Here is a 563,579-nt window from a genome sequence, read left to right on the forward strand (position 1 = left end):
AGGGCAAGACTCTGCAGAAGGGAGACATGAAGTAGTCGTGTTAGGTTTTGTTCTGTTTTTAGCTATGTATTTAGGAATTATTTTGCATATAGATAAATTATTGTATCTTTTATTGATGATATGGGCTCTGTCTATAATTAATTTTACAGTTGTCACCTGACTAAAGAAATCATAGCCAATGAATCAACTAAAATTAGTACGATCTATTAAATTTGCATAAATTGCATATTTTAGAGCCAATTGTTCTGAAACAAGAAACATACTACTTCTTCACTTTAGATAATAAATACACAAGTCATAGCAGGCATCACTTTAGGAGAAGCATTCTGGGTGCGTAAGTGGGTATAGCATTGCAACCCAGAAGTTTTTGTAATTGAATCTGCCTAATTTGTTAAGGACACAGTATTTATTTATTTATTTATTTATTAAATTTATATACTGCCCCATAGCTGAAGCTCTCTGGGCAAGTTTACAAAAGTTAAAAACAGTGAACATTAAAAAGTATACACAATTTAAAACCATCAAAAACAAAAACAACAGTATAAAAACAATGGTATCCATTTTAAAACAACAGTTCTGGGGTCTGTTAAAAAACAAACAAACTTAGCGTTGTTAAATGCTGTTAAATGCCTGGGAGAAGAGAAAAGTCTTGTCCTGGCGCTGAAAAGATAACAATGCATGTTTAGACAGAAATATATCCACACTTTCCAAGGAGTTGTAGGACTTACTTCTATCTAAATGTGCATAGGACTGCACTCTAAATGTTGCAGTCCTAATTTTTATTTAAAATTCTATCTGACACCATTTTTTGTTTAAGAATTCCAAAAGGTTAGCCATGTTAGTCTGTCCTGACAGAAGCGTTACGGTCTTATGGCACCTTAAAGACTTTTTTTTTTTTAAATTATGGCATAAACTTCCCTGGACTTAGAGACCTCTTTGGCAGAAGTATGAAATATATTCTGTTGGTAGACACTTGGCAAGCAGTCTGTCTCTAACAGATGGATCTTTCATCTAAAATGGCTAGCTGCTCACTACAAGCATCTAGCAGAGAGACAAAATCAAGGAGTAGGCCCTGCAAGAAACCCAGAAACCAACGGTCCCCATAACTGTTCAGGCAACACTCTTACAGCGCTGAAAAACACCAGCCATCTATGCCACCCGTGTCTACCATCAGCTCCTCCTCTGGTGTAATAATACATGCCATCACCTGCCAACAATGCCCTTCTGCTGTCTATGTTGGACAAGCAGGTCAGTGTCTACAAAAGAACATAAATCTTACATTTAAAAAAGGGCAAATTCAGAAACTGATGTGAGAACATTTCCATCGCTACACTCTACTGCTGACCTCAAAATCGCCACACTTTAAAAAGGAATCTAGATACCACACCGAAGCCTCCTGCTGAAGTCTAGAATTTATTAACACATTTTATTCTATTAATCTCAGACTTAACCAGGACTGTGGCTTTCTTTCCCGTATATACTTTTGGGATATGAATAGAAATGTCATAGACCTATTTTAATCTAAGTTAACGTTATTTTTAGGCTACCTTTAAGGGTGCAACGCTTTAAGAACTATCCCCTGCATTTCTTTATGTTTTGGACCCACTGTTTCCAGCCCCTCCCTCCCCATAAGTATGTGTAAGTGCATATGTATGTGTGTGTGTGTGTGTGTGTATGAAAGTGTGCACAAATGGGGTTAACACTTCATGCATTTGATGGTCTCAGGTACGTGACAGCATGCACCACAATAAAAATGTAACATCTTCAGGTATCACTGCATTATTGGTTGTTTTAGATTTTGATTCAGGTGCATGAAAATAATGTTCTTTATCAGAGAACACTAATTTGACTCCCTGAATCCTTTAGCAGGAAGCTGCTGCTACAGAAAATTAACTTGCAACTAAGTTTGCAGTCACTCAAAAGGCCATCAAAACTGTTTGGTGAGTGCTGGAAAGTGTTCTAAACCACATTTGGTCTTTTCATGAAGGTTACCCTGAATCCACTTGCAGCCCACGTTTCTAAAATAAAAACTTTGTTGTTGTTGTTGTTTTAAATAGGTAATTTGATATAAATGATTAAAGACAGATGTTACTGGGCACATATGTGCAGAGACCGATGGGGACTTCAGCACAGAGCAAATTGTGTTCCTGAGGAAAGCACCAAGAAGACCGTAAAAGGCAAGTGAACAGACTAAAGGCAAAGTTATGCCTGAGGATGGGGTGGCAGGGAGTGGAAGATGAGAGTAATTTTAGCACAGATAGATCATAATGTGCCTTCACAAAGGTGGGCGAACGTGCGATGCATTCCCCCAGCCCATTGCTTACCAGAAGTTCAGACCAGACTCTCCCCTTACACAACGTTCTGCTCTTCGGTGCAATTCCAAGCACACTTCCTAGGAAGGAAGTCACATTGGTTGCAGGGGGACTTACTTTCAAGTAAACATGTACAGGGTCACGCTGTCGTTACAGGATAGGCAACCTGGTGCCTTCCAAAAGTTTTGGACTACACCTCCCATAATCTGAGCATTGGCCATGCTGACTGGAGATGATGGGAGTTGTAGTCCAAAACATCTGGAGAGCACCAGGTTGCCACTGTCATGTGCATGACAGACACCCCCTTCTAACCACCCAGAGAGCTTTGGCTATGGGGCGGTATATAAATTTAATAAATAAATAAATAACTGAATCCTCATACATTTTTCATGTCAGGGCTTCTGTGCTCTTAATAGCTAGAGGCTCAACTGGTGCCGCCCATGACTCCCTTTGTGTGCCTGCAGTCCAGTAGCTGGGCCTGTTCAGACAACACGCTAAGCCATGGTTAGGCCAACTAACCCTTTTGCAGCAAATCGTTATTCCGGTTTCTCAATTCAGTGGTGAATTGTGGGTGGGGGTGTCTCCACACATGCCCAGAGGCTTCACATATTCTAAACAGGGTTCTCAATTTACCACAGAGAAAAAACTGGGCTTGCCTGCTCCTGTGTCTTTAAGAGTTGTCGATCTGCAGAAATTAGCAGGGAATTCCTCAACATTCCCCATTAGCTGTGAAATTAGCATAGCATTGCTTAAGCATCATCATCATCTGTTAATTGCTGCAAGTAAAACTTCTGTTAAAAAGAGGGCTGTAGAGGTGAGTTCAAAAGTTGGCAGCCCTAGTTACAAGGCCTGGCCCAAGGGCTGAATATACAGGTTCATGGTTGCACTCTGGCTCCGTGTCATCCCTGCTGGTGTGATTTATAGCACTCACTCACATACAGTAATATTGCATGACTGCAAAATGAATGACTCAGAATTTACTGGAATCTTCTTATTAAACTTGAGGAGGGCTGCTAAACTCCAAGTGCTTTTAAGCGCTGAATTAGTCCATGCTTCTAGAGAGGGCATTAATTTAAATAAGGATGCTTGAAGACGCCAAGCAGAGTATCTCCAGCCAGCTTTTCCACACGTCCACCAGCGTTTCTCTTTAAAGATGCCTTTCTGGTGATCACTTCCAGGACATATGACGGTTCTTTGCTGAGCAAAAGCTGCATCTGTTTGATTTCTGCCTGTTATCCACATATTAAAGCCTTGTGAAGGGGGAAAGGAGGTGCAAACCTTGCTGTTTGGGTCAGCAATTGAGGTGTGACCTGGGGGGAAAGATCCTGCCGCTTCTCCAAGAACTGGCAACTTTTCTACCGACTGCCGTTAACGGTGCTACTGGCTGGAGCTGGATGCTGATAAGGACGTTCCCTCCCTCCCACCTGGACAATCTGAAAGCCAGTCATTTCCCTCAAGCTGAAGGCGGAGAGCTGACAGGGTGAGAAACGACCCTTTTAGGATCCCTCCCCCTTTCTTAGTTCTTCCTATTTCACTCTGTTTGCACGTTTTTCTTCCTCCCTTTTTAATTGACAAGGCAGCACAGAGCAAGGGCGAGAACTTCAGGCTGAAGGGAGTGAAGCTAAGGCAGCTTTTGCTGCCGTTAGCTGCTGCTTTTCTTGCAGAACAGCCGCTGGCTGCTCCCGCCGAAGGGCATTAAGGCTTTAACAAAGAATGGAAATGGAGACAGCCTAGAAATGGACGCGCCTTGCAAAAACCTGGCAGAAAATTCAAGTATAAATGTTCTTCGACTTAACGGTATCTTGACACAAATACAGGACTTGCTATACTTCTAAACTGCTATAATACGAAGATCAATATTGCTGTGGAATTCATAGTTCAAAGGCATTCCTTTTAAAAAAATAATAATTACCAAATGTATGCAGATTTATAAGAACACAGCTCAACTGGTGTAGCGTACTAAGAGATTAAGCTACTATGAACCAGGAAATCCCTGATGCAAATCTCTGCTGTGCTACAAACACACAAGGTGGCCTTGGGCAGTTCCCAACAATTAAACTAGTGTGTGAAATAGAACCGTCCACTGATGAAGCATCTTTTTGTGGAGCCTTTGAACAGGTTAAGTGTAAAATATTCACAGGTTGACAAACTATCTTTCAGGGTTAGAAGGAGAGGGCCATCTTGACTCTCCCCCTGTGAATTCCCAGGAACAAGCAAGAATCAACAAGTGCTTCCAGGCAAAGCTTCTGTGAGACCATTGCCCTGCCTCGTTCAAGGCGGTTTACGCTGGTCTGGATGAGCATATTCTACTCATGGCCTCCCCATGTTTTCTTACTGGTTCTTCTGACTTTTTTGTTAATGCAGAAAATCTGTTAAGGAGAAAATGCTGCACAATACCTTCTCATTGTTAGCACTAAGAGCCCTTTGTCTGGAAGCACCCAACATCTTTTTAAAAAGTTGTCTTAACTCAAGCCACCTATTAAAATTCATCCTCATACACTAAAATTAGCCAAATAGATGAATCAACAAAATTATAGTTGATTAATCTGCCAGTTGAAGCTAGTAGCCCAGAGTTAATGTACGCTAAGAGCTTTGAATACACCCAAGTGCTAGCTAACTGCCAAGCATAATGCTGCAATTTATTTAGATGAGAGAGATGTGCACACACTGAGCGCTCACTTAGCACTTCCGTTGGAAATCAATGGGCCCTAGAGGGGTGTGATGCTGGCTGGGTCTTTCTAACGGTTGCTTTGTTTTCCATTGTAGGCCCATAGAATTATTGGAATTCTATGGGCCTTTGTTTCATTCCCCCCATCCCCATGCATACACACAGCTCTCTTTTTACCGTTGGTCTGGTTTTAGTTTCTGTATGGATTTTAAATTTTAATGTACATAACCCTCTTCAAAGACTAAGGTTGGTTGGTGGGACACAGGTATTTTAAATAAATAGCAATAATTGAGCACGTTATGGACTTCTGCACCTTTGTTATATGGGAAGCCTCCTAATAAATGGAATTCTAGATTTAGGACAGGAGTGATTATTTGCAAGGCTTAAGGGATCAACTTCGTTTTCTACTAGAATGCTTAGATCCACCAACCAGGGCCAAGTGCAAAAGAGGCACACTTAGAATCCAGGAACATGTGTAGAGGGACTGAGCTCTCTTACAGTCCCTCCATGCACAAATCTACTCCTGGTTAGTCTAAGCTTTCTTAATTTCAATAGTATCCTTTATGGGTGTGTGTGTGTGTAATTTTATTGCTGCTATAGCTCTATAATTGAGAGTCAGATAACCTTCCAGATAGCTTCTGCCCACCCGATTTAGGAGACTTCTCTATTCATTCCTCAGAGTCTTGGCAGCCTATTCTCAGTAGATCAGGATTGGGTGTGTTGCTTTTATCAGCATGAACCTCAGCTCCTGATGGTGACAGACCTGTTTTGCAGCCCTGTGCCAAGATTACAGGTTGTCCTCATTTAGACTTTTTACATCAAGTCTGGCTTGGCAAGAGATTCTTGATGTTGGTAACTCGAAAGCCAATTCCTAGTTATGATTACCTAAAAAGAAAAGGAGACAGGCAAAGCACCATCCCATTCCAATTACATAAAGACCTTTTGACAGTGGGCAAATGAAGGCCAGAAAACCTCCAGGGAAAATGTATTGAGGAGTCGCCAGCTAACTGATGTCCTCATATAGTCCTGCACCATGGAGGGAATATCTACATACCGGGAGGAAAACACACATGCAAAGCTGCCATGTGAATGGGTGGGGTTGGAGCGGACATAACATTTGTGCACGGATCCAAAATGTTTAAAGTAGCCCTCCCTAACCGGTTTGCTTCGAGATGTCTTTGACTCTCAGCTGGCTGGGGATGATGGGAGATGTTGTAGAACACATCTGGAGGGTGCCAGTTTGGGGAAGGCTGCTGGAAAGACTATCCTGATTCTCTTTAGGCCAGCTGCAAAGTCCTAAATTGGAAAAGCAGCTCTAGCGCTCCAAGGTCACTTGTGTTGTTTCCAAAAATATCTTGAAACAAAATGCAAGAGGGGCACTTTGTTGGATGTTATCTGGACATACAGAGTTTCAGTCAGATTCTTCAAGAAGTGTTAGAATAAAAGCTGGCCACTTGTTTTGACATAGTTGAGTCACAGGCAAGAGTGGGGGAGGCGGGGGGGGGGATGACACACTTTGCTTCTGAAGCTGTAAAATTAAGCTAAGAAGCCTGAACCGTTTCCTCCCAATGAAGCTTTCATTCATTTGCATTTTGAGTGACTGCCACGGAAGAGCTTTCTGATGAGCCAGTTTTCTAAGCTGCTGCATTGATATAGAGCAGACTTCCCCAACCTGGTGCCCTCCAGATGTGTCAGACTTCAAATGATAGCTGGGAATGCTAGCAGTTGCAGTCTCAACACATCTGACTGGTGGATCTCATAGTTCTAGTAAAATAATAATAATAAATAATTATGTAGCTCCTGGAAGCCTGAAGTCTGCCCTCCCCTGCTATACACACTTAGCTGGGAACATGCTCCATTGAACACAGTGGGGTTTAGTTCTGAGTAGGCAGCAAAGCATTGTCCTAGACATCAGAAAGACCATGAGTGGCCTTCAGATGGAGGTTTGGGGTGCCATTAAGGGCAGTGAAGTGGGGACAGAGCCGAGCCAAGGGGTACAACACCTCAGGAGTCCGTCCTCTGAGGAACTGAGGGGATTTGCATGAAAAGGAAGAGTGGGAAGCCTGTGGAAAGCAGTGGTCTTCCTGGCTTAGAGGATACAGACAGAATGTTCAGGACTTAGGCTAGCCCTTGAAGCGTTATCCTAGGACCGCAGACTCACCAGAAGGCTGGGCTAGGAGCCACCTGGACAATGACGGCTTCTGGACCTGCGGGAAATGGCGGATCCACACCTGGCACCACAGTGGCCCCCTAGTTCAGGTCCGCCAGGAGGCATGAGGATGTTTAAAAGGGCAAGCTGCAGCCTGCTTATTCATGACCCCTCTGATCTGACATCTTGCCCTCTTATCTCAGAGCACTGGGGATGACTCAGTAATGACAGAACTCCGTACATGTTCAGACAAACTCTTTTTATTGCTATGGTTGCCATTGAAATTAGATTCTGAGATTAAGCCCTAGAGGGAAAATGTGCCATGATTTGAAATATACATACACTCTCACTCTATGCACACACACACACTTTTGTGTATAGATTGAGTGTGTGTATTCTGTATATCTATATATCTTGTATATGTAGAGTTGTTCCTTTAAAGATGCATTCAGTTAGATCTACCTGCAAGGAATAATTGTAAGAGAAATAAAACAGAAACAGGCTTGAGCTACTGTATGTCAAGTGCATGCTAATGGGTTCCGCATGAAAAGGATTAAAGGCAAAGCTTTCAGGAGGAAAAATGGAAATGGAAAGAATAGGAAGCAGAACAGACAACAAGATGTTGTTGTCCAGAAGGTGTTCATGTTGTCAGAGGGGCGAGAAATTGCCACAAAATTTAATCCCAAACGATTAGGAGCAAATAAGTTAACCTGATTTCCCTTTATGTCAAAATAACATCGCATTTTTATCTCACCCAAGGTGCTCCGGACAGTGTACATAGGGTTGGTCCACTCCCAACCATCCTGCAATAGATTAGGCTGGGAGATGATGAGCCCAAGCTCACCCAGTCAGCTTCATAGCTGTGTGGGAACTTGAACCCAGGTCTCCCTTGAGCAGCTGGGCCCTCCGAAGGGTTTACAACACACCTGATGCAAGATGGTATTAGAACCATTTAAACCTCCCCCCCCCCCCATCAGAAGGCTCTTTCTTCACAAGGAAACAATGAAGACGCCTTGAAACTGGCAGCTTGTGCCAGTTGTGGCCGCCAAATTGATAACGGGGAGCAGCTTAAGGCTTCCCTCTGCTCCCAGGCACTTGATGGTATATGACGGGCTCTTTAATGCACCTGTCAAGTTCTTTATAGTTGTCACCAATGTTTAGTTGCTTTATGGGATGGTTGTATTTTAGCGGTTGTAACTGTTTTAATTCTGTTCTAAGTTGCCTTCGGTCTTTGTGTGTGTGTGAAAAAGGCATCTAAGAAATTTAAGAAATATTAATACATTCGAACATCTAAAAAAACCCCAAAGCCTCTGAACCTCTTTCCTGACAGCTCAATACAATTCCTGATTAAAACCTCTTGTGTTTTACAAACCTCTCCTTTCTATAAATTGTAGGAGTGCGCTTGTGGACTGTAATTTCAGGATATCTTGGTAGTTTAGGACATTTAAAATGTGTATTTGATACTCCAACTGAGTAGTTTTTCCAAGCATTCTTTTGGAAGCGACAGAAAGAGGTGAAGGTGATTTTCCAATCTCTGTATTTAATCTCATGTATTAGCAGGCCTACAGTATTAACACTAATATGGAAAGTGATAAGCTGAAGGAAACATCAGAGCCAGTCTGCCCCCCCCTCCCGCCGCCCCCGACTCCTATCCAATCTCTAACGGGGTGGGTGGACACTGAACAAAAACCATTTAAGCCCCATTATTGAACGTCCACTTGCGTAAAAGCTAAAGTGAGCCACTTTATTCATTCTCCCAGTTTTTCTTTTCTTCAGATAATTATAATTTTCTGCTTCAGCTGAGAAAGTCATTTCTGATGCTGCTGAAGTGCGCAATCAGTTTGCCCTTCTGGAAGGAAGCAAGAATGACGCAGCACTTGAAGCAGGCTGTGAAAGGCATCATGCTGTGGTTTGTGTGTGTGTGCGTGCGTGTGCAAAATTACTAATATCCAGGGTGCTATCCAGAAAGCACTGGGACTACAAGGCCTCCACTATTTTTAATCATTCCTTTTTGCATTAGAACAAAAGATAAAACTGAAGCACACATGCAATCCTAATAGACATCAGCAAAACATCTTGAGATTGTAATTTGCAGCTTCTGTTCCAAATTCCCAGAGATTCCTTGTTTCCTTCCCTTCTCTAGTTATATTTGATGTGCAGTCTTCACAGTTGAGATGTACCCCATTCTTCATTTCAAGGGGGCTGTTGCAGAGCTAGACCCATTGAAGCGTACAGATTATATTGCAAAGTGTTGTTTCTAAAGACAAAGGTCTATACATGTATTTGATTTGGACATGTGTGCATGAGAGGTTTACAGATAATTTCATCATAGTGGTTTTTTCCCCCCCCTTGAGGGAGGAACATAGGAAATTGTCTCATACAGAGTCAGAGAATTGGTCCCCCCATCTCAGTGCCGTGTCTACACTGGGTGGGAGTAAGCTCCCCAAGGTGTCAGAAGAGTCTTTCCCAGCCCCTATCTGGAGATGCCAAAGATTGAGCCAGGAATCTTCTGCCCACAAAGTGTACTCTACCACCGAGCTCTGTATCCCCTCTTCACATGAATTCCCATAAAAGGTGGTTGCATTTGATAGCAAATCTCATGCTGCCCCGTTACACCTGAATGCTCTCCATGTATATGTAGTGCCACCTCATTCTCTCCCTTCAACGCCCTCCTCAAAACTCTTGAGGTGGCCATGGATCCTCCCCTGCAATTGTATCAAAACTCAAGTACCAGTGGCTGCATTTGCTCACATTTAAGCTTTTCTACTTTTGCCTTTCCCACTTTCCATGAGAGCAGAGTCTGGTTTCCCCCCCTTTTGGTAGCATAGTGGCTAAAAGGCTGAGCTAGGGGTCAAGAAGTCTCTGGCCTGAATTTCACCTCTGCCATGAACTCACCACGTGGCCTGAGATAAGCAACTCGCTTTCCAGAGCAGCCCATCCCACGGACTGCCTTACAGGGCTGCGGGCAGGAACAGGACAGGGTTGCAGAACCTTGGGCCGAGGGGCTGTGTCTGGCCCACCTGGGCCCCCCCCTGGCCAGGCCACCACTGGAATGCAGCCCCCCCCTTCCTGAGCTACTCCAAAACTGAGTTCAACCTTTGGGCTGAAAGAGGTGCAAGATAAGGTCTTTTGAACTCTTGAAAACATTATGCAAATACTATGCATTGCTACTATAGTGCCACTTACATTGATGATGCTGTAAAAATAATGGACTGAGTGTGAGTTTTGCCAAGCAGAGAGGTGGGCACGGGAATCTTGTGATCTTACCTGCAAAACACTCACAGATCGTGACATTCAGACATTCTCTCTGCCCTTAGGGTAAGAACATGGGACACTAGAAAGGTGGTTTCTCTCTTAATTCTAAGCACCGCTCTGAGATTTGAAAAGCGACTGCCACTGTGGCTATAGGCTGTGGCGCAGGATGGCTAAATGATTTAGTGGCTAATAAATGTTATTTAAAGGCTCCAGGGGTACATTTTGAACTTCCCAAGTCCTATCAAACTGCCGCATGGACCTGAGAGGCAGATTCAGAGCTATTCTGCAACTCTCTCTATGCCCAGACGGCCCTCAGGCACCCAGGGGTTGGCACTCCCTCCTTCCCACCAAATAGATTTTCTCACACTTTGGAGCCCACCCAACTTTTCCTCTCATATCCGACTGTGGATTAAATTAGACCTTGTTTTAATTTATTTCTCCCCAACGATGTAATAAGTTGTCAGCAACCTGCCGGATGACCCTCCCTTTGAAAGCTCCGGCACTTTACTGTTGCTCCATCAGTGCAACAAATAGTGAACAAGCAAGACTAAAATCCTGCAGGCGACGGTGAGCCTTCCCATTAACCCCACGTCTGTTCAGCCCCCAGCAGCAAGAATCTCAAAGCCAAACACCCCTCCCCATAAATGTTGTGCCAGGAAACACCAGGTTCTTCAGGCAGTAAAACTATGCAAATAAGCAAGAAACCCGTATCTGAAAAAGTGTGTATAGCGCAAATCAGGAACACAAATCAGAGTCAGAAATTGCTCTGTAATGAGTGGAAACATTTTCTTACCGGTGGAGGTTCTGCAGCTCCCCGTTCAAGTCAGCCCCAAGAACCCAACTCTGTACTGTGCCTGCACCCTAGTGCAAGAAGTGCAAGGCTATAGGAGAGCAGAGCCCCGGACAGCGTGTGTGGTTTCCTTAAGGGTCTTTGTGGGTCTGATGCAGAAGGCTCTGATGCCAACAGCACTCAGCTCATAGGCAGAAAACAAAAGTTTTTGACTTCTCAGAAGCGTAACACTGGGAGGCAAAGTGGTGTCTGACACCCAACAAGTTCCTGTTCTTTATTAGGTGCGACACGGGACTGAAAGAAAAGTTTAAAACGTGGAGGATTCACATGCAGACTTTATTGTCATTGTAGCTACATTAATGGAGTACACTGAATTTAAATATCAGCAGGGAAATATCAAACAGGGAAAATGCTACAGGGAAGGCTAAAACCTCATAGCTGAAACAAAGCTAGAAAAGGTTTAAAAGTTCATTTCAAGGCAAAATGTCATGTTTCTAAATGACTTCACCACGGGTCAAGCAAAGAGAATTCTGGAGTGCCTGTGCTTAAGATTTAGCCAAGAAAACCAACACGTTTAATAAGGAGCAAGCGCTCCTGCTTCTCTGATCTTGAGGCTGGCAGGCAGTCAGGGATGCAACTTAGAAAAGTATAAAGGCACCCAAAGACCATCAGGGTTCGTATTTCAACTGGCCATACTGTTCCAGAAGGAAAGCTTTGTAATGTTCCTATACTGGAGTGAACCTTATGTGCAGAATAACAACAGAGTTACTCCGTGTCAAAAGAATTCAGCAAAATAGCCATGGTATCACGAAGACGCAGAGATTCAGCAATCTTAATGGACTGTCTTCTAGGGGCAGATTTATTTCACACGGACCTCCCCCTCCCCCCCCCCCCCCCCACATGGCAGCTTTCTGGTCAAGCTCACCAGAGTTCACAAGGCAAATGTTACAACCTGCATCCTTGGGAAACAATCAAAATCTGGCTTGAGCTAGGACATGAAGCATCAGTGTCCCAATCTTCAGAGGCTATATAAGGAACAGACACTAAATGAACAGACACTACAGGACATCATGGTTTTTTTCAAGAAAGAATACATGTTTTACGTTATTATAGTGCTGAGAATTCAAGGCCTTTTTCTTAAGCCTTGCTCTCGCCTTGTGGTTGTGGCCCTTGGAAGATGAACCCATGGCCATGTAGGAGTAAGGTGTTGGGTTTGTGTATGCTTGAATGTGGTGTGAGGACTACTATGCAAGCTGGTTTGGCTCTGTGGCACACTTGATCTTAGTGTCCCCTGGCTTACGAACCCAGATATAGAAGCTGTTCCCTCAAAAAAGTCCAGGATTCAAACTCCAGTTTTTGAGACTTGGAGACAGGGTAACTTTTGCCTTTCTGGAAACAGACAGCTCAGCCTAACAGATGGCTTGGCTCCTAAACTATTTCTGACATAGCAGTGTCATCCAGAGCTCTTTCTACTGCTTAACTCATTAACCTGACCTTCAAGTGACGGAAAGGACGTTCCATTTGCAGCACCCCTAGAAGAAAGTTATTTTCCTGCTTAATCCACGGAGTGGCCAAAAGGGTCTCAGCCCAGTTCGAAAACCAACGCTGTTCTATTTAAGCCAAAACCTTTCCAGCCACCCCTTGTAGTTGAGCTGCTCAGCTCCAGCAACAGATCTAACTTGTGCAGAAAAGGTAGTAGAACTAAACCAACGTTTACCATGGAACTGCTACGGAAATACTCTCCTCTTCAGAATCACTGGGATATGAAGGCACGAGGCTTCATAAGACCAGTCGGTCCTCTCCCCCTTCCTGAATCACTTGGCCGATGGACGTTTGGTCTTGTTGCTTTAAGAAACACTCCTTCTTGCACTCCACGAGCAACTGGAAATCTCGCCACATTTTCACTTGCTTCAGATTTGGGCCATGACTTTCCCGGATGCCCTTCTGCTTCTCTCGCAGTTTCTGTTGTTCAAAAGAAGGGTCAAAACCAGACTGACGAAGGTTTACAAGTTGCAACAGTCATCTCACCCACAACTGGATGTGATCGTTTCTTTTTCTTACCTTAGCAATATAGATCCCACCGCTGGGATCTGAAGTCGTGTATCGCTCCAATGGGCAATAGCTGCTCCATTCACTTCAGCCGTATGCGGAGCAGCCACTGCTGGCGCCTACAACTCCGGGCACACGGAGAACCTGCCTTATACAAAGACAGGCTGCAGCTGCCTGCGGCTGTTGTTGCATCTAGCTCAGTGCTGCCTAGAGGCGGGCAGGCCGTGGGCCTCCCAGGCTCCGGGTGGGGCCTTTCGCAGCTTGGGCCTGGGCCCTCCTACACACAAAGCAGGTGCTCTACTATGGAGCGGAGCTGAGCTGTGGCCCTTTCTCTAAATCAGAGGAAGCTCCCAAGTTAGTCTATGGAGTAAAAACCGACGTTTTTTCTTATGTACCCCAAGTTAGTCTATGTCTGGGTATTTGATCGCAATTCTTGCAAAGCAGGACCAACACCGGGTTAAGAGGCAAGACAACATGAAGCATTTTCAGGACTACAAACATGGTTGGTCCCATCTCTGTTATTTGTTTGGGCTGCACTTATCTTGTAAAAGTATATCAGGGTCACTGACTTCCAGACTCAAGACTCCACAATCTGAAGTAAATTGTGCTCTTGAAATTAAGAAGACCGAGAATAAAATTCCACAAGGGATTATGTATGTAAACGTATAACACTTGTATAACTGGATTTGTGAGGGAAAGAAAGAAGAAGATGAAAGGGTTGTAGTTAACACAGCTATATCGACTGCGCTATAGTTCCTTTTTAAAAATATACCAAGGGCAACAGCTGGAAAATGCATCGTCTTCAGCCAATGGCCTTATATCCCACATCAAATTTGATCTAGCAAAGCGTCGTCTGCATTATGGTATCTTATCCCCGGGGTTTCCGGGGGTGGGGAATGTGCCACTTGTAAAAGATAGCCATGCAGCTTCGTCATTATCTGGAGGAAGCGGCCTTTAGAATTGTTTGAATAGTTTATTTTGAGACAGCAATTTCTCTGTGCTAGAATGGAATGGTTCTTAAGGGCTACGCATGAACTATGTTGCATTTTCTAAAAACAGGAAAAAAATTTAAAAAAAATTGTAAGAAATCCGTTGCTTACCTTTCCAAGGTTTTCTTGTTCTGTGATCATCCGGGAATACTGTTCCCTAAAGAAGACAATGAATGCATGTAATCATAACGCAAAAGAACATCTGACATTCATACAGCACTTTTAGAGCTCCACATGCATGGGGTCAGAAACCTTCACAACAGCCCTGTAAGGTAGGTCTGTATCATGATACCCATGTTGCAGATGGGAGTCTGAGGTTTTATTCAAAGTTGGGTCTTGAGTGGATAAAATCCTTCATTATGATGTCCCTTGTTGTTCGAGAACATACTTACGTATATCTTTCCCACCCTATTCCAAGGGCAAGTGATAATAGTCCTTGTCTCATAACCTCCTCAGGACCACACTGTGAGGAAAATTACATGGAAAAGGAAATACGTTTTCGGTGAGGGGGTTTGGCTCTCGCCTTTCATTTAAACCCTACAGACGATGCTCTCCATCACCCTGGTTTCACAGATCTCATTGCACTTCCATACAGGCAAGCATCGTCTGGATAATAGAGCTCCATGATGGGGTGGAAAACTGATATTAAACTGGGAGTTCTACTGAACGGCAGGAGGAAAAACAGTCTGAGCGCACGTTCACTGAAGATCTCGGCCATAAATGCTTCAGGGGAGACTCCTGATTCTGCCACCTGGAATGATTGTTCTGCTCCACTAAAATCCATGCAGGTCTTGGCCTCAGCATCTGTCCGAACAGGACTTGCGTCCTAACCTTGATCAAGGAATGACTACATGAGCTTGACCCCAGGACTGTAAGGCGCTTCTGAAATGGCTTCCAATCGGGAAACACGTCTCCTGGATCCGTAAGGAGGACAGAATCCAACCAGGCCCTTGTGCCCCCAGTGCTGCTGCAATTGTTAGGTGGATCCTGACAATCCTGTTGAGCAAACAGGACCCCCGGTTTACACGAGGGAGATGCAGCACTCCCTAAGGGGAGCCCCCAAACACTCGTTCCTGGAAAGAGGCCGGTGGCCGAGCGCCTTCATGTGAGCTCTGCTGACAGGCCGCCTTCCAGCAACGGGAGTTTCTGCTCATTTCTGGCTGCCCCTGAAGCCCCGGACTGCTGCTGTGCGAGCGGCAGGGGCCGCTGGCGCCACGGAACGGGTAGGGGTGGAAGCACAGCCAGTTACGCTCCAGCCCCACTGCTTCCAATGGGACAAATAAAGAGGTGATGGATTTCAGTGGGATTACGGTGTGGCTGAGTCTGGATCCAACGCTATGCATCCTATCAGGCAGCTGCTTGTAGCCTTCCATGTGGGAAGGCAACAAATGACAACCCCCTGCCCAGTCTTCAGGGTCTGTGCCATCCATTTGCACACTCCTGCCCTATATACTAAATGTTCTTCTATTGGGAGATGGGATTTGAGCCTGGAACATGTTTACTCCCACAGCCCAGGATATCCGTCTTTCTCATAACCTGCAGGCAGCTGTTAGAATTTCTGCCAGGACCAAGATGACCTCGATTGCCCCCGAGAGAGCACATTGATGGACATCCTACCCAGCTCTTTGGGTACTCCCAGTGTTCTTTAGCCCTAAGACTGGCTTTTGAAAATTTATTAATGGGAAAGGAAAAAGAAAGGCATCAGAAAATTAGGTTTTTGAACGTCAGCTTTTTGGCTATTTATAATGATGCCTGGAAAGAATGCAACTTAATTTTGAAAGTTAAAACTATTTTTAGAGAACAAAATTAACTTTTCACATTCCTCACTGCTGACTCCATGGAACAGAGATGGGGCTGGGGACCAGAATTAGGGCATTTCTGGTTCATTAAAGCAAACCAAAGTTCTGCTTTTGGGTTGTCTGAGCTCAGTTTACATTCCAGGGCTCACAAGAGAGACATCCAGCCTTGAACGGGTTTCTAGGAGCTCGTCTTCCTTTGCCATGCTGCATGTATTTAATCCTTGCCTGCCCCACCGCCTCTGATGGCGAGCTCTCATTTCCTGGAGCATCTGTGCACTCGCTTTGATTTTCAGGGGGACGTGGGCAACCCACCGTTCTTACGGCTCACTCACCTCGCCTAGAAGCTTCCTGGGCTCTTTTTCAGTGACTAAAGCGGAAGTGCGGCAGGAGGGAGGACACAGTGGGCGCCTCCGAAAGAGAGGCACCTTTTACCCCATGACGGAGGAGTGCCCTGTTGTGCATATTTGTGGCTCATGCTACTCCCACAAGTGAGAGACTTGGGCAGGCCGAAATCACCAACATATATGTACATGGCCTTCTAGGTATGGATGGACGAAGACATCCAACCCCCCCTCTCCACAGGAAGCGTGCTGGTATGCCTTGCCCACTCTAAGCTCCTGGGTCCCAGCATCCACAGGGGCCCCAAGAAGGACGGCATTTTAAATGGACACAAGGCACTGGCCCGTAAAATAGCCTCCATCAAAGGGCAAGGGCAAAAGTATTCTGCATACAAATCAACAACAACAGAACCAAAAGGCATGACCACCGAGCAGAGAAACACTGGGCAAGTAATTCGTACGGCTGGCAGGTTCTCTGCATGAATCTGCTAACTCCACCACAGCTGCTCTCCCATTTCCGCTTTAGCGCTTAGCCTTCCCCCTATTTCTCTTCTCAGCATTATTCCTCCGTCTACACAGATAACAAATCCACTGCAAATATTTAGGGAGATGTAATCTGGTCGCTGTCCCTGGCTGCCCTTCAATTTGGCCACCATAAATGGAGACTTGTGAGATAAACAAGCGACGTAAACATACTTCTAAGATCTCCGTGTTTCTCCTTGCAGCCCTGTTTTCACGTGGGAAGAAGCCTAAATTGAACCACAGAATCACTGCTGAGGACACCGTCTACTAAGCAAATAGCACCTCCGCGGAGGGAAGGAAATTTGCAACAGAGAATTTCAGGGAAACTTAATATGGCCCGATTTCCCCTGGTTCAAGGCTAATGACTTAACCTCCCATTTCTGAAAACGCTTTGGAGTTTAGATGTGCTTCCAAGTGCTTTTACCTGATTGCCTTTCTTCTTTCCTGTTGATCCGAAGAGACATACATCTTCATCTCATCTTTGGCACGCTGGAGGTGCACTTCTAGAACCTAAGAAGACACACAGGGATTTATGCACCAAGCACCCTTCCTGCTCACAGAGTCTCACGGAAATAGCTGCACACCCAACCCTTCTGCAGACTTACTCTTTTCATGCTGTTGGTATGATGATAGCGGCTTTCCTCCTGAACACACTCCTCAAGAAGGCCCTTCACCGCCTGCAGGAGGAAGGTCACAGGCAAGAACACAGAACGTCTGTTGCAGGGTGCTGAGCCCCTCTCAGCCCGAGGGCCAAATTCAATTTTGGGGAAGCTCTTGGGGGGGGGGGGCATTCCAGGAGTGAGTGGGGCCAAAGGCAGAAGGACTGGGGTGAGAAGCACCATATAGGGTTCTTAAAGCTCTTACTGCTAAGTAACTTAGAAGCATCTCAGCCTTTTAGAAGCCGGGGGCTGGGGGGAATGTACACAAGCAAGGAAACTACCAAACAATAGATGGTGGGGGGCAGGGGAGGAAGGAGAAGGGTGTGTGACTACCTGGGGAACCCCAGAGGGCTGACTGGGACCCCAGGTTTGTCCCCCAGGCCTGAGCTTCCCCATCCCTGCTCTATAGCATGAGGACCCTTTCCAAGGAAAGGGTGCTCCTTGGATGCAGGCCCAGAATTACACAGAATTCAGGGCTGGGGAACTGGTGGCCCTGCAGATGATGTTGGACTCCAGTTCCTATCATCCCTGATCAAAGCATGGCTGAGGCTTATGGGACTTCGGAGTCCAAAAACATTTGGAAGGCCACAGTTCCCCTCCCCGCCATGGCAGAGACAACGTGATCCGTGCCCTCTCCTCTTATCCCAAGAAAGAACGGCTGATGCGTTTGGTTGGGCCACGGCTGGGCACAAGCAACCGCTTCATCCTATGGTCCCACCCTCCATGTGCAGGCTCCCCGTAGTTTGGCAAATAGTCATCATTGCCCAACCCAGCTGTGTAGGTGAGCCCCAAAAGGCCATCAGGAAGATCCCACCACTGTGGCTTCGTGGAGAAAACTGGGCGTCAGCAGTGGAGATGAGACAAGGAGCACCATTCTGTCTGGCTGTTTTACCTGCTCCAGTGCAGACCGGTTGCTCTCCAAGCCTGCCGCACAACTGTCGTACTGGGATTTCTTCTCTCCACACTCTTGGGTTAATTCCTGGTAGTGGAAGGAAAGGCAGAAGGGGCGCATGAAGTCCCTCAGCCTGTGGCACTCAGGCAGATCATGTGCTTGTCAGCCTCACTCTCCCACCTCCCAGAGGGGCTTACATAAACCAAAGAGACGTCTGAGCCCCGCTGCTTATGGGGCACCCCCACCAGCCTTGCACGCTGAAGGATCAATAGCCTAAATTGCAACATAGCTTACAAGTCCCATTCCCCCACCAAGCTTTATATATATATATATTTATTTTTCAGGATCTTTAATGCTGTGGTGGGTTACTTTGCTATCTTGCTTATACCATGGCATGGATTATGAGCTAGCTGTATTGAAATTAAGCTTGCAAGAGTTTTTTAAGGGTTGTACTCCTGCACAAACAGTTTGTATAGGTATTGTGAACCGCCCAGAGCGCTTCGGCTATTGGGAGGTATAAAAATGTAATAAATAAATAAATAAATAAATTTACATGTGCCATGGAATCACCATAACCTCCCATATGTCCCTGCCTGGAGGCTCAGGTCATCTTTGGAGCCTGTCCTCTGGGGAAACCCCCCCCACCAAATGAAGCTAGGCGTGTGGCTACCAGAGAAAGTGGCTGTCCACTACTCTTCCACTTACCCGTTTGTGGAATGCCCACCCCAAGGAAGCTTGCCTGGCGCCCACAGTGTTGTCTTTCTGGCGCCAGGCAAAGGCTGTTCTCTTGTCCCAGGTATTTACAGAGTGGTATAGAAACATGATAAATAAATAAAGTAACAAGCAACAGATATGCTGGCAAAAGGACAGCTACCGTCTAGGCTGTGCTGGAAGGAAATGGAAGGCGGACTATGCCCCATTTGGCAGTGAAGCAGAGCATTTAGGGTGCTTTAGGGTGGATTCCTGCATTGAGCAGGGGGTTGGACTCAATGGCCTTGCAGGTCCCTTCCAACTCTGCTATTCTAGGATTTGCACAGGTTTAGGCGGCCTTCCTGAAGTTGGTGTCTCCAGATAGCCGTGCTGGCTGGGAAAGATGGGACTTGCAGTCCAACACTTCAGGAGGACACCAGCTAGGGGAAGACTGTGTAAACAGTATCTAAAATGATTGTTTCTGCCCACGTTTTAAATTCACTGGAGGGGGGCATTGGGGAGAGGAATATATTTTGGGGGTGTAAGACAGCAGGAATATCTCCAATGAACATAAAAGCTACTTTGCGGGATCAGATCAAACGCTCTTCTAATGTAACCTTCTGTTTTTAACAACCGTCAACCAGATACGTTGGGGAGCCTGTGAGCAGGGCGTGAAGGTGACCGTCCCCAACATCCGGCCCTCAGTGGCGGGCAGCCTCTAGACGCGGAGGCTTTGGTCTTAGTCATCAGGCCAAGAGTTTTGTAGGTGCTTCGCACAAAGCATTAAACCAAGCCAGAGGGTTCTCCGATTGTTCCAGGATGCTTTGGGCACCATAGCTTATGTCTTGGTTTTATCCTAAAACCCAGTCACTCAAGCCTTTTTTTTTTGTTCCAGAGAGGCTTAGACTTGGGGGGGAAACCCAGTGAGAAATAGCTGAACGCACGAATCCAACTGGCCACCTTCACAATACATGCAGTTTGGTCCAGAGGTTTATCTGGTCACAGAAAGTTACGGAGTGGCCCAGAGGGGAAACTCTGACCCTCATACTGCTGTAAAAGCAAAATGGCAGGATTACGTTGAGAGGTGGCTTTGCCCCATTCTAATCAGCCCAGTTGTGTTCCAACAAAACATTAAAAAAAAGTCTCCTTCACTCACCTGACACTTCTGGCGCAACTGCCTTAAATCTTTGATAATTGGAGCTAGGCTTGACTTCTTATCAGCCACCATAGCGTTCAATTTTTTCACCTGTTTGATGGGAGGAAAATGCACTGCGTGAATGTGCTATTAATAGAACAGCAAGAAGGCTTGAAATGGGAAGAACGGAAGACTAGAAAGGCAAATGGAGGGGGAAATCAAGCAAGAGGTGACAAGTGGAGATGCGGCCCTCCTGCCCAGCTGCACCCACAGTCATGCTGGTCAGACAAAACAGATGATCCAGGGAAGTGGCAGGTTGGTGGAAGGTAGGAACTGAGTATTGCCAATCCCTCCCACTCCCCCCACCCCAGTCTGTAAATAGTGTGAAAATTCACCATTTCGGACATGTTATCCAGAGTTCGACCCTTCATTTCATCCATCTCGCTCTTTACTGCTGACACTCTCTCCAGCTCCTCCTGTGTATAGCTGTATCCAGAGATACCCTTTTTATCTTCAATTGTTTGCTGGTAGCAAAAGAAGAAGAGCACAGCTTTAAATATAGGACACTCTTTCCCCACCGAATGCCCTCCAGATGTTTTAGGCTACAACCGCCACAGTCCCTGAGCATCGGACATGCTAGCTGGGACTGATGTTTGTCACCCAAAATGTCTGGAGGGCACCCTAACTAGGGGAAGGCTGGTTTAGAAGCTACTGGAAGACGAGCAGAGGCCGGAAGTCCATATACACCAGTAGCTGTGGAACGTGGCTGGAAAAGTGCTGTTGCACCTGTGTCCTGCTTAGGGGTTCCTGGTTGACAGCCACTGTGTGAACAGAGTGCTGGGCTAGATGGATCCAGCTTCAGGGCTCCTCTGATGTCCTTATGAGCAAATTAGTTCTGAATTGCAACTCCAGAATCGTAAGGAAGCCGTATGTGAAGTTGTGGAATGCCAAAGGTTTGTTTTCGATGAAGCTATATGAAAATAATTAAGAACAGGCCAATTACTGTGCCAAGACATCTCTCCTTAAAGGCTATTTGGGCTTCACTGGGCCAAAAGAGAAACTGCTTAGAACAAGGCCTACTTTTTTTGTTTTTAATAACTAGCTGCATTTGTGGTAATCCATGCAAGTTCTTTTAAAGTCTAACATGTAATGAATACTGTAGCTTGTTTCAATTAAACTGTATCAAAGCTAAAGCAAAAAACCGGATTGAAGCCAAAGACTTCACTTAAGATCAATCTTTTACCGCACGCGTGTCAACATCTTAAAATTGCATCACTCAACACGTCCAGGTGATGAATGCTTGGCTGCTTCCTGAAAAGGCGCTGCCCTTTCTACCAGACTGTCCGGTAGGTTTGGAACGGCCTCCCAGAACACCTGCAGAATGCCGCCAGCCCCTCACATTTCTCCATTGCCACCTTTCCCACAAAGCTTTTGGGCCAATCTCCTCATTCCCAGGCCCTTCTGCAGCGAAGCCAATGAACAAGCTTGGAACTGACACAATTGCATATTCTTTCCCGATCTAGCCCCGCCTCCACGTCTGCTGTTTCCCCTGCATCAAATTTTAGATTGTCAGCTTCTTGTATTCTGCAAAGCACCGATGGGGCTACATGATAAATAATAACACGTATTGTAGAAAGGGTGTGAAAGCAGAAGCCCCCCTCCCCAGCCTTCCACGGTACGGTCAGGAGCAGAGAACGGCCCATTACCAACTGCTGCTGTATGTCCTCATGCCGCTGCGTTAGGAGCTCTTCTGTTCTCTGCAGGATGCCGTACTCAGCCGTAATTTCTGCTATTTCCAGGCGCTTCTTCTTATAAAGTGTGTTTTTGCTTCGAAGCTTATTAACATAACGCTTAAACTGAAACAAGATAATAGGGGTGTTTGAAATGCAAAGACACATACACACCCACACACCCCAGAAATCTTCTTTGGGGCCCAAGTATTTCGGGAGAAATCAAAGTACGTTTTATTTTAAACAGGTATGTGGTGTACACAAGCCTTGTAAGAGTGAAACATTGTGTTCCTTTTAAAGAACAAATGCTGAAAGGCTGAGATGAACCCAACCTGAGAAACCCCCCAGAGCCACTGTGCGTTCTATAAAAAGCGCCCCAGGCAAGCAGCCCATCATGAAACCAAGCCAGTGCCTCTGCCCTCCGGGGCAGTGCCAAGGCCCAGGCTTGGTCCACCTTGCGGTGCTCCTGCACCTATTTTTAAAGCCAAAAGCTGCAAACATTTTTAGTGAAAGAACAAACCCAAGTATTATTCAGTGTGTGCTCTATGAAGAACAGCCTTTTGTGCTGTGCGCCGTTCTGAGGACAAGGTCAGGAAAGGTCACAGACGTCACACAACTTAACAAAGCAATTGTTCGGAAACTGTCCTTAACGAGGTTTGGACTATCATGGAAGTGTGCAAATAGCCATGCACAACTACTCTGCTTATTCCAATGGGGCTTGCAGAAGAATCTACTCAGCAGATTATTATTACATTTTTGGAGTCCATCACCCAACCCTGTCAAGGAAAATATCTGGAAGACAAAAGTCTGCATTCCCTAGGAATGATAAACTTGTAAGTACATTACTAGCCCACCCACACCTAAGTTGTCATCTGTGGCACATTCATGGCCTAAACAAAACAAAACTTCCCTGTCTGGTTGCCTGGAGGAAATTCTGACTCATCACAGCTGACTAGACTTTACCAGTCTGCTCTAATACCTGAGCCTAATATAAAGGCCAGGCAAATGCTGGAAAACCACAGAATCTGATCTTGCCTGCAGAACGGACAATCCTGATCGTCTTCGTTTTCCTTGCATGTGCATTTGATAGGCTTGAGAGTGTGCAACCAAGGCCTCGAGGAACACTCCAAAGCCAGGCCGGCAGCAGCTTGGCCGGATTTCTAATGCTCTGCTGCCCCTTCCTATGAGTCGCAGATGAAACGATGTAAACAAAGGACACATAATGCAATGATTGCTCAATTGATACAGGTCACATCATCCATCTTTCCCTCATACAGAATCCAGATTAGTTTTGCAGGGGTTTTAAAATTTCTTTTAAAAACTAACAAGCAACAAACCCATTTTTATTAAAATGAAGGATGAAAAATAAGAATGGCTAAATAAAACTGGAGGTGAGAGAATATGAGCAAAATAAATACGTATTTATATTTAATCTCAAAATATACATATTTTATGGTATAAATCCATTAAAAATACTGGTCAAAAAGATATTATTCAAACATTTTTGCCCACTCATAGGCCTTCTTTTCCCAGGCAACTGGATGCAAAGTTTATTTATAAGATGCAAATGCACTGGGCAGGAACAAACTGTTGGCACTTGCCTTAGTTTTGAAAAAGAAAAGAAAAGAGCTAAATCGGCCTTTTAACCCACGTTCTTTAACCTAAGTTAGAGATGCTCTCGGGACACGCTGAGAGCAAAAGCAAATCATGACTCTTCTTCCCTAGATGAAAGCTTGCTTTAAAAAGAAATGGCCCAACAGCAGGCTTCAGTGCAACTTTTGTTAGAAAGGTGGGATATAAATAAATGGTGGTGGGGGGAGGTTGGAGAAGGTTAGCATGGAAAGATGTGAACTGAATTATCCTAATTTTTAAAAGAATCAATACATCTTGCATAGCTATGAACTGTGGTGCACTAAAGGTTGTTGAACTACTACTGCACTGCAGCCTCCCCTAGCCGGTGCTTTGCAGATGTGTTGGATGACAATTCCCAGAAGGCTGGCTGCTGCATGTTGGGAGTTGTAGTGGGACACATCTGGAGGCCACCAGGTTGGGGGAGGCTATGCTACTGTAATATGGTAGCTAAAGGTATGAGCGGAGATGTCCAAACCTTCCCACTCTTGGCAGTGGCCCTCATCCGCAGGGAGAGAATCATACTGGCCCGCCTTATAGGCTTGTTGTAAAGGGCCTTGCTACTGCAGCCCCGCTCAACATGCACACACCCCCAACAGGTTAGTTTAGGGTGCAACTCTTCTCCAAAGGAAACAGACCCTCTGCGTGGACAGCTCCGGCCTTCCCACTGCTTGTGGAAGGAGAGGAAAAGCAAAAGCAGCAATGCCCACATTGGCTCAACTCAGGAGACAGAAAGGGAGCCGTCTCTAAAAGTAAATAAATAAATGAAGCCACTGTAAGTTTCTGAGAATAATCTTAATTAAATTCAGGGAGACTATCTTTAATTATCTCAGCAGGATGGTATAGAAAAATGTTTGCAGAAGCTGTATGCTGAGAATTATGGAGCAGATGGCCAATTTTCCTGCCAGTCCAATTAATGCAATAAAGACCTCTCAAACAGCTAAAAACATTTAGAGTAAGCAAATCCCCGGCTGTGACAACCTCTCAAGAATCATTGCAAGAGATCTCTGGAATGGAGCTCAGGCAGCCATTTTGGAATATGATTTATTACAGCCCCTTCCCCTCCCAATTATGTCCCGATAAGTCCCACTGGTTTCAACGGGGGCTGAGGAAGCATTCAGTGGCTGTGTGACTGCAGCCAAATTCTTGTGGAGAAGTTCATTTCTCATTCTATTCAAGAAGCAAAATACCCTCTAGGCTGCTCATCAACAGGCCAAGCAGGCAATTTCTTTTAAAAATAATACTGATTAGGAAGCTGTTTCTGGGACACCCCTGGCTAGCTCACCCAAATCTACCAGCCAAGCTGACAAATGTCTTTTTGAATTTTAAAGGCACCTCTCTTAATCCACTACTTCAAGTGAATGTCCCATATTTTTTTAAAAACTAAAATATCGGGCAACAACTTGGCTCCAAAACATTCCTTTGTACAGACGTTTTCAACTGGCAACTCCAGATGAGCCTTAAAATACTCCCCCCTCCCCTTAAAATAAGGGCATTCCCAGCTGGCGTCCACTTCTCGTGGCAGGCATGGGTGGAGCCGACCCACGAAGCCTGCTTCAGCCTTCCATTTTTATACACAGCGGACAGCCCGTCCCGAGGGCACCACGTCGGGCAAAGCTGCTATCTTGAGTATCAAACTAGGGTTGGCTCCCAACTGGTGACTCCTGGGCTAGCAAAAGAGAGCGGTGTGGGGGAGCAGGGAGACACGAGCTACCAGAAAACGCTCCCAAAACGCTCCCGTGAAAAGCAACTGTTCTCTCAAGGTCCTGTTCTGGCGGCGGTGAGAAGGGATCTGGCTGGGAAGGGAGTCTTCTGCCTCTTGAGGCACGCACAGCACGGGAAGCTTTCCCTCTCCGGGGAAATGGCATGCTGAGACTATTAGCACAAGAAGACCCTGAGGCCTGTATAAAGCACGCATAAGAGAGCAACGGTGGTCTACTAGGCTGGAGGGATGCCACTTGGTCCTTCCACTTGGTCCTTCCGCTGCCAACCCCTCTTTTTAAAGGATTCGTAGCATTCCCGAATCCCAAGGAGACTACAAGATGCACACATTTTGGCCTCAAGCTTGGGCGCTCCCTCCTCCCCTTCCACTCTTTAGTCACTTCCCGGTTGGCCAAATCAAAAAGGACGATGGGAGCAGCAGGAGGAGGGGGGAGCATGCGGAGAACCCCTCCTCACAGCCCCAAACACAGCTGCCTTATGGAACTTGCCTGCTCATTTATTTCTGATGTTGGTATCCTTCCCTTCCTCCAAGGAGCTGAGGGTGCTCCACGCAGATGGTTATCCCATTCGATTATCCTCACACCAACCCCGTGAGGCAGGTCTGGCTGAGAGAGTTATTGGCCAAAAGTTACCCAGTGATCTTCATGAGCAGGGATTTGAATCCAGGTTTAAGTCCAGCACTCTAGTTACTAGGCCACACACTTGATCCTCCTTGTCACCACGCCCAATGGCATAGCCTTGCCTTCCCTCCATACCCAGCTCCTCGCCTCGCCATCTTGGGCGATCCTTGACAGGGTGCCCGTGCTCTCTGCTGCCCTGCCCACAGCCAGGTCAAACCCTGGTGTTCTGGCACCCTGCAAGGAGAGGGCGTTCAAAGCCTCTGCTCCTACAACCACCCAGAGCAGCGCAGGACCAAGGGCCAGCACCAGCTGCCGAGGAAGGAACAGAAGCGCCAGCCCCGTTGCTGGCCAGAAGTGCTCATCTGTTCCCACTGCGATATCTCCAGTGAGGGAAAAGACTTCTGGGTTCTCAGTGGAAACCTGCAGACCAGCGAGGCGGAACCTTGCTTGGTGCCAACGGCAGCGCCGAGGGCATTCAGGTGAGCTAAGCTCTATTTTACATCTGAGCGGCAGCGTACGTTTAGGCTCATTTGACACGCCAGGTCCTGCTTCAAATGTTTTTGGCTTCCGTACCTATTCTGCACACTTGCCTTCATGTCACCATCTCTGGAATCCTGCTGTGACGAACACTGGCGGTCTCTGCCTAGTATATTTTCAGAGGAAAGGACAAAAGCCTTTTCCCCATGTGTTGTGCAGGTGGTTAGGAGAAAGAAAAAGTGGGAGCGAGGCGCAGAGCCCCAGCCCACCGGGGGTCAGCAGTGGCGCTGGGCTTGCGGAGGCTGTGCCTAGCTTAGTGAAGGGCTGCAGCTCCGTGGGAGCGCCCCCGTCTTGCATGCAGAAGGTCGCAGGTTCAAGGGCAGAGTATACATCTATGAGCTAAACAAAGGCATTGTTGATCCTCCACTCCAAAGTACAGGCACCTACCCTAAAACTACGAGGCTCACTTCTGAGTAAACTATAGGGTTGCACTGTAACTCCCCCTCCCCAGCAACAGGGGCCGTATTTGGAACGGAGCAGGGCCTGAAGGACCAGTGGTGGCGGTGCGGCCCACCGGCTCACTCCTGCACAGAAGGACGGACGCAACGAGACACGGGCCCGTGGGAGTGAATGCAGGAAGGCAGAGCTCTGAATGGGAGCTTCCTCTATTGCTATTCGGTCCACGAACTGGGCCTGAGACCAAACTGAAAGGGATCCAGAGAATCAGGACCATCCAGAACCACCAAGGAATCGGGCCACCACCTAACGGTTTGCTCGAAACAGGGTTGTGTGTGAGATGAAGTGGTACATAGGATGTCCAGAAGAGTCCAAAGAGGTCCAACCATGGCCTCCTTTGCAGCAGCTGGCCCAACATCCTCTTCTCAGTAAATTGTTTATGACCTGATCAGCTAAGAGGAACAAGGCTATAGCAAGACAGCCTTCCCCAGACTGGCGCTCTCCAGATGGGTTGGGCTGCACCTCCCTTCCTCCCCAGCCAGTGCGGCTATTGGCCATGGGACTTGCAGTCCAAGGGGTGTGGCTGCATTCGGCCTCAGGTCTCCACGGGTTGTGCTATCCAAGGACACGATCCCTACAGACAAAGCTGGCACTGGGCTCCATTCAGTTCTGCGGTTGCAGCTAGTGTGGAGCCCAGGTTGCCCGCCCCTCCTTCAGGCCAGCCTGGAGGTGTCAACGGTTTGGCTTCCCTGTGCTTCGAGCTTTCCTCATGACCAAGAGGGAGTGACTTCCTGGAGCTCCAAGCCCTCCCCAAGACTTTCTCCAGCCACCCGCTTGTCCCTCTGACTGCAGACTCCCTGCCTGGCTCTGACCCTGAGCTAGACTAGCGCTTGCTGCCTGCTGGACCTGATCCTTTTCACACGGTCTTCCTACCCACATCTGTGGCCCTAGGTGACACACACAGTATGGAAATGTGACACTGAACTTTAAAACACTGCTTTCTGTTTCTCTGTCCCAGCATACTGGGGAGGATTAAAAAAAGAAAACCTATCTAGGCTCCCCAGAACCTGTGTTCAACTTTGAAGAGTACAATGTGCTTTGAAAAAGAGTTAAAAATATCTCTGGTTTACCTAGGATCACTTGTAATTGAACCAGCTCCCCTTCGACGCGCTGGAATGCAATTCTCTTAATTTTCAGGATCTGACAGCTGCAGCGAGGAGCTTGCCAGCATTGTCGGGGGTGGGGGGTGGGGGGTCTCTTTTCTTTGTGGTGCTCGGTCTGGAAATTCATTAAAGGTTTTGCTATCTTTGCAAGAGACTGTTTTGGGCCCCCGACGCCTTCACAGTTTCCACCAAAAACGCACCAGCTTCCCCCCCTGCCATTAGACTGTCAATTCCTGCCAATTGCGCAAACACGGACCCTGGCTGGGATTGGACGGCTGCCCGCTCCGCTGCATCGTTAGAGGAGAAAGCAACACGCTGGCTAGTAAAAACATAAGCTGGGCTTGACCTTTCCCGCGGCTGAAGTGCTAAGACCTCAGCTGAGGATACAATTCCTGGTATGCGAGTGTCCAGGCGGAGGGGGCATTCATGCAGCCCAGGGCCAGCGCTAGCGAGGGCCAGGCCAGAAGAGGATACAGCAACCCAAGCCAGGGCAGCAGGGGGCACCCAGCAGCCCAGGGCTAAGAACAAGGCAGGAGAATCTTCGGATCACCGGCCAAGTATTCAGGAGACGCACTGATTTGTCTAGAGAAAACGTAAGATGAGGAAAAAGCAGTGGAATGGCCCACTCTGGACAGCTCCCCCCTGCTCCAAGAGTCTAGGACATCAGTGTTTGCAAGCACTGCAATATCCCAAAGCAAACGAGTGTTCAATCCCAGGTCAAGCCTTCCCCATTCACTGCTTCTCCATCATTCATTATTTTATAAACCTCTAACCCTAACCCTTCCCCAACCTGGTGTCCTCCAGATGTGTTGGACTGCAACGCTCATTGTGATCACGCAATCACATCTGGAGGGTTCCAGATGGGGGAAAGGCTGCGCTTATCGCGCTGTGCTCATTATTATTATTTTAAAAAATAAACTAAGGAGCAGGGAGAGCTCAAGACTACCTCAAGGTTTAAAAATACAGAAAAGATGCAAAACAGGGTTTATCCTACTTAATCAAAATAACATCCCACCACGTTCTGAACCGATCCATGATATTTGCTCAAGACAACACTGAGCATGAAGCTACTGTGGCATGTTGCGGTCCTCTTTTCAGCTGAAAAACAGAATGACTGGGGGGATGGGGGGCATGGTAATAGGACAGGGGGGGCCTATAAAACCAGACATTGTGTGGGGGTAAGCTCTTTTCTCCCCCTCGCTTAATACTAGAACTCGGGGTCATCCAATGAGACAGACTGGCAGGAGATTTGGGACAGGCAAAAAGAAATCCTTAAACGACCGCTTACAGCTCACCTGCTTGTTCTGGGCTTGAAGAACTGATCTCCCTCCCCACCCCCTGCCCAGCTTGTGTGTCTTGTCATTTTAGTATGTAAGCTCCATGACTTGGCCTCTCTCTCTCTTTTTATTAACGTGAGCCATTTTGGGAGGCAATAATTGCCTGAAAAGTGGGATAAACAGTGCAGTAAGTAAATTAATTAATACTGCTTTACAGAGCATATTGTTGACCTGTGGAACTCACTGCCACAAGATTTAACTTGGATGGCTTTCAAATGGGATCAGACCAATTCATGGAGGTTTATCAACGGCTACTAGCAGCCTAGCTGACACACCCATCTGAGAGGGCCTTATTGCCCTGATGCCCTTAGGAGCTTTCTGGAGGCACCACAGAGAGCTTAGTGTTGTGTAGCGGTTAGAGTGTTGGACTGGGACTTGGAAGACCTGGGTTCTAGTCCCCTCAGCCTTGAAGCTCATTGGATGAGCTTCAGCCTTACCTACCAGACAGGGTTGTTGTGAAGATAAAATGGAAGAGGAGGAGGAGCATGTATGATGCTTTGGACTCCTCAGAGGAAAGGCGGGATATAAAAGTAACAAATAAATAAAACATCTAGTTGGCCAACGCAGGAAGGAAGATGCTAGACCAGAAGGAAACCTGGTCTGATCCAGCAGGGCTCTTCTGATGTTTCTGTAGAGAGCCCCCAGGGCCAAGCTTAAGGAAGTCAGCACATCTCTGAATATGTGTCATATTATTCACACGGGCATATCTGCACTTCACACCTTCCTTGCAGTGTGGCCATAAGCTCCAAATATCACCCTCAGTATCCACCAATTTCCTGTTCCACCGTTGTGATTGAGGCTGAACAATGCAGCCCGTCAACAGACTGTTCCCATGAGGCGCGTCGACAACGTGGAACTTGGTTTTTTTCTTAGTGTACTTTACGATCCAGCGAACGCGCCACAGATAAGGCAACGTGTTTGCGGCTCGCTGCCTGTCTTGCAACACTTGGCTGCGGAGTAATTAATCACGGCTTTCTCAATAGCCGGAATGTCATGAAGCGTAGAGCGTCCGCTGTCGAATGTAACTAAAACTAAAGTTCTGTGTGTCTCTCAAGCGAGTGTACTAGACAGGCGGAGAGAAGCAGCAAAGCCCCCGAATGGAGCGGGTTTAAAAAACAACAGAGCGGCCACAAGAAAGGGCATTGAGGTGACACATCTCCTATGGGAGGTCGGCCTCAGAATGCCTTTTTTCTTTCAAGACTTTAATCGCAAGGGTTTGACATCTTGCTGTCTTATGTTGCAAAGACCCACTGCTGAAGCCATATTTGGTATGGGGAATAGTTGCCCTTGACTTCAGACAGAGGCGACAGTATGGCAGGGATGGCCAAAGCTCTTAGCTTAAGCTCGTCACATTCAGAAAGTTCTGGCTGCTGCTGCTGCTGCTTCCTCCTCCTCCTTGAACTGTCCATCTCACCAGCTCTGCCTCTTAATTCCTCACCTTGCTGGAGTGGAGCGTGGGCCTCTGAGAAACCTCCTTCCCAACCTCCTCCTCTCGCGCCAGCCTCGCACTTACCTCGTCCCCCTTCAACACCTCTGTGCCATTCGACTCCCGAGCCTGGCTGGACTTTTGCACCATTTGCCTCTCCAAGTTGGACAGCTCCTCCTTGGCACCCTGAAGTTCCTCTGCCTTGGCTGCCTTCTTCCGGGAAATGATGGAGGCCTGTGGGGGCGATTCAGACCCATCATCCCCAGCACAGCACGTAGGGCAAGTTCAAACGTTTCAGGTAGGGTAACGCAACAGAAAGAACAGACGCGACCGAGGTCCAGGAAGCTGGGAATCGGAGACAGACTTGCAACTCAGTCCTGAGAAACTACTAGCCTGCTTGCCCACGTGTATGTTGAGCACAGAGCAGCCTCCAAAGGGGAAGAGGACCCCGTGGTTCCCAGCATACAAGTTTGCTGCTTCTTGTTACTTAGAAGCAATTCCTCCTTGCCTCGCACGGGGCTTATGTACTGCACACTTTTATTTCATAGTCTAAATAAAAGACTCTCCCCACCCCCGGTTTCTTCCAGCATAGAGTTTAAGGTGGCGGGCCTCAAGGCGTTCCCAAGCAATCTTCATCCAAGTGTTGCCCAGAGCCAGACCGGATTAGCTTCTGTGCCCTGAGGCCATGCCCTGGGACCCCCCTACACTGTGTGAAGAATCCCATTACCACGGGCACTCAAACAATCACAGTTAATCTTCGTTGGGGGGGGGGGCATTTTACAAATCTCCAGGCACTTAACTCATTCCTGCAGGAAAGAAAAGTGACAGCTCAAATTCTCCACTGGGGGCATGGCTCACCCAGAGCGGAGGCCGGGGGCTGCGACGTGGGTGGGGCGGTAAATCCGCTCCGGCTTTCAATCGGAAGTCCTTTAGAGTTCTTACTGAAACCCAGGGTGGATTCACCGGAGCCACCGGCCTCCACTGCTCACCCCATACTAGAACATGGTAGGAGAGGCAAACGCCAGGGCCGTGAAGCCAATACGGCGCCAGCCTTCCGATGGGTGGCAGTTTTCAGGGGCCCCTGGCATCCCAGGACACGTGTTTCTTGCAAGCACTGTTATCTCGCCTTTCCACAATCGCTCAAGGCAGCTTATAGCATTCAATTGGAAATGCCGGGGATTGAACCTGGGGCGCTGCAAATGCCAGGCATGCTCTCGGCTGCGGAGCGAGGCCTCCTTCCACCCATCACCCACTGGCAGGCCTGCATGAGGCCACTGTACAGACAGCGGAAATACGGAACCTGATTTACGTGGCGACATACAATATAGTGACAGATAGCCATTCACGGATAATTTTATTTCGTCCGTGTCTCCTTGGGATAACGAAATTATATTAGAAAACACCAGGAGGCGCCTTTCATATTATCTCTCGTGTTGCATGTTTAGTATTATCTAATGCAAGGATAAATACTATTCAGAACTCAGCTGTATATCAAGAACCAAAACACTACAGGTCAAGCATGAAGCTTCAACTTGCGTTACCAAGGCCCTTCAAATCAAACACCAGCCCACTGTTTTTACGTATTTAGAATGCGGATCACGGAACCGTGTAGGCAGCTGGAGGAGCAGCCTCCACGCACTGGATGGAAAAGCTTTCTGCATTCTGCCTCGCTCAGATGAGTCGGCCTGCGGGTTATCCAAGCCCTTCGCATCTCCAAACCAGACCCACGGTGACAAATTGTGTTAAAAACGCACGGGGTGCTCTTGCAAAGCCGATGAAAGCACCCTGTGGAGCGGAACAGGGACTGCCATATGCTTTGGACTAAGGAGAGCGCTCCGAATTCCTGGAATGGCTCATCCAAGGGACGTCAGCACTTTATATTAGGAGCCAGCTGGTCTCTTGTATCAGCACATTATGTAGCATTCTTAACCTTGTAACACATCGCACAGAAAAACAAGAGGCTTCAGGCCACGTTCGCAAGCTAAAATCCTACCTTTTTTAAGGTATCAAATGAAACATTTTGACCAATGGTTCTGGAACCATCAAACAAGTTATCGATCAGTCGTCAAATATGTAGAGACGTATCAAGGGATCAGCAAAATTCAAAGTCTTGCAGGCTACTGGCAATCAGTTGTAATTCACCACAGGATTTTACTGCACAAAATTTAATTCCCCCATTTGCTGCTTTGCAAAGATTTCATTCTTACCTGTTGCCGGTACATTGAAAATTTACTATCGATTGGTTCGTATTTCATCATCCTCTTCTCAATCAACTGATTGATTTGTATGTTGACCTCATTTATCTGGAGCAACAAATTAAAACGTTTGAGAAGAGGAAAGTTTGAGTACTGAGCCCCTGAGTACACCCCTGAGGTGTGGCAGGATATATACATCAAGACACTTTCACAAGACATGAACCTTTTCTCTCTAGCTCATTTTGCTTCTGCTCAGGAAGCCTCTGGTGCTTCTGGTTGTGAACCAAGACCAGCTCACTCCTGGCTCAACCATATATCAGAGTAAACAGAAGGGGAGCCGGGGAGCATCTTAAAGGCGAACAACTCCATTTGCCTGAAGGGTGCCAAGAGGGCTCCTTCTTGTTGTTGCTGCAAAACAGACTCTTTTGGCTACCCTTCTGAAAGTGGTTCTATTAGGAGGAAAGCCTCCATAGATCATACCAGGGAAGTAAACTTGGAAGTGAATTCCCTTCTGTCAGAAGCTCACAGCTTGGCACATGAAAGTTGTCCAAATACCAACATCCTTATACAACTTTCTCAGTGAGTTTATTTCCCCCCTCCCTCTGGATGAAGGATATAACTTCACAGAGGGCAAAGAATTCCATTATGATCACAATCCTCCCGAATATTGTACGGGGGGAGAGGGGATTCACTTGGGAGTAAATTTCACATTTTTTAAGCTCTCAAGTCAGCATACAGTAGTTACGCTTTCAGTGTATCATAACTGAGAGGACACTGTGTCAAATGGGTCCCCCAAAGTCATCCTGGGATAACCCCTGGAATCTATTTCAGGGCATTCAGATGATGCAGAGGCAGTTGGGTTTCAAAAGAGTCCTTGGAGTGCCTTACACAGCAATAGCATACATTAAATCCACGGTCTGGCGGGATCACGACTGTCCCCTTTGCTATATTGCCTGAAATGCGCCTCGTGGGCTTCCCTGGGTTGTTTCGCTCCAGGCAGATCAGCCGTCGAGAACCGATACGCTCACTCCTACTTAGCTTACAACAACAAGCTGTGGTGGACCGGACCATTATTTCAACTGATATCCTACATTTGTACATGTACACCAGGTTCAGATATAACAGCCTCTTTAGGTGGCAATACATGGGTTAGCGGCAGGGACGGGCGCTGCATGCTAAGCCACCTCCTGGTTGCTTTAACAACCCTGGAAAGCCACATTCGAGGGTCGTTACTGGAAACGGGAAACAGCTCATGTGCAATGCGCATCCATGCAATTCATGGGCTAATTAGTTAATTAATTATTTAATCCACCCACCAATTGCTGCCAAAAGCCACATTACATCCAAACAGCCCCATAGTACCAAAGCCAGCTAACAGCATTTTTTAAAAACAACAACAAACAAACAACCATACATTTAAAAACCAATTAATAAGGGAAAAAGGCAGATAAAACCAATTAACTATATAAAGACGAGCCATAAATTAAAAAGTGATACTTTTGGTGTAGATGGGAAGGCTTGCAGACTTTTAATAACTGAGTTCCAAAAAGCTGACTCACACAACAATCTTGTTCTAATTTCTTGTCTGAAATCTCTTTGAGAAATACAGAGCAGGAAAGCATTGTGCTGTAATAGGCCCCAATCCAAGTAAGGTTAGTTGCCACAAGGCTGTGCCCACTGGCCTTGGAGTAAGGCCCACTGAATTCAGTGGGACTTACTTCTGAATAGACAAATATTTACAGAACTGGGCTGGAAGCCCTATTGGAAATGATGGGTCTTGAGTTCGTTGCTACAGACTTCTTCTAGATCGGCTGAATGGCCAATGACTCACAGCTAAACACTTAACAGGACTGGGGCCCTCCACCCAGCTTAGCTGAAAACGGAAGCCTTAACCCCAACTCTATAGATGGTTGGTAACTATCTAGGGACGTTCTAAAAGCCCCCAAACTTAAAACGGGGGGGAAAGTCTTAGAATACTTGTGCTCCCCCACAACACTGACACGGCCACGCCTTCACCAGGAAGGAAACCCACCCACCCTGATCCTGACAGAGAAAGGTAGAGACTTTTGCTCACCCACAGGGCCAATTTTGGCTGTGTGGAAGAACAGGGCGCCTCTTAGCTACTTCCCCATATGTCTGATAAATGTCAAGGCAGATCTGGAACCGATTCAAGATGAGCTATGTGAACATTTTATATCCTGTTCTACCCTTGTTTAGATTTCCCCCAAACAACTAAGAGCTGCTATTGCAATCAGAGACATCAGTGACTCTTGACAAGCTCTGGGTTTTTGGCATTTCAAACGCTGCCATAAAGAAGGCAAATTGTTATACTAACTTTTATTGCCAAAATTAGCCAGGGTTACCATCTAACACCCCCGCCCCAAAGGAACATCTAAAGCATGCACACTATTCCTTTCACACTAATGCCAAATTGCACTGAGTGTGCAAGTGCAATCATCATTCCTACAGAAACATCCTGGGCCAAATTCTCTACTTCACTGCAAGTCCCAAAGGGACTTTACTCCAACACATAAGGGGTTGAAGCAATGAGCTTTTTTAAAATATAAAACAAAATGAGCCATATAATTTCCTAATGAGCCTTAAGTAATGTCTGGGGTGGAGGGAGAAGGGAGTTAGCGAGCAACTTGAAAAAGGACAGCTTTCAAAATCATGTTGACTTAAGGCAGATGCTGACGGGCGCATCGATGAAGATAAAATAAAGAGATTAAAAAACACACCAAACACCTTACTGCAGGCTAGCAAAAATCATGCTGAGCTTGGTCATGTACATTTTAAAGCAATCATCCAATTGCATCCAGTCCACTCCCAAAATGGAACCTGCCTGCCTGCGATGGGGGATGCAGTGCTGTAATACCCGGCGTTGTTATGGGTGCCAGGAACACAGGCGAGGAGATGCCCACTGGCCCTCAGCCCAACTACTGCTCACGTGACACAGCGGCCTATAACCCAGCAGAGCGCCAGAAGCTGCAGGGTGCAAACTGAATAGCCCCAGAAGCGTAAAGCAATTCAAGCAGCCGCACGGGCATCAAGAGAGCACTTTTAAAAAGAGCCACCGTTTCTCTGACTGCAAAGAATCTGCATGAATTCCACCTGCTACGAGCGACAGATGGACTCTCGCTTGAGCCCTCTGTTTTTCTGCCCACGTACTTTGGCTTCGAGTTCATTGAGATCAGACTGGCCCATTGCCGGCTCTGCCACCACTTTTTGCAAGAGGTGCAGCGACTGCTTCTTCGATTCCAGTTCTCGAGGAAACTTTTCAGAGACCAAGTATGTATTGAACTTTGTCTCCTCTTCCAGCCTCTTCATTAAGCCTGGGAAAACAAATACAAACCACCACCGCATCAACACATGTCTAAGCAAAGTGACGAGGAGGGCAATTTGGTTTCATGCGATAACAACTGTCATTTAAGCCGTACTATTTAGCAGTCAATTACATTAATGTCTGTATCAACTAACAAGGAGCGAATTTCCAGAGTTGCCATTTACACAGAATGTGGATAAACATGGAACAACCCAGTAAGCTGGTTTGCTCTTCTGCTCTAGGTAGGCCCTGGATGACGGTCATCTTGTGATTTTGCCCCGGATTCCTTCATATTTGCAGGGGGAAGGGGGGGGGGTCTCAGCTCATTTCGTTCCAGCTCATTATATGGGAACCCGTTCCCTCTCCATCCCTTTTGTATCATCTCTGCTAGACTGTACAGCTGCAAGCAGTGACCGTGTCATATATGTATCCTAGAAAAAACTCATGCATAATTTTCGGAGGCCCAAGTGGCATCTGTGGCATGGAGTGGGCCCTTCCACGGCTGAGACTCATGCGCCAGCTGCCACCACTCCTGGGCAAGGGCAGCCCAGCCAAAGTTATGCTGGTACCCTCCAGATTAGACGACTCCTGCCATGTGTTCCGCGTGAAGACTCCTCAGAAACCGCTGGGAAAAGAGGTGTGTTGAGCCTCTTTCAAGCCCAGGGCTGAATTCTGTTGAACTGGCTGACAGCAGCTGTGCTTAATGTTTCAGCCTTTGGTTTTAAAATTTTAAAGGATATTTATTTTCCAAAACCTATAGTATACTTTTAAGTAGAAAACCGGAGTATAAATTTATTGAAATTAATTAATGAGTGAATAAAACAAAACACAGACAAGTCTCTCTACAAGGCATTTATAATTCCATGTAAGCAAAGCATGAGTTATGGATAGGATTGATCTCCCCAACAGAGAGTTGAAAGCATTTGAATACATAGCAGAAAACATTATTAGAAAAAAAAGGTTTTTTTAAAGCCTTCTAAAATAAATATTAAGCTCTATGGATTGTAGTCCATGTCAATCTTACTCAGAGTAAACCCACTGAAATGAAAGGGAGATAAAACCCTATGTCCCAAATCATCTGATGTGTCAGAAATTAGAGAAGCAAGTTAAGACTCCAAACCGACTCATTAGGTCTGCAGAAAGACAAGAGTCAAGGGGGGGGGTTGCTCTGGACGTTCCACACACAGAGAGTAAAACGTTTCCAAACTCGGTGGGATTTGTCGAGCGAGGAGAGGAATTACCCAACCCCCCCCCCCCCCGCCCCCTACAGCTTAATTGAACTTTTCCAGAGAATCCTGCCTTTCACAAATTCTCAGGCTAGAGGAGAACAAAAGTGCCCTCTCGGGCTTTCCGTTATCCACTTCAGAAACATTTTTTCTATAAAATCATGATGTGGGTGCCCTGTACAGTGCGCTTGGCTCAGGGCCTTAAGCTGATCCGAGTTCCATTTTGCCAAGGGCACAGTTACATGTGAAAAGCTATTAATAGCGATTCATCATGTTTTCCGTCCAGATAACTTTATTGTTACAAGAAAGGGTTCAGGAAGAGTGAATTAGTGGCTTGCTCAGCCATGCAGGAACAAGCCACTCTTTCTTGTGAGACGGGATTGATGAACTCGCCTCAGCTAGAGATTTCAGCACTTTCCCCAATATGTAGGCTGAGAAATGCAGATGCGCAAACAAAATTGCCTGCAGTGCAACTCAAGGCCAAAGGCACTTTTCTTCCAACATCTAAAGGCCTCTAGAGTGCTTTTAGTGTGAGCAAAAAACACTCCCCCCCAAACCCCCGAAGTATACACCCAAAAGATCACCATCCCATCATTAAGTAAGCAAGTAAGAAGCATCAGTGCAGCTCAGGGCAGAACAATCTGGATAACGTGAAATGTGCGGAATGGCAGAGGGGTTCAGGTGGAGCACGAAGAGGGCTCCGCACCCGGGTCTGCCTCGTAGTGCTCATGCTCCAGGGGAGATCCGGCGGGCAGAAGGGCAGATGCCTCGTCCTTCCCTCCAGCCCCTCTCCTGCTATCCCGTTTCCCCTGGGCGGTTTAGACCTTCGCTCCCTCCCCCCAACCGCCCCCACGCAACTGTTGCCAGCACAATGGGGAAGCGACACTTGCTAGGCGCCAGGCACAACCCCAAAAGACTCGGGCTTGAGCTGCAGTCGCTCGCTGGGCTGCATTAGCAAGCGCTTACTGTCCTGTTCCACTAGTGCTTATTTCTGCTAGCGTAGCAGCAGGTTTGCATACTGTCCAGTTTTAATACTAATCATAAGCAAACCAAAATACCAGGCATGATCCACATACAATCACAGAACAGTAGAGTTGGAAGGGGCCCATAAGGCCATCGAGTCCAACCCCCTGCTCAATGCAGGAATCCACCCTAAAGCATCCCTGACAGAGGGCAGCCCAGCTGGCTCTTGAATGCCTCTAGTGTGGGAGAGCCCACCGCCTCCCTAGCTCATGCGTTCCATTGTTGTACTGCTCTAACAGTCAGGATGTTTTTCCTGATGTCCAGCCGGAAGCTGGCTTCCAGTCACTTGAGCCCGTTATTCCGTGTCCTGCACTCTGGGAGGATCGAGAAGAAATCCTGGCCCTCCTCCGTGTGACAACCTTTTAAGTACTTGAAGAGTACTGACATTTCTCCCCTCAGTCTTCTCTTCTGGAGTACTTTCAAGGACCACTAATTTAAGCACTCACTTATATTTCTCCCATTGAAATAAATGAGACTTCAGATTTGTTCTTTGCATTACTCAGGCTACAATGTCCTCATCAGTTACTAGCAGAAAGAAACATTTATCTCACTCAGACTTTATGAATGGGTAAACAATGCAGAGGATTGCAGACCTGCTGTAGACCAAGGAAGACAAGACAGTGCTGAATATTTAACTTTAAAAATAGCCTTTAGCTGATTTATTTGAAACATTTTTTTAAACCTACAAAGTCTTAAAGGCAACATTTACTGGTGGAGCATAAGGCTTCGCTTACCGATTGACGCCCGAGATCTAGGATTCAAAGGTTTCCCTTAAAGTAAGTCTCCTTCGTGTTTACGATAACTTAGCCAAAATGTGATCAAAGTGGTACTGACTAGGAATTTACACAATGTTCCAACTTGAGTGCTCAGTGGAGAGCAAAAAAGACTCAGTCTCCCCTGTTACTCCAACATTAAAAAATAAATTAAAAAAAATCATAATCCAATAATCATAGGGGAAAGTGAGTAGACTTAGTTGGGGATAAAAATGCCAAATCTTCAGCTCTGAAACAGACATGGACTAGGATAAGCAGGCAGTCTGATTATAACGTAGCTGTGGTCAAAAGGAGGGCTTTTTGATTAAAGTCGTTCCAGCTGCAGGACCAATCCAGCTTTCACCTAAATTGCATCCTGTTTAATACATTTTGGAAATCAACCGCCACTCCCATCCTGCTCCCTTCCAAGAGGTGCGTTCTTAACAGATGGCCAAGCCCAGGTTCCGCCCCCAGGAGACCTGATTCGCACATAACACTAACCCATGGTTAACCCAAGGTTTATTACCCTACCCAGGGTTTGTCTGGCAGATGATCGAACAACCTGCAGTTTGTTTTCTCAATCCCTGGGTTGTTTGTTTCCCGCCTCCTAGGCTGGCATTCTCGTGAGGAAGGGTGAACCCCCCGCCTCGGGGAGAGGGGCAGGAGGAGTGGCGAATTGCACCCTCCCTCGCCTGGTCAGGAGGACCTACTGTCGCCCTGCCACTCTCCACCTCCTCTACCACTGCGTCTACCACCCACTCCTTCCCTACCCCATTGCCACTGCCCGCTCTGCGGATCGTATCAGAGTGAGCGGAACTGGAAAAGCGGCTGGCGTGGCTGGCCAAATCCAAATGTCTGGGCCTGAGGGGTCCTTCTTTAGAGCCAGGCATTGTGGGAGGAACTGCCTCCCTGGAGATCACCTGGGCTCTCAGCAGAGCTCATGGGCGAGGGCCCTGCTGTCCCATCTCGCCCTCTGCTGCAGCCAGGTAGAACTGTGGGAGCTGCTTCCCCACGGCAAAATCTCACCGCGTCAATCAGGGCCACGTGCCTGGGCCTTTCCCACCCAGTTTTAACTCTGCACTGTGTGAAGAAGTCCTCCCTTTGATTTGTCCTGAATCTCCCACCCATCCACTTCATGGGATAATGACCCCGTGGGGTTCTAGGCTTATGAGAGAGGAAGAACAATGCCTCCCTCTCCACGTTCTCCACACCGTGGCATAGTTTTGTACAGCTGTTTGTGGAAAGCCCACAAGTAGGACATGAGTGCAGTAGCACCCTCCAGCTCATGCTCCCCAGCGACCAGCAGACAGATGGTTTAGTTTTGCTGTGAATGTTCCACTTTGGGACATTTCCAGATCAGAGAAACTTAGTAGTAGTAACAAAATACTCTCTTTTTTGAGGAGATATTCATCAGAGGGATAGAACCTTAAACGTTGAAATGTCTGACACGGAACAGAGGGCTTGAGTCAGATAACACAAAAGCACAGCACCCATGCACGAGAATCCAGTACCGTGACTGACCCAAAAGAATTCAAGTGACCCAACAAGCCCTCCTTGCACACACCCCAGCGCTGCCACAAGGGCCCTCCGTGCAGTTGGGCACTTTGCAGAGTGGCAAAACCATGAAGGGAAAAGGTCCCTGCCTCAAGAGAGGGGCGCGAATAACAAGGGACAAACGCACGGAGTTGCCGTTGCCCATTCTTTGGCTTCATTTATGAAGTAAGACTAAAGGTTAACTTAAAATGATTAGCAAGAAGACAGTTATTGGCCACGGATTCCTTAGCGCTCAGAACTAAACAATATCCAGAACTTCAGAAATCCGTGAACTTGCCTCAAACTAAATCTTTCAAATGAAAATGTAAAATCAGGAAAGCTATAAATTATATATTTCTCTGACTTTTTAAATAGTCCTTCCATGGTTTTTGGCAGGAGACAAGGAGGAAGAGGGGGGGGGGAACATTTTGGAACTCCCACCTACTTTCTGGCTTTGCATCCACGGCGGCATGACGCATATCCTTGAGCTGGAGTTGGACTCTTTGCAGCCGCTGCTCTGCGTGAAAAAGCTGAGGGAACAGGCGCAGGTCTATTAATAAGCGTGATCTGCGGAAACATCCACACGCACAGCATCGAATAATGCGAAAAGGGAGGAGACAGCCATGCAGGCTCTACGGGAAGGACTGAGAGGGCACGCAAGGCGCCTTGAAGGGGAAGTAATAAGAAAGCATTTCTATCGGCAGACCTGGCAAGACAATGCTGCAACCTGTTCAACTGTTGAGCTGACCCAGGGCAGGAATGGCGACGCGGGCCTGGCAATCCTTTGGGCTACGCTGGCCAGGCCCACAGCTAGGAGACCTCTCTGAGAGAGGTCAGCAGACGAGCACACGGCCCTTGGAAGGGAGTGCCAGGGTCTGAATCATGCTGCATCATTCTGAAGGCCGTTTCAGACAAAGAAGTTTCCCAGCAAGCCTACCCAGCTCACAAGCAGGGCGTAAAGGCAACTGGTTTCCCCAACACCTGGTATGCAGAAGGATGTCTGCCTTTGTACAGATCCCTGAGGGAAGAGCCTGCCCGAACACTGCACTCACCATCTAAGGCCCTCCTCCAGGTGCCCCCTCCGAGGAAAGCACGGAGGGTGGCCACAAAGGAGAGTGGCCTTCTTCGTGGCAGCCCCCCAGTTATGGACAGTGTTATCTTTTAGGTGCCCTGTTAAGACCTTCCTCTGCTCCCAGGCATTCAGCAGCATATGATAGTTTTTTAATTAGGTCAATCAATATGGATTGGACATATATGTGTGTCTGCTCTGTTTACATGTTTGTAGCAGAACTATGTCTATATGATGCAAAATACTGTATTTTAAGGTTTTTAATCTCTGTAAACCGGCCAGAGAGCTTTGGCTATTGGGCAGTCTAGAAATGTAATAAATGAAATGAAATTTGCATCCATAATACTGACAATTTCTCCACAATCGACACAGAAATTCATTCTGAGAGTAGCTTTAAATTTCTGTAAAACAGACGTGTCCTGCCCCAATAGCAACACGGTTGTCTTTTAAACCCCATTTGTAACCGTCCAGGGTGGGTTTTCTTAATGGGCGCATGGCGCTTTTGCACAGTGACCTGATTCTTCTGCTCTTGCTTCTGCTGGGCGAGAGAGTCCTCTCTCTCCTTCTCTACCCGGAGCTGCCTGGCCGTCTCAAGCATCCGCTGATGATTCTGCACAGTCTCCACCTAGAGGGAGAGGGACAGGGCGAGGAGTTGCTCATTGACAAACCACATCGCTGAGAAATCAATTGAAGGAAGATCGTGTGTCTCACAGATTCACACCACGCGTCCTTCCCACATGCAAGGCTCCTCGGAGCTGACATTGAAGTGCTGGGCTCCAGGTCTTGGACCGTTGCCTGGAGAAGATTCCCTTTCCTCCTGTTAAGCCATCTGATTCCTTCCCTGGACATGTGGCATCTTAGCCTTAATCCCTGTTTGCATTCCCCAGTCAAACTTGCCATCCAAGGATGATGACACCCAAAGGCTGCCACCTGGCTCTTCTCACTTACCCGCTTCTTGAGACGCTCCACTCTCTTCAACAGCTGATCCTTCTCCTCTTCCATAGCAGTGATATCCTAGAAAGCAGCAAAGTGGTGACTGAGAGAGAGGAGTTGACTAGAAACAATTATTGTTCCATGGATCTGGAACGACTTAAGAACAGAATCTGTCATGACTTTCACCAGAGGTTGATGCCGTCGTGAAAAGGACCCGCGAACTTCCGTGCCTGAACCATCACAAGCACACAATAAATGCCTCATGGGAAAACTCCCGTAGTTACGGGTGGCTAGTAAAATGCTTTTGAGTCAGCAATACAAGTCAACCTAAGGCAGTCATGCCTACTTGAACGTACTTCTGTGTAGCTAGCTTTTATTTATTAAACATTTATATCCTGCCCATCAAATATTTCCCCTGGGTTCTCTTGCCAGAAATTTCAGGGGACGGACGGACAGTGGAAGAGGTGCCATTTACATTGGGCTAACAGCAGTGGCATCCCATAAAGGGGCATTAACAAAGAAGAGCCTACCCCAACCCGGTGCCCTGCTGATGTCTTGGACTAAAACTCCCAGCACCCCCACCTGGAGAGCACTGGGTTGCAGAAGGCTGACAGAGGATTCAGGAGTGGCGCAAGGCCATGATCTTTGGCTGGGTCCTTCATGCCAGGGGCGTCCGTTGGCTGCAGAGGCCGGTTGTCCTCCCGCAAGATGAACCTCTGCAATGAGGCTAGTGAGGCCCCTTGTAGGGAGCCCTCTGGGAGACGGAGGGGGGCGAAGAAGGGGTTTTAGGAGTGAGTGAACCCTACCAGGGGAGAGGTGAGGGTGCCCATTTTATTGGGTCTTATTTGTGTCAGATTTTGTTGGTAAGCTCCCATGGCAGGCACCCTTTATAGAAAAGTGGGGATAAAATCAATGGCCCTCTTTAGTAGATAGTAGCATTTGCAAATATACTTGTAAGGGTACAGTTTAATCAAAACAGGAAGTCCACAGACACTGGTGAAATGGGCAGAGACAGAGCCAAGTGGGTGAGTGCATTTTGGCAGGAGAGTCAGCGAGGGTTAGCGCTCTCCCCCGCTCCACGCCCCCACCCCACTCTCCTTGTTCCTTCGGCATGGCTCCCCGGAATCTCAAGCCACCCATGGTCTACGTCAGCCCTGCCTGCTGGAAGGTCCTGATGCCCCAGGCTCCATTCTAAGTTTGACCTCAGGTTTCTTGCTTCTTCTGCCTCCGGAGATTCGCCCAGCTGAGAAAAATGTGGCTAGGAATTTCATAACTAGGGCTCTGAGCATTCATGCTCAGAGGCACCACAAACAGGCCAAGGAGAGCTAAAGCTAAAAGAACATACTTATGTCAAAAAGACTACATTAAAAATAAATAAATAAATAAATAAATTCACTAGTCTAATATTAAGGAAACAGATCCATTTTCTTAACAATGGCAATTTCATGTTATCAGTGACAAGAAAACTTCTAAAAAAACTTTTTTAAAAACCTGCTCTTTTTTTACCCTTCGTATTTCTGAAGTCGAGAAACCAGATGTCTTGAGCTGTTCACATTCTTTATGTAGGTTTTTGAAGGCTTCCATCAGTTCTTCATACTGCAGAAAAAAGAAAAAGAAAACTTCTAAAGCCAATACTATTACTTAATGAATTCTCAGCACAATACCGTTTACATTATTTGCATTCATAGTGATCAAAATGGTGAACTAAGGGCTCCTTCCCCCAACCTCAAGCGTACAGACCGGGAGGCAGGAGGCATCGAGCCCCTGAACTGCTCCGGCCTGCAGGCGACAGTAGGGGAGAAAAGTGACGTCAAATCAGCGTTCGACGCTGCTTCTTAATTACATAACAAAGGCAAAAGAAACACACAAAATAAACATTTGCAATGAACAACAGCCAGAATAGTTGATCTCTGGTCATAAAATAAAATATCGTGCATATAAATAGCCAGGTATCATCAGCAAAATCTCTTCCTCTTTAGCAACATTTAAACAACCTCAAATGGTTATATTGTTTTAAGGGTGGTGTGTTATTACAGTTTCTATTTTGGATTAGCAAGAAGATTATTGGAATGTATTTTACATAATGGAAACTGCAGAGTTGTATCTTTATACAAATTAGGAGTGGCACACACTGAACAAACACACAAGCTGCATTCCTTCCTCTGAAGGCGGCTTTCATTGAGATATTTTAATTATAAATGCGTATATTGCCAATGGGAGGGGGAAAGTTTGCTTTAACTTCCGTGCAAGTCAAGGGAGCTTTTTGCTCCTTTATCTGGTGCACACACGCACCCGACGAAAGACACGCGTGTTGGGCTTTTTCTGCTGCCATTTTACACGTTCCACCCACTACAAATTACACGGTGGCACTTCCACGCTTTTGGTACCAGCAAAGCCCACGGACCGCATCTGATGGCAACAATTCAAGTTCTGCAGGAGGCAAGGAAAAGGACTTGGGAGCAGGGCAGGACCCCAGGCTGATCGTTTCTCCACCAGCCCGAGATGATGGGCTTTATGAGCTGTTCTCTCATCCAAGCGGATGCAAACCTGCCAGGCCTCACAGCAGACTCAAACAATCCCTGATGCATCCGTCTTGGGTTTATAACTTAGGTTCATTCATCTTCCTGGACTGCCCCAAGGGGCCTGCATCTAATATGCTGCCTGCAACCCTCACTGTTTGAAACCACTTTATTACCAGAACGCGACCTGGGTAAGAAAGCCATCGCAAAAGCTACCTGTCTGTTAGTATCAGACACTGTATCGTCCTGCAGGAACTCCGCGGGAACATCCACCTTGATCAGGAAGCGCGCCAGGTAGGCCCTTTTCTTGAGCTCGTTGGTCCGTTGAAGGAGCCAATGCAAGACCGGATGAACGACCGGCTTGCTTCCAATAACTAAGCCTTGGCGAAACGTGCTCCTGAACAACAGCAGAAATAAAACCACAACGTCAGGGCTCTACCGAGACATTTCAAACCAGAGGGAAGAGCTCTGAAGCAAACATAAGCAGCAGCAGGAGGTGCCCCACCCCTTGATTATTTAATTTATTTAAAGTATTTTTATCCCACTCCTCAGCCAGAAAGGCTCCCGGAGTGGCTTACATATAATCAGGAGAACAATACAGTCTCTGGCCGTGGGCATGCAATCTAAAAGACACGATGTGCAAGGAAAGCGGGATGGGAAGGGAAGAGGAAAACCTGAGCGCCCCTCCCAGCAGGTGGAATGGCCCCACTTCCCCTCTTGTCTCCCTCTGCACCTAACAGAAGGTTGAGAATTCGTAACACCGAATATTTACTAAGGCTCAAACTGCTTTACAAACTACCCTGGGGAGAAACTGCCACCACAGAACAATGATGGGAACACAGTAAGCAAATCTTCACAAATTTCCCTAACCACCACAATTCTGGTTCATAGATCTCAGAAGTCTGCAGAATTTCTATTAAGGGCGATGGGGGCAAGGGGGTAATGCATTCATTAAAACGCACACCCCACTTTTCAATCACATTATCAGAGCAGCTTACAATAAAATGTTTTTAAGAATACAAAAATCACGAAGGTAAACAAGCTAATAACAGCCAATCTATAAAAGCAGCATGAAAATATATATAAAAAAGGAAAGAGGTGCTTAGGACAGTGCAATAACGAATGAGGGCCGTGGATTGGAACGTGGCCGGTCCAGAGATGTGCAGGCAGCCACAGGCCTGGCCAGCCTTTCCATCTCTTGTAGCCCCCTTACTGATTTTGCCCCACTCTGCTTCCGACCTCAGCCCATGCCTGTTGCGCTCCACGCCACGAAAGGTCACCTGCAGACCACCTGAGGCGCCACCCCTCAAGGCCACCTCCCCGCCCCCCCATCCACACTTCCTGCCCTGCTGCTTCGTTTCCAAGCTGCCAGTTTCCATCTGCCTGCTCCTCCGCTCATTCCTCACAGCTCTATTTCAAAGTCTGATGCTCTCCCATCACCTTTGCCTGTTCTGTGTGGGTGGCTGTCCGTAAGGCCTGGCCGTGGCATCATGCCCTTGGCATCATGCTCTACCCACCAGAGAATGCTCTACCCATCAGATCTATCCTGCAGTCCTAGCCAGCACGGACAAGCAGCTCTCAACAGGCACGGACATAGCTGCAGGTCAGCGAGACGATATGAAGCAGCCATTGTGTTGCCCTTGGACCCCTGAACCTACTTAGTCCCATTTAGCTTGCAAACCCAGGAAGTCGGGACCCTGGCTAAAGGGCCAAGACAGGAGCACCCTCTAGTGACCAGCGCAAGGAAAGCAGGGAGCTACGGAAGAAACAAGTTATAGAGGGGGATCATCAATGTGCTCGATTTCAAAGCTGCCACAAGACTCTTTGTTGTTTTCAGAGAAACCAGGATTACAACAGCAGTAGCACACTCCAGCTAGTACAAATGACAGCACCACCCAAATTGTCTTCCGTGAGACTTCCTCATAGGTGCGCATACATTTGCAACTGTGGGAAGGTTAATACAAAACATGCCTTCTAAGACCCACATGAAACAAGGACTGTTCGAAAATCATCTTTAACACACATTCATTTTCAAAGAAGGAACGTAAGAAGAGCCATGCCGGATCCGACGAAAGGCCTGCCTGGTTCAGCATTCTGTTCTTACAGTAGGAATCAATCAAGGCCGATGGAAAGCCCACAAGCAGGACATGAATGTGGCCTGCATCCCCCAGCACCTGGCATGCAGAAGCAAGCTGCCTCCAGTAATGGAGGCCATAGGTAGCCATCCTGACTAGTAGCCACTGACAGCCTTTCGAGATGCATATCCATGAGATATACCCAAAGGATCACTAATAAGAATACGAGATAACATGTGAACGACATGATATCCCAGCATAGGATAAGATTAAGCACCTTCGCAAGTATATGCATTTTTACAGGTTCAAATACCTTCACTAGTGGCTGCATTTTACAATTGTCAACAGGATGAATACTTACAAGTCGCTGGTACCTCCTGGAGGTTTATACTTAAGAATGCCAAGAAGGCTCAACATCCGTTTGGCAGTCTGCTCTGGCAACTCTTCTCTAATGTCAACAACATGCTAAAAAGTTTAAAAATAGCCAAGGTATAATTAACATGACAATCTTTGTTACACAAGTAAAGCAAACTTAGGAGAATGAACATTAACTTCCCCTTTGGGCTCTTAAAAACCCTAAAAATTAGAGGTTATGACCGAGGTTGTTTCACCAGGCTACAGAGATAGTAGGCAGTCAAAAAGCCCGGCCTCTTTACATGCCAGTACTGTAGTGCTGCAAAGGCAGTTGACATACAAGGCGGAAGGAGCAGGTGAAGGAGGATAGAAACAAACACCCTGGGACTGAAAAAACAAACCATGGTTTGTTCAATTGTCTGCCAGAAAAACCCTGAGTAGAACAATAGATCATGGTTTAAATCAACCATGGCTTAGCATTATGTGTGGACCAGGTCTACATATATAACCTGTGATCCATGATCAGCTCCTGCTGAGCATGACATCCAAACCCAGAAAGCTGGGTTGTTTAGGATACAACCCTATGCAAATACCCAAATTTTGTCTCACTTAAATTGAGAGGCTGTCATTCTATTTCCAAGATTGTTTTGCAAAAAGTTTCCATTTTATTTTTATTATTTCAGGAAAGCCTGAGAGAAGGAAGGAAGGAAGGAAAGAGCAAAGAGGCTAAAAGGCAACTGTAGAGGAAAGGTACACATGTCCCAGGAGATGGACAAGGAAATACGTGCAAAATCCTTATAATACTTCAGCCTTAACCAGTACCTTTAGGCTTTCCCGGTAATTATGCATACCTTCCCAAGCTCTAGTAGGATACCAGGCTGTCAAATTCCATTGCCCTCCCATTGAGGCAGAAGGCAACTGCAGAAGAAAGCATCCTTTCTTTGGTGTATAAATAAATGCTTTCTTCTGCAGATACCAGTTCAGGAAGCCACCTGTAAAGAACAGCAGGGCCATCCTCTGTGATAGCATCAATTGTAAGCTGGGTAAGAGGCTAAAAGGAGAGGAGGAGAAGGAACCACAGCACCGGGGAACTAAGGAGAAGGTTTGTTGCAATTTATTGTATTGAAATGACAGGATACGAATCCTAAATAAATAAACACATCTGCAGGCTTCCCAATAGTTCAACATTCAAAGCCTAACTTTACCTTTGGGTCAATCTCTCCCAGGACATCATTGAGTAACTGTAACAGCTGCATGGACTCCAGCGAGTCAAATGTGATTAAATTGAAGTTCTTCTTAAAGGGCTCCTTGTTGAGTTTCTCAACGATGAATTTCAGTTGGTCGCTCATAATGGCGCTTAAGAGTTACCTGCAGCAGGGAAAAGAGACGGAAAGTTACTTGAGGAACTAATGTCCCAGGATGCATCCCAAGAAAAGCAAGGAAAACTCCCATGTACATGGGGGAAATTGGTAAGACGGAGAGAACACCGTAAGCCCAGATTAGGGGCTCCAGCTTTTGTTGCAGGTCTGGGAATTTAAATATTTGTACTTTGTAGCAACCTCCTTCTGGAGCAAAATAAACAAACAAATAATCTTCCACTAGAATATTATTATTATGTTTTTGCCATCACAGCAAGAAAGATGCCTCCCCAACCTTAAGGAAGAAAATTGTAACTTTTTTTCTTTTGCCTAGAGCAGAACTCTATGGCATCATCACTGCTTGTTTCCATTTTCTTTTTCTTGTCTCTGTCAAAATCCAGGCTGCAAGATTTAGATGGGCCCCGTCCCCGTCCCCGTCCCCGTCCCCCCTTTAGATGGGCTCCCCCACCCACCAACTCCCAACCCCCACCTTATTATTATTTTTAATTTTTTGCTATTCTGTCAAAACAGCACTTTAGCTGATGCCCCCTCCCCACTGCAAAGCCCCCCCTCCGTTTGGCAGGTACTGGGTTACCATGGTAACTACCCGGGCACGGCTTGCAATGGGGCCTTCTCAGCCTGTGCCCCTCCAAGGGCAGGAGGCAGGCAAGACTTGCGGCGCTTTCCCCCCCGCCCCACCGGCTCTGCCGACATTACCTCCGCTTTGACCCGAAGCGCCCCTCTCAATCGCCGCCCCTTCCCCACCTTGGTAAAACAACAACAACAGAATCCCAGGCTCCAAGGCCCTTAGCAACGGTTGCTAAGGTACGGTTGCGATGGCGGCGGCAGTTCGGCTCACGTGACCGACATCGCGACTGGTGGGACGGGGAAGAAACGAAAGGCGTCTACGGGGGGAGGCCCCGCCCCCGAAACCGACGCCAAGGAGACGTTGGCGGCGCGAGCGTAGGGCTGCGCCTGCGCGGTGCGAGGAGGCGGGAAGCCGGAGCGGGGCTGGCTGGGTCTCCCCCTCCCCCTCCTGGGCGGCGCTGGGTTTGCGCCTCTGAGGGAAGGCGGCTGCTCGGCCGGTCCTGCCTGACAGGGATTCCTGCCAAAACCGAGGAGGGGGACGGGGCGAGCGTTGAGTTTCGTCCCCCCTCAAAAAACCTAACTGCCAGTATTTAGTTGAGGCTAATTGTAGCAATGGCACCAAGTAACACTTGGCCCTTTAATAATAATCACAAAAATGTTCGTAACGGCCACAAAATAAACCATGAGGGCGGCTTGGAGGGTGCGGGATTGAGGCCCGTAGGCCTGGCTTCAGTGCCAATCTGCCTTGAGGCCCGTTCATTCCAATGGGTCTACTCTGAAGCATTTTATGTATTTAAAGCATTTGTTCAAAACATATCACTAGGATCTCAGGGCGGCGTACAGCGTAGGACTGGCGTTGCTTGCAGCCCCATAGACCTGATGGACTTCTTGGCTCAATTCCACCTCAGTGTTGTATTCAGGGTTTTGCCCTCGCCCATTTATATCCTCACAAGTCCTTGAGGTAGATCAGGCTGAGAGATCGCAAGTGGCCCAATTTAGTGGCTGAGAGATTTGAACTCCGGCTGTAGCCCCGCGCTCCAACCACTAGCCACGCCTGTCCTCACACTACACTCACACTGAGATAGACAGATTGAAATCTACGTCAACAGTACAAGCGCTGCACTTGACGGAACTCACTACCACAAGATGTGGTGATGGCCACTGGGTGAGATGGCTTTTTAAACCAGGATTAGACAAATACATGGCTGTGAAGAAGGGCTACTGGTCGCGACAGAGCCTCTTGTTTGGGGCGGGGGATAGGCCACCTCCAAATGCCAGGTGCAGGGAACGCTACTGTTTGAGTTTCCGGTTGCTGGAAAACCACAGTGGTGGGGCTGGGGCTGCTGCTGTGCCCCTGTCCTGCTTGTGGGCTTTCCCCTTCAGGCCTCTGGTCAGCCACCGTGGAAGCAGAATACTGGACTAGCGAGGCCTGTGGTCCGATCCAGCAGCACCTGTCTTCCGTTTTCGAATGCCCGTGCCCACCCCTTCGCCGTGGGAATTCAGGGCTTCTCTACATTAAGAGCCTCGTATGGCACAGAGCGGTAAAGCAGCAGTTTCTGCAGCTGAAACTCTCCCCACGGCCTGAGTTCGATCCCAGCGGAAGCTGGTTTCAGGCAGCCGGCTTGGGTCGACTCAGCCTTCCATCCTCCCGAGGTTGGTAAAATTAGTACCCAGTTAGCTGGGGGAAAGGTAATAACGGCCGGGGGAAGACAATGGGTTCTGGGGGAAAGGTAATAACGGCCGGGGAAGGCAACAGCAAACCACCCCGCTATAAGGCCTGCCAAGAGGCGTCCCTCCAAGAGTCAGTAATGACTCAGTGCTTGCACGAGAGGTTCCTTTCCTTTTTCCTACATTAAGCAAATGATAAAATGGCAGATTCCCACTTGAAAACCACGGGAGAGGCATTGGAGGTTGAGGGTTACGATGATATGAAAAGGACCTGCAAACTTTCATGAGTAAACCATTTCCAGTGCACAATAAACGCCTCCTGTGGAGACAGCCTCGGGATGTGAATGAGCTCAGCCACTGATACAAAGCAAGTCAGGCACTCAGCACCATTCTGTAAGTATAACATACTTATCGCTGGGCAACTTTCCCCAAGGAGAGCATCTACCTAACACAGCTGACTCCAAGGGAAAAGTGATGGATTTCCTCACCTAGATGCAAAGCCCAAACACCTTGAAGGCTGAACTGGGATGTGTGGCTGATGATGTGATCCAATTGATTTGCATCTTGGGTGTGAGAACAGTCATTTGTTCCATGGTGGTGGAGCAGCAACCTGACTTCTTGTATTCTGCATGCCGCCGCCGCCACCACCATTGTTATTATAGTAACGCCTTCAGGAATTGTTGGACATTGTAATACAGATGCAGTAATACACCTAGTAGGGCGTATTCCTGTTCGAACACACTAGGACTTACTTCTGAGTAAGCCCCCTTGAATACGACAGCACAAGGCTGGGGAACCTGTAGACGTTGTTGAACTACAGTGCCTATCATCTCTCACCATTGCCTAGGCTGGATGAGGCTGATGGGAATTTGAGTCCGACAGCATCTGGAGGGCCAGGCTTTCCTCATCCCTGCACTAGCACATACTTCTGAGTAAGCATTGCACTGGCAGTCTGCCATTATGGTGGTCCACGTGTCTCCCCAACATGCTAATAGTCTGCCAATATATTTTATTATTTGATGCCCAATCAAACAGCATCCCAGGGATGTCCTCTCTGAAATCTGCCTTTGTATAATACACTGTGGGCTATCATGGGTGATAGTTTTGTCAGCTGATCCCGGGGACAAGAAAAAGGGGTTATTTTTGTTTTATTTGTTGTATGCTTTCCATCAAAAGAGCAATAGCTGTGTTGTAGTTCTTGCGGCCAGTTTGATTTGTCTGCTTTTGCTCCTTCTTCCTGTGCCTTTAAGTGGCGTGCTTTGGCTGGCGGACTGGGTGTGTGACCAGAAAACAAGTAGCTGCAGTTCTGTGAGAGGCGGGGTATTTCGCTGGAGACCTTCTTCCCACCGCACCGCTCTGATCTGTCATGGCTGTGTGCTGCAGTTTGAAGAACCTGTGTGAATATGAAACTTCCAAAGTTGTGCGCATTCAGAGCGTTTACTACGGGAGCATCAAGTGGGCTATTCACACTGTCGTCTTCTTGTATGTCTGGTAAGTTGAAAAGGATGAGTTGAGATAAGCCAGCCTTGAAAGAAAGGCAACATGGGCAGCTGATTTTGGCTGCATCTCGGAGAGGGATTTCCACTGAAATCAAATCAATGGGACTGGTGCTTCCGGATGGTGCTTCCGGATGAGGTTCTTCCATGGGGGCACATTGCCCTGCCTCATGGGATTTCACAGGAGGTCCAGATGTTGTGGTCTTCCAATTGAAGCCCTCCTGTGTTTTCTCACTGCGTCTTCCACCCTTTTTCTTACCAGGAAAAGAAATCTGGGGAGGAAAAGACAGAATAGGTGCACAATGCCCTCGTAGAACAGTGTAACTTACTGAAAGGTTCTTCCATGGGGGCACATTTTCAAGGGATAGCTGTGTTAAGTCCATTAGAGCAAAGAGAAAAAGAGAGAGGAGTCTTGTGACACCATAAAGACTAACAGATTTATTGTGGCATTTTTCGTGGGCTAGAACAATCAGATGGAGTGGAATTTAGTCTATTAAAGTTCCTGCCACAATCAGTACGTTCACATTTAAAGCGCCATAAGACTCCCTTTTGTGAATTAGTGTTGTGATTACATTATTTTCTTAAATAATACCGTTGTAAACTGCCCAGAGAGCTTTGGCTATTGGGAGGTATGGAAATGAAATGCAATAAATAAATAAAATTGTTTTTTCCCTGAACAATTTTTTTAAAACAAAGTGGGAAATAGTAGATTTGGAAAAGAAATTACATTGGCACTTCAATCTTAAACATATTTTAATGTATTTCCAGTAGTTTCAATGGCACAACTTCCAAGTGCTTTTTATTTATTTATTTAATTAATTATTTACAATATTTCTATACAGCTCAATATCTAAAAAAGATTCCAGAGCGGTGAACATAGGTATTAACAGTAAAAAGAAAGAAGATTAAAAAGCAAATTAAAATTGTTCAATTTAAAGTAAAGGACCAGAAGAAGAAAAAAAGTGGCTGGTCAGTTGAGGAAGGCTTCTCGAAATGGGCTTTACATTCAGGATCGTACCCTTAAACATGATCTCCTTAGGTTTATGCTTTAATGTACTGTTTGGGTTTCTTCATTATTATTTAAAACCTTTTTAACCTGTTCTTCAGCCGAGAAAGACACCCCAGAATGGCTTACAAAGAGCAATAACATTCTAAGCGTACAATTTGGCATTTGACTAACGCGAGAAGTGTCTTCTAGACAAGCAGGGCTTTGTAAGTTTGGCACATGCCCTTTCCACCCACACATGATGAATGTTATGATCTAACCAGCTACTCTTAAAGAGGCATTTTCAACATAATGGAGAAAAAAGTATGTTCCCATATGTTATTGGCAGATAAGTTTAAAAACAACAAATCTAAAAAAAAATGTGTGCATTGTATTTTTTAAAAGATTGGGTTTTGGTGGCCGTGGTGGTGGACTATGATGATAATGCAGTGGAGATTAGATCTCCTGTAGCTGTACGGACCAGGTAGAAGAAGTCTTTCAACAGCTAGAGCTGCCGTCAAAGGCACAGGAGCAGGCCAGCAGGCCTTCTTATTCCAATCAGTTGGCAACCCAGCCATAGATGCAGCAGGTATCCCAGAGGGATCTCTCGCTTTCTCCAAGCCCCAGTTCTTCCATTTGTGAAATGAGTACGAAAAGGGAACCCCGCAAAGGCCAAGCCCTTTCCACTGTGTCTCTTCAGCATCGTGCTTATCGCTGATAGACGCTACCAGAAGAAGGACTCCGTCATCAGCTCAGTGCACACGAAAGTGAAAGGGGTGTCTCAGACGGACATGAGGATCTGGGACACGGCAGAATACACAATCCCCATGCAGGTGAGTCTCCACTTGAAGTGTGCTGGCTAGCTGGCTCCCAGGGATTTGGGAGGCTGCTCTTCAGGGTCAAGAGAACTAGTAATAAGAAAAGCCCTGCTGGACCAAACCGAGAGCCCATCTAGACCAGTCTTGTGCCTCTCACAGTGGCTAAGGGATGCCTCTGAGAAGGCTCTGTTTCTTTTCTGGAGGCTTCACTGATGGGTCCTTGGGCCTCCCTCAACCCAAGGGCCCCTCAATGCCCACTTCCATCTGTGGGCCCAGAACCAGCCTTTTAAGAGGCCTACCAAGATGGTCAGCCCAAGACACTTTGCTGTGCCTGATTCCACATTCAGAAAAGCCCATCCGTATGGCAATTAAATCTTTCTTCTATGCTGGCAATGGGATGATCCTGGTCCTAAATCAGGTTCTAGCCCACTGTGGGTTTTGATTTATCTTTTTTGAAATGGATGGCAATCTATGATTTTTAAGAGATCAGTCAGAATCTTGTTTTCCAATTCATTGACAGAGTTAATCCCCCTTTTCACTCTTTTTTCACTCTTTTCTTTTTCCTATTTGTGTAGGGAATAGATTCCTTTTTTGTGGTAACGAATATCATCCTGACAGAAAACCAAATCCAGGGACTTTGCCCTGAGGTAAATGCTGTTTGTAAGTGATTCTATAATTGCACGGGTGCGGGGGACTTATTCTTTAATCAACAGCAGAAGACTTTTTAAAATTATTGTCTCGTTGCTATGGTGACCTCAACATTGTGGGTGCTGATGTCTTTCCCACCTGTTTGACCTCATTGGGTAAAAAAAGGAAACTTGTAACAACTAGTCCAGACATTTTTCCTTGCAGTCTTTGTTCAGTTTGAATCTGCTGTCAGTTGGCAAGAGACATTCCAGGCTGTGTTTCAGTCCACATGTCTATAAGTCTGCTGTGCAACAATGCAGTCTGGTAACTGCTGCAGAAGACTTCAGCATCCAAAGAAGCACTGCTTTCATTTAAAAAAAAGGATGGGGGGGGGGGGAGAAACCAAGTTCCCAGTTGTGTTGAGAAGACCCGTTTGAGAGGGTGTGGTGCCTTGCCCTCTTAGCTGTGTTGCTGCCTGCTCTATAGCTCTTCTATCCTCAGTCGCCATATCTTTCTCTCTCTGCCAGTCTCTCTGTACACTCAGTCTTCATCTGGCTCTTTCAGGTTTTCTCCTCTCATAGATTTCCCCCCGCTAATTTTTTTTTGTACTTCTTCAAATCTTTATGTTCCCTCAGTCCTGCCGATAACTTCCCCCTTGTATGGGGGTGGTGCCATTTTGCTTACATAAGCAATGGTACTCACAGCCAGAACCTCAAGTAGAAGGTAAGTGGAGGCAGATAAGCGTTCCTGCCAGCTTGTACCCATAGCTTCACTGACCTCCAGTTAGAAACTGTCACCCCCCGCCCCAGTTCCAACTGCTGTTTCTCTCTCATTCACTCTGCTTTGCTCCCTCCCTCTCAGCTGGTTTGTGTGTCACTTTCTTCAAAAACACAAAGAGAGCCATAAAGATCAGGGGGCCCTCTCCTAAGTGTTAGCTCGCACTGATGAAACATCCAGCAACCATCCTGGAGTATTAACTAGAAAAAATCACCCTAATGAAGGAATGGATACTCCAGTAACTAAAAATACTATCAGTGCACAGTCCATTGCAAAGAAGTCAGGTGTAGACTGAAAGCTGAACATTATGTATTGCAAGATATTGAAGTACATATTGTATATTTATTTTACCTTCAGTTCCCCATTGCCAAAGCTGTTTGCTCTACTGACAGAAGCTGTATGAAAGGTCGTACGGACCCCCAGAGTAATGGTAGGTGGATTTCTTATTTTTAACACACTTCAGAAGCCTTCTGCAAAGTGATTTAGGGTGCAAAACTATGCAAGTTTAGACAAAAAGAGTCCTGCAGCTTCCCCAGCATGACTGGATGAGGAATGCTGGAAGCTGTATGATTTTTCTGTCTATAATTGCATAGGATCGAGTCCTTAAGCTTTCTTCTTCCGTTGTATCACTGAGCAAGTCTGCTCTGGAACTGCAGTGGCCATAATGATCCAAATAGAAGTTTGTTATTGATTAATTACATGGTGCGATCACATTTTAGTTTTATAATCGCTAAAAAAAAACACCTCAGGAATCGAACTCCAGGACAAGTCAGGGCTATTGGTTCAAGTGTGAGCTGCTCAAATCATTTGTCATGCATTCAGGTATGAAATTCCTTTAAGGCAGGTATTTTCACATTGGGGTCTTCCTATGTTGATGAGGTTACTGCCTCATTACTTATGTTTAATAAATTAATTTTATTTATTTATTTATTTATTACATTTTTATACCGCCCAATAGCCGAAGCTCTCTGGGCGGTTCACAAAAATTAAAACCATAATAAAACAACCAACAGGTTAAAAGCACAAATTAAACTATGTTTAATAAATTGCACAGTCACATATTTTTAAAATTATTGGTTGTGCAGCTAACCTTCCTGTGTTTTACGTATTGCTTTACTGAAAGCACTGGCTGTCAATCTGGCAATCAACCAGAACACACGTTGGTTCCAATTTGGCTTATGGGCCTGGTTTGCACGTAACAAGAAGCCACCTTGGGTGAGTTTCCCCGTGGGGTTTTGTAGTGCGGCGGCAGCCATCGTGAATATTTGGGGTGCAACGGGGGCATGCTGTAGCTTATCGTTACTTGAGAACCCAGGGAGGGTGGGCTGTTGGGCTGATTAGAGAGCTCGCATGTAATGAGACACTATGGTACACCCACACCGTACCCCAACATTCAAAATGGCAGCCACAGCTGCAGCAAGAAGCCCTACGGGGAAATTCACTCTCGGGGGCTTCTCGTTATGTGCCACAGATTATCATTTTGGGTGGGGTGGGGGGAACCCAGCCTCAGGATGATGTCCCTTGAATGAAACTTGATTTCTCTTCTCTACAGGAATTCAGACAGGCAAATGTGTGAAGTACAACACCACTATCAAAACATGTGAGGTCGCAGCTTGGTGCCCTGTGGAATCAGTTAAAAGCGCTCCAGTGTAAGGTGTTTTTCATAGTTGTCTTCGTTGTCTTTGTAGTTGCCTTAACTATGTAACTCGACATAATACTTTGCGGTTCTGAGAAAGGGGACTGTAGTCCTTGAAGGCTGATGCCATAAGTGTGTAAATCTTTAAGGTCCTGCAAGACTCTTTGTTGTATATTCTTCATCCTAATCTCTGATGGCATCTCCTTCCTGGTGATCATGATGATAAAGTCACTGAAATAGATTTACTGTGCTAGAAACAGCTTATGAGTCTCATTCCCAGATATAGATATAGGGGTGGGGGTGTTCCGGTCCATTCAGCTTTAAACTGACAGATTTCCTGCTAATACTGGAATCCAACCAAAAAGTCTCCCAGAGAGGCTTTACAAAGTTAAGAAAGGCAGTCCCTGGATTCAGGCTTACAATGCCAAAAGGCAGAAGACAAAAGGAAAGGAGGAAAAAAGCAAATCCAGGCACTTGATTCTTAGTTGCAATGTTCAGCCGGTCATGGAGTTGGAAGAACTGCTGCTGTTGCTTCCTCTGAAGTCTCCAGCAGTGGCAGAAGGGAGTGGGGTTCCCAAGAGTGGGGTTCCCATGGGGAGCTGTGTATCCAGGCATGACGGAGGGGGAAATGGGCTCCCAAGCCAGGCAGGAGTCGACCCTGTTTGAAATCTTTCGTCCATGCCTTGGTTCTTCTTTTAGGCCTGCCGTTCTGAGGAGTGCGGAAAACTTCACTGTGCTTATAAAGAACAATGTTCATTTTCCGAAATTTAATTATACAAAGTAAGTAAAAAAGCATGTTTCAGCTCTTTACAGGTGACAGCCCCTTCCTCCCTGTTCTTGTTAAATCAGTCTCTGTCACTATTTTGGGGAGATGTTGGGGGTGATTTTTTAAACTGGTGTGTGTGAGTTGCTAGAGTCATCTCCCTGATTTGTTTAACTGATCAGAATTTGTCTTAAACCACACTCTGGTTTCAAAGTAACGAAAAGCCAGCTTTCCCTGGGAAGTGAAACAGAACTTGGCAAGATTCCTCTTCCCGGCCACTTGGTAGACACAGAGGGGAGGGCTTATGAGCCTGAGGGTCATGCACATAGCAGTAAATCTTGGCTTAGCGTAATGTGCAAACTCTCCCGTGGTTATACTAAGCCTAGTACTAAGGTTATACTAGTATTATACTAGTATAAATACTAGTTAGTATTAACCTAGTATTAACCTAGTATTAAGGTTATACCTTAGTATATATAACCCAGTTATATATAACCTAGTTATACCCTAGATATATATATCCTAGTTATATATACTATAACTTAGTTTTAAGGTTATACTAGGCTCGTTCACAAGAATCAAGCCTGTCAAATTTGTAACTGCATACTTGCAAGACTGTCTATTATCTGACAAAATTAAAAGTGCAATCCTATAAGTGTCTACTCAGAAGTAAGTGCCATTGAGTTCCACAGGGCTTACTTCCAGGTAAGTGGGCATAGGACCAGGGCCTATTTTCCATTTTTTAAAACTCTCTTAGCAGTACCAGGAGAAGTCAACATAGCCACAAAAAGTCAGTATGGAGACTGGGTGTTTTGTGTGTGTTTCTTTTTAAATAGCTCTTCCTCAAGAATAAGTTTTGTATTATAAAATTAGTTCTGTGTTATCTGGCAAATAAAAGCATTTCCTCCCATTCTTCCTGCAGAAGAAACATTTCACCGGAATTTAATATTTCCTGCACATACGACAAGAGCTCTGCTCCGCAATGCCCAATTTTCCGGCTGGGAGATATTCTCAAGGCTGCAGGAGAGAACTTTTCGGAGGTGGCCGTTCAGGTCTGTGGCCTCTCTCATGTTTCTAGGTTCTTTCAGGACTGCTCTGCTTCCCGGAAGAACCGAGGTCAGGTCTCCCAGTACGTCAGCAGCAGCTATTTCCTGACCTACCTCCTGGTTACCTTGTGAAAACCTCTTATCAAAGGCGAGCGCTTCCTGGTCTGCTCTGAAAAAGAGCCATACAGGTGTTTCTTTACTAAACGGGTGGGGGACCGGTGTCTCCCCCCCCTGATGTTTTGGCCTACAACTCCCATCAGCCCTAGCTAGCATAGCCAATGGGGAGGGACGATGGGAGTTGTCGGCCAAAACATGCCCACCACATCTTAGGGGAAAAAGTATTTCTCTAAAGTTGCCTCCCCAACCTGGTGCACTCCAGATAGGTTTGAATTACAAGTGCCAGCATTCCCTAGTCAACATGGCCAGCTGGGGGATGCTGGGAGTTGTAATTCAAACCTATCCAGAGGGCGCCAGGTTGGGGAAGGCTGCCCTAAAGCCACGGTGGTTTTCTCTCTGCCAGGACCCTGTTTACCTGGATCCCAGGTGGCTGTGTGAGGCTGAGATCATGAGCTTACTTATTCTGCCTCTGCCGACAGTGTGTGCTTGGTGCCTTGTAGAGCACAAGAGGATAGGTCCCTGCCCAAGGAGCTTACAATCTGATGCTCACCACCAGGTTGGGAAATGGAGGTGAGAGCAAGCAAGAGGAGGAGGGGCTTTAATTGTAGACCTTCATACTTAGGCTTAGTTTTCAGAGGGGATGTGGACTAAGGGGTGATGCCAGTGGTTTCCTGGAAAAGGTGGGGTTTGGGGAGGCACTTGAAGGGAGAGCAGGGCCCCTACGCTCCTATTGTGGGAGGCAGTTCCAGGCACAAGGGCAGTGGCAGGTGTTTGAGGGGGCAGGTGAACGTTCAGATTCTGTGTGTTTTCCCCAAGGCCAGAGACAGCTTTCAGAAACGGGAGTCAGCCATCCCTTCATTCTCCCGGAATGCTAGGTGTCGCCTGATATTTGTAACACCCACCAGTGACTCACTTCTGTAGTTTGCAATCTCCATTTGTAACCTCATCTGCAGACCTCATGGCCACAACCTGTAGCGCGGTGAAGAGTTCCGGAGAATTTGCACATTATTTTGTGACTTTAGTCATGTTAAAGTTGTGGGTTTTACAATCTGAATGACCTCCTGTTGTTATTTTTAGAAAACTATCCAGATAGTACAGTACCCTTACTAGGCCAACTCAAAAGATCACCTCCAAATGTGCAAGCTTTTGAGATTTCCAGATCTCTTCATCAAGTAAGATGTTACAAAAAACAGGTTAGCCAGGGTGCGGGTAGGAGGTGGAATAGGAGAGGGGAAAGACTGAGTAGGTGATGATGTCTGCAAGGTCAGAGCTTAAAAATGATAGGGAAGCGGAGGAAGTTTTGCAGACATTCAAATTGGGCTCTGCCAGGGGATGTGGTTTCAGTTAAAACAAATTACCAGGAGACAGTTGCACAGCCGCTTCTGCTTGTCTGAGCAATCCAATTGATTTTTGTTTAAAGGTCTAATCTGTTCATTTCCAATAGCATTAAAAGCACTAATGTCTTTCTTTTGATTGCTTTTAGTATTTTATGTATTTCATTGTTGTAAGCCGCCTTGTGAGTGCCCCTGCCCTGAAACGTGGCCAATAATACATTTCTTTCCCCTCCGGATTGTTGACCCTGTTTTAAAAGTGCCCACCTTGTTGTATCTCTCAAGGGTGGCATCATTGCCATTGAAATTAACTGGAATTGCATCCTGGACAAATGGCTTCACCGTTGCCAGCCCAAATATGGATTCCGCCGCTTGGATGACAAAAAAACGAATGAAGCTTTGTATCCTGGCTACAATTTTAGGTAAAGGATGTTTGAAAAGACCCAACTATGTCGAGATTCTACTTCCGTATGTAGCAGCCTAATAAGGGGGAGACTTCAGGCTTCCTGCTGACTTCCAAGTTATCAGGGATGTTTCCCTTTTTCTTCTATTTTTAAAAGTACAGTGATTCCTCCCCCCTCCACTTAGTTAAAATACATTCTGAGCTGGGCTGGCTCGCTCAAGAAATATATAGTAGTTCTTTGGTACCTCTAGGAAGCGAGGCTGCAGCCAAAACATGCCAGGACACCCTTGATCCCGCCATGTGCTGTAGCAAGTCCCCTTCGTCCGCTGCTGGTCTTGCCCTGCTTGCTTGCAGGAGCCGTAGAAACAGCCATCCTGTTTCTCCTTTCACTTCCTGATTGGACGGGGCAGTCCCCCCAAGAAGCTGGCTTCAGTCCATTTCAGTAGGGCTTGCATAAGAGGGGTGCATGATTATTTATACCCCATGTTTCCATGACATCACGGATCCAATGTGAGCACGAGCTTCCTGTTTTGGGGGTTGGACATTTCCCATGGAGAATGCCACTCTGGGGAATTCAAAATAACTTTGCCAGAACTGTGTTCGAAAACACAGCCTACAAGATCTGACGCATCCACAGAAAATTAGCCATTGCCTTTGCCAGTAAAACATGCCTCAGCTGGTGACCAGAAATCATGCAACAGGAGATCAAAGTGCATTAAACTTTTATGCTGCAAGGGAAAGAACAACTAGCGAGCTGGTGGTCAAATGATTTACCTGAGGGTGCAGCGCACTGAAAGGAAAATTTGCCAACAGAATGAGGAGAACAAAAATGTAAAGGACGTTGCAGCCTGTGGAGGGGGAGAATTTGGGTTTCGAGGTCTGCCTTTCCACTTAGATCCTCCAAGGTGTTTCCCATTGAGGATCACAGTCTGGCAGTATAATAGGGATTATACTGTTCCATGTAGATGCCATGCGAGAAAGGAGAAACCAGTGTAGAGTCTAGGTAAACCCTTACCTCATCCATATTTGGGGTTTATAATTCTTTGCCAAATCTTGCGTTTTGTCATTATAGATTTGCAAAGTATTACAAGCAGGCCAACGGGAAGGAGGAGAGGACGCTGATCAAAGCCTACGGCATCCGCTTCGACATCCTTGTCTTTGGCACGGTAAAGGCAACCACAGTTTCCTTCTTGACGGTTCATTTTAGATTCAGAGAAGCAGGAACGCTGGGGCCCAAATAGACATGGCACTATTTGTGCAATTAGCAATGTTTTCTTAAAAAATAAATAACAGGCATGCCCCTCCTCCATCCTGATCCAGATTAGGTCTCTGGCAGTAGGGGATTGGGGGTGGGGGCTTTAACTCTTTGCTCCCTGCTGAGGTCCCAATCCAGATAGCGCCCTCCGCATCTGCTCTTTGCATTGAAAGGAAAGGTTTCGTTGTCACAAATGGAAGTTTTCATTTCAGTGCAAAAAACAGATGTCAGGAGGCATCTGATTTGTACCTGACTAACTCAAGATAATGCCTTTTGCTGTTTTATATTCACTTTAAGTGACCTCTCTCCACTCACTCGGTGTCCTCTACACATGCCCCTTCCTCCTATTTCTGGAAGCAAGAGACAAAGGTGCTGGAGCTTCTCAGAGAGATGGGTGAAGAGCAGTTGCCGTCTTCTTTAAAAAAACAACTCTTTTGTTTCCTCAAAGGCAGGACAATTTGATTTCTTTGAGCTGCTGGTGTACATAGGTTCAGCACTTTCCTACTTTGGCCTGGTAAGAGACACTTTTATATCGCACCGCCTTCAGAGGGTTGTGTGTGTCAACTTCTGCAGAACTGGCTTCCTTAGGGAAATTGAATCCCTGCCCTCTTCTCATTTGGATTTGGGAACTCTTGCCTTAGTGGTTGTTGGAGTTCCTAGCTCTCTTGCTTTGTGTATTGTTTTAAATATTGTTATATTTTACTGTTATAACCCACTTGGAGTTATCCAACCCACTTGGAGTTATTATTGTGAACCGCCCAGAGAGCTTCAGCTATTGGGCGGTATAGAAATGCAAGAAATAAATAAATAAATAAATTTGGGGGGGAAAGGTGGGATATAAGTTTAAAATATAGTAACAATAAAATAAACAACATTGTTCTTTTCCTTCACAGGCTCAGCTAGTTGTTGATTTTCTCATTACTTCATACACATTCCCCTGCTTCAAATCCAATCCAGTGAAGAAATATTACTACCAAAAAAAGTGTGAATCAGTAACAGGACCAAGATGGGTAAGAGACACGATCAGGCATAAGATACCGTTGCTACTCATGGATAGAGTTCACCTCACTGTAGGAAGGATGGTCATAAATGTAGGGAAGATTTTCTTGTTGCTTTTCTTTCTTTCTTATACCTGTTAGAATTATGCCAAGTAGATGTACACTCCAGCACTGGACAGGAATCACACAACAGATCTAAAGCAGGAAAAAAATCATTCTTGAAATGATAGGAGGTTACTTCAGGGGAGGAGAGAAACCTTTCTGGCACTCTCCAGGGTTTTTCTTCCTTTCACATTTTCATAGAATCATAGAATAGCAGAGTTGGAAGGGGCCTACAAGGCCATCAAGTCCAACCCCCTGCTCAATGCAGGAATCCACCCTAAAGCATCCCTGACAGATGCTTGTCCAGCTGCCTCTTGAAGGCCTCTAGTGTGGGAGAGGCCACAGCCTCCCTAGGTAACTGGTTTCATTGTCGTACTGCTCTAACAGTCAGGAAGTTTTTTAAGAAAACTGCTCACACTGGAGTGTTACAATGCAAAATACACAGCTCCCAAGCAGTAAAAACAACAACAAACTCCTAAAAGAAATATTTCACTCTTTACATTTTTGCCATTTTTATTTCAGAGGTGGAAGGCATGGGTCACTCATATTACTAGCAGTGTTGCAGGCATTTGCCGATAGTCACTTCTGAATCCCTGTCACTGCGGTATACAGTAAAGCAGTGGGGAAACAGGGAGAATTCCATGTCCCTGACAAGCAAGTATTGTGGGATCGTACACTGGACAGATAAGACTTCCTTGCAATAGGCATGATAGCTAGGGGAAAGACACTGGATCCCTTGCAATCACAGGTCCAAAATTCAAAATTGAAATTTCGATGACTTCTATTATTAATGAAATTGCAATGCCTTAGTCGATTCAACAAAAAGCCCAGGGTCAATATGCGCATGTCCTTTGTTTCTCTTCTGCTGAGCAGACTCTGCTGTACGTGAGTTTCGTTGATGAGCCACACATCTTCATGATTGACAAACTGCTGAGGACAAGCCTGCAGAACGTTAAGGGCGAGGTTATTCACGTGAGTTAGGAACGTTCTTTTATGTGGGTGTTTGCATTTGCCCCGTGTACGTACTGACAGGTTTGTGAGAAGACAGAGCGTCCCGGCAGCGGACTGGTTCGAACGTGATGCTAAACTGTAGGACAGGGTCACAAGAGCAGCCTCCCGCCCTCGGGGATCTGTACCCCCCACTTTCCCCTCCAATGTGGTTGCAAAGAAGCCCTCGGCAGCTTCTGCTTCAGACTACCTGCAGCTTGCCATGTTGTCTGAACCTGGACAAACTCGAGTTAGTTGAAACAAGCCAACTACAAACTATATGAAGTTGGCTTGTTTCATCTAACCATAGTTCAGACGGACCAGAGTTTAGATTTTGAAGGACGTGTGAACCCGTGTAGTGGTTAATCCACAATGGATGTGGAAGCGTCCCATCTCTTCCTTGCAGCTATGCTGGAGAAGAGGGAAAGGAGGCACTCGTGTGCCTGAGGCTTCCTGAGGCACATTCTCATCATGGTAAAGTCTGGTTTAGTGAGGCGATAGGGTGGGCAACGCGTGGGCAACAAAGTGCATATGTGGCCCCTGCTGCCTCCTGCTGCAGTGCGGACAGAATTTGCAGCGGCAGCAAAAGCATTGGCAATTTGCTGCGATGGAGTGGCAAATAGGTCAAACGTAGCTTTTTCTGGAGGTAAATTTGACCTACTTACTGCTCCATAGTGGTTTACTGCTGAATTTTGGCAGCAAACTGATGTTCCTTTTCTCGCCACCATATTTGGTTGCATGGCAAGAGTGTGGGTCACCAGAAGGTCTGGGGAGGGGGAATGCCCCCCCCCTCCGAAATTGCCCATCTCTGATTTAGCATTACGTTCGAATGCAGCCGTGATGGTCTTCATTGTCTGTGGATACACATTTGATTACAGACCCTATTGGGACCGAGGAAAGGATGATTTTATCACACTGCTTTCAAGTCCTTTCCCCGTCTCTGAAAGGATATCGTAGACCCACAAAAGGCACAGGAAGGGCAATCAAAATCGCTACGGACCTGGAACATCTTCCCTGTCAGGGAAGGCAGAAGTATGCGGAAGTTTAGAACAAAGGCTGCCTAGTTACGGGGGTGGGGTGGGGGGCAGGACAGATGCAAAAGAGGTTTGTAACAGCTTGCCTGGTAGGGAGAAAGTGGACAGAGGGGATTTCCGTCCCTGCTCTCATGCTACTAGAACTTGGGGGTCATCCAGTGAAACTGTGTTGGGGGACAAACAAAATGAAAGGCTTCTTTCACAACGCAGAAATAATTTACGGAATTGGCTGCCATAAGACCTTTCCTTTCATTTATTACAATAGCCAATACAATACAGTCATATAATATCAAAACTCTTTACGTGCTACACATATATGTACACACTCACACATGTGCATGGTGATGGGTACTGTTTTAAACGGCTTTAAAAGGGGATTAATCCAGTCTCTGGAGGCGGAGTGGGCTGTCGATGGCTTTGCAATCCCAATAGTGACACAGGACACCCAGGTTCCGAGGCCCTGTGGGGAGGAGCAACGGGGAAGGGCCGGGGGGAGGGGCGGCTTCCTGCCCTGGCCGTGAGCTTCCTGGGGCCTTTGGTTGGCTGTGGTGCCTCTTTTCTTTCTTGAACAATATTTATGAATCTGTTCTATGAAACTGATTTCCAAGCATTGTACAGAGGACAAGATTACTCTCCTGGGAGCACTTGTTGGGAAAGCTGTGTTTTAGGCAAGGACTGAAAACCAAGGCGGGTTAGCACCAGGCTTATTTCTAGCGGAAGGCGTTCCAGGGGCTATGACATTCAAGGCCCTGTTCAGGGCTGAACCTCTGAAGCCCTGGGTACCACCAGGAGGTTATCTCCTGAGGACTGCAGCAACCAAGCACGGACCTTTGGCCAGATCCAGCAGGACTCCTCTTGCATCTTTGATAAGTTGCCATCTGTATATACAGCAGCCTTCCCCAACCTGGTGCTCTCCAGATGTGCTGGACTACAACTCCCAGCATCCACAGCCAGCACAGAGCGGCACACTTGGATGTGACATTCAGGAGAGCTCTTACTCCATTCCATCAACATTTGAAGGAGGGCTGCAGGGGGAGGGGCTTGTTCCTGGGTGAAGGGACCCATTTTATCAATCCAGATCGCTCCCATTGCTCAGGGAAGCCCTCCCTGCGCCAAGGTAGCCTCTCTGAGCATCCTCTCCCCCGCCTCCCAGTTCTGCACATGGCTTGGTCTTGACATCAGGCCCGCATTGTCTCCTTCATGTCCGGCGTCCTTTGCTCCGCCTCATGGTACAGCTGGAAAAGGTGCGCTGTGCACGGCAGGTATGGCCCCAGCACTGAGCCATGCATGCGTTGTCTCTTGACTGCAGAGACGCGTCGGCGATGCTGCGCCTGCTGCCAAACTCCCGCTGCAGCGTCCGGATGAAGCTGTTCCTCTAGGGACCTCCCAGGAGCTGCAGCCCCTCAACACGGCAGAGGAGCCGCCGCCGCTGCCTTCCTTCCGCGAGCGTCCGCCTTGGTGCAGCTGCGGAAAGTGCCGCCCGGCACAGCCCTACTGGGAGCAGCTCTGTTGCCGGCGGACGGCCGGGCCGTGCATCACCGCCTCGGCTTTGTTTGAGCGGCTCGTCCTTTCCAGGCTGACGCTGGAGTTTGTCCTGCTCTACAGAGACCCCTTGTTGGACCTGAAGGCCGAGAGTCTCTGCCGGCCGCTGCGGCACTGCGCTTACGAGCAGTACCTTCGCTGGCGCTTTGGGCAGGAGGACCTGGAAGAAAGGGCCGTGATCCCGAGCTGCTGCAGGTGGCAGATCAGAGACGCCTTTCCCAGTGAGAAGGGCGAGTACTCCGGCTTCCAGAAGAAGAAGTAGCTGCTATCCGCGGAGGCTTCGTGCTGTGGCCGTGGCGCACACGGGGGCAAAACAGAGTCAGCCGGGGGGGGGGGTGCCGCGGCCTCCTCCCTTTCCAAACCCCTGCTGTGTGATCTCCTACGTGTTCCACACACTCTCTATAATCAGCGGCCATCGCTTATGTTGCTGGCATGTATGATGGCAGTGTTGGACTGGACTGTGGAGATCTGAATTCAAATCCCCACATGGCCTTGGAGCTCACTGGGTCGTCTCTCAGCTTAGCCCACATTACCCAGCTCACAGGACTATTGGGAGGGCAAAATGATGGAGAAGAGCTATATATTCTGCTCTGAACCCCTTGGGGCAGGATAGAACTGGAACCAACAGACTGTTCTGCATTTCTTTTTTGTTACCCTTGAATGAGGCTCAGCTGGAACGAATTCCTCTCCCTGCCCTCATGGACCCCCTCCTCCCAGCAGCCCCGGGGAAAGGAGGTGAGGACACGCTATTGCCAGGCAGGTCGATGCTCAGGTGAACAAAGCCGTTTCCAGGCCTCCCTGGAGGGCCAGCCCCCTTGCTCCTCCTCTTGGGCCTTGTAGCTGCCTTGTGCCCCTGCCTGCCTGCCTTCTGGCCCAGACGACAGAGATGGTGAGGAGGAGGAGCGGTGGATGCCCCTTGCCCTGCCTGCTCCCGGGCTTCTCTGCTGGCCGAGCAAAGAAGTGGGAGCAATGGAAGGGAGGGGGCGTAAAAGCACAGGAGACTCCCTGAGGGCGAGTGATTCCCCAGGGGCCCTCCAGGACCTGGACCCGGCACGGAAGCAACCTCTCGACCTGTTCACGCAAAGGATGTAAACTCACAGCCCAGCCCACACGACTGGGATTCCAGATCAGACTGTGTGGCTCCTAGCTGGTTTCGGTCACAATGCCTCCTTTATAGTTCGTGCCTAAGCAATTAAAGCCTTGGATCTTCCTTTCTGTTCAGAAATAGAACACTTGCTTCCGTGTGCCAGGGCATGAGCCTTGGTGATCCAGATCATCCGGGCTGGCTGATTCCACTGAGAACCCATCCATTTCTTTGTGTATCTTTTCGAAGCGGGTTTCTGTTGCTTCTTTCCCAGTAATTCAACCGTAAGAACCTGGTTTTTCAGGAAGGGGGGAAAGATAATTCGCAAAGGGGAAGGCAAAGCAGGGCTCTTGCACAGGGGGCGTTTCCGTAAAGACACCAGAAGAGCCCTGAGGCTGGATCAGGCCAAGAGTCCACCAAGAGTCCAGCATCCTGTTCACACGGGCCAATCCACCGGCAGGACATTTTCGCCATGCCTCAGATCATCCCAACCCAAAGGAAAAGGGCTCTGCAGGATAGGTTTCTGGGGCCCTGGCAAGTATGTTTGGGGTTGGGTTCCCACGGGCCCACGCCTAGCAGTGCCCCTGCTGCCAACTCTTGCTCTACACGACGGTGGTTACCACCACTTCGTGGCTTGGGGAATTCCGCTTCCCACCACAGAGCATTTTTCTTGCGGTCTGAGTCTTTGCAGTGGCACAGAGGAAATCTGGCCGACACACAGTGAGACATAGCTCAGTGTTAGAACGCGGGTTCTTCCTGCAGAAGATCCCAACCTCTCCGGTTGGAAGGGTCACGTGCCGGGTGAGGAGGGAGAGCCACCCTCTGCCAGAGGCCCTGGGAGCACGGCCATCGCCAGTGTCAGCCATGCTAGGCAGCGGGCCAAGTACTATAAGGCAGTTTCCCGTGTTTGGAAATGCACTCCGCATAGTTATGGCCGGCTGCAAAGCCCAAACTTCCGCTACCATTTTGCTTCCTGGTTAACACCGGCTTCTTGATATGCTTACCAAAAATAAGTTACTAGTCCTCAAGGGTTTTTATCAACCAACCTGCTTCTACATATTTCTGTTAATTTGCTTAGTGTGGTGGTGTTTTAATTTTTCAGATGCACCCAGACAAATTAGTATTTACAAGCCTATGCTAATATTTCTGCACTGATGTACAACATTACTTATTTGCTTCAGGAACTACTGGAATCCATGTTTTTATTGTGATTTAATTGGCCATTTTACATGTTTTTATTAGCATCCTGTCAGTCTTTTTTCATATTATAATAAAGGCTTAGTAGAACAATCTACTAAGAACACCAGAAGAGCCCTGAGGCTGCATCAGACCAAGAGTCCGTTCTGTTCACAGAGTGGCCAGCCAGATGCCCATGAGAAGCTCACATGCAGGACATGAGTGCACCAGCACCTTTTCACCCACATTCCCCAGTGCCCCAGCAACTGGTTCATATCGGCTTACTGCCTCTGATCCTGGAGGGAGCACATAGCTGTCAGAACTAGTAGCCATTGATTGCCGCCGCCTCCTCCAGGAATTTATCCAACCCCCTTTTAAAGCCATCCAAATGTGTGTCCATCACTACTACATCTTGCGGTAGTGAATTCCATAGTTTCCATCTGCGCTGTGAAGAAGCCCTTCATGGGATGATGACCCCTTTGGGTTCTAGTTATAGGAGAGGGAGAGAACAATGGCTTCCTAGCCACGGTCTCCCTTCCATGCATAGTTCTGTACACCTCTTATGTCTAAGCAATACATTGTTTCTACATTTATGCTGTAGAACAAACAGCATGGAACGTGGCTCGGCAGTTACAAGGCAGATGGTACTATGTGCTACTCAATGCACCTCTGAATCACTGGCCTTCCAGTCCGCCTGTGCAAGACTTGGGTAATAATTTTGCATTACATGTGATTTGGGGTTGTTCAGTTACTTCCACTGTAAGAAGTGGCAGGATAACTCCTCAGATGAGGCTGTCAGTTGTAACTCTCTGTGAGTGCCTACTCTGGGCTATCCTCGGTCTAGTCTGCTCCAGAGACTTGCACAGAAATGCTGCTGCTTTGTATGGATACAATCTGGGGGTTGTGGCTTTGGTAACAGCCCTCTGCTCTCAGCACCTGCCTAGGCTGGATCAGACCCTCGAATGCAGTCTTCCCCAACACCTGCTGCTCTCCAAGGTTTTAGGACTACAGCTCCCAGCCAGCCTGCTCAGAGTTGTAGTCCATCCCATCTGCAGAGCAGCGGGCGAAAGGGAAAGCTGCTACGGAACCAGGCGCACTCCATGGCCGAGGGGGACACGCGGGTTCTGGTGGCGCCTCTCCGGCGCAGGGATGCTCGGGGCCGCTGGAGCTGCCCCCCATCCCTCCCTGTTTTCGGGCTGGAACTCGCTTGCCAAGGCCGGAATCTGCTGCCCGGCAGGAGGAGGAGGAGGAGGGTGGTGGTGGTGGTGGTGGTGGTGGTAGGAGTGCCCTGCGGCCGTGGCTAATCCGAGGACAAACAGCCCTCTCGGTTGGGAGCAGGGCTCCGCCCCGAAGGGCCCGAGAGGAGCAGGCAGCGGATTGGCCTGCTCGGCGGAGAGGCTCCCGGGGCTGCCCATTGCGCGCTCGCGCGGGGCTCTTGCAACATGCCGGCAGGCTGCAGGAAACAGCTGGTCGGGTCCTGCTGCTGACGCGGAGCCTTCCTCCCGCACCTCCTTTTCGTCGGCAGGGCGATCGGCGCCATGGCTGCCCCCGGGAGCCTCTGTGGGCCCTTGTACAGCTGCCTCTTCGAGTACGACACCCCCCGGATCGTGTCCATCAAGAGCCGCAAAGTGGGGCTCATGAACCGGCTGGTCCAGCTGGCCATCTTGGCCTATGTGATCGGGTAAGAGCCGCGGCCAGGCAGGCAGGCAGGCAGGCGGGGGGGGGGGGGGTCTTCCCGAGTCCAGCGGCCCTGCGTCCGCCTGCTGCTTGCGGCGGAAAGAGCGCAGCGAAGGTGGCCGTCCGAGAGGCGCCCGCGGGGCTTCCCATGATTTGGGGTTGCGCTCCTGGTCCAAGGGTGGAGTCACCAGGGCTTCCTCAACCTCGCGCCCTCCAAATGTGTTTGACTACAACTCCCATAATTCCCAGCTATGATGGGAGATATAGTCCAAGACGCCTGGAGGGCATGGGGTTAGGGAAGGCTGGATTTATGGCGTCATAAGCTTTCATGGCTTATGTAGTCCCCGAAAGGAACATACGAGGGCCCATCTAGTCCAGCACTCTGTTCGCACCACGTTTGCCATAACACGCGTGTTGAACCTTTAAGGTGCTCCAAGGATCTTTGCTGGGGTGCGGGTGCGCGTGGGCTCCATCCCCTCAGAACTGCCCACTGGCTGCTTTTCCCAGCCTGGAGATCTTCTCCTAAACTTCCTCTTCTTTGAAAAAAAACTGGGAAGGCGGGGGGGGGGGGGGAGAGAGAAAACCCAACCCAGAAAAACTTCCAGAAGTGTAATTCTATTACTTTCTTCTAGCAAAAGCAACTGAGAATCCCGTAGCACATGGAAGGCTTCAGGTGCAGCCCTTTGCCTGTTTAGGAGGAAACGGCCCTACAATTCCCAGTGTTCAGGCTAAAGGGAGGCTGGGGGTTGTAGGGATTTCTTTCTTTCGTTCTATACATGCGTAGAGACTCTTGTGCCACTTCTTCTGGCACCAGCTTTTGTGCGCTAGAATCCCCTGCATCAGATGCGTTAGTGGGAAAAGGCTTTGCGTCGCAACTGAAAAGCAGAGCTAAAGATAAATGAACCACAGGACTCCTGTATCATTTTGCTTGAATCTAAACCCATTTCCGGCATCTCCTGTGCCTTTTGAACAACTGCAGAAATTAAAAATGGGGGAAGTTGCTTCCTTTGTCCCACCCCGTCGCCCCATCAGTGTGCCCGCACCAGGGGAAAGCTGAACCTGTTGAATAGCTGCCCGATGCATGGCTGTTAAAAGCACAGAAACCGTTGCGAACATTTCAGTTTTGAACGCCCAGGTGCCCCTTCTCCGTTTAATTGGCAAAGTGTTCGGATTCCGCCCCCTCTTAGGGCCAGCGCTACCATTAGGCCAACTAGGCAGCCGCCTAGGGCGCAGACCTGAGCGGGGCACAGTACGGCCCTTTAAGGGTCACAGTTTTATACAAATTAGCTGTTTTAAGAAAAAGCATATTAAAAGGAAAATATAATAGTTCAGAAACTTTGCTTAAACAGCTGAACTGAAGTTGGCAATTTGTGTGTGTGTGTGTGTGTGTGTGTGTGTGCAAGTAGCTCGCCTTGCCTAGGGCACAAAATAGTCTGGCATCAGCCCTGCCTCCTCCTCTCCCAGGTTTGGTTTGCAAAGGGATTTCAGTCACCCCCTCTGAGTCCCCATTCCGATTCTCCCTTCAACCAGAGTTATTTGCAAAGGTGCTCCTTAGCCGGGAGGGGTGTGGCATGGCGTGGCGTAACTTGATCCACTCCAAAGATGGTTCCCTGAATGTCAGTGTTCCTGCCTGATGCTCCCGGTACGACACGTTCTGTGTGTCTCCCGCCCGGATTCGGCATTTCTGAGCACTGGGAAAGTGGCCTTTCCTTGGCCCACAAGTAGGCAAAGAGATACCTGGTCAGAGAAGGGACGCTAAAGCTCTCCCCTGGCGAAGCCCATCGTAGACCTGGATGAGTCATCTAGAACAGCTCCAGTGCTTTAGTGGTCTCCCACCATCTCAGTGTCCAGCCTGTACCGTCAGCCATCTTCAGTGCCATTCTTTGGTAGAAAGGGGACGACGACGACGACAACTCAGATCCAATCAATCAATCAAAACAGTGGAAGTCCAAATGCCTGCGGAATTGTAGGAGTTGCCTGTGAGGCGAAACCATAGAGTGCTTTGGTTGTTTTCCCAAAATGGGCGTTGGGTTACTCTGTTCATCGCAGACCATCAACAGAAATCCTGAAAGCTTCTCTCTCTCTCGCTCTCTCAGCTGGGTGTTTGTGTGGGAAAAGAGCTATCAAGAAACGGATTCCGTCGTGAGTTCGGTGACTGCGAAAGTGAAGGGCGTCGCCATGACTAACTCTTCGGAGTTGGGCCCCCGAATTTGGGATGTAGCGGACTACGTCATTCCACCCCAGGTGTGTGTGATGGAGCCCAACGTTGTGATTTCACCACGACACGATCCTGCTTGTTTGCCATTTGTGGTCACATCGCTGTATCTGGAGGCCAACTGGAACATTCTGACCTGGTCCTCCTTGGTGGCTTTGCAAATATGGTTGATATATCATCGGTATAAGTAGACCGCTTTCGTAAACCTGGTACCTCCAGCTGAGCTGTACTACAACTCCCATAATCCTCAGCCACCCCACCTGTACTGACGGGATTATTGGAGTTTCAGAACAGCACAGCCAGGTTGGGGAAGGCTGGTCAAAGTTATATAGACACTCTTTATACGTACTCACAAGATGGCCGTTATTAGAATGCTGGTGATCATCTTCGGGCCTTGTGGGGGGGGGGGGCGGGCAGGAGGGCAGACCTGGAGGCAGTGGGTCAGAGGCACCGGGGGGCATTTCCACAGCTCATGAACTCAGGTTTTAAAGCAGTTGCAAGCTTCTGCTGCCAGAATAAGGAAGTCCCTGACGCTGAGCGGACTCCTCCTTGAGAAATGCGATCAGCCTAGATCATGTGTCCTCCTCACTTTGTGAAATCATCATCATCATTGTTATTATTTCTATTTCCTCTCTTACGTATCTAGGGCGAGAACTCCGTATTCGTCATGACAAACATGATCATAACGCTGAATCAGACACAAGGACTCTGCCCAGAGGTAGGGCCGGGGACAACAAGTTTTATTTGGTTTTTCTGGGAACATTTAACGCCGAGCTGCGCAATTTTGGGAGTTGGGATGGAGCAGAGATCGTCTCAGATGTGAACCCTCTTGGGTGTCCTGTAGGTGAAGGCAGCATCTAGGAGTCTGAGTGTTTTGAACAAATACGTTCTTGCTTAATTTATGCATGTCGCAGAATTTGCCTCATCTGTGTCTCAGAATTGCGGCCCTTTTCTGAGTGTGGTGCTTTCTTTTCTGGCTCCTGCTTGGTGGATCCCCTTTCCCCTCCTGCCACAACAAATCCATGGCTAGCAGAGAATCTAGTTCAGAAATAACTCTTGTGTTATTTTCATGCAAATCTAACACTGCATTGGCAATGTTCATCAGCTCCCTTTTCAGCCGACGTGTTTTGCTCTTCTTCCGTTCCAGCTTCCAGATCAGACCACGCTGTGTCAGAACGACACGGGCTGCAAAAAGGGATACGTTGGCACCCACAGCAACGGTACGTGCTGGGGGAATTCCTGGGCGTTGGCGATCCTGCTTGCTTTTTTGATTGAAAACTAGACTGCAAAATCTAAAAAAAGTTTCTTGTACTGACTGTCTGATTTTGAGGAAATTTTGTATGCTTTTGTCCGATTAGAACCAATGCAGTAGGTACCAATTTCCGTTCTTTGCCACGGCTGCTTTTAAAATTAGACGAAATTATGTATAATCATATTTATTATGGTTAGTAGTATCTGATTTGATCCTTTATTGTGGATTTGTTTTATGAAGAAAGTAGAATGGATAGGGCAGATTTCTAGCAGAAAATATGTGATGCAGATTTTAAGATGAAATCGCACAAATATCTTACTTCGTTACAAAATTTTGAGTTTTGGAGTGACAGCACCTTCCTGCCCATGTTCCCCAGCAGCTGGGGTATGCAGAGTCCACTGCTTCTGATTCTGGAGGTAGCACCGAGCCATCAGGACTAGTGGCCATGGCTAGCCTCCTCCTCCTCCTCCTCCTCCTCCTCCTCCTCCTCCTCCTCCTCCTCCTACGGGAATTTGTCCATCCCCCTTTGAAAGCCAGCCAATGTTTAAATGTTTTATGTTACTTTTTTATAACATAAAACTTTGGCTACTGGATGGTATAGAAATATAGTAAATAAAGAAATAAGGCTCCCAAAAATGGCAGCCATCACTACATTTTATGGTCGCAAACTCTGCAATTTGTGCTGTGTGAAGAAATACTTCCGTTTAGCAGATTTGAATCTCTCAGCTTCACGGGAAGAGCCCAAATCCTCACCTTATGAGAGAGGGGGAAAAACGTCTCCCTCTCCGTCCTCTCCACGCCAAGCATCACTGTGTCTGCCTCCCCCTTGTCGTCGTCGTCGTCCCCAACCCTCCTCCTCCTCCCCCTCAGCTGAAGAGCCCCAGACACCTCTGGTCGCCTCTCCTTCCAGCCACTCGCATGGCTCTGCTGCCGGCCCCTGTGAGGGAGGCGATGCTTTGGGCAGGCGTCATCGACCCACGTGGCCCTGAGGCAGGGGCGTTCTGGCTGCTTGCTGTGGTTTGCTGACTGCCTTTCCGTGGCCCCTTCAGGTGTCCAGACTGGGAAATGCAGAGTCTACAAACCTCCAAACTCTGCCGTCAAAACGTGTGAGATCTTTGCCTGGTGCCCAGTGGAGGACGATGACAAAATACCCACGTGAGTGTCTGGTGAGAGTGGAAATAATCAGGGGGACGGCTTTAAAGAAGCACCTCCAAAACACGGCTGGCTGCCGGCTGGCATCCGCCACCAGGTGTGTGACCGTCCTCCTGGAGGCATTGGGGTGGCGCTTTCCATAACAAAAGCCCTTTAGGTGAATGGTGTTGGGGATTGAACCAGAGACCTCCTGCACGTCAAGCACGCGCCCCGCCACGGAGCTACGGGGCGCATAGGGGGTTGGGCCTGCCACCTCTCTCGGCCGTAGGGGAGAGGGCTTGAATGAGATGCGTGTGCCGCTGCTGTTGGGTGGCAAAGGGTCACACAGCGAAATGGAGTGCTTCCACTCAGGGGTTTCCCTTCCCTTGCCCCTCCCTCCATCCTCCCTAGGCCGGCTTTTCTCCAGGACGCTGTGAACTTCACCCTCCTCGTGAAGAACAACATCTGGTATCCCAAGTTCAACTTCACAAAGTCTGTACCCTTCTCTTGCATTGCAAACCTCCCAGGGTGGGGTGGGGTGGGGTGGGGTGGCTAGAGCACTGTTGGGGGGTGGGCTAGGCTTGTTTGTCCTTTCCTAGGAGGAAAATCCAGCCCCTGAATGTGGGTTACGCTCATCACACAGCTTAAAATTGCTGCGTTGAGGAATTTAGCCTTGGTTTGGCAAAAGCAGAAATCATTGGAGGGTTTTTTTAAATAAAGTGGGTTGAGATGATTGATGACCCTTCTTGCATCTGATGGAGAGACGGAGCCCTCGGAGGGCCGGTTCCGCTTCACAGGCAGCCGCCACCTGCTTACGGCTTGTCCTGTGGTTCAGCCTCCCCCTTCGGCGACCCCTCGACTCTCTCCTCTCTTCCCCCCTCCAGGCGAAACATTCTCCCCAACATCAACAAAACGTACCTCAAGAGCTGCCAGTACAATGCCCAAACGGATCCCTTTTGCCCCATTTTCCGCCTCGGTGACATGGTTGAGGCAGCCGCACAGGATTTCCAAGACATGGCGGTCGAGGTGGGTTCGGAAAGCGTTTGGGGAAAAGATAAAAGGCCGGCTGTATTTCAGCCCATGCCTGCATCTCTTCCTCCCAAGAAATCAAGGTCCACAGTTGGAGATTCATCGGCATATATATATATATATATATGCTTTAATTAACATTAATACATTAATTCCTGATGTGTGTGTACAGAACGTGCCCTATTGGAACTGCTCCATAACGAACACACTTATTCCTGTTTGTAAGACCCAGGCCTTCAATTGAAAGAGACGTGTGTAAATACTGTAAAACCTTATTGAGGGCTATTCACCGCGATATCTCAGTGGACGGCGCAGGGGTCCGGGCGCACCTCCACATACCAGATGCTGAGGGCAGACAGTAGGGACGGCCGTGTAGCATTTCTGGAAGTATCTAATTGGCCACTGTGAGGATCACGATGCTAAACTAGATGGACCTTTATGTTATCTAACTTTAAATTGCCAGGTCAAATTGGATCTGAGGAGCAAAGAGTGCAAAAGAGCAGGGCCGGCCCTCTTGTGAGGCAGAGTGAGGCTGCCACCTCAGACGGCAGATCCTGTGGGGCCAGGAGTGGCGGCCAGGTGATCGCGGACAGAGCTGTATGCGTTCTCCACAGGCCGCCCTTCCAACCCCCAAACTACCTGCTGTTCTCAGGGGTGGAACGGATGTCTGTAGACACTGAAAAGGTTCAGGCCCGAGGCCCGTAGGGTACAAATCCACATAAATCCTCAGTGAGGGCTAGATGCGTGGCCTGCCACGTGGGGACAGTGGCCGTTCATGGCCAGTTCTGAGCAGTTCTGGCATAGCAGCTGTTCTGGGAGAGCGCCTTTGTTCCCTGTATAATCTCTGGTTCCAGCCCTGTCCCTTGAGTCACGGGTGTGTTTGAACAAGGGCAGCTGGATCACAGTTCCTGCTCACAGGCCCCGGCTTGGCGGGCAGGTGGCCATTGGCGGCAAGGCTTGCGATTAACCGAGTCAATATTTAACCTCCCCTATTTGCTTTGCGATCTTCTCAGGATCAAGGTTTCTTACCAAACAGTTTATTTTGCTTCCACTCCCACGGACTGTTGCATTAGCCAAAGGATCTGTTTTACAAGCTGCAGCACAACATGGGAACCGGGAAGTCTCCGGTTTGAATCTGCCCTGGATTTGCTTAAGTGGTTTTGCGCAAGCTGCTCTTTTCGTTGTTTTGTTTTTCTGGCCTCAGTTGTCCGATCTGTAATGTGGGGGCGATAGTATCATCCCTACAGGGCAGTTGTAAGCGATGGGTGAACGACTGTGTGTCAGTTCATGATGTTTTATGCTTTTCAAAGTCTTGTCATATGCTAAAAGGCAGCTTACAAGCCATTTATTTATTTATTTTAGACCGTGCATAGGACACTTGAGTTAAGGTATACAAATGCCACCATTTCAGAGGGCGTCTGCAGGTGTCAGCGTAGTTTGGTTTTCTTCAAAGCTGTTTAAGTTTAAGAGCGTGGAACTCCACTGGCGTGGCTCTTGGGCCGGGCTCTCTTGTTGTAGCCCCAAACGGCTGCGTGCGGTCGTGCTCACGCCGTGCGTTGCGTACCAAACACCGTTCTGTTTTTATCATATGAGTAACCCGTTCTGTGGATTTGCACTTGAAGGGTTTACGTTCCTTTATGGCGCAAAGCGGGCTGAGACCAATGAGGCCTTGACACTCGCACTCGCTTCTTTCTTGTCCTTTCCCGAATGGACTTGGGTGGGACACAGGTGCCCTGCAGGCCGTATTCTGCGTAGAATTCAATATGTGCACATTTGCAAAATGAAAGCAAGAGGGGGAAAAGCCTCTCTGGCCAAAGAAATCTTGAATTGTGTCGCGCAGAAAGACTGTGTGGATTTCAGTGGGTCGGGGGCCGTTTCGATCTCCCTAGGGCGGCGTGATGGGGCTGCAGATCAACTGGGACTGTGACCTGGACAAGCCTGCTTCTCGTTGCGTGCCCAAGTACACCTTCCGCCGTATTGACAACAAGGATTCTGCCCACACCGTAGCGCCCGGATTCAACTTCAGGTGAGCCGATGGCGTCCGTCCCATCTGCGGAGCTCCTGTAGTGCAGCGGTGCCGTCCGGGCCCTGAAGGCCGTGTCGTCGGCCCGGCCCTTTTGCACCTGGCCTGGCTTTAGCGCAGCTTGGCGGCCTTTTTTTATTGCTGTTTCATACTGAGAGCGCGACGGTGCTGCCGGTTCTTTCGTTCTTCATTGTCGTATTGATTTTGCTCTGATGGTGATGATTTTGTAGCTCACGTGAGCAGCTGGGTTTTTGTAATAAGATAAATAGGGGAAGTATTCCAGGGGGCACTTTCGGTTCACGCAGGGCAACAGTGCAGCCCCACAAGTCCGGTTGGATGTGAATGTGGGGTGTATCCCAGAATCCTCTGCAACAACGCAAGGGTTCCAGGCAGGTGCCCCAGCAGTGCCGGCCGGCCCCAGGCTTTTGAGGGCCGTTGACCAAGACCCCCCTCAGCCAGCCTGCCGTCTCATGGCCATCGTCCCCAGCTGCTCTGGCTCTTGCTCCGCCTCCCCCTCTGCCTCGTCACTGCTCCCGCTTGCATGCTTGACAGGCGGAGAGGCCGTGAACAGGTGGGCCCGGGCACCTCTTGCTGCTCCTCCTGATCCTCACCACCACCACCACCACCGGGGTCTGGGCCCGAGCAGGAGGCAGGTGAACAAGCAGGTTGTGATGTGGAAGAGGAGGAGCTGCTCCAGGGGGGGCTCTTGACTGTGGGGCCCCGCTGGGGTATGGGGCCCTCAGTGGGGGGCCCAGCACACCTGCCCTTGACGCGGGTCCTGCACTCCGGGGTCTCTTAGCAAACGTGTCAAGATGGCAAAAGATCCCTGCAACTATCGGGCACTCGGAAATTCCCCGCAATCCCGCGTAGCGCAGAGGTGTCGTTTTCCCGGCCTCAAGGGACCCGCTTCGTAAACAGTGGGTCTCCTCTTCCATTCTTTTCCCTCTTCAGATTTGCAAAATACTACCAGACCGCCGGCGTCGACTCCCGGACGCTCATCAAGGCCTACGGCATCCGCTTTGACATCATGGTGTTTGGGAAGGTAGCTGCCCTCTGCAGGTCCTCCCAGCTGCTCCCGCGCGTGTCCCGCATGGCTGGGTGGAGGAGGCCCGTGGCTCGGGGGCAGGGCGCTTGCTGTGCCCAGCCGTGGTCCCGGCTCCAGCCCACGGGGCCTCACACAGTTCTGCCCAGGGTCGTAGACCGCGGGTCTCCAACGCGAGGCCCGCCGTGACCTCCCACTCCCTCGCATCTCCGTGGAGAGCCCTCAGGGGAACACGCGGGACGGGAACAGCCTGTGTATACGTGTCTCTCCCTCTTAGGCAGGGAAGTTTGATATCATTCCTACGATGATCAACGTTGGATCGGGCCTGGCTCTGTTTGGCGTGGTAAGCGCGGTCTCCTCCCTCTCCGCGGCGTTCCATTTAATAAAGGGCTGGCAGCATTTTCAGTGGTTTAAACCAAACACCTGTTCCACCCCTGTCTCTAAATCTCAACTAGGCAACAGTCCTCTGCGATGTCATTGTCCTGTACTGCATGAAGAAAAGATATTACTATAGAGAGAAGAAATACAAATACGTTGAAGACTATGAATTAGTAAGTCCGCCGGCGCCCCTCACGCCCCCGGGGTTTTGCGCCTCGTTCCACCTCACCTCGAAGCCCCCTCTGGGCTGTTTTCTCCCTGGCTGGTTTGACACGAGGCCTGCTGGGGAAGCCTCAAGGAGGAGGGGCAGCGGGCTTTTCTCCCCAGGGGAAGCCAGGGGCAGTTCAGGGATGGCTAGCAGAATTCTTGGCATCTCCGTGAAGGGAGAAGGTCCCCGGCAGGGCTGGAGACCGAGACCAGACGCCGTCCTGCCCCGGTCACTGTCTCTGGCGATTTTTCAGCCGAGGAAGCTGCTGGCGGAGGGTTTGGACGTGCCTGCCGACGCCTGGAAGCCCAAAGGGCGGGGGGTCAGCCAAGCTGTGTCTGCCCTTTCGCCCTCGTTAGTTTTGCAGGGAAACAAGCGTGTGTGCAGGAGCCGTTTGCTTTTCACCCAGATTATTCTGACTGTGCGAGCCGAGGTGGTGAAGGTGCTTTGTGCCGGCCGGCCTCCGAGGCCTGGCGGTACGAGGTCTCACGCCCCCTCTGCCTGCAAGTTCTGAGCGAGCCGCCTTCTGCAAACGTAGGCGCTTTGGATTCCCCGTAGCCCTGAGCCACGTTCACTGCTCGGGCAGAGCAACGTTTTGTCTTGATCTTCAAGAGAGCTGAACTCTGGGTGGGTTTCCTCCTGGTTTGCTTTTGGCTGCTTCCTTCATTTTGCCCGTTTAATGGCAAAGCGCCACTGGGTTTGTTGAAAGAGCGCGAGTGTGTCGCGTTGATCTGCTCAGCCCAGCCGCTGATGTGGCTGCCCTTGGGAACGGCAGCCGGTGCCACGTTAGCCCCAGCGAAGGCCGAGCCGGGGGTCTCCCCGAGGTCTGCCTTGACGCCCCCTTCCCTTCTTTTAAAGGGCGCCAACACGCCGTACGGATCCCAGTCAGGAACGCCGGAGCGCTGTGGTGTCCGATGACGGCCCCAAAGTGAAAGCGGTCCGACTGATTTCACGCACACAGACTGTGAATGTGACCCCCGTCTCTCTTAGGAACTGATTGAGTCGCGTTGTGTTTCTGACGTTGTGGGGTGGGGGGGGGAGAAACCTGTCGAAAGGATCTCCGTATTGCTGCCCCGGTGGGCTCCGTTCAGTCCTGCGTCTGTTTTTCATGCCCTGGCTAAGCCCAAAGCACCTTCTGGATTAAAGGGAATGGGAAGATTGCAATACTTTGTAAAGAACTCCTCACGCTTTCCGTGAAAGTTTTTGGGGGATGTTTGGATCTGCAAAGCCCTGAGCGCTGCTCTGAGGTGATTCTGGAGGCCCTCTAAGCTGTGGCCGTGGACATTCAAACGGGGTCTTGCTCCCTGAACCTGTTCGCCCTGTTCCATGCATCGACGCCAGAGAATTCTGGAGGGCCGTGGGGCAGAAATCATCCCCGCGTGCTCCTAGAATCCCCAACTCGCTTTTGGGTCGACTCGTTTCCCTTCTGGCAGGCGAAATCCCTCCCTTGTGCAGCCCTGCTGAACTCGAAGCCCCCAGTTTCTCCTGGGTCTGCTTGCAAAAGTTTTGCCTCCTTCCCGGCCCGGCTCAGGGCAGGTCTGGCACAAGCCGGCGTCTTCTGCACAAATGGTGAATCCCAGGCACCTTTTCCTCCTCTGCCCCAGGGGCCCAGCAAAAGTGGCCCAAATGTGGGAATTCCCTCAGGACTACAATTCCCAGCATTCTCAGGGGCAGGGAAGGAGCCACGGCGCTTAAGCCAGCTTGACACGTGGACGTACCCTGAGCGTTACTACCAGGCCTCCTCTTCCCTTTCCTTCCGCTCCCGTGGACGTGTGAATTGGGGGTCCCGGGATGGGGGAGAGGCCTGATTTTGCAGAGAAAATAAAGGCCTTGGAAAGCTCCCTGCTGTGTTTGTGCCTCCTTCCTCCTCACGTGTTGCTGCGTCAGTGGTCAACCATGGAGGGCTCTTAGCGAATGTTCCTGCCATCTGAGTACTTGTGGGCCAGATGCATTCGTTGTGCTCAGCCTTTGCATCCTCACAACAGCCCTGTGAGGGGGTAGAGTCCACTCAGCGACATGTTTGGGTGGAGAAATACCCCTGCGGGGGTGAGGGAAGCAGGAGGCCGCAGCGGCGCAGGAATCGAGGCCGCGGCCTGCTGCTCCTTTCTCCTCAGGCGCCAGAGTGGTGCCTCCCTCCAATTTAGCGATAAAGCAATTGGGATAAGTTAACTGGTGAAGGTGAATAACATCCAAACTTTTAGGCGCACGCACACCCATCTCAATGCAGGCTTCTCATACCTGAGCTACGTGTGTGTGTGTGAGTGTGCACAAGTCAATTTATATATCTTTTTGTACACTTTTTTAATATATTTATTTCTGGTATTGAATGGGGATTGTGCAACTCGGTTTCGCTCCCCTTGGCTGTTTCATGACTTGTCGCCCGTGACGGTCTGGATCTTGTTTCCTGCTCGGTCTGGTTTGTCCCAATTCCCGCCAGCCTCTGCCAGGGCCGTGAAGCCCCTTCTGCGGGGCTTCTGGGAACCCAGGGGCCGCTGTGCTGCACCCGGCAGGCAGGCAGGCAGGCGCTTTGGGCCTGGTTGAAGGAGCGGCTCAAGGTGCGTCTTCCGGCGCCCCGTTTTGACTCTGCAAGTCGGGACCCCGGCCCTGAACGAGACGCGCGGACGGCACCGGCAGCAGACGCCCTAGACGAAGACAAAGACATCACACGTGACCTGATAATGTTACATGTGTACACATTTCAGTGTGGTTGTTTTTAATGAGTACGCAAGATGTTTTTGAGGGGCCAAACGCTTTCCTTGGGGAGGCCATAAGGTGGGAGCCATGGCTACCTCTGAGAAGCTCTGTGGCGCTTTGGGCGGCCTCCTCTTCGAGTATGACACACACACCCGGATCGTGTCCGTCAAGAGCCGCAAAGTGGGGCTCATGAACCCGCTGGTCCAGCTGGCCATCTTGGCCTATGTGATCAGGTAAGAGCTTTTGGGGTGTCTGTCTATCTGTCTGTCTAGTGCTGAGTGGTTGGAAACCGGAGGGCTGGCAAAGCTGTTTCCCCATTGCTCAGTCTGCACCTGCTGAGTGTCTGCCTGATGTGCAGCTCTTAAAGGAGCCGTTTGGACCTGAGGCGGGCCCTCCGAGGCCCCTGCCCTCCCTTTGAGCAGCAGCGGCTGGTTGGCTTATGCAACCAGGGCCGCTGTCCCTTTGAGCATGGGCCTCCATGCAAACGCTTTGCAAAGCCCTGGCTGGGGAGGCCGGCTGGCCGGCCACTGGATGAGGCCCCTGCGCCAGCCAGATGGCCCAGCTCCCTTTTCAGCCGACGTGTTTTGCTCTTCTTCCGTTCCAGCTTCCAACTAAGACCACAACGTGTCAGAACAACAAGGACTGCGAAAAGGGATACGTTGGCACCCACAGCCAGGGAACGAGCCGGGGCAGCCCTGGGTGTGGGCCACTGTGCTCCCCCCACCTTAGATCAAAAGGGAGCCCTCTTTATTCGTGCACAGGGCATGCTGGGAATTGTAGTCCAAGGCATCTGGAGGGCTTGGACTGAAAGGCGTCCCCCAGCCTTGCTCCAACGACATGGACCATGCACAGCGTCCCTGGGCTCCGTTGCTTGGGGAAGGCCTGCGTCTCGGTGGTGGCCGAGCAGCCCAGGTTTGGCCTCCATGAGTCCCCAGGTGTGGGGCCCCTCTGAGATCTTGGACCCCCACCCCGTCCCTCCGAGTAGACAAGCCCCCTGCAGCCTTTCAAGGCCTGCCTGAAAGTCCACCAGGCAAATGGCGCCCTGTGGACTGTGTACGGAGAACCGTCTCCGCCTCCCGTTGGTTTTACTTCGTCTGCTTCACATCTGATGGGAGCTGGACTGTAGTTCCCTTGCCAGACCCTTTGTGCCCATGAGTGGTTTGGCGTGTTTCTGCTCTCTTGCCCCGATCAGTGTTGGGAACCTCAGCCGCCCCGTGCAGGAGGCAGCGCAGGGAGTGAGAGAGCCGGCACCGCGCTCTTGCGGATCTGTGTACGGCTGCCGGAGGACTGTGTGTGACAAACTCCCATATATCGATCTGTCGGTCTGTCTTAGGTTTGATATAATTCCTACGCTGAGAACGGCACTTCTCTCAGAGAGTTTCAGGCATGCGAATACAATTCTTGGTGCCGCTATGAAACTAGAATTCCTTGTGGGAGAGGAGAGCCCTTGGCCATTGAAAGCCAGTTTAGGAAACCAAATTCCCACCTCGGCTTCTGGCTAAAAGGCTCCTTCGGCCTCATTTGCAGCAGGTAGGCGATGCGGCGGCCGCTAGCTGCCTCGGGAAGTCATCCGTCCCCCTGCGGGGTCAGTGCCCCCATTGCCCACCCTCTGAGACGGAGCTGGCGGAGTGAGCCGCAAAGCCGGCAAGAGCCCCGTGAGGGTGCTGGGCCTGGGGCCACCCCTGCCCCCTGCCTGCCCCCTTCCCAGCCCAAGGAGCTGCTCCCCATCCAGGACTCCAGAGGCCCACGTTCGAAACTCCAAAGGGAGGTTGCCGAGGTTCTGCGGGTTTGGCCTCCCATTTGTCTGCGTGAGAAGCAGGCTTCTTCTTAAATGCCAGCCAGCCATGGTTTTATTTTTCAGCATTAATCGGGCCTCCCTAATACTAGGTTGTCAGGTTAAACGTGCTTCTCAGACCTTTGTGTTTCTGAGGCTAAATAGTCGATCATAAGATTTCACCATCTGCAGCTTCATTTGCAAATTACTTCTGAGACTTCATTATTATTTTTAATATCTGTAGAGAGCTTAGGACATTTTAAGAGCTCAATAGTTTAGCAAGCTCAGTTTTTGTACAGATAAAAGGGCTGATTTGATTGTGTTAGGAAATTCCAGCCTGGGCAATTTTAGCCAGCATGAAGGCAGGATAGAGACCTGTTTTTTTGTGGGGTGGGACTAACTTTTCCCTGCCTTCTTTCAAAGCAAGCCAACACAGCCTACAGATCCAAGTCAGACAGTGAAGATTGTAGCTTCGGATGACCACTCCGAAGTGCTGAAGTCCTGCCGGTTTCACCCAGGCTGTGAAGACGCGCTCTCCCTCTGGGGGCATGAATTGGGCAGCCGCGTCTTCCTCACAGGACTCTGTGTTTACCTTCTGAGGAGACTCCGTCGGGGTCATCATAGGAACTTCTTTGTTTAGCGCAGGGATGGCAACTCCTACCAGATACGGTGGGACTCCAACTCCCAACAGCATCATGGCCAGTCAGGGGTGATGGGAAATGGAGTCCCAGCAGCATCTGGTGCTTCCACGGGGCTCCCACCCCTGCGTTAGAGAATCAGTTGTGTCCTGCCTCCTTTTCTATGGTTGTAGTTTGTGTCTGTGTGTAATAGTGCACATACTGTACTAAAAGATACGAACGAAATGACGGTTGGACTAGAACGGGAGGGGAATCGGCTTCAAATCTTTGCTCAGCCAATTGCCCACCTTGCAGGGTCGTGTTCAGAAGAGGGTGAGAAAAAACCGCCACCGCCGCCTTGGAAGGGCCCACAGAGTAAAGCCTGTGACAAAAGAGGACACAGGTTTGCATAAAATGTGCAGATGTTAATAGCTGTGGACAGATACAAATACAGGAAGGAGGACTGTAATTTAAGCAAATACAATTTATCTTGCCCTAGTGGGGACAACTTTGATCTGAGCGGCTATAACTTTTCTAGGATGACACTACTTTTGGACACTGAGGGGGGAGGAAGGGGGGCCCCTGCCAGAAGGGGTCCGATCCAGGGCAAGCGAAGCCTGACAGAGGAAAAGGGTCCCTAACGTGGCTCATTTTTGTATGAACAGGGAGTTTTTGTTTGCTTGCTTTCTTCTCCAAGGAAAGGGTGGAAGCTTTCAAGCACACAGTTCTCCCAATTTTAAAGTACAGATTTTACGGGTATCACAAAGGAACTTTAACAAACCTGTGTACTTCATAGCAAAGACAAGAATGGGGGGGGGGAATGTTTACGCATAAGTTTAGTGTTTAATTTCCTGATCCCGGCTAATTTGTTTCGACGGAAGGTTCCTCAGCTAGGGGGTATAAGGGCAGGAATACATAATATTGGTCCCATTTGAAAAAGGAAAAACAAAAAAAAAATTTTATGGTAAGAAGAAATAGGAAACAACTACTGCTTACAAGCCAATCAGAATAGTAGTCACCAATGCAATCTATTCTTTAAAAACTGCAGAAGCTGTATGTTATGCTGTAAAATGTATTAACCCATGTAACATACCAGGAAGTTTTCGATTGTTTTGTTAAAAACCCTGAATTTCGTACATGCCATATTGACACAGAGATCGTGTAAAATTACTAGCAGTGAATTCTAGTCAGTGCTTCGTCAGTCGGGCAGAGTACCTGTTTTGCCCAACCGTGCGTGTTTTCAATTTGTGCTTGAACACGATCGCATCGAAGCGTGAGCGCTCCACGGGGTTCCGGTCCACTGAGCCCTTCTTTAAGAAGAAGAAAAGGTGGCCGCCTCTGGCCTTCCGTTCCAGGGAGATCTCGCAGTCCCACAAACGACACCGCCGTGGCGGTTCCACGTGACACTGCCTCCAGGAAACTCGAGCTGAGCCCCTCTCCCAACGAAGCTGGGGGGCAGCGACCGACACCCAAATGGCCAAGCGTGGCCGAGAACCCTGATGCGCCATTTGGCTTGTTTCACTTCCATGCAGTAAAAAGGATCGATGCAAAAAACATAGTAATAGATAAACACCAAAGGAAGAAAAGATGGACGTTTCTGGGAGGTTGTGAACAGTCCTCCTATTTCCACTTGGCGGAAAGCACCACGTTCAGCTGCCCGCTTTCAACCAGCTCTTAAAAGACGGACCAGAGTCTTTGTGAAAGATTCGGCCGGAGATCTTTTTCACCCTCAACCTCCCTTTTTTTAGCCGCTAGTTTGCCAATTTTTATTTTACTTGTTGTTGTTGTTGTTGTTGTTGTTGTTGTTGCAAAAACACTCCTTGCTCTCCACCCAGATGATGCCCGGAAGGTCGCAGGCCCACTTGTGGCCCCCGTATTTTGACGTCGGAGATGATCCAGCAACGGCCCTTGTTTATGAGGCGTGGATGGAGTCCGGCTTGTTCTGCATGCAGCCACGAGAAGCTGTACCACATTCAGCATCAACAGGATCACCAGCGCCACGGAGCGCTGTCTGCTTGGACTTGGGCTCCACGCTGTCCTCCCTCCACAGAGGCATGCTTGGGGGGGCGGGGGGAGGAGAAGTTGCAGCTGGAGCTGGGGGGTTCAAGCCGGGCGCCGTGACCCAAGCTGGCAGTTTTCAAGAGAGCAACTCATTTTCACCCACATTTGGCAGGTCATTGAAGCTCTTAAGGTTGTCTTCGCTGTTTTGCTTCCTGCTTCAAAAAGAAACAAAATATATGTCAAGGAATCGCCGCATTTTGCTCCCAGGTCCAATGAGGAGGGACGGGGGAGAGGCTGCTGCCACGTGTGCCCCTGAGTACATCTAAGGCCGCTGCTCCCTTGAAGTGGCTTCCGGGGGCCTCCTCCTCCGAGCCTGGGAAAACGAGCGACGCGACAGCCGTAAGCAGCAGGACAATGCAGGAGCAGCACAGTTCCCAATACTGAAAGAGGGCACTCTGCACGCACACTGGAGGCCTGCCACAGGTGAGGACACGCACCGGAGTCTGGTGGAGCTCTGCAGCCAATATTTGAGAAATGTGCCCAAAAGGCACTGAAGAGCTGGTAGAGGCCAAATCCCCACCGATCGCTACGGGCACAGAAATCGCTCTGGCAACCAGCGAGCGTAACCCCTTCTTGCAACGTTGTTTAACCCCCCCAAAAAACAACCCAAGCCCATGCGACGCATTTCAGACGGGGAACTCCAAAACCAGAGCATTCCGCATCTGGGAAGGGCCCCCCATGCGCCCTTCCCCGCCGGCAGCATGCAGCTGGGAGCACCGTTGGAGGCCAAGTCAATGCATGCCGGGCAGACAGGCGGAAGGGACTTGCAAGGCCGATGCAGTCTTTACCTTTGAGCGGGGCCATAGTTCACCTTTCCCGATTTGTTTTTTCTGGAGTCGTGGGGGAGGGGGGGAGGAGGGTGAAGGGGGAGGGGGAGGAAGCGGACGTGAGAACACACACACGCACACACACACACGCACACGGAAAAAAGAAATCGGACCAGGTCATCCACCATCAAGCGCAACAACGTATACATAGGCGTTCTATATATGTGCACATGCTGGACACAGTTCAAAGACACTAACCACCAATGCGGCACTGCAGCTCTACGCAAGCGCTGCTCCTTGGTTCAGAATGGGTAAAGCTGAAAAACCTCAGCTTTTGTTAAAACAACATGGGGGGGGGGAAGGTTTCTAGTCCATATGGTGCAAGAGAGGAGCTTGGAAGCGTTGCAAAGTGGTCTTGCTGTCGTTTTCTTCGCTAAACCACTGAAAACTGAATTTAACACATCCAATTTTCACAATGTATTCTGATCACTTAATTTGAGTTTCCTAAACACAGAATCTGGGTATTTTGGAAGTTGTGTTGCTGATGTTAGGAAAACGGAAGACAGACGCTATTCCAGCTCTCATTTATCCTTCCTGGTGTTTTGTCTACAACCCATTGTGCTTTGTGTTTTACTGTCATCAGATATTTTGTTATGAGCCGGGTAAGAAATTTAAACTTATTAATAAAGGGCCCCTTTCATATCTAAAAAAAGACCCTGTGGCAGACGTGCATTTTCCTCCACTCTGTAGGTGACAAGAGAAGCAAACCAGGCCGCCTGGACGCGGGCCCTTCGCGCGCAGAGCTGTGCAGAGGTGGGGGAGCACGGCTGCCCCTCCTCCCTGAGCAACCCGCAGCCGCAGCGCCCTCTTCTCCACGAGGCCGCGACAGCCCAGCCAACAACGGCCAACTTCCCCGCCCCCCTTGCCATCACCCAAACCGGGCTCCCCGTCCCCAGGATTATGCTGGCTTTTCCAAAAGCAACGGAACCCTTCCCCAGCTGGGCAGACTTGGCACCAGGCCTCCTCCTGCCTGACGAGCTCTAATAACCCAAGCCCATTGATCTTTTTATATTGTATTTTGTATTTGTATTTTTAACTTGTTGGTTGTTTTATGATGATTTTAATTTTTGTGAACCGCCCAGAGAGCTTCGGCTATTGGGCGGTATAAAAATGTAATAAATAAATAAATAAATAAATAAAATCTAGAACCCCCAAATCCTATCGCTTAATGTACCGCTCTGCAAGTTGCCTTCCCCACCCTGGGGGCACCAGGTTGGGGAAGGCCGCTCTAATCCTTGGACCTCTGGTCAGCTGGGCGGTGGGCCCGGCCTCCTGGGCCCCTGCGGGAAGCACCCTGGAATGTTTTCCTGCCTCTCAGGGAAAACTCGTTTGCCGTGAGTCCTCCTCTTCTTCAAGGAGGTTTCCAGGGAACCCCCTTGCTGGCCCCACCCACAAACGATCCCCCGCCCAGCCTGGAAGCCCTTGGCCTCCTCTACGGGCCCAGCAGCACTTACGTCAAGGGAGGGCCCGGAGCGGACAGGGATCGCTCATCCCGCCGACTTCCCTCAAACGGGTTCCCGAAAGATCTTTTCCTGATCATTGATTTTACCAGGATCTGAAAGAGAAGGGGAGGAGAATCATGCCGGCTCTGATGTCGGGCCCTCTCTGTAAGCGGAGCTTCACAAAGCCCAAGGGGGCAGGGCCCGTGCCCAGAGAACCCCTCGCCCTTCCGGAACAGGCCCAGGGCCCCCCCGGGGGAGACACACAGGAGGAACGGGCACCGGGCTTGGCGGCCGACGGCACGTGCACCGCAAGGGTCAGGAGGGCAAACCTGGGTTTGGGATTTATTTAAAGGAAGAAAAAGGGATAGAATCCATAATCACGATTGAAATAAATGTTAGTAAAAAGCTTGTAGACTGTTTGTGTGAAAGGCCCCTGCGGTATCAGCTGAAGCCAGACTTCATGCACACCGAGGGCTTTTTAGGATACAGTCCGGAGTCGTGAACTGGGCACATCTAAGAGAGGTGTGACTCATGGGCTTCTATGCATCGTAGGAGCTTCTTACTTGGAGGGAACTTTCACAGGGGCAGCCTTCAAATCATAAGACCCCCACCCCCACCCCCACGCCCATTCAATGGCGATCCCAGCGTGCAGCCTGCCCCTAGTTCAGCCCCAGCAGGTTGCAGTCTGTGCCAGGGGCCATGTTGAATATTCAACCCCCTCTGAGGGGCTGCCACAGTTTCTCACGTCGTCTAAATCCGGCGGGCATCAAGGGCTGTTTGAGAGCTACAGCCTGCTGTGGGGTTATTTGAAGGCTGGCTAACCCTCAAAGAAACCTGGCTGCTCAGGTTCAGACAACGCGGCAAGCCATGGCAAGGGCTGCCGGGTGTCGGACATTCAAAATAGCTGCAGGGATCAGGCACAAGAATGCAAATACAGCCGTAAGTGATCCATTCCAGAATTCGACCACCGCCGCCTTGAAGTTTCTCACTCTGAGTCGTGGGCTCCTGGTCACACCTCTCAATCTCCTTTGACGAGAGGACGCGCGCGACGGGCAGCGACTTAAACCTGCAGGGCTCTGCAGCCGCTGCTCCCCAGGTGCCCCCCCCCAAGGTGGGCTGGGCAGCAACTCCCAGCAACCCCAGCCGGTGCTGGTGGGCGATTCGGGAGCCCGACCCAGGATGTAGCCCAGGTGCGCTGTTGCAGTGCAGCCCTTGCGGGGGCAAGGCTGTCCGACCGCGTAAACGGGGGGGGGGGGGGCTCCCGAGCGCACGCAGCCACAACCACTCACCACAGTGGCCAAGCTCGGGACGTGTTTGATCGAATTCTCGACCTCTTCTTCGGTCACTTCGATGAGCGTGCAGTTTTCGTCCTCGGTGGGCAGCGGCTCCGCTCCGTTCTTGGTGACCCAGGGGTGCACCTGGCATCGAGAGAGAGAGAGAGAGAGAAGACAATCCCACGACCCGGTCAGAGCTATCGCTTCCACACCACCAGAAGAGCATGAACGGGGTAACCCTGACTCTTGTTACGAAGACGGACTTGATTGCTGGGCAAAGGCCAATGCGGTACAGTCGCTACAGGGCTGCATTCGGAGGGGGGAGACCTGGGTTCAAGTCCCCACGCAGCCGGGAAGCTCGCTGGGTGACTCTGGGCCAGTCACTCACCTGTTACACAGTGTTAAAGGAAAGAGGAACGGTGGGAGATAAACGCCAAAAAGGAAGAAAGAAAGGAAGTCTTGCTTTGTTCCGAGGGACGCTTCGAGAGCAGGGCGCGTCCTCTCGGCCTGGAAGCTTCAAGCCATGAGGGGGCGGTGCGTTGCCTGCTCCCGCGCATGACAAGGGAAGCTGACCCCGAAGCTGCGGCTTGAAATTCAGCTAGAAAGCAGGGTTACAAAACAGCGAGGGCGGCTGGTGCCTTGGGGGTGGAGGGGCGGCTTCTGGAGTCAGGACAGCTCCCGTCAAACCATTCTGGGCAGAGGTTGCGGCCTGGGCATTGCGAAACACACCATGGTAACACCTGGAGTGGGTTTCCTGCCACATATTCTCCGTGGGGCTGCCTCTGAAGGGGGGTGGGACCCGGGGGTGGTCCGCAACGTGGCAGCAAGGCTGGATGCTGGAACCGCCCCTGCAGGACACGTACAATGCCCTCGCGCACGCCTGGGGTGCGGCCACACGCGGGATTAGGGTGCACGGCTCTGGACTCCCGAAAGGCTGGGAAAGAGAGCCAGCGAAATGATCCAGGGGCTGCATGAAGGAAAGCTTACGACATTTGGGGCTTAGGAAAAAAGGTGTCGGGGGGGTGGAATATGACCGAGGTTTCAAAAAGTTTAGGTGGCGTGAAAAAAGCGGTGAGAAGTTTTTTCTCCCCTCTCGCTCTCTCGTAAAACCAGAGCTGCGATCACCCAATGAATTCTAAATTAGGGAGATTCAGGGCAGACAAAAGGAAGTCCTTGTTCGCCCAGCACAGAAACTGCGGGGTTCGCTCCCACAAGAGGTAGCGATGGCTGGAAAAGGGGAATCGGACAAGGCTCCCAGCCAGGACCACTGCACAGGATCTCCACATGCTTCTGCACACCAGCTGCTGGGGAGCATGGGTAAGGGGGGGTTGCGCGCACGCCGTGCTCGTGGGCTTCCCGTGGGCGGCCACTGTGGGAACAAAATGCTGGGCTAGGTGGGCCCTCGGCCTGATTGCTTCGTAGGCCCTTATAGCACCAGTTCTCAAAAGAGTTAGTTTTGGCTTCAGGTGAGTTCCCAGGCCCAGCTGGGAGTGCTGGACTTGACCTTTAAAGATGCCAAAAGCCAGAGGGCAACGTGTGTGACGGGTCGCCTTCTTCCACAAATCCCCACTGGGCGCTTTAAGGTCTTTGGCGGAGTTGGAAGGGCTGCAATCAAGCATTGGCAGCTGATTTCAAAGAGCATTAAAGAAATGACTGAGACAATAAAACCGCTAAAACCTAAACGTAACCTCATTGGGATATTTAAACATTAATGCGAACAGGAGACAGAGAACTTGCTGGAAATGAATTGTTTTTTGCTAGAGGCCTGTTGGCAAAATAATGGACACCCATCCCAGCGAAGATGAATGGTTATGGAACGCTTGGCAGATAAATATAATGAATTCATTTGCTGAATGTAGACCTTAATGGGATGGGGTGGGGGAACGTCCCATGGATTTCTGTCTGAGTTATTATTTATTGGAACAGGAAGAAGGAAAGTGGGAGACAGAAATGATCAGCGAGCTCTTGTGTAAAGTGGTCCTATTTCAAGCTGTTTAATATCAATAGTTTAATACTCTGAGAGCAACTCAATATCTATCCATATTCTCATTCCTAATCTTAGCTATGGGGAAATCATCTGAACTGAAACCAGGCTCTCTCGGGTGATTTTACAGGCATATTTCAACCTTTTCTAACTTTCACCAACTCTGAATTGCTGTTATATTTTTTTTAAAAAAAGATCAACAGCACTCTGGCCTGAATCTCTCTTCCGCTTCAGAAGTTGACTGAATGGAGTCTGATGGCTGTTCTGATGTGGTTTAGGAAAGGAGGGTTCACGTGTCTGAAAGTGTTTGGTTATGATCTTTCCAGTGACGGCTTCTTCCCAATTTTTCCTTTTGATTACTCATTTAAAATGCTGCTTATTGTTGATAAGTGCATAAAACTGCATTTCTGCATCCTGATGAACAAATGGATGGATGAAACTAGAGCGTAAGAGAGAGCGAGAGAGAGCAGTGCTGAGAACAGAAGCCCTGCTCAAAACGAAACAGGTGCCCAGGATGTGCAGGGCCTCCTCAGGGTTTGCCCCCTTGCTCTGAAACTTACTCCCCAAAGAAATCCAGCAGGCTCCCCCTCCACTGATTTTTTTTTAGGAAGATGGTTATAACCTGGCTGTTCAGACAGACGTGTGTTGCTGTGGAAACCGCCCATTATCTTCAATTCAATTTAGTTAATTTATTTACTTAGGGATTTCTGAAAAGTGTATCCCACCCAATTCATCCCAGGTGGTCAACAGCATTCCAAATGACTACCAGCCAAGTACAAATAAAAAGCTTAGCAACAAATAACGGCACATTAAAAAAAGAGTAACAGGAAAAAGCAGCAAAATAAATGAAGGCGCAACGCCAAGGTCACGGCCAGCAGCCCCAATCCAGCGTTCCCCCAATGGCTGCCTAAGTCGGACAGCCCTGAACAGTCTGGCGAGAGAGGAGGAGGAGGAGGGAAGGAAGGAAGGAAGGAAGGAGCGGGGCCTCCCGCGAGAGGGGAGATCCCGAAGAAGAGACTCCCGGCCACGGGGCTCAGTCACCCGCTGCGTCGTGTCCCAGAGGGAGGGCGTTTCGGTTCGCAAGCTGGGTGCATGGAATTCCCGACTTCTTTTTATTTTTACAAAAGGAGCCGCCGGGGGCTGAGGACGCAGAGTCAAACTCTGAACCCCATGTGGGTCCCCCAACCTATTTACCAGCTTGAGGAGGGGGATTTGGATACATCCCCCCACTTGCACCACAGCCCTGATCCAAATCCCCCCTCCCCCCACTCTCTCCACAGATGCTTTTCGTAACATAAAATGACATCCGGAGCCTTAAGGAGCGTTGGGGCTAGAAGGCAAAAGAGCCCTTTAGACAGAAGAAGTTGAAATAATAAAAAAAGATAGTGGAGACATTAGCAAGGCTAAACACGATGCCAGGACAACAGAAACAGACTAATGAAGGGAAAGGGAAGGAACCCCGGGAAAACAAAAGCGCGAAGAGCACCCGGCTTCGCAAGAGGTTTGCGGCTGGCGATCCGGTACCTTAATTTCTGGGACGGTGATCCTGGACTCGGGGTTTTTGTCCAGCATCTGCACTATTAGAGCCTTCAGTTCATCAGAAATGTCAGGCCTTGGGTGATTTAAAAGGGGTGGGGTGGGGAAAGCAAGTTGAGCAATATATTAATCAGTTGCTAATAATCAGAATTAATTAATAGATAATACATCAATAAACAACAAAGTAATATATTAGTTCGCCTTTAAGGTGCCAGAAGCGTAGGATCTGGTATCAATATCGTAAGAATCTAAGCTCTCTTTAAAAAACAGGCAACAAGTCTCTAGTCCCTAAGGAAACAAAAGTAGGTTTGAAATATGTTGTCAATATCTGGTGGAATCCTAGAAGTTTGGGGTGTGGAGCAGAGTATCTGGGGGGCAAGAGGCAGAGACGGAGAGCACTGGAACCCCCTTGGTGCGACCCTGCATCCTGGCCTTATGTCCAGCACCCGATCCACTGCAAGGGGGAGTTCAAAATGGTGGCCAACCCCGGGTTCCCTTGAGGGCAAACTGTGTAGGCCGCCAAAGCAGGGTTGGGCACCCGTGATGCCAACATGCACGGTTTTCCAAAGCCCCCCCCCACTCCCTGTTCCCAGAGTGATCACTTTGGAATCCCCCCCCACACTTTATTATACAAGCGCTGACGCAACAATAAATCTTCAGAGAACGCTGAACCTCTCCGGACGTCTCTCTGGGTCTCCCCCTGTCCAATTGGGTCGGCCTTAGAAGTCTCGCCCGGGCCTCGGAAGGTCTCGGAAAGCAGAAAAACCTCTTCCAGGCTCAGCGGGAGTGCAGGGAGATCACACGCCCCCACTCCCACCGGGCTCTTCTCCAGGCCCAGAAAAAAGGCAGGAGACCTGGCCAGGAGCCGGAGTACACGCACCGCTTCGAAGCCATTGGGGGGGCTCTTCCGTATACTCACTGGTCAGGAAATTCCAGCATCTGGCTCTTGATTTTGCTGTGTAAACTTAGAATCCGCTCATCCATGAAGGGACACTAGAAAGAACGAGAGGACTCAGTGGCACGTGATCGAGCCACGGGCCAATTCGGGCTATCTCCGACCCCTTGCTTTCGAGAAAACCTCCTCTTCCTCTCTCCGGGTTTGGGGCCCCTCTCCCTGTACGCTCCAACTGATTTCACAGGGAAACGTGAGTGGATCGAGGGAATCCCCACGCCCTTTGAGCACACACCTACGAGCCCCAGGATTCCTCAGGAGGAGGCAGGACAGGGACGCTGGCAAGAAGCAGCCCCCGCCCACCGCCACATTCCTGCTTCCCCTCTGAGCGTGGCCTCAGCCACCCCCCTCTTGCTCCCGGCTACCTAAGCCAGTTCTCCGACTCCAAAAAAAAGAAAGAAAAAGATTTGGGTCCCTCCCCCAATTTTGGGGGGAGGGGCTGCATTAGAGCCCAGCATTAACCATTCCAAGCTCAGCTAAACACGGGCCTTGTCTCAACCAGTCATCTCTAAAGGGCGATAGGAAAGAAAGCAGCCCAGTCTCCCCGGGGAAGGACTTCGGCGGGGCTGTTACTAAAAAGGCCCTGCCTGGCAGGCCCACCAGACTCTCCTAATTTAGGTAGGAGAAGCAGCGTTTCCTTACCTGTCCAAAGACAAAGCAGTACAGCGTGATGCCCATCGCCCAGACATCTAAAGCCTTAGAAAGAGGAAGGGGTGAAAGAAAAAGAGAACTACATCAGCCTTCCAAGAACATGATGTTCGTTTTATCTAAAAAAAGAAAATGTCAAGATAATGCATTTTTAGAACATCCGGCAAGTGCTGCACGAGCGCCGCTCCCCTCTCTTGCCCAACCGCCTCCCAAACAGAATGATCAGCCCCAGCAGAGACGAGGCGACCCAGGAAACACGCTGCCTCCTAGCGGGGGGGAGGGAGAGGGGCATGGCCCACGTAAAGAATTCTGGAGGCCTTTGGGATCCCACGGAAGCCGGATTTCGGTCGCTGGGCTTGGGCACAGCACACAACAACAGCTGTGGGAAGGTGCGCATGTGGGCAACGCTGCAGGAATCAGCCTGGCTGAACGACTTTCACTATTTATATCTCCTGGTTCTTCCATGGGTGGTGGCATAATCGTTCCTACACACACACACACACACACTTACTTTCTCCTTAAACCAGCCCTGTGAGGGAGGTCCAGGGAGAAATAAATGACTTGCTCAAGATCATGCAGAGAGCTTCGTGGCTGGCTGGTGACTTGAACTGGGCCTCCCCTGTCCTAGCCTGACACTCTAGCCACTACACTATGCTGCCTCTCTTGGTTGTGAACTACGTCAGGCTTTGAACCATTTTGGGCAATGCAATGCTGGTGGATTCCTCGGAAAGCCCGGTGGTCCGAACAAACCCGCAACTCGACATACCTTCCCAGAAAATATCTTCCTGGTTTCCGAGAGGGTCTCGGGCGCCATGAAGGCCGGCGTTCCCACCGTGTTGGTAAGCAGAGCGTCCGTCCCTTTGAACTCGTTGCTCACGCCGAAATCGGCTATTTTGATGTGTCCATCTTCCCCGACTAAAAGGTTGGAGGGCTTAACGTCCCTGTGGATGATCTTCTGGTAATGCACTGCGGAGGAAGGCGGGGTCCGTCACAGCGTGATGGCGGATCCCTCCCTCCCTCCCTCCCTCCCTCCCTCCCTCTCGGGGGTCTGTCTGCGAAACTGGAAAGCCGCTGGGGGCTCACCGTGGCTGCACCCCTAAGATGCGAAAGCGACCTCCAGTAACCCACAGACTTATGGCTGCAATGGTTATGCAGGCGTGAAAAGGTGACATTCTGCACATGCCCAGGGGCACACAGCCTTATCACGGTCTTCCCGTTGCAGGGCCAAATTCTGGGACTAAAAACCCATACTAAATCTCAGCCCTCAATAGAATCGCCACGGACTCCCACGGCATCCCCCGTTCCCCTTCCTTGCTGTTTATCTCTGCACCCTCAAGGGAGGCTCACGGTATTCGATGCCTTTGATGAGGTCTTGGAAGTAGAACCGCGCCTGGTCTTCGTTCAGAGGTTTCAGGTTTGGAACTTCCATCACGGGCCTGCAAGGGCGAAACCCAGGTTGGCCGAATAGTCCAGACCCGGTCAAAGCTGGAGGCGAGCAGGTAACAACCCGGCAGGCGGTGAAGTGGAGCCCTCCCACCCCCCCGGTCAGGGGCCCCAAGTAAGGAGCCACCGGGACTTTATAGGACCCGGGGGACCCTGGTAAGAGCTGGCCCTGCTGAGCTGGCAGGTGCCACGCCCTCCTTTGGCCAACGCAGGCTGCTTGTTGAACCATGGGCTAGCACGTTGTCCAAACGCGGGGCATTTTCTGCAAGGTGGCTTGTTAGCTGCTCTGAATAACCCCACAACAAACCAGGGGTTCTCAAGACACATGGTTCTCAAGCAACATGAGCCCCACGGCATGGTCAACAAGCCACCCTGCGGAAAGCGTCCCAGGTTCAGCTAACCGATGGTTCTACCAACCCCCTGCGGCTCAAGAGCAATCCACACTCTAGCACTTGAGTGTGGGTTAAATGTGGCGTGAATTCAGGAACAGGGGAGCGGGTCTGAGTGCTCTGAGCACAGGAATCGGTGAGCACCGACCCTTTCGCACCAAATCCCCTCCGGACCCACCCAGCCAGAGGGACTTTATCAGAAGGCTCATTTAAGCCGGAGGTGGGGTGGGGGTGGAAGCTTTTCAGCTGCTGCTTTTTGTCAGGCAGTTGGGAGTCAGCAACGCTGGCCAATCTCCTGCAAAGCAAGCAGCGATCCAGCGGGAGGCCCCCACCCGCTTCCGCGCAGCCCTGCACGCAATCGTAAATGACCAGAAGAGCCAGCTTACCCTTTTTTCACAAGTTCAAACACTGAAACACAAAAGAGAAGGGCGGTTAATGAAGGCCCTTGTCCAGGAGGAGGAGGAGCAGGAGGAGGAGGAGGAGGAGGAGGAGGTGGGGCATCACGCCCGGGGTGTGGGGTGTGGGTGGGGCACGGCTGTGCGGACCGTGCCCAGGAGGAGGATCCAAAAATTGGCCAGACTTCTCAAAACGCACGTGGGGGGGGGGTGGGCTTTCGGTGTAAAAACCAACTCAAAGCAAACGCCAGATGGCTGGCGGAGGGAGGAGAAGCTGCCAGCGACGGCTGAGGCCTGTTTGAGTCCCTCTCCCGTCTGGAACGGCCACTGAGGTGGGCCACCGGCTGCCACGCTTACACAAAATCCCACACGGGCTCAGAAAAGGCGGGCTGAGGAGGGGCGTCTACCACTGCAAACGAGGCCGTGTTTTACCGCTGCCTAAAATAATCACTCTGCCCACAAAACCTTTGCTCTCATCACAGTTTTGGTTTATACACTGATGCAAAACAATATGGAGTTTATGGTGGGCGTGGGCGTGGGTGGGCGGGTGTTCACACAGCTTCTGGCCATGACAAATCTATTATTTATGATGGTGTTTAGGGCTGTTGAGCAATTCAAGGGTCCTCAACTGAGCCGTCACCTTGGACAGCTCCGGCAGCACTTCTGGGCCCCAAGGCCCAGCCCAGCGTGGAGGGGAATCAGCGCCACGCCGTGGAGGGAGCCTCTCTTTGGTTTTGCGTGGCCCTGTGGGTGGGGAGCAGCCTTGCTTACCCATGTAGAGGTGGTCTTCACTGGGGTCATCTAGCACCTGGCAACGAGAGAGCGAGGGAGAGAGCGAGGGAGAGAGAGAGACCGGCACACTGACTTAGATCGAGGGCACCTGAACTCCTGGAACAAACACACTTCTAGAGAGCATCACAGCGTGTACCCCAAGACATTACAAGACCTTGATCTCCCAAGGCTCCAGGGAAGTCTAATCCCCCCCAGAATTTCTATTTCAACGTTTATTAGAAAGCCAAGCTGCTAGCCCTCACCGTTTTAAAAACATGCAGGCAGCGTCTAGAAAAGTCCTGACTCAATAACCTGGGGGCAGGGGGGGGGGCTTCCCCAGCCTGGAAACGAGGGGGGCTGCAGCCAGCCCAGGCCCTGGGGAGGGGGGGAGGGAGGGCCCTGGGCTGGGGGAGCAAAGGGGCAGCCCCGCCCCCTCCTCGGACGCCCCTTCCCTCCCTGCGTCCGAGCCCAGCCTCACCTCCACCAGCTTCACCACGTTGGGGTGGTCGAGTTTCTTCAGGATGGCGATCTCTTGGTAGACCTGCTCGATGGGCCCCTTGGGCTGGCAGAAGCCTTCCAGGGGGGGCTTGGCGCCACGGGGGGGCGGTCGGCCTGTGGGAGAGAAGGCAGGGGCACACAAAGGGGGGTGAGGAAGGGGCTCCCCCCCGCCCCCCCCCAACGGCTCCAGAGGTGTCGGATGAGTCCAACCGGAGGCGTGCTGTGGGGGGGGGAGGAGGTGGGAGTTGTAGGCCGACACAAGGTCATGCTGACGGGGAAGATGGGAGCTGCAGTCCAACATACTTGGGTGGGGTACACTGGCATAGACACTGCTGAGCTAGGCGAGCAAAAGGCCGCTCCCGCTGTGACTGACCGGCCCTTTCCCCCCGCCCCCCCCCGGGCACGCAGCTCTTCAGTCGCTTCACATCGCAGGGGTGGGGGGTGGGCTTGTGGCCCTCCAGACATTTTGCCCCACATCTCCCCGGAGGGGCTGGGATGGCTCAGGCAGGTGGGAGTGGTCGGCCAAACCCCCTGGGGGCGGGGCACACGTGCTTCCAAGCCAAGCCCCTCCACCGTATTCCTCCCGCGGCCCCGATCCAAAGCCCCGGGAGAGTCAGACGCAGGCACGGGGCCACTTACGCGGGAACCCTGCTTGCCTCATGAGCTTCTTTTTGGAAAGAACTTTCATTGCCTGGAAGAGAAATGGACACACACTCAGGGCGCAATGCCATGCAGGTTCGGAGGGGGGGGGGGGAGAACATCCTGTAACTCCCAGCAGGGTGGGGGCTGTAGGAGGTTTTCTCCCTGTCTCTCTCTGTCTGGGGAATGCTGGGGGTTGTCGGCCTTCTTTCTGCCTAAACATGCACAGGATATTGCAGCCTGACCAAGACGGACTCAGAGAGCAGCAGGTGCTGCCGTGTTGCGGATGGGAGGCCCAACACCATAGATTCAATGGGGTGGGTGAGTGGGGATGTCACACAGAGGACATCCTCACAAACACACTTCACGTGATGATGGGAAACTGTGGCCCTCCAGCTCCAGGCAATATGGCCAGGGATTATGGGAGCTGTAGTCCACCAACAGCAAAGGGGGGCACAGAGTCCCCACCCTTGGATAAAAACAACGACACCCCACCAAAATAACCCTTTTCTCGAAAGGGGAAACGGAAACACGAAACACAGATTGTCCAAGGACGACGTCTCTCCGGCGTTTCCGCCTTCCCCCCACCCGTCCGCCGCAGAGTTCCTGAAGCGGGAGCAGGTCCGGAGGGGGAGCGCGGTGCGGGTGGCCCCCTCCCCCAGCCTTCACAGCAGCCGGCGGAGATGGGGGGAGAGCTCTGACTCTTCTGCAAAAGAAAAGCCGCCACCCCCAGAGGAGGAGAGCCTTGTCTTTTCTAATTGCTGCCAGTTGAGCTGTGTTGCTTTGTTGTACTATTATGGTTGTTCCACGCTGGCCGATTGTCTCGTGTTGCTTGAGATTTATATCTATCCTGAGAAATGTTTTTTTACACTGAACGGAAGGATATAAAACCCTTTAAATAAACCATCACGCGCGCGAGCAGGGAATCGCCTTCTCTGGCATCGCGTCGGCGGCTGCCAGGGAAGCTGAACTCGCCTGTGTTTAGATCCCAGAAGAGCAAAACCGCCACTGCCTCGTCGCTTGAGGGCGCCATCCGGGGCACGTTTCGACAGAGAAAAGTCCTACAATTCCCAGCATCGAAACAAGTGTAAAATTCTGCCTTAAGCCTCTTGCTGCCGGTAAGCGAGGCCTCACAAGAGGCATGGCAGCCTTTAAGAATGGGGGGGGGAGGCAGAAATGCCAGGAATCACCCCTGATTGGGGCAGGGCGAGGGAGAGACAGGGCCGGGGCCATGTGGGGGATCCCGGACCGGGACCTCAGGAGGGCCGGATTTGGGCCCCAGCCCAAAGACCCTGACCCCTTGCTCTGAGGGCTGCCGCACACTGGCTCCCTCGTCTCGTCATCCGGCTGAGGCCCCGGACATTTGTTTCCCGACGGGCTGGGAGACGGCTACTCACATAGTAGGTGTTGTCATCTTCATTGTACGCCAGCTTCACGACCCCGTAGGAGCCCTACACAAATGGGGGCAGGAACACAACACAAGTTACAGGCTGGGGGATTCCCCAGTCAAACCACAGCAGCCTCCCTAAATGGGAGTGGGGGGACGGGCGGCGTTTACAGGGCCGGCAACATCGAAATATATTCCTTTTGCTTATTTAGCAAGATGTCCTTGCCGCTTAATATAACGAAATCTCTAACTCCAACCCTAGTTCCTCCCAGCCCAGATACTCAGGCATCAGATACACAAATGTTTAAATAATAATAAGGAGGAGGAGGAAGTCAGGAAATTTCTGAATCAGTAAAAGACAGCATGACTGGGTAAAGCCCATCATGGTCTTCTAGAAAGCCACGAGCAAGAAAAGAGAGATGATAATGATGATAATGATAATAATAAAATCACCTTTCCAATTTCATCTTTCAATGTGTATTGATTTAGCTGCACGCAGTCCTAGAAGAGAGGAGGGAATTAGAGCCAGCAGGCGACACTGAAGCCAAAAAGGGGTCTGCCGTTGACGCAGGCTGCATTCCTCCCTTGGAAGGGCCTTGCAAGTGGGGGCCCCACAGGAAGCTGTTGCACTTGAGCAGCGCCTGGGATCCACAGGATTGGGGCAGATGCTGAAAACATCTCCTAGGCCTCTTGGCCACTGAGTGCTTCTTCATCAGCTGCTGTTCTGCCCCATAGCTCACAGGCCCCTTCGCCCGAGAGTGGCCACTCCGTTTCCAGCCCCCATAAGGGCAGGGGCACCGGGAGGGGGGGGCACGAGGGGGATGGACGGACGGCAGCAGCCACAGAAGCAGTACGGCTTCCAAAGTGGGCGGTCAAGGGATGTGAGCTGCCCCCGGACAGAGACAGTGGGGGCATCTCTGCCGTTCTGGAAACCAGACCGGACCTGTGACCGGCACCAGCCCTCCTCGGATGCATCTCCGGTTCTCCTGCTGACCACTCCTCAAGCTCTGCCTCCCCCCTCCCCTCTCTATACGGGGAGGGGGGGTGGGGGTCTCAGGGCAAGTTAGCGGGAAATACGGCTGTGAGAAGCAGGCGGGCGGAGGGGCCGCGGTGGGCGGGGGGGAGGGCCTCTAAGGATGATGGACATCTCCTGCGTCGTGCCCAGGATCCATCCCGACTGAGCGGCAGGCCATCCATTCAGCACGGAATAAGCCGGTGAGCGGGCCGACGCTCCTTGCGCTTGGAGGGAAAGACGCAACGCTTACAGTTTGCTTAATCCCAGCAGCCTTGATATGATCCCTTGAGCCGCCTCCCTCCTCAGCATCTGGGGTTGCACAAAAATCACCGCTTCAGACACTCCCCGCTGCTAATAACATCCAAATATTATTGCCAGGAGTTGACGGAGATTTACTTTACCCCCAAGTGGCAATAAACAGCGCTGAGGGCGGATGAGATTTTAGCGGCCAAAGCGTCTCGCTCCGCAGAGCGGCGCCTCCCCATTCCCACCACCTGAGGAGACCGCGTGCCCTGCTGCTCACCGCTGCCAGGCACGTCGGGGGCCACCCGCCTGTATGGCTCTAAAAGGCTGGGACAAATCCAGGGGGGACAGTCCACGCCTCCGGGAGCCCCAGATCGCCATCGTGGCTAGTAGCCATCCATCGCTTCAGCTTCCCTGAATCTGTCTAATCGCCTTTTAAGGGCCCACCCCCCTGGCAGCCCTCATGGCTTCCTGTGGCAGCAAATCCCATCCTGCGCTGGGTGAAGACGTCCGCCCTTCCGTCTGTCCTGGGTCTCCCACCATTCAGGCTCATGGGATCATGACCCCATTGGGCTCTAGTATGACGGGAGAGGAACGTCTCCCGGTCCACCTTCTGCACACCAGCCCTCATTTTGTCCACCTCTATCAGGTCTCCCTTTAGCCTCCTTTTTTCCAAGCTAAACAATCCCAGCTTCCCTTGTAGGGGAGAGGCTCCAGCCCCTGGGTCATTTCAGTTGCCCTTTTCCGCACCTTTTCCGTCTCTGTAGTATAGTGTCCTTTTTTAGGTGTGGTGACCAGAACTGTACACAGTATTCTAAGAGTGCCCGCAGCACAGATTTGTGCAAGGGCAGGATGATCCTGGCCGTTTTGTTCTCAATTCTTGTTCTTATCATGCCTAACATGGAGTTTGCCTTCTTTACAGCGGCCACACACAGGGTGGACGTTTCCATCGAGCTGCGCACCACAACCCCAAGCTCTCGTTCTTGTTCCGTCACCGCCAGCTCAGATCCCATGAGGTTATACTTGAAGTTGGGTTGTTTTTCCCCAACGTGCATCACCTGACACTTGCTTCCATTGAACCGCATCTGCCATTTGGATGCCTTTTTCTCCAAAGAGCCCTTTGGAGCTCTTCACAATCCTTTTGTGTTTGAACAACCTTCAATAATTTGGTGTCGTCGGCAAACTTGGCCACTTCACTGCTCACTCCTAATTCCAGATCATTTATGAACCAGTTGAAAAGCGTTGGTCCCAATACCGATCCCTGTGGGACCCCCAGTATTGACTTCCCTCCATCGGGAGAATGGAGCCTTTATCCCTACTCTCTGCTTTCTGTTCTTTAACCAGTTGCTGATCCAAAAGAGGCCTGCTCCTCTTATTCCATGACTGCTCAGTTTGCTCAGGAGTCTTTGGTGGGGGACTTCATTAAAAGCCTTTTGCAAGTCCAAGGGAACAGCGTCCACCAGATCCCGCCTGCCTACATGTTGGTTGACACTCTCAAAGAATTCTAGTAGATTAGTGAGGCAGGACTCATGGCCTTTGCAGCAGCCGTGCGGATTCGTCTTCAGCAGGACCTGCCCTTCTATAGGCTGACTCATTTTGTCTTTGCTACTGCTTTCAGCCAATTTACCTGGATCGGATGTCAAGCTAACCGGCCTTCCCGCAACAGGCCAGCGTGGGTCAGGGGATGCTCCTCGCTGAACCCCTATAAAAAGAGGCCACAGCTGCTCACCGGCCCCAACAGCTCCTGCCGCCTGCCTGGTTCTCCCCGGCCCGCCTGCCCTCTCTCTCCTATGCTTCTACTTCATCTGGGGTCGGGGAGGGCAGAAGAGGACTGTACCCTGCAAGCCTTCTGGGGATGCTTGGGGAGCTCACCTCCCTTGGCTGCCCTGCTCCAGTCCCGAGGTGGAACACCGAAAACGGTAGGTCACCGAGGGCAGGGCAGGAACGAAAGAGGTTCGGGGCCAGAGGGGAGTCCTTCCACCCAAGCCCCCCGCCCCCAATTCTTGAAAACCAAGCCAATCTCTTCATTACCTTCAAAAAAGAAAGGGCTGGGGCCAAGATATGCGTTGAACCGCACTTGCACACGTGATGCAGAACCGTTAATGCATCACTAGACTGTCCCTAAGTTAACTGGACAACCCTAAAGGGCCTTACAACGCATTACATGGTTATTCCCTCAATAAGCAGCTGTGGGCGCTTTTGCTCAACCCAACTTTGCTATGGGGAATATTTAAGGAATGTCAGTGCTCACAGAGGCCTCTGAAACGACAGGGTCAGGGAAAACGGTCGCAGGACAGCTGACAATCACATATCTGTTGTTAAAATTAGCCTAACAATAATAACAATAATGATGTTCAAAATGGCTTCTCTTACCTGCAGCCCTGTGATCGACACTCTGTGGGATTCTATCGTGGGCCTGCGGGGCAGGCGAGGGGAAGAATGGGGAGACGTCACGGGGGAATACGGCAGGGAAGGGTAGATGTAGCGCCCGTTGACCCCCACGTTGCTCCCGGGCGACTGGACCGACTGGGACCTCTCCTGGAGGGAGAGTTTGCGGCTCGAAAGATTCAGTTTGATTCGGGGCTCCCTGGCCTCCGTTGAAGGGCCCCCGCCAACAAAGCCCTTTTGCTCACGTCCTGTGGGAGCCAGCTCCGCCGGCTGTTCCTCACACGGCTCCATGGGCTCCTCGTCCTCCAGCTCGTCCCGCTGGTCCGATGCAGGCCTGGACCCAGAGCTGCACTCCATCGCCACCACACAAGAATCCATTGCGCTGGAGAAGGTAACGTTCAACGCCGGCAAGCGGTGAAGGAAGTCAGGAGCCTCCTGATGGCAGCCGGACAGCTCATCGCGGAGACCGGGCCGCTGGAAGACAGGCCTGCCCACGGCACATGTTGTCATGATGCGCCTGCCGGCGTCATTTCAGGGGTGTGCCGGCAAAGCTCCGTTGGACGCTAGATCAAAACCACAGAGGAAAACCCGTCAGTGGGGCAGAGGCAGGGAGGCTAGCCTGCTCCGGCATCAGCACGGCGGTCAGCTACTGGACTCCCGACTGGGACCCACACATCTGGGAACTGCAGCCCCACAGGCTGAATCACCAAAACCGCAGCTTAGGTGCGCTCGACAGATGAGCGGAGCGGGGGGGGGCTTTGCCCCTGAAAGGGCAGTCTGTGGCCGGCTTCATGTGGGAGTCCAAAGTGGACCACAGCAGAACTACTCACTAGCCAAAGTTCTCCAATAGCATTGGACATGTCTCTGTGTGTTCCATCAAAAACCTCACTGCTGCCCCCTCAGCCCCACCCCAGACTCTAATTGCTGGCCTTCTCTCCCCAAAGGGAATCTCTCCGCACTGAGGACCCCATGATAGCAAAGAAAACACAGTCTTATCTTTGAGACTGTAAAGAAACCATTGGCATAAAGAGGAAAAAAACTATCAATCACATGTCGTTATTATTTCCTTTCTTGTCATTTTCTTAACACTTTGGGAAAACAGTCATCAAAATGAGAGAGACTCGTCTAAAATTAAAATTCCCGTTAAAGTTATGCCCTTAAGCCCAGCAACCCTGATTGAGTATAACAGAAAACACATGGCAGATATGTGATTGAAATAAATAAATAAATAAATAAATAAATAATGTGGACATCTTCTTTTTATAATTACACACTTGCATTTTCAGACACAAACACCCCATCTTTACCTAAAGCCAAAATGGCTGGTTGACATTAACACCACGACCCTCAACGCCCTCCGTGGGGGGAATCTTGGATCAAATTTCAGGAATCTGTGAAATCACTTTTATGCCCTCTCGAGTGAGTGAGTCAATCAGCTAGCAAGGCCAAGGATCTTTGTATATAATATAATGTACATTTTCCCTCATGGCTAAACAGCGGCTTTAATTTGTTCTTTGCAAGTCAAGGAAATGAAACATGCAATACGTTACGAGTATTAAATTGTCACGGCCTCTGCCTTTCTTTATCTAGAGATGCTTAACAGGAGAACTCCAGTATAGAGCAATCCATCTTCAATCCATTTGGCAAATGTCTTTCTGGGGCCCGCTTTCTCATGCAGCGGGCATGCCAAAGTGAACCCGGACGTTACATTAAATACCTACCTTGAGGGAGAAATGTAGCATTTTCTTGCTAAAGCTTGCCGGAAATGCAGGTACATACAGGAATAAAACGGAGACAGCAAACAGGGCCAATAAAGCACTCTGGAAATCCACAGTGCCCAAGATCCAAAGCCTACCGTATTATACCCTCCACTTATTTCTATTTAATAGGCAGAGTATTTATTTAAACATGTATATCCTGCTAATTAGCTTGGGGTTAGATGCCTACAACTTGGGCCTGCTTGCTCCTTTCTTGGTGTCAAAACTACCAAACCGGGTTATGTGTGCCTCGCAAACCAGGATCAGAAACCAGGATCAAATTGTGGTTTCCAATCCTTGCTTGTGAGTTTGGGGGGAAAAGAGAGTAAAACTATGATTTGTCTCAAAGCAGGTAAGAAAGGAGGGAAAGTGTGTGCGGGGGGGGGGGGGGAGCATGCAGGCCCAAGGGTCCAACTAGATGCATTCTCATGACACCAAATCCTGGCTTGTCGTTATGTTTTATGCTGTTGTTTTATACTTTGAATGGTCTTAATTTTTGTGAACCGCCCAGAGAGCTTCGGCTATTGGGGTGGTATAGAAATGCAATAAATAAATTACTGTCAAACGACTTCATCACATCTTTCCAAATGCGGCTCCTCCTCCTCCGCTTGGTCATTAATAGGGTACGATGGACACGGATAGACGAGGTGCAGCTTTGTACGAAGGGCTCAGAGACTCCAGCAGGGTCCCACAAGGGCAGCGGAGCCTGGCGCTGGTTTGCCTGGGGCTTGGGGGCCGAGGGCTGCAGGAATCCGCAGGTTGGCATGCTCTGGGCTGACCGAGCGGCTGAGACGTGTCTGGACACGAGCAAGAGGATGCTGGGATATTGTGGAACCAGGTGGCGGTGGCTGGGAGCCCCAGACCACCTGGGCGCTTGCTTCTGCACCCTCAAAGTGCCCGTGCAGCCTGCACTTTTCTAAATAAGCAGAGACCACAGTCAGAGTGGCCACGTGTCCGACGGCACACAGCGCAACCGTCTGCCTGAAGAGCCGTCAAAGTACGGAATAACGATCAAAACCCAGAAGAAGGGGCAGCAGGGGGCATTCAGGGAACCCCGCAAGGGTTTGCGCCTGTGCAGAAGACGGAGCGGACAGACACAAGGATCCCCACTAGGGTGAGATTGTTTATGTCTTTACATTGTACTAATCGTTTCTAAGTTGGGGTTTATACATGTGCAGATTTTCAACAAATTGCATCCTCTCGTGTCCTTTTTGTTGGTGAAGTATAACTGGCTACCTTAGGCCACGTTGGCCCAGACAGTCTGCCTGGTCCTCGCAGGCCACGGAGACAAACCTCCAGCCGTGAGAAGTCAGTGGAGAAGCTGCCCTGGTGGCCCACTCCGTCGCCTGGCTCAGTTAAGGTGTCCCGTGGCCCGGGTTCCTGCCTGGGGAGCCGTGCCTCTCTAACCCTCGCCACTAAAAGACAGGCAGCAAGCAGTCCTGGAGGCCCACTTGTGGTTTTAGAACCAGTAAGGGACATTTTATTGCAAATTAGGACATCAACCATCTCTCTCTCTCTGTGTGTGTGTGTGTGTGTGTGTGTGTGTGTATACACACACACACATATAGGCAGGGGGGACAATGATTTTATATCAGCGTATAGACGCCCCATAAGTAGTGAGTGGCAAATCCAGAGCAAATGACTTGTGAACAAGCACTCTGCCCTAGCAGGCATCACATCGCGTAAATCCATGACATAGATTTCGCTACTGGCGCATGGCCACGGCTGGACTTGCTGCTTTCATAATGGACCAAAGCTTTCTTGTCAACCCATCAGAACGGCACTTTGGAGCTACATCCCATAAATGCATTACACACACACACACACACACACACACAAGCAGATGGCCCCCAAAGCTGGCTTCCCATTTACTTCTGGGTCTGCGTTGTGGGAACTCCGCCAACCATTGTTTATAAATAGTTGGTTCCATTAACCGGGAACGGTGCCCACAGCCCAGCCCAGCTTGCTGCTGCCATGACCCCCTACCCTTCACTCAAGCCCACATCAAACAACACACCAAAAAAGGAAGCAGATTGGCAGGGGGTCGTGTAAACGGAGGCCGTGGGGTCAGAGTAGCCCCAGAAAGGCAGTCGGAGGAAAGGAAGAAAGGATGGACATAGTCAGCCCTTCGAAGGGAGTAATGTTTTAAAAACAAATGCTCAGCATTTATATAGCGCTGATTGAGAACTTCAAATGCATGATCTCAACAGCTTGAACAATAAGCACTATAAGGTAGGCTGGTTTCAGGCTCATGGGAGCGGCCTTTTCCTTTTCTCTGGAATTGCCATGTGTGGGTCACTCACTTTTTATAGAGCAGACAAACAATGCCATTGTCAAAAGGTTATAGTCAAATGTTTTCTGTACGACTGTCCTCTGTCCCACCCGGTTTCTGGCTATTTATTTAGGAATACAGCACAATTGCAGCATGCAAGCCTATAAAGCACTATTGAGGCTTTTCCATGTTTCCTGCACCTTCAATTAAAAGCTTCCTGTTTGCAGGCTCTGGTGGTTTAATTGCTTCCTGCTGAGTGGAGCGGTGGGATTAGTACTTAATAGCCTTTCCTAATTGCCCCAGTGTCAGTTTCTGTTCCCAGGACAGAGGCAGATTTTGAATACTAAAAAGTGCTATTTTGCTGCTTAAAAAAATAAAGACAAATAAATTTATAAAATCAGTAACTATAGCCTGTCCCTCCCCCATGGGAAAAGAAACTGACATTGGAGCAGTCAAAAGAGTCCCTTTAAGGGGCAATTAATTGATATTACCCCGGCCCCACTGAACAGGGAGTAATAAAATAACTAGGATCTGCAACAGGAAGTGGCATTTCGCCCCTTATTTATGTTTTTATTGAGTTTTTGCAATGTGACATTTATTTTTATTTATTTCATATATTTATATCCTAGCTTCTAGGGTATGAACCTCACAGCAATTAAATCTCATAATTTAAGAAATCAGTATAACAAACAATAAAAACCAACCTGTAAAACCATTAAAGTGGAACAAATAAGTTTTAAAAAAACATTTGGCCTACAACATCCATAATCCCTCACCATTGGCGAAGGCTGATAGGCATATTGTAGGCCAAAACACCTACAATGCCTCGGAGGCCCTTCTCTTTGCTCCCGCTCTGAGAAAAGCTTGGGTGTGTGTGTGTGTGTGCGTGTGTCAATCCAGGAGCAGGCCTTTTTTGTGATAGCCCCGTGTTTATGGAACATTAGTTACGGCCCGGCTGCTGTGGGCTGCTTTTGTGGTGGGCTTTCTAGGCTGTGAGCGGGGGCGAGATTTTGTGTATTTGTGGATGAACACTTTTCACATTTTATTATTTTAAGATTATATTTTTGGGCATTTATTTTTATTTGTTGTATCAGGCTAATTATGGCTTATATCCAGTGGAATTTTAGGACGTTTTTAGAATGTTTTAACAATGTATATTATGTTCTTAATTCAGTTTCCTGTATTTTATATTTACTGTTGTTTTCCACCTCGATTAAAATGGAGAGGCGGGTAAGAAATAAATATTACTATATTGATTTGGGGGTGGGTATTGTTTGCCCTGAATTTATCTGTTGTGTGTCCAAGTTGCTTCAAGAGTGTCTTTTTGCCATGCAAAACCATGTGTAAATTCCATTAATAAAATAATAACGGCCCCAACTTACACACTGAATTCTAACCGCCGCTAGTGATGTGAGGAAGTTGTCACAGGCACGTCTAGGTCTGTGATTTTTCCAGACTGCCTTCTGTGGGACTCTGAGGCGTCTCAGAGGCAGGACGAGCCATGGTGGACTACCTTTCCTGAGTGGCAGGTGGCCCGGCCCGGCCCGTAGCCAGAAAATGAACGCTGAGGGAAATGGGACATTACTGCAGAACGTAAATACAGGTTGTCTCATGCATCGAAATGTGTGGGATTGGATCAGTTCTTCTTAGAGCAGCGGCGTCCGCTCAAATCCAGCCTGCATGAATTAAAAGAGCAAGAGGTTTGGGTTTTCCTGTCGGATGGATTCTGAAGTGGGACCAAGGCAACCTGCCCACTGAGAGTCCCCATGTTCCAGAACCTTCTGCGAGACGCAGTTCAGTTCTCCTGCGGCGGAGATGTCAGGATGGAACCGGGACACTGCAAACTTTGGGGGCGACGGGACAGAGCCACCGCTTTGATTCCCCGCAGTGCTCCTGACACAGCATCCTTCGAGGGCCTTGCAGGGCACTGATACGGGAGAGGCCTGCCGTCGTCGGCCTCTCGGCCAGCTCCAAAGCTGAGCCCTCAGCCGCTTTTTACCTCAAGTGAAGACGGCTCGCCCTGCTTGAGGCCTAGCAGTTTCTGATCGGAACTGGCCTGTGACACATTCCGAGCAGGCAATATTGAGGCGGTATATAAATGTAATAAATAATAACAATGATGCCTCACAGACAGCGCACCACAGTATCTGAACTGCTGCCCGCCACATTTCCATCGTGTGGGCTATTTTCTGCTCCACGCCAGCCACAAAGCCCAGGGAAAGGGCCGCTCTACTCTGCACCTCACCTGGCTGGCCTACACGGCTACGTGAACCTGCAGCTTTTATCTGCTTTTAATGAGGTTAATAGAGAATCCGCTATAACACTTTCGGTTCCCATTAGAGTCCTACCCCCCCAAAAAAACCCACTATCCAGGCAGTTGCTCAAAAGCTTGCGAATGCTTTCTTTTTGTTTTTTTAACACAGTTCAGTGCTGAATTACTAGGTTAATGCCAAACCCCAATTATAAAAATACAAGACCCCATTTTGAGAGAAAATACTGGGCATGGGGAGTTAAATTGCTTGGATTGGAAAAAACACACACACACACACACAGACCAACTCATAACTCCAGAGAGACAGAGACAGGTGGAATGTCAAAATAGCCCCAAATTCAGTCAGTTCCATGAAGAAACCTGTCACGAAGGGCGCCTTCAAGATGCCATAACCCTTTAGACATTCTTTATTAACCACGTATTTACTTATTTATTTTTTAAAACTACTTATATACTGCTTGATGTTGTAAGAGCGCTACACAGTTTACATTAAAAACATACGTAAAATGCAATACAATTATGGTTATGTTTTTAATTTCTATACCGTCCAGTAGCCAAAGCTCTCTGGGGCATTTTACAAAAAATACTCATCACAACACGAGATAATAAAAAGCATTGTATAAAATCTCTAACATACAAAATCTAAAACAGTTTAAACAGCTGGAACATTTACAGTAAGATGCCAGATCTGGCAGAAACAGCTGGGTTCCTTGGAGGAAAAAAGGAGGGATATATATGTAATAAATAATAATAATAATAACAACGGCTGACATCCATGTCCCATCATATGACATCAAATGCCTGATGGAGAGGACACTTTCAACCTGGTGCTGAAAAGACGGCAGTGCTGGCGTTAGGTAAACCTCGGTGGAAAGAGTACGATGCCATGATGGGGTGGGTGGGGAGGGGGGCACTGCTCAAAAGGCCCTGTCCCATGTTGCCATCTTCCAAATCAGTAGCCGAGTTCAAATCAGTAACGGAGGACTGAGAAACACGATGTTATACAAGGCTTGCGTGTGTGTAGGAAGTCTTTATTTAGTTCAGAATGAAGACACTCGGATGCTGGTTAGGGACGCATTTGCAAACGGGGAAACCCAGTACTTTCGAAGCAAGAGGCATCATTCCCTTGTTTTTGACCAGCTTCCCCTAATTTGGTGCCTTTCCATCATCCCCAGCCAACTAGGGAGTTGGAGTCCAGCACATTTGTAGGGCTCCAGGTTGGGGAAGGCCATTTCAGAATGTCAGCGCATACATAGAATCATAGAATAGCAGAGTTGGAAGGGGCTTACAAGGCCATGGAGTCCAACCCCCTGCTCAATGCAGGAATCCACCCTAAAGCATCCCTGACAGATGGTTGTCCAGCTGCCTCTTGAAGGCCTCTAGTGTGGGAGAGGCCACAACCTCCCTAGGTAATCGGTTCCATTGTCGTACTGCTCTAACAATCAGGAAGTTTTTCCTGATGTCCATCTGGAATCTGGCTTCCTTTAACTTGAGCCCGTTATACATGAGCCGCAGGGTGGATCACTTTGTCTGCGTGGGACGGACGGGAGAATGCCTCATTTAAGATCCAGCTTTGCCATCTGTAATTTTTATAAGCACTTGTATTAAAAAGAAATTATTGTGTTGTTGTCGTTTTAAAACTGTCTTCCTGAAAAATCAGGGGCATGTTTCTCGCCAATGTCTTTTAACAGAACAATCGAATAAGCATGGCAGCATTGTAGGGCAACGTGCGCAAAGTGCTTTTGAAAGATGACAACACTCAAGGCCTCAATCTGTGATTTCCTTTCCAAACCACCTCTATCCTCCCTCCACTGGAAAGACTTTGTGCCATCGTACGCGATCAGCAGACGTGAGTGGCAAAGTTTCCTTGGCGTGTAGCGCTTGCCAGGGAAAGGTGGAATGTCTGAAATGTTCTCCTCCTGTGCGGGGTGGGAGAAAACGCAGCCCCCGTGCACACGAGGCCAGAGCACATCAGGAAGCACGTGGGAGGCTGCCTTGGACCAAGCTGGAGCATCCAATGCGGCATTGCCTAAATTGCCAGGCAGAGCTGCAGAAACTCCTGCCTCAAGCCCTGGAGAGCCCCTGCTGCTGGCCAGTGCGGGCTACACTGGGCTAGATGGACCCAGGGCCGAAGGCAGCTCCCGGTGCCTGCCAGGGGCTCTTCAGGGTTTCCCCCAGCTTTATCTTAGCAGAGAGTGGAGGGCGGGGTGGGTGGGGGACTGAGCTTGGGACCTCCTGCATGCAGAGTAGCCCCTGAGCCACGGCCTTTCCCTCTAAGGTAGGCTGAACCTGTCTGCCCAGCTTACTCGTCATCTCTGAGCGTCGACGAGAGGCAGGGCCGGCCCTACCATTAGCCAAAGTGAGGTGGGAGGTGGCAGCAGGGTGCTGGAGGAGAGAGCTGTGGGCCACACAGCTCGCCTTCCGCCCCCTGAGGTAGCCGGCCGCCTGGAGGTGTGCCAGAAGATGCTGTCCCATCGTCCACGCTGAAGAGAGATTCAACGGCCAGTCCATTTACGCGTGGGATGGGAGGGGGCACCAGCGTGTCCTTTGCCCCAGGCAGCAAAATGTCTTGGGGCAGCCCTGTCGACAGGGTGGCCAGGGCCAAGATGGGCACAGCAGGGCTCCTGCACTGTTGATAGTGCAGCTGCACCTGCTGAAATTCCCTCTGCTGCACAACGAGTGAGGAGCGAGCGACAGAGTGTCCCCACGGGAGCGCTCCCAGCAGCAGTGGCTGCTGCTCACTCACGTCCGGAAGCGGAGTTCCAGCAAGGGCCCCTCTGAGAGTGCGGACCGTGTGCCACGCGCCCCCCCGAGAGCTCCCACGCGCTTGGCGCGAGGACGATCCCGAAGCCACACAGCCAGAAGGGCCGGGGGTGGGGAGAAGAGAGACAGCAGCAGCCCACGTGCCCGTGCCAAGCGCCCGCCACGGCAACAGCGCGCCACGGCCACGTGCAGCCCAGGAACCGCTCAGCTCCAGTCAACTCATGGGAATGCGGGGAATTTGCAGAGATTACGCGCCACGGCTTGCGAAGAAGGGAGAGAAGAGGGAGAGATAAAGCAGAGGGGAACAAGGACAAAAGACGGAGGCAGGGGGCACAAGCAGGCCTGCTTTTAAAGGAATCCATTATTATAGTTGTTATTATTATTTTGAGAGGGACAACTGGAGCCTTTGTTTCCTCTTCAATTTATCTGCCACAATCCCCCGTGCCCCGAGCGCCACGCAAGGCCGCTCTTTTCATTGGGCTCCGATCTTGTTCTGCAGGATTCAAAAACAGCCATTTTGTTCAACGCACACATACACCCACCCACGCAAACCTCACAAAGCTGTGAAATCCTCAAGGACCCAGATAACGGAGTCGCTCGAAATATCAGGGCATGAAGCACAGGTTTTTGCCTGTTGGCAGGTATACAGGAAAACATCGCCCAAGGCCGCCCGAAGAGAGCAGGAAGGGAGCCTTCGCTCATTAAAGGAGACTACAGTTATGAACAGCGCAGAGCAGGGGAGATTCTTCGCCATCCCGTACAGTACCAGCGCTCGGGATCACGCCAACTCACAGCAAGCACAGGACGGACCGAAAGGCAGGCCGCTCCCTCACACAACTCAGAATTAACGTGTGAATTCAGCCCCACAAGAACAGGCGTGTGGGACGGCCAGCAGGCTTGTCTTATTTAGGGTTCAGTTTTTTTAAAGAGGGAAGAGCTGGGGCTCAGGGGCTGCTGTGCATGCAGAGGCCCCAGGTCCGAACCCCGGCAGCGTCTCCTGAAAGGCCGCCTGAAACTCCGGAGAGCCGCCAGGGGCCTGTGTTCAGAAAGGGCAGCACGCCGTGGACCCACCCTAAACAGGGTCAATAGGTTTTTCTAGACATCAGACGCTGAATCAGGAGCTGGGGCCCTGTTGCTCAGCACCCAGAGACAGCTGGCGGGACACTTTCAGAAAACTGGACGCTGGCTGATCTGATCTTACCAGCAAGGCAAAGCACAGAACATCAAAAAGTGCCTTAAACACTGCAAAGCGGACCACTTTCACCTATCCGCATGAAAAAGCTACAAGCATTACTAGATCTGTATCCTAGCAATGTTGATCCTTTATCGGTTGCAGGTGTCTGCACATCAAGCTGCTGTTAAATGCACAGTTACAACGATCAGTCAAAGAGTTGGCAACCCAAAAATCACCCCCCAAGATTTTGCCAACTGTACACTTGCTGCTCTAATGAGGACTAAAAACAGCTGGGTTCCCCCCACCCCCAGCTCACCACCCAAGACACGGCCACTGCTAGAAGGTCACTCAGCCACCAATTCAGTCCTCCAAATGATAACCCTTTAATCACAGCCTCGTTCAATTCCTCCCTGCCAGTCCTACAGAATAAAAATCAAGCCACAAATCTCTCTAGGTCTTTTTCTTCGATTCCTGGCATCTACACCGCTAAGGAGGTCAGTGAGAGATCTGGCACAGCACAGCAGATCTAATGGCTCCCTTAGAACATTTCAGCACAACCTGAAAAACCTTAAACTTGTGACTAACTGGCAAACTCTCCATCTTTCCCAACCCTACACAATTTGACCCCATCTCAATTCCCTAAACCCCACACTGGATCCTCCCTTCCTAAGGATGTGCCTCGGATCCAGCAAAACCCCGGATTTCACATTAGAAGAAGACGACTCCCTCACCACACACACAATAACAGTTCAACCCACCCCTCAACAGAGCAGATGATCAAAATAAAAGCAAATTCAGGTGTTGACAGATTCCTTTTCCTCCTTAGGGAGAGCACTGAAAACAGTGAGAGAATCGGATGGAGTTCTAAAATGGCATTTAAAAATATATATGGAAGGAGCGGGAAAGTGTTGCTCCCGTCCCTGATCCCCAAATGTCCTCGCCTGCAGATGCCGCCCAGGGACAAGGGCTGTTTGGCTTCCAAAGCCGGAGGCTCTGGGGCTGACACGCAGGCCGGCGGGCCTGACGCCACGTTTGAACCCCTCCTCGCTGCGGGGTTGAAGAGCCCCTCTGCCTGCCTGAGACCTGCCTGGATGGCTGGGGCTCGGCGTCCTCGTGAGGCTGGGCCAGACCCAGGCTCCCTCTGGGCCAGCACTCTGTCCACGCCCAGGGGCCGGCCGGCCAGCCCTCGGCCAGGGACTCACAAGCCGGACACGGGGCAACAGGCCCCTCCCGCCCATGTCCCCCAGCAACTGGCATACCTGCGATTGCTGCCTCTCTGGCGCTGGAGGCAGCAGCAGCAGCAGCAGCAGCTGCTAGCCACCCGGGCTAGTAGCCATCGCTCGCTGCTGCCTCGCCCCCTTTCGAAGCCACCCCTAGGGGCGGCCACGCGTTCCGGAGTGGGGCTCGGCGCTCCCCTGCCCTGGATCTCCCGCCAGGCGGCTCCACGGGGGACGAGCCCTGTTGGGGGCTCCAGCACCGGAGGGGAGGGGAGGGGAGGGAGGGGCGGCCCCTTCGCCCTCGCCCGTGCCCCCTTCTCGCTCGCTCGCTCCAAGCTGGGCAGGGGGCTGCGCTCGCGCCCCGCCCCCCCCTTCTGGCGTTCCGGGCACTTTTGCCCGGAGGCGCCTTCTTCCCCGCGGCAAGCAGAGGGGCGGCCGGGTTGCCTTTTCCTTCGGAGCCCGGGGCCCTCGCCCCTGCCCGGCCACCCCCCTCCCCCCGCCCGCAGAAGGCGCGCAGCCCCGGCCCCAGCCGCCGCCCGGCCGCGCGCTTACCTGCCTGGGGTGGCTCCGCTAGCCGAGAGCAGCAGCAGCAGCAGCTCCTACAGAAGCCGCCCTCCTCCCTCCCTCCCTCCCTCCCTCCCTCTCTCCTTCCCTGCCTGCCCGGGCCAAGCGCCCCAGATGCCGCCAGCTGCGCGCCCATTGGCTGCGCCGGGGAGCTTTTCCTGGGCAAAAGCGAGCGTCGCCTCCCAGCAGATCGGCGCTGATTGGCCCAGACGCGGGGGAGGCCCAGGAAGGATCCGCCCCCCCCCCCCCCGCTTTCCTTTTTGGCTTTCCCCATTTTGCTGTCAAGCTGCAGGCGGGGGCTGAGGGGGAGGCAGAAATGCCAGCACGGCAGAGCCCCCCCCTTCCTCCCCCCCCCACCCCAGCACACATAATAAGATTGCAAGAACAAGCCAGAGATTAGGATGATGGAGGAGGAGGAGGAGGATTAAATCATAATATTTTAAAAATGTAGCACAATACGCGCTTGGCGTGCGCTCGCCCTGGGCTCCTGGCAAAACAACCCAGTGAGGTCGGCCTCCACCTTGCGCTTAGGGAGGCGGAGAGAGAATCTTCGGTCCCCATGGTTACAGGACAGCAAACCAAAAATTGTAATTATGAAATCACTATCCAACAGCTCAGCTTTGCCGGGGTTGAAATAAGAGCGTAAGAAGAGCCCCGAGGCTGGATCAGAACCAGGGTCCTTCTAGGCAAGCGCTGTGTTCACACGGTGTCTGACCGGCTTGCCAACAGGAAACCCACAAGCGGGACCTGAGCACCGCAGCCTTTAGCTTCCACACGGTTGTTTTCGTGGCTTTATTTTCTGGAATGAGCTCTGCAAACTCATCACCAAGATTGACTCCGGCTGCTCCCCACAAACAAGCCAGCACAGAGACACACGGGGTGGTTTTAGGGCAGCTGGATGGGGGTCGGGTGTGGCCAGCGTTCAACAGCATTTGATGCAAAGCCAGCATCCCCTCCAGGAAAACCTCTTGGGGAAATTCCCTGTCAAGAGAATTATTATACATAATTTTGAAAAAGCCCCCCACCTCCCAAAGCAGAGGATTCAGTCTGGCTGAGAGGGTCTTTCCTGGCTTGCTCCCACCCCCCACCCCCCCACACACAAAGGATGAAATGCCCACCGGCATTTGGAAGACTCGCCTGCAGCTTCCAATATCAGACTGAAAACATACATTCAGTCCTCCTAAGTAGCAGCCACATCCCACGGCGTATCAAACACAGCTTGGCAAATATTCTCCTCTCTCTCCTCGCCCTTCTTCACACACTGCTGCTACAGTTATCAGATCAACACACCCGTTGTTAACAACTTGGTGCTGGTGCTTGCTTTGGGATTGAAAACAATCTGCAATGTAACTAGGGTGAGGTGAGGGGGGGCTGTCCTAGGCACAAGCTGGGAAAGGGTGCAAAATTGTTATTAAAAAAGGCAGATTGCACTGAGTCTTCTTTTCAGTGTGGAATAATTACGCCTGTTTCCAAAACGGTCAATGAACATCTAAAAAACATGACATTGCCCAGAGGCTTAGTAAGGGCAGCACGCTAGGCAAGGCAACGTTACAAGGGCTCTATTAACTTGGTGCCTGCAGCTTAACACTTTAAAAGCACTCTTGCACCTTTTGAACAGTGGTGGTGGCAGAGGAGAAAAATCCAAAGGCTGGAAGCACTGGCCAGAAACACAAACGCTCACGTCCTCAGGCCTTTCCACTCATAGCAATACCACGGACAGTATTTATTTATGAAGTTATTAACCAGCCCTGAAGTATTTCTGCTCACAGATGAATATTGGAACAGTTAAAACAAAACCAACATAATTAAAACCTAAAAACAAAAGTTAAAACAGAAAAAGTAATAAGAGCAAAATTGCCTTTGGAACAAGACACTATTCCAAATAAAATATGGCAGTCTCCAGATGCTGGCTGGGGATTATGGGAGTTGCAGTCCATCACATCTGGAAGACACCAGGTTGGGGAACACTGCCTAATTGCAACTAAGCTGAAGTGGGTGTACTTGAAATAATTCCTTATTCTTCCTGTTTATCCTTGCCTTCATTTTGCATCCCTGTATCTGTGTAAGCCCCTTGGGGCAGGGACCTGTCAAACCTGCTCTTTGCAAACCCCGATGTATAACCAGGGTGCTATGTAAACAATTAGAGATCCGATTCTATGAAGGATTCTGCAACTCCCACCTGCCCCAAACTGCTTGCCAGCAGCTGGGAAAAACGTGAAGGCAGCTGCAGGATGAATGTTTTAAAAGATGGGGTGGGTGGAGGACACACACCATGAGGAGCCCCCCCTCCAGTCACCCCCTCCGCCTCACCTCCCAAAGTGGGGGCACCCAGGAAAGAGCATCTGAAGGGAACCCCCACATACAAGCGGAGGTCAGACCCATCACCTCTTTGCACACAATCCTCAAAAGTACATTCTGCAGAGTTCAATGGGGCTTTACCTTCTAGGACAACATGTGGATTGCAGCCTGCTACTATTATCTTGAGATAGGCGGGTTTTGGGTGGCTGTTCTCAGACTACAGGATAGAGCCAAGCAGGGCTTTATGGTGTCCTGCAGCTAGGCTGCTCTGCACCCAAGGCCAAGCCATCCAGACACATCAATTCTAACCAGGCGAGTGGACAAAGAGGCAGGCAGGCAGGCTATTTCAAACTGACACAGCAGAGCTACTTTTCAGCAAACCCCACCCCCTCAAGCTGCAGAGACATTACTTTTGCATGTGCTAAAAGCTCGTCCGAGGCTGGTCGTCAACTCCTAGGTTGAGTACGAAGCACTTCCCCCATCAAAAAGAGGTTTCAATAATGCAAGACCAAAAAACCCCACATTTCCCGGGGTCGGCTTCTGCAGCTTGCAATTTGGAAAGCCATACAGTCTCCAAAGGACTTTGGAATGCAGGTGCGTCTTTCGTTTCGAAAACACGACGTTACCTGCCAACATTCACAGCGCTGTGTCAACGAAACAGAGGACGCTGGGCACGAACCTGGCACCGGCAAAGGCAGAAACCCGGAGAGCAACCTCCCTCCAAGGAGGGGCTGGGCGCAAGTGATCAGCGCGAGCCAATGTGTAGGACCCGTTGGGCTGATAAGGCCACCGGCTGCAGCTCCAAGCGAATGTGAAATGAGCACAAGCTAAGTTGACTGAGACATTCTGTTCCCTATCTTCAGGCGCGTGAGAGGGCCGATAACTACTCAGTGCTTGCTTCTCAAACCACCTAGGAGGACAGAAAAATAGTCCTGGGTAATGTGAGATCGATTCTCATCTCGTAAATCCCCCAAACCCGAGGGCCTCCGGAACTGCGTTACCCTTAGCGTCCCACGCTTTCCCCCTCTACCACTCAACCCAGAGCTCTCAAGGTTAGTGGAAAAAGCAGTGGGCAGGAAGGAGAGCAAGTGAGCGGGCGGGCGGGCAGGCAGGCGGCCCCCCCTCCCAGGAAGACAGGCCTGATCCACGTCAGACGCCTGCTTACCCCCCTCCTCTCACCCCCCTTCACAACAATCCGGAAGAGCGCCGATATTTTCATTCGGCAGGTGGGAGATGAAAAGCGAGGCGGAGGCCATGGCCCAAGGCCATCGCCCACTGTGGACGGGAACTCCGGCCTCCCAGGGCAACACGCAACGCCCCCTCGCCCCGCGCTGAAGTCAAGAGGTGGTTGTGGCAGGAACGATGGCTCAGCTGCAGAGGAATAGAACACCCCCAGAGAGGGAGCCTACGTGTGTGTGTGTGTGGGGGGGGCTAGAACAAAACGCTGCAGTGGGTGGGCGGGCAGATGGGGCCCCTCCAGGGTTCCAGCCAGCCATTCCAGTCCCCCTCCCACTCTCCCCACGGCTGGGCTTGCTGTGGCCGCTGAACGTGCCCAGTCTTCATTGGGCTGTTTGGGGCCCTCGCCATTCCCCACCGCCACCCGCCGCCCACTTCTGCAGGCTTCAGGGTTCCCCAAAGCCTGCAGGCCCCTCTCCTCTTTTCTGGGGCTCTGATGGGCGCTGACATGCTTCATGCTCTTGGAAGCATTTCACAGCAATGACGATGAATGACAACGCCCCGAACGAACATCAGTGCAGACGGCCGTGAGCCTCCCAGAGAGAACGGCACCCACTCAGAGGTTCAAAGGAAAGGGGAAGTTTGAACAGACAAGAATTCCCACACTGGCAAAGACGTTGCCAATCAGCCAGCCAGCCTCACAATGCGCCTTTTGTGCTGCTCCCGCAGGCTCCCCCGACAAAGGGCCCACTTGTGAGTCTCACTGCTCACCAGGAAGAAGGAAGGAGGGGGGGGGGAAGAGAAACCTCCTACCCCACCACAAATTGCAGCCAGAGCGACACAAAGGATGAGGCAGGCAGAAACAGGCCTCGGTCCCAAGGGGAGAAAGGCCCTTTTTGCAGTTCCGAAACAAAGAAGCCAAACCAAACACCAATTCATTGATACTCATTTCTAAATATTGAAGATTGCACAAATGAAGAAATCCATCGAAGTGTGGGGCGGGGGGGCGCTTTTAGGAACAAGGCGCCCGGCGCCCCTCCCACGGCTCCTGTTTGATCTGAGAGGGTGCTGGCGCTCCACGGGCCGCGCCGCTCACGGAAAAGCGTTGATCAAGGGGGCGCCACGGGCGGGGAGCTCCTGGTGCAGCTGCCGAAAGAGCATGGCGCACTGGTTCCTCTCCTGGGTCTTGCCCAGGCTGTGGGAGAGCCGGGCCTGGAGATAAAGGACGTCCCGGAGCTGCTCTTTGCAGCCCACCTTGGCAAAGTAGGTCTTGGCTTCGTGGAGGTTCAGGATAGCCGACTCCAGAGCTGCGGGAGAAGGACAGCCGAGGCTGAAAGGGATCCTCGCTGGTGCTTCTAAACCGCTCAATCGCCTACGTTCCCCGGGCAGCGGACACGGCGTGAAGAAAAGCCCTCCCTCTTGCGGGCCCGTCCACAAAACGGACAGGCAGATGAGGCACAGGGCCCGAGAGCTTTGCGGGGCGCTCTGCCGAAAGGAACGGGTCTCTGCACCACGGAAAACCCAAACCGAAAGGGACCCGGCCGCCGAGTGGATACAGCGGGGGGATTCAGCGTCTCCCCACGGTTCAGGAAGCCCCACGCACCTCCCAGAGGTCGGCCTCCTCAGCCACCTGCTGAATTGACTGATAGAACTGATCTCCCAGCCTTTCGGCACCTACAAGTACAAATCTGTGTCCCCAGGGCAGCTAAGGCATTAGCAAGAAACCATGAAAGGGCAAGAAAAATACAACAAAACGAAACAAGTCACACAAATTAAGGCAAACTAAAAACACTGTCTATTCTAGCAGACAGGAAAGATAAAAATAGCTCAAACTTGGACACGCAAATGTACGCGTACCACAGGCCTGAGCGAACAGGGAAGCTTCTGCCTGTGGGCTGAACGGCAGTCACAAGAGTGCCGCTGTGGGGAGGCCCTCCCAAAGGTGAGGAGCCACCACCAAAAAGTCTCCCCCAACACCACAGTAGCTCCCGTTGAGCTTCTGGGGTTAAAAAGCAACCCTCCCTATGACACAGCTTGGCCATTTTATTTGCATTCTAGCAATTGTGAACTGCCTTTTGCCCTCCTTTCTTTAAAGGGTAGGGGGCAAGATATATTTTGAAATAAACCAATGAATGAAACGCCCTGCCCGTGGTGAGAAATAACCCCAGGAGGGCCCCCCCGCAGGCTCTGTGGAAGGGTCCCCGCACGCAAGGGCCTCTTACCTTCGGCCTTCTTCTGGGGCCCGTAGGAGGCTGCAGAGGCCACCTGGCACTTGGCCACCAGGAACATGGCGGCCCCTTTGTCCAGCAGGGCTCCGTGGGCCAGGATGGGCTCGATCGCCATGTGCAGGATGCTCAGCGCTTGCTCAGGGATACCCAGGATGAGCTGGAAGGGAGGGGTAAAGCCCCCCCAGGAGAAACGTTACTCTGAGGCGGCCACCGGCCAGCTAAGGCTGCTTCCGTGGGGCAGAACAGCCATGATGCGACGCCACCTTGCTGGCTTTGCGCCGCGGGGGCTGTCCTCCCGCTTCAAGAGCCGGAGCGGCTGCCCGGGGCTGCCCCTCTCTCCCCCGCTGCCTTCGCATCTGGCCCTCCAGACTGGCCCTTGCCCCGGGGCCCTTGGCGTGGGCCCTTGGCGGCCACCAGCCCAGGCCCGCACCTGGCTGAAGTCATGAAGCGGCCGTGCGCTCCCTCCTCCCGCTGCCGCCCAGTGGCGAATTTGGCACTGCAAGCTCTTTGGGCAGGGGGTTGTCCTCCTCAAAAAGGCAGGAGGGAGGAGAAAAGGCGGTTGGCAACTGCCGCCAGGAGGAGGGGCCGCCAGGAGGAGGGGCCGCCAGGAGGAGGGGCCGCCAGGAGGAGGGGCCGCCCCAACCTGCAGCCCGCGGAGCAGGCCGCCCTGAGGGGGAAGACGCGCCGGCCCCTTCTCCCAGGCCTGCGAAAGGCGTCCGTCCCTCCTCGCTCCTTCCTCCTTGCGCGTCGCGCCTTTTGAGGTCGCGGGCAGAGACCGTGCTTTGTAATTGATTATGTGCAAACCGCAGGCAGCCTTTTTGGCTGAGGAGCAGCATGAAAATCCTTCCGAGACAGGAAGACTAAATAACGCATCTGAGCCACAAATACCTGGGAGAAAGCCAAGTGGAGGAGGGTTTCGGAGGCCAAATACTGGAGGCGGTACTCCCGGGCGAGGGCCAGCGCCTGCAGCAAGACGGGCAGCGCGATCGTGTGGCACAGGGACCGCCGGTAGAGCCCCGCGATGGACAGGAGCACGCTAACCACACGGAAGGGCGGGCGGGCGGGCGAGAGAGACGCAGGAAGGGAAAAGCCATCGCTGCGTGAGGAGGGGGGGAAGCCGCGGTGGCCGTGCCCACCCCGGCCCCTGTTAAGCAGCCGCCCACGGAGCAGCGGGAGCGCCAGCCCATTCTCATTCAAAGAGCAGAGGAGGAGGAGGAGGAAGAGGAGGAGGAGGAGGAGGAAGAGGAGAAGAGCACTCCGCGCCAGAGAGGAAGCAGCGTGAGATTTGACTGAAGCCTTGCCCAACCTGGCGCCCTCCAGATGTGTTGGACTACAACTCCCATTATCCCCAGCCAGCACCCAGAGGGCCCTGGACCAGGGAAGGCTGTCCCCGAGAAAGCAGAGCCCCCCATGCGCCCCCGACACCAACGTCTGCACAAATCCATTCCCCATCCCCGCTTGGAGAGCCGTCGCCGTCCAGTTGAGGCGCCAGCTCCGCTCGGCCACCCTGCCGGGAGCAGGAGTGCGGAGAGGGCCCCGAGGAGGCCAAGCAGGCAGGCCGGGAGCCCCGGGAGAGGCCCTCACGGCGCCCCACCCCGTACCTAATCACCATCTCGTTGTTCTTTGTTTTCTGGCAGTGAATCAGGAGCCGCTGCAGGAGCCTGTGGGCCTCGGACATCTGGTTCTGCGCTTTCAGCAGGACGGCTTTTCTGGAAGACGGAACACAAAGGTGGACGTCTGTGGCCAGGCGGGCGCCAGCCTGCGGCCCAAGCGACGCGCTCTTAACTCGGGGTCCTTTCCAGGGGAGCGCCCCCTCTCCCCCTAGACATCAAAGGGATGCCCATGTGCCACTGTGCTCAAGGCTGGATGGTGCCCACGGCTTTATTTCATCTGGCCTGGGTGTCTGCCTGCCGCTCCTCTTCCAGCGCGTGAGCTGCCCACGGGCCTGACGGCCCTCCGCCCCGAAGAGCGACAATCAAGACCGCTGAGCCTTGAGGGCGCCATCCTGGGCAGGTCGAGAGAGAAAAAAGGCCCCGCTAGCATGGGGCTGGAGGCCTTTTCCTCCGGTCTAAAGACACCTAGGGTGGCGCCTTTAACCTCAAGGTCAGCTCTCAGGTGAAAGAGCCTGACAGGCGGGAGCCTTGATCTTTTCTGGTCAAACTCTGGGCTCTGGGACCTAGAACCATTTCCCTTCCATCTGGGGGCCTCCTGGGGGCGCCCTCCTGCTCCAGCCCCCGGCCTCCCTGCCGAAGGAAGGACGACGGAGCCGGCGATGGGGGCAGCTGCTGCCAACTCAGAGGAAACAAGGCTGGGTCAGAGCGCCAGACGGCTGGAGCAGGCGGCTTCCGAAGGGGGGCGCTCTCCTTCGCCTTTGGGAAACGCAGCCCCCTCCTAGCCCTCGGGGCTGCCAAGTGCGGGGGTCTGATGCAGGGCACCCACACAAGGAGGGCGCAGGGCAGCGAGGCTTCCGGCAACTCCAGAGGCAGGCAGGCAGGCAGGCAGGGGTGCGACGGGATTACGCAGGAGAAACGCATGAAAAGAGGCCGGCTTTGCGTTCTGAAGGGCCCTTTTTAAAAATGCTCCCCCCACAGCGTCAGCAGGGCTCAGAAGGAGCAGATCACACGAAAAGAAAAAGCACGTCCAGAGCACGCCCACCCATCCACCCCGCATTATCCCAGAGGCATTTTAATCCCACGTGAAGACTAATCCCGCTCTGACGGCCCTCAAGAGAGGCCCTTTGTTCCCCCGCCGGCTTGCGGCCTCGTTACCTGTACACCCCCTCGGTGCTGCTCAGGGCCGTGATCCCCGCCACGAGCGCATCGGCCACGTGGCATTTGCCGTCGTTCATGGCTCGGTCGAACTGGATCTTCTGATCAAACAGCATCCAGAGCTGGGCGAGAAGCACGTCGGGGTCAGGGCAGGGTTCTCGCACAGGACGTCCACGATGCCCACGCTGGCACGCACTGCCAAAGCACAGCCTGGAGGTGGCCAAGGTGGGGACGCTGCACCGCAGGGCGGGGCATTCATTCTTAAAGGAAGGGCCCGTGGTGTGTGTGTGTGTGTGTGGGAATCCGGTCCTGGCCACATCATAACGGATAGGCGGCTCTTTCACGGCCCGAGGGCCGGATTCCAATGGTGGGCGGGGCGAGAGGCCAAAGGTGGGCGGGGCCCCAAGTACCAGCACACTGCCCGAGCGCACCGTCTGAAGACGGGGTCTCACCTGGGCATGCTGGCTGTTAGGAGGAAACCTCTCCTTCAGGTGCTTCAGTATTTCAGAGGCGGCTGTGAAATAGCCCTGGCACACAAAAGGACAGGCGGGAGCAAACGGTCAAGACAAGAGATCTCGAGGTCTGCAGGAACTTCAACGCTTTAACTGCAAAAAGAAAGAAGGGAAGCCCAGGGGACGACGGGGCAGGTCCCACAGGTCCCACGGAAAGAGACCGAAAAGCCCTGAAACTGAGGCTGGGACCACGTGGCCCTCGGGAGTTCTATCTGCCAATTCGCTGATCCGTTTCCACTCTGCCTTTTCCCCAAGGGCCCACGAGGTGCTTTGCAAGAGAAATCAAAACACGCGCTAAAAGGCAAAAGGGATGGAAACGGCAGGTGGCAACAAACGCCTCCTTGGGCTGGTCCCCTTCAGCTGATGCAGGCATGGACATTTTTAACCAGTTTCTTCACCCCAGGAGCTGCTGCAGAACAGGGGGAGACCCAGAGCAGAGCCCACGCAGGGATTTGGGCCCTTCCTGCATGACGCCCTGCCACAAGGGAAGCTGCGCCCGAGAGAGCCCGCCCGCCCGCCCGGCCCCCACCTGTTCCGCGTGCAGTTCGGCCAGGTGGCACAGCACCACCGCAAAGGACTCGGTGTTGTTCTGCTGGACGCCCACGTTCACGGCCTCCAGGCTGTTCATGCTCAGGAGCACCTGGGCCTGCTGGAGCGCCATGGTGCTAGAGCAAGAGGAAGAGGGGCAAGCCTCAGCCAACGGCCACGGACCCAGCGCCTGGGCCAGGGCCGCAGTGCCCCCCCTCCAGGCTCGCCGCGCAGAACCAGGGGAACCCTGGGCCAGCAGCAGAAGCGGACTGCTGCGACCAAACGCCGCGCCCCTGCGGACCGCCCGGGGCACGTCCTCTGGCTGCCCTGGTTGCAGGGAGGGCTGAAAAGCGCCGCAGGGTGCGGAGTCCACGCGCGCCCGGCCCCTTCTGCCGTGTGAGGTTTCAACAGGCTTTCCCGACGTGGGGCCCTCCGGATGCTGTGGACTACGGCTTCCATCATGCCCGACTGGATGGGGATAATGGAAGCTGTAGACCACAGCCTCCGGAGAGCCCCAGCTCGGGGAAGGGAGGCCCTCGCGCCTCCAGGAATAACCGTTGCGCTCATACCGTTGTCTAAACAAGTTTGTCAGGTTTAGAAAGAACGAGCCCAGAGATTACGTAGGAAGCTGAGCGCTGTGGCCCGCGGCCGCCTCCCTCGGTTTTCTGCGCTCCCGCCGGCCCAGAGCCCTGATCCGTACCTGCGGCCGTACAGCCTCCAAACGGCTGCCTTCTGGGCGATGCTGATGTCGATGAGCTCAGACAAGCTGTGCTTCCAGTGCAGGAGGTCGGCGTCCTTGAGGGCATCCATGAGCTTGTTGGCCGTCTTGCCTGCGAAAGCGCGTCGCTGAACCAAGGACTGGATCCCCAGGGAAGCTAAATACTGGCGACGGGGAAGGAAGGCAGAGTGGGGAGGAGCGCGGTTGGGAAAGGGGGAGGCGGTGGTCGACGGGGTGGGGTGGGGTGGACGTCCAGAGCCACGTTCGCGAGCGCCACGCCGCCCGGGTGACCGTCGCTTCCCCCGCAAACCCACGTTCCGACCGGGCGTGGGCATCTGCGTGTGGCATCCGGTTTTTATACAGATGGATGAGAGAAGGGTGCGAGAGACGTACCGGCAACCCAAAGTATACAGCTTTCTTCACGGAGTGCTCCAGGAGGACGCAGCTGTCCGATTTTTGCTGCTCCAAGATGTACAGCCAGCTCTGGCAAAAGAGGAAGGAAGGAAGGAAGGAAGGGGAAAGTGCAAAACAAATTGACAAACGAAATGTAGGGTCCTAATGGTGCCCCGTGCTGGCTGCAGATGATGGGAGTGATGGGTCCATCAGACCTGGGGCAGCCTCAGGGAGCTGCAGTTCCAGGACCTGGCCGTGGCGGAGGCCGGCCCGCCCGCCCACCAGGGCACCCCAGGCTTCTGTGATAGAATGAAGGGTGCGATCCTGTGCAAGAAAACCCTACGACTCCCAGCAGACTCCAACCAGCCACGCTGTCTGGGGCAGGCTGGGAGTGCGAAGACTTTTCCCCCTGCCGAAACAAGCCTGGGATTGGGCCCTAGGGCAGGCGCTCCTCCTCCTCCTCATTGTATGAAGGCTTCCCGGACATGGCTGAAAAGGCATTTTTTAAAAATAAATAAATCAATAAATCACAAAACTATAAAAGCCGGGATTTTTGCCAGAACAGATTGAGAATCCAGCTTCACCTCTACAGATGCTTCAGCTGCAATCCTGTACACACTTCTGTGGGAGCCAGGCCTCCTGACCTCCAGGGGACTTATTCTAGTGCAGACGTGCACAGGACGCAGCTGTGGCCCGTCCAGCCCGTTTAAGGTGGGGAGAGGAACTTGTGGCCCTCCAGAAGTTGGTGGACTACAATGCCCATCATCTCTTGCCATTGGCTATGCTGGCTGGCGCAGCTGGGAGTCGCTGTCCGACAACCTCTGGCGGGCCACGCGGTGCTCAGCCCCGCAGTAAAGGGACGCAGCCCAAGCACCCTTTCGCCCCGGGGTCACGCCTGAGGAGGAGGAGCGGCTGAAAAACCAAACACACCAGTTGCTTAAGGCAGCCTTAAGCTGGATGCCCTCCAGGGGTGTTGGACTACAAGTCCTAGCATGCTGAGAGTTGCAGCCCAGCACATCTGGAGGTGCCCCGTTGGGAAAGGCTGGTTTAAGGGCCGGTTTTCGCAACCCCCCCTCAGCCCCAGCCAGCGTGTGGTCAAGGGTGATGGGAGAGTGACAGTCCCCCCCCCTTCTGCAGGGCGCCTGCCCCGGAGCGGGGTCAAATGCCCCTGAGCGGAAGTGGTCAGGACTTGCAGAAGATGTCCAGCCGGCCTGGCGCTGAAAGCGCACGGCAAGTAAGACCCGTTTGGCGCCTCTGTGGCCGAAGCGTGGGAAGCCCAGGCGGCAAGAGGCGCTGCGGCCCCTTTGCTGGGAAGCGGCTCACCAAGCAGTGCTGAAGGCAGACATGGTCGTTGGACTCCTGGGCGATCCGGATGGCTTCCTGCAGGGCCAGCTCAGCCTGCTGGCTGCAACCGAGAGAAACACAGCAACCGTCACGGAAAGTGGTGGGAGGGCGGGGGCCAGGGGGGCAACCATCCCGCCCCACCCCTGGCAGCTTCAGGGGCTTCGTGGAGGCCATCATGGGCTTCTCACAACGTTCGCCATCCATCATTCCCCCCCCCCACCACCATGGGCCTCTGGGAAAGCAGCTGGCTGGTTCTATGTGCCAATGGCGGTGGGTGGGTGGGTGGGTGGGGGAGAATTCCACTTCTAATTGGCAGGACACCCTGACACCTTCACACCAGAAGGACAACTTCCTCCCTCCCTTTCGGAAGAGACTCCCTGCGTTGCTTACCTGGAGGCCTCTTCTGCTCCTGGACTTCCTCCCCGCAGAACTTTTAATGCCCTTCCGATTCCCTCCTCCTTTCCCCTCCCATCTCTCTTACTACTCCTAGATGCTTGACAGTAAGCGTCAAAAATGTCCCCCTCCCCTTCCCCCCCCACTGGGAGGACTGCAAGCCGTTATTTGATTGCTGCTACTTTAAAGACAGAAATATTGGTTGTTGTTCTTAAAAAACACCTATGAATAGTAACCCTAATAATAACAGCTATCTTAATAGTAGTAAGAGTAACAGCCGCCTCCGCCATGCAACGGCTGTGACCGGCATCCAGGGCGCTGAGGAGGGCAGCAGCGGAGCAGGTGCCGCTGTGCCCAGGCGCTCCTCCCATCCCCGTTCCCCAGCTCTTTCCAGACACTCTTCTGGCGCCAGGACAAGAAGATGTCGCGGGCGTAGAAAGAGCGGCTGGAAGCAAATCCTGAGGCGGCTGGGAAGCCTGGGGGGCGGATGGGGCACATGCCGACATCGGCAGGGGGAGGACCAGCGCGCCGACTCACTAGTGGCCGAAGCGGCAGTGCAGGGCGGCCAGGTTCAGAGCGGCGTATCTCAGGCTCCGCCCGTAGCCCTCGTCGCCGTTGCTTTTGCTGTCTGCGCCGGTAAGAATTAGCCGGTCGAAGTAATGAAGGAGGCTGTGCGTGGAGCTGAAGACATCCTGGACTCGAAGGCTGTTTAAGTAGCTCAAATAATGCTGGGAACGAACAAGAGCAAACTGGCTCTGGGTACAAGTCGCTGCAAAAGGCCACGCTAAAAACACAGCGCGTGCGTGCGTGCGTGCGTGCATGCATGCGGTATCTGGGGGGATTGCTTGAACAGAGCCGAGGGCCTGCAGTGCAAGATCTGGCAGGCAGCTTCGAACACAGACACTCTCAGCCTTCCTCACCTCTGCAGTTCCCGAACACACGGACGCACGCACGCACGCGCCTCTCTTCTCTGCCCATTTTCTCTCTGCTTCCTTTTCCAACATCTTCTTCCTCTGGCATTCTCCTTTCCTCCCCCTCCTTCTTCTGGACCGGCGCCTTTTCCAACATGCTGTCCCGGCATCCCTCACTAATCCCCGATTCCCGCTGCCTTCCCAGGCCCCCTCCTTCACTTGTGCCTGCCTTGCCCTCTCTTTAGGACCTGAGCACCTCAAACAATGGCAGCTCTTCTGTGACTCTAGGGCAGCTCAGCCAGTAAGAGCCAGAGGCTTCATCACTACCACCAACACCACCTTGCTTAGCTACTAAGTCTTAGCACGTTACAATATGGATGATGCCGGACAGGGAAGGTGGGGGGAAGGAGGGGAAACCAAACCAAACCAAACCAGACCTACCGCTTCAGCAAAATCTGGGTTAAATTTTAACAAGTTGTTGAGCTCCTTTTGTAAAGATGCGGGAGAGAGCGCTTTTGTCTCATCGTTTTTCAGTAAAGACGCCTGGAATTGAATTAAAAACCCTGTCATTTGAGTGAGCGGGGAAAGAGAAGTGTGAATTCACTGGAATTAAAAAAATCACTTAATTTTATTATCACCACAGCAACGGAACCCTTCTGCGTTGGGAAGAAAAGCAACCAACAGCACGTTTATAAATTACCATGGAGAGATTTAGCCAAAGCTTCGTTATAATATGCTCAAAAGAGAGAGAGAGAGAGAGAGAGACTCTCGCTAATTTGATTACACGAGATGAAAAGGCTGGCTTAAGGGATTTCAGGAAGAATGCCTCTCAAACGCATCTTTAATTCAAGCACCCAGAAGCCAACACGACTGCATTTGGGTTAGCTGAAGGATCGCCTGCACACGTTAAGATTAGCAATGCAAATCCTTCTCATGTAACCATCTTTGAGGGTGGTGAAGTGTGGAGGGCAGGTACTCAGAAGAGGACCTTTTCCACAGCCCCCCCCCCGACCTCTGACAGGGGTGGCCATTGGGGCTCCATCCCAGGAAGGCCCAGAAGACTCACTCACTCATTTCTTCTGGCCTTCTCCTGAGTATGCTGCATTGGACAGTTCTAGGTTTTTAGCTACAATTGCTCCTGTGGATTGTGGGGTGGGGTGAGAAGAAAAAGCCCAATACACCGCCCCCCCCCCCGGGTATACAGAACCAGCTGCATGGTTCTGGGAATCTAGTTCAGGGCTGTTGTTTAAGCAAAATGTTTACAGGATAATCCTATATACATCTACCCAGAGGTAAGTCTCTCTGAATTCAGTTTTAGAGGCCCAGTTCGCACATTTTTAAAATTCTGCGTTATTGTTACATGCAAACTGGGACATATCCTGGCTTTCTGAAAGACATATATATACCCTCAAGATTCTTATAAATAATATCAAATCTCTTGCAAACAAAAATACTTAAAAACATTTTTTTATAAACAGTAGGTTTGTAAAAGTTAAGCAGTAAACATAAAAGCAACAGTAAAAAACAGTAAGAACAGTAAAACCCACTTTAAAATTCTCAGTAAAACAAATGCCTAGAAAGGATTGGGAAAACACATCTGGGGAGGTTGAGAGCTGGGCACCATCGCAGAAAAGGGCCCCTCGCTAGCAGCCACAGGCCCAGCTTCTGGGGTCAGAACCACCGAGAGATTGTATTGCATTCAGTGGCAGACAAATGCCACCAATGCATGTGGGGAAACGCCTCCACAGACATCTCCTGTGATGGACAGGCTTCATCTTAACAATGAACATACCTGCTGGGAGAGGAAGTATTCTGCTTGCTTCTGTGAAAGTGGCCCATTGCAAGATATTTCTTCCTCCCTTGAAATGGAACAAAAGACCCACTGTGAAATTTCTTTAAAATGCTACAATGCATATAAGACGCAAAGAGAGCCGTGAGGGTCCAGAAGAAAAAAAAACCCCTACAGAATTCAGAATTGGGCAATACAATCAAAACATGACAAAACAGTGGGCAAGCTTTCGAGTTCTCCAGAACCCTTCATCAGGAGAGCGATTTTTGCATTTGCACCAGATATTATTTGTCCTGCAATGCGAACTTCTTATACCTTTATAAAACCGAACACGTATCTATATATTGAAAGAAGAGACCAAGGGCGCAATGCAGGCTTAGGCAGCAAAAAGTCCCACAGCTCCCCGCATTCCCCAGCCACCCATGCCGGAAGTTGTAGGCCTTCCTTTCTGTCTAAGCATGTGCAGGGTTTCTCCCGAAGGAGATGAGAGGGGACAACGGCATCAGCTGAACCCCTTTGTGGATCACGCTGTAAGGATTTCCCTATGAAATCATGGGGGAGTGTGTGGGTGGGTGTGCTGAGTTTTGCAAAGCAATCTGAGGAGTGACCTGAGAGGCCCGTCAAACTCTTCCTTCTCCATTTTCCCTTCCAGCTCGTCGCATTGAGTCAGCTCCATCTCACTCTCGTCTCCTCCGCTTTTCTTCTCATCGTTTTGGAAGTACTGCTGGAGAGCCGTGTAAAGCTTGTACACTTGGCTGAAGGAAAGCTTATTGTAGGCCAGGATCATGTGGCGCAGGAACAAGCCTACGGAGAGAGAAGACGGAGCCCATTGCTTCGAATGTGTATTTGCACCGGACCTGTCAGCTCCCGGTGCATTCAAACGGCACCATCTGGCCCATGTCTTGCAATACCCACTCCCACCGCTGTGGGGAGATATTCCCTATGCCAAGACAAATGTTCTCCATGCTAAAAAGAACACAAATAATCCAAATTTTGCACCAAGCAAAGGAGAATTTTGCGAGTTAAGAGAGTCTGTCACATTTAGCATACGCAGAGCAAATTATGCAAGTCATAGGGATGGGTCAAAAGCTATGTTGGCCCTAAAGCCCCACCTCTAACCCCTTATTCAACCATGCTGAAGTAATGTCCATGTGCAGTATAGACACACTGGGAAACTGTGGCTGTGGGGGGGCTAAAAAAAGTCTGTGAAAATTATTATTGGATGCGCCAAGGTACACATCACATTCTCTCCAATGTGTGAAGCAGCCCTCAGTTCTGATAGCAGGAAAAGGGAAGATTTAGCCCATTACATCATGGTCCTACTGAGACCACGATGTAGGAAAGAGCTTGCTCCTACGCAGCAATCACTCAGGGGAAAACAACAACAACCTGAGCAGTGAGGATTAATGACTGTGCTGGAAACTTCTCTAGGATGCCCCCCAGCGACCATGGCTGGCTGAGAAATGCTGAGAATTGTAGGATTATTTTTCTTGTCTAAACATGCATACGAGTGTGCCCTTTGGATACTAAGCATTTCTCTTACCTACAACGCTTGTTTTGTGAACTTCTGGTTCCATTCCACTGAATGCCTCTGAAAGGTCATCAAAGAATTGTTCCATATCTTTCAGTTCCCCTCCTGCCATCAGCTTTATCCTGCAAGTGAAACCAACACAGGAAGGCGTCCAATACCTGGTCAGGCTATTCTTCCATCTAGCCCAACGCTGTTTACACTGACGGGCAACGGCTCTCCAGAGGTCTCAGGCAGAGTCTTCCCAGCCATCTGCGACCTGGTCCTTTTCTTTCTTTTTTACCTGGTGATGCCGTGGATTGAACCCGGGGCTTTGTCCCTGAAGAGCACAGGTGCCTTACCCCCGGCCAGTGGACAGATTTAGAAGGGCTGGTAAATTCAACACATCCCTCAAGGATCACTTAACTCCGCAGGAAAATCATCAGCAGGTGATAGTGCTGCCAGTGATGAACTCTCACCTGAATGATGCCGACAGAAAGGGCACCCACAGACTTACCTAATTTGGACGGAGCTGGCTATCTGAGGGCAGCATTCTTCAACAGCTTTGATCAATCGAGACAGCGCCATGTCAGGCCCCTAAATAAAGCCCGGGTAAAATGACATCAGCTCCCACACCTGTACCTTCACCACAATAGTACCTTCACTCCTTCCTATCTTTCCTCTCTCATCTCACACTATTGCCCCGCTCGTGCTCTTCGCTCCTCTGATGCCATGTTTCTCACCTGCCCAAGGGTCTCTACTTCCCTTGCTCGGCTTCGTCCATTTTCTTCCGCTGCCCCTTACGCCTGGAACGCTCTTCCAGAACATTTGAGAACTACAAGTTCAACTGCAGCTTTTAAAGCTCAGCTAAAAACTTTTCTTTTTTCTAAAGCTTTTAAAACTTGATTTTGTTCTGACTTTTATACTGTTAGTTTTACCCTACCCTGTGCCTGTTTGGTGCATTCTCTTCCCCTCCTTATTGTTTTATTATGATTTTATTAGAATGTAAGCCTATGCGGCAGGGTCTTGCTATTTTATTGTTTTACTCTGTACAGCACCATGTACATTGATGGTGCTATATAAATAAATAAATAAATAAATAAATAAATAAATAAATAATAATAATAATAGGGGCTCACTTCTAGGCGGGCCTGAGGCCATTTCACAGATTGAGCATGGTCAGGAGGGGGCCCACCCCCCGTCCTCCTCTGCAGCCCCCCCACCCCTCCCACACGCCGACCTGGAGCAGCGGCAGCAGCAGGCGGTTGAGGCGGCGCCTCTCGAGCAGGCTGAGGTGCGGCCCGGCGCGGCCCAGCTCCCTGATCAGCACCAGCAGCGCCATCTTGCAGGGGGTGACCCAGTCCTTGATGCCGAAGACGTTGGCGTGCACCACCCCGTTGGTCATCATGGGGTTGAAGTACAGGCTCTCGTGCACGCTGGCCATGGCCGGGGACGGGATCGGGACCGGCGCCTCGACGGGGGGGGGGGGACACACGCGCTTAAGGGCCCGCGGCCGTCGCCCCGGCAACCGCGCCTCGCCCTCAACGCCACCAATCGGGGAAGACCAGCGGCCCTCGCGCCCTCCCGCGCCCAGCCAATCACAGCGCAGCTCAGGTACGGCGCGCTATGAGGTGGGGATGGAAACCTCAAGCCCGGGCCGAAGGTTCCGCCGGGGCCGCCTTTGGAGGGTGCACCACGCCGGGCAGTGCGCTCGGGCAGTTCGCAGCCGTCAACGCCGCGAGATCCAGCACGGGGAAAGCAGCATGTGGACGCCTGCCAGATGCCGGCAGGGTCTTGCTATTTACTGTTTTACGCTGTACAGCACCATGTACATTGATGGTGCTATATAAATAAATAAATAAATAAATAAATAATAATAATGTTGCGGGCTGCAGCTCCCGCCACGCCCAGCCAGGGTGGCCCACATGTTTGGTGGGCGCCAGCAGCTTGAAGGAGGCCGCTAAAGAAGCTTAACTGATGGTTCAGGTGTCATTTCAAGCCTGCTCGTTTAGCTGGGCTTCCCCCCTTCCAACAGCAAGAACCGCCGCCGCCCTGTTGCCATATTATGCACCGCTTCTGAAAACTTCTCCTGTTGAAAAACGCTTTCCAAATGCAGCTTGGTTTGGTGCTCTGTGAAGACAGAAGTCCGAGGCCTCGTGTGGCTCCACCTGCCCGTGTGCGGAACCCTTTCCAGCTTCAGCACCCTTGGGCGATGAACAGAGAGACAGCTCCTGCCCTCTTCCAAAGGGCACCTTTATTGTGCAACAGATAATAACAGAAGGCCTGTGCAGAAAGCTGCCCTGCTCACGGTTTCTTCCTTCTGGTGCCTCTCCTGCGTCATTTGCCAGAGCAAACGAGATTACTTTGTCATGCTGCCTGGTCAGGGAGGTAAACCTCTCTCCTGTGAGGTTATTTTTATGCCATCAAATCTTCTTAAAATTATACCAGGGTTCTTAGCACGCTGGTTAAGAGTTACGAAATGCAAAGCAAAGGACGACAGGTAGTACATTGCATAAGAATAAAACCATAAAATAACACAAAAGAAAAACATCAGCCTTTTAATAGCACTTCTGACCTCCCTAATATATTTTCTCATAATCCACAGTTAGGAGGATTTTTTTAGTCAAGACTTGTTACAGTCCTGCTCCTACCATGGTGCTGGCTGAGGATCATGGGAGTTGTAGTCCAATAAATCTGGAGGGAAGCAGTTAGCGGGGCTAGAGCAGGGATGGGCAACGTGGGGCCCTCCAGATGTTATTGGACCACAATTCCCATCATCCCTGACCTATGCCGGCGGGGGCTGATGGGAGGGCAAGTCCCAAAACATCTGGATGGCCACAGGTTCTCCAACCCAGGCCCGGAGGGGAGGCCAACTCGCGGGTAGAAAAAAAATCTGCAAGCTGCTCCGAAGCCATAGAATAGAGTAGCATATCAATAACTTAAATACGCTGTATGATGTGTTATGTAAACTTAAGGTATTTTTGTGAGCCGCCCGGACAGCTTTGACTGTTGGGCGGTACAGAAATGTAATGAATAAAATAAAATAAAAAATATTAAAATAAAATGATTTTCAGGCCGCCTTTAAGTGTCGAACCTTCTCAAGGTGCGTAATATTACTATTATCATTTTGTCTTTTTATTTTCCCTTACATTTTTTTTAAAAAACTTCAAAAATAACTCGATTACGCAGAATGAGTTGCAAAATGATGACGTCACCTCCCCTCCCCCCTATAATTCCACGTCGAATAAGATCTTCCATGTGGAGCTTCTCTCACCGATCCTCCCTCCCCCCCCTTCTAGAGAAGGAAATGGACCCTCCCTGCCCGCCTCTGAGTGGTGGCGCTGCGGAGGGAGCTTGGGCTCTCATTGGGCGCCGGCGGGAGCCAATGGGGAGGCGGGGTGGTGCTTGTTGGGGAGGCGAGCGGAGTCCTGCCCGGGCCCCTCCCATCCCGTAATCCCTCCCTCCGTCGCCACTTCCTCTTGGTGGGTGGTCCCGTCGGGAGGCCCGCTCGGCGCCCAGGCCCGGCGCGCGCGCATGCGCTGAGGGGGGGCGCGCGAGCGAGAGAGGGAGACCGTTGGGGCGGTTGGCGGCCCTGCCCCCCACCCCCGCCCCACCCCGACCCCGCTGAGGCGAAGGGAGGAGGCGCCGGAGCGGCCATGAAGGTGAGCCCGGAAGAGGCCAAAGTGGGGCTGGGGCCGGGGGGGCTGTTTCCAAGGGACACCCCGAGGAGGAGGAGGAGGGAAGAGGGGGGGCTTTTGGGGGGGGCTGGGGGTGATTTTGGAGGCCAACAAAGGGGTGGGGCTGGATGGGGGAGGGGAGGGCCTCTCCATTCATACCATTATGATAATTATTTTACAATTTTTGAGTGGGGGGGGGACAAATACATATTTGCTATGGGGCAGATCGGGGGTGGGTCCGGGGTTCGGGGGGAGCCTCCGTGGCCGCCCTCATAAACACCCCACGCAGCGCCTTGTGGCCCTCCAGGAGGGAGGAAGGAAGGAAGGAAGGAAGGAAGGATGGAAGGAGGCCCTTGTGGGCGCGGAGGCGGGCTCCCTCGAGAGTAGCCGGCCGGGCCCGTCGCCTCCGTAGGTGCCCACTCCGAGGCCGGAGCCCTGGGCTTCAGCTGGGTCTCATCCTGGGCATTGGTTTACATCTGCAGGCCCCCCGTGGCCGCAGGGTCTCCAGGGCCCGTCATGCGCCCATTGACAAGGCAGGAGGTGACAGACGGACGTGCGTCGCCGCCCCCCCCCCCCAGCCCTGGCAGAAAGCACAGCCGACACCTTCATTCATTCCTTGATTGCATTTATCTTCCACCTTTTTTCCTCCAAGGAACTCAAGGCGGCATACGTAATCCTCTTCCTCTCCACTTATATCCTCACAACAACAACCCTGTGAGGTGGGTTGGGCTGAGGGCTTGTGACTGGCCCAAAGTCACCTGGGGAGCTTCCATGGCCGAGTGGGGACTCCCAGTCCGACACTCTAGCCACTAAGCCACACTGCCTTTCAGGACAGGTCTTCGCTACCGGGGTGGGGGAAGCCAAGATCCGGCTCCCATCGGCCTGGGTCAAGAAGGTTGATATGTTTGTGCAAGATTGCAGCCCGTTTGCAGGGAAGCAGATGTGTCTCGGATGGCACAGGCTCACCGTGCATGTGTTCACTTGGACGTGACTGCCACTTGGGCTTACTCCTGAGGAGCGCTCTGCATAGGATTGCAGCCGATACAGGAAGTGTGCTTCCACAATATCCTCCTGCGGCACACGAGACACCTTGCATAAAATCAGTGTAATAGAAAATTATTTTTAAAAAAACACTAAGAGGCTGTTTATTAATAAATACTAATGTGTTAAAAACTGAGGAAAACACTGAGCTAAACCTGTTTAAAATTGCGTGATAAAAACATCAATCTAAAAGGGTCTGCTCGTGTCAGTTGTAATATGAATTCTTATTTTATGTCTGAGATGTGTAAGTTGTGCACCCGTGCCAGGGCTGTTCATCTGATGAAAGGCACACTGACGCTGGGGTATCTGCCATCAAACGCAGCACGACTTCATTCCGCGTAAATATGCATTGGGTTGTGCTGTTAGAGCGCATGAGCTTTAGTTGAACGAGATCAAGAGGCTGTAATTGAGGAAAGCTGTCATTTGCCTTTAGAGGGAGCCCCCCTCTCCCTGGTGGCTCAAGTCCGGTCCTTCCTAGAAGCACCGTTTCCTCCTACGCAAGCTGGGGCTTGAAAGCCTTTTCTGTGGTGGGTCCAGTGTTGTGGAATGTGGTCCGCCAGGAATTCCATGGGTGTTCTTTTCTGGTCTCTCTCTTAGGAGGCAAAGATGACTTATTTTAGGTTTGAGTATTCTCCTCCTCTGCTTTAAAGGCTCAGGGAGGCCACGAGTGGGAGGGCTGCTTTTTGTGAGTGGTGCTTGGGTGCAGGATGGTGCGAACGGTGCAACGCCTGACCATGTATTGGCTGCTTTTGGCACTCCACTAAACCTTTTCATGCCAGCTAGAGGGGGCCCCTCCTCCCGCAATGCCCTGTGGGAGAATAGAGCTTGAAAGTTGAATCCTGCATGCTGTATCGGCTTGGGGATTATGTTTGCCGTCTCTGTTACGCATGCATTTATTTACTCACATTTGTTCATGTTCTGCAGAGCCAAGTGCCTTGTACTTTGGTTGCGTTGTTAATAATTGTGGATGCAGCCATGGTCCAATATTTGGGTTAATATAGAGTACATGGAGGTGCTGTCCTGGATGTAACTTTGTGCAGAGTGTACAAGGCCTCCTTCCCACCCATCCCCATAGCCTGACTCAGACAGGGATGCCAGGGACTGCTGGGTGGCTCCACCCTTCTCAAAGAGGGAGCAAGGGAGCGATGGACAACTAGCGATTGGGTCTCTTATACCTGCAGGTCTTCACAGTCCAACTCAATGCGCAAGTTGCAGCAGAACGCTCTCTCGTTCCGTCGCACTTTTGAATGTTTCCTGGTAGCCTGTAGAGCAGCCTCCTCCCACCTTTGAGCAGGAAGGAGGCAAACAGATTCATCATTGGTAGAGCTTGGTTGTCCAAAAGGCTTGCCTGATTAGCAGCCACCCACACCCTTTTAATTTTACACGTGGTAGGAGAAATTACCCAAATGTTGCCAAAGAACACGGAGTCCTTTGGGTAACTCTTGAGGATGGAGTGACTCCTTTAAGGCCTGTCTTTGGGACTTCATCCTGTTCCCACTGTCCAGGGCATTCTGTTTCTGAACTTGCTGCTTATGTTGTGACAGGGATATGTCCCCCGACGTGCTTTTTAGTAAGCCTGGAGGATCCACTTTTTAAAAGATTACCTTTCAGTGGAGGCTTGTGTGAAATTCAGTAAAAAAAAAAAAAAACCAGACACGATGAACCATTATATTAAAAATTGCTTGTTTTATTCTGTACAGCGCCATGAAAATTGATGGCACTTTATAAATAAATAAATAAATCAATAATAATAATGGTCACTAGGATAAAGAGTCATTCTTCAATAGATTCTATGATGGGTTTCCTATAACAATGTCTTATGGAAAGAGGCAGCTTTTTGTGTATGTGTGGCCTTGAGACAAAGTTTCCTTCTTGGATTGTTGTCTTATGGTTCTATAATTGCTGATTAAGCATCTAACATAAATACTAGATCTTGTGCAGTCTGTGAAAGGGCAGTGCAGGCCTTCAGGCATACGATGTAACCCAATAGGTTGTAGTTTGTGCTATTGTCTCAACAGTTGTAGAAATGATTCCCGTTGGGTAATGTTTTGTGAGGGGAAGGCCTGAAGAAAGAGGAGACCATGTGGAATGGGAAGGGTTCAGAGGGCCTTATAGGGTAGCTTGAGCCACGCTGTGCCCTAACTTGCAGTCCTGCCCTGGAGTTCTACCTCAAAGCACTTTTGTGCGCTCAGATCCCTTCCTTTTGGCTGTGAGTCCTGTTCTCTGTGACTGCATTCTCTGCTGCTTTGGCTCAGAAATAAGTCATTAACCCAGCCGTGGAAGTGATTGATTTGCATCTCCCTCTCTCGGGCCCTGCCCCCTCCCCAGACATTGGAAGCCTTCTTTTTCCTGGGTCTCAGCTGGAAAATCTATCACATCTTTAGGTGTCTGGGATTTTTCCAGCTCTTTTAAGCCACACAGCTGAGCTGACCGCAACCATTGCTCTCTTCCTACCTGCCAAAAATGTCCCTCATCTGCTTTTATTTTGGTGCATGTACACTGAGATTGTGTTGAGGTTCATTTGGATGTATTGGGTTTTAGCGTTTTTAACACACACAGTGGGGCTTTCGTATAGGCAAAATCAATTCAGAGCCCAATCCACCGAGCGCGTTCTCCTGTGCAAACCTCGCTTACACGGATGGGTGCTTCTCATAGCAAGTTTGTGCTCAACTGCAGCTCCTCATTTCTGTGGAGCTCCAATAGGAAACATTTCCAGCGGATCATGACCTTGGATTTACGTGTTGCTTTTGAGAGTGCAGGGGGCTGTTTGAAGCTACAATGGAATGAAAAATGCAAAAGGTCCTTCAGAAGAACTTGGGGAAAACTTCCACTGCAAAAAAGTTGGTTATCTTGCTTGCAGCATTGCTTTGCTTTGCTTTTCAACTGTTTTTGTAACCGTTCATATACATTTTCCTCGGCTAAAATAGTGCCTAATTTAAACAAAGAAACACTGAAAGGTCTTAAAAAATCTGCTTCTGTTAACATCATTACTGCAGAGAGTATGGTGCTTCACAGCAGCATGTCAGGTGGGTTTGAGGTGGGATTCTAACCCTGTCGGCATGAAAGTTGATCTAAATGTGGGCTGAATATCAAGCCGTGCTGTCCCCTGGAACCAGGTGGCACCGGAGGCTTTGGAACGGCCCAGTGCGCAGCCTCCACTGGCCGCTCTTTTGCTTTTCCCTGGACGTTGTCAGCCTCTGTAGTCTGCTGTTTGAAGTGCAGCCCTACGCATGTCTACTCAGAAGCGAGTTCAGTTCAGTGGGGCTTGCACCCAGGTCAGTGTGTGTAGGATTGCAGCCTAATCTCCTTAACATATTTCAGCAGTGCACGTATGAGAACTTGCATTCTTGAGACAGGCCGGCTTGGGTGAAGGAATGATGAGGATGGTCCAGGGTTTGGGAAGGATGAGCCTGTAGCTGACAGCAGGGCTGTTTGGAAAGTCCTTCCCTTGCGCCTGCTTTGAAGGGAGAAGACAGTTGGCTTAATGAAGAGGGAGCGGTGTGAGCTGGGCCTCTTCTAGGCATAGGGGGAGCAGCACGGCAAGCCACGCGTGTGGCGTGGTCCCTGCCTGCATTCAGTGGACAAGGCAAGCATGGCTTTACGTGACGTGACATCAGCCTTCCTGGGGAGATGCTGTTGTCATGAGGACAAAGGAGTGAAGGAGATAAAAAGCGGAGGATAGTTTGGGTATCTAGGTGTCTCTTGCCTGGAGCTCGTAATGGCAGCAGTTCAGTTGGCAGCATTCCGGAAACTGAGTTGTGCCCGGTGCTCTTCGGGTGCCCGTCACAGACACAGAACGGAGCGCTTATTCCGGAATGCTTCCTGCAGAGCAGGGGCCTTTCAAAGCATTTCCCCCAGGCAATGAAATGTGCAGTTGTTGCTGATTGGTTGGGGAGGGGCTGGGGTGGATCTCAGGCCCCTTTCCTAGAGGTAGCGTGTGTGTTCAAGGGATAGCCGGGCTTCTCCTCCTGTCATGTGATCGTGGATAGGCTCTTCTGCTGCCACCACTGCTTCAAGTACGCCACCGAGAGCGAAGCATGTGTTTCCCCCTTAGGGTCTGGAAAGACCCCTAAGCTCTGGCGGCAGCGAACTAACTGACCGCCTTGGCTTGTATTGTGTTTCTTTCAGGCGGGAGCAACATCCATGTGGGCTTCCTGTTGTGGGTTGCTGAATGAAGTCATGGGGACTGGAGCCGTTCGTGGCCAGCAACCTGGATTTGGGGGTGGGGCAAACCCATTTAGGTTTGCACCAAGTACAGACTTCACCGTGTATACCTCTTCCGCAGCAGGAGGAGCTAATCTGGTCTGTAAATCTTGTGGCCTCTCATTCTCCGTATTCAGGAAAAAGGTGAGTATATGGCGCTCTGCGGTCGGGAGGGTTTATACATCGATACTCCCCTCTGCTTTCTGAACATTAGTTCCAAAGCACCTCCATTTTTCTAAGCTCTGTACAGACGTTAGAAGGCAATGCTGTTCCTGCCCATAAGCTTGTTATTCCAATAGATACAATGCAAAAGGAACGGGGAAGGGGAAGACCGTCGCGCTGAAGCTGCCTCTCTTGATTCAGAGCAGAGGAGCTGGACCTCTTTTCTTCAGCACTTGCTTGCTTGCTGGCATGGGGAAGAGGCCTGTCAGTGACCAGCAAGCCCCAAGGCTGGGCATGGCGGGGGAGGCAAGACAGGGAGGCCGAAGCCCCTTCAAGTTCTGCACAGTTGACGCTGTGTGTCCCTAACATTTCCCCCCCTTGTTCCCAATAGGCCAGGATTAATTTTGAATCTTAAATCACAATTTCTCCGTCTTCTGAGGTGATGTGCCAGATGTATTCATAGGTTTCTTAAGAGTAAATGAAGAGCACTTGAAGGGAAGAGGAAGATGCTGCATAGTTGGCTGTACTTGTGACAATGGTGTAGCATTATTTTGGCTTTCCTCCCCTTTGTGTGTTTTCTTAGCATGTATGTTGTGAGTGCAAGAAGGATTTCTGCTCCGTGTGTTCAGTCTTTCAAGAGAACCTCCGAAGATGCTCCACCTGTCAGTTGTTGCAGGAGACGGCATTCCAGCGGCCGCAGTTGATGCGCCTGAAAGTAAAAGATTTGCGCCAGTACCTGGTTCTTCGGAACATCCCAACAGATACTTGTCGAGAGAAGGAAGACTTGGTGGACCTTATCCTGTGCCATCACGGACTGGCTTCCGAGGAGGATACAGACACTAGCAGCTTGTATTCGATGCGGTCACAGACCTCTAGTTTCTCTACACATCCTATTTCTCTGCCGGGATCTGTGTCATCCTCTCAGGGAGAACTTGCAAATAGGCATGAGAGCACGGGAAATGAAATGCAGTTACAGGTGCGTTGGTGAATCCTTCCTGTCCCTCCATACCTGGGGCGGATGGGGCTGGAAGCCGTAATTATAGTGCCCACGGAATGCACCCAATGCTTTCCCTCCCTGGCTGGCCAAGAGGGAGAGGATGGGGAGGGATGAGAGAGAGAGAGAGAGAAACACTCGTACTCTTGTGCCTGTAGGGACAAAGTGAGAGACTCTTGGCAGACCTTGGGGAAGAGGAGGAAAATGCAGAAGAGCAGGTAAGTTCTGAAGCATCTGCTGAAATTTTCTTATCTACCTTCCTTGTACTAACTTAAGGCCCATAAAATGACATCTTAAAACCACAGTCTTGCTATAAAGCAGTAATCAAGCACCAATAATGGTACCAAATCTCCGAATACTGAAATACAGCTTTTACCAGTCTCCTGAATATTTGAAAGTGTTCAATACTGACCGGCTTCTTTGAAAAGGCAATTGCAGAGCAGCCTCTTTGCCCGCTCTTCGTTTTGTTCTGTTACAGTGAGCACCTAGAACCAGGCGTGTGTGGGGGTGGGGTGGGGGGCTCCTCGGAATATCTTAGTGAGCAGGCAGAAGGTGTGTACGTCAATATTTTATTTACTTCCCTGTGCTTTGCCAAACATCTGTGTATTGCTTTCACCGTTGCTGGTTTATTTGTAGTACATTTATTTTAATATTGTTCCACTCACAAGGGAAACAGGCAAATGTATTTTTATCCAATCATTCTCAGACTACTAGTCCCAGTGGCTACACAAGAGTTTGTACCGTGTAGGTGCAACCAGGTATCCTTGGTGTAAAGTATCCTTAGCTGCCTTACTAGGCATGCAGTTTTAATGTCAGCTGCTCATTTGCCAATAGAAGGTAATGGTGTGTGAATTTCAGACCCCAGGGCAGTCCCGGAAGCGTGCCAGAGCCTCACTCTCTGATATTTCAACCCTGGATGATATTGAAGGGCTAAGTGTTCGCCAGCTGAAGGAAATACTTGCTCGTAACTTTGTAAACTACTCTGGATGCTGTGAAAAATGGGAGCTGGTAGAAAAAGTGGGCAGGCTGTACAGAGAGACCGAAGCAAATCACAGAACACGTAAGTGCACTGATCTTCGACTTGTTGGTTGGTTGCTAGTGGGAAGCAGAGGGCTGGGGTAGGTGTTAAGAGCACATCGGTTTAGTTCTCTCCCCCCCCCCCCCCCCGCGCATTAGTAAAACCTCCACCCTCAGTATCGGGCTGCTCCTCAGCACTAAAAAATGAGAATTCTGCATAGAAACATAGCAGCTGCTTTAAAACTTGCACCCATAACCCTTCCCTATCCAGTATCAAGGAGCCTGTGCTGAAGCACCTTGGCTTTTTCATATATGCTCTGTGCGCGCATGGGGTGACAAACGGAACCAGCTTCTGACTGTGTCTCTGTTGTTTCTTGGGGCAGAAGGGGAGAAGCCTCCGCTGACTGATGAAGACGACAACCTCTGCCGCATCTGCATGGATGCTGTGATCGACTGCGTGCTCTTGGAGTGCGGCCACATGGTCACCTGCACCAAATGCGGCAAGCGCATGAGCGAATGTCCCATCTGCCGCCAGTACGTGGTGAGGGCCGTGCACGTCTTCAAGTCGTGAGCGGCAGAGACCAGAGCCGGCGGCTGCCCACGGCGCTTCCTGCTGGGGCGGGCGCAGGCCACGGCAGCCACGGCTGGCAGCTCTGTGCTAAACCGCTTTCAGTAACTCATAGCACCCAGAACAGGAGCTTAGGAGCGTGACTGCAGAAGCAGCCAGACGCTCTCTTAAGAACAGAGCTGTGTGAACTGAATAAAACCAGAAACTGTTTTGAGTCAAACTTGCAGCAGCAGATCTAGTACAACTAATTGCTCTCTTCTGAAGAATAGCGCGTGGAAGGGCCAAGGAACGGAACGCTGCCTTTCCCAACGGAAGAGGGAAGAGGACGCGGCGTGCTCAGATCAGCGCACCGTCCCACGCAAGTCCGCTGCAGTCTCTTACTGACCCCCGAACGCCGTTCCACGGCGTTGGATCGGATGAAGCGCAGCAGCCTTAATCATGCCAGCTCCAAGCTGCCCCATGTGCGAGACGGGGGAGGAAGAATTTGACACGTCTCTGTTCTGCACACCATTCAGTAACTGTTCCTGAATGTCTTAACATTCTAGGCATGAGTTTGGACCAACATATCTAAGTTAGCTGTGTGGAAGCTCATTTTCTCCTTAGCAGCTCCCAAGGCTTCACCTATGTAGAAATGGTGAAGATCTTCAGCGCTTTCAGTTCAGTCCCCTAGAAGGCATTGTTAACGCAGCCACGCCAGTTTGGGTGGGGGCGGGGCGGGCTGCTCCTTTGGCAGGGGCAGGCGCTGTGCAAAGATGGCTCTGGGGAAAGGCAGGCAGGGAGCGCTGGGCATCGCCATCCTTATTTGGATGCTGGACAGGGCTACATGCGCCACAGCTAGAGCCTTAATTTGACCACTTGCATTTTAAACCAGAACAGAAATAAAGGGGAGCAGCTACGAGCCCAGGATCTTCCTGAAGTGAAGATCCTTCCTTTACTGTGAAAAATGGCAATCCTGTCGAGTCCCGAATGTCCACCCACCGCTCTCGACAAGCGGCAGGTATGGCTGCTTTGCATTTCAAAAGCAGAGCTGTTCCAAAGCAAGTTTCAGTGCTTGTAGGATGGAGCACCCGGGAAGGCCTTGGAAACGGATGTTAGTCAGGCTCTAGCCAGAGCAGCAGAGATGTGATTTTCGTACCTTAAAACTTATTTTTCAGAAGGGAGCAAGACATTGTGGCTTTATTTTTAGAAAGGTCTTTTAAAGATAAGGTGCAGAAAATCCACTGATCAAGCCCTTGGTCAGGGTTACACGCGTAAAGAGAATGTAGCATATCCATAGCATTCTGAACAAGGGCGATGGACTGAATAAACGTTTTGTTAACTGGGCTTGTCTCTCTCCTTGCTTAAGCAACCCAAGGGAAATGCCGGGGGGGGGGGGAGGAGGGAGAAAGCCAGAGGGGCCCACGGGGCAACTGTCTTTCTAAGCCTTTTCCAGACACTGTTACAAGCTGTATGAAGCCTGCAACTTTTGAAGAACTGTCCTCTGCTTCAACTTACGTGTGTGTAACATCGGATGACGTTTGCCAGGTAGTTCTGCTTTTCCCTTGCTTACCCCTCTAGATACAGTCACGGAGGAAAATCTGACCCTATGACTACGACTTGCTAAGAAAGACTGAGCTTCAATTCAACTAAAAAAACATTGTCACCTTACTACAGTCACAATTGCAAGAGGAAAGCAAAGTGTGATTTCAACCACAGCTTAGAGGCAGGGATATGCACAGTCCTGCCTCTCGGGTAGGCTTTCAAAAAAGAAATGCCCAGGACGCCAGGCAGTGCGGCCAAAGTAGCATCCATGGAACAGCAGCAGTTGCTACTCCGCTGCTTGAGCGGGGTGTGTGTGTGTGTGAGAGAGAGCTGAGGTGCCTTTCTCCCAGAAACACAACGAAGTCTGGTCGCTGCACAAAAGCTATAAATACAAACTTGAACAGAATGCACAGCGAGCCTCTCTGTTTTTGTACAATCATTTATACAAATTCAACAGAGGTAAAACTGTATGAGGAAAGAAGGAAGGTCTATGGGGGGGGGAACACCACTTTACAACAATGGCACTTATGTAGACTGAATTGCCCCGCCCCCTTCTCTTTACAAACTGGAATCAACCAGTTTAACTCTTAAAACAAGAAGTTACTCAAAAACCAAAACTGCTTGGTTTGTGGTATAAATGGATCTTGTACAGCAAGTACAAATTACCCTTTCTTGTGCACAGGTGTAATTGGAAAGTTCAAAGTTGAGAACTGGTGAATTTTATACTGGGAAAACTTGGCAGCATGTTCATTCTTAATCTATTAAACCCCCTTTCCACGACATGCTTACAGTGTTTCCAGAGTATACAAAGTAGTATATAAAACCTCCAGTAAAACATGCTTCCCCCCCCCCATTTTACAGCATTTACCTACTTTCCCACCCACCCCTCCCAACTGGTTATTTCTCCAGTAAGAGGTTCTCTCCTACCTCAAATAACTTGGCAATTTGAAACAAAGACAAACGTTTGCAATGCATTCAAGAACTTTGCATAAATAACTTTTTAAACAAATTTGTACAAAAATAGTTCTGCATAATGTAGGATTAACAAAAAATGTTCCAAAGGCAGAAATGCAGGGTATGGCCCACCTTAATGACACCAGAATTAACATTGCTTTGATATCTGCAGAAATGCTTCAAGAACCTACAACCGCCCCAGCTGTGGTATTTAAATAGATGGGCCTCCGTCTTCCTCTAGGCCTAGACAATCCTTTGCTGTCACCGCAGGAAGGTACATAAAGGACCTGGGCAGAGCATCATGATCCCACCCAGGCTGAAACAGTTCGTGGGTGGCTGGGACACCACGCATTCCAGTACAATCCAAACCATGAACACTCGGCTTTTCCAGCGTCTCCAAAGTACAATTTCTCCTGTGATCTGGAGCTCCTTTTCCGCCTCGCAGCTATTTACAAACTCGCCCTTGTAAACACTAACTCAGCTTTTGCAGCAGTTTCTCTTCCACTTGACTAAACTGAACGCTGACGGACATCTCCGCTATGAACTGCTCACACCCTTCCTTGGTCACTTGCTTGCAGTACCTTAGATCGATCCGGCAAATGCTCCCGCAGCGCTTGAAGTAGGAGAGGCACTGGTCCGTCACCTTATTGCAGTCTGTCAGGGGAGAGACAGAGACGTGGAGGGAGATGGTTTAGGGCAGCCGTTCCCAAGCGTTTCAGTGAGCACCAAAGCACCCACCCCAAAGAGGCTTCTGGCCGCTCTGGGGAAACCACCTTCCATTCAGACTCAGCGAGGGCTGTGTTCAAGGGCCGAGCTTCCGCCTCCACTGGCCGCCTGTTCTGTTGTTTAAGAGACGGTTCTGCCTTCCTCGCGGGGGACGGGGACGCTCTTCCCCAGCCTGCCTGCCAAACCCCGCCGCCCACCCCTCCTCGCATACCTTGCAAAATAACTTCCGTTAGGGAGTCCCGCGTGGCCGTCCCCACGGCGGTCAGCAGGTTAATGGACTGATCCGTCATGTGGTTGCAGTAGCTGAGGTGGAGCTTGGACAGGAGCGGCAGGTGCCGGATGATCAAGCGCAGGGAAGCGTCCGTGACGTCCAGGCCAGACAGGCGCAGCTCCGTGATGTTGCGCAGTTTGCTCCGGTTGTCAATTTGGCCTGTGCAACGAGGGGAGGGGAGGGGGGGTTGCCATGATTTGCCCGTGGCCGACACGGCACGAAGGAAGCAAAGGCCACCCTTTCACACGTTCCCAGGCTCAAAACAGACGGCCGCTGCCTCTGAACCGCTGCCATAAATACTCTCCAGAGCACTCGAATTACAGGCAACAGAACGAAGTGCTTTTTCCACACACAAAATGGAGTCACCGAACTCGAGGCTGTGTGTGTGGTCAGCCCTTAAATCAAGAGTTACTCCCTCTCCTTTGCTATTAGTGTGTCCCCCCACCACCACCACCACCCATTTTTCTAACGCAAACACTTATTCTGAAGAATCGGAAGCCAGGCTGCCGGTGGCTTTAGAAAGCTGCCGTTCTCAGGAAGGCCCTGCGTGGGACACCGTCCTCGCCCCTGGGCCGTCCCCACTCTTGCGGCAGGCACGGAGGCCCGCACACAACGAGGCGCTTTGATCCGAGTCGACCGAGAGGACGCACCCGGCCTGTTGTCTGTTGGCGGCGACAAAAGGTCTCTCATTTGTGCATCTTTCAAGCCTTCCACCCACTGGGCGTCTAGTGTCCGCAGGAGGGGACAACTGGAGCTGCACAGGGCGGACACTGCGATCCACGAGCAGCCCGACAAGAGCAGATCTCGGAGGCCTGAGCGGTGAGAGAGAGACGGAGAGAAACAAGACGTGAGCCGAGGGGCCCGTGGCCGTTACTATCAGTCACGCGCTGGGGGCCCGTTCCATACCCCAAACCTCACTCGTAGGTTGCTGTGTTGTCTGGACCTGTTGAAGGTGGGTCGTTGGCCTGGTTAACAAGCCACCGTCAACCTAAGACAGCCCACAGATTCTGGCGGCATGTGCCCCGAGCCACGGTGGCGGAGAATGTCCCTGTGCCCTGGCCATGGGGTGGGGAATGAGCAGAGGGGCAAAGCCTCTCTCGGCCCACAGGACAAACGCTTGGGGCCCAGAGCAAAATGCCAGCCTGTTTCCGTTTAAAGCTCTGGACTGCCAATGACGAAGCCTTCAGAAGAAGAAATAATAATAATAATAATAATAATAATAATAATAATAATAATAATAATAATATTTCTTACCCGCCTCTCCCTTTGGATTGAGGCAGGAATCAACACATTTTAAAGAAATTCTTGATTTTACATTAATCTGGGTAGGCCTGCCAGAAAAGGCTAGTCTTCAAAGTTGCTTTTAAAAGATGCCTGTTAAACGTTTAGGATGGCGGGAAATACTGCACAAAAGAGGAAAGCCCCAAGCAATTTGTGTTTGGGGGTGGGGCCCAAGGCCCATCTCCCCACATTACGGCCTCCTACCCAAGGCAATGGAGGGACAGTCGCCACGTGGCAGCCCACTGGGGGTTGTTCATTGACCCCACTTGGGGCAGCTGGGCCAGGAGGGCACCAGCAAGGCAAGGGCTGCGGACGGGATCCCGGCCACAGCCGCTGCCTGGGACAGCAGTAGTCCTGGGCTCCGAGGCCAAACTTCAGGCCTCAGACAGACAGACCCTAAGAGGAGGGGTGCCAGCGCAGGACCCTTGCCGTAAAAGGCGTCTGCACGCCGGAACCACCGTGGGCTCATCATGCCGGGAGGGGGGCTCACCCTCACCCCGTCACTCTGACAGATGTACCTGGGAGTCTGTTGATGAGCCAGCTCAGTTGCTTTTTGGATATGTTCGTCCAGCTCAGGTCAAGAGTGACAGGCTGCCTCCTAATAATACCACTGAGCATGAGCGGAGTGATGGATTTGCAATGATTTAGGTCGATTTTGGTCCACAGTCTTTTATCACAGCACCTAAGGAGAGACGGACACAGGTTTCATAAGAAAGCAGGGTGGGCATTTGGGACAGGAAGAGAGAGACCGACCCCACTCCTTGGTAAAACCGCTGGGGGTTAGGAGCCGAGGAGGAGGAGGACTCCCCCCCCCATTTGGTATGCAGAAGGAAATTTAGCCGGAAGAGGGGCATTGCAACAGGAGGCCAACTCGCTCTCATCGATGGCTCCTCCTCCTCCATGAAGCCATGGAGGGACGTTCCTGGCTTAAAGCCACGCTGCCCAGGCCTCCACAGCTCCCACTGACGCCTGGGCCAGCTCTAGCTGCCTGCCGCGGGGCCGCTCACCATCTGTTCCAGGTCCGGCAAACCCTCATGCAGACGCTGAGCTCGCTGGGGCGGAGGCAGCGGAAGACGGCCATCCAGACCTCCCTCTGCATGACGTGGGCCGCCCCATCGTCCAGCGGAAGCGAGTCCGGAGGGGGGCTGATGGGGGGCGGCCGGATGATGTGGCGCTCCATCTGGACGCACTTGGGGGGCGAGAGGGACGGGGGCGGCCGGGCGACGGCCCTGGGGGGGGTGCCGCCGCCGCCGCTGCGCAAGCCAGCCAGGAGCTGGTGCCGGAGCTCCCTGGGGGTGCCGTTCAAGCCCTTGCCGAAGCGGTGGGGCCGCTCCGGGCCCAGCAGGCGCTTGGGCTCCTCGCTCTCGCTCTCCGGCTCGGACTTGATGGGGGGCTGGTGGTGGTTCTCGTTGGCCAGGCTGTTCTCCGTCTTCTGGATCTCCTGGTTGAGCTCCTTGCTGAGCTCCTTGCTGAGCTCCTTGTTGGGCAGGCGGGCTTTCCGCCGGGCCTTGAGCTTCTTCTTGTCCCGGCCCTCGGCCCCCTCCGAGCTGGGCCCCGCCGTCGGGGAGCTCGAGCGCGACTGGTCGCTCTCCTTGCTCTTCGGGGGCTCCTCCTCCGGCGGCGGCAGCTCCTCCTCGGGCTCCTGCTTGAAACGCCGCAGCGGCTTCAGCAGGGCGGCCCGGTCGTCCGGGGCTTTCCACGAGCGCCGCTGGGGAGAGAAGCCGTCGGCTCAGGACAAAAGGCAAGAGCCACCGGGGGGGGGGGGGGGGGGGTTGGGGAGAGACAGACGGACCCCCCTGACCCCCGACACCTCCCAGAGCGCTACAGGGCGAAACGGCTCTAAAGGCATCATTTCCTTCCAGTGGGGAACCCTGGCAATTGTAGTTCTCTGTGGAAAGCTTGGCTGGCTTCACAGAAGGCTTCCGGAACGTCCCCCAAGGAGTCCTGGGAACGCTCCTTCACAGCCACGGCTTCCCCCATCCGGGTTTGAAGGCCAGGCGGGGCCGGAGATGCTCAGGGACACCAAGCACTGAGCCCCAGCAGAACCATTTTTGTGAACCGCCCAGAGAGCTTCAGCTATTGGGCGGTATAGAAATGCAAGAAATAAATAAATAATAAAGCGGGCTCAAGCGAGAGCTGAGCGGATGAGAAACGAGAGAAGGGGGGGCAGCAAATGCCATGCTGGGCCTTCCGCACGCTCACCTGCCCGGCCCATGCGAGGCTGGCCTTGCTGGACGGAGGGCGGCGGGGAGCAGCAGGCTCCTCCCCAGCCCTGGCTCCCAAGGGCCCCAAAGCAGGCCGTGAAGCCCACAGCAGCCGGAATGCAGGGGTGCTACGGCCTCTGGACAAGAGGCTTCCAGCCCGCTCCGGTGGCTAGTGGCCACCCCTACCCTTACCTCAGCACTGAACTGGGCCTGAGCCAGGCACCCAATTGCGGGGGGGGGGGGCAGAAGACGAACCTGCTGTGGTCGCCTGCATTGCTTCAGGGTCACCCCTCCCTCGCTCCCTCCCCTCCCAGGAGGATTATGGCAGCACACAAATGGCCGACGTACCTTTTTCCTGAAAAGCTTCTCTTCTTTGCCCAGTTTTAGCTATGGGGAGAGAGGGAAGAGGGGGGAAAGCAGAGGTAAGGGCAAATATACCCACACAACACAGCAGTTCACATTTCAGTGGGACTTTCTGGCGACCAAGGGCTCCAGTCCATGTACACACCAGGTGCTTTGGACTACAGCTCCCATCGGCCTCTGCCAGAATGGCCCATGGGCAAGGTGGAGGGACCCCGAGTCGCCTCCCCCTCCTGCACTCCGCTACACTGTCGACCGTGCGGTCCCGGGGAGGCCTGCTCAGAAAGAAGCCCACCCAGAGAGTCCTGGGGCTTGCGCCCAGGTCCATGCGTAGAGGGTCGCGGCCTCAGGCAACGTATGAGTCAGAAGGGCTTGGAATCCGCCTCCAGCAGAGGCTGGCAGCACAGACATCCTGGGGCGGAAGCCCCTTGGAGGGCTGCTTTAGAGCCCTGGCTTTAACCCGGAACAGGCCCCCCCCCACCGGCCCCAGAGCCACCAGCCTCCACGGGCTGCAGCCAGCACCGAAACATGAAAGAGCGGAATGCTTTGGCCAGCCTGAGCACACACAACCGCCTCCGGACTGCTAGACTGTGTGCCCCTCCGCGCCGTCCGCTGGCCTTCGGCTAACTCAGTGTTGCATTTGGCATTTACGAAAGGTTCGGTGGTCGTGTTAACGTGAGGAAAAGGGCTGGTGGGGGGGGGGGACACGTTTAGGACGCCGAGAGAGGGACCCCTGCAGGAGGCGGACGCCGTCCTCTGCTGAGGGCCTCCCTCGGAGCAGGGTGGGGGAAGGGCGTGCGCTCCGCCGGATGGGGCTGGGCGGCATCGCCCCTCCTCTGCTGGCTGGGGCAGATGGAGGTTGCAGTCCAAGAGCACCTGGAGAGCCGCCGGTGGCCCAGTCGCTGCCTGGCATCTTTTGCCCGGCCCCACCCAGGGAAGAACCGGTTTTCGCGAGCCCAAGTCACGTGACCCTGCTGGCCTGACGAGCGCATGTGTGGGGCTGGAATGGGCAGAGCGCTCCGCGGAAGGGGGACACGGCTGCAGGGAGAGGAGCGGGACCAGGCCACCCCCCCCGGCACCCGCCCCTCAAGGAAGGGAAGCAGAAACACCTTCCCGCCCTGCAGGCAGCTGCTTTCTCCCGGCTGGCTCCCTCGGCCTCCCCGCCTCCTCTGACCGGCGGAGGGACTCAAGCGAGAGGCTTTGCCCTGACTGGGCAGAGGCGGGACCCGGGGACTTCTGCGTGCGAATTGTGCAAACTTCTCCACTCCTGAGCTACTGCCCCCCCCCCATGCCTTCCAAAGGACGGGGCAAGCAGGGAGGGCCGAGCAACGAAGCAGAAAGCAAAAGCAGAGAGAGACAAGAGCCTTCCTCGCTTTCCCCTGAAGGGCAACGTGATTTGACTTGTTTTACGTTTCGCATTTTGAACTGTTACGCTGCATTTTATGTCTCTGTGGCTTGCCATTTTGGCCATTGTGAAATGCCCAGAGGGGCTGCGGGCTCCGGGGGGTACAGCAATGAAATAAACAACAGGGACAGCGGAGCATAAACAAACCAGTAAGCAAGACAATATTGGTGAAGTGCGCAGAACCCTCCGAAGCCCTGAGCCTGCCGCCTCCTCCTCCTCTCTGCCTGGCACGGCTGGCAGCTGCAAGTGCCTGGCAGGGGGCAAGGTGTGGCACGCTGAGTCCTGCCCTCGCTTGGGCTGGCTCAGGCCGACGCCTGCTTTCAGGAGCCAGGCGGGACCCCGTCCATCACTAGCCCGGGCAGATCATGTGGGCTGAGCCAGAAACGCCTCTGGACGACCGAGCATTCTCTTTCCCAGACTGCCGACGCGGAGCGAGTGCACAGGGAGGGCGGCCACTTTCTTTGGGGCTGCTTTGCAGGGGCGCTCCCTCCCTCCCCCCCCCCGCAAAGAGGGATTTCTCAGGACCCTGGAGGGGAAGACCAACCCCCACCCCTGCATCCCAGCCTCACCTGCTTCCTCATTGCCGGCTCCTGGGGCTTTTCAAATTTCCGCTTCCGCCGCAGGTGGGCTTCCTCAGACTTCCTCCTCAAAAGAGGGTCGAGAGGGGGCTTTTGGGGGCGCTCGTCCGATTTCTTCCGAGGGGGCTCCTCGCACTCCACTTTGCGCTTGGTGGCGTCTGGGACGACTTCCTTGTTTTCTCGGTTGATCTTCTGTTCTTTGAGCAGAGAGCCGGGGAGGTTGGACGCGTATTTGAACCCTGGTCCGCGCTTTTGCTTGTACGCCAGAGAGACAAAAGCACACAAGCAAACTTTATATCTTATGCCTTTTCACCGCCTGCTGAACTGGGCCTGAACTGGCTTTGCCCTCCTCCTGATCCCCTTTCCCCTTGGGGCCGTGTATCTTGGCGGGGCCGGGGCCTCCCTTCTTCGCTTCGGGAGCCACTCTGGAAACCCTTTTTGGCTGAAGGGCGGAATAAAAACCCCTTTGAACGAATAAATAAAACACACACACAAAGAATGCAAGCTGCCAGCCCTAACCGGATGTGTCCCTAAGGGCCGGGCCGGGCCGGCCAGAATGTTCTGCCGTGCAGATCCTCTTCAGAGCTCTGGCCAGCAACTCCGCTTTGCACAAAAGTCCGCAAGGGCTGAGGGGCCGGCGACACTGGGCTCGCTGGGGATGCAGGCCAAGGGCTCCCAGAGGGGGAAGAGCCAGAAGCTGCTCTCGGCTTTCCCCCGGCACGGGCCAGGGGGAACCACCCAGAATAGGGTACCCTACTCTGGCGATTCTCAGATGCTCTTGACATGCGGAAGGAGCAGGTGAAAGAGGGAAACCTATCCAACGCCCCACAGGGAGCATGGAAAGGGTTGACGGCTGGAGGTGGCTTTTCCCATGTAGCCAGAAGGGCCGGCCGGCACTCTGTGACTAAGCGCCGAACCAGAGGGCAGGGCTCCGGGGGCCGGACTGAGACCCAGCACAGGTAACAGAGCCAGCAGCCTCAAACCAGGTCAGGCAAATAGTCTACCTGGCCCACCATTGCCTGCGGCCACCTGGTGCCACTCCAGATGTTCTGGACTCCAACTCCCATGAGCTCCCAGCCAGTGTGGCCAATGGTCAGAAATGCTAGGAGTTGAAGTCCAAAACAGGCAGGGTTCCGTTTCCTGCCCCTGGCACCAATCCAGAGACCTCTGCAGCAGGCAGGCAGTCCAAGCGGGCTTGAGGGCTCCTTGAGGGCAGCAGGGAGCCACCATTCCTTGACGGGGCGGAGCAGGGAGCCGCCTTACAGAGCAACTGGCCGCATGAAATGAAGGGGGCCCAGGGGTTCAAAGAGATGCAGCAGCAGCCCCCCTCCCCCGGCCTGTGCCATTCCTCCCAGTGAAACTCACTTTCCCAGTCTTGCCGGCGTGGTTGCACTTCGGACATTCCCAGCAGTTGGGCAGCTCCTCATTGACCACGCCGTCCGATTCCCGCACCTGGGGGGGTGGGGGGAGCAGGGCTGAGAATGAAAAGGGCTACGGGCCACTGACACAGAGCTGTGGGCCAGCGTGCAGGCAGGGCTAACAGTGGCCCTCTTCTAAGCAATAAAGTCCATCAGAATTGCAAGCGCTACTCTCTGCGGCCAACGAAAGGCCAAACACGTTACAGACAAACTCTTACATCTCCAGAGGGAAGAAGCCCAAAGGGGGACCATGATGGCTGAGCGCCAACTGGACGGACGTTCAGGCTCGTGGTTTTCAAAGGGAAGAGGGCAAATGGAAACTGGGATCCAGGCGTGGCCCCTTGGCTGCAGGGCCCGGGCCCCAAAGCACCACTACTTCCTGCTTCCCTCCACAGCCAGCAGGTGGCTTGGGGGGGGGGCTGCCAGCCGCCTAACGGTGAGGGAAGCAAGGCGTACTCAGACCCTGGGCCCCGGCCTCTTCCCACTGCCCCCCCTTTACCTTCAGGCATCCAGGGTGGATGATCTCGTTGCAGATGGAGCACTCCATGAGCATGAGGTTAAATTTGCCCCCCTCCTCTTCCACCGTGTCTTCCTTGCCCGCTTCCCCACACACCAGGCACACGGCCGTGTGGGGCAGCACCGGCTGAACGCGCAGCAGCAGGGGAGAAAGCAAAGGGCGTCAGGAAGCGAGAAGCCACGGAGTAGCACAGACCCCCCCCGGCCCCCTCCCCCTCCTCAAGAAGCCTGCAGGGGGGCCCTACACACACGCACGCACAGGCGCCGGGACGGGAGGCCCCAAGGTGACCCCGGGGTGGCCTTTGGGCCTGAGCCCTCCGTTTCACAGGACGGGCCCCACCCCCGCCCAAACGGAGGGAGGAGCTGCAATGAAGCCGGGCAATGGCCGGGGGTGCTGCCGCTGCGCCCTGCGCTGCAGAGCCTACACTGAGCCGGGGGCTGGGCTAGATGGTCTCTTGGGCCCCTTCCAACTCCGCGATTCTGCCATCGTTTGGAAACCGCCACCAGTTCAGCACACCGTGGCTAAATCATTCATGGTCCACGCCACAGTGCTCATCACCACACTGCGCCTCCTTCCTTTTAAAGTCTTTTACGAGAGCCAGATGGCTTGAGGCAAATGGGTTATAATTCGTGGCTTTGCTCCGTTCCAGAAATCTGAGCCAATGAACCAAATGGGTTCCAATCCGCCCAGGGAGCCAGTCAGAGAGCAGGGCAGGATCTCTTCCATAAAATCCGCAAAGGAGAAAGGCAGGCCCCTCTGTGCGTCCACATCAGGGGAGGGCTGCCACGGGCGGTCCATGGGCTGGCTTCCACACACACCCGAAGCCGGTGGGCCAGACGACGCCCAGGGGGGCCTGGCTGGCTGGGGCATGCTGGGAGCTGTGGTCCAACCCACCTGGAGGGTGCCAGGGGCAGGAAGTCTGCTGCACAGTGACAGATCCAACTCCAAAATGCGCAGGCCGGGGGAAACGCTTCCGGGGAGGGAGGGAGTCCCAGGTTTCGCCAACTTCACCCCCTCGACAGAGAGGCACCAGGGACGTGGTTTCGGAGCAGTTGTAAGCCGCCAGACACCCGCCCGCCCTGGAGAGCTGCTGCCTGCCAGAGCAGGCTGGGTCTAAACGGGCCAAAGGTCTCGCTCAGTGGAAGAGCGCCTCCTACCTGGCGCCCTAAACTGCCCCCTGGGTTTGCCGCTTGCGGGTGAAGAGCACCAAGCGCTCGCCTGGCGGCGATTCCCTCCCACCGCACAAGGCGACCAGGCGCGAGGCTTACCGCAATGCACTGCCTCATGATGCACGACTGCTTCATCCGGCCGGGCCCGCCAAACTTCTTCATGTCTTTGCAGAAGTGACACTCGCCACACTCGGTGCGTAGGCAGGCCTCGCACTTGCGGCATCGCGTCCTCCTCCGGCGCGCTCCGGCCGTCGCCCGATTCGCGGCGAGCTTCACAGCGGAGGCAGGACCCACCTTCCCTTTGGGCCTCCCGACTGCCCGGCTCTGGGAAAGAAGCAGGCGACGTTGGGGGGTAAATCAAAATGGCAACCAGCCTCAGAGCCAGCCCCGCTAAGGGCTTCCACCACGTTCCTGTGCGTGGGCCACAGAAGGGCCACGTCTTGCAAAGGATTCTGGGAGACATTTCGGGCAGGTGCTCAGTTCACTGGCCACGTAGACACTCAGGCCTCCCCCTCCCCCTGCTTGAACCGAGAGCGTGGCCCAGAATGTCCCCAACGCTCACGTGGGGCTGCACGGCGCCGGCAAAGATCCACCGCGCTGGGCCAGCTTTTGTCGCCATTGCTCCCACTGAGGCGTCGACACCAAGCCTAGAAACAGATCTTCATGGGATTCAGCAGCAGGCTTAAATTCCTATCTGAGGCACTGTGGTTCTCAGCCGACTACGGCCAGGCCCACGGGCTGAACCAGAAGGCTCGTACCTCAGTTAGAGACACGGGCCAGCTGCAGCTACCCAGCAGTGAGGGGTGGGTGGGGATTCTCTCCGTTTATGCTCAAGAACTCAGATCCCTCCATTTCATGCCGGGAGGTGCAGCAAAGCCATTTCTGCTCAAGTCACACAAGGTTTGCCCTGCAAGCAACGCACAAGATGCTGCAGACACAGACGTGGTTAACCCATGATTTGTCAGGAGACAATCAAACAAGCCACGGTTTGTTCCCTCAATCCCCAGGTTGTATGTTTACTTCCTCCTTCCTCCACTGCCTCCCTATATCCTAAATGCCTTTGCGGAACTCTAGTAGCGACCCGCAGAGCAGCTGGCACTGTTTTACCGGCCGTGCCCGTCATCTCTCTAGCCAAAACAACCCATGGTTCTGAGTTCACACGTAACAACAACCCATGGTTTAAAGAACAAGCTTAGAGCAGAGGAGGCTGTTTCCCTGTCGTCGTCCCCCCCCCCCCAGCCTCACTCTAACCGCATGAGGATGGCCAGGCCAAGAAGAGGCCGGCCGGTCCAAGCGCCACGTGCCTGGCTGAGTGGGGATCTCCCCGATTCCATCCAACGCTCAAGCAGGTACGCCACGCTGGCCAATCACAAGCACTGAGCACCAGGCTACGATTCTAAACAGCCGTAACTGGAGAGAAAGCCCCGCTAATCTCCGAGGGACTTGCCTCACAGGCAGAACCGCGCTCCAAGGGCCTGACACAAAATGAACCATGAAAGTAAAAGTTGCCACCAGTTTCATTTTACAGAGAAGAACGTTCCTCTTTCAGGGGAGTCACCCGGCCAGTGTTTTAAAGCTGCTAGGCATCACTGCCACGGGCGCTGAATAGCAGCCACAATCCATCAGCTGAGGGGGACGGAGTCTGAGCCATGGAGGGAGCCAGGGGGCGGGGGGAGAAGGTCGTCAAAAGGGGGCCGGGGCAGCTGCAGGGGGGGCCTTTCACCCACAGCCCCACCACTGAGCAGCAGCCCCTTCAGAGGGGCAAACCGGGGGGGCCTGGCGCCTGTCAGTGCCGGCGTGGGGGACGGCAAACTCCCCTCCCGCGGTCTGGGAATGAGGGCAGCTGCAGCCCAACACATCTCAAGGGCATCAGCTCGGGGCCGGCTGGTTGAGACAATACGGAACTCTCGACGGGCCGGCGAGAAGGCGCCTCTGCAAGCGAAGACCTCACCTATGGATCTGTGGGTTTGTTTTGTACCCCGGCCTTCCTACCTCAAGGGGGGAGGGGGAGAGGGAAAAGGAAAAAGGCAGCTGACAATCCCAAATAAAACTTGATTAAAATAAAACAAATGCATTGAAACACCTGACCACGGAATAGTAACAGTATCCATCCCAAGGCCTGCTTGAATAAAGAGCCCTTTGCCTGTCAGCGGAAGGACCGCAGAGCGGGGAGCAAACTGTTCTCTCCTTCCCAGGGAGCAGCCACCGAGAAGGCCCGTCTTTCACGCCACCCCCCAACGCACCTCCGAAGGCTTGAAAGTGCCTCCCCCAAAGATCGCAAGAGCCAAGCAGGCCGGGAGGGAAGAAGGGATATGTTTCAGGTAGCCTGGTCCCAAGCTGTCCAGGGCTTTACAGGTCGCCAACCGGCACTTTGAATTCTACCCAGAAACAGACCAGCAAAGCAGTTGTAAGGAGGAGGGAGTCGTTACATGGCATCCCAGAAACAGCATCCCAGCTAAGCCCATCATACAGCGGGTTAATTGTAGCACCCAACAAATTCAATCAGTGTGTTAACTCTTTAAGTTGTCACAAGACCTTTTGTTGTCTGATTCTGATCATTACACCCCTCACCAAATAAGCATCTGAAGCCACAATTTCACAACTTATTTTCTATTAAAAAGAATTTGTGAAAAAACCACCAAAAACCTAAGGGATCTTTTAAAAAACAATGCTATGGAGTAAGCTTTTGCTGTTAAGATCAGCTAACTAAGTTCTTTGGGGCTCTTTCAAAACGCGCCATCCAATTTCACAGAAGATTTAAAGAATTGTGTTTTTTAAATCATTCTGGGAGAAACATCCATTCAGATGGCCTGGTAGTCTTATGTGCCTGAGAATCATGCAACAGAATCCTTCCCTTCTCCTGTGAGCCTGCAACCAACACTTAAATCCGTCCACTTAAATTCCAGGATCTTCGCAAGAGGCCTGGAACTGGGTGGGCTGCAAGCAACAGGGCCATCTCGGTGATGGCTCCTCCTCTCTGGGGCCATTTGCCTGGCATCTACTGCGATGGCATCGTATTTCTTCGATTCTAAGACACACTTTTCCCCCGATATAAGGTATGTACCAAGTAACCCCTTCCTGTTCACACCTGGAACAGGTGGGTCGGTTATTTAAGTGATCGATTACGTTCTTTCTGCAGCTGTCTTAGTTTGTTCTTCTAGTTTGTTTCAGTGTTGTTTGGTATTTTACTTTTATTTATTAATGGAAGTGTGGCAAGTTGCCCTGAGAACTGTTAACAGGCAAAGGTATACAAATACAGAGCAGCCAGTTACTCTGTTTTACGCAAGAGCAGCTCCTGTGGCACCGGTCCTGTGGCAGGAGCGCTTGTGGGCCGGCTAGCCTGCACGTTGCAGCCGGCCTCGTCGGAAGCAAATCCCACGGCAGTCAATGGGCCCCGAGTCTCTCTGGTGAGATCACAACCTTATCCTGAATTAAACGTGCATAGGATCTGGCTGTAAATCTCTGCGTGCTTACTTCCAAGTAAATGGGCTGCAATCCTTGTAGCACCTTGCTTCCGAGTAGAGAGGAACAGGAAGCAGTAAGTCCCCTCTGTGTTCAATAGGCCAGTCTCCCAGGTAAGCATACACAGCAGGGTTGCAGAGTGGTAGCCTGATGCTAGCTAGGCGGTTTATTCTGAAGCCAGTCCTGCCGCGTTCGAGGGGCCTGGCTCTCTGGACTGCAGCCCTAGTCAGTGGCACAGCTTTCCCCAACCTGGTAATCCTCCGGATGATTTGGACTCCAACTCCCAGCGCTCCCGACCGCTGGCTGAGGCAGATGGGAGCTGGAGGGCACCAGGCTGGGGAAAGAGCTGCGGCCGGCAGGCGGGCAGGCAGGGCCTGCAGCCCACAAAGGTTTACGTGCCACGAAAAAGCAGGTCTCATCCCTTAGAGCGCCACACGCTTGGGAGGGGAGGGGAGGGGAGGGGGGGGGAGGGGAGGGGGCGTCCATTACAGGAAGTGAACTCAGTACCTCGAGGTAGGATGAGCCCCCCCCCCCAGCTGCAGGAAAGCCCCCTGCCAAAGCAGCCGAGACCCCCCGCTTCCCACAGGCTGCCTTCGCGTGGGCTGCTTTTAAACGGAACAGCCCCAGCAATGCGACCCCCACGCCCCATGGGCCCAAAGGGGGGGGGGCCGAGCGACAGGGGCGATGGCGGCGGGGGGGGGGGAAGGAAAAACGGAGAGCGAGAGGGGGGAGGGAGCGCTCCCCCTTCCCCCCCGGCCAGGCCCGCACAAAAGCCGCCCCCCTCCCCTCCCCCTAGAGCGGGGTCCTCGTCCTCTCGCCGCCGCCTCCTCCACCCTCCTCTTCCTAGGGCGGTGGGGGAGGGGGTCGGACCCCGCCCTCCCTCCCCCTCCCCCCCGGGGCCCCGCTCCAGCCCCCCCCCCCGGCGCCGACCTGCTCGTGCTCGGAGTCGTAGTCCTCCTCGTCGGGGCTCACGGACATGGCCATGGCTCAGGGCAGGCGGGCGGGCATGGCCGGGGGGCAGGGGAGGCGCGGCTCCGGCTCCGGCTTCGGCTCCGGCGCTCGCTCGCTCTCTCTCTCGCCCCCAGCGCGGGCGGGCGGACGGACGGACGGACGGAGGGACGCACGGACGGAGCGCAGCGCAGGCGGACGCGCAGGGGAAGGAAGGCGGGCGGGGGAGGGCGGGGCCTCATGCATATGCATGAGCCAGCACCAGGAAGGGGCGGGCCTCGGCCGGCCGGGCCCAATGGGCAGCCGGCGCTTGGGCCGAACAAAGGGGGGGGTCGCCATTGGCTACCGGGGACAGGGAGGGAAGGAAGGGGTTAAAGGGCGAGGCGGGCGCCCGGGGCACGATGGGCGGGGCTCCGGCTCGGCATTAGGCGGACCCCCGCCCCCCCCCCGCCCCAGCAGGGTCGTTCGCAGGAGCCCCCCCCCCCCCCGCCAGTGCTCTTGCAGGAGGAGTACAAAGGAGGGGCCTGGGCAAAGGTTGGCCGGGGAGGGCCGGGGAGGGGGGGGCTGGGCTGGGCTGGGCTGGGCTGGGCTGGGCTGGGCTCCGCTCCGCTCCCCCCATCCATGATCGCGATGGTGGTCCATGGGATGAGCCTTGCAGCTCCCAGCAGGGCTATGGCGGGAGAAGAGCCCCCCCATCTCCCCCCCCCCCAGTCACACCCTTGGGGTAAAGCCCAGGCTAAGTCCTACTTACGAGAAGACCCACTGAAATGAACAGCACTGAGTGACTAGCTAGAGTGCCATTCATTTCAATGGCTCTTCTCAGAAGTAGGACTTAGGTTGGGCTGTACCCCAAGGGCCTGTAGGATTGCACCCACACAATAATAAGAAGTAAATATAATAAACTATTATTCACAATAGAAATCAGAAGGTGATGGCTGCACAGTGCAATGCGTAAAAGAGGGAACGGTCCAAGAACCCTTTTTTTAAAAGGGGCAACTGAGAACCTAAGTGCCGCCCTGCGCTGGATCAGGCCCAAGGCCTCCTCCCTACTCCACCAGCGGCCCCGGAGACGACGCCCGCTCCCTCCCATTCATGTTCTCCAGCAGCTGCTCTAGAGGGAATGAGAGCCCTCTTGACCAGCAGCCATCATTGGCCGCATCCCCTTTTAAAGGTGCCCAAGGAGGTGCATATTAAATCCTGCATTTAAAGGTACAAGGCCGGTAACAACTCAAGATGAAAACATTGGTTGAACTCAAAACAGAAGACACAGGTCACTTCAGATGCTGTTGTGGGATCTTCCACTGTTCAGTTATTAAATAGCACGAGAGAAGTGAAAGCTCAGGGCTCAATTTGTGCCAGGCCTCAACCTGAAAATGCCCCTGAGCAAATGCAGAGCGCATTTCCTTCACCATGAGTTCCCGCAGATCATGGAGCCTCTAGATCAGAGGGTGGCGTTTCCAAGAGGTCCTCGCTGTGAGGGCTCCCTACTGCACGTGGTGAGAAATGATGGATTCATGCCAAGAGGGCACAGCACTCTGCGTCCCCTGGCATTTCAAGCGCACTCGCTCCAGAATCCTTGCAACCACTCTGTAAAATAGGCCAGAATTTCATGGCCCGCTGACTTACAGATATATTGTGTTTGTGGGCTCAGAAAATAGCAGCTTTTCAGAAGCCACTTAGTCAAACTCATGGCTGGGGTGAGATTTGAACCAGCAGCTTCCTGACTCAAAGATCACACATTTGGCCTCTGCGCTACCCAGCCCGTTCCTACTTAAGAGGACCTTATTTTCTCGACCTCAGGCACCGTACAAGCCAATAGCCCCATTCACACACCACCTCCTCTGCTGAACAAACCTTTTCATCTGTACGGCTTCTGCCCTGAGAGAAGCAGTGGCAGGAGGCAGGGCATCTTCTCCTTAGAGAGGAAGGGGGACCTTTGCCTCACAGGGGATGGCTAAGCAAAGCGAATGAGTGGGTGCAAAGGGCTATGGGGAAACTGGAGCACACAGCCCCCCACTTCCTCTAACTTGCCCCTCTTTGCAGGGAGTGCCATCCTGTGTATTAAAACGTGTGCGTGAACGGCGCAGAATTCAAGGGTGTGGCTGGAAGGTGCCCAGTGCAGCTCCCTTGCTGAAGCTAAGGAGGTCTGGCTGGAAGACCGCCTGCGAACGCCACGTATACTGCCTTGAGAATGCGGGATATATCAAGAAGGATGCAGACAAGCTGGAGGGGGTTCAGAGGAGGGCAACGAGGATGATCAGGGGCCTGGAAACAAAAGCCCTACGAGGAGAGACTGAAAGAACTGGGCATGTTTAGCCTGGAGAAGAGAAGGCTGAGGGGAGACATGAGAGCAGTCCTCAAATACTTTAAACGTTGACACACGGAAGAGGGCCAGGATCTCTTCTCGATCCTCCCAGAGTGAAGGACACGGAATGATGGGCTGAAGTTACAGGAAGCCAAATTCTGGCTGGACATCAGGAAAATCTTCCTGACTGTCAGAGCAGTACGACAATGGAACCAGTTACCTAGGGAGGCGGTGGGCTCTCCCACACTCGAGGCCTTCAAGAGGCAGCTGGACAACCACCTGTCAGGGATGCTTTAGGGTGGATTCCTGCATTGAGCAGGGGGCTGGACTCGATGGCCTTATAGGCCCCTTCCAACTCTACCCTTCTATGATTCTAAGAGGATCCAATTGGGAAGAAACACAAGCCGACCTCTAATCTATCTATCTATCTATCTATCTATCTATCTATCTAACGCTTAGGTATGTTTCCGTACAGGCTTCAGCTGATACAGGTTGCTAAGCAACAGTAACAACGTGTAACGTCAGCTGATACAGGTTGCTAAGCCCCTCACCTGACTCCTCCGGTCTTTCCAAGGTAATCCTACCCCCCTTTTTGCCTCTTCGCTCCCCCCCCTAACAAATGGGGCAGCGCCACGGTCCGGATCATGAGCGAGGCACGGCCGAGGCCCTTGGTGGCCGGGTGGGAGGCCGCTCGCCTGCTACGAGCCCAGGCCCCACCCTAATCTCATGCGAGCTGGGCGGCCGGCCCAAGGCTGACAGGAACCCTGGGGAGAGGGGGACACCTGCTCCCCCTCCCCCGACCTCCCTGCCCCCCAGGTCTGCCAGACGGCGCTGTATCGGCGACCTCCAAGCAGCCCGCTCCCCCGCAATGATATTTAATTAATAACCTTTAAGATATGCTACAACAGTGTCTGTTACGCCGGGTACAGCTAGTGACTAGGAAACCCTTTAGGTATTGATCCCTCGTATTGCCAAATTATCCCCCCCCCCCAGCCACAACAGCAGCTCAAAACCAGAATGAATTACTGAATGGTTCAATTCCGACATCATTCCCAACTCTCACGGCTTGTGCCAACCACAGTGTGGGGCGCAAACGGAGGTTCCGGCGACCACGCCCACGCCCCGCGGGTTTTGGAGCCTGCTCTCCCTTTGCCCCTCTTTCAATCTTCCACCTGCGCTGGGTGCAAGGGGCCCCTGGCGGGGGAGCGACAGCTGTGAGCGAGGCTTCGTCCATTCAGGATCCCAAACCAGAGTCAGCGCAGCGTTGCGTGTCTGGCGTGCCTTGTGCACCCGCTTCATGCCACGGTTTCAAGTCTTACCTTTGCATTTTTCTTAGGCCAGGATACCACAGGGACCCCAGAAATGGCGAGATTCTGGTCATCATCTGCATGTTCCTTCAGGATGTTCTGTTTGGAAAGGAAAACAGACTAATTAACCAGAGGGATCGGGGTATGTACTGTAATACAGGAAACAGCAAAAGCCCAGCCCACCGGTGCCCTTGCTGTAAGTGGGAGCCCAAAAGGCGCAGCGTCCTCTCCCGCTTTCATAGAATAGCGGAGTTGGAAGGGGCCTGCAAGGCCATCGAGTCCAACCCCCTTTCAGAGAGGTGGAGTGCAGGATGTGGGCCCCCTGCCGCTCTCCTTGCAGGATTCACCCAGCTCTTCCTGTTTTGCAGAGGAGAAGTGGAAATCACCCCAGGAAGCTTTCATACATGGCACAAGAAACACATTTTCAAAACTTAAGAAGCATTTCTCTTTGAAGTTGGTGGAACAGCGATTTTTAACTGTCCCCACAGAACAACTAGGCTGGTAAGATTCATTTTCTTCTGTTCTGTTAAAAGGGTTATCTCAAGGCTGTGCCTGACCGCCATCCGCATCATAAAGAAACACAGCGCTCGGACGGCTTCCCGTGACATCTCCCACGCTTACATTTTTTTAAAAAAAACGAACATTAACTTCACTTAAGTTTGGAAAAGTCAATAATTACTTGTGATTTCAAAAAGGGCTTTGTATCAAAATTATAAAATAAGTTTTCAGAATGACAAGAGCAGGAGACCAGGATAAAGCGGAGATATGTTTAACCTCAATATATCAGATAAACAATGGAAGGATATATGTGAGTGAGGCCCAAAGCATTATAGATGTAGCAGCAAGGGAACATTTATATAAAAACATATTTGTGGTATTTAACACTTCATAGTCTGCAGAAAATCTATGCATTGCCTAATGAATTACGTTGGAAATGCAGTCAGGATTTTGCCCATTTCAGACATACAGGGTGGGCCTACAAATATACAAATGTTTTTGGATTAATGTAATTAGGAGCACAGCAAAACACACAGGGCAGAAATTGCCTTTGGATCCAGTGGTGTTGTCATTAGGAAAGGCAGGCGGTAGCCACTAAGGATGAGCAGATGATTGTAAACATGTTTGTTTCAGCGCAGATTCTAATAGCAAAAAACTGGGAAGAAAACCTTCGCCTCACCTGTGTGGGCTGCTTTCTAGGAACTGTCTCCAACCTCCCTCTCAGAGGTTAAAAAAATATTCCCCTTGCAAAAATTACAGATCTTACTTTAAAAGAGGTGTTTTTCCTTCTACACGCAAGACAGGGAGTATCTTCTTCTAAGCAGATGCCTCCTAAAGGACTTTCTATGTCATCTAAAAGCAAAGTCTGCTGTCTTTCCCATTAAATCTATTGTTTTTCTCGGATGTAAGTTTATGCAGAGTTAATCAATCAACTAAAATGCATACAACTAATTGGCTAAGATTTCCTTAACCGGAAGGTGGTCCCCAACTTCTTATAGCGCATGACAATTTTTCAACCCCTACTTGGGAGTTGGGTTCACGCAACACAACCCACACTCAAGGTTAAATATGGGTTGTTGTGCTGTGCGAACCCGGCCATGCTAACCAACCGTGGCTTGTTAACCACGACAACCCACAGTTCACAACCCAACAACAAACAACGGGTTCTCTTCTTGGGCTATTTTTGGATAACAAGCCACGGTTTGTCTCTGCGGCTGGGCTCACACAACACAACAACCCACACTTCAACAACAACCCACACTCAACCTTGAGTGTGGGTTTGTCATGTTGTGTGAACCCAGCCACTGAGTAGGTACGTATGTGCTGAGAGGAGACCAGGGAAGGAATGAAGATGGGCTTATACTAACCCTAAAAAGACAATGTTATAATTCCACTCCCCACATCTCTAATCTTCAGGTGCTCTGGGGAAAACAGGGGAGGGGCGATTTTCTGTTCCGCACAACAACTTTCCACAGGAGCCGTCAACGTCCAGCCAATGCACATATCCTAGCTTTCGACCCAGCGGCTGGCGTCAGGGCAAGCGCAACTTAGTCAGCCTCCTGCAAGGCCCCCTCCCCACTTCCACTAATCAAGTGGGAGAATCCCTTTGACAGGAAGCCGTTCGTTTGCCTGAGTAACACAAAGTAAACCCTTCTACTTCCTACACAGACCACAAAGCTCCTTAATCAAACTGAAAGTGTTTCAACAGCAACCAACAGCCTCACTACTTTCCTTACGGCTAAATTTAAACACTTGGGTGGGATGGAAGATTGCAGTACAGTCCCGTGAGAGGACTGTACCACACACAGGGGGAAATGGCTTATTTGGCACTGCCCCCACTCCCCTCATCAAAATCCGTGCACTTGAACAGCTAAGGCCCTATAGGGAGACAGTTCCCTGGCCCCACGGGGGCCCCGTGGGCACACCAGACGCGACACCTGCGCCACGCCGCCCTCTCCGGGGCCTTCCGCGTGAGGCTTCCAGGGTGCACTCCCCCGGCCTCAGGCACAGACATTTTATGGGAGGCCCAGATGCTGCTGCCCTTCCATTTCTACCCACCTGTAAGTGCTTCTGTCCGCCAGAGGCAAGAGTTATTCGTTCTCTATAAAGCTGAACAGGTAAGAATTCTGGGATACTGCCGTGTGACTACGCTGAACTTGGTCCACCTCTGTGTGGAAGTTTTCCATCAGGCAGGTACGAGCAGGGGAAGGGCACAGAAATCAGCCCTCCCCCTCTGGAACAGCCCTCCCCAGCCTGGTGCCCCCCCCACCCCCCCAGATATATTGGATTTCAACTTCCGCCGCCGTCGCTCACCAGCACGCCCAATGGTCAGAATGCTGGGAGTTGTAGTATGAAACCCCTGAAGGGCACCAGCTCTGCTCCAGACCGAGCCGCTTGAACAGACAGGCATGGCTCCTCACGAGAAGAGCCGGCCGCCTACGCACCTTCACGTCCTCCAGCAGAGCGTGAGGATCCTCAATGCCTTCGGGGATACATTTCTTATTCTCCGGAAGAGATTCGAGCTTCTCAACGAGGGCTTTCAAGCCCTTCAGTTCAAACTCCGTCAGGGGAGTCCATTTGGCCGAAACCTCCGTGGCCGGCGACCCCGTGGGCGTTTTGGGGTAGTCCGCCGGCGCCGACCTCACGCTGTCATCGGACTCGTTGGATAAAGTCCTTTTGAGGTACCGGGGGCCCGGGGGCTTCTGCTTCTTCCCCGAACCCTCCTTCCCTTCGGAATGCGTGCTGTTGGGAGAAGAGGATCGGTCGGCCGAGGCCTTGGGGGCTTTTTCCGGGTGCTCGTCCTTCTCCTCCCGAGCGTGAACGTCGCACAAGTCGTCATCCATGTCTACCCAGGAATCCGACGAGAAGCTGTCTAGGCTGCGTTTCCTCGTTGTATCTGGGAGAGAGGAGCAAAAAGGTGGCTCAAAAACTCTGAAGCTACTGCAAAGTCTGGCCTGCAAAAACGCCCAGCCCTCGGCAGCCAAACCCCGCAGCGAGGGAGAAGCCCCTGCCTGCCTCTGGACTCTCCGTCACGAACACGGCCCCGCTGGCCTCCCGCCAGGAGCCCACCTCCTACGGAGTCAGAACCTCGGTCCGTGGAGCCCAGTTTTGGCGCCACCGACTGGCAGCCAGGGCTCTCGGGGGCTTCAGGCCGACATTTCCCAGCCCTGCCTGGAGAGGCTGCAGGATTCGAACCTGGGACCTTTGCTGGCAGGAGCTTGACCAGCGAGCTACTTCCTGACATGCTGTTTTGATATGTGCCTAGAGGGATTTTTCTCATTAATCAGAAAGCATTCAAACATGCCGGCCAGGGCATGCTGGGAGTTGTAGTACAACCCACCTGGAGGGCACCAGGTTGGCAAAGGCTGGCCTAGATGGACCAGTAAGCCTAAGCCGCTGTACAGCAGCTTCCTCTGCACCACCCACCCACCCACGCCATGGCTGCCTGCCCCACGTGGCCCAACTGGGCGCTCCCCATTCTTCCGTGCACTACCACCGCCCCCACCCCAGCAGCCTGATGTGGTGGCGCAGAGTCTTAAAACCTCTACTGCTTCATTCTGCTAAGTGTAGAAACTAGCTGGACACGACGCCAATTCAGCCTATGAAGCTGGGCGAATGACCAAATTTATTCCAAGCGCTGAAAAACCCGTCCCTTTGGTACAGGATTTTGCCGGGCGCCCAAAAGCACTCCCAAGCCCTGCTGATCCCCTGTGCCAAAGGCATTCCGGGAAACCCTTGTCTCTTCGGGAGAATTCAACGCTGGCAAAACACTTCCCCACCCCACAAATAACAACAACAACAACAACGCGTTAAAGCTGAGTGTGCGTTCCGCTTGCCCACAGAAAACCTTGAGGAATGCAATTCCGCGGGGGCAAGGCCGGTGCTCTGTTCCAGACGCCTGAGCTCCAGCCGCACACCTGGTCCTCTTGGGAACGGCAAAATCCTTCCTCATCGTCTTCACGGTTCTCCGACGTAAAGATTTACGTCCTGTTTGTGCCGGAGGCGAAACAGCCCCGGGGCCGCTGCGTCTCCCGCGCCAGGCGCCCACCCGAAAGAGGCACTGCAAGAGGATCCGCTCGCCGCTCAGAGAGCTTTGGCGATGGGGCGGTAAATAAACGTAATCAATCAAATCAAATCTTACCAATGACCATTGACTCCTTCTGGTACTCTTTGCTGAGGTGGGAGCGCTGGGTCACGCAGAACACGTATCTCTCCAAGACATACCAACACATCTCATAGTAGAAAGGGTAACGGAACTTGGCCTGCACCTGAAAGCCAGAGGGGGAAAGCGTCAGTCCGTCGGGGAGGCAGGGAAGTCGGGCCCTCCTCTGGCCGAGAGCACAAGTGCCAGAGTGGGGGGGGGGTGTGGAGCCGAGGGAGACGGATGCCTTCCGCAGGCACAATGAGCGGCCCAGCCTGGCTTCCGCAGGAGCCTCGCCGTGTGGGTCACCAATCTGGCACCTTCCTGGGAGACGGGGCTTGCAAAGCGGGGTGGGGTGGGAGGCTGGACCCTTGAGAGGGATCCTCCCTGCCAACCTGGACATTCGCCTTGAATAGGGCACATCGTGTAAATACAGGAACCGTCAAATACGCAAATGGTGTGACATAACCTGGGGAAAAACACGGAGCGAGGGGGGGATGCTGCCGTCGTGTCCCGCTCGTGGGCTTCCTGGAGACACCCGGTTGGCCATTGCGGGCCACGGAACGCTGGATGAGATGGCCGCTGGGTCTCACTTCGCTAATATGAAATGCCGGGCTGCCCTCCAAAGCGAGGCCTTTTCCCCCTCTGAAACACCTATTATGACTTCACCCGTGTCGGGACATCAACACGCGGAGTGCGTGTGTCTGTCCCGTCCCACCGCCCCCACCGCCCCCCGTGGCAATCAGCAAAGCAGACGGGGTGCGTGTGTGTTGAACACCGAGAAATTGCACTGGATCACAGAGCGCCGTTTTGGCAGACGCTGCCCCACGTGTTTCCACCCTGAGTCGAGAAGGCCCAAGCCAGCCTCAAGTGCTGTGCATTCAAAACTGTGCTATTCACGTGTTTGTTGCTGCTGCTGCTGCTACGTTATGATGACAATTGTGCAAGGAACGTTCCTGCTCCTAGGTCACCTTCCCTATAGTTCCTATCGAGGAACGTAGCGCGCGTTAAAGGCTTCTTCCCACGAACTCGCCGCTAGCAGGTTTGTGGGGTTCAAATCCCGGCCCTGCTTGTGGGGAGCCAGCCCGCCTCCGCTTTCCCACTGGTAGCACGAGAACGCTCACAACTTGCGCCACAGCGCTGTCGCAAGGACGAGGCCAGCGGACGTTCTCAGGCGAGGCTTCTTCTCCCCTAACCCAGGAGAGGCAGAGCGCGTGGACCCAGAACCCTCTTTCTTTCTGTCCCCTTGGGTACCCTGTGCAACGTCCAAACGGCAGCACCGTGGGCCCTCTCCTGGCTTGGGGGGGTCCTGGCAAGCACCCAGCCTTGCCGCCCGCTGGGGCAGGCCCCGCCTCGAGCCCAGCATGGCTCGCTTTGACTGGCGGGGTCTCAAGCGGGGAATCGCTCCTCTCACCGGCTACTTTTAGCAGGAGGCGCCATAGCCAGGACCCCGGACTGCCTGCAGGCAGACGCCCCTGCCCTGCTGCGCTGCCTCCTGAGGAGAGGGGCCCTGGCGAGGAAGGTAGAGCCCCCACCCCCACCCCGGACGCCCCCCGGACGCCCGCCGCACCGACCCTTCCTGCCTCCTCGCAAAGCCCGCCAGGGTCTCCCCTACATGCCACATTGCTCATTGCCGTGGTCACAAGACACAAGGGAAATCAGCCGTGCTAAAAGAGGGAGGCTCATCAACGGAACTCAAATTATGATTTGTCTTTTCTTTTTTATGATTCTTTTCCCCGGAGAGAGCACTGCAGGAAACAAAATTTGCAAAAAAATTGACTTACAAACGGGAAGCCGCCTGTTCCACCCCTCAGCCTTCAAATGGTTTTCAGCCACATGCCTGGGGAATATTAAAGACATCATTTGCTCAACATTTTGCTGGCAGGTTTTTGACCGTCACCAAATTTAGCCATTTACCAATTATTTAATTTTTTTGGTTTTTTTAGAATAATAAGAATAAGAATAATGAAAATGTAAATGCGCAAGACAAGGCAGTCAAAGGCATGCAGTGCTCCCGGGCTGTGAAGGGCCAAACGCGAATCGTCAATTTGAGTTCCCAACGGCCCTCGCTAGCCGGGCTTCATCCCTCAGCCAATTCCCTCCAGGCCTCTAGTTCGAGATCTTGCGGAAAACTCGCCCTCCGCTCTGGAAACCGTCCGGTGAGAGAGACGGCCGACCGGCGGGAGCGGAGACCGTGGCTGGGGGAGGGCTGTTGCCATCACGCCCCAGGAGGGGCCCCCTGGGGACCCCTGGCCGGGCCGTCGGCAGCAGGCGGGCTGGGCTCTCCGCGGGATCCATTCAGGCGCTCTTGCGCCTATAAACCAGGGTGAAGAACCGCTTTCAGCCCAACGGCCAAATTCCAATGGTTGGCGGAGTCAAAGGCAAAAGGGGTCAGGGCAAAATACCTCCCCCCCAAAAAAAACCCACCACACCCTAGGCGTAGGGTTGTGCCCTGTGAAACATCTGCCAGGAACCAACTTGGCAGTCCTTTTGGTGCCAAGCCAAAACTTTTAGCAGCCCAATGACTTGATGAATGATAGGAGTGTTTCTCTGTAAAAGCTGGTTTTTATTCTTTGGCAGTGCAGTTTGGGCGTCGTTGCATTTCATGTTTTTGCAGGCTGCTCAAAGGGAGACGTGTGGAGAAGCAGGGCTGCTCCACGAGATCTGCCGAAAGGTTCCTTCCTCTTCCCTGCCCACCACTTTTTCCTTGCGTGCTGCGTCTTTTCAGACAGTAAACTTGCGGGCAGGAGCTACCTTGTTTTACTGACTGCACACATGCAAGCCACTTCGGGAGCCCCCCCTTTTGGGGGGGCTGAGGAATGGGATAAAAATAGTTTAAACAGATAGATAAATATTTTGCTGCTCCCAGGACACGCTTGAAAGATGACGAGGCGGCCACCTTGTTAAAGTGAAGCTGCCTGCATGGGGGACTGCCCACAGAAACCCCAGAAAGGTGGGGGGGCATAAACGTCAGTGGGGACCACATTGCTTTTTGATGTCGTGAGTCGCCTCACGGGTTCGACAGCGTCAAGGTGGGACTTTATTTAGGAAAGGGAATAATCGCACAACCAAAATGCCTGAAATCGCACCGTTTTAAGATTGCAACTTATCCCCTTACCAAAGAAATAAAAACCTAACCCAAATGGGGCTTAGAGGAGAGGATTTAATTGATGCTTTCCAACTCTAGGTCCTACGGTCGATCATTTCCAACCCACTGAGGTTTCCCCCCTAATTATTTCTGAACACTAAGTGGGAAAATCTGCCCTTCTAGAGAAGGACAACTTTTCGTAGTTCAAAGCAAAGTTGAAGGTATTTCAGGGACTTTCGCAGAAACAACCCTTTGTTATTGTTCCCCAGCCTGTGTTGCTGGGGAACATGGGTGGGAGGGTGCTGCTGCGCCATGTCCTGCCTTGTGGGTCCCTGGCCGAGGGCTGCCTGGCCCCTGGGTGAACAGGGCGCTGGGCTAGAAGGGCCCTGGGTCTCATCCAGCCTCAGGGCCCTCCTGGTGTTCGTATCTCCGAGTCCCGCACACCATCATCGAGAGCGGATTGGGAAGGTGCAACTCCTCCTTGCCCAGGGGATAAAGGGTGACCCCCTCCCCACCCCCCCAGAGTGGAGGCTGCGGCTCCGGTGCCAGTGGGATGCTGCATCCACACTTTGCAGAGTGTTCCTTTCGCGTTCTGACTGAAACCCGGAGCGGATTCCCCGCCCCGCGGACGTCGGCGCCACCGGCATGTCGTGTGAGCAGCCCCACCCCACCCCCAGCATCCAGACTGAGATTGCTCCTGAACTGGGAAGTTCCATGCAGCACTAACAGCTGTGGAAAAACTTCTGTCCTTTTATAAATTTGTGACAGCAGCAACAGACACACCAGCCGCAACTGTCTTGTGCTTTCGAGCCACTTCCCCCCACCTGTTGCCCTCCAGGTGTGCTGCACTACATGCTGGCTGGCTGGCTGGATGGGAGTTGTAGTCCGGCACACATCCAGAGGGGCCCCAGCTTGGGAAAGGCTGCCTCTGAGCATGCCAAGGGTTTTGCCTACAACCATGGCGCAGTGCGCTCACCCCAGGCAGGCCCACCTGGCGCCTGCCTCGCTGTCCCCTTAGCTCTAGGCAAAGACTTCTAATTCATTCATTTATGACGATTTTAATCCTGCTGAATGTCTTAAGCTGCTTTTAGGACTGAACTGCCTTTAGCTTAAAATGTAGCTACAACTGCCCACACGTAATAATTAACTGTGTTCCATCCCTGTTGTAAACCACCCTGGGAGGAAGATTGAATGGAGGCATAGAAGTATTCAAACTGAATATAAGCAGCTCTGTCCGCATCCGTCTCCCCCTATTGTGGCTAGAACCCGAGGCGAACAGCCTCACAAGCCCGTGGCTGGGTGGCTGAAAGGCCACGTCTCGACCACTACGCACTGCGCCGGCTCTCAGTCGGCCTAGTTTTCTTCCAAACTCAAAATACCCGCTTGGGTTATGAGAAACTGACCTAGATTCTGGGTCTTAAACTAAGCCTCACATAGGTAGGCTGATTTTTGAACCGGGCTATAAATCGGCCGTATCGTCTTAGCCTGTTTTAGGTGTTGAAACAAACACAGGCAGCCGGACAACAGGGATTCCAGTCTGACAAAATCGAAAAGGCCGATGCTGGAAAGGAAGGCCAGCCCGTCTCAACCTGGGCTGCAGCCAGGTGACCCCACAACACCACCTGCTCCACATTGCAGGCCTTCTCACAGGGTGGGCAAGCACTGCGCCCCCTCCCCCCCTGTCCACCCTCACCACACCCTTGTTAGGGGGCCTCTTTTGTCCCGACTGCAGAGGCGGGGAACTGAGGCGGAGCGAATGCCTGGACCACGGCCACACAGGGAGTCCACGGAAGAGGCGAGGCAGGCGCTCAGGGTCGGATTCGCTCCTCATCCTTTGGAGAAACCCAGGTCCCCTATTGGCAGTTGTGAGGGCAACGCAGCCCCCCTTTCAAAACCAGCACTAGAACGCGACATCCTCGAGGCTTCACCAGCCGCCTGCGAGCCACAGCATGGAGCTCTGAGGGAGGCCTGGCTGCCTACCAACGTCCGTGTCCGTCCGTCCCGGGTTCTTGCCCCCGCTGCCCTCTGCAGCCCGACCCACGCTGCTGAATTGGAGCTGTAGACACGGCCACCTGGATCCTCTCTGGAGGGGCTGTAGCTCCGTGTGGTATAGCCCCTGCTTTGCACCAGAAGGTCCCAGGGAGAGCCCTGGCAGCATCTCCAGGTAGGGCTGGAAACCCCCTGCCTGGGGAGCCACTGCTGCCAGTCAGAATTGACAATACCGGGCTAGGCAGACCACGGGCCCAGCTTCCTATCCATGCCGAAAGAAGCAAAGATATCCGTGTCCCCAGGGAGAGCCCTCAGGAGGGGGAGCCCAGGTGAGGGAGACCCACCCCCTCAGGGGACGCTCAAGGGGGGAACAGGCCCTTGTGTGACCATGTGGCCTTGGGGAAGGGGGGGAATGATCCCAGAACGCCCACGGAGGAGCCAGTGGGCAGCAACTGACAGGGTTCGCAATTCACCCGCGTTCAACCACACAAAAGAACAGGGAGACCAGAAGGAAAACACGACCCAATTCCATGGCAAACGGGCATCCCACACACCCAAGTGTGGGCAAACCAATCAGAAACAAGGGGCACAGCTCCGGCGATCACAGACACACACACCCCCACGGCCCTCCTGGCTCCGCAGCCTTGATCCCTGGCCTTACGCTCGGCCGCGCCAGGCACAGTACTGACGAGTTGTAGCTAAGCCGCAATGCATCGAGCGGTTCAAAGCAATCTCCTGCGGCCTCAATAGGAGCAACCTTGGGCCTGCAGGGAGAGGGAGGAAGCAGGACTGGTCAAGGCTCACGGGTGGCAGGGCAGCGGCGGGGACCTCAGCGCGCCCCAAACGTTCTGCCTCCTAGCCCCGTCCGCACTGACTTTCCGCCCGGAATGACACCTGGAGAGGGGAACCTGATCCCGGAGGGAGGCGTTCTAAGTGATCCGGAGCCGTGGCAGGAATGGGGTTCCAGGGGAGAAAGGGAGCCAGCGGGACGCCACTAAACAGAGCCCGGTGCAGGGAGGGCGCAAGGCGGAGCGCCTGCTCAACACGAGTCACAGGAACAACACCGTCGCGGGGCCACCCGAACCCCCCCCCCGATTACAGCACCAGCTTCCGCAGACTGCAAGTGCGTTTCATCGGATGCCTCAAGTGTCCTCCTGAGCACCAAGGGATCGTAACACCGAGGTCAGAGGGAACAGAAATGCAAGAAGTACAGCCAGTGGTTATTACTTATTTACAGCGGCCGTTGACAAAGACACGGGCAGCCTCGCGTTGGTGATCTCATTAACACGTGTCGTGCGGCTGAAAAACCACCATTTGTCCCTCTTCAAGCCTCTTCAAGGACAGACGCTTGACGAATTGTAGCTAAGCCACAATTCATCAAGAGGTTCAAATCTATCTCCTGTGGCCTAAATAGGAACAACGTTTGATGATGATGATGATGATGGCCGTCGTCCTCCTCCTACATGTGTTCATGAGCTTACCAGTGCAAGGATGTTTGTGTCGGTCAACAACTGCTTCCCGGATGGCTCCTGTCAATGAGGTTCTCATGGAATGTGACTTGCATTTCCACTCTCCCTGACCTCCGTGCTTACAGTCCCCACTCCCTGCCCCTCTTGAGTGCCTAAGCGCTTGGACCGCAGTATAGCTTTCCGTGCTTCTGCTGCAGTGGACCGTCGCTCACCAAAGCGTTTGCCGCCATAAATGGGTTCATCTTGACGGCCCCCCTCTGGAAACCGATCCAAGAAGGGCTGATGGCAGACGGGGACGGCCGCGTGGTGAATCCAGCTCAGAGGCCGGAGGGCCCTTGAGCCACAGGGGGCGGTGGAGAGCGGAGGCGCCGTTGCCAAAGAACCAGCCGGAGCGCCGGACTAGCAAGGGAACGGGCGTTCAGCAAGAACCGGGGCCTGCTCCTGCAGCAGCCGGGGTGCCAGCACAGGCGCGCCTCGCTAGCTCCTGCAAGGCTGCTCCTGAGTTCCCCACAAACACCGCCTCGTAGGCAGGTCAGGTCAGCGGAGGCTCAGAGGCCGGGAAGCACCCACTCAGCTCCTGGCTGATGCTCCTGCAAATGCCGGAGTTTTGCCCAAATCCCAGCTTCTCCTGCTGATGGCAGAAAGCAGGCCTCGGAAGGCGGTCTTTAACCCGCCAGCGGGGAGACACTCCGTTCACCCAGAGCAGCTCTTGGGCCTCCTGCGAAACGCCAGTCCTCCAGCCTCCCGCATCAAAGGAACGTGTCATTTCATGCGCCGAGAAAGTCGGGAGAGATTGGCGAGCCTTACCCTCGTTCTGTCCTCAATCTCGTAGATGCGAAGCTGCATGGGGACGTTAAAGCTATGCAGGATGTTTCCACCAAACACCAGGGAATCTACCGGAGTGTAAACGGCATGGATCCACCCTAGGAAAGGGAGGAGAAAATTAGGAGGGGGGGAGGAAAGGGTACATTTCACGGGGAAAATGCCACACGAGACAAGCTTATGGGGGAAACCTCAGGGCAAGAAAGTGGGGGCAGGGGGGGCTTCCCCTCGCCAGCACTGCAACCCTAAGCCCAGCCGACCTGCCCCTTTCCTGCAGCTGCACACCTGCAGCCCCCCTCCCCTCCCCTCCCCTCCCCCCCACAGCAGGATCTGTACGTGCTTCACCCACTGAGCAGGTGGCTGGCACTTGGTCGGAGAGGGGTCCCCAGAACGCAGGGTTCTGTAAGCCCAGGAAAGTAGGGAGCTGAAGAGCTCAGCGTCCGCAGGACAACACGAAGTCCTGCCAAATCACGGTGTTTCATCCCAGATGGGTCCTCGCTATGGGAAGTCCAGGGGGCTGGGACCCTGCTATCGCTGAGTGGCACAGCAGCTGCTTCCATCCAAAAGGTCCCAGGTTCAATTCCTGGATTTCCAGGTAGCGATGGAAAAACTCCTGCCTGGGACCCTGGAGAGCCGCTGCTGCCAGTCAGTGCCAACAATACTTGGCTCGATGGACCCAGGGTCAGACTCCGTCTCAGGCCGCTTCCGATGTTCTTATGAGTCTTAAACCTCATAAGATACGGTCCAGCGACCTCCCTGGGGCTGGGTGAGCTCAGGAGCCTCCGTCTTCAAGCACCGAACAGAAGAGGGGTGTGCCATGCTGTCCCCCCATGGCTGCAGCCAGGAGGAAGCCCCTGGGCTGGTCAGGCACGGGGGGGGGGACGACACCAGAGGCCTCCTGCTCTTGCCGGCCAGCAGAGGGGCGCCTCCTGCCTGCCTGCCTGCCTGCAGCCCTTCCGGCTCTGGGCTCAACGCCCTTCCCTGCCCCGACTGAGCAACTCCCCACCCCCACCCCGGAGGAGCGGACACAGACCAAGCTGAGTAAAGCGGTGGAAATGGACAGCACCACCGCAGATGGCGGGCAAAGGACACCGTTTTGGAATGCTTCCCTGCTCTTCAGGACTCCCCGCCAACGGAAAAGCAGCACGGGAGGCCAAGAGCCGGGCCGGAACCTTCTTCTTCTTTTTATTTGGGGGGAGCATTCGAAGGCAGTTTCTCCCACCCCTTAGGCTCCACATGGTACGATCCATTCGTCCACCTCGCCTGGACGAGGGGATGGCCGCCCACAGGGTCCCCGAGGCATGCAAGGGGAAGGGATGCTTGGAAAGACCGCCGCCGCCGCCGCCCTCTTAGAGGCGAGAGTTACCGGAAGGAATGAAGAAGGTGTGCCCTTGCTTCAGCTCAATCCTTTGGCAGAGCTCCACCCTGTCCCCGAGGAAGACGTCGCTTTGCTTCCCCGAGAGAACCCATTCCTCGTAGAGTTCGAGGTTCTGCGAAGTTGGGGGAATCAGCCAGAAGATCTGGAAGCAGAAACAGCAGCAAGGGGCAGGTGGGCGGGGGGCTCTTTGGCAAGAAGATGGACAGTCCATCTCAAGGCTGAACCTGCGGCCCAAGGTCGCCCCAACCAAACCGGTGCCGGGGCCTCCCTCCGTGCCCTGGGCCTGTGCGGGATCCGCGGGGGTCCTCAAGCTCTCTCGTCCAATGTTCTTTTCAACTTTCCCTTATGGTTGCTGTTGACGAACAGCCTTGTGCCGCCATTTAACCTCAGACGGGCGGCTTTAGGCTGCGACCCCAGCAAACGGACCCCAAGCCCCCTGTCCCGGGGCGCCGGGGGTCTCTGCACAGTCACACTTCCTGCAGCAGGTGGAAACCTCCCCCTTGTGCGGGTACGGGCCTGCCTCGTCACGCCAGCCCTCGACACGTGAGAAACGTAGGCCTACCTCAAGGCCCCTCCATGGCCTCCAGCTGAATGAGGGGTTTGAACCTGCCCACAGCCGCCCACTAAATGGCGAAACACACAGGAATAGCCCCAGTCCACCGGGGCCTGACTTCGTGCGGCTAAGACCAAACCAGCCTCCCTCAACCTGGTTCTCTCCAGATGTCTTGGACTGCAACACCCATCTTGCCCTGGCTGGGAGCTGCAGTCCAAAACGTCTGGAGGGAGAGAAATTGGGGAAAGCGGGACTAAACCAGCATTGTACAGCGCCACTGAATTTGCCTCCAAGACATGTGCGAGCGGCATCCAAGCGCCGACAGCACAAGGGGAGCCTCAAGTCAAGGCCTCCGGCGCTCTGCGAGGGGGACGGGCAGCTTCTCCGGACCTCCCCCCTGACCTGCGTGGGGAGCAAGAGGGCCATGGCTTGCAACCCAGCCAAGAAATTTTTGCGTCCCTGGCGGTGGCAAGGAATGGAGTTGCCGGGGGGGTGGGGTGGCGGGGGAGGCGGGGACAAACTGGGGACACTCTTGGGAGGCATCTGGCATCTGCGGCCTCTTATTTCACCCTGGGAAAGATACCTGCTGCCCCAAGTGGAGAACATTTGGTTAACTGTTGATATATTTGTGAAAAAGATATAAAACAGGGTGTACACACATACGCACACAGCACCCTGCCTGAGGACTGAGAATGGAGAGAGATCTGGGCAGAACTAAGCAAAAGGAATACGCATTTCTGAACCCAAGACCATGCTGTTCCACGAGACATTCGAGAACTGGAAACTGTTCATTATTCAATTGTTGATCTGGTGCTGGTGCGTAATTTGTTTGTTTTGTTTTTGTACTGATTTATTTGTTTCTTTCTTTCAAAATGACACAAGCGGCTTGCCAGGGGGGGCCTCCTTCCCTCCGGAGGGGTCAAAAAGCAGGGAGCGAACGTGGAAACGAACGCGCCAGCGCGCATCTCAGGGCCCATTTTTGCTTCACGCACGAAGCCCTCCCCACGGTCGTGTTCCCCATTGTCCGAGACGACGGCTGAAGAATCTGAGTGGCAGCAATTGCAAGTGTTTCGTAAAGGGACGGGGAAACGGAAACCCCCAGGCGGCAGCTGAGAGCCCCCCTCCCCCTCCGCGAAAGCGTCGCACTCACTCACCTTCCCTCCTCGGAAAACGTGGTACCAAACGGAGGTCCCCCCGAAATCAATGTGGAAATCGGTGAAGCACCCTTTCACGCTCATCAGGCAATACCTGCAAAGCACACGGGCATTCAGGAACCGGCACCCCAGGACTCGGAAGGGGGCTTCCCCACAGGACTGTGAAATCCACAGCTCCCGTCCTCAAGGAGAAGCAGCAATTGCAAACGCGTCAACGACTGTAAGACGTCTCACTCGCTCTCTGAAACAACAACTGGGTTTTGGCGAGGGGGAATTTTGCCTAGGCAGTTCTGGATTTCTCATTCGAAGCGTCTGGGTGGAAAAAAGCAATTCCACAAATCTGAGGAATTACAGAGTTAAAGGGGTTATCTACGTGCGCGGCCCTTGGCTCGGTGTTCCAACACGATGCTAGCGGAGGCTTGCTTTGGACGCCTCAGAAATGGAAGCCTCCCTTCCAGCCCTTTCCAAACGGTGCCCAAGAACAAAGTTTTAAACAGCCCTGCTCAAACCTGACCCACACGCGGTGGGCTGTTTCATCTCTACCACTGGGTAATTAATCAGTGGAGGGGAGAGGGGAGGGGGGCAAACCCCCACCCACCCCCCCGGCAAACACAGAGCCCCAGCAGAGAAATGAGCTGCACTCAGGCTCCAGTTCTTCTTTTTAGGTTCTGGGCAAGCTGGAATGACATGAAGGAACTGCGGATACTGGAATGGGCAAAGCCCTCAGTCCGCTCCCGCCCTGTTTGTCAGACTCGGAGGGCAGTTTCCCAGCAAGGCGCCCGCCTGCCCGCCTGCCCCTCTCTCGGCAGGGCTCCGCTTGATCCTGCCACTCCTGTGCGTCCGCGTCTAATGGCTGAATCCCTGCCTCCCGGCTCAGGCTCAGCACAGGCACCTTGGCCAAGGCAGGAAACGCCACGCCACTTAACCCACTAACCTCTTTTCCTTGTTCCGGCCGCTGGCTCAGGGTGGGTGCCTCAGTCTCTCTCTCCAGATCTACAGATCCTCAACCTTCCCCACCAGGCTGAGGGCGCAGGATCGGAAAGCAAGCTCACGCCCCTCCCCTCCCCTCCCCGCCGGTCCCCCTCGCTTCCCAAAAAAGCTCCAACACGCAGCAGCGGCGGCGGCGGCGGCAGCAGCGTCCTCCCCCCGCCGGCTCTCATTTCAGGTGCAGGATCTGGGCTGTATGCAAAAGTCCCTCCAGACGAGATCGGCTAGGCAGGGCCCTGGCCATGTGCCCCAGGAAGGGCGAGCAAATCAGAAAGTCTTGGGACAGAGGAGAGCCCGCTGCCTAGCAACCCCATCCAGGGCCGGGAGTTGACAGAGCGATACGCAATGCTGTCACGAAGACGGTAAATTTGCAGGCTTCGGAGCGGGAGGGGACGCACAAGCACGAACGCACCCTCCCCGCGCCTCTGCCTTGCAATTGTAACGCTTCCCTTGCACAATCACGCGCTTCCCCCCACCCCCCACAAGACCATCTTCAGCTGCGCTTTGCTTTGAAGGCAGGCAGGCGAGAGGCTCGGTTCCCCTCAGCCTGGGGACATGTCAGAGAGAGAGAGAGAGAGAGAGAGACACGAGGGAGACGAGGGGGGGAAATACCAGAGAGAATCCAAGGAGCTGTGAAGGCTTCCAGGCTGAAACCCAGCCTGCTGAAGCGGACTGAAATCAGCAGGCGTAACGAGGGCTGGAGTGTGACCTCGGCACGCCGCTCTTCAAAATACGAGTCCTTCGCTCCTCGGCTCTTTCCGAACCATTTGTCCTTTTCTCTACCTGCTTTATTATTGTACAATTATTGCACAGGCCCAGCTGAAATGGAAGCCAGTTTCATTTCTCTTCTTTTTTTGAAAGCAGCAGGCAAGAAACTTTAAATGTAAAGAAAACAAAGAAAACTTTTCATGAATTCATTTACAAGGGGCAGCTCGATTTGAAAGAAGCCATCGACAAACATTAATAGTTTCCAAGTGCTTCAAAAGTTTTTTTTTGAAATGAAAATACTGCCACAAATACAAATGCTTGCAGATAGCATTCTTTTCAGTTACCTTCAAGGACAACGTTGAAAAGGACAAATGAATTACTAACTGAGGTACCTTTTCTTCGCTTAGAATGGTAGAAATCCAATTATCCTTGGGCAGGTGTGATGAACTTTTATCTGGCCCTGTTCTGTTTTATTGCTTCTGTTCCTGGTATGCAAGTTGGGGCAGAAAAAATCCTACAACTCCCACCTGGGAATGCTGGGGGTCATAGAACTTCTTTGGGAGGGGGGGGGGTCTAAACATGCATAGGATTGCGCCCTTTGAGTGTTTCTATACTGTATGATGTGCGCCCGTTAGTGAAAACTGCTTAGAGATTTCATTGCATTAGGCGATGTTCTAAGTATTATACATAAATATGCTCAAAACCCCTTTCCTTCCCCCTCCACTGGTCTGGAGTGGGACATGCGCTAGGACGTCCCGAGTTCGAATCTTCTATCAGGCCAGAAGCCACTGCTAGGTGGCCTTAGGGAAGTCACTAAAGCCTCGACCCCACGTAGAAAATGGGGATATTAATACAGCTCTACCTAGCAGGGCTTTTGTGAGGATTACTAGGAATCTGGAGCACTTTGAACACTCAAAAGCCACCTCTCCAAAAGTTTTCCTTCTTTTTAACTGGAGATGCCACAAGTGAAACCTGGAACCTCCTGGGTGCAAAGCCTGTGCTTTTACCACTCAGCCTTGGGCCCTCCGGGTTTTTGGAAAGTCAACCATTTGATTTTGAAATGAACCCCAAAGATGTTAAAGCCAAAGACATGCGGGCGGACGCAGGGACAGGGGGGGTTCTTGTTCCCCATTTAATCCACACACACCCCTTGACCTGAAGCTGGACCTCCACATCTAAGAACGGTGTATTTTCCCCAGACAGTTAGTGATATTCAAAGGGCCCTTCAGCAGCGCCTGTGTTTCCCTCCCGGCTTCCTTCCCCCCTCAGCCTGCTCTGAGTGCGAACAAATCACTCCGTCCTTAAATTTCCGCTATTATTCTAATGGCGGATGCTTTTCCATTCATCACCAGCAGTTGATGAAAGGGTTAGGAATCCGGGGAGGAAGAAAAAAAGGCCTTCCTCCGCAAGGCGGTCTCTGGCGAAATGCCTTTGCGTTGACCTCCACGGCTTCCTCCCCACATAACGCTGCAGTCACATGGTGCGCTCCGCGCGGCTCCTCCTCATCTGACACCGCGCGCACCAGCCTCGCCGGGCAGGTTCTGCATCACAAAACGGAGGCGGCTTTGCTACAGGAGAAGAACGCCCAACTTTTCAACGGACGGCAGCGTGTGGGTTTCTTTGCGGCCAGAAAGCGCTCGAGTGTCCATCTTGGAAAAAGGCATTTCCCTAATCACACATCCCAGCGGGCAGCGCTCTCTCTGCCTGCCACAGACTGGAGAGGAACATGTTCAAAAGAACAGGCACAGTTCTATGCAACTGAGAGGGCTTGGGGGGGGGGGGGAGGAGAGGACAGGAAGGAAGACGGAACTTGAAGCTCCTTGAACTACAGACACCTGCCCCCCCCTCCCCTGCAAAAAAACCCACTGCTTTGCTTTTCCTAATTCTTGTGCTTTTCCTAATTCATGCAATGTTTTTTAAAAAAACAAAGTCGCTTTTAATTCAACGGCCATTTCACAGGGGGCTCTTTTGAGGTTTTCCCTCTTCTCCCCCCCGGAAGTTCAATTTGTGATCGCTCTTTGGACCAGAAAAGCGTTCCCAGGGGCGGCTCCGTTTTTTGTGTTTTTTTCCTGTGAGGATCAAGGAACGTTGGAAAGGCGCTGAAACAGTAAAAAGCAAAACAGAAGCGTACAGAAGCGATCCTGGGGAATTTTGTAACGCTACCAGTTAGCGAAGGGTTCATGCCGCTCGTGAGTCAACTTCTTTAATTGCTCCCAATTCAGAACGAAATGCAGCAGAGCCGTTGCGCACCCTGGGTGAGCGTAGCTCCAGGAAAGGCGCTCTCTCTACGCATCTGGAGCGACGCTTTCTTCCCGGGGCCGCATGGGCAGAGCCTGGTGCCGGCCTAAAGGTCATCCTTTGGCTGTGCCCATTTCCTCCCACTGTACCGAGCCTACACCGAGGCACACTAATGCATGCTGCAGATTTGCACAACTGTGTAGGAAACAGAGAAAGGACACCCACAACAACACAGAAAATGAATTCACGAGGGGCCAAGACCCCCACACCGAAAGAAGAGTCGCACAGGTGATCAGCACAGCACAAGCCCATGAGGGAGTGCCACGGTCGCTACTCAGGCAGGAAGGCGGCCTCCCACACGGGGGCAGAGATGCGGGCGCACACCCACGGGCGCTACCAGGAAGGAGCACAAACTGCACAGTCTCATCTGAACTCTGAGGGGGGAAAGCGGGCAGGCAAACGAACGCACAGGCACGGCCTTCACCCTGGGATCCGCTCCTTGGCTCTTGCCGTGGGTCCTGCCCTGCCTGTCCCTCTGGCATGACTAGGCCATTCAGATCAGGCCATAAAACAACTCCTGGATCCCAGCAGACGTTTTACTGTTCTCCGTGGGATCTTTCTTTGATCAGCCCACTGAGGAAAGTGTGACTCTTCCTTCCTTCCTTCCTTCCTTCCTTCCTTCCTTCCTTCCCAAAGAGAATGCCGGGTGGGTGGGGGTGGACAGGGACGGGTTGAAAAGAACCCAATTCAGAAACCCAACACCATAAAAACAACGGGGCACCACGCAATGCCAAACCAGAGAGGGAGGGGGAAGCCCGCTTGCCGTACGGAAGCTGTTTCTTTCCCTCCTGAATGACACAGAAGTCCGTTGGCACTCTCTGACACCGCTGAACGCGCACACAGGGAACGTACGAGCCAGCCGGAGGGAGGGAGCCATAAAGAAATGCTGGATCCATTTCTTTACGATGGAGGGGAGACCCGTAGCTATGGCTGGCGCCCCTCCACGAGTTCTGCTCCACGCCCAGGTCTCATCACGTGGCGCGCCTGAGCCCTCAGCTGTGGGGTCTGCTGCACCCATTCCAAAAGCAAAGGGTCTCACTTCAGCGAAACGGTTCAAAGCCACAAGACAATCCCACAGGACAGCCGGCAGTTTGACATAAACATTGCTGAATTTACGAACCAGAACGTAACCCTAGTTGAACCTTACAAACAAAACCTCCTGGTCATTTCCACTGAACACCACGCACAGAACGAGGGGCGACTTCAGGACTAGCAATGAACTGCTGTTGATCTTTAACTAGCTTTTTTAAAAAATCGTAACTTTTCGAGCTAAACAATAATAGTAGTATAGGGAAAAAGCTGGAAAACCCACAATGTGACCCGGAAGTAAGTCTGACATTCGCGCCTTTCTCACCGACAAACAAGGCGGCATCAGATGGGTACAAAACTGTTCTCATAGTACGACAAGGCTCCACAACTGTGGCTGTGATCACCACAGGCGGGATGTTGCCAATTCCAACACACAATCTGCGGGGGGTGGGGGGGATTCTCAGACCCCCGATGTGGTGCGAAGCGAAGCGGAATTCAGATCCCTACTTAGCCGTGACGTTCCCTGAAATTACTGTTTAGAAAACTAAAACTATCTCTGCGAACGTCCCCCCTCCATACATTCTATAATCGCTAAATGAAGGGCGTGCAGAGAATGGATTCCGATGATTTCACATGCGTGTTTCTCTCTGCGCACGCACACACACCAGGCATCTATAGTCAAACACAACTTCCCACTGGGCGAACATTTAACAGGAAAAAACCAACTTCATTATCTACAGACAGGTTTTGGGCTCCTACGCAGAAGCACTCTTCCATACAACCCTACTTTGCAGGGTTGTTTTAAGGGTGAAACAAGAAGCGCTGAGACTTTGGGGCGAGGCAAGAGAAGTTGGGGTTCAACCCTATGCAAGTCTAGGCAGAAAAAAAGCCCTCCAACTCCCATGCCCCAGCCAGCCATGCCTGGTATGTTTTAAATTAAACAGTTTTATTCAATGTTAATAAAGGAACAGAAAGGAGGGAAGTGAGTTATTTTTTCTGCAGTGTTTAGTTCTGGGGTTGCCAACGTGGAGCCTGCAATAAATAAATGAACGCCCCACCCCACCCCCTGCATTGCAGGGCCCACAATTCCCAGGGCAGCAGGTGTAACGATTCAAGATACGAAGGTTCCTTATAAGCCACTGGCAAGTTGTAGCCCACCGTTGCTCAACAGATCTTTTGGACTCCAACTCCCAGCACTCCTAACCATTGGCCGTGCTGGCTGGGGGTGATGGGTCTTGGAAGTCCAAAACATCTGGAGACCATCAGGCTGTGGAAGGCTGTTTGATTCCACCATTTTGTTTGATGGTTTTTTGGGCATGGGTTTTTTTTTTTTTTTTTTTTTGCCTGTCTCAGTAGTCCAAAAGTGTGCTAGTGTGTTCTGGTGGTTACAGCGGTGGAAGAGGACCGCAGAGACCCAGGTTCAAATCCCCACTCAGCTACGAAACTCCCAGGGTGAGGCTCAGGCCCATTGAGCAGGGGGTTGGACTCCATGGCCTTGTAGGCCCCTTCCAACTCTGCTATTCTATGATTCTATGACACTCTCTCGGCCTAATTTACCTCACAGGATTGCTGTTAGATTAAAAGGGAGGGTGAACTTTGTGCCCTGCCCGGATCACCTGTGAGGAAGATGCGAATCAATCAATGGAAACGAAGTCCAGAAAACCCCCGCGTGCACGGCATGCTCCTAGCCCATGGCGAGGGAGGGAATGAATGGAAACGGTGGCCTGCGCATCCCGAGGCCGGGGGGGGGGGTGCAAAACGTGGAAGGGGGAGGGGGTTCGACCCCCGCTCTCGAGCTCTGAGGGGGGAACAATGGGGAGGGGGGGCGTTCATGCGGGAGACGGGCAATCGGGGTGGCCCAAGGGCGGCGCACTGAGGGACGTGCGCCAAGCCAGGCCTTCTCCAGCCGCCGCCTCCTCTCCGGCCGCTCGCCTGGGCTTGGAAAAGAGAGAGATGGGAAACGGAGGGGGTTCAGCGAAGGCCGGATTCCCGCTCTCCACAGACGGTGTTTCGTTTCATCGAGCTTAACGGCCTGCCGCTCCCCCCTCACCTCCCCACACACGAACGGAAAAGGCACTCAACCCCCTGCCCCAAAACACGGCGAGGAAACCTAAAGCCTCCAATTGCCACAGCCAGGCAGAAAGGAAACGTGGCCGCCGTGGTCCCACCGGCTGCAAGGAGAGGCACGACGCGCCCCACTTTGGCCCCTCCTCAGCCCCACCTCCAGCCCCCCCAACACACAAGGAGGTGCTTTTTCGCTGCCTCCCTCCCGAAATCCAAGAAGGAGACCGGCCCCGGCCCCCCTCCGCTCCCCCTCCTCACGTGTTGCGCCCTGCAACGTTCCCCTCCGTTTCGGCACTCGGAGCAGGAAGCAGGCCGGGCCACGAAGAAAAGGGCAAGCGTGGCTCAGCCTGAGGGGAATCCTGTGGACTGAAAAAGCAAGCCGACAGACTCAACAGGCCGCTTCCCACATTTGTCAAGTTGCTACTACCCAGGGCCAATAATAAGTGCCTCTCTTTTTTTTTTGTTGGAAAGGCAGGGTATAAATCAAATAAACATAAGCAAATAGAAAGACAGAGACTGTGCGAGTCTCACACGTATCATAAAACCGTGACGCAGATCCCGTAGTGCGTTATAAAAGGCAGAACAGCGCTTTGAAAACAAGACAGCCATTATTCCCGTATCTACACACAAAACTGGCCACTCTAAGAGCAGGGGGAGACTCTTCTGCTACCACATCCGCCCCCTCACAATTTCCTTGCTCAAATCTGTATTTTTATTATTATTTATGTATTATGACGTTTATAGTCCACCATTTTTCCTCCAAGGAACCCGAGGCAGCTTACATAATTGTACTGCTCTCCTCACTGAGAGTCCGTGACTGGCCCAAAGTCATCCAGTGAGCTTCATGGCCAAACGGGGACTAGAACCCGGATCTCTCAAGCCCTAATCACTACACCACACTGTCTCTCACAATATATTCAAGAAAGACTTCCCCCTTTCCTATTTGGATAGTTTTTATTCCTGTGGAGATGATTGAGAAAATCCCCCCAAAACAACATTATTATCAGCTTCCAAGAGTTAAAAAGGAAACGTAACATTTGTTTTAGAAGGATCCTGCCTTAATAAGTCGTGATGCGAATGAGCAGCAGGCTGGTGCATACAGCCTTTCATTCCCCCCTCCGCACAGGCGGGCAAACAAACCAGGACAGGATAGCTATACATTACATCCAAATCTGGGATTAGGGTTTAGTAGTGCCTCCAAACATGCCAAGATCCACAGGCCAGCTGAGCCCAGCTTGTTCAGGGGGAACTTAACCACAACCCCAGCTTTGGACACAACCACGTCTTCCTGGTTTGTTTAGCCACTCATGCAAAGGGAGGAGCAAACAGGCTAGATGTTCACATGATGGTTTATTAAGCCAGGATTTCTGGCTTAATGTGCGCACGCCTCAACACTAGCCTTTAAAGAAACACGTTCACCAACCAACAATCAAAGCATGAAAGAACTATTAAGTAAGGTTTTCAGAAGCACACACAAAAGTAGTATTTGTATAAAATCCAGCCGCCGCCGCCCCACAAAAGGAACCAGGTGAAACCTAGTCTACACACGTGCGGCTGGATGGGCCGTGCCCTCCACCACTCCAAGTTGCCCGGAGGCGATGCCACGGCTTTCAATGTTCCCCCAAGTAAAAATTCCCTGCAATATTTTGTTTTTAACAAAAACATAGCACAACAGGGAGAAAAGTTCTGTTCCCGCTCACTCCCTCTGACGCTAGTTCTCAGTGAGATTTCCCCATAGGACAGCTTTCAAAGTCCGCACCTCTGGCAAAGAACTCCTGGAGTTGCTGCTCTCCGGTGCTACAGGTGACTCAGCCTCCTCCGCTGCCTCTGCTCCAGCACTGGCAGGGAAAGGAGTCAGACGGGGAATCCCCAATCTGCAGTCGAGGCTGGTGGCTCCGATGTCAGCGGGGGCAGTGAATCTGCTGCGCGTTTCAGCCAGAACTCTGAAAGAGCCACCCAAGGGCCTTCCACGCCTGGGCAGCTCCTTCAGCGTTCTGACCGGAACCTGGAGCAGATTCACCACCCCAGGGGCATCAGAGCCGCCTGCCTCCCTGTATTTCGGAGCAGCCCAGCAAGAGCCGCCAGCAGCCACATCGCCCCGCCAACCACGTGGCTCCTCTCGCACTTCTGCCAGCAGCCACAGCTCAGCAGCAGCAGCAGGGATTCCACGGAGAGGGTGGCAAAGTGCAGCCCTCCAAGAAGCAGAATGCACTTACTTCTTCACTTTGGGGTACTTCATCTCCGAAATGGTGTTGGTGGCGTCCGTCTGCCTCTCCTTCAGATGACGCGGCCACATGTTGTCCACCCAGTCCACTAAGTCCACCTGAAAGGCCGGCCAAGGTCAGGCGTTAGGCAGGACACGAGGGAGGAAGAGCCGTCCGCGGAGCTGGAGAGTGACTGGTGGCCCGTGTGGCCTATTTCCCAGAGGCCGGTCCTCGATGGCCAGGCTAGGGGGGAGGGCCGGCTGCAGGCTGCACGCACGCACACACCCACACCCTGCTCCATGGCCATTTCTGCACTCCCCTGCTGAATTTGCCACTATGGAGCCATTTTGCAAGGAAAGACGTCGCAGGCAAGCAGAACGGCGCTCCCGTTCACACACTGGCACATATCAATGAGCCCATGCAAATGTCATGCCCTTCAGTGTCATCTTCAGCCCTCCGTTTTGGTGACGCGTTTCCTCTTTTTCAGCCATATGTCACAGGCCTTTCCATGGTACATTCATAGCAGGGATACCGGAGGAATCCGTCTGGGGGTGAAGCTCCCCCAGCTGCCGTCTGCTCCGCCCCACCCTCTCCCCCCGGACTTAGGGCTCGCTTCCCTGAGAACTGGCCCGGCTCAATCTGCATTGAGCCCAGCCACTTCGCGGATTTTCCAGGGTGTGTCAAATTTGCAGAAATAGACATTTGTGTAAACTGTCTATTTACGCCAAAAAAAATTTTTTTTTAAAGAACACAAAAGTTCCCAGATTTCCTGAAAAACCCACGGAAATCCAGCAAGCCAGATTTCCCAGTAATAGATATCCCTGATTTATAGCCAAGTGGTCATTTACAAGTCTGAGCCAATGGCCATCACAAAATTATAGGGCCATGAACTACACAGGCAGATTATCCCGTGTTCAATGAAACTGTCTTGTCTGGTGTCTACTGCCAATCAGTTTAACTGGATGATCCCCTACAAACTGGAGAGGAGAGGAGAGGAGGAGAGCCCTCATCGACATCAATCCCTGCAGCTCACAGGCCAAGGAAGCTCCCGGGTTATAGCAGGCAGCCAATTAAAGTAGTAGATCAATCCCACTAGTCTTAATACATGAATCAATTAGATCTGCACGCATTTGCGCAGGAGCCAAACAAGAGTTTGAGGAGGGGGAAGGAAGACTACTTTTTTGGGGGGGGGGGGGGTTTCGTACAGTGCAGGCAATTTCATGAGTGCAATTAGGGAATCCATTTCTGAAGACAGGGCCTGCCTGCCTGCCCACAGTTCTTTATGCTCTGATATTAAAAACAAATATATATTTTTAAAATGTGTCGCTCAATTAATCGAGGGTGTCTTTGTTGGTTAATTAAAAAGAGTTTAACGGTGCAATCCTGTGCATGTTTAGATGGGAAAAAAGTCCAACAATTCCCAGCATGGCTGGCTGGGGAATGCTGGGAGTTGTAGGACTTTTTTCATGTCTACACAGGCACAGGATTGCATCCTTAGAGAAGACTTCCCCCCTTCCACAGATTAGCTAGTAAAGGCGGGCGCGCACGCACACAGAAACGGAACCCAAAGGAAGCGAGCCCCCAACTCAAGGACGACCCACAGAGGTCCCCCAACTCACCACGTTGGGGCGCCTGACAATGTTCGCCAGCTTCGTGTGGCTGAACTCGAGGCTGATCACGTTGTACAGCTTCTTGCGCTCAGCCTCCGGGGTCTCGTAGTACCGCACAAACTGAGACATGCTCATCTCAATGCCCTTTTGCGTGTTCACATCCATCACGTCCACGATCCGGCGGCTCCCTGGAAGATTTCACACACACAAATGCAACCAGGTTTTTAATTCCCTATGAGGCATTTAAAAGAAATGCCTCAAGTCAGGGAGGGCCCAAGTCAAGCTGAGAAATGCCGAGTAGCCTTTCCAGGTGCTCCTGTCAGGGCCTGGCCTCCTCCAGATGCTTTGGACTACAACACCCATAATCCATAACCCCAGGCCATGCAAGATGGGGCTTATGGAAGCCATAGTCCAAAACATCTGGAAGGAATATGGCTGCCTACCCCTGGCCTGTACCATCCTGAATATTACCTGGGGTGAGACTAGACGCAAGCTACGAAAAAGCCGTTTTCCTTTCACGGGATTGCTGAGGTCCCACATTCAAGTAAGCATGCAAGTTCCCCCAGGCCCCTGTCCCTGCACTGAGGGCAGCAGCAGGGAGATGAGTGGAAGCAGGAGCCCGAAGGCCATTTCCAACCTTCCTCGGGTGCAATCCTGAGGCAGGTGGGAAATATCACCTGAGGCATCTGATCTGGACCACACTATCCCAGACTGAGGTTTGTTTCTGAAAGGTTTTCCCTTTCATGCCTCCATCCTACAGGAAGCAGGCGCAGACCTGTGACTCACACAGAAACATGGGGGGGGGGCTCGAGAGAAAGAGAGGCGATTGTTGCTCCTACCGATGCTAAAAATAGACCCTTGCGGTCCCACAGAAACAGCACCCCCTGTTTTAAATTGGGAGGGGGGGAAAGAAGCGCGCTTCAGCTCTCAAAACTTTGAGGAACGCCAGCATGGTCACACGCAGAGATGCTCCCAGATACTTTGGCCGGTGCAGCTCTTTGCTGCGATGAACACCTCTGAGGCAAGGGTCTTGCGTTTGAGCCAGGAAGTCCTTTCGCGACGGGTCTCAAAACCGCCTGAGGCCAACGGGCTCCCCTTTCTCAAAAGCCCCCTTCTCCCCTAGCGCAGAGGCTGGGGGGCTCCGATGCGGAGTGGGGCGGAGCAGCCGCTCCAGGAGACTGAATGTGGACCCAAGGACATCTCCCACCCACCCCCGGCAACACTCCATTGCATTAGAGCAGCAGATGTTCAAAGGAGCAGGACCCAACGCCACATGAACGGAACAAAGCCTGGTCATCAAAGGGGGGGGGGGGAGAAGCCAGCAATCAAAGAAGGCTGCACTGCCAGGAGTCTCTCAGCCAGCCTCCCCCCCCCCCCCGCAATACAAAGCCCCTGAAATCAGAGACGTAGGATTGGGGCCCTCAGAGCTGTGCGAACAGACGAAGGTGCTGCCCTAGTTACTACGTTTAGCACATGCCTCGGGGGGAACCTGGCTCTCCCTTCGGCTCCACACGGCCCTGGACGCCTCTGGGCACGTGGATCAGGCCCACGGTGGCAGGAGAGGGCTGTTGAAGATGCTTTCCTCCTCCCTTTAGGCAGGAAGGAGGGGGCTTTATCAAAAGCAGAGAATCTGGACACTTCCCCCCACCCCACCAGCGCCTTTAGACAATCCCCGGGCTTGTTAAACGTTAGCGGCACCATTAGCTCCCTGTTGCGGCCCAGAGGTGTAAAGGCTTCACGCCAATAAACCAGATCCTAAAAGTGAGAAAAGGGAGACCTCACAACAAGTTACGCATCCCTCCGAGGGCTGCCTGCAGCTCTGGTCTCGCTGGAGCTAGGAAGTTTACCCAGCCGGAACGCAGCGGATCGGAGCGGCAACGTTGGAGCAGAGGGACCTCCGTTCAGATCTGTTTCACGCTTCCGTAGGGTCACTCTCTCTCCTTGATCCACCTCACAAAGGTGTTGTGACAGCAGAATGGAATAACCCAGCCTTCCCTTGGGGTCCTTTAGGGTTATGCGAGGGTTATTTAACCCTCACACAACCCATCCCCACCAGGTTTAGACGACAGGACAAGCCGCAATCCTGGCTTGAATTTTTAGGATGTCACCCAAAGGTGCTATGGCTTGTCGTGGTTTAAATAAACCACGACAAGCCACAGCAATCATGCAAACCCAGTCACTGGGACTGAGTAGCTAACGGGTCAGGTGAGGACTGAGGAGATACAGGGCCAGGTCTCCGGGCAGCCATGAAGCAGTTGCCATCTCTCAGCCTAACCTCTCTCACGAGGGTTGTTGTGAAGATAAGAAGGAGACAACCACGTCCACCACCTTGAGCTTCTTGGAGGAAGGAGCAGGATAAAAAACTAATAAATAAATACAAATAAATACTGCGCTTCATCTCTGTCTGTTCGGACTGGCAGTGCGGGGGGCAGGGCATTCTCAGCAGTGGCCCCTGCACGGTGCAAAAGACTCCCCAAAGAAGACGACCAGTTCTTTTTTTCCCTTACAAGATTTTCTGGAAAAGGTAAAGAACTTTCTGTTGTCAAGCACATTCAGTTTAGACTAGATCGGGAGGTATTCTTCAACAAAACGGCATCTTTTTATTCTTTTGTAAATGGTGAGAGGAGGTTATGTAAGATTTTGTCCTCCGCTGCAGAACGCATTCTGGGTTGATCTTATCACTATGAAGACTGATATTTTGTGGAAATGTCCTGTACCAGCATGCTTGGAAGCTTATCAACCCAATCATCTTTGTATTTCTCAACTCTTCAACATTTCTACTTAATAGTGGTTCTTTTTCTCTGTCATTTGTCAACACACACACGCAAATAATATATTGGTGTGCGTCTTTTAAAGTCTTTCCAGGCTGATGTGATCATTGTTCTTAACCGATCCTGTCTTCTAAACAGATGTTCCATTTGCTGCTGGGTTTTTTTTACTGAACTGATGAAACGTTTTATAATTTTGTCCTACTAGGCTTATGCATTTTAATTGTGCTATTTTGTTTACCCCGTCTCCATTCCTCCTCTCCTGATGTTTCCCCTGTATTAAACTTTATTTCCCCTGCATCGAATGTCAGATTGTAAACTCCTCGGGGCACGGAACTATCCTCTTATATTCGGCAAAGTGCTGTGGGATGGAGAGGAAGCTGCACAAAAGCCTGGAACCCACCACACCACTGGTGGCTGCAGAAAGGGGCTGGATTAGAACTGCTGGAGGGCTGAACTCGGAGGCCTGAGCTTCTGCACTCTTGGGTTGTAGGGATACGGCAGCAAACGGACACACGATCATCACGACAGGCACGCGGGAGGAGCATCTCAGGGACGCTGCAACCAGCGGAATGGCTAAAAGAGGGCCGAGCCATAAGATGGACAGGGGAAGAACATGGTGGCGCCTTCCTTCTCCGTGGCCTCTCTCTGCCTGTGGAACTCACAGCCACAGGTCAGCGGGCTGGGAAGCTGCAGTGCCACCTCTGGCCACCAGCACTGGTGGCGCTGAAGATCAGCAAAATCAAGCAAGCCGTTGCCTGCCTGCAAGCGAGCGTGGTTAAAATATGCCAGCACAGGGGATTAAGAAAGGTACCAGCACAGGGGAAGTTAAGGCAAAGCCCTGCAGGATCGTGCCAAGGGCTCCACCAACTCCCACGTCCCAACTCCCATCGTGGCCAGCAAGCTCGCGAGCAGAGAACGAAGGGAACAGCCCACCAATGTCGTCTGTCACCAGCATCTGATATTCATTTTGAACACGGAGGTTCAATTTAAACACAGGTGCGTGAAGGCAAGCAGGTAGCCCACTGGCCCAGGTTATTTACTGGTGGGCACCCAAGTTAATAAAGTTGTGTGGACTAGTAATTCTCGTAGGCACATTTGCCCAGTTTATTTAAGGGACGTGTAAAGGACCAAAATGATCCGGATGTTGCTCCAACAGTTTGAAGTCCCTGAAGGCACCGCGGGCGCCCATGCCAAGAGTCTGTCAAAGAACTTACCCACAAGCAGCTTGACATCTCGCACGGTGAAGTCTGGGTCTGGCATCCTGAAATTAGCAAAGGGGAGAAAATGTAATAAACGCTGTCAGCAGATCAAATGGAGTTCGGGGAACGGAGTGCAGGTGAGAGGAAATTTTCACAAGAACGGGCGTCTTGCATCATGCCAACCTTGACACAAGGCGAGTGAGTTTAAGACACACCCACACACCCCGCAAACCCTGCTTCTCATTTCCCCCAAATCTGGTTTTCAGAGAGATGGGCCATCTCTGAGCTTGGAGGCTATGCTTCTGGGTGTCATGGCTAGCAGCCACCAAGAGACCTCTGCTTCACGTATTCCTTTTTCAAAAGCCGTTTACCGGTCCTCATAATATCCTGTATTATTATTATTATTATTTATTTATATAGCACCATCAATGTGTAGCAGGGAGTTCCACAGGTCTGGTGTAGGGCAAGCAAAGACTTCCTTTTGCTTCTCTTAAACTTATTGGTTGTTGTTTTTTAAATGAGCAGATGGAGTTGGGATTTTGTTTGGGAAATTGTTTTTTCAATATACCACTTTTTAGTGTTCAAAGCCTGTTACATATATTATCAGTTTTCCTTGGAATAATCCTGTGAAGTGGGTCAGGATTATTATCCCCATATTGCAGACTAAAGGACTGAGGCGGAGAGATAAACTTGGATAAACCCAACTACTGAACTAATGGCGGAGACCATGATTTGTACTAGAGTTCCTCGAAATCACTGCCCCAGTCCATCATGATTCATGACATCGCTGGCAGCAGCCAGTGCCCCGTAAAACTGCCACATCCAGACCCCAAGTGGGCTCCCGTACCTTTGAAAGAGCAGGCGTTCACTACGTGCAGCTTTTCCCCACGCCAAGGGAAGCCACACCTGGTGAAATGCTCCCTTCCTAAGAAGACACAGCAGCCGCCCCAGGAACCCAACAGGATTGGAAGACCACTGCTCTAGCGCACAAAATCTCCTCCACCGTGGCTTTGTGGTGCCTGTTTACAAAATGGCTGCCACATGGGTGTGGCTGGTCAGATTACCCAGAAAGCAATTGGGTGAGACGAAAAGGAAAGTCACTCGCCCCAAAACTCAGTCCAAGGTAACTATCAAGGCTCAGAGATGCTGGGCCCAGAGGCATTCCTGGAAATAATGCCGGCTCCCAGTTATTTTGTCTGAATTTTTTAAAAATAAAATGAAATACAGGAGGGGCAGGAAGCCTAGCAGGTGCCAAGAGAAGCATTTCTGGGCCCGTCCGGGTCGTGAGCCCTAGGCTGAAGCGCCCGGCACACACACACACACACACACACAGAGCATGGGGTCCATTTAACATCACAGCTACCGCCAAAACATTTAGCTCTAAATGTTAGCCTATCTGTCTTTCTCATGCACACACACACTTTATTCGAACTTGCCTCCAAGGGCCCCATAGAGGCTCGAGCTATTCGCCCCTCCTTCCCCACCCTGCACCCCCCAGACAGGGCGGGCACTGCGTCCCACACAAATAAAGAGAGGTAGGATTAGACATTAAGAGCACTGTCTTACTTAATTCCCAGTCCATCCTTACTTCGGAAGATGAGGGGGACCCGGAGGGCTTCTCGCTGCACGTACTCAAAAGTGAAATCTGGGTGGGGGAGAAAATGAGGAGGGGGGGAAGACATCATAAGAACGCAAGCACACCCCTTCCTCACAGTGGTCCACAGACGCCTCAGGGAACAGGCCATGAAGGGGGCTGACAGCCCCCACCCCAAATCGCAAAAGAGGCCTGCTGAGTCTGCACCTGAAGGCCTCAGTTCGCTATCGTGTCCAAAAGACGCGGACACAGACACACACCTTCTCCCCCTTCATGACCGCCTGATGCCCCTCCATACTTTTGAAACCGCCCGGGGCCGCCATCCCGCCCAACGGAGGCCAGGGCAGCAAGGGAGCGCAAAGGAAGCCCCTGGGGGTGCTTGGGCCCGAATGACTGTCCTTGACATGACCCAGGCAGAGTTCCTCTGTATGGCCAGGATGGCGCTCAGAGAAGGGGCGTCTGCTGACATGGGGAGGGGCCGGGGCAGGGCGAGGGGCCGGGGCAGGGTGAGGGGCCGCCCCCAACACGGAGGATGACAGCTCACCCTCCACGCTCCTGGCCCGTGTTGCTTTTCTGTGCTAGAAGCAATTTTCCGTCTCATTCTTGGGCCTTTGTCTTACACCCCCATCCACCCCACAGGCACTGAAGCCATCTTATTGGGTAGGTGGCACATCCTCCTGGCCTACTAGAACTTTTTGCGATCTTAGCTGTCATGGCTTCCACAATACAACGCGCACACAGACACACACACAGGCAAGAACAGGTCTCATCCTGGCTGAAAGACGGGGAGCAGCATCCTTGGCGCTGGGCTATGCACAAGAGGGCCGGATGAAAAGAGCTGAGAAGGGAAGGCCCCAGTGCGGGGGGAGTGTGAGTGCCGGGGGCGGGGGGGAGAGCTTGGGACCTCCAAGTCCCCACAAGACCCCCACCTGCAATGACCTTGCAAAACAGGGAGCCGGCCCGGCCGGGGCTGCTCCGCCATCTCCTGCGCACACGTCCCCGAGGGCAGGAACCGGGTGTGCAAATCATTAAGAAAAGCACCAGGCCATGTGCGGCCTGTGAGCCACTTGCCCCGGCGATGGGGAGAGAGAGAGAGAGAGAGAGAGAGAGAGAGAGAGAGAGAGAGGCATGCACACAGGCAGGCAGGCACAAGAAAGCGCACGTCTGCAAAAAGGAGGGCCGGGTCGTGTGTCTCCCCCCTTCTCCGGTGTGTGAACCACCCACTCCTGCCTCCTTCCAGCGCCGCTCGGCTCTCCTCCCCTCCTGCTTTTCGTCACCGGATCCCCTGGAACGGGGGACGCTGGCGGGAAATACGAAGTTCATCGACCAGTTTGCACGTGGAAAAGCCGTCGGGGATTTGCAAGGCTGGGCAGGTCTCGCTCTCGCTCTCTCTTTCGGCATCGCTCTCCACCCACGCAGCCACCCAGACACGCAACTGGGCCCCGGGAGCCGGGAGGAGGAGGCACCGCCGCTCCCCAGGCATTCCCTGTGGTGGTCCCCTTCGCCCCCGTACCTCTCCCGTCCATGGGCCGCACAAAATCCCCGCGATACATCCTGCTCCTTAGTTTCTCCTCCAAGCTGAAGCCGCGGATGCTGACGATCTCCTCCACGTCCGAGAGGTCCTCGTTCTCGTCGTACAGCCTTCGGCCAATGGATCGCTAAAGGAGGAGGACAGGAGGGGGCGTGGGTGGATGGATGGAGGGGAGGACACGCAACCCGTGCAGATGCGCAGGGCGCTAGAGCTCCGTCTGAACGCATCTTTGTGCACGCACAAACAGACCGGCCATCGGTAAAGACCCAACACCTACAAATGGCATGTGCACAAGACCACATGGACCCGCAAGGGAAGGCCCAGCGGGTCCCCGACAGGCAGGCAGGCAGGCAGGCAGGCAGGAGATTTGCTTCTTATTCCTGATCTTGGGGAACAGGGGTTGCCCAAAAGAGCCCAGATTCCGAAATGCAAAGAACATACTTTCTCCCCCCCCCACGCCCCCCTTTATAATGTTATGCAGTTGGGAGCGCGACAGACCCCTGGTCTTTCCCCCAATTTACAGATCGCGTGTTTGTGTGAAGGCAGCCCAACCTTTAAAGTTACGGGTCAAAGCCTTCCACGCGACTGCCCCCTCCCCTCTTTGCAAACCAGCGATTCGGGGAGTAAAATCCCATCGACACCAATGGGACCGTACATCTCAAATTCACGGGTTCCAAGGACTTGGCGTGTGGGTGGGTCGGTGGGTCTCAACCTAAGCCAAGCAAGGACAAAAGCGGACACGCGAAAAGCAGCCCGAGGAGGGGAGTTCCTCAGCCAGCCTTCCCTTTCCCCCTTCCCCCCCCCTCAACGCTCCCACGCTCCGGCTCCTTCTGAGACACGCGTGTTTGCGCAAACAAGCCGCCCAGCAGCCCCCGCTCCAACTCCGAGCAAGCCCAGGCAGAAATTTACATAATCCAACTGTTTCCACAGTCACACCGGAAGCCAGCCTTTTAAAAAACACATCGCATTATGTAACCCAGGAGCGCGGGGGGGGGGGTCCCGCAAACGCCCCCACCCTCCCGGGACTCGCTCTTTGGTTTTGCAAAGCTTCGCGTGGCAGTGAAGAAACAAAACAACGCAGACCTTTGCAAGACACGATTTGGGGAGAAGGAGGGGAGACTAGGAAGGGGTTACATTTCATTTCTCTCCCCCCATACCCGCACCAAGGGGAGGGGGGCGACGGCGGGCAGGCCCGGCTGGAAGGCGCAAGAGCCACGGAGCCCGCCTGGCTGGGCCGAGGCACCGCGCTGAGCCCCAACGCATGTGTGAACGCAACTTGTTAGCCCAGCTCAGCCTCGGATCCTCCTTTTTCCGCATTATCAAGAGATCACGCACAGAAGAAAATGAAGGGGGCTGCTATGCAATGCACCAGCTGTTCCCCCAAAACACACGCTACAGGGTCTCCCCAGTAACGAGACCCCTGCCCCTCGTTTAAAGCGCCAGTCAGCCAACGACCCCTCCCCCCCCCAAAACACACAGCAGCACCAAGTGTCTCTCTCCCACCCCGGCCTCAATCTCTTCGCCTAAAAGCACAGCTAATGAGCCAAATGTTTCCTCCTCCTCCTCCACCCCCCGCCCCAAATATATATATATATATGATAGATGGAAAGAAGAAAAAACGACCCACCAGTCTCCTTCCAGAGTCTTTCTCTGCCTCCATGTTCTGAAGAGTTTCATCTCTTAATTGTCAACAGTTCCTTCTCGACCTCCCTGTTGCAAGGTTTTCTCTCTCGGGGAGGGGGGGTTCCTGCCGGGGTTGGCCCCAAAACTGCGGGGGGGGGGGCACACGAAGAGAAGGAGGAAAACCCCTGAAAAAATCCCCCTCCCACCCACTCCCCAAAAAGATCCTCTAAAAACAAACCGAGGAACCCACCACCCACCCCTTTCAAAAGGCCATCCGGGTCTCTGTAAAGTTTTTTTTCCTCCCCTTTTGCAATTTTGCAATCAGCACTTTTTCTTTTAAAGGTGCTGGAAAAGATTGGGGAGGGGGGGGGAGAGGAAGAGAGATGGACGGGGGGGGGGGAGCAGGCGAGGCGATCAATCAGGCCGGCCAGCCAGCGGGGGAGGAGGGGGTGTTTTGTTTAAGGGGGGAGGGGGGAGGTTGGGGGGATTTATTTCTTATGCAAAAAGAGGAAAAAAGAAAGTCCTTAAACAATCCTTTCCCAGCCCAGAAAGCGTGCAAGGTGGGAGGGGGGGAGAGGAGGGAGCAGGGGGAGGGGGCGCGCAGGCGTCATGGTCCTCCCCGGAACGTAAACACTGGAGAGGGAGGGGGGAATCCCGGATTTGGGCGCCCGGCCGCCGCCGCCGCCTCTTCTGGGTGCTGCTCATACTGGTGTGTTGTGGTTGGGTCACGAGTGTGCAAGAGCACGCAGGCGCCGTGGCTGGCCCGTGGGGGGGGTGTTGGGGAGAGGGGGGCGCTGAGCGCACGGGGGGGAGCTTTGGGAATTGGGGCAGCGCCTGATCCACGCCCCCAAACTTGCTAAGGGGCTGAAGAGTTGCGCCTTGCTTGTCTCTCTGAAGCCAGATTTATTTGGGGGCGGGGGGAGTGTTTGTGCTTGTGGAGGGGGGGGGGATCCGGGCTGGCAGAGAGACCCTGAAGCCTCCAGGAAGTTGGCGCTGGAAAGAGCAGCAACCCCCTCGCTTACCTCCCGCAGCAGCCGCCGCCTCTTCCTGGGCTGGGTGCGGGCAGCGGAGGTGCAGAGAACGGGCATCTGCCGCCCAGGCGCCGGGCAAGGTCGGCGGGAGACACGTCCAAGGATCCGGGGGCAGCAGGCGGCCGACCCCCCCTCCCCAAAAAAACACCACCAGAAATGTTTGGGCGGCCCTTTTCTTCCAGGCAGGGCTCGAACCCGCGCCGCCAGAGGCACAAAGCCGTGGCCGGGCAGGGCGTCAGGAAGGGACCGGCGTGCCCCTAATCGGCCATGTCAGTTTGGGGAGAGGGGCGTGCGCCTCCATCCCCCCAGCCCCACCCCGGTGCACACGTGTGACTCAAAGGCTGAGCTATGAACCAGGAAGCTCCTTCTCTAAATCTCCCCTCTCAGGTGCGCAAAGCACCGGCGACTGCTGAATGGGAACCCAGGCCGACCTTGCAGGGTTGTTGTAAGGCCAACTGCGAAGTGCACTGACCTCTCCACGAGGCATGCCTTCCCCAACCTGGTGCCCTCCAGACCTGTTGCACATCCGAAGGGCTCTGGGTTGGGGAAAGGCTGAGCTAGCTGGTGACTCATTACAGCCCTGAACATAATTAGCAACCTTTAAAATGAACGGCTGCCCAATTAACTAATTACTAATATGCCCCAAATAAAGTTCTTTTAATTGATGAATCAACTAAACATGCATTATATACGTAAGTATAATACACATGCACTCATGAATTATTGTAAATTGTAACAACTTAATTTATATAGATTATTTTATTTCAATTATTTTGTTTCAGTTTAGCTGTTCTGTTATAAAATATGAAGTAATTACAAACAAATTTACTTTTCCCCCCACCCCTTTTTTACTTTCTCCAAAAAAGGAAATATTTCTGGAACTTGGGCGTTTTTCTGAGCCTGGAAGCCGCAAGCGATAATTCCTGATGTATGAGTAATGGTTGTGGCTAATTGGCGGTACAATAAAAGTACTCTGCACGTGCTTAAAGGCAGCCTCTTTTTTATTATTACTTTATTATCCTTGGGTCTGAGACAGAATATAGACGTCAAGGCTAGAGCCCCCATGCAAATTATGTTCCATAAGTGATGCCTGTAGTCAAACAAATAGCTTGAGATATTTAATACTGAGGATGTTTTTTGTTTAATATATAGCTTAAGGTTTTGACGTATTTAGGCAAAAATATATTTATGGCAGTAACGTTAAACCTAATAACCATAGGCCAAAATGAGCAATTATACAACAGCCAGTAACCTTATTGGTTCCTCCGGTCACAGGATCTCACCTGGGCTGAACGCTGCAACACACGTCCGGCCACCTGTGGTCCAGTAGCTGCCAAGCCAGTGGCTGTGTCCAGTCCACACGCTAATCGACTGGGGGGGGGGTAATAGGAACAGAATGGGAACCCCCCGTTGATGAGTGGGTCGTCCGAACTCAGCCACTGGCTCCCTCGGCTTGCAAGGTTCCTCACTGGTCGTGAAGGCAGCGACCTGACAGCTACCAGCTTGCCATGGAGGGGGTGGGGGAGAAAAGGAAATGCTGGGAGTTGTTTAGTCCACCATGCATAGGATTGCACCCTAACTGTCTTAACCTATTTATCTGACCGATTCACTGTTTTAAGGCTGCAGAGTGAGCCCTGTTGGTCACCATGGAACATACTTCTGAGCACACACATTGGATTGCGCTGTAAACGTGGCTCTTCCAATGGAGACCAGGCCCTACCAAAGGAGAAGCCATTACGGTAACTGCAGGACCGGTCATCACGGCTCGAACCGCGTGACGGGCAATTAAAGGCGTTCCGATTCAGAGGCCTTTTTGCTTGGCTTGAGCTTCTTCCACGTTCTGCTTCGCTATGGGAATGAAGTGGCGGCCTGCCCCTGACAGCTACCAGCTTACAACGGGGGGGGGGGGGGAGAAAAAACCCAGCAGTGGTTCATTAGTCTCTTCTGCGTGCTGTCTCCATGGTGTTCGCAGGCAGCGTTTCTGTACAATTCCACTTCTGTACAAAAAGGGGGTGGAAAAATGGGAAAGTGCCTGGTTTGTACCACGGGCTCCCTTTCATTTGTAAGGATCTGTAAAAGCAGAGAGAAAGGTGGCGCAAAGGGAAATATCTTTCTATCACAGCTTAATATTTTTATCTAAAACCCACATCATAGCTTTCCCCAACCTGGTGCAGTTTAGATGTGTTGCCTCTACAACTCACATCACCCCAGCCAGTGCAGTAAGGGCTTTTTCTCACCCGGCATCTTGCCAGGATATTCATTCACAATAAAGGCTGCATGCAGAAGACCCTCTGCTCTGACTGTCACAAAATGGTTCTTGCACATAGAAATCTCCACTAGGCATCAGTATGACACATTAGCAGAGGACGGATTAATCAAGGACAACCAGCCATCATCACTGAGTTGCAAGTCAATGCTATCCAGGGCTACTAGCCCTGATGGCTGTGTGCTCTCTCCAGTATTCGAGGCAATAAGCCTGTGTGCAGCAGTTGCTGGGGAACATGGGTGGGAGGGTGCTGCTGCACCATGTCCTGCTTTGTTGGTCCCTGGTCCACAGCTGGTTGGCCGCTGTGCGAACAGAGCGCTGGACTAGATGGACCTTGGTCTGCTCCAGCATCAGGGCTGCTTTTATGTTCTAAGTCTTCAAAGTGGCCACGGAGGAGCGAAGGCGGTCTGGCCTAAGAGACAGGTGAGTTTGACTCCATCCGCAGCATCCATGATGCTGCCAGAGGCTTGACTCAGGGCGAGGGATGCTCCGTGGCTCGCCTGCGGCCCGAGTGCTGGCCCTCGGCCTCAGCGCCTGGGTCCCCTTCCGCCCTCGTCGCCTGCAGTTCCCGCCCCAGATGTCACGTATAAAACCCGGAAGGTCCCCGTGAGGCACCTCCTGCCGCGGCCTGCAGTCCCGGGGAGCCCCTGCCCGGAAGGACGTGTGGAGGCGCCACCTTCCGCGTGTCCAGGCAGAAACGGAGTCCTGCGCCCGGGGCGTAAAAGTGGCGGGGCCGCCTCCTGCTCCTCCTGCTCCTCCTCCGGGGCGGAGCCCGAGGGGCCGGGAGAGGCCGCTTCCAGCGGGGCCGCATCCGGCCTTGGCCCAGCCCCGGAGGAGGCGCTGTGGCAGAGGCGGCCGGGGCGCAGCGAGCTGGGCCGCCCGACGGAGCCGCAGCCGGGCACCGAGCCGAGCGACGCCGACGCCGACGCCGACGCCCGGAGGAGCCGCAGCCGAGCCGCCGGGCCGGGCCGGGCCCCCGCGTGCGCCTCCGCCTCCGCCGCCTGCGCGCCTGCCCCGCCCGCCCGCCCGCCCGCCTGGCGCCCCGCCGGAGCTCCTCATGAGCCTCAACGAGCACTCCATGCAGGCGCTCTCCTGGCGGAAGCTCTACCTCAGCCGGGCCAAGCTCAAAGCCTCCAGCCGCACCTCGGCTCTGCTCTCCGGCTTCGCCATGGTGAGCGCCCCCCGCCTCGCCTCGCCTCGCCCCGGCCCGGCCCGGCCCGGCCCCGCCGCCCAAGGGCTCCCCCCGCGAACGTGGGAATGGCTTGGCGCAGCCCGCCGCGCAACTTGCGCGTCGCCTTAGGCGCCCGCCGGCTGTGCCGCAAACGTGGAAGGGTGTCGGCCGTGCAGGCTGGCTGGGGATGATGGGACCTGGACGCTGGCTCAGCCGCAGGGCGGCCAGGGGAGGCTGGACTGGGGGGCTTCAAGCAAGCCGCTGATCTCCCAGCGCCCCCCCCCCAACACACACACACACACACACACACTCCCCCTTTCCAACCTGCTGTATGAACATAAGGGCACTGGTCTCCCTTACGGGGCCGTTGTAACGAATAAGTACCGAGAGAGGCGGGTGCAGCAATCGGAGTAACTACTAGGGCTGCAGCGTTAATTGAGCCGGTTTCATAGATTAAGGGCACCATCCTATGCATGTTCCGACAGGAAAAAATAAAGGGGGGGGGGCTACAGCTCCTGCTTGGGAGTGCTGGGAGTTGTGGGGCCTTTTCTGCCCAACCATGGATAGAGGACGGGGCCCTGAACGGTGCCAAGGCCCACCATGTTCCACTCCCCTGTGAATCACTCGTCTGCTGTTTCACTTCCTGAACTTGTGAATGTGCACAAACGCACAGCCACCCACCGGGTGAGTGAGACGTGGCTGTGTGGACGGCGCTGAGGGGTGGGAATGGAAGGAAGAACCGGCCGGGACCACTAATGCCTAACAGGCGTCCTTCATTTAGCTCTGTCAGTTCCCAACATTTGGGCCGCAACCCTTTGCACGCTTCTGTGGGAGTGAATTCCATTGGATTCTAGTTTGGAATGACTTCTGAGTAAAGACGCACAGGATTGTTCCGCAAGTCGCACTTAAGCCTGAGCAAAAAGGCAACAACCCAGGACCCAGGAGGGAGGTGTGTGCCTTCAGAAGTGGAGTGGATTCCTTCCGCTTCTGATTGTAATCTTGACTCCTAATGTATCCCGCCCGGAAACCGTTGATTATTGGGTGGATCAAAATTATAATAATGAAATGATGCCACCAGCAATAGAAAGCACAGTTATCGCACCTCTAAACTTCCCTTTCCTGTCAGGGGATGGTGGGTCGCTGGTGCCCGGGGCGGGTGGTTGTGAGGGCAGCTGGCCGTGGCTCGCTCGCTCGCTCGCTCACTCACCACGGCGATGGGGGCTTCACTGGCGGGAGCCACCCTTCCTTGGCTTCAGATGGCGCTTTCCCTGGCCCGTTCCTTGCACTTGGCGTGCCTGGGACGCCGCGTGCTTTATCTTTTTTACAAGTTCCTTGGAACATTGGGGAGCAGTGCGAACTTACTATCCTGTGATTTGCAGTTGTGTCGTCACGCGTTCCGCTTTCTGCATGGTTAATCCCTCGACTTTTAAGAGTTGTGTCCTGAATTAACGATGAACTTGTGAACGCGCAGAGTGTGTGTCCGTGGGGTGAACCAGCACACAACGCTCAGAGGACCTGGCTCACTGCCACCCCCACCCCACCCTTCTCCTTCCTTTACTGCTGCTTTTTAGCTAGTTTGGGCTGTCCTGCCTTGTGAATGCTGGAAAACTCTGTGCATAGCAACCAGGTCAAACTACTGACCCTCCCCTGACGCCGGGGGTGTTGCACCCAGTGGCACTTCTATTGTTTTATTTAAGGTATTTGCAGGCAGGTAGGGTTTTGTTTTTTTACTACAATGGTCCAAGGTATAACTTTGATAAAAAACCCAATGCAGTCCAACGCGCCTGGAGTGCACCAGGTTGGGGAAAGCTATGATAAGTTAAGGCCTGAACCTGATGGTTGCATCCTTATTTGGATCAATCCACATTTCAATAAATTAAATATTTTCCCATCAGGGGTCTTTGGGGAGGACAAACCCTCTCCCATTGCCAGCGTTTGAGTGTGATGTCTTTGTGCAAAACATCTGTAGGGCATCAGATGGGGAGGCAGGACTGAGACCTCTTGAGCTGGACGCTGGGCCTAATTTTATTTAGATGTTTGTAGCAGCCAGGTGTCTCCGTGGTGCAGAAGGTGCTTCCTGTACGTTTTCCTCCGTCATCCTTGCAGCACAAAAATCTCCAGTGCTGTTATCATCTTCCTGTTGCAGATGAGGGTGGGGGAAGGGTTTTGAGGCCACCACGCCAGTTCATGGCCTAGCCCAGCGGTCCCCAATGTGGTGCCCTCCAGATGACTTGGGACTACGGCTCCCATCAACCTTCCTTCAACTGTGGAGGATGCCTGTTTCGGGAAGGTTGCCAAGGACCACTGCAAGAAGGTGGAATTAATAAAACTGACTTGGCACTGAGGTGGACGAGAAGTTGCGCTCCAGGCGTTTCAGATTTCAACTCCCAGCATTACTGGGCCACTGGTTGCGCTGGCAAGGGCTTCTGGGAGTTGAAGTCCCAAAGACCTGGAGATCCACCTCCTGTGCATGACTAGCTTACAGGACGCAGCTGCAGCCAGCATGGCCTGCAGTTGGGGATGATGGGAGATGCAGTCTCAAATATCTAGAGGGTTCTGGGTCAGGAAGGCTGGTCTGAGCACAGTTCAAGCTCTGGCTTCCAGGTCCACAGTACCGGCTCTTATCGGAACCTCCCCATTCAGCCTTACCTGCTCGTGGGGGAGCTTGTGTGTTGCAGCCCCTGCAACCAAGCTACGGGTGCAAATCCTGCGCACATTGAGACGGAGGACTCCCAGCACACCCCAGCCAGCCAGGACCCTTTTCTGTCTAAGCACGCGTAGGATTGGGCCCTATTGCTGCTGTAAAACCACAAACCGCTGTTTTGGCGGGACAAAAGAGGATGCTCTTTCAAAACGCGGCCCCTTCCGCACGGCAGCCGGAAAGATGTCAGCTGTTCTCCAGCAGCTAAAAACAGGCCGCAGGGCTCATGGGGGAGGCCGGCACCCCCCTGACTGACTGACTGACTGACAGGTGACTTGTGTTCCGGTTGCGGCTCCTGGGCGAGCACATGGCTCCTCTCCAGCGAAGGGCTTTCACTTCCCAGCTGCAGCCGCTGAAAACCTGGAGTGTCGCCACGGCACGAGGGCTGTTTCCCTGGGGTGGGGTGGGGTGGGGGGTCTTTGAAGGACGCGCAAGTCAGGAGGGGTGGATTCCGGCTGGGTTGGAGCTGGCGTTGACTCCCTCGCTGAAGCGCTCTTCTCGCCCGCGGGTCCAATTCTCTTGGGCACGTACTCGGTTGCTGTCGGGGAGGCCTGGCCTGCCTTTGAGCATGCCAGAAGACGGTGCTCGGGCTTCTTCCCAGTGGCGGGGTTGCACTGACTGGGGAAGCCGTCCGTGGGGGGATCACTACCCTGTCCCTCTTTGCTTACCCAAAACTGCTTTAACTGAGGGCTTTTCTACATGAGAGTTCTGTTTCTGGATTCCTTGAAAGATCAAGGTTGGATCCTTAACACATGTTCCCCCCCACCCCAGCAATATCTTTTTCTGCCTTTCTATATTATACAACTGCTAGATGGTGCCACGGTACCACAGAATTGCACAACTACACGAGGGCTTCATGCTGCCATTTCCAGATAATACCAGACTTTCCTCGATTAAAAAAAAACGCTGTGGAAAAGGTTGCAAAGAACAGGAGAGGCCCTGGAGGATGGCGACATTGTGTAAACCTCCAAACTATCTTGAGTGAGGAATGACGAGCCCACAACAAACGACTCGGAGACTTTCTACATGAGACACCACCATCAGTTTATTTGATGCCGCTTTTCAATGGTTAAACCATGTTCAAAGTGGCTTTTGGCAACGTCAGGAAAAAGTGCATAAACCCCAGATGTTCCAGAGTCAAACCCGTGGCTCGTCCCACTCGGGATTGTCTACGCTTGCCTTCCCCAACCGGTTGCTCTCCAGATGTGCTCCGCTGGCTCACGCCTCCTGTTTCTTTATACATTTCAAAGGCTGGAACTTTGGAAAGAGAATCCGTCTGAAGTTGTTGTTTGTGTTCGGTCCCTGCTCGATCCTTGCAGAATAAAGTCTCTCAGCCCCACTGACGAAGGAATGCCGTGGTTCATTTAAGTACAATCCATTCTACCGGGTTCTCCCATGTGGTTTCCCTGGGTGGAGACCTCTCTTGGCCTCCGCCCGGTTCCCTGCTCTCCTCCCAATTTCTTAACTGGCAAAGCCAAGTGCTGCCTTCTGGCTCCATCTTTATTTGGGTTCAAAAGAGCAGCGTTGTGTTCTGGCTCTCAGACCTCTGCCTTGGACTTAGTTTCTTGAGCAAGTTCCTTTTCTTTTAGTCTCACCAGTTTGTGACCAGTTAGGTCCGTCACGACCCAGACGTGCTTGTCGACCCCCAAAGCTTGGGGAACCTTGAATTTACAGGCTTGCTTTCCGTTCATGCAAAATTTGACTTTCCGTTCATGCAAAATTTTGGGCTGAGCTTGAGTGAGTAGCACTTTGTCGGTTTCCCTTGGCCTACGCAGGTAAGTATGAGTTCTGGCACACCAGGGTGGGTTTTCCTTTGTTTTTGTTTTAGAAGCACAATTGTGCAGCCTTTGGGAATTCGGTCTTCCTGTGCTCTTCCAAAACGTAAACTTTTCCGTGCGCCTCCGTTGTGCTGGGAAACGGCGGGGGTGTCTCCGTATCGGCACATCTGCCCACCCCAGTTTTGGGAGGTTCTGATTTCCTCTGCGCTTTCTTTGGGCAGCCAGTGATTGTTCTTGAAGGAAATGGTTTTCTTGGTTCCCGGAGGGTCTGCAGTTTCTGATCAGTGCATCCTTGCTAAGCAAAGTGAGAGCCTGGCTTTCCTCCAAGGCCCGGCCAGGCAAGCTCTTCAGCCCCAGAGCCTCCTTTAAGACGTTTCCTCCTCTCTCAGCTAGCCGGGAGGAAGGCCACGGGCTGCCGGGCGGAGGAGAGTGGAATTGTATAATGCTGCATTGTCCCCCCAAGGCAGTGAGCCAGGATGCTTGGCAGTGGCACCGTCCTCCTCCGGAGGAGGAAAGGTCTGCTTGAGAGAGACAACAGTCTTCCCCGAGCCGTTTGCCCCCAGGGTCTGAGGTGACGTCATGAATGACTCTGTGATCCATGCAGCTAAAAACAGACCCCCTCCCCTTCCTCCCGCTCCCTCTCCAGGTGGCCATGGTGGAGGTCCAGTTGGATGCAGACCACGACTACCCGCCGGGGCTCCTGATCGCATTCAGCGCCTGCACCACGGTGCTGGTGGCCGTCCACCTCTTCGCCCTCATGGTCAGCACCTGCATCCTCCCGAACATCGAGGCGGTGAGCAACGTGCACAACCTCAACTCGGTCAAGGAGTCCCCGCACGAGCGCATGCACCGGCACATCGAGCTGGCCTGGGCCTTCTCCACCGTCATCGGGACGCTGCTGTTCCTGGCCGAAGTGGTGCTGCTCTGCTGGGTCAAGTTCCACCCCCTGAAGAAGAAGACGGCCGACGGCCGGGCCAGCAACTCCACCGGCTTCACGGCCGGCGAGGCGGCTGCCATCACCTCCACCACCATCATGGTCCCCTTCGGGCTGGTGTTCATCGTCTTCGCGGTCCACTTCTACCGGTCGCTGGTGACGCACAAGACGGACCGCCAGTTCCAGGAGCTGAACGAACTCGCTGAGTTTGCCCGGCTGCAGGACCAGCTGGACCACAGGGGCGACACCCTGCCGCCCCCCGGAAGCCATTTTGCCTAAAGCCTGAACTCTGGACATCGCAAGGAAGCCGGGGCCAAAGTGTCTGCGGTGTTCTCTTGACTCCCTCGTGCATGAATTGGGCTGGGCTGTGGCGTTGGCTTGGAGAGAGGCCGGTCAGTAGCACTGTCCCTTAACGCTGTAGTGCTTTAGAAACAATCCCACCACCAACAACAACGATTCTCATGTTGCCTTTTGAGACACAGATGCCAGGGGAGGAATCCTGCCCCGGTCGCCTGCATCTCTCAGGGGACGCCCCCCTCTCCCCTCGTCGGTATCGCCCAGATGGATTCTCCTGAAATGTTGGTCCATGATCTGGGGAAATGGAAATTCTGGGCTAACAGTTGCGGGGTGGTGGGTGGGAGGAAGTTAGAGGCTTATAGGGAAGCATCATATTTTTACTCCGTGTGTGTGTGTGTTTCATAACTGGCATTGGCTAGAGTGTATTATTGGCTTGTCAGATTCATGTTGCTCAGCCTGGATGCAAATGTACATGAGAGCATCTAGGAACCAGCACTGCTGCCTGGCCCTGGTCAGGGGCTGCTTAGAACCCCAATTTTAGAGCAGGCGTAAGAGACAGACCCGTGGGGCGCAGGGAGTGAGAGACAGACCCATGGGGCGCAGGGCCACCCAGGTGCAGGGTGGTCAGCTTTCAAGTATCTTGGCCTTCGGGTGTTTGCCTTTTTAAATTATTATTATTTAAGGAAAGCTGAGTGTCTAGTCTGCATGAATGTTAAAAAAAAATGCTTTAAAGCACGTGGGCAGTGCCTGCTAACATCTCGGAAACAGGAGGGGTAGCTGAGGAGTGGAACGCTGCAAAATAGAAGAACCTGAACAAATTGGCTTTTGATATGTGGGATTCGTACAGCGTGGTGTTTTTCTTTTCCTTATTGCAAAATTTGGCTCATCCTTACAAAAGTTTGTTTTTGCTTCTTCTAAGGAGAAGGTAGTAAACGATAACACTGTGTGTGCGAGTGTGAGGTTGAGATTATGGTCGTCAAGGAATGTACGTTTTGAAGATCCTCCCCAACCACACCTTCCATCAGGTCTTGCTGCCTGCTGGTTGTTAAAATGCTTTTACACTGGCTTCTGGCAGTGGGAGCCAGGAAATGCATCGTGAAACCATTTCAGAACCCGTTTAACTGCCACACCTTCCCCCGTAAGGACCCTGGAAAATGTGGTTTCCGGGGGGACGGGGACCGTGCACCCCCGCTACAACTACAGTTCCCAGGGGAAGGTGAGAGGTGTGGGAATTAAAATAGCCTTTGCAAATTGGTTTTATATTTTAGTCGCGTGCACAGACCCTTCGTCCTGTGGGTGTGGCGAGCAGCTCCTGGCTAAAAAACGGAGGGTCTTGCTTGTTTCAGAAGAAACCCTGGAGCACAGCGACCACTTCAGGAGCCAAGGAGTTCGCGTGTCCGAAGGGGCAGAGGCACCATCGCCAGTGAACCTGGAACGGAGCCCCACTGGGTAGCTTTTGAAGGGTGGGTTAGAGATCGCAGGAATTACACTTCGGGTAAACACAGGAAGCAGACGTACACCGGGGCAGGCACATTTTCATGCTCTAGCATGAAATGCACATTTTTGGCCGGCATTTTTAAATTTATAGATCTTTCTACGACTAAATTTGCATAATATTCCAGAAAGATAAAAGAACTACCCCGCAAATGTGCAGAATCCAGGCAGCTTGGGAAAAGTTGGGTCCACGGTGGGGTCCCGTGGGTCCGATGCGCAGAGAACTGAACTCGTAAGATTCTGTCGTGGGTTTCCGCGACGTGCAGGCAGCGCACCGCGGCCTCCGAAGCTGACAGGGCTCCAGGTGGCCGGGTGGGTATTATTTATTTTATTTATTTATTGGTTTAGCTCCATGGCTTTCATGAAGAACATGTTATAATCTGAAATAGACACAGGGAAACGACCGGCGAGGGGAGAGATGGGAGGCCGGGGCAAACCTTGCCTTCAGCCCCTTCCTCGACTCCCGTCTCTGGCCCTGCTGGCTTCGGCTGAGGAGAGAGCTGTAGTCCGAAACATCTGGAGGCTGCCAATTCGGGGGAGGCGGCAAGAGCGTATCGGGGCCCAACGCCCCGTTCCTTGACCCAATTCCAGCGGATTGGGTCAAGGCGCTGCGGCCCAGGTGAGCCACGGATGGCGGGATTCTGCCGTAAGCCGTCCCCTTGGGAATCCTCGCTTGCTTCGTGCGCTGTGCCCGGGGCTGCTCTTTGGCCCTGGCCTTTGTATCACCGGGTTTGGGGCGTTTGCACTTTGTAGTGGCATTTTGCTGTTCAATTACTACTGGAATATCTGGGGATTGCTGGGAGTTGCAGGTCGACACTTTTGAAGATCGCCAGGTGGGGAAAAGCTGGGCCGGGTGTTTGGTTTCCATCTGGGCAGTTGATGGGTTTGGTGAGAGCAGGGCTTTGTTCCTGGGGGACCTCGCAGGCGGAGGCGGCTGCAGCCACGCAGGAGCCCAGAAACCGCTGGGGCGCATGGCCCAGGAAGCTGGCTGATGGAACTCTGGCCGGTTGCAGGGCTGGATGCAAGGAGCACGATCGGCCCGCTCCTAGCGAGGCACCGGGTGCGGGAACACGCAAGGGCTGCTGTCCGCTGCTCCAGGTGGCAGAATTGCGTCCGTCTCCAGTCCAATATTTTTTAATATGTGTTAGTCTTCTGTATTGCTCATGTACGGGTCTCTCATCCCAGGTTTCTGATCAGGTTCACGCCTACTTAATTTTGCTAATGCTGTAGCCTCAGGTGTTCCCCAGAGCAGGTACAGGCACACCCAGGGCCCTCCAGATGTTTTGGATGACCACCCCTATACCCTCCAACCATGGGTTTGTTCTGTACAGGCCGGCGCTGATGGATGGTGCCTTTGAAAACATCTGGAGAGCCCCCGCCTTGCCTCCCGCTGCCCCAGAGCCTGCCTTCCTCCAAAGGCATTGGACTGCAACTCCCATCACAGCCATGCTGGCTGGGGATGATAGGAGTTGTCATCAGCACATCTGGAGTGGGCCGGGTTGGGGAAGGCGGCTCTCGGCGATTCACTGGGGCTCCAGAAGGCAGCGTTCAGAACTTGCTTCTAGACGAGAGCTGATTTAATCTTTCAAGTCAAAGTGACCATTATTGTATTTATGTTTAGTTCTTTAACAAAAAGTTTGTGTATGTAGTGAGGTTATATAAACATGAATGGATCCGATACAAGTATTGGAATCAATCGTTAAACTAGTTCCAGCGTTCTTTAGGGTTTGTTCCCAATAGGATCTCTTTTGTGTTTGCTTGGAAGATACGTTCTTCAAGATCTTTAAGAACGTGGCTCTTTGCAACACATGGGTATGTGCTCTTGGTGCACTGAAGACATTTTCTTTGCAGAAGTATTTGACAAAACAGGGTTGGAATGTGTTTTGTTTGCAAATGTTTGTTCTTGCTCTTAAGAAGCAATCCTTTCACTTTTGGAGGTCAAAAAACTGTTGTATTCTGAGTTCATTCTTGGGTAAAGTTCCCAGTGGTTACCATTGAGGGCTGGAATGCTGGAAGTGTTTGAACTGGAGAGTTATTTCAGGGTGTGGGGGGCGGTGGCATCACACATCTCGGTGTGTGTTTTATCCCAAGAATTACGATCTTTGAGCTGCATCGCCACTGCCTTTGCGGAACAGGAAAGGATGTTTTGGCTTCCCCAACACGGCCACCTTCTGTGGGCACTTGCTTAGGCTCCTCAGAAACTCCCGTGGCACTTTTTAAACCCCCTAATCTCATGACTAACTTTAGCCTTTAGCCTTCATCATGGCAGAGAGAAATTTGAGAGCCAGGGCCCAGGAGAAGGTCAGTATCAGTGGTGAACAAAACAACCCCAAATCATGGACATCGTTGCTACGCTATTCAGGTTTGCCAGCTGCTGAAAATGCTAGTAATTTTTATGAACTCCGGGAGGGGTCCCCTGACCATTGGTCATGCTGCCTGGGGCTGCTGGGGATTGCACTTGAAAGTGTCTGGAGGGGGCCCAGGCTGGGCAAGGCTGACCGATCCACGTAGGTGACCCTCTTAAGGTAGGGGGAGTTGGGCCTCCTGCGGCGCCACAGACACCGTCCAGTGTTGGAGAAGCGGCCAGGAGCTTCACCCCCGTGATGGGCGGGGTCAGAGGCAAAAGGGGCGTGGCCGGAGTACCAGCAGAATTTAGGGTAATGCTCTTCCTGCGAGTGGCCAAACCTTCAACCTTTCAGGGGGCGGGGGCAGGGGCAGGGGGCTGCTCAAGAGCCAGAAAACCATCCAGCAAAGGGGGTGGGGGTGGGCCATCTGAATTGAGAAAGCCCCTTCCCCTCTTTCACGGCTAAAGGCTTTGGAGGAAATAACAGAAGATGTCAAGTTCCCAGAAGAGAACGTGAACTTCATTCCTAGGCGGCCCATGGGTCAATATGGAGCCGGTGCTGTGTGTGAGAGGTGGCCACTCCTGGCCAGGCCCCGCTCCCAAGACAGACGGCTCTTCCTCTGTGCCGGGCCCTGCAGGCCTCAGCCAAGGCTCCCTGCCGAGGGCGTTCTCTGACTTGGAGGCCTTCAGTCTAGGGAATCAATGGATATCAGGCCGTCTTCTCTTAAGTTTCCAGAAGCTATGCAATTGGTAACGTAGCAAATATGGCACTTAAAAAATGTACGCACTTAAAAAATAAAGTGGATTCGACTTCTTTTTTTTAAACCGTGGAGCCATTTTAATGGTAAACTGTTCATAGCAACCATTCTGCAGTGGGGTGTTGTACATAAATGAGGTCCGGGGATATTTTTCACATGTGCAAATTTTCATAAATGGGTGGTTTTTGCCAAAGGTGGTTTTTGTTTTGTTTTGCAAATGCAGTGGGATCTTGTCGGTAACGTCCACACACACACACGCACACTGTAGACAATTGTCTCATTTCCCCTGTAGACAATTGTCATAAGCAAGCAGCCGTGGCTCTGTTACGCATGCTGTTGCCTGGTGTGGGTGGATGTTTTTAATTACACTTATCTGAAGAATTTGTACCTACTCTTGTTTGAAAATAATTGCTAAGATGACTAAAAATGAAACTAGAAAATTAAAATTATTTTTCCAGTTTACTCTGTGTGCATTTTGTACATCGCCTTTCTCTCTTTCTTTTCTTGGAAGGGTTTTCAGAGTTGTTGATTTCCCACTGTGTCTTATTGCGTATTTTGTAGGCGCTGCAGGGCGCATCGGAGGTTTGATTCAGGCGTAATAATTTGAATCCTGGGTTTAGATTTCGTGGGTTCTGACGAGCTTGCCTGAAACCAGGAGAGGAAGAGGAGTCAATTGTCATGTGGGGGGGCAGAGGGGGGAGTGCACAAGCCCCAAATTACTTGCCAAACCATGGTTTAGCGTGTATGTGTGAACCAAGCTACAGTTTACATAGCAAAAATATTATAAAAAGTGGGGCAAGTCTCTTTCTCGAGGAGCTTCCAATCCAAATCTTTTATACAGCTGTAATTTTTCGCCCCAACAGTGGAAATCATTCTGTGGTTTTCAATGCTCACTCCCATCCAGGCCAAGGGTCTGGCGCTCGGAGCCCTTTGCATCAGAAGCCCTGTGGGTTTGGCTCCCTGCCTGCATTGCCAGGCCCAGTTCAAGGGGCTCTGGATTTTTACCTATGGATCCCCAAAAGGCTCTAGCCCAGGCATCCGTAAAAGTCTGTCTTCTCGGTTAATGCTTGTTTGCCGTCTGCAACAACGGTCATAAGAACCCACTGAAATAGCACACTTTGCACTGGCTGAAATCCAGTGTATAAGGATGCAAGTGGAAACTTTTAGTAAGGACTGTTCAAACATGCATTCCCACCCACCCGGGCCACCATTCCGAAAGGTCAAAATGCCTCTGCTAGGGTGTATTTACTTCAGGTAGGAGCCGTAAGTTGAAATATGCTGCCATTTTGGGCAGAGCTCGGCCCAAGTGCAAACGTGTTTCAGCTTAGAGGCCTTCGCGCCAGTCACTACGCCCTTAGGAGAAGCACTTCAGCCTTTAGGGCATTTACTGTGTGCTTGAGATTCCTCACGGGCCCTTCACACAACGTCCTCCAGGGGCTCTCCCGTGCTTCGCAAGCATTTTCGCGTGGGGGTTTCTACGGAGGAAAGTCTGTTAATATTGGTGAGTGGCGTGATAAAGCCTAGTATAATTGCACAGTTCTTCCATACCACATCGCCACCTAGTGCTTGTGTAATGGAACATAAGGAAAGCAAAAGAACGAAAACCCCATGATTCCCTTCTGGGTTTCAGTCAGAACCAGCCACAATTCTAAAGGAGCGATCCAAGATGCTGAAGCCTTTGGGGGGATGTGCTACACTGGTCCACGCAGCCCTGTATTCCCTAGGCTGGCCGAACTTTTTATCTGGAGATGCCGCCGGTTGAACCCGGGGCTTTCTGTATGCAAAGTATGTGTTCTACCTCTTGGGCCATAAGTGCTTGTCACTTAAATTAGACTGTGACTACCATCATCCCCAGCCATTGGCATGCTTCCTGGGGATAATGGGAGTTATAGTCCAGTACCTCTGGAGGGCGCCAGGTTGGGGGAGGCTGTACCAAACAAAAGCGAAGGCTCTCAAATGACTAAAGGAGTGAATGAAGGACAGGCCGAGAGCTCTGGGCGGCAGCAGATACCGTATACTTGAGGACGGCGTGGGCCGAGGGGGCCTCCCTCCCGCCTGAATACTGGCAGGGCCTCGATGTGTGTTTCGGTGCAGCCTAAAATCGGAAGGGAATGAAAACGGCAGAGGATGGGATCGCCAGCCATCATCTTTCTTTCCGAGGCGGGGCGTTTAATTCTTCTGCGTTCTCTAGCCTCAGGACCGCTTCTTCCAGCACGCCCTCTGGGTCCATCAGTTCAATCTGAAATTAAAACACAAGAGAATAGGACTCGGCGGTCAGCCACTGGGCAGGTCACCCATTTAGCCCGGCCTGAAGAGCCCTGTCCTACGGACAGCTCCCATTTCATCCAGAGTGCAACCCCGGGCAAGTTTAGACAGGAACCAGTTACTTAGGGAGGTTGTGGCCTCTCCCACGCTGGAGGCCTTCAAGAGGCAGCCGGACAACCACCTGTCAGGGATGCTTTAGGGTGGATTCCTGCATTGAGCAGGGGGGTGGACTCGATGGCCTTGCAGGCCCCTTCCAACTCTGCTATTCTATGACTCTATGAGGAAAAAGCCCCAGGACGTGCACGGGATGGTGCCCACAGCGGCTGAAAGGCATCTTAAATTGTTGTTTAAAATGGATACTGTATACTGTTGTTTTTATATATTTTTGATGGTTTAAAATTTTTGTATACTTTTTAATGTCCACTGTTTTTTAAACTTTTGTAAACCACCCAGAGAGCTTCGGCTATGGGGTGGTATATAAATCTAATAAATAAATAAATAAATAAATAAATAAATAAATATTTTAGGCCCAAGACAATTTCCTCATAAAACAATAATTAGGGGCACAATGTTGAAACAGTCAAACTCATTGGTTACTAGAGAAACCTTTTGCAAGTTTCAGAACTGTGTTGTGTTCAATCAACAGGTTGAGCGATTAATTGGCTAAAACGCATGAGGCAGAATGCCTGCTCTAAGGAGGAGGAGTCACTAAGCTGACCCTGGGAACAGGGGACCTTACGAGGCTGAACTGGTCTCACTTTGAGACTGAGGCCACGGCTAGACCTAAGGTTTATCTGGGGTCATCCAGGGTTCGCCCCTGCCTGAGCGCTGGATCCCCTGCGTGTCACCTAGATGAACAGGTTTGACCCCTGGACGATCCAGGGATACACCTTCGGTCTAGCTGTGGCCTGGGACAGCCCGCTGTGCGCCTGCCTCTGCACCGCTGTGATGCCTACTCAATTCTAACTCGGTTCTGTGTGTAGTATTTATTACCCCACTTTTGCATGGGGGCGGCGGCTGTGCCTGTTTAGCTTCAGCAACTCTGCAGCCTCAGCAGCCCCCCAACAACTTAACTGGGGCACCCGTCATGCCTCAGTGACTAGGCGGAATATTCCACATGCCTTCCCTTTCCAGCACTTTCTCCTCCCAAAGGAAACGGACCCCCCCTGAAGATCCCACCGCTGGGGCAAGTGGGCACACGAAACCCTTTTTATCTTGGGATAATAGCTTGGTGAAAAAACAAGGCCTGGATGTGGATGGTCTAAACAAGCCCTTGTAAGGCAAATATTTTGCATTATATTCTTCCAGCTGCCCTTGATTATTCTTCTGCTATTAAGTTCAGAATCCTCTCCCCGTCCCCACCATAGCAACCAATTAAAGTTTATTATTCATGCCATGCCCTGGGCTGCATTTGATAACAAATTTCTCAAGAAATAGGCAAGGGCTGAGACATCCCAAGAAACTGAAGGAACCAGACTGGGGCGACAGTATAACACAGAGTCCGGTGCTGGAATTGGGCCAGTGCCGCCGGTCACAGCCAAGCGAACCGAAGGGAACCAAAACGCAAGCACTGAACCCTTAACACCCTCCTCCTCCTCCTCCGACCCTGCAATGGCAGCAAAGCATAACTTCAGCCCTGTGGAGCCTGGTGGCTCCGATGTCACTGGAGTGATGAATCCGTGCCGGGTTTCAGTCAGAACTCTTTAACGGAGCTGTCCAAGGTTCAGAAGCCTCTCCAGATCAGCTTGACGAAAGCAGGAGTAGGGGAGTACCAGAAACGTTGGCCGCCTCTGCTCTCCGACGCGTCTCCTACGCCCATGGAGGCCTGCCCATCCAGGCCCTGCTCTACAGCCAGCCAGGATTCCTCCCTTGCAGCTTGCTGAAGGCCGCGCTCCGCCTCCCCGTTCAGAAGTGTCCCTTTGGGAGGCCCTGGGGAGAGGCCGGAACCCTGAAGGGGACTCTTGATGTTCCCACAGCATGTGTTTTTGAAGGGCCGCCACTCAGTGGAAGAGTGCGTGTTCTGCATGCAGAAGGTCCCGGGTTCAGTCCCACCCCCCACCCCGGTCTGCCTCCCCTCCTGTGCTTCGCCATGAGCTGCCCCAAAAGGTCTCTGAGGAGGGAAAGAGTTCCGTCGGGAGCAGCCTGCAGGGAGGAACTGTCTGTGGCAAACGGACGAGCAGTCGGAGGCGATGCTGATGGTGGCTGCTCCCCGTTTGCACCTTTGGGGGCCCCAGCCCACCGCCCCTTACCTTTGGGATGGGGTACTGAGTGGGGGCGGGCGCTTCGTCGCGGCCGAAGTCGATCATTGTCCCGCACTTGGGGATGTCTGCCACCCAGAAGCCTTCGTAGAGCTGCCCAGTGTCCAAGTAGATGAATTTGCCCGGCCCGTGTTTCTTCCCGTCCTTCCAGCATCCTTCGTAGCGGTTTTCGTTCTCTGCAATGGACACAGATGCGGCGGTTTAACACATATATCATTTCTATTCTGCCCATTAGCTGAAGCAGTTTACAAAAAGATTAAATACAACAACAAGCAATGCAAGGCAGGACTACGTGTTCAAAGAGCAAATACATTTAAGGGAGAGGGAAAGAAAAGCGTTTGCCTGGAGCCGAAATTATAGAGAAGTCGGGTGCCAGGTGAATTTATCTGGGGAGGGAATTCCATAAATGGGGCACAGAGCTGACAAATCTTTCTGTCTCCGAGTGAAGAAAGCTGCATGACCCCCTGGTGTCTGGTTACCCTCTTCAGGCACCCAGCCAGCGCCCACGATTTGATCAGGGACGTCAGTTCAGCATGACCCCAACAGAAGAAGGATTTACCCCCCGCCTTACAAAATGTGCCGTCTGGGGCACATTTGTTTCCACGCAGCTGACTTTATCAAACTTACAGGCCAGCAGAAATAATCATGACTTCATTGGCTAATTTTAGCCTAGAGGAAATCCCAGCTAGCTTAGAATCAATTGGGGAGTATTCCCTGCAGGAGCAAGGGTTGGGTTTGTGGATTTAAATCCTCCGCTCTTTAATGCCTCAGTCACCCCGGCAATGTTCAGTTTTAAGTGAGGCTGATCCTCAGACATTTCTTTTTGGTTCCAGTCCTCTGTTTGGGAAGAGGGGATATTATAGCGACAATGCCTCTGAGCATATGCAAAATTAATTTCTGCCACTGCCGAGGAAGTACCATCCAGGGTTTTCAGGTCAGATGTTGTCACGTCCAAACTCCATTAACATCTGGGAAAGGACAATCACCACCTCTTCTTTTAGGAATTAAACACCGGTTTCTAGCGAACAGCCCACACTCTGAACCTTACTAGTCCCCAGATGCTGGGAGGTGGATGGACTTGGCTCTCGGACTGTGGGGTAGCCAGGTTTGGGGACAGAAGAAGTACCTGCCCTGGGCTTAACCTAGACAGGGCTGAAAAAGGCTCAGCCCAGGTTCATGTACGTCTAACATCAGTTATTAAAATAGTGTTCAATGATCTCTGTTCAGTATGGAAAAAAGATTTTTTTAAAATGAAGTTTTGATCCTGTCCTTTTGCTAGGCGCTCACTGTGCCCTATATAGCCCCATTCACCTCTTGCCCTCACAGTGACCCTGTAAGGTAGGTTAGGATGAGAGCGAGAGATGAGCCCATGCCGGGGTGTTGAGCAGGCAGTTCGAGGGCCCAACTCCATTCCGATGGGCGGGCGGAAGGGGCATCGCTTCGCTTAAAGCTCTTGCTGACAGTAGCTGGGCCTTGGGGGGGGGGTGCTTCCACCTTTTATAATGGGGGGGACTGCACAATAGCTGGGGCGTCCAGGTGTGCCAGACTTGGCTCCTGGCCTTTAGGTCTTGCTCCCCTGGCCTACGGCTACCAAGCGAGCTTTGCTATCAACATGTCCCGGTTCCATTTCCAGGCGGCTGCAGAGAGGACAGCCGGCACCCCTGCCTCAAGCATCGAGAGCGCTGGTCTGAGCCCCGCCCCAAGCGTGGCCCACGCGGCGGCAGCTGGTACTTACTCAGGCGGAACATGCCGTGGCCGCCCGGCTTATCCTCGGACCATTGGCCTTCGTAGATGGACCCATCCTTGTAGTACATCCGCCCCCAGCCGTCTCGCTTCCCGGCCTGCCATTCTCCTTCGTAATAGTCTGAATCTGAGTAAAACTTAATTCCGTAACCCTAAAATTAGAAAACAGTGATGATGATGCAGCAGCAACTCCCTGGCCTTGTGTTTCCTCTGAGGCTTCAAGAGATTGAGGACTGCCAGCTAACCAGCTTCTTATGGGTTGGGCCAGTCAAACTGGCGTGCCTTGGCTCACGTTGGTCCCGGGCCACTGGCCTCGCTTTGGAAGAAGTCCGGCCGTTCTAGCAAACCTCCTACGTTTGCCAATCGAGTGACGTTTGCCAAAAGGCCATGAATCTCCGGTGCTTCCTCTCATCACAAGTGGGCCGATGGGCCCTGCTGAGGTGAGTGTGGAACGGGTGCTGGTTCCAGATTTGGGGGGTGGCGGGCTTTGGGCAAGAGACGTTGCAGAAGACAGCAAGAGACCGCCTCCCCCCTCCTTGCCACGGTCTCTGCCCTCTTTCCCTGGGACCCGTCTGCCCTGTAGCCCCCTCCCAGAGAGGGAAGACAAGGGCGTGCAGGACTGCTGCTCCGCTTCGCTGCTTGCTGACCCGGGAAGGCCAGGGGAAGGGGAAGTGGTGGCCCAAGAAGAAGGCCCAAAAGCCTCTGAGGTGGGAGCTTCGTTATTTCCAAGGTTGTAGCCAACTGGTTTCTGACCTTCTGCTCACCTTTAGAGGAGTAACTTCGTACGAAACGTTTAGGAAGAGCACGACTTATTTATTTATTTATTTATTTGTTTATTTATTTATTTTATTACATTTATATTCCGCCCCACAGCTGAAGCTCTCTGGGCGGTTCACAACACAACAAATAAAAACACCACAAAGTACATAAAACTTACCCACATTTTGTCATTTCTCCACCACCCCGCGTACACTTTCTTATAATCTTTCGTGACGGGGTCAGGAATGCTGTACGTCCCGTATCCATCCCGCTTCCCGTATTTCCAGTCACCGCTGTAGATCGCCCCTGTCCTCTTCCACGTCTGCGTGCCTTTGCCTGGAGCGAAAGGCATGGCGCTTAATAGGACACGGGGCTCTGAAGGCTTCCCTCCACTCACCTGCATGGAATTCCTGCTCGCCTCTGGCGACCAGGCAAGTTGTTAAATACAAGGCCGTGATAGCCTCAGGCAGGGCAGGTGAGATTTCGTGTGCTTGGCTTTTTCGTGGAACACCTACATCTGAAAGAAGGGCTCTTGGCAACACAGGCGTTTGCTTCCAGTGGGAGCAAAGACCCTGGATCGTCCTTACCGTGTTTGAGGTTGTCCAGCCATTCCCCGGTGTAGCGATCGCCGTTCACGGCATAAACAGTGTGCCGTAACCCACATTTCTGGGCCTTCCTGTCCCATTCATACCAAAGAGGGTCGACTGTCCTGCGATACTTGACGATGGGCATCCCGTCAATGCCTGGAGGAGGGCAAAGAAGGAAGAGGTGCAGTTAGAGAGCCACCAGTAGCAGCCACAGCTCCCGCTGGAAGATTGCCTTTGGCTACGAGGGTGGTGCGTTACTGCAGGGGGTTGGACTCGATGGCCTTTTAGGGCCCTTCCAACTCTATGATTCTATGTCAACCGGTTGCTGGTCTGAGAGCCCAGCTTCAAATTAATGAAATACCAGTCAAAACAGGGAAAGGCCATAAAAATAAAAACAATGCCACAACCTAGGCATAAAAAACAGCTAATAAAAAATGGAATAAAGAAGTCAGGCCACTGGAGTCGAGAGCAAACAGGTCGATTCAAAGTAGTTTTTTTTTTTTTTTTTGCAGACAACAGATTGCATTTCCCTTTGGGGATGAGACTGCCACTAACCATGTGCAGAGTTCCTTTCCGCTATCCATAGGGAGCCAGGAGACACCTCTGGCATTGGAGGGGCAGATTCCAAGGGAGTTGGACAGGTACAGCTCAGAGCTGGGGAGAGGCACTGGGGGGATCTTCGGCCCCAGGTCCCAAATAACTTGACTATCCTTTGGTGCTATAGACCTTGAGTGAGGGTGGGAGTGCCATTATCTCCTCTGCCTCAGGCAGCAAGGGTGGCTTTTGGATATGGAATAGCGGGGAGGGGGGAGAGGGGTGCCATCTTGTTCTGGATCCTGACCTAGACAAACCAGATGGATGGATGGACGGATGAAAATTTTGTGTGAACCGCCCTGGAAACATACCTGAAGGTGGCCTATCAACCTATTACCTTAATAATTCTGCTTTTCTGTTCTGATAGCCAGGTATGAGATGGAAATGCTCCTTGGTGTTATTCTCTTGGGCGGTTCTGTGTGTGTGTTCCTCCCCTCCGCCTCCCACAGCCTCTTCCGCAAGCGCCCCCCTGCAAATGTGTTTCTCAGAGCATCTTTCAGCTGAGCAGGATCCGGTCCACTCTGCCCAGGCCCACTCCACGGCCACAGTGACATCACGGGTCCCCCTCAGGGCCTGCTTATTGTGAGGCACCCGTCACCCAGGAGATCCTGCCTGTGGAGGCTTTCCTTGGGGCCAACGTTGCCGGGAGCCTCTCTTAAGCCAGGGGCTCCAGGCAACCCTGGAGAACCCTTCTCAGCCCTGGGAGGGTGAGGGATGACATTTCGGAGCAGCTCCTGGCGGGGGCACAGTCTAGTGGTGGGCGGAGCCAAAGGGGCAGGGCCATAATAATAATAATAATAATAATAATAATAATAATAATAATTATTATTATTATTATTATTATTATTATTATTTGTTACCCGCCTCTCCCTCTGGATCGAGGCGGGGTACAACACAAAGAAAAACACCACAAAGTACATAAAAGTAATTCAAACATTGTAAACCAGTGCATCATTATAAGCAGCACACCATTAAAAAGGCATCTTAAAATTCAGCTGGGCAGGCCTGCCGGAAGAGATCAGTCTTTACGGCTTTCTTAAATTCCGGAAGACTGTTAAGTTGACGAATCTCTCCCGGCAAGCCATTCCGTAATCTGGGAGCAGCAGAGGAAAAGGTCCTCTGAGTAATAGTTGTCAGCCTTGTTTTTGTTGGCTGGAGTAAATTCTTCCCAGAGGACCTGAGTGTGCGGGGCGGATTGTACGGGAGAAGGCGCTCCCGCAGGTAGCCCAGACCCAAACCAACACTTTACACTGCGCCCGGAAACTAATTGGCAGCACAGTTGCAGCTTAAAGTTATGCCTTCCAGTAACTGAGCCTGAGGGGAGGCATTTAAAGCTTCCAGAATGGGGGGGGGGGGGGGAGAAGCACACAGAAGCCAAGGAAACCTCAGTCGGCAGGGGGCAAAGGGGCCAGGGGCTTTTTGTCAGCTTTTGCCTCAGGTGAGGCTTGGCCCCTGCCCCACTTCTATCTTTGCGCTTCGCAATCCTGTTGCGCACTGGTGCCCCCCCCCCGGGCAAAACAGCCTCAGTCTCCGGTGGGCGCAAAGGGACGTCAGAAGCTGTCGTATACGGAGTCAGACCCTCCTTGGCCCATCTAGGCCAGTGTTGTCGACGCTGACTGGCAGCCGTGGCTCTCCTGGGTTTCAGGCAATAATTTTTCCAGCCCTCCCAGGACAGGCTGGAGTTCAAACCTGGGACCTTCTGCATGCAGAGTATGTATTTATACGTACATACATTCATATCCCACCTTTTTTCCTCCAAGGCGGCGTACATAATCCTCCTCCTCTCCATTTTATCCTCACAACAACAACCCTGTGAGGTGGGTTGGGCTGAGAGTCTGTGACTGGCCCCAAGTCACCCCGTGGGTTTCCATGGCTGAGTGGGGACTAGAACCCGGATCTCCCGACTCCCAGTCCGACACTTTAGCCACTACACCACACTACACTCTCTGCTGAGCTACGGACAGGTTGGCCAACCACTCAGGCCCCATGATGGGAGTTGTAGTTGAAGACATCTTCAGAGGATGCTGGGTTAAGGAAGGCTGGTTTGAGGGCTGTGAGCCGCTGATCAGCCCCTACATTTTCCATACCTATACCAAAATGCCCCCCCACCTTGATAAACCTCCAATACTTGCCCATGATTGAATGAATTCAGTGCCACAAGCGCTCCGCAGAATTATATCAGAGTACGTCCGTAGGATTGATCCTATAACAGAGACAGTGGAGTCAGAGTTGTGTTTGTTTGCTATCATAAAAATGTTGTTAGGCCCAATCAAAAGGCAATTCTTTAAAGCAAGATCTCCCATCACATCCTGACGCTGCAGGAAAATCTCCCACAGGAGCAAAATCCGGTCCCTTTTGGGCGTAATCATTGACGGCAAGCACCACCCGTTGCCTTTCACAATTGAACACAATTAGAGAGACTAACTTTTGTTCCAGCGTCGCATAGGCTGAGCAGTCCCGGAGCGTAGAGGCTTTCTCTCAAATGCCACAGGGGTGGGTGGGTGTGTGTTTGTGCACAGGCCGGCCACATAAGCTTGCACTGTAGCTGAGGTAGCCATAGCAACATTGCAACAGAATAAAGCTGGAGATGGACTAAGGACTGATTGACGAATGGAAGTTGACCAAGTCCACCGAAAACTGTTCACACGTGACTCATAAATGCCTCTCCTCCATGATGGAGTTTGGCTGTGTTTTTTCCTGGTTTTGTTTATTCAAAGATGGGTGTTTGGCAACTGAAATGCAATGCCTCTTTTGCTTCATGATAAGGCTGCCCCATCTCAGGAGAAGAAATGGGTTTTGCTAGAGAGATTTCTCTCTCTCTCTCATATTTTAAAAAGTCCAGTAAGAAAGCAATGGGATTTGTTGGGATTATGCAGGTCTGTGCAGAATCCCATGTCCTAGTGAGTGATCTCAGAACTATTCACACAATGCATTTTCTTTTCATCCCACCTGTAGCAAAAATAGCTGGTTCCCTGGTGTATCAAGTCCAGCTCTGGTGGCATTTTTATATCTGCAAACACAAGGAAACCGTGAGCCACACAGGGCAGGGGGGAAGAGGTAGCCATCGGCTTGTCCAGGAGCTTATTCGTTCATTTATTTATTCATTTATTTATGATTTCTAATAGGTGTATACTACTTCAGTGGGATTTACTCTGCCCTTCACATGCCCTGTACATGCGCCTGACTGTTCGGTCATTACCAAGTTGTTGTGTTGTTCAGCATAATTTCCCTGGCCCACCGAAAACCAACAACACCCAGACAGTTATTGCGCAATCCTATGCATGTTTAGACAGAAAGTAGGCCGACAAGTCCTGGCTGGGGCATGCTGGGAGCTGTAGTCCTTTTTTTTCTGTGTCAACAAGTGTACAATTGCACCCTTAATTGATGGACAGATCTCCACAAACAAGTACAAAAGAAAACCTGAAAGACGTTGTCCGTTACCGCCACCTGGTGACTGCAAATAATGCTCCAGCCTCCAAATTTAGCTTTTACAAAAAGAAAACAAAGCTTTTACAAAAGGAAATGTTAGAATTTTTGAGGATGTCTGTTCTTGAACTCCTGCCATTGCAGGCGCTGCTTGCATTTTATTATGCCGAAATTAATCTCTGAAGAGCAAGCCGTCTCTTCCAGGTGCAAGTGGGGGGGGTCTCTTGGAGAGATGGGGGGCTTTAAAAGTGGGGGTGGGGGGAGCGGAAGGCCGCCACCGGTCCCCCATTCTAGCCACTGCTTCCCTTCTCTGCCTTTTCTCGGCTTCTGCTCCCTTGTGTAGCCCAGGCTTCTTTCCTGCCCGCCAAAGGGGGCCACAGGAACGTGGGACCCGGGCCTCCATCTCGCCCCCTTTCAGGCCGTTTCAAGAAATGTAAGGGGCAAAAGGGTGCAGGCGGCGGCCTACCTGAGGAGGCCAGATTCAGCCCAGGGGCAGGAGCAGGGCAAGACGCCTTTCTGCCCGAGGGGAAGAACAAAATGGCGCCTTTCCCATTCCACAGACAAGTTCAATTTTGCTTCAGTACCGGCAGTGGAACAGCATTCTTTGCTGCAGCAGGGGCGTTTTGGGGTGGGGAGCGGCGTAGGCTCTCCTCCAGCACCTGGCAGCCACCGTCTCTGGCCTGAGGCCAGGGCCTCCCTCTGCCTAACGTCAGGGCCGGCCCGGCCCACGGGGGCCCACTTCCTGCCCCCTGGCATGAAGACATTCCGATTTGCTGTAACACTGAGGCAACTCTGAGGTGTGTGTGTGTGTGTGTGTGACAACTAGTCCTTTCAGTGCTTTGCTGTTTATTTTGGCATCAGGCAAAGACCTTTTTTATTATCATCATCACAGCCTTTTAAAGATTGCAGGGCACAATCCTATGCATGTTGAGACAGGAGGATGGGATTCGTAGGACTTTTTTTCTGTCCAATCATGTCTAGGATTGCACCCTGCAGCTGCAATACTACATCCACTTACCTGGGAGTAAGCCCCTTGAACTCATTGGGGCTGTCTTCTGAGCAGACGTGTATATGTCTGGGTCCAACCCTTCACTTGTAATGAAAATTCCCCTCATGTTTTACAGGCAGCAACAAACAACAACAACTTAAAAAGGACCCCACTGGCCTGGTGCAGCAGAGTAAAGAGGGGAACGCAGAGACTAGTGTAGATACAGTAGTTAAGTCAGCGAGGAAAAGCAGCAGGATTCTGACGAGGTGACTGAAGAATGCAGGTATTTGACAATGAAAATAGAAGCATGACATGACCGTTGCTCAGTATTTGTTGTTGTTATATTTCATGGTGAAAATTATAAAATAGAAATATATATTTAAAAGCCCACTCCTGGGCCTGCCTGCCGCTCACGGCAACCCAGAGACCGCGGCAGTCAGCAACACCCTTCATAGCGCTGCTTAATGTAAACGCTACCGGAGACAGTGTGCAGGGGGCTGACAGAGTGGTGATTTGGTGCGTGATTCATAGCCGGGGACAATGGATTATTGGGGGGGGGAGGGTGGCCTCCAGGAGCAAAGCCCCCCCCCCCGGAATCTTCCACTTTATACTCCTGGCCCTACCATTAGGCAGAGCAATACAGCTGCCTCAGGCGCCTGATTTGGGTTGTCACAAAAGGGCTTCTGAATTTATTTATTATTGTGGGATTTTATGCCTGAGGTACCAAAACATCGTAGCTAGGTTCAGGGAACCTTGAATGGGGGGGGGGGCGCACATCTGCTGCTTTGCCTCAGGCAGAAAAAATGCCTCAGGGTGGCTCTGTGAGGAAACCGAGAGACGACGGCCGTCAAAACCAATCTGTGCACTGGAAAACAGAAGCGCCCTAAAAACTGAGAACCATGCAGGGTCAACTGAGATATTTGGATATGCGAGGCAGAACATGCAGACGGTGCCACCACACGCTTGTGTTCACGAGAAATGGATATGCACGCATTTATCTCTCACGTGACAAAACAGCCTGAGAGATATGCAGCGCAATCCGTGGAGCTGATTGGTGGCAGATTTCAGATGGGTAAAAGGAAGGACTTCATGTAATCAAACTATGGAACTCACTGCCACAAGATGTAGCGACGGCCGCCAATTTGGATGGCTTTAAAAGGGGGGGTTGGATAAATTCCTGTTGGAGAAGGCTGTCCGTGGCTAGTAGTCCTGATGGCTATGTGCTGCAGTAAGCCTGTGTGCACCAGTTGCACACAGTGCACGTGGGCAGGAGGGTGCTGTTGCACCGGTGTCCTGCTTTGCCTGTCCCTGGCCGACAGCTGGTTCGCCCCTGGGTGTGAACAGAGTGCCGCGGGACTGGATGGAGCCCTGGTCTCATCCAGCGGGGCTCTTCCAACCCCTGCGAACCCAGGTGTCTTCGCTACTGAATAAATAAGAATATTATTCCGCTGCAGCTTTCTTGGAACTTATCAATCCATGTCTATAACTGTAAATATAGCCATGTTATTTATTTATTTGTGTATTGATTGAGTTGTGTCGTCTCCGCTGCTTCACTCACACACCATTTATTTATAATGAGGCCCAGCATTGGGCAAAAGGCGGGATACAAATAATAATAATAATAATAATAATAATAATAATAATAATAATAATAATAATAATAATAATAATAATAATAAAATATATACTGATATATTGGGAACAGGCCCCAAACGCAAGAGGCGCCACATTCCCACCAGCTTCCACCAGGGGGCGCGGCAGGAGGAGAGGCGGAGTGGGGCGCAAACGGCCATCAGAGGGTTAATTGGCGGGGGGGCGGGAGGGAGAGATTCAGGGGCGGAGCCAAGAGGAGGCAAGACCCCTGGTTTCGCCCAATGGGAAAGGAGGAGGAGGCGGGGGGGGGGGAGAGAGACGTGGAAGTGCGCGCGTGCGCCCTGGCCTTCCTATTTTTCTAAACCTTTCTGAATTAATATTTAAGCGCCCCTCGTTAGCACGGAAGGGTGATTGGGGGGGTGGGCGTGGGGGGCGTCCCCGGGAAGGGCCAATTGCAGGAGCAGACTTGCTCTGGAGCTGAGGGAGGGAGGGAGGGAGGGAGGGAGGGGGGCTTGCCGGCCGGCCTCCCCCCCCCCCGGCCATGGCTGGAGGGTTCATGCGTTTATTCATTTGTCCCTCTGCGTCTCGTGGCTCCTAAGCAGCCCCCGCAAGCCCCTTCCTGGAGGGCGCCTCCCTGGGCCGCGGTGACGTCAGGCGTGCACGTGGTCCCGGGGCCAGCTGTGTGTGTGAAGGCGGGGTGGGGGCGCGCCTGGCTGGCTGGTGCTCGCTGGGCCCCGGAGGGGACGGGGGTCCGGGCTGTGGCTTCGGCGAGGCGGTCGCCCTGCCTGCCTGCCCGCCCGCCCGCGGCATCATCATCATGGTGCTTCCCCTGCAGAAATGCCGGGAGGAGTGGGAAGAGCTGGAGGAGGAATTCCAGCAGCTCCAGGTAGGCTCTGGGGGGGGGGGGGAGAGGGGGTTGGAGATGGAATGGGGGGGCGAGAGGGGGGGTCCGTTCTACGTAAGAGCCAAACGTCGCACGGCTCCGTATGAAGTCTTCTGCGGAGCCCTTCGAAGAGCACAACCGGCCCTACAACTGTGGGGACGGTGGGTGCCGTTGCCGTTGCTGCTGCTGCTGGTGTTGTTGTTATCGGTGCCGCAGCCGCATTTGTTTTGGGGCGGGGAGGGAGGGAGGGAGGGGGCCGCTTCGCCTGCCCCCCCTTCTCGGCCGCCTCTTTGTGCGGACGAGATGCGCCGGCTGAGTCATCCAGGCCCGGGGGTGGGGTGGGGTGGGGTGGGGGGTGGACGCAGGGAGGCGCCTCCCCGGCGAAGCCCGGCACCTTCGCCCCCAAAGCCCAGCATCCCCTCCGCATCTTCGCTTGCGACCCCCCGCGCGAGAGGCCCGATCTCCGCCCCTGCGCACATTTGCGCGTGGGAGAGGCTCCTGCCCCGCCGGGGCCGGGGGGTGGGGGTGCTGAGCGCCTCGGCCGGGGTGGGGTGGGGGCGCCGGGACCTCTGCCCCCCCGCCCTCCCGCTGCGTCTCTGCCAGCAGGCCCGGGATGAGTGGCAGGTTTTGATCGTGTGGAACAGCTGAGAGCTTCGCTTTGCCTCCTTGCGCTTGATGGCAGGCCCGGAGCTGGGGAGGGGGGGAAGGGAGAGAGGGGGGCTTCTTAAACCAGCCCTCCCCAACCTGGGAAGGATGGAAGTTGCAGTCCTACACATCTGGAGGGCGCCAGGTTGGGGAAGGCTGAGCCCCCCACTTAGTCGGCCATGGAGTGCATTTGACGATGCCAACCTCCAAGCTGGTGGGCGGAGGAAGCAATAGGTTGGGGGGCTGCCGCTGGGGCAGCGCTCCGAGAGGCCGCACATCTCCCCCACCCTCCGCGGCCTAGGCTCCTTTGCGCTGTCATGGCTTTTCGCACGGGGTTCCCGAGAGGTTTGCCACCTGCCATCCGCCTGGGTGGCCTCGCAGGGCTTCCGCTTCCTTGGCCCCCTGTTGGTGCCGCTGCCGCTGCCGCTGGGGAGGAGTGGGGGTGGGTGGGCAGCGCTTTAGAACATCTTGGGGCAGTTTGCATTCCCCCCTTTTTTCCGTTGTCTTTGCATGGCTATATTGTTTTGATTTGGGGGAGGTGTGGAGGGCCTCAGCAAGCTTTCTGGAGGAGCCTTTCCCAAGAGAAGGAAAGTGTGCATGGATGCTGGAGGGGGCATCTTCTAGGTGTGCAGAAGTGTATTTGATTCGGCCAGACATCTTCTGGGATGCATTGAGCCAAATAAAGTCACCGTTGTGCACTTAAAAGGTTCCCTCTTCTCCTTCTGTTGGTGCCGCCTTATGCATTCCTTGCTTTGGGCAGCCCTCCTCAACCTGGCGCCCTCCAGAGGTGTGGGACATCTTCCTCATCCCCAGCCAACCATGACATGTTGGCTGGGGATGGTGGGAGTTGTTTTCCCCCAACATGGCTGGAGCTCCCCCCTCCCCCCATGATGGGCAAGGGTGGTTTAAACAATATATTTATTGTGCTATCAATATGCATGGTACTCTGCAGAGTAACCCCAAGGAAGCGGGGTCCCTGCCCCAAGGAACTTACAGTGTGAAATTGGACTGTAGAGAGTGGAGGTTGGAGAGTCAACAGAAGAGGAATGTACACTTGAGCTTCCCCACTTGGACGGAATTCTACTGGGTTACAGTGGAGCATCCTTCCCCTACCTGGTGCCCTTCAGGTGTTTTGGCCTTCAGTTCCCACCTGCCCCAGGGGTTTGGAATCTTGGGAATTGTAGTCTAAGACATGTGGATTGGGGAAGTCTGCAGTAGGGGCAGGGGCCTGGTTTCCCGTATCGCCTCCCCTGCAACACTTGGAGAAGACAGAAGCTCCGTCCTGCCAGCTTGTAGGGGCCTCACTTGAAATACTGTGTGCAGCTCAAAAGCAATATGGTAGAGCTGAAACAGGTGCAGAAAAGGACAGCCCAAATGACCAAGGGGCTGGAGCAACTCCCCTATCTTACAATGTTTGGGGCTTTTTAGTCTAGAAAAAAGGGTGAGTAATGGCAGGGACATGATAGAGGCGTATAAAATGATGCGAAGGTATAGAGACAGTGGATAGGGATTAGGTTTTCTCCCTCTCGCATATTACTAAAGCCCAGGGTCATCAAATGAAGGTTAATAGTGGGATATTATTTATTTATTTATTTATAAAGCCTATACCCCAACTATCTACAAAATACCCTAGCCAGCATACAAATATTGGCCTGTGTGTCTTCCTGGCAGACTATTGCTAATTATGGAGTGATGGGGCACGGAGAAGCGGTTTCAGTTTGGGGAGGGAGTGAAAGGGGAAGAAACAGATTTGTGGACTGTGAGCGTTTGGCGGGGGCGGCTGAGTAAATAGGTGCCCCCCCACCCTCCCAATTCAGTCCTGACAATATGTTGGTTTGTGAACTTTAAATCAATGTTGCTGCTGTTGTCGTTTTAAAAAAGTTAAACACAGTAAACCTGGCTCATATTTTTCCTCCCATCTGGCTGAAAGCATAGAGCTAAAATCAAACCTAAGACTTGGTGTGTGTTTCTCTAGCTGTCACCCAAAGGCAAGGTCTGCAACGTTTCAGGTGTTATCAGGAAGTGGTAGCGGAGATCAAAAGACAGAATCACCTGGCCAGGAAGGAGGTGTGTCAGAGGTCCGGTATACCGTTCTGCCTGGACCGTGCTCGGCCCGCATTCCCAAAACGGAGGGGCTGGACCCGTGCCTTTTCCAAGCCCGGAATAGAGCCTCTCTGTGCAGACGCAGGCTGCCTTTGTCCAAAATTTAGGGGTGCCGTGTCACAAGGAGAAGCCCCAGCAGCCGCTCTCCATTCGGTCCTCATAGAATCTAAAAGCAAACAAGCTAATTTGGACTTTTTTGACGTCGTGTAGCAGACCTGCATGCCATTTTGTTATATAAATACATTTATTTTCCCCTCCCTATTTTTGGTCTCTGCGGGGAGGTCTGGCAAGCTGAAATGGGGCCTGGGCCTCCTGAAGTTGCTCAGCCTGTTTGAGGGGGTGGTCGGGGTCCAACGACAGGGGCAGGGTTTGGGCAACTAATGCAGGAAGAGGCCGGTTTGGGGCGCAAGGCTCCCAGCTGCAGACCCCCTACTCAGCGAGTAGCATCCATGCTTTCCAGAGAAACCAAATTGGGTGCCGAGGAAAGAGCCTCCCTTTCCTTATAGTCTGATTTGCGTAACGCATCTGGGGCCAAGTGCGCCCTTGGTCTTCAACGCTCTGGTCGCCGCCTCTTTGCGTTATTGCAATGCGTTGATACGTGGGGCTGCCTTTGAAAAGGCCCTGGAGATTTAAGGCAGTCCAAGACAGGGCAGCTAGACTGCTAGCTGGGTCACCTTATGTCAGGACTTTGCCATCTGCACTGGCTGCAGGTCCGTTTCTGGGCCCAATTCAAAGGACAGGTGGTTCAGGGGCAAGTTCTTCACATATTAACACAAGCAAGATTAATATTTGCAAAACCTTGGAGGGGCAGCGGAGGAAACAGAGATGGCTTGGCGGAATCTGGGAGGTGCTCCGTTTCCCAACGCTCTCAGCTGATCCAAAATCTAGTGTTAAGTATAAAGTTGGGGGGTGGGAGAATGGATGCTTGGAAGAACCGTCGTGGTTTTATACCGCTCACACTGCTGCGACATCTGTCTTTGGATTTCGAATATTTAAGCTAAATGTACAAAGCCCAAATGGGATTTGCATTTCTATGTTTTCCCTTTTCAAATGAGTTTTTTTTTTAAAAAAAAATCTAAAAATCCAATGATGATTGAAATGGCATATATTCTTAAATTGAATAGAGAGGGGGAAGAGAAGAAAATTTGAGTTCTGAGACCTGTATAAATAATGTAAAATTGGCCAAGCTCTCATGAACCTTTTCCTGCCATTTTTACAGTGTTCTGTAATTTATTTATTTTAAAGCATCCACCCTGCCTCACAATTCTTCAGCCGAAAAGGCTCCCAGAGTGTCTTATGTAAGATTATTGACAGCCTAGACCAGCCTTCCTCAACCTGGGGCGCTCCAGATGTGTTGGACTACAACTCCCAGAATGGCATTCTGGGAGTTGTAGTCCAACACATCTGGAGCGCCCCAGGTTGAGGAAGGCTGGCCTAGACAGTCCCTTCTTCCCACAGGCTTACCGTCTGAAAGTCAAAACACAAAAGAAAATGGAGATGAGGAGGGAAGAGGAAACAACCAAACTCGGGTGCTTATTTTTAAAGATACATCACGCCATTTCGTATTGCCATTCTCACCAGCGTGCATAATGCAACCAATGATACTTGTTCTTTAAAAAACATGTTCAAACCAGGGAGGAGAGAACAACATCATTAGACCTCCCAAACATTTGGCTGTTTTCTTTGCCAGATATTTCTCGCAGACCGCCATGGACTGACCTCCTACCGAGCACCCTTCATGTGGAGGGAACCTTCCCCAAGGTCATTGATCATGTTCCTTTGGTCTTGGCCTTCTCTGCCAAGATTTTGTGCTTGCAAAGTGAAATGTTGTGCGGCTCACAGGATGTCTTCATGGTGGGGGGTGGGGGTGTTGCCTAGCTCTGTGCGCCTCCCCCCTCCTAATTAGCGGAAGCATCATTACATCATGGAGGAATCTGCAAACCCACGCCGGCACGTTTTGTGCGCTTTGCAGGATTCAATCTCCTTGTGATGTAGGCTTTGAGTTGCCTTGATGCAGATATTGTATTCATTGCCTTTTTATTATTTATTACATTTATATACCACCCTATAGCTGAAGCTCTCTGGGTGCTTAGCAAAGATTAAAGAAGAATGGAGAATAAAAATCTAAAAACACCAGACAGAAAGCGCAGCATAAAACTAGTCACTGGGGGATAGAAGTCCACATCTGAAAGGCCTTGGGAAAAGAAGAACACCTTTGACTGGGGCCCAAATGACATCAAGGCAAAGCCTCCGTGGAGAAGTTCCATAAATGGGGTGCTACCACTGAGAAGGCCCTATTGTCACATGCCATACCTCAGATGGCAGGAACAGTTGGAAAAGGACCTCCTGAACCCGAGCTGCTGAAAACACATGAAGGGGGCATGTCCCAGTGGGTTCTAGATGACCTCAAGGCAGCCTTCCGCATGCTGATGCTCCCGAGATCTGTTGGAACACAAGTCAGGGCTCAGATGAGGCGGAATTCTGAGAGTGGGTTGTATCCAGGGCTAGCTTAGCTTGTTTCCTATCATTTCAATGGGTCTACTTTGAGTAGTACATACATTGAATACAACATATTAGCAGCTTCGGTTGGGGTAGTGGGATTTCATGATGGGGCATGGGAAAATGGCATCTTTAGGTAGCTGTTGAGGCTCACAGCTGACTTGGGGTCTGGATCTGTAAGCTCCCCAACTTCTTAAATTTTTCCACAATGCCCCTGTGTGTTTGATGTAGCAGTTCTGGGGAGCTAAAATGGCAGGTGCCCCCCCCCCACTGATGTCAGAGGGGGGATCTTGTTGAATCCCCCTTAAAACCTGGCGTTGTCTCTGCTCTGGGTGGGTGGATCTATCCCTGCAAAGACATCTTGCATCCTTTAAACAAGTTCTTTAGTCTTTGTCACCCAAAACCATTTCTACAGAACATTCTAGGTTGCCTTCCTGCAAGAGCCCTGCCATGTACATGCCCTTTGGATGATGGTGCCTGGTTGAGTGGAGTCCCAAGTATATATATCCACCAAACTGAGAATGGTTCCTTTAGAACGCTTAACCTTTCAGTAGTGCATAAATAAAACATCTCAATCGAACATTTACTTTTTAAAAATGGGACGCTGATGTCGATTAGAACAATTACCTGATCTGTTTCAAGCAGTGAAGAAATTCCATCTTGGTACATAAAACATTTAGGGCACAACCCTATGAGTGTTTAGACGTGGGGCGGGAAGGAACTCCCAGCATTCTCCAGCTGTGCTGGCTGGGGAGTGCTGGGAATTGTAGGACATTTTTCTGTCTAAACGGGCGTAGGATTGTGCCCTGAAGTTTGGATCAGAGCAAGGGAGCAGAACTGGTCTTTGTGCAACATAACTTGAGAACATTTCTCCCTCCCTCCCACACGCAATCTATCTGCAAGTTGCCTTTGTTTTCTATTGAAAGTGCTGATTGCAAAAATGTAAGAGGAAGGGATTTAGTTAATGTTTAATTAGCATTTATTAAGTAACTGACTCCTAAGCTTTTTGATATCTCATCCTGTTCCATTGAAGTGGATGGATATTGTACAGGGGGGGGGGGGGACAGGCCGTAGTGCAGTGGTAGAGCCCGTGGTCCGCCTGCAGGAGGTCCCAGGTTTGATCCCTGGCTTCTCCTGGGAGAACGAGAAAAAACTCCGGCCTGAAACTCTGGACAGCGGCTGCTGCTGCTGCTGCCAGTCAGTGTCAGCACTACTGGGCCCGATGGACCCAGGGTCGGACTCAGCCTAAGGCAGGCCCAGAGGTCCCTCTGGGGTGCTTCGGTCCGGCCCATTTCTCAGACTCTCAACTTGGGCTTGGACCAACCTTTATCCTTGTCCCTGTTCTGGAAGTAACTTAACCGTTTTGTGAGCCCTTGGGAGGGAGTCGCTGAAGCCTAAACACGCTTGTGCTTGAGGGCCCCTTGCACAGAATTTTGGGTGGGTCTTGTGTGCGCCCGCCTGCTCCAACCGACCCTTGCCAACCGCAGTCCCTCCTTGTGGGGCATGCTCCCATCTGCTCTTTGCATCGGATGCTGCGTGAGATCGCTGACGTAACTGGATGCCATCAATGTTTTTGCTTTTTGCTCAAATACACCTGGAGGGCTCCAGATGATGTCGGCGTTTGGACGTTGCTGTAAACTGTGGCTTCTTGGGACAGGAACAAATCTTGTCCTCCCCTCTCCAACCCCCCGCATGGGCCATGATTAAAATTGGAAGCTTTAGCTTGCGTTTCTGATCATCCGCAGGACACTGTTTTATTTATTTATTTATTTATTTAAATACATTTAAAGAGGACCATGCAAGTAAAAAACGCAAGATAAAAACCAGGTAGCACTGTTGCGACTGAACCCTAAACTGTGGTTCAGTCTTAACTGTGGTTTGTTCAAATATGCCTGTTCATAACTCATAGTTTGAAGCTGGCTCACTTTTCAAGCAAACCATAGTTAAGGTGCATCACAGTTTGCTGGGGCTGGATGCCTCGACCAGCTATGGTTAATCAAAAATGGAAGCAAACATTTCTGGACTCCTTGTCCGCAGCTGTGCGAGCGCAGAGGGGAAGGAGTGCGTGAGCTCAAGGTTCACCTGGGTTCGTTTCCACCATGGTGTATTGTGACGTCCAAAACACAGCTGTTATGAGAGCAGCCCGTGGGGAACTGCTTACTACTTTCAACAAGCATTGAATAGAAGGTTTTTAAAAAAATCTTAACTCCTAAAGGTAGGGGGGGACGTTCCTTCCTTCCTATTTATTTATTTGAGCACTGTGTGACCCTGGAACAAACTGTACTGGAACTGCAGTTTAACCAGCTGATCACAAGAAACAGATGGTGGATGAAATGCAGGATAAGGTTCTTTGGAATGGGGTTAGAGGTGATGGCCGTACGAGTGGAAAAGCTGCTTAAGTTTAGAAATTATAGCTTTCCCTTTTTGGGATGGGGAGGGACCTGCACGTGTCCGACTGGCCGGTCTTTCCAATAGCCATGTGGACATCATTTGTATTCTTTTCCGGTCACCCTTCCAAGTCCAGTTCCAGCAGGTGAGGTTGGAACTGACCTTGGTCTGCCAGTCGCTGTCTTTCTCGAATGACAGCTGTAGTTTACAAATGGTTACTCAGGGCAGAGTCTGGGGGTGGTTTCACACATGGATGTAACTGATTTACTTGATGGCTTGTCTTTGGTGACTCGCAGCAGATGGCTGTTGAAAAGCGTTGTATTTTGGGTGATCTTCAAGTTCAGCTGGTGTTTGAACTGTGAGGGTTCGCTCGGACCTCAGCTCCGTCAGTGGGATGATTCGTGCGTGTTCATGTCTGTCATTTGATGACAGACTGACGAGTGTGAGTCATTGCCTGGTATTGCAAAGAGCCAACACAGATTGAATACTAAAATTGGGGGGATTCATAGAATAGTAGAGTTGGAGGAGGCCTATAAGGCCATCGAGTCCAACCCCCTGCTCCATGCAAGCATCCACCTTAAGGCATCCCTGACAGATGGTTGTCCAGCTGCCGCTTGAAGGCCTCCAGTGTGGGAGAGCCCGCCACCTCCCTAGGTCCTTGGTTCCGTTGCTGCACTGCTCTAACAGTCAGGAAGTTTTTCCTGATGTCCAGCTGGAATCTGGCCTCCTGTCACTTGAGCCCATTATTCCGTGTCCTGCACTCTGGGAGGATGGAGAAGAGATCCTGGCCCTCCTCTGTGTGACAACCTTTCAAGTATTTGAAGAGTGCTATCCTGTCTCCCCCCAATCTTCTCTTCTCTTCAGGCTAAACATGCCCAGTGCTTTCAGCCTCTCCTCAGAGGGCTTTGTTTCCAGACCCCTGATCCTCTTCGATCTTTCTCCTCGGCTTGAGCTGCAACTCAGTGCTTTCCATGTGCTAGAAATCAAGGGGCTTTGCGGTGGTGGTGGTACCCCACCCACGGCACATTTTCTCTAATTGGCTTGACTACCACCTGCCTCAATATAATTTTAGCCCCTGTGAGACATCTTTTTCCAGGGGTTTTAAACTTTCACTTTTTTATGCTGCTTTTTTTTATCTGCTACTTTTTGGTTTAATTGCAATGCTGTATTTTTATTCAATGCTGTGTTTTTATTTTATCTGATTGTAAGCTCCCCTACAAAACATTTTTTTGAAGAGGTGCAGTGTAAATATTTCAAATGGACCCTAGTATATATATGTTTGATTTTTTCCATTTTGTCTTTTTTGAAATTTTGCTTCTGGTTCTCTGGGTTTTTAATTTGATTCTCTTTTATCGACTGCATTGTTGCCTTTCATATTGTATTCTTTCAATGCTTTCTAATGTGTAACCCTTACCTTGTGAGGGTTTGTTCTTTAACAAAGTGGCACGGGAGAGAGAGGAGGAATAAAATTAATTAAATATTTAAATAAATGTGACACTGGTAATCAAGTAATGTGCGTATGTGACCGGTCCCATGTTCTGGGTCTTCTGTTTTGCCTCGTTTAATGTGGACATGTTGGATTTAATTGAATGGAATTCCAGATTAATAATAATAATAATATTTATTTATTTATTTATTTATTACCCGCCTCTCCCTTTGGATCAAGGCAGGGAACAACATTAGAACGGGAATCAATACATCTAATGTTGTTCCCCGCCTTGATCCAAAGGGAGAGGCGGGTAATAAATAAATAAATAAATAAATATTATTATTATTATTAATCTGGAATTCCATTCAATTAAATCCAACGTGTCCACATTAAACGAGGCAAAACAGAAGACCCAGAACATGGGACTGGTCACCTGCGCACGTCACTTGATTACCAGTGTCACATTTATTTAAAAATTAATTTTATTCCTCCTCCCTCTCCCGTGCCACTTTGTTAAAGACCAAACCCTCACAAGGTAAGGGTTACACATTAGAAAGCATTGAAAGAATACAATATGAAAGGAAACAATGCAGTCGATAAAAGAGAATCAAATTAAAAACCCAGAGATTGATGCAATGTGGACTCTGGAAGAATGTGGACTCTGGAAGAAATTGTCCAATCCCACCCGGACTAATTCAGCCTTCCCCAACATGGCATCCTCAAGATGAGGTGGACTGCAACACCCATCAACACCCATGATGGGTGTTGCAGTCAACAGCACATTTGAAGAGCACCAGGTAAGGGAAGGCTAAATTCGTTCCCTATGCATATTTGCCCCAATGTAATTGTGAAACTTAACACACCCTTTTTTAAAACAAAAAAACATTTTTGTAGGAAACTCACAAAATCTACAAACAAAAGCTAGAGGAACTGAACAGCTTCCAGGCCGCCTGCAGCAGCTCTATTCAGAAGCAAAAGCGGGGCTTAAAGGAGTTGAAGTACAGTTTTCAAAGGTAAATTGCACCTAAGGGCCTTTGCTTTCAGGGCGTCCACCCCTAGGACTCTGCCTTTAAGTCAGGGGCTGCTGTCCGGGCCCGCTCCCTCCGTCCCCAAAGCAGGATGGAGGAGCTGGAAGGGACCGAAGCCTTCGCCCCTCTGCCCACCCCCGTCCCAGGGTGGGCTATTCACAGAAGCACCTGCTTCGCAAGTAGAGAGCCCCATCTTGGATCATGATCTCCACTTAAGAAAGGGTCAGGTAGCTGGTGGCGGGGAAAGAGTTCCTCTCCTGGACAGCCGCTGCCCATCAGAGTGGACAGTATTGAGCTGGAGGTGGACATGTGGACCCACTGTCTTTCTCGTTTCTCATTTCCATTGCGTTGCAAAGCCTGCGATCATGAGGGCTAGCAGCTCCTAACCCTTTAAAACGGGGCTCAGGTTTCTAAGAAGAACCTGCGGGTTGCACGAAGGGAAGGTTTGTGTGGCACATGGGCTAGTATAAGAAGGAAAAATAGAGGATGGCTTTAATATTACTAATTAATATTTAATATTAATAACGATCAACCTTGATTATTAACAATTATTGTTTGCTAATATTTATCGATAATCAGCATCTAGGTATGTGTTCATCTTTTTATTAGCATTATTATTTTAGCTGTAGTAATAGTATTGTTTTTTGCTGTAGTTTTAATTTGGCGTTGGAATTGATTTTAAAAGACGTGCTCCTCTCCCCACATGACAGATGTCAACGCGGCTGCAGCTTGGAAGAATCGGAGCTCATACAGCAAATAAACAGCCAGATCAAAGAGCGGCAAAATGTCTTCTTTGACATGGAAGCCTATTTGCCGAAGAAGAACGGGTAGGCATTTCCTCAGAGGGAGCCGCGCTCTTGCACGCACCTGGTCTCTCACAAGTAATTGAAACCAGGGTGCCTTTCCCGGGGGGGGGGGGGCGTTGGGAGAGGTGCACGGGGCGTTGGCGTCGTTAGCATCCACTCTGCACGCTCCCCGGGGCCTCAGTCTTTTAGCACAAAATGAAGTGTTTGCCTAGGAACGTGTGGCCCAGGAGCTGAACGCACGCTGGGGAAGAGTTTCCAACTTTTAATCTTGGCGAGGTGATGCCTCCAGGGGACAATCTGTGAAATCTATTATTAGCAGAGGGCGGTTGGGGCGGTGGTGGAGATGTCCGAGGAGGGAAGGCTGTTGGCTCAGGCAGCAAGAGCTTCCTTTTGCTCCAGCCAGTAACATAAGGAGAGCCTGTCGCTGGATCAGGGCCATGAGCCTCTCTAGTCCCGTGTTCTGTTCCCCCGGTGGCCAGCCGGATGTCCCCATGGGAAGGCCACAAGCAGGGCAGGAGCACAAGAGCGCCCTCCACCTTCGCATTGGAGCAGAAGAAGGGCCCTGAGGCTGGGTCAGACCCAGGGTCCATCTAGTCCAGCACTCGGTTCACACGGTTGACCAGCACCCACAAGCAGGACACGGTGCAACAGCAGCCTCCCACCCATGTTCCCCAGCAACTGGTGTATGTAGGCTTACTGCCTCGGCTACTGCTCTCCAGCTACAGGTATTAAGAGTCCTCCTGCTTCTGATGCTGGAGAGAATACATAGCCATCATGACTAGGAGCCACTGATCTCCTCCGTGAATTCTGTAGTTCGGCTCTGCACTGTGTGAAGAAGTCCTTCTTTTCGTATGTCCTGAAGCTCCTACCGACCAGCTTCATGCGATGACCCCACTTTAGAGTTCTGACTGAAACCTGGAGTGGATTCACCATCCCACTGACATCGGAGCCACCAGCCTCCGCTGCTAGGTTCCGGGCAGACGCTGGGCAAAAGCCCTTCGCCCACCACACACGAGTCAGTCGTGGCAAAGATGTGGAACCCGACCCTTTCCAGGTGGTTTTGGAGAGCAGCTCTCAGCAGGCCCAGCAAGTATGGCCAGTGGTTGGGCATGAGAGGGGCTGGAAAGTGCCAGGTTTGGGAAAGTTGCTCTAGGAACTCTTTGGTATGTACGCACATTGCCGTGAAAGCCAGGGAGGCCTCTGTCTTAAATAGAAGTTTTATCGGCAAATGTATAATATTAAAGATGCCCAGGGCAAACGCTGCCCCAAACCCAAGCCAGTCTGATGAGTCTTGCTGTTTCCCTTTCAGCTTATACTTGAACCTGGTATTGGGAAATGTGAACGTCACCCTCCTAAGCAATCAGGCCAAGTAAGTTACTTCTGTTCCTCCATCCCTGGGGTGGGCAAATGCCAGGTTTTTGTTTTGTTTTTACTAAAACCCTGAGATTCACCAGCCGGAGCCTGGGGCGGGAGGCACGATGCTTGGCGTTACTGAATTTTGAGCCCAGGAGTTGATGTATTTGTTATATTTAAAACATGTATTTCTTACCTTTATATCCTGCCTTTTCCTCCAAGGAGCCCAAGGTGGCATACCTGGTCCTCCTCCCCTTCCATTTGAGCCTCACAACAACCCTTTGAAGTAGGTTAGGCTGAGAGTCAGTGACTGGTCCAAAGTGAGTTTCATGGCTGAGTGGGGGCTAGAACCCGGGTCTCCCAAATTCCAGTCCAAAGCTCTAACCATTACACCACACTGGCCCCAAAATCAAACAGAGCTCACAGTACTTTCTGCATTTCTGTAATATACCTTCAGGCATGGGGAGGAAACACTGTGTTGCTATTGCTAAATAATTCTGCGTCAGAAATCCTTGCCAATCTACAGCGAATAATCTAGAGATCTTCCAGTAGATCCAGTTCTACATGTTGATGGAGGAGGAGGAGGAGGAGAGCAGCAGGAGCAGAAGGGGGGTCACAGCGTAGTCTTATTTCCTGGGCCACAAAAAGGGAAGCCTTTCTTGGTAGCCGAAAGGCCTTCGGCCTGTTCAGGTGCAATGCGCGTGGCCTCTGTCCATCACAAGCTCCAGTTCTAGGGATGCAGGAATCTGCAAAACCCAAGTTCTCCACATTGCATCTCAAAGCACATTCTGACTCGAGTCCGGGTCAGGTTGCCCTTTGGGGCTTTTTTTCCTTTCAAGTGAAAATCCATGTGTATTTTCACGTGTGCATTTTCCAAATGTCTGCCTCAGTTGTGGACATAATAGAAATCATAGAATCATAGAATAGTAGAGCTGGAAGGGGCCTATAAGGCCATTGAGTCCAACCCCCTGCTCAGTGTAGGAATCCACCTTAAAGCATCCCTGATCGATGACTGACCAGCTGCCTCTTGAAGGCCTCTAGTATGGGAGAGCCCGCCACCTCCCTAGGTCCTTGGTTCCGTTGCTGCACTGCTCTAACAGTCAGGAAGTTTTTCCTGATGTCCAGCCGGAATCTGGCTTCCTGTCACTTGAGCCCATTATTCCGCGTCCTGCACTCTGGGAGGATCAAGAAGAGATCCTGGCCCTCCTCTGTGTGACAACCTTTCAAGTATTTGAAGAGTGCTATCATGTCTCCCTTCAATCTCCTCGTCTCCAGGCTAAACATTGCAATGTACACATTCTTCTCCCGTTGGTTAAAGCATATTTGTGCACATTTTGTGAAAATTCTCATTTTTTTCATGTGCATTTTTCAAATGTTCGCATGCCATCGAAAGCATTTTGGGGGTGGGGGGGTCTGCAAATCACATTGCAAGCTCAGAAATGTATGTATGTCGACTGCAGGTTGGATCTGCAGGTTGGAAGGTGAGAATTGGGGCGATCCTGATCAGTACCAAACTGAAACAAATTCCTTGCCCATCCCTCTCCACGTCTGGATTTATGATTGTTTGGGTCAACCTGTCGTTCGCATGATTCTCTGGCCAAACCGTGGGTTGTTTTGCCCTGCCAAGGAGGATCGTGGTTTGGCTGGGCAGGAAGAGGGCCGCCGCCAGGCCCTGCACTGTTCTCGCAAGCCGTGACTTGGCTCGGATGCCCGCGTGGCTCCTACGGAAGGCCTGCCCTGACTTTGTCCTCTGGTTCTAGGTTTGCCTACAAAGACGAATATGAAAAATTCAAACTCTACTTGACAATCATCCTGTTGCTCGGAGCAGTTGCTTGCCGTTTCTTTCTTCATTACCGGTAAGGCTGCAGGTTCGATTACAGGGGAAAGGGACGGGGGATGGGACCCCTTTACATTTGACCTTGACTGTGGATTTGAACCATCTCTTCTTGGCAAAACTGAGGTTCTTATTTCAGAGAGTGAAGAGATGGTGGACTCCATTGGTGAGGACTAAAAGCCGGATTTGTTAGGCGCTGCTGCTGCTGCTTAGATCTTGAAGTGGATTTTGCTTTAAGCTAAGCCATGCTGGATTTGGGGCATTTCCAACATTCCTCCCGTAGCTACAGGGCTGACGATGGCACAGACTGCTTGCCCACAGTACTAATTGACTCCCTGAGGAATCCTGGTAAATTTCTGAGGATCCCGTTGGTGTTCCCAGGAAGCAATGTGGAACTGTCTGTTCAACAGTGACGTTGCCAAAGTCTGCTGTTACCGGTCACCCAGTACGATCTTGTTCTGGTCGTCTTGCTTCCCCAGGCTTTGAGACATGCTGCAATCAGCATGGCTTTTCCAGTTGATTGGATTTATCTAGATCTAATGGAATCCCTTCATTGAATTAGCCCCGAGGTGCCTCTGCAAATTGCATCATGTGTTTCTCCTCTGGCCAGCTGGCCAGCCGGCCTCTTCTTCTGGAGGAATTCATGCTGTATTTGCAGATTTGCCCACCTGCGTGGGGATGCTGCCTCTTGGATCGTAGGCCCTGCCATGGCGTTCTTGCTAGATCGTAAGCAAGCAGCTTGTCACAAGGCACCAAGGCCTGATGTTTAAGAGTCACAACTGAAGATGCAACAGGACTCGAGTGTTTCTTAATATCAGCCTTTCCCAGCCGAATTAATGCCAAGAAACGAAAATAAAATTCCGGGGGCGGGGAGAGTGCGTAGTACACGAACTTGATTAAATACATGAACTTGATAGAAAATCAAGTTGTTGGGGGAAAATATACCATGTTTCCTGTTGCAGGGTGACTGATGAAGTGTTCAACTTCCTCTTAGTTTGGTATTACTGCACGCTGACAATAAGAGAAAGCATCCTCATCAGCAATGGATCAAGGTACTAGCCCTCAAGATATGCCCAGTGCTTTACGTGCCTTTATGAGACAAATCTTCCAACGACCATGAGAACTGTGCAGTATGTCTGGGGGGTTCAGGGTTCAAGGGTAGATTATACAGTGGTTTTGGCACAGCGGTGCTTCCAGCTAATGTTAGGCCCTGAACTCAATGGTCTGGTGGGGTGGGGGGCCCTTTAGGCTGCCATAGGTATTCCTTTAGCTGTGAAGAACACAACTAACAATTCTTCTCCTGCCAGTCCCATACTTTTAAACTGCTCCTATATTCCTGATATGTTAAGAGTGGTGACGGGACGGCACTGTTTGCCATCCCAGATTTAAAAAGCAAACACCCTTGAGTTTGTGCAGTTTTGCCTTTTAAACTCACTTAAACAATAGCACCATTGCGGCTATAAAAATGGACTTTACTTCTCCTGTTCTGATGCTAGGCACATTGTTTTAACTGTTTTAATAGTTTTACTGCTTTTAAATTATATATTGTTTTAACTTGGTTTATGGTTTAATTTGTTTTTAGCTGTGTATATTTACTGTTTTTATACTGTATGCTTTTATATGTATGCCGCCCTGGGATCTTATTGATGTAGGGCGGGATATAAATGTTATAAATAAATAAATAAATAAATAAATAAACAAACAAACACATTTATTTGAAGAAGTAATAAAATGAGCACCTGTAACCATACATACGCCCAGCCAGCCACTCTCTGACTATAAAATGTTTTTAAAAATAAGGATGTTACAGTGAACAGAATCAGTCCATGCCCATGATGGCCTAGGGGCTGACACAGACCCTGTGGGCCGCTGATGCCCCCCTCACCCACTGCTCTCTGGGTGGTGATCCCACCCACCCAGGCTGTGGGGTCCTGCACTTGCCCCCAGGGTTCAGCCCTAATGACCCCCATGTGAATCCTGTTTTACCTCTGCATGATGGCACTAAATGTGCCCTCTTTCTTCTCAGAATTAAGGGCTGGTGGGTGTCTCATCATTATGTCTCAACGTTCTTATCTGGTGTGATGTTAACATGGTAAGCGCTTCCCTTTTTTATAGCTTGGAAATACTGGAACTCTAGGACATTGTTAATGTAGTTATCTATGTTTCATATATATAATAGTGTGGGGGATAAATGGGTGACTGTATTTTATTTTTTTTGCAAAATTTGTTATGAAGAAATAGCATTCCATTTCAGGAGGGGCAGGAGGAATCGCTTTTGATTGCTCTTCCCAGGTAAAGAAATCGTTTGCATATGGAAAGCTAACATGTCAGGGGTAGAAGGGCAGATTAGCCAGGCAGCCTTCTCGTTGTATTGGCTAGCCATGCAGGTGCCCTCGTTTATGGGTGCGGGTTCAGAGGCGATCTTCTCCATCTGCTGTCCGTAGTGGTACAGTCCAGGTGGGACTGTGCTGCAGGCTACTTCTGTGTATTGAAAATGAATTTTAGAAATCTTATCACATACTAAGCTAAAAAGTTCTCGAGTTTTTGGGTTGTTTGTTTTAAAAATTCCTTAACAGCATCAGATGAGATTGTGATGCAGGGGGACAGTATGTGTGCCTGTGCACAGGTGTATTAAAACATCACTACATTTTCTTGCGTCTCTTCTCCCCCCCCTCCTGCTCTCATAGGCCAGATGGTCTCATTTACCAAATGTTCCGCAACCAGTTTTTAGCATTTTCAATTTTTCAAAGTAAGTATATTTTCAAGTTGTGTATTAAAATTTCTGTCTGTGCAACAGGTGGAGAAACTTCGCAGGCTGCACAGCAAATTTGTGTCTGAGGAAAATGTGCATTTTAACGTAATTGGGGACGGCTCAGTTAGATTAAAAGGAAAATGCCCACTACTGAATATCACTGCATGCCTCAAGAAAAGAGTCATGATGCTTTAGAAATCTTACTGCTGTTCAAAGCTAGTTCAAATTAAATGCAAATAAAATGTGATTTAACTCAAAATAAATTCCTGATCAAAGGATAGCAAAGTGGTTGTGGGGAGGTATAAACTGTATAAAGCAAGGCTGGGTGACCTTTTTATCCCCAAGGCTTGAATTCTGTTTGAGACCGCATGGCCATGGCTGAGGTCCTGCTCCCCCTGCAACTTCTGCTTAACTTTTCCGTCCCCCCACAATCCAGATGAAAATCGCCATGGGGGTGGGATGGGGGGGGGTGTCTTCATCAGGATTGCTGGGGAGGAAGGAATTAAACGCTTCACACTTTTCTAGCATGCCTTTTTTCTGTCTAAACATGGATAGGATTGTGCCCTAAGAGCATGGCATACTTTTCGGACAGCCCCAGTCCAGTTAAAATAGAGTAACTCCTTCATTTCTTCTAGGTTGTGTTCAGTTTCTACAATATTACTATCAAAGTGGCTGCTTGTACAGACTTCGTGCATTAGGGGAGAGAAACCACTTAGATCTCACAGTGGGTGAGTCGTGTGTGTGTGTGTGTGGTCTTTTAAATTGTATTTATTCAAAATAGCAGTCTATTCATGGATTTCAGCCAATATTAGTCAGTGTCTTGCCAGCAAGTGGAGAAATTTAACTCTAGTTATTGATGAAACAAAAATTGTCTTTGAAATTGTTGATTCTAGAATAGACCCGATGCTACTCTTTCTGCTTTGGTAGCAATTTTTAATTCATCTCCATAGAGGACTATATGGAAAGGATTTACGTTTGGAAACAAAAAATGTAATTGGATTTCTCCCTTTGTGCCAGGAAAGATAGGAAAAGGATACCAGTATTCTGCTTAAATATCTGTCTTGAAAACTCTGTATACTTTCCTTCCAGTTCCATGAAAATGTTATCCTTAGGTGTTCCTTTGTGGAAATTTAGTTATTTAATTTATTTATTATTACATTTATATCCCACCTTTTCCCCCCTTGCAAGGAATCCAAGGCAATGTACATGGTTTCATCCTCACAACATCCCTGTGAGGTAGATTAGGCTAAGTATCAGTGACTGGCCCAAAGTCACCCCTTGAGCTCCGTGGCTGGGTGGGGGACCGGAACCCAGATCTCTCCAAAGCACATGGGAGTTTGTATCGAAGTGCAGAAATTGGTAGATACTTGATGCAAGAGACTTGTGTGTGTGCTGCTCCACTCGGCTGAGGCATTTTGATCTCTTCCTAGAGGGGTTCCAGTCTTGGATGTGGCGAGGGCTGACGTTCCTGCTCCCCTTCCTGTTCTTTGGCCACGTAAGTTGGTTGTCCTCTCTTTCGTTCTCCAGTGCCTTGTCGGAAGGGGTGGAAAAGCCACAGCAGAGACACTGGTTGCATTGCTGTCTGTTGTGGCGAACGTAGGCGGAGTTGTCGACTTGGCCTCGTGGCCCAGGAATTTAGCATAAAACAGAAGCACTCTGCTGCAAGCGTGCTAAATTCCTCTTGTTCTGGACAAAGGAAGTTTGTCCATTGAGCCCAAGATTGCCTTCTCCAGGGGTGTTGAACCTCCTTCAGCCTGAGGGCCGCTTTCCATTTCGGGAAAGCTCCTGGGGGCCGTATTCCGGTGGTGGAGGGGGGCTGAAGGCCACCCTTATTGGCAGTAGCTCACCAGGGACTCCAGCAAAGAAGCGGCTTGCCACCCCCCCCCCCCACCTGCCACCTCATTTCCCAGGGGTGGAGTCTGGGACCTTTTGCATGCCAAGCACGTCCTCTGCCACAGAGCTCCCGTTCTTGCCCTAGTGTGGATTCCTTTTTAGTGGTATAAGAGGCATCTAGCCTCAATGTGGCCCTGAGCCCCTTCGTTGGCTTCTCTTATCGTACAGCTTCCATTTAAGCAGATGTCATTTCGGGATGAACTTGTAGCTGATGTGTAAAGTAATGCTGCGAGTTAGTTCTTCATTAGGATGACTGCCGAACTGCTCTCTGCCAGTAAAGAGCCGGTTCTCAATTCTTCCTTTCTCCTCTCCACTTTCCCCTTAAGTTCTGGCAGCTCTACAATGCCATCACGCTTTTTGAACTGTCGAGACATAAAAACTGTAAAGAATGGCAAGTAAGTGGGGTTTTTCTCTCTCTAAAATGTCCATCTTTATCCTAATCCATGGGGGAGGTTTCATCTGTATATGAGACATCACGCATGCAGAGTATGAGAATGTAACAAGAGCCCTGGCCTGCTGGGTCAGGCCCAAAGCCTCAGTAGTCCAGAATTCTGTTCAGCCGGTGGCAAAAGCCCTGAAGCGGGATATGAGCGCAAGAGCCACCCTCCTGCCTGCTTCCCGTGGTCCACTGGCAAACAGAAGCCTCTGCGGCCTCTGATGCTGGAGATAGTTTATAGCCATCCTCCCTAGTAGCCATTGGCTTTGAAAATACCTGATACGTTAAGTGCGAATCCCCTCCTTAATTTTAAAATTAATGCTGTACAAGAGCATTTACAATGGAGAAAACTAAAGGGATAAATATGTCTCACATTCCAGTAATGAATGTTCAAACAGTGCTTTAAGCGGACGCTGGTTTAGCTGACAACTAAGTTTAATGTGGCTAGCCAACTTCAGCATTTTAGCGGTTGGCCACACAAGCTTGTTAAAACAGCCATAGCTTTGAATAATTCCTCAGTGTAGTTTCTCCCCCTATACATGGGCGCACGCTGAGTAGAAATATGCGCTCATTTGAACTGTGCCCAGTTCATGTATGTGGTCTTCTCTCACACACACACCCCATCCCCCGGTTCCCTCTAGGTTTTTGTGCTGGCACTCACGTTTCTGCTGCTCTTCCTTGGGAACTTCCTCACGACTCTGAAAGTTGTGCATACGAAATTTCAGAAGAATAAAATGAAGAAGCTGTGAGAAAGGAGGTTGTGCTTACGGACGCTAAAACCTGAGGGGGGCGTTGTTGTCTGGTTTCTTTCTTTCCCCCCCTCCGCCGCGATGAGACTCACATCCTGGACAGCCCTCCTGTGTCCCCACGGGCCCTGCAGCAAGGAAACCGTGGAAGAGATTCCATGCACGCCACGCTGTACGTCTTCCTCAACTGACTTATTCTGCAAGTGCTGCTGTCTCCCAGCCGATAGCCCCACTATTTATATTTAATTAAATGCAAAAACCCCTCTGGCTTTTTCCAGGATGCAGTCATGAGGTTGGTCCCTCCTGGGAAGATGACGGATTCTCAGGAGAACAAGGGCATTTCATTAACCTGGAATAAAGCAAGCTTTGATTTAAGTGCTGTCTCCAAAAGTTCTGCGTGTTGGACCCTCTGTGGCTGCTCCCAGCTGTCTTGTAGGCTATCGTTTGCTGAGCTCTGCACCTCTTCAGACCCCCATCTTGGAAACTAATAGGGGCTGTTTGGGGACAGCGCTTGGAATTGGAGCCCGTGACTGTTCTGCTTTTGCAGTCAATAGAAAACATGTTCAGTGGGGCAGATACGGGGCTTGTTTATATGGGGAGAAGGAAATGGAGCAACTTTGCCTCTTCGTTGCAACCTCTACCAGCTAGACTAGGTTATGGGGTGTGAGGGGGGCAGGGAAGCCCATTAAAAAACCTCTTCAGATTACCATTCATCATTAGCTTTGTTGGCACTAAGGTTGAGTGGATGTTTCAATAATTTTCAGTCTTCAAATCCTTTGAGCCTTAGGAGGTAGAAGATAGCCGATAAAGAACCACCTCAGCTGAAGAGGGGTTAATAGATTCCCTCTCCCAACCCTATGATTATGTGACACATCGTCAAATTATATACAGCCCCCTTTTTAGAACGCATTTTAAAGGTGGCTTTGAAGGTAGTGTAAAGGTTGGGTGAGAGTCCAGGCAGCTGGGCATTTCCCTAGCTCATTCCACAAGAGCGCACGGCACGCCTCTGAGAGCGGGCAAAACCCTGGGAGATCATCAGATTAAAACACTGCTATTGGAAATGACATTCCTGACGCCCTACTTTTGCTTTCTTATTGGAGTATTGTATCTTATGTTGTTTATTCCTGGATATCAGGTTTATAGACATCAAAAACAAAAATTTTAGAATAAGAATACAGTAAAAGCAGCATGCTGAGATTTTAAGCATGAAAACATTTAAGGGTGCAGCCCTATGGTGGTTTGGACAGAAAATGGTCCTACAGCTCCCAGCATGTTGGGTGGGGAATGCTGGGAGTTGTAGTACTTTTTTTCTGTCTAAACATGAATGAATGAATGGGACAGTTCCCTTTGGGATGGGTGTTCTGCAAACGACAGATGAAATCGGAATCGAAGGCAAAACTCCCTTAATGGAAAAATGTTGGCGCTCCTTCGCTAACAGAAGCTGGTTCAGGGAAAGATGCCGCTGTGGCTTTGGCTGAGAAGTTTGTCTTTTGTTCTCTGTTTGAAAAGCAACCTTCTGTTGGCTGACCGTTCCCATGTAGCAAGCATAAATACTCCCCGTACTACATTTAACTGGCTAAATTCTGCTGACTAAAATCTTTTAATGAGCTCTGTCATAATCTGAGACTGACTTTTGGCCCATGTAATTGGCTGGCACAATGATATCACCCAGGGTTCCAAGTGATACAGTCATTACAGCTTTATTCTTTCCTTTTGATTTCCACAACACTATTTTTAAATACAAAAGAGACTTCTCTTACCCCCCCTCCCCCGATTAATACAGTCATTTGGTAGCCCTTGTGCTTTTGTGCTTTGCATAAAATTCTATTTTAAGATCCAATTTAGTCCAGCTTTTTAGAAAATGAAAGCAAACGGGTGGACTAAGGAACCCAGCTTTTTCTAGTTAAGGCAGGGCTGTATTTACAAGGGCATTGTTTGAGGTAGTTATTCAGGATGAAGTGGAATAAACAATAACTACGTTAATGGCTCACGTAGGGCGGATTGCAAGAGGCCCCCAGAGATCTTCTGTCCACTGCTGTTTAGCATTAATCACGCAACAGAATCAGGCGCTCTTAGGCCTTTCACTGGAATGGAGAGTCATTCGTTACTCAACCACGCAGGTACTTTGATTCTTGGAATCTTGTTACTACTCTTTTCCCTTGAAGGGCTGCGCCCCCTTTAAATAAGACTCTGCCTTTAACGCCGCAAAAAGAGGTGGGGAATGAGCTCTTTTTAATGTGCAAATACTGTGATCACTTAAAGGGCCACAGATGATTTCAAGTTTTAAAGGGGGGGGGGGGGGGAGAAAGCATAGCAAGAACACGAGGATTTTAAAATGGCAAAGCTCTGGTCCTGCAGACCTTACCTTACTTTCAGTAAGAAAACTCCCCCCCCCACACACACACAAGTGCAAGTAAAAGACCCTAACCATTTCTGCAGACAATTGGAAATAGAAAGGCTCATTACACAGCTAGCTAAACATTTAACCTTCAAATGAGAAGGTTACCAAGAGTGGAAATTGCTGTACAAAAGCAAGTTCGTTTTCCTGCTAAATCCAAGTAAATGCTTGAAATATTTTTTTAAAAAAATCCTTATCACTGAAGGAAGATGAGGGGACACTTTCTGTAGTCTGTATAAAGTTCAGGTGATCATAATATGGCACATGGCCTCGATTTCGTTTGACGTTTGGCCTTTTTCATTGCACTCAGAGCAATGCTAGCGGTTTCTTTAAAAACTGCCTCAATGTTTTCACGAAACTTGGCAGAACACTCCAGGTAAACGTCTGCATTCATCTGACGACACGCTTCTTCACCCTGGAAGAGAACACCAAGATACAGCTTACAGGATGGAGTCAGGCCAAAGGCAAGCAGCAAGGTAAAACCAAGAGCTATTCATGGCTTAGCTGAGTTTTATGTAAGCGCACGCGCACACACACACGGCTGTTGTGTATCTGTTTCTAGCATCTTTGCCTATTGGTGGAGCTTGATGACACTTTATTTATTTCATTTTAAGCATTTTTACCCTGATCTTTGGGTGAAAAGGCTCACAGAGCAGCTAGCAAATATCAGTAGTCAGACAATCCCTCTTTTAGGTTTACAGTCTAAAAGGCAGCACGCACAAGAGAAAGGAGGGAGGAGGAAAAAGCAAGGCATAGTCAGTACATGGATGGGGGCTGCCATCTTACGCACATTTACTAAAGAGGTAAGTTCAACTGAACTAAGTGGAACTTCCTTCTGTGCTGTGAATCGTTCAGCATGTTTACCTGGCGGTAAGTGATTGGCTCTTGCTCCGCTGAGCGGAGTTTCCGTAGATGTTCTTTGTCCTTCCGGAGGTCTGTTTTGCAGCCCACAAGTACTATGGGGATTCCGCGGCAGAAATGGTTCACCTCATGGGACCACTGGCAGAGAAAGATCAAGGTGTTTAAACTTCACTAGATATGACAAGCAATAGCAGTAAATACTGATGGAAACATTCTTACGAGAATGCAAGTGATCAAGGAAATGGACAAACAATTAACACAGTTTAAAAAATGCAGAAATAATATGGAGCAAAACAAAAGATCACAGATCAATGCTAAAATGAAACAGCAGCAAAAAATGGGTTAAATGCCCCAGATAAATAAAAAGCTCTTAGCCTTTAACCTACATATCCGGCATTCCATAAATGGGATGCTGCTACCACTAAGAAGACCCGTCCCCAGTTGATGCAAACCCAACCTCTAGTGTCAGTGTGCCCAGAAAAAGGCCTTGGTTACTTGCCTTAACTTCATGGGGAAGGAATCTGGATTTAAACACTCCACTATATATGGTTTCCACTTACCTCATGTTTTTAAAGTCCTAAAATTAAAACAGTGATGTAAAGAGAGGCTTGTACATGCCAGACTGCAAATTTAGTCTCTTGAAAGTTGGCAAGACAGGAGCAGCTTGTTATAACTGAATTTACTTTGTGAACAAGCACAAAGGCAAGTTACTTCTGCAAAGGCTTCCCTAAATTTGGGGTGGAGTGGGGGGGCAAAACTGTCTTTCTTCGCTTTGAAGATTCAAACCTTCAACAAAGGCTGCTTACCTTAATTAATACATTATCAAAGCTGGTAGGATTCATGACATCATAACAAATTAAAACCACATTGGTGTTCTGGTATGAAAGTGGTCGTAGGCGATCGTAATCTTCCTGCCCTGAAACAGAGGGGAAGAGTAAAGGTATTTTCTTTGAACCTCCGTCTAGTTGCTTTGATTGACAGTGAGAAATCCCCTAAAATCGGAAGGGGGACCCATAATTCATCCTTGCCTATGGCTTTAACCTAATTTGAATACTATCAATCGGTGCTCTCTGCAAACGTAAGCCAGTTCATGTGCCATGGCTTCCTCTCAAGTATAGCTTAAAAGTTTGCAGGGGATGGTGGGTGTTACCGATCTTTAAGAGAATTTTCAGCAATTTCACAAAATTACAGTTCCAGGCTTCCCAAGGGGGAACCCATGATCCTTAAATTGTCTTAAGGTAGATGTATGCAAGAGCCAACTAATTCTACTGAAATCAATTAGGCTTCCTTTTGCATAGATCCAGCCCTTTTCTCCTTTCTTGCCCTCTGATGTCTCAGACAGTTTTCATAATAACATGGGGGCAAAACAAAAGTGGCAGCCCAGCAAAACATGCAGAGCAAGAGACCTGCTGCTGCCATCCATGACGGCTACAACTTGGGTTTCCTTGAATTTCAGATATACACCCAGCACCGTAGCTTTGATTCCCTTCCCGATTAAGCCCCGACTCAGGTTGAATATGCCATGTTGCATTCGCTTACTCAGCAGGAAAGCAAAGGTCAAGCTACATAAACTTTTAAACTATGAAAATTGCACAACTCTAGACTATCAATGCTTATAAGAAGATAAGTAACATAACATGAGCAAAGGGGGAGCTTTCTCCAGGCTCAGGGTTCCAGAGATGGGCCAGGTGTTGCAAAAGGTGACCCGTCAGGCCCACAATCTGCTGTGCTGGGCATTGGTGACGGGGTCTTTGGCAAGCCACCATCTCTGTGTCGGGCCTCTCGTTTGCAGGGCCGGCCTAAGATATCTTGCAGCCCAAGGCAAAGAACAAGATGGTGCCCAGTGCCATTCCATGTACAAAAGCCAATGGGGTGCGGGGGGGACGAGCAACTGAATCGTAACTGGGGATGGGAAAGCATCCTCTAGTGCAACTCAAGGCAGCTGGCTAATGTGGGTGGGGGGAGCGCGGCAGGGCTGCGTGACAGACAGCTGCCTCCTCCAATACCTTGCTGTGGCCTCCCAGCATCTGCTGCCTGAGGCAAACGCCTCACACTGCCTCACGGTAGGGCTGGCTCTGCTTGTTGGCAACTATGAAAATGCTGCCTTACCTTTACAGGACTGCTATAAGGGTACCTGAGGTAAGGAAAAGCTCTTCGAAAGGTCTGTGCCAAGGACTTTTAAAATTGTCATTTAAAATGTTTTACTACTGGAATATGTTTAATATACTTTTAACTTTTGTATATCTTTATTTATAGGTTTTTAATGTATATGTTTTAAATTTTGTAATGCCGCCTTGAGGCCCAGCATTGGGCAAAAGGCGGGATCATCATCATCATCATCATCATCATCATCATCATCATCATCATCACAAAAACAGGGTTATATAAATGCTAACATTAGCAGCAGGCAAACAGAATCTTTACGGGTCTGTGAGGAGGTCCGCTTACTTCTGCTTAGAAGTCACCCATGTGCCTCCTGTGGTGGTATAACCACAGGCCCTCTGCCTGGCAGTCTGGGGATATGAGCTGGCTAGGAACAGGCTGTGGCTGCAGCCACCCACTCCACCGCACTGGGGCCTCCACCCTTGCACCACTGAGAGGTGCAAAGGCGTTGGGGGTGGGAAGAGAAAGGGCTCAGACAGGGCGGGTGAAAGAGCTCAGTAGGCCCAGCCTTGAGGCATTCACGGAGGAATATGCCTGGATTGTCCCTGGGGTTCATGTGCCATTTGTTGGGGACGTGGTGTGTCAACACTACCCCCTCTCACACTGATAGTGGTTTTTAGAAAAAGCCAGTGATTTATTAAATATTCTGCTTTCTGCTAATGTTTTCTGTCAGAGTTCTACCAAGAAACACCCACACATCTGCCTGGGAATGCCAGCATACTGCAGAGGATTCTGGACATTTTCTAGGAAGTCAATTGGTTCAGGTGTCCAAGCTGACTGAGCCTTCAAAATCCACCACCACCCCAATATTATACTTTTCAACTACCCAATAACTCAAGTCCTCTGGGTGGTGTAGAATACATTAAAAAGATAAAATACAAACAATAAAACAATGAATAAAAACAGTACATAATTTTAAAAGGGAGAGATGAAAGCATAAAAAATACTCCAGTACATAAAACTAGCAGCAATAAAAAGTGAAGTCATCTAAAAGCACCAAAAATGGTTCTTAAAACTCCTGGGAGAATAAAAAGATCTGAAAAGACCATAACGTAGGTGCCAGGCGAGTCTCTCTGGGGAGGGCATTCCACAGATGGGGTGACACCACTGAAAAGTCCTTCCCTCTTCCAGCCAACCACCTCCCCTCATTTCTTGGGAGTACCTTGAAGAGGACCCCAGAAAGAGAAGTAAATTAGTGTCCAGGTAGTTAAATATAGGAGGGACTGGGAATATGACTTGGAATCCACCCACCCACCCATCCCTCTCCTGTGACTGCACATTGGCAGGGGACGTTATCTTTGGGGGAATTGTCCCTTGCTAATTCAATCACTGAGAGACTTCTCGTAAGCTTCTGAGAGACCCTCCCAAGTTCCTCAGTTTGAAAAGAAATATTGCAAGTAGTATGAATGTAATCTCCTGTGTTGCTGTTAAGTAACATGTTTTTAAATCTCCTAATATGATGCAAGTTGCCACGTCAGAGTCATCCATCACGTCACGCCAGTCCTCTTGCAACCTCTTTCCTGCCATTGCAAGAAATCTTGACATTGGTGTTAGATCTTTTAAAATTAGAGTTTTCTTTCAAGTGAGATTAAGAGGCTTTCTTTCAAGTGAGATTACCTGCAGTGTCGTATAAGTGTAGGGTTACTTCTTTTTTGCCCACAGTGACGCTGGTGGAGTATTTTTCAAATACTGAGGGAGCATATTGCTATCAGGAAAGAGAGAGATAATACTGTTACTAAATACTGTGATGTTCCACAACCCCTCTACCAGTGCAATGTTTTGAACAAGATGATTTAAAAGGTCCTATTTCCTTTCTGCAAAAGTAACCAAAGTAAGATTGTTTTGTGTTTTTAAAAAATAGGATATGCATATGATCGTGCAGTTATGTAATTTGCAACGTTTTCCTACACATGTATACTTTTAAGTAAACCCAACTGAATTCAATCGGCCTTTACAGGTAAATTTGCACAGGCCTGCAGCCTTCACTTTATTCTGCGAGAGACGCATCTTGAGACTTCTTGGGTAATTGCTGATGGGCTGTATTTCGAACTTGAGAAATTAGTTGTATCATTGGGAGTCGGTATCAAACCTGGTAGTGAATCCCACCACCACTACCAACACCTCCTACTCAGCAAATGATGCAATAGTGCCTATTTATTGCAAAACTATGTATTTATGGCATTTGCAACTTGGTTTAGTATGTCCTCAGGCTGGGGCAGTGCTAGGGAGGATTTTGTGACATCTCAAAACGTCTGCAATACACACAAGTGTGCAACCCTCAAATGTGCTAATAGCTAAAGCTGTGGCAGGAAGACCATCGTCAGCACATCCTGCCAAAGTGTGGTTTAGATACAAGTTGAGGAGCTTCCTGACTCAAGCCCCAGTGGAAACCCCTTTGCCCCATTGCAACCGCTTCTGCTAGAGGCTGTAATGGCAGATTATGTCCATAGCCCCAACACAAGCTCTTGCCCCTCTCATTTAAGGTTTCTTCCCACCTTGAACTAACCTCTGAAAACTACCTCAACGAACATAGGAGGGGGAAACTTACACAGCGGAGTATCTCCTGGAGGTACTTCAGCAGACTTCTGGCATCTATTCTACAGGGCTACTCACTCATAGCGCATGACTCACGCACCCCTTTACAATATTGTGAAAAGGAATGGGGAAGCTTAAAGGCTGGCCAGTTTTTAGAAGTAATATTCTTACGGGTGAAGGAGTGGGTGAATTTCGTGACTATCAAATGGGTGGGAGCGTATCTTCTATGGCTAGTCTGAGGGGCTTGGATGCCCTTCTGTATGTGTCTACGGGCATATATGGCTGGGTGTGGTGTTACAAGGGCCGGTTGTCTAAAGATAGTCTACATAGAATCATAGAATAGCAGAGTTGGAAGGGGCCTACAAGGCCATCGAGTCCAACCCCCTGCTCAGTGCAGGAATCCACCCTAAAGCATCCCTGACAGATGCTTGTCCAGCTGCCTCTTGAAGGCCTCTAGTGTGGGAGAGGCCACAACCTCCCTAGGGAACTGATTCCATTGTCGTACTGCTCTAACAGGAAGTTTTTCCTGATGTCCAGCTGGAATCTGGCTTCCTTTAACTTGAGCCCGTTATTCCATGTCTTGCACTCTGGGAGGATCAAGAAGAGATCCTGGCCCTCCTCTGTGTGACAACCTTTTAAGTATTTGAAGAGTGCTATCCTGTCTCCCCTCCATCTTCTCTTCTCCAGGCTAAACATGCCCAGTTCTTTCAGTCTCTCTTCATAGAGCTTTGTTTCCAGACCCCTGATCATCCTGTTTGCCCTCCTCTGAACATGCTCTAGCTTGTCTGCGTCCTTCTTGAATTGTGGAGCCCAGAACTGGATGCAATACTCTAGATGAGCCCTAACCAGGGCCGAATAGAGAGGAACCGGTACCTCACGTGATTTGGAAGCTATACTTCTATTGATGCAGCCCAAAATAGCATTTGCTTTTCTTGCAGCCATATTTATTTATTTACATTTATATACAGCCCCACAGCCGAAGCTCTCTGGGCAGTTTACAACAATTAAAAATAGTAAACATTAAAAGTATACAAAATTTAAAAACTACCAAAAACATAAAAAACAGTATAAAAACAACAGATCACACTGTTGGCTCATATTCAGCTTGTGATCTACAACAATTCCAAGATCCTTCTCGTTTGTACAGTGGGTTCTTCTCAATAGTTTCAATGGAACCTGGAAACAGGTTGACTGGCTTAATGCTTATAGGTTTATAGGGCCTTATGTCTACAGGTTTACATAACTATTTTTTGTGGGAGCGCTTTGTTACCTGATTCCAAGGAAGTGGTGCTCCCTATAAGCCACTAAACGTGGGTTGGAAGGAGCCTCTCCCCTCCTTTCCCACAGGCATTTGGCCCCTTGAATGGCTTGAGCGTTTAAATTTTGGTATTTTTTTCTGTCAATTTCGCTCTCCTGATTGCTCTGTCTTTTTTTAAAAAAAATAATCAATAGTTTAGCGTTCTTTATACTGTTTTTCTTGCAAGCCACTTGGAGCATTTTAACAGTGTCTAATCTTGCATCAGCCTCCAGCAGACACGGGAGAGGTGAGTGGATCAAACTCCCATTTTGGCCGTTTCCTGTCCTTCAGCAAGTTCTCACCTGGCTTCTTAAAGCAACTTTTGGTCTTGATGAAGGATCACCCCCCCCCTACTTTTACACCAGCCTTCCCCAACCTGGTCCTCTCCAGATATTCTAGAAGGCAACCCCCCAATCATTGGCCATGATGGCTGGGGATGATGGGAGTTGTACCACAGCAGGTTGTTTTTTGGTCCAGGGCAGGCAAGACAACCAAAGTCAATCATAACAGGGATTCCTGCCTGCCTGCCTGTCTTTTTGTGCATTTGGTTCTGTGAGGAAGGTCTGTTCCACAATGTTCTCGGGTAGGGATGGGCAACCCGTGGTACTGTTGGACTGCAACTCCCATCAGCCCAATAGTGAGGGAGGATGGCAGCTGCAACCCAACAACATCTGGAGGGGCCACACGTGGCCCACCCTTGGTCTAAGGCAGCCGCCCCCAACATGGGGCCCTGCAGGTGCGCTGGATGACAACTCCCAGCGTTCCTGGCCTCTGGCTGGGGCGGATGGGAGTAGAAGTCCCAAACACCTGCAGGGCCGCAGTTTGGGGAAGGTGCTGAAGGACGTTTCTGGAACCCCGGGACCGGGGGGGGAGGGGAGGGGAGGGGGCGCAAGCTGCGATTGGCTGAGGGGGGGGAATAAGGGCCTGAGGGGGGAATAAGGGCCTGAGGGGGGAATAAGGGCCTGAGGGGGGACGCCGGCCGGCCGCCCACCCGCCCGCCTCCGCCCCTCACGACTCACCTCAGGGAAGGCGCCCTTGGCGTAGACCAAGAGCAGGGACGTTTTCCCGCAGCCCCCGTCGCCCACCACCACCACTTTCAGCTCTTCCTCGCCCTTCTTCTTCTTCTTCTTCTTCTTCTTCTTCTTTTTCTTCTTCTCCTCCTCCTCCACCTCTTCCTCAGGCGGCCGCTCGCCTTCCCCCGAGCCCCCGCTCGGCACCGACCCGTTCGCTTCGGCCATGAGGGGAAAAGCTCCCTCGCCTCAGCGGAAAAGCGCGGGAAAGACGCCTGAAGGGGCAGCCGGGCCGAAGGAGAGGAGCCCACCTCCCCGGCGCTGCTTCTTTCTCTCTCTCTCTCTTTCTCAAGCCGGCTCCTCTGGCGACGTTAGAAGCAGCCTCGTGGGCCGCTGCTCCTTCGTCCTTCCGTCCTTCCTTCCTTCCGTGGGAGCCGGACTGAGAGAGAGAGAGAGAGAGAGAGAGGAAGGCGTGAAGGATGCGGTTGGGTGAAAGGCGCTCTGGCTCAGCAGCACCGAGGGCCTCTTCCTTCTCCTCAGCATAACCCTCCTACAACACTTCGGTTCTGTTTGGTTTTTAAATGCGGGTGGAAAGCATTAGTTTTTAAAAAGCTGAGCGCCCAGGAGGCAGGTCTCTGCGCCGAGGAGGTTACAATCTAAAATCCCAATACTAGGGAGTGATGATGATGATGATACTGATAGAGGTGAGGGGTAAATACCAGCAAGCATGAAACATTCTGCGTGTGCGTGGGCATGTGCGTGTATGTATATGTCTGTCTGTCTGTCCATCCATCTATCCCTCTCTTCCTCCCGATAGCTCAGGGCGGCGAGCATCATGTGTGTTTTCACCCCCTCACTTTTTGGGGAGCACCAGAAGACGTTTCATCTCATTTTTAAGAGTGCAAATCCCCACATACTTTTGAGTTGGAAAGAGCCCAAAAAGTTTAAAAGCTATGCAGAAAATCCCATGTCTGCCATATTTTTAGTGCTTTTTAAAAAATGCTGCTATATTTTTAATACGCATTTTATTATTATTATTATTATTATTATTATTATTATTATTATTTCTGAAAGGTAGTGTATAAATTATTAGATAAATAAAGCCCCTCCCCTGTCCCCAACCAACCTGGCATTCAACAATAGAACCAGGATGCCCAAGGGTGCATCAGAAACAACTGGAACAGGAGAGAAATGTCCAACCTGCCCCCCTCCCTTACCTGCCAGTCCCCAAAACCATTAAATGGTCACCTGACTTGCTCTTTGGAAACAGGCGTAAGATTTAGTAGTCGTCCCCCCCCCCCCAAAAGTCAGGCTTCCTTACAAATTTGAATAATTGGAAACATTAATTGTTCAAGTTAATATTACAATATAGTTTAATAGTATTTAAGAGTGATTTGTACATCTTGTAAAATGTAACTTCTAATTCTGAAACATATAAAGAAGGTTCCAAAAACAATGATTGGCAGCTACTTTTTTTGAAGCCTCTCATACTCAATACAGAAATAACAAGTCCAAGAATAAATTTCACACTTAATGAAGCTGCTGGCTCCAATCACTACTCCACAAAATATTTTAAGATCACTCTACACATGCTAGTTAACACCATGTGCTTTAGCCACTTTTTATTCACACCCGAGGTCAGAGTCATTAAAAGAACAATGTACCAATGGATTTTCTTCCCTCAGAAACAGAATCTGAGAAAATTAACTTGGAGAAAATTTCCCTCCACTTACGGTCACTTGTGGACCTGAGCAGTTCTGTGGGTGGGAAGGTTTTCTCATAAAGACAACAAGATGAAGGCAATGTCATTGCTCAGGAATTTCTAACTTGTTGCTTCTACAAGTCAATTAGCAGGTAAGGAAATCCCTTTTATTGGGTCACGTGCTAATAATAGTAAGTAAAATCTGAGGTGCAGTTGGCTGCAATGTATGATAGGGCCTTCTCTGTTGCAGCACCCAGAACTGAACTGCCCCAAGAGATGTCTGATGCCCACCTTAATGGCATCCCAACAGCAGCTGAAAACCTATTTGCTCGATCAGGCTTTTGACCTGAGTGTTAGATGCATTCTTTATCTGATTACATCTGCTTTTGGAAATTGTTGTCTGCTTCATTTACTACCATTTTCGTTTTTAAAAGGCTGAATTGTATCTTTTTATTGTTACCCAGCTGGGGTGCTCATAATGATGCAGAAAGGCAAGATATAAGTATTTAAAGAAAATAAGTGAATTTCTAAGTTTTCCAGTACTCTTCAAGTAGAACTTGGTTTACAACCTTTCCAGCAGAATTCTATATATATTTACTCAGAAGTAAGTCCCATTGAGTTCAATGGGCCTTACTCACAGGTATGTGAGTATAGAATTGCAGCTTTGATTAAAAACTTCTTAAGATGCAATGTTATGTATATTTAGACCAAAAAACCGCCTATAACTTTTATAGAGCACTTAGTTGGGCTGCTTATTTTGTTCCGACCAGCAATCTGACTGATCATTTGAAACTTGTGGCATCCACAAACTTTACTTGTTGATTTCAAAAGTTCACTCCTGCCTATTTCACATTTCTGACTACTTGGTTGTGCCACTAGGTGTCCTTCTAGGCCTAAATAAAAGCAAACATTGCAGACTACTTTCCATAGGTAACACAGCAGTGAAGCCACCAGTCCAAGAAGCAAGAGGAACATATCAGTTGTACAAAAAGAGCATGGGGCCAAGACCATTTTATATTTATGTCCTGCACCAACAGAGCTTCAGAACTAAAAATCACTTCTGAAAATTGTGGAGCTCTAAAACCAGCTTGCAATATTTGTCAACTACCCATTTGGCACATATCATATCTTAACTACATATGAAGTAGCTCTCTGGATCCCAGTCAGTAGAAGGCAGAAAGAATAATTTATGAATTGCTGTTCAGGCTTTTTAATGAGAAAATTTAATCATTTACAATACATTATGTATAGTACAATTAGATCGTGTTTTTATGGCGTTTATTTGTATTTGACTGTGGATTACTTGTGTAAGTCACTTGACTTTTTTGAGGTGGGAAGTGATGCTTAAATGTACATCAATGAATCAGGGAGCTCAGCAACTTTTTTTAAAGTATTATACACCATACAGCGTATACATTTATTTTATGTTTGCAATTGTAGTTTTCTTTCCAGGAAAAGCTCAGAGTGAGCTGGATTCTTCCCCCGGCCTCTGTTGAATTTGCACATTCACCTTATGATGTAGCTTACAATGAGAGAGATCTGCCCAAGATCACCTGCTGAGCTTAATGTAGTGGTGGGAGGGGAAACATATGGCCGCTAGCTGTTTTGGACTACAACTCCCATCATCCCTAGCTAGCATAGGAGGGGGATCATCAGAACTATAGGCCACAAGTTTCCCACCCTTGGCTTAGTGGAGATTTGAATCTGGATTTGATGAACTATGAATATAATAAAATCACTGGAATTAAAATATATATTTATATTCTTCCCTTCTTTATTCTTCTAGCAGCCTCAAATCAGGACATATTGGAACAAGTCTACTTCTACACAGAAGCCGTAAGTACATAGAATAGTAAGAGTTGAAAGGGGCCTAGAAGGCCATTGAGTCCAACCCCTTGCTCATGAAGCCTTCCAATTATTTATAAATGAAAAAGGCAATGCTGTGGGCGGATTTCACAGCAATACACTTAGAACTCAGTTAATTTACAACACCCCTACTCACTCCCATAATTACTTATCACCAAAAGACACTGGTGGTTTGTATTCAGTGCAGCATATAAATGAAATCAGCATGACACTGAACTGAAGTCTATCCTGAAATGATTGTTAATGAAAATAGACTAGTAGTTATGGGGCTTATCCCAATCTTCTTTCAGCTTCGGGGCAGTTATGAATCCACTGAAGGTCCAGAGTCCTTTTCACCACCTCCACATGGTTAGAAGGAACACATCAAAGTCAATACTACAAATGGTTGCCTGTTTTATGTGGAAGTGTAGAGTCAACATTTGCAGGAGGCCAGACAACAGTTAAATATATTTTATTATAAAAATATGGTAAGGAGGGGGACAAACATGAGAAGTTAGAAATAAAGCCAATTTGGATTTGCACAACAGCTAATTCCTTACAGTGCAGTGGCATGGCAGGTTCAGGTGTTATGCTGACCCGCCATGAGGAAAAAGTTCTGTTCAAACATTAACCTATATTAGGTAAAACCAAGGTTTGCACACAGCAAGTATGATTTTCCTTCTTCAAAGGTGTTAATGTGTTTTATCATAACTAATGACCCTGTTTATAGCCCACCAGCATTATTAATTAGTGATGATCAGATTACTTGGTAACTTGTGTATTTTAGTTACGTGACAATGTTTGTGTGCAATACATATACCTGTAAGGCAGGGTTGGAGAAGATGGCAACTCCTATCATCCCTCAGCATTGGCCAAGGGTGATGGGAGTTGCAGTCCAACATCACCTGGAGGGCCAGAAATTGCCCAACCCTACTCCATATGAACACAGCCCTAGGTACCTACCTTCCTGCATCATCCAAGGCAACCCATCCTGGCTGTTGCAAAACATGCTAACTTGGAGGCTTTACCTTTAAATTTGTTCCTCCAGTCAAGCACACAGTGAATATTTTAATAAGCATTTAAATATATGTACATATATACCATTTGTATTTTAATATGGACAGAAATAACATCTGGAGGGCTACATGTTCCCTACACCCGCTGCCGTTCACTGTATATTAATTTGAACTGATAAATCGGCTTGACGAGTATTTGGACACAAGAAATTAGAATTACAGTGTCCAAAGACTTAAGCACTTAAGAGTATTAAAAAAAACCTCTTAAAAATGCCCCAAAAGCCACAGTTGCACTACATATGTACTTTATCATGTCACTTCCAGTGGCAGCTAGACCATGTGTGATCCATTTATTCCAGAGGAGTGCTAAATACAGCACACAGGAAGTAGGCTATGGCCTCTATCAGAAAGTGTATGTCAGAACAGGGCCTCACATTTCCTGTGAAACAAACATTAAGCAATTTGGATTACATTGCTTCCTCCTTTATCACTTAATGTCATAAGACAAAAGTTGTTGATCTAAAGCAGGCATTCTTTCTCAAGCAAAAGCATGCTCTTTTTCTCCACTTGATTTTTGCAGTCTTATGCACGTTTCTTCCTAGCTTACCAATACAACAGGTGTTTATGCAGAGTTTTCCTAACGTTTTGGTCTTAAAAAGGCAGCTATACTTGCTTACAAACAGCAAATAATTATACAAAGCAAACAATTATTCACAGGTAATGTGGCCCCCAATGGTGACTGCTATTCACAAATTCCTTTTTCTGGAATAATGTAAACTAAAAGATGACTGAGGGCTTTGAGAATAGGCACATGGTTGATCACAATGTAGTTTACTAGAAGCCTACAGCTAAAGAATTGGCATATTACTGATCTGAATTACGTAAAATTCAGCTTTTCTTCCCACAACCTGTGTCTAGGTCTGTGTTTGCAGGCTACTATCTTGCAGTGACAACAGCAAGAACTAGTAGCGCTGCTCTGCCAAGCCAGCCCCATGTATTCTCCCTTAGTCTAGACCCTCTGTGTACGGTCACCTCAGTCCTGTTTGCAACTCCTAAACACATTAGGTCTGATCAAGCCAGTATAAGCCTTCATAAGTCTGTCTGATCCAGCATTCTGTTTCTTAGAGTGGCCAACAGGACGCTTTAGGGAAAAACTGTTCAAATTCCACATGAACAGTTCAAATTCCACATGAATTAATTGTGGTCTTAAAGTCTCAGTCCCCTTACTTGCTTTTTGATTTTTGTTTGTTTTGTTTTGGGAAGGGCAAAATAAAACCAAAACATTTTGTATGTGGTTTATACAAATGTGTAAGTGGTATATCCCAGATGAGAAAATTAGCCTAGTAGATATGCTCATAGAAACTGTATCACAAGAATACTATGTTTCACTATGTTATTGTATTTTATGGTTAAGTTTTGTTTTGTGAACCACCCAGACAACTTTGGCTGGTAAACAGTATAGAAATATAAATACTACCCGATGGCGTCTTACAATCAAAGAAATACGGTAATAAAAACTTCAGATTCCTTTAAAAAAATCATGTACTTCACAAATATTTCAGTCTGATGACTTTAAACAATGATTATTCAATTGGAATACTGGCTCATAATACCACTCAGAAAATGAAATGAATTAAGAAAGCAATGCTTCTATTTATGAAGTCCTCAAGTTAACAAATTGGGGAGAGTGAACAGAGAGATCCTAACACACATTGAAATAGGAATTGTAGCTGAAGATTTACTTGGAAAAACATGCCCTTCTTTAACTATAATTATCCCACAGTAGTCAAGTGGGGTTACTTTAGCACATTTCAATTCAAGATTTCCAAACCTACGAAGAAATAGCGAGGTCCAGCTGAAGTCTGACAAGACCCAGAATGTTTATAGTGCTTAAACTGCAATCCTACACCCAGTTTCCTGGGAGTTAGACTAATTTAATTCAATGGGAGTTAGGATTGCACTGTTAAATATTTTGTGCTTTTTCAAGGGAGTCTGAAGGCCTCTAGGTTAGTGATGTTGGGGATGAGGAAGAAACCAATTATCTCAAGTTAGTTGCTAGAGCTATTGTAACTTGAATACATTTAAATGTTTTACATACAGAGTCACTCCATGAAATATTCATTTTAAAGCAGTGGGGAATAATGTGTATGGTTTGCAATTTTTGTATTACAAAGACAAATTTAAAAACCAAATGAAGTGAAACAAACTTGCAACATATACTTTTAATTACTACTACGGACAAGATAGCCAGCCATATAAAAGGGTCACATTCATTCAGAGACAGAGGAGTACCAGCGCCTATTAACAGAGTGTCAAGACATGCAAGCCTCTTTTGCAGAGCGTCCCCTCTCCAAGGCTTCTAGAAATTCAATGCAATTGCAGCCTTCTATTAGGATCTGCATGGTTTCTTTAACATATGCAATATAGGCAACTCCTGAAAACAAGTGACCAAGCTCAATTCGCCAGAATAACCCCAAAAGTACATTTTGATAAATTGAGATTATGAAGATTCTGTGTTAGAGTATATGCCACAGTAAGAGATCAAACAAAATAGTCTAGCCCTCCCCCACCTGAAATTAAAAACAGACTCAGTACTTGTTCCCATTCCAAGCACACTGATAAAAGAGGAAGGCCACACATTCTATGGTGCCCAAGTTGAAGTAGCACAGTAGTTCACTGCCAGTTAGGAAGTCCCCAATTCAGGTCTCGCCTTAGCCTTGAAGATGCTATATCTCAGCCTTGGCCCCACATCAGCAACATGGGAATAATACAAGCCTAGCATATAGGGCTGCTGTTAAAGATGACTATGTATATGAACTGCTTTGAAAATACAAAAGCACACTATACAACTATTCAGTATCTGGGGATGCAAGTCCTGCAAGGAAGGAAGGAAGGAAGGAAGGAAAAACTCCCCTGGCTGCAAGCAAGTAGGAGATGCATAGTGACCTACATTATAATCAAGTGGAGTAGGAAGGGAGGGAAGAGAAAGGTAGGCAGGGTATGTACGCATGATCTGGGTTGTCAGGAACAAGCCTGTATTTCTAGCAACTGCTCATGCCTTTGTACTCATTTGAAAAGAATTTAAGAACGCTAAGCCAAACACTTCATTTGTAGCACACAATTGCAACAGCAGGAATCTCGGGGATAGATGCCCTACTAATCAACAAATTGACAGACTGACCTCACTTGCTGTTGCCACATCACAATGAGCAGGTCTGCATATTGATATTTACCAGGAGATTACCTACTAGGAAGAAAAGGTAAGTAGCCAGGGAGTTTGTAAAAAAAGATGCTTAGGAGAAGGTACACATGTTCACCTAGCCTCCATTCTAAGAGTTATTTGGAAGCAAGGAACTGACAATTAATCAGGGCTTTGACATATTTAGTTCAAACTGCTCACAAAAAGAAAATAATCTTAAAAGGACAAAGATAATCTCACAACATCATCTGACAGGTCAAAGAAAACTGCACAGTGTCATCATAAGTTTACTCTGAAGTAACACCAGCACAACAGGATTTACTACCTAGTAAGGACTGTATGCCTAGTATACCTCTAATTGGCAAACCTCCTGACTTAAGCAATCACTTTACGCGCTTTCCTCCCCTGAAGACTAGAAGCACGACGGTTCAATGTTTAACAGGCAGTTTGCTCCTTTGAGTTGTTGCTTAAAAGCAGGTTTTACCACTTGAGCAAATCTTGGTACACAGAGGTGGAACAGAACGGAATGCCTCCACTCCCCACAGAGATCCGAGAGGCAACATCCATGGCCGCCCGCTGAATATTTTACAATAAGCCAGCAACCGGAGACATGTATAAACCAAATATTTTAATCACCAACTATTATGGGATATTGCTACAGTGGAGAAGAGGGAGATCACAAACAGGGATTTCACCTTGATGTATGTTGTTTCCACGCGAAAGTAGAAGCCATCCACCCCTTAAGACATTAATTTGAGGAGTATTTCTTGACTAATAAAAACAAAACCAGAACTAATTTCTAGTATTAAACTTTGTACAGGCTTAAAAAAAAGAGCCTGTTTAAGAAGGCTACATTAAAGCATCTCTGAAATGAAGTCAAGGCCAGAGGGAGGCCCCTCCAACTTCCTTTTCTGAAAATGTGGAAAAGGCACCCATTTCTGCCCCCAGGATGGATAACAATGCAGTGACGAAACCACAAGCTGCTTAATGGCCTCAGGATCTACTGCCAGGACTGTCGGCTCAACTCTTCAACGAGACAATAGATTCCAGAGCTGTGGCGCTCTGAAGCAGGCGGCAGCAGCAGCAGCAGCAGCAGCTACCCACCCCCCATCCCCACCCCCACCCCCACTACCACTCTATGGGGGGAGCCTGCAGTGCTGAGGAAAGGAATCCTTTAGACAAAGAAAAGCCCTTCAAACGGAAATGCGCCTGGCAAGCCCTCCCTACTGCAACCCAGAGGCAGAGATGCCATCTGAAAGCCCTCTCGTCTGACAACAGGCCACGTACTCCCTTGTCAGCTCCTCCTCCTCCTCCTCGATCATCATCGCTGAGCTCACCCTTTCCAGGGGTCATGGGGGGTGGGGAGAGAGAGAGAAGATTAGTAATGCCGGGAGACCTGTTCTGAGACACGTGCTCAGGAGTTCGACCTGTTCTAAAGATCTGCCCCCTCCCCGGGACGGGCTCTCCAGCCGTCCAGAGAGCGAGCGAGCCATGCCAAGCCTGAGAAGCCTTGAGACCGCACTGCAGAAAACAGTGCTCCTCTCTTTCAGCAACGTCTTTGCAGCTTTCTCGCGCTGCTTTGAAACCACAACTGCTGCTGGCTTGTGCAGCACTCGCCTGACCACCGTCCTCCGCCTTGCCATGCAAAAGTACCCTCTGCTTTCTAGACACAAAGGACCAGGGCCGGCCGGCCCTTTGTCTTCCCTGAACTACAGGAGCGCCGTCCTGTTTCTTTAAGAGCCAGAGCTGCTCGGCTACCCCTGGCCTTCCCCTCCCCCCTGCAGCCTCCAACCCTCCCCTCCCCCACCCCCGGGAGTGCCGAGCAGAACAGCAGGCAGAAGTTGGAGTCCTGCCAGCGTCTCCTCTTACACTCTCGCCTGCTCGCCCCTACGTTTCTTCTCGCTGCTGCAAAAGCACTTGCATGAAATGGCAACCATCTTTTCCCGCAAGCCCCCCTCCTTCTCCATGTCTTTTTTTTTTAAAAAAAGAAAGCAACCCCCTCTCACTTCTGCTTTACTTTCTACAAGCCTACACACACACAGAGAGACAAGGGGTGGGGGGGAGAGAGAACAGAGAAAGGAGTCTTTTCTGCATTGATCGAAACCAGAAAGCCCGCTCTGAGCCTTGGAGAAATCCAGCGTTGGGGCTGCCCCAGAAACAGCCACACATCAGAAAGGACAGCCGCCATTACGAAGCCCGGCTGCTCGCACACAATATGGAGTACGATCTGCGAGCGCAGAATAAAAGTATCTAAAACGCAGTCTCTTTCAGGGCATCAAAGCCCGGGTAAACTGGGTGAGAGAGGTGGTTTCTCCCTCTCCAAATAAAGACTCTGCCTCAAAAAGCCAGCTGGAAGCTATTTTTAAGTGTAGCTACCTGGAAAGGCGTAGACCTGCTGCTGTGAACTACCAAACGCGTCACAAGCTTTCCCAACAGCACGAGTCAAGACTGCAAAGCGTGTCGTCTTTGGTGGGGAAAGGAAATCTCCATTTTGGATTTTGGTTTTCGAGTTCTCCCTTCCTAACCAGGCGCCTCTCACGCTGAAAGAAACCACCATGTAAGGGTACATTTTAGCAAACCCGAGTCCCTCTTTCCTGTTCCAAATTGCTACCGTCCTCAAAAACGCCTTTTTGTCCCCGTCCCCCCCCCCACCCTCTAACAACCAGGGGGAGAAAAACTGACTGGTTCTTCTCGGTTACTTGACTTTAAATATAAAATATATATCGTCTACCCCTATCTGCAGATTGACTTGGAGAGGAGCAGCTTAGCAGATATGTAACGCCATTTATGGAGTCGCAGAGAGAAACGCTTCAAATCAACAAAGATGCAGCCAAGCAAAGCACTTCGTTACAGGAGGATAAGAGAAAGGAAGTATCCTTTGGACAGAGATATATAAAGTAGATCCTGAATTATGTACTTTCCACAAGAACGTTAGCTATCTTTCTCTCCCCCCCCCTCCCGAAAGTAACTCGGATATCCGCCCTGGACAAAAACATTTGTTGCATAGGCCCTGCTCTGTTTCACTGCAAGGGCAAAAGGGTTTACTTACCCGCACACCATAGTTGAATGTAGTTCTGAAGGTGAAGTGGGGGGTGTGTGTTGTTTTTAAAGAAAAACCTACTTCTAAATATACGTTATGTTCTGTATTATCACTTCTCTGTCTTAAGTTTGCAAATCAACAACTCTCGTTCAGTCACTGCTATGGCTTTGACAAAAAAAAAAGTTGTTAAAAGACATCCACTTATTTTGACTACCAGTATCAGTTGTTGTTTTAAACTCCAGGCTTAAATCGGTAACTTATGTCAGATTTACTCTGCACATAAAAAAGGACGCTGCGTGTATTTCCTCCCCCTCCCCATTTTTTCAAACATGATCTCAAATACACTTAAATCTGTACATGTTAGTGTGAATACACCTGGTTAATTACTATATGTAAACATTTTAAGCATCTCTAGCTAAATATTTTTTGTTTTTAAAAGTATTTCAGAAGCAATTGGTTGAAATAAACAAGACAAAAATGACATGCAGATGAAGTCCGAAAAAATTAAATAAAAATAAGGAGAACTCCAGTAACATTAACATGAAAACTACACTTATTAAGAAGGACAGAATGGACTGGGTACTTACAATGTAAAAGGAAAAAAAACTTATCCTAATGACTTTTTGCAAGAATTCACGTTTCCTACATCTATATTTAAAACGTTACCTTGTTATCACGAAAGTATTTAACTTAAGATGGCCAGGTATTTAGTGTTTAATACAGGAAACTACATCTAAAAATGTATTGCTCAGGCAGATAGATAAAAGCTTTCAAAAACAAACACACCAAAAATAACACATGTATTTACTCTTTTTTTGGTAACTCAAAATTGTTACTGCTGACATAAGGGCGTGCCATGACCTAGTTATATACAAGACAAAGATGGGTTCCAAATCAAAGGGAAAAATCCAGATCTTTTTATAAAATCTTCCTTCTTCCTTTTGAGTCCTCTAAATGTTGTCAAGACATTAAACACAAACACTGAGCAGTCCTGAAATGGATGGTGTGGATTCATCAGATCAAGTATTCCCCTTTTGGAACAAAGGAAAACCCAGTTGGCCATTTAATTCCATTGCAGAAAAATGGCTGCCTGATCTGTTGGCCTCTCCTTAGCTGTCTGCTGAAGGATGTTTTTAGATCAGCGTCTAATAACTCAAGCCCAATGGAAGCTGCGCGCTGATTGGCTGCGCCTGCCTGGTGCCTTTAACCAGCCAATTACCTAACCACGGCCAAATTACAAACCAAAAGCACAAGACGAGGTAAAACAACACGAAGCCCCAACAAGGCGACCCCCGGGGGGGGGGGAGGCTAAAAAAAAAAGAGGGGGATCAAGATGGACTTTCTTTTGCTGAAACAAAATGGAAGGTCCGAACTGATTGGTTGTTCAGGATCTTTAATAAGCAAAACTGCTACTTTCCTTCCTCTCTCTTTCTCCCTCCCTCCTCCCAAGTCGTGAAATTGACAAATTGTAACAAAACGGGGGCTCCCCCCCCACTTCTCCTCCTCCTCCTCCTCCTCCCTCCCCATAGCAAGCCATTCATCGGAGGTGGAAACATTCTTCTTGCATCCTTCTTGCAACGTAGCATCAGTGCCAAGGTCTCCTTGCCCCGGTTGGCTCACTGGGATATAACTTCCAAAGCTCAAACGTTTGAAGAGTCTCTGTCAACCTCTCTGAGGGTTTCCCCCCCTTTCCCGTCCACCCTCCCCAACCCCCCCAAAAACAAAAACCCTCCCCCCCCCCTTGTCCCACCTATGTCCATCTTGTTTAGGAACAGTTTGGCGCTTGGGTAAATGTAGTCGGCAGATTCCAAGGGGATTTGGCCGCGCCACTAAATCGCAGGCAGAGCCGCGGTGGGGCGTCCGTCGGCTGGGGAAAATGCATGGCCCTTTATTTGGGGTGGGGAGGCGCTACAGGGCCGCCGGGCTGGGGGCTTTACAGCGCGTTGCAGCTGCCGTGAATGTGCATTCGGTTGAGGGCGGTTAGCCATTAGCCGAGGCTCCATAGCGGTGAATTGTGGGATGCCTGAAAAGCAAGCAGAAAGCACACACACAATATGTGTTGGCTCGCAAAAAAAAAGAGGAGAGAGGAGGCAGGAGGCTTTCAAAACCCATGTAATGTAACCAGCCCAATGTGAGCGAAAGGAGCTCGCCTTTCGCGGCAGCGAGACGATCGGCCACCGAATAACAATGTCTTTCAAAGAGATCAAGGCAGCGGGAGAAAAAGCCAAGCACACCGAAGACCATGGCAAAAAGCAGAGTTCAAGTGAGATTCTCTCTCTTTTCCTCCTCCTTTCTGTGTCTTCTCTCACTCTATACGGGTGGGGGACAGCCTGTGATAGCGTCTGGATGTATGTATAGCCTCCCCCCCCCCCAGCTTGACGGAATGGCGGGTTTTTCCCCCCTGCAATTGTAATCTCTCTCTCTCTCTCTCTTTAACTTTGTTGGTCCCCCCCCGCCCCCCTCTTCATCTCCCAGGTTGGATCAACGGAATGGAGAGCAGCTCCCAAGCTAGCACCTCTGCTGAGAAAAAAAATCACCATTGGAAAAGTTACAAGTTGATTATTGACCCAGCTCTGAAAAAAGGACAGCACAAACTCTATCGTTATGATGGACAACATTTCAGCATTCCTGTAAGTATTCCTTATCTTTAAAATAAAATACATGATTGCATTCCTTCTCTCTCTTTCTCTTTTTTCCCTCTGCTGCCTCCCAAACCCGGTTCATTTTCTTCTACTACCCAGCCATCCTTCTAGGGGTGGAGGGAAGGAAAGATTTCTTAATGACCTGAGCAATGAATGTTGCTGGAAAATGTTAAGGAAAGATATTAAAGTTGCACACACACCTGACATAATGTAGTCTGTCAGAATCTGACGAAAAAACCTGCAGGTTTATTTCACTGATTCCTTGCAGAATGGCTATTTGACATGTGTGTGTTTGTGTATGTGTCTGCCTGTCTGCTTTTTCATTTTCCCCCTAAAGAGCGTTCTCTTCAGTTTCCTTGATTTTAAATGCTGTACAGTAAATTTCCAAGTCTTGTTTTTAAATAATAAGTGTATTTTTGAACTTCAGTGAATTTCCCCCCCTCCTTCTCAGAACCCGGGTCTTGCCCCAGTAGATTGTGTCAGAGATCCCAGGATAGGACGAATATGGACCAAAACTAAGGAGCTGGAACTCTCTGTCCCTAAATTTAAGGTACATGCACTATGAACAGTGGCAATATTAACCTATGCTTAAGCATTTCCTAACTGCTTCTTTATAGATATTGTTAGTTGGATAATTAGTTTAGCAATATCATAAAGGTAGCACAATGCAATTGAGCTTGTTGTTTGTCAAAACTGTGTGCTTGATTAACAACTCAAAAGTTTTTTTAAAAAAATTGTTGATTTTAAAATAAATACTTTTGTAAATAAGATATTGTTGTGGTAATAGTTCGTTATTTCCCCATAAAATGCTGCAATATTAAGGAGGAAAAATTACTCTTAAAATTCAGTAGTTGTTTAACCCTCTCTGTGCCACATGGTGTGACTACTGACAGTTCTTCCTGTTGTTTTCCCTTTAATATCCTGCTGTGTTTGGTGCAAAAATGAATCTTCAGATTGATGAGTTTTATGTGGGGCCGGTGCCTCCCAAGCAAGTCACCTTTGCCAAGCTGAACGACAACATCCGCGAAAACTTCCTGACAGACATGTGTAAAAAATACGGAGAAGTGGAAGAAGTGGAGATCCTCTACAACCCCAAAAACAAGAAGCACCTGGGAATTGCCAAAGTGATCTTTGCCACAGTCAAAGGTGCCCGGGAAGCAGTTCAGCACTTGCACAACACCTCTGTCATGGGCAACATCATCCACGTGGAGCTAGATACTAAAGGTGGGAGTCCATTCTGAACATCTTCTTTGCTCCTCTCTCTCACACTCCTCTCTCCTAGATCCTATAACGTGATGCATTTGAAGATTGGATGGGGAGCGGTAGTAATTAATTTAAAGGGGGGACTATTAAATGGCTGTCACTCTATTTCCCCCTTCTATCTCTCTGCTTTTCTCTGGGCCTTTAGTAGTCACGTGGAGCTGAATGTGTTGTCTGTTGCTAGGAGACAGTCCTGTAATTTACAAAATGCTGCCATCCTCTCCATTTCACCCACTCACTCACTCATGCTGACACTTGGTTTGCCAAACACCCCCCCTTCACCCTTTTGCTAGAAGTACCTTTTACACTTAGCAGATAACTTTTTTAAAAAAATCACTTTGATGGGGTTTAGAAAATAATTGTAGTAAATGCCTGGAAAAAATATCTTTAAACTATCCTATCTATAATTTGGATTGTAGCAGTGTTCTTGCTTTTATTTAATCATCTCATTGTGGGAATCTACATATGCACAGGAGATTGCAAGAGTCTCTCTCCTCCTCCCCCCACATTGTCTCTTAAAGGGACAGTAACATTTGTTCTTGAAAGTAACTGGTATGTAGTGCTGACATTGTCAGGCAAAAGCAATGCAATGGACAATACAGTCAAGAATTCAATTATTCATATCGTTCCTAAAAGTATAATAAGTGCCTCAACATTTTACTTTTTTTTAATCTTCCATTTAGTATATTTTTCTTTTCCATAAACCCAGGATGTATATATATAATAATTCAGATCAGTCTGTTACTTTAACATATACATGCTAATTTACTCCCCACCACCACTACATTTTTCTTTCCAATTTAATTGTAAAAAGTAATGAGAATGTTTCTTTAACTTTTGCAACAAAATGTTTGGAAAGAATGTATAGTTACTATTTTAAAGAACAAAACACACACAACGCAACAGTTTTTGCTATGTTTTCCTGTTCTTGTAAAAAAGTGTTTTTGCTAGAATTCTGGAACTGCATGCGTCTTAAACTCCAAAACACACTGGATCTCTGTTAGAGCTCAGTTTTCTTTCTAGTGCACTGATCAACTGAAGTTCAGTATTCTTCCTCAAGTCGTATTATGAGGATTTATGTATGCATGTTAGAGAAGGAGCTTAATAAAATGATAAAGAGCAGCATAGTTAGGTTGGAGTGAGGAACCTGTGGCTCTCAAGATGTTGTTGGACTCCAACTCCCAATCACCTCAGATCATAGGCCATACTGATAGAGGCTGATGGGAGTTGGACTTCGTGTCCGGTTTTCCACATCTGGGTTAAATAGGTTTATTATTCATAATTTTCTTAACTTTTATTTTGAGTAACTACTGTATCAAGATCCAAGCTATGATCCTCAGTGAGACAGAAAGAGCTAAGCCACAGTCTATGATTTGAGCTCTTCATTCTGAGAAATTTGAAATCTGATCCATATATCAATTAAGCTGGAATACTTTAGATGCAGGCTAATTCTATATTTATTTGTTTGGAGTATATTTCATGGAGATTAATATGGCTAACTTGTAAGAAAATGTGTAACAGATTGTAGGTTTAAGCTATTCTGTCTTCGCCAAAGTTCAGTTGTGTTAAATGTTTACAACTCCCAGCTTAACTCCTTTGTGGTTTAGGCTACTACTGTATTAAAACCTGGTTTTATTGTTATACATATTTTTGCTGATACTGGTGATAAATAAGCTTTTTGTAGGCTTTTGATACTAAACTTTAACATTCTTGTTATCACTTCTTTCTCAGCTTCTGACATGCCCAATGTTTGTGACTTCACTAGTTACATGACATTCAGTTTTTACATGAAAGCTAAAAAGCAAAACGTACAGATGAGCAGCAGTCTGTTTTTAAAACCAGCCATATAGCCAACTTACCTGTACTTTAAAATATTTATTTGGCTAAACCCTATAAATAGATTCTAAATTGCAATAGAATGATGTTTAAAGGCAGTGCATGGTGTTTAAATGTCTGTTCTAATCATGATTTGATGGACTCGGAAGACCAGAAGCCTGATGAATATCACAGGCCCTAGAATGAAGCTCTGTAGCTTTAAGTGAGTCATTTAAGGTGATCTATACTAAGAGTGTTGCAGCTGGTAGTGAGATAAGGACCACACTCTGATCTGTTGTAATTCTGTTTTTGTAACTGGGGTAGTAACCTGTCCAATTAAATGATGTTATCCTGTGTTTTAGTTGAACGTGTGAGGAGCTAGACACTAGCTGCTAGTGTAGCAGAGTGGCAAAGAGACCAGTCCATGAATCAGGATATCTCCAGCTCAGCTGTGAACTCAATAGCTGGCCTCTGGCAAAGCCCCTTTCTCTAAGCTTCAGTCCCTCAACCTGTGATACGGAGACAATAATCATTCTGGCCTGTCTTCCAGGGCTCATGTATGGATAGCTAACAAAATGTATGTGACATGCTGTCACATAATACATGCTTGTTTTTAAATGTTATTTACTTATGTATTTATTATTAGAGGTAATTAACAGGTTTGTATACTGCAAACTACTGGGTGACTGCAGGGGGCTGCTTCACAACTAACTTGCACCAGTGCCCACCAGCACATGTATAAGAATGTAAGAGCTGTACTGGGTCAGACCAAGGGTCCATCTAGTCCAGCATTCTTTTCACACAGTGGCCAACCAAGCTGTTGACCGGGAACCACAAGCAGGATATGAGTGCAACAGCATCCTCTCACCCATGTTCCCCAGCAACCGTGCATACAGGCTTACTGCTTCTGATCCTGGAGGTAGCACCTAGCCATTAGGACTAGTAGCCATGGATAGCCTCCTCCTCCTCCCCCCCCAGGAATTTATCCAACCCCCTTTTAAAGCCATCCAAATGTATCCTCTGGCACTTGATACTCTTGCTTTGTAATGACGAGAATGCACCAGTGGAAGCAGCGATGGGTCAGAGCAAAGGCCCATCTAGTCCAATGCCCTGTTTCTCTCAGTGGTCAACCTGGTGTCTATGGGAGCCCTACAAGCATGACATGAAGGCAACAACACCCCCATGCTGTGTTCCCCAGCACCTGGTATTCAGAGGCATGTTTCTTCTGATTCTTCAGGAAGCATATCACTGCTCTGACTGGTTGCCATTGATAGCTTTATCATCCATTAGTTTATCTAATCCTGTTACTAAGCTGCCTAAATTGTGATGGTTGTCATCACATCTTGTGGTAGTGAATTCTATAGTTTAGCTCTGTGCTGTGAGAAGACGTACTTCCTTTTATCTGTCCTGAATCTCACACGACTCAGCTTCATTGGATGAGGCCAGGTTCTAGTGTTATGGGAGAAGAAGAAGAAAACTTCTCTCGCTCTCGCTCTCCCTCCCTCCCTCCCTCCCCCCCCATGCATAATGTTATATACCTCTGTCATGTCCCCCCTCATTCCTCTTTTTTCTAGGCGAAGAGCCCCAAACATTGTAATCTTTCCTTGTAGAGAGTTCCTCCATCCCCCTGATCATCTTGGTTGCCCTTTCCTGCACCTTTTCCAGCTCCACACTATCCTTTCTGAAATTTGGCAATCAGAATTATACACAGTATTCCAAGGATGGCCTCAGTATAGATTTGTATCAAAGCATGACAACATTGGCAGTTGTTCTTTCACCCCCTTTCCTAGTGAATCCCTTGTCCGGTTGACATGAATGAAAACTGTGCACAGTATCCCCACCTGTCGCCCCTGCACAGTACAGTCCTGCTACCTCATTTGCGTGAGTGCAGTTGGCCTGGGATGAATTATTATGTCTGCAGAACACCATCACTTTGAGCGTGAAATTGATGCCCATCTCATTTCGTCCTTGCACAACTGACCCTATGATTGGGCTGCTGGTGTCTGAGTACCTAAGAAGCCTGCAGCAATATTTGGGCCACACTGGGCAACATGTTTAGCTGTGCAGCCTGATCTTATTTGTGTCTATGCAGAAGTAAATCCTATTGATTTTATGTGGAGTTTATTCCCAAGTAAACATGCATAGGATTGCAGCCTGAGTCAGCACTGTCTCTGGGAAAAGGGTAATCTTTCTTTTATTTTCTTTTTTAAAGTGGGGATGGGGGTGAAGGATTAGCTATTATAAACCTGTGTTTTCATTAAAGCACGTACAATGTGCCTTTTACAAAACAAAAACAAAATATTTGAATGTCAAATTCTAGAGAATTGGATGCCATGTTACACCATTAGTATTTGGAGATCAGGGTCTGTCCCATTTGAAGATTTCTCAAGTTTGACCACAGGCATTGATGCACTTGAAAACTGACATGTCTCTGTTTCTGTTATAAATAGTTCATTCTCTCCAATTGTTAAAAAGTTATATCCTTAAAAGCATATAAGTGTAGAGAGTGCCCAATCCCTAAGGAGAAGCAGTTGTGTGTTGAAGAAACCTGTCCTCCTTGATAAAATGCCCCAAATCTGCAATGAAACTTGTGCAAATTTTGCCCTATCCTAACCATTTTGTCCTCTAATTTGTCACTATTTTTCTCACCATAACCTAACTTACAGAGTTGTTGTGAGAATAAAGTGAGGGGGGGAATCCATGTATGCTACTAAGCAGCTTGGAGGAGTGGTGGAATAAAAATGAAATTAATGAAGCACAGTCGCTTGTGTTTTCTATAAAGAGAGATTAAGAACACAAGAAGGGCCCTGATGCTGGATCAGACTGAGGGTCCATCTAGTCCGGCACTCTGTTCACACAGTGGCAAGCCAGCTGTTGACCAGGAGACAACAAAGCAGGACATGGTGCAACAGCACCCTCCCAGCCATGTTCCCCAGCAACTGGTGCACACAGGCTTACTGCCTCAAATGCTAATGACAGCCTCTGATATTGAATATTTTAACAGAGCCCAAAGCAGCCTCTGTCTAGCCACAGTTTGCAAAGACAATTGCTAAAATGAAGGTTACAGGAGTACCTGTAGTGTCTGTGGCATAGCAGAGGTGGGCAACTCCAGGTGCTTTGGACTGCAACTCCCATTAGCCCCAGACAACATGACCAATGGTCAGGTATGATGGGAATTGTGGTCCAAACCATCTGGAGGGCACCAGGTTTCCTGCCCCTGGTCTACAGGTTGTGGTGTGTCCTGTTTAATACTGCTGTCATTGTTTGTCCAGGTGAAAAGCGCCTGCATTTCTATGAGCTCCTTGTGAATGGACTCTACACTCCTCAGACCCTCCCTGTGGAGAATGAGCCAGATGTGTCGCCCACTGCAAATGAAACTCCGCAGGTATCTCTTTGGCTTGGTTATGTTGTAATAGCACACACTGTTTTTGATAGAGAGTTGCTTTAAGGTGAGCTTTGTTTAGAACAAATGGCGATTTGTCTGTCTCTCAAGAAACACATTATTGACATCCTTGTCTAGACAACTGCCGACTCCAGCATCTCCTTTGTAATATGTCTCAACGGGGGCAAATCAGGGTGAAACTCAGGTACCTCTGGACCTTTTACCAGATCCACGGGGGCCTTTGCCAAGTTGAATAAGATGGCCTTTCCTTCTACTGAGAAATTTTAGTTTTGTTTATAAATTTATAAGTTTTACACTTCCTTCAGTATTTCAAAAAGACATCCACATTGGCGTTTTAGTAATCACACATTTATTTAAATTTATTTATTTTTATTAAAAGGCAGATGATAAATCAACTTCAGATGCAATCCCATACACATTTACCTGGAGAAATTCCCACTGAATTCTGTTGGACTTATTCTGAGGCCCCATTCAGTGTGGCCAAGCATACCCGGTCATAAATCCAACTGAACTTACTAGGATTTACTCACTAGTAAGTGGGTATAGTATTGCAGCCTTTATAAATGTTAAAGCATCTCCTTTTTAACAGCAATGATGGATGCATTGAAATATCCATTAATTTCTGGTTACTCTTATTTGGGAGCCTACTTACTAGTTTAGCAAGGCACATTTGCCTAGAACTTTAAATGCCACTTCACTGACATTTTTCTTTCATTTGCTCTTTTCTCTGAGCACTAAAATTCCGTAGCCTTTTGCTCTTTATCGGGTCTAATGCAGGAGAAAGAAATAAGCTTGACGTAAGACTTTCCTTTCCTTTGTCACTTTCATTTCCCCTGCAAGCCGTTATAGTTGCACCATAGGTTCAGTTCTACAGGGTCTGAAGCCTTCTGTTGAGCAATTTCTATTCATTTTACATGACAGTGGTGTGGGCTCAGCCTCTTGTCGGAATTTAGATCTAGTGAACTTGGGCAGTTTTCACTGTTCTTCTTTTAAACATGATAAATAGCATTTATTCTACAGTTCTGAGTAGTCTCACAAAGTAATGGCTGCATTCAGATAATCTTCCAGACCATGCTCAGTCCTCCCTTTCCCTCATCCTCTTACACATGGCAAACTATGGTTTAAGTAATCCCTTCTAACTGGAATTCATAACAATGGTTTAATCCTGGTTTGGAGAGATCAGTCAAACCATAGTTTGCTGATTTGGACGGAATGACTAACTATGGCTTGATGAAAATAGGAAGTAACAAAACTAAAATCCACCAGAGAGGGAGGGAGTCTGTTAACATACGTTTCATTCCTGACCCTCAAACCCATGATTTGGAGGATGTTCTGAATGCAGCCAAGGAGTTGCTGTTGGCCCAGGGTTGGCTCCAGGTTTGTTGGGTGGGGGGAGATTGGCCACGATGCCCTGAACGGAACCACCTCCTTGCCCATTTGCTTTCCTTATTCCCTGAGCCCAAATTGCCCAGAAGGAGAGGGCTGTGTGTGCTCCTGTTGTATGTCTATCCACCCCTTGCAAGCAAACACACACACACACACACCTCTAAGCATAATGGGAATTAATTTCTTCAACTGTTATTAATGATAGGAAATATATTAATATACCTTTCCACTGAATCCCAAAGTTACTTGATGTCCTGATACTTTTCAGTGTTTGGTTTTATTGACCATGGATTTACTGTTGCCGTGTTAGCTTTAAGATCAAATTCCTGTTGTCATCCCAAAAAAGATTGGGATAGATTCCCCCCCCCCCCCCACAAACAGAAGCCGCCTGGTTAAATCTGCCTTTGGCTCACCATTAGCATTGTTTTGAAGTCTTTCATTTTAGTTTTCTTTAACTTCAAACTTGGACTACTCTGTTTGGAAAGTCTGCTAAAGAGGACTTCAAAGTAAATTTTAATTGAGAGTGATCAGTTGGCGGTGCCTGTGGTTCCTAAAAATCCATTGCTGGAAACATTCCAGCTGCCCTGGTGTGTCTGCGTTCAAAGATTTTGTTTTTATTTTACTATTCAAATACAACCTCTTTTACAGGTAGTACATTTAATCCCCCCCACCCCTGCATTAGAGCTTAAAAAAAGATTGGTAGATTAGATGAAAGGGTGATTTCAGGAACTTTTTGTCCCGTGTACAATGCTTCCGGCCCCAAGAGGGCTGATACCGAGGCCCACTACTGAGATCTGTTTGCAGGAACTTGGAAACTGTGTGTCTGTGGTATGCCTGCCAATTGACACCTTAAGTTATACTTGGCAGTTAGCTATTCGCCTAGGGTTGGTAGCTTGCTAGGCTCACTGCTCAAGCCATATGCAGGTGGGTGGGTTGAAATAGTACAGTGGGACGAGTTGTATTTTGTACTTACCTTAAAGGTTGGCTTATTAACTCTGATTAACTAGCAAGCTTAGTTTGAGAGGCTGATACCTCAATTTTTCTTCAGTATTGCATTTTGTAGAAACTTGTTTGTTCTTTTGGTTTTCTGTATGTGAATTTATGGGTAATGAGTGCTAAGTCGGTAAGGCAAGCTATTATTATTATTATTATTATTATTTTATTAATTACATTTTTATGCTGCCCAATAGCCGAAGTAACATATATTGTAGAACAGCCATCTCCAACCTGTTGTCCTCCAGGTATTTTGGACTACCAGCATTCATGATCATTGTCCATGTCACTGGAGCTGATGGGAGAAATCCAGAAATTAATCATATGGTAGATACTGAGAGAGTTTACAAAAATAGCAAAAATGCCAATAGTTCTATCAAAAAGGTTTTGCATCGTATTTATAAAGCCATTTATGTACTAACCTCTGGCCTTCAAAAGAGCCCCCAAGATGGTTAACATTAAAAATGATAATGAAACCAGAGAGCAACTAAAATGAGCCAACAACATAGTCTAACGCTGACATCTAGCACATCTCCTTTGAGCAAAATTGTCAGTTTAAGACTTACTTTTGGGAATAGAATAAATAGCTATTAATGTGTTTACCTTTTTCACACACAGACATCCATAATCCCATCATATCTTTTATATGGGAATAATTTTTTTGAATAAGATTCCATTTCCATGGTAGATGTCTATGATCTGGCATTTATTTTGTTGGTTCTTGAGAAATGTATGCATATTTTTATGTTTCCCTTTTCCTTTTTTCGCAGTTGGCCGATACTCTGAAACGTCTAAAAGACAGTAGCCTTTCTTCTGTGGGATCATCAGCTACCCCAAACAGTAGCACCCCATTTTCCCATGATACAGCCTTTTCCAGTTGTCGGCAAGATACCCCAAACTCTTATAGTCAGTTTACCCCTCAGTCCCAAGGAACTCCTCTCACTCCACGCCTAGGGACTCCCTTTTCCCAAGATTCTGCTTACTCGAGTCGTCAGACGACACCAGCATACCATTTTGGCCAGGACTCTGCGTATAAACCCAGGAGACATGAAACAAAATTTACAGATGCCTACAATCGACGGCCAGGCCATCACTATGTTCATAACTCAGCAGGTGTTTTTCGAGGGTCAGAACATCAGTTTAGTGCGTTCAAATCCCATCAGCAAGAGACTGTGCAATATTCCCACACTTCTCCTTTGAGCCACTCGGGTTCTTCAACGTACAAATCAGCCTTCTCCCCATACCAGGCACCCACGACGACATTTCCCCAGCCTGAGGAGCTGCCACTTGCCCAAACGTCCAGGGACGTTGAGTATCGACGACCCCCGCCACCTCCCACGGAGGTGGTAACTGAAAGTAGCACTGCTAGCAGTGTTGATTTTGTTCCTGTGAAGGAAAAACCTGAGGAGCCCCCGCCCCCGCCCGAGTCCAGCACTCATAATGAACCAGCTGTGGCACCCTTCTTGCAGACACCGGAAAGGAGCGAGACACCAGGAACCCCAACCGTAGAATCTGATGTTCAGCATAACAGTTTGGACTCACGGATTGAGATGCTCTTAAAAGAGCAGAGAACAAAGCTATATTTCCTCAATGAGCATGATTCGGACAACGAGATTCGAATGGAAGGTAGTCCCATCTCCTCCTCCTCCTCCCAGCTTTCTCCAATCCCAACCTTTGGGTCCAACTCTCAGCCCAGCTACAGAGCACAAACTCCTTCCTCCCGCCCTTCCAGCACTGGCTTGGAAGACATTAGCCCAACACCATTGCCAGATTCTGATGACGATGAGCCAATTCCTGGAACAGCTTCTCTTGGTCAGAATTCAAGAGGAGCGTTGGATGCTAGTAGGACTCCTGTTGACCAGCTGGCCAGGACATCCAAACCAGAGTCCTCTGAGGCTAAAGAAATGCTGCCTAGTAACGAAAGCCCAACTCCTGAAAAAATGGAAGAGGTATGTGATTCAGATCAACTGTGTGTGTGGTGTGTCTGTGAGGGATGTGGAGAGTTTCTTGTCTCAGAATTCCGTTGCTGGTTTTAAATTGGCAGTGGGGTGGGGGGTGCACCCAGGAGTGTGTTTATATTTATAGATAGATACATATGTGTGTATGTATGTATTTGCTCATATCTGCATGCCATACAATGTTTAATATGTAAAACGATTGCCTTGACCTACCTAAATGTTTTGTCACCTAACCCGGCATATTGGAACTGGTTAGGTTACACCAGAGATGAAAGAGAAGTGCTCTGTCCATGCTCAGAAGCACTCATTTGCAGATTGATTGATTGTCGCGGGAAGAAAATGGTCATATCTAATGCAAGATACAAGGCCCTGTATTGAAAATTCGCCCTCCCCATCAGCTTGGTTAAGTAAGTTAGAATGAGTCTGCTAGGATAGGAAGGAGAGAGGGACATTCTATGTGTCTTACATACTGCTTTTATATCTCCTGTGGGAAGCTATGTTTAGCTTTGTCACCTAGAGCACCATTGTACTCCATCAAGCATTTGTTCTGTTGATCTGTAAATGTTTTTAGGCCCCCTGGAATTGTTGTAGTGTTTGGTTTTTGTTTTTGTTTTTACTCTGCTGATTTTTTAGATAGTTTGATTATTTTATATATTTATGAGAAATTATTTTAGTATTTTGTAAGCTGCCTTGAGTGTTGTTGTTTTAAACAGAAAGGTGGTATATAAATTTCCATGCTAGCTGGGAAATGCTGGGAGTTGTAGGACTTTTCTCTTTCTAAACGTGCATAGGATTTGCCCTTAATAATCATTAATCACCCGACTGTCTCATCCCATAGAGAGACTGGGGGTGGGGGGGACTATATATATGGAACAAATAGGGACCAGAGTATGGGTTGTTGTTGAATCATGGGTTGTTGTGCTGTGTGAACCCAGCGATGCTAGCAACCAATGTTTGTTAACCATGAACAACTTGGAGTTCACACCCAGCAACAAACTATGGGTTCTCTTCGTGTGTGGGAGGGTTCACACAATACAACAACCCATGATTCAATTACAGCCCATACTCTGGGTTGTCTTGTAGTGTGGACAGACTCTTAGGGAATTTGCAGGGCTGGTGCTACCATTAGGCCGACTAGGCAGCCGCCTAGGGCACAGACCTCAGGCGGCGCAGTACTGACCTTTAAAGGTCATAGTTTTATACAAATTAGCTGTTTTAAGAAAAAACATAATGAAAGAAAAATATAGTTCAGAAACTCTTCTTGAACAGCTGAATCGAAGTTGGCAATTTGGGGGGGGGGGGTGCAAGTAGCTCACCTTGCCTAGGGCTATAGATGTAAAATTTCCAAAAATTTTGAAGCCATGGAAAAAAAAAGTTTTAAAAAACAACAACGGAAGAAACCACCAACATTAGTAACAAAGAAAATTATTTATGTCTCCGCTAGTCCTTCAGTGTCAAGACATAAAGCCTCCATTCCCATAAAAAGAACTGAGAAAAATGGGGGGGGGACCAAGATTCAATGAATATGCATGACATTTAATCAGACTCATTTCCTGACCTATAGCTATCACTATCAGTTTCAGCCTCTGCTTCAACGGCAGTGCTGCCCCCTAGAGGCAGAAATGCACCTTGCTCTTGCATTTGAGAGTTGTAGTCTCAGTTTGCAACCTAGGACTTGCTTGTCCTTGGTGCACAGACATTGTAATAATCTGATACGGTACAGCTTTTAGAAATCATTTGGAGAAATAAATATCTGAACACCTTGTCTTACAGATTTTATTCATCATGCTAAAATAAAACGTCCCGTAATCTGTTTTTTCTTCATTTTTTAAAATTTTTCGGGGGGAAAACAAAAAAGGCTTCAGAAAAAAATGGAAAAAAACCTGGTATTTTTCCGGTATTTTTCCGGGCCTTCGCATCTCTACCTAGGGCACAAAATAGTCTGGCACCAGCCCTGGGAATTTGCAAGGGGGCACTTGAGAAAAAAAGAGGGGTTGTCTTGTCCTATTTCATTTATTTTAAATTTGTTTAGTTTTATTTAAACAAAAGATAGAGCATAGTTTCACACACACCCAGTCATTCCTGTTAAAAGCTGGGCCTGGCATAGCCCTTGTATATGTGACATGCAAGTCTTGAGCACTAGTCAGCCTTCATATATATTTATATTTCGGCCCCATTGAACTTGATGGGACTCACTCCCTAGGAAATACGGGTAGGATCCAATTGTGCATCCACTTAAACGTCAAAGAGAGGCAGAGTCTCATGAAATCTACTTTTTTACCACTCCAGTCTCTTTTCTGTCACATTGCTCTGCTTGTTTGTACCTTCTTTTAGAATCCACATGTCATTTGACAAGGGCTTACTATGTAGTTCTGATGTTCCCTGCTCCATCATAAGATATAAAAAATCAATAGCCCTCCCTTTTTAAGCGACCACTGATTTAAGTTCCATGGCCTGCCGTTTTATTCTTATTTTTGGAAGGACTGAAGCTGAAATAGTAATGCAGAACTCTCTGTTGAAACGTGAGCTGCTGCTTTTCCAGCTTGCAAACGAGATGGGAAGGAGCGCCAGCTTTCAGCCTATGGTGGGTTTGGAGAAGCCGAGGCTCGGGTTTCATCCTATTGTGAGGCTGTTGATTGCAGTCAGAGGATTCCTCAGCAAGAAGAATTAGGGTTGGTAGTCTTTCTCCAGTGTCTCTGGCAAGAAGGGAGAATGAGCTTTGTGTGGCTCCACCTCTCCAGCAGAAGGAGATCCCTCCCTCTTAAAAAGAAAAAGGAGGTTCCTTAGACTGCCTTGTTTTCTTTAGCATTCGCATCACGCGAGCAAATGTATGCCATTATACAATCCATCCATGAACTGCGGTTTCTGTAGTTGTGAACGCGCTGGCGGTGAGATCTCAGAAACGTCCTTGTATAAGCAAATTAACAGTGTGGGGGGATCCTTTTACTTCTTTCCCTCTTTCGTATGGGTGACCCATCCCTTCCAGAGCCTCCAAGAGTGAATGAGAATGTTACTGCTTCCCTGGAAGAAGTGCTGAGTTGTAAATCAAAGCCACTGCATTTCTTCTCTGTAGCTGTACTCCATTATAAATTTATGTAGCCCTTTTTTGTTTTGTTTATCCTCTCAACAAGTATCTTAGTCTAACAGAGTGTGCCATTCTGAAGGCCACTCAATGGGATTCATTGCCAAATAGTGATCAGAAAGTAGGTCCCACATATCAAAGTCCAGTGACCTTTTCCACCTACACACACACAAACACAAACAAGTGCAGAACATGTTGCATGTTGTTGCTAACATTCAAAGCCCCAAACGGCTTGGGGCCAGGTTATTTGAAGGAACGCCTCCTCCCGTATGATCATCCACAGGGGTCCTTCTCTGTGAGCCCCTGCCAAAGGAAGTGAGGCAGGTGGCTACTAGGAGGAGGGCTTTCTCCGCTGTGGCACCCCGGCTGTGGAACGAGCTCCCCAGAGAGGTTCGCCCGGCGCCTACACTGTATTCCTTCCATCGCCAGCTGAAGACCTTTTTATTTTCTCAGTATTTTAACACCTAATTTAGCTTAAATTTAAACTTTGCTGTTTTAATTCTGTATTTTAGTCTATATCAATTTCTGCTGTGTGGTTTTATCCTGGTTGTGCTTTTATATTGTATTTTGTATTTGTGTTTTTAGACTGTTGGTTGTTTTATTATGGTTTTAATTTTTGTGAACCGCCCAGAGAGCTTCGGCTATTGGGCAGTATAAAAATGTAATAAATAAATAAAATAAATCCTGTGTTCCAGGGCATGGGGCTTTTCCACAGTTAATCTTCTGATTTAGCTTTAGAATAGCTGGATTCCAATGTGATTGCTGTGATAGCTCGGGGGCTCTGGAAGTAGGAAATGTAGTAGTTTACAATTATGGATCTCCCCCAAAAACTCACTAAGGCCACAGCTAGACCTTAGGTTTATCCTGGGATCATCCAGGGTTCGCCCCTGCCTGAGCAATGGATCCCCTGTGTGTCACCTAGATGAACAGGTTTAACCCCTGGATGATCCAGGGATAAACCTTAGGTCTAGCTATGACCTAAGTCTCCCATCCAATGCACACTTACCTCACAATACATTCTTTTGAATTTTTTGGGACTTCCTTCCAGGGATTATTGGAACTTCCTTCTACCCACCATTAGATAGAATGAGGCACCCCAACCAGCAGATGGCTGGGTCTCTTTTGTTTATTTTTTTCATTTGTTATTGTATTTCTACTACCACGAGTGGCGAGAGTTGCCTTTGGGATTTTGTGCCCCATAGGCCCAACTAACTTGGCTGGTTTTGGATACTATGCACTGTGGTGGTGGATGGTTGCATTTGCTTCTTTACTGCAGGCAGAAAATGTCTTGGGCTGGCCCTTTGTGCTTCTGAGCATTGGATCAGGCTGCAAGCATATATTAGCCAAATGTATGCAGTGGTAAATAACGTTCAGTAAGGAAACAGCTGGGCAGTATCCAATCCTGCATGCACACCAATGGAATCCACCACTGGTGCAATAAGAAGCTAGAGCATCGTAAGGCAATTGGAAAGAGCAGAAATTCTGGAAACAAGCATATCTGCTCATTTTTGGGGTTGCTTTCAGAAGCGCTAGTTCCTGTTGCCCTAGTAGTGGACACCATGGGTACAACAGAATTAGTGAAGGCTCAGCAGCAGTATTGAATTCTGTCGTTTGTGTTGAGGAAACACAGAGATTCAGTACAGTGCGTAGGGTTTTTAAAAGAAAATGAACCAAAAACAAAGAAAAGAAAGATGGGGTCCCATGAAGAGAATAGCATGTCATATTTAGAGAATAGCATGTCATATTTGGAATGAATAAATCTGGAATAATGACCATTGCCTGACTCTACAGTTGCAATGCTAAACACATTAGAATTCTTGTTTTGTACACAAAGGTGAACCAGAAGAATGGAAAAGTCTGTTTTTAACTACTCCCATTATATATATATATATATATAGCTGGGTTGGCTCATATTAGGAGAGACCTGGTCTTCATTAAGCAATCTTAAATGCCCATTAGGAGCAGCAAAACTATTTTGAAAGGAGACATTCACTAGGTAACCCTTACATGTTGGACTGAGAAATGAAGAAGCTGTCTATGACCCATTCTATACTATACATTTATGAATTATATTTAGAACAGAATACAGTTACATTTGAGCTCATTCTAGTTTCTATTATGTAAAAGGACCAAATATCCTCTGGTTTAATAATAATATATATTTATTTGTTACCCGCCTCTCCCTCTGGATCGAGGCGGGGTACAACACAAATGAAAACTCCATAAAATACATATAACTAATTAAAACATTAAAAACTAATACATTATTAAAAGCAGCACATTATTTAAAAAGGCATAATAATGCATGTTTCTCCATGAGCTGTCCTGACCACATCTCCCTGTTGCTTGGTTTCCCCAAAGAATTGCACTGTTCTTTGTGTCTCCAGGAAGGGAACTTATTCTCAGGCATTGTTCTGGCTGGGAGACAGTGCTGGATCAAGAAGCTAGGAAACGGTTCTAGAGAACGTCTATTAAGGGTTTATTTGCATCCATAGCCTGATCAGCATGGACCAAGAATAGAGGTGATCCTTCAAGGTAGGATGAGGCAGAAAAACTTTGAAGAAGGGCCAAAGGAAGGGAAAGTATGGTATGAACAGTGGTGAAGCAGATGACCCCTGTCTATAAGGAAGTGAAATTGACCCTTTCCAGGCAATTTAAAATCATAGTTCTATCAGTTCTTCTTCGTGGTCTCTATGCATCACACATATGGGCTTTGCGCCTGCGCAGAGACCAGACCGGAACCTACTATAGCTGAGTGGAACGTTTTTTGGCGGGAACCCCTCCCCCCACGCTACCGCGCATGTCCATGGGGTTCCCGCCCTTACCTCAGTTCTTCGTCGTCCGCCGTTGTGCATAGACCAGCTTAACCGAACCTCTAGCGTTTTTCTAGTTAACTTACTTAATCTTTTCTTTAAACCTGTTCATTCTTCAATCTTTCCTAATTCTTCTTACTTCTTTCTTATCTATATAAAAAATTATTATTGTAGATAGTTTTTCCCTCAGCGACTTCGGTCGCCTGAGGCCCGTATGGCAACGAAAGCCCCATTTAGGAAGTGTGTAAGGTGTGGGGCGAAACTTCCGCCGACGGACGGACACTCTCTTTGTCTCGTTTGTTTGGGAGAAGGACACGTTGTGGAGGCCTGCCACCACTGTATGTCGTTTACAAAACAAACTAGGAAACATAGAGCCGATAGACTTCGCTCTATATTGTGGGAAAAAGCTCTCAAGGCTACTGAGGCTCCCAGTATGGAAAAAACGGCAGTTGGTAAGTCCGTTACTGAAAAAACGGCAATCCGTAAGCCCGTTATCGACAAACCAGCAGACCGCGGCACTGAGGTGCAAGCCAGAGCTCATAGGGCACAGATACCCCTCACGCCTGGCCGGTCTTTGACGAGTTCTATGGCTAAGAAGATTTCAAAGAAAGCCAGAACTCCTAAACCTTCTTCGGAGCTGGAGAAGAAGAAGAAGAAGAAGAAAAAGAGGGACGCTGAAAAATCCACCTTAGCGTCACCTCGAGCGGCGGAGCCGGTTAGGAGTCATTCCACGCCTCCCATTGCTCCGACCGCGTCGATGTCGAGGCTTCCCTCGGCATCGAGATCTCAGTCGGTACCGATGGCCACGGTACCGACACGCCCACTCAGCCTTTCGGAGGGCGAACTAAGAGATTCCGCGTCAGCGGCTTCTTTCCAACAGCCTACAAGGCCTCAAACGTTGCAGGGATTAATCCCACTACAACCATCTCCAAGACTTACACCTCGTCGTGAATGGGACGGAGCTTCTAGATACTCCGATCCTCAGCCAAGATATGAAGACTATGAATGGGACCGATATCGTCCCCAGCGCTACTTTCCGGATCGACAGAGTCCCCGGGAAGGTTACTATGCGCACCCGCCACCTATGACAAGAGTGTGCCGGTTACCACTATCTTCACCACCTGACCATCAGGCTTCGAGGGTGTCTACTCCTCGACAATGTATGCAACCTTCGGCGTCGACCGGGGCAGTTCCCACGGTACCAACAGACCAACTTCAATTGCAGGTGGTTACGCTGTCTTCTCCTGAACAAGACTACCCTTCAGATTCGGAATCGAGGGTGTCTGCGACTCCAACGATGCCTTCGCCGGAGGATGAGGTCCACGATGACGACCCTTCCTCTCCTTCGGACGATATGGTCAGGTTTTCTGACCATATGCTTAGGATGTCACAGGCATTGGGATTAGATATCCAACAAACGGACGAATCGGTTGTGGACCCCATTTATGATGTATTCCAGACTACAGAAGGCACATTCGGCACCGGTGGATAGGGAAGGGAGGAAATTGGACCAGACTGGTAGAAGGATTTACTCCTCTTCTTCTCTAGGTATTAGAGCGTCAGCATACGAAGCGACGATGGCGAGGTACCAGCTTTTCCTGTGGGAAAAGATGGGGTCGTTATGTGAACACCTCCCGGAGGACAAGAAGGAGCTGGCGAGAGTGTTTCAAAATGAGGCCTCTGCAATCGCCAGGCAGCAATTATCCACGGCCCGACACCAAGTGGATTGCCATTCGAAATCGATGATGGGCGCAATATCTCTGAGGAGACACGCGTGGCTCAGATCGGCTAATTTGACCCATGAAACCAAGTGGAGGATTGAGAGTATGCCATTCGATGGCGAAGGACTCTTTAATACTAACACTGATGAAACGCTGGACTCCATCTACAAAGCGAGAACAACGGCTAAGAAGATGGGGTTCACTGCTCCTCCTGTGCAGTATAGGCCAAAGAGATGGGTGAGGCCGCCAACGCAACAACACCAGCAATACCGGCCTCAGTACCAACCTCAACCTCGGCAGCAACAACAACAGTTGCAGAGGAAGAGACCATACCAAGCTCGATATCAACAAGATAAGAGGCAACCTGACTTCTCTAAGAAGCAGCGTGTTTGACTCTTCGGCCCCAGATCCACCCCCTTTTGCGGACCGCCTAGCACCCCATTACCATCTATGGGAGTCAATAACAACAGACTCCTGGGTGCTCACTATCATCAACTCGGGCTATGCCATCGAGTTCGATGCCCTTCCTCCTTTTTCCGGCGTGAAAGTAACGACTCCATCCCCTCCTCTGCTGCTCGAGGTACAGACCTTACTATCGAAGGGAGCCATCTCTTCTGTACCTGCAGAGGAACTCAACCAGGGGTTTTTCTCCCGTTACTTCACGGTCCCGAAGAAAGATGGAGGTCTTCGACCGATCATGGACTTAAGACAACTGAACAAGTTCATCACCCCGAGGAAGTTCCGTATGACAACGGTTACTTCAATTTTACAGCTTCTACAGAAAGGAGTTTGGTTCGCAGTGGTGGATCTGAAGGATGCGTATTTCCACATATCCATCAGGAAGTCGCATCAAGCTTACCTTCGGTTTTCGATCGGCACATCCCAGTACCAATTCACCGTTCTCCCGTTTGGGTTGGCCACGGCACCGAGGGTCTTTACGAAGGTCATGGCGGTGGTGTGCGCCCACCTAAGGCAGAAAGGCATTTACGTTTATCCATACCTGGACGATTGGCTCCTCGTAGCGGACAACAGCGAGGCGCTCCAGTTAGACATATTAACCACCCTCAACCTGTTGGACTCGTTGGGGCTGTGGGTCAACCACGAAAAGTCCATTTTGACTCCACAGCAGAGATTGGACTTCATAGGGGTAACCCTATCCTCTCGAGACGGGAGGGCATACTTACCGTCAACCAGGGCGAACACCTTGCAGCAGTTAGCCATCGATACCGAGAGCCGCCGAAAGGTTTCGGCATGGACAATTCAGAGACTGTTAGGATTGATGGCAGCTACTACGGCAGTCATCAGATTTGCAAGACTCAGAATGAGGATCTTGCAGGCCTGGTTTTTGAGGACTTTCGACCTCAGACACAATGCTCGACGAACTTACCTTTCGATACCGAAGCAAGTGAGGGCATCCCTGAGATGGTGGTTCTCGATGTCGACTCTTCTCGAAGGCGTTCCATTCCAACAAGACGCGCCTTCGGTAACGATCACGACGGATGCATCCTTAGAAGGATGGGGAGCCCATTGCAGCTCTTTAACCTCTCAGGGTCGTTGGCCTCGATCACAGAGGGAGCATCACATCAACCATCTCGAACTCCTGGCAGTAGAAAATGCAGTAAAAGCATTTGCACAGATGATCGAGGGCAAGAATGTCTTGATCGCGACAGACAATACTACTGTAGTGGCATACATCAACAGACAGGGTGGAACAAGATCACACCCCCTGAACCGTTCTGCACTCAGGATATGGAACTGGTGCATAAAGAGAAGGACTTACCTGACTGCGATCCATGTAGCCGGCAAGGAAAACGTCATTGCGGACTCTCTCAGCAGGTCCTTCCATGTCGACCACGAGTGGGAGCTCGATGTCGAAGTGCGGGAAAGCCTTTTTCGGTACTGGGGCCGTCCTGTTGTCGATGTCTTCGCTACCGAAAACAACGCAATTTGTGCCAAGTATTGCAGCAGGGCAGGAAGAGGAGAGCAATCTTTAGGAGACGCTTTCACCAGGACTTGGAGGGGAAATCTCCTGTACATGTTTCCTCCCTTCCCTTTATTGACAAGGGTGATAGCCAAGATCCAAATGGACAACTCCAATTGCATCCTCATCACTCCGTGGTGGCCTCGTCAGACGTGGTTCGTTCACGCCCTTCGGCTATCGAGAGGGGATTACATCAGGCTCCCGTCGACACCGAAGCTACTGTCTCGACACCAGGGCAGGGTTCGACACGCAGATCTGTCGACCCTCAAGATGACTGCATGGAGGATAACAACCACTCCTCCTCTGGAACTAGAACTTTGACTGTGGATCACATTATATTGGCAGCACTAAAGCCTTCCACTAGGAAAACTTATGCAGCAAAGTGGCAGAGATTTCGGAACTTTGCTTCAGAACAAGATCAAACACCAGAATCTTGCCACTTAGCCTTTATCCTCAATTATTTACTGATGCTTTTTCAGCAGGGACTTAAGCTTACATCCATCAGAGTGCACTTAGCTGCAATTACATCTTTTCACCAAGGCATAGATGGGTTTACACCCTTTACCCACCCAACAACTAAGAAATTTTTGAGAGGGCTTAAGAACACAATACCAACTGTGAAAAGTATTGTACCTCCATGGAGCCTGTCAGTTGTGCTGCAAGCACTGACACGCAAACCCTTCGAGCCTATGGCGTCGACAGACCTTAGGCTACTTACTTTAAAGACTGTCTTTCTAGTAGCCATTACATCGGCAAGACGGGCAAGTGAGCTTAGAGCTCTTAGGATAGATGTCCCGTACACTATCTTTCATAAGGATAAGGTTGTGCTACGCACAGATCCAGCCTTCCTACCTAAGGTAGTGTCTACTTTTCATCTGTCTCAGCATATTACTTTGCCTGCCTTCTTCCCTAATCCAACTACACCTCTTGAGTCTTCCTTGCACACTCTCGATGTAAGAAGGGCTCTTGCTTTTTACAAAGACAGGACAGAGACATTTAGAAAAACAAAGCAATTGTTTATTTGTTATGGTGAGCCTTCTAAGGGACTCCCTGTCTCTTGCCAGCGGTTGTCACGCTGGATAGTGGAGACGATTGAATTGGCCTACTCTATCTCTAAATTAGAGTTAGTGAAACCTGTGACAGCTCATTCCACCAGAGCTGTTTCAACATCGGTGGCTTTCACCAGAGGTGTTCCACTGACTGAAGTCTGTAGAGCCGCAACGTGGTCCACTCCATCCACGTTTGTCAAGCACTACAGTTTGGACACCCGTGCGAGGCAGGACTGCTCATTTGGGAGGACAGTGCTTTCGGAGATCTTCAGATGATGCACCAACCCACCTCCAAAGGTATGTCAGCTTGCTACTCGCCCATATGTGTGATGCATAGAGACCACGAAGAAGAAATGCAGGTTGCTTACCTGTAACTGTAGTTCTTCGAGTGGTCATCTATGCATTCACACAACCCACCCACCATCCCCACTTGGTGGTGTGAGACTTATAAATGACACTGTTTTATTGTGGAATGTACTTTACTTTATTTACACTCATGTTTATGGGGGCACAACGTCGGACTCCTGTAAACTGAGGTAAGGGCGGGAACCCCATGGACATGCGCGGTAGCGTGGGGGGAGGGGTTCCCGCCAAAAAACGTTCCACTCAGCTATAGTAGGTTCCGGTCTGGTCTCTGCGCAGGCGCAAAGCCCATATGTGTGAATGCATAGATGACCACTCGAAGAACTACAGTTACAGGTAAGCAACCTGCATTTTCCAGTCAGGAGAAGAAGGAGGATGCAGCTACTTGTCTGTGTTTGACCAATTTTATGGGGGAGCACTTGGTACTTGGAAGTAGTTTTGCATTCAAGCTGGGATGGAGAACTTCTGGTCCTCAGTCTAATTCCATGCAGCCCTCAGTCCCATCCCTACGTTAATGTCAGGAACTTTTCCAAATCGTGGGTTGGTGTGTGGGGGCTTCATAGCTGTTGTTCTGGTGACGCCATCCAGGTGGTAGGCATTGCTGTGAATGCTCTGGTGCATCATGGCTCCACCATCATCCTTTAGCAGAACTTTCCCACCCATGGCTGCTACTTGACAGCTTCACAAACCCAACTGTTGTTTTAAATCCATTTAGGGAGATTCTTCTGTGTGTCAAAACTGGAAAGCCCCTTCAGTGCCACTCCTGAAGTATTTCTTAAACAGGCGTAAGGTACAAACAAATTGTGTGCAAGAACCAATGTACTTTTATTGCAGTCTCTACGTTTTAGAAAAAGATACACAAAAACAATGCAAAAAGGTTAGAACAGCTGTTCATGAAAAATCTAGCAGTGATATTGTTATGTACAATATTACTAATTTCTCATTAAGTCAGTCCAAATCTGTCAAAATTATAACTGTTGTCTCCTGTATTTGCTTTTCTCAGGGCTCATTCAGTGCAAGTGTCTTCTGTTTTACCAGTTAAATAAAAAAAAACTTTTTTCAGCATTAACAAATTATGTTGAATTCCATATCACCTTTTTTCTAATCTTTTCAAAGATTATGCTAATGCATTTGCAGGATTATACACATTCTCTCATCTCACTTTAATTAAAATATTTCCCCCAAAATATTTCCGTTAATGGACATTACCACTGTGTATGGGAAAAGCCTTTTGTGATAAACAGAATTGCCATGACCATTGAATTTACTGAGCACATTTCAATGTATTTGTAAGTGTTCTTTATATGTTGGAAGAAATTGATAATGCAATATTGAATTTAGCTCTTTCCGTTCTGCTTCTTTGCTGTCCCTTTTCAGTTCAAAATGCATGGAATAGTCTCTCTTTGCCTCCTGTTGTTTAGTGTTGTATCATTACATGCTGTTTAACAGCTGCTGCAATTCTGTCCTAAAATTGGTTGTTTCCATTCTTTGATAATAGATTCCTGTTTCAATATAGACTCACATTCTTTATTTATTAAAGCTTAATGTGTGCTTCTCAAAGTGCCCTTCTCATGTGAGCTAAATTTCCTCTGTGGGATTCCACCCCCCCCCCACCCCCAGTATTAAAGGTTTACAGGATGAGGATTTAGGCATTGGGTTGTCTATGTCTGTTTTGTTAGTTAATCATCATACATGCTAGCTGATTGAAGATAAAACTGCATTGACTAGGAGAGCATTGGATATGCTTTCTCAGTTCTGTGTTCCTTCTGGCTCTTAGTTTAAAATATAATGCTCCCTAACAGTTCTTGATCAGAGTAGTTGGTATGAGCACAGAATCATAAAGTTGATTCAAAGGCCATTTATTCTGTCCTCCATTTATTCCATGAGACATGGCCACTCATCTATTTCCCCCACATCCACCCCAACAGATGAACCTACATAATTGACATCACAAGTTTAACTGTGGTTTGAATGAACAAGCCATGGTTTGCTACCCACCAACAAACTAGAACTGAAAACCATGTTTTGAAGTGGGTTTACAAACCATGTTTTGGGCTAACAATTATTTGGTGTGACAACTGAATTTAGTGGCTGTATTTGCATAGCCAAGTGTCTTTTCTTGTCTCCTTGCTCACTTCTCTGTACCTGATTAATTGTATACCATTGGTAAAAATCCATCTAAGACATTATGCAGCTTTTGACTGCAAGGGATAAGCCTAAGTCCCAACTTTGATTCTGTTCTGATTCAGCAGAGGAGCTCTTTTAGTTAGGGGACGCTTTACTTGTGACCTGATGACATCTTGACACAGAATCCCAGCAAGATGACAGATTGTGCTTGTGGCTTGTAATTAAGCTACCTAAGGGCACTGTGCCTGATGGCTCAGTCTTAGAGTGCTTGTTGTTGTACATAGCTGAAGCAGAGATCTCGCTGCAGACTTGGAAAGTGACGGGCCAGTCCTTTCCAATAAAGCCAGTTGGAAAGAGGGTCTCCTCTATCAATTTAACTAACTAGAGGTGTTGGAATGTTTATGAAACTGAAGAGTAGAAAGTCAGAGTAGAAAGCAGTCCCTCTTTCATTCTCAAGTGTCGGATTAGGCTTTTAGAGTTTGCATATCTACACCAGATGATGTTGCTGTATCTCCTTAGCAAGTACCTGTGCAAGTTTCTATCGGCCTTTTTCTAAGTAATTTTATGTTGGGATTTTTGAGAGCAGTGACCACAATTCATCACAGGGATTTCATTTGCTGCCAGTTTAAAAGTGAGGTTTTCGGTTTGTTCTGGTTTAATAAATTGCTTTGGTGTACTAATTTCATACAGAATATCAAGTGTATGTAGAAAGTGGAATTTGCCATGTACACTTTGACTGATCTGCTCATCAACCTTTTCCCCTAATCAATATGAATCCAGTTTTGGACATAAGTTGCACAAAAATCAGTGGAATTTGCATCCAAATAAATGTGTTTACAAATTGGGGTGTTCTTATTTTACTGGTTGGTAGAAGCTTAATTTATAACCTGCAAAGCCACATCCAAAATTAAACTTTGGGTTTCAAAATGGAACTTTGTTTGTATGTATTAAAGTCCTCTTAAAAAGAAGGCAGAATGTTCTTTTCACTCGAGCACACATGATTTGAATTGCAGCAACAGTGAAGGAATGGCTTTGTCTTTCTTTTTTTTCAGAGCAGACAGACTTGTTCCTGGAGAAACCCATTTAACCATGGCTTCCTCCTCCTTGAGTGTCAAAGCAGGGATATGTGATGATAGAGATGCAGGTTGCCTCTGTTCCAGGCACCCAGTACCAATCCAGGAAGCATAGGGGGTGACACTGTTATTGTTTTGGCAGCGGCCGATAGAGTAGAACAGTTCTTGCCTTGCTCAACGGGTCCTGAGAAGCTGAAAATTCCCACTGTAGATAAATGGCAAGCTTCGTCTGAAGGAGCTAGTAGTAATAAGAGTCTTGTTATCTAGGCAATGCAGCCTTCACAATCTGCATCGCAAATCATCTTGCAAATGTGCAAGTCCTGGGCACCAGCAGTCTTGCTACCGGTCCCGGTCCCCCTACCCCCCCCCCCCTGCAAATGTAATGAAATGCTGTCCGGTGAAAGCTATTCTTCAAATGCAGGAGCTCATTTTTAAGGTTGCACTTTTTAACTTGGACACTTCTTATTTGGCAAAGGGATCTTTGTAGGTTTTGCCTCAGTTTAAAAAAAAAAGGAAGCCTATGCGGCAGGGTTTTGCTATTTTATTGTTTTACTCTGTACAGCACCATGTACACTGATGGTGCTATATAAATAAATAAATAAATAAATAATAAAAAGAGAAAAATCCACGAAAGAAGCAGTGCAAATCTGAATATTGTTTTCTTGGCCTTCCAGCACTGCTGATGGTGGCTCAGAGACATCTTTTTGGAAACTGATTGCCGAGCTCCATGAACCCTGGAGTTTGATCCCACAAAAGCCCTTAAGGCACTCTTACATTCCCTTGGTTAGGAAATGCCTGGCACTGTTTTTACACGCAGTCTCTGGGTATCCATGTAGCCATCAAGGTGTCCGTGAACTGTATTGCATTAGGGTGACCAGTGGCCAAAACGGCAGGATTCCTCTCAAGGATCTTCTGACGAGGGCTTGGCCATCCCCAGGAGTGTGAGTATCGCATCTCTAGAACAACAGGTGTAGGGAATGTATCACAGGCCACAGTCTTAAAGTCTTCCTCTTGCTGACATTTCCAAAACAAAACAAGGTAGTTGTTTATGAACAACAGCATTTCACATCCCCTGGAAATTCCCTCTTATGAGAGAGGAGTTTCTCTCTCTGCAAATGCCCCATTGCAATCAACTGACTTCCCCCTCCCCCCTCCAGTTTTCTCACTTGCCCTTTTTTTACTGACTTCTCATGGTGGGAGGCGGTAACTAATTAGGAAGCCGCACCTGAGCCTGCCACATTGTATGGCACAAACACACCACAGTGGCATTTCTTTACAAGCTAGGTAGTCTTGGGAGTGAGTTGCCGTTTTCAGGGGAATCACTCTCTCCACCCCTCTGCGTCTGGAGGGATCAGCTTACATTTCCCCTCGTGAGAGTTTAATAAAGCAGTGTAAATGAGACCTGATGTTGTTCAGTTTTCTTTCCTCCCAGCAAGGTGCCCTTTTATATTTTAACAAGCATCTGGATAGGATCGCAGCTGTCGCTGCACCATCTGCACTGCCTTGTAGGTGTATGGCGGGTGACAGGTGTCAAACAATGGCCTCTTGCTCAAGAGGGCCAGTAGGCTTCATAGCACAGGTGAAAGCAGCCCTAGACAAAGGGCACACTGTGTTTGGATGCGATTCAGAGAGTAAACAGCTGAGGTGTGATATGCCGACAACTCTGGAGAAAGCTCTTGACCTTCTCTGTCCGTCTCCCTGGTTTTATTGGTTCTTGCTACATTTTCTTTGTAATAGGTACTATGCCAAAAATATATATTTGCAAACTCAATTAACTGAATAATGTAATGGATTGCATGTTGGACTTGGATGGAAGAGACCGTCTAGCCCTGGAGCTCACTGGACGACCTTGGGACAGTAATACCCTCTCAGCCTAACCTACCTCATGGTGGGGAGGAGGGTGTGTATGTGAAAATAGGATGGGAAAACTCCATGTGTGCCACTTTGAACTCCTTGGAGGAAGAGTAGGATGCAACTGATAAACAATCTCTTAATTCCTTATTTTAGGGGCTTGGTTGGCATGTTTAGGTGAGTTCCTGTCACTGATATGTGGGTTTGCATAGGCAAGGGGTTATAAGGAAGGCATTATGGGGAGCTCTTGGGGCTGTTTTAATTAAGTGTGCACACACAACAAATGTGCTTCTTATTGTTCAGATGCTAAGAGTTCAACTCACCCATTAGTTTTCTTATCCTATAGAAAACAGGTGGGTCCTGCAGCCTCAGAAAAGGAGTTGGGATTCAGAGCAGGATATGCATGTTCATTGACTGTAGCATCAAGGGGTGAACTGCGTGTAACACTAGGTCTTCACAGTCCAATGACTACACATGGAACTTAAGTGCTTCATGTTGACTCAAACGCAATTATATTCAATGGAGAAATGTCCCACATTCACCTGAGAGACATAGGGAGCTGCCTTATACTGAGTCAGAGCATTGGTCCATCTAGCCCAACATTGTCAACACTGACTGGCAGCAGCGGCTCTCCAGGGTTTCAGGCAGGATTCTTTCTCAACCCCGAGAGATTGCACCTGGGACCGTCTGTATGCAGAGCCTGAGCTCTACCACTGAGCTATTGCTCCTCCCCTCATGACCCTAATCTTCATCATTGATGAGGCAGATGAGAGTCCTCTTTCTCCCCTTTTTTCTTTTCCCTTTAAGCTTATGTGTGCATTATTATGGACCTAGGTTGTTCTGCTTTATGCAGCACCCAGGTTCTCAGGTACATAAGGAATAATAAAATCAGATTGAGTCATCAGATGATGAGACCCAGTGAGGCGCCTGCATGTGTGAACCAATAGTGGGTATATTTTTGTCTCCTCATCCTGGTCCATCAAGATTTTAGATTCTTTTGCTAGTGTTAAAATCCCATGTCGCCAGGCTGAGGAATAAAGCTAACTTCCTATAACAAGCCATACTTTGTGCTCTCCTTCCATTTCCCCTAAAGCCTAGCCCCCATTTTTTTTGCCTGACCACACCTTGCTATCTGCTTTTGTTCTTTGCCACCATCCGTGATTTCTCTTAAATCTTGAACAAGCTATTCATCCTTCTGAAATTTATTTTAATTGAACTCTGCTTAATTGAAAGCCTCCTTCTTCCAGCTGGCTTTCTTTTGATTATTTTGTATATTCCCTCACTGCTGTTTCCCTTCCATCTCCCTACTATTGTATTTCTCATCTATCGTTTAAGATAAAAACCTGGGTTGCAAAACTCATTCATAGAATGAATGAAGGTCAGACACCAGCTGTGAAGCTGTTGGAAGCCCAAGAGACTATTGTAACTTTTCCTCCACATAAACTTCAGAGGGAATCATTGGTAGCCTTTCCATCACCAGCCCTTAGCCTGACTAGCTGGCTCTTATTTCTGTCCATATTAAAATACAAAGGGCATATATGTCCATATATTTAAATACTTATTAAAATATTCACTGTGCAATTGACTGGAGGAACAAATTAAAGGCAAACCAAAAGCCTCAAGTTAGTGCAAGCTGCCAGCAGGCCCGGGTGGGTTTTGGTTTCTTTGGATGATGCAGGAAGGCAGCAACCCAAGGCTGTATTCACATGGAGCAGGATTGGGCAACTTGTGGCCCTCCAGATGTTGTTGGACTGTAACTCCCATCAACAAGGCAGATGGTGCAGGGATGATGGGAGTTGCAATCCAACAATATCTGGAGGGCCACAAGTTGCCCAGCCCTTGTTATATTTATTATAACTGTAATAAACGTACTCCGGCAGAGTGCTGATCTTCAGCTGGTACAGTGTGACCTTGCCAGTGGTGCCACAGCCATCATTTTGGGGATAGGAAAGAAGGAGGAGAAATATGGAACCGTCTAGAGAAACCTGTAGTATAAGTAGATACAACGGTGGTTCCCAAAGTGGGCGGTGGGATTGCATAGGGGGGCATTAAGAGGCAAGGGGGTGGCAGGGGGACGCTCCAGGTAGTCTTTTCCGAGAAGCGCCTCTCCAGAAGGTCTTAAAACCCAGGGACATTTTTATGGGAGAAGGTAGTTTGATCCCAAGCCAGATAGGGGAAGAATCCACACATGTATTAATACCTTTTAAGAAGAGTCCTTTAAACGGTGAATTGCAATGTTTCAAAAGCACCAAAACGCTAATGAAGAGACATACCCTGCTTGGTGTGCCCTGCCACGCTGGCTGCAAAACACAGGCGTTCACTTTCATTTTTTAGTTGAAATGCCACCTCTGTTCTGGGAGACCAATGGATCCAGGAGAGTTCTTGATGGCTCTGGGGAATTTTCCAGCCGCTATAGTGGGTGATCCGTAGAAATCCTGGTTGACCTTGGAACGGGGAAGTGACTTGGGTGGTTGACACAATCACCTCCAAGCACCCTATTGCCCAGAGCTCTGTCCGCTTGGTTTTCTGAAGAGCACAGGGTGATTAAGCGCTTAGACAGATGGCTAGAGTGTTGTTGGAGGAAAATGTGGGATGAATTCACCTTAAGTCCTATTCTGTGATGATGGTGGCCACAAAGACGTTCTTCTCTGCCTCTAGTGCATTGAATGGAGTTCAATTGTAGAGCGACTGCTACTTTTTGACCCCCAGAATAGCAAGGGGGAGTTCTCAGCTACCCGCTGTGACGAGTTTGCAAACACTGCCCTGATTAAGTCACTTGCCTCCATTTGACTTGGACTCCATGTGAAGAGTCGGCTCTTGCGTGGTGATTAAGGCAGCCACTTGTCTAGTTTTGTTGGATGAATTTCACATTGTTCAACCTGAGGATGTGGAAAAGCTGTCCATCCTGATTAATAAAAGTTGCCAGAGGGGGACTGGGCAGTAGCTAATACCATTGGTCCTTGCATCCTTCTTGGGCATTTGGCCAATATGGGACTTGGGATGGTGTTTATTGATTTCAGACTTTTCTGGCTGAGGTCTCCCAGAAGATGGTGCTGGGGGACTATTGCTCAGCCCTGTGCCATAGGGCTGAGCAATAGTCCCCCATTCTGAATATGGATAGGAACAAGCACTCCCCATTCACATTCAGAGTTGCAAATTGACAATTTCATGTGATTTACGAACTGAACCCAAATTCTTATATATCCTAGCCACAGGCTGGTAAAAAAAGTCATATTGCCGTCTGTAACTTTCGTCCTTTGGAAACAGCTGCCCTCTGGTGGTAGAAAAGTTATCAAAGGAGACTTGATTAAAACCAGATTAGAAGTGTTTCTGACTCATAGTTATTTAGTATTACAGCCTTCCCCAGCCTGGTGTCCTCCAGATGTCTTACACTGCATGCTTGATGGGAGATTCTGGCTGCCGTTGTCCAACAATTTGGAAGAGACAAATTTGGGGAAGGCTATGGTATTAGGAAGCCAGCAGTAGTAAAGTGCCTCTTTCTCGTCCAGGCACCTGTAACATCATACAACAATCCTGCCCCCATAAGCAGCTCATAGGCAGCAATTTGTAAATGTCTCATATTGAATGGTCTCCCTGCAAAAAGCCTCCTTGAGAATGTTGTTTCTGTTCTCAAGTTAGTTTTTGGGAGATGTGTGTGTGTTTGCTAATAGAACTATGATCTACAATGAACAGAATGTTTCCTTCTTCCTTACAGTGTCATCAGTCTTCAGGGGAAGACATGGAGATCTCTGATGACGAAATGAGCCAATCTCCAAGCTCGGATTGTGCCAAAACCATTGTGGTGAATACCTCTATTGGCAATTCGGCCGTGATGGCTCCCTCGCTCCCCATGCCTCCACCTGGTTTTCCTCCTTTGCCTCCGCCGCCACCGCCCCAGCCAGTCTTTCCGATGCCTCCACCTCTCCCACCTCCACCTCCACCAACTCACCCAGCCGTCACCGTCCCACCTCCACCCCTTCCGGCACCTCCTGGGGTCCCTCCCCCTCATATCTTGCCTCCACTCCCTCCGTTCCATCCTGGGATGTTCCCTGTCATGCAAGTGGACATGATCAGTGTCTTGGGCAACCAATGGGGCGGCATGTCCATGTCTTTTCAAATGCAAACCCAGATGTTGAGCCGCCTGATGCAAGGGCAGAACACGTACCAGTACCCTCCTTTCATGGGGAACCGGATGCAGTTTGTGAACCTTCCTCCCTACCGGCACTTCTCTATGGGGGCAGCTATCAACCGTGGGCAGCCGTGGCCCCCTTTACCCAAGTTTGATCCTTCTGTTCCCCCTCCGGGCTACGAGCCCAAGAAGGAAGACCCACACAAGGCCACAGTGGATGGTGTCCTTTTGGTGATTGTGAAGGAACTCAAAGCGATCATGAAAAGAGATTTGAACCGGAAGATGGTGGAGGTGGTGGCCTTCCGGGCATTCGATGACTGGTGGGATAAGAAGGAACGTCTAGCAAAGGTAGGAGTCAAGCTTCAAAGGAGGGATGGCTTTGCATTGGCAGGCCTTGTTTACGCTGCCTCCCTCCTTGTTCTGCTTGGAGCTTCTCCCAGTTCAGGCTCTGTAACTCTGCTCAAACCAAAACAGGAGATATCTCCCAACAAAACAACTGGGTGATAATAAATACAAGTAGAACAAAATCTAATAATAACGTTTTTTTATCGATGTAGTTAAAAATATATACATAACTATAAGAAAGCACACACTGTTATTTAGTGAAGAATCATACATCTAACCAATGGGAGGGAATATAATGTACAATAATGGCAGAACCGTACCAAAAATAACCAATGCCAAATAAACCAAATGTGTTGTGATGTACCGCCTTCCTCAGTGGGCTAGTAAAAGGGATATGTAAGAGGTATGTCCCAAAGTAAGCAAACATGTACACAGGCACAATTACAGACATAGGATTCTGCAGTGTTTAGACCTGTGGATATACAAACAACATTGTGTTTAAAAATATTTTACTTATAATTAAAAACAGCTACTTAAAACTGTATAAAAATACACCAGAAAAAAGCTCACCAATTTACTTAATCGTACCAGTCCTTCCTCTAATGGGTGTTATGATAATAAATAAATTGCAAGGGAGCCAAAAGCTCCACTATAACTGTTTTTGAGGGTGGCAAGGAACCACAGTACTCCTAAAAGCAAATATATGGGAATAAGTATCCATTTTAAAAGTAAAATAGATAACAAACTACACGTATATAAAACTACATACTCACGTGCAAGCAGTAGACTGATAAGAAAATAAAATAGCTCTGAATGTTGCCCGAACAGGAGCTTTCAAGCTATCTGTGCAGCCTGTGGAGGCTTCGGGCTCTCATTAAGTTCTTAAAACAAGCAAGGCACAGATGTAGAGAATGGAGCCTGATAAAGTCTTGATTAGCTCCTTAAAGGGCATTCAGCAAAAACCGACTGATAACAATGGATTATTTAAAAGCATCACCAGTAGACCTGCAAATCAAGCACAGAATGGCCATATACAACAGCACTGTTGTTGATAGTCCGTCTTAATACATTGCCATCCAGTTCATCTCTTCATTCAAGCCAACTGGAGATTTGGTCTTTAAAATAAAAATCCAGAACAGTTCCTGCTGGAGAAGGTCTACAGTGCAGCTGTTGGCCTTGGCCTTTGACTTTCTCCAAACAGCAGAACTTCAGATCATGGAGGTTTTGGTCACATTCCAGGAAGTGTTGAACAAGGAGGATGGTGGGGGGCTGAGAAACCCTCTGGTTTCTTCTACAGCTTTTGTGTTCACCAGTCCTGATCTTAATGGCTCTTGCAGTCATTCCCACATATAGGCCCTTGTAAAAAGTTGCAGTTAAAGAAGCCTCGATATAGGTAATTGTACATTGTCTCTCTACAGTTGAGCTTTCCCCATGGATGGTTCTGTATATGCTCTTGGTGGATTTGAACATCTTATGCTGGAAACATAACTCCGCACCTGTTCGGAGAAGTGAAAGGTTATTATGAGTAGATGATGCTCTTTTGTCCAGCTACCCAGTTCTAGCTGGATGGGCCAGTGTGTTTTCTCCTCTTTAATCTTGCCAATCTTACACAGGCATCACTTACGCCAGTAAAATCTGGGGAAAATAAAGATGAGGAGAAGCCAAAACCAAAGGACCGCATCACATCTTGCCTTCTAGAGAACTGGAACAAAGGCGAAGGGCTGGGTTATGAGGGCATCGGCTTGGGCATTGGGTTAAGAGGAGCCATCCGATTACCATCTTTCAAGGTAAGCCCAGCATCTTCTGCTTTCCTGTGGTACTCTAAAAGGATTTTGTTAAAGTACAATGGAAGTTTTAATACCTCTACTCTTCCAGATTTTCTGCCCAAAAAACTATCCTTTAGCTCTACGAACTGTATAAAAATGATGAAAGAATGACCCAGTATTGGCTCTTCACACCACTGAAGCTGTTACTGGCCAATTTCCTTCATTGTAGCAGTATAACAGGGTGTAGCACAGTGAATGGTTGCCTCTCACCCCTCTGTGTTTAAACAGGGCACTGGAAGTCTTGAAAGTCGGGTAACGTGCTTGTTTTTGTTTGAGAGAAGCATGCAAACATGTAAACTGTTTGGAGATCTATAGAAAACAGTTTAAACTTTGTTGACCTTGATAACATCCATGATTCTGTCATTCATCAGAAGCCCTTTAACAGATTTAAGAAAAGAGGTGATAAAGGGTTTATGGTTACTGTCTTGTTTTGTCTTTCTTGATGCACTTTCATGTATTTAGATTTTGGTGCTGGCTTCAGTGGATGATTGAAGTCCATTAAGGTTGAATTGTTTGTTAAATTAATTGAATTGGCATTAAATTACAAGTTAGAGTAAAATTGCTTTGACAAATATAATAAGGAGGAAAACAAACCTATTTTGGTGCTCTTTTAAGTAGCTGGCATCTTTCTGTTTTTTTAGGTTGTTGCCTATGGGTGGCGGAATATACCTCTCCAAATAACTCTCCCTAAATAGGTTCACTCTGTCCTTTCTGCAGGTAAAGAGAAAGGAACCGCCTGAAGCTGCCTCAGCTGGAGACCAGAAGAGAATCCGTCCCTCTGCCTCCGTAGACGACGAAGAGGAAGGTTGGCCAGCCATTGCTTTTTCCGCCAATGCAGTGGATTGGATCCAGACTTAGTCACACTTAGAGTAGACCTATTGAAATCAATGGGACTTAAGTTTGTTATGACTATCTAAAGTCCCATTGACATCAGTGGTTCTACTCTAAAGATGACTAAGTCTGGATTTAAAACTACATCGTCTTCTAATCTTCACACTGATGTCAATCTGGACATGCCACTGACAATTTGAGAGTTCCAACTTTTAGTCCTAATTTTTACAATTTAGCATCACTTTAAGGATCACTTTGTTACACAGATAGGACTTGGTGTTAAATTTTGCAATTCAGATATGCACTGTTCCATTAAGTAACATCTAAAATCGTAGAAAAAATATTTCTGTATCATGGAAAGAACAAGTTGTTCAATATTATAACTGGTTTAATGCTATTCCACTTAGAAATGAAAGAACCCCAAGTCTCATTAAAAATCTAATTTAGTACTTTTCTGTCTTGGAACTCTTTGGAGAAGTACAAAAAATAATAGTTTGATGTACTGCACTTTATTTATCTAAAGACTTAAAGGTGTTTGGTAATCCCATTTCTCTCAACCATTATTCCAGCAGCAGTTAATAATGTGCTTTTGACAATTGCTGAAAACTCACTTGTTTATGCTGGCTTTTCCCAACCATTAACATATCTAAATGCTGTTACACTTTTGTTGTGAACCATTATGGGATTGAAATGTTGCTTCTTGATGTGGAATATGTGGGACTAAAAATGCAGAGGTTCCCAGAGCTCAGCTTGCGAAGGGAGAGATGTTTTCCCGTTCCTCAATATGTCAGAAATGGTGTCTTAAAAATAAAATCTTGCATGAAGTGCGTAAAGTCCAGAGATACAGCCCACAGGCAGGCACATAAGTCTGTAATCCCAGCACTGTCACATTCTGATGTGACCAAGAAACCAAACCCAAAGGTTGGGGCTGTGCAGATCAATGGCAAGTCAGTGTGTGTGTGTGTGTGTGTGTGTGTGTGTGTGTTTTTGTGTGTGTGTGTTTGTTTATATAAGAACAAGATAGAAGATTTGAGTCTCATTGCCTGATTTAGTCCAAAAAAGGCACAATTTAAATCCCTACACTGACTTCCTGTCTGTTCCTGGCTCCTTCATTGACTTCTTGTTCTTACTGTCAAAGCCCTTTGTGACCTTGCACCCCCATGATCCTTCTGCTCTCATTTCCCCATCAATCCCTGCCTCTCACACCTTTTGTGATGCAACCTTCAGATTCCTCTGAAAAACTCACCTTTTCAAAGAAGTAAACCTAAGTATGTGTAACAGCAATAGCTTTATAGAGATTCCTTTATTTGCTTCGGCCACAGGACTTTGCATTTAAAATAAAATGCCTGTCATAAGAATTGGCATTTTGCCAGTGCTACATCTAGATGTACATATAACAATGACAAATAGCTAAGTTCTTCCCATTCATAATATATTTTCAAGGTACTTGAGCACTGAGTAACTTTGCTCACCTGTCTGTTTTGATGATTGGGCAGAGGGGACACAGTTCTTTGCTTCCCAGCATTGTGGCTGACTCCACCCCCACTCTCATGGTTTATTTTTGCTCTCCAGAATCTGAACGAGATCGAGACCTGCCAGATGCAGCCTCAGACCTCTCTAAGAAGGATGCAGAAGCTGTCGGCATCAGAAGGAGACCTGCCAGACCATTAGAGCTGGACAGTGAAGGAGAGGAGGAGGATTCGGGCAAAGATGAGGAGGAGGAGGAATCCTCTTCAGAAAAGGAGCCAGAACAGGAGGAAGAAGACAGGGTGATGAAATCCATGTCTGACAAGGTATGTCCTGTCATTTGTGTGAGTTGTCTCCTCTGGCTGCATGGACATGAATGAGGGGAATCTGCTTGTCTTGTCTCCAGTGTTGCATGAGCAGCCTTCTACTCTCACAACCTAGCTTCCTCTTCCTCTACCCTTCTCCAAATAGTCTCCAGGGGGTCCCCCAACACTGGAGCAGATTTGAGGGGTGGGCTGCAGGGAGAGGGGGAATAGTTTCTGGTGTTGGACAGACGCCACTATTCAACCCGTTATGCTTGTGGAATTCATCAGGAGTGTCTGCCTCCTGTACTGTTCACAGAATGCTTTACGCTCAGGAGTATGTTGTTAACTTTCCCCCATAAAATGTGATCATATTCACTCCAGTGATATCATGGGAGGATATCCCAGAGTGCTCTGCTTCTTGGAGAGGAAGCGGCCTTCCTCTTGATTGTAGACTGAGGTACCTGGGAAGGCATAGAGCGCACGTGACTTGATATTTTTATGATGAACAAATTATTCTGGTGTAGGGCTACATGGCCTTTAGAAAAGTTTGTGTACTTTGCCTTCCCCTTGCTTCATCTTCATCTCCAGTGAGAGCAGAGTAAGAGATAAAGAGCATCAATCTGTTTATTTTATTTACTTTTATTTTTTTAAATGTATTTATATCCCACCTTTTAGGGTAAAATCATCACAGAGCAACTTACAGCAATTAATAAATACTATATCAAGTAATAAAACATTTAAAAACAAAAACAATAAATTAACAATTAAAACAGTAGCAACTAAAACATAGATCCAAATAAACCACCAATAAAAAGTTGAGCGGAATAAAAAAGCATTTAATATCCACTTAAATGCCTCCCGTGAGAGGGGCCATGTTACTTGCAATACTATCCGTAATGTTTCACAGTCATGGTCTCATGCTTTTCTCAGTGAGTGACAGCCTCATCCATTGCAAATCCCTTGGTGAACCAGGGTTGGGATGTGTGTGGGGGTGTGTGTGTCTGGGTCTGTTATCTCTGTCTCGTACTTACTAGGTCAGTGGTCCAAAAGGGACTTTGTGCAAACTATTCCCTGACTGTGAGCTTTTCTTTCTTCTTTGCTCACAATCTAGTTTTGGGATTGCCCTCTGCCACTTGGCTTACATCTCTACTAACACACACACTGTCTGTAGCTTTAGTTGTTTGCATGCGTTCATACATGTTGCTCTTCCCAGATTTGAAAATTGGTGTGGTTTCCTTCTTTTTTCAACTTCAAATTCCCCTTCCTTTCTACGAAGGGGTACCACATTACATGCCCTGGATCCATTGCCATTCATTTTATCCACACATTTGTACCTTATGTGCCATGGTGGTGCTGGAGGTCTTTTGTCATGTCATAATATAAGCACTCAGTGAACATGCTTTCTCCCCTCCCCCCAAAAAACATGGATGTTTGCTGAACTTTCAAAATGCCTTGTCTCCCAAGGAAGAGGAGGAGGAGGAAGGTATCAATGAAGAGGAGGACGGGGAGGAGGAAGACGAAGAAGAGCCTGAAGCAGGGATGAGTGAAAAAGAGGAGGATCAGGATTCTGAAGAAGGTATGAGGTCTTGTCAGTATCTAAATAAATGTAAGGTTTTGATTTGGTAACATGTTTTTTTCATGCTGACTGGCTATATTGTCCGGTTTGAATGTTTGAAAGCGCTAGTATATAACCTGTGTTTCAAGGTAAGATTTAATATGAGTTACTGCAGACTGATGCCCATTGGAACAAAAACTAAATTGGCTACGACCACCCAGGAGAGAGATCTTGACATTCGAGTAGGAAGCTCATTGTACTGTGATAGTGTGAGAGGCAGGGCCAGGGCCAGGAGTTCTCCAGAAAGGAGTTGAAAATGAAGCAGCACCTTTCATAGTATTGTCGTATAATTTAACATGCACCCAAATTTCGTATGCCATATGCAGTTGTCGTTGCCCCATCTAGAATAAATTGTAAAACAGGTGAAGTTTCACTGAAGCCCCTAAAAAGAACATGGGGGAAGGAAAAGGCCAAACTTCATTCTTATGAAGGAAGGAGGTGCAAGAAGCTTGTTCAGTCAGAAAAAAAAGGTTGTGAAGGGCAGATAAATGAAGAGGAAAGATCACCTGTCTGTAAGGCTCTGGAACTTGGGGTTTCCCAATGAAACTGATTCATTTTAGGGTACAAAGAAGTATTTCACATAATGCCTTGTTTCGGGATTTTGTAATGGGTGGTAACATAGTTTGCTTTGTAAAATCCATTAGAATGGCTGTCTGTAGAGTGGGTATGTGATAAGAGGAGTAAAAAGTAAGAGGGGGGAGGGGGAGGCGGAAACAACAGCCTTACAATTCTCATTCATTTCTCCAGTCTGGCCCGAGCCAAGTCAAGGCCTGAAGAAACCACATTAACTTTTTGTCTCCCCAGTAGAGGGGGTAGGAAGTCCTGCCTCCTCCAGAGCAGAGCTTGAGTCATCTGATGAAAGTGAGGAATCCTCAGAATTTGGGACAAGCTCTGACTCTGATGATGAAGAGGAAGAAGAGGAGGAGGAAGAAGAAGAAGAAGAGGAGGAGGAGGAGGAGGAGGAGGAGGAAGAGGACTATGAGGAACAGGTGGAGGATAACATCGGGGTGTCCCTACAGCAAGAAAGGGAAGCTATGCCCACCGAATTGGCCATTGAGTCACTCACTCAAGAGCCTGAATATGATGATCAAAAGGAGACTATCCTGAACTTGTTCCCAGTGGAAGATTATATGGGAGGGACTCCACTCGCACTGGCTGAACCTTCAATGCCAGAAGGAGAGGAGCAGAGGGAAGAAGAAATTGGTGAGGTGCCCGAGGAGTCTCTTGCTGCCGAGGTGCTGGTGGTTATTGAAAGAGCCCAGGAGGAAAAGTTCCAGCTGTCTCCGGTGTGCGTGCCAGGTAGGGGGGAATCTTCCGACCATGCTGCTGACAGTCTCTGCAGTGCTAGCTCTCTCTGAGGAGAAGCTCCTGACTGTGTGTCTGTCTCTTTCTGCTCCTGTACTTGCTTTGTGGGATCTTAGGGAGGGAATAAGCTCAGGGGAGAGGAGAGGACCTGAGGGAGGCAGCACATGAGCCCCAGGCTCATTCATGTAACGCCAGGCAGCCCCATAGTAGAAAATCAGCTTGCGATTGGCACTGTGAGCTCTTTTCTTGTCGACAGGCACGGAATTGGGTATTTGGCATGGACGTTGCGATCTCAGCTTTTGTTTTAAAAGAAGGGCAAGAAGGTTTTAGCTCTCAGGGCTGTGGAGATGAAATGTGTTAGCTATGCTTCTGAAGACTCAGCTTTTGGGGAGGGTGACAAGCAGGCCCTGATTTCAGTGCTCAGTACATGTCCTGCTGCCTGCCCTTCCTCTGCCACAGCTGTCTTTTCATATCCCATCTCCATTCCCTGCCCTTTTCCTTGTATGCCATCCCAGTAAATTACCCAAATGTTCTACACCAGGGGTGGGCGGCTTGTGGCCTTCCACATGTTTTGGCCTACAACACCCATCAGGCTTAGCCAGCATAGTCAATGGTGAAGGATGATGGGAATTGTAGGTAATACATCTGAAGGACCCTAAGTTGCCTGTCCCAGTTCTAAGCCTCTGGGTAGCAGAATAGAACTGCTTCCGTTGCACTGTTATTTTATCCCTATGGAATTTGGGGGTTTCGTGGGGCAGAGGGCACACGCTCCAGCCCAAGGATGAACTTTAGTTTTAGGTTCCGCAGGAGGAGCGATGCACTGGCTCGCTGTAGAGGAACCTCGCTTTTAAATTGTAGCCATCTCTGTGCAACGTAAGAAGCCAGAGCTGTGCTGTTGGCTGGGCGGTGTGCCCTAGTTTGTACCCTCAGTGGAGTCATCCAAAGGGGCATTATTAGCGATGAAATGATGCCATTTGCTCCTCTCTCTTTTTCTTCCCTTCTCCCAGTGGAGGAATGTGAAGCAGCTGTTGCCCCGGAGCCTGAGGTGCTGGATGGTCCAAAGCCAGAGACGCAGGCCGAGGAACACCTCCGACCGCTGACCCCAGTGGGGCTTTTTGGAGAAGCACAGTCTGGCAAGCCCTCCTTTTCCACCCAGCCCGACGATAGCAATGGAGAAGCCCGAGCAAGAAGCCAGCCGCCATGCACTGCTGAGGAAGAGGACCGGCTCCCTCTGACTCCCGGCAGGGATGTTCTGGCTCGCTTGGAGCCTCCTGGACTTTCCGTGAATGCCGTGCCGCCCTGTTCGCTTCCCCTCCCCTCCATCCTTGCGAGCAAAGAGGAAGCCTTGCTTCTTCCCGACAAGTTCCCTGATCAGCTAACTGTGACCAAAGCGCTGCTGGAGGAAGAGCTCCCTCGGACTCCTGGGCGGGACATTTTAGCCAAGTGCATGCACAGCCTCTCCAAGTCCCAGAGCACGGACACTGTGCCGGCCACGCCTGGCAGCGAGGCTCCTCTCACAGGCAGCAGCTTGACCCTAAGCTCCCCACAAGTCCCAGGGAGCCCCTTTTCCTACCCATCCCAGTCCCCCGGGATCAACAGTGGTGGCATTCCTCGGACTCCTGGGCGGGACTTCACTTTCACGCCGACGTTCCCCGAGCCCGTTGCCACCCTTCCTTGCCTTTCGTCTGGCAAGAAGCCCTCAGAGGATGACCCTGAGGAGAAGGTCTTTAAAGAGCCTCTTGGTGCTTCCTTATTGGCTGGCGTGAACAGTGTCCCCTCCCCCATTCCCTTTGCCAGCCCACCCGTCCCAGCTTTCCACGCGCACATGGACTTGCCTCCCAACCAGCCCGTCCCTTTTGCGGTCCGGCCGTGCGTATTCATGGACTCGCAAATGCCTCTAGAGGGGTGCAGCCCAGATGCCCGGCCGCTCTTGCCCTTCCCAGATGTCCCTGGGGCTTCCCCGCCGCTCCCTCCTCCCCCTCCATCTCCTGTGTTGCCTGTCAAAAGGAAGCCGGGCCGGCCAAAGCGCTCCTCTCCGCTGGGCCCCCCCTTTGACGCCTATTCCGGCAAGCCCGTGGAGCCTCCGCTTCTTCCGATCCCAGTCGCCTTGGCTGAAAGTGCTGTGAGCAAAGAGCTGCTGAGTAGCCACCCGGAGGCCATCTATGCCCTGAAAGACCCGGAAGCAGTGACCCTGGACTTCCGGAATGACCTCTTCCACGACAAGGTCCCCACCGAGGTTTTAGCTGAGAAACTTCCCTTTAAGGAGCTGGAGAACCAGTGGAATGAGGACTTCAAAGAGGACGAGGCTTACCTGAAATCCAGGCGCCAGTGGAGGCGCCAGAAGAAGCGGACGGATGATGTCCCGACAATTCCTTCCCCCGAGTATTCCCCGCATCGCTATCACTTTAGGCCCCGCTCTGAGTTTGAGGAGATGACCATTTTGTATGATATTTGGAATGGGGGGATTGATGAAGAGGATATCCATTTCCTGTGCGTTACCTACGATCACTTGTTGCAGCAAGACAATGGCATGGACTGGCTGAACGACACCCTGTGGGTATACCACCCTCATATCCTTTTCTTGCTGCCCTGTCAGACTGGGCTTCCTTAGGAGGCCATCGTTTTAGAGCAGCCGGATTTACTGGGCATTGCTGTAGCTGGTCAACACTGTATTTATTGCAAGCCTTTATAATATAGCGGAAAATACAGACATTGCATTTAATAATGGCAGATCACCTTCAGAAACAATATATGAAAAGAACGTAGAAATAGGAAAAGAAACAGAACTTAGGCCTTCTGATTCCAGAAAGGTAACCAGAGAAAAATGTTCTACATTTTCCAGTGCTGGCTGGAAAATGCTGAGAATTATAGGAATTTTTCCTGTCCAAATGTCCATACGATTGTACACTAAAAGAGAAAGCCAGGCCACTTTTAAGATTGCCCATTTCCCCGTATCATTTAACAAATATGCCTGCTTATTCGGCAATGGCCGGTCCACCGTTCTGCCCTCAAAACACCTCTCTAGGAGCTCTTTAAAGGGAGCCAAAGAAGTTCATCATCAGCCCGATACTCAAGAGCTCCTGGACAACATTGGCTGGGCACAATGCCTGTGCCGAGAAATGGCTGCGTGTTCTTTTCTTAGAGTACTACGGGTGGTTTGTTTTTTTTAATTGTAGGTAGTTATTCTAGTCTATTTGATGGATAGGTTTTCCAAACTGTATTTGACAAGGTGGAAACAAAATTCCTATTAGTTTTTTCTTTTAGGCAGCTCATTATGTGGCAATTGCTATGCTATGCTGTTCCAATGGATAAGAGATACAGAGTAGGTAAAAAGTAGCCTTTCATTGAACCAACTTTGCTTGGTTAGAGGAGCATTCAAGTTTACAAGTCTCACAAAACTGTTCTTCAACCAGAACTGAATTCTACCTGGCAGAGAATTCTGTGAAATGTAGAAGTTTGCATAACACTTGTTAACCCAAGTTAATGCCAATAGATGTTTTTATTTTTATTTTATATACTTTTAAGCCAATAGTTTAACCCTATGTACTGCCTTCTTCTTCTTCTTCTTCTTCTTCTTCTTCTTCTTCTTCTTCTTCTTCTTCTTCTTCTTCTTCTTCTTCTTCTTCTTCTGTTGTTGTATAGTCTTAGGGCAAAACAGTATCATGCTTCGTGAGCAACCCGTAGGGTCTGGTAGCCCACATGCAGTGGGGTTTTCCCTTAACTCAGAGCCACCAACCAGCTTTTCTCTCCCAAAGAAGAAGAAACGGGATGATGGGATGCGGGAACACGTTACCGGCTGCGCCCGAAGTGAGGGCTATTACAAAATCGACAAGAAAGACAAACTGAAATACCTCAATAACAGCCGCGCGTTTGCAGAGGAGCCTCCGGCTGATACGCAGGTGAGGGGTGTATGTGTGTGTGTCTGTCTCTCTCTCTCTCCTCGCTGCCAGTTGCTCTTGCTCTGACTGGAATTGCCTTTGTGCCCGTGAGGGTGGCAATTCTTCAGGCAGCTCCTTCCAAGCTGGAGTAGACTTTAAAGCTCTTCCATTTGGGGTAGAACAAATGAGAAGCTTGAATTGCTCACAAGCTCCTGGATGTCCAAAACTGAGGCGATGGGCATGTCATTGGGTTCATTTGCAAATGGAATTAATATCTTTACTGGCCCACTAAAAGCAGAAGGCTACATAAGCAGCAGTCTTGCTAGCAAGTCAGCCCAACAGTCCGCCCAGCCCAGCCTTCTCTGACCTGGTGCTCTCCAGATGTGTTGGACAGCAAGTCCCATCATTGCCACCCAGGCTGGGGGAGGGTGAGCTACCCTATATATGAACATGGGATGATGCCTTCTATGGAGTCAGGCAATTGACTCACTTGCCCCTGTATCCTCCACTGTGACGAGCAGGGCCTTTCCAGGCCTTTGAGCGGCAAGTGTCGAGGCTAGAACCTGGGGCAGTCTGTTCACTGAGCAGGGGCTCTGCTGGGGAGCCCTGGGCCGGGATCTCTCCTCCCAGCAGCCCTCTGCACGCTGTTGAGCCAAAGGCATCCTCAGCTTTGCGCCATGAGCTGGATGGGGCAGAGACTGGGCCCGGAGTCTTGCTTGCCCTGCCAGTGACCTGCTGTCCCTCCACAGCCTTGATGCAAAACCTCCTCAGAAGCAAACCCCTTTAATAGCTGTCTAACCCTGGAGTGGCCCTTTTTTCTCTCTTAGGGAATGAGTATCCCTGCCCAGGTACACGTCTCCACCCGTGCTGGCTCCGAGCGCAGGTCTGAGCAGCGCAGGCTCCTGTCGTCCTTCACTGGCAGCTGCGACAGCGACTTGCTCAAATTCAACCAACTCAAGGTATGTTGCATGGCTGTCCCCTCGGTGGCAGCCCATTGCTGTGCCGCTGGACAGTGAACTGTCTGTTTTCCATGTGACGGCATGGCTGGAATGGGGCCCCGGAAGGGTCCAGGGCAGGCTCTGCAAAAGACGGTTGTGGCTCAACAGGGGTTGATCGCTGTGGACCGAACTAAGCAGCCTAGTGACGACTCTGAAAAGCATCCTTGGCTCCAGATTTTTAGGAATCGCTCTACTTAAAATCTTGCAGCTCATTCTTCTTCTTCTTGCTACTATTGTTGTTGTTGTTGTTGTTATTGCTATTTTATTTCTATGCCACTTCTCTTTTGCACAAATCCCAAAGCAGCATACAAGTGTGCCCTTGTATCTTGTTAGTTTTCTAGCACATGGCTCACAATAGTCTTCTATCTCTTCCCTGTCCCCCACCGTGTAGTTCCGGAAGAAAAAGCTAAAGTTCTGTAAGAGCCACATTCATGACTGGGGACTGTTTGCGATGGAGCCCATTGCTGCTGACGAGATGGTGATTGAGTACGTGGGCCAGAATATCCGGCAGGTAAGCTGGGAGAAGCCACAGAGCTCTCCCAGGAGGAGTCTGTCTTTGCTCCCCCTTGAAACCCCCGGGGTCTCAGTCCCTTCCATTCAAAGCAGGGGCGCAGGGCCAAAGGGAAAAGAGGCAGGGCCAAAACACACACACACACACACACACACACACACACTTACTTGCTGCTGGTAACTAAGCCTTGGGAGAGGCAGCTCAGTCTCTTAAAATGGCGGGTGGGGAGGAGGGATGCACCCCGCATCCAAAGCTCTCTAGGCAGTTCACAAAAAAATTACAAACCATTAAAATAGATAATCCAAAGAGCAAATAGAAAAGCATTTACATAATACTATATCAGCATCTCTCTCTCTCTCTCTCTCTCACACACACACACGCAACATATCTCTAAAAACAAAATGTTAAACCTTCAGCCAATGATGATCCAAGACCTAATTTAAGACATGCCGCCAGATGCCTGAGAGGAGGGCAGTTTTTAACCTGGTGCCGAAGAGAAAACCATGTTGGTGCCAGGCGGCGGCCCTTGTCAGGGAGATCATTGCATAACTGGGTGGGGCGTGGGGGCACTGCCAACAAAGCCCTCTCTCTTATTGCCACCTTCCGAGCTTTCCAGGCGCCAGGTTAAAACTGCCCTCTTCTCTCAGGGTCTTGGATGCTGAGGGTAGTATAATTCATGCCAGAAGAGGCACTCCATCAGGTATTGGGGTCTTGAGCCATGTAAGGCTTCGTAGGACAAAAGCAGCACCTTGAATTTGGCTCAGAAACATACAGGCAAGCCAGGATGGGAGCAGGCACCAAGATGTCTAGGAGCTAGAATGGAAAAAGCCCCAGGGAGGAGGCAAGCATGGCCCACTCTTCCCTTGGAGGGCCACCTGGCCTGGAAATAGTCCCGTTTCCCCCTCCCTTCACCCTTCTCTCTGGAAGCCTTCAGGGCCCCAGCCCGCTGCTCTTCCCCCAATATTGTCTACAGAAACCCGGGCATATCACCGCCTCTCATGCCAGACTTTAGGACAGGTACCCATTGTCCAATACATGGACCTCCCCTGTTTGTCCCTTTGAAAACGCTGCCCTTAAGATTTACACTGTGAAATCTTGCCACTTTTCAGCCATGGAGGGATCTTAGTGATCTAAACACTGACATCTTGATAGAGTTTGACTCAGTCAAGGCCTGAGTGGTTGCCCTTAGAAAGGGCCTCTGGTGACTTCCGGCTTGTTCTGCAGGTAATTGCTGATATGCGAGAGAAACGATACGAGGACGAAGGCATTGGGAGCAGTTACATGTTCCGAGTCGACCACGACACAATTATTGATGCAACCAAGTGTGGGAACTTTGCCAGGTTTATTAATCACAGTTGCAATGTAAGTATTACTGGGCCTCACAAGTTCTGTTGAGCCCCTAAAAAAGTTGCAATAGACCTGACTTCTTAACATAAATCCTGTATTAAGGGGGTGGTTGTGGAGAGTTCATACAGCCCCCTTTCTGTTCCCACAGACCCAAAATCTAAATAACCTTTTTAATGCTGTCTCTCTAGCCAAATTGCTATGCTAAAGTCATCACAGTGGAATCCCAAAAGAAGATTGTCATTTACTCGAAGCAGCACATCAATGTGAACGAGGAAATTACTTACGACTACAAATTCCCCATCGAGGACGTCAAGATCCCCTGCTTGTGTGGCTCTGAGAACTGCAGAGGGACCCTGAATTAAACCCAAGGTTATTTGCCACGCACTGGCTCTGTCCGGACTGTGGTAACCGAGGGTGGTTGCACTTTTGCCAAAAAGGAGGAGGAAGAAGGAAAAAAAATAATGAGGGGGGGGGGAATGGACGAGGGCGAGGGAGAGAGAGAAAATCCCGCTGGGCACGTTCTGTCCTTTTGTCAAGAAAAGTGCAAATTGCAGACACGCACACTAGGACTCTTCAGGCTGCAGGTGCTTTTGGGACGTCAGATCCAGAACTCCCCTGGCAAATAGCTCCCCTTCATCAGTGGCACCGAACGTCAAACACTATCTCTTTTCCCCCTCTGCCCTCTCCGTCATGGCAGAGCTCTCCTGAGTAGAATAAGGTACCTTCTTATTGTTTAAAAACGTTCCTCTTTCTATAAAATGCTGCTACCTTTTCCTCATGAATTTTGTTTGCAGGGGGTTGGGGGTGGGGGGATCAGTAGAAAGACATTCGAGATTTTAAAATGTGAAGCAGAGACTGAACAAGAGACGTTCATGAGTCGAACGGAAGCTGGCTGGGGTTGAGCGTAGCGAGAGCTGTCAAGGGACAGCGAGCAGTGGGGTGGGGGCTTCTTTTTGCGTTTGTCAAGCACAGAGTCACCCTCTTCCATCTCTGGATCCCTGAGTGGTCTGAAACGCTTGGATCTGGCTCAAGGGTGCCACCTTCACGCCCATCGGCATTCTGCTGGTCTGCTTGGAGAGGATCTGGCAGGAAGGTGCTGTTGACTGTGCCTAGCAGTGAGTGGCCTTTCTTTTTCACAGTAGAGGGTGCTCTCCCAGCCCCGCCCCCCGTGCTTTCATTAGCATTTATTTCTGCCGTACAAACATTTGGTCACACAGCATGCTGAGTGGACTCCCTCAGTCCCTGCTGCTGGGCATCCTTCATGCCTGTCTGAGAGGCCTGCGCAAGAAGCCAGTGTAGAGACCACCAGAAGGGAATAGAGGGGATGAAACGGCTGGGCTGCAGAGGAGTCGCCGACCAGGACAAGGTCTGTCCCTTGGCTGGCACCCAAACCCACATCAGACGCCGCTTTTCTCTCGCCTTCCTCCCCCCCCCCCCCCGCCCCTATTGTCACCTCTGGCTATGTGAGCCTTTAATCGTATGCTCCCTCTCTTTCTAAATATTCAAAAGCGTTCTTCTAAAAAGAACCGAGCTCTGCCTCCCTCAGCCAAATGGGACAGTGTCTTGCTCAGTGACCAACCTTGGCTTGCTAGAGCTTAGTTGTGCAACTGTCAGGTGTGGCGCACAAGGGTGTGTGAATGCGTTGATGGAGTGGAGAGCAGCTGTTTTATGGCCTTAAGAAGCAATACTTTTTAATACCAATTTCCAGCAGCAAACCAACTTTTTAGTTGACGCCTGTCCTAAACAAACACATAATACCTGGGTGCAAATGATAGAGAAGATAAAAAAAGCATTGTATTGACATTTTCAATGTGTGTCATATTTACCATTGTACCCCTGAAGAAGATTGCTGCTCAAAATCCATATACTAAAGAGGTTCCTTTAAAATTAGTTCCAAGGCTGCTATGCTAGACAAATCTTGAAATATTTGCCCATTTTCAGTACTCAGTTTCTTGTTCATGGCTTGAAGTTATCGAACTTTAAACTTGCTGTACTAAGAATTAATTTGCTAGAGAAGAAATGAGGCAACTAGAGTAGGCATAAATAATACCTCCGGCAGCCCCCCTCCCCCCTGCCCACCTGACCCAAGACTTGACATCTGGTGCCCTGTGTTGTTTGGATGGCTTCTGTATTCCCCTTCTTTTAAGGCAGTGGGATTTTGCCAGCAACCCCTCTGCAAGTTACTTGATAGGTGCATCTCCCTTTTCTAGTATGCAAAAGCCTACAGAAAGAAGGAGACTTAAACCAACGCAAGCTGCCTTATCTGTGTTTCCAGCTGGGCTGGTTCTTTTGACCTGGCGGGTTGGATAGTCTGAGCTATAAGGAGCTGGGTATGGGAGATCCAGGCCAGACCCTCCGTGAAGCTGGTTGGTTGAGACCAGCGTCTTTTCCCTTTTGCCTGGCTCCCTGCTTTCTTTCAACTCTTCCTTTGGCATGCGTGTGGTGTTGGCTTTTTATGCTTCCAGTCTTTGAGAAAGCCACATCCGTCTCATGACAGAGGTTGTTGTCAATATTAACGTGTTCCTGTGCTTTTCCTTCCATACCACAAGGAATGCCTACTGCACAAACATGCGCTGAAAGGCAGTGAAGCAAAGGGTCCTGGTGAGTTGTCTCAGTTATTAATCTCACGTGTTTGAATAGTTAAATTGTTGGGAAACACATTCCCTTGGGGAAATACGGCAATATTAGGACTACTGCAATCGCTCGCTTCTGTTGGTTTAACCTCAGTCAGAACTTGAAGCAACTTCCAGGCATAGAAGTTGTGACGTCACTGCCACAGACCCCCCACCCCTCCTGACTCCGACCCTGCTATGACTGGGGTGGCAGGATAGAGGAAGGACCGTGTATAGCCGAAACCTTGCCAAGCTTTGGTGAGAGGCTTTCCGAAGTGTTTTCATTCATACGCACAAGCATAACCTGAACTTTAAATCCAAAGTACCTTTGGACCCCTCCGGAGCTGGTTCGGCTTCCATTCCTTGAAGAGCTCGGGGCTGAAAGGACCCTTGGATGGAGACCTGCACCTCTGACTCCGCCCCAGATGGGGGGGAGGGGCTCCTTCACAGCCGCTCTTTGGAAGGAATGAGGATCCACTCTTGAAGCGGTGGGGTGGGGTGGGGAGGCGTAGCAGTGACCACAGGCCTGACTTTCCAAGTCTCCACCCTACCTCCTTCCTCCCCTGTTCCCCAAAGGAGTGCCAAATTCTTGTCAGCCCACTCACTGACAAGCCTTCTTTTCCACTCCCAAGGGCGGTGGGGAGGTCAGCTTGGCTTCCATTGAGTTTTCAGCCGGTGTCATCTAGCACATGTCTCTGTGCGATCATTCAGTCCCAGCCTGCTTGGTTTCATACAATCATCTCTCTTCCCTCTGCCTCAGTTTCTAATTTGAGGTTAAATATTGGGAGTTCAGGAGGGCAGCAAGGAGTCTGTCCCACTCTGGCACATATTTATATTGTCAAAGAAGCTTATTTCTACAATGGGGTAGAGGCGGGGCGGGGCGGGGAGGAAATAATTTTAATACTCTGATGGAAAGTTGTTTCAGTTTTGTCATTTGTGACCTATTTTCAGGGATCATTTCAGTGCATTTCTGTATAAAATGTTTTTTAAAAGGAGGGGAAAATGAAATTTTGCAGTTTAAAATGGACACATCATCTGTACATAGGCAACCGTTCTGACTCTTCTCTTCAAAACACTGTTTCTTGTAGAAACACGTTGATTTTGTTTGTTTTTTTGTTTTGGGGCTGTTTTGTTTGTACTTCAAAAGCATGTAAATAATTTGTTAAAAATGACTATTGGAGTTTGGAGTTCATTTTTTAAAAGATGGCCAGCCCGAGTCCTCAAGCAGAGAATGGAACATGGCGTGGCGGGGCCCACTGAGGGAAAGAGCTGGTGCCATTTACAGCTTGTGTCAAGCTATGTATAATGTAAATTTTGTACATTTTTTTTGTCAATACGTAGCTCAAACTAGAAGCATTAAGAGGCTGAAGATTAAAAAAAATGCCAAGTTGAGGCTTTTTTTATTTGCCTTTCTGATACCTTAACGTGCAAAATCTATTTATTTCAGACAAGAAAATGTGTATAGTCTATTAATGACAACCTAAAATGTATTTAAGCAAATCTGCAACATTGATTTTTTTTTTCCAAATATAAATTTTCTTCTATTTTATAACGTTCCTTCTCGATTACCAATGTAGTATTTGTAGAAGCAAAAAGAAACATGTACCTGCCACGGTCTGGAGCTTCAAGGTGTTCCAATGCCCATGTGCCGCTTCCACCTGAGCAGAGTATTGCCCCCCCCCCAGCAAGGCAAGCCCTACTGGGGCGGAGCTCTGTGTGCCCCATCGGGGCTTCTGGCTTTCTCATTAGAGCTGCTAGAGTGGGGCAATTCCTAGGGGGAGTCGGGGCGGGGGTGGGGGGAACAAAGGATACTCTAAATTTGGGAAGTAGTTCTTAAACGAAAAGCTGTGGTGGGAGAAAACGTAGTCCTTGTTGCTCCTCTTTCATTAATTCTGTAAAGATAATTGGTTTTTAATTCGCAGTGTGAAGAATAAGGATCTCCTTTAAAAGGGGGAGAGGAAAATGGTTTGCAATAAATGACATCTATTTTTTATGTTCCTTTAAACAAAATGGCAGAATTAAAGTTCTGCTTCTGAGGTTTAGGATTTTTTTAAACATTTCTGTTCCCTTTTGTTTAAAACAACTGTATAAATTTTGGACCGTTCTGTGCATCTAGGCACTGTCATCAGTATGTACCTTGTTTTGAAGAACGTGTTTTTTGTTGTGGGTGTGTCATGCTGTACATACTTGTTCATATTTTTTGTGAATTGAATACTATGTACCATTGTATTATAGTAACTTTTATAAAGCAAACCATAAATATACTGACTTTTCTTACAGAAGACCTATGTGTTGGTTTATTAGTCCCCGAGAAGGACAATACCCCCTTTCTACCCTTCTTGGGAGTAGGCTGAGGTTGCAGAGAGAACACAGAACAAGATAGGTCCCAAATCTGACCCCAAACACCAATTCTTATCTAGGAATAATAATAATAATAATAATAATAATAATAGGTTGTATGGACCCTTTCCCAACAGCTTATTCTAGTTATATGCTGGAATCAGGAATAGATAGGTTTGAGGGTGGGGTGGGGTGTAGTGTCCCCCATCACCTTGAGAAAGAACTCTTACAAAAACAAACACAGCAAGAAATCTCCATGCTTTGAATGTCTTTATTCAACGGAAAAGAAAAGAAAAGAAAAAAGACCCTTTCGTTGGTGTTGGCAAAGGTTTAACTGAGAGGATTTCTCCTGCTTCCTTTTGTATCCACATTCCACTTCTGGAATATAACTGCCCCCTTTGGTGCTGAGTCTTACATAACATCTGATTCTCCATTGGGTGTCAGGAAGGTGAGGTTTCCCCGGGCATCCTGATCCACTTCAATAGCTTCAAACAAAGATTTGAAGTTTCCAGCACCAAATCCCTAGCGTCCAAGGAGAAAAAAAGCATAATTAGCAGGAGAGCCTTTCTTCCAGATAATTGGGCTATAAGCAGCCTGTTGGGGTTCAAATGAAATTACAATTTTTTTTCACCCCATCCTTTGAATAACAGTTGTCCTGGTGCTACAGGCTAGCAGTTGGATGGGGCAGAGTGAAGTATATAGTTCAGATCAGCCTAAAGTCAAGATCCAGAAAGCAAATGCAAATCAATGGGGCTGAAGAAAGGTATATAGTTAAAGTCAGGCAGATGGCCGGGCTCCACAAGGCGCTAATCCAAAGGAAGTCTAGGAGTCCATGTAGGGATGAGTTGCTCAGGCCAATGAGCCTACGCCTGGGCCAGCAGTTCTATAGGGTCAGCCAGGCCCCTGTTGGTTCCTCAGGTGTCCTAGTCTGCCTGGGCTGATGAGCAGGGATACTCTCTGTTCATTAGCTGTGTGGCGCCACAGAACAGTAAAGAATGGGATGATAACAGCCCATAGCTGGATCCTGTTTTCAGAGTCCCCTTACTTGTGCAACTTAAAGGTCACCACCACCTTCAGGCCATCTGCAAAAGTGGCTTTGGTTCCATTTAGCCTCTGATACCAAACAAACCTGGTGGTTGTAGCGCTGTATGACCTCAAGGAAGACTGTCGGCCTGTCCTGAACAGGCTTTGTGAAGATCTGGAGGAGATATCCCTTCTCATCAAAGTCAACTAGGATTTTGAGTTCCTTTAGAGAAAAAAGAAATGACAGGAGAATGAAAGAAGTTGTCATGCTGCCTGGGGAATGCTGGGAGTTGTAGGACTTCTTTCTGTCTAAACACATGTAGGATTGTGCCCTAAATTTAATAGATTTCTACCCCATCCTTCAACCAAGGCATTCAAGGTGGAATCCAGAATGCCACACTGCAGAATGAATCATAACCCTAGTAGCCAACTGACCTCCAGTTTATCAATGTTCTCCTTCACTTTGATCTTGGCCGATTTCAGCCTCTCTCGAAGTTGCTGGTAGTAGGTGGATGGAACAGACATGAACTCCATGCCACGTTCTTTCAGGTTTGTGATCTGCAACCGAAGAAGGTCCATTACCATAACAGGCCATTCCAGAAGGTGGGTGGACCAGGAATAGAATCACAGACTCACAGAGAAGTGAGACGTCTTACCGAAGTAATAATGTCTGAGGTATTCAGAGCGATGTGTTGGACTCCAGCGCCTCCGTAATAGTCAACGTATTCCTGCAGAGCAGAAAGACAACACTCTGGGCACATGCAGACATGCTGAATTTGAGTGGTGGCCTTTCTACAGAGATGCCCTTCCTGCATTTTGTCCAGAAGTACCCTCTCTTGTGTATTTGCTGTAGAAAATGGCTGTGGACAGCACTAACTGGCCAGAATTGGTGCCGTCACAAAAGCCCCTTCCCTGCTTACTGAACAGTCAACTGAAAGCGTGTGTCCAGAGAAGGGCAACAAAACTGGTATATAGAGAGAATGTGGCTGTGAGCTTTTTCTGTGGCTCTGCTCCTCTGCTGACAGAGTACAGAAGAGTGAATGACTGGCTAATGGATGAATGAAGGGGAGAGAAAGGGGGTGCCCCTCCCCACTTTTGACTTTGTCTCTGACTATTTTGTCACTGAGCAAATGAGTCCCTCACTGCCCGAAAGATGGCTCACTTCTGTTACAGAATCAGAACGTCTAGATTTTCACACCTGGATCTGAGACTTCTTCTTCCCCAAAGCCGGCTCGTTAATGGGCATTTTAATGGTCTCTTCATAATTGGCCACTACAATAGACCGGAGAGCACTGAAGGCCGTGTGCAACTGTTTGTCGTCCACAGACCAGAAACGGTGGAACAGGAGATGTCTCTGGTACCTGGGGATGTGCAGGAAATTAAAAAGACAAAGAGCGAATCGTCCAAGGGCAAAAGCTAACCTTGCCTATCGCTGCTGTTTTGCACTCTAGATCCATCGGTTCTTCTACGGAAAGAGGATGTGGTGAAATGGTAAAGCCATTGCTTAGCCTGCGGGCGGCCCCAGGTCCATCCCTGGCATCTCCAGGTAGGGAAAGACCCTCATCTCTCTCTAATGCCGGCGAAGGCTGCCTCTGTACCGAAATGTTCATTTTAGCCATCGTGGCCAAGACCTGCCCCCTGAGAAAGCCTTGCCCTGAGGAGCTAGCCACAGAGGGGAGATGTGACCTAGGAGCAAAGGATCACAACTTCTCCTGAGGTCAGAAAAGGGGTGGGTGGGTGGGCGGGGGCCAAGACTTGTTGGCGCTTAGGCGAAGGGCAAGATGGCGCCCTCTCCCATTCTGTGTACAAAAGCTGACTGGCCTGGCAGGTGAATCTGTCTTCAGCACTGATGGGACGATGTCGTCTACTGAACCTGAAGGGAGCAGGCTAACGTTGGGGGGTGCAGAGCAGGTTTCAGGGCACACAGTTCTCTCCCTGAACACCTTGCTGCTGCCTTCCAGCATCCGCCGCCTGAGGCGGCTGCCTCACCCTGCCTAAGGGTAGGGCCAGCCCTGGTGTGTGTGCGTGCGTGTGCACACTGGGCCCCAGGAGAAAATGGCTCTGGGTAAAAGAGCCTGCCTCTCCTAGTCGCTTTAGGGGCCTGCGTTTACAAGGCCTTCTGTAAGAATTGTTCTAAAACCAGCCCCTAGTTGTGTTTGACTATAATCTCCCATCACCCAAAACAGACAGTGGTTGGAGCAGATGGGAGTTGTAGTCCAGGCTGGTTCTCATCAGGGCCACCTCAAAAGCCAAAACCACCCCGGGAAGTCAGTTTCCAGAGCAGAGCTCACCATTCTGCCACGGGAGCCATCTCCTGGTCCGGCTGATTGCCCACCACGTGGTCAATGAAATTCAGCTTTCCAGATGGCCTGGGAAAAGAAAGACAACCGGGGTCAGGTGGCTGCTGGTAGAGTCATCCAGCTTGGGGCCAAGGGGGACGTCATGATCTTGGGCTTCCCAGAGGGTCGGCTTGACATGGAACTCTTCCCTATATTTATATCCAGTCTTTTTTCCTGGAAGGAACCTCAGGTGGATTGCCTGGCCCTCTTCCTTTCCATTTAATCCTCACAACAACCCTGTAGGCTGAGAGCCGGTGACTGGACCAGAACCCAGGTCTCCCAGTCCAACTGTCTGGCCATTGTGCCACACTGGCTCTTGGCACATGAGGGTTGATTTTTCTGGGGATATTTAAGATTTTCCGTCGTGTGCACCTAGAACTGTGACAAGTACCAGAGTGTTGCTGTAAGAGCAACAAAGGTTATTTCCCTCCCTCTAGGGACGTAGCGCGTCACTCATCACACGGGGCCGGGGCCAGGGCCAGCTCCTTGTCGAGTGTACCACCTTTGTGGCAAATCTGAGTTAGCAGCCACAAAATAATGTGTGGGAAGATCCCCGCCCCGCCCCGCCCCACCTCACCTCAGCCTAATCGCCTTTAAAATTAGAATTTTGCAAACAGGACCGGTAGCAAAATGCTTTGGCACAAATTGCTGCTGTTCAGGACTTCGGCTCCTCCACGATGCCGTTCCCCCCTTGTCATGCTGCCACTGGAGGTGTCCTCCTCAGCAAAAGAGCCAGAAGCCCCAGGAACCCAGGGCACCCCAACCAGGGGCCACCCTCTGACCCACAGGCTCCTGAGTCCCCGGGGGAGATGGTTGCAGGACTGTCCCTCAGCCTCGGAGGCAGAGCAACCCTCTGACTCCCAGGAGCATCATCGCCTCAAGCGAGAGGCTAGCAGGGCTCCCCTGCAACAGAGTGCTCGCCTCCAAAACAAGGTCTCCTTGCGAGAAAGTGACTCCTCAGGAGTAAGGCCCTGAAAAGGGGGGCTTGATTTACTGCAGTTGAGCACAGGGTAGGGTCCAGTGGGCTTAAAAGCCTTCCCTGAGAGCCCAGCCAGCATGGGAACAACTTGGTCCCTCCTGCCTGGGCTGTGCATCTTGTCTCCTGAGCAGTGGCCTGTGATGGAGGCCCCCGTTTCCTGGCCTTTCGGGCTGCCTAAGGAACGGCCCTGCTGCTGGGCTGCGTAACGTACCTGCCTGATCCCCTGGGTTTGACTTCTTGCTTGCTATCGTGGCTGCTCCTGCTGCCGCCGGATCCTCTTTGCCCACCCGGCTTCTGCCTTCTGCCTGGATTTAGACCACCTCTGCTGTAGCCTGAAGCCCACTGGGTGGGAGGTGGGGCCTTGATGCTTTGCTGACTTCACGGCCGTTAGAGCCTGCTACAGCCAAAGCAGGGCAGCGCTGCCTGCCCACCCCTGCTCCCATTTCCCCAGGCTTTCCCCAACCCTCAACCCGTATTTCATGGCCACTGAGGTCACTCAGTCCTTGGTGGGGTGTTTTGGTCCCCCCCCCCCAGGCTTCTCCTTCTTAAGAGGCCTTGTACTTCTGCCCCAAACTTTCAAGTGGGCGGTGCCATTTTGACTCCGTCAACAACGGCGCTCATCGCCTGAACGTCAGAAATGGAGCGCATGCTTTGAGTGAGGCCGGGATACTTACAGCCTTCTTAGCATTGGGTCCTTGAAGAGGGGGGGCTCAAACCCTGGCAGGAAAAGCCCCTTGTAGTCCATCTTCTCTAGGAGTGTGTGTGTCGTGTCTCCGTACTAGAGCGGGGGTGGTGGGGGTGCAGGGTGGACAGAAATCACAAGGTTTTAATATTCCTCTGGTGAGCCAGTGGATCCCAGTGGCTTTGGAGCCGATAGTGGGGAGGGTTCTGGATCGTGGGTAGAGTGAATTTGTTTGGGAGTTCCCCCCCCCTCTTCTATTTTGTGATGACCTTTGGTTTTAAGTAAATGAAGACTGATGTTTTAGTTGCCCTTGATGAAGAGCTTTTTTTTAAGAGCGCCAGGACACAGATCTATGGGCATTAAGCCTTGCAGCGGCCTATTTTGTTTTTGTTTGGCTTTTATCCTTGCGGTTGTTTTTTGCTTGAGTTTATAGGACACTTTCTTACCGTCTGAACAATGGCAAATTTCACCTTCCCGTGCTTATCTTCCTCTATCCAGGGTTCTTTCACGACTATGGCTCCACGTTCTCTCGCTTTCTGAGCAGGGAAGAAAGGACAAAGCATGAGCACAGTGTAGCAAGCTTCAGAGTTACACAGGAAGACTCTGCAGCTGTGGTTTTACCTGCACAATGGAATCACAGTCCTCCACTTCAAAGGCAATATCTTTGACGCCATCCCCGTGTTTCACTAAGTGCTTTCCCATTTCTGCAAAATGTGAAAGAGGAGCAAAAACAGAAAACCACTTCATGGAAGAGAAGTTTATCAACTGCTCTGAGCCACAACAGACAGAGTCTCCAAGACCAGGGTACTTTGGAATGTGAAATTCTAGGTGTGTTGTATTCATGTAGAGGGAATCCACTGGGCACTTGCCCCCACAAAGGACAAACTGTTGTCCAGGCATCCTGTTCCCTCTCATTCCTTGGAGACTTTGCTTCAGGCCTGTGTTGATCGCTCACCCGGGGAGCGGCACATAAAACCCTGTTAAAACCTTCCCTGTTAAGGAACTAGCACAGGTGTGCAGTCCGAGTCCAGTAATCAATCGTTAACAGACCACATGCTGCAGACAAAACGGGGGGGGGGGCTCTTGCCCTCCTCTCCTGCGGGTGGGCTTCCAAGAGACATCTGGTGGGCCACTGTGGAAGCAGGATGTTCTAAAAGCAGCCAACCCATAATCCCTGACCACTGGCCATGCTGGCAGGGGCTGAGCGCAGTTGTAGTCCAAAACATCTGGAGGGCACCGGGATGGGGAAGGCGGTTTTAATGCATTACCCTTTTACTCTCCGCCACCCATGCAAATCCAGCTGAAATTCAGAAGGGTTTCAAAGTTACAAATGGGTCGGCCCTAGGGAGCGTGGATTTACCTTGATTTCCAGGATTGAGAGCGGAGGAGAAGACAAATATAATCTGGAAATAATAATAATAATAACAACAACAACAACAAATAATTTATGATGATTTTTTGCTAAGCCAAGGTTAACCAACAATCTGTAAGAGCCCCATTGTAAATGCAAAGGCTCAAAACCACCTACATTGTGACTTATTTAAAGTGGTCATAGTCCATCCCTGAGGTGGGAGATTTCTCAAATCCAGCAGTGCGCCCTTAAAGGCCGCCCCCCGCCCTCGCTCTCCCGGCGCTGGCTGGAAACTCCACATTCCGTCTCCTTTGCTAGTCACAGTCCAAGGGCCCAGGTGTTCCCTTCGGCCCACGCAGGGGAGGCTGAGCCCGCTCGCTAGTAGCCCCCAGACAACAACCTCCCCCTTTCCAGCTGGCGTGAACCCTGCCAGGTTGGTCTCTCATCACTAGGCACAACACTCTGGCACTGTGGGCTGCGCTTCTCGTCTTCTCCCTGACTTACTTTGTCCTGCTTGACCGCGTGCGACGCCACCTCTCTGCTACCCGTTTCCAAGCCTCTGTAGGCGAATTCTTCAAACCCCATTTTGTTGCAATAAAACGAGGCGGCCTTTAAAACACACAGACAGAAGCACAGTGGCGCTGCGGCCCTGGCCGCTCCCCTCCCCACAATCGCCCTTGTCTTGCCCCGGAGGAGGCCTCTCCTTCTTCTCTGACCAACGTCCCGTTTCTTGGAAATGCATTTTCCCTCTCGAACAGTGTCGTGGTATTTCACTTAGGCCCTCAAACACTTTTGTGGGTTGCCAACTTCCCTTAGGGTTGCCACATTTTGGGCGGCTCTGCTCCTATGCCTTTAAAAACAACCCCGATATGCAGAAATTAAGCTGCTGAAGCTTTTCCCGGCCTGGACATGACGTCATGGGAAAAGCTTCACCCTACTTAATTTTTGTATGCTGGGCTGTTGTTAAAGGCACAAGAGCAGAGCCAGGGGGGAAAAAAGTTGGCAACTCCACGTCCCTCTATCCCAGACTTCCCCAAATGTTTTGGAGCAGCTCTAATCAGCCCCAGGCAGCGTGGCTGATATGGGGGAAGCCAGTGGGGGCTGAAAAACATCCTCAGGGTGGCGGCATGCAGCCCACTCCTGCATTAAACAAACCAAAGCCAGTGGAGGCTGGAGGCTCCAAGGTCAGTGGGACGGGGAATCTGAATGCGGTTTCAGTCAGAACTCTGAAGGAGTGAGTCAAAGGTGCTTTGCATCTGACTGAAACCTGGAGCGGAATCACCGCCCCACTGACCTCAGAGCCTCCAGCCTCCACTGGCAAAAGCTGTGGGTCAGAAGGTGTTGTAAAGGGACATGGCTTGGCAGCCTCCCTCTCTCTGAGCACGGGTGTGTGCTTGGCCCAGCGCTCTCCCTGCAATCCACCTCCCAGCAAAGAAGCACACAGGTCCCCCGTCCCGAGAGCCCCCGATTGCATCAGCCTCGTCCAAAGAGCACTCCAGCGCAACACGCCAAGTGCAGAGCCCACCGGGGACAGGCCCTTCACTGGATACAGGATGCCCTGAAATCCTCCCCCCCCCACGCCCCCGCCCCCCGATAAGCCTCCTCCCCTTCCTCAGCATCCAATGGCAAAGCTGCCTGGATCGCAGGCCTTGACACACCCCGCCGGATTTCAAACCAAAGCAATGACCCAAATGTCAACACCGCCGCCGCCGAGGGGCCCGCTCACCTGCTTTGCATTTCCAACCCAGAACGTCAAAGAATGGAAGTGGAGGAACCGGCCCCTTTCAGGCTGCAGGGAAGAAAGGCCTTGGATGAGCGCTTGGCCCGACCAGCCGCAAACCTGCCCCAGTCCCCCCCCCCCCCCGCCTGGGTCACCCACTGCTCCTATTTGGCCTTTTCAAGACATGCTTAAAGAAAGATCAATGGCCAAATTCAGCTGCTCCAAGGGTTCGACCCATTGTGGCCTGGCACATTCACGAAGGAGTAAACTAAGCAAGTAAAGAGTTCAAGACTATGTAAAAGAAGGCGTAATGTTCATGACATACAGCATCCCTTTAAGTCAAATCTGACTGAAGACATCAGTTACCCACCTGAGTTTCATGGTACTTTACGGAAAGATCTCCGGCATTAATGAACTGCTTCTTCTGTGATTTTAAGATCTAAATGTCTTGGATAATGGTGCTCCCTTTATTAATTTTAGTTGTTGAATGGGTTGTTTGTTGCTGAATTATTGTGTTTTGCTGTTTATTTTACCATGTAAACTTAATAAACAAGGAATAACAATGGTCACAGTTGTCTTTCTTCATATTCCAGCCCCCTCATCTGCGCAAGTGAAATACCTGAAGAAGAGTGGCTGCCTCTCAGATCATTGAAAGCACGGCCCGCGGACCTAAAGGCCTCTCCATCCAAACCTCCGGATTCTCCTGAAGCCACACCCCCTCACTGGCCCTGCTCCAGGTAAGTGTGATCGTTTACTCTGTCTCCAGAACTACACAGCGAAGGGAGGTAATTCTGTACCAGGTGCACAAGGGTACCCCTAAGATTCAAGCACCCTCTGTTGTGCCTTCTACCTTCGTTCCAGATGCAACATAGAATCATAGAATCATAGAATAAAAGAGTTGGAAGGGGCCTACAAGGCCATCGAGTCCAACCCCCTGCTCAATGCAGGAATCCACCCTAAAGCATCCCTGACAGATGCTTGTCCAGCTGCCTCTTGAATGCCTCTAGTGTGGGAGAGCCCACCACCTCCCTAGGTAACTGATTCCACCGTCGCACTGCTCTAACAGTCAGGAAGTTTTTCCTGATGTCCAGCCGGAATCTGGCTTCCTGTAACTTGAGCCCGTTATTCCGTGTCCTGCACTCTGGGAGGATCGAGAAGAGATCCTGGCCCTCCTCTGTGTGACAACCTTTTAAGTATTTGAAGAGTGCTATCATGTCTCCCCTCCATCTTCTCTTCTTCAGGCTAAACATGCCCAGTTCTTTCAGTCTCTCTTCATAGGGCTTTGTTTCTAGACCCCTGATCATCCTGGTTGCTCTCTTCTGAACACGCTCCAGCTTGTCTGCATCCTTCTTGAATTGTGGAGCCCAGAACTGGACACAATACTCTAGATGAGGCCTAACCAGGGCCGAATAGAGAGGAACCAGTACCTCACGTGATTTGGAAGCTATACTTCTATTAATGCAGCCCAAAATAGCATTTGCCTTTCTTGCAGCCATATCGCACTGTTGGCTCATATTCAGCTTGCGATCTACAACAATTCCAAGATCCTTCTCGTTTGTAGTATTGCTGAGCCAAGTGTCCCCCATCTTGTAACTGTGCATTTGGTTTCTATTCCCTAAATGTAGAACTTGGCATTTATCCCTATTAAATTTCATTCTGTTGTTTTCAGCCCAGCACTCTAGCCTATCAAGATCACTTTGAAGTTTGTTTCTGTCTTCCAGGGTATTAGCTATCCCACCCAATTTTGTGTCATCTGGTACTCCACCCATTTTTGGCTCTGGCCCCACCCACTGCCGGAAGGTTTTGACCAAGGTAATGCAGACCTCAACCACAGAAAGGTTTTCCCACACCCAATTTAAGGGTCCGGGCAAGGTCTCCAGCTTGCAATGCGACAACTTTTAGTGAACAGAGCCGACACTGGGCTTGAACGATTCTGCATTTCCCCTGTCCAGCATCAGATGAAGAAGTCCAGTGTCGAGAAAGAATCCATCTCTCAGGTCCAGGTTAAATAACGGGAGTTTACTTAGTTCTAAACTAAGTAAACACACCTCCCTTTCCAATTCAAAGGAAAAAAAGGAACTGCCCTTCTTTCATGTCCAGATTGGCTTGATTAGAAAGATGTTTTTATTTTTTGCAAAATTCTCAATAGATTAATATCTGGACAAAGCTTTATCCAGATGTTAATCTATTGATAATAAGAGAATGCATCTGGGTTTGGATTATGGGAGAACTCACAAAATTGATAACCTTACTTCGTTAAATATTAATTCTCCTGGAAAATATTTACCTAACTCCGCGTCGGGGATGAGCGAGTTCTGTTATCTCTTGAACAATGTTTTATAACCGAGGGGTGGGGGGTGGTTCTTGTCCTATAACATGTGATATGCAGTATCTCTCTGATGCCAAACGAAATGAGCTTTATTTTCAAAATAAGTCGTGTTGATCCCCCTTCACAATCAGTGGCTTAGCATCATAGCTTTGCTCAGATGAAGCAAGAGCACAGCGTACTATTCAACAAATGCATCCACTTTAAAGTCTCATAATAATATTGCAACATAGGGATATGGATCCAGCCAGTTAGGCACTTTGAAGGCCCATTCAGGTAAAATGTATTTAAAAGTGCCTTAATGTTGGCGAGTCTGCGGCTACTTCACGTTATTTTTATTTCTTTTAAACTTGGGGCTTTTGTTTCTTAAAGCACAACTTTGTTCAAATACGAAACAACGGAACAAATGAAACATTCTGAGCCTCTTCACATTGCCATTTCGAGTGTGCGTGTATTCTGTTTTAGTGCACACCCAAAAACGGAGATGGGCGAACCTGATGTTTGCAAACACATGTATCACACTGGTAGTCTCAGCAGGGGGCTGGGTTTGACTGCTGCTCCCCGCTCAGTCTTGTCCTTGGTAACTGGCCTGGGTTTGCCCTGAGTAATGTGTGAAAAGACCCAGGTTCTGAGACAATTCACTTCTGTTTAAGAAATACATGCAGTTAAATAGGAAGCTTATTTAAAACAGCAGCCTGTGCTTCCAAATGGAGGACTTAGTGTCACCAGTCCAAAGGCACTGAGCAGCTATTCTGTCTTTTTCTCCATAATGGATTTTCCCCCCTGGTAAATGATTTCCCAATGCTTATTTCATGTTTTTCCTTAGTATGTAAAATCTGTTAAGGAGAAAAAAGCGGCACCTTGCCTTTCAAGTGGGAGCACGCTGCCAGTATGGACAAGAAGACAATATTTAAAAACATGTTGATCTTACCTTCTGCCCTTTATCTGTATAACTTGTCTAGTGAATAAAGATCAAAATAGAATAAAACAGATATTATTATTCTTTTCTAATTGCTCCGGAAGGAAAACAAGCCAAATCAAATACTATGTGCGAAATATGAGAGTTTTAAGTACATGTCAATACCAACACCACCAATAGTAAGAATGTGCAATAAAATAAAATAAACGTCCAAAGTTGCCTGTAAAAATTAAGAATTAGCAAACCATTAATTAGTTTCCTCCAAAATTACTTGATGGTTTCAGGAGTACATTTCATGCACTGATTTGAGATGTTGCAAAGACAGTCCACAAATTTGAACCTGTCATGAAAAATATCTTTCCAAACTTTACGGGGCAAAATTTGGCTCTTGTTTATCCTGTAGGGCGATAGCAATAATAGAGGAAGAGGGAGCGGGTGTTTTTTTGTTTTTTGTTTAAGAAGAATTTGGTTAAGAATTTGCAAGCCTCACCATTTTTGTCGTCCACGGAAGCCAGAGATGGCACCAAGAGCCAAGCAGAGAAAGAGAGAGACAGGGGCAGGACAGAAAGCTATGGATATAGCAAAACAGGGGAGGGCGCTCCTCCCTGTCCCCTCCTCCTCCTCCTCCTCCAGATGGATGTGTTTTAAGTATTTAACCCCAAAGATATGTTGGCTTTCTATCACTGTCATGATGCAAGGGAAGAGGCAGGGACTAGCTGGTGTGGCGTGAACTATGCCCCCCGCCGCCGCCAAGATATTTCTGCTGCCTGAGGCGGAGGGCAGCATGGGGCCCTCTTCTGGCCCCTCATCCACAAGCCAGCTGGTCTGGCACTTGGAACCTACTCCGGCACTTGTGGTGGGATCATGTCCGACACTGGAGGGGCAGGTGGACAATGTGTGTATGTGTGTGTGTCGTCCAGGGTTCTTCCCTCCAAGAGGCGGCAGCAGGTGGGACATTCAGGCCAAGATGTACCTGATGGGAAGCTGCCTTCTGCGCCCTGGGTCCATCGAGGCCAGCATTGCTGACACTGGCTGGCAGCAACAGCCCTCTGTGGTTTCAGGACAGGATTCTTTCCTCGCCTTACCTGGAGATGCTGCCGGGGATTGAACCCGGGACCCCCTGTGGGGAAAGCAGGGGGGCTCTTCTGCCCGAGCCACGGGCCTTGCCTTAGGAAGCGTTAAAGGCGAGATGAGGAATACTCGCAAATCAAGAAGCAAATGTGACCCGTGGTCTTGCCCCCCCCCGCCCCTTTTCACTGTTCTCCTCCTTTCTCATGGCCATGGCTTAGCCTTCCCTCAACCTGGTGCCCTCCAGAGGCGTTGGACTATAACTCCCAGCACGCTGGGAGTTGTAGTCCAATGCCTCTGGAGAGCACCAGGTTGGGGGAAGGCTGGTAGAACTCCTACGACCCAATCTCAGCCTTGCCCAAGCGTGTCTTACCTCCTTCCAAGTCAACGTACCTACCTTTGTGGTTATCACGTGTATAACACACACACACGTGCGAACCAGAGCTCGCCCCCTTTGAGAATATCCACTGCTTCTCCGCCAGGCGCGTCGCCTCCAATAGGAAACCAGCTACCCCTAGGCCCCGCCCCCTGCGTCTCATTGGTCGGGCTGCCACCAACCCAGCGGCTCGGCTTCGCCTCCTCGTCGCCGGGCTGGGCGGGGCTTGCCTGCTCCGCGGTGACGCAGCTGTTTTGGCCGCACTCGCGACCCGTAGTGGCTCCTTTGCGACGTTGCCGCTCTTTCCCTTTCTCTCCGGGTGTTGCATTGGCCCAGGAATGTCCGTGCAGGATCCAGGCCCGAAGGCGGTGACGGTCAGCGACGTGCAGCTGCTGCTGAAGAGGAAGGATGAGATCGAAGCCCAGATCAAGGCGTACTATGAGGTCCTGGAGGATGTAAGCTGAAGGGCGAGGGCTTTGGGGCGAGGGGCCCCCGGAGAGCTCTCTGCACACGCCCAAAGGGACGCTTGGCCTCTCACTCAGGAGAGCGCTGAAGTCCAGCGGCGTTGGACTGCAACTCCCATCGTCCCCAGAGATGCGGAGGGGAGGGGTAATCCAGGGCACCCGGTGGCGGGGAGTTCCAGTGTTTGCAGAATGGCCTGTTCTCGTGGACGTGTTTGTGCGTTTGCTCTGTTTATAGGCTTGCAGCTGCGCTGTTTTTTATATCACGCAGCATTGCGTGTTTTAAGGGCTTTTAGGGCGCAGCCCTCCCGTGCGTGTTCAGACAGACAGAGGCCCTGCAGCCGCTCCCAGCGATCCCACTGCTGACGCTGAAACCCAGTCGGAAGGCCGGAGCGAAGCAGTGCGGTGGTGGTGTCCGTCCCCCCCCCCCCCGCCCCGGGCCTTCCTAAAAGGCTGCAATAATAAAGCATGGAATCCACCAGCCCAAGGCGTAGTGGTCTATAGGGCTGCAGGTGCGCAGACCCTTCCAGGAAGGCAGGAAGGCCAGCGGGCTTTTGTTTCCATCAGGTGTGAGGCTGCCTTTGGTTCAGATGGTTGGATCTGGAAGGAGGGTTTAGTTCTGGGCTCTGTCCTGCGAGGCAGCAAGATGGGATGTGCCGCTCTGTGCAGTGTGCAGCCCTTGGCCGCTCCTGGATCACCCTGGTCTTTTGCTCCACTGATCCAAGGTGGAGTTCTGTCAAAAGCACCTGCCTGTGCATTGCAGAAGGCCTGATCCTGGGCTCCACTCAGCACCCTTGGGTTTTGCTGAGTTTCCCCTCTTGTCGCCAAGTAATGCCTGGATTACTAGGATTACTGGGGCAGCACCCTGTAGAAGCGCTTGCTGGGTGTGCCTGGGCGAAGCCTTGTAGGTGTGTTTTGAACATGGGGACCTGGTGCTTAGGGAAAGGCTGCTGACAAGAACTTCGGGCTTGGGAATGGCTCAGTGGTAGCAAGGTGTGTGTTTGTTTCTTTGTTTTAAAAAAACAAAGCGTTCAATTTCTTTAAATACAATGTTTTAACCACACTATATGCTTTATCGATCACTTATTTTGGGGTATCGAAAACATGTTTTAGGTATTTATACAGCACGTGAATAAAATTAGCTTCGCCTTACTGAATAAAAGCCAGCATTCCAAATCAGACGTGGATCGATTACAATCCTATTTCTCTTCACACCATTGAAATTGTTTGGATTTAATTCTGAGTAGACATGCCTAGGATTAAGCTGTAAAGTAATAGGATTTTAAGCTATCGCATTTATAATGGAGGAAAAAGGCCTTTGCATTTAAGCCACAGTGAATGGCTGCAAGTGCCGGCGGGCGCCATAAATTTTCAAGCCGTGGTGTTTGGTCGCTGTGTCTTATCATGACATGTGAATCCTTTTCAGGGTGGGTTGTTGTTGTAGCGAACACACCAACCACAACTAAAAAACAGCCTATGGTTTGTTAACCTCGGGAACAATCCACCATGACGGGTTCACACGTTACGATGAGCCAAGGCGACCAACCGCCACGGCCTGAATGTTCCCAGTGGCTCCTGGCACAATGGTACATGTCAAAGCACTGCGTGGCTTGAATAAGCCATGGTGGGCTGCAGTAATTGTGTGAATCAGGCAGAAGAGAGCCAGGGTGGTGTAGTGGCTAGAGTGTTGGATTGGGGCTGGGGAGATCCGGGGGAAGCAGCAGTGAGGGAGACATTCAGAGCCTGCTTCAATTGGAACCCCCCCCCAGGGCTAACGGTCATCATGACCCTGTGGGGAAGAAGGCGGAGCTGTGGGTCTGCGCCTCCATTGGGAGATGGGGTGGCAGGGCCTTCCCACCAGCCTGAATAGTCTCCTTAATTTCTTTTTCTTTTCTCCCTCTTCCCTCCCCATCCCCTTTTCCTTGTGTGTCATGTCTTTTTTAGAATGTCAGCCTGCGGGCAGGGACTGTCTTCTTTACTGATCAATTGTAAGCCACTCTGGGAGCCTTTTTGGCTGAGGTGCAGGATAAAAATACTCTAAATAAAAAAAATAATAGTCCCCACCCAGCTATGAAGCTCACTGGGTGATGTTGGGCCAGTCACCGACTCTCAGCCTAACCTACCTCACAAGGTTGTTGTTGTGAGGATGAAATGGAGAGAAGGATTGTGTACACTTTTTTGGGCTCCTTGTAATGATAATGATATTAATAATAAAATGTAAGATGCTACGTTCTATGTCCTCTTTGAAACGGGTCTCAGAAGGGTCTTTTGACTTTCTTTATATCCCGCAGCAAAGAGGTGTCGGGATGAACGAGCCGCTGGTGGATGTCGAAGGCTATCCACGGGCAGATGTGGACGTCTACCAGGTCCGGACAGCCCGGCACAACATTATCTGTAAGCAGCCAATCCTTCGTTCCGTGGGTTTTTAGCCCCCTTGTGCACACGTTCCCTTGGCAGCCACAGTGTTCACTGGGTCTCACTCTCAGGGACGGTGTGTGTAGAATTGCAGCCTTATTTATTCCCTTCTTTTTTTATGGCTACGTGCTCCCTCCAGGGTCAGAGGCAGTAAGCCTATCTATACCAGTTGCTGGGGAACATGGGTGGGAGGGTGCTGTTGTACCATGTGCTGCTTCGTTGGTCCCTGGTCGACAGCTGGTCAGCCCCTGTGTGAACAGAGTGCTGGACGAGATGGACCCTTGGTCTGATCCAGCCTCAGGGCTCTTCTGATGTTCTCTTTACACAAAATGAATCTGGAGCACCCAGGCCAGTGCTTTGATTATAGAAGATGGCTAAGATAACGGTCCAGTTTCTAAATGTAGATTTTTCCAGGCATTATTTCCCTCTCTGTTGAATTGTATCAGCCATATTCCAGTCTGCCAGCCTTGTCTGGTGCCCCCTGACGTGGTTTTTCCAGCCCCTCGATGTCCTCCTGTTGCTAAATGGTGGGTTGGGATTCAGAAACCCTTGCCGGTCTCCTGCAAGTCATCCAGAGATCTACCGGCGGATCCCGATCTGCCTTCCGTCCTCCCTTGCCTTTGACTGCCGACCCTTTTCCCCGTGCCTTCAGGTTTGCAGAATGATCACAAGGCCTTGATGCAGGAGGTGGAACAGGCCCTCCACCAGCTGCACGCCCGGGACAAAGAGAAGCGCGAGAAGGACGAGGCGGAGGCTCGGGCCGAAGCCTGCGACCGGAGCCAGGCTCTGCCGCAGCCTTTTGCCCGCGTGAATGCCGTCAGCCCAGGCTCCCCGGCCAGCTTCTCGGCAAGTACTGCCTCTCTCTTCCCCGCCCTTCGTGCCGGCCCAATTTCCCGTCCGTTCCCCCGTTGGCACGGGGGGGGGGGGGACTCTTCGGTTGGCTTCCCAGGGGCAAAGCCATGATGCGTCCATGACCTCTGCTTCTCTCCGAAGGGCCTGCAAGTTGATGATGAGATTGCTGAGTTTGGCTCCGTGAACACGCGCAATTTCCAGTCGCTGCAGAACATCGCCACCGTGGTGCAACACAGCGAAGGGGTGAGCAGCCAGCTGCCTCTCCCCGTGGGCCCCCTGGAGCCGAGCCAACGGGGGTCCCCTTGCTCCCCACAAATGTTCTACAGCCTGGGTCTCCAATGTGGCACCCAGGGGCTCCGCTCTTGGCACTAACCAGGCTCCCTGCCCCTACTGACTTTTATCTTCTTCTTCTTCTTCTTCTTCTTCTGTTGTTATTGTTATTGTTATTTAGATTTCTATACCACCCCATAGCCAAAGCTCTCTGGGCAGTTTACAAAGATTGAAAACAATTTAAAATGCAGTGTGCAAAGCTTAAGAAACCATTTACATAAAAACACACAGAGAGTAACACAGCGGGGCGACGTCTGCCTCTTCCAAGCCTCCCCTTTTCTCCAGCGTCTGAAGCTCCCTCAGATGCTTCACAGGTTATCGAGCAAACTGACAAACTGGACTTGGTGAGATGAGCGGCCCAGAGTTCACAACCCAACGTCAAACCATGGGTTCTCTTTAAAACATAGTGCAGGGTTTGCGTGCAGCGACAACCCACGATTCAACGGCAACCCCCCCCCCCCCTTGTCTCGCCATTATGTGCGAACCAGGCCAGTAAGGAGCCCGTGTGGGACTGGTGATTTTTATTTCATTTATTTTGCCCCAGAAACCGTTAAGTGTGACTGTGATACGGCGAGGGGAGAAGCTGCACCTTGGACTCACCCCGAAACGCTGGAGCGGAAAAGGGCTCCTGGGGTAAGGCGTTCCCAAAATCTTAGCCGGTCCCCAAGCCTGCACCTTTGGCTACGCTGCCGTGGTGAACACACCTGAGTAACTGGCAGCCCCCGGTTCTGGATTCTGTCACTAACACTGCTGGGCATCTCTGCCTGTGGCGTGAATGGGGGGCGGGGGCGGGGGGATGACCAGCCTGAGGTGGCACTTGTGTGGAAAGAGGTGTTCTTCCTGCTGTACCTCGTGTGCCACTTCCCTGTATTAGGAACTCTGTTTGGTGTGGGAAATGAAATAAAACTGAATTTACTGGGTTTATTTCTTCTCAGCATTTTATACCTCACCTATCTAGGACAAGATCATGCAGGCAGCAAACTAAAGCCTGGAATCCAGTTGTGTGCTTCCTCTGGCGGAAGCCGTTCTGTCAGCAGAATCGGGGGGAGCTGGGGCGGGGGGCGGGTAGGAGACAAAGAGAAAGCCCCATTGTGCTAGAGGGCTTCTGCTGGTGCAGCGATGTAAGCCATAACTTGATGCATTTAGGGGACAACCCTATGCCGGTTTAGACAGAAGAAAAGTCCTACTACTCCCTGCATGCCTGGATTGCGCCCTTAGAGATTTAAAGGTGGGAAATGGCCCCTGACAGTGGGCCCACGTCCCTTTTGTGTTTGTGTTCGTTGCCTTTAGCGTCTGTGAGGAAGGAAAGGCAAAACTGGACACTTGGAGATGGTCTCATCTTTCTCTCCCGTTTCCCTTCTTCCCGCTCTCCTGCAGTTGCAACATTCTCCCTCTGCAAAGATGACTTCCATGGACACAGCCGCTCTCACCTGCTTGGCGGCATTTCAGCCGCCACTGACGGCCGTCGCATCTGCCCAGAGAAACTGGAGACTTGGGGGGAAAATGTCTCCATTGGAGGCTTTGGTGCCTCTTGCCACAGAGGCTCGTGGTGTTCATGCAATTTGAAGCTGTGCTAGTTTGTGAGGTTCAGGCGCCCTGCGCTCGTGTCATTTGCCCCAGGTGTAAACAGAAAGTAAAAAAAACAAACCCGAGGCTTTTTCCGCTTTATTTTGGAACTTGGCAACCGATTCTGTGGCTTACTTTCCTGTTTGTTTGTTTGTTTGTTTGTTAGAGAACTTGCCACTAAAGTTTTACACTAGTCCTCATGGTCGTCTTTACCTTTTTCATTGACAGCTTATAGTACGCCCATTGTCAGATCTCTGAAGCGTGCCAGAATCTTAGCTGATGTTGTATTTTCTATTGTCATTATACAATAAAGTTAATCTGAGTAAATCTTGAGTTTTTGAAAGCAAAGTTGTGTCTGTATAGTCAACTGGATTACTCGGAGCACAAGACTGCCTGTCTTACTTTGAAATAAGCCCCTTTGAGTTTGGGGGGCTTATGCCGAGGCAAGTATGACAACGTGTTTTCTTACCAGCAGCTGGGATTACTGTGAAGTGGGGTTTCTGTTGATGCTGACAGCTGTGGGTTTAGAGGAATTGTTTACTGTGTTGGAGCTCAGCCCCCACCTCTGCTTTGGACTCCATCTTTTGGGGACCTTCCTTGGCCTTTGCCATGCCTCCCATGGCAGCCATTTTGTGGAGGTGCCCAGGACAGTTTCTCAAATCGCCACAGCCCCAAAAGGATGCCCCTCCTGATATAGATTAAGGGTGCAATCCCATACTTTTTAAAAATAATAATAATAATACTGTAATACAATGTGTGTGCCTCAAACCATGGGTAGAAAGAACGTGGTCTATGTTTGGTTTCATTTTCTATATTGGACATGGCAAAACTGCCTGTATTTATTTATTACATCCCTGCACCACTGAATTCCTGAAGCTCTTTAGGTGGTCCACAGCGATTGAAAACATAAAATACAGCACGATAGAAACACAATATAAAACACTTTAAAACTTAAAACTACAATATGAAACCAAAGCAAAAACTAGCAGCGGCGTGAAGGTGTAAAAATATAACGTATTTTATTATTACTTATTATTTTATTTTATCTTTAATTGCCTAACATTTTTCTGAGTGTTGTACTGATATGGAAAGGATAGAACTGTCCCTGCCTATAGGCTCAAAATTTAATAGACACAGCACCAAAGGAAAAATGAAGGGGAGGATGAGGAAAAGTGAATGTTTGGAGCTGCTGCTCCATCCCAGGCTGATGTTTGGGTCTGTGGGGTTGTTCCTGAGAGTTTGGGGTGTGTGGTGTGGTTGATGCCTCCCAGAATCACTTGGTCTCCTGGCCAGTAGCAGAGCCCAGTTTCTGCCACCCCTCAAGCTCTGAAGCCATTGGAGAAGTGTGTCCTTTGGAGCAGGAAGTGGGAAAGGATAGGCAAGGAGAAAAGGAAGGAAAGTATCGCATTTATTTCAGCTGCATCTACTTATATATTTTATTTATTTATTTATTTATTACATTTATATACCGCCCCATAGTCGAAGCTCTCTGGGCGTTTTACAAAGGTTAAAAATGGTAAACATTAAAAAGTATACAAAATTTAAAACCATTAGAAACAAAAACAACAGTATAAAACCAACAGTTTTTGGGGCTAGCGGCAGTGGCGGAAGGCCGCTGGCAGCCTAGTTACTGTTATGGCATACTCTTGGCACCTAGGCCGGCCTTACCCAACGTGGTCTAGACCACAACTCCCATCATCACTGACTGTTGGCCAAGCTGCCTGTGTCTGATGGGAGTTGTAGTCCAACACAGGTTGGGGAACGCTGGTCTAGGAGTGTCCGGATTGCTCCTGGTGGGTCCGCGTGGACCTCTGGCCCGACGGGAGCCCACCCGGAGAAGCGCCTTCAGTGTGGTGGCCCCCTTTCTGTGGAACTCTCTGCCTCTGGAAGTCAGGCCAGTACCAATATTAACTTTTGGGGGGCGGGGGGGGAACCAGGCATGAAAACTATTTCCATGAAGTAAATTAAAACCAAGAAGAATTGCAGGGGAGGGGAGGGGAGGGAGCAATGTATGATCCTCCGTACAGGGCAGGTGTGGTGGCCTCTGCGTGCCTACAACTCCCAGCATGCCCCAGCCAGCAGGGGCCCCGCCCACCGAGGTCGCCCAGGCCGCGCGGCCTGCCGTTTGCTGGCAGCCCCGGTTGCTATGGGAACCAGGAGCGGATGCAAACGGCGGCTGGAGGCTCCTGGCTGCGCCCCAGGCCGGCAGGTGAGTTAAGGGGGCGGGGAGGGGAGGGGGCGGAGGAAAGGCCAAAGGGGGGGGCCGTGGAGCGGCTGGGGAGGGGGAGGCAGACGGGGGGGGTCCTCACTGAGGGGGGCAGGACGGTTTCGGGCCCCCTGCCGCCCCCACAGGCCTCCCTCGGGGCGGGGGGCTTTGCTAGCAGGCAGCCGGGCCTGCGGGGCCTCCTCCCCCAGTCGCCCACCCCTCGCCTAGGACCAGGGCAACGAACGGCCCTTCCGCGTCATCGTCCCTCTGAGCTCTTGCCACGATCATGCTTCCGCCTTGCGCCTTGCGTGCTGTTTATGTCTTCTATCTTCGCTTGCAGAGATACTTCTAATCCAGCCCGTGGAAGAGGATGGAGGAGGGCGTCGACGGGGCAGGCACCCCCGAGAGGGCAGAGCCCTCAGGCCCAGGGGCTGAGGCACCCAGGGAGGAGGGGCAGGGCGCGGACCTTCGGCTCAAGGGAACAGGCTCACCCAGCCAGGGGGCCAGCAAAGAAGTCCAGGGTCCTGCAGAAGAGACGCAAGGCGAAGAGGTTGCAGCGCAGGCCGCTCAGCAAGAGAGCCCCTCAGGGGGAACCGGCAGACCTCTGGGCCCACCGGAACCTTCTGCAGAGGCCACTGCGAAAGACGTGCCTGCCACTGTAAGTCCTAAAGCAAGGGATTTGTCATTGCGAGCTCAGTAGTCAACACAGGGGTCTCAGTAGGCCAAAAAACAGGACACGTGTGTCTTGCGCTTGGGCACAGAACCCAGCAGGCCAAGTGTTACAGCTTTCACTTAAAAATAATAATAAAATGTCTTGTTCCTAATTCTGATGAATGCACAGACCTGTTTGGAGAAAGTTAATGCAATCTCAGAGCTATGTAAAGTAGGATTGACACAAATCGGGGGGGTGGAGCGTCCGTTCTCAGCCTAAAGTTTTGCCTTCCCTCTAAGGAAACTGCAGCCAAAACGTCCTTAGAGGAGGGGAAAGGGCCCCGGATCCCAGCACAAGAGGATCAAGCATCACAAGAGAAGCTAGGTGCAACTCCAGAGAAGGGCCACAAGCCTGGTGTCCAGGATGACAAAGAACAGGGAGCCCAAACCGGACTGGAAAAAGGACAAGAGAGAAGCCAACCGGCGGAAGCAGGCGTGTCGGCTCAGGCGGAGGAAGCCGGTCGTCCCCAAAGTAGGGAGAAAGTGGCCAGCCAGGAGGGCGCTGGAAGAAGCCCCAGGGACCTTGTTCCTTTGCAAGCAGCAAGCGGCACCAGCAAGGAGAGCGGAGGTAGTCTTGCCCCAAAGGCAGGCAGGGCGGAGGGGAGCCAAGAGGCGGGCCTCGCCCTGGGGCAGCAAGAGCTGCTTAGCGATGACAAAGGAGCAGGTCAAGAAACGGGTGCGAGCACGGCCCGAGAAGAGGCTGGGCCGCCCGAAATGCCTCCCTCTCTGGAGGAAGCGTCTGTAGTGTCATCGGCTCTGCCAGGCATGGCGTTGGAAGAGAACGACAGGCCCCTCTCGGCCCACCCGCTGGTGGGTATCGCTCAAAAAGCGTTGGGGGGTGGGTGAGGAGGCCGGCCTTCTCCACCCTGGTGACCTCCGGGGGGCTGGAGCACGGCTTGTGGGAGGCTGGGCCGGACATTCCCCCAGCTAGGCCTGGCGCTGAGAAGGTTGGGAAGGGAGCCTTCCCATCATTGCCCTCTCCCAGAATCCAGACTTCGGGGGTGGACGGCGGGCCCCAGTGAAGCTGATGGGCAGACGATTCAGGACGGGGGAAATGCAGTCTCCCCTCTTCACACAACGCAAAGTTAATGTACGCTGCCACAAGACAGGGCCGGCCCGAGAAGGGCAATGTGCCTCCGCCCAATTTTGCCCACTGAAGATAACGAAATTGGCAGTTGAACCTTCCTTCAACCAGTGAGGGGACGGCATCGTCCACCTCAGCTGAAGGCAGACGGCCCGGTCATGGCGGCCAGGACTGCCCCAGGGGAGCGGGCAGCTTCGTCCTCCGACGGAAGGGATGGCCAGGGAGCTGCCACCGCCACCCCTTCCACCTCACCTTCATCTGCCGCCCGAGGCAACGTGAGATGGCCACCGGCTTAGATGGCTTTAAAAGGGGGTTTGGTGAATAGATGGAGGATCAGTCTCACCACTGTCTACTAGTTACTGTATTCATTCATTCATTCATTCATTGCATTTATATCCCGCCTATTTTTCCTCCTTAAGGAACCCACAGCAGCATACACAATCCTCCTCCTTCTCTCCATTTTATCCTCACAGCAACACCCCTGTGAGGTAGGCTGGGCTGAGAGTCTGGGACTGGCCCAAAGTCCCCCATTGAGCGTCCACCGCCGAGTGGGGACTGGAACCCTGATCTCCCGACTCCCAGTCCAACGCTCTTAACCCTGACCCCACACTGGCTCTAGTTCTGAAGGCTCCACCCACCCACTCCAGGGGCGGAGTTTGTGCACCTCTGAACCCCAGTTGCTGGGGAGCAGGAGCAGGGGGCGTCCGTTGCCTCGGGGCCCCTTCCTCACGGGCTTCCCGGAGGCATCTTGTTGGTAGACCCTTGGACTGATCCCAGACTCCACCGAGACCCTCTAGCGGTGGGTCCTGCAGGGCCGGGCCCCTCTTCCCTTGCCTGGCCCATTCCCGCCTGGCCTGGGTGTGGGGGGCTCTGGGGGCCTCCAGCTACAAAACCTGCTACCTCCTGGGTTTGTTTATTGGCCTGGTTCTTATTGGCGTGTGTAACCCTTGTAAAGTCTCTTAGCATGGGATGTTTTTCCATGGACTTAAGTCTTGTTAAGATCTGTAACCGTTTAGTGATTTGCCTTACCTCAGTGCGATGAGGCCTTTTGAATGAGCGCCGGGCAGCTCTTCAAACGTGCCCCTCCCCTCTTCCAGGGTTTGTCGTGGGTCTTTGGCTACAACAGCAAGCTCCCGGTCTTCAACCTCCTCGATGAAGACTTCCGCGTGATCTTGTACGTCTCGGCTCACACGGCTGTCATCCACGATGTCCTCAGGAACAGGCAGTACCTGCTTCAGGTGAGGCTGGGTCCTGCCTCGGCGCCGGAGGGCGCCTCTCTCTCCTGCCTCGCGCCAGGGGCCTGACCTCACGCCTTTCCCACGCTCACCCCCTTTGGCCTCCCCAGGGGCACACGAGTTGCATCTCCTGCATCTGCCTCAGTGAAGACCGGCGGTGGGTCGCAACGGCCGACCGGGGCCCCGAGAGCTTGCTGATCGTTTGGGACAGCTACTCGGCGTAAGTGGCCGGGGCAGGACTGCGGTCCGCCACCTCCTCTTCTAGCCAAGGCTCGCGCTGGAGAGGGGGACCTGTGGGAGGGAGGGAGGGAGGGAGGAGGAGGAGGAGGAGGAGGAGGAGGAGGAGGAGGAGGCCTCTCCATGCCCAGGAGCCCTGCGGAAAGCCCTGCGGGACGCCTGTGGCTGGGCGGCTGTCTTCATGCCCCCTTTGCGGCATCTGGCGAGCTGATTGCTGTGGGACGCTGGGAAACCTGTTGTTGGACTCCAGCCTCCCCTCAGCCCCATCGGTAGCCAGAGACGATGGGAGTTGTAGTGCAAAGTTCTCCAGTCCTAGGCTAGACAGACTTTGGGTCTGATCCAGCAGGGCTCGCCTGATGTTCCTTTAGAATGGGGTGGACAGGAAACGGGTCTCCCCTGGCTTGTGTGGTAGGGAGCCAGGAGGCCGTGGCACCTCCTGTCCTGCTCCTCACCACCACCACCACCACCACCACCGTTGTTCGGGTCAGAGCAGGAGGCAGGTGAGCGAGCTGGTGCCATTGTGGAAGAGAGGGAGCCACTCTGGGGGGCTCTTGTCCGTGGGCCCCTGCTGGGGTGCGGGCCTTCGGCCAGTGCCCACCCATGCCTGCCCATGGTGCCAGCCCCGGCTTGAGCCTCAGCAGCTTGTGGCCGCTCTGCACGGAGCCCCCCCCCCCCTCCTCTCCCCTCCCTCCCCTTGGTTAATCTGGCATCAGCCAAGCCCGGCTCTTGAATCGATCTCTCCTGCAAAGAGAAAAGCAAGGCTAGGGGATGAAATGCAGCCCCGGGTGTCTCTTTGTCCAGGGTCCCCGTGCACACGATCTTCGACAGCCACCCAGAGGGAGGAGTCGCCACTATCGCCATATCCCACGATTCCAAGTTCCTGGCCACTATTGGGGCCGGGGAAGTGCAGGTAAAGGATGCCTTTGCTGGGCCGGAGATCCTGGATCAGGTTCTCCTCAAATCTGGGAGGCGGGGGTGGGATGCTCATAGAGCCTGAAGGCACAGCCTGTTTCTCACGTCTCCATAACCAGCTTGAAAATCAATGATTAGGACAGATTTCCCCCTGCCAAGGCGCTTTGCTGAAACCCCGAACTGAGGCACCACCCCACTGACTTTGGAGCCCCCAGCCCCCACTGATTTCTCTGTCTCCCCCCCCCCCCCCCCATAGCTGAACTCTCTGGGCTGGTCTTGACTCCGTCGGAATCCCCGGAAGAGCGGAGTGGGGATGTGAGCTCCTGGCCACAGGAAAGCCCTGGTTGCCTCAGTCCAGAGTCGAAGGAGCCCAGTATTATAAAGCCCGTGTGCCCAGAGAGGGGTGGTTTGGGGTGTGCATCGGCTTGGAGGGCCCAGGCGAATTCACCACCTCAAAACAGGTTCCTCTTCCCCTCAGAAAGTTTGCGTTTGGCGGTGGACGTTGCCCGAGACGAGCCCCCTCTGCAGCGTAGAGATCCCACCGCAGTTTGGTTTCCAGGTGAGATATCGTGATTCTCTGCCCGCGAGGGCCACGCGACTTACTCCTGAGTAGACGTGGCCATGACTGGGCTGTTAAGGCGTCAAACTCTGTGCAGACTTCCGAATTACGCCACCGTGTTTTTGCCGCTGTGCCGCGCGTGGTTGCCGTTACGCCGTTTGTTCTTTTCCCAGGATTACCTCGCGTTCAGTTCGAGAGACCATAAGGAACTAATCAGCAATAGCGGGACTCAGGTCATCTTCTACTTGTGGGTAGGTGGCAGCGAAGGCCTCTGGTCGCACCTGGGGGGTGGTTTTCACAAAACAATAATGCTTCTGTGAGGGATGTCGGAACCGCTGCCTATTTCACGACTGAACGGCACAAGGGCAGGGACGGGTAGGATTGGGGCCTCGTGGGAATCTCAAACCATAGATCAGTCCCAAGTTTGAGGCTACCTTTGACCTGTGCTGGTCAGGTAGCCGAAGCAGCTCTGAAAATGTTTTATTTATTAACAGCATTTATGTACCGCTCCATATCTAAAGTGATTTCGGAGCAGTGAACAATAAGAGATAAAAAGATCAAAAAATTAAAAGGCTGTACTGAAATTGTTATTTTAAAAAACAGAGCAACGATAAAAATCGTGGCTGTTCAGTCAAGGAGGGGTTTCCTGGCAGAAAGGCCCTTTGCAGGAGCCGCGAGAGACGTCCCGTGTCAGCGCCTGCCTGGCCTCTGTGGGCTTTTCTCCTGTGCCCACGTCTGACGGCGCGCAGGCCGGGAAAGGCCCACAGCTCTGGCTGCAGCTGACAAGCGAACTGCTTCTGATTTGCAGCCTCACGCAGCCTGGTGGCCCTGCACATGTGTGGACTGCAACGCCCACCCTACCTGACCATTGGGCTGATGGGAGCTGCAGTCCCAAACCTCTGGAGGGCTGCCGGCAGGTTGGAGAAGGCTGGCAGAGATCAAAAGGCAGGAGGAGGATTGTTCTCATCGACGTCTGGATTTTTTCTGACATTCGTTTTCATAATTGTTCGTAAATGAATCTCAGCTCCCTGTAAAATGGGGGGAGGGAGAGGAGTCCTCTCACGCCACAACAAGTTGAAGCAAAGGCTTTCACTCCTGACATTGGCTTTATTTCTCCTTAGGACAGCAATATTTTGAACTACCACGCTCCTCTCCTCACAGAGAAAGTGAGTATGGATATAGAAAAGTTTCTGGGAGTTCTGAAACTGAACAGTTGGTTTTGTTTTGCTTGAGCTTCTGCAGCAAACAATTCCATCCTTTTTGAGCAGCAACTCTGGAATGGGTTTCCAGGACATCTCTGCACAGCCCAAGGGAACCGTTGCGTGTGCCCGGGGTTCCTGGCCCCCGACTGCCCTGGCCCAGCCTCACGCCCTTTCCATCAGCCTGATTGGAACGTGCCGTTGCAGCGTCAGCCTTGAGAGCGGAGAGCCGTCCTCTGCCTGCCTGCCGCCCGGCCCGGCTCATGACGGACGTGGCCTGGCCAGCGGGGCGGGTGGGAAGTCTAGGCGCTTGTGCTCCGAGGTTCTTTCTGACCTGCAGCTCCTGGGCACGTTTTGTGCAGCGAGGAGGGGAGATTGTGAAATGGGAACGACGGTTGGGAGCGTGGGGTTGAACAAAAGGTTTGGCTGAAGAAATACGTTGGAGTGGGGGGGGAGGGGGAGAAAGAGATAAAGGTGAACAGCGAGTCATCCCCCGTCACCCCCTGACTTCATAACCATATGCTAAGAACACATCTGAGAACCCTGCTGTAGCCTCACCAGGGCTCCTGTTTCCCCTCCTTCCTTCCATCTTTCTTTGGTTTCCTGCATTTAGGGAAAAAATGTTCTGGGAAGGGGTGTGTGTGCGTGCGTGCGTGTCGAGGTGGGGTGGGGTGGGGAGCTGAAAACACGCTGGGAGTTACAAACTGGTTCCTGCATGAAAATGTGTCCCCACGTGGATGTTTATTAAAGCATTGGGTAACGAGCGAACTGTCTCTTATTCTCCACTTCCTGTGCGCATTCAGAAACAATCCCCTTGTCAAATCCTTTGTGTTTGGGGTTGAAGGGCACCTGTTAGTTGTTGTTATTTTTGTGTTGTCTGATAACTGAAGAACCGCGGGCAGTTCACGTAAAAACACTTAATGTCATAAAATGCAGAAAAGAGACATGGTACTACGGTGCTTTTACCTCCTCCGCCCCCTTCTCTTCTCTCTCCTCTCCAGACGTTCAACAAGGCCGTGGGAATCTTCAGCCAGTCCCTTTTCCACTTCAGCACCGAACAAGCGATCACTGGAACCCTGGACGGGAAGATCGTGGTCTGGGACGCCGTGTGCCCTCCCCCCTCCAAGGCGAGCGCCGCCTGCCTGAAGCCGTACAACATGAAGGCCATCAAGGTGATGTCCCTGCAGAAGGAGGGCATCACGGTGCTGGCCATCACGGACCGGTGAGCGGCTCCCCCCTCCCCCCCTGCATTTGAATCTCTCCTTCCCTCCTGTTCTTCCTTGCAAAAGCCCTGCGGGGAGGTTGGTTGGGCTAAGAGGCGCAGGCCGGCCCGAGGAAGCTGCCTTGCGCAGAGTCAGGCCCGGGGTCCGTCTGCCCAGTATCGTTGACGCTGTCAGGCAGCAGCGGTTTCAGGCAGGAGTTCCGCCCCCCCAGCCCACCTACTTGAAGAGGCCAGGGATTGAACCTGCACCCTTAGGCGCTCGGACCAAAGCCGTCGCCCTGGCCGGGTAGCAAGTAGGCAGCCCGGGCAGCTCCCCCAGCAAAGGAGTCGCGTGCTGAAAAGGGGCAGCTCCCGGCAACAGCCGAGCTGCTGCGTCCTGCCCTCGCTCCAGCTTCTGGAGCAGCCCCACATCGGAGGCGCTGCAGCCCTCCCGTCTCAAGGTTGCTCGCGCCCGTGCCACTGTCTTCCCCCAGCCCCCCTCCCAGGAGATGCTCATGGGTCCCCGGGCAGCAGCAGCTGCTTGGCCCCTGGGCGAACGGAGTGCTGGGCTAGACGGACCCTGGGTCTGATCCGGCCTCAAGGCTCTTCTTCTGAGATGCCAGGGATCTTCGCACGCCAAGCGGGGGCTGTACCACTGAGCTACGGCCCTTCCCTGTTCATCTAGTGAACCGCCAAATTAAAATTCATGCAGCCTTCTCCAGGGCTGCATGAAAGGAAAGGGGGGGGGGGGAACAAAGAGTGTTGAGAATTTGCATAACGCTCTGGTGAGTCTCCCCCGTGCTAGCCAGCAGAGGGCGCCATGGCAAACGTTGGCTGAGGAAAGGGGGCCAGCCCGCGTCCTTCCGAGACCTCCATTCCGCCACGGATTCTGCCGCAGGACGACCGTCCCAAACTCCCGATAGACGTGCCGGCAGCTCCCAATGCCTCCCAGGCCCCCTCTCTGCCCTCTCCCTGTGTGAGGCTGACGCTTCTAGGGCTCCTTCACGCACTGAGCCTTCGGCCCTGGCTCCTTAACTGGGTGAGGGGGCCGGGGTGTGTGTGTGTCTCACCTTCCCCGTGCTCCGATGGATTTCTCCCATTCACAGCACTGAAGGGAGCCCCATCTCTTTCCTGCTGGATCAGACCCAGGTCCACCTAGTCCAGCATTCTCTTCACACAGGGGCCAACCACAAGCAGGCCGCTGAGAGCAACAGCCCCCTCCCACCCCTGTTCCCCAGCAAACGGTGTCTATAGGCAGGCGGCCTCTGGTAACGAGGCCAGATTCAGGGCCATTCACAGTGCAATGAATTCAGTGGCCCCGTTCTTTTATCCAAATTCCCAGATCCCTGCATTGAGCTGGGGGTTGGGCCGGAAGGCCTTACAGGCCCCTTCCAGCTCCACGATGCTGTGATTCTGACTGGGCGTTTCTTTGAGGCACAGCCGCAGCAATAACCTCCTGTCTGGAAAAAACGAGTAAATCTCCTTCTTGCAACGGACGCGGCGGCGCTGGGCCTCCGCAACGAACGGCTCTTCTTTCCAGGTGTTTTGTGACCTGCGATGACCGAGGCCACGTGAAGTTCTACAACGGAGACCTGCAGCTTCTGCACTGGTACAGCCAGTTCCGGGTGGGGCCCATTCGGTCCATCTCCTTCTCCAGGCAGCCGGCGTGCCCCGCGGACGTCTCCCAGTACCCCACCTCTTGCACCCTGTCCGGCCACCCCTTCGTTGCCAGGTGAGAGCCCTGTTACGCCACCAGGGCCTGGAAAGCCGCTCTTAGGCTGTCCGGAGGCCCACGTTGGGCTTGTCTCGCGCCTGAGCTGCCCCAGGGAATGTGGGGGCTTCAGGTAGAAATCCAAACGGTGCTGCTACTCCCACACCCACCCATCCCGTTTCTTTTCCACGGCGCAGGAATTTCCTACTGGCCACGTCCGATGCACTGGTGATTCACGTCAAGCCAGAGGGGATGAAAATCAGCAAGTGCCTGGAGGAGCCCAGAGAGGCCGTCCACGCCCTCGCCTGCCACCCCAGCAAGCCCCTCATGGCCAAGGGCAGCTCCTGCGGGCTCCTGAAAGTGTGGAGCTACACGCTCAATAAGTACCTCGTCAGCCGGATCTTTAAGGGCGGAAGCGTTCGCAGCCTCTGCTATAATCACGACGGTACGGATCCACAGGCCCTCGCCCTTGGCGGCTCCCGTTCTTCTTGCTGGGCTCGTTTCCTTTGGAGCAGGGGTGGGGATCCAAAGGGCCTGAGGGCCAAATTGGGGCCCCCAGCCTCTCCCCAGGGGGCCACGCCCTTTTCTTCTCCATTCCCGGCCGTTTCGTGGCTTCCCAGCCTTGGAGCTGTTTCCCCCACCCCCACCCCCACCCCCTCGTAGTCGTGGGGCGCTCAGAGCTCAGAGCTGAACCAGGCGGTGTTTCCGGTGTCTCCTTTCAGGTTCGTTGTTGGCAGCCGGTTTCCGCGACGGGAGCGTTTACATCCTTGATTCTATTTCTCTGGAAGACGAATGTCCGGAATCTTTCCAGTACTCAAGAGGTCCCGTCACCCACATGAGCTTCTCCCACGACTCCCAGTACCTGGCCACTGCCGTGAGTGGCCCCTGCTTCTCCCGCATAGGTCACTGGTCTGTGCTCCCCAGAAGCACGGCGGAACGCCGGCCTTTCCCGCAGCTCTGCACAGCGCCCGGACTTGGCTCAAGGGCATCTGCTTCTGGAAACTGGGAAGGCTGGCGGGCCTGATTGCGGGGCTGGCCTCCACCCCTTCCTCCGAGGGGCACCAAGGGGCATGCGTGGCTCCCCCGCCCCCAAAACCTGTTTCCACAACGACCTTGTGCGGTTGGGTTGGGCTGACAGAGTGAGACGGGATTAAGGTTCCTCGGCCAGCCTTAAGGCTCCTGCGTCTTCGGGACGGAGGCATCTGCCTTCGGCCGAGTCCAGCCCTGGTTCCATCTTGCCCCGTCTTGTCGACCCTGACTGGCAGCAGCCCGGGCTGCCTGGGGATTCCAGGCAGGAGCCTGAAACCCCGGGGACCTCCTGCCTGCCAGCCAAGCAGGGGCCTCTTCTGCCATTGCGCTACGGCCCCTCCCACAGCCCTCGTTCAGTGCTCTAAGCCGTGTGCCACACTGGGAAGGAAGGAAAGAAGGAAGGTGAGAGAGCGAGAGAGAGAGAGAGAAGCTCAGATTAACGGGGAAAACTGGTTTGGTTTTGTTGTTCGCTGTTCAGGATGAAAACCTTGCCGTGAACCTTTACAAAAAAGTCCTGGCAGGCGAGCAGCATGTCTGGGAGCGCCTGGCAGGGCTCCACGCCCACTACAAGCCCATCCGCTCCATCCTCTTTGGGGTGCACCTGGACAGCGACGAACCCAGGCTCTTAAGCCTCGGAGAAGACCGGCTCTTGGTAAGTGCTGCTGGTGACCGGGGGTGAGGGGTGGGTGGGATGCCACGCCAGGCGTCAAGGCCCGGAGAAGAGAACCAGAGGGTCGGAACGAGGCAAAGTGTCGCTGGGAAGTCCCCGCCTGAACCGGGAGTGGTCGTAGCTCCTCCTGTTGAGGAGAGCCAAGAGCCGAGGCCTGGGTGGGCGGAGTCAGACCAGCCCCTGGAAACCCTTCGCTGCAAGGCTGGGGGCCACTGCCCGCCCGAGGGCCGAATGCCCAGTTGGAGAAGCCCGCAGGGGCCACCACCTTCCAGCTTAAGAGGCAGGGCCAGGGAACGCACCAAGCCGGCATATTTGAGCCTGACGCTTTCTACTGCCAGGAACAAAGCCTCCAGAGAGCCTTTCAGCCCTTTAGGATGGGGGGAGGGGAGGAAACGCTGCCCCAGAGCTGGGCAACCGCTAACGTTCGGCACTCGGGGGGAAAGGACGGGGCGCGGCCTTCCGAGGAGCCCCAGAGGGGGATGGGCGTGCCCCCTGGGCCCGGCTGCCTAGGACAGCCTTCCCCCCCCCCCGGTTCCCCCAGACGTGATGGTCTGCAGCTCCCGACCTCCCTCCAAGCCCCCCGAATAGCTCCCGAAATGGCGCCGGCATCCGTGCGTGCAGAGGAAGCGGCCGTGGTGAGGGGTTGAAAGAGGTCAGGCCAGGGGTTGGCGTGAGGGTGTGGATGAAGGGCGCCTTCCGCTGCCGAGGAACCAGGCGGGGCCCGTGGAGGGTGGGCCCCCTCAGTCACGGGGTGGATCCTGCTTTGCCTGCAGGTGGAGTACGACCTGGAGCACAGCGCCAAAGGTGAGCTGGCCATCATCCGAAGGGACCGCGTTGAGCAGAGTGCCGTCCCCAAGTGCATCGCCTGGTACCCGCCTCTGACGACAGAATATTTTTTCCTCACCGCCAACGACCACTACAAAATGAAGCTTTATAACGTGACCACAAAGTTGTGCAGGTCAGCCTGGGCGCCCTCTGGCGCTCCCCCCACGGTGGGCCGGGCTCTCGCCGGCCGCTCTCCCACCCCGCTCTCCCTGTAAGGGGCTGGGGCTCCAAGCGTAAGAGGGAGGGCAGCTCCCGGAGAGCGGGGCCGGGGCTAGCGGGCCTCTGCACCGCCTGCGGCTCAACCGGTTCTTCGTGCCCCAAGATTCACTGGGAAGCTTGGTTTGGCTCGCTCCCAAATTTCACTTCCAATCTGTTCTTTCCACTCGTTTGAGCAGGGAAAATGTGCCTTTCAAATGGGAAAAGTCCCCGTTGCTTTGCCTGTATTTTTGGGAAGGGTGCACTTCTCCCCCCATTGACTACAGCCTGGAAATGCATCTTCCTTTAAATACCCGTTTCAAGGCACGTGGACGTTCCTCCTCAAAAGCGCTCCTGCTCACATTGACGTTCGGGGGTGCGAATGGGGACACCTTCCCACGGTTTGCGAAGGGAAACGCACCCCGCGCCCGTCCCTCCACAGACGCACCTTGCAGGCGCCCAAAGCTCTGTGCCTCAGTGGCGCCACCTGGGCCGCCCCGGGAGCAGCCCTGCCGCCTGGCTCAGCCTTCCGTCAGCTGACTCCCAGCGGCCAATCCCTGCCCGCCAGGTGCTCTAAAGCCCTGCCTCCGCGTCTGGCCCCTTTCCATGAATGGTGGCCGTGTTTTTTATTTATTTATTTATTTATTTATTACATTTCTATACCGCCCAATAGCCGGAGCTCTCTGGGCGGTTCACAGAAATTAAAACCATTCAAAGTATAAAACAACAGTATAAAACCATAATATAAAATACAATATAAAAGCTCAATCAGATAAAAACAGCAGCGATGCAAAATTACGAATTTAAAACACCATGTTAAAATGTATTTATAGATTGTTAAAATGTCGGGAGAACTTGCAGTCCGTCCGAGCTTCCGTTGCCCTGCCAGACTGACCGCAGCCGGCTCTCGAGGGGACCATGGAGCCCTGGGAACCGCCTCGGCCCTGATCCCCACCAGGTCCGCCTTTCCCAACATGGGCCTCGCCAGATGTTCTGCCCCAAGGGAATGCTGGGAGTTGTAGTCCAACACATCTGCTGCAGACTAGATTGGGAAGGCGGAACGATGTCCTGATGTGGGTGTGGAGACATGATCGCTAACGAGGGCTTCGCATTTTAATGGGCAGATCAGCCAACGGAAGCTTTTAGTGGATTAATCAGCCAGAACCCATATTAGGCAAGCGAAGGGGGCACGTGCCCACCCCCATCGTCTTGGAGCAACCTTCCTCAACCTGGGGCGCTCCAGATGTGTTGGACTGCATCTCCCAGAATGCCCCAGCCAGCAGGCTGGGGCACTCTGGGAGTTGTAGTCCAACACATCTGGAGCGCCCCAGGTTGAGGAAGGCTGTCTTGGAGGGAATTAGTGTTGCTGTGTTACACTAGCAGAGAATAGCAGAGAATGATAAAGGGAATACGGCTGTGTCCAGTTCCTTGACTGGTTAACCCAGGGGGTCGATTCCAGAAAAACTACGTTGTGGGGACCGAACGCTTAGCAAGGCCTGCCGGAACAGAAGCCTGCTATGCAGGGCCCTTGGGATACTGTGACTGACAGCTGGAGGAGCCAATGGGGTGGTGGGAAAGACTTGGGGGGACGTGCCCGTGGTCTTCCACAAGCCCTCGGAGTCATCCCTGGACGAAGTGGTTAAAAGCCGGGTGGCCAAGTGTCGTTTCATGGTGGTTCCTGTGTTTGTCGTAGAAAGACGGTTCTGGGACCGACGTACGGCTCCCCTCTGGAGCAGATCCTGGTCCTCCCCGTAGCGGAGGGTGATGAGCCCCAGAGACGGTACCTGGCCTACATCACAAAAGACAAGGCAGGCAAAGCTCCTGTGGGCCCGTTCTGGGGCGGGGCGGGGCGGGGCTGGGTGGGCTTTTGGGGGCTCACGTCAGGCCCTGTCTTTCTCCCCAGGTCGGCCTGCAGATCCTGCCCATTGATGGGAACCCGCACAGGTCCTCGGCTTTCGTTTGCCACCCGGCGGGCGTCTCCCGCCTCGCCCACTCCTACGACGGGCGCCACCTCTTCACGGCGGGGGGCGGCGACTTCACTGTGATGAAATGGGACATCAATGTAGAGTGAGTCCCGGCAGCTCTTCCTCGTCTTCCCTGCACCGGCCGGGGCCTCGCGAACCCAACTCCCGTGCCGACGGTGCCGTCATGCGTGTGTCAAAGATGGCGCCCCCAACTGCCTCGGGGAAAGCCTCCTCCGTGGCCTGATGGATGAGCCGGGGGCTTCATCAGCTGGGCATGGCGGGATCCAGTCCCCTCTGGGATCAGGAGAGGCGTCGGCTTTTGGCCTGGTGCAGCCGGATCCCAGCCGTCCTGCTTCTGCAGCTGCCTGCCTGATAAGCCCTTAAGTGGGAGACTGCGGGGAGCTTTAGAATCATAGAAGAGTAGAGTCGGAAGGGGCCTCTAAGGCCATCGAGTCCAACCCCCTGCTCAATGCAGGAATCCATCCTACAGCATCCCTGACAGAGGGCTGTCCAGCTGCCTCTTGAAGGCCTCTAGTGTGAGAGAGCCCACAACCTCCCTAGGTAACTGGTTCCATTGTCGTACTGCTCTAACAGTCAGGAGGTTTTTCCTGATGTCCAGCTGGAATCTGGCTTCCTTTAACTTGAGCCCGTTATTCTGTGTCCTGCACTCTGGGAGGATCGAGAAGAGATCCTGGCCCTCCTCTGTGTGACAACCTTTCCAGTATTTGAAGAGTGCTTTCATGTCTCCCCTCCATCTTCTCTTCTCCAGGCTAAACCTGCCCAGTTCTTTCAGTCTCTCCTCATAGGGCTTTGTTTCCAGACCCCTGATCATCCTGGTTGCCCTCCTCTGAACACGCTCCCGCTTGTCTGCGTCCTTCTTGAAGTGTGGAGCCCAGAACTGGACGCAGTGCTCCAGCTTCTCTAGAGACCAACGGTGTAGGCGATGGGCCCACAGCATCCATAAGCGCGGGGGTGGGGGGAAGCCTTGCAGGAGCCCTCTGCGGAGTGGCTGGCAGGGGCTGCTTGCTCCCTCTCCGCCTCCTTTGTTGGCTTGGCTGTGGTGGTTGAGGGGCAGGGGGCTAGAGCTGGGGTGGACCCCCCTCTGCGGGACTCCTCTGCCTGCCCCCTGTGGGGCCACTGGGGAAGAGCATTCCGCTCACCAGCATCCGAGGAAGCAGAGTCAGGGGGGTCATCGTGGGGACCTAAAGCCCTGTTCGTGCTTTCTCTCGTGCGCTTGTACGCACAAGCGCACACCCTTTCGGCTGTGGGGCTTAATCGGTTGGAGGTCCAGCTTGAGCAAGAATTAAACGAAGGCAGTAGAATATAAATGATCCTGTTTCATAATTGCTGGCTGGGGTCCAGGCAGTGTTGAATGCCTCTGTAATTTGTTTATGGAGGAAGGCATTTTATGAGCTAATTAGCGCTTTTCTGTTGCCTCTGGCATCTTCCGTGTCTCCGCAATATTTAATGTCCAAGTATAACTTAATTATAGACAAAAGCCCTCAAGTGTTTGGATCGCAGGAGGCGCCGTCCCATTTGGGATGCAGGTGCGCTGGCTGACATTTTTGCTGCGTTTTGAGGTGGAAGCAGGAAGAAATACTCCGCGCGGCTGTGCTTGCCGGCCAGGGCTATGACGGGTGCATTTGCCTACACACCTGGTGCCCTCCTGATGTGTTGATGGACCGCCCCTGTTCTCCCCAATCAGCTTGAGCGATGGAGTTGTTGTCCAGCGTACCTGGAGAGCACAGGTGGGGGCAGGCTGCCTTGGCCCCTTGATGGAACTGCCGTTCCCAGGATCCCTTGGTCCGGGCAGCCGTGATGGTGGAACGGGGCTCGCAGCTGCTTTTGTACTGCGGACATGACCACGGTTCACGGTCTAGAGGCGGCTCCCTTACGAAGCGACACAGGTGCGCCAGACCTGGAGCATCCTCAGGAAACCGTGGCACTGGGTGGAGATGGGGGCCCCCGGGTGTTTGGGAGGAGCCTCAACTTGGGGGCAGCGAGTCCAATTGCAGCTACGACCTAGAACAGTCTGCAAAAACAAGACCACCTGCCAACTCCCCCCCACTCAGACTTCTGAGCACAGCTGCAGTCCTGACAGCAGGTGGGGGTGGGGAGGAATGCATTTCCTCAACAGCAATGCGCTGTGCCCTGTTGTAATGCAAAGCTTTTTGTGGGGCGGTTGGTTCTTGAATGGGCAGTTGAGGCCCACGAGATTTGCAAAAGACCTGATCTTGGTGGAGATGAAAACAGCTAGAAATGTGCGGTTGTGGGTGTGGGTGTTTATGTGGATCTGCTTGAACTGTGGGCCTCTCTGTGGAGGCATTGCTATGGGGTTGTCATGATGGGCACATGCATTTCGAATCATGCTCCTCCTTGATGGTGTAGAGGGGCCTCTATGGAATCCTAAAGCTTTTCGGCTGGTTGATTTTGAGTATAGCGTTTTGCCCTTAATTAGTTGGACAGCGCCCCTCTGGATACAGAGCCACAGCTGCTTTTTAACTTTTAGGAGATACGTTTCAGTGCTGCCTCTTGTCACATCTTCTTACCGGAGACCTGTCTGTGTCGTTCCTTCCCCAGTGCTCTGGAGGCCTCTGTCTTTCTGGGTGGTGAAGAGCTGACCCCGTTCTACAACCTTCTGGAAGGTGGCCGAGCGGGCGAGTTTTTCAGGGTAATGTAAGACTGCACGGTTTACTTATTTATAGGACTTTTACCCAGCCTTTTGATGTAAATGACCTCAAGGCGGCTTACAAGTTGATAAAAGCAATAAAACGATATAAAAACAAGGATAAAACCACAATAAAAAAAACCCAGATTAAAGCAACAGCTAAAATAATGGGAAAGCTTATAAATACAATTTAAAAGCAAGAGAATAGATAGACAAGACCCTTAAACTAACACAGAGATGGCACCAGGTGAAGACGTCTAGGAAGGAAGTCTGAGTCCTCTAAAGGTCAGTAGCTTGTATTGAGCTGGGAAACAAACTGGGAGCCAGTGAAGCTCTATTAGTTTAGTTGAAACACCACGTTTAGCTAAGCGTCCTGTTAGCACTGTAGTAACGTGTGCTCTGCAGTCGAGCTCAGCTAGTAATTTGCGTTCTGCAGCAGTTGAAGTTTCTGAACGCCTTTCCAGGGCAGCCCCACGTCCCTCCCAGACCGCCGGAAGCAGCAGGAGAGAACGCTCCGTTGCCACCTCGTTCAAATGGAAGGGTCCCTGCTTGAAGGACCCCAAGATCCTAGAGCCAGCAGGTTGTGAATGCACAAGTGATGGTGTTGCAGATGTGTTTTAACATGGTTCTACATGGCTACTTTTTTGTGTCCATTTTTAAAAACAAAGTCTGAATTGGCTGACGTTTAGGATCAATTCGCAAGTGCGTTAATGCACTAGTAATGACTTAATTTATCTAGCAATCCAGTTTGTCACCTCTTTTTTATTCCGCTCCCCAGAACTCACGGTGCTTTTTTGCCCTGTCCCATGTGCCCTTTCCAGGAGCTGGAAGACTATTTTTACTATGCTCAGCTGTGCCATCAAGGGATCGACACCATGGAGCCCAGAAAGGTGTCAACCCACATCCCCCTGGAACAAGCCCCTTTCGTCATGCGGGCGATGGGATTTTACCCCTCTGAAGAACAGGTCGGTGTTTCTTAGGGAAACCCTACGGGTCGCACCTTTGGCCTTTGGAATTAACCACACCACTCCTGCTACCTGCCAGTATTTGAGAATGCCAGACTCTGTGTTACGCCAGCCTGCACCCCCACCTGCACCCCCACCCGCACCCCAATGTGCTGGACTTCCTCCTATCAGCCTTGGCCAGTAATAGTGGGGAGTTATAGTCCAAAACATCTAGCTATTCATGCTTTGTGTGTGTGTGTGTGTGTGTGTGTGTGTGTGTGTGTGTGTGTGTTCTTAAAACTGCCCATTTTTTTTATTATTTTGAAGAGGAAGCAGGGCTACGTGGCCGCAGTGCAGGTTGTGCTTCTGTTTTGGATCAGGTCCCTTTGCCACTTTTCTGCCCAAAGTCCCTTCCCCTCCGCGATTTGCCACCAAAGATTCTGTTTACAGTAAATAGAAAGCATGGAAGAGAGATTCCTGGCAGGAAAGTGACACAGAGGGCACTATATGGGCAAAGTGCCCTGAAAGGAGGGCTTAACATTCTTAAATAGAGCCCCAAACTAGATTGGGAGCATATTCCAGCTAAGGGCCTTGCGGCTGCTTTTCCTACAGGCCAGCTTGAGCCTGCTTTCTTCAAAGCGTGGGTCACATAATGTGTAGTTTGGCTCATAGATGTCAGCTCCTTCCACTGGAATAATCGGAAGCTTTAAAAAGGCTGCAAGACTGGACCAGCTGTTCCAACGCTTCAGAGGAGGAGTTTCCAGGGAGACGCAAAAGCTCCCTTGTTGGCTTTCTCTCGCAGTTCCCCGTTTTCTGTCCGTGTAATCTGCCACTCAGGAATAGCCTCCTGTGTAACTTGCCAAAGGGCAGGACTGTTGGGCAGTAGCAAAGATGACCATGTGGCAGGGGAGAGGCAGGGACACCGCGGAACTCACGGGAAGCTAGCGGGCGGGCTGGGGCTCCCCCTCCGAGCAGAAGTCGGCCTTGTCTTTCAGAATCACAGGGGGCTGTAGGGATGTCTGAGTTGAAGCAGTTTCTTCCTCTTGCTCTGTGTGTGTGTGTGTGTGTGTGTGTGTGTGAGAGAGAGAGAGAAGGTGCCTTTTGTGTGCAGCAGCAGCAGGAGGACAGAAAAGAAAGCTCTTCAAGGGTGACTGGACGTCTCGCTCCGCTCCCCTGCTCGTCGTAGTGTGGCGGGGTGGATTCATGGCCTAGTTCCCTCCACTGAGCAGAAACGTGGAGACACAATGAGAACAGCCCTGAAGCTGCCCCACTTTTATGAAACAGCCGGAGGGCAGGGAAAGGCCGCCGTTTGCTTCCCCCTTTTTCATTTTTGCAGTCTCCTCTTTCCTTCTCTTGCCTTAAAAAAGAGGGGCTTTTCTGAGGAGGCCCAGCAGAGTGGCATTTTGCAAACCAGCTTCAAGATCCTGGCTTGGCAGCCACTCTCAAACTGGCTTGCTGGATGGTGTCGGCCTAGACGTGCCGGGTGCGGCCTCCTGGCCCGTTGCCATGCCATAGATAGAATGGAATCGCCAAAGAATTCCAGCAGCGTCAGCCGCTCTGTTTATGACAGTGCGTTTTTGTTCCTTTTAGATCGAAAACATGCTAAATGAAGTCAAATTCAGTGAATATCTGGAGACTGGGAAGCAAGTGACCCACATCAATTTAGGTGACTTCATCAAACTCTACGTAAATCATCGCCCTGCCTTTGGGCTGGCGGCGAAAGAGATACGAAACGCCTTCCAGGTGTTGGGCTATGAGAACCAGGACGGCGAGCCGGCCATTCGCAGGGGGGACCTGCTGTTGCTGCTTCAACATAGAGGTAGGCGCCGGTGGCCCTGAAACCGATTTGATGGTCACGGTGCTGCGATGGCGAAGCTGACGGGCTGTGTCCTCGCTTTACTCGGAACAGGAGAGCATTTCACAGAAGACGAGCTGGCAGAATACCTCACCACTCTGCTAGGCCTGAACCCTGAGGGGGGACAACCGGAGGCTGGCGCCTACGATCCCGCAGGTATTTGCACGTCTGGCCAACCGCTCCTCTGCGGCAGTGCCATTGTCTGGGCCAGAGCGGGAGGCAGGTGAACAAACAGGTTGCAGTGCTGAAGAGGAGGAACGACTCCGGGGGCCTTTCGTACGTGGGGCCTGCCGGGGTGCAGGCGCCCGTCACGCGATCCAACCCTGCACATTCATATGGCTAGCTTAGTTCTAGCCAGCGTGGCTGGGTCCCTGGATCTGAAACGCATGGAGGGTGAAGTGAGCCCTGTTGAAAGCAGTTTAAACCTGCTGTGTTCATCTGCTTACAGTCACACTGTGTGTGGCCTCCCTGTAAGGGGAAGCTTCCTTTCCTCTTCAGCTCCGTCACGTCCCCTGAGGAGCCCCCACTGTCCCGGGCAGTGTGACGACGGCCCCACCAAAATAAACAAGTCAGGAAAAGGCGGTTTCTGCAGCTCGGATAGATGATGAAAATGAAGCAAGAGCGTTGATTCTGCACCCCCCCACGCCTGCTGTTCAGCATAGTTTATTCCACTTCTGCTGAGCATAGGGAGGGGTAAAAAGTTATGGTGGTGCCAGGAAGGGCCCCCTCGCCCTTCATTGTCCCTGTATATTTAAGAATGCTTGGAAAACACAACAGCTAGAAACTTGCTTTTTTTTTTAAAAAAAGGAGTAAAGTGAACATCTCAAATCACGCCCTTTTCCTGTGGGATGGCCGGGGACAGACGACATTGCTTGATAGTGACCCAAAAGGGAGGCATGGCATGGCAGACCCTGTGCTTCGCCTGGAGAGGACATCTCCTGCCTCGGGCCACGTGCTCCAGGCCACGGTCAGGCGATGGCGTGTCAGGGTTGCACTAGATGGTCCACGCTGCAGGTTGCCTTGGGGAGCCCCCCTCTTGGATTAGGCAGTGCATCTCCTTTGGGGGCACCCCTTTCCCCCGTCAAGACAAATGGCTGATCTGGTGGCTTTGTGGACATTCCATTCCACACGTGGTTGTTTCCACGTTGTACTAAATCGTAATATCAGTTACTTTGGCTTCTCTCCCACCCCCAACCCCTCTCCAGGTGCCGATGCCTTTATTGAAAAAGAAATTCCAGAGGAAATTACGGCAACACTGTTCACGGCAGACATTCTCGACTTGCCTATTCCTGAACCACCACTGACAGAGGCAGAAACCACCAATGAACCCATGAGCAGCGTTCAGTCACCAAAGTCTTAATGCCCTCTGATTGTTCACTTTTTAAAAAATAATAATGCTGTAACTAGTTTTTTTATTCTGAAGTCCCTTTATTGTCGTCATCGTCTTTTTAAAGTCTCAGATCCGCAAAGTATGGAATCCAAAGGTTTTTTTCAAAGGGTGTAAGTGATGCCATTATTGGGCCCTTAGTAGAGCATCATACAATTCTGAACCTCAAAGAATAATTCTCAAATTTGTCCAAACTTAAGAACTCCTGGGGCTGGTCTCACAACCCACACTGTTGTTTCCTACCTAATCTAAGAGCAGAGTGGTACAGATTATGTTCAGATCACAGTGCAAGAGATACTAAAGCATTGTGATAACAATATCAGGGATCCTGAAGACTATTAGGCCAGGTGTGGGAAGGTTTTCTAATTAGAACCCTGAGATCTACCAGCCTGGTATAAAAGACACACATTTAGGATTAAAGAATTCTGGGCTCAGGAATTGGTTTTGACTGTCAGAACTGAATGGAGATCAGTTGTTTCGCACACAAAAATCCACTCTTGATTGCTTCTAGCTCTCTTCATTTCAGCAGTATAAGGCAAGAGAGGTCATCGGCCTGGTTCACACAAAATGACAACCCACAGTATGGGTTGTCATTGAATCGCGGGTTGTTGTGTTGTGTAAACCCATCTGTGCTAATTAACCATTGTTTATTAACCACGAGCAACCCAGAGTTCACAACCCAACAACAAACCATGGGTTCTCTTCGCCAGGATGATGGGTTAAACTATGGTGTGTTAGTGTGGTTGGGTTCACAAAACACAGCAGTCCATGATTCAACAATAATCCATACTTAAACCATACCCTGGGTTATTGTATTGTGTGAACCAGGTCAACGGATTAAGTATGAGCTGAGTATGGGTAGTTGTTGAATTGTGGGTAGTTATGTGCGAACCCTGCACTATGGGTTGCTAATCATAACCCAGGAAGAGAATACATGGTTAGTTGTGGGATTGTAAACTGTGGGTTGTTTTTAGTTAACAACCCATAGTTAAACCATAGTTAGAACGTAAGAAGAGCTGTGCTGGATTAGACCAAGGTCCATGTAGATCAGCAGTCTGTTTACACAGTGACCAGCCAGCTGCCCACGGGAAGTCCATAAGCCAGATCTGAGTGTAACAACACCCATCTATATTCAGGGTTTGCACGTAACCCATGATTCAAAGACAACCCATAATCCTTACTATGGGATGTCATTATGTGCGAACCAGGTCATTTTGTTGCTGCTGCTGTTAAACAATTGGGAGTCAGAAATCCTTGGTGATTTACTGTAAGTAATCCAGGGATCTACCAGTAGATCCAGATCTATGTTCTGCCCACCTTCTGTATTAGGCAAGTCGAACGTGGGTGAACTCCTGCGTCCTTGTTCAAGCCAATGGGGCTCTTTCGGGTGTGCGCTGCTGCAAACTGAAAGGCGGCCCAGGAGCTGGACGTGGTGTTTCCACTGTTGCAGGCAGAGTTGGGCCGTTTTGTTTCTGGGAGAAAGCAGGAAAGGTCAGTCTCTGCTGGTGGGTAAAGCAGAGCTGTGCTGCTTTCAAGGGGAAAAATCTGTCTTTAGCTCACAACTGAAGGCCCTAAAAACGGTCATATTATAGGCCACAGATTTCATAAACTTAAACTTCTGGCCCTTCTGAGGAGGCCGACGGCCCCCTTGATATGTTTCACTGCACCTTTTTTTTGAAAAAGCTCCCTTCAAAACGTTGGTTCCCTTCACGCAGGCAGCCCCGACCAGGCGCGTTGGGGCTCCAGCCCTCGCGCTCATCATCCCCAGCCAGGATGATGGGTGCGAGGACTGAAGTCCCAACGCGCCTGGAGGGCGCCCGGTTGGGGAAGGCGGGCTTCCCCCTCACGGACTAAAAGCGCGGGAACGCCTCTCCTTCCGCCGCCGAGGCCCCGCCCCCGCTCTCCCTCGGGGGAGGGCGTTCGGAGCGGGCGGTGCGCGTGCGCTGGCGAGCCCGCGCCTGCGCGGTGCGCCCCGCTCTGCCCCCGCCCATCGCCTGCCTCAGTCACAGCATCCCTCCCTTCCTCCGAGGCGGGCTGAGGCGAGGCGGAGCGGAGCCAGCCGGGGGAGCCTTCATTGTGCGAGCGGGGGCGCCGCCGCGAGCCAGGCCGGACCTGCCGCCGCCGCGGGCCGAGGAGAGCGAAGGCGCGCCGGGATTCCCCTCAGCTGCTCCAGCCGCCTCCGCCTCAGCAGCATGTCGGGCCGGTCGGTGCGGGCCGAGACCCGCAGCCGGGCCAAGGATGATATCAAGCGGGTGATGGCGGCCATCGAGAAAGTGCGCAAATGGTGAGCGAGGAGGAGGAGGAGGAGGAGAGCGAAAGGCGGCTTTCTTACTCTCACAACCCCCCACCCGCGGTCTCTCTCTAAGGCTTCGGAGGGGGAGGAAGAGGAAGGAGGCCGCCCCCTCCCCTCCGCGAGAGGGAGGGAGGGAGGGAGGGGGCGGCGCAGGACACCGCCACGCGCCCCCGCCCCGCCCCACACCCTCAGGAGCCCCCCCGGAGAGCGTGAGTGGGTGGGTGGGTGCGAGAAGCCCCCTCCTCTCGCGTACACGAGGCCCTGCTCTCCCTCCCTCCCCCCGCCTCCTCCTCCTCTCTGGTTGCATCTCTCTTACACCTTATTCCGGCTCTTTAGTCGTCTTCTCCCCCCCCCCCTTCCCGGAGTAGCCTTTTCCTCCTTCCTATAGACCCCCCCCTCAATTCTTTGTATCTTCCCCCTCGGCCCTTCATGGGTTGCCTCCCTCCTCTGCCCCATAATTCTGGGCGGGGGAAGCTCCCTCCAACTCCCTCTGAAGGCACCTTGGGGCGCCCCCGCCCCTTTCCTCTGGCTCGCCCCCCTCCCGTTAGTGCCTTGAGAACCGCTGGGGTTTCCCCTCCTTTCCTTTCCCCATCTTCGTTCCCCCTCACCCCCCAACTCCTCGTGGGTGTTTCCATTGATGTAGCGCGCTCTCTCTCTCTCTCCCTCTCTCTCTCTCTCTCACACACACACATATCTGCAGGGCCCCCATAATTAGGCCAGGCTCTCCATCAACGCCCCCCACCCACCTTTAAGGATTTCTGGCACTTCTTTCCCTCGTTAGCCTTCTGCCCACCCGTAACTGCCCCCCCTGCGCCCACATCCCCTCCGGTTTTCTTTTTCCCAAGGTTAGTTTCTCAATTCCTTGTATTGTTCCTGTCTTATTATTTCCCAGTAATAAAGCTGAAACTCCCCATCAGCTCCCCCATTCTTTCCCTTGCTCCCTTATCCTTCCTGCTCTTCCTTTTACATGTATCTGCTGCTCGTCTTCCTGCTCTTTCAGTTGACTATCCCTCCCTTGGGCTTTTGTCCCACCTGCTCTCCTCCCTTTTGTTAGCTTCGCTCCACTCTCATTTAGGACCCTTGTTGAACTAGCCCCATGCACTTTGGGTGCTTTCCCCCTTTATAGACCTTGTATCTTCCCCTGCCTTTTGTCCTCCACTTTCTATTGTCCTCCTCAACCAATCCTTTTAAGATCCCCTTCCCCGTCTTCTCCACTGACAGACCTGCTTGCACATCTCCATTGATCCTACCCATTTATTCTTCTTCCCACCTGCCCCCCTTGGATCTCCCTGTCCAGCCATGGACCTGAATTCCTGGCATCAGTTCCTGGATTGGCCGGGCCAGATGACTTCTCCACTCATGTCTTCTCTCTGCCAACTCTGTCTTGTGAACTGGCTGTGTGTTGCCCCAAGTAACCCTTTCCCGCTCATCCTGACGGGTATATATATACATGTATGTATATGCCTAGTGTGTCTCATTATTTCATATACTGTTCTGTTGAACCCCTCGTAGGAGTGTGTGTGTAGGGAATCCCTAACCACCGTCTCGGAACTGCCCTCCCCTTTCACACCCATCATGGCCCTTTCCCCCTACCATCTGCCCCTTGACATGAAGCTGCCCTATATTCAGAGTCTCATCATTGGTCCATCTAGCCCAATATTGCTTAGTGATTCCAGCATTCTTTGGTGGAGTCTTTTCCATGTGCTTGAGATCTTTTAACTGGAGACACCAGAGATTGAATCAGGAGCCTTTTCCAGGCAAAACATGTGCTGCACCTCAGTGTACCTAATAAGCTCTCCCTTCATCAGTTTTAAGGACATTTTCCTCACCTCCTCTCTTTCCCAGTGGACATATTACTGCTTTCTGTGATGATTAGCGTAGCATGTTTTCTAGAATGCGAATGGCAGCCGCTTCACAATATCTTCTTGAGCTGCCTTTTGCCCCTCAGTGGTCTCATCCCTCTTCCACTGACCTTTTGCTGTTTCAGCTGCTTTTCTCTTTGTTTAAGTTCCCTCTGATCATCCCTGAAGTGTAATTTTGTTTCCATTTGTTTGAATTGTGTGAGTGGGGAGAAGGTATGATAAGGTATGTTATGTGTCTTTAATTTTTTTAAAAAAATATCAGAATTAAATTTTAAATATGGGTGAGGAGAAGTACAGTGAAAAGGGCAGGCAGATGTGTGACTTGGGGTCACCACTATGAAAGCAATGCTTCATCTTTTGCTTCAACATCTTCATGTACTTTTGAGTGTGATTTGGCTTAAATGCTTTTTTTCATACACATGTCAGAGAGGAATCTTGAAGCAAATAATTTTGCATAAAGTTTACCATGTCTAATGGGAATGGGTCAACCAGATGGATTCATTTTAAAGGTTTTTAGTTTCATACTGCAAATCAAATGTGCTCGCTTGTATGGTTTAATTCTGGTGATTTAAATTCTGAAAGGGAGGATATAATTGCTACTTGAATTTGTTTGAAATTATATAATTAAAGGTTGTAACCTTGGTAAAATCATCGCCTTTTGTCAAACCTTTACAACATGTTAGCACTTTATTCTTTTGTGGGAGGTTTTGTGTAGTTTTTATTGTGTACATTATTGTGGCATAGTTAAACAATACTGTGAAATGGTTATTGAAGCACAATAGGCAATCAGAGTGCAGTTTGGTATTTTTGGATCAGATAACATGGTATGAATGTAATTCTAGAGAGCCTTATTTTGTTTAAACAACTTGATAGGGTTTTTAGCAATTTTAACCTATTTTGTGTTACACCATTGCACAGCTCACGCTGAGCAGCATTTTCAGATTCGGAATAGTTCAAGGATTTTATGTTTGATGAAATATAGTCCAATTCCTATGTAGCAAATTCCCTAGGTGTTTGTAAACAAGCAGAATATAGAGAAATAGGTTTACACCCCTCTTTACTCTCCTGATTACAGTTTTAAAGATGTGGGGTTTGTCAATAGTCCAGTTCAACTTGTCTTGGACAAAGAACCAAACCCCCCCCCCCCCGCCCCCATGCACGCAGTGAAAAGAGATTTCAGAATTAAAATCCAAGCCATTGTATTGAAAAGCTGAGACACTGACAACCCTGATGATAGTACAGTGTTCTAGGGATAATGCTTCTCTGTGGTTAAGGCAATGCTGGTGGCTGGTTCCTAGGAGCCAGCATAATGCAGGGAGGGATGACAAGACTCCTTATCTACACCATTGTAGGCAACCTCTTGATTCTCTGTTTGTTGTGTTTTACTGAAGGCAAGCGTGTGTCTTGTTTCCTTTTGTCATACTTTGGCAAAGGCATGGGAAGAAGAGGAAATGAGAAAGCTTTCTTCTTGCTCAACAAATAAACCAGGCGAAACTTTTTTTGCCAGCATTTTCAGTTGTCATAGCAACCCCACACAGGTGATCACACTGGCTTATTTCTTCAAAAGGAGATTGATGGGGATTCGGCAGAAATTTTGTAAACTTCAATCCTGACACAGCAAACTGTTTTTAAGGGCAACCATCCAATTCTTGAAAGGGTTGTTCATGCTACTAATTTATGTAGACCTGACTCTTTTTTTTTAAAATGAACAAAACAGATCTTTTTTCTTCCTAATAAGTTGGGGGAAAGTATGCAATTTGTTTCCGTAGAGAACAACAAGCAAACTCTTTACTAATGTGCAATGAAGTTTTGTTGGATAGTTCTATATTCTGATTCGGTACTCTGTAAATGAAAGATTATTGGTGTGAAATTACTGTATAACTTTGTCTTGCTTCTGTTTGCTGAATTGTATTGAAGGCTTAATGACAGCTGTAGAAAAAATGCTGTTGCTAATACTTTTTGTGCTGGATCACAACTAATGTTTGATGCTGTTTAGGGAAAGTAAGCCTCTGAGAGTTGGTGGGGGCGTTATGATCATCTTAATAGGATTGCAGCCTTAGAGCTGGCCAAGCGTCTAAGAATCTAGAATAGTGAACAGTTTTGCTGTCTACAATTTGAATATTGTACCTTCTAGCTGTCCTACTATCTCCTGGACCCTGATTTTAGTGGGTTTTCGCATTTCAGCCAACTACTATACTAGCTGACAAACACTTCCCATTTTGAAGACCCTCATGTTAGAGAGTGATAGGAGATGTGGGGGTGGGGGGGGGGGAAACATTAGAAGTCAAGGTTTCTGGATTGGAATCTGCACTTCAATACTCTTAAAAGTTGCATGGTGTTCATTGGGGCCTCTACTTTTAGTGATATTTCTTTGTAGTAGAAGGAAGCAATCATTCCCTTATAGAGGTATTTGATTAATTGCATGAGTTTTAGTAAATTAAATATGCATAAATTTGCATTTTTGCTTTTTTAGAAGTATAGGCATTAGTTTAGAGGCATTTCTCTTCTCAAGCAAGAAAGTTCCTGCAACTGGATTCTCCAAGTACTTTTATTTAAAATAAAATGTTTTAAAGATCTGAGGGGGAATGATTAATTGCAGACACCCATTTAGTCAATCAGAATGATTTCAGTTAATGAACTGATAAATGTAGTAAGCCTTCCATTGCCAGTTTTCTTATCTCCTTTCTGTTGTATGTGTGTTCCACTGAACTCCCGGGCTCTAGATCTGGGTCTGCATACGTGGGTATAGGCTGCTTGCCACTAGTACCCTGCTTCAGCGATCCAAAATGAGACCAGTGGTTCATAATTGTAGTCATTCGGGTGTGTGTGGGTGGGTGTGTTAAATGCAGTTGAACCCCAGAGGCAACAAATTCGGTGGCAGATAGTATGACAGTCTTCATGATAAATTTTATAATAAAGATAATTCACTGGTCTCATGGCTTGGGAACCCCCAAACCATAACCTTTCTCATGCACCTTTTCCTTGTATATGTTGACAGAGCCTGCAGTATGGTCACTGCCTCACTCCATTTTTATTCTTTTTAAACAAATGTTTTACATAAATGTACATACCTTGACAACCTGCTAAGAACAGTTGGAAAGGAGCAATTAGTGTGTGCATGAAATTACTGAGATTTCAATTGTATTGCTGAGTTAAGTTTAATTACTGGGGTTTTAAAGTGGAACATTTGGCTCTGCTCTGGCCAAAAATCATGGTTCATCCCCTGGAGCCATGAGCACAATAACTGCCAGCTGGATAATTGACTCAAAGGAAATAAGCAGAGGATGAGTGTTTTACAGTGAGACACAGATATGGTGAGTGCCCCATATATCGTAGGAATCTATCGAGAGTGCCTTTGAACAAACCTCTAAACAGCTATCTTGTTTCCACCCGAATCAAGTTCATTTAACCAATCTTATGTACATGCATGCGTCATACCTATCACCTTATGGCATAAGGCTTTTGCTACTGGCAGGACAGTGGTTGATAAATTAATATAAAGCCTGTCTCCTTTGTAGTGTAGTAATTCATACTCACATTTAACAAGGAGTAAAGTATTAGGGTACTTTATCTGCCTTCCAGATATTTTGGACTATAACTCCCATAATGCTGGACCATTGGCTGTGGGAGCTGTAGTCCAAAATATCTGGAGGGCACTGGGTTGCCTGCCCCTGCTTGTACCATTCCAGCGTGAAGTATGTCACTTGGGACCTCATTCTCTTATTAGTGGTGCCCTGGCATGTTATTGAAAGACCCTAAAGGCAAAATGACCTAGTGGGTTAATATTCTACAAAAATGTTCTGCTATTGCTACCACTCAATGTGCTTAATGAACGCCCACAGACTTGCATCACTCTCCACACTTGTTTGGGCCTAACTGCTGAGAGCAGACACGGCATTTCTTATGTTGTTGCTGCTGACATAGGTGATGTGAGAATTGAGAGATGCCTCTACAGCAGAACTGGTTTCTTCAGCCTCCAGTCAAACATCTGCTTGAGACATAAAGCTTTATTGTGCAGTCTTCCAGTGTCCTGATAGTGTTGATTGTCTGTGGCTTAATGATTGGAGCAAGATTTCCCCCTTCTGAGGCATACAGATTTCTGCTGGTTCAATGTGCATATCTGAAGCCAAGGTTGTGGAGTAAGGGGGCACAGCCTTCTCTTTATCAAGTCCCCCCCCCCCCCGTAATTAGCTTTAAAGCATCTAAAATGGTCTTTTAGGCATGTAGTGAAATAGGGACCTGAAGAAGTCATATAATGAAGGGATTTATCTTAATATCCAACATAGATGCCCATTGAGTATTGTGCTCATATGTGCAATATATACCTTTATTTTCTCTGCAAACACAGGGTATACCCCAGAAAAAGCCAGATGCACCTAAAACCCATTAAAGGCTTGTGTTTAATGATGTGAAGTAATATTGATTTGAGTGGTACTTTCAAGAAGCTTAATCTGAGAGATGAGACATTCTTGGGGTTGTCTGTTACAATGCTGTTTGGATAAAAGATGGTTGCCATAATCCATGGTGTGCAAATCTTTGTGAAGAAAAGGGTTTCCCACACTCAGATCTGTATGTGTTCATGCTCCCCAAATTTGAGCGATACTGTAATAGGCAATCTTTATCCACAGGTACAGCAGTCCCCATTCAGCCTTCCGCTGCTCCCTTAGTTTTCTAGAACAAGGCAAACTTCATTGTGCCTTTTACAAAACAATAGAGAAGGGTATAGGGAAACTAAGAAACAAAAAAAGTGACTACAAAGCAACAAATGTACGGGGACAAATAAATGTTCCATATTAAATGAATTTAAAATGATTGATGCTAGTGGGTAAAGAGGACGAAATGCCTGTCTTAAAAAGTAATGGGGAAAATTGTAGAACAGATCAGCCTCTGTGGGATGGAATCCTAACTAAGCATTGGGGATACGGATGAATTCTCTCTTTGGTTTTGCTGTACTATACAAGTGTTACAGTTGGGGGATAGAGTAAGAAGACAAATCATTGTTCAGTGTAATGAGCTGAATTGTGTAAAGTAGTGCTTCTGATTAGAGACTTTTTGTTTAAGGGCAGGAAATTAAGGCTAAGCAATATTTTTAAATCAGAGGGTCAAATTCTTTTAATATTGAATAGCTACAATTCTAGGCCTATCTTTAAAATTTCCTTTTTTCTAATACTGGGGAAATGGAGCTTGTATTCTATATTCTTGCTAGCACCACTCTGCACTGAAGTTCTCGGATCCTCTAAGCATTACATGCTTAAGCTCATATCCAAAGAACTATGCAGCTAATGTCACATGGCCAAGGTAACTTTGGACTTGTATTTCCTTTTGGGGGAGAATTTCAAAAGAAGTAGCGATGGAGTGGGTTGGCTTCTCAAAGGGGGGAAATCAGCCTATTTCACACACCTCCAGTAGCACTCCAGATTCTAGCCAACTGATAGTTATGTCAGCCCATGTAGTGCTGAATTCAGTGCCCATGATTCTCTGCGTTGTTCTTCACCACCTTCACAGTCTAACTTTAATCCTATGTGTAAAAGTTAAGTCAAATCAAACTTCTCAATTGAAGACTATGAGAAAAATCAAAGAAGAGTCAAAGTATCAAGGATAACTTTCATTCTAGATTTTTTTTAAAGTTACTAATATCGGGTTTCCTCCTGTATTCTGCAGTCTGTCGAGTGAAGATGCTGTGTGTGTGGCTGCTTTGAGATGCTAACAGGTATCTTGAGCTTTTGGTTTTTCAATGCAGCATCTCTAATAATTTGATGTTGGAAGAAGTCCAGTGGACTAAAGACAGTCCAGTCTTTGTTTTCATAACCGGAAACACTTTGACAGTGTCTGGTGTTCAAGAGAAGAGCAGAGAGTTCATTCACCCAAAGCACCGCTTGTCTTAACTGCTACATTTGCAAGTTTAAGCTGAATTCCATTTCAGGAGGTTTCTGACTTTCAGTTGTAGGGCAGGGTGGTGGATGGAGCCAAACTATTTATAATGTTGTGCTTCAGGATCTGAAGCTGTTATGATAGTTCAGAATTGTAGTAGCATGTATAAAATGCACATTGCTTACAGAAATGTCAGTGTAATACATCCAGCATTTTTCTAATGCAACGCTAAAAGTAGCTTGGTTCCGATTTCCAGATGGAGAGGACCAGTAATAGCTACTGGAAAGAATAGGAGCACTATAGCAACAGAGGGGTCAATACAGATCTTCAAGTGTCTCTCCTAAAAATTGAAAAAAAGCTTTATAGTATTGCAGAAAATATAATTTATACCACTTCCCATCATATTGTCATTCTAAAAATTCATCTAAATCTCAGACAGTCTATTCCGCAAATGAAAGCTTGCAGCCACATCAGGCACGCCAGGGGATTTGCCTTATCCCATTCTATTTCTGTTGTCTATGCGCTTTTGATGCTCACCCTTGCTGCAGATAGTGCACAGTCCCAGTTGCCATCTGCCTTATGTCCCGATGCAGATGTATTTGTGTGGTATCATAAGGTGCTTCAGATGTGATGCCAAATCATGGTTTGACATTGCTAGAATGCACTCTGGGGAGCTTTGGGCTCAGGTGCTGCCCCCTCCCCTCATGTGTAGAAAATTTCCTGCCTCTTACTTGGTTTGGGGCAAACCATTGCTTTCTCTTTCTCCTGACTTGGCAAACTGTGATTTGTCATTTAAACTATGATTTGCCATCCTTCACTACATATCCTTAACTTCTCCAAAAATTTGCTTTCTGAGCCTCAAAGTTTCCCATTATAGAAAGCTATCGCCAGCTGTTTATCATTTCCATACTGTTTGGATTTTGCACAAAGGGCTGGAGGGCGTACATATGTTCTTTTGTAATATCCTGTCTCTGGGAATCTGGATTTGGACAGATCAGATTTTGACCTGGTGTGTTTCCAGGCATACATAGGAATCATCTCTTTATCTTAAACATCTTTAACTGTCGGTCTTGAGAAACCCCTGGAATTGATGGCAGTTGTCAAGTGCCTTCATCAAACCACATAGCATGTATCCTTGTGAAATACTGTGTGTTGCCAAAATGTGAATGGGAAGACTTCATTCTCTCTTGGTTTGTAACTCCAAATTCTGAGCCTGTGCCAACAAGAAGAATGATGAAGATGCTTGCTAGAAACAAAGATAATGTATCTTTTGTCTTCAATACAGATAACTGTACATATTTGGTAAGGTTCTCAGTTCAGCAGAAGAGTATACAAGCAATTTGAATAGCTCATTGAATTCTTTCCTCAATATATACATTACTGTAACTGCTTTGAATATACTGTTTTGAATTAATATTAACTTTGTTTTGTAGGGAGAAGAAATGGGTGACAGTTGGTGACACATCCCTCAGGATTTACAAATGGGTACCAGTAACAGAGCCCAAAGTAGATGATGTAAGTACTTCTAGAAGTCTTGAATAAAACTGTGGAATCTTGGAATTGCTGAATAGAAACCTTCAAGGTGATCCACCGTGTAGTCGCAGAGAAAAGGCTTGAGATTGGGTGTGGGCTGAATAGGAGTCCTGGAGGAAGCGAAGCTTTCTCTTTCCTCTGGGCCTCCACGTCCCCAGGTGTTAAGGAAACTTTCCAAAGCAAAACACTCTCCAGTGGAATGGAAGACGCAATCGCGTTGTGTGGTGTTCATATTTAATTGGAAAGTTTGTGACCGAGAAGAGGACAGCTTTGCTTTGCTTATAACCGCTTTGTTAAATGGATTTTAAAAAAACAGGCCAGGAGTCCTTTTCCAGAGCCAGCACCTATTATGCACTGTTGCAATCAACAACATGTTGGCATCACGGAAAGTTTATTTTAAAGACAAAACAGGTCTCTTTGAAAAGTTATCTTCCTATTTTTCAGAGGCAGACACTAATGCTATTCTGCCCACACAGAGCCACTTTGGGATTGCAATGCAATGGCGAGGATTACATCATATAATTGTCTTTATAGCCACCTGTCTACAATTAACTAAAATATGCATTTATTGCACAGCCATGCATACGCGTTGCTGTAATGCTTTCACCTGTTTTTCTGTAGAGGAATATGTAAGTGCTGCTGAGAGCAGAAACCCCGACATTGAGACCAAGCCTTCTGTAGCCTGAAGCTGCCATCGGGCCATCTGCTCCTAATTCTGAGAGTGTTGCCTGACCCTAATGCTCTCATTTCTGAGCTGTGCCCTCCCCTCTTTGCCCCCTTCCAAGCATCTGGCTTTTCATTCTCTCAGCAGGCCCTGGGGTGTGCTGAGAGTGGTGCAGCTGGCACTTTCTCCTAGGAGACCAATTACGTCACCTTCTAATTGAAAATGCCGCATCCTTTTTCATGCATGGATTTTTCACAGGATGGATACTGTCATCTTCCACTTCGCTGCCGCTTTGTCTTCTGGAATGCTGGTAGCATTTTGGGGAAGTGGGTTGACTCATGGTCCACATAGCATCCAGCTAGGCTTGCAGTTTCATGTTGATCCAACTGCTGTCTCTGCTAGTGTAGATAAGAATACATTATTTAAATTATTTTTTTTTAAAAAAATAAAATGTTTTTTAAAATGTCAGAAGCAGTAAGAACTTTTTAAAAGCTTGCTCACTGTAAGTCTGAGCTTAATACAAACTAGTTCAAACAAAACCAATAATTTTATAATCTTTTAAAACTGAAACTGTAGTCCTGTGTAAAAACCAGTATCACAGCACATTGAATTAAAAGCTGTTTTCCTATATATGAACATTTCTATACTGCTTTTAATTTTTTTAAAAAATATCGGAAAATGGTTCACAAGATAAAATCATTATAAAGTATCATAAAACCAACCATTAAAATAACCTGGAGTAGCTGGGGTTGGCAATGCTAATGATCAAGGAAACGCTCATGCGAGCAAATATGTCTTAAATTATTGGCAGAAACACGCTGCGTTAGGAGCTAGTTTGATCTCAGTGGGGAGGTCATTCCACATGGTGGGTGCCCCAGTTGAGAAGGTCCTCCTCTGCACCACAGCCAAATGAACACCAGTAGTCGTGGTTGAGTAAACGAGCCTGCTCCTCAGAACATGTGGCCTCTATAGAGGAAGGCGGTCTCTCAGATAACTTGGTCTTCATTTGTTTAGGGCTTTATAAACCAGCAGTAACCCCCTGAACGTGGCTTGGTAGCTTCTTGGCAGCTAGCGTGGAACTTTTGGCCCAGGGAGAGTGACATGTGTGCACTCCAGCCACTGCCTTCTGCGCTAAGGGCAGCCTCACACAAAGTGCATTACAGCAGTCCAGTCGTGAGGTTACCAATGCTTGGATCCCTGTGGCCAGGCTATCCCTGTTCAGAAATGGTCGTACCTGTCCCTATAGAGGGAGTGCAAACCCATCCAAGACAGGTGAATTGCCAGCTCCTGAACCCAGAAACTTCCTCCTCAAACCCCCCCCCCCCCAAGCCTCCATCTTACCCAGAAACAATTTTAGCTGGTTGGAATTATATAAAGAAGAAGCCATAGGATAAATGTATATCTTTTGAAGTAGACCATTATAAATACCTATACAATACATCATATGCAATATTTACTTAAAAATATATCCTGCCTTTCTGTTTGTTTGTTTGTTTGTTTGTTTTTAAAAAGCAAATCAAAACCATCCTTGATGACTTACCACAAATGTATAGGTTTGGAACTGGGGGCCAAGAATTAGCAGGTTACTACAGTGCTGAGATCCAGTTTCAAGAAACTGACTTAAACTCATGATTTTTACTCCCTCCGTTCCTCAGAAAGCCAAGAACAAGAAAAAGGGTAAAGATGAAAAGTGTGGTTCTGAGGTTACTACTCCAGAGAACAGCTCTTCTCCTGGGATGATGGATATGCATGGTGAGTGGAGCCAGGAGGCAGGGCCAAGGCTGGCAATGGTGGGTTTTGGCGGGGAGAGCTTCCAGACATGTGCACTTGGTTTTCACATGGATTGAAAAGTGGCTTGCCCTTCTTCTTGCATGCAGCATTTGGTTGTATAAAAGTACAGAATAAAAATTGAGATAACTTCTAATCCCTCTTGATGTTGTTTCATTCGAGACAATTGAACCTTATTTCTAGCAGCAGACTTCATGCTATAATTCACAAGGCTGTTAGCAGCAACCTCAGCTTTTAAAGTACAACAGTGGACTTAGGTGGAGCTGCTCCAGAGAGCACTTTGCAAGCAAGTTTTGTGGTGCATGAATGCTGGAGGATTTGGTAATGGCAACCTTTGTCCGATACAGACAGAAAAAAAGAAACCAGTAGGAAGGGAGGGTAGCATTTGATAAGTGAGCTTAGCCCCACTTTTTAAGAATTGAAATTATAGCATCAGATAAACTTTGAAAGCAATGAGGCAGCATCCTGCTTTCTGAGCACTGGCGGAGTCAGTGGGCAGGTATCTATTGCAACAGTACTGCTAACGTAAATTGTGTTGCGTTTGGGTAAAGAAGCTCTAGCACAGCGCCAAGAGCAACGCTTTCCCCCAGAAAACCTGTTGCACCTGTAAGCACTATTGGTGTTGCACTAGAAATAGTTTATGCTAACACAATGTAATTTATGTTCATGAGGCCTAAGATTTCTCCTGACTTAGACGGAAGGTATAGCAAATTTCACTGTGAGCCTTGGAGAAGTTCAGAAACTCTCTGTGACAACTGGGTGATTTCCTTGGCCTTCTTTTACCCATTCCAGAGCTGGGGTTCAAGAGTGGAGTGGGGAGCTTTCCCCTGGAGTCAGGCTGGGCCTCAGATGCACACTGAGACCCTTCTGAAGCTCAGTGTATGTAGGTGAGGTCACAAACAAGACCTCGCCTCTGCTCCTCAGGATGTGGTACTGTTGTTTTTATGTTTTTGATGGTTTTAAATTTTGTATATTTTTAATGTTTACTGTTTTTAACTTTTGTAAACCACCCAGAGAGCTTCGGCTATGGAGCGGTATATAAATGTAATAAATAAATAAATATGGGTGGCAACTGCAATTTTGACAGCTAACCAGAATTTGTTTGTAGCCCCTTGGAGATTACGTTGGACACATTGAAACCAGCCCTCTGCTCCTGGGGCATCAGCTACTTAAATGCATCTTTGAGAAGTGATTTGCTCAGCCTTCCTTGGAAGGCCTCTGGAGATTGTGCAGCCTTCCTACCTAGCAACTAAAGAGATTGCCTTTGTGATCTGATTGTCAGGAATGTTTTCCTAATGTTTCATTTAAATCCATTTATGCTCATTAAACCCATTTGCAGTCTTTGCACCATATTGTATTTTATATTATGGTTTTATACTTTGAATGTTTTTAATTTTTGTGAACCGCCCAGAGAGCTCCGGCTATTGGGCGGTATAGAAATGTAATAAATAAATAAATAAATAATGATAAGCACACCATAAACAGTATTCTGAGAAACAGGGAATTTCATTCTTGGAGATCCTGCATTTCATCTCTCTTATTACTCCAGTTTCCGCTAGCTGCATTTTATTAACTTTTTAATAGTGCTGCTCCAGATTCTCATCTGATGTCAGAGGACATTCTGGGTCATGGGGTGTGTGTCTTTCCCCCTGTTGTATTTGTCCCTGGAAAGCCTCCAACCTGATAAAAGTGAATCTGGAAAATTAAGGCTTTTTCTCCGGAAGCATGTGTGTTTGAAAGATTAACACTTAAAGTGAATCATTAAATGTTACCATGGTTACCACCAGTGGAATCTGTAATTTTCCAATTCTGGATGTCTCACTGAGAGGCAAAGTAGGTAAGGCGGTAGCTTTTATTAGCCAGCATCTTTCAGCAAGTGTGTGTGGGAGCCACTGAAACTCTACAGAGGAGTTCTTCAGTCAGCTGCTGTGGCCAAAGCCACTCTCTTATTTGAACTTACACCAGTTTTAAAATCTTTTCACTGGTTGCCAGTTAGTTTCTGGGCGAAGTATAAAGTGTTGGTTATCACCTTTAAAGCCCTACATGGTTTGGGTCCGGGCTACCTGCGGGATCGCCTTCTCCCGTACAATCCGCCCCGCACACTCAGGTCTTCTGGGAAGAATTTACTCCAGCCAACCAAAACAAGGCTGACAACTATTACCCAGAGGACCTTTTCTTCTGCTGCTCCCAGTTTGTGGAATGGCTTGCCGGGAGAGATTCGTCAACTTACCAGTCTTCTGGAATTTAAGAAAGCCATAAAGACTGATCTCTTCTGGCAGGCCTACCCAGTTGAATTTTAAGATTTTAAAATTCAATAATTTTTTAATAATTTGCTGCTTTTAATAATGTATTAGTTTTAAATGTTTTAATTATTTATATGTATTTTATTGTGCTTGTATTTGTGTTGTACCCCACCTCGATCCAGAGGGAGAGGCAGGTAACAAATATTATATTAACTGAGCTATGCTTTATTTTGTTCAAATAAAATGTCATCCTTGTTTCCCAAGTGCAGCCATGTGCTTAAGATGTAGAAGAGGTGATAGATTGTAGAAGAGGTGATAGATTTTAGATTGTCGGATGTTTTATTATGTTCCACCCAGAGAGCTTTGGCTATTGGGCGGTATAAAAATGTAATAAATAAATAAATAAATAAACCCATGGAATGCACTCTGTCATACTGGCTCCGGGGAGGAGTGTAGCAGAGCATGTGCTTTCCGTGTGTGAAGCCATCCTAGACCTTTTGAACATCATATGAAGCTTCCTTCGTACTGAGTCAGATCTTAGGCAAATGTAGTATAAGTAGGATGTGGACTTGTGGATGGTATAGTTGCTTGACTTCTTTTTGCTATGATTGCAAGCCGGTACAAGTGGTGGATTATTTATTTATTTTTGCTGCCTCTTCCTATTCTTTGTGTTTGCATGACAACAGCTATTTTCTTTTTAATGAGAGTAGCTTGGCTATTACACCGTAGGCTACTGTGGAGCAAATTCTGGACTCAACATCACTGTCCTAGATTTAGAACGGCCCTTTCACCTCTTAAGTGTCCAATAATATGATTGATTTGATTGATTGATTACATTTATATACCACCCCATAGCCGAAGCTGTCTGGGCGGTTTACAGTAGTTAAAAACAGTGAACATTAAAAAGTATACAAAATTTAAAACCATCAAAAACAAACAGTATAAAAACAACGGTATCCATTTAAAAACAACAGTTCTGGGGTCCGTTAAAAAAACAAAACTTAGCATTGTTAAATGCTGTTAAATGCCTGGGAGAAGAGAAAAGTCTTGACCTGGCGCCGAAAAGATAACAATGTTGGCACCAGGCAAGCCTCATCGGGAGATCATTCCGTAATTGGGGGGCCACCACTGAGAAGGTGGTAAACTAAATCCTCAAATGCCGTTGGTATTTCTCATAGGCATTACGCAGCTGGGAAGGACCTGTGAATGGCGTATCAATATTTGATGTCCAGACTAGGTGAGGTATGATGGTAGCAGCTGTGGTTGTTGGTTCATGTGTTCCCCCCCCCACCTTTTTCCTGTGGCTCATTTTAGTATCAAAACGGGTGGAGAATGAGGGGAGCTGATCCTTCCGTCTCATGATCTGTTGCCCCAGGAACTTTTCTCAGGTCTCGTTGCCTGGTTGCAATACCAGAAGTTGTGGATGGGTGGCTGCGGCTGCAGCGTGTTTGGGCAATGGATAGTGAGGCGGTGTGTGTGTGTGTGTGTGTGTGTGTGTGTGTGTGTGTGTTAGCTCCACTCATTCACGTGCCTTTTCTGATAAAATTGGGACTGTGTTGTCCCTCTGTCCCACCCATTTTATGTGAGATGAGCAAGCAAGGCTGCCAGTGTCATGTCTAATTTGGCTCAAGGTAGGTATTTGTAGCAAAATGATCACTTGAGTTTTAACACACTTTGGTCTGGGCTGAATCTCTGGCACTGAGAACTCATATTTTATTTGAGAAGGGATGTTAGGATGTGCCAGGAGTGCAAGAGAATTCTACGTACTAAAGCAATTTATACACATGTAAGTAACATTTTTGAAATGTTGATCTTTCACCAAGCCAATCGCATTTTTACAGATGACAATAGCAACCAGAGTTCAATAGCTGATGCTTCACCGATAAAGCAGGAGAACAGCAGCAACTCAAGCCCTGCGCCGGAGCAGAACTCGACGGGGCAGGCAGATGGCCCCGGAACAAAGCCTGACGATCCTCAAGGAGATGCAAAAGAGGAGCCTGGTTCAGAAGGTAATTCATACGAATGTACTTATGGGCCTTATCCGAGCAAATAGGCCTCCCTGTTCATAATTGGTAGATGAATGTAGAAGTTAATCTTCGGGTGTTAGCAGACCTGCCGTGTCTCCCGCTTGGGTGGAAGGTTCCTAGTTGTTAAGGTCTCCCCTCTTCCTACAGCACTGAAAACAGTGTTCCTTTGTTCTAGTTACATTTTGCTTGTTGCCAGTAATACACTTCCACTGAGCTGAAGTTGTTCAATCAAAGTAAAGACCTGAAAGGCTTGCAAACTATACAGCTCACTTTCAAAGTCACTTTCAAAGTCATGCAGCTTTGATATAATTGATCACTCTCTCCTACTTGATACCTTTTATGCCCCATGTCTCTATAACTGCATCGGCTCATTCCCTTCCTACCTGTCTGTTTGCTCTTCTGACATTTCCCCCGGTGGAAGTTCTTCTCTCTGTTCGGGCCTCTCGGGCCCAATGTTCACAAATGTCCTTAAATGCCAGCTTATACCTTCAACATGCCCACGTGGCTGTGCCTCCCTCTAGTGGCTGGCTGAAGAACCTTCTAGCCTGTTGATTTGTTACTGAATTTGATATACCGTATTTCTTCGATTGTAAGACACACGCTAATTTCAGTACCACCAACAGAAAAAAAACACCGTAAGACACACCCGCGATTCTAAGACACACCCCATTTTTAGAGATGTTTATATGGGAAAAACGTGTGTCATAGAATCGACGAAATAGGGTAGACCTATTGCCAAGTATCACTTTCTTCTCTAGTTAAGGACAGAGATGCGTGAGAAGTATCAGCTGAGTGAAAAATTGCAATGCTGGTTCAGTTAATTAATGTAAATCTTGTGTAATAAACTAAAAAGGCATCCCTAATCAGGCCACACTTAACAAAAAATAAGTACTTTGTGCCTGCCATTTGCAGTTTTTCTTAGCGGTGTTCCTCCTTCACTCTCTCACACAAAATGGGATGCCTCTTAGAAGATGTAGGCTGCAACATAACTCTGAAATCTTCTAGGAACAAAGAAAATGTGCCTCTTTCTTCAAAAGTATTGTTTTAGCGGCAAACATATGCAGATTAAATAAATTTAAACTCATTTGATTAAATAACTAAAATTCTAATCTGGTGATTATCATAATAAAAAGCACTATATACATTGACTGAGAGCTATCTTGCCAATTCTTTCAGATGCTTCTGATGAACAGAATTCACAGTCGTCAATGGATAATTCCATGAATAGTTCAGAGAAAGTGGAAACTGAGCCTTCAGCGGAAAATGACATAACCACAGAGACATCTAAAAACTCTCAGGTAATTTATGGTGATCGATAAGGAGGTCTTCTCTTACAAATGAATTGTAACCTTAATTTAAAGCAGCATGGGGCAAGGAAAGGTCTAGTCAGCAGTCTGAATTAAGGTTTAATTTGACTTGGCAATTTGATTAACTTTAAACTTTCATATGTTTGTTGTTCAAACGACACTTAGCATTCCTTTTCATGTAGGTATTGAGTCTATTGTTGTGCTTTTCACCTTGTCTGAGCAGTGAGCTGGAAATTAATACAGGGGAAATGTGTTAAAATGTTTCAGTTGGTTTTCCAAGAAAACCTAAACTGCCAGATGTTTATCCTTTTAAGGATGGGGAACCGGTGGCCTTCCAAATGTTGGACTACAGCTCCCATTATCCATGCCCTTTGCCCATGCTGGCTCAGATTGATGGTAGTTGGAGTTCAACATCATTTGGAGGGCTACAGAACCATATATTACTTTTTTAGAAATCCCTGTTCCTTATCAAGTAAAATTTTAACAAAGGTGAAAAGTTGCAAGGACCACCAATAAGAAGAGAACAAATTCTGGAAAATTAGGGCTCATTTTCTCTTCTTTTTAAAACCCCGTCCAGAAGGTATGAACTCCTGTGTTGTTTGAATTAAAGCTGATCGTGAGGTTTTTCTTTCTTTCTTGCAGGCCTCTTGCATGTTGCTCGAACATATTGCAGTTGTCCGTAGTAGGAACAACTTCTGTTCCTCGTTTTCCCTGGCAACTGAACTTAGCCTAGGCAGTCTGCAAGCTTCAAAGATGTGTTCTGGGTTCTTTCTGATATTGTGTCTTATAGAGAAGAATATCAGTAGCAATACTTAAATGTATGTGACCTTATGTTGTGGGAGCGTACAGTAAACGCGTGCTGCCATTTTGGAAACCAGAACATACGTGGGTAACTATGAGGGCAATTACAATTATGACTGATTAGAAGAGCAACTTTTAAGTAGTGTAGCTATTTGCTGTGATACTTGCCATGTGGAGATACCTTGTACTCCTGGAATACAAGGACAATCTCTAGATTTTAATTAAAGCTGATGCTAATTCTTTCCTCTCTCTCCTCCAACGTTAAGGACTCTGAAGGGGTGCCACCGTCTAAAAAGATGAAAGTAGAAGCTCCCTCTCAACAAAACATAGACGAAATATGAACTCTAGATCCTTTCTGGCCAGTTTTTATGTAAGGTACATCAGTGGGATAAATTATAGAACAACTGTACTTAAGTATCTTCTCTTGGATGAGGACACAACTCCTACAAACTTTTCAAGTTACCACACAAAAATCCAAGAAAACCAAGCAAACGTTTAATCTCTGCAGACACTGAAAACTTTTTTTCCCCTGTGAAGCAAAACATTGAGAATTTAAGTTACTATCTCTGAAATGGTTGGATTAAACAACTCAGGAGGGGTCTACGCACTGTTTCTAATGTCAAAATTACAATTATGTTGCTGCTGTATTTTTTTCCATTCTCTATTTAACATTATAAGATATTTAAGGATGGTACAGGTCAGGTATTCTCTTCTCATGTGAAGTTCATTGTTCTGATGTGATGTCTGCTTTCTTGTTTTTGTTTTCTTGTGCCTTGTGTTTCAAAACAAAAGCAAACCAGTGCTTAATTTTTTAAACCTGTTTTTGCAACTGTCTCCATTGCAAAGTGGCCTGTTCGTACAATGCCGCTTAGGAAGCTTTTAGGCTCTGTTTTTTTTCCTATTTTATACCCTGGTGCTTTACTGTTCTAACATAGAGATAACGTGACAGAAATCAGGAAGCCATTTTCACTGTTGGAGGCCAGCGAGAACCATATGGTTGATGCTTGATTTTCCTGAAGCTACAGGGATGAGTTCTTGTTCAGTGCCCTGTATTTGAGCCGCCAAGAAGTCCTCCTGTGCAACCTCCATGGAAAAGTCTGCACAAAAACATGGCTTGCTTTGGAGAATTTCTTGGGGGAATGCATCCTTTGGGCTGTATAATGTAGTCTTTTCAAACTGATATATCTGAGGCAAACATGCTCTGCTGTTTGCTTAAAGTAGTGCTGATTTGGATAAGTATTGAGGCAAATTATGCATTTTTAAGTACTAGATCTAGTTATCTGCATCTGAGCCTTTTCTTAAAGGTAGTCCCATTATAAACACAGTTTTAAATGGGCATTTGGATGATGGGAGATGTAGTTTTGAATAGATATATTCTTAAATCATTCTTAACTGGATTTCATTATACTGTTATTTAACAAGATGTTTACGGATGCATATTCCAGGCTATGCTGTACCCGAAGCTTGTTTTTGTTTCAAGAGGAGCTTGTAAATAGCTTTGTTCCTTCCATAATCCCTCCTTCAGACATCTATGTTTATGGAAAGTTCTGTTTTATTTCTTGGATGCATCACTCGGTAATAGAGGCTGCGTGCAAACGTCATCCGTGTTAGGGGCAGTTGGAAGTGCAGGGCCACGTGCAAACATTGGGTGCTTAATTCCCATCCTGTTGTTCTCAGTGGGGCTTAGTTGTGACTAGAGCTTGCTGGATTGTGCTCAGTATTTTGCACATATAAGTAGGTGTTGACCTCATACAGTTACCTTTGAAAGCTGGGGAAGTTACAAGCTGAGTCTTGTGACGACGGAACTACAACCTGCCACCACAAAATGGTTATGCCTAGTTTGTAATGGAAGTACTGGGTGACCTCTTAAAATAAATAGCTTCCAGACTGAGCACTTTGCATAACTGTCACTTACTAAGCTTTATTTCTGCTTTCTCCAATGGTGAAATGGCTTTGAGTTTTGACTACTGTATTGCATTTACAATTATGGGAAAGGTGGGAAGGGGGTGGAGGAGCCAGTTTTGACCTTCCATCAACTGCTTATGGAGGTGTTAAACCGTAAAGAAAGCGCCCGTACGCACGTTTGAGAATATTGTCTCTTCTTACGTTGAAATAAACATTTTGCATCACATCAAAATTCAATTTGGTTGCAAATTATTCATGAAAGCAATGTGCTCCATAAAAAGTGTCTCTCTCTGCTCAGACCACAACATCCATTGAATATCTAAGAGAGACATTATGTTTGCACAATATACATTCTTAAATGATAAATTGGTTACTTCTCTCATTGTGTTTCTGCTTCAGGAGTGGGGGTGAAGACTAGTTAAATTGCAACTGGTGCAGACGTTACGTCCACATTTAACCAGGGTTTGTGTTTTTTAAAAAAACAAAACATGTTGGCTGATCTATGAAATAGACAAATATATTTTTTGAACTTTAAAAAATTGTAATTATGTAGCTTTTAATTGATCAGTGCTAAAATGGTCCATGTCTCTGAAACTACCATTGATATGTTTTGTCCAGTAGTTTGCTGTCTAGAAGCTTCAATTTCTGTGGTGTGTGTATTTTTTTTACAGAATTTCCGAGGAAGTAGATGGGCTTTTAAATTTCAAAGCTGAATCCTGTACTTATATATATATAAATAGCACTAAAATACCTCAAAAATTTTCATTAAGTAGAAAAACATTTATTGGCATTTCTGACACTGATCAGCCTAGTGATGAAACTGGCTTCTTAATTCCTCCTGTGGCTTCTTTCCTCAATGTGGTAGCAGTGCAGTCAGGCCTGCTGTTACTGCAGGATCACTTTGTTTTTGATGAGGCCTGCTTGTGCGTGACGTGCAGACTGAGCCCTGCACATGGAAGATGCAGACTTCGATAAACTGTGCCATCGTTTTGCTATTCTGTGTCTCAAGACAACCCCCAGCATCACCTAGTGTTTAGTGGCTTTGCTTTGTAAGTAACCACACTTGATTTGCAGTTCATACAAAGTTATAGATGTTTGTATCCTCTATCTACGAATAAACGTTTGGGGAGGGGGAAAGCAGACTGAATTGGATTCTTTAAACCTGCTAATGTCAGCCTTTCAACAGGATGGGGAAGGATATTGACACTGCTTGGTTATACAGAAATTCACAATTGTGTACGGACTGTTCCTAGTCCTTCTTTGAAGTGCCTGATCACACTGATAGGCCATTTGGATGTGCGGTTAAATAGACTTTTAATGTTTCAAAGTTATGGTTAATATCCAGCCAGCAAGGAAGGGATCTGCATTACTTGAGGCTTGGTACCAGGTCCAGGGTTTGGTTTCTATGGGCTTGTTTGGAAAAGGGTATATTAAAAGCACGGCCTAGGGGAGAGGAGAGAGTGCTGTGAAATGTTGCATGACAGTGACTGGATGTTCTCATGCAGATATTGGATGCTGTCCGCCAAGTGCTTGGGTTCTGCAGGCTCTGCTCGTTTCAGTGGAGGAAGCAGGAGCGCTTGGTGGATCGCGCCCATTTTGGCTTTCTTTCTTTTTCTTTTTTTCTTTTTTCTTTTAGAAATAGTGCAAATATCAAGAAGTGCTTCCTTATCTACACGCTGGGCATTTGGAGCTTTGGTTATTCTCAAACTACAGCCTAGACATAAGCTAGAAAGGTAACTGATCTTTGTGGGCCAAGGGGGCATAATGGGGTGGGGAGTGGAGGCCTTCCATAGGGGCCATTTACTCAGCCAAACATGTTATAGCAGAAGGGCTTGTTTTGAAGTGCTTCTGCTTGGAGGGAACGTAGTGGTTAAAACATTCCAAAAAGTGCTGGCACTTAACAAAACCGCAGCAACCAATCAGTGAGGCAGCATAAAAATTACTGGCTTTTGGGGTAGCTTTTCTTCATACAGAAACGTCATTATGTTTTGGAATGTTCTTTATATCGAAAGGCTTGCTAGGAGGTGTAAAGAATTTTGTGTGTGTTTTTTTTAAACAAAATACCTAATCGTTTTTCCATCTTAAATGATTTTGTGTGTGTTGTACAGCAGTATAATTTTTCACTTATTTATTCCATCAGTAGTTATGGTTTGTACAATGTACAATGGTTTCATTTTGAAAATAATAAATTTTAAAATCACAACACAAACAACTGTGTGAATCTTTTGATTGAGAACTAACTAGTTGATTCAAAAGCACTTACTTTCCTAAGCTTATATGGGAGGGCCGTAGCTCAGTGGTAAAGCCTGGAGGAGCTTCTTAGCTCTTACAGCAAAAGCCTAATTGTTGTGGCTATCCAGAAATCATACAGCTGATAGCCGTAAGCAATAGGCTTAATCTTTTTAATTCCAAGAACAGTCAAAACCTAATAATTATAACCGTGTCAGAGATTAATACAACTTGATTTCCCTATTGCAATCTCTGGGGTTCAGGACATGGGACAAGAGGCTCAAATTATTCCTGGCATAAACCATCTCAGGCAACCAAGGATTAGTGTTCTAGAAAACAACGCAAGTAAATCCACACAAACAGATTTAGTTCAACCTTTGGTACCTCCACAATACATGGTCAAGGCATAGAAAAATCCAAGAATCGCGGTCAGTCCGAGCCAGCAGGCCCCCTCCGGGCTGTTCCTAGAACCGTAGAGTTGGAAGCGGCCTATAAGGCCATCATGTCCAAACCCCTGGAGAATGCAGGAAGACAAAGATGCACAGTTCACAGCAAACACGAATTCAGGGTCTATAAAAGGTATATCAATACCTTCCATGGCAGGTGCTTAATGATTCACAGGTCAAACAGACAATTCAGGTGAAACAGACTAAAGTCCAGATGGGAAGAGTTTCTCGCAGCTCAGTTTCTCGGACGGAGATCCCAAACGTGAAGGGTTACAGGCAGTATACTATGGGCAATAAAAAGTGGTCCTCAAAGACTTTGTTCCTAGCAAAGGCTCCTGGCCTAAGCATCTGCTTAAAAGCAAGGGTGGGGCTGCAGTGGCATACCTCCTCCTAATCCAATTGACCGGGATCTTATCCGATAAATGAGCCCTTTGCCAAATAGGATTTTCTGTTCCGCCCTTGTGAGTTGACATATCAACCTGTGCGATACACCTGAAAACCCCTGCCTCTTCCGCTAGTTTCTTGTGGAGAGGCTGTTCACTATCTTAACTATAGGTATGACATTCGAGGTTGACAATTAGTAGCTGGATGGGAGTGACTCACTCCTCTCCCCCTGCCCCCTGCCCAGCTTTCCTCTGAGAAAATGGGCAGAGATAAGCTCATGTTTATTCGGATATCCCACAGGCTGATTAGGCCCAAACCAGCCCCTGCTTCCTCCTAGCATAACTAGGCCACACTCTTAGGCCTTGGGCGTCTCACGACTGAACTGCCCAGATTCTGACTGCAAACTAGAGGGCCCACTGAAGGCTCCTGCCTTGCAAAGCATACTCCAAGTGAGGCCTAATTGCATTTGAGAGGAGTAAGCCTTACCCAGGAGTTGCCTTGCCCCCGAAACTCCCCCTCCCCAGCCTAACATTTGGGAGCCATGTTGACTTCACAGACATGGATCTGGAATCCCAAGTGGGTACAAACAGAGTGGCAGGGGGGCGGTGGCGGGGGGAATCACCTACTGGGTAATCGTCAGCCTTCCCCAACCTGCTGCCCTCCAGGTGTGTTGGACTGCAATTCCCAGAAACCCCCACCAGCAGCAGCATGGCCATTTGATGTGCTGGCTAGGAATTTGTGGGGCCAAGCTCAATATACACAGGGTCTGGGTGGAATTGTAAACCATGATGTGTTTTGGTAAACTACAACCCAGACGCATGAAGAGTTAGTCTGAGTTACAAGTATCTATGCACTCATGGTTGCAGAAGGTGGTGGGCAGTGAGGTGGGAAGGGATTGAAAGCCAGAAAGCACCAGACACTTCAGAAACAGAAGTGAGAGGTGATAAGCCAGGACAGGAGAGCCGATTAACCTATCTAGCGTGACCCGGCCCTTTGTCCCCTATTCAAGCCGGAGGCAGGAGAACTGGACTTCTTGATGAACTGCAGCTCACGTATTTCATGCTGCGGATCTCCAAAGCTTGCACAATTCTTGTTATTGTTGTCTTTTTTCTCTCACTCTTGGCGGGTTTTCTAGTCGGACATGTCAGGCTTTGCCAGGTCGTGCTGCCTTGACTGATTCAGAAATTTCCTGACCATTGAGCATGTTTTAAGCATGACCGCTTTCTGGATGTTGGTGTGGATGTAGGTTTTCGGTATAGCTTTATTGATGTGATGCCGGCGACTGATGTGACTAACAGAATAATTGTGACTGTTTCCTGTTGCCATAATTCTTTAACTTGGGTGGTCCGTGGTGTATATGATTAGTATCCTATTTCTTTGATTCTAAGACACACTTTCCCCCCCCCCATATAAACATCTCTAAAAATGGGGTATATCTTAGGGGTTTTTTTTTCTGTTGGCGGTACTGAAATTAGTGTGCATCTTACAATCGATGGCGTCTTACAATGGAAGAAATATGGTATTATTGCAATGTTTTGGGTTGGCTTAATAAAAGTTTTGCAGCATCATGGATATCAACGGAAATAGACGAAACACCAAATAAGCAAAGGGGTGTGTGTGTGTTCTTCTCCAATACCGTTAAGCCCAGGGTCTAAAATCACCCACTTGCTCCCCTGCCTGCCTCCTGGCCACGGCTTCACTCCCAAGGGCCGCCTCATCTGCTGGAATCGCGAAGGGGCCTATAAGGCCGCCCCCCTTTCCAGGCTCTTCAGCCACCTCCTTTGTCCCTCCCGAATGCTCTGGCTCCACATGTGCCCGCCTGGCTGCCCAGCCCAGCCTTGGGAGCTGCGGTAGCCCCGGTGGCCCATCTCTGGGGGAGAAGCACGTGCCCCACGGGCGGGGTGGTGGGGGTCGCGCTCTGGACGGGGGGGGCAACAATAGAGGAGGGCCCGCCCCGCCCCGGCGCTGGCTGAGTTGGCGGCCGCCAGCTGCGAAGGGAGGGAGGAAGGAGGGAGGGACGGAGGGAAGGCGGGGCTGCGGCGGCCTGTGGCGGGGCCGGGCCAAGCTCCGCGGGGCAGGGCCAGGGGTGGGGCGGCGGCGGGCCTGACGGGGCAAGCAGACGCGGCGGCGGCGGCGGGCAGGCGGACAGCGGCTTCCTCAGCTCCGATGGCCGCCGACGTGTTCATGCAGGCGGGCCGGTTCCGCGGGCTGCCGGGCCCCGGGAGCGCCATCGCCCGGCGGGCGCAGCCGCTCGAGGACTCTTCGTCGGAGGACAGCGACGACGCCCCGGGGCTCCTGGTGCCCGCCTCGTCGTCGTCGTCCGGGCGCGGGGGCGGCGGCGGCGGCGGCGGCGGCGGGGGTCGCGCCTGGGGCGGGCGGCGTGGCGGCGGGCAGCCCTCGTCGTCGTCGTCTTCTCCGCCGCCGCCGGCGCCTCCGCCGCCTCAGATCATCCACTCGGGCCACTTCATGGTGTCTTCGCCGCACAGCGAGCACCCGCCCAAGAAGGGCTACGACTTCGACACCGTCAACGAGCAGACCTGCCAGACGTACCGCTTCGGCCCCGCGGGCGCCCAGGACGGCGGCGGCGGCGGCGGAGGCGGAGGCGGCGGCGGCGGCCGCGATGGGGCCGGAGGAGGCGGCGGAGCCGGAGGAGGAGGAGGAGGCGGCGGCGGAGGGGGCGGCGGCCGCGTCAGCATCGACACCTCCCTCACCAAGCTCTTCGAGTGCATGACCCTGGCCTACAGGTAGGCCCGGGGGGGGGGCGAGGGACGGGGGGAGGGAGGGAGGGAGGGGGGCTCTTGGTGTGGGGGGAGGGGCTGCGGCCCCGCCCCCACCCCCTTATTCCCACTCCTCCGGCGACAAATGCCTCCTCAAGACAACCCTTGAGGTAGCTCAGGGATGGGAGGGGGGAAGTGTGGGGACACCCCCACCCCTAAACCACGCCTGCCGCTCTCCCCCACTGCCCAGTTTTACTCAAACCACGTCTTTAGAATTAATAATAGTAATTCAATAAGCAATAGCCCCCTTTCCTATAAAGACTCAAAGGAGCGTGGGTGCTCTGCACACCTTTATCCTCATAACAGCCTTGTGAGGTAGGCCAGCGGTGCCTGAGTGGGGAAGTGGGCCCTGCAGGTAATGGCATAAACTCCTGACTGCTCCTCGTTCCTAGGAGACCCTGTCCTCTGTCTCTTCCACGCCCCAGTTTTGGAGAAAGCGTGCGTCTCCCTTCTCGAAACTGCTGTGCTTCCTGCAGCCCCTTCCCGCCAGGCCTTGGAGCGAGGCCCCTGCACTCTTTCCTCCTTTCCCCAACACAACAGCCTGGTGAGGCAGGATAGGCTTGATGGGGGGAGGGGGGCTCTTAAGGCTCCCTCACCCCTAAGTCACGTCCTGTCTGCCTTTCTCACCTCCCAATTTTAACCGAATCATCTCTTCGCCCCCCCCCCCTAAAAACTAATCAAAGGGGGTGGGGCTGTGAATGGGCGAAATGCCTCCATCCCTAAGTTGTGTCGAAGGGCTGGGCCATCTCTGGTGGGGCGGGGTTATGGGAGGGCAGGTTGTATTAAAGGGGGGGGGCAGGCCTCCTCTTGAGGGAAACGGGCTTTTGTGATTTTTATTATTTTATTTATCATATTTATACCCCGCTCCTCAGCCAAAAAAGGCTCTCGGAGTGGCTTACACTTAGCAAAAAAGACAGTCCTTGCCCTCAGCCTTACAGTCTAATAAAGACATGACACACAAGGAAAAGGAGTTCAGGAGGGAAGAGGGAAAGAGAGAGAGAAATTAAGTGGACTGGGAAAAGGGCTGATGGGATTGTCCTGCTCCCGAAGGAGGGGAGTCCAACTGGAGCAGGCCCCGATGTTTCCTCGGCCTGCTCCTGTCCCCTCGGTCCTTCTTCTTCCCCACAGGGCCAAGATGGCAGTTTGCCCTGTGGGGGTGGGGGAAGAGTCCAACAGGAGCAGGCCCCGATGTGATTGCGATGGTGTATCTGTGGGGAGCATTCTTTGTGGGGAAGGGGGGATAAGTGACACTGCAGAAGGGCCCCTGTGCTTGTGGAAAAGGGCCGTTTGGGAGAAGAGTGGGGCAGAGGCCCTCTGAGGAGAAGTGGAGTAGGTGGCGTTGGGGCGAAACTGCTGTGGGGTTGACCCACCTGTGATTAGGAGTGTTGAGTGTCTATGAAGAGGAGAAAATTAATGTCCATCTCTTGGCATTCTCTCTTCTTGGGTAAACACACAAAACCAGGAAATTGAGTGTGGTCTTTGTGATGGTTTTGCTTTCCTTTTCATTTCCGTATTTGTTTTCTTTTGCTTTTTGAAATTCTGTTCTTTGTATTCATCCATGGCCCAGGGAGATGTTTACATTCTACAAAAGACTGAGAGATCAACACACGGCTTAGTTTAGTGTAGGAGGACAGTTCTGAAATAAATGTACTGGATCTGTGTTGCAAAGATCATGAGGTTCTGCTTTCTTTTGTATAGGGGCAACTGTAAGTATTCAACATTTGCTTGAATCTGATCCCAAATTAGTAAAAACAGATTTTTACAGAATGATCTGTAAAACTAAAATTATGATGGAAAATCTTTGCTTCGGGTTTTTGCACCCCTCTTGCCAATTGCAAGAAAAGATTACACTTCACTTTCTCTAGTACCATGTCATTTCCTTTGTTTGAATAATGGTGAGATAGTAGCCATGAATTATTTTAATAAAGAGAGAGATGTTTAAAACTATATTGATAACTTCACTGATCCGGTTCGCACAGCACACTGAGCTCACCAGGAGTTGTTTAACCCACAATGGGCCATGGTGCATTTCAGGCGACATTTTGAATATGCAACCCCCAATTGCGGTGATCACGTGAACCTTGCCACCATGGTTATGCAGGGTTTGTTTAATCTTCAAATAACCCACAATGGTCGGGTTCTCACGACACGGCAACCTCTGATCACTCTTTCATTGGGGGTTGTATATTGTAAATGTCACCTGGGCTGCCCTGCAGCTCCTCATGGGTTGAGCAACCCCAAAGATGCTGGCGTGTTGGTCTGATCCAGCAGTGCTGCTCCTATGTTCAAGACCAGTTTGTGAGGATGGTTTTCAGAGAGCGAATTCCAGAGCAAACTAATTCCCACCAGTGCCAAAACACATTGTGTAGAGTAGCCTATGTAGCCACTTCTGCATTTCGTTGTGAAGATGGTTGTTGTTTTTCAGGAGAGAAGAGGGCGGAGGTTGTGTTTCATTTTTAGAAGCTAGTAATACACAGGTTATGCATCATGCTATACAATTGCTAAATTTCATCTGCTACAATAGTCAGCTCTGCAGGAGTTATCTACCTTTTACAATGTTAGAAAGATTGTAGGAGTGTTTTCACTTCTGTGTCTAAAGATCAAATCATAACAATAAGGTTGAAGATCAGTTTTAGCTGTGACTGTTTAGGATTACATAATGGCTGCCAATTTACACTCCCTTTGTCTCGAAACACTTCACAAAAGTGGTTTCCCAACTATGGAGGAGTTATTTCATATAGGGGTCTAACAACCTGAGCTTCACCCCCCTCCATATGGAAGAACTAAACGTGGGAAAGAACGCTGTTAGAGGCAAAGTAATGTACAAGTGACAGAATATTTCTCCCTCCACCTCTATTGATCTTTTAAAATTCTTTTTCTTGTTTTTAACAAGGGTGTGTAAATATTATCCTTGTGATTTTGAAGTGCAGCCTGTCCTGAGGCTGTTAAAGCAGAGATTCCTTTATTGATCCAGTTGCATGCTTTGCCTCACTAAGCAGTGTCAGAAGCTATCTTATCTGTTAAGGAGACTTTGCTTAAGATAGACGCACAACAGGTTGTTATATTTTAGGTAAGGCTGTTGACACGACATGACGTAGCCTAAGCCTTCTGAATCTTCTGTGTTGAGGTTGCCCAGCCTAGGATATCAACAAAAGTTAGCACTGTTAACTCTGTAGTAAGGGGAAAAAAGTGACATGTGACATTATTATTATTTACCATCATCACTGATTATATGCCATCGTTGCCATGCCATACAGTACTTGACGGAGGGACCCAAGTAGTCTGAATTGTAATGATCTGTTTGTTTAAACAGCTTCTGTCATGGTGGTCCTAGGAAATAGGTAAAATAGAACATTTGAGTTGGGCCAGCATTTTGTGGGTAAGAGGAATATGCAACTGTTGTTCAATTTTATGTACTACTTTTAGCCATAAACATTGTTCTAATGAATAATATCTATTTTATATCTGTCAAACGTGCACGAACATGCATTTTCTCTTCTCCTACAGTAATTTCATTTCTATTTTAAGGATAAATCCAATCTAGGGGGCCTTGGGTCTTAATTTTGTAAACTGCCCAGAGAGCTTCGGCTATTGGGTGGTATAGAAATGCAATAAATAAACAAATAGTCCTAAATTCAGTATGAATAGGCGTGTAAGCTGTTGGACACTTCTGGTCAGCAGGGTTGCTTCCATGTGATCACATAGCGCTGCCTTTCAAAGACTGACTTTGTCTCTTTCTCCTCACTTTTAGATGATAAATGACTATTTATTACAATGACTATTTATCCTCCCTTTCATCCATAGAGCCCAAGGCAGCATGCATGTTCCTCCTCTTCCATGTTATTATCCTCACAACAACCCTGTGAGGTAGGTTAGGCTGAGAGTCAGTAATGGGCCCAAGTCACCCACTGAGTTTCATGACGGAGTGGAGATTACAACCCGGGTCTCTTGAGTCCCAGTCCAACACTTTAGCATCTTTGAGGCTACTTCGAGGGATCAGAGAAGAGAGTCTCCTCTTGTTCGTTTCCTCGTGTGCAGGTTAAGCAGGGATCGCCTTGGCTAAGCACCTTCTGTGACAGTGTGGGACTGATACCGTACCAAGAGCCTCCCTCCAGGCAAGGACGGCGGCCCCAGGCCATCGGATCATGTGGTTCATTATCTCCCTCCGCCAAGGTGACGCTCTCCAATGATATTAATGGTATTAATGCTGGCAGCTGGCACTTTTCTTAACTGATTAGCTGCTTCGCCTTATGCGCCATGAATGAACAAAACAGTAATGCATGAAGCAAGTAGATCTTTTCACGGGAAGTGGTTGTGGGGGGACAGCCTGGAAGAATTTTATTTGTTTTGTGGATATTGACAAAAAGCAAGTTTCAGAATGCAACAGATGCGGCTGGCTGGAAATGAACCGGTGTACTGATCACAGAACACGTTTGGTCAGTGTGTGTAATAAGTTTATCATTCAACCTCACAGTGGGCAGAATGGATTCTTTCAAGTCGTAGACTGTTCCAAGCAGGCATCAGGATCTCATTGCTATATTCCTTTTCTTTTTTTGTGGTACATTTGTACCCCCCCCCACCTCTCTAGAAAATGCTCAGAGCAGTATGTGTGGGGTTCTAAGGTAGTCTCCCATCCAGTTATGGGTCAAGCCCAGATTTGTGTTCCTGTAGATTTGGAACTGTTGACTTGTTTCAGATGCATAAGAAATGAAGACACATTGGGGTTTAGGGTACAGGAAGGGGCAAGGTGAGCAAGAAGAAAGAGATGTGTGTACTTCAGAAAGATCGATCCCTCTTAAACAGCGGGAATACTGCTTTATCTGTAAGTGCAGTTTATCAGCAGTCTCAGCTGCCCAGGGATAGGAGCTGCAGAATCTCCTTTGTAGGAGATTCTAGGAGATTTTAGGTCTAAGGATTCCTGCTTGGGGCTAATCTGTTTGGGGCCTGCCTCCCTAATTGTTTACAGGATGCAGCAGTCTGGTCAGCCCACTTCATCCTACTGTGAGATTTCAGCCTGTGAACTCTAGCCACCTTGCAGCCCAGCTGGCTACAATGGCCAGGCTGACTGGAAATTATGGGGGTTGTAGTCCTACACGTTTGGAGGGCACCACTTGGGGAAAGCTGTTGTAGCCTGATCCTATGCATGTTTACTTGTTCTAGGAATGCAGCATTAAACTTTCGAGCAGTCTTCTTCCTGGGAATGCGATGACTTCTTGAAAAGGAACAAGTTGCATAACATAAGAACCACAACTGTGTTTATGAAAGCTGTTCTATCTAAACATCGTCCCAGAGCCCATGTGTTTTCAGGCTTTTGCGATGGGGGAGTCCATTTTGTGACTTTACAGTGGTGTGCATTTCACAATCTTGAGAGTCCGGGAAGTTTGTTAAAATGGGGATGGGAGGGGTTGCTGCCTCTCTGGCAAGTGGGCCAAGGCTAGTTCCCAAACAGACTCACACATGGGATGGCTCAGTTCATAGGAAACGGGATACGGTCGGGCTTCAAGGATATTCCTTAAATCGTTATTTGACTATATTTTTACGTGCTGTTTTCTCGATCTAAGGTTGGGCAATTTTGCACCATCTCAGGCATTTTCCGCAGTAGCTGCCAGGATTTACTGTGAGAAGCGTCCTTGCTTTGGATGCATTTGTGCTTGTCCCAAATGTACTAATAATCCCTGGAGCATTTTAAACTACTCGAAGTCCCAGCCAGACTTTATAAAGCTCAAGGAAGTACTTTACTCTCAGAGGTATATTTGAACCTTTATTTAAATTGGTAAATCCTGTTGGGCAAGGTGGTGGACGCAGCCGAGGAGTGCAACGATCTCCTCTCCTGCGGCTGCTGCTGCTGCTGCTGCTTCTCTTGGCCATGTGGAGATGGCGGCCTGGATCCCCGTCCTCCTCTGCTCTGAGCTGTGTGTGCGTGTGTTTCAGTTCTTGTCATCCTCAGTGTCAAAGATGCATAGAGTTAGTTTATGTTGGCTTAAAACAATAGGGAAGTATGTGAGTGTGGCGAGCAAATTTGAGGACCCCTGGCAAAATGGAGCTGCTGGATCTTATCCTGACAAGCGGTGACAAAGTCCCTGCCCCTTACCTTTATGCTGTTGGCGGGTGGTGGGGGAGGTTTGGGGGAGGCCACGGCCCAGTTGCGTCCCTCAGTGTGGCATGTCTTAGTTGCAAGGAGGCCCCAGTGTGGGTTAGGTGGCCCCGCGGCCAAAGGAGTGTTTGCCAAGCATCCAATGAGGCGGTCTCTCTCCCCACTCCACAAAATGTTGATTAGGTAGCCTCTCCACTAGCCCTGGGCATCTAGGACCCCGTAAAGCAACATGCCTAAACGTAATAAACAGGAATGTTATGAGAGGTCATCCACAGAGTTCTATGGGCTCCCTCTACATTCGCTCACTCAGGGCTTCTGTTCCAAAGAGACCTCTCTATCCTGGCTATGATTGGGCAGCAGCTGTGGCAAACATGAAGGCATCTTTAAGTAACAGGTCGCTGGAGGAGTAAAGTGGAAAATTCTTCTACTTCTAGAACAAATTGTTGGGGGGAATGGGAGGGAGAGTGTAGATTTTCCACCTCCTGGCCTCTGGGCTCAGTCTGTTTGACAGGTTTTTGGTTTCAATAAGGTCTTCGTCCAGTCAGTCTTCTACTATCCAATTACTTTCTGAAACTTTCCAGAGGGTAGCTGTACAGCCTACACAAGCCTAGAATCTTGTGGTACCCTTAAGACTATTCCACATTCAGTCTGTCACTGCCACGAAATTCTGAAGCTGTAATCCTAGATTACAGTACATGCAGAAGGTCCCAGATTTGATCCTTAGCTTCTCCAGGTAAAGCTAGGAAAGAATTCCGCCTGAAATCCTCAAGAGCCACGGCTGCCAGTCAGTGTTGACACTACTAGGCTAGATGAACCAAGGGTCTGACTCAGGCGAAGGCAGCTTTCTAGGTTCCTCTCCTAGCTGGGAACAGCAGTCTAGGGCGCTGCTGGCTGCCTTGCCTGTCTTTCAGTGGCTGGGGTGGTAAAGGCCGCCTGTGAAGAGGAGAAGCTGTTGCTGCTGCTGCTGGTTTAGTTATTATTTATTACTGCATTTATATCCCGCCTGTTTTTCCTCCAAGGAACCCAAGGCGGCATACATAATCCTCCTCCTCCTCTCCATTTTCTCCTCACAACAACAACCCTGTGAGGTAGGCTGGGCTGAGCGTCCGTGACTGGCCCAAAGTCACCCAGTGGGTTTCCATGGATGAGTGGGGACTAGAACCCGGATCTCCCAACTCCCAGTCCAACACTCTAACCACTACACCACACTGGCTCTCTCTGGTTGTGGTGATGGTTTACTTTGCTGTATTTTTATCCAGCTTTTCCGACAATTATTGTCTCCCAAACCAGCTCAAAGCTCACAAACTACAATGACAAAACGCCCAAGGGAAGAGGCGGGAGATCGGTTCTTCAGGATCAGAGCAAGGGGGTGAGAGAGCCCTACGCAGGCCGGCCTTCCCCCGCTGGTGGTTTTTGCTTGCATAGCCCCACTGGTGGCTCTTGTTCCTTTGGCTGGTGGGAGGGAAGGGGAAGGGAGCTGGGCCAGGTGGGTCCCCCGCCCACCCCTGGGCTTGATGTTATTCCTGGGGAGCAGGAGGTGCGGCCTCCCAGTGGCCCTGGGTCTCCCAGCTGATGGCAGAATCCATGTTTCCGAAGCAAGACCCTGCAGAAGTGGCTGGGTTTTGCAAACGGCCTTTTTGTGGGTGAGAGAAGCCCTGTAGTGCCATCGATCAGAACGGCTCCGTGAGGTTTGCCCTGCTGCTCCTGGGTTTCATCTTGCACTGCTAGTACGGTTTCAAGCACTTCCCTGTTTGTGAAAGATGTTTCCTTGAGCAGGCAATTTCCCCCCACTTCCTTCTGGGAAGTAAGCCTTGCCATGTTGTGAAACTTTTGGCATGATGATGATGATTAGAATTGGAATAAGAGTCATCCGACTGCTGCCGTGGTGTGTGTGTGTTTCTATAATTTGGTTTAGTTGATTAATCATATGAGTTCAAGTAATGAATTGACCCAGTCTGCTCTGAAGAGAAGAAAAAAGCCCCCCCCCTTTTGCCTTGAGATGGTGTGCGCGTCCATGCAGTAGGGCCCCTCTTAGAAGAGGCATGGCGTTCTGGGTGGGAGAGGAGGAGGAGGAGGAGGAGGAGGACTGCTTCCCCTAAGGCGGTCCCTGCTGCTGCCCATGTTAAGTCATGGGTGCAGAGAACCCCTTTCAGCCGGAGGTCCAAATTCCATTTCAGAGAAGTTCGGGGCGATGGCGGCTCATTCCTGTGGTGGGAGCAGCTAAAGGCCGAAGGGGGCTAAAGGGCCATATAGGCTAGAAGGACCCGGATATTTTGGCGGAGAGCTCCTGCCCGCTTACTGCCAGTCACTAAGCCTTAGGAGAGGCTTTTCAACAAGGAAGCTGCCCAATGAGCAGCAGTTGGGCGATCGGCTGGGCCTTCGGGGGAACTCTTGGGCTTGAGTTTCTTTATCCTGTCGTCCTTGTATTTTTTTAAAAAAATAGATTAAAAAGACAGCTAGAAATCTGTGGCCCAGTTAACCACGGGCACATACTTTTAATAGATTTATTGGTTAATCAGCAAAACGTTGCAGATCTACTGATGATAATGCTCGCATTGTGATGCTGCTTAAAGGCCCTGACTGGTGTGGCAGGTCCTGTACGTGCATGCGTAAGGATTGCGCAAGTCCCTGGTCTGAACCGTGAGAGATCAGAGAGATGCAGAGAAGGAGAGAGAGAGAGAGAGAGAGAGAGAGGCTGCAGCACTTAGAGTCTGGTGCAGAAGCTGCATAGAATTAACAGTATAACAAACCTGCTTCTGTTCTCCTGTGGCATTCTTCTTGAAAGATATTCTGCCTCCTCATGTGCAGGCAGACTCCTTGCCCTCTCTGTGGCTGCAGTGACAGAAGAGGATTGTTCTTGACGTGATACTTGTAGGTTATGCTGCCACTCCAAACCAAACAAAGGCAAAAAGTTCGCAAGCTGCCGGCAGAACAGGCTGAAAGGTTTCCAGTGCATTCTGTAAGCAAGGGCTTCTCAAACTCAGCAGCACTGGGCCTTCTCTGGGTCTAAATAAGTCAAAACAAACATGCCGTCGTTTGGAATTACATTTTACTCCCCACCCCACCCTCACCCCGCCCCACCCCAGTTTGCTTATTCAGATCTTGGCTTGCTGTGGATCGCTTGCAGAATCCATCTGGCTTTAGCTTTCAGAGGAGCTCTGGTGCAAACTTTGGAATTTATCTAGCCATTTAACTTTTGCAAAGCTTATCTTTAATTGCCACTAACCTTCTGTAAGAAACCAAAACTGAGAAAAAAGACTTTGTAGAGGAAATTGAGTGGATCAAAAGCCGAACGAGGAAGGGGTAGATAAGACGCTGGAAATTAAAGCTAAAGTATTCTAACAGTGTGACTTTAGCTACATGGTGGTGGAGTGAGAAGCAATCTAGCACCGGGTGCAGGTCCAGACAGTCCCGTGGGTCACCCCCCCTTAAGCTCCGTTGAAAACGTGGCACCTGGTATTTTTCTGTTTCCTAAAACGTTAGTTTGCTACTCTTTGGGGGCGTTGTGTAGGCACTTCAGGTTACTGCCTTAAAAATCTGAAGCTTTTCTCTGATATATCAGTCTAAGCAAACTGGAAATCAGGAGTAAACTAACTGTACAACACTAACTACAACATGTACAAAATTAACTGTACATTGCATGCAAATACATGAAATGAAGCCCCAAGGGTTTTGGGTGGGGGGTTGTAAAAGGAACAGCTGCCTTGGGATGTTCTGAGCATGGGGAGGGGGAGGGGGAGGGGGAGGGGGGAGCTCTCTGCCCCTCCCTTCACTGGGCCATTTCGCCTTCAAACTCACATCCAAGCTGCCTTTCTCTCCTCTGATACGAAGAAACTACAGCTGCATCTTGAAGCTTCTATTACCTAATTTTTATTTTTCTTGAAAAACTTTGGCTGGCTTCTTTTCACACCAGGAGGTGGCTGTTTAGCTGGGAGGCTTATAAAATCCACCATCTCTCTGTAAATGCGCAACTTAAGAGAAATTTGGGTTTATAATCCCTTTACATGCCCTTCGCTCAGCAGGCAAGCGAATGATTTAGCTCATTTCATTGAGCTTGTCAGAGGTGTGGATGTTTGCAGCTTGATTCCACGGCTGCTCGGCTGCCTGCCCATGAGCCAATCGCTGGCACACCGGGGACTGACCGCGCTCCTTCCTTTCACCAACACTCGCCACATTATGGGATAATTAAGTGCCACTTGATAAGGCGAACGGCTCCAGTGTGCTAAGTGGAGCAGCGCTTGACTTCTCATCACTCTGTTCTGTCCCAGTGGCTGAAGATTGGCTCCGGGTTAGAGACGTTTGATATTCTAAGGGCCATCTTGACGTTCCACTTGGAGCATCTGTTACACTGGCCAAGGGCAGGGGGGACCTGTCTGAGCGTTCACACTTGTCTTCAGAACACAAGTGCCGGACAGAAACGGGTGGGTTAACACCTGAGCTAGGGCTTCTGCCCATTAAGCCTTTGCACCCAAGTTTAAGGAGTGGGGGGGGGCATACAGTGTTGTGGCCACTGGATTCATGGTGACCAGATGTCTCAGAAATTGTGCATCTGATGATGTGGACTCTAGTCTATGAAAGTTGACATCAGCCTTCCCCAACCTTGTGGGCTGGGGCTGCTGGGAGTTAAAGCCCAAAGCATCTGGAGAGCATTAGATTGGGGAAGGCTGCCCTACAGCCTAATAAATGTAAGAGCCTTTAAGCTTTTGTTAAAAATTGCAAAGCCGTAGATTGCATCCAGTTCTGAGGATTGCATCCAGTTCTGGGCACCACACTTCAAGAAGGATGATCACACTCTTCAAGGACTTGAAAGGTTGTCACACAGAGGAGGGGCAGGATCTCGTCTGGATCATGCTGGAGCGCAGGGCACGGAATCATGGGCACAAGTGACAGGAAGCCAGATTCCGGCTGGACATCAGGAAAAACGTCCTGACTGTTAGAGCAGTATGACAATGACCTAGGGAGGTTGTGGGCTCTCCCACCCTAGAGGCCTTCAAGAGGCAGCTGGACAACCATCTGTCAGGGATGCTTTAAGGTGGACTCCTGCATTGAGCAGGGGGTTGGACCTGATGGCCTCACAACCCCTTCCAGCTCTACTCTTCTATGGTTCTATGGTTCTTGTTGAAGAGGTGAACTGGGAATCAAACGTGTGCTGAGAGGAGTTTTAAACCCATTTGCTGCCATTTCCTATTCTTTCTAATCCTCTTGTGGAAAAGATCATAGAATCATAGAATAGTAGCGTTGGAAGGGGCCTACAAGGCCATCGAGTCCACCCCCCTGCTCAGTGCAGGAATCCACCTTAAAGCACACCTGACAGATGGTTGCCCAGCTGACTCTTGAAGGCCTCTCGGGTGGGAGAGCCCACCACCTCCCTAGGTAACGGAACAAGATGGATTGTTCGGTTCGGGAGAAAATGTTTTCAAGTTTTCACCCAGGGCCTGTTCGAGACGCAAAGAAGCCTAAATATGATTTATTTTATGCTTGAGTGGGGGCATCTAAATGGCATCCTCTTCGCACAGGCACCTTCCGCCATGGCAAAACACTCTCTAACACGGCGCCCACCTGTGTCTGTAGGAAGACTTTTGGGGGCAGGGGGTGCCATCTCACGTGGGCCCCATCTATTTGGTGTCCCACTCTGGATTCACCCCCTGCCAGAAGCTAAATTGATAGACAAATCCTCAAACTGCAGGGCAAGAAATGCCAAAGGGATGGATAGCTTTCCGCCTCCCCACTGCGTGGCCTTAAATGCCCAGGATCGTGGGTCACCCCAGGCATGGCAGGTGGATGGGATGAGCAGCTCCAAGGGATGCAAGTATGCAAAGCGTTTTCAACGGCATCCGTTCCCCCTCCTCTCCATTTCGTGAAAGCGTTGCTCTGGAGCAAATGCTGGGATTTGTTTTCAGGGGCCCTTGATGGGAGCTTCAGAGCAGGAGACCAGTGTTTACTTTTGCCTTCTAAGCACCACGTAAAGTTCAGATAAAGCTGTTCAAGGACGTGCATTTTTTCTCCATTGCGACGCAGAGGCCACCTTGATTAAGTTCATTTTTAATAAAACGCATTCCATTTTAACTTGCTGCAAACTTTTTTTCACCCATGGAAGGGGTCTTCAGACTTCCATGAAGTTGCCTGACATCACTCTTTCCGCCGTTGAAGGTGTAACCTGGCTTCTGTTCGGTATCATGCCTTTCACATTTGTCATTAGGCAGCTTCTTTGTGGATGAGCCCCTCTGTCCGCCTTGAACTATAACCCCGGGGCTGCTTTTTTTCTGATGTCTGAAAGAATTTGCATTCTGGACAGGTTCAGTGTGGGAGAGGCACTCTTTTCTGGAACACCGAGGAGGCTGTTAGAATAAGATCCTTGTTATCTTTGGTGTATTTATAGGCTTGGCATGTTGTGTGGGGAAGGGCTACGTTCTCCTCAGTGACAAGAGAACCCGGCTTCAGGTTTCTTCACCTGTTGCCTGTGGCAAATCGCTCACTGCCCTGCAAAGTCAGGAAATCTTCCTTGAGCTCCGTTTTATCAGAGGAGAGAGAAGCGAATAAATAATTGGAATAAGTTTGTTTTGAGGAACTCGACACGAGCCCCTTCAAGGCTAACATTATCTTAATTTTGAAGGCCGGCGTGTAACTTCAAATCCCAAAGAACTCGATTATTTGCCAGTAGCCATTACTTTAGGGGGCTATTTTTATCATGGTGAGATGCTTCTGGTATGGCAATATTCTTAGAAATGTTCCGACTTTAGAATTGTGACTCATTGCATTATTACACAGTTCGTACATTTCCAGCAGGACAGGACTTAAGTGCTTGCAATAGTTGAAAAGCAGGGTGAGTTTTGGCAGGTGATGCTTCCTCATGTTGCAGCATCGTGACCAGAGAAAAGCTGCATTTTCTAAAGTGCTCCATTTCCATGCTTTCTCTAACCTGGATTGGTTAAGATTATATATTAAGCCCTTTTTAAAAAACCCTTTAAAACCCAAGTTTCTCTTGAAACTGCCTTGTGATATTTCAGCCCCACTTCTGCAAACAGTGAACTGAGGCTATCCTAGTTTAGTCCATGTTGAACTGGGATTTTGAACCCTGTCGACTCTTCCATGCCAGAGGGGTAGCCATATTAGTTTGTTGCAGCAAAAAAACCTCAAAAGCGAACAATTTTATGCTGGCATAAGCTTCCCTGGACTACAGTCCGTTTCTTCCGATGCCTGAAAAGTTGTGGCAGTCTGGTTTTCACTGCGCCTGGCTGAAACTTCTTTTTGGGACCAGCACGAGGGCGGTTAAATAATCTAACTGTAGCAACTTATGTTAATAACGTAGCGGCTGCTGTGTTGTTGCTTCTGTTTCATTCCATCCCGGCTCATTAAAATGAAGAACATCTGATAACTCCAATGAGGTCAGGATTTTGCTCCTAGTTGTATCTTCTCCAAATCTCCAGCCACACCCCTTTCCTCCCAAGGTGTGTTCTTGCTCAACCAGCTCCGCTCAGCCGCAACCAGACACGCAGACGTCTGTTTTCGCCTCCCTTAAAGCCTTCTCCTCTTCTCCTGCTCTCTGAAGCCCTGGCAAGATTAGGGGTGGAGAGAGGAAGGAAGGGTGCTGGGATTACAGCAGCTATTTTTAGAGGCATTTGGCAGGAAGGGAGTTAAAAATAACAGTTTGTGCTGATTATGGTACAGGAGAAGGAATGTTTTTCCTGGGCAAACCCCTCTGTTCCCTCCCCCCACCCATCGTGTGAGAAGTGGAGAGGAAAGTTCAATGGTGCCATAGACGGATCCATCACACAGCACAGCACACGCACTTGTCCCCCGCCGTCCCCCAAGACAGACACCCATCTCACTTCCTCTTGATAGCCATCCATCTGTGGGTAAAGGACGTGTGACGGGGAGGAATTAGAACTTTCCACCTGCCGGAAAGACAGGCCTTGTCTGTGGATTTTCTTTTGCGACTTCCATTAGTATTAGTATTATTTATTTATATAGCACCATCATGTACTGTACTGTACTGTACTGACTTCTGTACTGTTCCCCTGGCTGTTCTCTGTCCGTGGCTGTTCCTGCAGGTGCGGCTGGAGTTGGGTGTCCTCTTTGGATTGCTCTTGTCCCAGACTCTTGCCAGCAGGGAGTCTAAACTGGCCAATTTCATTTGTGGCCAAATCACGCTCCAGTTCATTTCATTTTGGGGCACCAATTTATTCAAAGGCTGCAGAACCTGAACTGTGGAGTTGGCACAGCGAACTTTGGCATTCTGTTTTAATGGCAGAGTATTTGATGTTTGTTTTTCTTACCACTAGATTGACCATTGTGATATGTCCACTGGGAGACTTTGTTCTGACCATTTGCCTCTCCTACAGGTTTCTCCCTTGCTGTGTTTCCAGCTGATAGATTCGCTCCCCTTGTTCTTGGCACCTTTCTGTCAAACCTAGGTGTGGCTGTTCATACGAAGGAGGCAGGCACTCTGGCTGCCAAAAAAACCCACTGTTATCTAGGGAGGGGGATAAAAGTCTGAAGCCAAATTAAGAAAAGTTTTCCAAATTACTTAATCTAGCGTTAAGCGAGCAAAAGATCTAATCGTTGAAAGGAATGCTGTGAAAGACAGAAGTGCTTTTGTCTTCCAGATGTTACAGCTTTAGATTCATTTAGGACAGGGGTGTCAAATGTGGGACCCTCAAAATATTGTTGAGCTGCAGGTCCCATGATCCCTCACCATCGGCTAGTCTGGCTAGAGTTGATGGGTGTTGAAGCCTGCCAAAACGTTTGGAGGGCCACGCGTTCCCCACAGCGTATAACTATCCATGTTGGAGATTTGCTATTGGATATAATTAGCCCCTTTGGTTTTCCCCTTTTGCGTGCCCCCTCCCCAAAGACTTGCTTTTGCTGCAGCGCTCTTTCCCCCCACACAGGGAGGGGCACCGCCGTCTTGGGTTGGGCTTGGCATTGTGGTGCAGCCGTGAGCACTGCCTCTTCCATATTAAAAGAGAGCGGCAGGGACGGGGATGCCAGAGACATTCTTCCCTGCCCCTGGGACCTTGTGGCAGTCGTTCAGTGCATTCTGGGGACCAGAGGTGCAATTCATTTGCCCCCTGTCTTCTAGGGCCTGTGAATCCTATGGGCAGCACCAGCGCCTACTGTCCCTGGAACTAACGTGTCCCGGATTATTATTGCTCCTTCCGCCTGCCGTTGAGTTCTCCTCCTCCCTCTGTGCAAGACCCTTGGGGACTTGTCATTCTCAGGAGAGCTTTGCACCCCACAGTTTCTGAGCCATCTTTAAAGGCAGCTTTGCAGAGGGCACCGTACAGTAGCCTCGCCTGGAGGTCACCATTGGTGGATCACTTGAAGCTACCTGTGCCCAGGTAGGGTTGCAGGCAGCCTAGACTGATAAAAGGCACTCTGTGCTATGAAAGCAACCTGAGACAAAGATGGAGCAGAGGTCACCTTCAGCGGTGCAACTGCCTCTTCAGTGTTCTAATATTGTTTCTGGTTGTCTCTACACACAAGGTCTCAGTACCCATATAGTGTTTGTAAAAAATATCCTTAAGCATGATCTACAATTTATCCTAGATTTCTTCTTCATGGTAATGGATTCAGTGGGTCTCTGTAGACCTCCAGGCCTGGGTAGAAAGTCTGTCCTCTCCATCTGGGCCTTAAGGCTGAGAAATATAGGCACTGCCTGTCGTTTTCTACTGTGGCTGAAGATTTACTTTCTTGCTATTCTGGGAAGTGCCTGCGAGTCAGTGGGAGAGTTTGGACTTCACTGAAGCTTCCCAGACAGGAGGGAAATAACAATTCCTATTGGCTCAATACAGGAATGTTTTAGTCCTACATGCCTGCCTTTCTGCTCTGGAGCACAATAAGCGAGCCTTCTTATCTGATGCTCTGAATGAACCTTTGTTTGAAGAAATATTGTTAGTCTTGGCTTGGAGAGAGCTGAATTCACACGTCCAGTTCCCCAGAAAAGAGAGATTAGATTTATTTTTCAAAATAAAAACACTCCCAAGGAGAAACTGCAGGTAGAAGCCAAAAGCACCTTTTTGCCCTGGGTATTTATTTATTTATTTATTTAGAATATTTATATACCGCCCTTCATTGAAAAAATTTCGGAGCGGTGTACAAGGTATGTGGGGAGCAGCTGTCTAAACTGGCTTCAGTTTATTCAGTTATACTGACCAGTTCTAATGAACTGGCCGGTGCCTTTCAGATGCTTAACAAAAGGCGGACGCAGTGCACCGTGTGTTGGGGTGAGCAAGGGTGCGCTGAAAAGGAGGCCTAGGGGTGCTGAGCTGCTGCTGCAATGTGTTGACGTGCACTCAGAATAGTAATTTGGAAAGTCCGCTTGGCGCTGGGTGCCATTCTCAGCGATTTTATGGTGGGCTTCTGTCCAGGAAGGAAAGAAGTCAGAACTAAAAAACGCTCTCCTGTTCTGCATGGGTTTTCTAGTGGCAGAATTGTATGAGTATTTGACCCAATCTTCTACGTGACCCTGTCCCCAATCTAGTGGCCTCTAGATGTGTTGCACTACAACTCCCACAGTCCTCAGCCAGCATAGCTGTTGGAAGAAAGGGTCCAGTAGGTTTCTATGGGTTGCCTGTGGTGGTATTATTATTATTATTATTATTATTATTATTATTATTATTATTATTATTATTATTATCCAAAGGGGGAATCCCAAACGTCCGTCCCCCCCCCCGGCGGCTGACTGAACTTCCGCAGTCTGTCCTTCTGCTACATCCCCTTGCACAGCTTGGCCTTTTGATTCTGCAAAATAGCACAGGCCCAGAGCATAGTAGGGAACATGGTACCATCCAGGTGTTTTGGAGAACAGCCCCCATAATCCCTGACCATTGGACATATTGGCTAGGGTTAATGGGAGTTGTAGTCCCAAACGTCTGAAGGGCACCGGGTTGCTTACCCCTGACATAGGCAAAAGTGCTGGGCCTCTCCTTTCTTCAGTCTATCCAAAACGGCATTTCCAAAATTCGCTTTTCACTCTGATGCTTTCTGCTTTGCCCTCTGGTTTGTGTCAGGCCGCTTCAGATAGAACAGAAAGTGAAATCCTCCTTCATGTTGCAGGCATGCAGAGCATATTTGCATACAGGTACAAAGGACCTCGGTGATCAGGTACGCAGGGGCCAAAACCACAGAGGCTGTGACCCACGAAACCGCGTGCGCATGACATGAACAATGTGCGCGTTTCAAGACGCGCCACTGAAGCGTTGTTCTCTGTCGCTCAGACGTCCTGCAGGCTCGTTCATGGCTTGAAGCCTCTGCAGTAGAAAGCACCGATTGTCTTCCTGCCTTTCTCGAGTCAATCAGATGGGCTCCAATATGCTCTTGGATGGTTTCCGGCTTCCAGCACTTCCCACGAACTGAGCTATACTTCCCCTTCTCACATTTCGTACCCTTTTCCCAGCATGACTTTCTGGTGTCTCTTTCGCTTCACTGGGATTTATAAACAAAAGTCAGGGAAGACTTTTTTAAAAAACGACACTGTGCTTAAGAAATATAGGATTAAAGAGGACGCGTGACCTGTTGGGGTTTGGCAGCTTAAAAAAAAAGTCACCTTAGATGCAGGTTAATTAAAGTATTATCTGCCTCTGCTGCATTCGTGATTTAATTATTATCTGCCCTGCCATAAACTTGGGCTGAACTTTATTCTCTCCTCGCAGGCTAGAGCTGGGAGAGGCAGAGTGCATGGGGCAGATCCGGACCGGGGAGCCATTTTAATTTTTTTCTAATAAGTTTGTCAACACATTCAAAAGATTGATAGTGCAATCCTATGCATGTCTATTCAGAAGTAAGTTCTACTGAGGTCAATAGGTCTTATTCCCAATGAGCTTAGCTCCTTTTTTAAAAAAAATAGCCTTGCAAAAAATCCACTGAAAAACAATTCCACACAATAAAGGTACTAGCACACCTATCCACACATCCTGCTCTTAGTCATTTGTGACATGTAAGTCGCTTGAAAGGCTGGGCAAAAGAGCCAATTTTTCCCGTTTATAAAAACCTCTTCTACCTGGTCATCTGAAGGCAATTTTAACTTGCCATGGGCAACCAGGCAAGCTGCTTGTAACTCCCTTTCAGTCAATTATTTCAGTACATTTATATTCCACTTTTCTTCCATTGTGGACCTTAATGTGGTGTAGATGGAGGTCCCATTTGGTCTGTCTGTCGTTGAATTGATTTTACATTTTGCAATATATAATATTTAAATCTCCACTGTTCCATCCCAGAAAGGGAGAGACCATCAACAGTCAAAAAATCATGTCAGTAAAACAAAAATGTTAATACAAAACCAATAAACAGCCGCAGTCATAATAAATTGGTGTCGCTTGGAGAACACCCTACTAAAAAGTACATCCGGACAATATTTTTCAAATTGATGCCTGAAGGCACAGAGAGAGCCAGGAGTTCTATAGCCTGTACCAGTGGGCGAAGGAAAGAAAGAAAGAAAGATGCCTGGTTTGGGTGTTGAAAGATCGAGTCCTTCAGTGTCTTACGACTGCTGCTTAAGGCCATGAAGGGTGTCGCAAAACCTTTCCCTGCCTAGTTTGGAAGCATCTTGGCAGGTGCAATTTTTCATCCCCAGCACTGCTTGGCCGGGACGGGATGCCCGCCTCGGTCGAAGGCTGTGCTTTGCTGCAGTCCCTCGTTCTTTGAGATGTGCCTGGAAGACTCAGCCGCCCGCTGCTCGCTGTTGGCTTTGGAGGTGTTTGTGTGGACTTGGACACCATACGAGTCAACAGACCTGCGTCCCAATGATTTCAATGAGCCTGCTCTAAGACTAACTCTGGATCCAGCCCCCTGAATCTTGGCATCTTTGGAGTTCCCTGTTTGCAGTGTTTTCTCCAGGGACAGGAGGCCCTTGGTGGGAGCATCCTTAAAGGGGAGGCAGCAGGGAGAGCTGTCTGAGGACCCTCTTGCACCGCCTTTGCCCTGGCTCCGCTGCTCTAGGCAAGGTGAGAGGAGGGTGCCAGGTCCAAGCTGGCCCAGTCTCCCTGGTTCTGGTTCTGTGTCTGGGTATGCCTGCTGTCCTGTGTTTTGACTGACATTAAGCCAGAGTCTCCTAGTTTGGATGTAACAGGGAACTCTGGCTTAATGCAAGCCAGGATCTCCAAAGCCGGCTGGCAAGAGGAGGAGGCAGCGTGCACAGCCCTGGTGCTCATCTGCGATTATGGGTGCATGTCCAGATGTGGCCGTTGGAGCCACGGCTTCTTCGTAGCTTTGCCATCTTTACCAGGGTTCAAGCGACATACCGGGCTTAAGGGGCTGTGCCAGGCTTTCCCATTGTTGAGAATACCGTGTAGCCTTGGGAATCAAAAATGACCTTGGCAGATGTTTCTAGTCTGTGCCTTTGCTTGATCCGCGTTCCAGGAGGGTGAGGTGTGCTTTGTGGGTCTTACAAAAGGAAAGGAGATTTGTACTCCTTTATGACAGCGCTACAGAATGGAATAGGGAGTCCAAGCAGCTGCAGACGTGGGCGGAAGCCGTGGTAATATCCCAGGGGAGCAGGAGCTCATCTGGGCCTTTATGCTTGTGAGAAGACTACACGGCTACCAGCATTTGTCGATTCGTGTGCAGTCTTGTGTAAAACGCCTCTTTCTGCTGCTCAATTCCGGAACAGGGTTTTACTGTCCCATTTTTGGCAAAGCAATTTTCACTGGATCATTTGTAAGCTGTACAGAGTTCGCAGTACAGCCGCAAATCACTAGAAACCTATTTAGGAGCCTACTTTGACTGTAAGGGCTACGCGCTTAATTCTGGATACTTTCTAGGAAAGCAGTCGACTAAACTGTTCAGTCGAAATGACTGAGTGAGTGCTTATAGTATGAAACTTAAAAACCACCAAGTGGGTAAAATGTGCAAATAAGGCTGGCTTGCATTTTAAAAATAATTGTCCATGGATGAAACATGCAGCATCTCAAATCCGGGGCCGGCAGCAGGAAGTAAATCCACAGTGGGGCAAAAGACCTCTGTTAGGATGAACCAAAATGCTACATACGATTCTGCAAGCTTTTGAGTCCTTCAGAACTTTTCTTCAGGCTGGGTGATATAAGAGGCTGGGAATGGGGGAAGAAACATACATGTTTGTAAAAAAGAAATAGGCTAGATCTTGTGGCCCTGACGTCTGCAGCACTGACTTCCAGGTGATGATAAAATAGTGATTGAAAACTGAAGGAGCCATTGGTAGGTGTTGCAGGTATGAGATATAACACCCAGCAGTAGGAGATAAAAAGGGCAATGGCTCCCCCTCCCCGCCGCCGACCCATTTCTTGGAAGCATAAAGGATGGCTGTATCTCAGGTCTGCCTTTTGCCCTGGCCTTAAGTATTTATTTATTTATTTATTGCATTTCTTTATGGCCCAATAGCCCAAGCTTTCTGGGTGGTTCACAACAATTAAAACCACGTGATAAAATGTAAAACCTTAAACCTACAATATAAAAGAATAAACCACAATAGAACCTAGAAGCAGTGCAGAGAGTCAAAATGCAATAGTGGATTTAAAGCAACAGAGCTAAAAGTCCGTGATGCCTGGGAGAATAAAATTGTCTTCGTTGGTCGCTGGGAAGGGCACCGTGTAGGTGCCAGGCGTGCCTCTCTGGGAAGCTCATTCCACTATCGGGGTACCACAGCAGAACAGGCCCTCTTCTTGGTAGCCACCCACCTCATTTCCGTTGCCAGGAGTTCCTGGAGAAGGAGCGCTGCAGATGACCTTCAGGACCTGGCAGGTTCATATGGGAGGAGAAGATCCTTCAGGTAGCCTGGCCTTACCTTTCCTCCGCCTGGTGCTCTGAGCCCAGCTAAAGGGCTGGGTCAAGCCACCTGCTCAGTTTTCCACAATAGCCCCAGCATGGCATTTCCCTGGAGTTGTGGTGGAAATGGAACGGCTGGCTGAATCCAGCCCCCTCGCCCTGCTCTGCTTTGTTTCTTGAAAGGCTGCCCTTCCAGGGCTCAGGGTAGCTCTTGAGAAACATGAAACGGGCACGTCAACAATTCAAGCAATGCTAAAGGAGCAAATGTCATAATGACCTGCAGAAAAAGAAAGATCCCATGTTCAGGGAACTAAAGCCAAGCTCTCTATTTAGCTCTTCTACGTTGCTACTGGCCAAGGTGTGTGTGTGTGTGTGTGTGTGTGTGTGTGTGTGTGTGTGAGAGAGAGAGAGAGAGAGAGAGAGAGAGAGAGAGAGAGAGAGAGAGAGAGAAGCATAGCACAGTACAGTACAGATTAAAGAAGCCTTCAACCCCAGCATGGTATCAGCCATTCTGCCCAAAAGGTTTAAAAGGGATAAAGCCGGCTGCTCACCCTCAAGGGTGGATCAGAAAAGCAGCCAGCTGGCCGTGTCCACCCTGTCTAGACTGAAGTCTGCCACTGTGAGCTGTTACGGGATTATTTGGGGGAATAATGCCTTGTAACAGAAGAATGGATGGAGGAATGACTGACAGCGGAGGCAGAACTTTATACGCAGACTTTATACAGACTTTATTGCGCAGACTTTATACTGTTAGTTTTACCCTACCCTGTGCCTGCTTACCCTACCCTGTGCCTGTTTGCATTCTCTTCCCCTCCTTATTGTTTCATTATGATTTTATTAGAATGTAAGCCTATGCGGCAGAGTCTTGCTATTTACTGTTTTACTCTGTACAGCACCATGTACATTGATGGTGCTATATAAATAATAATAATAATAATAATAATAATAATAACGAAGCGATGGGTGGGAGCCCTCACCCCTGGGCTGGTTGTTTTGAGGACAGAGGGAGGTTGGACTGCTGGCAGGGTCAGGTGCTTAGAAGACAGGGAGAGGAGCTGCAGCGGGTTCGTGCAATCCGTGCTGCCTGTGTCTCCCCTGCTCCGAGGGGCCCAGAGTGGTAGATGCATCAGAGCCAACGTGTAACGCCTTGGCACACGCTCCAGCTCGTCTCATGGCTCATGGTTTGGCAATAGATGTTCTGCTCTGTGAACCCCCCACTGCTGCCTGCAGTTCAGCAGAACCTGGGGGCTCTCTCTGTTCTCTCTCAGTTCGTGGAGCATTTGAGAGACTCTCTGACGTCAGTTAATTTTCTTTCACGGAAAACCACATCGCCAGTTTTCAATTGAGGCTTATAGTTCTGCTTGGGCTGAGAGGGTTCCCTCCTGTTCTTTTTAGTGGTCTTGAGCCGCCTCTGTCCCCTCTCTGTAGCAGTGCTTTGCCTGCTGGGTGAAATGACTGAGGGGTCACTTAGATCCATCCTGGTTCTCTTTCCCACATGCAGCCGTGACCTCTAAAGCCCTTTTGCCCAGAACGTTTCTTGTAAAACACAGCGCTGAGAGAGAGGCTTTAAACATGGCGCATCTCGTGCAGGGCCAGAGTTCATATTTCCCCCTGGCTTCTCCTCGGCGCTGCGTCTGATTCCGTATCGATGCCAAGCGGCAGGAATGAGCGGAAACTTCTGCAGCCATGTGCTTCACCCCCTCCCAGCGTAGGCAGGCTCCCAAGCCCTGCCAAACCTGGGAACTGTGTTGTTTTTATTTAATTTTCATTGCACAGGCTTCCTCAGGGCAGGGCCTCGAAGCGTTTTCTCTGACCTTCAGGGGAATCCCTGCGCAAGCACTCCGTGCAAGCCCCCTCCCCCGTGAGCCTTACCGGGACCACTCCCAGCATCCCTGGCCATGCTGCCTGGGGCTGATGGGGGCTGATGTCTGAAACACATCCTGCGAGGTGCCAGGCCAGGGACGGCTCCCCTGAAATATCCCCAACATATCTTCTCCCCCGCCCATAGTTCTGCATTGCAGGGGAGATGTGCTGTTGTGGTGGGGGAGCCAAACTACCCCCCCTCCTCAGGGAAACTTCTCCACCTCCATGGGCTCCCGTATGGAGAAGCCTCTGATGTGCTTCTAAAGAATCCTCTAGCATGGGTTGGGGACTGTGCGGCCCTCCAGATGTTTTGCCAGACTGCAACTCCCATCAGCCCCAGCCAGAGGTGAGGGACGTTGGGAGACGCCGTTCAGCAACATCTGCCCATTCCCCATCCTTGCTCTCTCAGGCATTTAGGATATTTACATCCCCCCCCCCATAACAACCCATCCTCGGGGCAGCTCCCACAGCATTCCCTGGGGGAGGAATAGCGGAAGCCCCCAGTTGGATCCCTGGGATCTCTTCCTCAAAGGTGTCTAAAAGTTTTGAATTGCAAGTTGCCTTGGGGGTACGTCTGGGCTTGAAATCTCCCATAGACACACCTCCGGCTGCAGGTGGGGGAAAGCCCCCCCCCCCCCCGGCTGTCTGCTTGAGGCCCTGGAGAGCCTCCGCCGCCACTGCCTCTCCTGGAAGCCAGCTCTGGGCTAGATGAGGCTGCCGCCTGGCAGCTTCCCATGGTCACGGGGCAAACGTCTGCTAAGCACTGGCCCAGAAGGTTCGGTTCACGTTCTCTGAATCTGGAGCCTGGCGTGGTGAGTGGAGGAAGGCGCGGAAGGCACATGTGGCTTCTTTAGGGCAGCAGATGGGCTTGCAGAGAGCCAGAGGTCTAAGCCTCTGTTGCTCGTCGTGAGGGTGGGGGCTCGCTGCAGGTGGAGCAGCGTCTGTCTAACAGCCCCCCCCTTCCCCAAGCGAGGCAGATAAGAGGTTTCGCTCCGTATCCAGCGCCAGAGCTTTTGACTCCACCAGTCACCACCTGCCTCCATCGGCTCGGCTCGTGGGCCTGGTCCGAATCGGAGCCAAGGCCTAGAAACTGGACGCTGGTTGGCCTTCAGAGCTGTTGGCCTGCGACGCGGTGCCCTCGCTCCGTTTGCGTTCGGAAAACGTGGTTTTATTTATTTCTAAAATCCTAGTTTTCTTCTGCTTTCTTGCAGTGGGAAGTTGGTTTCACCCAAGTGGAAGAATTTCAAAGGTCTGAAGCTTCAGTGCAGGGATAAAATCCGGCTCAACAACGCCATCTGGAGGGCCTGGTACATGCAATGTGAGCCACGCGTATTATCGGTGCATCCGCTTGGGACCTGCGCGGGGCTGTTGCTTGCTTTGAAAGATGCGGAACCGGCCTCTTTGTCCTTCCAGGGCCCCACAAAGCCTTAACAGCAATAGAAACACAAAGGCAGTTGAAAACCGCAATTGGGCGATGTTGCCGTAAACATGGCAAGGAAGATCACGAAGCCAGATAGGGTGGAAGCGGCAACGCTGTCTGTTGGCCCGAATGACCCCTGAAAGAGCAGAGTCTGACTCTGTCCTCTGAGCCCCATGAACAGCCGGGTGATCTGTGGTCCAGGTGCCAATGTGGAAAAGGCTCTGCCTCGCAGAACCCTGCCCCTGCCCCCGGGACATCAGAGGGAGCAGACCCAAGGAGGGGATCTCAGCTTAAAGTCTGGCTCACTCTGGGTTTGAGCCCCAGGAGGATTTTCCCCAGGATGAAATTGAGGGGTGTCCCGCTCCCCTTCCTTGTTCCCTGTTCTGTGGGTAGATTTGCTGCCTTTACTGCTTGTGCTGCTCTTTCGTTCAGTTCTTGTTTTAATTGCAAGTTGCTTTTCAATTAAATTAAATGTTTACAAAATAAAATTAAAGCGAGTGGTTGAAACAAAACAACCCAACATTTTCTCCCGTTTCGAATAAATGCGGGGCCTCTCTGGTCCATTCCTTTGCTTCTGCTTGTTTCTGTGAAGGCGCCTGGGGCAGGAAGTGCGCCCGTTTGGGAGGGCCCGCTCCTGATCCTGGGGTGGGGAACGAGAAAGCCAGCCCTGCTCTGCGGCTGACTTCGCACGGCCGTTAACGCCGACCTGACACGCTCCCTCCCGCCCTCGGAGAAATGCACCGCTAATGTTCCTGTTCTCGTTGCAGATTTGGAGAAGCGGAAGAACCCCGTATGCCATTTTGTGACGCCCCTGGACGGTTCCGTGGAGGTGGACGAGCACCGGCGCCCCGAGGTATGTCAGGCAGGGGCTTCAGAGTAGCGGCTGTGAGCGCACGTGCTTGTGAAGTGCCGCCTCCGGCATCCGAGGCCATCAGCCCGTGCGCACCAGTTGCTGGGGGCCGGGGGCGGGAGGGGGCGGTTGCGCCATGCCCTGCTTTGAGGGTCCCTGACCGGCAGCTGGCCGGCCCCTGTGTGAGCAGAGCGCTGGGCTAGACGGACTCTCGGCCTGACCCAGCCTCTCTCTCCCTCCTCCACCTGTTTTTTATTTTATTTGTTCTTAGGCGATTGCAGTCGGAGGAAACTATTGGAAACGGCGGATAGAAGTCGTTATCCGAGAATACCACAAGTGGAGAACCTACTTCAAGAAAAGGGTAATTCATGCCTGTTTGGGCACTGCCCCCAGGGCTTCGGCTGCAGGGCGGCATCGAAATGCAGCAAACAAGTACGGAAGGAAGGAAAGAGCGAATGACTCCGTCCCATCGCTTTGAATCAGATGATACGGAACAACACACGTTTGCTTATTTGTATATTTGCTTATTTTATGTGCATCCCGCCTTTCCACTAAAAATAGCGCCCAAGATAGTTCACAATAAAACACAGATAAAGCGTAACGTAATTAAAACCTAACCACGCCAGTTAAAACGCATCAGTAAAAACACACATTAAAAACGCATTGGCTGAGAATAAATTAATAAATCGTTGTTCCGATCTGTCCCTGTGAGAATTATAATCAAGCGTAGAACCCTTTGCTTCCTCCCACGAAGAATTCATCACTTAAATGGGAGCTTCAGAGAAGGCAAGAACTCTTGGGCCAGGTTGTAACTTCAGAGAAAAAATCCTTTTCTCTTTTCCTTCTCCAGTTGCAGAAACACAAAGATGAAGACCTGTCCAGCTTGGCTCAGGTAGGTTTTGTGTTTGCCTGTGTTTTGTCTGTTCTGGGGAAGGTCCCGAATGACCGCTCCTTTTCTTAGGAAGTCCAGGGCTGCCTTGGCTTGACTCAGGAGCTTGATCACGGAGCTTGCTACCTGAGGTGCTGCTGCAGGCCGTCACGTTCAGCTGTTTCCTTTCCTCCTCCCCAGAAAGATGACCAGCGCTCACCTCAGGTCTGGTCACCACACCGAAAAAAGGATATTATAGAGCTGGGAAAAGCGCAACTAGAAAAGGGCAACTAAAGTGATCCAGGGGCTGGAGCATCTCCCCTATGGGGGAAGGTTACGTGTGCTGGGATTGTTTAGCTTGGGAAAAAGGAGGCTCGGGGGAGACAGGAGAGAGGTGGACAAAATGATGCCTGGTGTGGAGAAGGTGGAGAGGGAGGCCTTTTTCTCCCTCTCTCAAAATACTAGAACCCAAGGGGGTCATGCCGTGAAGCTGATTGGTGGGAGAGCCAGGACAAATAAAAGGAAGGACTTCTTCGCACAGCACATAGTTAAATTATGGAACTCACGACCACAAGATGTAGTGAAGGCCACCAATCTGGATGGCTTTAAAAGGGGGTTGGATAAATTCCTGGAGGCAAAGGCTAGCCATGGCTACTAGCCCTGAGGGTTGCGTGCTATCTCCAGTATGTGTGGCAGTAGGCCTGTGTGCACCAGTTGCTGGGGCACATGGGGGGAGGGTGCTGTTGCACCACGTCCTGCCTTGTTGGTCCCTGGCCGATGGCTGGTTGGCCCCTGGGTGAACCGAGTGCTGGACTAGACGGACCCTCGGTCTGATTCCAGCCTCAGGGCTCCGTGCCACCACACCGGCTCCTGACCACCGGCCTGTCCGCGGACACTCCCTGCTCAAGCTAAGCGCCACCACGTGATGAGCCAGAGGTGAGGGACAAACACCACCTTTCTACAAACTATGTGGAGAAAGAAGGGGTTAAACAGGAATAATTCCAGGAATAAAATAATGCGCTGTGAATTAGAGGTGCTGATGGTGAATTAATGTCAGAACGGGTGTTATAGGTATATAACTGCAGATGATAAATGCCGAGGAGACACGTGAGATTTTTGTGGTAGTAAAACTGAATAAAAAAATATTTCAATGTTCACAGACTTTGTTTCATAATAAAACTTTTCAGACCCTTGTCAAAACCTCTCATCCAATCCTTCCTCTCTTCTCATACACGCTTTCCTTTCTCCCACACCTTCACTCTTGAACCTTCTTTATTATCAGGATTGTTTAATACACACCAACTGACTATCTGCACACTACATTCAAAAGACACCCCTCTTCACCCTGATCCTCTCATTCTCCCCTCGAACCAAAGTACTTTAAAAAATTTATTTATTTATTACATTTTTATACCACCCAATAGCCAAAGCTCTCTGGGTGGTTCACAAAAATTAAAACCATCATAAAACAACCAACAAGTTAAAAATACAAATACAAAATACAATATAAAAAGCACAAGCACACAAAAAACACACTTATCACCTAAGCCACTCCCTTATATATCCTACCCCCGCCCCCCCCCTAAGAGATTCAATCTCCCCCCACTCAGGTCAACATTCAAAACACAATAGACTTACAAATGCTAGACATACATGAGGGAACTGACTTGTGGGGTGTAACGCCACAGGCTCTTCTGGTGTCCTTATGTTTTCAGGAGACCTACAGCAGAGAGACCCCGGTCCCTATGGAGCTGGAATCCATCTTCAGCACAGACATCCTCATGTCGGAGATGTCGGACACCCTCTTCTCCACCCTGTCTTCTCACCAGCCAAACTCCTGGACCAGCCCCAGAGAGACAGGTGTGGGGCTGCTCTCTTGCCTGTGTCCTGGGGACGGCAGCCATGCCAGCGGGAGGAACTTTCCGCTTCTCACACCTTCTGTTTCTGCCAGTAGGGGAAAAGCCCCTTGCCCTTTCACATCCAAATGTGGGGCAAGGCGGCACCCAGGGCAGGCTCTTCCTGGAGGGGCTGTTGTTCGCCTCCCCCCAGGCCGTTCGCCTGTGGGGCGCTGCAAGGCCCCATTCTGTCCCCTGTGCGCTTTATCATCCACATGAGACTGCCAGGGAAGGAGGTTTGGGCCGACGTGTCTTTAGTGTGAGGAGGGAGGGTCCTGAGCTCCACCTCTCGTTTCCCCGGACGCGTCCCAGGGAGGCTGCAGAACTCGCGAAACAGGGTCTGGGGGCTGTTTTGGGGCGGGTGAGGGAAAGCGAGCTGAAACGGAAGCCAGGCAAGCCAGAAGTACTGCGGGTTGGGAAACCAGCTCCTTGGGCTGGCTGGAGGCTGGCCTCAGATGGCGCTGCACAGCCCCTCAAAGCTCAACTGCAGCCTGGGAGTCTTCCTGGACTCTGCACTCACTGGAGAAGCCCAGGCGGTTGCGTAGCTGCCCAGGAAAGCATTGACCAGCTCAGGGCTAAAGCTGGCATAGCAGCCCCTCTGGAGGGGGGCGGGCCTTGCCTCCGTGAGCCCCTCTGGAGGGGGCGGGCCTTGCCTCCGTGAGCCCCTCTGGAGGGGGCGGGCCTTGCCTCCGTGAGCCCCTCTGGAGGGGGCGGGCCTTGCCTCCGTGAGCCCCTCTGGAGAGGGCGGGCCTTGTCTCCGTGAGCCCCTCTGGGGAGGGAGGGCCTTGCCTCCGTGAGCCCCTCTGGGGAGGGCGGGCCTTGCCTCCGTGAGCCCCTCTGGAGGGGGCGGGCCTTGCCTCCGTGAGCCCCTCTGGAGGGGGCGGGCCTTGCCTCCGTGAGCCCCTCTGGAGGGGGCGGGCCTTGCCTCCGTGAGCCCCTCTGGAGAGGGCGGGCTTTGCCTCTGTGAGCGCCTCTGGAGAGGGCGGGCCTTGCCTCCGTGAGCCCCTCTGGAGAGGGCGGGCCTTGCCTCCGTGAGCTGTGCCCAGAGGGTGTCCAGGCAGGACTGCTGGAATGCACTGGGGCGGGGGCTGCCTTTGAAGAGGGTTCAGGAACATCAGCTGGTGCCGAATGCAGCTGAGCGTTGGTGGAACGAGGCGACTGTAGAACACCTCTGAGGCGCAAAGCTGCACTGGTTCCCAGCGTGTCTCCAGACCCAATTTAAAGTCCGACAAAGAGTCTCCTGCCCCTTAATGAACGTGCATCTTAAGAAGCGGGCTCTAGCTTGTGCTGATTGAGCCTTTCAGGTGCCCTCTGTGGACATGCTGCAAGAGACGGACACAGCTGCTCCTTGAAAATATATCCGCTACAGAGCAGTCATGTGGTTGGGTTCCGGCTTTAGGCTGGCCTGTGGTCCGAACCACTTCCTCGGTGCTGGCCCAGCCCAGCCCATCCTCTAGACCGCCAGCCGCTGGCGTTTGGGGCTCTCTTGACCCTGAGGGCTACCGGGCTGCCCTCTTTGCCTCCTCCGAGGGCTAGGAGGCTGGACCCAAGGACTTTGGAGGGCCCTTCCAACCCCGTGACCCTCTCTTGTCTTTGACATTTTCCAGCACACGTGGGGAATGCGGACATGATTCAGCCGGGGCTTTCTCCTCTCCAGCCAAACTGCATGGATACGTTTGACTTTTTCCAAGGTGAGAGAAACGGCCCACGCAAGCCCTCAGTTGAGCCCAGGGCGGTGCAGCCTCCCGCTTATGGGGGGACGCTGGTGAGCCTTCGGAACTGCTGCTCGGGGCTTGGTGGAGTTGAGCGAGGAGGCAGCTGGGTCTGCACACGCAGCAAAGTGGGGGTGGGGGTGGAGCGGACCGCACCACTTCAGGCTGCAGGGGTGGGGAGGTGCCCCTTCTAAATGCTGAGCCGCGTAAGGAACGCCTTGCAGGCGGAAGACAAGCAGATCGGGGAGAAGGGTTCTAGCTGCGCCCTTTGCTTCCTGTGCTTGCTTGCTTTTTGCACAGTGCCCTTAAATACAGTCCATTTCCAGTTATGGGCTCCCCCCAACCCCCCACCCCTCTGGCCCAGTTTTCACTGTGGGGCGGTAAACTTGTGTGTGGGCTGTACCACTTCAGGTTGCAGGCAGCCGTTCACAGGGCGAATGCTTCTCCCCCCGCCAAATCCCTCTGCGCGTTCTCGATTTCTGTGTGCAGAGGATTTTGTTGTTGCGGAGGCGTGAGCCCCCCACCTACAGCCTGACGTGGTACAGCCCAGCCACGGTCTTTCCACCTCAGTAAGGGATGGGGCCTCCCTTCGGCATGGTCTACATATGCAGTAGAACGAGCTGGTAGAAGGGTTTCATTGCCATCTTTATCTTGGGTTCAATGTTAACATGTTGTAAGCCCAGTTTTGGGGAAAAGAAGTTAGAAACATTGATAAATAATATTTATTAAGCTGTGTAGAATATTATGCATTTAAAAGGGCCCAGCAAACATTTATTGCACCACGCAATTTGAGAAGGGCCACCTTATGTCCGAGGAACATCTTGATTTATACACCAGCCTATTCCTTGTTTTATTTTTAGTGTTCCCAGCGCTTTTTCCCCTTCTGTTCTTTTATTTTTCTGGATGTGCCCTGAGAGCGCTCCCCTTTTTTGAAAGGGAGCCTGGCAAAGTGCCGCTATAGGATGAATAGGAGCCTCCAAAGGAGATGGTAACGCCTCCCTCCCTCCCTCCCTCTTTGCTCAGATTTGTTCTCGAACAACAGCTCCTCCGGCAGCTTCTTTGCCAACGTCACTCCTGCTTCCAATTCTGGCATGGCAGACGCTTGCAGTCACTCCTCCCAGGTGAGAACGGGGGCGGGGCGCAGCGCCAGAGCCCCAGCTTTGCACACAGAAGTTTCCCGGTTTGGTGCCTTCCAGGAAAGGCTCCAGCCTGAGGCGCTGGAGAGCCACAGCCAGGCGGTGATGACCAGGGCCTCAGGACCTTGGGTCCAGGCACTGACTCCAGCCCCCTTGGAGTCCCAGCCCAGCCCTCTGGGCTTCCCCAGGCAGCCACACACCCACCCTGCTTGAAGTCTCTCTGTGGGAGGTGAGCTTGCGGGGTGGGGGAGGTGACTCTAGCCTTCTGATCTGAATAGTGGTCACCTATGGTGAGTTACAAAAGCCTCCAGGTGATAAGACCAGGGACGTTTTTCTAACTTGAAAAAGTTAGGGGCATGTGTTTTCTTCCAGCCTTTCCGTATCCCACCAGTTATCAGTTACTGGGTTACACCTTTGACCTGCCCGTATTTGTCCAGAATCAGCTCTGAGTCCTGTTTCGCTGTCCTGGCTGGCTGCAGCTTGGTGGGGCTTCAGGGGTTCTGGACTACCAGCTGCCCCTGTTTAATGAGCCCACCGCTCTCTTTCCAGGCTTCGGACCTCTCTTTAGGGGCTTTGCACAACCCGCTCTCTGCAGGGAACTTCAGCCCCGGGCTGGTCGACGCCCCGGTGCCTGTCTCGCTCATTCCCACCGGAGACCACTGCCTCGGCCTGAGGAGCAGGGAGGCCTCGCTGCCACCCTCCGGCTTCCTGTCTGAGCCGTCTCTGAGCAGCCAGCCTCCGTTTCTGCCTGCGTTCCCAGCACAAGCCCTCCTTCCGCCGGACGTCCCGCCTCCGCGGACGCTGCTGCCTCTGAACCCGGGCCTGGCCTCCCCGGGGCCTGTATTTCCTCCTCCGGAGGCCCCGGAGTTCGGGCTCTGCCAGTCCTTGGTGATCACCCACATGGCCTCTTCCACGCCAACGCAGAACGTCCCCGCCACCGCCTTCAGCCACGGCCCGGCTGGCCTTCTAGCCACCCAGCAGCCGGCGAGAGGAGGCGTGCCTTGCAGCCTGGCCCTCCAGAGCCTCGTGGCGGAGCTGCAGCCGCGCCCGGCCTTCGCGCGCCCTGCGGCCAGCCCCAGGGCGAGGTGCAAGAAGCCGCAAAAGATTGTGCCTGGTCCGCAGCCAGACAGGGTCTCCTTGGTGCTGAACAACGCCTTCATCCCCCCAGGTGAGTGGCCCTGGAGCGCCGCTCTTTGCCCTGTCAGGTCGGGGGGGGGGGCTGGGCGGTGTCCGCGCTGCCTCCCTCTCCAAACGAGGAGCTCGTCAGGTGCGGGGTTGGGGGGCTGGCCAGGGATGCGGAGGTCTCTTTCTCTTCTGGGTGCAGCCCGGACCTTGCCGATGAAATGCCTGAGCTCTGGGAAAGCTCCCTCTAGCTCAAGCTCCCGCAGACACCGCCTGAGGGGAGCCCAAGGAGACGGGATGTGCCCAGGGATCATCGCCCTGCCGGATCAGAGCAAGGTGGGCCCAGACGGTGGAGCGCCCTCTTTGCCCCCTTGGGCATTCCTTTCGGGGCCCTTTGGCATGCGCTCACTCCCCGGCCTCTCCGGTCAGCAATGGCCATGCTGGCCTAGCTGGGCCAGTGTTCTGGCAGTATAAGGCAGGTGGCACCAACGCGGCGCGGTGGAAGAGCTGCATGAGGCCTTCTGACGGGTAGCATTAGGAGCCCTCCCTCTGGAAGAAGCACCCCTTGGTGGGACTCTTGGCTGTTGCTGCTGCGCTGGGCCATCTTGTCCCCAGGGAGGGGCCGTAGTTCAGGGGTACAGACCCCCCTTGCCTGCAGTTCAGACGGGGGCTGAGAAAGCCCTCTGCTGCGCCCAGCTGAGTCACGCGTCAGGGGCCGGCTGGGTCCAAGGGCCGCAGCAGGGAAGGGAGGCCGCCTTGTGTGGCCCTTCTGCTTTTAGCCAGGCCCCGCGGCAGGAGCACGCCTGACAGGGACCCTGCTGCCGCCCCCGTTTCTGGCAGAGAGGAGACGTTTGACAGGAATTGGGCTTTTCAGGAAAAATACTGGAATTGGACGATAGGTTTTTGCTTTTGGAAATGGCTCATTTCCCTTCTGCCTGCCTGCTTGCAGGGACCTTTGATTCCCCGTCTTGAACCCTTTTAAGTGGCAGCCGCTTGCGCTGAATGTCTGTGCCGGGGCCGGGGTTTCTCAACACTAGCCGGGCTGAAAAGCGAGGCCTCGTCCCTAACGGTGTGTTTGAAGTGCCCGACAGAAAACGCCCGCCTGGCTCTGCCCGCGGCTGCCGCTGCGCCCACGTCTTCCTGCCGGCTTCCTGCCTCCTTTTCCTCTCTCGGTTCCACCTTCCTTCCGCCGTGTCTTTCAGCAGCCTTCCAGGGGCAGTCCGGAGCAGTGATTGTGACGCCGGCGCCCTTGAAAAGGGACGGCCTGCTGGCCCCCCGGGTCTCCCAGCCCCACGTCGCCATTGCGCCATCTGGAATGGCCGGGGTAAGGAGCGCCTCTTCCGCCGTGGGCTTGCGAGGGGGGCAGGCGGGCGTGGGGGCTCTGGCAACACCCGCGGGCGTTGTCGTCTCTGCCTTTTGTTCCCAGGCGCCCCGAGCCACGGAATTCCGCGGCGGCATCCTGCTCAGCCCAGGCCCGCTTTGCCCCAGCCCCCGGGCGGCTCCGGCCACCGTGCCGCGCATTTTTTCTCCCGGCGCAATCCAAGAAGCCTTGGTGAAAAGCGAACAGCCCCACAGCGCTGCCTCCTCACAGGCCCCTTCGCCTTCGCTCGGTGAGTTGGAGAAACGCAGATCCCGGGGGCTTCCCTGGCAGCGTTCCCAGGGGCGTAGAGAGGGCTGGGGCCGGGGCCAAGGCTTTGCCTCAGGAGGCCGCGCGATTCTGCTCGGTCGCTTTTCTTTCCAGCCCCGGACTCGTTCTGCGGCGGTGCTTTGGGCAGCCTGGGAATGCCCCACGGGGGGTCGGGGGTCGGCAGCCGCGCTCCTCTCACTGGGGAGGCCCCCGTGGCGCAGAGCCCTCGGCTGCCGCGCCTCCTCGCAGGGTGGGCGGGGGCGGAAGTCAACGTCGGGTTGCCAGCCTCCGGTGCTCCGAGGTTCTCACGCTGCAGGCATATGCAAAGGGGCCAAAGCCAAGGTGTGACAGGAGGGGGAAGCCCTTTGCCTGCCCTCCCTCCCTCCCTCCCTCCCTCCCTCCCTTCCACATATCAGATTTCAGGACGGTGTACAATCTGGAACAAAAACCAAACACAAAAAAGGAAAGGAGACGGAAGGGTTCTAACGCTGCTCTGGCTCATCTCAATAACCAGATCAGCTAAATCGTGGGGGCGGGGGGCGTGCCTGTGTGCCGCTCTCACACACGCAGCGCCCTAAAGTGAGCAGAGGGCAGCCCAGGCCCAGCGGCTGTGAGCCCAGAAGCTGCCCTTTGGCCCAGCGCAGCCCTCCTCTGTCTGCTGGCAGAGGGGCTCTTTCCTAGCCCCAGGCCCCGAGAGAGCCGGGGCTGGCGACTCGTGCCTGAACACCCCCCCTCTCTCCCCACGGCCCGGTGCCTCCCTGCGCTTCAAGGTGGGGCCACGACGCCCCGTCCAGGAGTCCAGGCGTGGAGTCCGCAGAGAGGCTGCCGCTCGGCCTTTGCCCCGGACGTTGGCCCTGGGACCGACGGATGACCGGCCGGCCTGTGTTTTGTCCCGTTTCTCGCAGGCCGAGAGGGCCAGCTGTCGGAGCGGGCCTCGCCGTGCCCGTCGGAGCACAGCCTCGGGCCCCCGTCCCCAGCTGCAGCCCACCCTCAGATGGCGGCAGTGAAGGTGGGTGCTGGGCCCTTGGTCGGCTTGGGCTTGGGAGGGAGGGAGGGAGGGGGGCTGTTTCCAGAGCTGCTCCGCCTGCGTAGGAGCTTGTTTGTTTTCCTGAGGGCGGGAGGGGGCAGGTCCCGGCCTCCGGGAGCTCCTCTTCTAGAGGGAGACTGGGGGGTGGGGGGTGGGAGAGAGAGAGAAACGGAGGCAGGGGTGGATTCCAGGGAGGCGGACGGCGGCAGTAAGGCCGACTTGCCCAAGCTGCTGTCCCCGAGATGTGTTGAATTACAACTCCCAGCATCCCCGGGCCAGCTTGGGGAAGGCTGCAGGGCGGCACGGGCTCCAGGGTGTCCTTCAAAGGCCGGCCCCCTCGGGGCCTTCGCGTTGCCCCTCCCTGGCGGCCTCCGTCCTGTGCTCTGTCCTCGTGTGCTGGGGGCGACGGGATACACCGCTCCCCTGGCATTGCAGCGACACTCCGCTGTGCAGGGGAAAGGCCTACGTTTCACTGCCCCACGAATTCCGCCCCGTTGAGGCAGAGAGGCTGGAAGCAGGGAAGGGAGCCCAGGTCTTGTCTTCCGTTGGTGCAGAATCGCAGGATGAAGCATATTTCGGCCGAACAGAAGCGGAGGTTTAACATCAAGACCAGCTTCAGCACCCTCAACAGCTTGGTGCCGGCCAGCTCTAAGTCAGTAAGTTGCCTGATGGGAATCCACGCGTGGGGTTACTCCTCGGGGGGGGGTGTCCACCAAAGTGGACCCCCCTCTCCCCCCCCCCGGTCAGTGGTCCCTGGCTCGGCCTTCGCCTGGCCCCCGGGCTTCTGCCACCCGCCCTGGCCTTTGTATCCTCACGGCCCTGCTGGGGAGATGAGGCCCAGGGAGGGAGCAGGTGGCCCCGGGCCGCTCAGGGAGCTCCGTGGGGGAGTGGGGAGCCGGACCCAGCCCTCTCCCCCGTCGCTCTGGCCCTCAAGCCTACTGAGCTGGGTTTGGGCCCTGCTTGTGTCTGCTGCAGGTGAGCCACGCCCTCACGCTCCAGAAGACGGTGGAATACATTGCCAAGCTGCAGCAGGAGAGGTCCCAGGTGCAAGAGGAAGCCAGGCGCCTCCGGGAAGAAATCGAGGCGCTGAACGCTACCATCATGTGAGTGTTAAAAGCCCCCTTAGCCTGGGTGCTCTCTCTCTCTCTTCCTCTCTCGTGAGGGAGAAGTCCCCGGGGCCAGTCCTGGGTGTCTTTCTAGAGCATTTTCAGCCCCGTAGCTCCTAGACACACAAGCCAGTGAGAATAATAGTAAACCAAGAGACACTTAAGTGAACCAAGTAAACCAAGAATCCTGGAACTGTCAGGGGCATGTTGAAGTCCCAGTAGCCCTGTTTCTGCAGGAGTTCAACTGGTTCCCAGTACACCCCCCCAGTAAATGTGCTCAGGTACACGGCCGTCACGTGCGAGGCCTGGTGGGGCACAGGGCTCCTTTCCGTTTTGGATCAGAGCAAAGTCTGATGGATACCAGCGTTCCGCTTGCGGTGACGGCCGGCTGGCCGGCTGCTTCTGAGAAACAGCCCAGCAGGGGAGGCGGGTGGCCAGAGGCCCCTGCCCTGCCGTTTGCCCCCAGGATCGGGTCTCCGCTGGTTCTCTGCCACCTGAGAGCTGTAAGGCGACACGTTGAATGTCACTGGGACCGTTGGGGGACGGTTTCGCCAGGGATCCCCCTCTAACCTGGTGGGCTCCAGCCATGTGCCAGGTGGGCCTTGATGCCCGGCTCGAGGTTTGGCCGTGTGCGCTAAATGGGGCGGGGAGGCTGGAGGCTCCCGGGGGCCACAAGGAAGGCGCCCCTCCCTGAAGCTCCCGGGCTCTGTGGTCTTTGGCCTGGCTGCGTCCCCTTCAGTCTTCCAGGGAAGCTGCCTCCTTCTCCCGGGAGAGGCAACGACGTTGCGCTCTGCTCTTCCCTTCCCCGCCAGTTCTTGCCAGCAGCAGCTCCCTGCTACAGGGGTGCCCATCACGCGGCAGCGCTTCGACCAGATGCGGAGCATGTTTGAGGAGTACGTCAAGAGCCGGACCCTGCAGAATTGGAAGTTCTGGATCGTATCCCTTTCTTGTGGGCGTCCGCCAGGCGGCGGGGGGAGGAGACGCCGCGTCCCGCTCGCTTTGCCGGGTCTTCCGTGCCGCACGCGCTCCCCTGGGGCCGCTCCGTTTCACCCTGGGGAAGGGGCAGAGGCCTTCCCCGCTGAGGCTGCCTGTGTGGCCCACAGAGGCTCGGGCGCCGTCCTCAGCGCCCCACTGCTGGAGGCCAGCGGGGAGAGGGAAGCCCAAGCTGCCTCCAGGGCCAGCGGCACGCTAAGGGGGCTCACCGACCCTCCCAGGCAAACGGTCCAGCCCAGGTAGCCCCCCCCCCCCGGCGTTTCAGAATTCAGCTCCCAGCACTCCTGGCCATTGGCCGTACTGCCAGGGGCTTCTGGGAGTTGAAGCTGGAAACATCGGGGCGGGGGTGCTCCCTCCTGCCCTGCCCAGCCCTGCTGCTTTCTCCCGGCTCAGGCTCTTGCTCCCTCCAGCTCCGCCTTAGGAACGCAGGAAGTTGCCTGTCTGGCCCGGGATTGTCCACCCGGCCTGGCAGCCCCGTTCCTCCAGGGTGCCTTTTCCACCAACGGAGACCCTTTAACGGCAGCTGCCGAGGGTTGAGCCCGGGGCCTTCCGCCTGGGAAGCTGTGCCCCCTCCCAGGGAGACCCACGCCCTCCCTTTGGGCATTGGAAGAGCTGCCCCCGGGTCCACCTTGCCCAGCATTCCGGCTTGCTGTGTTGGCACTCCGGTGTCGGGTGTCGTTTGGAAGTGAGCGCACTTCCGCAGGAAGGCAGTTCTGTTCTAGTTTGGGGATTAGCAGTTGAACTGTGAGCTGTGCGACCAGGCTGCCTCCCCCCCCCCCCACAGATGGGCACAGACCCACACGCCTCGAACCTCATGGTCACAGCAGGAGCCACCCTCTCAGCTTTGGGGGCGTACGACGGCTCCCAGGAACAGTTCAAGTTATTTTCTGGTGAGAAACGGAACGGGATGTAGACCACTAGTGTCCAGGGTGGGTGGGGGACGCCCGCCGTCCTGGAAGTAGTGAAGGCCGCTTGCGTCCTCAAGGAGTGGCCCTCCAGAGATCAGCCTGATCCGGCGTGCTCCCTGGGTGCAGAATTCCTGTTGAAGTGCCAGAGGGTGGGGGCTGCGTCAGCGGGAGAAGCCGCTCATCGGAAGCCTTGACGCCCTCGTGCGACACGGTGGAGGGACGGGCGGGGAGCCTCCGAGTGCCGAGTGCTCGTTTCCTGTGGTTTCTATCAGAGGCTGCTCTGACAGGGACGGAGCGTTTTTCTTCTCTTCTTGTTTCGTTTTAAGGCTTTGCTCATGCCCCGGCCCAGACGCAGGGCAGCGCATGCCTTGAATGTCCCGGTGGTGATGGCGGGGCAGGGAGGCCTCTGCCGCTGCCCTTGGCGGGCACCTCTGGCTTTCCGTTACCCCAGGAGGGCTGTTCCTTTTGGCCCGGCTGCTTGGACAGCTGAAGCAAGACTCCCTAAAAAGCCCGTGGAGGGAGATTTCTGCCTACTCTGCCCTGAGAACATGCTGGGAAGGTCCTGGCTGGAATTGGCCTGGGGCTCCTCGCAGCCAGCGTTCAGCGGGCGGCTGCGCGCCACACGAGTGGGGGCCTCCCTCCGTCGGCTGCTGCCCCTGCGTGTGGGCGCGCCATGGGCCAGCCGTCACTCGATCGCGCTGCCCTTCGTGAACATGCCTCACCCTCCCTAAAAGCCCTAGAACTGCTGCTGTGAATCCCGTGGGTTTAAATTCTGCGTGACCTCAGCACCTTTCCAGAAAGGCAAGTAGGACGTGGTGGCGCCCCAGGGACGCCACAGCTGGGAAAGAAGCCAGCGTGGCCTCTAACACAGACGGTGCTGCCGTTGATAAAGAGCTCGCCCTCCTTCTCACGGCCCTGGAGAATGTCCTGGAAATGCCGAGGCCTTGCCAGTGCCCATCCAGCACTGCCCCCTCCCCACCTCCTTTCTCGCGAAGCGGCAGCCGTTCCTGCCCCCTCCCCGGATGACGGGCGCTCTGGAACGGGCCCCGCCATGCCTCCTCCCGGCTGCCTGCCCTGCAGCCTCTCGGGGCGTGTTTGTTTCCCCCTTAACTCTCGCATCGCCGTGCAGTTCAGCATCATCGTCAATCCCTTGTTCGAAACGTTCAACGGGATGGTGTCCACCACCAGCCTGGAGGAGCTGCAGCAGACGGCCCTGGCGTGGGTGGATCAGCACTGCTCCCTGCCCGTCCTCCGGCCGAGTGAGTCTGGGCGGGGCGGTCTGGGCAGACGTCCTGGGGGTGGCTTCAGCCTAAGGGGGGTCGAGGTCCAGGACAGGTCTGCACTGGGCGGGGGCGGGGGGGCAGCGCTCTTATGCTGCGGCGGCCATCCTGGGGTCAACCTTCCCTACGGCTTGAGAAAGATCCTGTGCCCAGCTGGCTGAGGGATCCTGGGGCCCTGTCATCCAGCACACCCGGAGGGCCCCGGAATGGAGGAAGGCTGGGGGAAAGCCAGTCCCGTTGCCCCCCAGGCGTTGGGCCGCAGCGCCCACCCTCCTCCGCCAGCACGGCCGCTGTCCCTCTGCGCTGGCCTGGCTGGACGCCCGCCGCAAGTGCCTGTGAGCCGAGGGGGCTCCGCGGGGCTCCCAGAGTAACCCGGGCTCTTTGCTCTTTGCCCCTCTCCTCGCCCGCCCCCCAGTGGTGCTGAGCACCCTCCGGCAGTTGAGCACGACCACCTCCGTCCTGACCGACCCGTCGCGCTTGCGAGAACAAGCCATCGAGGCCGTGAGCCAGCTCAACAAAGACGCCGGAGGACCCTAACCAAAGACGAGCGGCGTGGCCGCCTCCTCCCGCCACGGCGCTCACGGGGACCCGGGCGCCCCCTTGTGGCGGGGGTGCCTCCCAGGGTGTGCGGGGCCTTGGAAGGCCACCAAGGGACCGTCCTTGGGCGCCCTCAGGTGGGGAGGCCGACTCAGGTAACTCCGCAGGGCCAGAGACCTGCCGCACTCCGTCAAGGCGACGCGGAGAGATCTATGCAGCGCTCTCGTTTCCCCGCCACCTGACCTCAGGCACCGAGACTCACGGAGAGCTATGGAGATGGCCGCAAGGGCCCCGGGCGCTCACCGGGAAACGCACCCCCCCTCGCTTTCACGAGATCGGTGACGCTTTTAATTTGATGCAATTGCGGAGTTTGGGGTCTCGTAGTCGAAGGCCAGGATCCAAAGAGCGGGGCGTCTGCGCGATAGTCAGCCCCCTCCTGGAATGGATTGCAGATGCCCCCAGCAATCCGTGAAGGGGCCTTGGGGAGGGGGGCACGGGGGCCACTTCCCCTCCGCCCCCGCGTCCCAAAAGCCAGCAAGTGCTTGCAAGCCTTCTGGTGCGCCAGAAGTAGCTCTTTGGATCCTCGCCGACGCCTAGAGTGGGACGTACCTCACTGAAGGAGAAAAGGGAACCTTTCCTCAACGGCACAAAAGCGCGCTAAACACGTAAGGGCTGCAATAAGTAAGCGCGGTGGATTCCCGTGGGATATACCCCTGAGTAGACATGCGCGGGGTTGTGCTGCAACCTCGTGGGCCGGCTCATTTGTTCGTTTTAAATCGGGATGTATTTTATTAGCTTTAGTTTTGTAGCATTTCCGTAGCTCATGTTTGCGTTCCCCCCCCCCGGCCCCTCCCACCACTGATTTCTAGTGGCTAAATCAAGACATTTTGGCAGACGTGTAAAGAGTGGCTTTTGAATTAAACTGGGCTTCAGTTTCTGCTTAAGTAGAAGCCTCTAGGTTGGTGGTTCTTGCGTGTTGTAAACAGCCTCGCAGATAAACCTGCAACTCCGCAGCAGCCTGGCTGCCTGCCTGCCCCCTCAGGCCTACTGTATACTGGCATGCTGACGGCGTGAGAGAAAACGGTGGACTCTTCCGAAACAACATTTCCCTGCCTGGTCGCCCACCGTGGAGATTTGTTCGTCGTAGATGAGCAGCGGTGGTTTCCAAGCCCATGTTGCGCAGCTCCTGGTTGAAACGCTGCACAAACCGTTGCCGCGGTTGGTGCCGCAGGACAGATGTGGGCTGGTTTTGTAACGTTAGAAAAATTGTCCGGGCAATACGGCCGCTTTGAGCTCTCTGGGTGGCCCTTTCTGACTCCACCCCGTTCCACCATGGTGCTCCCTTCGTGCCTTAGTCAGGGGACTGCCTCAGACTCTTGTAAACGTTGACCAAGGTGCCGACCGAAGCCTTCGCCACGGCCAAGGCCAGCGGAGGGAATTGGCGCACAAGGAGAGCTTCCGGGCGTGGGATGCCAGGGCTTGCTCCTGATCCCTTCAGCTGTAGTTCAGGGACGGGCCAGGCTCAGCGCCCCGGTAGCTTCCTCCTGAGTCTCAGATACACGCTGCCGAATGGTCTTCTAAGTAGGGCTTTCGCTCAATTTAAAGAGACCGTTGTCAAACGGTTGTACTTGGGTTAGCTGATTTAATTGATTACATTACGACAATGGAACCAGTTACTTGGGGAGGTGGTGGGCTCTCCCACACTCGAGGCCTTCAAGAGGCAGCTGGACAAGCATCTGTCGAGGATGCTTTAGGGTGGATTCCTGCATTGAGCAGGGGGTTGGACTCGATGGCCTTATAGGCTCCCTTCCAACTCTATGATTCTATGATTTGCCTATGAGTGAATCTGTCGTTCTGGAGGAGGACAGCATTTCCACACACCCCAGGACATCTACATGTGTCATCCCAGGAATTGTCTTAGAAGAGGCAATTCGGAACGGTGTGGCTGAGAGAATGGAGCCACGGCTCTTCAGGTGATGCTTTCCGGCTGCTGTTTTGAGAAGTCCTGGCATTCAGATATATTTACCTGAATAATCAGTGCAATTTTTTTTTACCTGTCAAAAGGTGTGTGGTCCCCCCCCAGTTGGTTTAATCTAACCCATTCATTGATCAAACAATGCAGCCATGTTATAAATATCTGTGAATTTTATAAAATTACAGTGCAAATGCAGCACAGATATCGTCCCCCTTCCTATTTTCGGCCCTATTTCGGCTTGATCTGGCTTACTTCTTTTTTAGAGTAGTAAAGTGTGTGTGTGCGTGAGAGAGAGAGAGAGAGAATGAGAGGGAAAAAGAGAGAGAATGAATGAATGCCAGTGTGTGGCTGTGATTCAAGCTTTTGCTGTGAATCAAACTTATTTCCTCACATTTAACTCCTCAAGCGGTGTTTGATCTGGAGAGAGGTGGGCCTTGCCAGAGGGGTGAGTGGTCCGGGGCTCCCCCCTTTCACTCCTTGGGGCTCATCAGCAGCTGTTCATGGCTGTTTCTTAATTGGCTTCGCATTTGCAAGAGGCCAGGCCAGGGGGCTCAATGTTCCCTCCCTGGAACCTCCTTGGGTGTGACAGGCGCTGTGCGGACGTCTGTCGAACTCCGACTTTCTCAGGTCCCTCTTCCCAGAGGCATCTGGCTGGCCATGCTCTTGGCCTGATCCAGCAGGGCTTTTCTTCCGTTCCGTTCTGAGCAAACCTGCGCAGGAGTAAACCTGTTGGACATATGAAGTGCTTGGCGATAAGCTACCCTGAAACACTGTGGGACATTTTTGCAACTTGAAAGACACAAGAAGGGGGAGGGGGAGGATTCCCTGAAAGTGAACATTTGCCTGCCCAACACACATCCAGTCGCATGGCGTCTCCCTTCGCTTTGGGGAAGGTCTCTCAGGATCCGCAGCCTTCTCAAGCCAGGGCCTCGCCCTTGCAGGGGTTTCCCTCTGCCTGCCTTTGCGCGCGAGCGTCATCTGAGCCTGAACCTCTTTGTTTCTCCCTGAAGTACCGTCAGCATTTTTATCAGCCGTGAACAGAGAAGGGTCTGACTAGCAAGCAGGCCAGGTCCTGCGCGGCTTTGGGAAGTTGCCCGTGACGCACGGAGGTTGGTTTCGACATGATTGTTCCACGATCGGTTGCTTTGGGGCTGATTTGAATCTGAACTACACCCATAAATACACGTTTTGCTTTAAGAAATGAAATGTTGAGTTATGTATAGTTCTTCAATCACTGTTTGGGCAAAATGTGCTTCTTTTGCAACTGCAAATGATAAAACTTGCATAATTCATTAGTTTTACTTCACTGTTTTTTAAAGAATGTAACAAGCTTTCGAAGGTCGAGGCCTTGGAGACCTTGTCCTTCATTGCAGCCTTGTTATTTCTTTACTATCGTACGAAAAGGGTGCTCTGTGGCGTCCTCTTGGATGGCTCTCTTTCAACAATGCAATTGCATTTTTCTTTTTTTACAATTACAACCAAAATAAAGACTATTTTTTTGGAAGAAGCCCCAGCCTGAAATGTGTGTGTTTGTGTTCAGTAAGGGCCCCTTGCTGCTTTTGAACCCAAGACTCTCTGGGGCGGCACACCCTGCTGAGACTTGTGCCCTGCTCTAGCCTAGGCATTCAGGAACTGGCAAGTGTAGAAAGACACTTGCCCCAAGCCAGGCCGGCCCTACCATTAAGCAGAGCGAGGCGGCTGCCTTAGGTGGCACGGAAGGACCGAGCTGTTTGTGTCCTGCAGCTGGCCAGGTCAGCCTCTGCGTATTGAAAGGGTGGGTACCATTTTGCCCTTGCCATGGGCAGCAGCAAAGGGTCTTGGGCCACTCCTGGTCTCATGCGGTTAAGATACTAAAATACAACATGGAATCATGACAGTTGTCCCTTGCTCTGCTGAACCCGAACCAGCTCAAAGAGGACATCTTGCAAACTTTCCAGAAAATGCTTGGGGCTTGGATTGCGGCACTGACCTCAACACTCCTCTGACCACACCTCCTGGGGTAAAAATGGGTGTGTCTGAACTTTGTGACTTGAGCTACCTTCTCTCTTCTCGGAGACTAAGAATCTCAAGCACTGTGTAAACAATTTGGGCCCCACGGGGAAGTATTGCAACCATTGGCCCAACGGGGCTTCCGCACTTCTAAAAATGATACGAAATGAGCAGAAACGCTCGTTTCCGGAATGGAGGGCGTCAGCGGAGCTCGCAGAAGGGGGCGCTCTGGTGGCCTGTCCTGATCCGGAAACGAGTGCTTCTGCAGGGTATTTTCAGAAGCAGAAAAGCCCCGCGGTGCCGGCAGTTGCTCCCGCGAGCACAACAAAACCAGTGGAAAGGGAGCAGCACCCTCAGATGCTGCCCAATACGTTCAGCAGTGAAGGAACGAGTTGCCAAGAGAAGGGGGAGTTGCCAGGATTTCAAGAAGGGGGTGGGCAGGTGACGGGTGCTGAAGCGCACAACCTCTGGGATGGAACCTCTACTTGCAGTAAATCTGAGGTGGCAGCTTGGAAGGACCTCTGAAAGGCCACTCGAGGGATTTCCATCGTGCCCTTCGCAATTGCCTTAGGGTGGCTTCTGAAATATGCAAGTATAAGGTAAAACCCACAACTGAACAACTGTATTGATAAAGCATTTAAAAAGACACACGCAACAACTCCCGCATCTCATATAATTCTGTTCCAGGCCTCCGAAATCAGGATGGACTTTGCGAAGTGCCTAAAAGATCGTAAAGAATATCTAGGGGAAGTTCCGTAATTTGGGTGCCACCGCACAAAAGACTCTTGTTTGTGTTACTTAGTTTATTCTATATTTTCACAACTGTGTCTGGGAGCCAGGGTGATGCTTGGTCTTTCTGCCAGCGACATTTCTCGGGCTGCCTCTGATAACCCTTATTTTTTGTAAGTGCCGGTGGTGGTGATGTGCGAACTGTAAAAGTTGATCCACTGGAGTTTTTCCAGCTCAATAAATCTACCGGGTCTTTGGAGGCTCAGTCGCTAAGGTTGATCATGTTCAGGTAAAGGAAAATCTATATGGTATAGCCCTTCACAAAACCCATGTGAAGAACGGCAGGATGGAACGCTCCCCAACGTCAAAGGGACGCAGCCTGGCTTTTGCCCTGGCGTTGCTATATACACGCACACATCTGTACATACATTACCATCACTGAAACGGTACAGTTCCAAGAGGTCTGCGTGACGAGCTTCCTCCACCCCCTGAAAGTATAAATGGGTTTCCACAACTACTAAAAAAAATGCTGCCCTTTTTTCCTTCCCTTTCAAACTTTTCTGAACTACTGTTTGTACTCAGATCTAAGAAATCATTTCCAATCTTGAAGGTGGCAGCAACCACATTTTCCCTTGTCAAGGCAAGGACTAATCTTGCTGAAACAATTCTTAGTAACGTAATCAGAATAATGAACTCAACTCCCCAAAGCTTGTAGTAGCAATGATGTGTGTGTACACACACACACACACACACACACACACACACACACACACACACATATCTCAGGTCAATACCACAGTACCCAATGCAAGTAGGTTGCTCATAGCAGAACTGCTAACCAGATAAAGACAGAATGAAAAAACCCACATTTCCTGTTCATAGAGATAATATTGTAAAGGCTTATTACAAGAAATAAATCACGATTACAAAGAACGTGTAACTTTCAGAGGAGCTTCCATGAGTGGGTTGCAACAGAGACAACCAAGAGTTTGAAAGCTCACAGATCGACACCTAATAATAAGTCAAGATTTATGGCATGGAAACTTACTTAAGATTTGTGAAATGACGAGGGCTGTGTCCTTCCTTCAGTGAATCAGAACAGCTCTTGACCGATATGGGAGAGTCACTTAAAAGGCTATGTAAATTTTAGGAAAAAAATAATACGAGATGTTTGCATTTAACACTGAAAGTAAGTTTTTAAGCGTTTTTGTTGGAGATGTGGTTAGCGACGATGTCTCTGGCATGTGTGGTGGTGGGGCGCTCTCCTGCCTTACAACATAGCGGCTTCTCCCTCCCTGCCCAACAGATAACTGGGGAATGGACAAATCTCTCTTGCGGGAGGTCCAGTGGGGTTATTTATTTATTTATTGCATTTATACCCTGCCTTTTTCCCTCCCAAGGAACCCAAGGCAGCATACATAGGCCTCCTTTCCATTTTATCCTCACAACAACCCTGTGAGGTAGGCTGGGCTGAGAGTCTGTGACTGGCCCAAAGTCACCCAGTGGATTTCCATGGCCGAGTGGGGACTAGAACCCGGATCTCCCGACTCCCAGTCCAACACTTTAGCCACTAGTAGAGCCAGGGCTCCCAGAGATGAAGCCAGGCAGTTTTGTAGTCACCCAGAGACTGACATCATGGGCCACCTGCCTCACACTTCCTTCTGGGCCCAACTGCAACCCTTACAGTAGCGGGGCGGAAGGATTTTGCACCAACAATATGTTGCTCCTTGTTGCAATGCAAAGTATTCTGAGGGTGGCTTGGTTTTGAATGGGCCATCAAGACCCATGAGATTTACAACAGACTTGACCCTCCTGGTGCTAGAATGGTTCTGTTGCTGTGGTTCCATGCCGCTGCCTTCATTTTTGGACTCTCCTTGGGGTTTGGCTGTGGGGTCTGTTATGAGGAGTGCCTGCACTTCTGTGGAGATCTGAAGAGGCCAGGGCTGCAGGTCGCCCACTCCAGCTTCAAAGAGAAAGTCGGCTGGAAAAGGGGAATTGCTGCGAATATGGGACTTTTCGTTTTGAAGGCTACAATGCCTCCAACCACTAGTTAAACTACCAAATTTGGCTTCTATTGACACTTCTACCCAGCCCTACACCTACTCTTCAGGTCTGCTAATTTAAGAGCTGCTACGTTTCTATTCACTTCTGCCCCCCACCTCACAAGGCGCCTGCATGCCTTGCTTAAGGCTGGAGACAGATCCAGTTGACGGCTGGTTTTGTTTTATTTATTTTAAAAATGGCCACATGTTATTTGTCCGAGGGACCCTGGCGGCGGACTGAGACCCGCAGAGCATCTAGCAGGGCCTAATTCAGCTATGGCTGTATTTGGGAGTGGGGCCCGCTGAACTCAATGGGCTGTGAAGAAACTCATGTTCACCTGAGGTAAAGATGACACGAGCCTATGTGTGATATTCTGGAACAGTGATTGGTTGATTTGATTTGACGTCTACCAGGAAAGAAATGACTCTCATTAAAGGTTGCTAGTAGAGAAACACCAGTGATTTACTTGGGCCAGAGAAGTGGCCATCTTGTACGTCTTTGAGGGTCCTGACCTTTTATACTGGCGCGCGGGATCAAAACATGGACAGATGTGATTGGCTAACTTGTGGACATTCTCTTCAAATCTATTGGCCCATTGCTAGAGTGGTGTTTGTGGGTGGGTGGGTGGGATCTCAAGGCTGGTTTGGGGCCGAAGCCAAAGGCCTGAGGCCACCAACGTCGCTTGCTGGACCAAATTGAAGACTGCAGGTGGCGTCCTGAACCAGCCTTGAAGGTGCCCAAGTGCAGAGAAGTACCAGAAGGAAGACTGCGGCTTAAACCCTGCATGTGGTAACTGGAGTGGATCCAGTTTAGCAGGGTGGTGGTGGTGGGTTGAAGAAGCAGCCGCAGACCCCGCCCCCCGGGGGGCACAAAGGCACTTGGGCACCTTCGCCTTCACCTGCCCGCGGAACACCTGGGCAGTTCCGCCCTGCGCTGGTGAACACGGGGAACTGCAGGGAGCACGGCGCAGCAGGTGGGCAGGTGGCGGGGGGAAGGGGGCGGTGGCAGGCAGCCCCCACGTGGCCGCAGCTGCTAGTCCTCATCAAGGTGGGGGGGGGGGCTGGTGGTGTGATCACACACACACACTCACACACACACACACGTGTGGTGGCTTCTATCGGTGGGGCCCTCTAGGGAAGGAGCGGGCCTGCGCCAGGGAGTTACCTCGGCGTAAGCGCGGGACTGCCCCGTGTCCCCCCCCCACGTGCCAATTGGGGGGTGTCTCCGGCTAAAGGCCAGGCTCGGTGGCTTCCGCGTGCAGCTGCCACGTGGCCCCCTTGCTGGTTCCGGGGCTCCCTCCCCGCCCTGCCCCTGGTGTGGGTTGAGATCCAGGGGAGCCCCAGGTCGGCGGCGGAGCCCCTGAGAGACCAGGCCTCCGTGGCCTGGCAGCTCTCGTGGCGGGGCTGCCTCCCCCCTGCCCGGGCGCCTCCCCGGGGGCCTCACGCCTAGGCATGGACGCCAGTCAGCCAGCCGACGACGACGACACCTGCCGCACTCTGCACAGCAGCCAGCGCGGCGAGGAGCTCTGCAGAACCGGTAAGTTCGCGCACTCTTTTAGTTGACCCTAAGAAAATGTTGCCAGAGTAGGGCATGAATTCTTAATGGGCCCTAAACTCGTGTCCCTTGACTCTGTGTCCCTCTTCAGCAGCGGGGACAACAGTAGTATCAGTAAGGAGTTGGAGACATCTCAACCCACCAACGTGTAAAGGTGGAGCACGCGGCGCCAGGGTGTGTGTGTGTGTGTGTGTGAGAGAGAGAGAGAGAGAGAGAGAGAGAGAGAGAGAGAGAGGGGAGGGGTGTGGCAGCCAGCCAGCCATTGTTCCTAGCCCCTGGGGGATGATGGATGCTGTATTCCAACTCCTCTCTCTGCCACCCCTACCCTTTCGCTCACTCCCCACAGCAGCCATCACGTGACTGGCCACATCCTCTGTGGCAGCCATTTTGTGGCAGTGCCCACGGGTCCAGAAAGGTTGGGCATAACCCTCCTGATACTGGGATTCCCAAGCACCGGCATTTCAAGACAGGAGGCTTTTTGGTTGGGCCACCGTGGACACCCTTGCCTTCCTCCCTTAGCAGTTCAGGCCAGGCTCCGGGCTGTAGCGAGGGCCATGAAATGCCACCCATGGGTGCGTTGCATGGCCTGCATTTTACAGCAGCCGTCTTCACCAGCCTGCCTGATCGAAAGACCCCATGTAGCAGACATTACATATGTGCTATGTGTGCTATCGAGCGTCCCTGGAAAAAGAGCCGTATGTGAAGGTCCAGTGGGGGGGGGGGGAGAGGGTGGCCAGGGGGGACCGACTTTACAAGGACACAACAAACGTAAACATAAAATGTAATCTTAAATAACCTTTTATTTTTATTCATTAAGAGACTCTCACTGGCATATAACTTAAAGACCAATAAAATAAATAAATACACATTCAGTTGGTATTCCAAATACTTCAGATATGAAAAGATAACTGATTTCTCACTGATATTAGCAAAACATACAGATTTATAATAATCCTTTTATAAAGTATCCTTTTATATTATATAAAAATAGTTTGACGTTCTAACAAAATAAATAGATTTTTAAATAGAATAAATATCTGCTTTTTAAAAATACATATTAAAATAAACGTACTCTTGCAAGCCTATACCTTGCCTAGGAATAAACCCCAGAGAACTCAGCAGGACTTATTTCTGGGTCAAGGTGGGTTGCACTGTTTCAACCGGAGATCTCTCTACTCGGCGGTCTTCTAGACACCTGCTTAAATGTGAGTCAATGGGGGCTTGTTCCCAGGTTAATGTTGCATAGGAGTTCAGCCAGTGAAGGCTGGTGGCTCCGTGGTCAGTGGGGCAGTGAACGGCTCTGGATTTCAGTCAGGACTCTGAAGGGAGCGGAGGACCCTGGAGAGCCCCTTTAGAGGTCTGACTGAGTTGACTGAAATCCAGAGCGGATCTGCAGCCCCCCTGACCTCGGAGCTGCAGCGTAGCCTCGCTTGCCTATAGGGACAGGCCTGGCTGATCTCAGGATGGCGCACCTGCCTGCCTGCCTGCCTGCCTGTCAACACATGATCTCCTTTAAATGCCTGAAACACTCAGATGGGCCAGGCATTCGTTATAGTATTGAACGGCGTAGTAAAAACTCATATGCTGGAACTCCATGCTGTTTTCTGCAGTCACATTCCTCGGCTGGTGAGCGATGGGTGCGCGGGTCCAGCCAGGCGCTGGGTGATGTTTGAAACAAAATTCCTGCTGTTTGAGGACATTTTCCAGCTCTTGCGAATTGAATGTCTTCTTAAAGTATCGGAAGAGCCCGTTAAAGCCCATCACCACGTGGTAGGTCTGGGCTATGGTCCACGGTTTCGGAGAAGTGCAGTTGGGGAGTCCTGTTAAATGGGTAGCGGCGCGGTTTCCCATGATCTCCAGCGAGTTTTTGTTAATGAGTGTGTTCTACAGGAGTTGAAATAAAAGCATCCGTTAGTTCACCGGGGCCTGCCTGCCTCTCCCTCCCTCCCTCTCTCTCACGGTAGGCGAGGCGGAGCTGCAGCCTGTGCAGCCAGAGCCCCTGGACCCTCCGGACTGGCGCTGTAGAGAGGCGGAGCGCGTTCTGAGCACACGCGGAGCTCTCTCAAGAGCCGCCTGGGTCCGTCTGTCGAGTCCAGTATTGTCAGCACTGGCTGGCAGCAGCGGCTCTCCAGGGTTTCAGGCAGCAGCATTTGCTAGCGCCCCCCCCCCCCCATTTGGAGATGCTGGGGGTGGAATCGGGGACCTTCTGCCAGCAAAGTATGTGCTCTAGCCCCCGAGCTGCCAGCCCCTTCCCCTTGTGGGTGTCTGTGCTGCAGGACAGCAGTGAATCACAACACTTTGGTTTGCTGTGGGTTTGCTGTATCCCGCAGGAGAGCAGCGAATTATCTTTCTCAAACAAGCCACCCAGAGAAAGCACAGTTTGTTGTTGAGTTGTTTAGAGTGATTAAACATCCTGGGTTCAGACAACATGCTGATCCCCGGTTCAACTGACAACCCATGTTTCAACATCGATCCACATTGGACCACTGAGTGTGGCTTAGGGTGTTGTGTGAACAGCCCCGTTATGCACTGCGCAATCAATAAATGTTACTCCCGTGCTGTCCTCGACAGCCGCGTGGAGAGCCCGGAGCACGTCCCTGTTGCTGTTTGCGACCTTTTAACACATGGCAGGATGCAGCATCCGTCCCATTGCAAGCCCGGTTAGGCCTGAACAACATTTGCACGCCCACTCCAAATTGCCAGCCCTTTTCCGACTGGCACAAAAAATCTACAGCTGTCATGTGCAAACTGAGATTGTGAGCTGTCGCGCCCCTGGAAATGCATCGAGCTGACGAAAAACAGTTACATTTTGAGTGCAGCTTGGAAGTCTTTGTTGTTTCCAGGGCTTAATATTATGGGGCAAAGTCAGTGCAGGATACTTACATAGCGGTTAGAAAGCTTCCTGGCGTCGTTTTCTAACTTTGCACTGCACTGTTGACTTTGGAAGTCTTTTTTTGAGACTGGGTGTGCAGACACGCAGCAGAGGACAAAGATCAATCCGCAGATTTCTGTTCACAAGACAAAAGAGGCGAATAACCATGAAGGGTCCCTGTAAGCAAAGAGTGAGGGGCCACGACGCACGGGGCCCTGTCCCTTTCCTGTCTCCTGCTCCTGTGAGGATGCTGGACCCGCGCACCCATCGCTCACCAGCCGAGGAATGTGACTGCAGAGAACAGCATGGAGTTCCAGCATTTGAGTTTTTACTACGCCGTTCGATACTATAACGAATGCTGAAACACCCATCTGAGTGTTTCAGGCATTTAAATGAGATCATGTGTTGACAGGCAGGCAGGCAGGCAGGCAGGCAGGCGCGCCATCCTGAGATCAGCCAGGCCTGGCCCTATAGGCAAGCGAGGCTACGCTGCAGCTCCGAGGTCAGGGGGGCGGCAGATCCGCTCTGGATTTCAGTCAACTCAGTCAGACCTCTAAAGGGGCTCTCCAGGGTCCTCCGCTCCCTTCAGAGTCCTGACTGAAATCCAGAGCCGTTCACTGCCCCACTGACCACAGAGCCACCAGCCTCCACTGGCTGAACTCCTATGCAAAATTAACCTGGGGGGCCGGTGTGGTGGAGCCGTGCTCCTGTGCGTTGGGACCCTCCTTTGCCCTGCACAGCTGTGCCAGAGTGCTGGGGAAGTGGTGGGACACTCCCCCCCCCGCCTTCAGGGCGTCTGCAAACCCCGGCCTGCTTGGCCGGGAAGCCGCCTTCATGGAGGGAGACTTCCCACCATCCTTTGCGGCGCCCTGGGCGCCTCCGAAAGCTTGACCGCACGGGGCATTGAGGAGTCCTCCCTGGCGGCTCCTCATGGGTTCTTGAGTCAGTGATGTGACCCGCTGGTGTTTCTTTTAAGGGCAGGGAAATGGGGGGTTTGTCTCTGAAGCGCTCGTTCTGCTGACGTTTTGCGCAGAGCCCCGAGGTGAGGAGGAAGCGCTTTGCAGATGAAGCCGAAAGTAGAGGCAGCGATGAGCAGCCTCGTGGAGCTCCTAGACAGGCAAGGCGAGGCGGAAAGACGTCCCCGAAGGTCCAAGCCCCCCTGCTTCCCGCCCCCTTCCGAGATCAAGGCAAGGACCCGGTTTTTCTGTAAAACAGCCTTCCCCACCCTCCTCGTGCCCCCCAGATGCGTTTGACCTCAGTGCCCATTATTTGGCCATGCTGGCTGAGGGCGATGGGAGTTGCAGTCCATCCCATCTGGAGGGCATCGGGTGAGGGAAGGCGGAATTTGGCTTGCGTTGCCGATGGTCCATTAGACGTGAAGGACCCTCTGCTGCTCTCCCCTGTGTCTTTCCATCCCCCGCCCCCATCCTCACGGGGAGCGAATCCTGCCCTCTATCGCCTTTCTGGACGCCTATTGGTTAAGGGAGATAACTTCAAAAACTCAAGCGTTTGGAAATATTTGGCCACCAACCACTGCTTCCATTGAAGCTAATTGTCTACGTTCTTTAACCTCTTGTTTGAATGATGACTCTTTCTAGGGGGGAAGGGGAACCAGCGCCCTCCCCCTCTTCCATCCCGCCCCTCCCTCCCCGGCTGTGAAGGGAGGGGCTCCTCTCCCTCGCCGGCTGGCAGGTCAAAGCCCCCAATGGCATGCCCCGGTCGCTCGGCCCGAGGGGGACCCTGGCAGGGGGAGTAGAGGAGCCGTGGCCCTTTGCCCCCTCTGGCAGCCCCGATCCGGTCGCACTGGGCCTGTGAGTTCTGTGCCCCCCCAAAGGATCCGTGGCAAGGCATGTGTGGCACCCACCTTTCACGCCCAGCATGGTGAACGGAGTCGCAGGGTAGCAGCAGTTCTCAACCTCCGCTTGACCGTTGGGCTTCTCTGCCTCCCTTGTGGACCACGAGGCCGTATTTATACCCGCACTTATCAGATTTCCCCCCACACACGCAAAGCCCAAAGAGGTTTTGGTTTTCTTCTTTCCGACATGGTGAATGTGCAAATGATTTCGATCAACTTCCTTTTGCCGTGGTAATCAGATGGGTCTCCCCCTGCTTGGTTCGTGGTGATGCTTTATCCGGTAAACTTGGTAGGAGGTGGCCTCTGTGCCTCTTGGTGCCAGAGGGGTGGCCTGGCCTTTGGCCTCCCTGCCCCACTGACTCTGAGAGGGTGGCGGGGGGGGGGATTCCCGGCTGCATTGCCAGGTAGGGCTGGGGAGGAGCCCTGCCCAAGGTCCCGCAGAGCCCTTGCTGCCAGCCTGTGTTGACAACACTGGGCGAGATGGACCGAGGCCCCTCCCTCTGTACGTGTGGGCATTTCCTATATACCCCATAAAGGCAGCTGTGTGTGAGTGAGTGAGAGAGAGAGAGAGAGAGAGAGAGAGAGAATGTCCTGAGGGAATTGCAAGAGGATCAGCGAGTTCTGAGCAGAGAGCAGGAGACGGACCCAGGACTGTTAGCGCACCGGGCAGGCTTGATGCGCCTTCGTTTTGTTTCAGTAGTTCCTGGGGTGTTTTCATGCCCTCCGGACTCTGCCTCTTCCAGGCTTCGGTCCACTGAGGCCCTGCTGGGCTGTTGAAACTCAGGGCAGAGGAGGACCCAGGCGCTGGTCTCCACGAGAACGAGGTGACCGGTACGAGCTCCACAAGGGCATTTTATTTCCTTTGTATCCTGTCCTTCCACCAAAAGCCGGCACTCCAGGTGGCTAACAAGAAAACCGAGCTTAAAAAAAAAAAAAGCGTAATTAAAACATAACACAAAATTGGACACGTTGCAAACGCCCCTCAAACACTGTTCATGCAACAAATGGAAAAGCCCCCGGCCAATTAAACCTCCCTTGAACGACACCGCGTCCCTGAGGAAGAAACGTTCTTGAAAAGTTCCGTCTGTTGGGTGTTTCTGTGCGAGTCGTTACTGAGGGGCTGGAAGGGGAAATGGAAGACGGGGAACTCCGTTTCCCATCGCCCTGCCTGTCCGGTCTGTGGGGCTGAAGGGTGGGAGAAGCAAGTTGGAGGGTCTGCGGTGGGGAGGGGAGGGGAGGGGAGGCCGCTGGTCCTCCGGTAGGCTGGCTGCTTTTAGTGAGGCCGTCGAGGCCCAGTGGTCCCAGGGGAGGCCGCTTGACTCCGCTGGCAGCGCCAGGGCCAGTCAGGGTTCGCCTCAGGCAGCGTGGGAAGCCGCCCCTTTGGCTTCCCTGGAAGGAGCCTTCTCGTTATTCGGCTAATGAGTCGCTTGTTTGTGTTTTTAATATCGCTCCTGTAGGACTTTCCCCTGGGTTGGGGACATGAATGGTATTGCCCGGGGGTATGGGGGTGGTGGTGGCGCGGGAGGGAAGCTGGGCAGGGAGTTTGTGGATGTTTGCGACTTCCACTCCCAGCATCCCTGCCCATGGGCCGTGCTGCCTGGGGCTTCTGGGAGTTGAAGTAAGTCCAAAACGCCCAGAGGGGCCCCTGGAGTTCATGGACCCACGATTCGCTGAGATGTGCAGCTTGGTGTCAGGTCATTGATCGCTCACCCTTTGAGCATTTGGGGTGGCCGACTGGTGAGTGTGTGTGTGTGTGTGGATGCAAGCAATTCTGTGCCTCTTTCGGCATGCCAGCAAGGGGGGGTCTCAATCTGCCCCCATGACTCCAGTTTCTTGGAGTGCAGCGTTTTGCGCAGGCCTTGAATCAGGGTGCCGTCCGATTGCGCCTGCCTGGATACGCGTGCGCCTCTGAACTCACGGGGCTTCCGAGGATCCAGGACAGAGGGGGGGGCGGTGGAGGCGGCCTTTCGCTTGTGGGGCTGTTTTGCTCGTCTAGCTGAGGTGTCAGGGAGAGGGGGCTGGGGAGTCTGCCCTCCCCCCTTCCTGCTCTTTCCCAGGCTGCCTTCGTGACCGTGGAGAGGCAGCCCCCAAGCTAGCTGGGGGGTGGGGGGCAGGGAGCCGGACTCCTGGGTCTGGTCCGACCTCAGATCCAGGAATCCACACTGTCCTCTTCCCCCCTTCCCCCGGGGCAACTCTGCCTTGGGGGCGCAGGGGCGCTCTCCCTGTGGATGGAGCCAGTGGCCTCGGAAACGTGGCCCCTCCTGCGTTCAGCCCGTGGCCCCTTTCCTTGCCGGCTGGGCCTTTCAAGGCCCACGCTGGGATAATTCTTTATCTCTTTTTTTCCCCTTTTCAAATCTGAATCCGTGACATACAGTAGTGCTAGTGGAAATGACAGCTTTGAGGCCAGAGATGGACAGATAACGCGTGGCATTACTCAGCCCCGGCCCGGCCTGCTCCACACTTTCCTGCTCTCGTAGTCTTTCCATTCAGCGGGAGTGGGGCGAGGCGCTCTTGAGGACGTGGCCTCTCCCCGCAGCTGATAAGCGCCCAAGGGCACCCCCTCCTTCCCAGAAGTGTAACATCCCCTTTTCCAGTCACCCACTTCCCCGCCCCGCGCCCAGAAGTCACTGAGGAGGAAGAAGGTGCTGCCCCTTCCACGCTTGAGGAAGATTAGATCAAAAGGCCGTGCGCGGAGAAGCCCTCGGAAGTCGAACGAAGCGAAAGGCGAAGTTGACTTTCCACCCACCTCCCATTGGACAGAATCACGGCATTGCTAACTTTGGCCCTGCTTTTCCTCTGATTCATAGTGCAGAGTTCGCACTCGTGGAGCCGCATACGCAGCTGGGGATTTCTGGCGCGTCGACTTGTAGCGCAGAAGAGGCAAGCAGCCTCTCGCTATTTCATGTGTTAACTGAAAAGTCGCTTGTCTCTTCAGCAAGTGGTGGAAACGTCAGGGAAGCCTGGAGCTGGGAGGATTTCTGACTTTGTAATGGTCCTTTCTCCTGTGACATTAATAGCAGCTCGACCTGTGGGCATTAAGCAGGGCCCAATCCGTGCTGCCGTTTTGTCTTTGTACTGTAACGTAAGGCATCTGCGTGGAGCTCACAGGGTTCTCCCCAGTCTGTTGTCCTGATGATATTCCTCCGTCCATTTTCCATTCCCCTGAGATCTATCTTTAGTATGAGCTTTTTGATGCTTGTGATTTTAGGGTGCTGTGAAGTCACGTGTCCAAACTAGTGGTATTATAATTTCTACTGCTGAAAGTGGCTTTAAAGCAGGAGAACACGTCTTGCAACGTTCCCGTCCACCCTCTTTCCCATTCCCAGAGATTGCTCCTCCTCCTCCTCCTCCTTCTCCTCCTCCTCCTCCTTCTCCTCCTCTTTCCTTTGTGGGATCTGTAGTCATGAAACCTGTGGATTTTTGGTGTGTGTCTATTTTTCTTTGCACATCGAGACAGCGGTGCAGTTTTCAACAGCCACAAATGTTTGGTCAAACTATTCCTGCACAGTTGCAAAGATGCAATTATCGGAATTCTTTTAAGAAGCCATAAATGGTGCCGCAACCTCTCTAGTTTCTCTCCATTTTCCCAGCCATCTTGCTCCTCTTTCTTTGCAAGAGTTTTGATGGGATTGGTGGGCAGGAAATTCCTGATTATTACTTTTCCGGTGTTCACATACACAGCTGCACAGGTGTGAAGAACCACACAATTTATTTTTAAAACTGAGTTCCTACACATCTGTGAAAGGTGTCTGTGTGTAGAGAGTGGATTGAAAAAAAATATTCAGACTGAAATGGCAGCGTGCCCCCTCCTATTTCTTTCTGTATAACATTTATATCCCGCCTTTTTCCCTCCAGGGAACCCAAGACCGCGTACGTGACCCTCCTCCTCCTCCTCCTCCTCTCCATGTCATCCTCACAACAACAGTCCTGTGAGGGAGGCTGGGCTGAGGGTCCGGGACTGGCCCAAAGTCCCCCAGTGAGCTTCCATGGCTGAGTGGGGACTAGAACCTGGATCTCCTGACTCCCAGTCCAACACTGTAACCACTAGGCCACACACTTCTCCCGCAGCTGCAGCACTAGAGTGTGCCTTGCAGCATGTGCTGCCACTATAACCGTACAAACACCACGTGACCCTTCGGCCACAGGGGCAATGCAGTGCCTTGGCGGGTGGCCCCTTCCCGTGGCAGTTGCTGTGCGGGATTCATGCGCGGTATTATATTATTATTATTATTATTATTATTATTATTATTATTATTATTATTATTTCTTACCCGCCACTCCCTCTGGATCGAGGCAGGGAACAACATTGAATACAAAACATAAAATGCATAAAACTGATTAAAAACATAAAACCAATACATGATTAAAACCTTTTTAGACTTCTTAAAAGTCGACTGGGTAGGCCTGCCGGAAGAGATCCGTCTTTAAAGCTGTCTTAAACTCAGAGAGAGCGTTAAGCCGATGAATCTCCTCCGGCAGGCCCTTCCACAGTCTGGGGGCGGCAGAAGAGAAGGTCCTCTGGGTAACAGTTGTCAATCTAGTTTTTGCTGACTGGAGTAGATTCTTCCCAGAGGACCTGAGTGCGCGGGGCGGATTGTTCGGGAGAAGGCGCTCCCGCAGGTAGCCTGGACCCAAACCACGCAGGGCTTTAAAGGTGATCACCAACACTTTATTCTTTACCCCGAAACTAATTTTTGCTGTTACTTTATCTGCATACCGATAAAAGCTTCACCTGCTGAGTTTTTAGCAGGTCTGCTGTTTTTACTGGCTCTTTCAGGAGCGAAGGTCGTGGCTCGCCAGCACACGGGGCCCCTTTCTTCTTTTTTCCACGCGGCTTCAGGAACGACCTGCGCCCCACGGCCCCATAGCATGCTGGAAGAGCTGCTGGGCGGGAGCGCGTGTCGTGTTCGGCTCTTTAGCGAGGCGCGCAAGTCACTGGGACCCCCCAAGCCCAGCCCCCCGCAAAGCAGTGGGTTCATGCGACTGGGTCTTTGTCAAATTGGGGCGATGGCAGAGCTACTCACCCTAGGGGGAGATATTTTTTTTCCTCCAAAGGAAACAGGAGAAGCCATAGAGAAGTCTTTTCATCTTCAGACGGTTTGTGATTAAGCACGCAGTCTCGTGTAGGGCTCCGTGCGGATGGCGCCGGTTTCGTGGGAAGCCATTGCAAAAAGGAGCTGGGGGTGGGGAGGCGTTGGGCGAGAAATCCCGGCTAGAAAGGGAATCGTGGCGCTTTGGGTGGGGGGGAATACAGGAGGCGGGGTGGGGGGGGCGGCTTCAGGGAGTGAGAAGCCGGGTCTGTAGCACAAAGGACAATAGCGCCAGCCCAAAACGGCAATATTTAAAGAAGTATTTGTGTTAGTCAAACGAAACAAATCACCACTAGGAGAGCACATCCAGCTTATAAAGTTTTACAGATTTGTGTTTGTTTTTAATGTATAGCTTTAAAATTGAGAGGCTGCAATTCGCTGCCATTCTCTCCTGCCAATGTGACACAGAGGCTGAATGTGCTGTACTGTGTTAGGCTGTTCCAGTCAAGCATGCGGCGCTGGGACCAGTCCCTGGCCCCACACCGCCCTTCCCTGCCCCCCCCCCCACCTTCCACTTTCAAGGCACATTGAATGATGTCAAATTGAAAAGAGACCCCTCCGCGCCTTCTTTTAATGGCGCTTTGTACGCGGCGCGTCCTTTTTTGGCCCTCGCTCGGCCTGAGGCCGCGACTCCGCCGCTCAGCCCCCGTGGAGGGCGCGAGGTTGGGGAAGCCCAGGGCACCTTCAGCCAGCCCTGAGACAGCCCTGTCTCAGAAGTCAACCTCTGTCGAATCCAATGGGACGCGCTCCTGGGTGAGAGTGCCGGGGTGGGTGGGTGGAGAAGCGATGGGAAGTGGGGCGCCCCGTGCCGCTCTGCACGTAAAGCCGGCCCGCCGTTGCACCACAAAGGCCACTTCCGTTTGGAGAACAACCCCACGGCGTCTCCTAGCAACCCTGTGGGTTTCCTAGCAACGGGGGACGCTGCGGAATTCCCTGGGCGAGGAGGAGGAGGTGGTGGCGGTGGCGGTGTGCCGGCCGCGCGGAGGGAGCCATGGCGGGGCTGAGCGCCTCGGCTGCCTTTTGGGAGCATCTCCGCCAGTTGTGCCTGGACCAGTTTCCCTGCGGAAGAGGGAGTTGGGTAAGGGAGGGAGGGTGGGCGGGTGCCCCACCCCCGCTCTCTTCTCCGCCCCTCCCGGAGCCCCTCGCCCCGGGTTTTGAGGTGGGGTGTCGTTCTAGCAGCTCAGAGCACGACTGGGCCCGTCCCCGGGTTTATCCAGCGCCTCTGCTAGGAATTGATACAGAGACCATGACTAGGACAGGCCTGCCTTGCAGGGTTGTCAGCCCCCTTTCGGTACTGGTTTTGGAAAGCCACAGCAGGGCCGTGATCATGAGAAAAGGCACGGCCCTGGCGGTGGGGTGGGGTGGGGTGGTGTCCAGGGCCGAGGGAGCGGCGGTCAGCGTTCGGGGGGGGGGCAGTGTCACTGATTCCTTGCGTTCGTTACGGGGCCTCATCCCTGGGCCTGGCGTTACAGGGAGCGGAAGCGAGGGCAGGCCCCTGCCCCAAGGCGCTTGCAGCCCAGAGCTAGATGCAGGGGGTGGGCAGCGGAGGGAGGCCTCAACGGGGCCCCAATCCCCAGGGGCTTCAGGCCAGGGCTGGTTGTGGGCTTAGTTGCAGGAGGCCACGAGGGGGTTGCAAAGAGTGTGGACAACTCAAAAGGGTTCAATACTAGGCGTAATAATAACAGCAGCAACAACAATACAGCAGTTGTCTTAAGAAGAAATGCTGTGCGGTTTTGGGGAACATAAACTCTACCCCACCAGGTGCCATTTTCAGATTTCTTTAGGGTGATACGAGATGCGTGGCAAAATACCGCACCGCCCCCCGCTTGGACCCTCAGGTCATCTCCGGAAGCCCTCCCCTGGGTGCCCCTGGCAGAAGGCGAAGCTAGATCGGGGTGGGTGGGCTTTTCAGTGGTGGCCCCTGTATGCGGAATGCCCTCCCCAAGGGCTGCAGTGGCAGGCAAAGTCTTTTCTGTCAGGCATTTCAGAGGCCCAGCTCTAGACGTTTATGGCCGTTTCGTCGATTCCTGGGCTGTTTCTTGCTTTGTATGGTATTTTATACTTTTAAGTGCCTGCAGGGCATTTCAGCCTTGCAGCTGTTTGTAACGCACACAGAGAACGTTGGTTATTGGGCAGATTAAAAACCGACCAGCACCTGAGCAATAATCCAATGGGGCCCTGGGGGCAAGAGAGCCAGTGTGGTGCAGCGGTGGAGAGCGTTGGCCTGGGACTCGGGAGATCCGGGATCAAGCCCCACGTGGGCCGTGAAGCACCCCGGGTGACTCAGGGCAGACACCGGCTCTCCGCCTAGCCCACCTCACAGGGTGGGGCGAGGACGAAATGGAGAGGGGTCGGGGCACCCAACCGCGCGCCTTTCCCCTCTGCCCCGCCCCCAGCAGGCATTCCTCGCTGCCCTCCCTCCCCTGTCTCGCACCCTGTGCAGAACAAGTCCCGCTTCCCGCCGAGGACAGCCGCGGTTTCCCGTGCCCCGCGAGGCCCCGGCCCGCCCCCCCCGCGACCGGCTCGTGCCTGCTGACGAAGAGACGGCCGAGGCGCTAACGGAGTACCTGAGCAGCCTGGGCTCGCCCTGGGCCCCGCCGCCGGACTGCAGCCCCGCCGAGCAGCAGCTGCGGGAGCTGGCGGTGCAGTCCCCGCGGGACATCCGGCGCGGCTTCATCTTCTCCTACTTCCGGTCGCTCCGAATCGTGAACAAAGACGTGAGTGGCCCAAAGGCCTCGCTGGGCCGCTGACGTTGGCGCTCCAAGAGAGATGGCCGGCGGTCCGGGGGCGTCCAGCCACGGTGACAGCGTGGAGTCCAGGAAATGGAGTCTGACCTCTGCTTTCCACGTGGCTTGGCTCGCTCCCTCGAGTCACCTGGAGGCCGCTCCTCTTTTCCTGTGGCGCACCGGCGCTCTGCCGGGAGCAGCACACGGCGGCACTCTGCCTCGTGGGGCTCAGTGTGCCCCGTAGGGGTGGGGGACGCGCCTGCTTTATAGCAAGGGGGTGGACTGGATGGCCTTTGGGTGCACTTTGGCTCCCGTCGACGTGTTTGCATTCTGTTTACCTTCTTCCCAGGTGACTGAAATTGACGTGGATTTGTTAAAGTTTCCCAACCTGGAAGAGCTCATCCTAAGCGCAAATCGCATCAGCAAAATCAACTCCACCAACCTTCCTCCGACGCTGAAGGTTAGTGGAAGGAAAGAAAGGGCCGCTGTGCCGGCGGAGGAAGCAAGCCAGAGGCTGACGGGAGCACGCCGGGCCCCGGGGCAGGGAGTGGCGGAGGGCCACTTGCCTCCCGTGGTGGCCGCCGCCGCCACTGCAAGGGGCAAGAAACCGAGGGGCAGCACCGGCAGACCCATTTCTCCAGGCGCGGCAGGCGGGGGTTGCTGATAGGGCCCCGTGGTGCCCCTTTCTTTCCACGTAGAAATCCTTCAAGCGCTTGACCCAATTCCATCCAGGTACGCCTGCCTGCCTGCCTGCCTGTGTTTTTTCTGACTAATCCACACACGCGGGCCCACTAACAGCCCACCTTCTATGTGCTGCATATCTTGTATTTCCATTCTGTCTGAATGTGAACCGCCCAGAGAGCTTTGGCCAGGGGGGGCGGGATACAAATGCAATAAATCCTAAGTTTAGAGTGTCGACGTGGCCCGTTTGACTCGTGCGTTTTGCCAGGAACACCCAAAAGCTCACCCAGAAGCACCCTCTGCCTGACGCGCCCCTTCCTTGCCCGGGTGCCTTCCTGGGGTTCTGGCCTCTGCCAACTCTACTATTCTGTGGTTCTGTGTTCTGGACTACATCTCCCAGCATTCTTCACCATTGCCCGCTGGCTGTGGCTGATGGGAGCTAAAGCCCAAAACCTCTGGCAGAGCTGCAGGCCAGGGAAGGCTGGTCTACCGCCTCTGGGGTGCTGTGTGACCCAGGGCTCCCCCTGGGAGGGAGGGAGGGTGGAGGCCCGGCTCTCCTCCTGCCCCTGCCTTCAAGGAGGGCATGTGGGATATCCCGGAGCGAAGCGGCCGGCCTCCGCCTCCGCCCCCCGCGATGGCTCTGCTCTTCCTCCTCCTCCTCCTCTCCCTGGGCAGGTGTTGGAGCTGTGTGGCAACGCCGTGGGCGGCCTGAAAGACCTCTGCGCTCCTCCGCCTCCCCAACTCCAGCACCTGGGCCTGGGCCGCAACGGCCAGCTGGGCTCCTCGGAGGAGCGGTACCTCACGGACGCTTTCTGGTACGTGCCGCGGCCCGTCAGGAGGCAGGCCTGGCCTGGCCATGTTTCTCTCTCCCCGGCCCGAGAATGCTGAAGGGACAATCGGCCTCCGTCTATGCCTGAAATCCTGCATTCGTTGTCGCAGTGGATGGGCGGTGGGCGCGGGCCGGGGTGGTGTCAGAGCAGGGCTGGGGCAAGGGGGGGCACGCCAGTGCTTCTGCCAGTGGCCCCACATGGCAAAGGGAATGGGGGTGGGGGGGAGAAGGCAGGCTGGAGCTTTCCGGAAGACTGGAAGGGGTGGTGCGGAAGGGGAAGCGTTAAAAGCCCACTAGGACCTGGAACCAGCCCTCGTACGACCCCCTAAATCCCTGCCTCTGCCTCGTCCGGCCGTTCAGCGGGGGGTCAGCCGGGTGGGGGCTGGTGGCTCCGACGTCGGTGGGGCGGCAGCACCTTGGGTCGCTCCTTCAGCGTTCCAGCGGCAATGACCCGGAGCGGCCTGGCTTTGCCGGCTTGCTCCTCCCGTTCAGGCCGAACCTCGTCTCGCTCGACTTGAGCTACAACAACTTCACCCGCCTGCTGAGCCTCCTCTCCAAGCTGCTGACCCTGAAGAAGCTCCGGGTCCTGGTGCTGCAGGGGAACCCCTTCGCCCTGCTGCCCGGCTACCGCGGCTTCACCATCGACCGCCTGCCCAAGCTCTGCGCCCTGGACGACGTCATCATCACGCTGGACGAGAGGCACAACTTCTTTGAGCTGGCGAGCAGCCCGGGTGAGTGGGGGAGAGGGGGCCGCCCCTTTGGGTTGGGGGGGCACATTGGGCCGGGCCCTGTGGAGGAGCCAGCAAGAAGCCCCAGACTGTGCGGAGGTCGGAGAACCAGTGGGATGGGGAAAGGGTTGCGGCTGGAATCCTGAGCAGGGAGCGCTCCGTGCTGCAACACTTTGTTGCAGGGCGTAACAGCCTGAATCTCAGCCTGCTGCGTCTTTGCTGGAGGAGGGAGCGCTCAAGCGTGGCCCCTGGCACTCCCGGCCTTCTACTGACACCGGCTCTTCACACGGACTCGGGGGGGGGGGGCGTTGGGCTCCTGCTGCAGCCCCCAGCGCCCTCCCCAGGCTGACCTTGGCCAGGCCTGCTTGTCTTTTTCCAGCTCCCCTGAACAGATAACCCCCCCCCCCAGCAGAGTAACAACAGCGGATTCCATGATCCAGAGCTGGCTGGGACACGGATGTTCTTGCTCACTGGCCGTGGAATACTGTTGTGGTTGAGGGAATGGCTGGAAACGGAGTAGTGAATGGAATCTCCTGGGGGAGGGGACGTGGCTGGCTGGACGGCCGAACAGGCGCACTCCCCACGGCCACGATTGGTTGCCGCCCTCCTGGCGGGTTATTAGGACCGGCGTTCCCCTTCCGTCTTCCTCCACTCCCCGGCTTTGGCTCCGTGGCCGGCGGGCCGCTCTGCTCTCTGCCCGGAGGCCTCGTGCTCTGCTCTCAAGCGGGCGTTTCCGTGAACATGTTGCCCCCCCCCTCCCCTAGAGCTGCTCCGGCGTGATGCTAAAATGACGGTCGGCATTGGCCGCCTCCGGGGCGTCCCCTGCCCCCTGGGCCCTGAGGAGCCGGAGGGCAGCCCCGAGGCCCCCGTGGTCACCTACAGCTACTACGTGACCTACGAATTTGCCAGAGGCGAGAGGATGGAGGAAAAGGAAGCGGTCAAGGTAGGCATTTTTGAAAGGCTCCCCTTCCCTTGCCCTTGCGCCTGGAGGGCGGGAGTGGGGGGGGTGCTTCATGCTCTTCCATGCGCTCCTCCTCCTCCTCCTCCTGCAGCTTCCGTCGGGGCTGCTGAACCGCTTTCCGCCCGCGAGCCAAAGAAGGGCGTCACATTCTTCCACTTAAGCCCTTTACGATACAATATAAAAGCCCTTTGAGCTTTTAGATTGTATTTTATATTGTATTTTATATTATGGTTTTATACTGTTGTTTATACTTTGAATGTTTTTAATTTTTGTGAACCGCCCAGAGAGCTCCGGCTATTGGGCGGTATGGAAATGTAATAAAATAAAATAAAATAAATAAATAAATAAATAAATACGATAAAAAATAGAACAGAGCAACTTCCCGCATACAAGGTAATCAAAACGTTAACGGAAATAAAAACAGACCACAGCGCCCTCCCCCCCCCCCTCGGGAGTGACGTTGGCTGCTCTTCTCTGCCAGGGCCAGGGGTCCCACCACAGCCCAGCCCCAGTTGCGCTGAACGTGGACTCGCCGGCGGTGGCAGCCCCGGAAGAAGGAGGAGGCCACGACCCCGCAGCCACGGACACGGCGCGCCCCTTGGAGCTGCCCCCTGAGAGTGGTGGGTCCCTCGCTCCCCCTTCCACAGGCCTTGAGGGAGGGGCCTGCGGGAGCAGCGCCCTTTCTGGGCCAGGCGGAGGCTCCTGAGGACTCTCAGGACAGTGGGGGGCAACTGGTGGGGGGCCACACGCCACCCTGTTTGTTTCCCAACAGAGCGGAGCTTCCGAGAGACTTCCGGGACCGGGACTCTGCTTGCGGACGAGGGCCTCCCTCCCTCCCTCCCTCCCTGCAGCAGCCTCATTGGGCAGCCGTGTGGCTCCGCCGGGCCCCAAACGGATGTACGGACCTTGGTTCTGAGGAGACGGTGCTTTCGCTCACCCCCCCCCCCTCTCTTCCGTGTAGTGAATATTCATTCCACCCTCCGGAAGCCCTGGGCTGAGACCATAGAGTGTGAATACAAGAAGGAGCATTTCACCCGGGACACGGTTGCCTTGAAGGCCTATCTTCTTGCTGGGACCACTGTGGCAGTTGTAGAGGAAAAGGTAGCTGATTCCCAGGCGGAGGTTTCTTTTCTCTTTGGGGAGGGACAAGGCCGGGCAAAGAAGTGGGGCAGGATGGGAGCCCAGAGCTTGGGACGCTTTGAAGTAGCCCGACATGTCTTTCAACGTGCAGAGAAGCCCGGATGCCGTTATTTAAAGATCGATCACCCAGCAGGGCCTGGTTTTCCTGCCATTTTTCACACCCGTTGTGTTTTCCTAGGCAAAATTAGTAATAGTTAAGGCGAATCTCTCCAAGAGATAAACGTAACCAATTTATGGAAATTGTCCCAAGTGCTAAGCTGGGCCGAGAGAGAGAGAGGGAGAAATACCTGAGCTCACCTGTAAGCTTTACACCTTGCTTGCAACTATTAAATCGCTCAGCTCTAAGTTCCTTTGCAAGACTGTACACGCAAGTTACCTAGCTGTTCAAGCTTAGCAAAAGTTTCATAAATAATGCCTATTAAAATCCTTTACTAGGACGCCAGGCAGGTGATGACACAACTGGAATTTACAAGCAGAGTAGGAACATATTTAACAACATGGCAAGATGAAGTGTTTGTCTGCCTTTTTTAGAATATAATAAAAAATTGATGCCCGGATAAAAGAAATCTACCCTGATATTTGTCTTTATTTTAGTGGATGAAGGAGGGAAATAGGGATTTTGGACTGCCAAGTTTTTGGATTTTTAAATGTTGACAGACACGCAGCAACATGAAAAGCGCCGTCCTGCTTCTACATTGTAAAAACCCAGGTGGACGAAGGTGCTCGGTCCGCCTGCAGCACTGAGATGTTCTCTTGCCTTCACAGATCGTCTCGTGGCCCGTCAACGTCACCCCAGACGAAAGCCCAGCCAAGAAAGGGAAAGCAGAGAAAAGGAAAAAGGGCAAAGAGAAAGAGGAGAAGGGAAAAGCAAAAGATGCTGGAAAGGTAAGTCTGGGTAGAGGGTTGCATGCGGGTCGGGTGGCCACTTCTACATCGTTAACCAAGAAGGATGCCAAAGGACGGTCCTCTGTTCGACGGGACGTCCAGCCCAGCTCCAGTTTAAAGGCGATGAACCATCAGGCGGTTCTGATGGCTGCCCATGGAACTCGGTGGGATGTACTCCTAGGTCAGCCTTCCTCAACCTGGGGCGCTCCAGATGTGTTGGACTGCATCTCCCAGAATGCCCCAGCCAGCTGGCCTGGGCATTCTGGGAGTTGTAGTAGTCCAACACATCTGGAGCGCCCCAGGTTGAGGAAGGCTGTCCTAGGTGAATGTGCGAAGGGTCGTAGCCTGAGAAGTGAAGCTTTTTGTTATTGGGTGGGTGGGTATTGCTCATGATTCCTGACTCGCAACAGCAAAAATAAACCCAATTCTAGACATTTCTGATACAAAAATCTACACTTAGCAGATTATGTTGCGTTTGTGGGAGAGTTGTGTGGAGAGGACTGGACTTTTGAAACCAAATTACATTTCAGGATGGCACCGTTGGTAAGATGCATTGGTTAATTGAATTATAAATAAGCTGGAATGGTTTTCTCTGACATCACATCGCATCCATACAGGGTGGGAACAAGAAGAAGAAGAAATCGCCCTCTCCTGAGCTGCGGAGCGATCCCCCCATCTTGAAGACCCTGGGCTCGGTCCATGTCAGCCTGGAAAGCCTCCTCGCCGGGGAGTCGCTGGTGGAGACCGTCTGCGATTTTGGCGTACTGGTGACAGAGTTACGCGTTCCGTCCCCAATGCCGAAAGAAAAGGTATCTGACAACCCATTGAGTAGTGTTGAACACACACTTTCCCTTGGAACCACGAAGGCAACAAGGTTGCTTCCGTAAGGAGAAAATGCTCAATTGGGGGGCCTCAAAACTTTTGGCTGGCTGGCTGGCTTCGGCCTTGACGTCGTGCTGATTTCAGCCTCCCGTTCGACAGAAGCGGCTGCCAGGCCTGTGTTCACAAAGACAGCCAGAAAGGACAGTTAGATAGGCCAAGATGGCTGCCTCCCTGAGGTAAATGAATGGCACATTCCGGAGGACGCCAACGCCTCCAAAGCGGGTCCCTACGGCAGAAAGCTCTAGAATTACAGCCAGAACCATGAGGCCCTTTGGCGAGCTGAAGCCCAGTGAGCTGGAAGGGACCGGGGGTGCGGGGCGCCATCTTGCCTGCCCGCTCGGCAGCTGCCCGTGGTGCAAAGACGGCCCTGCTCCGTCTGGGGGGCCTCCTGTGGCTGAAGTGGGTCCTCGTACTGAGCGTTGTCGAAGGGGACTCGGAAGGCGGACATCCGCTTGGGTTGAACGGGGGGGGGGGGGGGCAGATCCAAAGTGGCTCGTCTGCATGACGCTTCTGCGCTTCCTTTTTGCGATTTCATAAAACTCAAAACCGTTTCCCCTCTCTCTGCAGGAGAGTAAAAAGGGGGCAAAAAAGGACAAGAAATCCAAAGCTGGGGCCGAGAGTGTGGCAAGCCGGAAAACCACGCCATCTGCCAAAGGTAACGCAGGGGATCGCCTGTGTGTGCGTCTGTCGGTCTGTCTGTGCGTGTGTGCGTGCGTGCGTTCCGTTCTCCACGTTTGCTTCGGCAAGAGATGGGGTGTCGGTTGAGGTGTCCTCAGATGTGAGCTTATTTGAGTGTTTTGCTAACGGCGTCGGAGTCAGTTTTAGATCCCAGTCGAAGGGAACGGGGGGGGGGGGAACACTCCATGCCCAAGATAGCAGGGTCCCAGTGACCCCAGGTGGGGTGGAGGCTCAGTCCACCCCCCACCCCCCGGTCTGTCTTTTTGCAGGAAAGGGGAGGAAGAAGGACTCCCCCGAAGGAGGGGATCTCCTGCTGAGCCAGCCGGTCCCGCTGACCGTGGAATTCCAAGTGCAGCACACGAAATGGAAGTCGGCTTCACAAATCCTAATGTAGCCCAAAGCCCTGGAATTCCTGCTTTGTGGGCAGTACGGGATCAGCTTTAAAAAGGCCATCGGCAGGCGTCCCAGGTGTGAATTCCCCGGAGCTCTGTCTACCGGCGACGGGCTGTGACGGCTGACGGTTGGTTGCCTTAGCTAGGGCAGGGCGTATGTTGCACAGCCGCGGACTTGGGCTCCTGGAATAATAAATTCTACTGCTTTGCTTCCTCGTTGGAGTGGTGGGCGATCCAGGCCAGACTTGCTTTCTTTTGCATAGGGACCTGGGAGGACCTGGTGTGTCTTCCCCCCCCAAATCCTCAGATTTTCAGAGGGAGCAGGCCCAGAATGATGCAGCCACTGCCAAAGGCAGAATCCGCACCCATCCCCTTACTCCGAAAGGAGTTCCCTCCCGAACTAGACAAGGTTTTCCCCATCCAGCCTTTGCCACCAAAATCCAAGATTGCTGTAAGTGGCCATATTTCTCCTTCCAAACAGAAATAGAGGCAGAGTGAAATTTTATATTAGATTGGCTGTTGGTTTAAAGAGGATTTATCCATATTCTGTTTGTCAGTCTGTCTTGGATTTTCAGTTCTTCTTTTTCTGTTGCTCCTCCTCCTACTTACTCTTGTTATTAAAATAGATTTCCAGCCTATTATTATTAGCTCTCTTTTTCTCGCTTGTGGCGGTCCCAGAGGGGAAACTTCTGTTGAGAGGAGATTTTAACCTCTTGGGCAAGAAATGAATCTGTTCTCTTTGCTTAACTTCAACCAGCAGGGAGAGCTTCTGCCATCCTTGGGTTAGATCCAGTTTTACGCCGGATCACCTGTATTGGCAGAAGGGGGCTTTCCGGCTGCCTCCTCCCCACGGCAGCCTCTCTACCCACCTGATGGAAAGACTGCAGTCAGGAGGCTCTGCTGAATGGGGGGAGCTGTAAGGGGGAGGGAGATCTCCAGAATTGGGAGGGACCTGCGGACAGACCCCTTCCTCTTGCGCAAGGCCCCTGGTGCACGTAGCCAGGGTGTGCGGTCGCCCTCTTAGCTCAAATTGTCGAGGGGACGCTTGGTTCTGAGGAGCGGCCCGAGGGGACATGAAGCGAAGGCCTGGCCGATCGATGCCTGACGGGGAGACGGCCTGGCAGCGCCCGAGTTCACCACCTTGAGCTCCATCATGTAAGGTAGGATGAAAATGTACGTTTGTAAAAAAGGTGACAGGTGAGCGTGCTCCCCGTGAGCCTAAAACCAGGATGTGGCCTCTGGCCCTTGGGGCAGGGGTGGACTACAGATTTAACCTAATTTCAAATCTGTCTAATAACAGTCATAGTTTCCAGAACTAGGGATACTGAAAACTGCTTCTGTGAAACTCTTTGGGGAGGCCGGCAGAACTGGAGTCCTTAGAATCCTTGGGCGGTGGGAAACCCACGGCAGGTAAGGTGGTTAAACGGGGTAGTCCCGGGGTGAGGGTGGGTGAGCATCCCTTGCAACAAGCCGCCTTGCCCTGGGTAGATAGTTCAAGGCACTACTTTTGACCTGTACTTAGGCTGTTTCATTAGGCCTAGGTAATCTATAGGAACCCCTGGGGCTTCTTTGCGGATAACCCCTCCAGGAGAGGTTACACTGTCAGCCACCAGGCTAGGTGTACAAACACTACTGACATAGATACGGCACAATTTAGAACTGCTATAATTGTGTTTTATATAGGAAGATTCATTCTTATCTAGTAGCTATAATGTACCTGGCTGAATTTTATGTTGCATTAATCTTGCTTTTCACTGGCATTTCGGCAGGAAAAATACTTGGCTGGGTCAGGGAGGGAGGGGCAAGGGTCAGGTGAGCGTTCCTAGCAGAGGAGGGAACGATGCCACTTCCATGCTCACAAGTGACCCCGGGAAGAACGTGGGGGTCCCAAATGTGTTGGAATTCCATGTCTGTTTCTCACTGAACCCCCTTTGCCCTTTTCCCCATTCATCCAGGGAGCCTCTGACCGGGCTGCTGCCTCATCAGGCTGTGCTGAGCGCCACTGCTTGGAGCAGCTTCTCCGGCCTTGAGCGGCGTGCCGGCTTGTGCCTTTCCCCTCTAATGGAACGGTGCTGGATTTGAGCTCCTGTCTACACGGCACTCTCAAGTGTTTCCTTCCTTCAACTGAAAATAAAATTAATTTCAGCCTTCTGACTTTTTATTTTAAAAATTAGCTTCAGTGTTGGTTCACATAATTAGAAAACAAACAAACATAAACTAGGAATTTCTAGGAATAAAATGCAACTCAATTCTTGAAATTTCAGGTACAATTGATGGCATAACTTCATTGCCGTCACAACGCATTTTTCTTACACAGCCCCTGTGGATTGGAACCTATTATTTATCTGTAGTCTCTCTGCTGGCGATTTTCACATTTGCATAGTTGTGTATTTAAAGAGAAAAAAAGGTTGCCAGCAGGTTAGAAAAGTCCCACAGTTCAGGTCCCGCAGCCAAAGACGGGTAAAGCAACAGAAGCTGCAGCTGCCCGCCTGGGCCTAGAACCTCTAATGTCATGCTGTCCCCCCCAGCGAGCAACAGAGCAGAGGTGGCCTCCGTGAGGGCAGGGACCCCTTCAGTCTTCGCGAAGGTAGGCTTCCTCCGCTTCCTCCATGTTGCTCTCTTGACTCGTTGGCGGCACGGGCTCCTCTTCCTTCAGTTTCAGAAGCTCTTCGGTTTTAGCTTCCGCTAGCTTAGTCTCAGCCTTCTGCGACATCTGCCGTGCTTCTTGCACTTGGGTTTTCACCAGCTGGATGTGGTTGTGGGTTGACACGGAGGCCTGATCAGCCCCTGGAAAAAGTCAGGACAGTTTTACACAGGACCAACAAAGTCTAGGCAAACCTCCATGGCTGCTCTTAAGATTATGGCATGGTTGGTTCCTGACTTTCTCACACATAGAGCAGACTCACTGAAATCAAAAGCTAAATCTGAAATGTTTCCAGCCTATTGATTTCAATGGGTCTGCTCTAAGTATGGTTTAAGTCAGGGGTCTCCAACCTTCTGGGGGCTCATTAGGCATTTTGAAAAAGTGCCCTGGGCACCACCACAAATTGGCTTGCATTATATAGACAGATATACATGCAAAGAATCAGAATAGTAGAATTGGAAGGGGGCTCAAGGCCATCGAGTCCAACCCCCTGCTCAACGCAGGAATCCACCTTAAAGAATCCCTGACCAATGGCTGTCCAGCTGCCTCCTGAAGGCCTCTAGGGTAGGAGCCCACAACCTCCCTAGGTAACTGATTCCATTGTCGTACTGCTCTAACAGTTAGGAAGTTTTTCCTGATGTCCAGCCGGAATCTGGCTTCCTGTCAGTTGAGCCCATGACTCCGTGTCCTGCACTCTGGGATGATCAAGAAGAGATCCTGGACCTCCTCTGCATGACAACCTTCCAAGCATACAGAAACTAAGGCAAGGGGGGTAGCAATGATCTGACTGTTCTATACTCCCAGTCCTGTCAAGCCCCAACCAGCATGGCCAATTGTTAGGGGCCATGGGAGTTGTATTCATTATTTGTATTCCATCTGCATGTGATGAGGGGGATATGCGTCAGGGAACACTACCTGACTGATAAGCTGCTTCTGCTGCCATCTCTGAAAGGCGCAAGGCAGTCATCCACCTGGATTCCAGCTTCAGGTACTCCTGGTGCTTTGCAGTCATCTAAGTAAAGCCAAATACCACATTGAGACGGTTATAAACACCATCTGAACATGGTTATCCCAACATAAATAAACTGGCATTTTATAAGCCAATTAAATAAAATAGAGCTCTTATTAGGCACACCTTCAACATGGTTCACAAGTTACTTTCATTTGACTTTACAGCTTTGTCACTATTTTACCTGAATGGTTTTTAACATATACAGTTGTGTGAAAAAGAAAGTACACCCTTTTGGAATTGTATGATTTTACATATCAAGACATAATAATCCTTAGCAGGTCTAAAAATTAGGTAAATACAACCTCAGATGAACAACAACACATGACATAGCAAAAATGGAGAAGCCATGTGTGAAAAAGTAAGTACACCCTTACTGCTTCCATAGGAATTAAGATGCTAAGTAGCAAACAGGTGCTGCTAACCAAATGCCCATAATTAATTGATCATCAGCAAGTATGACCACCTCTATAAAAGCCAAAGTTTTTTCAGTTTGCTGGTCTGGAGCGTTCAGGTGTGTGTTAACACAATGCCAAGGAGGAAAGACATCAGCAATGATCTTAGAGAAGCAATTGCTGCTGCCCATCAATCTGGGAAGGGTTATAAGGCCGTTTCCAAACAATTTAAAGTCCATCATTCTACAGTGAGAAAGGTGTACTTACTTTTTCACACATGGCTTCTCCATTTTAGCTTTATTTCTGTTAAATAAATCATGACACGGTGTAATATGTCATGTGTTGTTGTTCATCTGAGGTTGTATTTACCTAATTTTTAGACCTGCTAAGGAACAGATGATTGTTATTATGTCCTGATATGTAAAATCATACAAGTCCAAGAGGGTGTACTTTCTTTTTCACACGTCTGTACTTGATCTTGATCTAGCTGTTTGGTCAAGCTGACTCCGAGTCAGAACGCAGGGAATTTGAATCCAGGCCTCTCGGGTCCCAATTCCAGAACTGCCGTATGCTGGATCACACCAGCTCTAGAAGGGCAGGCTCCATCAAGCCCGGGCTTCTTACCTCTACTCGAGCGCCAATGATCACCTGCCAAACTGCATCTTCCTCTTTGGAATTCATTTTCCCAAGGAGGTGTGTATATTTCTGGTACAGTGACAGCAATGTGTAAACTGCCTGCAAAGAGAGACCTGACTTGTTAAAAGGAGCATATGGTTGACTAAATTTAATTTGCAGTTGCATTCAAATCGTACCACAGAATTTGAGTCTCCAGAGGCGAGGAGCTTCTTACCGTAGTGTACTCTGTTAAAGCATCAATTAATGCATACGTCGTTTGGGAGAGAAGAGTCCCCGTGCTATCGGTTACCAAAGAGACCGCTCTCCGGATCAAGGCTTCATTGCTAAGAGAACTCGGATCGTGTTTCTGAAAGACAAATGTTGTGCCTCAGGTTACTTTCCAAATACAACAGCTCTTCAGGGCTGGGGAGAAGGAAACACGTGTTGTTGCCATCAACATTTTTCTTTTTAAAAAAGCATGTTAGTTCAACTAAAACAGCCTCCCTCAACCTGGTGCCCTCCAGATGTAGTCCAATGCATGTACAGGGCACTAGGATGGGGCAGACTGAACAAAAGGATTAACAGAACTCTGGGTCACGTGGCACATCTTCTGCAAACAAGACCAGTATAAGAGCCTTGCTGGGATCACAGCAAAGGTCCGTCTACTCCAGAATCCTGTTTCCCACAGCAGCTGAGAGGATTGCCTCTGGAAAGCCTTCAAGCAGGCCCTGGCTCTTGCTCCCCAGAAAATGACATTCAGAGGCATGACGCCCTTGGAACTGGAGGTTCGTGGCTAATAGCTGCTGACAGACATCTCCCCCATGAATTTGTCCCCCTCCTGGCAAAGCTAGAAGCCATCAACATGTCCTGTGGTAGTATTATTTTATGACTGGGAGAAAAGGGGCTGGGGCTACTTTGGAAAACAGTGAAGTAATCACTTCCTTTCATTCCTTTGGCACATTTCCCGAGTACACAGAGTTTTCTGATCCTCATCTCATTTTGCTCTTGCAGGAACCCTGAGAAAGAAACACTGAGGGGACAGGAGCAGGCAGAAGTAACATCGGGGCCTGCTCCTGCTGGACTCTCTCTCTCTCTCTCTCTTTCTTTCTCTCTCCTCCCTCCCTCCCTCCCTCCTTGACTCCTTTTCCTTGTGTGTCATGTCTTTATTAGATTGTAAGCCTGAGGGCAGGGACTGTCTTTCTTGCTAAGTTTAAGCCGCTCCGAGAGCCTTTTTTGGCTGAGGAGCGGGGTATAAGTATGATAAATAAATAAATAAATAAATAAAGTTCATTACAGTGAGGGATAATGGCTTGTACAAAGCCACCCATAGCGATTCATTGTTACAAACTCTCCCTATAGTCACAATATTTACATCATATTTTAAACTTACTTATTGTTTTATACTTTTTATACTTAATTTTGTAAACCACCCAGGGAGCTTTGGCTATTGGGCGGTATAGAAATGCAATAAATAAATAAATAAATTTCACGTCAAGTCAAGAAAAAGGGTAACTGGACTGATCCTTGATATTAAAAATATAATTGGCCTTGCTCTAGTATTACTTGAACCCCATGACCACCCAAACATCATTAATAGTTCCATTAACACATTCTATTTTAAGGTAAACTGCTGCAGCACAACCCTTTTATTTTTTGCTATCACTGAATTCTGCAGAGCTGTATATGGCCTTCACATCAGAAAACTTAACTTTCTTATTGAGAAAAATATAACAGTAGCAACAAGAGTGCCTCAACTACTGGATGATGCACAGTTAAAATGAAACCAATCCTGGCCACAGGCTTGCAGTCTGAAAAGACACCATGACAAGGGGAAACAAAAGCGAAAGAGGAAATGTGAAAGAGAAGTAGAAATCAGAGGTTCATTTATTGACAGATTAAACAGCTGCAGATAAGGAGAGATGCAGATGCAAGGATGTAGCAAAGGGGGGAGATTTAAAATAGAGTAAGTGACATGAAGTTTAATAAATTTCATGTTTAATAAAAGTATTGGGAGAGAGCTCTGAAAAGTTCTGACACAAACTGCACGGGCACAGAACCCTTATGCATCATGCACAGAGACTGCAAAGAGGAACAAGAAGGAAAATAAAGGTAGATGAGGCTGTCAAAGAATAGATTCAAAAAATTGAGGAGTAGCTTCTATCCTGGCACTTAACCAAGTTGTATTACCTGTGCAATAGGAATTGCAGACAAGGTTATTCCAAACCCCAGTGCTGCCACTTTGTTCCATGGTCCCTTAAATCCTGACATACAGCGAGTCCTCACGCTTGCCAGGACTGGAAAACTCCGCCTAGAAAAGACATCCCTCTTAGGTACAAGAGCAGCAGCCAGCTAAACAGAGAAACATGCAGCCAGCATTTTTGGAGCCCTCCGCCTGTTAACAGCTGCCAGGAAAGTCCTGCTTACCGTCCCCTCATTTCAAGCAGTAAAGTGTTAGGAGACTGAACAGGGCCATGTCTGTTGCAGCCCTGATATTAAAAAGTAATTGGCAAGGTCTGAGTCAACCTGTACGTGTTTTCAACTAAAAAATAGATTAGCAGGACCTTTAATTTTTGTCTGTATTATGCTGAGTTGTCTTGTTTACCAAAATATTATTTTAAGTGTCTCTCCCCACCCCGCAACTTACTCCAAACCATCAATGCCACGTGTAACGAGTACTAATTCCAGAATGCGATGTGTTATTTTGGCACACTTAATTACTCTATGGCAGGTTTCCCCAAGCCGGCACTTCTCCACTTCTGTAGGATTACAACTCCAGCACCCCCCAGGCAGCATCTGGAGGGCACCAGGTGGAGGAAGGCTGCTCTGTGGCAGATCGTAATGAACGTTCTTGACATTAAGGGGCTTCTTATTCTTTCTCCACCATGTCCAAATACAAGGAAATGGCTCATTATGCCAGGGAAGATCTTCTCCAAAAGGGCAAGTGGGCGATTCGAGCCCGAGGAAGAAGGAGAGAGATGGGTGACCCTTTGGAAAGGAGGACAGGGCTCCTGTATGTTTGTATTGAAAAGGGAATTTCAACAGGTGTGATTTGTATGCATGGAAATCCCCTCTCCATCACCACAGTTCAAGCTGCAGGAGCCCTGCCCTCTTTTGTACCTGGTCACTCTAGTATAACTCCTGCCGCTTTCACTGTGGTGGTGGAGAGGGGATTTCCACCAGGGGCTGCCCGCTTATCACTGGCACCTGCTGAAATTCCCTTTTCGCCACAATTGTTAAAGCTGCAGGAGCGCGGTCCTCCTTTCCATGCGGTCACCCTATTGAAGAGGGAACGGGCCCGCTTCTACGGAAGGGACGCTGAAGCTCCGTAACCCAGGGACCAGCCCTCGGAGCGGGGAAGCCGCCCTAGGCAGGCAGGTCAAGGAGGAGGCCGCGACCGCCTGGGGTGGGGTCGCAAAGGGGGCAAAATGGAAGGGGCGGGTGGGAAGAGGGGAAAGGCGGCTTCTAGAGATACCTGAACAGGGCGCAGCAGCTCCGCAGCCACCGACTGTTCGCAGCCGCCGCCATCTTGGGACTGTGGTTGGAGTCGCGACGGAAGTGACGTCAAGCTCCGCGACAAAGTGAAGTCCATAGAGCTGATAGCGTGGGAGACGATCTAGTCCTCCACCTATCTCTATGGCACTTTCTTTTCGGTCCTCATCCGCTTCCGCGCTTCGTTTTCCCCGCCTCTCACCTCATAGGTTCTGACCACGCCTACTTCGGATAGAGGTAGAAAAAATTGTAATTGCTAAGAAACTACCGCCCCTCGCCGTCGCCACTTCCGCTCTAGAACGGAACTGGTTTTCTTCATGCCTAATCCCATGGGTGGGGGGGGGGGCGAAGGATCATAGTCCATTGGTTGCTTACAATTTTTTACCGGAAGTTCTGGCATTAGTGAACTCGATAGGTCTTTTTCTCTATGAGGCTTTTAGAGTCTTGACGGGGGAGGGCGCAAAACCTTTGCGCATGCGTCCATGGCACGCGCCGTGCATGGGTGGTTCTGCACGTGGGAATGTGCAGAAAAACTGTGGGGCGAGTTTATCTTTTTTATTTTTCTGATTGCACTGCGCGTTTTGGACCAGAGCGTTTGCAGTTGCTTGAATGTCTCCAATAAATTAAACGTTCTTATAAATTAAAAACTTTACAATTTTAAACATAAAATGTTTTGTTTTTTGTTTTAAAAAAGAAATGGACTCTCAAGGAAAGATGGCAGGGAGGGAGGGTGAGAGGGAGGGAAGGACGACTGAGGGAGAACACGAGAAAAGCAGAAGTGGCGAAAGGCCACCTGAAAAACAAAAGCTTCCACTTTGCTCGTCCTGAAGGTAAGTTTTGCAACAGGCCAGTTAAATAAAGGCACAAGCCTGTGCATTGCTTAGACACACACACACACACACACAAGGTCCTACAGCTCCCAGCATTCCCCAGCCAGCCCTGCTGGCTCCAGAACGTGCAATGCAATCTAAATAGCACCTTTGATGATACTATATATAAACAAACACAGAAAAATTAATAACACTCCCTCCAAGGCTTAAGTACTCTTTGCTGTGTTTAATTTTTCTTTAGGTGACTGCACGTATTTTGTACTACTGGTATTGGAATGAAGTATTAAAAGGTAATCACAATTTTGTTTGCATTTCTAATTAAAAGCTGAAAGTTATACCTCAGCTGGCTGGAGATGTTTTTATTAACATTCAGAATGTGTTACAAATTGAACCTATACAGTCAGAAGTACCAGTGAATTTGATTAAACTTACCAAGAGAATTCAGGGCTAAACTACAGAAGGTGAATGGTGGATCTGCCTTGGTTATCTCACAACACAGACAAACCATGTGCACATTTGGGTGCACAGTTCTTACATGCACAGGAGGCTCTTAAATTAGGGGAAACTATCCAACAATAATCCAAAGCGTAGTCAAACATGCTTACATCCCAAAGATATTTGTGGGACACACCTGCACATATTATAGCCTCCATTATTTACATGTGTTAATTAACTCATTTGTTTGCAGGTATTAAAATAATTCTAACAACTGATAAAATGCCATAAAGGTGAGATCTCAGCCCTTCTGAACACTGGGGCCATTAACTTGGGGTGTAGAAGAGATAATACACTTGTTAATGAGCAGTGAAAAGAAACTGAAATGTTCAGAAACTTTTAATCAAAGCCTTTACTTGTATAGCTTATTTGTATTACAGCTTAATTGTATTTTTGTAGTGATTTGAGTTATAAAATAGTAAATCAGAAGTTTTAAACAAATGCTTTTAATAATACATGTAAATTTTTAATCTCTTGTTTCAGGACCTGATGAAGCACTCCTAGCAGGCCTGGTACCACGATAAGCAGTTCAGTAAGTTAAGTATCTAGACACAATTTTCTGGGTAACAGATAATAAATGCTATAACCTTTCCCTTAATATTGTATAATTATTGTATGTAATTTACATTAATCCATTTAAATATTTATGGTAGTGAAGATGTTTTAGAACTTTCCAAATCTATCTTCATTCCCTCTATTATTTGCAATATTTTACTTTGGATTTTACACGATGTGGCAATATGAATTCTTACATTCTTATCTGAAGACCTGCTCTTCAATTAATAAGGATTTAATGAAAACAAGTCCCAGTCTGAAAAAACAAAAACAGTACAAGATCCATAGGTCGTTTTATTGATCTTCTTTTCAAACGAGATAACAATTGTATGGTGGTTTGACTCTTCTCCAGGCAGCTTGGTGTTAGCAGTATCATAACTCTCTCAAATTAAGAAAATCAAAGGTGAAAAGAAGGAGTTAATGTTAGAGGAGAGTACTCCAGGGTGAGAGTAGGGAAGAAGAAGACACCCTGTGAGCCTCTAGGACTGACTAAAGACAAGTTGCAGCTTGATTAGACGCTCTTGCTTTTATATTGGTACTCCCAAGGAAAGACGAAAGGAATTTGAGAGGATAAGCGTCATTAGTCCTCTGAGATATTGGCTCCTGAGAGATTATGTTAAAAAACAAAAAAAAAATGACTTGCGTCTATTGTATCTAGTGTAGCAGGTAGCACAATACGATGCTTGCAACGTCTCTGGAATAAAAGGGGGCATTGTGTTGATTAATCGGGTGTTGGACGTAGAGCGTGTCTGGTCTCGATCGGTAAGCTGCAGGTGAAAATCAGGATGAGCTGTCACTTAAGCACCAGGAAATAAGTGGTCCAGCCAGCCAGCAGTAGTGCTCCTAACAGCACCGTGTAACTGAACAGCACAAAAGCCAGGAGTTCCTTCAGCACCTTCAGGAAATGGACAGCGAACGATTCCTGCATGATTCCGGCTTTGCAAGCTGGAGGGGGGAAATGCATGGGAATCGCCTGTTCTGTAAGAGAAACAGGCAGAATTAAAAGGGATGGAAAATTGAACAACAGCGGCTTAAATCAACAATTAGTTTTCTAACAGCACAATCCTATTCATGTCTACTCAACAGTTTTATTGAGTTCAATGGGTCTTGCTCCTAGGTAAGTATGTATGGATTGCAGCTTAAATTTGTTAAAGGCAGTTTTCAGGTCGGTGAAACTACTTTCAGAGTTAAAAGTAGTTTGCAAAATCTAGCCACACACTTAAGAGAGAGCAGGCAAGCGAGCGATAAAATACATAGACGATAATTGCCTGGTGATGCAAGTGGTTGGCCTCACATGCGGGCATGAGACCTCTGAAATGAACTGTGCAGTTGGAGAACAAAGCCTCTAGATATAGAGCTGATAGTGCATTAATATCAACTAAATGCACTAACCAAAGCAGTCGATTCCTCCAAAGGGAGCCTGCTTTAATATTTAATGTCATAATTGCATCTAATGGACAGACTGGCAGAAAACTTTTATGATTTGGGGGTTAAGGACAAATTGTTTGGCTTGCATCTTTACATCTGCCAAAAATAACCAGAGTTAAAGTGGGGAAATGTTTAAAAATCCATTCCGTCAAATCAACATGCGCCAGTTCTGTAACAGAATAAGCTGCAAGGGTTCCTAAACTTTGGGAAAGTAAGAGGAAGTATGTGCTTGTTTGCCCTATTAAACTGTGCAAATGTTTGCATTTACTGTTTTGAGGAGCCATAAATATAATACCTTTTTCATGATGTTATATATACCAAAGTTTTGTTTAAAAAGAGGTACTCATCAACTGGCTAGGTAATAAATAATCTCACTTTCATCTCAAGAATAGAAAAATAAAGCCAGGATCAGTCTAGAGCTAATCTTGGAAGATTAGATGATGATTTCTCTTCCAAACAATATGAAAGCTGTTGGGATGTAATTGAATTTCCAGCGTATCAAGCACTTGCAATAATTTTTAAAAGTTACCATCAGATTTTTCTTTTGAAAAAGTTGCTAATTATTTCCAATAGCAGCATGTTTTATCTATCTCCTGCAAGATCATATATATGTGTGTGTATGAAAAAGAATAAAACAATAGATTTAGCATTAGCACAAGAGTTAAATTTATTTTACATTATTTCAAATTAATTACAGTTGAAGGTAAGAAGCTGCTTACCGTGGACAAATGACGGCATTTAAAGTTCTTGTTTGCCTTTTGTTTCTGGTCTCTTTCTTGAACGTCTGGCTTGTAGAAATGCCAGAGATGTAGCTGGATACTCTTCAGTTCTCTCAATCTGAAGAGGCAGGGGCACAATGACGTTGTATTTACAAGGCTACTTAAGTACTAATGGACTAGGTGTGGTCAGAGAACAGTTCTTGGATAGGATATACACAGCTCCTTTGTTCATCTTCATTGTATATACAAAAATATTCCATATTCCTTTTTCATGAAAATATAATGTATGCAGCCAGGTTAAATGTTTTTCTAATTGCATCCTCTAATTACTATAGTTGCATATGATGAAGTGAATTCTGGTTTACGAAAGGTTGTTCTGTAATAAATTGGTTGGTCTTTAAGGAGCCCCAAGACTTTGCTGTTTTTGCTGTGATTCCCCCCTTTAAAAATAAGCTGATTCTCCCCCCCCCCATGAAAATAATGTACTGTGTCGTTTTTCCTTTTCAGAAACATCACTGCATATTTTTGTGTACAACAGCTGAATAAGATTTACAGCAAGAACATTCAGAAAATATGATTGCCTTATAGAAATTGAAAATCAGCATTGATACAAGTATGTGTGTATTGGTGGTGGTGGTGGTGTGCAGTCAGGTATGATACAGTAAAGGTGCACGTCATACCCGGTCCCCTGCTCCAGTGTTTCAGACTACTTATGTTGTGCTCAGGGGCACTTCATATTATTTCCTTATAAAATAATAATAGTGGACTTGTGTACCACAAATGCATTCCAAAGGCACAAATCCCCCATTTAAAAGAAAATCGTGTGATTGACCTGTGTTGGTAATGTTGCTTTAAGTTACAACATTGACCCTTCCTTCCCTTCACCTTTTTGCCCTCAGTTTTGTCTGTGGTGCTTCCAGGCAGAAGGGCTCCTACCACAACTAATCAAAAGACGTTGTGTGGCTATTCCATCGTTTCCTTCTTAACTGATTTTTTTGAGGAAAGAAAAAAAAAGACAAAAGTCACTGTGGAAAAACACAGTGTGGCCAGTGGGTGCTTTCAGATTAATCAAAAGGCAGTGAGGAGCTGTTATGTCTTTTCCTGCTTAACTGTTGCTTTTTCTTATAAGAAACACAGAAAGCTTACAAATTGAGCACATCTGGGCCCCTTATAAAACTCTGCGAATGCGGCAGAGAGCCGGCACATTTCAAGCTTCGTCTAGAAGCACCCATTGAATCACATCCTATCTGCCTCATCCCCCCATGGTCCAAGCAGATTCCTTACTATTACATGTCTATTTGGCCCCCCACACACAGAAGCAGAATTTGAAAGATATTGGGGAGGAGATGGGCTAGTGACGCCACTGATTCCCATCGGTGCTATACACCGATGGCTCTTGCTGTGAACACAGAATCGGTTTGCCCAGAGCTCAGTCCAAAAGAGATTGTTCATCTGTTCTAAACAAAATGAAGCGTGTGTTCTTTCTCCGTGGACTTACTACTCAAATTATGTCTGTATACACCCTTTATCTGACAGATACCACACCTACTTGCCCTTTTAAAATGTTTATTTTGGGCTTTATATGTGGCCTGCCTCTTCTTGACTATTTCAAATTAAAGTATCCCTACTGCATTTTCGTTGTTGCTTAGATATATTATAGCTTGGAAAATGGACTCTAAATTTAATCTGGTGCTCTTGTTATCAAATTATTAGCCTTGTGAGCAGCAAGGCCTTCACCAGAAACAGATCAAAATCAAACTACTCAGGAAGCCTGTTCGGGTGTAATTACTTCCCCAGAGATTTGGTCAAGTCTAACAGCTTTTTCCCAGAAACATACAAGCTCTCCCTGGTTAGGAATCTGCATTAACAACCCCCCAGTCCCTTTGAAGACAGGCAGTAAATGACACAGCTTTCTTTACCTCAATAACCACAGCTTAATAGGAGATAAACTTTTCAGAAGTACTTGTTCTGAAACATATCCATTCTTCTGGGTTCTCTTACAATGAATGTGGCTGCTTTTCATTGTTTTATTATTAGTTTTAGATGGTATAAATTGCGGGTATTGTTGATTTCATTTTTTTAAAAAAAACATTTTAGTGTATCAACTGCCTTGAGAATGCATGTAGCACTTAAAGGCAGTATGTAAATACTTAGTGAATTATTAAATAAATACAAAAAAAAGTGTACATTAATAGTTGGAACAAGATCTATTTGCTTGCTTCCATTTTTGCTCAGATTATAAATAGGGATATTTTTTCTGTTCATTTACAGTAGAACTCCTGACTCTATTGAAGTCAAAACACAAAATATTAACTTAATTTCAGCAACAACAAAAATACTGTCACTTTAGGAAATCTTTCTATGCATAAAGAAAATTGACTTGATGAACAATGCTGCATTAGAAGGTTCGTTCACTCCATGAGAATGCTCTCTTTGGAATATTCAGGACGACAAGACAGAACTTGAAATGTAACACAGCTTAATAGTTAAGGGCAAACAAAACTCTAAGAGTAGTGATTGAGAAAAGCAGGAGGCAACAGCAAGGAGAGAAAGTGAAATTTACCTGTATGTTCAATAAGATACACGGTGTAGATAACTGTTGATATTGCATCTTTATGATAAACATTAGTCTCCCTGAATTTGCACGTGCAGAAAAACAGCAGCACGCTCTAAACATAAGTTTTAATTTGATCAGTTCTGTCTGACTTCAGAAATGAACAGTAAACCACGTGCACCAAAATGTTCCATGCTCTTCTCCCACTTCCCACCATTATATTAATTTTACAAGCTTGTTCAATACAAGGTCTTGGTAGCTTTTAAAGAAATACCAACATGAACCGAGAGATGCAGATATTTTTACAAAATACAGTGAAAGGAGACGTCTATTGTATCGGCACAGAAAATGGTGAAAAACAGTCATTGCTTTATGTCTCAGGATGTATACAGAAGAAAAGAAAGGGGAGTGATGCTAGAAACTATAATATAAATGGAAGAGGGGATGGGACTGAAATCACTTGTAAACTGAGAAACATATTGAAGTCTGTGGAGCCTAGCTTTGGTGGGACTCGGAGCTTTGCAGGTGGCTTTAGAATGATTATGGACAGGTCCACAAACATGACAACGCTGCTTGGGAAGAGAGTTTAAGAACGGCACAAAGGGGGTAGAACTAAGAATAAGGTGACAGTAGAAAGGAGAGGAAAAACTTCCTGAGATATGTATGGGATTGTGGAATATGTCCACCCCAAAGGGATGATTAGAAGTGACAATAAATAAAACTAAAAAGCCTGGGAATGATGCTAGCGGGTGCACTGTGGGGCATAGCCATAGACAGTTTCGTCCTGTGGCTCTCTTTCCGAAACCAACGTTAGGAGTAATACTTGTTGTCATATTTTGTTTCCTGATATTCTTCTCTCTTTCATTGCAGAGTTCTGAACAGTCAAAGCAGGAGAACTGCAGAGAGAGAAAAATATGTTTCATCCATTGTATCCAGCAGCAATTATTCCCCATTGCCAGTATACTTCTCTGCTCCTTATGAAGACACCTGCACGTGACATGTCTTTTTCACTTGACCTTTGTGCAGATCCTCATTCTAAAAGGGTGGCGGCTCCAGCTTCTCCATCAGAGATTTAACCCAGCTTGTTCCATTGATTAGCTTAGTCGTTGCAATGACATATTCTGTGCCCCCATCTTCCATTTGAGACAGAAACCGGAGGGCTGCAATTTCAGCGTAGGTCACTCCACCCAGGAAGAATACCAGAGTGACTCTGTTTTCTCCTTGCTGACCTGCATTGTTTACAGGGGGAGAGAGTGTTGAAAAACGGCTCCGAAACAACATCACAATTCAAACGGCATGTCCAAGGATACCTACGCTTTTTTTGAAGCCCCGTTGGTAACTGCTGCCTCTCTTCAAAGTGAGGGCCTGGAAGCATCTTTAAGACTTCCTCTATGCTTCGCCACCCCGGCCGGGCCAGCAGTTGTGCCAGGCGCACACTTAGAGGAGCATAGCCGCTGTATACATAGGAAATATCATTTGGATTCTGTAGAAAGGAAGGGGGGGTGTAGAGTCAGTGAGGAGATACGCTGCCTTACAGCCACCTTTCATACCATCCTTAGCAACACTCCTTAGCTGTTTTTAGAAGAATGTTTTTAAATTTTGTATTTTTGTTTTAATGTTTATTTTATTTATTTATTTATTTATTACATTTTTATACCGCCCCATAGCCGAAGCTCTCGGTTTACTGTTTTTAACTTTTGTAAACTGCCCAGAGAGCTTCGGCTATGGGGCGGTATATAAATGCAATAAATAAACAAACCAACAAACATCACAATTGAGAGACCAGGCACTTAACACACCTGTTCGTTGACATCATCCATCCACAAGCGCAGCGTTTTCCGAATTGTTGGGTAATTGTTTCTGCTGCCTAACTGGGCCTTCAAGAGTCCAGCTTTTTCTAGGTTATTTAAGGTCAGTATGTGTTCATAGCCATACGTCTGTAACGAGAACAATTGTCTTTTAGCATTGTGTTTTATGCATCACACATGGAACTGTGAGTTGATCTGCTTAAGATACACATACAGTATCTGCTAGGACGGAAGGAAGGAAAACCCATATTTCCTAAAACCAAGTACTGATTTGGGGAGTAACAGGTTTTGGCTTATTGATAGCACAACCCTCCCACTGTGTTCAAGAGGACTTACTCCCAAGTAAGTGCACAGATTGTAGCCTGAGATTTCAATCCACAAACCACTTGCTCTGGAGGTCTAACGGACTAGAGTTATGTGCACAGTAGAAAGTTAAACAGTAAATGAACAAGTCGGTTGAAACACCACACACCCAAACAAAATAAATCAATGCTGGAACACGACGACGTTTCTTGGTAGTTGATGACGACCAAGCTTTTCTCCCACTAACCATGGCCCATCCCAATCCTGCAGAGATTATAGACTATATTCAGTTTTAACCATTTGAGTTACCAGATTAGCTATTTCACATAAGGTCTTCCCAAGAGCTACCTTTATTTGCCTTTTCATCGGACTAACCTGGAGAATCTCTCTCTTATAGTAATCCAGGACCTTCTGCTTCAGTCCACTGTTGCACACAGACTGCAGACAAACAAGCCGTAAAATCTTGATCAACGGGTGCTTTTGCGCAATACAATCTTCGACGTAATTGTTGACCTAAATATATAAACACAAGCCATCAAACAAAACCACAAGATTCTGAAGAAGACTAAACAAAAAGTTTAGCTCTAATTTGTAGGAAGGCATTAAGTGGATGTGCAACCTTCTTCCCACCCCATGGCCCAGATTTCAAGAGCATTTTCCACCAAATTGAATCCAGACACAATGGATTCGTGTGGGTTTTTTTACTTGTAGTTTTTGTTCATTAAAAATAGTGATTGCCAAATGCTCAGTCTGATCCACCAGCAATCTGGGCTAAAATGGCCCCTGCAACTGGTGTTGTGGACATTAGGTTTAAGTAAGTTAGGTTGCAGAAATTACAGTGGAACATAGACAAGGTCTACATAGCTGCACCTCCCACAGTTAATGGCCAATAAAACAAACTATTTAAGAGCCTCTTCACCTACCTTATCAGTGTCTATTCCTGACATAAACTCTTGTTCCACAGTTAAGTTATCAAAGAAGTCTTCTGATGCTGAAGTAAAAAACAAAGAAACAGTAAATGAATAAGTTTCATTTGGAAATAAATGTCAATATGTTAAGTGAGTTTAGACATACTGTAAAACAGCCTTCCTCAACTTGGGGCGCTCCAGATGTGTTGGACTGCATCTCCCAGAATGCCCCAGCCAGCGGCTGGGGCATTCTGGGAGTTGTAGTCCAACACATCTGGAGCGCCCCAGGTTGAGGAAGGCTGCTGTAAAAGCATGATCAATGGTGGGCTCTGGTTGCTGGGACCTTATTTACATGGCATGTATTAAAAATGGATCCTCATTACATACAAGAGGCTAACGAAAGTTATAGCTGCAATACTCACTAGTAATGTCTTTGATAAGCTCCGCAATGGAAGTGTGGTTAGCTAAAGAGCTTCTTGCTGCTTGCATGTGTGGCAGCTGTGAGACAAACTGTTTGATCTCCCCAACAGTTTTAGCATGGTGCCTTTCCTAAGAAAGCAAACCCAGCAGTGAGCACTCAGATTCAATTCCCCCGGCACACAGACAGAGCATACAACCATGATTTGTATTCTATACTATATTCACTGTTCCAGCTAACAAAGAACAGCTTTATGCTGATGGTTGAAATCTCTTTCTCTGACACAATGCCCCAGTTCTTCCTTTGCTATGAACACATCACAAAAATCCGTTCAAGATTCAGATTCCCAGAATTGCCAAATGAATGGCAAGTTGTCCACCTGGTAATGCAAACAGTTCAACTCAGCATCTAACTGACTCAGCCTCCATTCTTAATTTTATATTGTTCAAAGAGCAGCTAGTGACCCTGTTCAGACGACACGGTAAGTCGTGGTGGCTAAACATTTTGAGCTAAACATTAGCATGTTGTGTGAACCATTCCTGAGCACGGTGGCTACATAACCATGGTTTAAACACGCTCACTAACCATTTGCTACAAAAGGTTAGCTGGCTAACCATGGCTTAGCATGTTGTCTGAATAGGACCACTATGGTGCAGTGGATAGTGTGCTGGACTGGGACTTGAGGGATTTGGGTTTGAATGCTGCCCTCAGCTAAGTAAGAATGGCTCTCAGCATAATGTACTTCAGAGCAGCCTAGGAAGGATATAACCAGCAGGGTATGTTGTAACTCACACTGGCCTCTTAAGATAGAGCGGGAAGAAAATTCATTTAAGTAGAAGACATTGGCCTACAACATACACCCCAATTACTGGAATACAATACAATTGTTTGTTTTAGTGATTACCATTTGCTCTCATGGTTATAATTTGTCCCTTTTGTTTTGTTGTTGCATTTTAGTGATTTTATCTTGTAGTTTGTTTTTAAATTCTCTTCTCCACTTTGAGAATCTTGATGGAAAAGCAAATCATAAAGGTTCTAAATAAATAAACTGATCCAACGTAACGATGTGAGAAATGATCTTCTGACAACCCCTAAGAATGCTTCCTGAATAGAGAGAAATCTTGTTATCTCAGTCATGGTGAAAATCATAGAACTTAACTCTAAGGACTAGATTTCCAGAGGTGCGTAATGACATATTAATAAAGATAATCCAAAAGTTTATATTCTAAGCCCAGCTTCGATCAGAGCAACAAGAAAAAACTACACATCCAAACACATTTATTTAAAAGTGCGGAACTTGGTTGAAGTGTAAACTATATGAGGGGCAAGCCCAGGCAGGAAGACAATAATGAAGTCTGCCATTAAGAGGCCCTCTGCTACCCACAAGCTGCTGTTTCATTATCACCTATTATATCCGACAACTTGCATTTCTTTCTCCTTCCCTTCCAACGTAAAAGCATGAATGTTCCCGCAAGTGCCAATTATGGAACTCAAACTTTAACAAGGTCCCTTGTTCCACAGGCAAGTGCATCTGGCCTGGACTTTCAATGGGGCAGAAAGACACACAGAATTCAGCTTCCTAAGAATCTCACCTTTCATTAAAAACAAGCAACTTGCTCGTACAGTTCCCGTAATTTATATATGTTGGAAAACCCAGGTGTTTTTTACTTGGTGCAGCGTTTGGATCACCTGGGTACAGGATGCTCATCATCCCTATAGCAGGTGTGGGGATGTTTTGGACTTCAACTCCCAGCTTTACTGACTACTGTCCATGCTAGTAGGAGCTTCTGGGAGTTAAAGTCCAAAACATCTGGAGATAGACCTTCTGCCCTCCTCTGTTCTACAGCACTCATGGCCTTGGGCATCTATAGCATGCAGGAACCTTAACTTGTGGGTCGCTCTGGAACAAAAGTGTAGACCCCAGGCCTGACCTGACCAACATCAAGGGTTTATATATATAACATGGAACATCTTCAAGGATGAATGAGCAACTCAGATCGATTTACACTCCTAAAAAGCAGGGTGACAAAATAACGATCCATTACCTCAAATGCCGCTGATATAATCTTGGCTCTCTTGCTCAGCACGGAGCCCACGGCGTTGAAGTTCTTGTCTCGGATCTCTGCGTAGAGCTCCTCAGCGGAATTCAGCTGCAGTTTCTTGGGCTCTGTGGGGAGATCCTTGCCTCCCTCCCCTTGCTTCTTGGGAGCAAACTTCTCTGGAGGGAGTTTCACGTAAGCTGCCCAAACACAAGTCAAAGAAAGAGAGCTGCCCTGAGGCCTTTTCAGCACACAGTGGAAACAAAAAGAGCAAACCACCGGTAATGCAGGATCTTTTAAAGCAGCCTTCCTCAACCTAGGGCGCTCCAGATGTGTTGGACTACAACTCCCAGAATGCCCCAGCCAGGCTGGGGCATTCTGGGAGTTGTAGTCCAACACATCTGGAGCGCCCCAGGTTGAGGAAGGCTGCTTTAAAAGATCAGCTTTTGTTGGCAAATGTTAAGCACGCTCCTGAAACGGTGTGTGTGTCAGCTTCTTTCCAAGAGAAACTAATCCAGTAGACGCTATCCCCTTCTATCAACCTTTCCGCTCTCTTACTTTTGGGATGGAAATGACTTCTAGACTAGATAATCCCACTGAACAAAAGAGAAAAAAATATTTATCCATTAAGTCACAGTGAAATAAATGGGAGTTACAAAACTGCTAGAGAACCTGACTTACTCTTTGGAAAATAATGTGCCATAGCATAAGGCAAAGGTGAGGAGGAGGGGTGGGAGTGGGGCATGTATTTGTCATTCCCACTGTCCCTAAAACCTCAGGGAAGATGAGGGGAAGACTGAAAAAATCCCCTGGGGAAGGGAGAATGAGAGAACCTAGAGGAAGAGGAGACTGGATCAAGGAAGAAAATGATTTTTAAAATGGAGGGGGAAGCTGAGAAAGGTGTATTTGCTGAAGCTGGACAAGTCTTGGAATTGTTGTCCCTTCTGTGAAGAGAGCATCTGCCTCACTGGCTGAAAAAGGAACGTAACTGTACAGAGAAACTGAGGATTTATGAACTAGTCAAAGACAGGGCCATCTATTTTCCAAACGATAACTGATTACAAACACAGTCATTTCTGCTTACGTACTATTCTGAATTCCATATATTTCATCAATCAGCCCCTCATACGTTAGCTGTGTGGCCAGAGGCGAAATCAAGTCTACGTTGCGGTCGAGCAGCAACAGGGTATCAAAGACAGGGAAAATTGCATTCTGACTTCCGGAGAATTCCCGCTTCATCCTGATCATCATATTTGCTACATGCTGAAGACAGAAGCATTCAGGAGATTACGGCCCAGGCTACAATCTGTGACTACCACATCAGACATTTTAGACCTCTTTAAATACGCATTTCTCACGTCCTGAAGTGGTGATGAATCTCTGGATTAGGGTTATGGGCAAGAGGCAGGTTCAGTTTGATTGGTGCAGCAAATCAACCAACATCTCCAGCCTTGCCCTTCCCCATGTCACAGTGTGTGTATATATACTAAGCACACCCACATCGGATAGGCTACAAAGGAGGGCTTTGTTTTAGGTTAAAGACAGGCCCACAGCATGCCTCTTTGAATATAACCACAGTCAGAGAAATGAGCCATCCCCAGTAGACCTTTGCGATTCAGACTGTCCATACAAAGGGGCAGGGACACTGGAAAACAGCAGGCAGGATGCCAGACTGAGTGAGATGACTGATAAAGGAAGAAAATCCAGTTCGTCTTTACCCGTGCACATTCTCCCTTTCCAAAGATTTGTGGGATCGTTCCATAAAGTGCCTGAAGTGTCATGAGTCCCTTCGCTGCGTGGTAAAGGCAGGTCTGGTCATTTTCTAAGTAACACTCCTATTAAAAAAAAAGTCACAAGGAAAGGATAGTAAGAAACTTAGGATACGGATGTTATCCTTAGCTTAACAGCAATAGTTGCAGATAGGATTGGAGAATTGGAACAGGCCTCTGTGTCCTTCCTTCCAACCCTCCAATCAGGCAGAATTAGCTGCTGTTCAAAAATCTCCAAAGGGAAAGCAGCCCCTAGCGAAGTGCTGAAGACGTTTTCCACAATTATTTATTTTATCTTTAAAATGGGTACTCCACTTTAAAATATAAAGTTTCAAAGTAGTGTCCAAAAAACAAACAAACACATAAAATCACAAAAGAACTATAAAAACATATTAAAACAGACGAAGTGACCAGAAAAACGCTAACACACCAACATAGTCTTCTAAGACAGGAGCACTAAAATCAACATATTGAAGGTCTGGGCTGAAGTTTTCACTTGGCAATCAAAGCTGAGCAAACCAGGTGCAGGCGACACATGGCCCTGGAGAGAACCACCCATAATTGGAGAGCCACCACTGCAAAGGGCCTTTCCCTGGTTGTTAATATCTTGACAGTGGGGGCGCCCAATGAAGGGCCACTGAAACAGATCTTAACACATGGTTCTACTCTAGACCTCAAATTAAGAGGAGGCCAAAGTCATTGCGCACTAAGGGAACACTGGGATGCAACTGGCACGTTTAGAACAGCCCTTATCAGGGGCTCAATTTGGAAAGACACCTCACTCTATACTATCCACGCAAAGAAACTAAATACTGACTTTAAAGGCACTTTCAGACTCCATGGATAACAGATCTCCATCAAACGGAATGAGGTCCAGGCTGTACTCCTCTCGAAGAAGGAAGGAGCTCAGGACTCCCTGATCGTTCAGCCGCTGCTCGCACAACAAGCTGCGACGTGGCACGAATAAGATGTGGAAATCCCTCTGTGGACCACGGATTCTGTCTTCACTGGAAAGGGACAAGGAGAGTGTTTGAGAGAAAGAAGAACTACCAGATCAAACCAACAGACCAGCCTTCAATATTCTGACCCAAATTCATAAGGTGTGTCACTTTAGAAAAGGACTAGACTTATCAATCAATGCAAGAAAAAGCAAAACCAGAATGTCTGAAGATTCTGCTCAGATGCTTTTTATTTTAAAATATGCAAAGTCACATAGTCTGATTTTAGCTAGGCTCATGAGGTTCTGATCTCTCTTTGAGAGCCCCTCGGGCTCTTGTATGGGAAGGGCTGAGTGCGTGGGCGGCTCTTTCCTGCTTCAGCAAGAGGCTCTTTGGTGCCACCTCCGTCACTGAAGGATCAAGCTTGACTTGACAGCAGCCGGCCTACATGTCATGTGAGTTGGTGCTGTCTCCTTATAAAGCTGTAATGGGGGCGGGGGGGGGGGGGAAACAATTCTCCCCAGCTGCTTTTCTCTGCAAGTGGAGCCCCAAGACTGTACGTCAACCACACCAGTAGAAAAACAGCTGAGGACAATGTTTTTATTTTTGATGGGGGGAGCAGGGGTCAGGCTCCCTGCCTCTACTACCACCACCACCACCCCTCTACTTCACAACAATTCATAGAATCATAGAATAGTAGAGTTGGAAGGGGCCTCTAAGGCCATCAAGTCCAACTCTCCGCTCAATGCAGCATAACCGGAATTGGGTTATGCCATCATCGCATCTATTTTGCATCTGAGAGGAAAGGATTTTCAGCTGGAGTTGAAAACCAATATGTACCTGAGCACATTTTCAGCAATTATATCCATGAGCTCTAGCCTTGGTCTGACAAAGAAAATAATATTCTTGACATCAGCATGCGGAAGGCGGCCTGCTTTGAGGGTGAACATTTTCTCCACCTCATGTTCCTGGAAGGAAACAAAAAAGTTACATGAAAATAATATGCAATCTTATTCTACTCTCTGGAAGTTGCTTTCAGAAAAGTCTGAAACAACTGAGGCTTTCTGACTACTGCTGGGAGTAGCTGTCCTTATTTTTCTTAAATGTGATGTTTAACTGGGGAGACTGCCTGTGATTACGGCCTAAATCAGGTCACACAAAAAGCTAAAGTAGCCCTGTTGGTCAAAACAAGAATTCCAAAATCCCTATCATCATCATAAAGGCATTATGGTGCCTGATAAAGAGTTCTGGAGAACTCAAAAGCTTGCACAGAATTTGGTGACCTTTTGAGTTGGCCTAATAAAAGAATTCGGATAAATCAGGACACCAGTAGTAATTTTTTCATCCCACTTTGCATAAAACTCATATTTCCAAATCTTGACTGCATAGCATAATGCCCCATTCTTCCTGTGCATTGGTATAACTCCCATCCCTTTCAATTCACAGCAGATTGCGTTCATTAGCAGTAAGTCTTCAGTAATTACAGAATTTTGCTCTTTCTCTTTCTCAGGCCTTTTTTAAAACACATGCTTGCTGCTTCTCTTAAAATAAAACTAGGACAATTTACAGCATATAAAATCATAAGCATAAGTACTGTGTGGTGGGGCAGGTAGGCAAATTTGTTTTGCCTACCTGCCTCCCCCCCCAGCCCCCCACACACAGAGGGCATCTCCGTCCCTTCATGGTAACACTCTCTGTCTTTGTGCTATTTCCATAGGAACAGAGCAAAGCAAACACACTATTTATGAAGCACATCAGCTTTTCCAAAAACAGCCTTTCGAAAAAAGAAGCCCCTACCTTTAAAAGTGAATATTGTGCAATCAGTCCAAACGGCCCCGTAAGATACTCATCCCACACAATGGCCTAAAGAAGGGGAAGCAAAGCATCCGTGAGGCGGCAAGATCCAGGAGCGACACGGGGAGGAGGGAAGACTCCGGTTGAGTTCAGACGACACGCTAATCAACTGGGGGTGGGGAAGAGGAACAGAATGGGAAACCGGCTCGTCCGAACTCAGCCTCTGGCAATTCAGCACAGAGGAGAGGGGCAGACGGGGGCAGCGCTGCACGTCACGCTGTGCCCGGATTCACACGTGGCAACAACCCAGAGTTCTCGACCCCCCACCCGCAAGTTCCCTCCAAGGCCCCCACGTGAGAAAGCGCCCCGTCCCCCCGCAGGCCGCCAAGGGCCGGGATGTAGGGCTGAGAGGGCAGCTGCCGGAGGGGACAGGGAGGCCTTCTCTGAGGGGAAGTGGTGGAGAGCAGCAAGGGCGGCTCCGGCGGACAGAAGCTCAGCAGAAGGGCCGGGGGGGGGGGGCAGTGGGGGTCCTGGGTTGACTCGGGAGTCAGTCCGCGGGATGAGCTGGGCCGTTGACTCGCAGGGCAGCGCGGCCGGAGCCTGTCAGGGGCGCCCCTGAGGAGGCGGAGGGGAAGGGGGAGGGGAAGGGGGAGGCCTGCCGGCCTGCCTGCCTGCCTGCCGCGGCCTGCGGCCTTCGCCTCCCCCGAGCTCACCTTGGAGCCGGCGCACTTGTCGAGGAACTCGCGCAGCTCCTTGCGGCCGGCCTCCCGCAGGGCCATCAGGTTGACCCGGCCCGAGTTCAGGTGCGCCGCCATGACGGCCGCGTCGCCTCGGCTCCGTCAGCTGCAGGCCTCGGAGACGGGGAGGGAGGGAGGGAGGGAAGCCGGGCTGGGCCGCCCCGGCGCCGGTCATGTGAAGCCGAGGAGGCGGAGGCGGAGGCGGCCTCGAGCGCGCAGCCCCGCTCGCGCTCGCGCTCTCTCGGCCGCCCCTTGCTTCGCACCTGAAGGGACGTTCTCGGGGGATTCCTGAGGGGACGTGAAGGGGAGGGGTGGGCCATAAATGGCCACACACCCCCGATCCCCCACTTTTAGGGGTACAATATTTATGCTCAAATCCCGCCTTTCTTCGAAGCAGATCCGGGTGGTGGTGCACACGCTAACTCCTCCCTTAAAATCATCATCATCATCACCACCACCCCCCTGGATGAGAAATGGTATCTACCAAGGTTACCCAGTTAGAGTCGTGGTGGGTTGTTTGAATCTGGGTCTCCCTGGTTTTAGACCGCTAGTCTAACCCAACTTTCCCCTTCCTGGTGCCCTCCAGGTGTGGAGTACAAATCCCAATATCCCCAACCAATAGGCTGGCTGGGAATGATGGGAGTTGTAGCTCAACACCTCTGGACGGTTCTAGTAGTCAAAATACTACACCGCATTGAATTGGGCAGTGCTGTTCTCAGGTGGTTGGTAGATCATAAGTGTATTACTTCCCCCACCCCACCCCACCCCAAGGAGATCTGAGGATAGTGTATATCAGAAGTCCCCATCCTTTTGGGGACTCATGGGTACATTTGAGAAACTGCTGTGGGCACCACCACAAAATGGCTTCTATGGGGGATGTGGCACATCATATCATGGCTGCCATGGAGGTCTGGCTAGTCAAAAGAGATGATGGGGAGAGAAATAGGAAGGCTAGGGACGGGCAAAGGAGAGAAATAGCGAGGAAACGTGGTTTGAGTGAGGCTGTAGAGTTAGACAGAGCAAAGGGAAAAGATCTATGTAGGCAGAAGATTGGGTGGGGCCTGGAAACTCACTGAAATAACAAAGATCCTTTCCTGATTAAAACCAACCGATATACACCGGGACCACGCAGACCTCTCTTGGGAGCCTGTTCTAAATTTTGGATGCCACAACTAGAAAGGACTTGTATTATGGATACCCACACACCATATTTCTGACAGTCGGATGATCCAAAGCAGGGCCTCAATCAGAAGATGAATAATTTCCCAACTCTGCTGAATTCCTGCGATTAAAAAATGGGCGTGTGTGTGTATAGCTGAACGATGAAAGAATGAGGCACTTCAGGAAAGGATTGCCACCTCTCCTCCCCATTCTTTGCAAGGCTTCTGTGCCTTCAACAGGCAAAAATTCAACAAGTGTAGCTTCCCCTTCTCTTTCCATGGAGGCGGAGACTGCAACACACAAGTATGCACACCCCAATTCAGGGATCCCATTTATGAAGGAAAAATTGGGGGAGTTTTCAAAGAGCTAAAGTGTATGCAAAAAGAAGAGTGAAAAAGAGGACGCAAAAGGAAACTATAAGGCAAGAAAAGTGAGGCAAAAGGAAGGGAAAAGAGGGAGAAATGGAAGATCTCCATTCACTCAGTATCCGGCTCCTCTTTCTTTTAGCTGCCATTCCACCTGGTTGCATGGAAGGAGAAACCCTCTCCGTTGGCAAGAACACTTGCTTCTCAAATTCGGACTTCCTTAAGCACATTTACCAGGAAGTTGGTTCATGCCATGATCCTGGACGACTGAAGCATTGGTGATGCTCTGGGTTTAGTAACCCCGAGGCAAAGGAAGAATGCAATGCAGGTGACAAGAGAATAACCATTTTATTAAAGATACAGTACACTCCGTTTAGTTTAATACTGATTTCCCTGCTTTAACTATCCCTATAATACATTCATTACTCCAAATTTCAAACAATTACATTAGATTGACTTTATACTCATTTGCCAAATACTGTCTGTAATCTGGAGGAAAAATACACCAGAGGCGCATATATCTATCTATATATAGAAAGACATATATAGATATAGATATACAGTTATACAAGAGTTAAATTCCTCTATAATGTACAAACAGCATGGAATATATACTTTTTCTCTCTTTTTTACATTTGTGTTTGAGACATTCAAAAGTAGAGAGATCTAAGCCAGCTTATGTGGTATCACCTTATGCAGTACACACTTCATCAACTCCATGACTGAGTAATCTCATCAGGAACTTCACATGCATTAAAATAAGCATGGCACAGTTTCACCCATAACAGTGTGTTCTGTTTGTTTTACATTTTCATTTCTTGTAAGGTTTTTGCTTCTTAGAAAATCCACAATTATTAAATACTGAATTTTCTGTTTTACATTCATCCGGAACAAAAGTCAGACCAAAGGGGAAATAAATAAATCACTTATTCATCAAAAAAGTCTTGATTTCTGAATAGACTTTTAATAAAAACCTGTTACAGGATACAAATTTGCTGGAAGATTTTTTTTGTACATGCACAAAAAAACCCACAGTCAGAAAGGAAAAAAAAATCTCCCAAGAGTGAGACTATTTAAAGTCATAAAATCAAGTTACTGTGCTGTGCACAAAGGTCCTCTGAGGAGTTCAGATGAACAGAAGCACTAAAGACAATAAGATACTTTTCCAAAATATAAATCTTTTCTTAAATATATTTATATATGTACTTATGTACAACTCTACAGAAGCTGAAAGACCATGGAAAGGGATGTTATCAATGTGCACAGCATAGAGGTTTCTTTATAAAAGGTATCCCCACAGTAGCTTGTTCGCTTACCTGTGTCATGATATTTTAATAAACAAAATTTCACACTGTTAAGAAATCTTGCTGAAATAAAGGCACTACTGATCTCTAGGTAGCGCACCAGAGCTCACGTGTTCTTTGATCAAGAGATAACTGAGCAGATGAAAATAATTTAAAAAAGAGCTCATCTCTTAACTCATTCCAGTGTCGAAAGCTTTACAAAATCGAAAAACATACAACTGCAGCTTTAAGAGCTTAGTGCAAATATGAAAATTAACAGCATAATTTTAAAGGTCTTTAAATAAGCTAAAACATAACTAGTTGTGGTTCCCCCACCCCCCATAGGTAAATGACATGGCGTACGGGAAGTTTCTCTTCAAAGATCATACAAACCCAGAAGTTTGGAAATGAAAATGGCAGCAATCTGCCTAGTAAATTATTTATTTTCATTTTAGCTTAGCAAGGGCAGAATAAAGTATTTGGGTGTGGAAGATCAAAATATATCTGTAAGTCTGTTGTTTGTGAAGACGTTCGGGAGGGCAAGGGTGCTGCTTAGCCCCCTTCTTCCTGATGTCGGCCTGCTCGAATGCTGGCGGTGGACGTCGTCGTCCTGCTAATGCACAGAGCAAAGGTGTCTCTTCCCTGGTCCTCTCCTGCATCAGAAGGTCTCGTCGTCATTGCAGTTTGTAGCCCAGTGCCCAAACATTTCACAGATTTCACAATAGGGGCGTTCTTCTTTTCGGCTGCCGTGGTACGTTGAATGTGGAGGTTCGTCCGGTGCCTGTGCTTGAGTTGGACAATCTTCAGTGTCATGGAGATCGAAACAATCACAAATGTCACAGAAAAGGCGAGGTTTCTTCTTGACTTGATTTTCTTCCTCACTGTCAAGATGAAAATTTGACAAATTTCTTTTTTAACACACTATAATTTCATTTCTAGGTCTTTGCTCGAAATAGTGATTTTAAAGCAGGGTGGGAAATGTTCTCCTCCATGAGAGCCCCATTCCCTCTGGAGAAGTGGCTGGGCACTGCATCCTGAGCAGGGGCAAAGCCACAAATGGGACAGGTCAACCTCTCTCTCTCTCTCTCTCTCTCTCTCTCTCTCTCTCTCTCTCCCACATCCTTCTCTGTCCCTCCCCTTGCTTCAGCCACCCCATAATCCCGTCTACTGTTCAGCTGTTTCCCCCTGAACACCAGTGCAGAAGGGCAGATCAAGGGAAGGGAAGTTTAAAGCTTCCTGTAATCTCCCCACCAGCACCAACCAGTCTGCTCAGCTCATTTGTGGGAAACAGCTGAGCTGCAGGGAAAGGGGGGCCAGGTAGGAGGCTGCGCTGAGGAAGAGGGGCAGAGCTTGGGACTGGAGGCGGCAGGATGGATGGAGGGGTCCCCCAGAATGCATCTGGCTAGCAGCCTGGATGTTCCCCGCCCCTGTTCTAAAGGGATTTAAAAAAACCACGCCTGTGTAAAAGCCTCACAGCATTATACTGACTGGGCAGAGAAAATAACATTTCTGCCTTCTGAACCAATTTAGATATGAACTGGACATTAGGAAGGACTTCATGCCTCCCACAGAAACTTTCCACACTTCCTCTTGGAAGCCTGTCTTTCGCTTTAATAAGCCATTCAAAGATCATTACTGCTTACTGAGAATTGCAAGTAACTCTAGCAATTTCTGTAGATTTAAGATTTAGCTGAATTGTTTGTTTGTTTTTAATGAAGATGCAATTCATACTAAGGATTTAGAATGGTTTAAAAGAACATTGTCACATCACGTGTCCTTCATTAGCTGAACAGCATGAATACTAACATGCAACCAAAATGATGTGGCATTCCAACTGATGCCATAAGTGACCAACCTGTCATAATTAATAACTTCTTCCTCATTGCCATTGAGAGCTGCCTCAGACATCATTTCCACTTTCAATTTCAGCTCTTCGTTTTTCCTTTGAAGGTCCACAATTACAGAATTTAGGAAGTCGATCTGAAGGGTTTGTGGTGGGGAGGAAGAAGAGACAGGATTAAAAACACAAGAACATTGAAGGAGAAGCTTTTGCAGAAAGCATTAGCTAAAAAACGTAGTATATGGGCACAAGCGATGCGTCGGGCAGAAAAACAAACTGTGCTGTCTTTGGTGACAGAATACCCTACAAATAGTAACTTTTAAGTATTAAACAGCACCAATCAACCTCATTATAGAAAAATGTGGAAGTGAGAACTGTCACACCAGGAAAACGTATCTTACAAGGTGACAATTCTTTGAGATAAGAATGTTTTATATGGAGCCAAGAATTTTGCTATCCAGGAACAAGGCTGACCCAGTCAGGAGGTGGGCCAGAGGTAGCCATTTTTTAGACAAAATCTAAACATGTAAGATTTGCTTTGTTGGCTCAGTCAAAAGATTGATTAATCTAGCATCCTGTTTCACACAGTGGCCAACCAGAGGTCTCTGGGAAACCCAGAAACTGGACATGAAAACAGATGCCACCCCTGCCCCTGGCAACATACTGCCTCTGAACATGGAAGCGCCATAGAGCCATCGTGACTACTAGCCACGATGACTCCTCCTCCAGGAAATTGTGTAGCCCTCCTATAAAGCCATCCAGGCCTGTAACAATCACCACAAGTTGTGGCAACGAACACTATAATTATGTGCTCGGTGAAAGGCTTTCTTTGGGCTGTTCTGAAACTGCCACCAAACAACTATTTCGTGATGCTGCAGAGTAATATAATGGCGCTGGGGGGGGGGGGGGCGGAGAAACTCTTCCATTTTCCTCTCCACAGCATACATAATTTTATGAACTTCTGTTCTGTCTACCCTTAGTCAACTTTTCTTTAAATGGAAGTCCAAAATGCTTTAAGTTCTTTTTGTAAGGAAGAAGCTCCTGATCACTTTGGTTGGCCTTTTCTGCCCCCACCTTTTACCAGTTCCATGCTATCTCTTTGGAAATATGATATCCCTGGGTCCTAATCTCAATTCCCCCCCACCATTCTTTTGTGGAGATGGCAGGATGGAAACAACTTTAAGGTGGCCCTGGCAGATTCCCTAAACAGGTGGTAGCTCATAAGAACATAAGAGCAGCCCTGCTGGATCAGACCAAGGGTCCGCCTAGTCCAGCATCCTGTTCCCACCATGGCCAACCAGCTGCCCACAAGCAGGACATGAGTGAAACCGTACTCTCTCACTTGTGCTCCCCAGCAACTGGCGTTCTTAGGAATACTGCCTCTGATACGGAGGCAGCATGTAGCCATTAGGACTATATGGGCAACACCCGGGTGATTAAAACTGACAACAAGCATTTAAAGAAGCAGAGAAAGCTGAAACAAACCATATGCTGATTGGAGGAAAATTTTCCCAGCAGCAGATGAAAGCAAAGGCAAAAAGGAAGACGAGCAGGAGCGAGGGGGAGGGGGGGGTGAGAAAGAAACCAAGCATTAGTACGTTAATTACACTAGTTATTAAGCCTATATGCAGTGTGTTACCCGGAAGCGACCCTTCACCCAATAACACAAAGTTGTATTTTTAAGTAGTCCTGAGTCTGTAAAAGCTGCTGAAGTGATAGTTCTCAGTTACCAGCATATATCACCTAAGGAGCAGTGAGCTAGGCATCAGACAGGCAACACAGCTTTCCCCATAAGCAGTCATACCTTTTCACACCCACCATTGGCTCTTATTTCACCGAGCCAGTCAACTCTTCACACATTACGCTAACCCATGGTATGGGTTGTTGAATTCTGGGTTGTTGTGATATGCGAATGCAGCTATCTAACAAACCATGGATTGTTAACCACAAACGACCCAGAAACATGGTTTGTTGTCGGGTTGTGAAGTCTGAGTTATTTAAAAATCGGTTGTAAATATGTATGAACCCAGAACCCTTGGTTGTTCATGGGTTGTTTTGCCAGATGGTGGACAAGAGTGGTTAAAAACACACACACAGCTGCTCTACATGCCAGTTCTACAATGCTACAAAGGCATTTCGGATACAAGGAGGGAACATGGGGCTAAGAGGGAAGAAGTAATACCTGGCTTTCTTGGCTGCTTTCATTCTGGAGGGTGCCACTGGCTGTATCATCTTGGAAAAGAAGAAAAAATTAAAAGGAGTAAAAAATACTGGCAAATCTTTTACTGCTTCCTTCAGGATTGAAGACACATAACGTTCTTTGCTCTTCAGGAGCTTATGATTTCAATAAATAATCACAGTCCAACAGAAATAACATGTACTGATACAGCTGGAACTTAACTCTGGTGGCCCAGCACATGAGAGAGAGTCTGGCCGCAATTATCTGTATTCTGGTAAAAACCCTCAACAGTTGGTAGTAATGCAATATGTCCTACATGGGGCTGCCCTTGAAGACTACTCAGAAACATTGGTTGGTACAAAATGTAGCAATACGTTTCCGAACTTGGGGCCTGCTGAACGCCGAACGCCAGCCTTGGAACAATGGCACTGCCTGCCTACTGCTCTGGCTTTGAGCACAATGCTGGTGTGCTTGAAAGCCCTGAACAACTTGGGATTAGACTTCCCCTGTATGAAACTGCCCGAACATACAGATGTTCTTTGGTCCAAATTCCCCTGCCTTCTACTGGCAGTGGCCAAGGAAAGGGTCTTTTCTCTTGTAGCACCTTCTCTGAGGAATTCTTGCCATGGGGATACTTGTCTGCCATCGGCCCCGCAGTCTTTTTTGCCACCATGTAAAGGAATAGTTATTTGCCCAGCATTTAATGTTATATTTTAGATCTGGGGCTGTATATGGAGCTGTATTTACTTCATTGTGCTGCTGCTTTTATATCTAGCATTTCATTATTTTTTTAAAAGGGATTTTAAAACTCCCAGCAGCTCTCAAAGTCTTCACACTGATTGAGTGGGATGTGCAAATTGTGCAAATTGTAACAAGTAAAATTATTTGCTGTCAATGAAACAGCAACTTCAAGTAAAAATGTATACAAATCCCTCCTCCCATTTGACGGAGGAAGTGAAATTTGAGTGATTTTGCTAAAGGAAAACAGATACCCAGCTTGGAGCTGAATCAAAGCGCACTTGTGGCTCCCAGTGGTACTCTTAGACCACACTGGATTTGCATTGAAGTCATTAGTACAGGACAACTTCACGGACTGTCTGATTAGAACAGGCAATGGCCATACTTTTGAAGTAAGCATCCTAAAAGGCCAGGAGGCCCTGCCTGCCTGTCCATAAATTACAGGCGCACTGATCATTCATGTGTTCCCATGTAACAATACTATTGCTACCATTAGGTGCAACATGAGGTCCAGAACAGCCCCATCCCAACAGGGTTCCCCATTATGAGAAAGGACACCCTAAAGAAAACACGACAGGTGTATCCCTCTCCTGGTTTGGATTCTATTCCCGGCTTAGCTGCCTTGTGCGACACGAACCAAGGATCACATGAGAACCGATGACGGCAGTTTCACACATCCAAAATGGCATCAAGCGATAATGTCTACAACGTACCAGTAATGAGAGATCTCACCCCAACTGAACTACTAACATCAAGTCATTTCCTTCTTTGAGAGGACGGATTTAGATGACGTGGGTTTTTAACACCGCATGGAAGCTTCGGCTGTCACTGCATGGAAGGGATCCCCACTTAACTGTGCCATCTGAAGGGATCCACCGTGTGATACACTCTGGAGCCAACCCATGTTCAGCAAGCTGCAACAGCGAAAACGCAGCAAACAGACCAGAGCTGGTTTTACCTGAGGAGCTGGGAGGTTTCTGGCTCTCTCGGAGCTTCTGTTCCAGATTCTTAACTTTGAGCTCAAGTTTCAACTTATCAGACTCCAGTGACTGAACTACTGAATGCAAATTCCTCGCAGTGGCATTCTCTCCACGGAGCACTGTGACCTGCAAAATTTAAAGAAGAAAAGAAAAATGAATAAATAAATGAAGGCTATACTAATCACAATAACCAGATATGTTTCCTCTGGATGCAATGTGCCTCTGACTACCAGATACTGGAGACAAACAGGGGATAAATGTCATAGTTCTGCACCCTTCTTTTGAATTTCCCCAAGACATCCAACCGGCTGCTGTACAAGGCCAACTTTTCAGGTCACTTTTTTTGTCGCAAAGACACCATGAGCTGGGCTTTATCATGTCATTTTAATTTGTTGAATGTTTCGTTTGAATGAGCCCTTGTGTGGCAGGATCTGGTATCTACACATTGAGGCCAAATTGTTTCCCATGGAAACAAAAAGATGTAAGAGCAGATCAAAGGTCCATCTAGTCCAGCATTAGGCTTTCCATGGTGGCCAACCGGATGTCGACATGTCTTCTCCCATGCCAGTCCACCCAATCGCCTCAGGCCATCCTCTGGGTGCCCCCACTAACCGAGGGAAAGCGGATGGCGATGCTTGAAAGAGCCTTTTCAAGGGGGCAGTTCCCCTCCTTTGGAATCCTCTCCCTAGAGAAGCTCACCTGGCACCAAGGCGGATGTCATTTTGCTGCTGGTCAAAGGCATTTCTACTCTCTCAGGCTTTTTAGACCTCTTTGGATCTTTTAAATGTTTTTAAGCCACTGAGGGATGATTTTACCTGCTGTGTTATATGATTATCTTCTCTTTTACTGACTTCACAACGTTGCTTGCATGTTTTTTTAAAAAAAAATGCAACCACCCCAGGAGCACTTATTGCTGAAGATGGGATAAATAAATTACAATAAATAAAATAAACGGCATGAAACCAACAGCATTCCCGCATTGTTTGCCCACAGCATCTAGTCGTCAGAGACACACAACTTCTCAATGTGGGGATTCCATATAGTCATGATCGCTAATTATTTAGGAACACAGGAAGCTGCCTTATCATGGGCGGGTTCGCACGTAAATTCCCACTGTGGGGGGAATTTTCCCATGGGGCTTCTTGTTGTAGCGGAGGCCGCCGTTCTGAACTTCTGAGCTGTGGCAGGGGTGTGCCGTACTTTCTCCTTACGTGTGAACTTGGTGAGGGTGGTCTGTTGGGATGGTTCACAAGCCAACTGCCACCCTAAAATAGCTCACGGGTCCTTGGAGCCTTGCCAACCACTCCATCCAACCACCCTCACCAGGTTCACATGTAACAAGAAGCTGCAGTGGCAGCTTGGATCACAGATTTGGCACCACAACCCAGCATGGCTAATAAGCCCCAGTGATCTTGCGAACCAGGTCATGAGTCAGACCACTGGCCCATCTAGCTCAGCATGGGCAACGCTGAATCACAGCCACGCTTCAGGTGGGAGTTTTCCCAGTTCTACCTGGAGATGCGGGCACTGGTGTAGCCCGGGTTCAGAGGGACTCGGAGCCAACAATGTTTTATTAGCACGGACGCTGGTGTCATCTGCACCTCCTCTCCCTCAGAATTCTGTGCTCTGAGCTTAGCTGAAATCTTCACAGGAGCTGGAAGGAAATGAATTTGCCCCAGCAACAATATAATGGTCTTGAATGGGCCATTAGGACTCATTCACTTTACAAAAGACCTGCTCCTACTGATGATGGGCACTACAGGGACTGTCATGATGAGCGCCTGCACTTCAACATTTACCACTACACCAATGGATGCTCAGATTGAGCCTGAGACCGTCTGCATGCAAAGCAGGTCCTCTACCACTGAGCTACGGACCTCTGTGCCATTTACTATGGCTCCTCTGTGTATTTATAGTTCTATTCCCCGTTAAAATTCATCTAAGCCACTGGTCATCGCCTCGGCATGGCCTTTCACATGGCAAACATGACTGAGACAGACTGGGACTGCTTGCCTGAAAGGGGGGGGTAGGGAAGGGGGGCGTTTTGTGAACCAGCCCAAAGTCAGTAGATGGTGTGAATCATGCGCTTCTAAAATTTGTACCTCATTTTTGAGTTTTTCCAGTTCTTCATCTCTCTCTGTAATCAAGGCACTAGTAATACTGATGGATTTCTGTAAGCTAGCTCTCTCTTCATCAATTTCTTTTTTAAAGTTGGATTCTCTAAAAGAGAGAGTCAGACAGGTTGAGAAAATTTATTCCATTAACATGCTTTAAAACCAAGAAAAAGTGAGGCTGATTTCTAAAAAAATATTATATTAGTGAAATGGTTCTTATCAGACAAGTATCAGTTCTAGTTTTTTGGACTGAGACTTTATCTTTGGCAAAAAAATATTTGGGATTTTAGAACGGTGGAAATAAAGTGAAAAGTTTTACCTACGTAGATTCATGCCAGAATCTGCATATCATCGTATCCATTTGAATTTAAAGGAAGATGTTAATAGGATTGGGAGATAAAGAATTGAAAAGGGGCTGGGGGGGGGGAGGGAGTGGGGAGAAGAGTTGCACAAAGTGAGCCTAGCTTCAGATTTTGTTACTTCTTGGAATAGTTATTAACAAGCAACAAAAAGAACATGCAAAGCTTAGTTACACACTTGTCATGCAAAGCAGGGATGAAGCTGGAATTATCAGTTGGTCCTCACTAATTTCTGTTAATGTCAGGATTTCTGCAGAAAGCAATTTTTGAATCTTAGTAATTAGTAGCATTTTGGCCTGTAACAAGACTAAAACAACGGTTGTAAACTAATCTTACTCAGCATATAAGACACCTAATCACTTTCACTCTTTTTTTCATGCCCCTCGAGAGGTTATTTCCCAAGCCACGGAATTTTAGAACAATACCGGAGAGATTGTGTTTGTGGATCTTCAGTACAGCCTTGCTGAGCTGTGTGGTTCGAAGGTGTTTCTATTTGCCCACATCCTAAAAGTGTTTGCGTGGCATTCTGGAGGGATGGAGGCAGGTTACGCCTCTCCCAGCACCCAGCAAAGGCTTGGGTAGCTGGAAGCTTCAGGCTTTCTTGATAAAGCATTTGATATACACTAGTTCGATGAACAGAACATGTAAACAACTATGAAAGCAGTTTTAGAGACCAATTACAAATACTGATATGCCTGATTCCGGCTGGACATCAGGAAAAACTTCCTGACTGTTAGAGCAGTACGACACTGGAACCAGTGACCTAGGGAGGTGGTGGGCTCTCCCACACTAGAGGCCTTCAAGAGGCAGCTGCACAACCGTCTGTCAGGGATGCTTTAGGGTGGATTCCTGCATTGAGCAGGGGGTTGGACTCGATGGCCTTGTAGGCCCCTTCCAACTCTACTATTCTATGATTCTATCAAGTATAAATTATAGGACTGAAAATCCATGCATATGCACTTGAAGCAGCCTAGCTATTCTAAGGCAAAGAGTAGCTACTAAACTGGGAACAAGAGAAGAGAACAAGTTAAAACAGAGTTCCTTTCATGTTTCCCTGAGTCACTTTGGACACAAATATTTAACTGCCTTGACTTTTCAACAGTTTTGTATCTCTGAATCAGTCATCCAATTACGCTGGGGACGATCCTCTTAGCTTTCGAGACCACCCCGTTTAGTACTAGTTTTAGAATGTCATAGGGGCTGCCATAATTTGACTAAAATTGGGGGAAGCTAAGCAGTGGGGCTTATGTAAGGGCCTTCCTACCTTTCTCTCAATAATCCCCCAATCCACAGAGAACTCCTCTAAAAGCCCCACCCAAAAGAATTGGGTGGTACTGTGCCATTCCTATTAGTTTCAAAGAGGGCTGCATAGGAGATGCTGCCAATGGGATAGTGCCCTTTACTAGGGAAGTGGTTAAACAAACAAAGCAATTGTTATCAGAGGAAATTAAGATCTGCTAGAGGGAGAAAGAGAGGGAGAAGGGAGAGAGAGAGAGAGAGAGAGATCATGCATGTCCAGATAGTGCAAAATGCAAAAAACTAAGAGATAATCAATAGCCCTGAGCTAAAGATTGTTAAATGTCCACAGTATCTACCGTTAGTGAGAACCATGATAACCAGCATGTGAAACACAGTACGATCCTTGCAGTAGCCCAGGATAAATGGCAAAACAAGCAACAATGGCAATACATCACAGAAGTCCTTTCAAAGTTATGCAGATGTTTATTCTTAGTAATGGAAGCAGCAAGTGGAGAATCTGGGATGTACAGACACAGAGGCACACGCCACAGCTGCACCCGATTTCCCCCCCTTCAAAGACAGAGGAAGAATTGAAGAAATCGAGCCACAGCCCTGAACAGCTGCCCAGAGTGGGTCCCCTAAATAGCAGAAATGCTGTGTTTTTGTTCCGGAAAAGCGCAGTGACATTTAAGCCTGACTCTGATTTTGTAGAATGCTTGAACACATGAGTGGAAGCTCCTACATGTCACTGGCTGACTGCTCAAGCAACAGCAATGGGCCTTGCAGAACTACTGGGGCCACCTGTGCAACAAGTAAAAGAGAAAATCACACCAGGCGGGAATTGAAATATGTACACTGCGTGGTGTGTGGGTTGGAGTGCATGCATGTAGGTAAACTCTGCATACACAAAGCAGCCAAATTATGCAGATTTTAGTGTATTCGCATAGGAAATGCCAGTGGCTATGAGGAAGTATATAAGCTATTCCTGACAACCATGAGTGTTAGTAACAGCTAATAAAAAAAGAGTTGCATTTCTCAGGGTGCCAGTCTTTTGCACTGGGTGGAAAGTTGTGTGTGTTTCACCTCTTCTGGGGCAACACGTGAAATACACACAACTTTGGGGGGCAATTCACAGCTTATCGTTCAAGCTCTTCTTTTTATCATTGACGTTCCAACATTTCATGGCACTTCTGCAGATTGCCAATAAATACTAGGGCTGCAATGTTGGATGAATCAGTTAAACGTCTGATAGACAGAAAAGGTGCCCAGATTAAAACGGAGCAACAGGATTGCTGTTGTTGTTTTTAAAGGTGGCTACTTTTATAATACTTCTGGGTGTACCATCTTGAAAGAGGCATTATCTCTGGAGTGACAGAGGAGGAGGGAGGCCTCTTCTCAGAGGATGCCTGCTGCACTGCAGCACATGCTGCGGCATCACCTAAAAACGAAGGACGCATGCTCAACTATTATTTCACTCCTATGCAGATTTAATCAATTAAATAAACCCCATAAACTCAGATATTTTTAATCAGGTGACAGCCCTAGTAGATATTCATTCCAAGTGCCCTTTCTTCTCAGAGATCTCTCATTTGTTCCCTTTCCAACTCCACCTGACTCAGAAGAGTCCTCCTTGTGTAACGGACCTACTGGCACAAAACTCTCGTGATACGTAGCAGAGGCTATATTTCTCCTGCCTCCTATTCCCAGCATTTTGAACTGGCCCGAGCATTAAGCAAAGTGAGGCAGCCTACCCCAGGTCACAGTATGATTAAAGGGCAAACAAATTATTCATTTATGGTATTTTTTTCTTACTGTAGGGGTAAATCCTCTTAGAAATTCTGCCTTGAGTAGCAAAATGCCTTGAATAAATTCTGCCAATATTTATCCCTGAGTCAAAAATGTGCAGCCAGTTTTGGGGTTAGTTAAAACTGGAAGATGCATGTTGAGTTGTAAACTTTACACATAAGCGCCAATATGCATTTTGCATATATATCCTAGCAGTTTGAAAGCTCAATTATGCTTGGAAACCTCTTGTAAGATGGGAGCACAGTTACCCTCAACTTGAGAAGTTTAATTTCATGGATCAAGAGACCCATTTAACAACAGTTTCTGATTGGTTTAGTGGGGGGGGGGGCAGGGCTCACATCAATTTTGTACAGTAATTTCAAGCGGCATTCAAGGCTGCAAGGGACTCCACTCCACCAGGGAGTGTCTCCTGAGAATGTCCCACTGAAATGAGCAGACATGATCCATTGAAATGACTAGATCTGTGCTCTTGTAGAGGTTCAAGAGACATTCCTGGTGACCTTCCAATAATCCCCCTGCCCGGAATCCCACCCAGATTCTTCCCTTGCCACGAAAGAAATAAAGAAATTCCAATAATGAAGCAAAGTACCTTAAAGTGATACTGGGCAAGCTTTAAAAATGCAAGATAACAAGAACCACATGTTAGAAACATGGAAGAGAAATGCAAAATACAGTAAAGGAAGAACTAAATTTGCACTAAAGTGGATTCTGTCGTTGTTGTAAAAACAAAACAAAAACAAAAAGGTTTAATACTGCTGAGTATTTTACAAAACAAAAAAACCAAAACCAAACCAAAAGCAAGACACCGAGGGAACAAAAGGCAGCCAAAAATATGTACAACTTTATCGGAGAAAGAAAAGTTATTTATTGTAACGTGGATAGACTTTCTTTAGTCTTACCATTAAAGACACACAGATATAGCAAAGGAAGCAAGGGTAGGAAAGGGAAGAGAGAGGAGTGAAATGAGTATTGAGGAAATAGCGCAGGCTCAGAGACAAGTCAGACAGTTAGCAAATCCACAATGGGTCTAATGAGCTGAAGTAACGCTGTGAGCCCCCCTCTGCAGCTAGAGAGTGCTGAATATCTCGAATACCTGCTTCCATATTTCACAAGGACCATTTTTGGACAAGAAAGAAAAAAAACCTTATGAGTGTAAAACCGATGGGATAAACGGCTTGGAGCTGGAGAGCTGGCCAACCCACACTGCCTGATACGCCCTATCTTTTCCATCACAACACCCACGAAAGAAATCCTCCTGCTATTTCCTGAGAAACAGAAATTGACATTTTGGGCTGAGTCTCTGGTAGTTTAACTCTCTGACCTACTATCATACAACAAATGCTTTGACTGACTGAATAAAAAGGTATGTATTTTCTGTAGGCAACCTCTAAGCTTACTTTATGAATACAATTCGTTCACGTTTCCATACAAGTAAGTTTGCTATTTTTCTGTTACAGTATTCAGTGGCAGCCATGTGAATGCTAGATGCTGAGAGTGTTAACTGGGTAGCATAAATTGAAAAAGGAAAGCATCAATGACTCAGAATAATTGTATGTTTTCTGGGGAGCATTCTTTCTTTCTGAATGAGCTGTGTCCCTGGCAGTGTTCAAAGGTTAAGCACGGATGTTTCAGTCTCAGCTTCATAAGCTCAGCAGTGCCACTTCATGAAATTTTTTGAAGCTGATCAGTGGGAGAGCTTTGTGCAATTGTCTGATCTGTAAGTAAATACTCCAGAGGGTGCTAAAAATGGCACTGAATTATCTGGGTGCTGAAATGCAGAGAAGAGAAGGGGAACATCTAACTGGGTAACAGAGCACGGCACAATTAGCAACGTTAAATGCTTCTTAAGGTCAAGCATTTTTCTACGCAATTTTTAGTGATGAGAAGGATGCAACTGTTTCCATGTATTTAGTATTCCACATGCAAAGACATTTTGAACAGCAGAAATGTGTAGGTTTTTGTTTTCATCTGCAGAAGGGTAGGAGGAATCAAAGAGTTTTAACAGGGATTTATTTTCTCCCATTTACGTTCCTAATTGTCTGTATAGCTTGTGCGCATGCAGAAAAGCTTACCTCTTTTTCATCTCTAACAACTGATTATTGAGGACAGATCTCTCTTCGTCGAGCTGGAAGACAAAAACAAAGTCGCATTTACCAGGCTCACCAAGAATTAAATTGACTACTTCCAATTCCAAACATTCTAAGCCTCTCCCTAATTTGCAGAATTTCCATGCTAGGAACATAGTGGGGAAAGAAAGAAAGAAAAAGGCCTTCAGCTTGACCATGTTCATAAATTTTGGTTATTCTTAGCTGGTATGTGAATCAAATCTCTCTCTCTCTCTCTCTCTCTCTCACACACACACACACACACACAGAGCCTTGTTACTCACATTCCTTTTTGGGTTGCAGGTTTTTGTGGAGCCTCAACATGAACAGGGTCCCCTTGTACCCCTTCTAATCCTACAACCCAAGCCAGTCTACCCACACCTCCGTAGGAGATCCCTAGTTGATCATTACCCTCCATGTCTCATGCTAAGCCTTGTCTCTCTGGTCTTAGGAGGCTGCTCACTTTATGGAAAGAGAGAGAGAGAGAAAGAGAGAGAGAGAGAGAGAGAGACAGAGAAGCTTAACTGCAGTCCATGGGAGATTTGGCCTAGAACAGCCGTCATATTGTGCCGAAAATGTGCTGTAAGTCGAAAATAGCTATTTCAGTGACAGTACAAAGCACACCGCCAGCATCAGCGGGCAGCTCGTGTGCCTCCCCCACACAGTCAAGCTACACATGAGATTGCTCTCGATTTCAAGGATGGCTGTTCAGACAAGAGAAATTAAAACTCCAGAGATGGAAAGAGAAAGACTCTGGGGATAAAACACCACCGTCCTTAAAGATACAGCTGACAATATTTTGAAAGCTAAAAGCTTTAACAGGCCATACCAGAAGGAAGCAAAGGTAGCCTATGGCATTTCCTTCCTTCAAGCTACTTGGAATGAGTTCTGGAGTTTCAGCGTCAATTCGTTTGGAAGACAAAGTGATGTATATTTCGGTTGGCCTTTTTTTTTCCAGACCTGCCACTCTCTTCTTCACATGCTGATAACCATTTTTGTTTCTGCACAGCCCTTTTCCCTAGATGGACCCTGCAATTTATTCTCTTCTTCAATTTATTCTCTGCTTTGGAATTTAATTAATTCCAAAGCAGCTAATTATTTATATAACCATGTAGGTAACACCTCCATTTCTCCTTCCCAGTATACAAAGGAAAAAACTGAACAAACTCAACCCTTAACCTTTAGATGTCCGTGTAAATAATTGACGAAACCATATTCATTAAATTTGCAAAATGTGTCATGCATACACAGATTTGCTAACAGACACTGGACAGAATTCATATTGTTACCATAGCAATACTGCTCAAAAATACCTGCAACATATGTTGAAGACTTGTCATGCTTATCTTAGAAGGCACGAAATTGAAAGACTGAAAAATGAGGACATTCTGGGTACTTTTCTTTACCATTTTCTAATTTTCTCTGGGCAAAAAGAGGCTAGATAATTTAAATAATGTGCAAGTCCTTTTTTCGCATGTACTGTGGATCAGAGATTTTCAAAACTTCTAGTTTCAGGGAACGCTTTCCACATTGGCTTTTCTCTCATAGTTTTGTTATGGACTGCCTTTCTAGGGGGCACACTCAGTTTACTTGGGTGCTGGCTAGGCCAATAAAATATCACCATTGCTCTGTGTGAGCTGACAGTGTGCTGAGGAATACAGGAAATACTAGTCCCTCTAGGACCAGGTTTGCACATAACAGTAGGAAATTGTGGGTTAATTAACCCATGACTTACCACGACACATGTCAGACGCATTCCACAGCCTTTTTTAATATTAAACTCCTGATTGGGGATTGTTAAGTGACATCTGAACCCAGACACTATAAGTTTATCATGGGTTAAAGAACCCACAATTAACCCACAATTTAACCTATGATGAACCTATAGGGTCCAGGTTCAGACGTCATATGGCAAATAGGCTGAAGGATGTGCCTGGCACCTGACATGGCATAGCATGAGTTATTTAACCCATGATTTGCCACTGTTATGTGCAAACAGCCCTCTAGGTTGCATTGTCAGCTCTCCAGATCTTTCTCAGCCCTCTCTAGAGACATCAGCAATTAAATCTGTGCTCGTTTACACTCAAAGCAGGACCGCTGATTCAAGGTGTTCAAAGTGCTGCACACACTTAGAAGTATTGCATAAATCCTAAGGATGATTGACAATGGAGTCTTACATAACAGGGCAATTCCCCTGGAGCTTTGAAATTAATGCAAACTATGCAAGAGGGCATCTGTACAATGCCCTTTCGTTGCAAGAGGGCCCTTCCCGGAGAAGTTACTGGCAAATTGTGCTTTGTGGCTTTATTTTGAACGTTTAGAGTTTAAAATTAAATTTGGTCTGCCTCTGCTTGTGCTATCCTTTCCCATGTCATTAACTCTACAGAGGAGGCTCTTCTTCATAAAGGTAGTGTTTTGCCCTTGCAAAGGTGGCTAATCTGGGCTAATCAGCCACATGAGGCTATCGCATATTTAGCTCCATGACTACCATGCCTTGTCCAGGAACTCCTTATTAGGCTGCCCTCCCTTATCCAACCATTTTAAGGCTCTTACAAATCAAATAAAAAAATCCATTTAAAAAGGGATGCCTCCAAACCAAATCCACAAAGTGCTTTGCTGGTGCAGGTCCAAGTTTAGAGCCTCGACCCACAATAAGGACTGCATATAATTTTAGTTTAAATTGATTAGTCCAAAGGCTCCTGCTACTTCTCCAAAGAGACCAAAGGGCAAGAATTGCTGTTAAGAGGCTGAAACGTAACGCCCGGGCTCCTAGCATTACTGTCCCAGTTTCTTTTTGGCTTCACATGAGCCACTGATAAAACTTTCATTCCCAAAGCAATACTAACAGCAGAGCTGTGGGCATTCTGCACATCCTCAGATTGCTGCACAAGAACAACCCATTTGCTGTGCAATGTGAAACTTGTCAAACTGAGAAGGATACCAGCATTTTTCTTTTTTTAAATAACCAAGTTCCTAGTCCTCATCTTTGCAAAGAAAATTTGCAAAGACACGGCACTTCTCTCCTCCTCTCATTTTGTCAGATCCTTGCAAAAGAAAAAAGAAAAAAAGAAGGAAAAGGGATAATAATTCCAAATAGTTTCAAGACCTGATCCTTAGAGGCAGAATTATAGAGATACTAAGGAAGTGTATGTAGATATTTGGTTTGCTCTGAGTGCAGAATGTGGAGTTTTCTGTTACCTTTGCACAGAAAATACTTAACTTCCTGACTAGGAAAAAGACAATAAAAAAATACATATCGGCTGGGTTTGAATGTAACGCTAGACCAAGGTTTAGTGTTACAAGAACAAGCCCAGCTTCACACACACACCCTCTGACTTCTGTGTTAGATTAACCAAAATTTAGCATGTGGTCAGAGGCTCGTGTTGCACAGAGTGGTAAGCAGCAGTTACTGCAGCAGAAACTCTCCCCACGGCCTGAGTTCGATCCCAGCGGAAGCTGGTTCTCAGGCAGCCAGCTCAGGTCGACTCAGCCTTCCATCCTTCCGAGGTCAGCAAAATGAGTACCCAGCTAGCTGGGGGAAAGGCAACTGCGACTGGGGAAGGCAATGGCAAACCACCCCACTACAAAGTCTGCCAAGAAAACGTCAGCGAAAGCAGGCGTCCCTCGAGGAGTCAGCAATGACTCAAGTGCTTGCACGAGAGGTTCCTTTCCTTTTCCAGAATTCTAAACTGCAGTAAATCTTAAGTATGGTTAGTGAAAACAAGGCAGCCTGATAAAGTACGGCCTGAAGTTGACTTGTTTCTACTAGCCATAGTTAAGATTAACCATAGTTTTTTCTGGATTCAATGACATGACTTTTGAACTCCTCCTTGCAGGCATGTCAAAGGAGAGGGGCGTGCCAGGCGTGTCCCCATACTGCTAAACTATGGTTTCATATTACATCCATACCAGCCCATTATGTGAACACATAACACTCTCTAAGGAGCCGGGGTCTTTACGAAGCCTGTGTTGACCTCACAGTTTTTCTTATATCCTTGACTCAGAACTTACCCCTAAGCTGCTCCACTCTGTTGTGCAAAGACCGAGCCAATGTCAGTGAAGGCTGGTGGCTTTGATGCCAGTGGGGCGGTGAACCCACTCCAGATTTCAGTCAGAACTCTAAACTCCTTCGCACCTTTAGAGTTCTAACTGAAACCCACAGCGGATTTACTGACCCACTGGTAGCGGAGCCACTAACATCCACTCGCCAGCATACAGATCCCTTCTCAGTTTAGAGCTTTGTCAGCACAAAGTATAATTTGGGCAGTTCCCATTCATTCCAATGGGGCATGTTCAGGAAAGGACCACCCTTGATGTGTATTTTAAAACACTGAGTAGATTTTATGTAGTCACATACATCTATCCCAGCCTTATAAATATCACAGCAAGCAGAATGAAATTCATTCCATTTCAAAATTCTCCCACTCACACGCACGCACGCACAGTTTTCAGATTCTGGGAAATATAATATTCCTCAGCATCCTCGTTCAAGCAACATCCTCATACAAATTAACGTTGGTTGTATGTTTTGCAAGCCATTACAAAACACCACTCTAATGAGAATCCCATTGTAGCAGTGTTAATGTAAGAAAAGCCAATGATTCGAGAAATTGAAACTCTAATCGAAAAGCTGACCATCCTCCAAGCTCTGTAAATGCAGACCTTCCACCGATAACAGCGAGCACCTCTTTCCCTCAAACTCTCTTCGGAAAAGGATTCATTAGGGTGATGCAATCCTCTCCTCGTCTCAGATCTTGTGAAGGTGATATTCGAACACTTCAAAACCAAAGAGCGATGAACACGGTACGGTGCCTTGGCGACGGGCTGGTTTCGTGTGGCAAGGGTGAACTTTCGGCAGCTACTGTTGCCTACGAAAGCCTCGTGCCGCAATAAAAACTTAATTCATCTCTAAGCCGGCTCAGTTCACACCGCTAATGCCCGGAACCGCTGCTCTATAGGAATTTGCATCCTAAAAGGTAAATTCCCTAAAATCATAAGCATGTGTTGCAACATCCCTCTCTCTCTCTCTCTCTCTCTCTCTCTCTCTCTCTCTCTCACACACACACACACACACACACACACACACAAATGGTTAGACAAACAGAATGTTTAGCTCCCAAGAAACCCCCCCCCCCAATTAATTCCACCTTTGGAAAACTGCAGCAAAAGAACCTTTACCTTCTGGTGACTTGTGACTTCGCCTTTCCCGAGCTCTTCGGCAAGTTTAATGTTCTCTTCTTGCAGGGCTGCAAGCTGCTGGGACTTCTCAGCGTCTGCCAGCTTTAGTGCTTCTCTGCGAGGACAGGGAATGCATGGTTACCATAGGAACAAGGAGGGCAGGGGGGGTGGAAATGGTGGGAGAGAAATCAGCTTTGCAGCTTGCAAAAAGAAAAAAGAAAAAAGGGGGCCACATGCTTAATGAGATCTCTAATGAAGAGTCAAGCTACATCCCAAATGCCCTCCCCCCCCCCCCGCCCCAGCCTTGACCGATCCTCAAAAGCAGATCTCAGTGGGCGTAAGTGTGGGACTGCTTCTGTTTTGTATTACTCTATGCCACTTGAAACAATTAAAGGCAAACCAAATACACACATTCACAGCTGTTGGTGGTCTGGGTTAAACACAACTATTTAGTTCCCCCTCCCTCTAATGGCCAGAGTTGAAAGAGACTGATGAAGCGTTCAGGCACCAGAAACTCCCCCAGCCCCATACAAGACTGACCAATCCTCAACATGTGGAATTATAGGATGCCAGAGCAACGAGTTTCCAAAGATGAAGGGAAACCCCAACAACCCTAGAACAAGCGCAGGCTGAAGCACCAGAGAAGGATTACGTTATACAAGATGACCCACAAAGTAGCCATGATGTCATTGGCATGCTTTGAGCAAACGGTCATATTTTAGGCTCAATCCTTACCACTGAGGTGGGGTGGGGGTTCATTGCCCTCCAATTATCAGATGTTTTTCCGTGCCACCTCTCCCCCCTTTACAACCCGCCCTCTCTGGCTGTCTCCTTCCCTCTGTTTGTTGTTTATGTGGCCGCTTGTTAGTAAACAGCAGACATTAGGCAGGCAGCCAGCAGGGGGAGAAAAGTCAGAGAGGTGCCAGATGTTAAAAAGTCAAGTAGGTACCCCGGAGGGCATGGTGCGGAAGCCTACAGCTTGCCTTCTGTGTGCACACACGAGAGCATGGATGTCTTGCACCACTGCACCACTTGCTTACTAATCATTCCCTGACAACAAACAACTAGAGGGGAGCATTGGGGAAAATGTCAAGAAACAGCACAACAAAAGCAGACACACAATGCCCTATTGACCTGTGTTCTCCGGCAATTTCCATCTATCGACAGATGCAAGAGTCATAGCTGGTAGTCTCAGCTAGGCAAGTTCAAAATCTTTTTTTTTTTATAGTAAACCATCACTATTAACACTACTGAAGAGCACTGAGATCATCTGCACGTTATTCAACAAATATGGTCCAGTGATTTGGCTTTGAGGGCTTAATAAGCAACCAAGAGGTTCTTCTGTAAGTGAACTTGGGTGATGTTTGGATTGTGGGACAGCAAGAACTAGGCCATGTGGCTGGGAATTATGGGAATTGTAGTCCAACACATCTGGAAGGCACCAAGTTGGGGAAGGCTGCCTAATATTGATCCAGATCAGCTGTCCATCTAGTCCAGTGTGACCAACATGGGCTTGTGGTGGCAAACATGCGTAACGCTTTCCACGGGCTATGCATGTCCAAGCCTGGCTCTTTGGTACACGTGACAATATGATAACAGTCGTAAATGCATGCTTATTATATGCAATTTTTGCATGTATTAATATGTAAAAAAAAAGTAATATGTAGAGCAGGCTTCAGATGCTTTAACTGGAGGTGCTACTCTAGACTGGTTTCCTGACTCTGGTGTGTAAGTTCCATCTGTTTATGACCAACCTTTCTTCTCTTTTTTTAAGGAGACTGCAGCTGCTCAGTCTTTTAAAACTGTATGCCAACAATACGTCTGCAGAGAGAGCCAGCCACGTAACACCCACACACACCTGAGCACTGAGAGTGCCCCAATTACAAGGCGAAGTAGCAGAGGAAGTCTGAGAGAAAAGTATTCCTTTAACTGAGAAAAAGACTTTCAAAGGATGAAATTCTCCGCTGCACTATGTAAAATCTACTGTTTCATATACGAATCTCTACGAATCCACTCCTCACCATCAATGTATCCCCTATGCACAATCCCCGTGAGCTGAATTTCTTTCCACTTTAATCAGATCAAGGCAGAACAGATGCCACACAGATCAAGGACAACTTCAGAAAAAGCATCAACCAACTCACTTCCTCCCTAGTCACAATGATTGCCAAGTGGGCATTTATGACTCTGACAAGAAATGAACTACTCTGTTATCAAGACTAAAGATGGGTCTTTTATTCTCTCTACATGCTTTCAGTAATAAAGAGGTACGTTTGGTATCTGCCCAAAGTTTTGTTAATCCTGGACAGAAACACAAGGGGAATAAAGAGAGGTGATCTCCATCCTTTAGCATCTTTCAATAAAACCAAAATAGCATCCTTTAGCATCTTTCAATAAAACCATCTATACCAGCCTTCCTCAACCTGGGGCGCTCCAGATGTGTTGGACTACAACTCCCAGAATGCCCCAGCCAGCTCTGCTGGCTGGGGCATTCTGGGAGATGCAGTCCAACACATCTGGAGCGCCCCAGGTTGAGGAAGGCTGATCTATACAAATCTGGACTTGACTGATTATACTGCAATCACATTTGTTCCGTTTATAAACCCAGAAATAACTGCTGCTCCTGATACGGCCTCCGATGCCCCCTGAATTATACATATATATCAAACAAAATGGCACTCTGTAGCTATGAAACGCTAAAAGGCTCAGATTTAGTGATGCATTTTTAAAAATATTATTGTTTTCTTCCCAAAGTGGCCTGCGGGCGAAAACGGCTCCCACAGTTGCTCATACCTGGACTAGACACAACCTTAGAAATGACCACTTTTCCTTGTTGCCAGAGACCGAAGAAATTGCAGCACAATCGGCTCCTCAAACATGCCAATTAGAATTTTGGGGTTTAGGTTTTAAAAAGGAACTCGAAAACACTGTGAGTTGACTTTGAAATGTACAGTGTGTCCACATGACACAGCTTGGCTCCCTCCGCCCACAGAGACTGCAAGACCTGGCTGGCCTTGCATTTCTCTCACAGCTAGTCGTGAAAAATCAACGTATTTGTTTCAGCTAATGCAAAACTAAAAAAAAAAACCCCAATCACCCGCACCACCACCGGAAATTAAAAATAAACAGTTCTTTTGCAAACAAAATCCCTTCGTCAATTAGCATTAAGTACTCCACCTTCTCTCATATCTATGCCCATTCAATCATTGTGGTTATTCCTGCAAAGCATTACCAGTAATGCTATTATGAGGATTAGTAACAGGCAGAGCAATGAAGAAAGAAGAAAAAAGATCCGCTTTGTGTGTTTGTTGCCGGGGAATGGGGGTGGTGGACGAGTGACCTGCAAGATCATTTTAGAAGAACCGGTGCCCCCGGGTGGATGGACCATGTATGGTTTCAAATCAATAAAGAAATACACACACGCACACTGCAGTAAATGTCCTTGTTTTAAATTAACCACCACATACAGAGAACCCAGTAACCTTGGCTGACCCATAACTGCATTCCCTTTATAGGTTTCAGAAGGCAGAATAGCGATTTCACACAAATTCTTCACTATTTATTTTGCAAGTAATTGGGAAGACACTCCATCATACACCATGAATAAAACCTATTTGCCCTCATGAATAAAAATCAAATCTCACATGAACAGAGTTTTTACAGAGCAACACTTAAATACTTACAGTTCTTTTCTAATCTCTTCTGATTTTTTGTTCTCCGTGCGAAGAAGCTCCTGAGACCTATTAAGCTCCGATTGATTCTTTTGCTGGTTTTCTTTAAAGGTATCCAACTTGCAAGAAAAAACGAAAGAAGCAACACTCTTGGCTTAAGATTTCTTGAGACCGTAATGACCAAGCTAGACGCAATGCTGGAAAGCAGGGATGGTGCCCTTTTTTCTTTTAAAAGCAACTGCAGAGCCCCCCACCCCCAAATGGACTAGGACTGTGGACGAGGACCCTTTTCACCTCATCACCGAAGAAAATCTAAACCATCTGCCCTTCTCCACTGGTACAACTGGTGCGGAGGAGGCTGATCAGGAAAACAGTGCAGGAAAAGGGGTTAAACCCCATCCTATTTCCCACACGCTGCAGTCCAGTGGCAGTGCACACATTCGCATGCCCAACGGCTAATTTTAAAAGGAAACAGAATATGGAAGATTTGAACACAACTCTCTAAACACGTCTAGTTTGGCTGTAAGGCACATTAAAAACACACAACAATCTCATAGTCATTTACTACTATGTACATGTACATGTACATGGATGGTGCTATATAAATAAATAAATAATAATAATAATAATAATAATAATAATACGTAAAATTATTTTTAGGCCACCTTTAAGGGTAAAACATTCTCAAGGCAGCATGCAAGACAAAAACCATACCAAACATTTACAATAAAGTTCAAAAACTACATACTAATTCAAAGTTCAATAAAAACAAAAGTTACTGATAAAAGCAATTAATAAAATTACCCAGAACTAGCTGCACAAGGAATTATGGCTAGCAGAACCTGGAGTCCTCAAGAGCTTTTCTGAAGACCTGCAGAGAAGGGGCCTGATGGACACCCCTCCCCCCTCCCCCATGTAAGCGGATTCCAGAGGCGTGGGTCCACCGCTGAGAAGGCCCTGACACACTGCTTAACATACAGCTGATAATGAATCTTAATCAGTGTGAGTAAATAGTATAGGCTACTTCATGTTTTGGACTGTCACAAAAATGGAATCTGGGAGGGAAGCTAGTATAACTGAAAAGGTTAAGCGTGATGCAGAGTAGACAATAAAAAGTATATGGGGAACTGTATTCACCCAGTGACGTAATCAAAGTCCCCAAAGCACGTCTGTCAGCACAGGAGAATATTTGCTGCCAGACATAAGAAGGAGTTCACATATGCATTACTGGCTTAAGGGTCACCGACTCTCAGAGAGAACCTGTCCATAGCTAACGCAGCACTGCATGTTTGAAATTATTTTAACATAACTACTCTTGGCAGAAAATGTATGGCTGTAAAGACCAAAATGTATTGGAAGTTCAATTATTCTTCAATTAATAAAAGTTCTGACACATCTCAGAATCTCATTTAAATCAGGCATTCGCTGCATCATCCTCTTTTGTGCCTTTTGAAGGTTAAATATATCAGTTTGGTAAAGGATCCACCCAAACTGTCAAAATGTTAACTGAAAGGTAACTGGCAGCCACCAAGAATGGCAGGTCCCCTAAAAGGCTCTCCACCCACCAACACATTTATCAAAAAGTGACAGGTGGAAGTTTCCAAATAGAAAAGAAAAGGCTCCACCGTAAGGCTTTACTGTACCTTTGTCAGGGGGACGTGGAACGCTGAGCCCAGAGTTTGTGCTGCTCTGAATACCATCCTTTCTATTTATCTAAAGGTTCTGGCCCAAGTTGACTGCCGTGCATTTATTTACTAGGTTTTCATCTATCTTGCCAGAGCTGTCACCAGCCTGTAAGCCTCATCTGTTCACAAGCACTCAGTGATGTATTTTATTATATAATGGATAATCTCTGTCCGCTCTTGAAGAATTACGGGGGCACTGGATTTTGATTTTAATTTCCAGCTATCTGGAAACCGTCTACCCGCATTAACTGTCATCAAGGCCCTTAATTCTCTGTGATCTCCAGTAGTGATGGCCTGTGGTTTGATAGACACCTGTCTCATTTAAGCCTTAGTTGGCCATAGTTCTGAGGGGGGCATTGCTGAGTGGTAGAGCAGACATAAAAGGTGCCAAGTTTCATCCCTAGCATGTCCAGTAGGATGGATGGGAAAGAAATGCCTGAGCTCTTGGAGAGTTGTCTGCTCCTCAGAGTAGACCCACTGTCTGACTCCATATAAAGCAGCTGTTCAGAAGGCTGAAAAATTATTTTCTCTTTAATGTTTCGCAGGCGTGAGTAAAAAAGGGGGAAATGAGGGAAATGCCAGGCACTCCTCTCTGTACTACAAGTCACTCCTGTTAAAATTTAGGCTCAGGCGATTTGGCTTTAGACAGACAGAAAGCTTCCATCCAGCCCAGAACTGCCTACTTCGACTGGAGGTTGCTCTCCAGGGTCTCAGATGTGGGTCTTTCCTGCCACCTACTGTCCAGGTTTGAGTGATGTTTCCTACCCAGCCTTGTTTTGAATTTGCTTACCTCTTTCTGCAGCTTCTGATTGGCCTGCTTGGAATCCTCCAGGGAGGCCAAAGTTTCCATCTTCTCTTTATGAAGGGCATCCTTCTCTTTGGTTACTTGCTCAACGATTTGTAAAGCATCTTCTGCCGTCTGTGCAGTCTAAGAGATTAAAAAAAACCAATTATGTCAAGTCCCATCATGTAAAACCGTGCTGGACTCTGGTTGCAAATCCATCAACCACTTCCTCCATAGCTGGTCCCTCAAGTGAATAGAACTTCTCTTGTGTAAACAGCACATAGATGGCTATCAACTATTTACAAGCCGCTTCCTTGTGTAAAAACAAGCACTCCATTTCTGGCCGCTTGTGTGCATTCTAAAAATTAATGAAGTACAATTAAATCTCCATTCGCCTTTTGCTCCATGCAGAAATTAAACTACAATCCCATGCTAGTGCCATTCTTGAGGTGAGATGGATGGCACCAATTTAATCATTCTTTTGGATTACTTTTTGGCATTAAAAAAAGTAGTTCAGGAGTTATTCACTACCAACAGACTTGTCATTTATGTTCTGGTTTTTTTTGTTTTTGGAGAATACTGAGAAGACAAGGCAGGGGCAGACAACAATGAAATTAAAATAGACGGGGACAAAGATATAGTTGGAATCTTTTTGTACTGCAAAGCCAAGTTTCAACCTCAGGCAAGGTGATATAAAAAAGAACCTGGAATGAAAGCTTTACGGGCTATAAAGCGGGGAGCGGGGGGGGGGGGGGAATGGCTCAAAATTCCAACCTGTCTTCTGTTGGTGGTGAACGCAAACCCTGTGAATAAGAAGGTAACAGACATTGCCAAATCCTTTGCAACATTAGCTCCACCACCAATTCTGCTTAGAGATTGCCCTGCTGTCTTTTGCCCAATTAGAGCTGCAAGGCTTAGGAGAAGGTTTAACAGTAACTTTTGGAAATCAATTTAAATGGATGTTTTAATGTTTTCAAAGAAGGGCACATCTGTGCCAATATATATGTTGCATCCTGTGAAGCAGTTACAGATCTGGAAACCTGCCTTTTTATTCACAACTGAAAAAATAATCTTGTAAGGACCCTGAAGCTGGATGTGATCTTCCGACCCCCACCCCCTCGTCACAATATCACAGCAGTTTAAAGGTTTTCCAAAACATAGTGGGGTAAACTTGCTGCCAGCAAGGTAATTAAGGAGAGTGTTCAGATTGAGCCAAGGTGCCGGATCGTGCAAAATTAAGTGCAGACACCAAAACAATTGAAGTTAGTGTTTGGTGTTAGTAACAGTACTTGACTGATTTTATCAGCATTTCGATACCTCAAATCTTTGAATTACCGCGTGCGCCTGAAGACTCTCAATTTCTCTCAGTTTCAAAGCAAGCTCATCTTTTTCTTTCTCCAGCCTCATGTTTTTGTTCTGAGACGCCAAAAGGCCAGCTGACATCTCAGTGTTGGCCTGTGTAAGAAGCGTTACCTCATCGTGCAGTCTGTAGTAATCTTTGGAGAACTTTTCTTTCTCTTTCAAGATTTCTTCCTTGATGGTGATCAGATGCTTCTGCTCGGAAAGCAGAACCTCGTTCTCCTGAAGCAGTTTCAGACGCTCCAGTTCAGACGTTTCGTGCCTGGAACGGAGGTCTTCCAGAATCTTGGAGACACCGCTGTGCAGTTCCTGGAGTTCTGCTTTTGACTTGGTCAGTGCCGCAAACTCACTCTTTAGCGTCTCAATATTGGATGCAAGTTGGTCTGTCTCGACACTAAGCATTGCCTTTTCCTTCATAATTTCTTCTAGTTTAGACTCAGATTTTACTTTCTCCTGGTTCAAGTGATCCCTCTCAGCCAACAGCTCTTTGTTTTTTAAGGTGAGCTGTTCTTTCTCCCGCTCTAAGTGGCTGACGCTGCTATGAACCTGCATGTTCTCTACCACAAACGACTCCTTCTCCAGTTTCCTACTTTCCCGTTCTATCCTCAGGTTATCATGGACTGTCTTAAGCTCTTGACTCAACCGCTGGCATTCTTCTTGCAACCGAGCTGTCTCTCTCTCTTTCTCAGAAGAACTGCTTTTAAATGACGCTGCCAGCAGTTGCTTGGCATGAAGCAAGGAAGAATACTCGTTTTCCAGGATGGTTTTGGCACTCTGAGTCTCCTTCAAGATGCTGCTCAGCTCGCACTTGTAGCCGGCAAGCTCCTGGTTCTCCTCCATCTTTTGGTCAAGCTCTTGCTTCAGAGTGTCGACGCTGCCCTGGAGCCTGGCCTTCTCTTGAGTCAGCATCCTCTTGGCAGAGATGTCCAACTCGTGCTTCCTCTTCAGGTCACACAGGGCTTTGGTGGCAGACTGCTTCTCTGCAAGGAGCTCGGCACATTTTGCATCCAAAATGGCCTTTTCCTTCGCAAGGCTCTCATTCTGCTTCTTGAGCTTTGAGGACTTCTGAGAAGCCAGCTCCTTCTCTGCACTCACCTGACTCAGCCTCTCATTCAGTGTTCTCTCAGTAAGGGCAGCTTCTTCGGAGACCTTAGCCAACTTCTCCGAAACGGCCTTGTATTCATTCAAAAGTTCTTCTCTTTCTCCAGAAAGCTTCCTCTCGGATGAAGTCAAGGCTTCCTTCTCTTGCAGTAATTGAATACATTCGGAGTCTGTTGATGCTCTACTGGCCTTAATCTCTTCCAAGAGCTTTGAAAGGCTGGCGCGAGAGGCCTCCAGTTGCACCTTGTCTTTGGTGACCTTCTTAAGTTCTTTATTTGATGCTTCTAGATTGGCTTGCAGGCCTTCAGCTTTCACGCCAAGCTTCTGCTTTTCATCTACCGCCTGCTCTAAGCTTTTATGCAGCTCTGCCTGGCTTTTCAAGAGAGCCTCTTTGTCCGACTGTAGGTCCTGGCTGGTCTGCAACAGGCTATCCTTTTCCCTTTTCAAAGCCACATGTTGGTTTTCGAGATCCAAGTGTTTTCCCAAGAGCGCGTCCCTCTCAGCAGCCAGGGTAGTTACTTCTTGAAGGAGCTCCTTCTGGTCCCTGGCCATGTCTTCGTAAGAGCTCTTCAGCTTCTGAATGACGTCATCCTTGTCTTTGAGAAGAGCCGCGTTCTCCTCCGAAAGCCTTCTCTGGCAGTCCTCTAGTGCATCTCTTTGGCCGACGTGCTTCTGACATTCCTCGACCAACGCCTCAGTATGGGTCTGGAGCTCATCCACCTGGCGGAGGAGAGCTGCCTTTGAAGTGCGCAGAAGGTCATTCTCTCTGGTGATCTTAAGGAGGTCATCCTGGGCTGCCTCTATTTCCAAGAGTAACTTCCCTTTCTCAGAAATCAACTCGTCGTTTTTAGCTTTCTCCTGCTGGGTTTTATTTTCAGCTTCTTGTTTGTCTTTTGCAATTTTTTTGTTCTCCAGGTTGAGTTCTTCATTCACTGTCCAAAGTTTTTCCTGATCTTGTTTTAACAACCCAATCTTGGACTCCAACTCTACAAGTTTTGATAACAAGGAACCTTTTTCTAATTTTAAAGCATTCCCCTCCTGTGCCAAGGTTTCTTTCTCTGATATCAAAGCCCTCATCTCGTCTGACATTAGTTCAATCTCTTTTCTGGCTGTCGCTAACATAGAGGTTAAGGACTAAAGAAACAAAGATCAGGGAGAAGGGGAAACAAAACAACAAAACAAAAATGAAGTCAAGCAGACTAGCGCAAAGTGTGGATTAAAGACAAATAGCGAAGTTTGGTTTTTTAAATATATATCTATATATGTTATATGGGTATAGACTGACACACAAGAGCCCTTCTGAAGAGCTTCCAAGTCATTGGACACATTGCCATGGACATGCACGTGTCACACTGAGACATGACGTGGGACCCTCAGAGGTGAAACCGGGCTGGGACCGGTGGGCCTTGAGTGGGTGCAAATCCCACTTCCTCATTGCACACTGAGCTGTAGGCACACTGGCTGAGCATAACTGTCGTGAAGAGCACTGTGGAACTCATCCACAAGAGATGAGTTCAAAACAACTCCCGCCAGGCTCAAGTCTTCTCCCAACAAGAACACGGCGTTCTTGCAACAGCCTCCGTGAAAACGTAGGTGTTTATATGGGGAAACAAATGGAAAAAGCAGGCTGCAGCAGTGGGAAAATTTAGAAATGTTCTGGGCCTCACAGATTTCTTCCCAAACTTCTCCTTTTCAGTTCCCAAGCTGACCAGAAACAAACCCCAAACGCAGAGCCTGAATTTGCAGGCTTTGCATTTCTCCGCCACATGTCTGGACATCAGGAAAAACTTCCTGACTGTTAGAGCAGTGCGACAATGGAATCAGCTACCTAGGGAGGTTGTGGGCTCTCCCACACTCGAGGCCTTCAAGAGGCAGCTGGACAACCATCTGTCAGGGATGCTTTAGGGTGGATTCCTGCCTTGAGCAGGGGGTTGGACTCGATGGCCTTGTAGACCCCTTCCAAATCTGCTATTCTATGATTCTATGATTCTTCCCCAAACAAACATAAAGAGCTTCCGTACGCTTTGAGGACACACCACAATGAATATGAATTTTTCATTGGTTTAATGCCAAATGTTCCCAATAAGGTGAAGCTCTCATAGCTAACATTACCAAGGCTTACCATGATGCCCAACATGAAAGAAAACGTTCCATACTTTACATTCTTCACCAGTCTATGGTTGACTTTAACACAGCCTGAAGCATAAAGGATTACATCAGAGGTGCTAGAAGTCCCACGGTCATGGTGCGGGTGAAATACCAAAAGGGGGAAACGGGCAGCAACCTCAGAATTTTGTCAATATCGGCATTAGCAATGGTGCAGATTCTTCCCATGGAGTATGGTAACTTAGTATTCTGTTCTGTGGAGAGCATTTTATCCACACCTTATTTTACTAACAAATCCAAATCACCCAGAACTTGAATTGCAGCTTGGAGCCCTTTGGCCTGTGTGTCAATGTATACGCCAAATATTCAGCTTATAGGAGCAACAAAACATAAAAGCTCAAAGCACCTAAGCAACAAATGGGAGATGAAGGCAAGGAACAATGTTGAGGAAATGCAAAATAAATAAATAAAATGGAAGCTACTTAAGTCAAGCTAAGGGCAATATGGAACATGGGCAGCTTTTAAAGGAAATTAAGCAATAAAAAATGCCTCTAGAATCCACCCCCTCCAAGCTTGCTTTACCATTTTAAACTGAAGAAGGAATTTTTAAGCATCCAAAGAAAGGAATAAAGGGTTTTAAATGTCAGCAAGCTACAGAATAGTAAGATCAGAAATCAAAGGACTGGGAAAAATCTGCAAAAAACCAGGAATCATTACACTTAAAACTGTTCCCCAGAAACACTAGCCCTTTTTTAAAAAAATGGTCCAAGCCACAACACTGGGCTTCTCAACATCCCTAGAGCCTCCTTCTTTCCTTTGTTTTCATACAAATTATCCCACTACTGAAGTTATATGCCTTTTGTTTTGCATCTTAAACTTTGTTCCCAAACCAGAATGTGTATTGTCATGAAGAATACATTTAAAAAACAACAACAACCCTAATATAGATTAAATAATCGGTATTGATTTTTATGAGATTTAATGGCCCTGGAGTGTTAGACCTAATTCTGGAAGTTTCTATGTTCACCTCACTCATAAATATAGCTGCCTCCAACAAACTGTAGAGCGGTGTGGGTTCCATTGGGCTTTGGATGCCAGAATTCACTGGGACATGGTGCTAACAACTTCGCTTCCTCTTGCATCAGAGGCCACAGAACCACACCAGCCCAATAGAGCAGCTTGAGGTGGATCTTGATTGAAAAGTTTCTTTAAGCCCTATGCAGTGGATTAAAGGTAAGCAATTGAGCCACTAAAGATAATCTATACTTTGACTACCCTGCTTCAGATAAATACACACCTTTGCATGCTCTGCTTCCTTCTTCAACTCCTTGGCCTGTTTTTCAAGTTCACTGTTCTTCTTTTGTGCATTTGTCAACAGCTGTCCTGTTTCCTGAAGTTTTTGTTTAAGCTCCTGGATGGCTCCATCATGCTTGGCAGCCATCTCGGACTGGGTTCTTTCTTTTGCAGCCTGCAGGTCTTTGCACTGATTTTGGCTAGCTGCAATTTCCTTCTCCTGCGAAAATAGAGAATCCAGCTTGAGGACACAGTCCTGCTCCCTCCTACAATTACTTTCTTACCGCCACCTATTTTTTCTTGCATTAGAGTTGGGCCTTTGAAGCCTTGCAGCTTATAAATAGTACCACAGTAATTGGGGAGATTTCTAAGTGATGGGGCCTTGCGCGTCAGAGGTAAGGCAGTGCTGTTCCAGGGGAGTTTCACATGGTAACCATCTCTGCTACGGGAAAGACCTTCGGGCTTAAAATCCATCAAGCAACAGCACAGAAGCGGGCTTTCGAGGCAGCGGCTCCGGCCCTTCGCAGCAACTCTCCCAAGCATGGCTCGAAAGGCAGAAACTGTGGCAAGCTTCAAATAGCTCTTGAAGATGTATCTGTTTATCCAACCATTCCCTGACTTGCAATCACACTGTTTTACTGTTCTTTGTAATGGATCTATTATTTTACTTTTTACATTGGTGTGTGTGTGTGCATGTGTGTGTGTAAATCACACAGAGATCTTAGAATAGTGGTATATAAGCAATTTAAATAAATACATACATTGGTATATTAAGATCAGAGCACAGCACAGAGCCCCTTTTCTAGCTTTTCTTTAGTATAAGTGAAAACCAGTAAGTAATTGAGTTCGAAGGGTAAATTGTGTTGCACTTTCTACTATTCTCAGGAGAGCTATTTACTTTTAGCTATGAGTAGAAAGTAAGAATGCCTGTGCTGGCCCATGCTGGTTTCTTGGCTATCAGAACCCGGCTCCTCGAGGGAAGCTTCCCCTCATGCAGCCCCACCAGCCTTCCATACAGCTGTCCTTACCAGGCTGCCTAACTTGCCCTGCATTTTCTGCAGCTCAGCCTGGTGCTTTTCGTGCATTTCCTTTCGCTGCTGTTCAGCTTTGCATGCCGTCTGCTCCCCGTTTTCCTGCAGCTGAGTAGCTCTCTCATTCGCCTTGGTGAGCTGAAGTTGGAGCTCCTCTAGCCGCCTAAAATTCATTGTAACAAAAAGAAGGCATCAGGAATGTAACACTTGTAGCCCAGATTTCAGAGCGATCACCTCTTCTATCCACTTATTAAATGTATGTACTATTCTTCAGAACAATTCCTGCAATGGCCTCTACGTGGGCTGCCCTTGCGCTCGATTCAGAAGCTGCATCGAGGATGCTCAGTGGGTCACCCAGCCAGGTTCACATGACACCTGTGAAAAGAGAACTACCCTGGCTGCCTATTAGCTATTTGATTTTCAGCGCAAAGAATTTGAAATACAGGGACGAGGAGGAGCAGAACATCACTACCTGCCGATCATACAAGCAGGGGCCTGCAGAAGAGAGGGAGGAGGAAACACTTCCTCTTTAGATATTTATAGCTTTTTTAAAAAAGTGTTTTTCCTCCATCCTCCCAATCCATGCTTCCCCACCTTAATTAAGGACTTAAAATCAGACACATGTTTAGAGAAAGCTCAACAACTCTTGAGGCCCTGGGCTGAAGAAAAGCAAGCATCACATCACAAGAAGAGCCTTGCCGGATCAGAACAAAGGCCTATCTAGTCCAGTGCCCTACTTCCTATAGCAGCAAAACCATGAAGATATTCCTTGAGAGAGAGGAATTACTTCTCTTTTAGCCGTATATCATCATTCATCTTTGTAAGCTGAGAAGAACTGTCTCCTGAGGATTTCATTATTTCGGCTATATCGTTTTCAAGTTTGGCTTTAGCTTCCATCAGCTGCTGTTCTCTCTCCTCTCTCTCTTTCAATTTCTTTTCCATGGCTGAAAAAGGAAATAAAAAGATAAATGGAGCAAATAAAGGGGAAGTGGTGGGAAGGCATTGGTGGGGGTGGGGGGCACACAACGCTGTGGGGCAGGGGAACTAAGCAGTTTCCCCAGCATTCCCCAAATCAGGAGCCAGGCCTGGATATATTATACATAAAGCCAATCTTTCCACTGAGCTACCTCCACTTACCTGTCAAGTTGGATTTTAGCTGATCCAGTTCACATGACATGTGTGCAAATTGCTGTTCTTTTTGGTTTAGTTTTTCAACAGTTTCTAATGGAATAAAATACAAGATTGGTCAGAGATCAGTCCAGCTTTTGAAAGTTGGTTTCATTATATTCAATAAGGCATTTATGACCAAAAGAAGCAATTCTGTCCCTCTTCCCCAACCACATTTTTTAAAACAACATTAAAATTACCTTCTTGGAAAGCCTACCTTGCATAGATTTTTGTACACTTTCTGCCTCATCAGCAGCCTTAGAAAACTTTCCTTTCTAGAAAAAGCAGGAGGGGGGAGGAAATAATTTAACCATTTGGCTTTAATACATTAGGATCAAATAGACCACAATGAAAAGTAGCATTGATACATGTTTAGATCTAGTCGGCTCAATACAGTTTTAAGCCAGGTAGAAAAAATTCACAAAGTTTTAATTGGGAAAGAAAGCCTAATAGCTGTTTTAGCCAATTTTACTGGAGGGAAAAGTCATCCTTGAGCAAATAAGGATGACTCGATATAAAACTTGTGATGACTTTCCCTTCTAAAAGCCCCAAAGCAAAGCTCAGGTGTACAAGCATGATTTCTTCCAATGGCGACTCACCAAATCTTCCAGCTCTTTTTCCAAAGTATCGTTAAGTTGATTTACAGCACCCAAGTGATTTTCAACATCCAGAAGCTTTTTCTCCTTCTCTTGCAGTTCTTTGACTAGACTAACAGCCTAGCAAAGATGACCATGTAGCATAAAAATAAAAATTACAAAAGGAAAAAATAAAAAATAAAGGACTTTGTCGAAGTGGCATATATATATATATATATATATATATATATATATATATATATGTGTGTGTGTGTGTGTGTGTGTGTGTGTGTGTGTGTAAATAAACAGAAAGTGAAAACAAACAAAAATACATGAACATAAACTGAAGGAAAAACGAAGACTTAAATAAAGTGGAATTGTGCTCAGAAGTTAGTTCATTTATAGCATTGATGACATGTGCTATGAATATGAAATTTGAAAATCATCTTCATTTTATCCTAAATACTTTTCAGGATTAAAAAAAACCCTAAATATTTACCCTTACTAACTGAAAATCAGTGAGGATCGCTGCACGGTTGTGCAGATAATTCTTTTGGTTACACTGAGAACAGTATTTGCCACATTATGGCAAGCACTCATGTGATTTAAATTATGGTCAATTGCACAGATCAGGAATGGCCTTTCAAAGATAAATATTTAACGGACCAACTTATAGGAAACCTTAAATTCCATGGCACTTAAACAATCAGTGCCAAGAAGCATGAAATCTAGGATCTAAGACATCGTGTGATGAGATTTTGTAACAACAGGCACAAAGAGCACTACCTCTGACCATCGCAGTATTTCCTTGTGCAGTGTTTACTTGTGAATGAAGGCTCTTCTTCATTATGTATCCCAAGCTGTGCCCAGTGAATGTTCTGAAAGCCACAGCATTGCTGGAACTACGCAGGTAAAAACACACCAGTTTCCTGGATAAGGGTCCACTGGGAGCCCCACGTAACACTAAATATAAACAATATTTCTTGGAAACTTATTCACACCTGCTTCGTTCCTCAATTCAAGGGAAGGCAGGGTGACCTTGTGTTCACAGAAATAAAGGTCTGCTCACGGCACCCACTCCCTTCTCCCTAATATGGTTGGTGTGCCCGACAGATGATAGGGATGCACTGCCCACAGCGTGTTGGTTGCTGCCACCTTTCCCCTGCTGACCTCCAACCAGCTCCACTGGGCATAGGGAAAGGGGCCCTGGCAATCGCTGGCTGTGACTGGGAAGAGCGGAAGGGGTTTATTTATTTATTGCATTTTTATACCACCCACTAGCCGAAGCTTCCTGGGCGGTTCACTGCCTAAAGCCATTTTGCCCACGATGGGATGGCATGTGTGAGGTTGGCCGACACACCAACTCATCATGGGTCAAACAACCCCTGCAGCAGACCATGAGTTATAAGTGTGTCTTGCTCGAGAAAAAAACCCACCCCGATAAAACCGTTCCAGGTGTGCACGGCCTGCTAACCCATCACGGGTTTAAGAAAACAACGCAGCGTGGATTAGCATGTCGGATGAATGCCGTCCCTCTGGCCCTGAGGGAAAACCTGGAACTCTGCAGATTAAAGCAGATTTCAAGAAAGGATTAAGGGTCTGTAAGAGAGCCCAATGTCACCTGCATGCAATATTCTACTAACACAGTCAACCTCCAGCCCTACATAGCTCTCCAGATAAGAATGTAAGAGAGGGCCTGCTGGATTAGAGGGAAGGCCGGTCTAGCCCAGTACAGTGGGCAACTAATGCTCATAAGAAGCCCCGAAGTGGGGATTTTCCCAGCCTTATCCTGCATGAATTTAATTCCCATTTGAAGCCATCTAAGTTGTTGGCCATCAACACAGTTTGTGGTGGCAAATTCCATTGTTTTAACTACAACACTGTGTGAAGAAGTACTTCTTTTTGTCTGCTAGATGCAGTGCATGTTTTGTGTCTACATTTTAAAATCTCATCAGATGATGCAAAAATATGATTTCATAAAACTTTCTCTATAAGAAACACACAGCTTGTCTCAAAACAACACAAATTAAAGTTTAAAAAAATGGAAAAAGCAAATAAACAGATGGATGCGGGTACAAACCTGGCTACTTTCATTATTTCTGTCATTCTCTAAACTCTGTATCTTTTTTCCAGCTGCCTCAAGCTCCTTGCTAAGCTTCTCCAACTCCAGTTTACCTTCAGAATTGGCCATTTGAAGGGCATCAAGTTCCAAGAGCTTTGCTTCGGTGGTTTTGATCTTGGCTTTAAAGCTATCAATCGCCTTGGCTTGTTCCTTGCACTGGGCCTGGAGCCCCTCCAGGTCTTTTACCTTTATCTCAGCTTCCTGCAACTTGTTTAGGGTGTCTTCCATTTCCACCAGGTGCTGATCTTCAGCACTTTCCAATTTGGTTTTCAAGGCCTCCAGGCTCCTCTCCTTCTCCTCTGTGGCTTCCAGCAGCTTCTCTTTGAGAGCTTCCACCTCCTTCATGAGATGCGACCTCTCGTTGTCTTGCTTCAGCTTCAGGTTCGATGTTTCACTCTGATGCTCCACTCTGAGCTTCTCAATCTGGGTCTTGAGCTCTGCAAATTCAGCAGTCTGAGCACCAACCCCTTTGCTGAAGGAGGTCTTCAGCTCTTCCATTGCTTGATTATGTGAAGCAATAGCAGACTCCAGCTTGGACTTCCATAGCTCAGTCCCTTCCAAATTCTCCTTGTGGGCAGCGTCTAGTTTTGTTTTCAGGGACTCATTCTCTTTTACCATTTTTTGGTTGGATGCCAACAAGGTTTTGATTTCCTTCTGGAATGATTCTTCACTGATCCCAAGCTTCTCTTTCAGTGATTTCATCTCATCCTGGTGTTCCTTGCTTAGCGATGCCATCTTCTCTTGCAGCGTGCTGATTTCTTGTAGCAACGAGAGAGAAGTATCCACATTGCTGACAGGCTTACTGGACTCTAATCTCGCTCGCAGCTCAGTTACTTCCTTCTCCCGCAGTACTAGATCTCTTTCCAGTTCCATGATCCGAGATTTCTCCGATACAGTGGCCACCTAGGATCAATAGCATTTTTTAAAAGAGAGGAAAATTCATTATAACAGGTTGCACTCAAAATCATAGTGGGATACACTGATCACCTTCTCAGGGTAGCAATATAGCTTCTCTAGTACTTCTAAAGCAGGCATCTGAAGGTGAAATAGATGCTGTTAATTGAATCTAAATTTCTACTTTTGATTATATTGCTAATGGAATCCTATACTCAATTAAAAGCTATTGAAGGTGCACCTGTAACAGCTTAATGACCATTTAATTAAAAAAAACCATTCCCCCCTTTAAACGAAAAGCAAACAATCCTCATGTGTATTCAGAATTAAGCTTTAGCTCCAGCTGAAGGGTCAGTTACCTGACTGAAGTTAGTAGTAAGGCAGACAGACTGTTAAAGTCAAAAGCTTAAAATTGCAGCTTGCAGATGTTATTAAAGTTTAGCAGAACACCTCTAAGAATCCTTTCTTTTTTTTAAAAAAAGAGAAAGCATTGTGAGGGGACATCAACACAAAAATAGCTGAAGGATGCTAGATCTCATGAGACTTAAATTGGAGCGCAGAACTCTTAAGAGAGCAATTCTATGTTCTCCCCGGAGAACTCCGATATTGGAGCGCTCCTTTCCTTCCTATGCCCTCTCGGTTGTGGCTGGCGGGACGAAAGTGTGGTGGGAGGCAGGGCTGAGAGAGCATTTGCTCTCCTGGATCGAGGGCCCCTCCTTCCCCGCCCACCAACACACCACAACACACCCGTCTCTCCCCTCTAAGAGGTTGGAACTCTGAGCTGCTACAGCTTCCAGGGAGTTTTTTCTCATGGTTCCTGGGATGCTGTCAAAGGACCACAGATTACTCTCTCAGCCCATTGCACACAGCATGTGTTACATTTCCTTAATTTTGCTCATTTCTGAGATTCAGAGAAGAGCTGATGTGTGAACAAGTAAGGGATTGAATAAATGAGAAATACCACCAGCAAGAAGATCCTTAGTCAGGCAGAACCTATTGCCTTTAAAAAAAAACTTGCAAGAGAATTGGCTCGCATGGTGCCTGCAGACTGGAAAGTATTTACCCAGAAGAGTCAGGATGCTAAACTTATTTTTTTTCAGAAAAATAAATAATAATGGACACCAACTCAATGTAAAAATCAGAAAGTTGACAATCGTTTGAATCCTTCATTATAGTTCAGCAATTGGATTCAGCAGCTTCAAGCTCGTTGCGGAGACATGAGTACTTCACATGAGTATTTCACTGAGAAGAAGCAATGTCTGTGAATTTGCAGAACAAATTTTCCCTTTGCTCTCATAAACCAAAGTTCAAAGACCAGAAAAAAAGGAAGAAGCACTCTGTTATATACAGGAGTCCATATATGGTATCTGCAAATACTGAAATGAAAACGCCAGAAAATGAGCTTTTCATATAAACCCTGGGCAGACAGATTATAATCCCTGCTGCTACCCACCCAGTCCCTGTGAACTAAATTGTATAACTGCATCCATAGATAAGCGCTCTCTAAATCTTGTGAAGTCTTTTTTTTCTCCCCTCCAAGACCCTAAACAAGTGGCATGTCCCAATACTTGGACAATGGCAGTTTTCCAATTGGGAGGAAGAGGATCTCTTTAATTAAGAGTCTCATACAGCTGCAAAAGAAATCTGCAAGTACAGTTTGGAGCAGGCATCAGCAATTTGATTAAGAACCAGGAAATCTTGATCATTAGAAATGGGACATCCAATTGGCACAGGTTCAAAAACTAGTTCTAGCCATGAACTATTCCATCTCAAAGCAAAATGTTAAAATAAAAAGTTGTACTTTGTCTGCTAAAGAGTACAAAAGAAATGCCTGGGGGCTGGATAGAGGCTCAAAACTTTTCCAAACCGTGAAAGGGAGCTAGATATCTAAAGTGATCCAGATTCAGGGGAGGCACTGCCGAGCCAAGGACTGCTCTGAAGGTACTGACAACAGGTGCAAGGGCTTGCCTTGTTTATAAAGATCTTCAACGGGGCTCTTGCTAGAAATACTCCAAGGGCCGGGGGTTACTGCTGTCCAGCTTTGCTACTGAACAAGGCTGACAGAAACAGGAGAGAGAAAGAGAGAAGAGACAGACATGCCATACAACATGAGCCCCTGAAGGTCTTCATGGAAGTCTCTAGAAAAGCCCCACAAGCATCTGAAAAGGTGTTGATCTAACCAAACAGGATTAAGATCTTTCCTTAATACATAGATGACTGCAGGGAGAACCACCACCAAAGTTGAACTGGAACACAAAAATAAATCTTCGCAGTGCACTATTTTATCATCAGCTGACGAGCGAGTTAACTGGCTAAATGCTGTCACACGGATTTTTGGGGTCCTTGGTGTTTTAGAAGTATTCTTCTCTACCCCTTTCTTCAAAAGCATCTTACCTGGATTTTGCGGTAGCAAGACAGCTATTTTAAGAAGTGAATTGCAAGTTTAATTGGGCCTCACCATCCTCATGCTCTTCTTTAGCAGTGTAATGGCAAGTGGGAGGCAGGATTGTCCCTGTCTGGTAAGGATTCCAAGACATATTATGCCCACTCAGCTCCAGCATCAGGAACTTTCCCCATCACACAAAAAAAGGTCTTGTTCATTTAAACTGCGAAGTCCATTACCCTAGTGTCTTCTAACTCCCTCTGGAGTTTGTCAGCTTTGGTCTTTTCAAAGAGCAGGCTCTGTTCAAGCTCCTTAATGCGGGCATGCTCCAGTTTGGTCTGCGTCTGTTAGTAAAAAGGGAAAGGAAGAGAACACAACAGTGCCACCATCACATGCCAGCACAAGAGGAAAGAGGAGCTACATGCAGGTTGTGCCACCAGCGGTCTTCTACCAGTGATGAGCAGCAAAAGATGCACGTGGGGAACGAAAGAAAAACGAAAAAAAAGGGGGGGGGAGGAAAAATGAGCAGGGTGATGCCACAGATGGAAGACTGACTTGAAAGTGTAACAGATGGCTGAGAGGCTGAGAGAAAAGATGTGCACACACACACACACACACGAAGAGACAAGGGAGCACAGACAAAAAGAAAGTGGCAAAGTAAATTCATGCAGCCAAAATTATTTATCAGTGTGACAATTATCAGCACAGATTAGAATAGTTAATGCTTTGCAAGACATGATTCATATACCTGAAAGGCAGCCATGTAGAAGAGGGCAAAGGCTTAATTCTCCGCTGCCCAAAAAGGGCAGGCCTAGATCTAACGGCTTAAGTAGGTTTCATTTGAACATGACGAGAAACAAGATGAAGTGAGTGCCACCGCTTTGGATGGCTTTAAAAAGGGATTGGACAAACTCATGGAGGAGGAGGAGGAGGCTACCCAAGGCTATATGCTACCGTCAGCATCAGAGGTAGTGTGCCTATGAACACCAGCGGCTGGGGAAGGAGGGTGCTGTCGCACTCATGTTCAACTTGTCGGTTTCCCGTGAGCAGCTGATTGGCAACTGTGTGAACAGAATGATAGACTGGATGGATCCTTGGTCTGATTCAGCAGGGATCTTCTAAAATTCTAGGTTCTTGACAGTAAGAGCAGTTCAACAATGGAGCTAATTAGTGTGTGTGTGTGTGTATGTGTATGTGTATGTGTCTTGCCAGAGGTCTTCAGCCATCTGTCAAGGATGCTCTAGCCCTGGGTTTCAAGCAGGGTTGGATTCGACGGCCTACAAGGCCGCCTCCAACTCTATGATTCTATCCTTCAGCTCTCTACAGTGAATACACATCTGACTCCTGAGATTTTTTGTGAACTGTGGTAACAAGCAAAGTGTCCATCCAAGTTTCTGCTTATGGCCCAACTGGCCAAGTCCAAATGCATCCCTAGAGCCTCATGAGCTTCTTTCTCTTGGTATTGCTATGCTTAATAGTTTCTATTGCTATTGCAGCCACTTCTTCTATGGAAAACAATTAAAAATAAGAAAGAAATATTTGGAGTTTCTTGAGGACAACTTATTAGTGAATTTCCATAGGAAACTCATTAAAAGGAACAGCTACAAATTGATCAGAAAAAATGAAAGGGGGGGAGGAAAGCTTCCAACATAGACACCTGAAAATTGCTTCAGACAGGTAAAGTAAAAGGATTTGAGAGTTTTGTCGTGTTAAGAGACACTAACACCTTCCATGTGTATTAACGAGGCATGCCTCTGAAACCTGATCATAAACCGTGAGTGTTATAAATTGTGGAACATTAGAGTAGTGCCTTGTGAGTATAGAAGGGGTCTCATAACTAGCTCCCTGATCAGTCACAGGTTTTCGTGGAGGGCCATGTGGAGAAAAATGAGAGAGAGGCAGGACTGGAATCAGTAGGGGCCCCACTACCAATCCCTGGAGTGTCTTGGTCCTGGGCCACTGCTCCTCCTTGTTCACCAGCCGTCTCTGAATGAGCAAGCAATGAGTGGAGTAAGGAGGAGGAACAGTAACCTCTGCACAGTTTAACCTCTTCCCCTGGAAGTAGTGCAGATTGGGCCCAGAAAGAGAGGCAAGTGAAAGGATGATGGCAGCAGTGGTGAGGAGGAGGAAGAGGAGGTGGGCACACTCAGGGGAACTTACCCAAGGGCGCCCCAAAACCTGGAACCAGTAATGGTGAAGGTGATGCATTGGAGACACAACCACCATTCTTAAAACTGGACTGCAAGGGAAAGCTTGTTGCTCGCTCAACCACAACATGGCTCCTAGCACTAATAAATCATTGCCCTTCCACTGTAAGCTCTAAGAGGAATTGCAATTGACTTTCCATACTATACGAGGAAGGTTTTGCTGTGTTGCACATCCTAGTGGCTCAGTTCGCACAACACACCATTTAAAAAAAATCTATTGTGGGTTATCGTGAATGAACTGAAACGCTCCCACCACAAATGGATTGTCTAAACAACCAGCTGACTCTCTGTCCTTCCGTGTAAATCAGGAACCCTGGCTTGTCCCATGCTTTGCTGTTGGGTTGTTTCTCTGATTTGCAGTGGGAAAGAAAAGCCAGAGCTCCTGCTTTGCATGTAACCCTATCCAAACCATGGACAGAAGGTCTGTGGGTGCCTATCCTGCTTGCAGCAGGAGCAATTGGGCTCATTCACAACCATCCACATGTTCCGTCCACGATAATCCACACGTTCTGTTCACATCAGAGTCTTCAGCGCTACTCTACCATCTTTGTTCAGGTGGTTTTGACACAAGAAGTGACCTGTTGGACAGCTGAACCTATCATAGCTCACCACACATTCACAGCTCAGTCTTTGAAGTGGGTGCCATTTTTATCATCCTTTATTCTGCACCACAATTCAAGAAAGACGCAGACAAGCTGGAGCGTGTTCAGAGGAGGGCAACCAGGATGATCAGGGGTCTGGAAACAAAGCCCTATGAAGAGAGACTGAAAGAACTGGGCATGTTTAGCCTGGAGAAGAGAAGCTTGAGGGGAGACATGATAGCCCTCTTCAAATACTTCAAAGGTTGTCCCACAGAGGAGGGCCAGGATCTCTTCTCAATCCTCCCAGAGTGCAGGACACGGAATAACGGGTTGAAGTTACAGGAAGCCAGATTCCAGCTGGACATCAGGAAAAACTTCCTGACTGTAAGAGCAGTACGACAATGGAACCAGTGACCTAGGGAGGTGGTGGGCTCTCCCACACTAGAGGCCTTCAAGAGGCAGCTAGACAACCATCTGTCAGGGATGCTTTAGGGTGGATTCCTGCATTGAGCAGGGGGTTGGACTCGATGGCCTTGTAGGCCCCTTCCAACTCTGCTATTCTATGATTCTATAAATAGCAGTAGCACATTTTTCAACTGTATCTGTTTTTTACATTAAAAAAAAATGTAAAACCACTTAATAGCACTGTATTCCTAAAATGTGCTCTCTCTCTCTCTCTCTCTCTCTCTCTCCCTCCCTCTCTTTCTAACCATGGGGGGGGGAGCCCTTTCCAGTCACTGCAAAGTGGTTAACACTTTTAAATTGCCACTATATCTCTATAATGCTATGATACTGTTTCTTCAAAGTAGCATTATTTTGTTTGTTTATTTATTTATTTATTACACTTATATACCGCCCCCATAGCCAGAGCTCTCTGGGCAGTTTACAGAAATTCTAAAATTAAGATTAAAAACGAGTATACAAAATTTAAAATTCTAAAACACAGAACATACACACATAAAGCATTAAAAAGTGCTAATTTAAAAACCATTATTAAAAAAGACCTTTTTGGTCACCACCACTGACCACCTTGCTTAAATGAGGCCGAGCTATGACAGGTCCACTTGCTGGATGGGTCACTTCCCATGTTAAAGCCACACCCCTTTAAAAAGAGCACCGCTAAAGGCAATCTATATCTCTCTGGAGATTGCATTACTGTTTTGCCCTTCACAAAAAGGGTTGGGGCTTCCTCCAATAAGAAAAGAAGACGGCACTGGAGAAACACAGGAAGGCTACAAGCGGATGACAACATCGTGTGGAACGTGAGCGAACGAACCACAGTGATTCCACAGTAAGTCGTCACCTGGAAGCAACCTTAGTCATAAACTCCCAGCTGTAGTCAGGAACAACTGATGCTGCAGAAGCCATTTTCTGCTCCAGAAAGCCTCCTACGAGGGAGCCTTCATCTGCTGACACTTTTAGACCCTGAACACAGAACTTGGCAAAGCAAAACCTCACTGCTGTCAAGTGGGGCTGATGTCCATCCAGCCTACGTGTTTAGGAGCAGCGCATAAAAGAGACACTTCAAAAGTGCGCCAGGAAAGCTCCCGACTCTCACAGTTAATTTGCTTCACAACTAGCATGTCCGATAGTGGAGGCACTTCCAGAATTAATTACAGGGTGCGACCTAGAACGTCTAATTGAGCTTGTCAGGTTTAGTGATATCCAAGAGAAACAACTTGTTTAAAAAAAAAAACCACTCCCTTTCCTGAGAATATTCTCAGGCCTGTTCTACACATGCTGCAAAATGAGGTGGCAGAATAGACTGTGCCACTTCAGGCTCCAGGTGGTGACAATCACATCGTTGAATGCTTCTCTCTGCTAAAACGACAACAAGAACCCTGCAAGCAGAAAACTAGCCCAGCACAAAGCAGACTCGGCTAGAATTTCTCTACCTGTTGGACTTCATTGCTTTGGGGGGGAGGGGCAGGGAGCATTTAACCTTGGGGAGCATTCCGAAATAGCATCGCTCCCCGATGTGCAATATGAAGTGGTACAGTCCACTCCAACACCTTAGGGTTGTACCACCTCCTGCTGCTGCATGTGTAGACCTAGCCTTATGCTCCTCATGAAATAATAATAGTGGAGCCCATTTGGGGCTGCCCAAACACTGATCATTTCCACTGTAAAGCAGCTACTAAAATGAGAGGCCGAAGGAGATGGCTACGGATGTATATTCCATTCTGATAATTTTCCTGTTCCACAGCTTAACTGCAGATCTTGGTAAAGCGAACTGAACAGATCAGTGACCCTTGAACTTGGCCCCTATATTAAGAAGAGCAACTCTTTGTCAGCCAAATCAAAACTTAACATGCCTGCAAGGGTTTTACCCCAAGCCCAGGGAAATGAAGATCAAATGAAGGGGGGAAGCTGGAGTTATGGAGCCCAAAGGGCCATGAAAGACACCATGGAAAAGATATGGGGAAGAGGATGACCCATAGAAATAAAGAACGGGGAAAGGGTGACCTCGTATACCTTGCAGCGGCAGCGGCAGCAGCCTTGAGGCAGCCGGGTGGTTTCTCTGAAACGTTTCATGGAGGAAGGCCACAATTCAGTGGTAGAACACATACTTTACATGCAGAAGGACCAAGATCTCCAATTAAAAATGATCAGGCGGTAGACCAGGGAAACATCTCCCTCTGCCTGGTTAACCACTGCCAATCAAAGTAGCCAATACTGGACTAGAGGGGCCAGTATAAGGCAGAGGCAGACAACCTTTTCGGGCAGTGGAACATTTGGCAATTTCAGAAACTGTCCTGGGCACCACCACAAAATGGCTGCCATGGGAAGCAGGATCAAGGTCAAGCACCTGCCCAAAGGATCACATACAAGGCCTGAGTTGAGGTTTGACCTCCCACATGCTAAACAACTCCTTTGAACCTGCAGTTTTTAGTACCAACAGAAGCCTATTTCACAGCAATCCCAGCCACCGGTAAGAAAATGTGTTCTTTTTAAAAAGCAAGAGGGGCAGGGCACCCTGGCAAGCGCCAAGGAAGATTCCAGTCTGGGGGCACATTGGTGCCTATGGGCACCACTTTGCTTTCACCTGGTATAAGGCAACCAACCCCCTGCGCTCCTATATGACTCTAAGTGGGTGGGACTAGAACGGGTAAGAGAAGCTGATGCAGCCATGTGTAATATGCCAATTGGAAAGGACGGGTGAGCCTCAACCCATTCAACGTACACCCAAAATATGGGCTGAGATTTATTTTTATTTATTACATAACATTTATAAACCACTTTTCTACATATACGTAATCAAAGCGGTGTACAACGAATCCAGAAGCCAGAAATCATTAAGCAAGCTAACTAAAACAATATTACAATCAATAATACTAAAAAGCCAGCAGCAGAACAATAAAGGCAAGATTTTCTTTAAAAAAACCAAATGCCTGCTTAAAATTGAAATATCTTAACAGCCCACCTAAATGTGGGGGGAGAAAGGGTCTGCCAGAGAGAGAGAGAGAGAGAGAGAGAGAGAGAGAGAGAGAGAGAGAAAGAAAGAGAGAGAGAGAGAGAGAGAGAGAGAGATCAACAACTGTGGGGCCACTACTGAAAAAATCCTGCATCTGGGACCTGCCAATCATAAAATTGATGGTGATGAGCTCCAGAGCAGAGCCTCTGAAAATGATCAAAGGATTCAGGCAGGCTCATGTGGGTGGAGAGTGTCCTTTGGGTAACCTGGTCCCAGTTAAGGGTCAAGTATGAGAAAGGTACCTCTCCTTGCTCCTACATTACATGTGGTCATCAGGGTCCCCTGAAAGAGACTCATCTCCAACCATTAGAACCATAAGAGGACTTGATGGCAAATCATTGCAAGGGCTGGTTAGCCACAGTGTGAACAGAATGCTGGTCTGGTTACGTTTTTGGTCTGAAGAGCATGGCTCTTCTTATATTCTTATGGTCTTGACATTTTAGCAAATGCTCAAACAAAAGCCACTAGCCATAACTTTACAATTATCCCTGAAAAGAAAAGCCTTTTATAGGAGAAGACACCTGCTAGGGGGAAAAAGTAAGACTGGGAAACCCAGCATAAAAAAGAATTGGGTGCAGAAGGAGAGCAGACAATACAACACAAAAACGAAAAAAGAAAGAAAGGGACAGGTCACATGCGGATTTCAGTTGAGCACACCATGAGCCTGATTTGGAAGCGCAGAAGAGACCAAGACACTATGGCTGCCTCTGCTCAGGGAACACTGAAGGAAGCACAGCAGAAAACAAGCTTCAGGCTGAAGGAGAAATCTATTTTGCTTGGAGAGAAAGCAGCCTGTTCTGCTCCAGAAATCTTACCGAAGAAGTAACCCAAAGTGTTCTTATTATGTTGTTAAGATTCTTCCTAACTCACACACACACACACAAGGAGTGCGTGTGTGGAGAGAGGGAATCTCTCTATGTAATGAAGGGAAGATGTTCCACTAAGGCACTGGAAACTGGACAGGTGGGTGATACAATAAATGACAATTAGCTTTCATTATAAATTTCCTCCCTTGACTTCCGTGCTCTCTAAACATTTTAAGAAAGGTGAAACAGCAACTCGGTTTGCTCGTTACTGCAACCTATGGGTTGTTAAAACCATGGGTAGTTGTGAGAGACGAGTGTGTTGCCTCATGCCTGCTTCGTGTTTGCTAAAGAACCCAGGGCTGTTGCTGTGATGCCCAAACCTGGCACTCTGAATCGTTGAGGGAGAAGCAACCCAGAATTTTAACCCAGGGTTTGTTGTTGGGTTTAAAACTCTGGGCCATTTCTATCTCAACAACTCAGAGTGACAAATTCGGGCATCACAGTATTCCTGGGCTAGTCAGAAAAGCAGAAGCAGGCAAGAGTTGGGAGGCAGCATGCTCACTCGCTCCAGGGGCATCACAACAACCCGTGGGTAGCTGTGAAGTGCAGACTGTGCAAATGTGGGAAGATGCCCAATTCAGTCTCCTGAATTGCCATCCACTGAACACTAGTGGGCGCTCCTAGGTTAGCTAGCAGAATTTTCATAAAGGTTGAAAGTTCTAGTGGTATTAAACAAATAGAGCCCGAGATTAGCTTCCTACAAAAAAAAAAAAGGGGGGGAAGCACACACTAAAAATCACAAGGCTTTAGAATTAAAGACGCTATATTAAGCTCGAGGACTGGTTTAAAAACACAATGTGTATAAATGCAGTCCTTTTGGAAAATTTCCTCCAGTATACAAGTTCCTACATGTAAAATACTGGAATGGTTTCTCAAAGCTACATGCACACAAACAGGGAAGCTATGGCCCCAGCAGCAGATTATGTCATTAGTGGGTAAAGTACATCATCAACAGAAGTTTTATTGGTAAATAATCTGTGTTAAGAAGGGGGGACGTTGCCACACGTTCAGTTGTCCTCTTACATTCTCAGGATCTTCAGAAATCTGCCTCTTTTGCTATCAGCAAAAATTAAAACAAAGAAAGTTCACCAGAATGCTAAACACTATGATTTAAATACAAACAAAAGGAGATAAATAGGTCAATAGATTCAAACTCTTCAAACGTGTGTGTGAGTGAGTGAGTGAGTGAGATACACTACTGCTTCCTCCACCCCAAGAAATTATTTTCTGTTTTCCCAATGACCCCATGATGCCAGATCTACTCGGAACTGAGGGAACAACCAAAAACACACTCACCGGTTGGGAGACCATTGGGGAGGAAGGACCCACATGATCTCCCGCGCATACGTGGTTGCAAATAACTCGGGATTCCGCTGTGGCAACTCACATGCTGCTCTGTTGCTTGTGTGTGCATACACACATGAAAAAGTGAAAGGGAGCTGGGCACAGAATGTGATCTTTGGGAAATACTTTTACAGTAAGTATTGTGTGAAATGTCCAGATGCAAGACTGACCTATAGCCAACTTCCCTTCAAGTAAGTCTAATATTTGAGACTTCTCAAAAGTCAGCTGAAGACACCCTACAATCCTGTCCTCAAGCATCTCACTGTGGGGTCATGGGGTCACGTGTGAGATAATTTAATTCCACCCTTTATTAACAAAAATCCTTAAAAATAAAGCTGTCTTGGTTATATTTTGATGTATAGGTAGAATAGAAATTACTGTAATAAATAATAATGCAATTTATATTTACTGTATATTGGTGGTAACACAAAAATAGACATAAGATCAAAGGCTGAGAAGGTAAATGAGTGTTCCATGAAGATAAAATGGATGGAAGACTTAACATAAAAGTAGAACTAAAGAAGATGTGAAAATGAGATGGACAAGTCAATACAAGGCTAGCACTTCCAGTCTGAAATTATTTGTAGCTCTGCTTGTCAGTTCTGAATTTGCATTGCACAGGATGCTAAGGAAAAGGCATTTACTGAACACTGCGTTGTTGTTTTTAGAGTAAACAAGAACATGTTAAAGAAGCTTCAAGACAGTCAATGTTATGAATTAAATGTACAAAACTGGCAGTGTTCACATTGGGGTTTTCTACTTAAGCCTAACCAGGAAAGCAACAAGTCCCTACAGAGTTTGGTAAAGCATGTGTATTAGCAATGAAGTAACAAGATGCCCAGAATATGCATCTGACTACTGCATTTAATCCAAGACTTGAACAGAATGAATTTCTAGAAATTAAGTCTTCATTGAAAAGTGAAGGATGTTATTTACTATAAATATTAGCAGTGTTTGACTGTACTTCTGGCCACAGAACAAATTTTACTTGCCTACATCATTCACTTCAGTTATAGTATAGCTACAACACTGCAAGTTTTGTAACTTTAGAATTGGCTTTCTATTTGGCAACATGAATAAATAGTTTGGGAAAGCATCTGCAAGATGTTGTATTAAATAGCAAGAAGAACAGAATTAAAAAAACACACCATAAGAATAAAGCAGAGTTACTTGTCCACATATAGGACAAAGAATTAAAAATAAAGTCTCCAATCCTATATGTCACAAAACATTAGAAGATATTGCACTAAATGCGACAATGACATCTTTACATACATATTTCTGGACTGTCATCATATACTATAAAAGCTTGTCTTTCTATTCTCTCACAGGCTTGCAATATTAGCAGTAGTGAGAAAGGTTTCCCTGTTAACAACCTACAACACAGCTAGCTTAACAGAGTTGGAGGAATTTTACCTCTAAGTCGCCTTTGGTAATAGATTCTTCTTCTACACGGAATTGGAGGTCTTCAACCTTCCTGTGAGCAATAAAAGAAAACAAGACTGTTGGGTTCGCCTAAATAATTCTCACTTAAGGGGAAGAAAAAATCAAGCATCACAGCTAACATTATTCTGATTAATAAGAAAAGGTACAAGATGTCAGAAGTCATAAGAAGAGAGGCCTTTTCTGTTGTGGCACCCCCGATGTGGATTGAGCTTCCTAGAGAGGTGCTCCTAATGCCCTTGTTGCACTACTTTCAGGGCCAGGTGAAGACTAAACTGGAGAGAGACATGCCCATCTTTCAGAATGGGGAAAATTCAGCACAAAAGTCAGGAAACCACCAAACAAGAGGTGGCCAGGGGAAGGGAGGATGGCCATCTCTGGGGAATCCCAGAGGGCCAGGCTGGATAGAATCATAGAACAGCAGAGTTGGAAGGGGCCTACAAGGCCATCGAGTCCAACCCCCTGCTCAATGCAGGAATCCACCCTAAAGCCCGGAAACCCAGGAGGGCCAGGTCTGGCCACTGTGCCTGAGTTTCTGAACTTTTGATCTGTGCCATTGTCTGCCCATTGCCTGGGAGCATGGAGAGGAATCTGCTGGGAAAACACACCCTCTACATATTAATCACAATCCCTGGGAAGTTCTCCTGTGCAGCCATCATGGAAATGAACAAGAACGGTGCAAGAGCACTACGATTGAGCTCGTGCTCATTTAATGACGCTTTCACAGGAGACGTTCCCAGTGGATGGCTCCCTGTGTTAATTAGCGTCTACGGTGGGGCTGCCATTTGCGTTTTCTTCCTTGGGGCACCAAAATACTTTAGTCCAGCTCCAATACTGCTTCGTATTTAACTCAGAGCGCTTGAACTTTATAAGATGGGGACACCCCTCCATGGAAGAACTTCTTTGCAAACTGGATGACGTTCCTTTTTCATAGGCAACCACAGGAAAGCCCGGTTGCCTATGTGAATCCTATTTGCTGCATTGTGACTGATGTGAGAACACTGACATTTCTCTAAAGCTAAGCAGAATTCTGCTGTACAGGCACAGTGTGAACAAGATCCAAGTTCCATAAATTTGTGCGGGAGGAGAAAATAAATGCTTGGTACGGGGAAAGCAGAATCACTCATCTTCATCTTTCATCAATTTTTTCTGACTGTCGTTGTTGTTTCGTGTGGTTGAAAGGCAACAGGCTGTTAGGTTACAAGCGTATGTGGAAGTGGGAGAAATCCCAGACAGCCGAAGCTGTAAAATGCCAGTTCCGCTAATGTATATCAGCCAAGTACATTGGTGCTGTTAGGTTGCCTAGCAACTTGCTCAAGGTGAGCTCAAGGCCAACCAGGGACAGAGTTAAAGTAGTCCCCGAACTGGAATTTCTACGCCTTGCAGTAAGTGATGCCTTATTGCTGAACAATAATCCTAAAATAGAAAGTTTCTAAATGCTATTATCAAACTTATATATTCATTCATTTCATTTATTACGTTTCTATGCTGACCCATAGCTGAAGTTCTCGGGACAATTCACAAAAATGAAAAGCAATTAAAACACATCATATAAAATATAAAATCATTGACGTAAGGAAAACAGACAGCACACACAGTAACATTTCCCTAAAACAATACAGCTCTTTTAATGCGCAGAACTATCTCCCATCTCTTTCTGGTCCATTCTCACAATCCTGCAAAGCAGGTTGAACTAATATTCCCATTTTACAGAGTTGAGACATATCTCTCCTCCCAAGGAAACCTGGAAACAATAACAAAGTGACTAGAGATCTCTAAAAAAAGAATTATCAGCAACTCCTGAAATCATAATTCCCAAGATTCTTTGAGGATCAATTCAGTTGCACAGAACTGAGTGGGGCATGCGATACAGGCAGGGCGGGGGAGCGAGTTTTTGAAGGCTACACACTGAACCAATAGCACGGATAGAATTTGGACCCATGGTCTTGGATGTCCCCCCCCCCTTTCATCCTCACCATCACCACAAATTTAACCTGTGGCCCTGGGGTTTTCGTTCTTGCTCCTCAGGAGCACCACCACCCTTATAAAGAATGATAATTTGTCACAAAAGTTTATACATAATCTTCCTGCCGTTTCTGCCCGGAAAGGATGGCTTACCTTCTCTCCTCCTCCAGCTGGTTAAGAAGCTCTACCTTCTCTCTGTCAGCAGCTTCTACCAAGGCTCGCAACTGGTCCATCTTCGTTTCCATTTCCAGTATTCGCTGAATAACAGAGAGACAGATTAGACGAATCACCCATTTACTTAAACCAGACTAGAGTGCACCGGTTACATATGCGTCATACAGTTTCAAAAGATAACCAAAGCGGCTTAATGTCTTTTGCCCGCAAAAAGCGGGCAACATCATATTTTATGAGAACTGAGCTAATACATAGCTCAGGCGTTTTATCCTAGGACTCAATTTGGCAAAAATGGGAAGTGTTATGGATTGGACAGTGAGGATTACAGAACTACTCAGAACATGGGCTTCTGAAACAAATCAGTGGTCGTTTTATCGCTGCTAATGATAGAGTCTCAGTTTTTAGCACGGCCTTTTTACTTCTGCCTCTTCTTCTTGCACTAGGAAGCAGAGCATTGGCTTTCTGCAATCACCATTCCTACAGGCAAATAGTCACGGCCTACCTGGTCATGCCCATCTCGTGCCAATGCCAGCTGCTGCTCTATTTCTCCAACATGGCTGGTGGCCTTGGCCACCTCTGCTCTCTCCAGGTCCCTCTCGGCCAGGAGCTGCTCAATGTGCTGCTGCTTCTCCTTCAGTGCCTCCTGCAGCGCAGTGGTGCCCGAAATCTTCCTTGCGTAACGTGAAGATGTTTCTGTCAACTTCGAGGAGGAGATATTCGTTTTTAAGAGCCTAGCTACCAGTTTTAAAAACATCAAAGTGCACTTCCCTTCTGCATACAATGCCAGCCTTCTACACTTGTATTTAACCCGTGCAACGCTGCTTACATTCACTGGATGATCTTCCAACATGGGGCTAATTGGCACAGGGAAGGGGAAGGGAAGCATTGCATGAGCACCTCCCTTAGATGGTAGCAGATCCTAGGATCCAGCCGTGTGCAATAGGGGTTGGACAAAGACGCCACAATGCAAATGGACCGATTCAGTCTCCTGTGCCTGGGTAGATATTGTGTACTCTTCAGTGTGACTCAAGCTAGACTTGGAATCAGGCTACAAAGGTCCTTCTAACCAGTGGGTCTTGGCGGTATCAAGCAAGCGCATATAGAGTATATGGAAAATTCAGAATGGAAAATCACTTATAGCTACTTGTTTCAGATACATGCTTAAAATGACAGGGCTGGGCAAGCGTGGCCCTCCAGATATTTGCCCTACAACTCCCATAAGCCCTCACTATTGGCTGTGCTGCTAATTTATTTATTTTTATTTTATTAGTTAAAACATTTGTATCCCGCCCTATATCATTGGGATCTCAGGGTGGCGTACAGATAAAATTAATGTACAGAGCTAAAAACATATTAAACCATTAATCAAGCTGGAACCAGTAGAAAATTTAAAAACAATAAAAACAATTAAAACTAGCTTTAGGCAGATGTAGCCTTCAAAGGCTTTGATAAAAAGCCATGTTGTAACTTGGCGCCAAAACAAAGCCAGCGTCAGGACCAGTTGGGCCTCCAAGGGGAGGGCATTCCACAACCAGCTGGAGTTGCTAGGAGTTGTAGGCCAAAAACATCTGGAGGCCCACATGTTGCCCTCCTCTGTTTTAAGTGAAGAATATGAATACCATAGAGAACCTCGTGTGGTGCAGAGTGGTAAGCGACAGTTACTGCAGCCAAAACTCTCCCCACGGCCTAAGTTTGATCCCAGCAGAAGCTGGTTCTCAGGCAGCCGGCTCAGGTCGACTCAGCCTTCCATCCTTCCGAGGTTGGTAAAATGAGCTAGCTGGGGGAAGGTAACCGTGACTGGGGAAAGCAATGGCAAACCACCCCGCTACAAAGTCTGCCAAGAAAATGTCAGCAAAAGCAGGCGTCCCTCGAGGAGTCAGCAATGACTCAAGTGTTTGCACGAGAGGTTCCTTTCCTATGAACACCATACATCTAAACTCATTAGCCCTAACTCTCTAGTAAGTGTACGCAATGTGCCCTGTTCCGCGTAAGCGTAACAAATATGTGCAGTACGAGTGTGCTGTTTTGCACTGGGGCAGTGCCGGAAGGAGTAGGGAGAGGGAAAAGCTGTGTTGGCCCAAGGTCTTCTGCTACTGACGCCACAACAGCCACACGATGTCAGGAAGGGAGAAGACATGCACAAGGTTAGCACCACGCAGAGCTACACGGGATCCCTATAGCTCCATGCTGGCTCTTCCTCAGGGGTCATGACATCAGCAGCAGATTTGGCACAGGGTGTGTCTACTCCATGTAAGTGGGTGGAGGTAAGACTGAAAAAGCTGGCATTTGCTTTCCTATTCAATTTTTCGCTTTAGTAGTTCAAGAAAGGAAGTGAACATACCTGCATAGCAAGACTCTTAATGCAGCAATCGGAAGGTAGGAAACAGAAGGGTTCAAAGAGAAACAAAGGTGGCAGCCTCAACCTAAGGTGGGAGCCTCAACAGCAGATTAGCTAGTTAAGCTGCTAAGCATTCCTTAACATGGGCACTGGCTTACTATAAAAAACATCCTTCTGTTAAGCCAAAGAATTTGTTCACTTATGCAAGTCAACCAGGGATCACATGCAGCAAAAAATGGTTTGCCAATACCTGTGTTACAAAAACAGGCTCATAATATGGCAGCCACGCTAAAAGTTACAATGAATGTGAACTGAGCTTCAAATGGTCCCACCCACAGCAGTTATGTCACAGCAGGATGTGCACATAGATGAAGTACAATACTCCTGATACTGTGGAAAGTCAATTGCAATTCTGCGTAGAATTTTGTGAACCACCCAGAGAGCTTGGGCTATGAGGCGGTATGGGACTATAATAAATGAAGTGAAATAATTTATAACTGAAAAACAATGATTGGTTAGTGCTAGAAGCCACTGATCTGGTAACAATGGCCTAATGAAAATTGATCTATTTTTGGTAAAAATCATCTATTTAAACATTCTGAGATCTCCTGTGATAGCTGATTCAATCTTTATCCATCAGTCTATAGGTAAGAAATGCAAGTTTCCATTTGCTGCAGGTGACCCAAGATTAGGATATTAAAAGTTTACATCAAATGTTAAGGTTAAGTATTTAATCTACAGTGAGTAAGATGTTAAAATAGTATCAGTTCTATACTTTTACATTGTCCATGTCTTACAAGGTGAAACAGCTACGGTTAATGTCAAGCCAAAGAAAGAGGCTTTATAACCACAAGCATACTGAGATTTAGACAGTAAATTCATTTATATTGTCCAATTATACACAACCATGATGACTGGGGTGATAAGGGGGGGAAATACTTCTGAAAACAGCCAATGCTCAAAAAAAGTATGCAAATACAAATTAAAAAGCAAAACAAAACATCTACCATTCACAAGAATTTCTCTTTAAATGAATGAGGGCCAGAACTGTGCAATCCTATGCATGTTTACTTAGACATAAGTCCTGTTTTATTGAATGGGACTTACTCCCTAGCAAATATGTTTAGGATTGGAAACTTCATGGGGATTGTTTCCAAGTTGATGTCTTTAAGCTTTCAGCCCAATTTTAATCTAAAATGCATTCTGGCAAAAAATATGATCCCATGCAGGTAATTCAGAACCAATTCAGTTTACAATTGAAGCATACACCTCTTTCTTATTTTAAGCAGCAATTTGTTAGCTTGAGTTAAACGTTAAGTGTACAAGCTTAAAAATAAACTAACTCTTCTATTCCTCAGGGCTAGCTAAGATTTTTTTCATGCATGCTTTCGGGCAATGGAAAATGGTATGTGTCTTTCCCAAGATCTGTGCTATCCTCTATTTTACAAAAGCCAGCCACAGGCCGCAGGCAGTGCCAATTTCTGCTCAGGGGATGTAAAGCATGCAGTAAGAAAAGAAGCTTACTAGTCCTGTACGGCTTGGCTTGCTGCTTACTGATGATGCCACAGAACTCAGGGAGCTGAGGGAGGAGGCACTTGGGCTGCGTTTCAAGCTTGTGGGCGTTGGAATGACTTTCCTGACCGTCGTCTTAGCTTTTGCCGGTGTGGTCGATGGGAAACCGATCTTGGTCACTTTGTGGACAGGGGCAAACAGGCCATATTTGGGCTGACACTGGAAGTACCTGGGTTTGGGGAGGGAGAGAACACCCAGAAATGAAGACCTACTCCACGGAAAAAACGTATTTGCTTAGGCACAGTTCTGTTCAAATAGGTTAAAAATGAATTGTGTGCACACGCATATAAACAATTCTGCACTTGACATAAATACTTTGTGTTAGAACCAATTCAATAACTACTTACACAAGTGTAACTGCAATAAAGTCAACAGAACTATGCCAATATGTGAAGAAATGGAATTACTCCCTTATGAGTTCGTAGAGGCTAATTTTTCTTATATTCTGCTGATAACACTAACTCATCCTATGAATAGTACTGACTGCACCTTGCAGTACTTAGCAGGAGTGATTGAAAATTAACATCACCCCTATGTTCACTGGTCAGCATTTCCCAAAATATTCAGTAAAGATCTTGCACTTCTCCTTCATTCACTCCCACCCCTCATAACTCCAAGGACACTTCCATTTAAACACACACACACACACACACGTGAATTTTCTGAGCTACAATGGTGGGGGGGTTGTTTTGTTTTTTGGATTATGTGGTTTTAAGACTGAATTTTTTAAGGGAAGCTGTAAGGTTTGTGCTGCTCAGTGGCCTCAGCACAAGAAACACATAGATGAAGTCGTATGGACAGGAAATACGGGGAGAAGAGAATATCCATGCTACCACTCCAGGAAAGTAGCCCAGATGCAGCAACCATGTGGAGAGGCTGCATCATGGAAGAAAAGAAGGCTTGTGAAAATCCTGTTAACTGTGCCCTTTCCAATATTACCTAAACATTAGCTATTAGCCCCTACCTAAACGTTAGCTATCAGCCCCTCTGACTCTGACATGCTGTCTGACCCTATGCATGCTTACGCTAGAGTGAGGTGCTATAGACTTCAATGGGGATTGACTCCCAGGTTAAGTATGGCTAGGCCTTCAGCCAGACTGCATGCAACTGGGTGCTTCAGCCGGTCTTGATTTACACCTTGAGATGTGTGCAGTTCAAATTTTTGAAATAATCTTTCCTCTCAAGAGGAATGGGGAGCAATTTGTCACCCTGACTGAGATTCTAGAACAGGGATGGGCAAAAGATAGATCTCCAAATTTTGGGACCAGCTCCCAGAAGCCCTTGCCAGTATGGTCAATGGTCAAGAATCCTGGGAGTTGAAGTCCAAAACATCTGGAGATCTACCTGCCCACCCCTGCACTAGAACATTCTGGAGCTGGCTCAGCACAGATGCAGAACCCTCATGCGAATGCACAGGGATCATAACCTTTGAATGCATCCAAGTTTCATCAAGACTTGCACTCCAAGGCGCTTAGGTTGTTTTTCTGGGTTTGAACTAACCTTGTTCCAGCCACTGCACCATCATTCTTCCCCAGGGGTTCGTCTAATTCAACACCACACCATTCTCCCTTAGCAAAGTCAGTCTCCCCCAGGAAGCGGACTACACCAGCTTTCGTACCACCAACCTGATTCAAGGAGAGAGAAGGAATGAAAAAAAAAAACATTAAATAAACAGCACAAGACCCAAACGACATTTGAAGCAAAGCTATTCTGCACATTCTAATAGTGTATCACTTCACTTTTCAGATATCTAATATAGAATTTAACCATTTTTTTACTTGCTATCAAGTATTCTACTACTTACCATAATGTTGTCCAATGCATACACTGTGCATCTTTCATACGCTGTTACGAAATAAGGAACCAGTTTCAAAGATAAAAAATAAAGGGCAGTATCCAATACTGCTGCTGTACTCCTGCTTGATCTGTTGCACAAGCGGGAACCACTGCTCCCATAGGTAGCGCTTCTACAAACAACCATGGAAACAAGCTTGTTTCCAGATCGGGACCCATCAGTGGAGGTTTTTTCTGAAAGCTCTGCAGACCTGCCCTGTTTCAGAAATAAGTGTTTACATTCTTTTCAGGTTGCTTTAAGAACCGCTAGTTGCCTGTTGCGCTCATAGTGGCTCCTGCTGGTGTGTGGGGAGGCTTGGATACTGCCCACAATAAAGGTAATATGGCTATTGCCAAGAAATGCAAGTAATATGGCTATTGCCAAGAAAACTTAAATTTTTGGAATATTTTTAAAGAATTGATTTTGTTAGCAAATCTGTAATTCCTAGCCAAATCCCGCCGTTAGGGTTAAAGTGAATATATACACAAGAGCTGGACTAAAAATGATCCCATGGCTCCTAAAGATGTTCCTTTCTAACTTTAACAGCAGATTAGGCAAGCTTGAGAGGACAGCATGACAGAAGCCTGTCACCAGCTCCATTCAAAACATCACAGCAAATCATGTTTAAGAAAGCTTAACTATGGTTTCGTATGTTGCTCATACTGGGAGACCATGGCTTGAGGTGGGTTTGCAAAGCATGGCTTTGTACTAAGCTTTGGCAATTATGTGTAAATTCATAAGCCACAGCTACGGGAGGCCACTGCACCACAGAAATGAAACCGCTGTAGTGAAAGCGGAAAAGCCACCCCAAAGCATGTGTTTATTGGTTTGGAAGCTCAAAGCGTGGTTTCGGTTCTAAGTTATAGTTAACGCAAGCCCTGCTAGACTGAGCCGCTGTAGATGCACGCACAACAAATTGGCAGGAACTGCTATTCTCACACATAACAAATTCAAAATAGTAACTAGTTCCTCAGGAAGTCTCTTGCATCCAGTAAGCTGAGTTATTTTGAGCAATTTGGGGTATTTTGGCCAATGACAATTGCCAGCTAGCACAGTAGATCGGAAACACACCCTTTAACCTAGACAGGAAATTTGAAGAGCATACCACCAACCCCAACAGAAATATTTATAATATAAAGAGCCACTAATAAATCCATACAAGAATAAACATAATTAGGTTTTAATTTTTAAAATGTAGATATTAGACTAAGCTTTCTGTGTTCACAGTATTAGCTATATGTAGAACTTGATTCAGCTAATGAATCTGAAAATTATTTATCTGTGTTTAGTCAAGACAAAAACTAAATGCTTTAGACTAGAATATCAACTTTATTGGGCTGGCCTAGTATTTATGTTAGCAATGTAAGTATTACAGCAGCTCAAAGACGATATTCTAAAGAACATTTAGGGATGGTGTGTTTTTCGAATGTTAAAGGTTAAAAAGAACAAGGAACCAAATTGAAACCGTATTACAGGCAGGATGTTGAGACGGAACTTGTCCCAACTTGACATGTACACACTCAACAGGCCCGTGAAGTTATTCCTCTCCGAGAAATCTCTTTAGACAAGCCTGGTCTGTTAGCGTTAATTTCGAAAGGCTGAATGCCACCCCTATTAACTGAAGAAACATGAAGAGCCATGTGTATGCTCCACCCTAAAATTAATTGAAATTCTGCATGTTGCAAATCTGAGTCATGTGCCAAGGAGAAAAGAACTCCATGAGCCAGCCTTTCCCAAGCGGGAGTCCTCAAGTTGTGTTGGACTTCAAGTCCCATCATTCCCAGCATGGCCATGTTGGTGGGGAATGATGGGAGTTGCACTAAAACTCATCTGGAAGGCAGCAGGTTGGGGAGAGCTGCCATAACCTGTATAAATATTGCCTGCTATATTCTGCATTTTACATTGCAACCAATCAAGTTAACAGCAGGATTTTTAAAAGAGATTTTTCTTCATTTCCCCCCAAAGAATAAGCAACATAATGCAATCATGAGCTGTCCTTGGAATAAAAAGAATATCAGGAAAAGTCACAAAAGTACAGGCTGGACTTGACCAGAAAGCAGTTCATGCTTCCTCAAACATCCTACATGTTTCTAAATTAAACACTCTTTTATAAGGGCACATAATTTACCCTTAAACAAAAGGTAATCAGGGGTTAGAAAGTGCTATTCTTTATTGTTTTTGCTGGCTGGACTTTTGCTTCTCAAAAGCTTACAAACACTTCAGGAATTAAAACTTGGTTGTTACATAAATATGGTGAGATTTAAAACAACTTTCATTCACCTTTTAAATGTTATGCCTGAAGGGGCTTGATAGTTTGCATTCTGTATCACTAAACATATTTCGTCCGATTGCTTTGCCTTCCTTTCTCTTTCCATACACATAGCCAGACTTGATGTCGTAATGAACGCTCCAAAGATTCAGAAACAACTGACAGCCTATGTCCTATCTATGGCACAGGTAGCAGGAGTTTATGGCAAATCTGGAAGACCAGCGGGGGCAGGAAAAGGAAGAGATCGAATAACAAAACGGAATCCCAACATTTCTGCACTAGGGATAGGCAACCCAGTGCCCCCCATTTGTTTTGGATTACAACGCTCACAAGCCCGTACGGTCAATGGGCAGGGATTATGGAGGTGTAGTCCAAAACATTGGGAAGGCATCAGGATTTATTTATTATATTTCTCTGATGCCCAATAGCTGAAGCTCTCTGGACAGTTCACAACATGAAGTACAACATAATAAGATACAATACAACAGTTTAGAACTTTTAAGTGCCTAAATGCTCCTCCAACACGGCATTATCGCTTACTCCCTAGTAAAATGGCTCAGAACCCAAACCACCACAAGCCACGGAAGGCTGCATACGTATTGCAGTGCGCACTAGAGTAATACACTGGGCCTCTGCTTGTGAGAGATGTGCTGAAAAGGTTGGCCATGACTATAATAGGCACTAACCTAGAAAGAGTGAAATCAATTTTAATAGTCTTAGTAGACGTATTTCTTTAGGAACCATATCCTATTGATAGCACTTGGCTTGGGAATAGTATAGTTGGTTGCCATGGCATCCTGTTACAGTTTTACTACATAGGTTACGGTTGTGGTTGTCTTTTCCCCCTCCTTTAAAAAAGAACACCCCTCCACTTGATAAGTTAACTAAAAACAAGGGCAATGTTGCAACCTGATTAAAATAGCTGCACCACTGACATTCTCTCAAACTGGGCAGAGTGCTAAAAAATTGCAGAGCAGAGAGAAGTTCTGCCAAAGCTTTTTTTAGCAGAGCATGACAACCCCGTATAATTCAGGAGGGATGATATAAAATAGTAATGAGCCAAAGCAGCTGATCTGGAGATCATTGGGACTCCCCACACACACACAGACCTGGGAGAGAAGAAGATTCCCCCCCCCCGCACAGACCTGGGAGAGGGGGTGGGATAGAAGAGGGAAAAGAGTTTAGTTTGGTACCCAGTTGAGTTTTTAAATCAGATGCATGGATAACACCATGATTAAACGTCAGTTGTCAAATTAAAAAAAATGGAACAGACTTTCAGCAATGAGGAGTTAAAGAAGATGTTTATCTCCCCTGTTTTTTTAAAAGAACAAGCAAACACATAAAAAGCTTCCTGATGAGAACAGATGGTGCAAACAAGCCCAGCCATGTAAACAGGCATCTTTAACATTCTCCTCCTGCAGAATTCAACATCGAACATGCGGGATACAGGACCGGCTTCCGTCCCCAAAGGGGAATGGACAAGGAAGGGCCCTGAAGACAGTCTTTTGTAAATACAAAAGTGTCCCCACAGCTTTATTAAAGAATTGCTCTAGGTTGTACGTTGAGAGGAGCCCATCAGACTCTATTTATCCCTGGACACTATGAAAGGTTGGATTAGTGTAGTTAGTAGATAATTAGCAGGACTTGGATTCAAATCCCCACTCAGCCAGATTCAGGAATATTATTATTATTATTATTATTATTATTATTATTATTATTATTATTATTTCCCACCTTTCCCCCCAATACTGGGACTCAAGGTGGTTTACAAGATTGAAACATAAACAACATGTATGTTTGGTGTGATATAACAGTTGTAGAATAGCTACTTTCCATGCAAATGGTCCCAGGTTCAATCCTGGGAAGCTCCAGATACAGCTAGGAAAAAATCCTTCCTAAAACCCTGGAGAGCCACTGCTACTCAGTGGTGACAATACTGGGCTAAATGGACCAATCGTTTAACTCCATATAGGCAGCTTTTATGTTCCTACACATATCTCCTCTGTTTAGTTACTATTGTCACATCTGTCTAATTCACCATCATATTTTGTACCCCAATTGTCTTTTTGCTGCAAAGTTAAATCTTAAATCTGTCTCTTAAAGTTAAGATAGATTTTGCCTTATCTATACTCAGATGAAGACTGATAAAGATGAGAGATGAACTAAAACAAGCCACAGAGTGGAAATTTACAAAAATTGAGAGCCACCTCCCCTAAAGACTCCCCTGGCATGCAAATCTGCTTTGCAATATTTTGTGAACATCTGGCTGGACACTGGAGTTGCAGCTTCAGAACTCATCTGCAGATGTGGGAGATTTTGTCAAGCTACACTGGAGCCATACAAAATGATCTTAAACCCTTTAGAAACTACACAATCCAAATCCATCCAGCCACAAACAGATTTGACTGTTCACTTCCCCACAGCGATACACAAATGCATCCATTTCTGCAATAAGACGTTGAGGCAGGCAGGCACTATGATCTGAGCCATTATGTGGCAATATAGTGGTTGTCCTTAACGCTTAACGCTGCAGTCCTTAACTCAACCTTTGTATAATAGTGATATATATGAGCATAACAGAAAATTGCTTTTCAGTGTTCTGCCCATCAGAATGTTACTTGCCTTCTTCCTTCAATCTCTTCATTGCCTCCTTATTTCTATCTTTTAATATCTATACTATCACATTTAAATTATATCTGCCACAATGAGGGCTAAGATTTCTTTTTTTAAAAAAATAAAGAATTCTTAGTAAAAATCTTAGAAGTCAAATGTCTGTGAATAACTGCATACTTGGCTTTATCACCCTTTGAGTGGAAGCTTCTGGCACCCTCTCTGCCATGATTTACTTCTTAGATTCCTATTTCCGCTGGACTACAAAAGATTAAAATACATCTGAACAAGGTATTTGTGGAGAGGATATGAGCAGTGCTCTTCCTTTCAAAAACCTCTAAAGTGGCATGAAAGGCAAATGATTTAGGTTTTTTTCTCCATTTGGAAATCTCGCATGAAATACTAGATAGATGCCCGTCCACTTCTAAGGAGTCAGATTCAGAAACAGACGTCTCTCTGGCTTTCCAGTACTTCATATCTTCTAGGAGAATACCACTTGGCTGGAACTCCACATGCCCTGAAGCAACACTGTCTCTTACAATATTCATGGAACCTTTTACATGTAGAGCCTTCAGGGACGGCATTCTCTACTGACTTTTAAAAAAGTGACAAGCATGAAGTTTGGGGAAATGTCTTCACCCTTGGTACACCTGGAGCATCACAATAGAGCTCCTATTATGCCAAGCTCAATGCGACTTTTTTAAGGAAAGGTCCTCTCAGGTGAGCTATGCTTCTATAGTCAAGGCAATAAGTTCGGAGAGCTCAACTGCATTCTCCAAATTGAAACAGCAGTGTCCTCTTCCTTTGACAAGCACAGACTCTGAAGGAGAGCCAGAAATACTTAGGCTCACATCCATCACCGCTCTGCTCCCTAATGGGAACTGAATTTGAAGCACAACCCACAGGGCTCCTTACTCAACGTTCATTGTATCAGGCGACTGAGGTGTGCAGGAAAACACTTTTAGATACTATCTACTTGTGACCAACAGAACTGAAGAATTGGGAAGGTACCCTGGATGTCAACAAGAGGCTCAATCTGCCTTCAATATACCAAATACCTCATCTAATAGATTAGTTCTTACAGATTAATTAACACGGTCATTACACCCTCACAATGGGAATGAATATAAAAGAATGTTCTACACGGAGCTGTCTGAAGACTACCCACAGGCTCCTGCTCAGCCTTACAATCAATAACAAAGGTCCCTGTTCTCCCTTGACCACGTGCCCCTGTTCAGCCCAAGCGGTGGCTCTAGCAGGAACTATATGGGTAGTCTAATGCAGAAGATGTGGCAGCCTGAGCTGGGTCATCCAATGAGGGACATGGCATTAATGGTTTTAACTATATAATCTATGGCTGAGGCTTCATGTTCCACATCACATGGGGATGCTGCCACAAATGCCATCCTCTCCTCAAGTTCTCTCCCTCTCACCTACAACATTTAGGATGACTTATCAAATCCCATGATGTCGCCACATTGCAGGCTTCCCTGCCAGCAGCAGACCAATGATATGGTTCAGGGATATACACAATGTGGTATAGGATGACCTTACATGGAAGAATCAGCTTTTTTTTTTTTTTTTTTTGGTTCTTAGTAAGGTTATATATGCATGCTAGCACGTGAACATGTAATGAAATTCTCATTTTAAAGCTACTCTCCTGCATTTTGGAATTTGGCAACATCATGGGAAACCTATGCAGGCAGAGGCCACATTTAAGATCTGGATTCCTTACTGTCTTTGGCAGGGCAAGGCCATTATTACAAAAGTGACTCACAAATGACAGGCCCTCAAGGGCTTTCCAGACGGTTCTTGCTGTTGACAACCCAGTCAAAACTGGAGCACATCAGCTTGCATCTAACAGGTCTTTGAGGTTCAGCTATGCCCATGAGGAGGAAAATTGCCAAGCCTGCAGAGCTGTGACAAGTGGGCAAATGGAGCCGCTTAACTTGTCCAAATAAGCAAAATAAACACTGCAAAAAAGAGTTTGTGTAATGCTCCTGCTGTCACATAACATAATGAGCTTCTCTCTTTAAACTGGACAGGCCCGATGGCATTTATGCTGCCTTGCAGAAGAACGTTCGGGCGCATAACAGCAGGTCACAGTCTTGTCCTCCCTAGCAACCGCCAATGCCTACTGGCCTAAATTGCCCACAAGTCTGAACAGCAAAACTGCTTCCAGAAAATCTGGGCCACTGGATAAGGATATTGCAGCAGGAGGGAAGCCTTTAAGACTCAGGAGGTTCATCCATGGACGGGTGATATAGCTTTCACGAATGTTCGAACTAGCCAGTCCTTTAGACTTCTGGTTCTTCTAAGTTTGATTTAATTCAAGAGTCTTCTCTGGTATGATTAAAATCCCAGAACAACTTAGCCACAGAGTGATTCAAATCCTATTTCCTAACTGAATGTGAAATGACCATACAGAAAAGAAATCTCTAGAACGGAGGATGCCAGAGCTCTGGGCAGGCACTACGACAGCAATTACCAAACTTTCTGCAAATTTAGTAAAAATAAAAAGTCCTACAACTCCCAGCATTCTCCAGCCAATATTGCTGGCAGGGGAATGCTGGGAGTTGTTAGGCTTTTTTTTTTCTGTCTAAATATGTATAGGATGGCACCCTAAGCCATTCAAGGTCCCCATAAACCCAGTTTGTTATTGTTGTGATTAATTTGATGAATGTATCTGCTACCCTTTTGGTAGAAAACCAGGGTACAAATCAAGTAAATAAATAAATAACTCTCAGGGCATCTAGTAAGAAAACAAAACAGAACATAGCATTACAATAAAAACACACAGATAAAACAGGTAATAAAATTGGAAGCAAGAAACATCTCTTATGCCTCGGAAAATAAAATGTTCTTGCATAAAACCTAAATGACAAAGTCAGTAGCAAGCGAGCTTCTTGGAGAAGAGAATTTCCTAACTGGACCATCACCACCGAGAAAGCCCTCTTCCCCAGTGGCCACCACCGAGAAGGCCCTCTTCCCCAGGACCACCTGCCTCCCCTCCAATGGCAGGAACATGAGGAGGAAGGCCTCTAAAGATTATAACAGGTTGACATTATCGCAGGTTGACATGGAAGTAAACGTTATCAGAGGTTCAGCTACCTTATTCTGAAATGAGGCTTCTTAGGCAATGCTATTTACTAGTATAGTTTCTTAGGCAGAGAAAACAAAATCAAATACTTACCAGAACTCTGTCCCCCATTTTGAGCTCTCTTTCGCCTTTCTTTACAGAGCCGGCTTCAGAAAGGTTTGATATCGATTCGCTTGCCGTTTTGGAAAGATTGCTCACTTGAGAAACAGGGTGCTCCTTGGCAGCAGGAGGAGACGTTTTGTGGGGAATACCCGTGGGAGGCAGGTGCGCCGCTGCAGAAGGCGAAGACACAAGGCTCGCAGCTGACACGGATGTTGGCGAAGCTGCACGAGAGGCGGAAGAGGCCTGCGTACCGTTGGCTTCATCCTCTGCCGCCACTTTCCGCGCGAGCTTGGAAGGTCTCGTAAAGATTCCCCTTAAGGGCTCGCACTGGAAGTATCGAAGCCCAGCCACGGAGCCGTCATTCTTGCCGATGGGTTCATCCAAAACAATCCCTGCCCACTGTCCTGGAGCAAACTGCGTTTCTCCCAGGAACTGGATGAAGCCGGGCTTATTCCCATTGACCCAAACACGCTCCCCGATCCTGAAGTCATCCACAAACTCATCCTGTGCTTCTGAGGCAGGTGTAGTCGATGTCTTCTCACTGGCTGCTGTCTTTTCTGATGGGGCTGCAACCAAATGCAGAAGGAGAGACTAACATATTTATTCTGCAGCTGTACATATGTCAAACAAGTCAGCGAATGTCTGCTTGTCTTATTCCAAAAAAGAAAACAAACAATGTAACCCAGGGTTGTCGGAACTCAGGCCCAGGAGCCAAATCTGGCTCAGATGGGGTCATATTCTGACCCTTCAGAGTTCCCCTGATGGCCACACTCCTTTCCCCCGACCACGTATTGTTTGGGTGGTTTCCTGGCTTTTACGCAGCTTCCCCCCCCATTCTAATACCTCTCCTACGGCTTAATTACTAGTAGTAACAGCTTTAAACAAAAATACACCGGTACTTTCCCTTTGGCCTTGCCCACCACTGGAATGTCCCCTCAAAGGTGCTGCATGCGCTCCCAATGCTGCATGCTTCTGACGCAGGCAGCAGCTTTTATAGGATATAAAAATAGGATATATCATAGGATACCAAACTCTTCCTTACCAGGAGTGACAGATGCCGCCGTTTTCAGTAACACACTTCCAGGCTTGCTGATCTTGGTGGGAGCCTTAAGCCCACTCGGTTTTAACATACTCATCTTCTCTTTCACTGTCGGTGTTTTATCCCCTCTGTCTGCAATAACTATCTTTTCCCAAACATGGATGCAGCATGGGTTTCTATGTTTGCCTCTGGGTTAAACCTGTGTACAGAGAAATTAAAAAAAAGAAGGGAAAGATAAATACGCTTTTGCTCCTGAACAACTTGTAACAAAACTTCTGCGCACAAACCCTGCACCCTTAGGAAGAACAAATAAATATTCTGAGTGAAGTTGGCAATTGCCTCATACTGGAAACCTAATTCTATTTTAAAACAACTTGACTTTTTTTGAAACTTAAAAAGATATCCAGAGTGTTTGCTACACTAAAAAACAGGCTGTTGTTTTCACACTGAGTGTTCAGCTAAAGGCATTTTTAAGAAAGAAAAATGGAGCCCTTTAGGCCTTGCAAACACCACTACAGAAAAAGCAGCTATTTGAGTCATTCAGACAATTCTAGGTATTTGTAAAGTGTTTCGACATACTAGAGCAAAACATACAGCCTTGCAAGGAAGCAAGACAGAGAGAGAGAGAGAGAGAAATTGCCACATGCCTGGAGAATCAAAGCTTTTAAGATCTGAACAACAATAACACACACACCGCCCCAAGACGTCTCAAGCAGAGAAATTTCCCTTGACAGCTAATGAACAGACGCCCACCTCTGCTCTACTAGAATTCCTTGCTGAAGATCACGAGACTTGTTAGCCCATTATATAGTCCCCCATACAGCGCCCCAGCTCAGTTCCTTTGGAGCCAGAGTTAGAAAGGAGTCCTTCCTCCTTGGTTGCTAGGAAAAGTGAATAGATTTGATTTAGAGGCCTGTTATAGGCTTTTCAGAGGAAGCCACACCAAGATTCTTCGTCTTGAAACAATTTTAACCAAGTATTCCTCACTTGCCTTAACTGCAACAAGAAAGGGACAGATTATTTTTAACTTAGAACATGCTGGTCTGTGACCTAAATGTAACTTTGGCTGTTTGCAAACATGCAATTTAAGCCAAAAGGTGCTTGAAAACAAGCAGCATTTGATTGAGCTTTAGTGGTTACTTGTGCTGGTGGTGATATAGGCAAAGAGAACAATTAAATCCTGTGCAAGCAGCTCTTCCAAGAGGGCAGAGAAGTCCTGAAGTGTATCAAAAAAAGCATCTTGTTTACACAACCCTTTTCTCAGAACTTGACACATAGGTTATGGAACGCAGACCCTGGGCCTGCTGTTTACACAGTATCCTGGCACCAGTACAAGCCTCTGAGCATGCAGCAGTTAGGTCATCCTCATAGGACTCCTAGCAGCACCCTGCCAGCAAATTAGGAGAACAGGGTGACAAAGAGAGAGGGAGCAAAAAAAAAAAAAGCCTTTAAAAGCACAATACACTTTGTGGTGTAAGCACTCACTGTCCCTGTGGAAGAAGGGACTAAAAGGAAGCACTTCTCCTTCCTGCCTGATCTGTTCCCTGGTATTTCATAGGCACTTAAAAGCCACAATTCATTTAGTCTAATGCCAATGGTGTAAATCCCTTGAGCCGAAACACCCCCTGAAACCCTTCAACTGATTATTCCAGCAGATTAACCACAAGAACTGGTTATGGGGGGAGGAAATTGTCTAGCGTGCAGAGCGTTCACCGCTAAGAAATCAACAAGAGGCAACGATGATCAAGTCCAAAATATTTTAAAAATAAACCACAGAACAGTCAGGAAGACAGGGCAGGCACATGACTGAAACAAAACAAAACAGATTTATAGTACTCAAGGCTGGCTAAAGAACATAAGCAGTATTAGATCTACTAACAGATGTGAATGGCAGAATATGGCCATCAAGGCAATGACAGGACTAAGAAGAAAACGTATGTATTTAAAGGCTCAGGTTCTCGAATCGCTTTTGGAAGTTTCAACTTCTGTGTGTGTGTGTGCGCACACGCTTGAGTTGGGTTGTTCACCAACCTTCAATTGTTTTACACTTCAGCCTGCATTCTCTGGCATTGTTTTAAACTAATGCCATGTTTAGAACAAACAAAACAGATGCCATCTGTCCTCACTATCGAGTTAAGCAACCCTACAAAAGTTGAGAGAACTCCTGGATCCAACTGTCACTTGAGGCACAAGAGAAAGTCTGGCAACAGTGATTTATGCTCTGGTGTCACCCCAGTTAGACTAATGGAATGTGTTGTTTGTGGGTTGCCCCTGAATACTGTTCAGAAGCTGCAGTTCAAAATACATCAACCAGGATTTTAACTGGGCTGGCTCATTGGGAACATGTATTGACAATTTTAAGAGATTTGCACTGGTTGGTGGTTTGCTTCTGAGCAAATTCAAGGTCCTGGTTTTAACCTTTAAAGCCTTTCACCACTTGGGATCCACGTCCTTTCTCCTGTATCAACCTGCCTGGGACTTAAGACCTTCTACTGAGTCCTTCCTCACACAGCCACCATCATCTGAAATTAAGCAGGTGGAATGAGAGGGCTTCTTCCCATTGGTGGAGTCTGGCTGCGGAATTCCTTCCCTAGGGAAGTTGAGAACATGGGAAGCTGCCGTATACTGAGTCAGGCCATCAGTCATCAAGCCCAGTATTGTGGACACTGAATGGCAGCAGCAACGGCTCTCTAGGGTTTCAGGCACAATTCTTTCCTTGCCCTACCTCAAGAAGACGGGGATCAAACCTGGGACCTTCTGAGCTATGCCCCCTCCAAGTTCATCTGGCACCCACATTGTTTTCTTTCACGTATCAGGTTAAGGTATTTTTATTCTCTCAGCCATTTTAAATGAAATTATTTTTTATTTTATTTTTAGAAGTGAGGGAATTAAGTGGCTATATTTTAACACTGTAATTTAATTATTCATTCTGCTGAATTTGGAGAAAGTGCTTTTTGTTTTGTGTTAGTGGGGTGTTTTTTTTCAGTAGTATGTTAGTTATGTAATTGTATTTTACTGTAAATTCCTGCCGTGTACCACCCCAGGATTTAATGCATAAAGGGCGGTATAAATTAAAGAAAAATAGTCAGGCCCACCTAGCTCATCTGTGGCACAATGGCCAGTTCCAGATACAAGCAGCAGTAGTGGAGCATTCTGTCCCTTACAACCTGTAGGAAACTAATGTTTAGGAACATGCTGAGCACATACTGACCATCCTTCTTCATGCATCATAGAATTAAAGGCCTGAGGAGGATCCACGTACCATCCAGCTCTAGATATGAATCTCTATGCATTGTCTCTCAACTGAAAAGTTACTAACTCTAAGGATTTCTTATGTTTTGTAGAAGAAATATCAGACTCATATGTACAGATGTGAAAGGACAAAAAAGGTCTATTTAAAAGCCGAAGAGAGCTGACGATTACCTGCCCAATCCTGATGTATAGCTTCCGTCCTTCCAACAATGGTTAATCGCAATGCTAATATCTAGGACAGCTTTCAGGGGATCTGATCCTTGAGTGGCTTGGGAAAGCTTCAAGTGGTGCAGCCTGAAATTCCCTCAGCTCGTGCTCTTTAATTAGCAGTACCGGAATGCAGAGTTAAGCCTGTGAGGGTGTGGGCCCTCTCCCCCTCCTCCCTTTTGTATTATGACTTCACTGGCTCTGACCTCATAGCCAAGCATTCAGGAATGTCTGCAAGAACGCCTCTTGGAATGCCACTGCAGGCCAGGTTCACTACAGATAAGGGAGGGGACACTTTCCCAGCCCAGGACATTCCAAAAAACAGCCCAAGAATGCTAACTTTGTTACTGTATTCCTCAGAAGAATAGGCATTCTTATTCCTGATACGCTAGTTACTTATAGACTGTATAATAATAATTTGGAATACTGGCAATATGACCTTTATCTCACCACTGTAAAGCATGGGGAAAGTCTGATTTTTCTCTAGGAAGCACTTCCAAAGTGCTTTACTGGCTGTGTACTTCCAAAATGGTGCAATTACAGCAACGCCATTTAGTGGCTGTAAAATGAAAGTAGAACTTGCCAAGAACGTATCGACAAAGATGAACAGGCCATGTAAGGAGCCGACCTTAATCAAGCAAAGAATCTGGAAGCAGAAGCCCCGGTAAGTTGCAGGATAAAAGTCCTGGTGTAATGAAGCCTTGAGTGTGGGAGATTTGGAGGAGAGAGGCTCATAGGCAAGATATATCAGAATGAGGGCAAAAAACTGAGAAGAGAGGGAACAACGTCATGCAGGATCCTATTAGAAGAGAGCAAGCTCTCCCCACTCCCTTTACCTAAACACAGAACACATCTGTTTATTTCGTTCACCCCCAAACATCACAATCCTGCACCAAGTAAAGCAATTAATGGAGTTGGCGATTGTGCAAATCACTAAGCTCATACAAATCATTGGAGAGAAGGATGAGCCTAGATCCGGGAAGCCTAGGTCAAAATACCAATTCATCCAGGGGTTCACCAGTTGGCTTTTCAGAAGACAACAGCCACATTTGCATGGATTCTGCAGAGGTGTAGGTGATTCATTCATCAAGAATCCTAGATTATTTTTCATGCAAATGCAGCCAACAAGTCTTTATAAACTGCCCAAAGAGCTTCAGCTATGGGGCGGTATATAAATGTAATAAATAATAAATAATAATTGGCCTTGGCTACCCAGCTCTGAAATTGGGATAAGAATGATCTGCCTCATTAGAAGGATAATACGAAGAATTTAAAGTATATATTCTGGGAAGGACCAACAAATAACCTATGAATGGTATGGCTACATTCCAAGTAACATGGGTGAAAGTAATTAATGGGTAAAGGTTATTCAAGGCTATATACTGCTGTTTAGTACAGTTTACAAAGGGGTAAGAACTATTTTTTCCTCTTTCCTAACAAAATAAAAGTATGCCAAAACAATGAATTTATTCTGTGCTTGTATTCTGAATTCTGTGTTGAGCAACATTTTTGGCAGAAAGGCAAGATATCAATTTAAACAATTAAATAAATATCAAAGTAAGTCTCTCTTTGTTTAAAGGTTGTCTTAGAGCAAAGCAGAGGACCTTTCTGTCCCCAAAGGATGACAACTGAATTACTGACAGAGTAATTCATTAAAGGAGTAAGGTTACTTTTCTCCCCCACAGGTTACTTGAATGCAGATTTGTGTCCTTGTAAACCGATCGGGGCTACAGCAACCAGGTTTTCATGCAGCACTAATACCACTGAGTTACCAAAAACGCACAGCCATTATTTCTTTTTCAACTCAAAGTATCCGTTTCTCTTCTAGCAAACTCTATACAATTACATTTTACTTTTGCATAGCTCCCAAAAGCTATCCACACAAAAACTGACAATGCTCCAACAGACAAGAAGCTCTAAAATTGCATTTCTTGGCTTAGGGTGCTCATTCATATATTAATCCTGTTCTCTGCAGTCAGGGGTTATGTATCTGCTGTGTCATTTGTTTTCTTCAACAGAGGCCTCCAGCCAAATTCCCCCAAAACTCTTAAGCTTTTACTACTAAGCCATTAAGAAAGAAACATTCAATGAAGACATTTATTAGAGAGCCCATCTTCATAGCTTAAGTGTATTCTCTCAGTTTGGAAAGAGACCCCTCTTAACAGATATTGCCTTTTAGGGAAAGTTTTGGAGTTCTTTCCCCAATACTTGAAGTATTTGCCTTTACTTTCTGAACAGTTTTGTTCTGAATAGTTCCTCCAATTCAATGCTGTCAGCTCTTGTGGTTCTTCAAATGACGCAACAGCAGCCCACTTCCTTCATTTGCAATTCATATTATGTCCCTTTCTATTTTGCTTTTCTGTGCTGAAGGAAATCCATCATCAAGAAGGACCTAGAGCTCCTCAAGATCACAGAAGGAAAACTGAATGGGAAAGCTTTCAAACATCTCCCCCTACTCATTTCAGTAAGGGACTTAAAAACAACACAAAACATATAGCCAGATTGACAGCAGATCAATTTGAAATATAAGATTAAAAAGTTACCCAACAATCAACTCCCAAGTTATTAGTTACTAAGCAGATGCATTCAATAACTATCAGAAACATTTTGTAGAGCAGGTAATTGAAAGTAAAGTCATCAGACTAACTAATAGCAACAAAATTATTATAATACTGTTGGTGATTAATAACGTAAAAAACAGTGTTTTTGAATGGTTTTGCAACATATGACTCTTATCTACACAAGCTACAAAATTTATGTTAGAACAGTATTACCTCCAAACTGTGTTCCAAAGAGCCCTGAAGCCTATCACACCAGGCATTCCTCACACAAGGCAAGACTACAATACATCTATTTATTAGTATTTTTAAAATTAATTTATATCCTGCAATCTTACCCAAAAATAGTGCTCAAGGTGGCTACCAATAAATCTCAGATTAAAAACAAAATCTGAGTACATAACATAAAATAAATAAATAAAATTAAAACACAATAAAAGACAATCAGAGAAATAAGCAGCATCAACCCATTCAAAATCCCTTCAGCAACAAAACAGCTTATATGACAAAGGCCTGCCTGAATAAGAACGTCTTTTCCTGGCAGCAGAACAACAACAGAGAAGAACAACAACTCCTCATGGAGTCCCAGAATCTGGGAATAGCCTGGGCTCTAATTAGCATGTTAGCTAGTAAGTCAAGGGCTTCCATTTCTTGCACTGTTTTTAATGTTATCCCAAAGTAGGAATCTCTTGCTGAAGCCATAGCTTATTATATAAGCCACAGGATAAGTTTTTAGCATAGGAAACTAATCATGTGGGGCCAGGATGGCAACGAAAACAGTCATACTTTAAAACTACCCAAGTACGTTCTCCTGAAAAGCCACAGAATAAAATATTCAGCTTACAGCACAAACTTCACTCTCTCCTAAAGATTGGGAAAATGTTTGAAGTCAACACTGACATTGTTATATGCCACTTCAGCTCAGCCTAGGCCTGCTTGCATAAAACTACTTGTTGGTACACAGATGGACATGTATATTTACCCACACCCACACCCACACCCCCCCCCACACACACACACACAAAACTAAATCCCTATGTAACATCTCAATAAGTCAAACCCTTAAAATGCATTGTTTGAAAGGTATGTGCAAAGTCCCAAAAATAATATTTCATCTTAGAATACAGCTGAATGCTAAGAAGGGCTGCATTCACAACAATGAACCCATTCATAAGCACTACATACTAACTGAATAAGAGAAGTGAAATATGGGCATAATCCACCAAGAATTTATCCTATGCAAACCCCATTGAAATAAATGTCTCATTCATTCCAATGCTTTGCTTTTGCTCAAGTTCCATTTAGCGCTGAGGGAGCACTCTCATTTGATGGTCCCCAACCCAATGCTGAGGTCAGTAGTAGTTTACACTTATGCCCCAATTTAATTATGGGTCCATGCACATATTACTTGATGGATCAAAAACCACAGATGTAAATTGGATACACACTGGAAATGTGCATAGGCACTGTCTCCTCCCACTGCACTGCTTTCAATGATAAGCACAATTCAACTTTCATTCAAACATTCATCCCAATTTGGATTCATTTTAAAGAGCAAAGAGTGAAGGTATTATTGTAATATGAGTTATCTGTACAATTGCCAACAACTGAGCATTCTGCAAAGAAAGCATTTTACACTGGTCTTTTAAAAAATCCAGAGATTTTGAGAACCAGAAAAATATTTTCAACAAAACAAGAACAGAAAAGACTATATTGTGATTTCTAGAGCACTTATAGTATACAAGATGCTTTGCAATCATTTATGTCCTCAGTTTTCACAGGCTTGTAGAATATCAATGTGCTTGGATTTAGAGACTAGCATTGGTCTCCTCCTGCTTTTAAATACTCCATAGGGCTGTGCATTCCAGAGAATAATATGGTGATGTCACACTACCAAAAAGTTCTCAAGGATCAAGACAGAAAGAGAAACTATGTGAAAGTGGGGCATGATCTTAGCCAGCCGTTGAGCACCTGGTTTACATGCAAAAGGTCCTAGTTTGAATCTTTAGCATCTCCAGATGAAAAGAATCAGGTACAGCAGGTGATGGAAAAGACCTCTGCCTGAGACCCCTGGAGAGCTACAGCCGGTCAGAACAGACAATAATTGGGTTAAATGGACCGATGGCTTGACCTAATATTATGCAGCTTCCTATGTTCCTTAAGTTACCATTTTAGTCCTTTCCCTAAACATAGCAGCATGTAAATTTATTCCAACTGTATCCACAGCAACAAGATGATAACAGTTTATCCTTCAGGCAAAAACCTAGCTATCTGGCTATTGCACATGCTTTGACAGCAAAACAAATAGTCTATTTACATACATATACAGACATAAAAACACTCCAAGTATCTGGATAGTTTAACTTTATTTATCATTTTCTGAGATTAGAGAGAGAGAGAGCACTTTGCCTTGCTATTAACAGACAATCCTGCAAAATACAGCTTGTCTTTAAAGAATTCTTCTTCTCCTGGAGCACTTTCAAAACAGGCGTAGACTCTGCCAGTGCCATGACAGACAATCCATTTGTACACTGAAACAGGTAGATTAAAAAGTGTGCAAAGATGCTAGTCAGCCCTGG

The 563,579-nt window shown here is 49.3% G+C and overlaps 22 protein-coding genes across 33 annotated transcripts in view; 11 read left to right on the forward strand and 11 right to left on the reverse strand.

Moving 5' to 3' along the window:
• Positions 1–12,115: 12,115 nt before the first annotated feature.
• IFT81 (intraflagellar transport 81) lies at positions 12,116–49,961 on the reverse strand. The gene is made up of 19 exons (XM_063143910.1): positions 49,884–49,961; positions 49,014–49,176; positions 47,816–47,919; positions 45,596–45,776; positions 44,367–44,456; positions 42,876–42,941; positions 42,442–42,552; positions 41,304–41,388; positions 36,171–36,334; positions 33,015–33,110; positions 30,895–31,041; positions 21,954–22,103; positions 20,643–20,771; positions 20,269–20,358; positions 18,423–18,509; positions 17,477–17,548; positions 17,296–17,381; positions 14,324–14,369; positions 12,116–13,136 (listed from the first exon to the last, which is right to left on the reverse strand). Exons 2-19 carry the CDS (start codon positions 49,155–49,157, stop codon positions 12,954–12,956), a joined length of 2,031 nt encoding a protein of 676 aa, XP_062999980.1. The 5' UTR covers positions 49,158–49,176; positions 49,884–49,961; the 3' UTR covers positions 12,116–12,953.
• Positions 49,962–52,769: 2,808 nt separating this feature from the next.
• On the forward strand, positions 52,770–68,076 carry P2RX7 (purinergic receptor P2X 7). The gene is made up of 13 exons (XM_063143925.1): positions 52,770–52,913; positions 54,604–54,736; positions 55,297–55,368; positions 56,483–56,555; positions 57,678–57,774; positions 58,461–58,541; positions 59,447–59,576; positions 61,304–61,440; positions 62,494–62,587; positions 63,125–63,190; positions 63,570–63,686; positions 64,650–64,748; positions 67,107–68,076. Exons 1-13 carry the CDS (start codon positions 52,789–52,791, stop codon positions 67,599–67,601), a joined length of 1,719 nt encoding a protein of 572 aa, XP_062999995.1. The 5' UTR covers positions 52,770–52,788; the 3' UTR covers positions 67,602–68,076.
• A 2,959-nt stretch (positions 68,077–71,035) lies between these two features.
• Positions 71,036–82,392, forward strand: P2RX4 (purinergic receptor P2X 4). The gene is made up of 12 exons (XM_063143920.1): positions 71,036–71,280; positions 73,373–73,520; positions 74,138–74,209; positions 74,639–74,711; positions 75,793–75,898; positions 76,286–76,366; positions 76,759–76,900; positions 78,793–78,929; positions 79,878–79,968; positions 80,246–80,311; positions 80,424–80,519; positions 81,410–82,392. The coding sequence occupies exons 1-12, from the start codon at positions 71,138–71,140 to the stop codon at positions 81,467–81,469; spliced, it is 1,215 nt and encodes a 404-aa protein (XP_062999990.1). The 5' UTR covers positions 71,036–71,137; the 3' UTR covers positions 81,470–82,392.
• Positions 82,393–86,566: 4,174 nt separating this feature from the next.
• CAMKK2 (calcium/calmodulin dependent protein kinase kinase 2) lies at positions 86,567–120,606 on the reverse strand. Of its 5 annotated transcripts, none has more exons than XM_063143915.1 (16): positions 120,472–120,606; positions 105,514–106,091; positions 102,336–102,383; positions 101,893–101,946; positions 100,496–100,547; positions 99,837–99,970; positions 99,359–99,395; positions 98,579–98,600; positions 97,708–97,796; positions 97,127–97,326; positions 96,355–96,408; positions 95,680–95,753; positions 94,749–94,836; positions 91,256–91,384; positions 89,979–90,079; positions 86,567–87,852 (listed from the first exon to the last, which is right to left on the reverse strand). In XM_063143915.1, exons 2-16 carry the CDS (start codon positions 106,036–106,038, stop codon positions 87,774–87,776), a joined length of 1,686 nt encoding a protein of 561 aa, XP_062999985.1. In that variant the 5' UTR covers positions 106,039–106,091; positions 120,472–120,606; the 3' UTR covers positions 86,567–87,773. The 5 variants fall into 5 exon arrangements, with proteins under 5 accessions (XP_062999985.1, XP_062999989.1, XP_062999987.1 ...); XM_063143919.1 differs by having other exon boundaries at positions 86,567–87,849; positions 120,472–120,605; XM_063143917.1 differs by lacking the exon at positions 120,472–120,606 and adding an exon at positions 120,256–120,411.
• Positions 120,607–121,955: 1,349 nt separating this feature from the next.
• On the reverse strand, positions 121,956–135,562 carry ANAPC5 (anaphase promoting complex subunit 5). Its single transcript, XM_063143864.1, has 17 exons — positions 135,353–135,562; positions 134,630–134,709; positions 134,149–134,258; positions 133,214–133,409; positions 132,609–132,675; positions 131,258–131,359; positions 130,443–130,633; positions 129,492–129,573; positions 128,169–128,258; positions 127,758–127,939; positions 127,059–127,194; positions 126,470–126,544; positions 126,018–126,139; positions 124,851–124,958; positions 124,138–124,285; positions 123,244–123,406; positions 121,956–122,328 (listed from the first exon to the last, which is right to left on the reverse strand). The coding sequence occupies exons 1-17, from the start codon at positions 135,554–135,556 to the stop codon at positions 122,114–122,116; spliced, it is 2,271 nt and encodes a 756-aa protein (XP_062999934.1). The 5' UTR covers positions 135,557–135,562; the 3' UTR covers positions 121,956–122,113.
• A 2,147-nt stretch (positions 135,563–137,709) lies between these two features.
• Positions 137,710–147,097, forward strand: RNF34 (ring finger protein 34). Its single transcript, XM_063143938.1, has 6 exons — positions 137,710–137,774; positions 142,959–143,177; positions 143,779–144,171; positions 144,348–144,407; positions 145,048–145,249; positions 145,590–147,097. Exons 1-6 carry the CDS (start codon positions 137,769–137,771, stop codon positions 145,775–145,777), a joined length of 1,068 nt encoding a protein of 355 aa, XP_063000008.1. The 5' UTR covers positions 137,710–137,768; the 3' UTR covers positions 145,778–147,097.
• A 623-nt stretch (positions 147,098–147,720) lies between these two features.
• Positions 147,721–201,006, reverse strand: KDM2B (lysine demethylase 2B). Its single transcript, XM_063143871.1, has 22 exons — positions 200,915–201,006; positions 199,270–199,414; positions 197,729–197,807; positions 196,178–196,224; positions 192,202–192,380; positions 190,595–190,701; positions 181,293–181,386; positions 179,574–179,727; positions 178,193–178,308; positions 170,840–170,966; positions 169,143–169,594; positions 166,213–166,299; positions 158,278–158,502; positions 156,992–157,135; positions 156,440–156,526; positions 155,066–155,329; positions 153,080–153,118; positions 151,535–152,235; positions 151,046–151,209; positions 149,897–150,058; positions 149,187–149,405; positions 147,721–148,903 (listed from the first exon to the last, which is right to left on the reverse strand). The coding sequence occupies exons 1-22, from the start codon at positions 200,945–200,947 to the stop codon at positions 148,722–148,724; spliced, it is 3,807 nt and encodes a 1,268-aa protein (XP_062999941.1). The 5' UTR covers positions 200,948–201,006; the 3' UTR covers positions 147,721–148,721.
• A 4,225-nt stretch (positions 201,007–205,231) lies between these two features.
• Positions 205,232–216,146, forward strand: LOC134410552 (calcium release-activated calcium channel protein 1). The gene is made up of 2 exons (XM_063143870.1): positions 205,232–205,378; positions 210,504–216,146. Exons 1-2 carry the CDS (start codon positions 205,265–205,267, stop codon positions 211,068–211,070), a joined length of 681 nt encoding a protein of 226 aa, XP_062999940.1. The 5' UTR covers positions 205,232–205,264; the 3' UTR covers positions 211,071–216,146.
• A 1,681-nt stretch (positions 216,147–217,827) lies between these two features.
• MORN3 (MORN repeat containing 3) lies at positions 217,828–223,441 on the reverse strand. Its single transcript, XM_063143869.1, has 5 exons — positions 223,297–223,441; positions 222,888–223,045; positions 221,943–222,102; positions 220,199–220,383; positions 217,828–217,923 (listed from the first exon to the last, which is right to left on the reverse strand). The coding sequence occupies exons 1-5, from the start codon at positions 223,439–223,441 to the stop codon at positions 217,828–217,830; spliced, it is 744 nt and encodes a 247-aa protein (XP_062999939.1).
• A 7,182-nt stretch (positions 223,442–230,623) lies between these two features.
• TMEM120B (transmembrane protein 120B) lies at positions 230,624–251,082 on the forward strand. The gene is made up of 12 exons (XM_063143865.1): positions 230,624–230,783; positions 240,739–240,857; positions 241,583–241,699; positions 242,988–243,047; positions 244,792–244,887; positions 245,828–245,917; positions 246,892–246,957; positions 247,553–247,614; positions 248,253–248,345; positions 249,048–249,112; positions 249,837–249,905; positions 250,588–251,082. The coding sequence occupies exons 1-12, from the start codon at positions 230,715–230,717 to the stop codon at positions 250,693–250,695; spliced, it is 1,014 nt and encodes a 337-aa protein (XP_062999935.1). The 5' UTR covers positions 230,624–230,714; the 3' UTR covers positions 250,696–251,082.
• Positions 251,083–251,153: 71 nt separating this feature from the next.
• RHOF (ras homolog family member F, filopodia associated) lies at positions 251,154–271,344 on the reverse strand. Of its 2 annotated transcripts, XM_063143866.1 has the most exons (6): positions 271,095–271,163; positions 260,966–261,395; positions 257,732–257,819; positions 254,758–254,867; positions 253,955–254,089; positions 251,154–253,505 (listed from the first exon to the last, which is right to left on the reverse strand). In XM_063143866.1, exons 2-6 carry the CDS (start codon positions 261,182–261,184, stop codon positions 253,341–253,343), a joined length of 717 nt encoding a protein of 238 aa, XP_062999936.1. In that variant the 5' UTR covers positions 261,185–261,395; positions 271,095–271,163; the 3' UTR covers positions 251,154–253,340. The 2 variants fall into 2 exon arrangements, with proteins under 2 accessions (XP_062999936.1, XP_062999938.1); XM_063143868.1 differs by lacking the exons at positions 257,732–257,819; positions 260,966–261,395 and having other exon boundaries at positions 271,095–271,344.
• A 2,323-nt stretch (positions 271,345–273,667) lies between these two features.
• Positions 273,668–324,201, forward strand: SETD1B (SET domain containing 1B, histone lysine methyltransferase). Its single transcript, XM_063144190.1, has 18 exons — positions 273,668–274,021; positions 274,234–274,388; positions 274,852–274,950; positions 275,354–275,624; positions 280,748–280,860; positions 284,028–285,206; positions 304,991–305,752; positions 307,363–307,536; positions 308,293–308,380; positions 309,979–310,199; positions 311,643–311,754; positions 312,601–313,092; positions 314,106–315,668; positions 316,831–316,997; positions 317,804–317,935; positions 318,366–318,485; positions 319,710–319,847; positions 320,021–324,201. The coding sequence occupies exons 1-18, from the start codon at positions 273,946–273,948 to the stop codon at positions 320,192–320,194; spliced, it is 6,036 nt and encodes a 2,011-aa protein (XP_063000260.1). The 5' UTR covers positions 273,668–273,945; the 3' UTR covers positions 320,195–324,201.
• Positions 324,202–325,037: 836 nt separating this feature from the next.
• HPD (4-hydroxyphenylpyruvate dioxygenase) lies at positions 325,038–336,694 on the reverse strand. 2 transcript variants are annotated; one of them, XM_063144416.1, is made up of 14 exons: positions 336,614–336,694; positions 336,136–336,162; positions 332,885–332,947; positions 331,663–331,767; positions 331,168–331,210; positions 330,429–330,511; positions 330,254–330,343; positions 329,800–329,903; positions 328,099–328,176; positions 327,006–327,168; positions 326,464–326,535; positions 326,243–326,365; positions 325,914–326,030; positions 325,038–325,306 (listed from the first exon to the last, which is right to left on the reverse strand). In XM_063144416.1, exons 1-14 carry the CDS (start codon positions 336,614–336,616, stop codon positions 325,196–325,198), a joined length of 1,182 nt encoding a protein of 393 aa, XP_063000486.1. In that variant the 5' UTR covers positions 336,617–336,694; the 3' UTR covers positions 325,038–325,195. The 2 variants fall into 2 exon arrangements, with proteins under 2 accessions (XP_063000486.1, XP_063000487.1); XM_063144417.1 differs by lacking the exon at positions 331,663–331,767.
• Positions 336,695–337,819: 1,125 nt separating this feature from the next.
• Positions 337,820–343,524, forward strand: PSMD9 (proteasome 26S subunit, non-ATPase 9). Its single transcript, XM_063143796.1, has 6 exons — positions 337,820–338,022; positions 340,320–340,422; positions 341,096–341,289; positions 341,437–341,538; positions 342,170–342,258; positions 343,003–343,524. Exons 1-6 carry the CDS (start codon positions 337,906–337,908, stop codon positions 343,028–343,030), a joined length of 633 nt encoding a protein of 210 aa, XP_062999866.1. The 5' UTR covers positions 337,820–337,905; the 3' UTR covers positions 343,031–343,524.
• A 1,733-nt stretch (positions 343,525–345,257) lies between these two features.
• Positions 345,258–365,756, forward strand: CFAP251 (cilia and flagella associated protein 251). Its single transcript, XM_063144308.1, has 22 exons — positions 345,258–345,400; positions 345,755–346,055; positions 346,349–346,918; positions 348,290–348,430; positions 348,538–348,647; positions 349,466–349,574; positions 350,055–350,135; positions 350,309–350,386; positions 351,257–351,301; positions 352,336–352,556; positions 354,076–354,267; positions 354,444–354,691; positions 354,969–355,120; positions 355,754–355,927; positions 356,719–356,903; positions 358,659–358,773; positions 358,869–359,032; positions 361,510–361,600; positions 362,419–362,562; positions 364,132–364,360; positions 364,451–364,552; positions 365,602–365,756. Exons 1-22 carry the CDS (start codon positions 345,258–345,260, stop codon positions 365,754–365,756), a joined length of 3,750 nt encoding a protein of 1,249 aa, XP_063000378.1.
• A 2,209-nt stretch (positions 365,757–367,965) lies between these two features.
• On the forward strand, positions 367,966–388,309 carry BCL7A (BAF chromatin remodeling complex subunit BCL7A). Its single transcript, XM_063144189.1, has 6 exons — positions 367,966–368,067; positions 377,243–377,324; positions 379,662–379,758; positions 383,879–384,046; positions 385,241–385,362; positions 386,439–388,309. The coding sequence occupies exons 1-6, from the start codon at positions 367,976–367,978 to the stop codon at positions 386,511–386,513; spliced, it is 636 nt and encodes a 211-aa protein (XP_063000259.1). The 5' UTR covers positions 367,966–367,975; the 3' UTR covers positions 386,514–388,309.
• Positions 388,310–393,476: 5,167 nt separating this feature from the next.
• On the forward strand, positions 393,477–436,572 carry MLXIP (MLX interacting protein; the record flags this gene model as incomplete). Its single annotated transcript, XM_063144309.1, has 17 exons — positions 393,477–393,880; positions 417,821–417,927; positions 418,797–418,882; positions 419,151–419,240; positions 419,730–419,771; positions 421,463–421,607; positions 423,250–423,333; positions 424,378–424,475; positions 425,040–425,658; positions 426,815–426,936; positions 427,039–427,222; positions 428,145–428,248; positions 428,821–428,922; positions 429,242–429,369; positions 430,185–430,308; positions 432,403–432,532; positions 432,969–436,572. Coding segments are annotated over 17 exons (2,691 nt in total), but the record flags the coding sequence as incomplete, so codon positions are not given.
• Positions 436,573–452,188: 15,616 nt separating this feature from the next.
• LRRC43 (leucine rich repeat containing 43) lies at positions 452,189–461,130 on the forward strand. The gene is given in 13 exon segments (XM_063144310.1): positions 452,189–452,275; positions 453,641–453,669; positions 453,671–453,914; positions 454,273–454,383; positions 455,280–455,419; positions 455,926–456,164; positions 456,926–457,158; positions 457,604–457,742; positions 458,084–458,223; positions 459,028–459,147; positions 459,765–459,956; positions 460,597–460,684; positions 460,977–461,130. Coding segments are annotated over 13 exon segments (1,887 nt in total). The 3' UTR covers positions 461,102–461,130.
• A 2,109-nt stretch (positions 461,131–463,239) lies between these two features.
• Positions 463,240–469,298, reverse strand: DIABLO (diablo IAP-binding mitochondrial protein). The gene is made up of 6 exons (XM_063143740.1): positions 469,235–469,298; positions 467,950–468,070; positions 465,998–466,129; positions 465,772–465,882; positions 464,659–464,755; positions 463,240–463,886 (listed from the first exon to the last, which is right to left on the reverse strand). Exons 1-6 carry the CDS (start codon positions 469,285–469,287, stop codon positions 463,672–463,674), a joined length of 729 nt encoding a protein of 242 aa, XP_062999810.1. The 5' UTR covers positions 469,288–469,298; the 3' UTR covers positions 463,240–463,671.
• Positions 469,299–471,400: 2,102 nt separating this feature from the next.
• On the reverse strand, positions 471,401–475,817 carry LOC134410891 (uncharacterized). The gene is made up of 2 exons (XM_063144400.1): positions 473,279–475,817; positions 471,401–472,109 (listed from the first exon to the last, which is right to left on the reverse strand). The coding sequence occupies exons 1-2, from the start codon at positions 473,295–473,297 to the stop codon at positions 471,925–471,927; spliced, it is 204 nt and encodes a 67-aa protein (XP_063000470.1). The 5' UTR covers positions 473,298–475,817; the 3' UTR covers positions 471,401–471,924.
• A 96-nt stretch (positions 475,818–475,913) lies between these two features.
• VPS33A (VPS33A core subunit of CORVET and HOPS complexes) lies at positions 475,914–486,635 on the reverse strand. Its single transcript, XM_063144399.1, has 13 exons — positions 486,523–486,635; positions 485,813–485,878; positions 484,856–484,983; positions 483,895–484,084; positions 483,027–483,143; positions 482,397–482,571; positions 481,315–481,508; positions 479,274–479,400; positions 478,867–478,934; positions 478,319–478,456; positions 477,632–477,769; positions 477,147–477,315; positions 475,914–477,061 (listed from the first exon to the last, which is right to left on the reverse strand). The coding sequence occupies exons 1-13, from the start codon at positions 486,622–486,624 to the stop codon at positions 476,868–476,870; spliced, it is 1,806 nt and encodes a 601-aa protein (XP_063000469.1). The 5' UTR covers positions 486,625–486,635; the 3' UTR covers positions 475,914–476,867.
• A 1,766-nt stretch (positions 486,636–488,401) lies between these two features.
• Positions 488,402–563,579, reverse strand: part of CLIP1 (CAP-Gly domain containing linker protein 1) — an 84,198-nt gene continuing 9,020 nt past the window's right edge. For 2 of the 6 annotated variants that reach the window (XM_063143844.1, XM_063143845.1), the window contains exons 2-26: positions 554,987–555,182; positions 553,936–554,510; positions 545,530–545,654; positions 543,982–544,198; positions 540,622–540,819; positions 540,099–540,202; positions 537,954–538,014; positions 536,217–536,249; positions 528,304–528,408; positions 524,746–525,690; positions 522,690–522,806; positions 522,308–522,365; positions 522,061–522,144; positions 521,711–521,867; positions 520,921–521,086; positions 519,897–520,112; positions 514,040–514,177; positions 511,577–511,683; positions 507,894–508,008; positions 502,683–502,735; positions 497,195–497,312; positions 495,071–495,218; positions 493,378–493,427; positions 491,211–491,335; positions 488,402–490,236 (exon numbers count right to left, since the gene is read on the reverse strand). In XM_063143844.1, the coding sequence (XP_062999914.1) occupies positions 490,014–490,236; positions 491,211–491,335; positions 493,378–493,427; positions 495,071–495,218; positions 497,195–497,312; positions 502,683–502,735; positions 507,894–508,008; positions 511,577–511,683; positions 514,040–514,177; positions 519,897–520,112; positions 520,921–521,086; positions 521,711–521,867; positions 522,061–522,144; positions 522,308–522,365; positions 522,690–522,806; positions 524,746–525,690; positions 528,304–528,408; positions 536,217–536,249; positions 537,954–538,014; positions 540,099–540,202; positions 540,622–540,819; positions 543,982–544,198; positions 545,530–545,654; positions 553,936–554,510; positions 554,987–555,080 (4,332 nt within the window). In that variant the 5' untranslated portion in view covers positions 555,081–555,182 and the 3' untranslated portion in view covers positions 488,402–490,013. Of the gene's footprint in view, positions 490,237–491,210; positions 491,336–493,377; positions 493,428–495,070; positions 495,219–497,194; positions 497,313–502,682; positions 502,736–507,893; positions 508,009–511,576; positions 511,684–514,039; positions 514,178–515,350; positions 517,628–519,896; positions 520,113–520,920; positions 521,087–521,710; positions 521,868–522,060; positions 522,145–522,307; positions 522,366–522,689; positions 522,807–524,745; positions 525,691–528,303; positions 528,409–536,216; positions 536,250–537,953; positions 538,015–540,098; positions 540,203–540,621; positions 540,820–543,981; positions 544,199–545,529; positions 545,655–553,935; positions 554,511–554,986; positions 555,183–555,736; positions 555,842–563,579 lie in introns of those variants that run through there. The other 4 variants (XM_063143843.1, XM_063143848.1, XM_063143846.1 and 1 more) reach the window with 4 other exon arrangements.

This window comes from Elgaria multicarinata, chromosome 18, assembly GCF_023053635.1.
Source record: "Elgaria multicarinata webbii isolate HBS135686 ecotype San Diego chromosome 18, rElgMul1.1.pri, whole genome shotgun sequence".
Classification (NCBI taxonomy): domain Eukaryota; kingdom Metazoa; phylum Chordata; class Lepidosauria; order Squamata; family Anguidae; genus Elgaria; species Elgaria multicarinata.

Coding starts and splice junctions, on each gene's coding strand:
- IFT81 (XM_063143910.1), bottom strand. CDS start 49,157: ATGAGCGACCAACTGAAATTCATCGTTGAGAAACTCAACAAGGAGCCC. Junction 44,457..45,595: donor TGTCTGATACTAACAGACAG/GTAGCTTTTGCG, acceptor TTTTTTCTGCAG/TATGAAGAACTGATGGAAGC. Junction 18,510..20,268: donor AGTTGCGCCAGAAGTGTCAG/GTGAGTGAAGGA, acceptor TTCCACTACCAG/GAATTAACCCAAGAGTGTGG.
- P2RX7 (XM_063143925.1), top strand. CDS start 52,789: ATGGCTGTGTGCTGCAGTTTGAAGAACCTGTGTGAATATGAAACTTCC. Junction 55,369..56,482: donor TCCAGGGACTTTGCCCTGAG/GTAAATGCTGTT, acceptor TTTTACCTTCAG/TTCCCCATTGCCAAAGCTGT. Junction 61,441..62,493: donor TATCCTGGCTACAATTTTAG/GTAAAGGATGTT, acceptor TTGTCATTATAG/ATTTGCAAAGTATTACAAGC.
- P2RX4 (XM_063143920.1), top strand. CDS start 71,138: ATGGCTGCCCCCGGGAGCCTCTGTGGGCCCTTGTACAGCTGCCTCTTC. Junction 71,281..73,372: donor ATCTTGGCCTATGTGATCGG/GTAAGAGCCGCG, acceptor TCGCTCTCTCAG/CTGGGTGTTTGTGTGGGAAA. Junction 78,930..79,877: donor GCGCCCGGATTCAACTTCAG/GTGAGCCGATGG, acceptor TTCCCTCTTCAG/ATTTGCAAAATACTACCAGA.
- CAMKK2 (XM_063143915.1), bottom strand. CDS start 106,038: ATGACAACATGTGCCGTGGGCAGGCCTGTCTTCCAGCGGCCCGGTCTC. Junction 101,947..102,335: donor TGAAAGATGAAATTGGAAAG/GTGATTTTATTA, acceptor CCATTTGTGTAG/GGCTCCTACGGGGTCGTGAA. Junction 90,080..91,255: donor TCCCGAGCTTGGCCACTGTG/GTGAGTGGTTGT, acceptor CTTCTCTTTCAG/ATCCTGGTAAAATCAATGAT.
- ANAPC5 (XM_063143864.1), bottom strand. CDS start 135,556: ATGGCCAGCGTGCACGAGAGCCTGTACTTCAACCCCATGATGACCAAC. Junction 134,710..135,352: donor TGCTGCTGCCGCTGCTCCAG/GTCGGCGTGTGG, acceptor GGCTTTATTTAG/GGGCCTGACATGGCGCTGTC. Junction 132,676..133,213: donor GAGTTTGACGGGCCTCTCAG/GTCACTCCTCAG, acceptor TTCCATTTCAAG/GGAGGAAGAAATATCTTGCA.
- RNF34 (XM_063143938.1), top strand. Junction 143,178..143,778: donor TCTCCGTATTCAGGAAAAAG/GTGAGTATATGG, acceptor GTGTTTTCTTAG/CATGTATGTTGTGAGTGCAA. Junction 145,250..145,589: donor CGAAGCAAATCACAGAACAC/GTAAGTGCACTG, acceptor TTCTTGGGGCAG/AAGGGGAGAAGCCTCCGCTG.
- KDM2B (XM_063143871.1), bottom strand. CDS start 200,947: ATGGAGGCAGAGAAAGACTCTGGAAGGAGACTG. Junction 192,381..196,177: donor AGATGTCAAGCTGCTTGTGG/GTAAGTTCTTTG, acceptor GAAATCTTCCAG/GGAGCCGCCGGATCGTGGAC. Junction 155,330..156,439: donor ACGCCGGCAAGACTGGGAAA/GTGAGTTTCACT, acceptor CTGGCGTACAAG/CAAAAGCGCGGACCAGGGTT.
- LOC134410552 (XM_063143870.1), top strand. CDS start 205,265: ATGAGCCTCAACGAGCACTCCATGCAGGCGCTCTCCTGGCGGAAGCTC. Junction 205,379..210,503: donor TGCTCTCCGGCTTCGCCATG/GTGAGCGCCCCC, acceptor CTCCCTCTCCAG/GTGGCCATGGTGGAGGTCCA.
- MORN3 (XM_063143869.1), bottom strand. CDS start 223,441: ATGCCCATCGTCAAGTATCGCAGGACAGTCGACCCTCTTTGGTATGAA. Junction 223,046..223,296: donor GCTGGACAACCTCAAACACG/GTAAGGACGATC, acceptor CTTTCGCTCCAG/GCAAAGGCACGCAGACGTGG. Junction 217,924..220,198: donor CTCAGTACCCCATCCCAAAG/GTAAGGGGCGGT, acceptor TTTTAATTTCAG/ATTGAACTGATGGACCCAGA.
- TMEM120B (XM_063143865.1), top strand. CDS start 230,715: ATGGTGCTTCCCCTGCAGAAATGCCGGGAGGAGTGGGAAGAGCTGGAG. Junction 243,048..244,791: donor CTCCTAAGCAATCAGGCCAA/GTAAGTTACTTC, acceptor CTCTGGTTCTAG/GTTTGCCTACAAAGACGAAT. Junction 246,958..247,552: donor TCTGGTGTGATGTTAACATG/GTAAGCGCTTCC, acceptor CTGCTCTCATAG/GCCAGATGGTCTCATTTACC.
- RHOF (XM_063143866.1), bottom strand. CDS start 261,184: ATGGCCGAAGCGAACGGGTCGGTGCCGAGCGGGGGCTCGGGGGAAGGC. Junction 254,868..257,731: donor ACACTTATACGACACTGCAG/GTAATCTCACTT, acceptor CCTCTGTTTCAG/GGCAGGAAGATTACGATCGC. Junction 253,506..253,954: donor AGCCAATCACTTACCGCCAG/GTAAACATGCTG, acceptor GTTCTCTTCCAG/GGTGAAGAAGCGTGTCGTCA.
- SETD1B (XM_063144190.1), top strand. CDS start 273,946: ATGTCTTTCAAAGAGATCAAGGCAGCGGGAGAAAAAGCCAAGCACACC. Junction 275,625..280,747: donor CGTGGAGCTAGATACTAAAG/GTGGGAGTCCAT, acceptor TTGTTTGTCCAG/GTGAAAAGCGCCTGCATTTC. Junction 319,848..320,020: donor TTATTAATCACAGTTGCAAT/GTAAGTATTACT, acceptor CTGTCTCTCTAG/CCAAATTGCTATGCTAAAGT.
- HPD (XM_063144416.1), bottom strand. Junction 332,948..336,135: donor ATACAGATAAAGGGCAGAAG/GTAAGATCAACA, acceptor TCTTCCCTGCAG/CCTGAAAGGGGCCGGTTCCT. Junction 331,768..332,884: donor GGGTTGGAAATGCAAAGCAG/GTGAGCGGGCCC, acceptor TGTGTTTTAAAG/GCCGCCTCGTTTTATTGCAA.
- PSMD9 (XM_063143796.1), top strand. CDS start 337,906: ATGTCCGTGCAGGATCCAGGCCCGAAGGCGGTGACGGTCAGCGACGTG. Junction 338,023..340,319: donor ACTATGAGGTCCTGGAGGAT/GTAAGCTGAAGG, acceptor TATATCCCGCAG/CAAAGAGGTGTCGGGATGAA. Junction 342,259..343,002: donor AGCGGAAAAGGGCTCCTGGG/GTAAGGCGTTCC, acceptor GCTCTCCTGCAG/TTGCAACATTCTCCCTCTGC.
- CFAP251 (XM_063144308.1), top strand. CDS start 345,258: ATGCCCCAGCCAGCAGGGGCCCCGCCCACCGAGGTCGCCCAGGCCGCG. Junction 350,387..351,256: donor AGGTCATCTTCTACTTGTGG/GTAGGTGGCAGC, acceptor ATTTCTCCTTAG/GACAGCAATATTTTGAACTA. Junction 355,121..355,753: donor CCCAGTACCTGGCCACTGCC/GTGAGTGGCCCC, acceptor TTCGCTGTTCAG/GATGAAAACCTTGCCGTGAA.
- BCL7A (XM_063144189.1), top strand. CDS start 367,976: ATGTCGGGCCGGTCGGTGCGGGCCGAGACCCGCAGCCGGGCCAAGGAT. Junction 368,068..377,242: donor ATCGAGAAAGTGCGCAAATG/GTGAGCGAGGAG, acceptor TTTGTTTTGTAG/GGAGAAGAAATGGGTGACAG. Junction 385,363..386,438: donor AGACATCTAAAAACTCTCAG/GTAATTTATGGT, acceptor TCCAACGTTAAG/GACTCTGAAGGGGTGCCACC.
- DIABLO (XM_063143740.1), bottom strand. CDS start 469,287: ATGGCGGCGGCTGCGAACAGTCGGTGGCTGCGGAGCTGCTGCGCCCTG. Junction 466,130..467,949: donor CTGCAATTCCTATTGCACAG/GTAATACAACTT, acceptor TTTGTCTTTCAG/AAACACGATCCGAGTTCTCT. Junction 464,756..465,771: donor TCATTGGCGCTCGAGTAGAG/GTAAGAAGCCCG, acceptor GGCTTTACTTAG/ATGACTGCAAAGCACCAGGA.
- VPS33A (XM_063144399.1), bottom strand. CDS start 486,624: ATGGCGGCGCACCTGAACTCGGGCCGGGTCAACCTGATGGCCCTGCGG. Junction 478,935..479,273: donor GCTTATCAAAGACATTACTA/GTGAGTATTGCA, acceptor TTTTTACTTCAG/CATCAGAAGACTTCTTTGAT. Junction 477,770..478,318: donor ATAAGAGAGAGATTCTCCAG/GTTAGTCCGATG, acceptor TTCTCGTTACAG/ACGTATGGCTATGAACACAT.